The sequence below is a fragment of the Aquarana catesbeiana genome, linkage group LG04 (genome assembly GCF_042186555.1).
Source record: "Aquarana catesbeiana isolate 2022-GZ linkage group LG04, ASM4218655v1, whole genome shotgun sequence".
In the NCBI taxonomy this organism is placed as follows: Eukaryota; Metazoa; Chordata; class Amphibia; order Anura; family Ranidae; genus Aquarana; species Aquarana catesbeiana.
In genome coordinates, this window is record NC_133327.1 from 272783116 (window position 1) to 273359831 (window position 576716).

General features: G+C 43.5%; 4 protein-coding genes and 2 long non-coding RNA genes across 12 annotated transcripts; 5 read left to right on the top strand and 1 right to left on the bottom strand.

Annotated features, from left to right (window-relative positions):
* The first annotated feature begins 53503 nt into the window (after nt 1–53503).
* On the top strand, nt 53504–118602 carry EIF2B5 (eukaryotic translation initiation factor 2B subunit epsilon). The gene is made up of 16 exons (XM_073626556.1): nt 53504–53697; nt 70024–70148; nt 80576–80761; nt 80844–81021; nt 82012–82092; nt 82206–82283; nt 82979–83291; nt 86546–86691; nt 98484–98622; nt 99640–99756; nt 105466–105573; nt 105765–105855; nt 111542–111665; nt 112112–112237; nt 117769–117879; nt 117975–118602. The coding sequence occupies exons 1-16, from the start codon at nt 53575–53577 to the stop codon at nt 118032–118034; spliced, it is 2106 nt and encodes a 701-aa protein (XP_073482657.1). The 5' UTR covers nt 53504–53574; the 3' UTR covers nt 118035–118602.
* Nucleotides 118603–147041: 28439 nt separating this feature from the next.
* Nucleotides 147042–170248, bottom strand: LOC141141492 (uncharacterized). Its single transcript, XR_012244101.1, has 3 exons — nt 170167–170248; nt 148085–148244; nt 147042–147993 (listed from the first exon to the last, which is right to left on the bottom strand). It is a non-coding gene; the product is annotated as an uncharacterized lncRNA (long non-coding RNA).
* A 58-nt stretch (nt 170249–170306) lies between these two features.
* Nucleotides 170307–396487, top strand: DVL3 (dishevelled segment polarity protein 3). Of its 4 annotated transcripts, none has more exons than XM_073626557.1 (16): nt 170307–171009; nt 233703–233772; nt 264429–264550; nt 298759–298865; nt 348057–348192; nt 351323–351416; nt 353774–353843; nt 354109–354248; nt 355719–355795; nt 372727–372794; nt 379273–379422; nt 379577–379708; nt 387001–387168; nt 387293–387505; nt 394758–395181; nt 395579–396487. In XM_073626557.1, the coding sequence occupies exons 1-16, from the start codon at nt 170849–170851 to the stop codon at nt 395598–395600; spliced, it is 2154 nt and encodes a 717-aa protein (XP_073482658.1). In that variant the 5' UTR covers nt 170307–170848; the 3' UTR covers nt 395601–396487. The 4 variants fall into 4 exon arrangements, with proteins under 4 accessions (XP_073482658.1, XP_073482659.1, XP_073482660.1 ...); XM_073626558.1 differs by having other exon boundaries at nt 394758–395159; XM_073626559.1 differs by having other exon boundaries at nt 170308–171009; nt 394758–396487.
* Nucleotides 396488–426173: 29686 nt separating this feature from the next.
* On the top strand, nt 426174–464862 carry AP2M1 (adaptor related protein complex 2 subunit mu 1). Of its 4 annotated transcripts, none has more exons than XM_073626561.1 (11): nt 426174–426331; nt 431014–431133; nt 438919–439184; nt 439447–439529; nt 444227–444362; nt 444456–444597; nt 446571–446690; nt 448955–449090; nt 449178–449275; nt 452441–452552; nt 463797–464862. In XM_073626561.1, the coding sequence occupies exons 2-11, from the start codon at nt 431060–431062 to the stop codon at nt 463929–463931; spliced, it is 1302 nt and encodes a 433-aa protein (XP_073482662.1). In that variant the 5' UTR covers nt 426174–426331; nt 431014–431059; the 3' UTR covers nt 463932–464862. The 4 variants fall into 4 exon arrangements, with proteins under 4 accessions (XP_073482662.1, XP_073482663.1, XP_073482664.1 ...); XM_073626562.1 differs by having other exon boundaries at nt 426190–426331; nt 431001–431133; XM_073626563.1 differs by lacking the exon at nt 426174–426331 and adding an exon at nt 426827–426990.
* Nucleotides 464863–517981: 53119 nt separating this feature from the next.
* Nucleotides 517982–519221, top strand: LOC141141493 (uncharacterized). The gene is made up of 3 exons (XR_012244102.1): nt 517982–518609; nt 518759–518847; nt 518997–519221. It is a non-coding gene; the product is annotated as an uncharacterized lncRNA (long non-coding RNA).
* A 6736-nt stretch (nt 519222–525957) lies between these two features.
* On the top strand, nt 525958–559374 carry LOC141139941 (matrix metalloproteinase-23-like). Its single transcript, XM_073626566.1, has 8 exons — nt 525958–526463; nt 526626–526735; nt 527355–527491; nt 534752–534919; nt 538928–539092; nt 545534–545626; nt 545729–545849; nt 558260–559374. The coding sequence occupies exons 1-8, from the start codon at nt 526356–526358 to the stop codon at nt 558429–558431; spliced, it is 1074 nt and encodes a 357-aa protein (XP_073482667.1). The 5' UTR covers nt 525958–526355; the 3' UTR covers nt 558432–559374.
* Nucleotides 559375–576716: the final 17342 nt, after the last annotated feature.

A 576716-nucleotide genomic window follows, 5' to 3' on the forward strand; every position in this document is an offset into this window, starting at 1 on the left:
TGCCGCATGGTTTTGCACACCACCGTCTGCACACGTCACTACTGCATTTTTATTTGAATATACTGTATGCATGTGTGTCATTGGTTCTTTTGAATGAATACAAGTGTCTGGCTGATTCTGAAGTCAGCAGCCTCTTTTGTTATCGATGTGTTTAATATAAATAAAAGCAGCTTGGCTACCTGGGCAGGATATACTGAGCTCGAGGTGATACCAGCATCTGTTTGTATTACTTGGAGAGAAAGAAAAGCACGCTTTCCCGACATTATATAAGAGAGCTTTTTGTACTTTTAAGCGCAAAGACATTATATGCTTATAGGGAGAAGCTTAAATTTTCCCTGACGGGGAAACATTTCTAACGTTTACGAGGAGTTCACATTTCTAAGGAGAGAGTCAAAACCTGTATGAGGGAGATAAAGAGTAGGTTAATAATGTAATGTCCCAACAAAACTGAAATCAGGGACGGCTTCACGGGTCTGATGCCTGTGAAGAGAAAATTAGTTAGCCAGGGTGCAGGCAGTGGAAGTTCATCCAGCTGTTGAATCGGACGCTTCCGATCTGGAACGTTTGTTATTCTTGGATTTCTTTTGCCAGCCTGTGGCGACAGGGAGTCCAGGAGTGGCTGCATGAAGTGGCCAATCAGGTATAGGGATTTGAGGTAGCTCAAAGGTCCCGAGGAAATTTGGGAGATCTCCCAGTGTGCAGAATGTCGCTGACTTCCCATTGTGAGATGCAAAAGGATTAAATGGGAAACCCCAGCGATATTTAATTTGTTTTGCTTGCAGGGCTCCTGTGAGTGGTTTCAGAGCACGACGCATATTCAGGGTCAGCTTGGAAAGGTCTGGAAGTAAGGAAACCTGGGTGCCATTAAAATATATTGCCTCTTGCGTGTGTGCTGCTTGCATTATGTCAGCTTTAATCGCATAGAAGTGTACTCTGCATATGACGTCTCTGGGGTGTTCCAGGTTTGGATTTTTAGGGCTCAGGGCTCTGTGTACACGATCGAGTTCCTGAGGGGCATCTTTGGCTTTTTGGAGCAGTTCATTAAACATGGTAATGACTGCAGGGGCCAGGTCTTTGGTCTCCATGAACTCTGGGAGGCCGCGGATGCGTATATTATTGCGTCTGGCCCTATTTTTTCCTGGTCATCTTGGTGGTACATTATTTGTTGAATCTGCAGGGTGTGCTCACGTAGAATGGCTTCATGCGATTGTAATGTTGGGACAGTCTCCTCTACACCGTGTTCCACTTCTTCCAGCCTGTTTGTAACATCTCTGCGCAGCTCTGACATCTCTTGCTTATATGAGTGTTCAAGTTTCTGCACACAGGCTTCAAAATCATGTCTGGTTGGCAAGGCCTTAATATAAGCCTCCATGTTTCCATGATGTATTAAGGAGCGTACCGGAAAGAAACACTGAGTTTGTCTCTAGTGGTCATAGCCAAGAAGGCTACTAAGTTGATATTGGAACTGAGTGGGGGGAAATTTCTTTTTAAGGGTAGATTTGACTACTGATTTTTTCTCCTTTACTTCGAAGAGAGTTTCTAGGTCAATCCTGTAAATCAGGTCTAAGCCATCTTGTTCATCAGCCAATTCAATTAAAATATCAAGGTCTATTTAATTCTGAGTCTTCTCCTGTTGGATAGGTGAAGTGTCTTTATTATACATACTCTTCAGCAGAAGTTTTCTTGCGAAGAGTTGCAAATCTTTAGAATTTTGAATTTGTCTATGTCTGATTACTTCACAAAAGGAAAGACCCTTTGACAGAACAGACATTTCATCATGTGATAAAACATAGTGAGAGGCAATCTGGAGGACTGTGGAGGAAAGTCAGCCTGGAGGGCTAGTGAAAGGGGCAGCTGCAGCCAGGTGGGTTGGCAGTGCCTGAAGAGGTGGTAATGGGACCAGTAGCCACAGGAGAGAAAGTACAGTATCTCACAAAAGTGAGCACACCCCTCACATTTTTGTAAATATTTTATTATTTCTTTTCATGTGACAACACTGAAGAAATGACACTTTAATACAATGTAAAGTAGTTAGTGTACAGCTTGTATAACAGTGTAAATGTACTGTCCCCTCAAAATAACTCAACAAACAGCCATTAATGTCTGAACCGCTGGCAACAGAAGTGAGTACACCCCTAAGTGAAAATGTCGAAATTGGGCCCAATTAGCCATTTTCCCTCCCCAGAGTCACGTGACTCGTTAGTGTTACAGGGTCTCAGGTGTGAATGGGGAGCAGATGTGTTCAATTTGATGTTATCACTCTCACTCTCTCATACTGGTCACTGGAAGTTCAACATGGCACCTCATGGCAAAGAACTCTCTGAGGATCTGAAAAAAAGAATTGTTGCTCTACATAAAGATGGCCTAGGCTATAAGAAGATTGCCAAGACCCTGAAACTGAGCTGCAGCACTATGGCCAAGACCATACAGCGGTTTAAAAGGACAGGTTCCACTCAGAACAGGCCTCGCCATGGTCGACCGAAGAAGTTGAGTGCATGTGTTCAGCGTCATATCAAGAGGTTGTCTTTGGGAAACAGACATATGAGTGCTGCCAGCATTGCTGCAGAGATTGAGGGGGTGGGAGGTCAGCCTGTCAGTGCTCAGACCATACTCCGCATACTGCATCAAATTGGTCTGCACGGCTGTCATCCCAGAAGGAAGCCTTTTCTAAAGATGGTGCACAAGAAAGCCTGCAAACAGTTTGCTGAAGACAAGCAGACTAGGGACATGGATTACTGGAACCATGTCCTGTGGTCTGATGAGACCGAGATAAACGTATTTGGTTCAGATGGTGTCAAGCGTGTGTGGCGGCAACCAGGTGAGGAGTACAAAGACAAGTGTGTCTTGCCTACAGTCAAGCATGGTGGTGGGAGTGTGATGATCTGAGGCTGCATGAGTGCTGCTGGCACTGGGGAGCTACAGTTCATTGAGGGAACTATGAATGCCAACATGTACTATGGCATACTGAAGCAGAGCATGATCCCCTCCCTTGGGAGACTGGGCCGCAGGGCAGTATTCCAACATGATAATGACCCAAAACACACCTCCAAGATGACCACTGCCTTGCTAAAGAAGCTGAGGGTAAAGGTGCTAGACTGGCCAAGCATGTCTCCAGACATAAACCCTATTGAGCATCTTTGGGGCATACTCAAACGGAAGGTGGATGAGCGCAAGGTCTCTAACATCCACCAGCTCCGTGATTTCGTCACGAAGGAGTGGAAGAGGACTCCAGTGGCAACCTGTGAAGCTTTGATGAACTCCATGCCCAAGAGGGTTAAGGCAGTGCTGAAAAATAATGGTGGCCACACAAAATATTGACACTTTGGGCCCAATTTGAATATTTTCACTTAGGGGTGTACTCACTTTTGTTGCCAGCGGTTTAGACGTTAATGGCTGTGTGTTGAGGAATATTGAGGGGACAGCAAATTTACATGTTATACAAGCTGTACACTTACTATTTTGTAGCAAAGTGTCATTTCTTCTGTCTTATGACATGAGAATATAGAATGAAATATTTACAAAAATGTAGGGGGTGTACTCACTTTTGTGAGATACTGTACATGCTGGTCACTGTGTTTTACTACACAACAATGAGCTTTGAGTTCCTGCTTGCAAAGGGCCATTACTAATCTGACTGTGCCTGTCAGATTTATTCACAGGGATCCAGTTGTAGTCTGCAACCAAGTGAAGTGCAGGAGGAGTGTCAAGGAGACTATATATAGACTGTGTATAGGAAGATGTCCCTGAAGTTGTTTCCAAAGTTTTGATGCTGAAGTCAAGTGGGCATCCCATAACCTCCTATCCCAATCTAAGTTATTAACCCTCAATAAACCGCAAAAAAAACAAATTCACAGACTGTTCTCTGTCTCTGGAATGCCTGTGAAGATTTGGTGTGCCTGGCTCTGCAGGGTGGGGGATCCCAGTTTATCTGCGGTTCCTTAGAGGGTGCGCTACATTTGAGGGCTCCTCAGGGATATTGTCCACGCAACCTGCATGGCCATTGCTCCTAGCAACCGGAGTTCATGGAGCCAGAGGACTGTGTTTTGCTTCCAGGACCTCTGTGGAGCGTTAAAACAGGGGAACGGAGTTGTCTGCCCTGCCAAACTGTGTCTGTGTTGCATAGGTCAAGTGCCGTTAGTCATGGCAACCGACAGGAGTTGTTGCTGCTCCAGTTCTGCACTGCATATCCAGTTACCACAGCCAAGATGGACAATAGAGCTGGAGAAAGTGACTGTATGCTGCAATGTCTTGCTGAGAACAGTAAAGAGCCCACCAAAATGTTTGCTGTTGCCCATGGACTCTGACGCTGTGAGTGGCCTGAGCGACCTGAGACGCGATGACATTACTTCTGCGCATGCGTGGGGGAGCCGTCAGTCACAGCACCTGGCTCTGAAGAAATGGCACAGGCGGCCATTGCCTCAGAGTGCATGCGCCGATGGCGTCATCGGTGGGGTATACAGTAAATATCTCCTAAACGGTGGAAGTTTAGGAAATATTTACAGTATCTATAGGTAAGCCTTATTATAGGCTTACCTATAGATACAAACAAACCAGGGGAGTTTACTTCCTCTTTAACCCTCAATAAACCACAAAAAAACAAAGTCACGGACTGTTCTCTGTTTTGGAGTGCCTGTGAAGATTTGCGTGCCTGGCTGTGCTGGGTGGGGGATACCAATTTATCTGCAGCTCCTTGGGGGTGCGCTACACAGTTATGCCAAAATACAGTGTTCAAAGACAACTTAGATTTGCAGTGGATTGGATATATGACTGGATAACAGGCGATAGTAGAGTTCTCCATGGCATACAGGAGAATGATGGGTTTTACACGTGGAGCGGTACCCCCGTAGGGGCTGCTAAGTGATGTGGCCCACCTGTCACCCTGTCCGGCCTGGCATTCAATTCCCAGACACTCCAAGACAATGAACAGTCCACTGGCTTTCTTTTTTGTAATTTTTATTGGGGTAATTCAACTTGGATGGGGATGGGAATTATGGGATGCCCAGCAAAATAATAGTGAAGTTGCTAGGGACAACTATGTACATTCTTTGTACACTTCTTCAGACTCCTCCAGCGCAACTCTTCACTTTCTGTTTAATGGTTCCCAGATAAGCTAGCACATGGTGGTTATGCCTGACACTGGCTCAGCCAGGCCTAAGTAATTTGACCTTTGCAGACGGGGACCGCGGGACCCTATAGTGTAGCAGAAAACATGGAACGTCTTTTAGTGTTAGCTGTCCTTCTGGTGGACTACTTCTCTCAGTCAGTCCTCTTCAGGCCCTGCCAGCCCTCCTGGCTGCAGCTGCCCGACTTCACTGTCCATGACATTGCAATCCTCACTACTGGCTCCACACCCAGCTCTGACTGTTTCCTCTCAGTCCTCTCTGGCATGCCTCTCCAGTCCTCCCGAATGCACATGTCACTCACCAGCCCTCCTGGCTGCCATCGGTGGTTCCCTCCTGAAGACTTGCCCTGCAGTACTAGCTCCTGCTGTCCTCTCTGATTCCTCCTGTGCCTCCTGTTTGGATCCTTTATGAATTCTTGAAGGGCTCTGTCCCCTTGCACCCGAGTCCCAGGCCTAAGGTCACCCCTAGTTATGACTAAGGCCTTATAGGGTGAAACGCGTCAACTGGCTTAATCTGCATTTGTTCACTGTGGCTATTCAATAAAATGAACAAATTTTAAGAGCAACAACCGGAGCGCGGATCATTTTTCTACATTACTCTACTCAGCCAGCGACTGTGGATCGAGCACCTGGGAGCTCTGCTATCTATGTGTTGTATGGATAGTAGCACTGACTTTTCTGTTTAAACCAAGGTCACCCCCCAGACTGGGGAGCTCCCTCAAAGGCCCTGACAGCCTAGTACTCCATCCTCAGTTCTTCCACCTGACAACTCCCCCCCAGCTGGGCTGACCCTGGGTATTTCAAGGAGGCCTGCCCCCTGCCAATCCTAGTTGGGGATTGGTCAGGGCTCCCTGAAACACCCCAGACAGCTCCAGCCCTCTTCCCCTCCTCTTCTTATAGAATCCTCCAGAAGAAAGAGGAAGATGACAGTGGAGTGATGCTGTCTGTGAGTCACAGATGCTATTCTCAGCCACTCCCAGCCCACACAGATCAAAACAAACAGGCCTAGCTTCCATCTAGGCCTGCCTAAATTTGCCTGTACTACAAAAAATCCTAACTTCCAGCACCTACCTAAGTAGAGGGTGCTATGCACGTGCCAAGAAAAGGGAGGTGTGTACATAGGTACAGGCAGAGCTGCTGCTAGAAATGATGGGGCCTTGTACAGCCTACCTGATGGGGCCCCCTTCAACTACACCCTTGACCCCACCCCTGACCCCAACTTCAGTGAAATGCAGGTTTGTTGCAGTTTACATATCCGTGCGGAGCCAACGCATGCGTTTGCAATTATTAAGCATGAAGAAGCGTGGGCAGTTTAAATTTCTTTTAAATTATTACAAATAAAAAAAAAATCTTTACATTTTTTTTTTTTTTCGTTTTGCTTTCACAAGGGTTAAACAAAATCCCTTGTGATAGCATGGGCCATGACAGGTCCTCTTTATGGAGAGATCTGATGTCTTTTAGACCCCACATCTGTCCTCTGGCCTCCAAAGCATTTGATCAAACCAAGATCAGTTTGATCAGATGCTTGTTCAAGCCGGTAATGGCTTCTTTACATGAATCAGAAACCGGAAGTGATATAATACTCGTCACTTCCGGTTTCTGACGTCACACAACAGCTATCCCTCTCACTGTGTCCCAGTAACCGGATGCTACTGGTCACATCTTAAAAGCAGTAAAGGTGGTGGTGGGACCCCCTTCCACTGCCGGTAAAAGTAATCCAGTGACTTCTTAGCCACTAGGATTACTTTTACTTGGTGCAGAATCTCTGGGGCTAAAAAATTATATCTTGATCATTGCTGTAGTGATGACCAAGATATCACCCTTCCAATCCAGTGACGTACTGGTACGTCACTGGACAGGAAGCAGTTAAAGGGGATTTGTTTGGGGGGCAGTAAAAAATGCAGCTCCTCTGCACGTTTACTGCTCCCCCAAATTAAGTGTAAAGTAGCATCTCACTGTTTCTTATCACCATCAGCATTATGATAATCACACAGGCAGCACTGTAAGCAGGTGCTCTGTCATGGCTCTATCATGGCTCTGTGTCACATTGCTTATGGGTGCTGACTTTGCTAACTTATGGCTGTACTATATGTAACAGACTGTAACACAGCACAGCCATAACAAAGTAAGCACCCAAAAGCAATGTGACATAGAGCCATGATAGAGCACCTGCTTACTGTGCTGCCTGTGTGATTATTGTAATGCTGATTCCCTGCTGTGAGATACATAATAGGACACAGTGAGTAATCTATGCTCTATTCCCCACTCATTGTGTCCATTGCAGCCATGGTGTCCTCCTGCTCTTCCCTGTCAGCCACTCAGCTTCTTTACATCTCCTCAGGACTGCAGCCGTGAGCCAAACGGAGAATCACAGTATCACTCCGCCAGCTGGGACTAATAGAATAGTGGGGCGGCATGTACATGCGCCCCAAAAATAAAGAAATAGACCCTCCGCTGTGCTCCCCTCCTGGGCCCCTGTGTTGACCTGATGGGTCCCAGAAAAATTATATACCTCCCTCTGTAAGCAAGTAGAAGCAGGGGAAGAGTTTAGAAAACTTTTTTTTTGCTTGTAAATAATTTTATTTTGTAAGTAAAAAGAACATGTCATCCAGAACAGAAACAAAATCAGCTTGCAAACCGTATACTTATTAATCAAATACAGACTAATATCAAGAGATGAGTATAGTAAACTTTCCCAAATGGGGACAGATACAATAAGGCCATACATGGATGGAGCATAAGTTTATAAACTAAATAGAAGCTTAGTAGGGCATAATAGAGTTCTGGTAAGTGGCAGTATCTGTAAGACAAGCCACATAGATGTGAGTCTAACCTCGTACCTGGGGCCGACCGGCATACCACCCCAGTGGGATCATACTGTAGAAATGCCAGGCAATCACCGGGCAGAGGCCACCTACCCCTCGGCTCATCACAATAACCCACTTCTGACTATGTCTCTAGCCCCTTTCATTCTATAACCAAACTGTGGTGTGAGCGCTCCAGCTGCCTGGCTGCTGTAATGCCTTTCCTTTTAGTGAGAAAACTTTTTTTTTTTTTAAATGCAGTAACGAACTGTATTGAGGCCCCACTGTGTAGCTGACGGGGGCAGGCCCTGTACAATAGGGCTGGCTGTACTGCCCTATCAGCGGCCCTGGGTACAGGGGCTGAATTCTTATGTTTTCATATTTTCTGCAGGGTAGGGTAGTGATGGGAGGGGGATAAAAGAAAATAAGGTGGGGGAGGCAATGGAAATGGACAAATAGGGGTGAAGGAAGAGGATGTTACTGAGTTGGGATTACGATAGGTAAGTGCCCTAGATAAGGTCCAAACAGAGCCTTTCCCTTTCAGAATATTTGAAAGCATTCCAATGAAGTCACGTTTTGGTGTAGGCCTCATGTTCGTTGTGGTAAGAAAGGATGAGATCTTCCATGTTGTTTATTTTTTTGACTTTAGGAACCCACAGTGATATGGATGGAGGGTGAGTGTCCCTCCACTTTAATGAGATGCAGGATTAAAAATTGTTTTTATTAGTTTTAGAAAATACTCTGCAAAACAGAGCATTTGGGCATTCCTCGACTCAAAAAACATACAGCATAAAAAGAAAAAACAAAACAAAAACACAACAATCCCAACTGTAGTCACAACATTGGTACCACTCCATCAACGAGAATAACAGTATCCACATGACAAAAGGGGTGGATGTTAGGCATTATCATAGTGATTAGGCACATATCAAATTTCAAAAATAGAAGCAAGAAAATTAAGAGTATAACACAATAAATAATAACGTGCAGTATGAGAAATATATACTCCCAGGGAAATGCTAAAAGGTACAGAGGAAGTACACAGGAGAGACCACATAAAATCAACCCCCGCATAGCCCCTCCCCTTCAGAGGAACAAAGAATTGCCCCACTATCCACCCTAATCAAGCACAGTATTGTCTCTAGCATTAGCAGTAGAGATAGATTCAATCCAAATGTCCCAGACCTTGTGACAATTTTTTTGGGAAACCTTGGAAAAGATATGTCAGTTTATACAAGGGGATCAAGGTATTATTATTATTTTTTTGTGGGAATACAATTGGCGGTATCAGCAGCTGGCTAATATTATTATAGTTGTGTGCTTTTATTGATTTAAAATTTTTTATTGCATCACTGGTAGCGCAGGAGTTTATACTTTTATATGTTGTTCAATTCATGATTGTAACTCTTTGTGTTTTATTAACACAGTGATTGTTTCTTCTAGTCAACAATTCTCCGTGAAGAAGCCACGAAAGACAAAACATGTTCGAGTTTCTACCTGAAGCTTAAAGTAGAACTATAGGCAAAACTTTTTACTTTTTCTTATTTTGGATAGAGTATAAGGGAGGTTTATAACCCCTGTCAGATTCTTTTTCTCCATCTGTGTTCCATTATGGAGATTCCCCTTCACTTCCTGTCCCATAGCCAAACAGGAAGTGAGAGGAAATACCTGCAAACTAAGGGAATTTCTTGGGGACCCCCAGGTCATCAGATCTAGTGTCCCCATTGGAAGATTAACATTGACAAGGGTTTTAATCCCTCTCCCCTCTATCTAAAACTAAAATAAAAGATTTGCCTTTATTTACACTTTAATGTGATCACAAGGATTATCTGTATATATAATGTTTTTAACACTGGGGTTGATTTACTAAAGGCAAATCCACTTTGCACTACAAGTGCACTGGAAGTGCACTTGTAAGTGCAGTCGCTCTAGATCGCTGTAGATCTGAGGGGGAGCTCTGAAATGAGGTTAAGCTCTGCTGATTTTATCATCCAATCATGTGCAAGCAAAAATGCTGTTTTTTATTTTCCTTGCATGTCCCCCTCAGATCTACAACGACTGCACTTCCAAGTGCACTTGCAGTGCAAAGTGGATTTACCTTTAGTAAATAACCCCCACTGTGTCTGAATTTTTATTAATTTAATACATTTGGAATTTATTTTAACTGTATGCTACTTTTAGCCTTAAATACACCCTTTTTTCTACATTATGTTGGTTTTTCTCAAATGGGATAAAATAAGCCCCAAATTCATTGTGTCAGTGGGAGAAAAATAAGCCCCAAATCATTAGTGTCAGTGAGATAAAAGCAGCCCCAACTCATTGGTGTCAGTGAGATAGAATAAACCCTAAAAAAAACATTATGTGTAAATAATATTGAAGCAGTGCTAAATCAAACAACACAATTATTTATCTAACATTAATGACATATACAAAACATGACATGAAATATAATTATATTAAAATTAAAAGTACTGTACAAAAACATATATATATATATATATATATATATATATATATATATATATATATATATATAAAATAAACACCAATAATAGTCCTTCTTTAAATGAAATAGTGAGTACTTGACAGAAAGATCCCAGTGTCAGCAATCATATGGTTGTTTCTGTAAACCTTGCGCCACTGAATTAAATTGTTAGAAAATATACAAATAAAAAATATGTAAAATATAAAGTAAAAAGCTGCTATCCCCCAAACTAGATAAGGATTCTAGTGCAAGTGAGAAAATGTGTGGTGGGGGGCGCTGGGTCCGTGTTGCCAGTGAGCAAAAATTACATATACGGTGTTACAATGTAACCGAATATTTGAATAAACAACTATGTGCCATACAAGAATCCTAAGTGAATATATAAATACCAAAAATACGTTATTCACAATCGTGCAATCCCTGCATTTATGAGAAAAATAAAATTGTGATGTCCTTGTGAAAAACCATATGAAAATTTTTTTTTTGACTACAAAAAAACATAAAAATACATGAAACAGTTCACGTGCAATAAAAAGTTCTTATGCAAATCAATATATGTGAATCCTCCATGATAAAAATTAGATTTCACAGATCAATATACGTGAGATGTCTTGCTGTGTAGATAGATAGACCACCTTCATCAGCTGTATTATACACCCAATGTGCTCTGTAAATGGATATCCGCTTACCAGATGATGTTGACCTTTTTAATTAAAAAGAGGTCAATATAAGCCTTTAGCAAGATATGGCTTGCTGCCATGTAATGGATAAGCCTTGTAGATATATTTTCCTCTCCCCCAGTAGAACGTCAGGAAGTATAAAAAGGGGACAAGAAGGACTAAAATAGTGTAACCCCGTTTATTAGAAAAATATTAAAAACAAAAAGCCTATTGGCTGCTTACATAAAAAGTGCCCTTGCCCTGCACTGAGGCTGTGTTGCTCGTAATGGATCTATCATTCCGCTCTGCGCGTGGCGGCTGGCGTGCGCTTCCCCATCCGCCGCCGACAACCACAGTACCCGGATGTTGGATCAGAGAATACGTAACCAGGCACGCCTCGACGTACGTTTCGATATCCGTCTTCAGGAGGCGTCTTAATGACAGATTTAAGAGCATGGCCTAGCAGAGTTTTCACAAGAATTTGATCTTTATGTAGGATCTGCAAAGTTTTTGGATTTTTTAAATTGTTTTTTGTCGGTGACATGGTAGCATGAAAACAAAGCGGAATGAAAGTGGTCATTCTAGTTCAAGCTAAATGTGTAAAATGATTGTCAGAAGTGGGATTTGAACCCACGCCTCCATTTGGAGACCAGAACACCCACACAATGTGAAGAAACAGCTCTTGAGTATGGTGCCTTAGACCACTCGGCCAACCTGACAAGATGCCTCCTAAAGACAGATATCGAAACGTACGTTGAGGCGTGCCTGGTTACGCATTCTCTGCTCCAACATCCGGGTACTGTGGTTGTCGGCGGCGGATGGTGAAGCATACGCCAGCCGCCACGCGCAGAGCGGAATGATAGATCCATTATGAGCAACACAGCCTCAGTGCCGGGCGAGGGCACTTTTTATGTAAGCAGCCAATTGGCTTTTTGTTTTTAATAATATTTTTCTAATAAACGGGGTTACACTATTTTAGTCCTTCTTGTCCCCTTTTTATACTTCCTGATGTTCTACTGGGGGAGAGGAAAAAACATCTACAAGGCTTATCCATATCATGGCAGCAAGCCATATCTTGCTAAAGGCTTATATTGTCCTCTTTTGAATTAAAAAGGTCAACATCATCTGGTAAGTGGATATCCATTTACAGAGCACATTGGGTGTATAATACAGCTGGTGAAGGTGGTCTATCTATCTACACAGCAAGACATCTCACGTATATTGATCTGTGAAATCTAATTTTTATCGTGGAGGATTCACATATATTGATTTGCATAAGAACTTTTTATTGCACGTGGACTGTTTCATGTATTTTTATGTTTTTTTGTAGTCCAAAAAAATGTTTTTCATATGGTTTTTTTACGAGGACATCACAATTTTATTTTTCTCATAAATGCAGGGATTGCATGATTGTGAATAACGTATTTTTGGAATTTATATATTCACTTAGGATTCTTGTATGGCACATAGTTGTTTATTCAAATATTCGGTTGCATTGTAACACCGTATATGTAATTTTTGCTCACTGGCAACACGGACCCAGCCCCCCCACCAATCATATGGTTGTGTTGAATCACGCAGAAAGAACAAACTCCACCACCATATGCAATGGCCGCTCACCTCAACTCCAAAGGTAATTCACATCTATCTACTGGAGCAATCTCCATAAGATGTGTTGCATCATAGATCATTGCGCATGTAACAAGGAAAACAACTCCTTATGGTGTAGTATTAAGCAGCACGTTTTATTAATCACTTCCTGCCCGGCCTATGGCAGATTGAAGGCCGGGCTGTAGGTTCATTTAAATGGAGAGTGATGGATGAAGGGCGCGTGATCAGTTGCTCACATCAAAACGTATAAAATGTATTCATATGAAAATAGAAGCAAATAAAAGCAAATAAAAACAATTAAATAATGGCAATACTACGTATCAATACAAACAGGTAACAAAATATAAAAAACATGGAAATTTAGAATTAAAAATGGGTTAAAAGTATCATGAGCCCATATTGAGGCGGGTGTTTAGAATTGGCTGACGCGTTTTGAGGATAACCTCTTCATCAGAGCCTTTTGAGAACCAGGGCACAGTCTCTATGGGCCAGTAGGCCAAAATATGTACATCAACATAATGGCTAGTTGGAAAAGATGGGCTTTAAATTTGTAGAGAAGGGATTATCCTCCTCTATCTGAGGCAGAGAGACAGCTGCGGACATACTTGGCTGCAATAACCTCTCAAGAGATCTTCATCCCCCTCCATCCTCTACAATACAGGACAGCACTCTCCCAGGAGGACACAGACTGGCCAAAAAATCTCTCTTTCATCCAGCCCGTGACAGGTCCACACCACCCTACAATCCCTTCTCTACAAATTTAAAGGAGAACATACACACCATCAACTATCACATAGAACGCTTGTACGTGGACTGGTATGGAACACAGAAAATCGCATTTCCCATTTCAGGCCATCTTTTCCAACTAGCCATTATGTTGATGTACATATTTTGGCCTACTGGCCCATAGAGACTGCGCCCTGGTTCTCAAAAGGCTCTGATGAAGAGGTTATCCTCGAAACGCGTCAGCCAATTCTAAACACCCGCCTCAATATGGGCTCATGATACTTGGTTAAGTTATCCTGACTGGGTGTCATATGATGTCCAACAGGATAACAGCCGCTGCGTGCTGGTGGGGACGCGCATCACAGCGTGACACACCGCTCCGCTCTTTACCATGTGATCAGCCGTGTCCAATCACAGCTGTTCACGATGTCAATCAGAATTGAAAAAATTGATCGGCTTTTCCTCCTTCGCGTCTGACAGACGCGAGTAGAGGAGAGCCGATCTGTGGCTCTCCTGACAGGGGGGGGTCTGCGCTGATTGTTTATCAGGGCAGCCCTCCCTTGGATGCCTACACTAGACCACCAGGGAAGCTACCAGGACCACCAAAATAAGGGGGCAACATGTGGATGGCCAGGTATGTACCCCTTGGCCATCCACATGTGCAAATTATGCCCAGTCTGTGCCAATCAGTGCCCACAAATGGGCACTAACTGGCACCATTATATATTAGTGATGCCCATTAGTGCCACCAATCAGTGTCATCAGTGCCACCCATCAGTGCCCATCCGTGCCCACCTATCAGTACCACCCATAAGTACCCATCAGTGCCACCCATAAGTGCCCATCAGTGCCACCTATGAGTGCCCATCAGTGCCGCCTATCAGTGCCCATCATCAGTGCCACCTCATTGTTGCCACCTCATCGGTGCCCATCAGTGCCACCTTATCAGTGCCCGTCAGTGCAGCCATATCAGTGTCCGTCATTGAAGAAGAAAACGTACTTATTTACAACATTTTTTAACAGAAACAAAGAAAAATTTGTTTTTTTTCTTCAATATTTTCGGCCTTTTTTAATTTGTTGCGGAAAAAATAATAAACCGCAGAGGTGATCAAATACCACCAAAAAAAGCTCTATTTGTGGTAAGAAAATGACAAAATGTGTTTTGGTACAATGTTGTATGAACTCGCAATTGTCAATCAAATTGCAACAGCGCTGAAAGCTGAAAATTGGCCAGGGCAGGAAGGTGTCTAAGTGCCTGGTATTGAAGTGGTTAAACCAATAAGGCAGACTTACTTTTAAAATCGTGATAATGCGAATGGTAAACGACCAAGGAGTCACACATCAGCAAGACGCTGGAAATGGAAGACTTCCGGTTTCAGCCATAACCGGAAGTGGCGTCACCCGGCTTCTCCCAACATGTTGCATCACTGTCACGTGACTTTATAAACTATTGGTGTCAGTGATCTAAAATAAGCCCTAAATCATTGGCATCAGTGGTATAAAATAAGCCCCAAATCAATGGTATCACTGAGATAAAATAAGCCCCAAATCATTGGTGTCAGAGGGAGTAAAATAAGTCCCAAATCATTGGTGTCAGTGGGATAAAATGAGCCCTGAATCATTAGTGTAATTGAATGTAGAAATACGCCTGCAATATACGCTGTACGCCTCATGCATCTGTATAATCCAATATTGTTCAACAAAAGCTATGTCGAAGAAGCCATAAAGTACTATATATAATAATATAATACAGTACAGCGTATTAGTATATAGTATAATACAGTACAGTGTGTGTGTATGTATGTATATACATACATACATACATACATACATACATACATACGAGGGTCTGTTGGTGGAAATGGTGAGGGAGGGAGGAGTCATAATTGGTTGTGTCTGAGAGTGTCATGTGACTAGTCTGTCTGGCAAGCCCGCTGACCTTCCAGTTTAGTAAGACCCCTTTCACACTGGGGCAGCACGCTTGCGGGACGTTTTGAAAAGTCCTGCAAGCAGCATCTATGGGGCGGGTTGGGAGCGCTGTCTTTAGCGCTCCCAAAATGCCCTGCCCTTGGAATGAATGGGCAGCGCTGTCAAAGGGCTTGAAAAGCGATTTGAGAGCGCAGCAAAACTGGAGTTTTTAACCCTTTTTTGGGGTTAAAAGCGGCCCGCTAATGTGCAAAAAAGCAAATCAAAGGCGCAGCTAAAAGGAGCGGCGCTTTAGCGCTAACGGCACAGGCGCTCAGTACGAAAGACGTCTAAAAGTGATGTATTTTGTTTTTGAAATCCTTAATAAAAAGAGTTAAAAAAGTGCAGAAACTTTTTAAAGAACCCTCGTGTGTGTGTGTGTGTGTGTGTGTGTGTGTGTGTGTGTGTGTATATATATATATATATATATATATATATATATACATACATACCCAATGGAGGTTCTAACCCCCTCTCCCCTACTCTATATACAAAAAAAAATGTTGGCTTTAGACCTGCTATTCTCCCTAATTTAAATGATAAAGTGCCATCTTGTGGCCAATATGAATAAGACATATCACTATTTTTACAAATGTGGGTTTACTGTGTAGTGTAGTGAGATGGCTGGCCCTTGTGTGTTCAGTCATGAGGTGTACTAAGATGTCTGGCCCTCCTTAGGTATGTTCTGTTGTGAGGTGTACAAAGATGACAGAGTTGACGCACGGTGTTCTGTCGAGAAATGCCCCCCATCGAAGTGCCCGGGTTGGAGGGCGCATGCGCTGTAGGTAACATCACAACAGCTGATTTTACCATAAGCTGTTGTGACGGCGAGATGGCACAGGCACACAATAGCCGACAGAATTTTTTTCTGCCAGATTGTGCCCCGCACGTTCATTTCCATGATGGGCGGATTTCTACACGTTGTGGGCGAATTTATGGGCACTTGGGGGCGGAATTATATGTCCAGTGCTGCAAAACAAAACTTTGTGATGGGCGGATTTTTACATTTCTTGTGAGCGGATTTATGGGCACTTTGGGGCGGAATTAGATGGCCAGTGCTGCAAAATAAAAAAACTTTGTGATGGGCGGATTTCTACATTTCCTGTGGGCGCCATTTGTGCCCATCATATGCAGCCACTTGTGCCCATCATATGCAGCCACTTGTGCCAATCAAATGCAGCCACTTGTGCCCATCAAATGCAGCCACTTGTGCCGCTGCATATGATGGGCACAGTGGCTGCATATGACGGGCACAAGTGGCTGCATATGACAGTGCTGCAATATTTGAATTTGCAGTTGTGGCAGGAATTATACCTCCCGGTCACTTTCAGCACACACACTACCGTGTGAATGCGGCCACATTGCAACCTCCTTGCAACTACTTGCAATGCACACAGTTGTAGTGCAGCTTGGGGGGTTTAAAACAGGTGGTAAGGAGGCAACATATTGCCTACATATACCTACTGTGGGCAGAAGAAAGAGGATGCCTACTGAAAACACAACTCAGCCTCATTGCAGTGCCACTGGGGAGTGAGGGCAGACTGCCTTCTCCTTGTCATGTGACATATCATATGACTGGATAGGGGAAAACAGAGAAGCTGCCTTCATTACCAGCGGGAGCCACAGTGGGACCGAGATGTGAACTGTGAGTACATATGGGGGGGCGCAGTTTGTCATCTTTGCCCAGGGCGCTAGAGACCTTGTCCTGGTACTGCCATCAGGTATGTGTCCTGGGGATGGAGCCAGTGCAGGAACTCAGTGGGGAGTATCCTTGAATTTAGTGATTATTTCTGCTGGCTGTGGCTTCCTCTGCTGTGCACTCTCCTCCTCTGCCTTCTCCCCCGCGGGGTGTCTGCCGCCCCCTACCAGCCTGCGAATGCTTTGCAGTCATTGGTTGCTAGGACTGCTGGTGTCCTAGCAACCAATTACTTTTTTGCAGCTGTGCACAGACATGGGATTTTCTTAGAGCCGCCTCTCCACCTCCCATTCAGCTCCACCCCCTAATTCTGGCTGGTTACCACTCACACAGCGGCTCCAGTGACTGTACCTCCTGCCAGTAGGGCATAGACAATACAACAGAATGGGACACTATAAGGGGGGTCTCTTTCTAATGTAGGTTTCTATGGGGGGGCACTGATATAAGGGGACTCTAAGCTAATGGGGGTCTCTAATGGAGGGTGCCAACTGCTGGTCTAAAAAAATACAATCAATGCCATGTGCCGCTAAAGTGTTCGGGTTTGGCTTGAAGAAAAGGTGGCAACCCTAAGCGCGAGGCATGCCGGGAGAAAGGGGCAGAGCCGAGTAAAGAGCGCAAATCTGACTGACTTCTCACAGATATCCCCCATATATACCCAGATATAGAGGTGTGACATGTGTACTCTCTGTATATACTATATATCCACTATATACTATATACCCAGATATAGAGGTGTGACATGTGTATATACCCAGATATAGATGTGTGACATGTGTACTCTCTGTATATACTATATATCCTCTATCCTATATATCGCTATATACTATATTCACAATATATGCCCAGATATAGAGGTGTGACATGTGTACTCTCTGTATATAATATATATCCACTGTCCTATATCTCTTTATATACTATATCCACAATATATACCCAGATATAGAGGTGTGACATGTGTACTCTCTGTATATATTATATATCCACTATATACTGATAGGGTTGAAATAATGACTTAGAGTTCCACTTAAATTGTTTGTGCTTTTTTTCTTACCTGTGTACGTATCAATTGTTCTATTTAAATTGTTTGTGTTTTTTTCTCTTCTGTGTACGTATCAATCTGTATCTAGATGGAATTTGGAACTGCTGAATAACCATTACGTGTTCACTGATAAGAAACTCTTTGTACCTTAACCTCATTTGGTAATGCCGATAAGATTACTGCCTGTAGAGCTGCCTATAAAAGGCCTTTGAAAGAAGTAAAGGGTGCAGTCCTCTTTTGCCTCGGACTGTGACACAGACATATATGACTCCGTGTCATCATTCTTATAGAAGCAATAATTTGACAGAGCAATATAAACTTAAAGCAACTTGTTTAAGAGTTGCCCCTAACATTTTGGCGCCCGAACAGGGACTCACCAAGTTGCTACAAGAGGTGGCTGAGCTACGCTGACGGAACGAAAGGACAGGCATTCCGGGAACCACAGATCGAAAACCTGCGCAGGTAAGAAAAAGCTTTATTTTTCTTATATTCTGTGCTCCCCTGATTTGTGCCTATCTGTTCTGTCAGTTACGGTTCTCCTGGTTTTAAAACACCAGCCTCTGTAGTGGTGAGTCTAGAATTACTGCATATTTTAGTTTATATTGCTGGAATTATTTGTTGTCTGTCTGTCTTGTTGAGCAAGTGAATGAGCCTTGTCAAGGATGGTATGAGTTAGAAGGGGATTGCCGAACTAAGCAACGGAATGCGCCCTTACCTCACATAAGTGAACTTGGGGGGTCTGACGCTTATGCTTAACCTCACATCTAACTCATAAACCATAGACGGGTTGAAAGTATAAGCCCTGTCTGCTCCATAAAGCAGGGATAAGAGTGTATGAGAGGGATCCCAGATACGCGGGGGGGGAATAAGGTCTCCACAAAGTCCGGAGATCTAGTCGGATACCTGGCCACTTAAAGGAATGCTTGTATATGTTGTAGCCGCATTCTTGTATATGTTGTAGCCGCATTCTGGTTTGTTATTGGGCTAGCATATAAAGTAATTATTTGTTATTGGGCTAGCATATAAAGTAATTCGATTTCAGAAATCTCATCTAGGAGAGGTTTTTAGTATTCTGGCACCCTAGGAGGAAGGCAACGAGGAACTAGTGTAACTTGGTTAAGTGTTTTATATTGTACACTAAGTGTCCCACACGCTACCTAGGCAGGACTGTCAGAATGGGCCAGCAGAATACAAAACCCCGTCAGGGAATTGTGGCACATTATACGGTGCCACAGATAATTAAAAACATCTGTGGGAAAGATGAAGCGCGGGACTTAAAGGATGTCCTTCTTAAATTTAAGGTGAAAGGAGCAGCGGGTTTAGACCCGGATGTATGGAGTGAAATAGTGAAAAAAAATAGTGAAAAAAAGTGAAATAAAAAGGGACAGACAAGGAGAGGTGTTAGAGAAGCAATGGATGAGTCAGGTTCAATGCTTAATTAAGGTTTCAAATAGAGCAAAAGAAGAGGGGTGGAAATATAATCCAGATTGTGATGGTTGGGATATGAAAGACAGAAGAACAAAAAATGTTGAAATTTTAAATAATCTTAGTTCAACCATCCCACCCCCATATACTGACATAGAACGTAAACCACACAAGATATATCCAGTACTTGAGGGGAGAATGAGTACCACCTGATTCTTGTGTATTGCTACAATATGTGGATGATTTATTATTATGCTGCCCGGACAAGGAAACTTGTTTGGCTACCACCCTTAATTTGTTGCGCTTCTTGGCAGAAAAGGGTTGCAAAGTTAATAAGAACAAATTGCAAGTGTGTCAGGAAAAAGTTATCTTTTTGGGACATTGTATATCACAGGGTACAAGGCATCTCACTGAGGAAAGGGTTCAAGTGATAAAGGGAATGTTACCCCCACGGAATTTCAAACAATTGCGTATGTTTTTAGGTATTGTGTCATATTGTAGACAATGGATACTACATGCTAGCGCTTTGATGCAGCCATTATACGATTGTTTGAAAATTGTACCGTATGTGCTTACAGAAGTAGCGTATGAGTCGTTTATCACTTTGAAAAAGCTATTAATTTCTGCCCCGGCTATTGGTATTCCAGATTACACTAAGAAATTTAATCTATATGTTGCCGAGATCACTGGACACGCCACAGGTGTTTTGACACAGGCACATGGAAAACAAAGACCAGTCGCTTACTTTTCAGCAGCACTAGATCCAGTGTCCAGAGGTTCACCGTCCTGTGTACGGGCGGTAGCTGCAGTGTCAATCATCATTGATAAATCATCAGAGATTGTTCTAGACAATCCAGTTGTAGTACACACCACACATGACATACATGCAATCTTGTCTCAAGTTCAGCCCAAACACATTTCAATGGCCAGACAACTGAGGTTACAGTGTACTTTACTCTTACCTCCAAATATCACTTTTCAGCGCTGTGCAACTTTAAATTTGGCCACCTTTTTGCCTCTTCAGTCACCAGATTTGGCAAGGGGGAATAATAGTGCTAATAAAGAAGGAGATGAGGAAACTGACACCCTTCTGTTTAAAGAGATAGATCAGCACGATTGTTTTCAGCTCATGGAACAGGAGACAATGGGATTCCCACATGTTACAGATACACCAATTTTAAATGCTGAGCACACTTTGTACATAGATGGCAGTAGGTTTGCTGATGACAAGGGTAAATATCACACAGGGTATGCTGTAGTAACTGATACACAGGTGATTGAAGCACAGCCCTTACCAGCCCACATGTCAGCACAGGAAGCAGAATTAAAAGCTTTAGAACAAGCCCTAGAAAAACTTAAAAGGACGAGAAGGGAATATTTACACTGACTCTGCCTACGCTTATGGTGTAGCGCACGATTATGGCCACATATGGAGGGCTAGAGGTTATCTGACAGCAGCAGGTACACCTGTAAAACATGGAGAAGGGATTAAGAGAGTCCTGAACAATCTTCAAAAGGTTAAACGAGTGGCCATTATGAAGATAGCGGCACACACGAGCGCAAAAACAATTGAGGCAAAAGGAAATGCATTTGCAGATTTGACTGCAAAACAGGCAGCTCTAGGGGAAGGAAGCCCTGAGACCTTAGCAGCAATAGAGGTGAGTATCCCAGAACCAACATGGCAGCAGCTGAGCAAATTACAGGAGCAAGCAGGGGAGAGCGAGAAAGATAAGTGGGCCAGGATGGGAGCAGCACCAGACCTTGACAATGTATGGAGGGAAGGAGGCAAAGTATGCCTACCTGCTTCTCTGTACCCAGCAATGGCAGCGGCAGTTCACCTACCCACACACGTCAGTTCTAATTCCATGTATAGGATTGTGAACCAAGGATGGCTCGCCCCTGGATTCAGTAGTACTGCGAGAAACTACTGTGCAGCCTGCCAAATCTGTCTCCTGAATAACCCAGGACAGAGAGTAAAAACCCCACGAAAACACCAGGTCCGGGCCCAATACCCCTTCCAGAGACTGCAAATTGACTACATACAAATGCCTAAGAGCGGCCCCTTTGAATTTGTCCTCGTGTGTATCGATTTATTTTCAGGTTGGCCTGAAAGCTATCCAGTAAAATCAGCTACAGCTAAAGCCACAGCTAAGAAACTGATCACTGAGTTAATACCTAGGTTTGGTCTTCCTGAAACCATAGAATCAGATAGGGGGACACACTTTACAGGAGAAATCATGCAGAATGTGATGACCATGTTAGAGGTTCAACAAAGTTTCCACACCCCTTACCACCCACAGAGTTCAGGATCAGTGGAAAGAGTAAATGGGACAATAAAGTTGAAAATACAAAAAGCCATGCAAGAGTTAAACAAGCCATGGCCAGAATGCTTGCCTTTGGCTTTGTTCTCCATAAGATACACTCCAACAGGGAAAACAGGATTGTCCCCATATGAAATACTTTTTGGGAATGCACCTAGATTAGGTCTATACTTTCCACAGAGTATGCAATTGCAATGTGATAGTTTGACTGCATATGTAATACAATTACAACAACGTCTAACTAAGATCCACAAAAGTGTGTATTCTTCTCTTCCAGACCCTAACTCAATAACAGGTACACATACTCTGCTACCAGGGGATTATGTATATGTAAAGAAACACACCAGAAAGACATTGGAGCCGAGGTTTGAAGGTCCTTATCAAGTGCTTCTGACCACGGCCACTTCAGTAAAGCTGGAAGGAAAACCTACCTGTATACACGCATCACATTGCAAGAAACAACCCGAGAAAACAACATGATGAAATATCTACTTACATATTGGTTGTTGCAGATTGTTGTTTTACAAATATATGCATGGACTCCTGGTATTAATGTAATTGAGGTAGAGGAAACAGCCGATTTACAATGGGTTATAGACGATCCTAATGTAGCGAATGTTTCAGGATATACAATGGACGAGTACATAGTAGTGGGTAATTTCACAGTCAAAGGACATAGGAAGCCCTTGCACATTGATGAAAACTTAGGATGGATAAGGGCAGACCCATCATCAAAGGTAAATATAACGTTTCAATTAAACACTAGTATGGGTTTCACATACAGATGGAGGAAGAAATAGTTCCCACATTTGAATCATCAATGCTAACACCCGTGCCCCACACTTGTATCAATGTATCAGTATCACAACAAAAGACAAAAGTTAAATTCAATGTAACTTTCCCTGAAATTCCAAAATGTAGGTACAGACGAGCATGGTATGACACTTTACTGGGACTGTCAGGTACAGGGATGGGAATTTTAAACTCGGTCGAAATAGAAGAAATGAACAACAGATGGAAGCATGCAGGGGGACACATAGCTGACAGCTCGACTATCACAAGCAAATGGTTACCCACCACTTTTGAAACCCAACTGCAAGAAATACCCCTATTACAATTTTTGGGAGGGTTAATAAATCACACGATAGGAGCAGAGCTCCAGCTGTGGAATCAAAGTCAACAGTTTGTAAATTTCACACAGTGCTCTTTTAACCTCTTATCCTATCATATACAAATAAATAGGGCCAGGACTGAACTTCAGTTGGGAAATTATCATACCTGGATGAAATATTTTAAGGGTCTAACTGACGATGGTGTATGGTTCCAAGTAAAAGGGGATAAGATAGAATGTGAGGATAAATGGTGTGTAGGAAGGTTTGAAGCATACTGGGTAGCAGATGTAATGGAAATGTGTAAAATAGTGGTCATGCCACTAGTAATTAAAGACGAGTTTTGGTATCCAGAAATATATGGGAAATATGTAGATAAAGGAAACAGAACCCATGATTTAAATCTATGTGAAGGAACTAATAAGGGAATGGTATGCGGCAGAAGTTCTCCAGTATATGAACCTTGCTTTTTAAAATACCAAACTAGCATATGCAAAATGCAAAGAACACCGGTAAATGTGAACAATAGATTCATAGAAATAGGACCCCAGCATATTTGTATCATTACCAATGATAACCGCACCATGTCAGCGTTAAATAAATCGGTGCCGTTTGCGGGATGCATAAAAAAAAAAGATTAAAACATTACAATGGGGTAACGACACCTATCTTTTTGAACCAGACGCCGATAAGGTATTCTCTTCAGTCTATGAGGTACATAATCTCACTGACACTACACACTTTATAATTTCTTTAGACCCACTAAAACAGGTTTTGGAACAATCACAGTTGTTAAGACAACACATAGAAACACTAGAACATACCCTACAGAATAACCTCGTATCTGCAATAATTGACAAAGATAGACTAGTGCATCTTTCCTCACAGATACAACAGGATACTGCACCACATTGGTGGGATATATTTAGTGGAATGTCTTCTACAGCAACCAATACCTTTCACTGGTTGTTAAGTCCAATGGTAATTATTATTTTAATATTAATATCACTTACAATCACAAATATATGTGTATACAGGAAAATAAATAGGAAAATTAGGAGACTAGACAGGGCATACTGATAAATGTATATTGACATCACCCTACTCCCATAAACTCCTCTTCTTGAATTTAAGATGTAAGCAACACCTGGAGGGATGGGATTTTCCCCTCTGACAACCCGCGGTCAGGGATAGTACTCTAGGAAAAGCTGACTAGAACTTGTTCATGAGGACCCATGGGGAGGGAGAGGATGATGTCAAAGGGGGAAATTGATAGGGTTGAAATAATGACTTAGAGTTCCACTTAAATTGTTTGTGCTTTTTTTCTTACCTGTGTACGTATCAATTGTTCTATTTAAATTGTTTGTGTTTTTTTCTCTTCTGTGTACGTATCAATCTGTATCTAGATGGAATTTGGAACTGCTGAATAATCATTACGTGTTCACTGATAAGAAACTCTTTGTACCTTAACCTCATTTGGTAATGCCGATAAGATTACTGCTTGTAGAGCTGCCTATAAAAGGCCTTTGAAAGAAGTAAAGGGTGCAGTCCTCTTTTGCCTCAGACTGTGACACAGACATATCTGACTCCGTGTCATCATTCTTATAGAAGCAATAATTTGACAAAGCAATATAAACTTAAAGCAACTTGTTTAAGAGTTGCCCCTAACAATACCCAGATATAGAGGTGAGACATGTGTACTCTCTGTATATACCTGTATATTCCTGCTGGTGGAGTATGGGTGTAATATTCCTGCTGGGGGGGAAGTGTGGGTGTAATATTCCTGATGGGGGAGCATGGGTGTAATATTCCTGCTGGGGGGAGCATGGGTGTAATATTCCTGCTGGGGGTAGTATTGGTGTAATATTCCTGCTGGGGGGTAGTATTGGTGTAATATTCCTGCTGGGAATGAGGTGTGACGCGTGTAATCTGTATATACTATATTATATACACTGTCCTATATATATCTCTATATACTATATCCCCCGTATATACCCAGATATAGAGGTGTGACATGTGTACTCTCTGTATATATTATATATCCACTATATACCCAGATATAGAGGTGTTACATGTGTACTCTCTGTATATACCTGTATATTCCTGCTGGGGGAGTATGGGTGTAATATTTCTGCTGGGGGGTATGGGTGTAATATTCCTGCTGGGGGGAGCATGGGTGTAATATTCCTGCTGGGGAAGTATGGGTGTAATTTTCCTTCTGGGGGAGTATGGGTGTAATTTTCCTGCTGGGGGGAGTCTGTGCAGGAAGTTGTTGTCATATGATGGACACGGCGAGGCTCTGTTCACACCTAGGTGTTCCGGATTCCCAAATCCCAGCACACGCTTGCGATCCCTTTACTTTCAATATCACCCTAATCGAGGCATGTTTTTGCCACCTGACAAATTGCAGGATTGCTTTTAGGAAACAGGCATCCCACGATTTTGTTTGCGCGATTTGTCAGGTGACAATATTGTCCTATGATTGGGGTGCCATTGAAAGTAACGGGATCACAAACATGTCACGCGTTTTGCAGCAATTTAGTTAATCTTCTATAGATTCTGGGGGAACATTTTCTTCCTCATACATTCCACACATTTGCTTCATTCTTTACTCCACCGCTAATATATACTACACATTGACCTTGTATAGCGCTTTTCTCTCTGAGGACTCCAAGTATTGGAGATGGCGTTGTCTGGGGATCAAACCCAGGTCAGCTGCTTGAAAGGCAGCTACGCTCACCACTGCACCACCACGCTAGAATGTGATATTTTGATTAACCTTAAAGCTTAATGTCTACATTTACACTCTTGGCAACTTTTGGATATGAGGCAGATTTTGGAGGACTTGGTTCAGTTCCCCCCGTGCCTAGCAGGCTGTTTACAACCATCTCAGGTACTTTTTTACAGGTGATTATGTTTGGGCGATGTATTGTCGAACCTAAAGCTTCTGCAGAAGCTGCAGAAAGGTAAATAGAGGGCTGATGGGAAGACCCTCCAGTTACTGGAGTGGCAACCGCCACCAGTGTAGGGATCTGTGTTGGTACAGCTGTACCTGGTCCCTAGGAGGGTTTCTCTGGCTTTTTGTTGAGTCTTCTTCTAGGAACAGCCAATTGTCTTGTTTGTCCAGCTACATTGATGGTGATTCAGAAGCTCCAAAAACAAAAATGGAGGCCTGATGGGAGGACCTCCATTTACTGGAGTGGCAGCCGCCACCAGTGTAGGGACCTGTGTTGGTACAGCTGTACCTGGTCCCTGGGAGGGACCCTCAGACTTTCTGTTGCATCTTCTAGGAAAAAGCCAATTGTCTTGTTTGTCCATTGATAGTTGGTTATTCAGAAGCTGCTGATGAGAATCTTTCAAGAGATTCTTGATGTAGTGGAGTCCGTTGATGACTTGAATTGAAGATTCTATCCCTCATATTCACTAGCAAATCATCCTCTAATCCCTCCTCCTCATCACCTAGTTTCAATTTTTTTCCAACATTTTGGCCACCTTCAATCCCCAAAAAAGCTGCACCCCTCCCATTTAAGTGCAATCCATCACTACTATAAAGATGGTAAGCACCTGAAAAGTCAGCCTAGTTTACCATGAAGCCAAACCCCTCCTCCCTGCACCAGTTCCTCTGCCACTTGTTAAGTACCCTAAGCTCCTGTTGCCTCTCTGTTGTGGCTCGAGGTACCGGCAGTATTTCTGAAAATCTTGCCTTGGGGGACCTTTTCTTTAATATAGCCCCTAAGTCCCTGAAATCATTTTGTAGGGTGCCCCATCTTTCTCTAACTTTGTCATTGGTACCGATATATACCATGACAGCTGGGTCCTCTCCAGCGCCATCCAACAATTTGTCCATGCAATCTGCAATGTTCCGAACCCGAGTGCCAGGTAAACAACATACTGTTTGGCAATATAGGTCTTTGTGACAGATTGCCCTCTGTATCTTTCCAATAACTGAATCCCCTACCACTAGTATGTGCCTATCCTTTCTTGTAACCTTGCCCTCATCTTCGTCACATGCTGGTGAAGTCTCAGTGTGAACGTCACATGCTGGTGGAGTCTCTGTGTGAACGTCACATGCTGGTAAATTCTTTACGCGAATGTCACATTCTGGAGGAGTCTCATTGTGAACATCACTATCTGGAGGAGTCTCATTATGAATGTCTCATTATGAATGTCACATTCTGGAGGAGACTCATTGTGATCGTGAAATTCTGGAGGACACTCATTGTGAACATCACATTCTGGAGTAGTCTCATTTTGAACTTCACATTCTGGAGAAGACTCATTGTGAATGTCACATTCAGGAGAAGACTCATTGTGAATGTCACATTCGGGAGGAGTCTTATTGTGAACGTCACATTCTGCCAGAGTCCCAGTGGTAACGCCACAATTTGCCGTAGTCTTAGTGGGAAAGTTACATTCTCCCTCAGTATCAACAGAATCGTTGCATGTTTGAGGAGTCTCAATGTGAATGACACATAGATGATTTAACATTTTTTCCAACTTTTTGGTTATTTTCTTTCCCGACAGAGCTGCACCCTGCTCATTTAAGTGTAGTCCATCCCTGCTGTAGAGCAAGTAACCAATTGAAAAGTCAGTCCAGGTCTCCATGAAGCCAAACCCCTCCTTCCTGCACCAGTTCTTCAGCCACTTGCTAAGCTCCGTAAGCTCCTGCTGCCTCCTTGGTGTGACTCGAGGTACAGACAGTATTTCTGAAAATGCTACCTTGGAGGTCCTTTTCTTTAATATAGCCCCTAAGTCCCTGAAATCATTTTGTAGGGCACTCCATTTTCTTCTAATATTGTCGTTGGTTCCAATATGTACCATGACAGCTGGGTCCTCCCCAACCCCATCCAACAATCCGTCCATCCGATCTGCAATGTCCCGGACTCGTGCGATCGGGAAACAATATACTGTTCGTCGATCGCAGTCATTCTGACAGATTGCCCTCTCTGTACCTCTAATAACCGAATCCCCTACCACCAGGATCTGCCTATCCTTTTCTTTAAGCTTGCCCTCATCTTCATGGGAGGAGATATTCAAATGGCTGCCCTGATATTTTGGTAAGTTCTCAACATGAACGTCACATTGTACTGGAGTCTTAACATGAATTTGACATTCAGGTGGTGGCTCAATGTGAACGCCACATGCTGGCGGTGTCTCCATGTGAACGTCACATGCAGGCGGTGTCTCCGTGTGAATGTCACATGCTGACGGTGTCTCAATGTAGCTTTCATATTCTGTCTCGCTCACTGGGGCAGTCCTGCCTTGTGAGCTGTGTCTGCAGTAAATACCACATACATCTGCAATAAAAAAGAAGAATCAGATTTTAGCACCTTCACCTACTATAATATAATATGATATTTATATAACATCAAATTATGGAGAGAAAAGTTCAAAATTCCAGTGCATGGAACAATAAATAATCCCAACATGACATGGACACAGGGATGACATGTTGGCCTTCATATAAAAATTTTGGTTGCCTGGCAGTTGTGCCAACCCACTAAAAGGAATTGAGTAAAAAAGGGGACTGATTCTTCACTTTGGAGTGCGGTGGAGTAATCTGCATTGCTTCTGTTTCTTATTATTAAACACCCGGCCTCTTTTATTGTAATCTCTTAAATTGTTGCAGTGGATTGATATAGAAGAAGCCAGAACCAGGAACTGCTGCATTGCAGATTACTCTGCTGCACCCCAAAGTGAAGAAATAGGGGTGACCCCCATCAATGTTTGTGGCAATCCCTATACATGTTTACATATGGGGGGGTGGCCCCCTCATCAATGGTCATGGCAATCCCTATACATGTGTACATATGGGGGAGGTGACCCCTGATCAAAGGGAAAGAAGGATCCAATGAAAGGGTTTCAGTTATCTTGTATCTATCAATATTTTTCAAAAAATTTTAGAACAGAAGGGGATTTTAATGCTGCCAAAATACGCAAAAAAATATTTTGTTATAAAAACATCTTTATTGGAGTCCAAAGTTTTTAAAGAAACAGTGACAATGACTGTTGTCCACATTTCATAAAAACAATTCAGTGCACATGTACAATATACTCAGAAAGTAGCTACTGTAACCAGCGTGATGCTTGTTGCTCGACATGTTTCACTTTTCAGCTTCTTCAGGAGATTATAAAACAATATGTAGCTACAAAAAAAGACAAATACAATTAAAATAAAAAATACCAACAACAATGCAAAAAATTTGCATAAACAATTATTAAGTATGCATGATTGTAAATATCAAAAAGATATAACAACATAAATAATATTTTCAATGAATATCCATGAGGGTCTGAGCACTATACAGAGGGGCACACAACATGAACATAAATCTCACCATGTATATAGAATGTAATCAAGCTAATGCGTACTACTACTGTGTGTAATATACTGTATGCTATGTCATATGTGGTATATTGTACGTTTGATTACTCTCCTAATGATATTATGTTAGAGAAGACTATATATGGCTGATGCGCTAAAATTAATTTCCGGGAATGTCAGGGGTCTGAACTCACCTCACAAGCGGTCCCTAGTGTTCTCCCATTTAAAAAAACATAAGCCTTATATCATCTGCCTACAGGAGACCCACCTTACTGATAATACATTACGGACTCTTAAACGTCCCTGGCTACCCAATATCATGCCACCTACACCAACTACTCCCGAGGGGTTTTAATCTTGCTAGCGAAGTCCCTTCAAGCAAAAATTATACTAGCAAAAACGGACCCTGCAGGACGTTTTATTATAATTACCCTTCGTATAGTCTCCATAGTTTTTACATTGGTGAACATATACGTTCCTCCTCCATTCTCCCCAGAAATTCTTTCCCACATATCCCTCCTACTATTGTCCAGATCCCCTGGTCCCCTACTGTTTATAGGCGATTTTAACGCTGTACTTGATCCTACTGTGGACCACTTGCGGGGAGGGGGCAGATCCTACCCCTCATTTGTTGACTGGACCCAAGTATATGACCTCACTGAACTATGGCGATGGAAGCATCCAGATGACAGTTTTCCTGTCACTCTGACTCCTTCCATATCATGTTTCGCATAGACTTGGCATTTGCTCCAGCAGAAGTACTCCCTCTTGTCCAATCTGTCTCGTATTTGTCCCGAGGGATCTCTGATCACGCTCCTATGTCTGTGGACCTCCTACTCCTGCCAAGAGCAGGCCCTCAGGTCTGGAGACTGAACTCTCACTGGCTGGAGGATGAGATAGTACAGAGTGAATGCCAGAAGGGCATCACTGAATACTGGCGGGTGAACCAGGGTTCCACTGGACCTACCACGGCCTGGGAAGCCTCCAAGGCAGTGTTAAGGGGAACCTTCATGTCTATCACTGGTATCCTACGCAAAAATGCCCAACAACATACTGAGAAATTAGAAAATGCATTACTAGTGGCAGAGGCGACCTATGCCCAAAACTCTTGTACAGTTACATTAACTCCATGGCTGCAATGTCGCAGGGAATACGAACTTCGCTTGCTAGATCTCACTAAAAAACGTATGCTCTATGTCACTCAGAAGACGTTTGAACACGGTAACAAAGCGGGTCGCCTACTTGCATATTTATGCATATACTTGTATATTACCGCCCCCCTGTCTCAATCCCCAGGATTTTGGTCTCTAAGGACCACATCAGTGATGTACCTCAAGATATTAAAAAACGCCTTCCTAAACTTTTACTGTGATCTCTATACCTCTAGCGCTCAATACTCGGACACAAAACTTCACAACTTGAACTTTGTCTATTTAACCCAAATATCACTCCCCCAACTGACAGACCAAGACCGCTAGGAGCTAGATGAATCTCTCTCTGTGGAGGAGCTCTCCCTTGCGATTTCACAACTGCCAACTCGTAACACGCCAGGCTTAGACGGTTTTCCAGCTGAATGGTATACGTACTTTCAAGACCTCCTTAGCCCTATCCTACTTAATACATATAATGAGGCCTTGAAAGAAGGAGTACTCCCTCCCTCAATGAGAGAGGCTTTAATTGTTTTAATACTTAAACCCTGAAAAGATCCTCTTAAATGCGACTCGTATCGGATGATATCTCTCACCAACGTAGATGTCTAAATTCTGGCTAAAGTGCTGGCCAACCGTCTGAACAAAGTGGTTGCGAAGTTTGTAGGGAGTAACCAAGGGGGCTTTATACCAGGTCGTTCGATCAGAATGAACATTCGCAGATTATTTCATAACCTGATCTACCCACATGACTTTCCACCCACTCAGGTTATTGTGTCCATTGACACCTGCAAGGCTTTTGACAGAGTAGAATGGCCATACCTGTTTCAAGTCCTGCAGCTATATGGATTCGGCCCCCGATTGATAGCCTGGATACGGCTCCTGTATACTTTGCCACTGGCTCGTATACGAATGAATTCACAAGTTACTGAGACTTTCTGTATTACTAGAGGCACCAGGCAGGGCTGCCCTTTGTCACCCCTCCTGTTCACCTTGGCCATGGAATCCCTTGCGATTCGGATCTGTAGCTCCCCGCTAGAGGTCTTCCCATAAATGACATAGAAGAACGGATATCTCTTTATGCAGACGATACACTAGTCTACCTAGCCGACCCCCATGGCTTCCTTACCAATCTGTTAGCTGTCATCAATGCATTTGGCGACTTCTCCGGATTCCGAGTGAATTGGGACAAGTCAATCCTCTTTCCCCTAGATCAAGCTCTTACCTCAGAGATCAAACCGGACTCTAGACTGCAAATAGCCACCTCATTCAGGTACTTAGGAGTTATAATTCAACTGTCATTATCCCTCTATATAACCAATAATTTAAGACCCCTACTACTCTAATTGCAGACTCAGACCAGACAGTGGAAGGACTTACCCTTAGACCTTATGGGGTGAGCCAATGTTTTTAAAATGATATATCTACCTAAATTGTTGTATGTCATGGCTAACTCCCCTTGCAAAATCCCTAAATTAATTTTTTTAGAGCATAGACTCTATCTGTACTACCTTCCTTTGGAATGGATGACCCCCTAGAGTCGCACTAGAGACACTTTGCCTCCTGACCCACCTGGCAGGGTTTGCTTTCCCTGATTTTTACCTCTACTACCAGGCATCTCAATTAGTTAATATCCATGACTGGCTAAACCCTGACTCGAATAACGTGTGTAAAACTACTGAAGGAGCCATAGTTTGCTCGTTTGAGGAACACTACATAACATAATATACCGCAGATGCACACCACCAGGACCTGGAATGTCTATGGTACGTACCTCTCTCTCTCTGTGTTTAAAACAGTGATAATCAAATGTACCTTTGACTCTTGGCTGGCCTCTCACAATAGCCCACTCTGGTATAACCCTACGCTTAAGGAACTAAACTCCCTACCTGACCCTAAGAAATGGACATCCAGGGGGATTAAATATTTATGCCATATATACACTACTCAGGGCTTCAAATCCTTCCCCCAGATGAGATTAGACTTCGCTCTGCCACGTACCTATCTATTCTATTACTACCAACTCAGACATGCTGTACGAGCTCAGTTTGGCTCCCTAGCTAGTCCCCTCAAGACCCCCAACCTGGAAAAACTCCTAAGAGCTCTGGACCAGACAAAACTTATATCTACCTATTACTCAGCCCTAGTGGCAAACTCTAATCCCAGGTTCAGGGCAGCAGAACAGAAATGAGACTCCTTAGACATCCCTATCACAGAAGAAGACTGGTCTGAATTCAGTGACACCTTCAAGACTTCGGTTATCTCTTCCAGAGATAGGATAATTCAACTTAAGGTCTTTCACCAATCACACCTTACTCCAGTTAAAATGAAAAAAATGGGCATATCCCCCTCGGCCGAATGCTTTTGAAAATGTGGACACACAGCTGACTTCCTCCACTGCTTCTGGACTTGTCCTATAGTGCAGAACTTCTGGGTGAACATAGGCACCTTTCTCTCCTCAGCACTGGGTCTCCCCAATCTTCTTAACCCCAAGAACTGTCTCTTGGGCATCTTTGGTAACCTTGTTGTTCCCTCCCAGGCCAAAAGACTGCTTTGCATTCTCTATTTTTATGCCAAGAAGGTCATCTTACTGACCTGGAAGGGTACTGTGACTCCTACTAGAGGTCTCCGGTTAAAATTGGTTAACGAATCCCTACCACTGTATAAGCTAACCTTTGATATCCGAAAGAGAAAAAAACATTTCACAAGATCTGGGACAGGTGGCTGGCTAGCCCACTAACCCTCTCACCTACACTGCTAGAGTGGGGTATTATTTAAGGTAGTTTGCCTTACACAGTGAATGATTTTTGTCTCGATAGTACTATCCATGTCTGTGATACTCGTCTATACAAAGTTTAATGTTGAGTTAGATGTTATCCACTCTGAATACCATAGTAAATATGTGATGCACAATTTCCTTCTGTTCTAGGACAACTTAGGAGCATTCTGTAATTTATGTTTGGATTTTGTTGTTTTTATTTGTACGTTTGTCTGTATGTTAAAAAAAATGCAATAAAAATATCTTTAAAAAAAAAGGAGAAACAGAAGCACTCTAGCTTACTCCATCTCACCCTAAAGTGAAGAATCAGTCCCCTTTTTTACTCAATTCATTTTAGTGGGTCGGCATAACTGCCAGGCAACCAAAATTTTTATATGAAGGCCAACATTAGTCATCCCTGTGTCCCTGTCATGTTGGGATTATTTATTGTCCCATGCACTGGAGACACCACCAGCATGTGATGTTCACACGGAAACACCATCAGCATGTGATGTTCACATGGAGACATCATCAGCATGTGACGTTCACACGAAGACACCACCAGCATGTGATGTTCACACGGAGACACCACCAGCATGTGACGTTCACACGGAGACACCACCAGCATGTGACGTTCACATGGAGACACCACCAGTATGTGACATTCACAAGGAGACTCCACCAGCATGTGTTGTTCACACGGAGACTCCACCAGCATATGTAGTTCACACGGAGACTCCACCATGTGACGGTCACACGGATTCTCCACCAACATGTGACATTCATATTGAGACACCACCAGCATGTGAGGTTCACACGGAGACACCACCAGCATGTGACGTTTACAAGGAGACTCCACCAGCATGTGACGTTCACAAGGAGACTCCACCAGCATGTGACGTTCACACGGATACTCCACCAACATGTGACATTCACATTGAGACACCACCAGCATGCGACGTTCACACGGAGACACCACCAGCATGTGACGTTCACATGGAGACACCACCAGCATGTGACGTTCACAGGGAGACTCCACCAGCATGTGTCGTTCACACGGAGACTCCACCATGTGACGTTCACATGGATACTCCACCAACATGTGACATTCACATTGAGACACCACCTGAATGTCACATTCATGTTAAGACTCCAGCACAATGTGACGTTCATGTTGAGAACCCACCAAAATACCAGGGCAGCCATTTGAATATCTCCGCCCATGAAGATGAGGGCACGCTTAAATTAAAGGATAGGCAGATCCTGGTGGTAGGGGATTCTGTTATTAGAAGGACAGAGAGGGCAATCTGTCAGAATGACTGCGGTCGACAAACAGTAGATTGTTTCCCAGTCGCATGAGTTCGAAACATTGCAGATTAGATGGATGGATTGTTGGATGGGGCTGGGGAGGACCCAGCTGTCATGGTACATATTGGAACCAACGACAACATTAGAAGAAAATGGAGCGCCCTACAAAATGATTTCAGGGACTTAGGGGATATATTGAAGAAAAGGAACTCCAAGGCAGCATTTTCAGAAATACTGCCTGTACCTTGAGCCACAACAAGGAGGCAGCAGGAGATTAGGGAGCTTAGCAAGTGGCTGAAGAACTGGTGCAGGAAGGAGGGGTTTGGCTTCATGGAGACCTGGACTGACTTTTCAATTGGTTACTTGCTCTACAGCGGGGATGGACTGCACTTAAATGAGCAGGGTGCAGCTCTGTTGGGAAAGAAAATAACCAAAAAGTTGGAAAAAATGTTAAATTAAGCACGTGTCATTGACATTGAGACTCATCCAGCATGCAACGATTCTGTTGAGACTGGGGCAGAATGTAACTTTCCCACTAAGACTCCGGCAGATTGTGGTGTTACCACTGAGACTCTGGCAGTGTCACGGTCTCTACTGTGCCATGTCTTGTCCTGTTACTTTGCCTCTGAGCCACACCTCAGTTCCTTTCAGCCTGCTTTCCAGCTTTGCCTAGTTCTGCATTAAATACTAGGGCCATACTCTGGATCTTGTTGCAATTAGTACCTGTCACTCCTGGTTCAGCTAAGGCAGTTTATCCAATCAGCTGGGTATAAAACACTGCCTCACTCTGAGGGCCTTTTCAGTTCATTTTCTCATGTTTGCCAAGTGTTCCTGTGCTCCTGTCTTCTGTTCCAGTGTTCCAAGACTGACTCCGGCTTCAGACCCTGGCTTTTTTTTTTTAACAGAAAATTTTTTATTAAACAAATCAGCATTACATTACAGAATGATTTAAAGCATTCAAAGTATAGAGGAAAATGACAGTAAAATCAACCTTCAACCTGTAGTCATTGCCTATCAGATATTCCAATTGTGCAAATATCAGAAGTATCACTTAACAGTACACCTTAATACATTATAGTATTGTACCATCGTAGATAAACTTACATAAGTAACCATTTTCAATCCAACCTGATAAGGAGGGGGAAGGGGGGGGAGGAGGTGAAGGGGAGCGAAGGAAAGGCAAGGGGGGGCAAGAGGGAACAGGCAGCGGGAGAGTAGTCAAAGAGACACAGGATGTCCTCCAGCCAGTTTCATAGCATAATAATTATGGGGGAGGGGGTTCCGGGACCCCAGAGGCATCTACCCAAGAGGACCAGATCTTATCGAACTTTCCTGGACATTGCCTACTTTCATATGTCAATCTATACAGGGGAAGTACCATGTTCACTGACCTTTTCCATGATGCCAAAGTAGGAGGCTCTGCCTTTTTCCATACCATTAATATTTCATGCCTAGCATAATATAATGCGAAGGTAAGGCACAGTTTACTATATCTGTCTCCCTCAATATCCTCCAAATGGCTAAGCAATAGTATCTGAGGGTCGACCGGTACATTTAAACTTGTGACATTGCTCAGTGTGGAAGCCACTGCTGACCAAAAGGGTTTAAGTTTGGGACAGGACCAGACCATGTGCCAAAAGGTGCCCACCTCCTGCCTACATCTCTGACAATTGGGGTCCCTTTGATCATAAATGCGCACCAGTCTCTGTGGGGTGAAGTACGCTCTGTGTAGGAACTTAAATTGTATGAACCTATCTTTCACCGCTATCATGGAAGGAATGTAGGAAATTAAACACTCCTTCCATTCCTCTTCATCCAGGGAAGGGACATCAACTCTCCATTTTTCCCATGTCTTAGTTAGTTTGGTGTCATACTCTACTGTGAGGTATAGATATAACGTTGAAAGTGGCTTCCCCATCACGCTAGAAATCAGGAGCCATTCAATGGAGTCTGGTTCCAAAATAAGGGGGGCAGGGAACTGAGCTTCAAAAGCGTGCTTTAGCTGCCAGTATCTAAATTGGAAGGAGGATGGGATAGCAAATGATTGCCTCAGGGCCTGGAAAGTCTTAAGCCTACCATCCTGAACTATATGTTTTAGTGTGAGAATACCCTTTTTTGCCCAGATAGAGGGGTCTGGTATACTATGAAGGTGAGGAAGCATGGGATTGCCCCATAGGGGCATATGAGGTGAGATATGATTAGGTTTCCCATATATCCTCCTGGCCTCCTGCCAGACCCTTACAGTGGTTCGCATTGGCGTTGTCATGGACGGACTAGCCCGAAGTCCACGAAACGGAAGGTTGCTCAGGGCTGCAAAAGAACCCAAAATGGCTGCTTCGAGAGTGACAGCAGGATTCTGTGCGGGCTGAGAGAACCACCACCGAATCGTAACAAGAACAGCTGCCCAGTAATAAATTTGAAAGTTCGGTAGTGCCAGTCCCCCCCCCGGATAATGGGAGATATAGGATCTGCTTGGCCACCCTGGGTGGCCTCCCAGCCCACACAAAGTGTATCAGCAGACTCTCCAACCTTTGGAAAAAAGCCCTAGGGATATGGATGGGTGTGTTGCGGAAAAAATATAAGTATTTGGGAAGGTAAATCATTTTTAGCAGATTTACTCTGCCAACCGGGGTCAGTGGGAGGGAACGTCAAGAAGCACACTTAGCCGTTAGCTGTGTCATAAGTGGTCGCAGATTATCGTCCATATAGTCCTGGACTTTACCACTAATCTTGATCCCTAGGTACTTGAAGTCCTCTACCCATTTAAGCTGCGCGTGTGGGATCCTAGGGGTTGACTGATGGAGTGGGAACGGTATCGACTTATCCCAATTAATACGGATCCCCGAGTACCTGCCGAATCGGTTGATTAGACCTAGTGCAGTCTGCAGGGAGGACGACACGTCTGCCAGATAGAGCAGAGCGTCATCCGCATACAGCGAAATCTTCTCCTCGATTGGGCCCACCTGAAGCTCACTCACCCCAGGGTCAGCCCGCAGCAGTATAGTCAGGGGCACCATCGCCAAGGCAAATAAGCCCGGTGAGAGGGGACACCCCTGTCTCGTACCCCGAAACAATTTAAACTTATTTGATAGACAACCATTGGTGCGTATTCTGGCTGAAGGACTATGATATAGCATGCGGAGCCATTTCGTGAAGCTCGGGCCAAACCCAAATCGCGAGAGCACCTCCCATAAGTAGCCCCACTCGACGGAATCAAAAGCCTTCTCCGCGTCGAGTGGGGCCACCACTCCTCCGGACTCCCCATCCGCCCTGTCTATATGAGTATAAAGATGTCTAATGTTGATGTCAGTACCTCTCCCGGGCATGAAGCCTGTTTGATCCTTGTGGATCAGGGCAGTGATGACAAGGTTAAGCCTATTGGCCAGTACTTTTGCCAGGACCTTTGCATCCACATTCAGGAGGGATATGGGGCGATACGAGGAGCATAAAGTAGGGTCCTTCCCGGGCTTGGGGATCACCACTATGATCGCTTCACTCATTGTATCCGGGAGTTTCTTGAGGTGCGTCGACGCAGAGAAGAGGCCCTGAAGCTTGTCTACTAGTTCTGCAGCGTATTGTTTGTAAAATTCTACAGGGATACCATCGGGTCCCGGTGTTTTCCCCGTCTGCATTGATTTGAGTGCCCGGAGTATTTCCAAGGATGTAATTGGGGCGTCAAGCTTATCACGATATGTTACCGTAAGGGTTGGGATATCAATATTGTCTAGGTATGCCACCAGATCCTCCTCCCTATAGTCTGCCCTGGACATGTAGAGGGATTTGTAGAATTCCACGAAGCAGCTATTGATCTCTTCCGGTGTGTGGACTGTCTGTCCTGAGGGGTCTCTGATGTGGGAAATGTTCATCCCCCCGCCTGTTCCATGGAGAGCCAGGCCAACAAACAGCCCGCTCGCTCCCCCTGCTCAAAAATCCGTTGGGATTGAGCCAACATTTTTTTCTGGGTAAGAGAGGTACGAAGACGAACCACCTCCGACGTCATAAATTGTAAATGTGAGTAGTGTATAGGGTCCCGGGTACGAACAAAGAGAATCTCTGCGCTACTCGCCTCTCTCTCAGCCCTTGCCAACTCTGCCCTGCGCTCCCCACGGACTCTGGCTATAATGGTCTGGTAATGTCCCCTCGTCGTGGCCTTGAATGCGTCCCAGACAACTGTGGGGTCAGCCGAGCCCACATTTACCACCCAGAAGTCAAGCAGCTCCGTTCTGAATTGAGAGTCTACAGCCGTGTCTGAAATCCAAAACCTCGAGAGCCTCCATATTTTGTCTACAGTGCCCAGTGAAAGGTCCAATGACAACAACAGGGGCGCGTGGTCAGAGTTTCCTCTAGGGAGTATTCGTAAATCTGTAACCTGTGGGAGGACCGGACTTCCCGCAAAGACTAAGTCTATTCGGGAGAACGTCCTATGAGAGGCCGAGTGGCATGTGTATGCCCTGGTCTGGGGGTGTCTCCACCTCCACACATCAGTCAGGCCATACGTGTCCGCCCACTCAGTCAACCCAGGATGGTGATATCCCGCAGACGCCAGTCTATCAAGATCCGGATCAGGGACTAGATTGAAATCACCCAATATAATATTGTTATCAAATGCTAATTCAGCTATCTTGCAGGTGATCTGGTTGAGCACCAGCAGTGAAGCCGGAGGAGGCAAATATAAACCCACAATGGTCCACGTTAGAGAGTATATTTTAGCATGTATGATGACATAACGACCATCAGGGTCCAGGGCCAAATCCAGGAGCCGGAAAGGAAGGGATTTCAGTATCAGAATAGTGACACCCCTGGAAAAATTGCAGTGCGTAGAGTGGTAGTGATAACCCACCCACGGTTTTTTGAGGGCCAGAACTCTACTTCCTATCAAATGCGTTTCCTGGAGCACACATATATGTGGGTTATAAGCTTTAAGGGATTGCCAGGGAACGCTTAACCGGGGAGTTCAGTCCCCTAGTGTTCCAGGAAACTATGTTAAGGGAGGACATGGTTACTCAGAATGATAATAATGTTAGGGTCAATGTAGGTCGTTGCTCCCGAACTGGACCCCCGGACCCATAATGGACATACCTGAAAACATTGCAATGCTGATGAGTCAATTTAAAAAAAAAAACAATTGTAAAACAAAAACAAAACCAAACTGAAAACAGTCCAACTTCTAACGTAAATTAAAAAAGCCCCATTAGGGGAACTTTCCCCAACCCCCCCAAACTGAGGCGGGTTTCAATCCCAAACCAATTCAGCTCACCGGCTGCAACAGGGGGTCCGTGGAAGAGGCGAGCCCAACCCCCCTAGATTACACACGGGGGGGCAAGCAACAGTTCAAGCGGCCCTTTGAATGTGAGAACTCCGCTAATGGATTATAACAGGCTGTGAGGTATTAAAAGTCAAACAGAGAAGAAGTAAATCATATTGCGACCCCACAGTGAAGTCGATCCATCATTAGGAGGATACCCAAAACAGGAACTTCAATGCTCCCCGAGGGGGCATGCAGGTAACAAGAAGCCTCATAGCTCAACAGTCTCCTGACCAAATGCTTTGGCAGGGGCATTAACTTAGTTTTCCTGATAGGGGATAGTTAGTTACCCCCCTCAAGTCTGAACACATCATGGGGATGAACTGGGCACAACCTGTGCAACAAAACTAAGTCATCCATGGAGCAGTTCGTATGTGAATTCAGACTTGGGCCCAGGTTGTTACAAGTAAACAATAAAGAGGACATTCGGCGTATACCGATTGGTCAGTCAACGGATCTGTGGCAGGGAATCCAGCCAGGCAGAGGCCTCCCTCGGTGTGGTGAAAAATCGAGTTGTCTCGCCATCCTGGACCCTCAAGCGAGCAGGGAAGAGTACACTATAGCGAATGTTGCGTGATCTCAGTGCCGCCTTAACCTGGTCAAATGATTTCCTGAGTTTTTGGGTCTCTACCGAATAGTCAGGGAAGATCATCAGTTTAGTGTTCTGAAATCTTAGGTCCCCAACATTTCTGGAGGCACGAAGAACTTCATCCCTGTCTCTAAAATTAAGGAGACGGAGTATGAAAGTGCGAGGAGGGGATCCAGGAGGCCCTGGCTTAGGCGGTATACGGTGTGCCCTCTCGACTGTGTAGTAGGGTGACCATCGGGCTTCCGGTAGGAGGTCACGCAGCAGGCCTTCTATGAAGGAGGTAGGGTTGTTCCCCTCCGCCCCCTCTGGTAAACAGATAATACGAAGATTATTGCGCCGGTTTCTGTTCTCTGCATCTTCAGCTCTGTATTCTAAGGCCTTTACCTTGGTCTGAAGCATACGGATTTGCTCCATGTTCCGCCACGGTGTCTTCAGTGTTACTCAATCTTTGTTCTGTCTCGGTAACTCGCGACCTAATTTTGTCTATGTCTTGACGGATTAGACCCATATCCAGCTGAACAGCCTCTATTTTTGTTGTTAAAGTGGACTGGCAAGTTGCGATGGCCGCCATGACGTCCGCCAGCCAGGGGGGACGAGAGTCGTCCGACTCCATGATGCTTGTCTGTGAGGCTCTATGTGCGCTGCGTATGGTATGGGCCTCCGAAGTGGGACAGGTGGGCGTCTGAGGGAAGTCCGACTGTGGCGGAAAGGCCAACCTTTTGCCCCCTTTGCTATATTTTGCACTAGAAGACCTGCGCCTCATTCAGATTGTCAAGGCCCTGATCTGGGCAATAATTAGTGGCTGGCTGTGGGAGTTTATCAGGGGGGTTCAGGGGTATGCAGTCAGTATATTCAGAGCTGTACGTGCCCCCCAGAGAGTCTACCCCCTCACCTGCAGGTTGAGTAAGATCAGGGCTGTCCTCAGACTTCCACAGGCCTACAGGGACTTTCAGTGTGTCTCTCCCAGGGTGTCAGGGGAAGAGATGGTCCAGGGCCTGCTCCACCATCCAGATAGAGACCCCCAGCTGTCCCAAGCTCCCCTCCTCCAGATCCCTGGGGTCAGTCTCTCTCTCAGCTGTTCCGGCGGCCTCGGGTCCTCAGGAAAGGCCGCGGTTGCGGCCTAGCTGTTCGTGGGGCTTGAGGATGAAGTCAAAGCCGATGCCGTGGCTAGGCTTGAGCCTTCACCCGAGGCCCGTGGTGGGCCGTGATGTTTTCCGGGAGCGCCGATCGCGCCAGGGATCATCCGAGCCACGGCACGGCCCACCAGGAAAGGCCGCGACTGCGGCCTAGTGCCTCGAGGTAGGCCGGAACGTCTGACGGCCCCGATCACGGCCCCGGATCGAAACTATCCTCCCCCTCAAGAGCCAGAGGGTCTGCGAGCCCCCCAGAGACAGCAGGGATGTGTCTGGAGGATCTAAGAGGCTGATGGATCCGGATTATACCAGCGATGTGCGGAGCTCTCTTAAAAGCAGCCGCTCACATCGCCATCTTGGCCACGCCCCCCGACCCTGGCTTAGTTTATCGTTATCCTGACTTTTGGAATCCCTGACTGTGGGTTTACCTCGACTATCCCTTGGCTGTTCCTGTCAAGCCCCCGTGCACAGATCCATAGCCCAGGTAGCTTCTTACCTTGTTACGGTGGGCTGTGTGTATTTGCAAGGGTGTCCAGAACCGCTTGTTGTGATGCCTGAGATGTTTGATGGGAATCGTGCATCATTCTTGAACATTAGGATAGATTGCGAGCTGTTGTTTGCTCTTAAGCCTTGGACCTATGCCTCTGACTTTATAAAGGTTCGCACATCCATCAATTTGCTCACCGGGCTAATCAAGATATGGGCTTTTCAGCTATTACAGGAGAAGAGTCCAGTCTTGGACAGCTTTCATGTTTGCTCTGGACTCTTATATTACAGTTTCTAAGAAAACCAGTGTTCCCAAGTCTGCTCCTAGTTCACGTGGCCTACGGGTACCCAGGGACAGGAATACCCTGTACAGATACGACTCCAAACCATCCCAGTCTGTGCCAAGTTATGAAGCTTAACCCCTCAAAGCCTAGACGCCCTGAGGTTTTACCCACTCCTACCCTAGATGATTTGGAACCCATGGAGATTGGGTCCATCCGGTCCAAGCCGTCTAAGGGAGAGAGAGCGGAAGAGAGGCTGTGGACTCTGTTTCTATTGTGGAGTAAGAGGTCACCTTATCTCTCTCTGCCGAACTTGTCCACCTCAGCCAAAGTTTCAGCACGTGGGTACTACTAGGATCCTTCCTGCCACCCCTGAATCAGTGCCTGCTACCCAGTCTGATGTTCCAGTACCTGCTGCCTGGTCTGATGTCCCTGTGCCCATGTTCCAGCTTGAAGTTCCTGTGCCTGTGTCCCCGCTTGAAGTTCCTGTGCCTGTGTCACCGCTACCTCCTGACTGTACGTATGCCTCGAATGGCACCATAGTCCATAAGCAGGACCTGAAGATTTTTGAAGGAGCCTTGCGAGCGACGAAAGTCTCCCCAGCTGGAACTTCTAAAGCAAAGAAAGCCCAAAGAAAATAGGCTGTTCCATGCTCTGAGGGCATTCCTAAGAGCAGGGAACTGTCACGGTCCCTACCGTACCATGCAGATGGCCTGGTGTGGTCATGCCCCAAGTGGCTCAAAGAGGTATTGAACCTATGACTGCCTGTTTAGTGCCCCTGTTACTTTGCCTCTGAGCCACACCTCAGTTCCTTTCAGTCTGCTTTCCAGCTTTGCCTATTTCTGCATGAAATACTAGGGCCATACTCTGGATCTTGTTGCAATTAGTACCTGTCACTCCTGGTTCAGCTGAGGCAGTTTATCCAATCAGTTGGGTATAAAACATTGCCTCACTCTGAGGGCCTTGTCAGTTCATTTTCTCATGTTTGCCAAGTGTTCCTGTGCTCCTGTCTTCTGTTCCAGTGTTCCAAGACTAACCCTGGCTTCAGACCCTGGCTTAGTTTATCATTATCCTGACTTATGGAATAAATGACTGCGGATTTACCTTGACTATCCCTTGGCTATTCCTGTCAAGCCCCCGTGCACAGATTCACAGCCCAGGTAGCTTCTTACTTTGTTACTGTGGGCTGTGTGCATTTGCAAGGGTGCGCATACATCTGTGCACTATGGACTCCAACCAAGGTAAGCCCTTACAGGCAGAATGTGATGTTTACAATGAGACTCCTCCTGAATGTGACATTCACAATGAGACTACTCCAGAATGTGACGTTCACAATGAGACTACTCCAGAATTTGATGTTTACAATGAGTCTCCTCCAGAATGTGATGTTCACAATGAGACTACTCCAGAATTTCACGATCACAATGAGACTCCTCCAGCATGTGATATTCACAATGAGACTCCTCCAGCATGTGACATTCACATGGAGGCTCCACCAGCATGTGACGTTCACACCTAGACTCCACCAGCATGTGATGAAGATGGGGCAAGGTTACAAGAAAGGATAGGCACATACTAGTGGTAGGGGATTCAGTTAATGGAAAGATACAGAGGGCAATCTGTCACAAAGACCGTTATCGCCAAACAGTATGTTGTTTACCGGGCTCTCAGGTTTGGAACATTGTAGATTGCATGGACAGATTGTTGTATGGTGCTGAAGAGGACCCAGCTGTCATGGTATATATCGCAAAAATTATTTTAGGGACTTAGGGGCTATATTAAAGAAAAGGTCCCCCCAAGGCAAAATTTTCAGAAATACTTCCGGTACCTCAAGCCACACCAGAGAGGCAACAGGAGCTTAGGGTACTTAACACGTGGCTGAGGAACTGGTGCAGGGAGGAGGGGTTTGGCTTCATGGCAAACTGGGCTGACTTTTCAGGTGGTTACCATCTTTATAGTAGTGATGGATTGCACTTAAATGGGAGGGGTGCAGCTTTTTTTGGGATTGAAGATGGCCAAAATGTTGGAAGAAAATTTAAACTTAGAGATGAGGAGGGATTAGAGGATGATTTGCTCGTAAATATGAGGGAGAGAATCCTCAATTCAAGCCATCACTGGAATCCACCACATCATGAATCTCTTGAAAGATTCTCATCAGCAGCTTTTGAATCACAAACTATCAATGTAGTTGGACAAACAAGACAATTGGCTTTTTCCTAGCAGAAGACTCAACAGCAATGAAGGGAGGTTGGAGGCTGGTATGTTTTTGAGGCGTGTGTTGGACTGGCTATGAGGGGAGGTTGGAGGCCAGTATGTTTTTGAGGCGTGTGTTGGACCGGCTATGAGGGGAGGTTGAAGGAAGGTATGTTTTTGAGGTGTGTGTTGGACCGGCTATGAGGGGAGGTTGGAACTCTTTTTGTCTTCAGAGGTAGGAGGAGTCTTTCCAGCTTTCTTTAGGCTTTCTTTGCTGGAGAAATGAGAACTCTTCCTGCCAGTGAGGTCCTTTATGGAGAAGTCCAAGGCCTCACTCACACATCCAATCCATGCGGGTGCAGTTGTGCGGACGCACCCTGGGTGCATTCAGGGGCCGTGCACCGGCACCCACACAGACGTCACATTGGGAACAGCCGCTGCACTCCAGTTGACAGCAATGGACTGCCTACACAGGATGCTGGGAACACATGTGCATTCCCATTCTGGTAAACACAGCCCCCCCATGGGGTACGGATTCATACCCTCCATGAGAATAAGACCTAAGTGTGAATAGAACAATTGGCTCCATTGTGTTGCTAATTTGGGCACCACTGTACCCCTCTTTATTGTTATTTGGGTGCATTTTATTATAGGAGTGTTATATATTGTAGATTAGGATAAGTTTGTATATGTTGTGGAGGTGTGTGTTATTCTGTGGGTGTGTTTTGGAGTTAGTACAGATGTGTTGTACAGACGTTGTCCCAGCAGGAATATTACACCCGTACTACCCCAGCAGGAATATTACACCCGTACTCCCCCCAGCAGGAAAATTACACACATACCCCCCCCAGCAGGAAAATTACACCCATGCTCCCCCCAGCAGGAATATTACACCCATGCTCCCCCCATCAGGAATAATACTCCCAAACTCCCCCCAGCAGGAATATTACATCCATGCTCCCCCAGCAGGAATATTACACCCATACTCCCGCAGCAGGAATATTACACCCATACCCCCCCCAGCAGAAATATTACACCCATACTCCCCCAGCAGGTAAAGAGAGTATACAGAGAGTACACATGTAACACCTCTATATCTGGGTATATAGCGGATATATAATATATACAGAGAGTACACATGTCACACCTCTATATCTGGGTATATACGGGGGATATAGTATATATATATATATATATATATATATATATATATATATATATATATATATATATATATATATATATATAGGACAGTGTATATAATATATACAGAGAGTACACGCATCACACCTCTATATCTGGGTATATATGGTGGATATAGTATATAGGACAGTGGACATATAGTATATACAGAGAGTACACACGTCACACCTCTATAGCTGGGTATATATAGAGATATATAGGATAGAGGATATATAGTATATACAGAGAGTACACATGTCACACCTCTATATGTGGGTATAGCAAAGAAACAACCTAGTGAACAAGGCACGGTATATCCCCTCAGGATTTTAAATGACGGACCAAATGTATAGTAAAAAATATGTTTATTGTTCTCAATATGATTTATAATTTAGATAACATACAAGTATTAAAAAGGTTAGTCATAAAAATGTAGACATTACAGACATAGTAGACATGAAACTTAGCTGCCCTGTACAGAAATTCTGGGCTAGCAGAGATCAATGCTAGAAATGATGCCTGACATGTTTCGGACGAGGACGTCCTTCTTCAGAGTCTTAATGTCACTTATAACAATCATTTAATTTTTCTACAATGTAAATATAATAGAAATTAGTACAACAATAGAGGTAATGAGAAAAAGTTGCCTATTAGAGTTACACTTTAAACAATGGTTTGCATGCCAAGCCAAAACTCATGGGAACAAGACAATGGGTTGAGTATACTTACACAAGCGGATCAACCAATACCGGACACATGAGAGAAAAAGATGGAATAAGCGTCTGTGCGCCTCCGGGGTCCGCGGGCAATCAGAGCCACTCAAGAATGGAAAAAAGGGAGCATAAGCCATACAAAACTGGAAGTGGGAGAGTGAGAGCCACTGCAGGAGCACCCAGCCAGTGATGAATGAATCCGCAATGGCTGACCGGCCACTGTAGGGTATATAACACAATTGGACTGGTATATGTCTGTGAATATAAGCACAAAAGAGTGCCAGGGTAATACAAGTGCAATGTTTAGCACTAGATATAAACCAATTTGTCCAATATGGTCCAGTAATCAATAGCTAGATCAGTCAATGTCCTATGTTAAGTATTGGTAACATACCTAAAATGGCTGTGTTTGAATAAATGTCACTGCAGCAGCGTAGCGCGTTCCGAATGACCGTCAATGCCAAATGAGCAGGTTATATAGAAGCAGGTAAGTACAGCTGACCCTGATTGCTAACAAGCAACCAGAGTCAGCTGGGGCCAGATATCACACAAGCCGCGCCATGCAGTAGGCACGGCGTGTGTTCGGATGCTCCCAGACGAAGCGGTGCCGCTCTGCCCCAAAGGGCGGAGCGGCATCCTGTGTCATGACGTCACCGGCGCACGTGTGCATCCCAAGCGTCCGCGCCCCAAGCTGAGAGGCAAACAGGAATGGAGCCAGACCTCGCATGAAAATGAGGGCTGGAGGTTCCCTGGGCATGGCCGACCTAACGGCCTACCCCCGGGGGCCTCCCACACGCCGGACAGGAGATCGTCTCCCCACAATCCAGAGCGGCCCACCATGATAGGATAAAATAGAAAAAAAATGAGAACAAAGGGTTTCTCTATAAATCTAGTTCACATATGCCTGATTGAAAATCCTCCAGGTATGGTATGAAGCTGAATGCTTCATTAAGGCCTGGAGATACAATTGCGTTAAAGCAAAATATCCACCTCAGTTCGCTCTGTAATAGTCGCTTGTTTAGATCGCCCCGTTGTTTGGAATATGGTCTAGAGCCAGGAATCGCACCTTAGGAGTGCGATCATGGTGTACTGTGTGGCTGTGTCTGCCTAGAGGGAGGCTAGGGTCTCTCTTTTTGATGCTGACAATATGTCTGTTTTTGGTGTAGCACAGCATCCCAGAGAGAGACAGAAAAAGTCCTGTTCGGGGTTTATACATCTCCCAGGCTCCTCTCGTACACATTCAGGAATCTCTGATCCATGATCCAGTTCGGGTCTTGGTCCTCTTCCCCAGGTTAATTTAAGCACACCTGAGCAGACAGCCTTTGCTCTCTGCCTGGGAAACACAGACAACGCTGGTCTGTGAGAGCAAAAAGGTTGGTAAAAAGCTGTTAAGCAGTTTATGTGGAAACTGATAAGCGGTATACTTGCTCAGCCTGGTAGTTAGGGCCTGCATAGAGTATAGTTAGAGCTGAGACACGGCTAGGGTTTTGTTTGGCTATTTTGTTCTGTTAGTTTTTTTTTCTGAACACTGTACAGCACCTCTATAGACTTGTAAATATCACCATTAAACACTTCACTGTTTGTCACTACTTCACTTTTTCTGGTATCTGTGCCTGTGCTTATCCCAGGAAGCTTTTGTACCTGCTACCTGTCCCCCAGGTTACACTGGGTATATACAAATGTCACACCTCTATATCTGGGTATATAATATATAATGTGTATATATAGTATATACGGAGAGTACACATGTCACACCTCTATATCTGGGTATATACAGGGGGGATATACAGTGGGGACGGAAAGTATTCAGACCCCCTTAAATTTTTCACTCTTTGTTATCTTGCAGCCATTTGCTAAAATCATTTTTTTCCTCATTAATGTACACACAGCACCCCATATTGACAGAAAAACACAGAATTGTTGACATTTTTGCAGATTTATTAAAAAAAACAAACTGAAATCTCACATGGTCCTAAGTATTCAGACCCTTTGCTCAGTATTTAGTAGAAGCACCCTTTTGATCTAATACAGCCATGAGTCTTTTTGGGAAAGAAGCAACAAGTTTTTCACACCTGGATTTGGGGATCCTCTGCCATTCCTCCTTGCAGATCCTCTCCAGTTCTGTCAGGTTGGATGGTAAACATTGGTGGACAGCCATTCAAGAACAGTCATGGAGTTGTTGTGAAGCCACTCCTTCGTTATTTTAGCTGTGTGCTTAGGGTCGTTGTCTTGTTGGAAGGTAAACCTTCAGCCCAGTCTGAGGTCCCTAGAGCACTCTGGAGAAGGTTTTTGTCAAGGATATCCCTGTACTTGGTGGCATTCATCTTTCCCTCGATTGCAACCAGTCGTCCTGTCCCTGCAGCTGAAAAACACCCCCACAGCATGATGCTGCCACCACCATGCTTCACTGTTGGGACTGTATTGGACAGGTGATGAGCAGTGCCCGGTTTTCTCCACACATACGGCTTATAATTAAGGCCAAAAAGTTCTATCTTGGTCTCATCAGACCAGAGAATCTTATTTCTCACCATCTTGGAGTCCTTCAGGTGTTTTTCAGCAAACTCCAGGCACGCTTTCATGTGTCCTGCACTGAGGAGAAGCTTCTGTCGGGCCACTCTGCCTTAAAGCCCTGACTGGTGGAGGGCTGCAGTGATGGTTGACTTTCTACAACTTTCTCCCATCTCCCGACTGCATCTCTGGAGCTCAGCCACAGTGATCTTTGGGTTCTTCTTTACCTCTCTCACCAAGGCTCTTCTCCCCCGATAGCTCAGTTTGGCCGGACGGCCAGCTCTAGGAAGGGTTCTGGTCGTCCCAAACGTCTTCCATTTAAGGATTATGGAGGCCACTGTGCTCTTAGGAACCTTAAGTGCAGCAGAAATTTTTTGTAACCTTGGCCAGATCTGTGCCTTGCCACAATTCTGTCACTGAGCTCTTCAGGCAGTTCCTTTGACCTCTTGATTCTCATTTGCTCTGACATGCACTGTGAGCTGTAAGGTCTTTTATAGACAGGTGTGGGGCTATCCTAATCAAGTCCAATCAGTATAATCAAACACAGCTGGACTCAAATGAAGGTATAGAACCATCTCAAGGATGATCAGAAGAAATGGACAGCACCTGAGTTAAATATATGAGTGTCATAACAAAGGGCCTGAATACTTAGGACTATGTGATATTTCAGGTTTTTCTTTTTTAATAAATCTGCAAAAATGTCAACAATTCTGTGTTTTTCTGTCAATATGGGGTGCTGTGTGTACATTAATGAGGAAAAAATGAACTTAAATGATTTTAGCAAATGGCTGCAATATAACAAAGAGTGGAAAATTTAAGGGGGTCTGAATACTTTCCGTCCCCACTGTAGTATATAGAGATATATAGGACAGTGTATATATAATATATACAGAGAGTACACACGTCACATCTCGATATCTGGGTATATACGGGGATATAGTATATAGAGATACTACGGACAGTGGATATATAGTATATACAGAGAGTACACCTGTCACACCTCTATACCTGGGTATATAGTATATAGAGATCTATAGGACAGTGAATATATAGTATATACAGAGAGTACACACGTCACACCTCTATATCTGGGTATATATGGGGGATTCCTGTGAGAAGTCAGTCAGATCTGCGCTCTTTACTCAGCTCTGCCCCTTTCTCCTGGCATGCCTTGCGCTTAGGGTTGCCACCTTTTCTTCAAGCCAAACCCGAACACTTTAGCGGCACATGGCATTGATTGTATTTTTCTAGACCAGCAGTTGGCACCCCCCATTAGAGACCCCCATTAGTTTATATCAGTGCCCCCCATAGAAACCTACATTAGAGAGAGACCCCCCCTCTTATAGCGTCCCATTCTGTTGTATTGTCTATGCCCTACCGACAGGAGGGACAGTCACTTGAGCCGCTATGTGAGTGGTAACCGGCCAGAGTTAGGGGGTGGAGCTGAATGGGAGGTGGAGCAGCTCTAAGAAAATCCCATGACTGTGCACAGCAGCAAAAGTGTCATTGGTTGCTAGGACACCGGCAGTCCTAGCAACCAATGACAGCAAAGCATTCACAGGCTGGCGGGGGGGGGGGCAGCAGACACCCCGCGGTGGAGGAGGCAGAGGGGGAGAGTGCACAGCAGAGGAAGCCACAGCCAGCAGGAATAATTACTAAATTCAAGGATACTCCGCACTGATTTCCTGGACTGGCTCCATCCCCAGGACAGATATCTGATGGCAGTACCGGGACAAGGTCTCCAGTGCCCTGGGTAAAGATGACAAACTGCGCCCCCTCCACATGTACTCACAGTTCACATCTCGGTCCCAGTGTGGCTCCTGCTGGGAATGAAAGCAGCTTCTCTGTGTTCCCCTATCCAGTCATATGATATGTCACATGACAAGGAGAAGGCAGTCTGCCCTCGCTCGCCAGTGGCGCTGCTCTGAGACTGAGGTGTGTTTTTAGTAGGCGTCCTCTTTCTTCTGCCCACAGTAGGTATATATAGGCAATATTTTGCTTCCTTACCACCTGTTTTAAACCCCCTAGGCTGCACTACAATTGTGTGCATTGCATGAAGTTGCGGGGAGGTTGCAGTGTGGCCCTATTCACACGGTAGTGTGTGCTGAAAAAAAAACCTCCAGTTGCTACCTCTTCAGCTTAAATGGGGGGAGTGATGGGGAGCGGAAAAATTAGGCTCAGCAGCATGTTTTATTGCCTCCAACCGCAAGTGTAAATGACCCAAGGCTAGGTTCACACTGCTGCAGGTGGTTGTATGTGCGGCACAGCATGCAAATGGCACCTATTCCTATACCCACTTACACCTGTAGGGAAAGCTCACAGTTTTTTTACAGATGTGCAAGGCTGCCATTTATTCTTATTGGCACCCCCACGCATCTGAAGATGCAGCACATTTTAAGATGTGGGAAATTGCATGGTGCTTTTGCATTTCCCCATGACTGTGTTTTCATGGAGGTGCAGGGATCTTTTTCCTGTGTTTCCTGCAGGTACAGCAGCCCATTTAAATGAATGGGCTACTGCGCCCACACAAATAAATGCAAGTCACAGCAAACACATTGGTGTGAACCTGACATAATAGTCAGCTAAAAAGAAATACATATAGCACAGTGTCTCCAAACATCATTCACAAAATAGCACAAAGTCAATTTACAAAAGTACTCTCCTATTTAGTAAACATATCCACAGTTCTCAGTTGAAAAGAGCAGAACTTAGTTGCATTGTACCTGTAATTCTTCTGTGTTCTTGGGTTTAATCTCTGCATTATCTGTCTGCTTCTGTCCCAGTCTGTCAGCCAGCCCACCACATGCATTGCTTTAGAATTCTTAGCTCTGTGGGGGATGCAGTCCTGACATTTTCTGCATCTTCTGCTGGTGTTCTGTCGAGAAATGCCCCCATCGAAAAGCACCTGGGTTGAAGGAGCGCATGCCCTGTACGTAACCATCAGCTGTTGAGACGGCGCAGGCGCACATTAGCCGACAGAATTCTTTTTTCTGTCAGATTGTGCCCCGCGCTCCCGGGTGAGTTCATGTCCATAATGGCCAGATATTTACACGTTGTGGGTGGATTTTGGGCACTTGGGGGCGGAATTACATGTCCAGTGCTGCAAAACAAAACTTCGTGATGGGTGAATTTTTATATTTCTTGTGGGTGGATTTATGGCCACTTTGGGGCGAAATTAGATGGCCAGTGCTGCAAAATAAAAAAACTTTGTGATGGGCGGATTTCTACATTTCTTGTGAGCGCCACTTGTGCCCATCATATGCAGCCACTTGTGCCCATCAAAGGCAGCCACTTGTGCCAATCAAATGCAGCCACTTGTGCCCATCATATGCAGCCATCATATGCAGCCACTTGTGCCCATCATATACAGCCGCTGCATTTGATGGGCACAAGTGTCTGCATATGACGGGCACAAGTGGCTGCATTTGACGGGCACAAGTGGCTGCATTTGACGGGCACAAGTGGCTACATTTGATTGGCATAAGTGGCTGCATTTGATTGGCATAAGTGGCTGCATTTGATTGGCACAAGTTGCTGCATTTGATTGGCACAAGTGGCTGCATATACTGGGCACAAGTGGCGCATATGATGGGCACAAGTGGCTGCATATGATGGGCACAGATGGCGCCCACAAGAAATGTAGAAATCCACCCATCACAAAGTTTTTTTATTTTGCAGCACTGGCCATCTAATTCCGCCCAAAAGTGCCCATAAGTCCGCCCACAAGAAATATAAAAATCCACCCATCACAAAGTTTTGTTTTGCAGCACTGGACATGTAATTCCGCCCCCAAGTGCCCATAAATCCGCCCACAAGGCGTAGAAATCCACCCATCATGGACATGAAATCGCCACGGGAGCACAGGGGTGTGCGGGGCATAATCTGACAGAAAAAAAAAAAATTCTTTTGGTTACGGCTATTGTGCGCCTGCGCCATCGCAACAGCTGATGGTAAAATCAGCTTTTGCGATGTTACGTACAGCGCATGCGTTGCACATTCGCCCTTTAACCCAGGCACTTTTGGATGGAGGGCATTTCTTGACAGAACACCTGAAATGGATGTTGGTTTGACTTCTCTGGGACACTGTAGAAGGTGCCGGTGTTTCATCAGATTAGGCGACCCGTCAGAATGAGTAACGGAAGTGACGTTCCGTCGCCGCCATCTTGCTTCACCCCACTCTTCTCCATAGTAAGGAAGGATACACTGAGAAGGGGAAAGTGGAGATCTTTTTACACCCACCGGAGTTTTGCATCTTACACTTATTTTTAACAGTAAAGTGAGTTTATATAGTGAAATATAGCAGTTAGAACTCCGTCTGAATGTTTAGATGTTGAATTTTAAAAGCAGCGAACTTCTGTCAGATTAGCAAACCTGTGAGATAAGCAGGTTTGCTGCTGCTTTTAAAATTCAACATCTAACCAGTGAGACGGAGTTTTAAGTACTGTATTTCACTATATAAACTCACTATATTGTGTAAAATGCAAAACTCCGGTGGGTGTAACAACATGTCCGCTTTCCCCTTCTCAGTGTATCTTTACTATGGAGGAGTTCGGGGTATAGCAAGATGGCGGCGACGAAACATCACTTCCGTCACAAAAATCTGACGGGTCGCCAAATCTGACGAAACACCGGGTGACAGAGAGTACGGTGGCCGAGAAGGCTTAGTGGAGAAGCGTGAGAGTTATGGCTGCGCGGGTTGGGAAGCGAGGTGGTGGGGGAGATGAGGAGCAGCCTCCACTGTATGCCGTGCTAATAGCAGACAGCTTCAATAAAAGGTTTTATCCGATCACCAAGGACCGACCTCGGGTAAGAGAGCTGAGAGATTGCAGGGCTGACAGCCATGTGTCATTGCCTCATCATGTCACTGATCCTCTGTTTATACAAACATGAGGCGTCTGAGCTGATATTTAAACATGATTCATGGTAACATACGGGCACTTGTCTTTTTTTGTTTCCTTTTTTATGGGTTATCATTATTTCTAAGTTCCAGCTGTATTACCTTTTCTTGCTCAGTAAATGTATATTGTGGGTGGGGGAATGGATTTTATATTCTAATTATTACCCATATTGCTTCCAACATGTTGCGCCCCCTTCTTGTTCCGGCCATTATTCGGTTTGTAGCACATTATACATGTAGCACAGGATATTTTGACTGACAATTACTCCGTTATTTAACACCGTACCCAAATTAGTTTTATATCATTTTTAGTTTAGGTTCCTTTTGATTTTTGAAGGGGAACTTCATAAGTTCCACTTGTTTGCATCCTCTCTCCTCCACTGTCACATTTGGCATTTTTTTGGGGGGGAGGGAGTGGATACCTGGTTTTGACAGGTACCTGCTCCCACTTTCGGTCAGATGGCGGCGGTGATCTGAGTGGAAGTTTTGCCCCTCCTTTTTCTCCCCACAACCAGGACACATCACAGGTCCCAGAAGACTGCGGGACCATTCAGAAAGTGCAGCGCGACGGGCTTCCCTTGCCTAAGATGCCGGCGTCTGCACCCAAAGCCTATCGATGAATCGGCTCGGGTGATAACACCGTTGGATCCCTGGACAGGTAAGTGTCCCTATATTAAAAGTCAGCAGCTACAGAATTTGTAGCTGCTGACTAGAGGTCGACCGATATATCGGCCGGCCGATATATCGGCCGATATTTGGCGTTTTTTAATTAATCGGCATCGGCCGATTGTGCTGATAAAAAAGGCCGATTGTAACTTCAGCAGTGACTTGCAAATGACTTCTGTAATAGAGTCAATGCAAGTTGCCTGAAAGTTATCTTCTCTCCTCCTCTGGGCAGCCTGCCAAGTCTGATAAGAAGATACATTGTATCTCTTCAAGTTCTTTTTTTATCAATAGACTGAACTCCGTGTAGGAATTCTCAGTTTAACCATTTAAAGACTAAATCTTTTCTGACACTTGTTGCTTACAGGTAAAAATCCTGTATTTTCTGCTAGAAAATCACTTAGAACCCCCATTATATATATTTTTTTTAGCAGAGACCCTAGGGAATAAAATAGCGGTTGTTGCAATATTTTATGTCACGCGGTATTTGCGCAGCGGTCTTTCAAACGCAATTTAAAAAAAAAAAAATACAGTAATGAATTAAAAAAAAAAAAACTAAGCAGTAAAGTTAGCCCATTTTTTTTTCGTCCAAAAGTTTTGATTACCTGTTTTTGTGTATTTAATATTTAAAATAGTTTTTTTTTTTTTTTTTTTCTAAATTCTACATACAAGTGAACTGATTGGAGGTTTGTTTTGTTTAATGTTTAAATGTAAAAAATTTTCTGTATCACTTATCACTTAAGGTTGCTATCACACTGGAGTGGGCATGCGTTGATGGTAAAACGCTGCTAGTTTTAGTGGCGCTTTACCGTCATTTTAGCGGCGCTATTCGGCTGCTAGCGGGGCGCTTATAACCCAGCTAGCGGCCGAGGAAGGGGTTAAATGCGCCCCTGAAGCGCCGCTGCCAAAACGCTTTGCAGGCGCTTCGGCAGCGGTGCGCATTCATTTCAATGGGCAGGAGTGGTGGTATACACCGCTCCAAAGATGCCGTTTGCAGGACTTTTTTTTACACCCAAACAGCGCATCACCTCAGTGTGAAAGCACTCAGGATATCACACTGAGACTGCAGGGGAGCCGTTTTACAGGCACTTTACAGGCGCTCTTTTTAGCCCAAAAGCGCCTGAAAAACGCCCCAGTGTGAAAGGGGTCTAACTGTTAGATTTTATGAGATGAAGGGAAAAAAAAAAAAAAAAATCGGCCAAATATATCGGCCCAAAAAAAATCGGCATCACATATCGGAATCGGCCACCGCGATTTCTAAATATCGGCATCGGCATCGGCCAGAGAAAAACCCATATCGGTCGACCTCTACTGCTGACTACAGATGTTTTGGGGGAGAGGAGACTGTCGCTCTATTTTTACCACTTCAATACCAGGAACTTTTTTTTACCCCCTTCCTGCCAAGGCCAGTTTTTAGCTTTTAAGCGCAGTCGCACTTTGAATCACAATTGCGCGGTCACGCAACACTACCCAAATGTTATTTTTATCATTTTTTTTCACACAAATAGAGCTTCCTTTTGGTGGTATTTTAATCACCGCTGGGTTTCTTATTTGTTGTTAAAAAAAAAAAAAAAAAAAAAAACAAGACAGAAAAATGTGACAATATGTATAAATATTTTTCCTTTGTTTCTGTCAGAAAATGTTGTAAATAAGTAATTTTTTTTCCTTCAGTGATGTGCACTGATGAGCAGGCACTGACTGGCACCACAAATTGGTGTCACTGATGGGCACATATTGGCATCACTTCTGGACACTGTTGGGGCTGCACTGATTATCTGTACAGGTCTCCCCTGTGAGGAGATGCTGTTGATCAGCTCTCCTCTCCTTACACTATTTCAGTGCGAGGAGAGCTGATAAACGGCACTTCCATGTTTACATGTGATTGGCTGTGATTGGACACAGCCGATCACATGGGTAAAGTGCTGCGTCATCGGTTCTTTACTAATATTGGGGTTGCACCATGTCCAGGGGACACAGCACGGATGCACAAGCGCGGTGAGACTGGGGCAACGTCATATGACATCCCAAAATGAGAGGCAATCCTGCCTGCTTTCATTTGTCTATTCAGCGGGAGGAGGGGGTAAGATGGAGGAGATGTAAACAGTAGCACTGTGTATATTTTGTGATCGTGATAATTGGTTATCAACGTGATCACATGGTACCGAGCCATGCAGATCAGCTCTGTGAACCAAGCTTTACAAGTTGGGAAGGCACAACCTGCATCCCTAACAGGGACACTGGCTGGCCAAGGGCTGTTTCTGAAGTGCTGTTTATTCACTTAAAGGCCAGGCTTTTTCTGGCACTTTTTGTTTTAAAGTTTAAATCGGTATTTTTTGCTAGAAAATTACTTACAGCCCCCAAACATTATATATTTTTTCTTTTAGCAGAGACCTTAGGGCAGTGATGGCGAACCTTGGCACCCCAGATGTTTTGGAACTACATTTCCCATGATGCTCATGCACTCTGCAGTGTAGTTCAGCATCATGGGAAATGTAGTTCCAAAACATCTGGGGTGCCAAGGTTCGCCATCACTGCCCTAGGGAATAAAATGGCGATAGTTGCAATTTTTTTATGTCACGCAGTATTTGCACAGCGGTTTTTCAAACTCAAGTTTTTTTTGGAAAAATGACACTTTAGTAAATTAAAAACAAAATGTAATATATACCCCAATTTGTTTGTGTAATATGAAAGATGATGTTACGCTGAGTAAATAGATACCCAACATGTCATACATTAAAATTGCACACGCTCGTGTAATGTCGACAAATGACAGTACTTAAAAATCTCCATAGGCGACGCTTTAAACGCCTTTACAGGTTACCTGTTTAGAATTACAGAGGAGGTCTAGCACTAGAATTATTGCTCTCGCTTTAACATTCATAGCAATACCTCACGTGTGTGGTGCAAACACTGTTTACTGATGCGTGCGCGACTTGCGTATGCGTTCGCTTCTGCGCGTGAGCATGGAGGGATGGGGCGCTTAAATTTTTATTTTTACACTGTCCCTTTTCATTCATTTTTTTTTTTTTATTTATATCACATTTACTTCCATTTACAAGGAATGTAAACATCCCTTGTAATCGAAGGATGACAGGTCCTCTTTATGGAGAAATCTGGGGTCAAAAAGACCCTAAATCTCTCTCTCTTTTTACCTTTCAAAGCAAAAGATATTTAAAAAAAAAAAAAATTGCATCTTTTACTGGTGGAAATGGAAAGCCAGAGTCCTCTCCCGCTGCTACAGAATGCAATCCAGTGACTAATGAGCCACTTGGGTCACTTTCATGGGAAAGCTAGCTGAAAAAAAAAAACGATACTGGGGTGAAGGCTTCAGCCATCACCCCGGTAAACCACTTGCAAACCGCAACATACAGTATCTCTCACAAAAGTGAGTACACCCCTCACATTTTTGTAAATGTTTTATTATCTTTTCATGTGACAACACTAAAGAGAGGACACTTTGCTACAATGTAAAGTAGTGAGTGTACAGCTTGTATAACTGTGTAAATTTGCTGTCCCTCAAAATAACTCAACACACAGCCATTAAGGTGGATGTAAACCCGAAATTTTTTTTTTTTTTTTTTTTTTTAATATCATACTGTAGAGTATAAGATTTCCTATCATTTGAGCCCAGTCTTGCCACACAGAGTTAATCCATCTCTGAGCAATCCTCTTTTTTGTTCAGTGAGATAAAACTTGACAAACTGAGAAAAACTTTGTCAAATCCTCCCCCTTGCTGTGAGTGACAGGTGATTTACATATCTCGTGCACTAGCCTAAGACATGCATTATTTTTTAATTCCCACCCCCACTCCTTTCTTCAGCAGCTCTGCAAGGATTGGCTGTTACACACCTCAGGATGATTGGGCATGCTGAAGTCATGTGGTTACTTTCCTGTCTTTTCACTGGATGTTAGAGATCATAGCAGAAGTTCAGTGTAAGAAATGCACAGGAGAAAATGCATATTGACAAGGAGAGTGTAGAGGTGGACGAGGAGTCTGCTGACATCACGACTCCACCCACCGAGCTCCAGACAACAGACCCACCCACAGAATATGCAGTTTTTCGGGTCTAATAACAGACAGAGGGGAGACATTTGAAAGGTAAAGATACATGCAGGAGGCATGTATATCCTTATAGATAACCCCCCTATGGCAGTAGTTTAGAAAGGATGACATTGGGTTTACATCCACTTTAATGTCTAAACCACTGGCAACAAAAGTGAGCACACCCCTAAGTGAAATGTTCAAATTAGGCCCAAAGTGTCTATATTTTGTGTAGCCACCATTATTTTCTAGCACTGCCTTAACCCTCTTGGGCATGGAGTTCACCAGAGCTTCACAGGTTGCCACTGGAGTCCTCTTCCACTCCTCCATGACGATATCACGGAGCTGGTGGATGTTAGAGACCTTGCGCTTCTCCACCTTCTGTTTGAGGATGCCCCACAGATGCTCAATAGGGTTTAGGTCTGGAGACATGCTTGGCCAGTACATCACTTTACTCTCAGCTTCTTTAGCAAATCAGTGGTGGTCTCGGAGGTGTGTTTGGGGTCGTTATCATTTTGGAATACTGCCCTGCAGCCCAGTCTCCAAAGGGAGGGGATCATGCTCTGCTTCAGTATGTCACAGTACATGTTGGCATTCATGGTTCCCCCAAGGAACTGTAGCTCCCCAGTGCCAACAGCACTCATGCAGCCCCACACCATGACACTCCCACCACCATGCTTGACTGTAGGCTAGACACACTTGTCTTTGTACTCTTCACCTGGTTGTTGACACACATGCTTGACACCATCTGAACCAGACCAATTTGATGCAGCGTGTGGTCTGAGCACTGACAGGCTGACCCCCCAACCCTTCAACATCTGCAGCAATGCTGGCAGCACTCATACATCTATTTCCCAAACACAACCTCTGGATATGATGCTGAACACGTGCACTCAACTTCTTTGGTCGACCATGGGGAGGCCTGTTCTAAGTGGAACCTGTCCTGTTAAACCACTGTATGGTCTTGGCCACCGTGCTGCAGCTCAGTTTCAGGGTCTTGGCAATCTTCTTATAGCCTAGGTCAGTGATGGCGAACCTTGACACCCCAGATGTTTTGGAACTACATTTCCCATGACGCTCTGGCACTCTGCAGTGTAGTGGAGCATCATGGGAAATGTAGTTCAAAAACATCTGGGGTGTCAAGGTTTGCCACCACTGGCCTAGCTCATCTTTATGTAGAGCAAGAATTCCTTTTTTCAGATCCTTAGAGAGGTCTTTGCCATGAGGTGCCATGTTTTACTTCCAGTGACCAGTATGAGAGAGTGAAAGCAATAACACCAAGTTTAACACTACTGCTCCCCATTAACACCTGAGATCTTGTAACACTAACGAGTCACCGGGGAAGGGAAATGGCTAATTGAGCCCAATTTGGACATTTTCACTTAGGGGTGTACTCGCTTTTGTTGCCAGCGATTTAAACATTAATGGCAGTGTGTTGAGTTATTTTGAGGGGACAGCAAATTTACACTGGTATACAAGCTGTACACTCACTACTTTACGTTGTAGCAAAGTGTCATTTCTTCAGTGCTGTCACATGAAAAGATATAATAAAATATTTGAGGGGTGTACTTTTTTCTAAGTTCCAGCTGTATTACTTTTACTTTTTGTATTACTTTTCTTGCTCAGTAAATGTATATTCTGGGTGTGGGGGATTTTATATTCTAAATAAAGTTGATTATCAGAAGTAAAGGCTTATAAGAAGTATACTTCAATGATGGTTCAGTAGCAGCGTGTGTAAAAGTGCAATGTCGTGAGTATCTGCACAATGGTGACCAGCTGGCTCATGTCCTGCTGTACAGTGTACATGAAAATGGAGGGTCAGGTTTACTGGCATTTCCTGACCATCCCCATGCAATCAGTGTAAAACAGCATGTCAAAAAAAGTTGATAACATTATTCGGCCCTCAGGAGCAGTGGATGATGTCATTGTGCCTTGCCGCTGCTTTTACAAAAATTCACTACCGCAATGGGTTGAAGCCCATTCTTGTGATATTTAAATCACCTAGCTTTGTTCATTGTTAGGCATGATGATGTCACCCATGTCTGCCGGAAGCCAGGGACCAAGGTAACATTACATATTGATTGGTATAAGCATAGCAAAGACCTGTAAGCTTACAGCTTCCTTAATTTGGAAATGCCATCTTAAGTGCTTGGTCTAGATTGATCTTTAAGGCCTCATGCACACTGGGCATTTTACTGCTGCTGATTTGGGTGTCAGATGTATTTTTTTAAAGTGGTGTTCCGGCCGAAATGATACTTTTTAAATAAAAATACCCCTATAATACACAAGCTTAATGTATCCTAGTAAAGTTAGTCTGTAAACTAAGGTCTGTTTTGTTAGTTTATAGCAGTAGTTTGTTATTTTATAAACTTACAGCAGGCCGTGGCCATCTTAAGTGTGGGCATCTGAAGCCAGACTGTATTTCTTCCTGGATCGCATCCTTGCAGATCTCGCACATGCTCAGTGCAGCACAAGCAGTGTAATAGGTTTCAGGTCAAGTTTCCATAGCAACGACAGTTTCAGAGGAAGTTGCCGCCCCTTCCCAGAAGGCAATGCAAACAGGAAATGATGCGATGGGCCGCGGCCAGGGAGGAGGAAGTGAAAAATGAATACAGCAGATATACAGTAGGTGCTGAGAAAAAAAATTAAAAAAATATCCAATTTGTTTACAGTGCACAGTTTAGTGAGGGATGCTGAAGAGTTGTAAAAGTGGGTGGAACTCCACTTTAACTGCCTCTAAACTCCCATGCATGTTGTGCTATGTGTTCATGCACACATAGGCTTATAGCAGCGTTTTCTGGCTGAAAAAAAAACAAAAAAACACCACTGCTATTGTGTTCTGGAGCAGCGGCGTTTTGGCAAAAAAAAGCTGACCGCTCCCAAACTCTGCTAAACGCCGGTGCCCAGTTTTTGTTTTTTTTTTCTTTTGTGTTTTACTTAAGCAGAGGCCGCGGCATCCTTAACAACCAGTGAATGGTTGGTTATTAAGAAGTGAGCCGACCGCCACGTCCTTTACAACGAATGAGTCATCAGCTGTCAGCGGGGGTTCCCCTCTGATAGCTGAATCTAACAAAAACAATTGCTAGTAATAAAAAATTGTGAAAAGCAGCATGGGGGGGGACTGCCCTCTACCCTCCGGGTCTGGTATGGATTTTAGGGGAACCCCACACCAAAAAAATAAAAGTTGTGGCTCTCCCCCAAAATTTATACCAGACCCTTATCCGAGCATGCAGCCTGGCAGGCCAGGAAAGAGGAGGGGGGGGGGGGGCAGTGCCGAACAAACCCTACCAGGGCAGGTCACATGCTCTCAACATGAGGGGTGCTTTGCCATGCTGCTAATCCTTTAGGGTGGTTAAAACCAACGTCATCTAGGTGGTGGAGACGCAAAACTTTGCCAAAATTACTGTGGATTCTTTACTGGATGACAGTTATGGGCTGTATTTGAAGCTCTTTTGGCCATATGTCTCCTGTAGGTCACACAAGTGCACTTAGTTCTCCTCTTCTGTGACCCAGATTTAGCTGCAGCAGGCTAAAGTCCACTGTTGGCTGATGTCACAGACGGTGGCATCTGCCCAGGTGCCCGACCGGCCTGCTGCTAAGCAGCGCTTAAGCCGGCTGCTGCAGCCCCCACCACAGCCCAGTGCTACAGTGAGCGCTGGAGGGGCAGAACACGGAGTGGTGGCGGACAGTCATCTCTCTGTACTCAGAGCGGACATAAGAACTGAGCGTTCAGTTGTCTTTATTGCTCAGATCTCAGTATAGAGGTGGCGGATTCAGCTTTGATCGATTCAGCCATCTAGGTGGGTTTGTTTGTTTATTATTTTAGATTCCCACACTTCTCTTTTAACCACTTGCCACCAAATCATTTACCTGGTACATCATTTGACTTCAAGTGGCTGTACCAGGATGATGCCTGAACCTGCAGGCATCACCCTGGTACCGTTTTTCAGAGCCGATGGTCAGCTTTCTTGTAATAGCAACTGGAGCAGCTAACTAGCTGTTACAAGCAGCAAGAGGGGACGTCCCTCCTTCCTCCCACCAGGAGACCCAAGCTACCATCTGGCACTTCCACTGGCTTGCCGAAGACCCATACAAAGCCAGAATTGGGTTTGGTTAATTCTCCGCTGTGGTAACCCGGAAGTGATGACATGACCTCAATTCCGGTTTACTTGGCTGTCATCAGTGCCTTTTCTAAATCTAAAGTATTCAAAAACACTGATCTTGGTGTTTTGAATGCTTTCAAATGCAAACAAGGGATTTGGGGTCTTCTTGACCCCAGATCTCTCCATTAAGGGTACCTGACAAGGATGTTTACATTCCTTGTTGTGACAGCAATAAAAGTGATAAAATTAAAGCACCAGTGTAAAAATAAAAAAAAATTAAATAATAATATTATATATATATATATATATATATATATATATATATATATATATATATATATATATATATATATATATATATATATATATATATATATATATAATTTATTATTATTATTATTATTATTATTATTATTATTATTATTATTATTATTATTTTATTTTTTATTTTTTTTTTTTTTTAAGTGCCCCTGTGCTAGTGTGCAAAGGCAAATGCATGCTTCTGTCCTGTACGCAATCAGCGATCGTCCCACACATGTGAGGTATCGCCACAGACATCGGCCCATGAGCAGTAATGCTAGCAAAAGACCTCCTGAATTTAAAGTGGTAACCTGTAAAAGGCTTTTAAAGCGTCGCCTGTGGATAGTAAAATGTACTTTGTTGCCGCTGTGCGGGCGTGTGCAATTTTAAAGCGTGACATGTTTGGTATCTATTTACTCGGCGTGACCTCATATTTTTTTTATATATTACAAAAAAATGGGTTAGGTATTGTGTTTTTTTTTTTTTCATCAATATTTTAAAAAATGTATTTTTTCCCTTAAAATTGCATTTGAAAAACCGCTGCGCAAATACCACGTGACATAAAAAATTGCAAAACCCACTAATTTATTCTCTAGGGCCTCTGCATTACAAAAATGTATAATGTTTGGTGTTCATAGTAATTTTCCAACAAAAAAACAGATTTTCACATGTACACAAAAAGAGACAGAAAATGCCTGGTCTTCAAGTGGTTAAATATGGTAATGCAAAGATCTGTTTGTTTAATATTACAAGTATCAACATATCTTATGAGTCTTAGTTCAGAACAATTTAGATTAGGGGTGTCGGAACAAATATTTTCCTTATCGTACATCATGGGACACAGAGCCTTAAGTAATTATTTAATGGGTTATAGGCCACCTTCAGTTGATGGACAATCTAGGAAGTTCAACCCCCTTATAACCCCTCCTCCTTCCAGGAGCACATCAGTTTTTTCGCCGGTGTCTAAGGCAGTGATGGCGAACCTTGGCACCCCAGATGTCTTGGAACTACATTTCCCATGATGCTCAACTACACTGCAGCGTGCATGAGCATCATGGAAAATGTAGTTGGGGTGCCAAGGTTTGCCATCACTGGTCTAAGGTGTTGGTCTCGAGTGAAGATGTGCTCTGAGGAGCTCCAGGAGGGATCCATGCTGGATTTAAATAGCCTTCATAGACCAGATCCATCCAAAGTGCCGCTGAGGCTTAAGTGGATGGTACCTGGGGCCTCGTTTATGAAGCACGAGGTTTTGCCTATAACGGCTCTCTTTGTATGGCTGGAACCCCGGGACCCAGGGCTTAGGTCTTGCTACATTACCTAAAGCTTTCCTGGTGGGGTGCTTTTACAGGTCCAAGGGAGTGGAACCCTGATATCAAGGGACCCGGTCTTTGAAGGTTTGCTAAACGCAGCCCGCTGTGATGGGTGAAGGTTGGATTGTCTGTTAATTCGACAAATCCTGTGGCAGGGATAAGGTAAGGGAAGAAACTTAAGCGGAGCGCCGCCGAAAATTTTTTTTTTAAAAATCAGCAGCTACAAATACTGCAGCTGCTGACTTTTAAAACATGGACACTTACCTGTCCAGGGCGCCCGCGATGTCGGCACCCGAGGCCGAAGCGTCTCTCCGTCCTCGGGTGCTGCCGCCTCCATCTTCGGTAAGGGAATCAGGAAGTGAAGCCGTGCGGCTTCACTTCCCAGTTCCCTACTGCGCATGCGCGAGTCGCGCAGCACAATACGGATGGTCCCTGCTGCCTCTGGGACACGTGTGTTTCCCAGCAGGCAGCGGGGAGGGAGCAGGAAGTGGCGTAAATAACCGCAGATTCTGTGGCTATCTATGCCGGAAGTGGGTACAGATACCTGTAATATACAGGTATCTGTACCCCCCTGAAAGGTGCCAACTGTGTCACCGGAGGGGGGGAGGAATCTGATGAGTGGAAGTTCCACTTTTGGGTGGAACTCCACTTTAGGAACTGAAAAGTTCACCTAATGTATTCTTCTATTAGGGAAAAAATTTTGTCATGCCTTAATTCTCTGCTAGAGGGAGTCTCTGCACATACCCTTATCTGTTGTCTTCACTGTAAAGCTCAGTCAGTCTCTGTGTGGCCGCAGCAGCGTGTGCAGGGGGATTTTTCTCAGGTAAAGAAATCTGCCAAATGCTTTCTTTCTCTCCCCTGAAGGGACCAGAAGGTTAGGGGAACATCAGCGGTGTACCCCCCTTACATTACCTCCCCCCCGCCGCGGGGGGGGGGGCAGAGGTCCCACGGTTACTGTTTTCCTTTACTGCTTATTGTTTTTTCTATGTCTGCTGCTGACAGGGCTCTGCCTCTGCCTCCCCTCCCCCTCCCTCGTGTTGGGTCTGTAGACCCACAAGGCGCCGCACACAAGCGCGGGAACATTTTAAAAATGAAACAGGGGTGTGTTCTTCGGAGAGGGTGGGGCCTAAGCGCAGCACCGTGGACCTCCGTGAGGACACACAGCAGGCAAAGACAGTAAAACCACAGCTGAGACAGTCTCTCCTCGGCTGACGAGGAGGAAACAAACAGTCAACACAAAGGGACACCGGAGCTGTGAGGCACGTGAGGATTGCAAACTGGCATTCCTGATACAGGAAGGACACTCTTTTTTTTTTTCCCAGCACTAGGCTGAACTTTATAGCGGCTTAAATGTCATGACTATATTCAGCGATTTAAGTGCAGTTGTATAGTGCCTCTGTTTTTAAGCTTAGGATTATGCCTGCTAAAAAAGAGACCACAAAGAGCAAAAAGGTACTAAAGGTTTCACCCCCAGGCGCTAGGATCTCAAGTCGCATTTCCATGCTGTCATCCTCGCCTGAATTGCCAATTATGGCAAGCCAGGGTGAGCCATTGGAACAAATTGATGGTGCAACTGCTTCTCGCATCTCAGCCCCTGTATACGTGACTGAAGATGTCCTTTCCTTCACCCTGCAGGGTCTGGAAGGAAGATTAGTGGCTTTAATCGCATCCTCCATTTAAATGGATAGGAAGCATGCTAGATCCCCCTCCCCCACTTCAGACCCCTTGCAAGGGGAACAGTGGGCACAGGATGAGGTGTTACCCTCAGTCTATCAGGAGGAAAAGCAAACCGATGATTCCTCTGTGGAGGACACAATGGTAGATGAGCCTTTTTCAGCCTCTCAGTCTGAGAAATTGCTGATACAATCTCTTACAGAGATGGTTCGTTCCACTTTCATGCTACCCCTAACGGAGTCTCCTGAAAGCACGGTTTCTTCCTTGGGTCCCTTAAAACCTTCTCGGCCTTTGCATGCGTTTTCCTGTCCATGCATTACTAGAACAGCTTATTTTTGCTGAATGGGATCACCCAGATCTCCCAGATCTCCCTCCTAAGAAATTTTCAGTTCCCTATCCCCTGGAGGAGAAATTCACCAAACAATGGAAAATAACCAGCAGTTGACATTGCAATTTCCAGTGTGAATAAAAGCCTAACTTGTACTGTAGACAATGCGCAAATGCTTAAGGATCCAACAGATAAAAAGTTGGAATCCCTGTTAAAATCTACTTTTCCCTTGGCAGGTGCCGTTACTCAGCCTGCAGTCGCTGCAGTTGGCGTCTGTCAATCCCTAAAGGACCAATTGAGACAGGTCTTAGAGGTTCCTGCACAACAAGCCTAGGAATTTGCTGAACTACCAAAAGCATTATGCTTTGCCATAGATGCCATCAAAGATTGTATTCACCAGGCGTCCTGCCTTACGCTTATGCTTGTACATATGCGTAGAATCCTGTGGTTAAAAAATTGGTCAGCCGAAGCACCATGTAAACACCTCCTAACTGGGCTCCCTTTTCATGGGGAGCTACTATTTGGAGAAGACTTGGACAATTATATCCAAACAATTTCTAGTGGGAAAAGTAATCTTTTTTCCAGTCAAAAGAAAGTATAAACACCCTTCATTGAAATGGGCTCTTTCCCCTGCGCCAGGGGGTTCCGCCTCTAGGCAGTGGCGACAGCCTCCGTCGTCAGACCCTAGAGGAAAACCTCAGGGTCAGACCCAGGCTCAAAAGAAGTCCTGTGGTCGAAAACCTGCAAAGCAGAATCCTAAAGCCTCATCATGAAGAGGCCAACCCCCTCACCAAGGTGGGGGGAAGACTTCTGCAGTTTTCATAAGTCTGGCAAGAGTAAATTCAGGACAGATGGGTTATCTCCACGGTAACGCTGGGGTACAAGCTGGAATTTCGGGACTTTCCACCGTCTCGTTTCCTGAGGTCAAGCGTTCCCAAAGATCCAGAGCAAAGACAATCTCTGTTTCAGGCACTAGACCGATTAATATCTCAAGGGGTGGTCATACAGATCCCCACAAAAGAGCAAGGTTTGGGGTTTTATTCAGATCTTTTTATGGTACCAAAACGAAATGGAGATGTCAGACCCATTCTAAATCAAAAAAATCTAAATCAGTTCCTGAAGATCCGCTCCTTTCGCATGGACACAATCAGGTCAGTAGTCTCTATCCTTCTAGGAGGAGAACTTCAGGCATCTATCGACATCAGGGATGCATATCTGCATGTTCCTATATTTCCCGCTCACCAAAAGTTTCTGCGGTTCGAGTTAGAACAGCAGCATTTCCCGTTTGTAGCCCTGCCCTTTGGCCCAGCATTTGGCCTGCCCAGCACCCCGGGTGTTCACAAAAGTGCTGGCCCCACCTCTAGCCAGGTTAAGGACACCGGGCATAGCAGTCGTAGCGTACCTAGATGATACATTGCTAATAGACCAGTCGGTGGCTCGTTTGGAGCAAAGCGTACGCGTTACAACCGTTACCTGGAAAGTTTGGGTTGGATTCTCAACCTAGAGATATCTTCCTTAATGCCACTAAAAAGACTGGAGTACTTGGGTCTGATCATAGACAGAGCCCAGGAAAAGGTGTTCTTGCCTCAGGCAAAGATCAACTCCATAAGAGAGCTGGTGCGGATGGTCAGTTCAAAAGGGGATCCCTCATTCGCCTTTGCATGAGGTTGCTAGGAACCATGGTGGCTTCATTTGAAGCCGTTCCCTATGCCCAGTTCCATTCAAGACTGTTGCAAAACAGTATCCTGTCCGCTTGGAACAAAAGGACTCAAGCTTTAGACTTGCCAATGCGGCTGTCCCCAAGGGTGTCACAAAGCCTCAGTTGGTGTTGGTGGCTACTAACTCGGAATCTGCTGAAAGGAAAATCCTTCAGACCAGTTATCTGGAAAGTGGTAACGACAGATGCCAGCCTTTCAGGCTGGGGAGCAGTACTAGAAAATACAACTGTCCAGGGACAGTGGTCAAGAGCTGAAAGAACCTTGCCCATCAATATCCTAGGGCAGTGCGTCTGGCTCTAAAGGCCTGGACTTTCAGGTTACGGGATTGTCCTGTCAGGATCCAATCCGACAATGCCACAGCTGTGGCTTATATCTATCACCAAGGGGGCACCAAGAGTCTCTCAGTGCAGAGAGAGGTGAACCATATTCTACCTTGGGCAGAAAGGAATGTTCCATGCTTATTGGCAGTCTTCATTCCAGGAGTGGAGAATTGGCAGGTGGACTATTTGAGTCGCCAGCAGTTATTTCCAGGGGAATGGTCTCTTCACCCCGACATTTTTCAGGCTGTTTGGGGGACTCCGGACGTAGATTCAACATGAAGTTAGTCAACTTTGTGGCCAGAACATGGGATCCACTCGCATGCGTAACGGATGCGTTGGTGACCCCCTGGGATCAGTTCTCACTGATCTATGCATTCCCCCCCTATTCAGTTGCTGCCTCGACTTCTTTGCAGGATCAAGCTGGAAAGAAATCCTGTAATTCTGGTGGCACCAGCATGGTCCAGAAGGTCATGGTATGCAGAAATCGTAAAGATGGCAGTGGAGGGCCCATGGTCCCTCCCACTACGGCCAGATCTGCTCTCACAGGGACCGATATTCCATCCTACCTTACGATCTCTAAATTTAACGGCTTGGCCATTGAAACCCACATTCTGAAGAAACGTGGGCTTTCTGGGTCAGTTATCTCCACCCTGATTAATGCAAGGAAGCCAGCTTGCAGAACTATAGAGTCTGGAGGGCTTATATTTCCTGGTGTGAATCCAAGGGTTGGCACCCTCGGAGATATATCATAGACAGAATTCTTGCCTTTCTACCATTAGGGGTAGAAATAAAATTGGCCTTAAGTACTATTAAAGGCCAAGTCTCAGCTTTATCCATCTTATTTCAAAGACCACTTGCTAAACATTCTTTAATCCGGGGTTTTATGCAAGGGGTAATGCTGCTTAATCCGCCAGTCAAACCTCCCTTGAACTCTTGGGACTTGAACTTAGTTTTGTCTGTGTTACAAAAAACAGCCTTTTGAACCGATACAACATATTCCCCTAGTCCTCCTAATAAGGAAGTTGGTGATTTTGGTTGCTATATCCTCAGCAAGGAGGGCTTTGGAATTGGCTGCTCTTTCTTGTAAAGAGCCATATTTGATTATTCATGAGGACAGAGTGGTGTTGCGCCCTCGTCCAGACTTTTTGCCAAAAGTGGGTTCAGGTTTTCACCCGAACCAAGATATTGTCCTGCCATCGTTTTTTTCCAAAACCATGTTCCAGGGAAGAAAAGTCACTACATTGTCTTGATGTGGTGAGGGCAGTGAAAATCTATTTAACGGCAACTGCTCAGATTTGTGAGACTAATGTCTTATTTATTCTGCCAGAGGGTCCTAAGAAAGGACAGGCAGCATCGATAAATAATAGGATTTCTATAACAGCTTACCTGTAAAATCCTTTTCTTGGAGTACATCATGGGACACAAAGGGTCCCTCCCCTCTTTTTTGGGAAGTATATTGCTTTGCTACAAAAACTGATGTGCTCCTGGAAGGAGGAGAGGTTATATAGGGAGTGAACTTCCTGGATTGTGTGTACCAGTGTCCATCACCTGAAGGTGGCCTATAACCCATTAAGTAATTACATAAGGCTCTGTATCCTATGATGTACTCCAAGAAAAGGATTTTACAGGTAAGCTGTTATAGAAATCCTATTATTTCAGATTAGTTGCTTTCAGCATTTGCATATTATTTTTCCCTCTTTCAGTATGTTCCCCAGTACTGATCTCTTTATGCAACCTGTAAAGAAATTATTCAGCATGTTTTTTCTTTGTATTTCAGGCTCTTTTACCACTGGCAAATGTGGCTTTAATAGATTATACACTGGAATTTCTTACTGCCACTGGGGTTAAAGAAACATTTGTTTTTTGCTGCTGGATGGCAAATGAGATAAAAGAACATCTGAGGTAAGACTGAAAATTCTGTTGGATGGATAACTGGTAGAAATTACTTAATCTAGACTGGTCTTTCTTAACCTTTTTACTCCAGAGGAACCCCGGTTAGATTAGTCCATCCGGGATCAGTGGGAAGATGTATTGGTAGGAAGATTACCCCCTTACAGAAATGGTCAGAATGCCACCCTTGCAGTCATGCTGCTGGCTCTGCCAAGTGGCACTGGACCTGGAACTATGCAGGCACCGTCAGATGTAAGGCCAGCGATCCGCAGCTCAGGGAACCCATTGCAACTGGAGGATGGCTGTTGTTTGAGATTTCCTGGCCTAGGTTCTAGAGAACTCTTCTAAAGGTTCCCTAGAGAGAGTTGTTCTTTATAATGATGGCAGTACAACCAAGGCTTGGAAACAGCAATGGATATGTGGATATATTTTCAAGTAGCAAAAATGTTGTGTGACATTGTTTGGCAATGTTTTCTTTTCAATCTTAGTTTATTTCAAAATAAAGATATAACAGAAAAATAAGGTACTGTATAGTATAATATTGTATACATTATATACATGACAGAAGAAAAAACTGTATTAACACCTTAGGTATAGAGGCTTGTAAGGTATTAGTGAACTAACGTGTGGGGGAATCAACCTATAACCACCTTTAAACTTTTGCATGTTTGTGTTATCAGGAAATTCCTCCTCGTCGGGCTGGAACGCTGTAGAGATCATTCAATCATTTGTTATACATATTTAAGTTGTTGAGCAATTCTGGAAATATCTCTTTTATATATATATTTGAGTGACTGGATCAGTACTTAAAGAAAGAAAACAGAGAAAAAGGGATGAGTAAGAGCATGTGGAGAGATAGGGGATGACAACAAACGTGGGAAGCACCCCGACATGGCTAATCGGCGGGTAGGGACGGGGCATCTCTGATCCATATAAGGAAGAGTATCGAAACGTCGACCATGAGGTCCAAGTAATGGAGAACTGTTCCTCCTTCCCTGCTTCCTGCGCCAGCAAATGCTCCATATCTCTTATCCGATCCACCTCGACAGCCCAATCCCCCAAGGAAGGCACATCCACTGTTCTCCAATGTCTGGGGATCACTGTCCTGACCGCGGCCAAAAAGTGGTGCAGTATGTCTTTTTTAATCAACTTAAGTGGGCCCGGAAGCATAGATAGTAGGGCTATCTCTGGTGTGGGCTTAATTGAGGTCGCCATCAGCCTGTTGTAAAGATCAAAGACCTTTTGCCAGAATTTCCGAATTGGAGGGCATGCCCACCATATGTGGAGCATTGTCCCACTAGAGGACACGCATCTCCAACAAGCACCTGAGATGGAGGGGTTAAATCGTTGGATAGTCACCGGGCATCTGTACCATCTCGTTAATAGCTTAAACCCCTTTTCTTGATTCTTAGTTGCCAAAGAGATCTTATGTGTTAAAATAAAGCTTTTTTGCCAATCTGCAGGGGAGATGGAATGCTGTAGATCTGTTTCCCATTTCTGCGTGTATATTGGAAGGTCAGGGGTGGATACATTTAATAGAAGGGAGTATAACAGTGATACTACATGTGTTGGGGGATCTGGCTGTAAGAGCAGCTCATCAAAGTCTGTCGGGTTGTCTAGGATTTCTGAAATGGGGGAGAAAGTACGTATGTATGATATTAATTGACTCCTTTGTAACCACATGGTTGGGGGCCCCGCACTCGTTTGGGGAGGTATGTCCGGTCTCAAAGATGGGTCAGCACGTAGTACCTGTGACAAACGTCTATGACTATCCCTATTCCAGGGTCCAAATCTCTCCTCAACCTCCGCCGGAGGGAAGGCCGGAGTCCCAAAGAGAGGAGTCATCGGGCCCTGGGGTTTAGATAATTTACTCGTTAATAGCAGTTGGTCCCATATCTGAAGAGTCTGACGGGTATAGGCAGTAGAGAGGGTACCACCTTTACGCCGAGTCGTAGGTGTCCACGGCAGGGCGCAGAGATCAGCCTCATTGAGATGTCTTTCCAATTGAACCCAGAGCTTGGAGGAGGAGTGGTGAAACCAATCCACAATACGTGTGAGTACCGCTGCTGTTTGGCAATGTTTTAATGGTAATATTTATTATTTTTATTGTGCGTATGTTAATTTCTCCACAAATGGCATTACCACTGATTTTTGCATAGCACCAGCGAAACTTGCAATACTCTGTATTATGCAACTATCTTGTATGATTGAAGCACCAGCTAGTGAACAAAATTCCTTTTCTTTATCGTACATCACGGGAAACAGAGCAACCATAATAATGACTATATGGGTTATACGCCACCTACTGGTGGATGGGCACTGGCGCATAGTCAAGCAAGAAGTCCTCCCCTATATAACCCCTCCTACACAGGAAGGACCTCAGTTTTTTTCACCAGTGTCTGTAAGGTGGTTGTCACTGATGTGATACATGTGCTCTTGGAGCATACTTGGAGGTCTGGATGGTTCTATTTAGAATCATGATCTTCATTCGGATCCATTTGAAAAAGCTGTCTGCCAAGATGGATGATACCCGACCCTCATTGGAAGGAGAGAAGATGCCTCAAGGTTTTGACTGTAATGCAGCCTTATGGTGCTGGACCCTGCATATTTTAACTCTGTGCAGTGTTTACTTTGACCAAGGTGCTTTCCTGCAGGGTGCTATACAGGTCCAGGGGGAGTGCACCCCACATTAATGGGCACCCAGTCCCTGAAGGTCTTTTATGACAGCTCACCATGATGTGTGAAGATTGGACTCCTGTTATGTTCAGAGTCCTGCAGCAGGAATGGCAAGTCTGCATTTGTTTGCAGTTTCTCTTTATAAAGATCTGACTGGTGTGGTGTTCACTCAGTAGCCCCTCGAGGCAGTGTGCTGTTTAAAACATGGGCTGCTGTTTCTCCTCCAGCCACTAGAAGGCGCGGGGGCCTATTTCTATATAGGCAGGAAGTGGAGGGTTGGCCATGTGCTCGGCAGATTCAGCTGGCCTCTTCAGACACAACAGCAGCCCGTGGATACTAGTGAAGTGTGAGTACTTACTATGGGAGAACTGTGTGGCCAGACAAGTCATGATTATATACTGCATACTTAATGCTTAATCAGGGGGGCCTGTTCAACTGTAGGTCGATGCACCCCTAGCAGTGCACTTTAAAGTGTTGTGTCTCCCGAATAATGTGCATTTGGCACAAAAATAGCATGGGGCCTGGTGTATTTGAACAGGTACAAACTTCAGAATAATGTGCATTTGGTCTGCAGGAGCTTACTTTTAGGCTGGATTCACACCTGTGCATTTTAAGTGCTTATTGCATTTTGCAGATTTGCACTAAAAGTCCATTTAATATGGTTTCCTATGGAACACGTTCTGTAGTGCAAATATGCAAAAAGCACTAAAAATGCACAGGTGTGAATCCAGTCTTAGGCTGAGCTGAAGCAGAAAAAGGCTGCATGACATGCATATGTGCTAAACTAGTAAAAACTAGTATGGGGCCAAGTGCAGTTGGGCAGGTGCAGCATAGTATACATGCTTATTGCCTAAACACTTGTTTGAATAAACACGTTTTGCATAGATGTTGCATACATACTTGTGGCATAAGCACATGTTTGGAAGAACGTGGCATCAGTGCACTTGAAGGAGTTGTGTCTCCAGAATAGCATGCATTGGGTCTGCAGAGCTTAGTTTTGGGCTTCTTTTCACACTTTTGCGACTTGAAAGTCGTGCGCTTTTGGAACGACTTTGATGTGATTTTTCAGCAACATAAAGCAGTGCCTGTGTAAATCTTGAGATCTATGGACCACAAATCGTGTCAAGGTCAGACCAGGTTAATGCAGGGGCTGCTTTGAAGACGCACACATGTGAAGGGTACTCTTTGGAAATCATGGGGTACGACTTGTCAGGCGACCTTGCAGAAACATGTCGCAGGACGGGTCACACAGGTGTGAAAGAGGCCTTAGGCTGTTAGCAGCATAGAGCTGTGTTGTATGCCTATGTACTTGGCTAATCCTGACTATAACTAGTATGGACCAGGTTCAGCATAGTATACATGTTTCATAATGCTTGCTTACTTGCATAGGCACATGTTGGCATAGACACGTGCTTGCTTGAATAAACACAAGCTTGGCCCCTGCGCCCGACAAGTGGGCGGCCCCCTTCCGCCCATCATTCAGCCTCCCAAGGCTGGCCGCGACGGCGCGTTTGTGTGAAAGCGTGTTGCTTAGCCACAGACGCGTTTTTATAAGCATGTGTTTGTATAGACCTGTGGGCATAAGTGTATGCATGTTGCATAGATATACATGTTTACGTAGATTCATATTTGCATAAAGGCATGGTGCATAGATACATGTTGCGTAACATGTTGCATAAACACATTTCATAAACACATGCTTGCTTATTCCGTAAATGCATGTCTCCAAGGGCACGTATTGTGTAAGTGTGTGTGCATGTACATGCGCTTTTGTGTTCTGCCTAAACGCATATTTGCATAAGCAAATACCTACATAATAAAATTAATAATAAAAATGCCATAAATCTATCCCCTATTTTGTAGACGTGATAATTTTTGCGCAAACCAATCAATATACTATTTTTATTTATTTATTTTTTTTTAGTCTAAAATATGTAGAAGAATACATATTGGCCTAAACTGAGGAATAATTTTTATTTTTTTATATTTTTTGGGATATTTATTAGAGCAAAAAGTAAAAAATATTGCTTTTTTTTTTTTTTTTTTTTTTTTTTTTTTTTTCAGAATTGTCGCTTTTTTTTTTTTGTTTATAGCGCAAAAATAAAAACTACAGAAGTGATCAAATACCACCAAAAGAAAGCTCTATTTGTGGGGAAAAAAGGACGTCTATTTTGTTTGTGTACAACGTCGCATGACCACGCAATTGTCAATTAAAGAGTCACAGTGCCGTATCGCAAAAAAGGGCTTAGTCAGGAAGGGGGTAAATCCTTCCAGTTGGTGAATTGGTTAAACGCAGGCTGCCATGTTTTTCATATAAACTGCATACGTAGGTGCTTAGTTGCATTACACTGCATATATATGGGCTTATTTACATTAAACTGTATGTACAGTATGTATTTATGTATGTGTGTGCTTATTTGCCTAGGACTGCATACATATCTGCTTATTGGTCTAGGGATACATACATATGTGCTTATTGCCTTGAGCTGCATACATAGATGCATGGATGGCAAGAATACTTGTATGCCTGCATGTTTGCTTACCTGGGTCCCTGCATACTTAAATACCTACGGGGTTGTATAGTGGTAGACCAACATTGTCTAGGCCTGCATCCTTGTGGAACTGCGTATTTGGTTTGTCTAATACAGTCACCTTATTATGAATCTGTTAGACTAGCTAAATGACTTAGAAGAGTGAGGCAGGTACACCACCCTCAGGTTCAGTGGTCTGGCAATGTTCACGTCTCCTGTTGGACCAATGGCATCAGGGTGATTTGTGGCTCCCGATCTCGGATCAAGCCTGGTTAGTACTTGGATGGGAGACTGCTCACGTTTCCCTCCTAAGTGATGGAGGCATCTGAGGTTGCTGTGCTTGAGAGTATTTCAGACCATAAGATTTTAGTGCAGTCTCTAAGTTGGTTTTCTCCTTCCTTAGTCAGGGCAGTCTTTGCCTTGTGTTGGGTCTTGGAGCAAAAGTTATGGGCTCATTATTGTAAAACAATAAATTGGTAGCAGCTTCAAAACTGAATAGGGACATGAGGTCTATCTTTAGATCTCAATCCGCTGGGCATCCTTCTGTTTCAGATAGGCTCGGTCTGTTCAGTGTCGATTTCTCTGCAAGAGGTAGAATGCGGGGCTCATAATCGTAAACAAAAACACACACGGGGGGGGGGCAATCTCAGTATACCTCAATAACCTTTGCTCAGGAAGCAGGTGGTCCAGATTTTCCTTCAATACATTTTGTAGTGGGAAGCTGTATCTAGGTCAAAGCACATTCCTTATGTACAGTCCTACTCCAGGTCTTGGAGAGGATCCTTCTCTCTGTCTGGAACTTGAAGATCCAGGCATTGGATTGCCGGAGGGCTCTGTTCCCAGGTTGTTGCACAGCTAAAGATTGGTGGTTGATGGTTCTGAATCTAGAAAGGTTGAAATCTTCCTTTTAGGGTATTGGAAGATCATAACCACTGATGCCAGTTTCTTCATTTGGTTTGAGGGTAGCTACAGTTCAGTGGACTTGGTCTCTACAGGAGAGAATACTGCCCATAAATATCTTGGAGCTTTTGGCCAGTATGCCTTGCTCTAGATTATGGTACAAACCAGTTGTAGGTTCTATCTGAAAAAACCTCTACAGATGCATATATATATCAACCACCAGGGCGGCACCCGGAGTTATGCGGCTCAGGAAGGTGAACCGCGTTTTGTCGGGGACAGCACAAGTAGTGCTGTCTCTATAGTCAGTGCATATTGCAGATATAGAATAGTGGCAGGGGGAACTCTGCAGGTGAATCTACTATATTCCAAGTTTTACAACAAGTTGAAACAGGTTGTGTCCGGGACGAGGGTCCCACTGGCAATAGGGGTAGATACACTGGTAACTCCTTGGGGACCAGTTCTCCCTTATTTGACGCTTTCCCTCTGTTTCGACTTCTGCCACATCTTTTGCAAAGAATCCGGAAGGGGGTAGCACTGATAATAACCCCTTCCCGCCGAGCGTACGCAGATGTGTGTACTCGGCTTTCCGGGGTTATACCGGGATGATGCCCGCAGCTGCAGGCATCATCCCAGTACTGTTGTTTAGAGCGGGCCGCTCGGCTGTTATACCGGAGGAGCGGGAGGGGACGCCCCTCCCGCCGCCTCCCGTCGCTCTTACCCGTCCTCCCATTCCATACCATCCGGAGTCGCGCCGGCATATGTAAACGGTGTTCAAATCACACATGTGAGATATCGTCGGAGCGAGAGCAATAATTCTAGCACTAGACCTCCTCTGTATCTCTAACATGGTAACCGTAAAAAAAAAAAATTTAAAGCGTCACCTATGGAAATTCTTAGGTACCGTAGTTTGTCGCCATTCCACGAGTGCGTGCAATTATAAAGCGTGACATGTTTGGTATCTATGGTAACATCATCTTTCACATTATGCAAAAAAATTAGGGTAGCTTTACCGTTTTGGATTTTTTAAAATTCATGAAAGTGTCCCTTTTCACAAAAATTTGCATTTAAAACACTGCTGCACAAATACTGTGTGATATAAAATATTGCAACAATCTCCATTTTATTTTCTAGATTCTCTGCTAAAAAATATATATAATGTTTGGGGGTTCTAAAGTAATTTTATAGAAAAAAAATACGGATTTTAACTTGTAAACACCAAATTTCAAAAATAGGCTTAGTCATGAAAGGGATAATGTTCGCTGAATTAACTCAGGAGGGCTTGGTACACTGACATAGTGAGTCTTGCGGGGGTCACTCCTTGGACATTCCCAGTCCAGCAGGACCTAAGGGTCTTGAGTCCTGTATCTCAGCACTGTTGAGCCCCTGGAAGCCAGCTTCGGGGAACTTCAATTACAGGACTTGGAAATATTTTTTGCCTGGGGTGAAGCCAGGAAGTGGCACCCACAGAAATATGTGATTGGGAGATTTTCTTTTTCTTTCTCCAATCGGTGGGGTAAAGGAGATTTGGCCTTAAGTACCGTTAATGGTTAGAGTTCATCCCTATACAATTTTTTTTTTTCCAGAGCCGTTGTTTCCCATTCCTTGATTTATACTTCATACAGCGTGTAATGTAGACAGTCCCACCTTTTTAGGCCATTTGTGTATCCTTGGGACTTGAATTTGATCTTGACTGTCCTCGCAGAAGCCACTTTTTGAACCAATTGGGGGGATTCTGTTGGTCCTTTATCTCGGAAAATGGCTTCTTTGGCTATCACTTCACTAAGTGGAGTGTCCAAGTTGGCAGCTCTTTCATGCAAGGAGCTGTTCTTGGTCTCACATCATGATAAGGTGATGTTGCGTCCTCATCCATTTTTTGCCTAGAATGGTGTCTAGGTCAGGAATTCTGGTTTGTGCTGCCAGTAGAGCCCAGGATGGACAGGAGGCATCCAAGTTAGCTATTTTCATTGGATTTGCCAGTTAATTATTCGAGCCTCTGGCTTGAAAGGGCAAGGTCCCCCACCCCTTTTTTGTAAAAGCGCTCACTACCAGGTGCATGGGGGCATCTTGGGCCATCAGGTGTCGGTGGCTCAGAATTTATGGCCATTACATGGTCTTTTGTTCATACATTAACAGAATTTTACCAGATAGATATCAAAGCCACGGAGGCTACTGCTTTGGCCGCAGTATGTTTTGGGCGGCAGCAGGAGTCCCATCAGGTGGCAGTTTCTGTGATTGTGTCTCCCTCCCCCTCAAGTACATTGCTTTAGGACATCCCATATAGTCATTATTATGGTTGCTCTGTGTCCCGTGATTTACGATGAAGAAAATAAGATTTTTTCGTCATACGTAAAATCCTTTTTCTTGGAGTATATCACGGGACACAGAGGTCCCTCCCATCTTTTTTTTGGATATTCATTGCTTTGCTACAAAACTGAGGTCCTTCCTGTGTAGGAGGGGTTATATAGGGGAAGACTTCCTTTTTGACTATCTGCCAGTGTCCATCCACCAGTAGGTGGCGTATAACCCATATAGTCATTATTATGGTTGCTCTGTGTCCTGTATGTACCCCATTTTTTGTAAAATATGAAAGATGAAGTTAAACTGCGTAAATGGATACCTAGAATATCATGCTTTAAAATTGTGCACCATCGTGGAATGAAAACAAATAGTGGTACTTAATCTCCAGTGCGACGCCTTAACCATTCTTACAGGTTACCTCTTTAAAGTTACAAAGGAGGTCTAGAGCTAGAATTATTACTCTCTCTAATGTTTGTGGCGATACCTCATGTGTGGTGCGCCATTTACATATGCGTGTGACTTATGTATGTGGCAGGGGGGACTTATGTATGTGTTCACTTCTGCTCGGGAGCACGGAGGGATGGGAGCGCTATAAGTTTTTTTTTTTTTTGTTTTTTTTTTTTTAACACTTTTTATTGCTATTACAATCAATGCAAACATCCCTTGTAATAGAAATAAGGAAGGTCTTCTTTATGGAGAGATCTGCAGTCAAAAGGACTCCAAATCTATCCTTTTACCTTTAAAAGCAGAAGATAAAAATAAAATCAATAAAAATCTTTTGCTTTTACAAAAAAAAGTGTTTGCTTCCTTCATAGACCAGAAGTCACAGACTTTTCTCCGGTCCTCCAAGGCCATATAGGCAATCTGTTCTCTGTTTGCCTTTGTGACCAGCCGGCCGCACTGTCGGATCATTTATCGGGTGTGCCGCCAGTTGAGAAAAAATAAATTACCCCGCTTGAACCTTACTCATTCTTTATTTGTTATTACAATGGAGAGGAAGATCAGAACACTTTTTAGGGCCATCCATGCAAAAATCCACACAGCCAAATGTGGCCCTCAGCTCTACCTAATGTTGCTCATAGCAGCTTTTCAGCTTGAGGATTGCTTTGAAATACCAGGGTGTGTTTTTTCTTTTCCTGATAATTTGCTTCACTGAACACTTCTTATTGTTGATTGATCAAGAGATAGGCAGTATTATTATATTTCTAATACGGCATTAGTGTCATTAAAAAGGTTTTATTTAAAGTATTTGTTTTGGTTACTTCTTTCTAAAAGCTTTAATGAAAAATGCAACATAATAAAGATCAGCAAAGAACAATGAATTCATCCATAATGTCAACAGTATAATTATGAAAGGTGTTCATGCCATTTGAAGTGCACATTAGCGTTAGGTAGGAGAAAGACAAACATACAGTTTTACGTATAAAAGACAAAAGCAAAAGCTCTTCTGTAATGGAATAATAAGTCAATAACAATAGAGATGCCAACTGTCTGTCATTTTGTTTTTTCATTTTGAGAAGCTAAGGTGTGGGGTAACAGGAAAACTGCTTTCATGGGCTTTATTCAGAGATACTTTTTCATTTATATAAAAATACTGGAAAGAATACTTTTTACAGTAAAAATATTTTTTTCAAGAATTTATATATAAAGAAAAAAAAGTATCTCTGAATAAAGTTTAAAAAAAAATAAAGTTACCCCACAACTAGGCTTCTGAAAACTAAAAACCAAAATAACATTGACATTTGTCATCTGCAATCTTATTGACTTACCATTCAATTACAGAAGAGCTTTTGCTTTTGTCTTGTATATGTAAAACTGTATGTTTTGTCTTTCTCCTACCTAATGTTTAATGTGTACTTCAGCCGTCATGGATGCTTTCCATAATTATCCTGTTGACATTGTGGATGAATTCATTGTTCTTTGTTGACTTTTAATATATTGTATTTTTTATTAAAGATTTTTTGATAGATCAGATTAAAGTAAATGGAAGTATAAGTGCAGCTGTTATCTAACAATGTATATTTGCCTGGACAGGAATTCCAAATGGTGTCGACCTACCCATTCCAATGTGGTGCATGTAGTGACCTCTGAACTTTATCGCTCACTTGGGGATGTCCTCAGAGATGTGGATGCTAAATCTTTAGTTCGATCAGACTTTATCTTGGTTACTGGGGATGTAGTTTCTAATATAAACATTGAAGCAGCTTTGGAGGAGCACAGGTAAGAAATTCCATATTTCTTGTGGCTAATTTAATTAGGCATTCTTCATTGTCCTGCTTAACTAATTAACTTTTTCTTTCAGGACACGTCGGAAATTGGAGAAAAATATTTCAGTAATGACCATGATCCTAAAAGAGTCCTCACCTGGTCACCGCACAAGGTGTCAGGAGGATGATGTTATCATTGCTATGGATAGCAAAACGAAACGCGTTCTACTTTACCAAAAGAGCCAGGACTTGAAGCGATACCACTTTCCAACAGTAAATGAATGATCTTTCTTCCAAGCCCAGCGCAACGAACTAGAAAGACAAATTAACTTGGCAAATGGTTTACATTAGTATTGTACCAATACCGGTATTGGTGCCCATACAAAGCATTTGCACGAGTACTTGTACTCATGCAAATGCTCCGATCCTAAAACCAATACCTTCAAGTCCAGGTTCACATGTGTAGGGCTGGTTTCGGTGAGATTTCGCTCAGGTGCAAATTTTTAAAGTGACACTGGAAATCACACCTGACCCGGACTGAAAATCTTACCTGACTCTTTTTAAAATCGCAGTGCAGCTGGCCCGAACTTATGTGAACCGGCTCCATAGAAAGATGGTTTGGTTCACGTCATGTGAATCTGCTGATGCGATTCAAAATGCAATATATAATTTAATAATAAATTAAACAGAACTACATAAGAAATTTATTTAGTATTCTATATATATTAGCTTTTTTAATGTGTCACATGACACTAAAAATAGGTATCGGTAATTGGTATCAGCGATTACTTGAGAAAACGTATCGGTACTTGGTCTTAAAAAAACTGGTTTTGGTGCATCCCTAGTTTGCATAAATTACCTTTTGGGTACTACTAACTACAAGGCTTACTTTTGAATTTCTTTGATATTTCTGGGTGACAAAGCAATACTACTATAACTTCCTTCATCAGTAGCATGGGTTTACAATTCTCAACCCACATTTGTAGACAAACAGAAAATTATTATTATTAATGTTCAGGATTTATATAGCGCCAACAGTTTATACTGTGCTTTACAACATAAGGGCAATGCTACTACAATAAGAAAATAAATAAGAAAATGCTACTACAAAGTTGCTACATGCATATATGCAGCGTTGTATGGCCACAGATTAGACAGATTGGTAGGTTACAAGAAATTGTTGTAAAATGTCACTGAAGACTGTAATTTGAGTGATCACTAGAAAAGCGTTGAGATTTGATTTTGTTGTCTTTGTATTTTTAGAGTATCTTCCAGACCAAAACTGACGAAATAGAGCTGCGGCATGATTTGTTGGACTGTCACATAAGTATTTGTTCCCCTCAGGTATGGGTTGTTTATTTTCCACATATTAGTCATCTACATCTGTATTGTTGTAACATTTTTTAATGCAATTTCTCTTTTTTTTATATACTTTTTTCTACCCTTTAATCTTGTAGGTAGCAGAGCTATTTACAGACAACTTTGACTACCAAACAAGGGATGACTTTGTTCGCGGCATCCTTATTAATGAAGAGGTAAGATGTCTGAAGTCTAAAAAGCTGGATAGATTTAAAGTGTTTCTAAACCCAGGACCCTGCATTCACTATATTTGGTCTCCCACAGTACACAGAACATGGAAATGCAATTATTTTAGTAAATATAAATTGCTAAATACCTTTTCTCATCCACAGTATATAGTAGCCTCTTGTGACTTTCAGTGTGTGGTAAAGCTTGAGGGAGGAGTTTTTCATTTTGCTCTCACTGTCCTATAAAACTTCAGGACCCCTAATACTCTGTCTGGACTGTGCTGATTGACCTTGTGCTGATCACATGCACTCTCACAAGAACAAAAAAAAACTCTTTAGCAATACACACCAAACTGAGCATGTGCAGTCTGACACCTTCCATTTATAATATTTGGAGAAGAGTTGAAGACATGATCAAAAACAGCCTTTTTACACAATGCAGAGGATTAACTCTTTAGGTTCTACAATAAGTATAACAAGCATGCTTTACTGCATATACAGGCTGATTTTACTGTTGTGGATTTAGTAACACTTTAAGTGGTCAAAGTTGCTTTACAAGCTACATAAACTTTTTAGTACATTTCGTAGCATCAACAAGCAATGGTTTCTGTCTTGAAAATTATTTTGTCCTCCATATTTTGTGAATGTTTGTCTTGTGTCTGTTTGATTTCAGCTTATTTACCCATATTTTTGCATACATGCAGATCCTGGGAAATCAAATCCACCTTCACGTGACTCAGGAAGAGTATGGTGCTCGTGTCTCCAACCTGTCCATGTATGAAGCTGTAACTTCGGATATTCTGTGTCGCTGGCTGCACCCTATAACTCCTGAAATGAACTTCACTGACCAAGACCCACAGAATTATACTCACTCCCGTCACAATATTTACAGAGGGTCAGAGGTCAGTCGTGGCCATGGCAGCATTCTGCAGGAGAATGTTTTGATCGGCAGTAGTACTACAATAGGGGCAATGTGTAACATCAGCAATGCCAGCATTGGAAGAAATTGCAGAATCGGTAAGTTATAGGGAGAAATGTGTGGTTCAATGAATGGTATGGAAATAAAGCAGAGTTCCATCCATTTAAAATTCAGCAGCTACAATAAGTGTAGCTACTGACTTTTAATAATCAGACACTGTCCCATGGTCCAGCGATGCGCGCTAACGAAGCCCTGCTCTTCACCCCCTCCTCTCTGCTGTGCCGGCATCACTGCTGTGGGAGCCCGGCGGGGGGAGAGATGAACTTCCTTCCGGCGCTGCGGAGCCCCGGGAGGAAGTGGGAGGTGGATGCCTCTTAAAAAAAAAAAAAAATGACATGCCAAATGTGGCATGTCAGGGGGTCACCATCGCTTAAAGCGGAAGTTCCATTTTTGGGGTGAAACTCCGCTTTAAAGTGTATTTGATTTGAAGCCTAAAATCTTTAACTTGTGTGGTGTTTTTTTTTTTTTTTTTGCTTGTTTGTGCTTCCGCTGTGTTCTTGGAGATTCGGCCTCTCTATTTGTCCTAGTGAATGTGTCACTGTCAAGCTGTAATGTAAATATATGGGATACCTTCCAATGTGAATGCTTGTTTTGGTGACCACTATCGTAGGAAGAGAGGATTCCTTTTGACCTTGCAGAGATTTTTCCTTTGGCTTCTACTTGACAGAAAGTAACATAACAAAAGATTTATTTTCATTTTTTTTTAATGATGATTTGTTGTTGTTATTATTTAGGTTCCATTTTTTCTTACAAATTCTTTATCGAAAAGGTGGCATCCAATATTTTCAGAAAACAATATAAAAGTAAAATTACATCATGGCACAGAGTTTAACCATAGACCACCAATAAGTAGGCTTGCAGTACAACAACATAGCAGCATGAAATCCAAAACATATGCAAGTTTGATGGACCGATTACAATAGTACGGAACCAAATGAAAACCAGAGATGGATCCTATTCAATAAAGGCAATATAAAACATAATGGCAAAAAACGTGCATATGTAAAACAGAGGTGTACCACCCAGGTCTAGGTTTTATTTTTATTAAAGTGAAGCTCATTATGAAATACTTGCCTTAGAACGATGTCGTTGCAGCGGTCCCGGCACACCGCTGTTACCTGCGACATGTCGTCCCGGAGTTACTTCGGGTTCATGGGCTCTGTGATTGGCTGGAGCCACGATGGCGTCACTCCCAGTAACAGCACAGCAGCTGAAGAAACGGGACGAGCGAGCTGTTTCTTCAGTGCGCATGTGCCGATGACGTCTCCACATGCGGATACAGTGAATATTAGGGGTGCAACGGATCGTCACTGATCCGTACGGGTCAACCTCCGCGGAAAGGCCGTGGCTTCGGCCTAGCTCCGGAGTGGCAGCCATCTTGGTACACCCTTCGGCGGCCACTGTATCGTCAGGAAGTGATGTTTCGTCGCCACCATCTTGCTACACCCCACACTCCCTTGCACAGTACTGTAATGATAGAGTGAGAAGAGGGCAAGCGGACATCTTGTTACACCCACCGGAGTTTTAGATTTAAAAGCCATTTTCCACACAAAACGGAGCTTATATGCATAAATACAGTATTTGTAGATCGGAAGGACTGTTTAGATGTTTAATGGTAAATGTGAAAATCAGGTGTTCTGTCACATTAGCAACCATGTGAGGTCAGCAGGTTTGCTGCTGCTTTTAAAATGTAACATCTAAACAGTCCGTCCGATCTACAAATACTGTAATTATGCATATAAGCTCCGTTTTGTGTGGAAAATAGCTTTTAAATCTAAAACTCCGGTGGGTATAACAAGATTTGTCTTTTTTTTTTTTTTTTTTGCTGATCCGAAAATGATCCGATCCGTGACTCTGATCCGAGGAGTTTTTTGATCCGTTGCACCCCTAGTGAATATGTTCTAAACGGTGCAAGTTTAAGAGAAATTCACAGTACCTACAGTTAAGCCCTATTATAGGCTTTCCTGTAGGTAAAAGTGGTTGTACAGGGTTTACAACCACTTGAAACCTCTGTCATTGTTCATACATTGTTCTTTCCTGCGATGTCACTTTTTTATTTGTATTTTGCAAGCATTTCAGTTTAATTTGTAGCCCCACAGATAACTGTTGAGCCTGTCAGTAAAGTCCACCTAATGTAGCTTACTGTGATGGTGTGGCAATGATTCTGGCACATCTACTAAATTCAGATCAGAGTTCCCCCTCTCATGTAGGCTCTGCCTACTTGCTCTACAGTGGCGTGAGAAGATGTTGCAGGGTAGGTGGCATAATCACTAATTCATAAGCATGTAGCTTATCAGTCAGCACCTGACCACACCTAGTCCTGCTCACTGCTTTTTTTTTTTTTTTTTTTTTAATTAGAGAACACTGCCTCTTTGGCTGAAACTCACCGTGAGCCCCAGTGTCATATATATATATATATATATATATATATATATATATATATATATATATATATATATATATATATATATATATATATATATATATATATATATATATATATATATATAATATAATATGTGTGTGTGTGTGTATGTGAGACACACAATCAGCTGGCTCAGGAGCTAGCACGCACCAGTGCCCCCACAGCAAGTAGCTTGCTTTCGGGGCACTTAGTGTGTGTGTGTGTCGGGGGGCAGGAGCACTGGCCGGGGGACCCAAGAATAGGAGGATTGGGGCTGCTGTTTGCAAAACTATTACACAGAAAAAGAAAAAGCATGAAATGTTTTGTTTTAAAAAGGATAAACTGTTTTTACAATCACTTTAATCTCAGATGTATGTGCGGTTGAATGCTACATCCTGGAAGAAAGGAGCAAGCAGGATCAGGTTGTGCCAGGGTGGCTTTATCACGTATACTGTAGCATGCCTAGTATAATTGCGTCACTTTCCAATTTGGTGTTTTATCTTGTCCTTGTTTGCTTTTGCTAACCATGTGTTGCCTGACTACACGCATTGCAGGTTTCTGTGGGAAATTAAGACTAATGCAAGCGCATGTGGTATATGCCCCATGACTGCATAAAAATCATTTTTGCCATTCAGTAGAAGGCAAAATATGTGCCAGAGGCTGCAATAGCTTATCTTGCCTCCAGCTAAACATATGGGTGCAAATTATCCAATCCTGTCTATTCTGGACTACAATAATTGCTAACAGAATCATAATCGGTAAGCTAAAAGCTAATTATATTAAGGGAAGTATAATCTCACTGTTTACATGAAAAACATTATAAAATGTATGGACGGTCTGGTACATGAACTCCAACAAACTTTTACAATCTCCCTTTTCTTATACCAGGTGATAGAGTCATTCTTGAAAATGTGTGCATTTGGGATGATGTTCACATTGAAGATGATGTCACAGTGAAAAAGTCTATTATTTGCAATAATGTTATTGTGAAGAAAGGCGTGGAGATTAGTCCACAATGTGTTCTGACGTCAAAGGTAATCATAAGTAATGATCACAGAAGCAACAAATGTTTTAATGATAATCTCAATTGAACACCAAACCAAGGCGTGAGTTTATATGTTCTATTCCAGGTGGCCAGTTATTTTGTGTCACCCTCTTTCTACCCCATTCATCTAGATATCCTTGCTCGTACAATAACAAGATGAGGTGCCATAGCCACAATGACATGTGGAAGGTGGAGATGGAGACAGTCTGCTGACTCTGAATTGGCACACCTAGAAATGATCAACTCACTAGCGGTTTAGTACAGACTTTTAGCTTATAAACTATAAGTACGTAGTCAGTGCTTCACTAATGAAAATTCACAGACTGTACTATGAAGCAATAATGAGGATTGGCTCAGATGATGGTGGCAGCCAGGAGAGTAATTTGGAATCTTTTATAATATCCAAATGTATTACTGACATTTACAGCCCGACCACTCTAGGCCATGCCCAAGTCTAGCACTGAGAACAGTGTACATATTGCATGCTTAACTGATAAAGCCTATTTTCCCTCAGTATAGTTTTCTGTATGAAAAAAAGGTGTGTATATGTGTATGTATATGTGTGTGTGTATATGTATATATATATATATTATAATATAATATACCGCGCTGTTCCTTTAAAACAATAGAAGCAGCCAGCACAGCAGAGGATCAACTTATGCAGAAAGTAACATACAGTGTAAAAAGTGCAGCGCTGAAAGTATGAGAATCTCAGATATATACTGAGAATAGTAAATCTAGTTAGACAGTGACTGTGCAAATATAATGTGAAAATAATAAAAATAAAAAATAATATATAAATCCAAAAAAGTGGTTTATACACAATATTAGTATGGATGAAAAATCACTAGATCATCGAATTGTCCCGGATAACTTATATAACAATCACAATCTCATTATGGTAGTCCATAAAAGAAAATGCTGAAAGTGATCCAAATAAAGTGAAGATAATATATAGTGACTTTGGTGAGAAAATTGATAGAAGATCCACCACCTTATATTCTTAAAGGCTTACCAGAAGGATTGGACACAGATGGGTGTACACCCACTGGGTCAATCAAGCTTGAAAAATAGTGGTCCCAGAAGATAGCTGCCGCAGAAGACATAAGTTCCCAGGGATCAGAAAAGCTTCCAATAATGTATTTAAAGGAGTTTGCCCAAAAACGTCAGTGGTGATGGGAAGAAAGAAACAGGAGAGCACATAGCGTAATTCTGTAAAAACTCATGACATATTTATTGAAATAAAATACTATCACTCACATTTCTGAAGATTAAAAAGTGCTTTGATAAAAACCCCAGATGATGTCCCATAGGACGAAACGCGTCGGGATGGACTACTGATGCCACTAATACTGCCATTGTTTTTATCAAAGCGCTTTTTAATCTTCAGAAATGTGAGTGATATTCTTTATTATTTTTATGATTTTCACATGATTGCACAGTCACTGTCTAACTAGATTTACTATTCTCAGTAAATATCTGAGATTCTCATACTTTCAGCACTGTAGTTTTCTGTATGGGTCTGTTCATGGTTTCACAAAGACACTGTTTTATTTTAATATGTTTTAATTGAAATTTCAAATTTTACCACTATACAGGTGCATCTAAAAAAATTAGGATATGTTTGATTATGGCTTATAGCTAATGAAAACCCAAAATCCAATATCTCAGAGAATTAGAATATTACGGAAGACCAATAAAAAAAAAAAAAATTAATACAGAAATGTTGGCTTACTGAAATGTATGTCCATGTAGAGTATAGCATGCACTCAATACTTGGCCGGGGCTCTTTTTGCATGAATTGCTGCATCAATGCGGCGTGGCATGGAGGTGATCAGCCCGTCGCACTGCTGAGGTGTTATGGAAGCCCAGGTTTCTTTCATAGTGGCTTTCAGCTCATTTTCATTGTTGGGTCTGGTGTATCTCATCTTCCTCTTGACAATACCCCACGGATTCTCTATGGGGTTTAGGTCAGGCGAGTTTGCTGGCTGTGGAAATTTCACACTGGACCTCATGCACTTTGTGCCTCTCCACTCTTCCTCCAGACTCTGGGACCTTGATTTCCAAATGAAATGCAACATTTTCCACACTCCATGACTATTTGGGAAGCCATGTCATCTGCTGGTGTTGATCTATTGTGTTTTAACAAGTCCAAAGTCAGCACAGCCCTCTACCAGGAAATTGTACAGCACTTCATGCTTAACTCTGCTGATTAGCTTCATGGAGATGCTGATTTCGTTTTCCAGCAGGCACCTGCCCACACTGTCTAAAAGTACCTATACCTGGTTTAATGATCATGGTATCACAGTGCTTGAATGGCCAGCAAACTTGCCTGACCTAAACCCCATAAATAATCTGTGGGATATTGTCCAGAGGAAGATGAGACACCAGACCCAACAATGCAGACGAGCTGAAGGCCGCTATCAAAGAAACCTGGGCTTCCATAACACCTCAGCAGTGCCACAGGCTGATCGCCTCTATGCCACGCCGATGGAGTAATTAATGCAAAAGGAGCCCCGAACAAGTATTGGTATAGTGCATACTACGTACATAGACATACTTTTCAGTAAACCAAAATTTCTGTATTAAAAATCCTTTTTTTTTTTATTGGTCTCATGCAATAATCTAATTTTCTGACATACAGAATTTTGGGGTTTCACTAGCTGTAAGCCATAATCATCATAAAAAAAAAAAAAAATACGCTTGAAATATAACACCACTACATAAAATATGAATTTCCCTTTTTGAATTAAATTATTAAAATAAATGAAATTTTTGATATTCTAATTTTTTGAGATGCACCTGTAGTTTTGTAGTCCTAGAACAAAATAGAGTGTAGACAAAATGTTAATTGGTGACCAACTGCACAGAATGATGTATTTGAAAAAAGAAAGAAAGGAGGGCGCACCGACCTAGTGCATTACCACTGGTAACATTTATTAAAGAAAATTAAAACAGCAAATGAATACTCACAAACAAGCATGAATGTCAGGCATGGACATATAGCTGCAGGTGAGCAGTACAAACATCAAAAAAACGGAACCGGACATCAGGTAGATGAGGCAGTGGCTGACGCGTTTCGGGGGAGAACCCCTTTCTTCAGATCCTACGTGGGTAGTGACTGCTCACAAGTGAGAGCTCCTCTATATATGTGCATGTGTATAACTATGCATCCCAATCACCACCAGCACCATCCCACAAAGGCCACGCCCACCCACACAAGAATCACAACCCCCTTACGTGGTAGGGCCCTCCCCAGTGCACCACAGTGACACCACCTTGACCCTCTGCCGAAAACCCTTCACATCCATGGCCAAACCACACCAAAATCAATAACCGTATGGGTATTACCTGTATTATCTGTACCACCTCTACAGTTGCCGCGTATTGGGGGGTGCTGTGGGGATAGCACATACCGGTTTGGGCCCCCAATACGCGGCAACTGTAGAGGTGGTACAGATAATACTTCTGCCTTACCACCTCCTTTTGTCAGCCTATGTGGTTTATATTTATATTTGCACACCAGGATATGGCCAGGTTAGTACTCCTGCCCGACCACCTCCGCTTGTCGGCCTACGTGGTCTGTACTTGTGCACTGGGATATGGTCATTTATTAACCCTACCAATACGGTTATTGATTTTGGTGTTTTTGGCCATGGATGTGCGGGGTTTTCAGCGGAGGGTCACCGTGGTGTCACTGTGGTGCACTGGGGAGGGCCCTACCACGTAAGGGGGTTGTGATTCTTGTGTGGGTGGGCGTGGCCTTTGTGGGATGGTGCTGGTGGTGATTGGGATGCATAGTTATACACATAACAAAGAAATTATAAACTGCGCTAAAACAAAAATCCTAAAAATAAAGTGAGATGGTAGTATAACCTAACATCAGCAAATATTTGAAAATATTTAAAAATAATGATATAAAGTCCAACTCTTCAAAATGGTAGGATGTTCAATTTGAATGTGAGTAATAATCCAAATGAGCTATGATTGCTCTTACCAGAAGTATTAGTAATATGAGCGGATGGCAAAAACCCTGCCAGGGCCTTTAGAGTGGTGGACCAGTCAGCAGCGTCCGTCTTCAAATTAAAAACCCCTCAATGGATGCAGGAGAAAGAACAAACAAAAGAGAACTGGCCATAGTGTAGTATATCAAAATGTTAGGCATGGACAGACAGACATACCAAACACCCTGGTGTGCACATAACAACACCCAAAAAAAGGAGGGGAGGGAAGTGAAAAAACCCCACCACCGTGGCTGTAGAATGTGCTTACCGACTCACGGTGATAAGCAGGCTTTATATGAGTTGGAAGCGGATCAAAAGTAGGTAAGGAACACTTAGATACGTCCACATTAGCCCGAAGTCCACATCATCAGTACACAACCCAGAATACAAATGATAAGCTTTCCATGGTGAAGTACGTTAAATCAAGTTTAATAAATAAAGTATTGCACTTACAGGATAAAAACACTTGTATCGCGTAAAGTATAAGTTGCCGGCCGGCAAACAAACATGGAAGCGAAGCTCGTCCTACTTCCTGGTCTCGTGGTAGCGTCGCTGCGTGCGTACCCAGACGCGTTTCGTCATCAAAAGGACGTTCTCAATGGGGACGAGCAGCGCAGAGAGCCACCACCAATATGTAGGCATCCAAGCCTCGTTCTGAGTCACAAGCACGGGGACGCCATCTTAGATATGGGCAAAAAGCCTTGTTTTCCCTAAAGTGTGTGCATGGCTGAAATTTGACAGGAACAAACTAGACCGCCATAATGGATATGGGCAATTGCCCTAACTATACCGGGACAAGCGAACAGTTTATACGCACAAAAAAGGACAAACGTACCCGGGAACATATACAGCAATTCAGCCAAAAATAAAAAATTATTATCAAAGAAAAATAAAATAAAAATAAAAATGAAACCTATATATAAGACGCAACCGAATCCAATCTTAACTGATAAATTGTGACCCAAAAAATATGACAACACGGTTATGGATATATTTGAGTTTCGTGCCACTAATGTGGTTAATGTTGAGGGGGTTTTTGAGGCATATAATAGCGATGATAGTGATTTGGGGGGAACTTTTATGAGACTTAAGAATCTTATGGTCTCTGAGAACCATACTAAATGGGACATAGCCTATCTTGAAACCTACATCAAACACTCAATGGTCCCCAGAAGCCTTAGGTGGGATGTGGCGCCCCAAAAGGGAGATGTGGATCTGGAGGGTTGGTTTAAATACTTTAATCAAGCAGGCATTTCTCTGATTAGATTCTTGATTGAAAGGAAAACCATTAAGCTAACTAAGCTTGATGAAGAGATTAAGAGCATTAAAGAGAAATTACACCCCCTCATGGGGAGTGAGGATTATTTGGCTAAATCCCAGAATCTCCTAAAAATTCTTGAAAAGGAAGACAAGGACCAAAGGATCAAGAAAAAGAAAAAATTCAATAGAGACCTCTCAGATTATCACGGGAAAATCGTTTTTGATTGGCAGAAAAAACTCCTTGAGGATTTGGCCAAACAAAGCGACACTGAGATGGAGATCGGCGCTACGATTGAATCCCATTATCCATGTGGGGCTCCTCCAGTGGTGCCGTATAATCTGAACAAGCGTGGGGCCCCCCATGTGAAACCAACAAGTAAAGTAGGGAATGAACACTATAGACAGTCACCACATAGGACTAATAATGCCAATTATAGGGGTTCCATTAGAGGACAACCAAGACATAGTGGACCTCCTCGATACATTCAACCCTCAGATTATAACCCCATGATGTATCAGCAGGGGTATGCGCCCCAGTACAGGACACCACCTCCCCAGAGAGGTAGGGGTTGGGGCCCTTACTATAACCAAAGGGGTAGAGGGCGCCCTACGAATCAGTATGAGGCGTGTAAGACTCAGGGTAGGGGTTACTCTGATTACCCACAAGCAGGACCTGAGTTTCCGATGACAGAAACGCAATGGGAGGCCAATATACCCACCTCTAATTTTTTCTTCCCTTTGCAGGATAGAGAGGGCCCTGACAGGAACCCTAATCAAAATGGAGATAACACGCCCACTTTGCCATATCCAACCTCCAATGGACAGATGCCCCCTACGGGTGCTTCTGCTCCCATGGATTCCAACTGTTGGGGTTTTCAAAAACCAAATCAAGGCATCAAAAGGTTGGGGGAAAGAGGAGAGGAGTCAGAGGGGGGAGGCGGATACGAGCCATACAAAAAGCCCAGAATGTAGCTGGTACAGGGATTTTCAACCTTAGTTCTAAAATATTAACTGATTCTGAAAAAGCTATATTGGACAAGGGGCTTAAGTTTGTCCCCCCCACTAAACTCAATAAATTCCAAACTTTTATGGATATTCATAAATTTGTCAGGAAACTAAGCATTAAAAGATATATGGCCAATCATCCCATCAGCAGTGTTGAGGTCACTGATATGGGGATTACCCACTCAGGGTTGAGAAATGCCTCCTTGTTTAACCCTCCAGGCACACTGGCACCGGCCTTGCGGGTTTTCAGAGATGGTATTCTTAGAGATTTGGAAGCATTAGAAGTCAAGAAGGCCAGACTTAATAAAACCCTACAGGAGGGTTTGAATTCTTTGTGTAATAACAAAGATTTGGTCATTAGACCAGCAGATAAGGGGGGGGGGGATTGTCGTCCTAGACCGACAAGATTATATGAAAGAAATGCACAGGATCCTGGATGATAACACCACGTATACACCTCTCCCCTCTGACCCTAAAGCTAAGTATCTGAAAACTTTGAAATCATTGATAAAGAGAGGCAGACAGATGGGGGTTCTGACGGAGAAGGAGGGCCTATATTTAATACTTACGGCCCCACGTACCCCCACCATCTACTACTTACCTAAATTACATAAGGACCCCATCTGCCCCCCGGGACGTCCTATCGTCAGTGGTATTGACTCTTTGACGTCCCGGGTGGGCAGATATATTGATTTTTTCTTACAGCCTCTAGTACAGAGGTTGCCCTCATATGTTAAGGATTCCAAACACATTATCCAGTTACTTAATGGGGTCCAATACTGTACAGGTATGTGGCTAGTCACTGCCGACGTGACATCCTTGTATACCAACATCTCACATGTATTGGGTTTTCAGGCTGTTGAACATTATTTGATTAGGGACTCTAATCTTGCTAAGGTTCAAATATCATTTGTGATGGATTTATTAAGGTATGCCGCCTCTCACAATTACTTTTGGTTTGGTAACAACTTCTATAGACAGGATGTGGGGGTGGCTATGGGGGCTAAGTACGCCCCTAGTCTCGCCAACCTCTTTATGGGGAAATGGGAGGAGGATGTCATCTATGCCCAGGATAATTCCCAGCTGGTCCTATGGGCCAGATATATAGATGACATCCTCCTCCTATGGGATGGCGAGCTCCTGGCTTTACAAAATTTTCTATCTGTCCTTAATACTAATTCTATTGGGATTAAATTAAATTATGAGATAAGCCAGACCACTATCAATTTTTTGGATCTTAGAATTTCTGTGGATGGTGATAAGTTGATCACGTCCACTTTTTTCAAGGAAACCGATAGGAATTCGTTTATACCAATCGATAGCTGCCATTATCGCCCATGGCTGGAGTCGATCCCAAAGAGCCAATACCTTCGGATTAAAAGGAATTGCTCCAGCCATGTGGATTTTGTTGCACAAACTAAGGTCCTTACTGAGAGGTTTTTGGAGAAGGGTTACTCTAAGGATTCCCTTGATAGAACCCTTGAGAACGTTCAACGTGTTAATAGAAATTACCTGCTTGCTGAAAAGAGCTCTGATGGTAGGGGTAATTTTGGTCTAGGCGTTCCTTTTGTTACGTCCTTTTCCTTACAACACAACAGCATTAAAAATCTAATCTATAAGCATTGGCATGTAATCAAGAGCGACACAATTCTTAATGACATCCTGCCAGATAGGCCTCGTGTCGTCTTCAGGGGAGTGCCCTCCGTACGTAACCAGTTGGCCCCCAACATTTTAAATCCTCCAACTACCAAACCAACCTTCTTTGATCAACTGACAGGTTTCTACCAATGTAGGAAATGCAGGGTTTGTACTTTGAATGCATGTTCCCATAGAAGGACTACTTTCTTTACTTCTACAAGCACACAAGAGACGCATAACATCAAACCGTTCATTACTTGCACCACGGAGAGAGTTGTTTATTTGCTGCAGTGCCCATGTGGCCTTCAATATGTGGGCAGGACTAAGCAACCTCTCCAGGTGCGACTTAATGAACACATCACTAATATAATTACTGGGTTTAGGAATCATTCAGTGTCCAAGCACTACTTACTAGTACATGATAGGGACCCCTCAAAACCCCTTTTTTTGGGGATAGATAGGTTTAGACCCCATTGGAGGGGTAGCGCTGTAATTAGGGGCATATCCCAGCTGGAGATGAGCTGGATCCATAGGTTAAGGACATATGCCCCTTATGGGTTGAACATCGATATGGATGTTAACGCTTTTATAGACAATTCTTAAGTTTGTTTTTAGTTTTACTTTATTTTATGTTTCAACTTCTGAATGCGTCTGTATATGAGATGTGTACTTGTTCTGAGATACGTGCTAGAGGACGCTAGGTTCACTTTTTTTGTATAATGATGTTTTTTGTACTTTTAGACAAATAATGAAAATTACTATTCATTTATATTTTTATATTTTATATTTTTTAATTTACCTTTTTTGTTAGGGACGCTTTATCACTTTTTGTGGTCACTTATAGCAACCAAATTGCACATATATATATATACCATGGTTGGTATTATATATAATAATGGAATTTTTTTCCACACTCTTCCCCCCCCTTTTTTTGTTTCATATAGAATTTACACTAGAGGTTGGATTTACCTCATTTAATTAAATTTGTTTAAATTTATTTTTATTTTTATTTTCATTTTATTCACTCCTTATATTTAACTACACCTGCTAGAAGGTGTGAATACACCTTTATAGTATTTATTCATTCTCTTTATGAGACCTATTATTGTCATATTTTTTGGGTCACAATTTATCAGTTAAGATTGGATTCGGTTGCGTCTTATATATAGGTTTCATTTTTATTTTTATTTTATTTTTCTTTGATAATAATTTTTTATTTTTGGCTGAATTGCTGTATATGTTCCCGGGCACGTTTGTCCTTTTTTGTGCGTATAAATTGGGGCGCGCTGTTCGCTTGTCCCGGTATAGTTAGGGCAATTGCCCATATCCATTATGGCGGTCTAGTTTGTTCCTGTCAAATTTCAGCCATGCACACACTTTAGGGAAAACAAGGCCTTTTGCCCATATCTAAGATGGCGTCCCCGTGCTTGTGACTCAGAACGAGGCTTGGATGCCTACATATTGGTGGTGGCTCTCTGCGCTGCTCGTCCCCATTGAGAACGTCCTTTTGATGACGAAACGCGTCTGGGTACGCACGCAGCGACGCTACCACGAGACCAGGAAGTAGGACGAGCTTCGCTTCCATGTTTGTTTGCCGGCCGGCAACTTATACTTTACGCGATACAAGTGTTTTTATCCTGTAAGTGCAATACTTTATTTATTAAACTTGATTTAACGTACTTCACCATGGAAAGCTTATCATTTGTATTCTGGGTTGTGTACTGATGATGTGGACTTCGGGCTAATGTGGACGTATCTAAGTGTTCCTTACCTACTTTTGATCCGCTTCCAACTCATATAAAGCCTGCTTATCACCGTGAGTCGGTAAGCACATTCTACAGCCACGGTGGTGGGGTTTTTTCACTTCCCTCCCCTCCTTTTTTTGGGTGTTGTTATGTGCACACCAGGGTGTTTGGTATGTCTGTCTGTCCATGCCTAACATTTTGATATACTACACTATGGCCAGTTCTCTTTTGTTTGTTCTTTCTCCTGCATCCATTGAGGGGTTTTTAATTTGAAGACGGACGCTGCTGACTGGTCCACCACTCTAAAGGCCCTGGCAGGGTTTTTGCCATCCGCTCATATTACTAATACTTCTGGTAAGAGCAATCATAGCTCATTTGGATTATTACTCACATTCAAATTGAACATCCTACCATTTTGAAGAGTTGGACTTTATATCATTATTTTTAAATATTTTCAAATATTTGCTGATGTTAGGTTATACTACCATCTCACTTTATTTTTAGGATTTTTGTTTTAGCGCAGTTTATAATTTCTTTGTTCTGATTGGTGTTGTCGCACTTTTTACTGCTGCTTATCCCTATATGCTTCTAGCGCGGAATTTTTTGTTACTTATAGTTATACACATGCACATATATAGAGGAGCTCTCACTTGTGAGCAGTCACTACCCGCGTAGGCTCTGAAGAAAGGGGTTCTTCCCCGAAACACGTCAGCCATTGCCTCATCTACCTGATGTCCGGTCCCGGTTTTTTGATGTTTGTACTGCTCACCTGCAGCTATTTGTCCATGCCTGACATTCATGCTCGTTTGTGAGTGTTCATTTGCTGTTTTAATTTTCTTTAATAAATGTTACCAGTGGTAATGCACTAGGTCAGTGCGCCTGCTTTCTTTCTTTTTTCTGTAGTCCATGAATACCCATTATTCTGAGGAGGGCTGCAAGACGGCAGATGCCAATGAAGCATTCGGTCATACCACAAACTGAGGAGCTAGATACCCAAGCGCAGGAGAGATTTTTGGTTCAGAATGATGTATTTGCATAGAGTGGTAGGAAATGTGTCTGTAGTAAGATCAAGAGTATTGGTTGTCAACTTTTGAGCCAAAGGGGTTCTCCAATGCTGCCCTTGACATCACTAAAGGGCCGCACATAATTTCAATGGATCTGGTTCACACAGCTCCGGGGCACCCTCAGAGCCCACTGAGAAAGGGTACTTTGCGTCATTGGCTCCATTTCAGGTCCAAAATCGGGCAAAAATTCGGACCTGAACCTGAGAACAGGGATGCATCGGACCCCCTGCTGTGTCCCACAGCCACAGCTAGTGTGAACCCAGCCTAAGAGGACTGTCAGAAACTGAAGACCTAATAGAGGAGGGTAAGAGAAAGTGGATATGATACATTTTTGGCTGGGGATATGCTGGGAACCTGTTACATGAGGCTACTAGACAACATTGCTATTACCCTAATCAATGTTCCCACTACAGACTGCTGCGGTCCTAGGGCTGCACATCATATACCAAGTTTGCACTAGGCATAACTGCTCCAAGGTAACTGCATCTCTGGGTCAAAGTTAAGGTAATCGCATAGAGGAGACAGAACGACCTCTGTGCCGGGGGGTGTGGCAACCTTGTTCAGCAAGGTAAATTTCTGTCTGTAGAGGCCTAGGTAAAAAAAGAAGCATACTTAGGCCTAGCTACAAGAACTTAAGCTGGGTATACACACAGTGGGTTGAATGAAAAAAAAATTGACAGATCCCCGCATTAACGCAAGCTATGTTGATGCGGAGATCGCTCTTGCTGTGCTGCTGTTTTCTTACAGGTGGGACTACAATGGGGAGCCAAAAAGAATCTGAGATGGTGATATATTACGTAACCTTCCAGATTCACCCACAAAGGAGAAATTTTCCTGGGCATGAAGGAGAGCCAATTGAAATAATTGTGCAGCCTGAAAATATTAATGGTACATTTTCATATCATTTGAAGTGCAACAAGTTCATCCTATGCTTGTGTGATAGGAGAAGGGCAAATCTCATTTTAACAAGTTTCTGTTAAGAAGATCACAGCATTTGTAATCTTTCATGTGAATTTACCTTAAAGTGCTACTTTGTCCTTTTTATTCTACTTTGTCCACCTATAGGTAATTGTTGGCCCTGATATAAATCTGCCAATGAACACTGTTATTTCACTACATCATCCAGATGAGGATGAAGATGATGATGATGAATTTAGCGATGATTCATCCAGTGGTAAAGAAAAGGATAAGTTAAAAGTCAAAGGTAATGAGGGCTTAAACATGTAGGTTATGATAACATTAACCCCTTCGCTTCTAAGTGCCGGTTCACACAGGGGCGACTTGTCAGGCGACCTAGCCGCCTGACAAGTCGCCTCCCGTTCTGTACAATGGAACCGTTCTAATAGGAGCGACGCAAGTCGCTCCGACTTAGAAAAAGGTTCCTGTACTACTTTGGGGGCGACTTGGGGCGACTTGCATAGACTTCTATACAGAAGTGGTTTTGCAAGTCACCGTGGAAGTCGTGTGCAGGTCGCCTCGGTGAGGCGACCTGCAAGTCGTGCCGCACCTGTGTAAACCAGGGCTTTGGGTAAAACTAATCGAAATGCCTAAGCCAAATTTTGCAATTTTGACGTGTTAGTACAACCCTACATATCATCACAACTAATCTGTGCATCCAGGTGGATTATACCTTGTTTTTTTCAGGACAAATTGGGCTTTCATTTGTTGGTAAATGGTATTGGATATTGCCTGATTTTATTTATTTTTTTAATCCAAGGAAAACTGGCCCAAAATAGTAAAATAAAAAATCTCCTGCTCCTGACAGGAGCACATATGTGTATGTTAGTTGTTGTTTGTGTAAAAAAATTTGTTTCTCTACACTCACTTTTTTTGTCTGTTTTGCAAGGACAGAGAGTGATACAATGTATCTCTCTCATCCATTCACATAGACAGAAAACACGGGATGGGCTTTACAGTGACTGATCACTGTGATAGCCAATCAGAGGCTATCCTAGTGATCAGGTGACCCATAATCGGAGGTACCAGATAGTTGGAATGTGGCCCGTGTCTCTCGGTGAGACCCCGATCTCTGTGCTTGGAGCATGCCGTGCAGCACACTCCCAACACAAAGGGGCATACCCAAATATGTGTTCCCACGGCGAAAAGTCCAGTGGGGCCACATTTTTGTTTACGGTTGGCATGAAGGGGTTAATGAAATAAATTATTTCCATTATCTATCTCTGGCAGGCTTTTCTAGCATTTTAGTATGCTCTTTTCACAGTTTACAACAAAGAGGAGGTTGGATTGAAAGGAGAAGGCTATGTATGGAAAATTTCAGACATGCAAGATGACAAAGAGGAGGAAGAGGAGGAGAAAGCATTGCAGAGGAGTATGTGGGGTGAGTATGAAATGGCAATAGGGAAAATATTGAAGAAAAATACCCCACACTGTAGATGTGGCGCTGTGTGAAATTTGTATTATAAATGAGTATCTCATGTTTTTAATAACTCTGACTTTTCCTGATAGCTGCCTCCTCCATTGCTGCTTGTCCTTAATTGTCAGGCCTTCAAAAGTTAACTTTCCAGTGCTGTAATTTTTGACAGAACAGAGGTAGTCGTTTTTTATTCTCTTGAGTTCGATTCATGGAGTCCCACTTCCATTGTTGGCTTTATCCCTGACCAGCTGCATAGCCAATATGACTTAGTCCTTCCTTTGTACAGTATGTACAATAAATCAAAAAAGCAATTTCTAGTTTCGCTACCACCAGGGGTGAATGTAGCAGGAAAGTCTATGTGCCACTTGTCAGATACGACCGTTTTTGCAGTTTTGCATTGCTATATGTCTCCAGTACACACATTGTTTCCTCTGGAATATCCATATCTCCTGTAGACTTCCCGAGTGTTCAAAATTCTTACCATGCAGGGTATTATCTCCTTAATGTTCTTATGGTTCTTTCAAATATGTGAAAAAATACAGTGTCTGCTAAGTATCTGCATTAACGCATGTTACTGCATTAACGCTTGTTACTGCTCCTATGTCTGAACTAACTACTGCTGCAACTCTCCCTATATTGTTTTCAGTAGCCTTTTTTTGCAGGTCTTCGCTTTTCATTTATACTGTAGCCTCCCTATTTCTGAACTTGCTCGCAGTGCTTTCAACCTCAACCAGTTCCTCCCTACCATAAAATCTGCTGCATTCAGTGCTGCACCTTTTGCAAACCTTGTAGTTTTGTATAATGCTTTCACGTGAAGACAAGGTGCTACAATGTTTCTAGCATTTTGTGCTCTCCATTTTCCACTATGCAATGTTTTCTGTGCCATATACAGTACATTAAAAAGTCTCGGTGCCCTGACTAGGAAAGGTTGCTCCAAGTCAGCGGGACATTACATAAAGGTGCATGAGTTTGGTTTTTGTTAAGCCACACCTCATGCCGTGCTCTCTGCTCCAGGCCATGACCAATTTCTACTCTGATCCTTGTCAAGCTCTCACCTCTGCACTTCCCAGTCTATAAATAGCTCATATTAGCCTCTATTCTGGCCCCATTTCCCCTTGTCTCCTTATCTTTGAATAGCTCCTGCTTACCGCCATTGTTTTCCCTCCCCTTGGGTTTTTTATGACCTCCTGTTCGTTTCTCTTTTTCACTTTTTTTTTTCCATCCAAGAATAATTTCTCTTTTTTTTTTTCCTGGTAAGTCGGCTTTTCTCTCTTCCCTCCAGCTATTTGTTGGCCTCCTTTATTTTTTAGCCAGTGGTCCATGATCTACAGCTATTTTTCCTCCATGTTCTGCAACAAGCTTCTACTTTTTTCCATGGTACATCCGTCATATTCCTCCAGCTTCCGCTCTGCCGCCTCTGAGCCCTCACCAAGCCCCACAATTTTCTCCTTTCTGTGGGCATCCACTACAATTTATCAAACGTCAGTGGAGGAGAAAGCTTCAGGTTGGTGGGTTGAAGCCTACTCCTTTTTATTTACTTGCCAGCTCTGAGTTGTCAGCATAGGCCACAGTAGATGTATGTGTTTGTACTTGTACCATTGCGCAGGCATCTGTAATTTTTACTTACTCTGGCTGCTTATTTTTTAAATGATCTTGGAAGCAGTTGGATTGGTGGCTTCTCTGATCCATTAGTCGATGCAACATCAATGTTTTCTGTGCAAAATATCTCTCTAGCATTATCCTACTGATATTGTTAAATATATTGCTATATATCCTGACAATTTTATATACAGTTAGGTCCAAATATATTTGGACATGGGCACAATTTTCCTACTCTTGACTCTGTATGCCACCAGAATAAAATTAAAATTAAACAATACAAATGAATTTGAAGTGCAGACTTTCAACTTCTAGGGGTTGAACATAGATATCAAGTACAAATTTTAGGAACTGCAACCATTTTTATACACAGTCCCCCCATTTTCCGGGGCTCAAATGTAATTGGACAAATTAATATAATCATAAATAAAATGTTCATTTTTAATATTTTGTTGAGAATCCTTTACTGGCAATCAGTGGCGAAACTAGACATTCTTTCACCGGGGCAAAGGGGCAGTGGAGGGTGTCTGCAGGGCAGTGGAGGGTGTCGGCAGGGCAGTGGGTGGTGTTAGTCATTGATGGGAGCAGGCACTGATGAGTCAGTGATGTGCACAGCAGGGGGTGTTGGTGTACTCTCACCTACTTCCTCTGTATCTCAGTCCCCGGCTCTCCGTGGCATATACCATTCTCCAGTCCCTGCACCTGTTCGGTCTCTACCCGGTACAGGCCACCTCACACTGCCCGCATTTCCCGACACAGTAGAACCTGGGGCAGAGCCAACCTTGCTCCTCCTTTCAGGACCAGTCACCGGTCAACAGGGGCATGTCTCCCTATATCTGCTACTATCGCCGGGTCCTAGTGCTGCCGGGCACCCCATAAAAGCTCAGAGGAACAGCAGGGATCATACAGATCACTACCAACGCAAAACAGTCACATTGGACACCGATATTGTTAGTATTGCTGATAACGAGGGTGCAGTTAGACCCATATGTTCTGGCTGTAGTAGTGCCTTTTCCAAGGTAGAGTTTTGAAAGTGCATCTCCCTAAGTCCCAACTGGATCATAGTCACAGGTTTTAATTGAAGATATTTAAAAAGCCATGTTTTAGGAACCCCAAATTCCTGCTGTAACATTGGAAAAATTTTAAATTGGCCTTGATCATATAATTGGTGTATATATTTTAACCCCTTTGATGCCCAAAGGCAGGCATCAGGGAGACCATGAAAATGAGGAAATGTAGGATTAAACTATATGGGATGATTAAGGGAGATGGGGTCTGGATTATCAGGAACCAAAGATGGGCAGTGTCCAAATATTTTAAGAGAGACTTTTAACATCTCTGTACCCTCTACAGCCTGGACAGTTTTTCGTTAGATTAAATTAGTCAAGACTTCATAGGATGAGAGCAATTCCGCCTCAGTCGCTGTAGCAGCATTGTTCAATTGTGGAAAAAGCCACCAGTATATATAGACCAATTGTAAAACATAGTAATATAGCCTTAAATTTGGTAGAGCTATTCCGCCCTGAGACGTAGGCAGTTGCAACATCACAAGGGCTACTTTGGGTTTCTTGGGGAATCACAGAAATGTTGTTAAAAGACTATTTGCCAAAATTTATAAAAACTTAGGCAAAAACACAATTTTAAAGCAGGATTCCGGCCGTAAAAAAAAAAAAAGAAAATTAAAGTCAACAGCTACAAACACTGTAGCTGCTGACTTTAAATAAGTACTTACTTGTCCTGGGTGCCCGCGATGTCGGCCGCCTGAGGCCGATTCGTCCCTTGGCTCTCGGGTCCCGGCACCGCCATCCTAGGTAAGGGAAACAGGCTTCACTGCCAGTTTCCTACTGCGCACGCACGAGCGCTCTGTGAATGGCCCTGTGGTTTATGGGAACACACACAGTTCCCAGAAGACAACTGGGCCGCTCACCGAGGAGCAGAAGATGCCGCAGAAAAGGAAGAGGCAGATTAGGAAGACTGCCTAGCAACAAGGGTTTAGGTAAGTAAATTTTTTTTTTTTTTTCAAATGTTTTTAATTTTTTTTTTAGGATTTTTGGTGTAATTTTTTTTTTTCAGGGTGGCCCTCCACTTTAAATAAGTTAACTCTACCCATTAAGTTAGTGGTAAGTTGGTCCAACTGACCATTTTACTTTTAAAGGATGCTTTACAGGGTAAGAGGTTGTTTAGTAATATAGGTAAAGAGTGGTAATTGCACTGTAACTCTCAGATATTTAAACAAGGAAGTAACTTGTAGCGGGCAATCGGAAGGAAATCCAGTGGAAGTGCAGGATCCTCAGAGAACACACTGGACTTGGCCCAATTCCCTTTAAATCCAGAAAACTTCCCAAAGCTAGTAATAAGTTGGAGCACCGTAGGAATCGCATCATGGGGGGGCTTGGAAAGGTAAAGCGGCATATTGTCAGCATACGATGATACCCACTCTTCTAGTGAACCAATCCACATCCCTTGCAAATCTAGAAGTGATCGAAGAAGTCGGGCCAAGGGTTCTATAGCAAGAGCAAATAATAATGGGGAAAGTGGGCAACCTTGTCTGGTGCCCCGATGGATAGTGAAGGGTTTTAGAAGCTATACCGTTAATCCTAATGCAGGCTAGGGGTTGGTCACACAGATCCAAGTAAGCAGATTATTTCAAAATCCAAATTTCTCCAAAATATAGAAAGGTAAGGCCATTCAACTGAGTCAAAGGCTTTACATGCATCAGGTGTTACAACAGCCCTGGGCACAGAAAAAGTATTAGGATACTAAAGGTTAGTAAATGTTCTTTGTATATTGATATACATAGATCGTCCAGGAATAAAACCAGTTTGATCTGGGTTTATTAGTGTTGTAATTACCAAGTTTATGCGGGAGGCTAAGATTTTAAAAATAATATTGAGATCCGTTATTATCAAGGAAATTGGCCTATAGGATTCACAGTAAAGGGGGTCTTTATTAGGTTTAGGAATCAATACAATGAAGGCCTCTCGCATAGACAGAGGGAGGTTTTTTGTTTAAAGCTAGTGGAGTAAAGCATGTATAATCTTGGGACCAAGACATCTCGATGCATCAGATACCATTCAATGGTGAACCCAGGAGTTTTATGTTTAGCAAAGGTTTTAAGGGCATGATCTATCTTCTCTATGGAGATGGGTGCTTCCAGGGATAATTGTTGTTTATTTGATAATGTAGGGAAGGTTATAGAGTCTACGTATTCATAAAGCTCCGAGGGGAGCTTGGGATTTATAAAGGTCTAAATAAAACTGTAAAAAGGCATCCATAATCTTATTGTGTGTAGAATGGAGAGTGGCCGAACTATAAGATACTAGATATAGTGATGGGGTTGGGTATAGGCCTAGCTAAGAAGGCAACAAGTTTTACATTTTTGTCCCCAGTGTCAAATCCTCTGGTGTTGATACAATAGATGTTTATGAATTTTTGCCACTATGGCCATCTCATAAGCTCTTTGTGCATCCTCCCATAACTGGTAATGAAAAGAGGGATGCTCTACATAGTGACCCTCTGCCCTTTTTAACTCGGCAGCTAAAGTAGCCTCCCGTTCCCTATTGGCTTTCTTTAAGGTCTGAGACTCCTTTCATATAAGCCCCCCTTAGAATTGCCTTAAAAGCATCCCAAGTAATTAGTTCTGACATTCCCCAGGCATTCTCCAACCAGTGCCTGGAAATAGCATCTGTACAAGTGTATAGAACCAATGGCTCCACCATCCAGTAAGGACTCATCTGCCAAACCTGGCCGCCATTAGGTCTAGATACTCGGATTACGAGCTCCAGTGGAGAGTGATCAGAGTGCTCTTTCCTTCGTCTTCTTTTTTTTTTTTTTGTATTAAAATTAATATCTAAAGCTGAAACATTATTATTTATGTGGATTTTCTTGAGTTCTAGGTGCAAAATGATGCTTAGTGGGATGCTCATTTCCTAATTTTAACTTAAATTGTTAAGACTTTCGGCTCTGCACCAGAATGGGTGCAAGAAAAAGAGCACCAACACTGCAAGTTCACATTGTACCAAAGCGCATTTTTTATTCCCTCATGGTATATCACCGTTTTCTTTCTTACCCCAGGCCTTACCACTACCAATGAAGAGGACAGTGATAGTGAAAGTGGAAAGAGCACAACTTCAGAGCTAATAGACAGTCGGCCAACGTCACCTCTTCTTGATGATATTAAAGGTGACGACTTGTAACTAAGTATAAAGAACATGTTCAATGTTTATGAATTGCTGTCTGTTCCAGTGATTACTGATATACCTGTGATACTGTACATTGGAAGAAAAAAATTCTGTTCACAAAAACAATTTAATGAAATTGCTTCCCTCCCCCTATTGTTTATTTCCTATTTCATATGCATTTTCTCAATTTAGTTTTTCAGAATGAGGTTTTGGGAACACTACAGAGGGGCGTAGAGGAGAATATCTCATGTGAAAATCTTCTCCTAGAAATCAACTCTCTCAAGTAAGTTGAAAAATTTTCTACAAGGAGAAATATGAGGTTTGTAAAAAAAAAAAAAAAAAAAAAAAATACATCTATACCGACATAATCCATGACACTGCAGCTTTCCCATGCTAGCTCTAAGAACTGACAGACCACTCGTCCGCTAGTCCGTAAACTTGCAATCTTCACCTTTAGACTGCTCCTCTAGCACTCACTGGAGCGACAAGGTGGAAAGGGAGCAGATGTGGCTGGCTCCTGCTTTCATCTGCACGTGGAAGGCACAGTTAGCTGTCGGGCAGCCTGATGGATCCCAACAATATTGTCAGAATCCTTCCCAAACGTGGCGCAGCCTTGCCATATCCGCTGATAGCAGGCAATAGCCTGCTATCAGTTGACTCCCACAGGAGTGCATTTAATAATTGTACTCCTGTGGCCCAAAAGAGAACTCTAGCCAAAAAAAGATTGGCCATTTGCAATTTCCATGTAACAAATTCCATGTAACAAACAAGATGCTTTGACAGCATACAGCTGTTGGGACACCTTTTTATAGGCCATCAGTTGGGGCTGAACTAATAATAATTTTTCACTAACAAGGGGCAGGATTGCTTTGTGATTACTGATAGATTTCAGCTGGTGTCTTGGCTTTGCATGCCTTTTTGCACCTCCCTTCCTTCCCTTCCTTCATGTGTTAAAACTTTTTCCCTGTCCCATTCCATTTTATTACACATAACTTAAATTGTGAATGTATTTGTTTTGGTTTCTTTGTATGTATGGATTGCATGGGTTGTTACCGACATGTGGTGAAAATGTCATGTCAGTAACGCCTTTAGAAATATATTTACCTCGAAAATTGGTGACGTGTTCAATACTTATTTTACCCGCTGTATATTATAGTGGGATAATGGTTAATATACCTTTTAACCCTTACATTCTTTGTGCCCATGCTCACCCTTTCTGCATCCTGCTGATTTGACTGGGTGCAATCTAGTTGCAATCTGAATTTTCAGGAAGTCACCTTTTGTAATTCAAAACATAACAGCATCTTCTCTGCCAAGGAGTAGGTGGTACAGTAGGGATTACATAATATCCTCTTGTCTCTCTCTTTACAGGAAAAAGCTACATTTCCCATTTGGGAGATGTAGTGAATTGCAGTGAATGTGGGTGGGTACACTAGGCTTGTACATGTTAAATTTGAACTCGCCTGCTTCGACAAAAATGACACCCCCCATTTTCCTACTACTAGGTTTTCTGTTACTGGCTGTGGTTGCAATCTCTCCCCCTCTAGCCACAACAGGAGATAAACATAGTGCCCTACATGCTTTATTTAATCATAGCTGAACTGTAGACACATGCCCATAATATATTCTACACACTCTGTTCTGCTGTAAAGCAGTATTGTAAATTATTTTCCTCCTGCAGTGCTGAGATCTTTCCTAAGGCTTAATGTACGCGGGTTTTTACAACCTCTCCTCAATGATTTAACTTGACAGATAGTAACCCACGTTTAAAACGTCAATTTTGCCGCATTTACATGCCGTGTTTAGCCACGTTAGGGGGAAAAAAATGTTTTTTCAAAATAGCCAAAAACGAAAAACGCCTATAAATGAAACGCGAGTTACCACATTTGGCCCTTGAAATTAATATTTCAGAGCAATTACTGAGCTAACAAGAAGATGGATGACCTATTTAGTGCAGGTAGAAAATCAACAACAAGGACATGTAAAAACATTTTTGCCCAGATTTTTACTTTAAGTTTCAACACTAAGTCGCTGTCCTGAAACGTAAAACGTTCACGTGTAGTCAGAACTCCTGATTTGCTTACTTGTGTCCGTAATTCTAGCATTTTGTAAAGCTGGTTAAAAATGAAGCCCTTAGTATTTTATGTAACAGATTTCCTGCAGAACGTCTCGAAAAAGTTTTGGCATATACAGTCAGGTCCATAAATATTGGGACATCGATACAATTCTAATCTTTTTGGCTCTATACACCACCACAATGGATTTGAAGTGAAACGAACAAGCTGTGCTTTAACTGCAGACTTTCAGTTTTAATTTGAGGGTATTTACATCCAAATCAGGTGAACAGTGTAGGGATTAAAACAGTTTGTATATGTGCCTCCCACTTTTTAAGGGACCAAAAGTAATGTGACAGATTAACAATCATCCATCAAACACTTTTTAATACTTGTTTGCAAATCGTTTGCAGTCAATTACAGCCTGAAGTCTGGAACATAGACATCACCAGTAGCTGGGTTTCATCCCTGATGATGCTCTCCTGGGCCTCTACTGCAGCTGTCTTCAGTTCCTGCTTATTCTTGGGGCATTTTCCCTTCAGTTTTGTCTTCAGCAAGTGAAATGCATGCTCAATCGGATTCAGGTCAGGTGATTGACCTGGTCATTGCATAACATTCCACTTCTTTCCCTTAAAGTCTTTGGTTGCTTTCGCAGTATGATTCGGGTCATTGTCCATCTGCACTGTGAAGCGCCGTCCAATGAGTTCTGAAGAATTTTGCTGAATATGAGCAGATAATATTGCCCGAAAAACTTCAGAATTCATCCTGCTGCTTTTGTCAGCAGTCACATCATCAATAAATACAAGAGAACCAGTTCCATTGGCAGCCATACATGCCCACGCCATGACACTACCACTACCATGCTTCACTGATGAGGTGGTATGCTTTGGATCATGAGCAGTTCCTTTCCTTCTCCATACTCTTCTCTTCCCATCACTCTGGTACAAGTTGATTTTGGTCTCATCTGTCAATAGGATGTTGTTCCAGAACTGTGAATGCTTTTTTAGATGTTGTTTGGCAAACTTTAATCTGGCCTTCCTGTTTTTGAGGCTCACCAATGGTTTACATCTTGTGGTGAACCCTCTGTATTCACTCTGGTGAAGTCTTCTCTTGATTGCTGACTTTGACACACATACACCTACCTCCTGGAGAGTGTTCTTGATCTGGCCAACTGTTGTGAAGGGTGTTTTCTTCACCAGGGAAAGAATTCTTCGTTTATCCACCACAGTTGTTTTCCGTGGTCTTCTGGGTCTTTTGGTGTTGCTGAGCTCACCGGTGCGTTCTTTCTTTTTAAGGATGTTCCAAACAGTTGATTTGGCCACACCTAATGTTTTTGCTATCTCTCTGATGGGTTTGTTTTGTTTTTTCAGCCTAATGATGGCTTGCTTCACTGATGGTGACAGCTCTTTGGATCTCATATTGAGAGTTGACAGCAGCAGATTCCAAATGCAAATCGCACACTTGAAATGAACTTTGGACCTTTTATCTGCTCCTTGTAAATAGGATAATGAGGGAATAACACACACCTAGCCATGGAACAGCTGAGCAGCCAATTGTCCCATTACTTTTGGTCCCTTAAAAAGTGAGAGGCATATATACAAACCGTTGTTATTCCTACACCGTTCACCTGATTTGGATGTAAATACCTTGAAATTAAAGCCGAAAGTCTGCAGTTAAAGCACATCGTGTTCGTTTAATTTCAAATCCATTGTGGTGGTGTATAGAGCCAAAAAGATTAGAATTGTGTCGATGTTCCAATATTTATGGACCTGACTGTATAGTGGGATGGAAAGTATTCAGACCCCCTTAAATTGTTCACTTTGTTATATTGCACCCATTTGCTAAAATCATTTAAGTTCATTTTTTTCCTCATTAATGTACACACAGCACCCCATATTGACAGAAAAACACAGAATTGTTGACATTTTTGCAGATTTATTAAAAAAGAAAAACTGAAATATTACATGGTCCTAAGTATTCAGACCGTTTGCTTAGTATTTTTAGTAGAAGCACCCTTTTATCTAATACAGCCATGAGTCTTTTTGAGAAAGATGCAACAAGTATTTTACACCTGGATTTGGGGATCCTCTGCCATTCCTCCGTGCAGATCCTCTCCAGTTCTGTCAGGTTGGATGGTAAACGTTGGTGGACAGCCATTTTTAGGTCTCTCCAGAGATGCTCAATTGGGTTTAAGTCAGGGCTCTGGCTGGGCCATTCAAGAACAGTCACGGAGTTGTTGTGAAGCCACTCCTTCGTTATTTTAGCTGTGTGCTTAGGGTCATTGTCTTGTTGGAAGGTAAACCTTCGGCACAGTCTGAGGTCCTGAGCACTCTGGAGAAGGTTTTCATCCAGGATATCCCTGTACTTGGCCACATTCATCTTTCCCCCAATTGCAACCAGTCGTCCTGTCCCTGCAGCTGCAAAACACCTCCACAGCATGAGGCTGCCACCACCATGCTTCACTGTTGGGACTGTTTTGGACAGGTGATGAGCAGTGCCTGGTTTTCTCCACACATACCGCTTAGAATTAAGGCCAAAAAGTTCTATCTTGGTCTCATCAGACCAGAGAATCTTATTTCCCACCATCTTGGAGTCCTTCAGGTGTTTTTTAGCAAACTCCATGCGGGCTTTCATGTGTCTTGCACTGAGGAGAGGCTTCAGTCGGGCCACTCTGCCATAAGGCCCCGACTGGTGGAGGGCTGCAGTGATGGTTGACTTTCTACAACTTTCTCCCAACTCCTGTCTGCATCTCTGGAGCTCAGCCACAGTGATCTTTGGGTTCTTCTTTACCTCTCTCACCAAGGTTCTTCTCCCGCGATAGCTCAGTTTGGCCGGACGGCCAGTTCTAGGAAGGGTTCTGGTTGTCCCAAATGTCTTCCATTTAAGGATTATGGAGGCCACTGTGCTCTTAGGAATCTTAAGTGCAGCAGAAAATTTTTTGTAACCTTGGGCAGATCTGTGCCTTGCCACAATTCTGTCTCTGAGCTCTTAAGGCCGTTCCTTTGAGCTCATGATTCTCATTTGCTCTGACATGCACTGTGCGCTGTAAGGTCTTGTATAGACAGGTGTGTGTGGCTCTCCTAATCAAGTCCAACCACCGTCTGAATACTTTTGTGTATGTATGTATGTATATATATATACATTTTTTTTTTATATATAATAAGTATACCCAGAAGTAGGATATATTGACATTTTAACTAGGAGCCAGACATTAAGCTATAGGAAGGGTGGAAAGGAAATATTAAATTAATCTTTTATATTAAAGTAGTACTAAAAGCTAAGGCTTTTTTTTTTCATTATTATTATATAATTATTTTATATATAATGCACAATACTAGTAATTGTAATTCCTTATATTACCTCCAGTCTATCAGCTTCCACCTTCTCTGGGTACAGATGCTTCCCTGTACACAGTCTTTTAAGAGTTTATTTATTTTTATTTTTTTTAAACAAACATGTTGTACTTGCTCTGTGTAATGGTTTTGCACAGAGCAGTCCTGATTCTCCTCTTCTGGGGTCCCTCCGCCGACACTTTTGGCTCCTCCTGCCTCCAGAGTGCCCCAATAGCAAGCCGCAGTATAGAGCTCCCCTTTATCAAGGTATAAAAAAACTTCTGCCTTTAGAACCACTCGCTTCCTGCTCAGGACTACACATTCACAAGTTCTCAGGCACTTATTGACATGTATGAACGGTGTACTGAGCTGTATGTGTGCTGCACTGTATTTCCTGATATGTAACCAAATAATGCATTCTGTATGCAGGCCAACTAATCAGCTGGCCGAATAATCAATTGTGAAAATAGTTGACAACTATTTTCTTAATCTATTAGTTGTCGATTAATCGATTCGTTGTTTCAGCACTAAATGTAGGTACTTCAGGAATGCAGATTCAACTTTCCTTTTTTCATCCACACAGACATGCCTACAACATCTCTCTTGCGGAAGTCATGCAAGTTTTATGTAAGGTGGTATTAGAGTTCCCTTTGCAGCAGTTGAATGGAGTGCTTGATGTCAAACCCTACTGCAGCACTCTGCTACCTGTAAGTGTTCTTGTCTTATTCTGAAGCCAGTTTATTTTCATGTTCTAGAAACTATCCAATCTGATTTTGCCTGAAATAATACTTTTTAACTTCCCTGGTCTGTGATGTTGGTGAAGATTAAGAGGTGAGGGATAGCCTTTCTAAACACTTAGTGTACATATGGTATGCTCTGTTTGACCCTTTTAAAGGGTTTACAAAATGTAAGCGTTTTTAAATTTCTTTTCTCTATGAAATCCAGTAGTCATTCAGTGGGAAAAAAAAATAAAAAATTCTGACTGACTGCTATTTAATATAACGGCAAATGCATATAACAGAAGAAAATGGGTCGTGAAATGTTGAATGCTCTTTGATCTAGGCAGTAGTAAACAAATCAGAATGCTTTCTTTTTACATTTGTTTTGTTTATGGTTTAAAATATATAAATTGATCTCCTTTCTGGTTTACTAGCTCCTGAAGAGATGGACTCCACTTTTCAAGAACTATCTAAAGCGTGCTTCAGATCACTTGTGCTGTCTTGTAGCTATGGAAGAATTTTTCCTGGACCACGAGTCCCTTTGGGCAGCAATTGCAAAGGTGAAGTAACAGGATGACCCCAAGAGTGATCAAGATTTAACCACTTCAGCTCCCGAAGGTTTTACCCCCTTCCTGGCCAGGCCATTTTTGCGATACGACACTGCATTGCTTCAACTGACAATTGCATGGTCACTAGACACTGTACGCAAAATTGATTCCATCCCCCCCCAAATAGAGCTTTCTTTTGGTGGTATTTGATCACCTTTACGGTTTTTTATTTTTTGCGCTATAAACAACAAAAGACCGACAATTTTGGGAAAAAACAATATTTCTGACTTCCTGCTATACATACCCAATAAAAAAAAATTAAAAAGTCAAATTTCTTCATAAATTTCATAAATTTAGATTGTCAGTATATATATTCTGCTACATATTTTTGGTATAAAAAAAATCCCAATAAACGTAATATTGATTGGTTTGCGCAAAAGTTATTGCCTCTATAAACTATAGGATATTTTTATGGAATTTTTTTTATTTTTTACTAGTAATGGTGGCGATCAGCAATTTTTAGCGCGACTGCGACATTGTGGTGGGCAAATCTGACACGTAATTTACACTTTTTGGGGACCAGTGACATTATTACAGTGACCAGTGCTAAAAAAAATGCACTGTTACTGTACTAATGACACTGGCAGGGAATAGGTTTACATCGGGGCAATAAAAGGGTTAAATGTGTTCCCTATGAGTGCTTTCTACCCTTGGGGCCTTTCTGCCTCTCAGAATTATCGCGGGTGGCCGGCGTGCATCGTGTCCGCCGGACCCGCTGGTTGGTTTCCGCTGTGTCCATTCACAGCGGGAGCGGGGCTCCGGAGCCGAAGGAAAAAAAAAAAAACAGGTACGTGATTTTGCACTTAATGGCCCCCCTGCTGCAGTATATGTACGTGAGGCGGTCCTTAAGCGGTTAAACAGGAAAGTGTTATCTAGGTCTGGTAAAATATTCAGCTCTCTATGGACGGCACTCTGTCCATTGAGAGCACATGCGCCGGTGCAATCACCGGCGCTGTTAAAGCAGATATCTCCTAAACTGTGACAGTTTAGGAGATATTTACTGTACCTATAGGTAAGTCTTTGTATAGGCTTAGCTGTAGATATAAAAATAAATGCCTTTACTACCACTTTAATTGGACATTTTTATTCTGAGATGCTTTACATTGTATTCAAGAAAACGGCCAAGTGGTTATGCTCTCTGCGGAACTGCTGCTTGGCTCAATGAACCCTATACCCAGTTGGTGGAAAGGGGGGAGCTCTGGCTGTGCTGGGTAGTGCAATACAGGAAAGAAATGGATAGATTTTTGTACGACCTATATTTTAATTTGGGGATTTAATCCATATAATGTATATATGACAATACAGTCAAATGACAAGTCGATCAAAACTGGTATAGTACAAGCTACTTTTTATTAGTACAAGCTGCCATTTTAGCCTCTTTTTGCAGTTGCCATAGTGCTGTGTGTGGAGAGACAGCGAGCCTCTACCTACAGTGTGTTGTACAAGCCGGGCGTAAGAGCATAGTAATAAGGTAGTTTGGTCTCTCAGGTAGTATTTGTCCCCGAGAGTCTATGCTTTAGTTTGTCCGAAGTAGAGTAATGCCTCCAGATATTTCAGATGAAGGAAAACTTTGCCTGTTTGTCTAACGCTTTGGCTTGCATCTCTTCCATAAGCATTATATTATTTATATCACTCACCCATTCTGTAAAGGGAGGGGGGGGGGTGGTAGCTTTCCAGTGTCTGGGGATTGTCGCCCTGCACTGAGGAAACATTTTAAGAGGTTATTTTTTTGTGATTTGACAGTACCAGGCAATATTGAGAGGAGGGCAATGGAAGGTGAGGGCGTGAGTGGTTTATCATAGATCTCTGTATAAATCTGGAAGATTTGTGTCCAAAATAGGAGGAGCACATTGCACTCCCACCAGATGTGAATGTACGTACTAGAGCTGCACGATTCTGGCCAAAATGAGAATCACGATTTTTTTTTGCTTAGAAAAAAAAGATCACGATTCTCGCAACGTAAAATCTTTTTTACATTATACAAAAAAAAAATGGGCTAACTTTACTGGTTAGTTTTTCTTTTTTTTTAATTAAAGTAATTTTTTCCAAAAAAATTGCATTTGAAAGACCGCTGTGCAAATACAGTGTGACATAAAATATTGCTTCAACCACCATTTTATTCTCTAGGGTGTCTACTAAAAAAATATATATGTTTGGGGGTTCTAAGTAATTTTCTAGCAAAAAAAAAAAGATTTTAACTTGAAACCAACAAATGTCAGAAAAAGGTTTAGTGTTTAAGTGGTTAAACTTTTTTCACTTACACAGGAAGTCTATTCCATTGACAAATTGTTACAATGTTTATACTTAAGTTCAACTGATAAAGAATGTTTTGTTTCTTGGCAGACTGCCTGGTTTTTCTCTTCCTTTCTTTTGAGGGCTGTGGCTTCAGAAGAGCAGAGAGAATTCTTTGCATAGAAAGAATTGTGAAACACTTTAGTCAAGATCGCGATAACGATTCTTGACGATTAATCACGATAACGATTCTTGACGATTAATTGTGCAGCTCTAGTACGTACCCTTCATTGAGTTGCATCTCCAACAGGTGTCGATGGAAACATGATCCTGAGGGTGGTTGGCACACAATACCACCTCGATATCAGTTTGTAATTTTTTTTCCTGCGTGTAGCCCGAGATGGATGATTTGTGAGTGAAGAGGAAGGCCTTACTCCACTCTGCCTCAGTTACTTCTCTCCTGAGTTCCGCTGACCAGGTTTTAGTGTATTTAGGTAGGGACTCATGAGTGTGATCTAGGATCAATTTATAGATCAGTGATAAGGTGTGGTGGGGAGTTTCTAAAAGTGTGCATAATTGTTCAAACCCAGTCAGGGGCCTATGGATCTTTTTGGAATCGTGGAGTCTCTTACAGTAGGAAGTTAGGTGTATACGCGTAAGCCTTGTTACCTTGGAGATGGTATCAGTTTGGTTAGTCACAAAGGTACCCAGTGTATTGTGAACAAATTGTTGTGCTGTGGGCCAGGAGGCTCTGTTGTAGTCATCTATAATATAGGGTTGCATTGCCCTCCGGGAAGACTGGGCTGTCGAATAGGGGGGTTCGGTTCGCAGGATAGCAAGTAGCTTTCTTTTCTACGGTACCAGATTGCCAGAGCATCTCTAGTGAGAGGGGACAGCATTGAAAGTGATTTGTGAATCCGATCATAGCCCCATAGAAGTGCTTGAAGATCGATCGAGGACAAGTCTTATTCCACCAGGGTGGAGGCTTTGATCAGAGGGTGGGGGAACCACTCCAGGATACGGGGGACCACTGCTGATGTATGATAAAGCTCAAAATCTGGTAGGCCTATCCCGCCTTTATTGATAGAAGCATAAGAGTTTATGTTTCAGCCTTGGATGGTTCCCCCTCCATACAAATCGGATAGCCATAGATCGGAGGGTGCGGAAGAACACCGGGGGGAGAACAATCGGGAGGGCCTGAAATAGGTACAGTAGCTTGGGGTAAATATATAAAGAAAAAAGAACTTTTGCGCTAACCAGACAAATTAGAAATAAAATAAAATATTAGATGCAGCTGCTAGTGTTAGTCAAACAAATACAAAAGACCCTAATACAATACATATATAGTGACAAGCGCGCATCCTGACACAGTGTGTATTATACAGTGTGTGTAAATCCTTAGTGTTTTGAACCCTATAGGTGTGATATTGAATAATAAATATCCAAAATAATTTATGTGAAAAAAACGTATTGAAGAATTTGTTATAGTTCCGCTAAATATTGAATTACCATGCTCCAAACAATATTGTGAAAATAATAAAGTAAAAAATGTTGGTATAGTGACACCAGCCACAATGTTGCTAAAAAAAACTTTTGGTCAGCAGCAATGTAGCATCCACTCATTACTCAAAATAATATTGTGAACATCTTATGGTGAAATATAGTGACACCAGCCACAATGTTGCAAAAAGACTCTTTGGTCAGCAACAATGTAGTATTCACTCCACACCTCAAAAATAGTGCTAGACAAAATAGTCTGTCAGTGAGAACTTCTTCCCCCTGAATATCCTGTGTAGGATTTAAACAATAAAAAACATGTATTCAAACTCAGACCTCATAGAAATATATATTATGCTGATGATGAAATAAATCTTCTATTGGAATACAGCGATGATCTTCCTATTCAGAAAATATAGTAGAAGAGGCCGCTTACTGGATCAGATGGATCTCTGGTTAGGGAGATCAAACAAGCTTGTTGCATTAGCCTGCCGGCTTCCCTGATTATCACCTGGATGTCATTTGTAAAATCTTAATCCACTTTACCCAATCCACAGAACAGGTATCCTCTGTTTTTGGTATACAGGATTTCCACAACTCCAGGATGATTTTAAATCTTTGAATTATCCATAGTATAGCCAAACTCCTCAGTGGGAACAAAGCGGGAGAAACTCCATAGTGCAGATGTGTATTTCAAAAAATTTATTTAAAAAAAAACGGCCTCCACCCAGGGTGGAGCTAGAGGCTGTGATGCCATCACGTTTTTTTATTTTTTTCCCCATGCAGTCAGTCGGTTTGCTCCCTCGCTGCATGTCTGCTAAAATTTGCAGTTGAACTTTTTAGCTGTTTTTTATCTGGTTCCCGTTTGCTGTGCATTTTTGAAATTGTTGATTTGCGGTTCCTAGAGTGCTGTGTGTCATTGCTGTGATCAACTGCAGTGGAATTTGTTGAAGTGACTGTGAAAAAGTTTTTTCAAATACATTTTTTGAAATACACATCTGCACTATGGAGTTTCTCCCGCTTTGTTCCCACTGAGATGTTTGGCTATACTATGGATAATTCAAAGATTGGACAGAGCCTCTGTGATTGGCCCTTTACCACGATCTGTGATCAGCTGAGTCCGATCATAGAGTGTGCCACAGTGGGCGTGCGGGAAGTGTGATCATGGGAGGGCGTCAATAGATGCCCTCCCGGCAAAATAAACCCGCTGCAGCCATTATTTGGCTATAGCGTGGGAGGAGGAAAGGGGTTAAAGTGGTTATACAGCTTTGCTTTTTTTTTTTTTTTTTTTTTTTTTAAGTAAAAATAACAAATATGCCCATACTTACCTGCTCTGTGCAATGGTTTTCTGACGCTCCAGGCCCCACCTCTTCATAGGGTGCCCCCAGGGAAAGTGGCACCCGTGCATGCTCACTTCAGAGTACCGCTGCTGCCTGGATGTCAGAAAATGTGTTCCAGCTCAGAACTCAGAAACAACTCTGCATTTTGCTGGGTTGATGAAGCTGATTCTCCCCATCCAAGAGACCTGGCAGACTGAAAACACTCAGATTGCCCTCATAACAATTATTTGATATGCTAGTAGTATCACTGTCCTATGAAGTGTTTGTGTTAACTGTTAAATTAGTTTTTGTCTCACTGCAGTATAAGAATGTTTTCTCTCCTCCTGTGTGTTTTTGGTGCTAATACTGGATTCTCTCTAGTACTTGAACTCTTGCTGTGTATTTTAAGCGTATGTATTTATTATTCCATTGTAGGTTCTAATGGGATTTTACCAGCAGGATGTATTAGCAGAAGAGATGATTCTCCATTGGTTTTCACAAACAGACATAACAGATAAGGGACGACAACTGCGTAAAAAGCAAGCGGTAAGTGTTTTTATGCATTTCTGTCTTACTTTCTTTCCTGTTTTTGCCTGTGTTGGTTTTTGAGCCATATAAACTATTCATATGTATTCATACAGCTGCAGAAGTTTATACAGTGGTTGGAAGAAGCTGAGGAGGAATCATCGGATGATGAGTGATAAGGACAGTTTTATTGCCTGACTACAGAATCCTATGCCAGATGATACCTGTGGATCTTCTGGTTCTGTTCCAGCACACAAGCCTATGTTCCCAGGGTGGCTTTATTGACTTTCTGTTCAGAGTCGAAATGGCATTGAAAGAATTACCTATTTTTGGTGCCATAAAATATTTACACTTCGCCCTCCCCAGATGTGTATATCATGTTGTGGTTATTTGGCAAAGCAAGCCACCAAATTTCTTGTGTGTAAATTTTCATGGATGGGAAATATATGAAGTGGTATGTAAAATATTGTACTTTTATTTGTACTGATGCGTTGGGCATTGTTGGTTTTAAAACATTTTTTTACAAACAACATTTATTACATACCATATATTTCCCACTTATGTAGCAGAATGTTTAATAAAGGCGGTCAGTTGCCTTTAATAAATGACCAAGGATCCATGGCAATCTGCCCACAGTTTGCTACATGACCATATATGCTGTTGCCCACATAGAAGACTGAAAAGCTTGCATGTTTGAGTGCAAATATTTATTTCAGGGAACAAATAAAGTCTATCTGGATTTTGTCTGCGTGTTGACTTATTGACTTAAAAGTTTCAAACAACCATATCTGATACAAAAAGTATCATAAACTGAGGCAGCGGTGTGAATGATAAAGTAATACTCATACAAAAAAAGGTGCCAATCAAACAGTCCAAAAGTATAAGTGCAGTTCACTCCACCAGTGATACGGGGTTAAAATGCAATCAGTCGGGTATAGCCTGATGTAACCTCGCCAGTAAGCTGAGTGCTCGGTGTCTCATCTGACCCATTCTTCTATGACTTCTGCCGTCCCTTTTGATGAAGTCTGTAGAGGAAATGCGTTAAGGGTTGGACCGCACAGCAACTGGAAATGATGTCATGGCCTACTGGAAGTGACGTGGCAGAGGTCACGGACAAACAGGTTGGGTGAGACACTAAGCACTCAGCTTACTGGCGAGGTTACAGCTGGCTATACCTGACTGATTGCATTTTATACCTTGATGGGCATTTTGAGTTCTGTAAGTTGGATTTTAACGTTATTTCAATGAATTGAGTGTTAATGGTATAACACTATTAGCATTTCTTTCTTTTTAATGTGTGCTGCTTAAGTGACCTCTTAAAAGGCAAGAAGATCAGATACCTAGAGCCTTGTAAGTGTGAATGTGGAGTATTTACATACCAAATGTGCTATCGCCTATCAGTAATATGACAGGCGTTGTGAGTTTGATGGAATACTGAGTGGTGGTGTGCACCTAACACAAGGTTAAGTTGACTGCATCAGGAGGAGGAGATCTCTTTTGAAGTGTGGTTTTAAGAATTTCTACAGGGGATATATATATATATATATATATATATATATATATATATATATATATATATATATATATATATATATATATATAATTTCTTCATTGTACATCATGGGACACAGATCCTTAAGTAATTACTTAATTATAGGCCACCTTTAGGTGTTGACACTGGTAAAACCAATCAAAGGAAGTTTACTCCCTATATAACCCCTCCTCCTTCCAGGAGCACATCAGTTTTTTCGCCAGTGTCTAAGGTGTTGGTCACGAGTGAAGAAGTGCTCTGAGGAGCTCCAGGAGGGATCCATGCTGCATGTAAATTCCTCCATAAAAAGAAGCCAGATCCATCCAGAAGTGCCACTGCGGCCTCAGATTGATCGTACCTGGGACCTCGTATCTGAAGCACGAGGTTTTGCCTGTAATGCCTCTCTTTGTAGGGCTGGACCCCAGGAACCCAGGGCTTAGGTCTTGTTACATTACCTCACTACTTCCTGATGGGGTGCTTATACAAGGCCCAAGGCAGTTGGACCCCGTATTGACAGACCCAATCCTTGAAGGTTGTTAAACGTTGCCCTCCAAAGTTAGATTTTTTGTTAATTCAGCAAAATCCTGCGGCAAGGACAAGGTAAGGGAAGAAAATTTAGATATTAAAAACATCTATTCATTTTCTTTAATTTAAGGAAAATGTTGTCATGCCTTAAAATCTCCACTAGATGGAGTCTATGCACATGCCTTACTCTGTTGTCTCATTGTTTGCTCAGTTCCGTGTCTGGCTGCACAGTGTGTGGAAGTAGATTTTTGCAAGGTAAAAAATCTGCAAAAAATGTCTTCTCCATCCCTGATGGAGCCAGAGGGTTAGGTGTGACAGCAGTGCTGTACCCCCCTTACATTACCCAGCCACCCCACCCCCCCACCCCCGCTCGGGGGATGTGGAAGGTCCCACTATTTTACCACTAAAGTCGGTTACTGTGGCTGTATTTTTACAGGTCTGTGCATCACTGCCGGAGGCTCTAGCTGTATTTCCATGCTGTCATCCTTGCCTGAATTACCAATTATGGCAACTCAGGGTGAGCCTTTGGAGCAAATTGATGGTGCACTTGCCTCTCACATCTCAGCCCCTGTATATGTGACTAAAGATTCCCTTTCCTCCTCCCTCTCAGGGCATGGAAGAAAGATTATCGGCTTTAATTGCATCCTCCATTCAAATGGATAGAAAGCGTACTAGGCCCCCCTTCCCCGCTTCAGCTTTGCAAGGGGGAAAGCTGTGCAGTGGGCACACAATGAGGTTTTACCCTCAATCGATCAGGAAGAGAAACAGATTCTTCTGCAGAGGAAACAACGGTAGATGAACCTTTTTCAGCTTCTCAATCTGAAAAATTGCTGATATAATCTCTTACAGAAATGGTTCGTTTCTCTTTCGTGGTGCCTCTAACAGAGTCTCCTGAAAACTTGGCTTCTTCCTTAGGTTCTTTAAAACCTTCCCATCCTTTGCATGCTTTCCCTGCACATGCATTACTTGAACAGCTTATTTTTTTGGAATGGGATAAACCGGATAAACATTTTCTCCCTCCTAAGAGGTTTTCAATTCTCTATCCTCTGGAGAAATTCTCCAAAAGATGGAAAGTACCAGCAATTGACGCTGTGATTTCCAATGTGAATAATAACTTAACTTGTCCTGTAGACAATGCACAGATGCTTACAGATCCAACAGATAAGAATTTGGAATCCCTGCTAAAATCTGCTTTTTCCATAGCAGGTGCTGTCACTCAGCCCATAGTCTCCTCAATAGGCGCCTGCCAATCCCTAAAGCACCAGTTTAGACAGGCCCTTAGAGAGCTTCCTACACAACAAGCTTGGGTTTTGGCTGAACTACCTAAGGCATTACGTTTTGCCATAGATGCCATTAAAGACTATTCACCAGGCATCCCACCTTACACTTATGCTTGTATGTATGCCCAGAATCCTGTGGTTTAAAAATTGGTCAGCTGAAACACCATGTGAAAACCTAACTGGGTTCTCCTTTCACGGGGAGCGACTGTTTGGAGAAGACTTGGATAAATATATCAAGACAATTTCTGCTGGCAAAAGTACTTTTTTACCAGTCAAAAGAAAATATAAACACCCTTCATCTAAACAGGCTCTTTCCCCTGCGCCAGGGGCTTCCGGCCTCTAGGCAGTGGTGACGGCCTCTGCCGTCAGACTCTAGAGGAAAACCTCAGGGTCAGACCCAGGCTCAAAAGAAGCCCTGGGGTAGGAAATCTGCAAAACAGAATCCTAAAGCCTCATTATGAAGAGGCAACCCCCCTTACCAGGGTGGGGGGAAGACTAATGCAATTTTCTGAAGTCTGGAAAAAGGAAATTCAGGACAGATGGGTCATCTCCACAGTAATGCTGGAATTTCAAGACCTTCCACCATCTCGTTTCCTGAGATCAAGCGTTTCCAAAGAAAAAACAATCTCTGTTTCAGGCCGATTAATATCTCAAGGGGTGATCATACAGATACCCACAAAAGAGCAAGGTCGAGGGTTTTATTCAAATCTTTTCATGGTACCAAAACCAAATAGAGACGTCAGACCCATTCTAGATCTAAGAAATCGAAATCAATTTCTGAAGATCCGCACCTTTCGCATGGAGACAATCAGGTCGGTAGCTTCTAACCTTCTAGGAAGAGAATTTCTGGTGTCAATCGACATCAGGGATGCACATCTGCATGTCCCTATATTTCCTGATCATCAAAAGTTTCTGCGGTTCGTGTTAGACCAGCAGCATTTCCAATTTGAAGCTCTGCCCTTCGGGCTAGTCACAGCACCTCGGGTGTTCACCAAAGTGCTGGCCCCGCCTCTAGCCAGTTTAAAGGCACAGGGCATAACAATCATAGCGTACCTAGATGATCTACTACTTATAGGTCAATCGGTGACTCGTATGGAGCAAAACGTATGCACTACAACCAACTATCTGAAAAGTTTGGGTTAGATTCTCAACCTGGAGAAATCCTCCTTAATACTGCTAAGAAGGCTGAAGTACTTGGGTCTGATCATAGACACAGCCCAGGAAAGGGTGTTCTTGCCTCAAGCAAAGATCAATTCCATAAGAGAGCTGGTGCAGAGGGTCAGGTCAAATGGCAATCCCTCCATTCGCCTCTGCATGAGGTTGCTAGGAACCATGGTAGCTTCAAAGCAGTTCCCTATGCCCAGTTCCATTCAAGACTGTTGCAAAACAGTATCCTGTCAAGCTTTAGACTTACCAATGCTGCTGTCCCCAATAGTGGCCCAAAGCCTCACTTGGTCATTAACCCAGAATCTGCTAAAGGAAAATCCTTCAGACCAGTCATCTGGAAAGTGGTATTGACGCATGCCAGCCTTTTAGGCTGGGGAGCAGTACTAGAAAGGACAGCTGTCAAGAACCGAAAGAATCTTGCCCATCAATATCCTAGAGATTCGGGCAATACGTCTGGCTCTAAAGGCCTGGACTTTCAGGTTATGGGATTTTCCTGTCAGGATTCAATCCGACAATCAATCACCAAGGGGGCACCAAAAGTCTCTCAGCGCAAAGAGAGATGAACCATATTCTAACTTGGACAGAAAGGAATGTTCCATGCCTTTCTGCAATCTTCATTCCGGGAGTAGAGAATTGACAGGCGGACTACTTAAGTCGCCAGCAGTTATACCCAGGGGAATGGTCTCTTCACCCCGACATATTTCAGTTTGTCAAAGATGGGGGACTCCGGACATGGATCTTCTAGCATCCAAGTTCAACACGAAGTTGGTCAACCAGAACAAGGGATCCATTTGCATGCGGAATGGATGCGTTAGTGACTCCATGGGATCAGTTTTCACTAATCTATGCAGTTGCTGCCTCGACTTCTTTGCAGGTTCAAGCTGGAAAGAAAGCCAATCATTCTGGTGGTACCAGCATATTCCAGATGGTCATGGTACGCAGAAATCGTAAAGATGGCAGTGGAGGGCCCATGGTCCCTCCCACTACGGCCAGATCTGCTCTCAGGGATCGATATTCCATCCTTCCTTACGGTCTCTAAATTTAATGGCTTGGCTATTGAAACCCACAGTCTTAAGAAACGTGGGCTTTCCGGGTCATTTATCTCTACCCTGATTAATGCTAGGCTGCCAGCTTCCAGAACTATAGAGTCTGGAGGGCTTATATTTTCTGGTGTGAATCCAAGGGTTGGCACCCTTGGAGATGTATCATAGGCGGAATTCTTGCCTTTCTACAATTAGGGGTAGAAATGAAATTGGCTTTAAGTACTATTAAGGCCAAGTCTCAGCTTTGTCGGTCTTATTTCAAATACCACTTGCTGCTCGTTCTGTAGCCCGGGGCTTTATACAAGGGGTGACGTGGCTTAATCCGCCCGTCAAACCACCCTTGGGACTTACTTAGTTTTGTCTATGTTACAAAAACAGCCATTTAAACCAATACAACAGATTCCCCTAGTCCTTCTGGCAAGGAAGTTGGTATTTTTGGTTGCTATATCCTCAGCAAGGAGCGTTTCAGAATTGGCTGCTCTTTCTTCTAAAGAGCCATATTTGATTTTTCATGAGGACGATAGGGTTATATCACCTCCGCAGGAGTAGGACTAGACAGAAACAAAAAAAACACTTGGCCACTCCCATGGACGTCCACTGTCAGTCTATAACCCCCTCCCTGCTCCAGGTATTCAGTTTTTTCTGCCTAGTCAGGAGTAAGGACTTAGTTCCCTGCTGGGATCGCTAGTCCTGGGAATTTTTGTTTATTTTCTGTTTCCTGGATTTTTTTCCGGTAAGATCTACAATCAACTGCCGGGCGACAGTCTGGATACATAGATCCAGAGGGTCACCCCAGTCTGGCCAGCGAGAGCGTGCAGACCGCAGCTATGCGCTAGGTCAACCACGACATAGCCCCACTGGACAGGGGCTGGCCCTGCAAGTTAAAAGTCTTGCAAGGTCGCATACGACCGGGTCTAGGCCTTGTCGCAGCGTCCCTCATGGCCGACAGCCCCCCCACTTCGGTGGCGAGGAGGATCTGTCCGGGAGCGTTACCTGTGCAGTACGCTGGAGAGGTAAGGGGTTCCCTCCTCTCCTTACCCGGAGTGGTGTGGGACACGGGTGGTCAGTCCCTCTGGGTTTCTCCTCTCCCCCCCCCCCCTTCCCAGTTGAGGCCCAGGCTTCTGGCTAAGGGACTTTTTTTGGGACACACGGCCCCTTTTATCCACCCTTTGCTTTTATATTGGGGGGGTAGCTGGTGGTGGGGCCTGGGTGGAGGGTGATCGGGGGTCTTGGGGCTAATTTAGGCTTTGCGGCCTACCAGCGGGGATCGGCCGGTCCCCCCACTCGGTGCGTAAATTTTAGGCCGCGGCTTACTGGCCGAGCGTCCATCCAGGGCTCAGGGTCGGCCCAGCCCCCCCGTGGGATGCGGGCCGGTGGCGGGCGTCTGAAAATGTAGTTTGCGGCCTACCGTGCCGCAACCGCCCCCCTTCCCCCCCCCCCCCCGCGGCGGGCGTCCAGACTACTACTGCGGCCTGCATGCTCGTAGCGGGTGGACAGAAATTTAGGCCGCGGCTTTTGCAGCCTGCTGCGTGCTCAGGGAGGAGCGGCCAGAAATTTAGGCCACAGCCTACTAGGTCTTGTGGTGGCCCCCCCTTCCTGAGGGGTGGTGCTGCTGTGGGGGTCTGTGCACCCTAAGGGGCCATAGTTTGTGTCCCCTGTGAGAGGCCACAGTTTGGGGCCCTGGCCTGTGCCCCCTGTGAGGGTTTGTGTCCCTGTGAGGGGTCACGGGTTTTGCCCCCTGTGAGGGTTTGTGTCCCCTGTGAGGGGCCATGGTTTGTGCCCCCGGTGAGGGGCCTTGGTCTGGGCCCCCTGTGAGTGGCCTTGGTCTGTGGGGGCTTGGGTCAGTTGACACCCTCTATGTGGACCTCGGAGGGGGGGTCCTGGTGGGTGAGACCCCTGTCCCCCCTGGCTTTTTGGTGTGGCGCTTAGGCAGTTAGGGGAGGGCAGGAGTGCCCTATACTAGGCTATCTCCCCTTTTGAACAACCCTATCAGACTCTGCCGCACGGAGGTGGCAACCTTGTGGGCTAGTGGCCACGCTCCCTGTCCTGTCAGGGAGTGGGGGTGACGGCAGAAGGGTGCAAGGGGGCGCTGGTTGTCGCACTTACATATGTGTGGGAACCTTTCAGGATGGGGGATTCAGCGATGGCTGCAGGGGAGGGCCGGTGCCCGCTTGGATAAGCCGTCTTGCGTGGTGAAAGCGTTCCCTTCTCTCTGTTATTTTGACAAGTTTGTCCGGGAAGGGTGGGAGTGTCAAAAGTGATTTTTGCGCAAGTTTTTTTGCAGGCCACTGGTTAGAGGGTCTCTTCCCTCTGGAAGGGGTATCGTTCAGGTTGGTTTCCAGTTTGTCCTTGGTGACGTTCCTGTTACCTGGTTGGCTCTTGTATTAGCCTTGGGATTTTTCGTTTTTCCCACACCAAGAGGTGGGGCTATGTGACGATGAGCCCCGGGAAGACTCGTAATTCAAATGAAAGCTATTACAGTGGGCAATCCCGCTCTCTGCTGATCTGGACGGCTTGCCTCTTCCTCTGCACAGGTGAGGCTGCATTGGGCACAGGCAGGCCAGGCTGCATTGGACACAGGTCACGCTGCTTTGGGCACAACTGAGGCTGTATTGGGCACAGGCAGGCCACGCTGCATTGGCCACAAGTGAGACTGCATTGGGCACAGGCAGGCCAGGCTGCATTGGGCACAGGCCACACTGCATTGGGCACAGGTGGGGCTGCACTGATAAGCACTGATAAAGTTGTTAATATTTATTTTTGTAACCTAATTCTGCATAAAACATTTTAAATGTCATTTCATGAGATCATTTATGAGGGTGTGTTTAGGGGCGGGATTAGGGGGCAGGGCATGGTAAAGGTTTGTTGGGGCAACTGGTGGCGAGTAACCCTTAAGGCCTGGCTAGTATCTCAGGACTTGAAATTTTGAGCCCTGTATATGTGTATATAATTTAATTTTTTCTTGCCATTGACGTTCATTCGAGACTATGCACACATTTTGCTTTTAAAATCGTTCTCAACATCAACTTCATTGTGTGTATACATATATACATGTTTTCTAATATTTTGTGTTTGTTGTAACTATACAATGATTTTGATTGATGTGTCGAGTTTGCTCCAAGTTCTGGCAGTGGATTTGGATTGAACTCTTAACATCAGATTTGAGTGCAAGTACCATGTATTCTAGCCGGGTTTTCTTTGTAACACCAGCTGAGTACTAATTTTAATTGGTTAGTTTACCTGTAACCTAATGATGACACATTAGAGCAGTATATAGGTGATTGTGGGGACTAGTTGCAATAGGTAATGACTAAGTGCTAACATTTGCGTGAAACACGTCCAGTCTTTGTCTTCTGCTCCATCTGTTAACCGCTTGTCATATGCAACTTCAAAAAGAGATTTTTGGAAGTGCAGCCGTCTGGAATTATTTCCTTATGTTACACAGCATGCGGACTGGGCTAGCACCTGACTAGTGTGTGTGGGGATTAATCAGAGACTCACTCCTCTGGAGCGGCTTTTCTTGTTTCATTGTTATCCCATATTGTGGTCTCTTCCCAGTGCACTATCAGGGTCAAGTGTGCTTATGTGTAAAGCTGGCCATTCATGGATAGAAAATTGTTTAAAAAGGTGTTTGATAAGCCCAATCGTTCTGACTTTAGAAACGTTAGTGGGTGCATTTCGATTCTCGAACTGCAAAGTTTTATGCCAAAAGAAAGATCTGTCATGTTGGAATTTTGCTGTGTAATCTAATGCCGCATACACACGGTCGGACTTTCTAGAAAGCTAGGTCCGACGTACTTGCCGCCAGACTTCCGGCGGACTACCGCCGGACTTTCTGAACGGCCGGACTTGCCTACACACGGCCGGACTTTCCGGAATCCGGTCTTCCCGACGGACTTTCAGAATGAACGGACTTTCCCACACACGGACAAGTCCGTTCATTTTGAACGTGACTTGGGTACGACGGGACTAGAAAAGGAATTCAATCTCGCCGCTTTTTTTGGCGAGATTGAAACCTTGTGAGCCCCGTCGCAGGCCCTTAGGTCTGGTATGGAACTTTAAGGGGAACCCCCTACGCCGAAAAACCGGCGTGGGGGTCCCCCCCAAAATCCATACCAGACCCCGATCCGAGCACGCAGCCCGGCCGGTCAGGAAAGGGGGTGGGGACGAACGAGCGCCCCCCCCCCCCCCTCCTGAACCGTACCAGGCCGCATGCCCTCAACATGGGGGGGTGCTTTGGGGGAGGGGGCGCCTTGCGGTGCCCCCCCACCACAAAGCACCTTGTCCCCATGTTGATGAGGACAAGGGCCTCTTCCCGACAACCCTGGCTGTTGGTTGTCGGGGTCTGCGGGCGGGGGGCTTATCGGAATCCGGGAGCCCCCTATAATAAGAGGGCCCCCAGATCCCGGCCCCCCCACCCTATGTGAATGAGTATGGGGTACATGGTACCCCTACCCATTCACCTAGGTAAAAAGTGTCAATAATAAAACACAACACAGGTTTTTAAAATAATTTATTAAACAGCTCCGGGGGGGGGGGGTCTTCTTCCGTCTTCGGGGGTCCCTCTGGTTCATCTTCTCCCGGCGTCCGGTTGGTTCTTCTCCGCTCTCCGGCCTCTTCTCCCGGTGTCCCAGGTCTTCGGCCGGCCCCTCCGCTGTCTTCAGGTAGCTCTATTGCCAGCGGAGGTCCGGACTTCTTGGCTTCTTGTGTTCTCTTCTCTTCCCCAGATGTTGACACGACGCTCTCTCCGGCTGGACTGGTCTCTGAGGGCTGCGTTGTGACTTATATAGGCGGAGACCCCGCCCCCATATGATGTCACAGTCCCTGGGCATGCTGGGACTGTGACGTTTTAGGGGGCGTGGTCGACCACGGTCGGATTTTTGCAGGTGAAAAGTCCGACCGTGTGTACGCGGCATAACAGTTTTCTAAACATTAGTAGGGAAATTGATCATGAATACAGCCCTGGCCAAAAGTTTTGAGAATGACACAACTATTAATTTTCACAAAGTCTGCTGCCTCAGTCTTTATGATGGCAATTTGCATATACTCCAGAATGTTAAAAAGAGCGATCAGATGAATTGCAATTAATTGCCAAGTCCCTCTTTGCCATGAAAATTAACTTAATCCCATAAAAAACATTTCCACTGAATTTCAGCCCTGCCACAAAAGGACCAGCTGACATATCCATGATTTTTTTTGTTAACACAAGTGTCAGTGTTGAAGAGGACAAAGCTGCAAATCGCTCTGTATTGCTGATTGAGTTAGAATAACAGACTGGAAGCTTTAAAAAGGAGCGTGCTTGAAATCATTGTTTTTCCTCTGTTAACCATGGTTACCTAGAAGGAAACATTGCAGTCATCATTGCTTTGCACAAAAAGGAATTCACAGGCAAGGATATTGCTGCTACTAAGATTGCACCTAAATCAGCCATTTATTAGATCATCAAGAACGTCAAGGAGAGCGGTTTAATTTTGAGGAAGGCTTCAGGGCGCCCATGAAAGTCCAGCAAGCTCCAGGACCATCTCCTACAATTCATTCAGCTGTGGGATTGGGGCACCACTAGTGCACAGCTTGCTCAGGAGCGGCAGCAGGCAGTGCATCTGCACACACAGTGAGATCAAGACACTTGGAGGATGGCCTGGTGTCAAGAAGGGTAGTAAAGAAGCCATTTCTCTGCAGAAAAAACATCAGGGACAGACTGATATTCTGCAAAAGGTACAGGAATTGGACTGCTGTTCGGGTCATCCTGAAAAAACCTTGTCCGGAGAAGAAAAGGTGAGCGCTAACATCATCCTGGGTCATGCCAACAGTAAAGCATCCTGAGACCATTCATGTGTGGGGTTGCTTCTCAGCCAAGAGAGTGGGGTCGCTAACAATTTATCCTAAGAACACAGCCATGAATAAAGAATGGTACAAAAACATGCTCCGAGAGCAACTTCTTCCAACCATCCAAGAACAGTTTGGTGACCAACAATGCCTTTTTCAGCAAGATGGAGCCCATTGCCATAAGGCAAAAGTGATAACTAAATGGCTTGGGGAACAAAACATCGAAATTGAATGGCCAGGAAACTCCCAGGCCCTAATCCTATTGAGAACTTGTGGTCAATCCTTAAGAGGCGGGTGAACAACCCCCCCCCACAAATTCTGACAAACTCCAAGCATTGATTATGCAAGAATGGGCTGCCATTAGTCAGGATGTGGCCCAGAAGTTGATTCACAGCATGCCAGGTTGAATTGCAGAGGTCCTAAAAAGGAAGGCTCAACGCTGCAAATATTGGCTCTTTGCATAAAATTAATGTAATTGTCAATAAAAGCCTTTGACACTCATGAAATGCTTGTAATTATACTTCAGTATACCATAGTAATATCTGTCAAAAAGATCTAAAAACACTCAAGTAGCAGACTTTGTGAAAATTAATATTTTTGTCATTCTCAAAACTTTTGGCCAGGGCTGTAGTTCAAAAAATGTACAGCCCATGTGCATTGATCAACAAAAAGGTACCTTTTTATGTCGCTAACGATCGATAATATGGGGAAAACAATTTCATACAATGATGGCTGAACGCACAGTATTTAGACAGATCTTCTATCTATGTATGACCAGCTTAAGGGCAGCAGATTTTGATTTAAACCCCAACCCAATGCTGATGCTAGCAGAAGCACATTTATTTTGCTGTATTTACAGAGAACACAAACTAATATTTTCAGCCATGGAAATATTAGTTGGAAGAATAGTTGACAAGAGGATGTCTGCTGTTGTCCATAAATTTGTTTTTGGATGGAACTGCCTATCGATCCGCCAGACGGATGGAAAATAGGACATCCATCCGTCTGGATTTTGCGGGGCGGATCGGCTGTCAGCGGACATGTCACCGCTGACATCCGAAGCTCCATAGAGCTGTATGGAGCGACCGTTCAGATCCACCTGACAAAACTGACAGGCGGATTTGAACGGTCCACACCGGTGAAAGGGGCCTATATCAGTTGACCATCTCTACTGCACTTTTAGTGCTTTTTCAACTTTAAATAAGTTTAAAGTAGCGTTACACCGATCTCCATTTTAAGCATTTGCACGAGTACTTGTAGCAGTAGGCTTCCTATGCTTCTGGTACCTTATGCAAATAGGGAGTGTTTGATTGGCTGCTACCAGCCACAACACCTGTGAGTCTGCAAATAGCAGGAGGCACAGTCCGTGATGATTTGGGGAGCCATGTCATCTGCTGGTGTTGATCCACTGATTTTTAGCAAGTCCAAAGTCAGCGCAGCCCTCTAGCAGGAAATTCTAGAGCACTTCATGCTTCCCTCTGCTGACCAGCTTTATGGAGATGCTGATTTCATTTTTCAGCAGGAATTGGCACCTGCCCACACTGCCAAAAGTACCAATACCTGGTTTTTAATTATCATGGTATCACTATGATTGATGAGCAAACTCGCCTGACCTAAACCCTATAGAGAATCTGTGGGGTATTGTAAAGAGGAAGATGAGATACACCAGACCAACAATGCAGTGCTGAAAGCCACTATCAAAGCAACCTGGGCTTCCATAGCACCTCAGCAGTGCCACAGGCTGATCGCCTCCATGCCACGCCGCATTGTTGCAGTATTTCATACAAAAGGAGCCCCAACCAAGTATTGAGTGCATGCTATACTGCACATTGACATACTTTTCAGTAAACCAACATTTCTGTATTAAAAATCTTTTTTTTTTTTTTTTTATTGGTCTTCTGTAATATTCTAATTTTCTGAGATACTGCGTTTTGTGTTTTCACTAGCTGTAAGCCATAATCAAAAAAATTAAAGAAAGCAATGCTTGAAATACATCACTTTGTGTGCAACGCATCTATATAAAATATGAGTTTCGCTTTTTGAATTGAATTACTGAAATTAACTTTTTGATGATATTCTAATTTTATGAGATGCGCCTGTATAAATTCCCATTATTTGGACCTAACAAACTATTTAAAGTGACCGGGAATCTGGATTTAGGCTTTAAATTCCCCATTCTGGGAACAAGGAAAAAAAAAACACTTTCACTGTAGCCTTCTTATACTGCAAGGGTTAAATGCTTGTTATGGTGTCTTCCTTACCAAACAGACAATCTGCTTTTATGCAAGCTTCCTTGTAGACCCCTTTCACACTGAGGCGCTTTACAGGTGCTACAGCGCTAAAAATAGCACCTGTAAAGAGCCGCTCCTGTCTAGCAGCATCTTTGGAGCGGTGTATACACCGCTCCTGCCCATTAAAATGAATTGGCAGCGTGGCTATACCGCCAGCATATCGCTGCTTTTAACCCTTTCTCGGCCGCTAGTGGGGTGCTTTTACCCCCTGAATAGCGCAGCGAAATTGACGGTAAAGCGCTGCTAAAAATAGCAACGCTTTCCCGTCGACGCACCCACTGCCCCAGTGTGAAAGGGGCCTAACAGAAGTATGTTTAAAAAGCCATTTTGTAAACAGATCAGCTTGCAAGTATATAAAAGAGTGTAGCGCTATTATGTCAAATGAGCAAACAAGTGTATTATTACATGCACAGGATAAAAGGGAAAAAAAAGGAATCTTTCTCTTCATAAGGCACGAAGTATAGTCTCTGGTGGTCTTCAAGTATCACATATGTGTAATAACTATTCATAGTCCAATACTTGAATAAAATGGTCCTGTTCACCAAGTGAATAACTAGTATGGAAAAGTTAATGTGATGGACCCTTTACACAGAAGAAATGTAGGCTTACCAGAGGGGTTGGACTCATAAGAACATATGCTCAAAGAGTCAGAAGGGCTTGTATTACCAACCGGTAATGGAGGAGGACCTTTCAAACGAATGGCAATGGAACTCCAAAGGCATCCAAAACTTTGGGGGAACCTCTTCTAATAGGTAGTTGCCCGTCTCAGGAAAATGGCCCACATGAAATAAAAAGGGGGCCACATAGCATAATTCCTTATATAAAACAAATTTATTGAAAAAAGGTAAAACACTTACATTTTTGTAGTAAAAAAGCGCTTAATGTAAAATTGTGGCAGGCAGTGGAGTCTTCCGACGCGTTTCGTCTCACTAGCGCAGGGGTAATCTTTTTTGTTTATAGATCAGCTTGCAAGAAAGTGAAACTTTTGTTTGCCACAGAAGGTTAGCTTTAAAGTGATACTTGACGGAGAAGTGTTTAATTTCCATAACTCATTCACATAAATTTTATATATATATATATATATATATATATATATTTTTTTGTTTGTTTAAATCTTCTTTTAACCACTTCAATACAGGGCACTTTCGCACCTTCCTGCCCAGGCCAATTTTCAGCTTTCAGTGCTGTCTCTTTTTAAATGACAATTGCGCGGTCATGCTACACTGTACTAAATTTTTATCATTTTGTTCCCACAAAAAGAGCTTTCTTTTGGTGGTATTTGATCACCTCTGCGGTTTTTATTTTTTGATAAAAAAAATACGAAAATTTTGAAAGAAAAAAGTTTTTTGTTTTTGTTATAAAATTTTGTAAATAAGTAAGTTTTCTTCACTGATGGGCACTGATAAGGTGGCACCGATGAGGTGGCACTGATATGCGGCATTGATAGGGGGCACTGATGGGCACTCATAGGTGGCACTGATAGGCGACACTGATAGGCACTGAAAGGCTGCACTGATGGTTACTTATGGGTGGCACTGCTGGGCACTGAAAGGCAGCACTGATGGGCACTGATGGCTGCCACTGGATTTCACTGATAGGCATCACTGGCAGGCATTTTTGAATGGCACTGATTGGCATTTCCCTGGTGGTCTAGGGTGGCATACCTGGTGGTCCAGTGTGGTGGCCATCCCTGGTGGTCCTGGGCGGGCAGCGCTGGTAAACAATCAGCACAGACCCCCCCGTCAGGAGAGCAGCGGATCGGCTCTCCTCTACTCGCGTCTGTTAGACTCAAGTGAGGAAAAGCCGATCAAAGAATATTTGTCAGAGATTCTTTACCTAGATCGTAGTTGCGTTGTGTTGGACTCCAGCTTCCCTACTAGTAGAGAGCAGTAGCCAGAGCTGACAGAAGGGAGCCTTGTAACTTTGTCCTCATTCCCGGAGGCCAGTTAGGGTTGCCACTTCTCCGGGATTCACCTGCACAGTTCGGGTTTTGAATCATTTGTCCGGGTTTCAGTCCACCTGAAACACGGACACAATATTCAGACAGCAATATGGCTCTGAACAGGGCCTGATAGGAGGGTGAGGGGGCACTATGCATGCCACATTACTATACTCTTTGGAACGCCCAAAGGTGTCCTAGGTCTGTTACAATCCTATAGTGTATGCTAAAAAAAAAAATGATTTGGTTGTGCGCCGCTAAAGTGTTCGGGTTTGGCTTGAAGAAAAAGTGGCAACCCTAAGGCCAGTGGGAGTGCAGGACAGCATGGATCTCGGTTTTATGGGGGATCTCAGAGTATATGCTGCCGATGCCTGTCTGTACAAGCCTGAGCCTGTGAGGCTGAAGTAGAGCTCGATTTGCAGGCAGGAGGAATGGGCAGAGGAGCTTGCTGATCAGCACAGAACTTCCCAAAACTATAAAGAAACCTCCTGTGGCCACCAGGTTCAGCTGAACTGCAGCACACATGGTAGCTTGGCAGGGAAGCGTGCAATCTGCTGCTTGGATAGTGTGTGCATATGTGTGTGGCTCTGGGTGGTGGCCAGATTGGGGTATGCAGTCACTTTCTCATTCTCCTCTTGGGCTCTTATCTATTGCTGGAGCTGAACACTACCCTTATACTGAACACTTTTCTCTGCTGTCTGCCAGACTTGCTTTTTGTGAGTTTGTATCCATTTTGATTGCTGTGTGCATTCATGTGGTGAGTAATTGTGCACAAATGTTTGCTCCAGGGACATAACCTTACATTTAAAATGAGAATAAACCACTCGCCGACTGTATGAAGTCATATGACGTCCCCGGCTTGTAGTGGGTATATTGGAATGATGACTGCAGCTACAGGCATCATTCTGCCTGGTATCAGAATTTTCAGCCGGCGATTTTTGTTTTAGGGTAAATATGATTTGTGTGGCTAAACAGCCACTCGATCGCTTCTGCGGGTAGAGGAAGAGGGTATCGGGCGATGACAGCTGCACAAAATAGAGAGAAAGCAACTAAACATTGTTCCTCCCTCTCTGCGACCTCAGAAACCTTGAGCAACCAGGATTTAGTTACTTCCGGTGTGAAAAATAGTTTTCGATCAAATAAATAATAACAATAAAATATATATATATATATATATATATATATATATATATATATATATATAAAATAATTTTTTTTTTTTTTTTTTTTAAAGCGCCCCCATCCCCCCCATGCTTATGCACAAATGTGCACACATACGCAAGTCCCACACGCATATGTAAATGGTGATCACACTACACATATGAGGTATCATCACAAACGTCAGAGCAAGAGCAATAATTCTAGTGCCAGACTTCCTCTGTAACGCAAAATTGTTAACCTGTAAAAAATGTTAAAGCGTCACCTATGGAGAATTTTAAGTACCGTAGTTTCATGGGGATACGAAATTTTAAAGTTACTCTGTGTAACAAACTCTTTTACATTTTACCAAAATACTGGGTATTACTGTATATTGTGTTTCGTGTGCAAGAAAATTCATTAAAGTGTAAGTTTTCCAAAAAATTCTATTGGGCCTCTGCTTAAAATATATATCTCACACACAGAGGGTAAAATAAGTATTGAAAACGTCCCCATTTTTCTAGGTAAATATATTTCTAAAGGTGCTATTGACATGAAATTTTCAGCACATGTTGGTACCAACCCATGTAATGCATACATACAAAGAAACCAAAACAAATATGTTCAGAAATTAAATTATGTGTAATAAAATGGAATGACACTGGGAAAAAGTTTTGAACACGCTAACTGAAATTTGTTTAATACACTAACACCTTGGTTTGCGAGCATAATTCATTCCAGAAACGTGCTTGTAATCCCCAGCACACGTATCTCAAAGCGAATTTCCCCATAAGAAATAATGAAAACTCAGATGATTCGTTCCACAACCATTTATTCATATAAAAATGATTACGTCAATACAATATACAATATAAAGTCTACTCTAAAAATAACAAAAAAATTAACCTGCACTTCAAAATACAGTACTGTAGCTCATATCAATGGTCGGAATACTGTACAGTACCTCTGTGGTGAAAAAAAAAAGGATCACAGTTTTAATGTAAAAAAAAAAAAAATTACAGTCACAGTGTTAAGGAGTCTGGTGTACAGTTTACAGTACTGTATGTGGCCAGAGGTCCGGTGCTGGTGTCTCCCAAGAGAACTCGGAGGCACTCAGGAACTGTTGACACTTCCGGGTGCTCCGAGCGCATGTTATGCATCCCTCCTTCAATGATATGAAGTTTGCCAGTACCGTATGCTGAAATACAGCCCCATAACATGATGTTCCCACCTCCAAACTTCACTGCTGGTATGGTGTTTTTGGGGTGATGTGAGGTGCCATTTGACCTCCATACATGCTGTGTATTATGGCATCCAAAGAGTTCAAATTTTGGCCTCATCTGACCAGACTATATTCTCCCAGAATTTCACAGGCTTGTTTTAATTTTGTGCAGTAAACTTTAAACAAGCTTCAACATGCTTTTCCTTCTGCAATGGAGTCTTGCGTGGTGAGCATGCATACAAGCCATGGTGTTTGAGTGCATTACTTATTATTTTCTTTAAACCAATTGTACCTGCTAATTGCATGTCTTTCTGAAGCTCTCCACAAGTGGTCCTTGGCTCTTGGAGAACTCTTCTGATAATTCTTTTCACTCCTCTTTCAGAAATCTTGCAAGGAGCAACTGGTCGTGGCCGGTTTATAGTGAAATGGTATTTTTCCACTTCCGGATTATGGCCCCAACAGTGCTCCCTGGAACATACAAAAGTTCAGAAATCCTATTGTAACCAATGACATCAGTATGTTTTGCAACAATAAGGTTACGAAGGTCTTGAGATAGCTCATGAGCTGTTTTTTGTGTGACACCTTGGTAATGAGACACCTTTTTATAGGCCATCAGTTAAGACTGAACCAGCTGATAATAATTTGCACTGACAAGGGGCAGTATTGCTAATTACTGACAGATTTCAGCTGGTGTCTTGGCTTTTAATGTCTTTTTGTACCTCGCTTTCTTTAAGTGTTCAATACTTTTTCCCTGTGTCATTCCATTTTATCACATGTACCTTAATTTTTTAACTTATTTGTTTTGGCTTCTTTGTATGTATGGATTGCATGGGTTGTTACCGACATGTGCTGAAAATGTCATGTCAATTGCACCTTTAGAAATAATAAATCTAGAAAATGGTGATGTGTTCAATACTTATTTTTTTCAGTTGCATATAATGTTTGGGGTTCTAAATAATTTTCTAGCAAAAATTTTTTAGATTTTTACATGTATGTGAGAAGTGTCAGAATTGGCTCAGGTGGCTAGTGGTTAAAGGATAAGTTCACCTTTGGGAAAATGTTCCATCTGATTTTAGGATGGAACCTGTAATATGTTCCTAGCGCTGTAGCTGCCGCCCACTGACCCCCCCCCCCCTCCCCCCCGTGGCAGCAATATGTGGAGAAGTTCCCAGTACTAGCTGTCACGGTATGTTAAAAAACACACTTTTCAGAGCCCATTCACACAGGGGCAACACGACTTCCAGCACGACTTTGGGAGGCAACTTGGACATGACTTGACTATGAATCACAGCGCGACTTGGGGCGACTTGAAGTCGCCTCCAGGACAGGGAACTTTACAAGTGGCCAATTAGAGCTTATCAGCTCTTGTGACATCATCCTTGTTCCTGTTTTCTTCCTTGTTCCCTGTTCTGTGTCCAAAATGCTCTCTGTGCGTTACTTACTGTCAGCTGTTATAACAGCTGGTTTGGCAGTATTGATGGAAGAGGAAGAAAGGAAGCGAAGGATGAGGATGAGAAGAAGACGTCGCTACTGGATCCATCCAATCATTGCCAATAGACCTAACAGAGGGCAGTTCTGGGCCATGTATGAGAAATTGCGTGGTTTTGAGGACAAGTTTTTCAACTATACCCGGATGAAGATCGCAAGGCAAGTACATATGCTGTATGTCATGGGTGCTCAACCTGTGGCCCTACAGCTGTTGCGGAACTACAAGTCCCATGAGGCACTGCAAGGCTGACAGTTACAAGCACAACTCCCCAAAGGCAGAGGCATGATGGGACTTGTAGTTCAGTGACAGCTGGAGGGCCACAGGTTGAGCATCCATGCTGTATGTGTATATAAAAGTAGCCTATTTTTCATTTATTAGAATTTTAATACAAATTTTTTGCTCGACAAAGTCTTTATGAGCCCCATAGATTTGATATATATATTTTGTAGCATTGTCCCTAGAGAATAAAATGGCGAATGTTGCTATTTAGCAGAATCTCTATTTTTATCCACCTATGCTGACTATCCACTGAATGGTACTGGGGTGATGGGTGAACTTGCATGCCTCCCCCCGGCAGAACCCCCTAAATCTGAGGCTGCATATTTGCATATGGTTGGCTAAGCGTTAATGTGTGTGTGTAGCTACCATTGGTTGATATTTCTTATTTTCAATATAATAAGTTTACATTCTGTATGAATACATCATACAGGAGGAGTATCTCATCCACTGGAAGACTTATTATTACACTAAGGTAAACTATATCTTTTTTTTTATGCACATTAGTAGCATATTTTCCACATTAATAAAGTCCAAACTGCGCTCATTTGTCCAGTCTTCTCCAATGGGTCAAATGAGTGCAGCTTTAAAAATTGTAGAATCAACCTGCGCTAATGAGCAAAGTGTATAAACAAACATGTGCAGCTGCAAATAAAACTCCAAATATCTATGGAGTGACAAACATAAAAATAAACTTAATTGCGCTAGCAAAAATGAAAACAATTAAATAAAGTGCTAAGAAAACACCATACATGTGATGACAGTGAGTGTATAAACATCTAATCCCAAAATACAGTCAATAATCATAGGCAGAGGCCGTCTGTGATCAGTCCATAATAATGTGAATCTCATGAAATCAAGCTAAAAAGTCCGCTCCATGTGTTTCATCATCACAAGCCAAGGATTGCTAAGCCAAAATACTTCTGTTCAGGTATACAGTGACAACGATAAGAGAAGTAGTAGATGTGCGCTTACCCCAAGTGTTGGACCTCCCCTGTGGCAAGGTCTTATGAGCTTGCAGATTTCACCCTCTGCAGGGACAAGTTGTTAATCTCCTGGTCCTGGCAGCGTGTGCCGCCGACTTCCGTGTGGCCGGGATGATCCAACTATTCGAACCTCAGAGGGGGGACTCAGGAATGCCAAAAGTCCATGAACAGGAGAGGGAGGCAAAACGGAGAAAATACTCCAATAGTGTGATATCGTTTTTAAGGTATTTATTGGTTAAAACATACCACAAGAGATCATGTAAAACTCAAGTAAAAAATTCATTAAAAAAAGCCGGCATATTCAAAGGCAGAACGCCCGTGCAAACAAAATATTCGAACACGTGATGGCTAGCACTGCGAGGCCACGCCCTACATGTTTCGTCATACGTGACGTCTACGGGGGCACGGGCGACGCAATGAACCATCACTTTATATATCAGAACACGAAATTATAATCACGCCCACATCTCCGCCCATGTCCGTCCTTCGACCATGTCATTCGACAGGGCATGTGTGGAGATTCAACGGAGCCGTCAATGAAGACCGCCCCCAGGGCGGAACACACATGAATAGTAAACAAAGGAGCATTAACCAAGCCTCATTATGGCAGACGCCAAACACACTCGTAGGCATGCGCAAGGACGAGCCAAGCCTCAATCTGGCTGCCGATAGAAAACTTTCATATGGAGGCTAGACAGAAACCGGAAGGAATCGAATGTGTACCCCAGATGAATTCTGGAGTTATGCATCCATGTTAAATACAGAACTTCCGGTTCTATATGACCAAAAACAATTCCTCAAAAGACCTTAATATTGAATTAGAAGTTAAAGATTAAAAATTAAAAAAACCCCAACAGTACATAAAATATATAATATACGTGGCCTCTGACCACAAAGTATCTTAATCACTCTTAAAAAATATTTAGATTTTTCTTTCTATTAAGAGGTCATATGTGTCTAGAGGGGAACAGTGTTCAACCAATATTGTAAAGGAGCACGAATCAATTGATTTAGACTATGTGTGAGCAAAAAATACAGATAATTGGAAATTAAGTCTTGTCTTTTAACTACACAAAAATAGTACGAGGCCAATTTTTTATATGTACCGATAGCCAGAACAAGACTCAGCTCATCCCCTTACAATATCAAAAATTAAAAAAAGGAAAAAAAAGAGGAAATAAGAAAGAAAAAAACAAAGGAATAAACAATGAATCCTGAAAGTATAAAAGTGAAACAATTCCAATGTCTCTAGACCTTTTCTACCAAAAAATGTGGGAGGGGGGGGGGGGGGGCTGATTTTTAATCAGCCACTAGGGGTAGCTACTATAGCTCAAGCCCCATCTAATACTATATCGCCCATTCTGTTATGCGTTATCAATAAATGCGTTGATCTCAATATCTACATTGAGCCCTCTTGGTTTAAGACACCCCATCTTAAATATCCACCCCATTTCAAGCTTGGATATAGCTCTTCTCTTAGGTCCCCCTCTCCATGGAATATTCAACCTATCAATACCAATAAACTGTGTGCCTCTTGGATCCTTGTCATGTACATTCAGATAATGTTTAGACACTGGATGTCCTATAAATCCTCTCCTGATGTTGCTGATGTGTTCATTTAACCTGACCTGAAGAGGGCGAACAGTGCGTCCCACGTACTGAAACCCACATGGACAGGTTAAAAGATATACTACATGAGTAGTAGAACACGTAATAAATGATTTTATTGTAAAGGTTTGTGAGGTACTGGTCGCATGGAAATGTGTTACCTTCCGGTCCTTGATGGTATTGACCGTACAAACCGCACATTTCCTACATCTATAATACCCCACTAAATTCTGGAAAAACATTGGTTTCCTTATTGGAGGATCACATACACTAGGGGCTATTGCTGCTCTAATAGACGGTAATCCCTTGAAGACCACCTGAGGTCTCTCCGGAAGGAGTGGGCCCAGTACATTATCATTTTTGACTATATGCCAATATTTGTGTATCAGTTTCCTTATTACAAAGTGTTGATGAGAATAACTGGTTATAAAAGGGCAAATGAAGTCCTTCCTTATGGTATTCCCTATCTCTGTATGATCTATTAATAGAGATTCCCTATCCAATCTCTCAACCTCCTTTACTCGCTCCCTTAAAAAAGATGCATCATAGCCCTTTTCCAGGAATCGCTCCGTAAGGACTTGGGATTGGATCCTAAAATCATTAATAGAAGAACAATTACGTCTAATTCTTACATACTGGCTTTTCGGGACTGAATCAAGCCACGCTTTATGATGACAACTATCTCGCGATATAAATGCATTACGATCTGTGGATTTAAAATATGTGGAAGTCGTTATCACATCTCCTTCTCCCCTTATTACAAGATCTAAAAAATTAATCGAACTCTGACTGGATTCATAGTTAAAATGAATCCCTCTATCATTTGCATTTAAACCTTCCATAAACTGATGCAGGGAGTCGTGGGTACCATTCCATAGGAGGAGGACGTCATCGATGTATCTTGCCCATAAGACCAATTCTGGTCTACGTTGGGCAAAGATGACGTCCTCCTCCCATTTACCCATAAATAAGTTGGCCAAACTGGGGGCAAATTTTGCCCCCATGGCTACTCCCTTTTTCTGTAAAAAGAAAATATTCTTATGCCAGAAAAAATTATGAGTTGTGGTATACTCCAACAGGTCCATAATAAATTTCTTTTGTTTTCTTGGCAGTGTCACGTCCTTGTACAGATAATACTTAACTGAGGATATACCCCAAGTATGGGGGATCGCCGTGTACAGTGACGTGACATCCGCCGTGGCAAGCCAATATCCACTTTTATACCCACAGTCCCTTAATAGGTTGATGGCATGCCTGCTATCCTTGATATAGGCGGGCAGAGAGCGGACCAGGGGTTGCAGGAAGTTGTCAATATATTTACCAGCCCTTGAGGTGATTGAATCAATTCCGCTAATGATTGGGCGGCCGGGTGGATGGACAGGGTCCTTATGGACCTTTGGGAGATAATATATAATAGGTATCCGTGAAGACACGGGAACCAAAAACGATTTCTCTTTTTTATTTATAACTCCTAATCTAAAACCATACTCCACAATGTTCTCAAGTTCTCTCTTATATTTATTCCTAGGGTCAGACCTTAGGGGGATATATGTAGTAGTGTCCCCTACTATTCTGTCCAATTCCTGGAGGTAATCTTTCTTACTCAAGACAACGATTCCCCCCCCCTTGTCGGCTGGTCTCACCACTAGATCCTTTCTTTTACAGAGTTGGTCCAAACCTGATTCCAAATTGTTGCTCATTTTAGTGTTTTTGCTTTTTATGCCTTCCAAATCCTTTATAAGGAGATCTCTAAACACTTTAATAGAGGCTGGTAGACCGCCTGGTGGATTGAACAATAAGGCATTCGCCAAGCCTGAGTGTTTAACATTTGTAGGATTATTGTTTAAGGTATTGATGGGATTGGTCAACAAATACCGCTTAATATTCAGTCTCCTGGTATACTTATGTATATCCATGTATGTCTGGAACTTATTAAGCGGTTTCGGAGGTGCGAATTTGAGTCCCTTGTCTAAAATGGCAGTTTCATCGGGGGTAGTCTAAACTACCTAGGAGGGTGTCCTACCGTTCTCCAGGCAGATCTAACCCTGATTCTTATGTACAATCTCCAGTCCGGAATGTGAGAGTTTCCACTCAGGTCCCTAAAAAGAAAATAAAACCTCAAAAAAATCAGAAATTTAGGAGACAGTATAAAGAAGGGAAGCAATTTCATCAGGTAGCAACAGGAGGATACCAGGATGTTCGTTATGACAATCAATACGACCATTATGGTAAGTCCTATATGGATAATCAGTCCCCAAGATACCCTATATCTACACATAATCGCTTCCAACCACTGGATGAACATTATGTTAGAGATACTGATTACTACGGAGAGTCCAATCAAGGTTATTACACCCCAAGGAGGAATGGGGGTTATGACCGACCACCTCGCCATCAGCCTTCCTTTCCCCCCCAAAGGGATACACAGAGGGATGAATACACCCCCAGACGTGTTTATCGTGAGGAGTACTCACAACCTCAGCATTGGGGTTTTCCCAGGGGAGAACAAAACTTCCAACGACCAATAGAAGAAAGAGAGGAGTCAGAGGGGGGAGGAAGATTAGGAGCAAAAAGAAAACGGGTATAACTGGACAAGGCATTTTCAACCTCAGTGGGATTCCCTTGACCCCCGATGAAACTGCCATTTTAGACAAGGGACTCAAATTCGCACCTCCGAAACCGCTTAATAAGTTCCAGACATACATGGATATACATAAGTATACCAGGAGACTGAATATTAAGCGGTATTTGTTGACCAATCCCATCAATACCTTAAACAATAATCCTACAAATGTTAAACACTCAGGCTTGGCGAATGCCTCATTGTTCAATCCACCAGGCGGTCTACCAGCCTCTATTAAAGTGTTTAGAGATCTCCTTATAAAGGATTTGGAAGGCATAAAAAGCAAAAACACTAAAATGAGCAACAATTTGGAATCAGGTTTGGACCAACTCTGTAAAAGAAAGGATCTAGTGGTGAGACCAGCCGACAAGGGGGGGGGAATCGTTGTCTTGAGTAAGAAAGATTACCTCCAGGAATTGGACAGAATAGTAGGGGACACTACTACATATATCCCCCTAAGGTCTGACCCTAGGAATAAATATAAGAGAGAACTTGAGAACATTGTGGAGTATGGTTTTAGATTAGGAGTTATAAATAAAAAAGAGAAATCGTTTTTGGTTCCCGTGTCTTCACGGATACCTATTATATATTATCTCCCAAAGGTCCATAAGGACCCTGTCCATCCACCCGGCCGCCCAATCATTAGCGGAATTGATTCAATCACCTCAAGGGCTGGTAAATATATTGACAACTTCCTGCAACCCCTGGTCCGCTCTCTGCCCGCCTATATCAAGGATAGCAGGCATGCCATCAACCTATTAAGGGACTGTGGGTATAAAAGTGGATATTGGCTTGCCACGGCGGATGTCACGTCACTGTACACGGCGATCCCCCATACTTGGGGTATATCCTCAGTTAAGTATTATCTGTACAAGGACGTGACACTGCCAAGAAAACAAAAGAAATTTATTATGGACCTGTTGGAGTATACCACAACTCATAATTTTTTCTGGCATAAGAATATTTTCTTTTTACAGAAAAAGGGAGTAGCCATGGGGGCAAAATTTGCCCCCAGTTTGGCCAACTTATTTATGGGTAAATGGGAGGAGGACGTCATCTATGCCCAACGTAGACCAGAATTGGTCTTATGGGCAAGATACATCGATGACGTCCTCCTCCTATGGAATGGTACCCACGACTCCCTGCATCAGTTTATGGAAGGTTTAAATGCAAATGATAGAGGGATTCATTTTAACTATGAATCCAGTCAGAGTTCGATTAATTTTTTAGATCTTGTAATAAGGGGAGAAGGAGATGTGATAACGACTTCCACATATTTTAAATCCACAGATCGTAATGCATTTATATCGCGAGATAGTTGTCATCATAAAGCGTGGCTTGATTCAGTCCCGAAAAGCCAGTATGTAAGAATTAGACGTAATTGTTCTTCTATTAATGATTTTAGGATCCAATCCCAAGTCCTTACGGAGCGATTCCTGGAAAAGGGCTATGATGCATCTTTTTTAAGGGAGCGAGTAAAGGAGGTTGAGAGATTGGATAGGGAATCTCTATTAATAGATCATACAGAGATAGGGAATACCATAAGGAAGGACTTCATTTGCCCTTTTATAACCAGTTATTCTCATCAACACTTTGTAATAAGGAAACTGATACACAAATATTGGCATATAGTCAAAAATGATAATGTACTGGGCCCACTCCTTCCGGAGAGACCTCAGGTGGTCTTCAAGGGATTACCGTCTATTAGAGCAGCAATAGCCCCTAGTGTATGTGATCCTCCAATAAGGAAACCAATGTTTTTCCAGAATTTAGTGGGGTATTATAGATGTAGGAAATGTGCGGTTTGTACGGTCAATACCATCAAGGACCGGAAGGTAACACATTTCCATGCGACCAGTACCTCACAAACCTTTACAATAAAATCATTTATTACGTGTTCTACTACTCATGTAGTATATCTTTTAACCTGTCCATGTGGGTTTCAGTACGTGGGACGCACTGTTCGCCCTCTTCAGGTCAGGTTAAATGAACACATCAGCAACATCAGGAGAGGATTTATAGGACATCCAGTGTCTAAACATTATCTGAATGTACATGACAAGGATCCAAGAGGCACACAGTTTATTGGTATTGATAGGTTGAATATTCCATGGAGAGGGGGACCTAAGAGAAGAGCTATATCCAAGCTTGAAATGGGGTGGATATTTAAGATGGGGTGTCTTAAACCAAGAGGGCTCAATGTAGATATTGAGATCAACGCATTTATTGATAACGCATAACAGAATGGGCGATATAGTATTAGATGGGGCTTGAGCTATAGTAGCTACCCCTAGTGGCTGATTAAAAATCAGCCCCCCCCCCCCCCCTCCCACATTTTTTGGTAGAAAAGGTCTAGAGACATTGGAATTGTTTCACTTTTATACTTTCAGGATTCATTGTTTATTCCTTTGTTTTTTTCTTTCTTATTTCCTCTTTTTTTTCCTTTTTTTAATTTTTTTAATTTTTGATATTGTAAGGGGATGAGCTGAGTCTTGTTCTGGCTATCGGTACATATAAAAAATTGGCCTCGTACTATTTTTGTGTAGTTAAAAGACAAGACTTAATTTCCAATTATCTGTATTTTTTGCTCACACATAGTCTAAATCAATTGATTCGTGCTCCTTTACAATATTGGTTGAACACTGTTCCCCTCTAGACACATATGACCTCTTAATAGAAAGAAAAATCTAAATATTTTTTAAGAGTGATTAAGATACTTTGTGGTCAGAGGCCACGTATATTATATATTTTATGTACTGTTGGGGTTTTTTTAATTTTTAATCTTTAACTTCTAATTCAATATTAAGGTCTTTTGAGGAATTGTTTTTGGTCATATAGAACCGGAAGTTCTGTATTTAACATGGATGCATAACTCCAGAATTCATCTGGGGTACACATTCGATTCCTTCCGGTTTCTGTCTAGCCTCCATATGAAAGTTTTCTATCGGCAGCCAGATTGAGGCTTGGCTCGTCCTTGCGCATGCCTACGAGTGTGTTTGGCGTCTGCCATAATGAGGCTTGGTTAATGCTCCTTTGTTTACTATTCATGTGTGTTCCGCCCTGGGGGCGGTCTTCATTGACGGCTCCGTTGAATCTCCACACATGCCCTGTCGAATGACATGGTCGAAGGACGGACATGGGCGGAGATGTGGGCGTGATTATAATTTCGTGTTCTGATATATAAAGTGATGGTTCATTGCGTCGCCCGTGCCCCCGTAGACGTCACTTATGACGAAACATGTAGGGCGTGGCCTCGCAGTGCTAGCCATCACGTGTTCGAATAATTTGTTTGCACGGGCGTTCTGCCGTTGAATATGCCGGCTTTTTTTAATGAATTTTTTACTTGAGTTTTACATGATCTCTTGTGGTATGTTTTAACCAATAAATACCTTAAAAACGATATCACACTATTGGAGTATTTTCTCCGTTTTGCCTCCCTCTCCTGTTCATGGACTTTTGGCATTCCTGAGTCCCCCCTCTGAGGTTCGAATAGTTGGATCATCCCGGCCACACGGAAGTCGGCGGCACACGCTGCCAGGACCAGGAGATTAACAACTTGTCCCTGCAGAGGGTGAAATCTGCAAGCTCATAAGACCTTGCCACAGGGGAGGTCCAACACTTGGGGTAAGCGCACATCTACTACTTCTCTTATCGTTGTCACTGTATACCTGAACAGAAGTATTTTGGCTTAGCAATCCTTGGCTTGTGATGATGAAACACATGGAGCGGACTTTTTAGCTTGATTTCATGAGATTCACATTATTATGGACTGATCACAGACGGCCTCTGCCTATGATTATTGACTGTATTTTGGGATTAGATGTTTATACACTCACTGTCATCACATGTATGGTGTTTTCTTAGCACTTTATTTAATTGTTTTCATTTTTGCTAGCGCAATTAAGTTTATTTTTATAAATGAGTGCAGCTGCCTTGACTGATGGCAGTCCCAGCCTCTCAGCAAGCCACTCTCCGCCCCTTCACAGCTCAGCGCTCTAATAAGTGTGGAGGAGCAGAGCAGGAGAGCTGCTGACTGACAGTCAGCAGCTCTCAGCTCATGGAGGGGAGAGAAGCAAGCCATGGACAATGTTTGTTGACTCGGTTCTGTGTGAAGAAGCGGCAGAGAACAGATGTAGCATTGCTGCGATGCTGCATCCACCTAGGTAATTTTATTTATTTTTTTTTTAAAACACATCGTGTAATACACATTTCAAATTTTAGCACACAAACATACCAAAAATTTAAAAAAATCAAAACTTTTTAATATTGATAACACCATATATAACAAATTGTTTTAATATTTATAAAACAGTAGGTTTATCAGCATAACAGTAGAAGCACATGAAACGTTTTAATTTTTAAAGCACGAAAAAACAGACAACAGTCAAAAAATATTTTACAATAATTACAATTGATGGTATGTTGGTTGGTTATGAGCAGAGCTGGAGGAAGGCCTTGGGAAAGGTGTGGGGGGCATTTCAAATGATTCTTGATTGAATCGTTGATTCCCTGGTGCGCCAAGGGTACATGTAATAGGGGACGGTGGTGGATAGGGGATCGGGGTATTTCCTGGGTTTATGGAATTGCCATACTTATCTGTGTATGGACGGTAGCGAGGTGGATAGTAGGGGTGGGTTCTGGGTGGCGGAGGGTTAGAAAAATCGTAGTAAGGGCCTGATGGGGTTGGAGTGGGGCCAAAAATTGGTGAGGGGGCAGTAGCTGGCTCATTTTGCATGTTAGCCTCCAGGAGGTCCATCACAGCTTTCTTAACATAGTTTTTTCGTTCCTGAGGGACTTAATTCTGCATTCCTGCCACCATAATACCAAAGCCACTCTCTTCAGTCTCCAGGGTGTCCAGTTTTCGATCCATTTTTTCCATAAGTGTTGCAAACCGCTCCATGTTTCGGGTATTTCTTCCCCCTATGGGTCTGCTGGATCTTTGTACGACAGGCATTGGCCTAGCTGGTTGCTCGACTTGGGGCTGTTTGACCTCTGGCAGGGCGATCTATGGCAGCTGGACCTCTGGCAGCTCAAGTTGGGAAGAAGGCTCAGCAATGTTGGTCTTGCTGGCAGTGTCTTGCATTTCCTTAGCTGAATGATGCGCAGACCGACACTGCGACCCTCCTTCAGCACATGCTGCCTCTTTACCTGCCTGCTGTCCGTCAACCCTGTCCTCCCAACTTGATTGTGTTCTGCATTAAACATATAATACAATTTTAGCACACCCTTCTTTATAGAACGTTATAGTATATCACTTTACAACTATGAAAGATGTTATCTTACTCTCTTAGTTCCATGAAAGGCCTCAGGAACTGCAGCTCTTCTGCATGGACATATGGAACAACTCTTTTCAATCCAGAGCCACTTGTACCCTCTTGTAATCTTCGTAGATAATGCTTGAAGCAGTCCCTCAACCCTTTCCACCGACTTTATAAACTTGCCACTGCAAAACATAAACAGAAACATAATCAATTATGTATTTTCTTTCAGATACCTGGCAACCAGTCATTCTATAGTAAGCCTACATTATGAGTTCATGGCGGGAAAGTCGACAGTCAGCTACATCATCCGTGGAACCTGCCAAATTTTATGGGACGTTCTGAACACCATAGTTATGAAGAGGCCTACACAAGAGAATTGGTGGGATATTGCTGATCTATTTTGGAGTCGGTGTAATTTCCGCAAATGTATTGGAGCTATAGATGGGAAGAACGTGTGTGACATTAAGCCTGTTGGTAGCGGAAGTATGTTCTTTAAATACAAAAAAATATTGCTCCTTTGTACTGCTTGCCGTGGCCGATTTGAACTACTGCTTCACCTACATAGATATAGGATCTTACGGAAGTAAGATGCTCGTATTTTTGCTAATTCCTCCTTCAGGCAAAGGCTACTAGAGAATCGACTCGATGTTCCAGAAAACTGTCCTCTTCCTGGTACAACTGAACCCCCGCTACCCTATGTGTTTGTCGCAGATGAGGCTTTTGCGTTGGGGGAACACATTATGAGGCCATACTCTAATAGGAACCTGACTACTCCAAAGAAGGTTTTCAACTATCGTTTAACAAGGGCAAGAAGGGTGGTTGAGTGCAGTTTTGGAATTCTTGCCAATAAATGGCGGTTTTTACATACACCTATAGCCTTAAATATAGAAAATGCAATTATTGCTGTCAAAGCAGCATGCGTGCTGCACAATTATGTCAGGGTACGTGACGGATACTGTTTTGAGGATTCCCTCATGCACGACATGGAAAGTGCACACCTCAGCGTTACGAGGGGATCCAGTGATGGTGCTACTGTGCGCGATCAATTTACTTCTTACTTTGTTTCCCCGGCTGGTGAAATACAATGGCAAATGGACGCCATTTGATAACTTCATTGCTATTAACTGCTTTCAAAAAATACATTTTTATTCAGTTGTTTTTTCTGTAAAGTTTTTAATAGAGCCTTCAGGTATTGATTTTCTAATTTTTTCATGCTATGTTATGTTATACTGGCGTTAATGTATTATATTAAATACATTTTTAGGGTTAAAATGTTGTGATGATTATTTTGGCTATGGTTATATTGTTCAATCATTAACTACATAAAATTACATTACAGCTAGACATCAGTGACAGACTTCACTAGGGTTCTCCATACTCTGGCCCTCAAGTTGTTCTAGAAACACTGCTTTTTTTCAGCAGGAACATGGGGGAATACAGTTCGGGCACCTTTAGTACTCAGTGTATGGGGTGGTCTACTGCTGCAGGCAGGGTATGTACTGTTGCTGGCAGGGGATCTATTGAAGCTGACAGGGGATCAAGTGTTGCTGGCAGGGGATCTATTGGTGCTGGCAGGGGATCAACTGTTGCCGGCAGGGAATCTATTGATGCTGGCAGGGGATCTATTGATGCTGGCAGGTGATCTACTGTTGCTGGCAGGGGATCTACTGTTGCTGGCAAGGGATCTACTATTGCTGGCAGGGGATCACCTCTTGCTGGCAGGGGATCTATTGATGCTGGCAGGGGATCACCTGTTGCTGGCAAAAAGCCCTGTATGGAACTACAACCATCATGCCTAGTCAAAGATAACAGACATAAATATAATAAATGTTAAACTTATATTTGTCAGTGCGGTCGGTCTGCGACAATAGATCCAAATCCTCGAAGGAGAGGCGCCAGATGTCCAGCCAGGCATTGTCCCTCTTGATTTGATCTTTATAATTTTGGGTCTGTCTTGTCGTACAGACATTTTCTCTCCCTGATGTACCTGATCAAGGACTCATTGTCGACCACCTCCCGTGTATTAAGTTCCCTGGCTCTGGTAGCCATTATGTATACAGGTGTTTTGGTACACAAGTATACAGAGCTAATGGCAAAAATGTAAGTACTCTGTGTGTGAGAAGGATTGAGCTGGCTGTTTAGTGGAGGGTACCTGGGCAAATTCCTTTGTTCCCGGTAAGCTTCCTGTAAAGTTGTCTCACTATGAACGGTGATCCGACTTAGAGGCGACTTCCATTAAAATCAATGGGTACAAGTCGGATTATAGTAGGACAGGAACCTTTTCTGAAGTCGGAGTGACTTCAGTAGTGTGCATTAAGACTGCTTTTATTTACTTACAATGATTTTATCATGTTGCGCGACTTGAGGCAACTAGGGGTGACTTCAAGTCTGATCCAAAGTCGCCCCTGTGTAAATGGGCTCTCAATGTGCACTTATTTATTTATTTATTTTTTAAAGTGAACTTCTCCTTTAAAATACGCAGAGACCCCTGGAGTTGTAATTTAATAGAAACCAATCACGTTTCATAGTTTTATTTTGGGGTTAACATTATACAAAAATTTGATTGGCTACTGTGTGATACAACTGCAATTTTGTGCTATTTTTGTTCTCAAGAAAACCTTGTATGAAAAAAAGAGGGAAGAAACAAAATGATAAGTTCTATAAACAGAGATTTAGGTGTTTCTCCAATAATTACATCAAACACCAACAAAAAACATTTCCAAACCAGGCATAATATATCACAAAAAATAATTTTATTAGCTGGCTAACTCCTAGAGAATTATCTTGTGGTCACCTTAGACATAAAAAACGGAAAATTGAATACTTACCTTTCCGTAATTTTCCTTTTCTGGTGCCTACCCATGGGAGCATACCAATGGTTGGTTGCTCCGCCCCGACCAACCCACAGGATCACTTTAACTCTATAAATAAAAGAGTTGTTCCTCCCCGCCGGCATTCTTGTAACTAGATCTCAGAATACTAAGGATTATTGAAGGGAGGGTGTATGCTGCCATGGGTAGGCACCAGGAAAGGAAAATTACGGAAAGGCAAGTATTCAATTTTCTGTTTTCCTGGTGCCTCCATGGCAGCATACCAATGGTAAATAACTCGCTTACAGGGAGGGTACTGCAATAAGAAATTTAATGAAAAACTACAGCCTTGATATCTGTAAGGTTCTTTCCCCAAATTCCCGGGAAGTAAGAACCGCTGGGTCTACACTATAGTGAGACATGAAAGTGTTGAATGACGACCAACTAGCTGCTCGGCAAATTGTCTCAGGGGAGACCCGCGCCAATACTACCCAAAAGGAGGCCATTCCCCGAGTGGAATGTGCGTTGACCGCATCTGGAACTGTTAGACCACTAGCCGATAGGCCCTTTGGATTCATTTTACGATCCAGCTTGCCAAGGTCGTCTTGGATGCTGCCATTCCCTGGCGCCTTTTGGGATGACAAACAGTCTTTGATCTTTGCGAAATTGTTGTGTTGAGTTTGGATAGTCGTGTAGTCTTGAGGACTCTGGATCTTCTCCAAATGTTGGGAGAACCCATTCCTGGTTAAGATGGTAGAGAGAAGGCACTTTAGGAATTAATTGATGGATGGGTTGCAAAACCACCCTGTCCGGGAAGAAGGTGATGTAAGGTTCCCGTGATCCTAGAGCTTGGATTTCTGATACTCTGCGAGCCGAGGTGATGGCAATCAAGAACACTGCTTTCAAGGAAATGTCCTCTAGGGTGCAATCTTCTGTGGGAGCAAAGGGAGGATTTGATAGGACATCAAGCACAATCGTCAAGTCCCATTTGGGGTATAGTGCTTTCCTGGGAGGTCGCAATATCAGGACTGCCTTCAAAAAGCGTTCGACCAGAGGGTTCAAAGCCCATCGTGTATCTGTTAGGGCTGAAAGGGCCGAGACCTGGACCTTAAGTGTGTTTAGGCCTAAACCTAGATCTAAGCCATTCTGTAGGAAGAGAAACACATTCTGGACCCCAGGATCCAGGGGATCGAAGTGATTAAGCTCTGCCAGTTCTGTAAATTTTCTCCATATTCTGTAATAGGTGGAATTAGTGGAAGACTTTCTTGCCTGTAGAAGTGTTTGAATAACATTATGTGAGCATCCTAAATCATCCAACCTCTTCCGCTCAATTTCCAGGCCCTCAAGTCTACGATTTCCGGATGCGTGTGAAAGAAACCGTTTTGAGACAGAAGGTCGTTCAGGTGTGGAAGAGGAAGCGGTTTGCACAGGGCCAAGTTGACTAGGAGTGTGAACCACGGTCTCTTGGGCCAGTATATAATTACTGCCAAGACTGTGACTTTCTCCGTCGTCAGGCGCTGGAGAAACCTCAATATCAGAGGAGTCGGAGGAAATGCGTATCCCTTCTGAAATTTCCAAGGTTGGGCTAGAGCATCTACTCCCGCTGACCCTGGGGACGGGAATCTTGAGAAGAATAGAGGCGTCTTCGCATTGAGTGGAGAGACAAATAGGTCTATTTGGAGGGTGCCCCATTGTAGGAATATCCAACCGAAAACCTTGGAATTCAGGGACCACTCGTTGTTGTTGATGAATGATCTTGACAGATGGTCGGCTAATTGGTTCTCGGACCCTGGGATATATGAGGCCCGCAGGTTGATTAAGTTCCTCTTGGCCCAGGTCAGAATGGGCGTTACTTAGCTGAGTAAAGACCTGCTGTGTGTTCCCCCCTGGTTCTGGACATAGGCCACTGCCGCTGTGTTGTCCATCTGTAGAAGTATGGATTTTCCTCTAAATGTGGGCTAAATGTAGGATTGCCATCCATGCCGCCCTTAGTTCCAGTATGTTCGATACTACCGCCTCCGAATTGAACTGCCATCTCCCTTGGACTAGTTGACCTTGGAAGTGTGCACCCCAGCCCAACTGACTCGCGTCTGATGTAAGAATGGTCCACGAGATGGGCCCTAGGGAACAGTGAACCTGCAGGTTGGATGGTCTCGTCCACCACCAGAGACTGGATTTCATTATGGATGTAACTAATATGCCACCTGGCCCACTTCACCATGGGTATACAAGAGGAAAGGGAGCCCAGGAGACTCAGACAGTCTGATGCCAACATGGAATGGCTTGCCAATACTTTCTTTACTTTCCTTATCAGGGCAGGAATCTTTTCTAGAGGAAGTGAAACTGCTCTCTCCGGAGTGTTGATAAGTGCTCCTAGATATTTCGCCTTTTGTGTAGGTGTGAGCTGGCTTTTTGAGTAATTGATTAACCATCCGAACCTGGTCAGGGTGTCTAGGACCAGCCGTACATGTATTTCTAGGCTCCTTTTGTGCTGGGATAGAATGAGGGTGTCGTCTAAGTAGTGAAGCACTCGAATCCCTTTTTCTCGAAGAGGAGCCAGGATTGCCACTAGTACCTTGGTAAAGGTTCTGGGAGCTGTTGAGATCCCGAACAGAAGGCATTGAAACTAGATGTAAGTCGCCTACTTTGAATCGTAGGAAAGGCTGAAACAGGATAGGTATATGGAGATATGCATCTTGGAGGTCTATAGAGACCATCCAATCCCCTGGTTGTACTGATAGGATCACTGTATTTAAGGATTCCATTTTGAAATGCTCTATATGGATGTACCTGTTCAACCTCTTCAGGTCCAACACGGGCCTCCAGTCTCAAAAAGACTGGGGAATAAAACCCTGAGCATTTTTCCAAGTCTGGAACCGGAACTATTGCTTGCTGCCGGATAAGAATTTGCACATACTGAAGAAGGACCTCTCTCTTTTCTTTGGATGTTGGAAATTTCGTTGGCTGGAATGAAAAGGGTGGGGGCCGTTTTCTGAATTTCCAGAAATGGCCCTGAATGACAGTGGAGACTGCCCATTGATCTGTACAATTCTCCACCCAAACCTGGGCGAACGCCCTGAGCCGAGCTCCTACTGGAGCGGTTTGGGTGGATAGGTAGTCAAAAAGACTTCTGGCCCTCAACCGTGGATGTTGAGGCTTTAGGCTTCCCTGCCTTCAAGAAAGTGGCCTGCGAGCCCTTCCAGCCTCTTCTGTACTCCCTGCCTGGGCGGTACGTTCTGGAGTCTCTTGCTCTCTGCTGACCAGCTGGACGTGACACAAACCTTTTCCTCCTGCTTCTGTCCTGGGGAATTAGACCACTTTTTCCCCCTGTGACTCTGGTAATTGCTGCATCCATTTTGTCGCCGAACAGAGCTTTCCCATTGTATGGTATGCGACACCATGATTGTTTTGAAGTTGGGACGGCTGACCATGGTTTTAGCCACAATGCCCTTCTGGCAGTGATGGAATACAGCATAGCTCTGGAGGAACACTTTAGGACATCAATGGCGGCCTCCGCCGTGAAATCTGAGGCCAGCTTCAGCTCATCTAGTGCCTTGATGATTTCGTTAGAGCCCATCCCCTGTCTGAGGGCTGTCTCAATATTGTCTGACCATACTCTAGTAGCCTGTGAGATTGAAGTCAGGGCTACTGCTGGCTTACATGCCCCTCCTGCTGCTTGATAAGATTTTTTTAGATCTGAATCGATCCTTTGATCAAGTACATCCCTGAAAGAGACCGCATCCTCTAGGGGCAGTGTTGTATTCCTGGCTAATCTCATAATTGAAGCATCTACCGTTGGAAGCGAATCAAAAAGCTGGGCATCTGCTTCAGCAAGTGGGTATAATTTGAGAAAACGATTGTAAGCTAAGTGTCTTTTGTCCACCTTCTGCCATTCATCTGTCACAACTTCCTTTATTTCTTCCATTAAGGGGAATGTTGATAATTTTTTCTTCAGCTGTGGAAAATATTTCTTTGATTTAGATGGAGGCTCTGGATCTTCCTCCCATTGGATTGCGTCCTTTACCGCATTGATAAAGGGTTCCACTAGAGCGAAATCGAAGGCTGAAGCATTTTCCTCTTCCACTTCCGATTCGTCCTCAGAAGTAACCTCTGTATCTAGCTGTGGATTGGGTGTATTTACCGCTGCTTCGTCTGAGGGTGGGGTTACTTGATCTTGGGATAAGGCCAGCTCCCGGATAGAGTCTTTGATCATTTTTTTGATTGATTCCATGGACTCCTGTAGCTTCCAGGAGGCATTGACCACATACCAATTTATCAGGGAGGGCTCGTTTGCCACACACCCAGCATGCTTCTCTCCTGGATACACAGGTCTGTGCTGGGAGTCCTGCCTACTAGAGGTATGTCGGGGTGACTTGTGACCACTGCGAGAGGTATGGGCCGAGGATGAGTGAGAATGACCCGATCTCCTATGACACTTTGATCTTCTATCCGTAGAATCTCTGTGGGATGATCTGCGGGAAGATCCATGATGCGGGCTAAGACAAAAAAATAGAAACAAAGAAAGGGTGCTTCAATCAGCCCGGGGTGCTTTTTTCCCTTGAAAAATAACTTACCTGAATGTTGCAGCCCTTACCTAGTGGTATGTTGAGGATCTTTTTGATGCGGCATTATAGTACTAGGGACAGCTGAAAAAAGAGCGATTGGTATTTAATATATACTTTAAAAGTATGTTTTAAAAGTAGGTAAAAAGGATTTAGAAGAGGAGGGAAAGAAACATTTTTTTTTTTTTTTTAAATACACCTAGGTATACATATATACACATTCCCATTCCTCTTTGGTACCTTGGCTGGGCTCCATAGCACAGGGGAAAAGGATAGAAGAGCTGGAGAGGACACCTCATAGATGTTTCCCCTAAGTCAGCTGCTCCTCTACTGAAAGTAAGCTCTCTTATATACCAGAGAGTGGTCTGGGAGTCCCAAGATGGCCGCCGTCGGCTTCACAGTGCTACTGCGCATGCGCCGTGATGTCACACCGAGCCCCCCCCCCCCCTGCCGGGAAAGCAGAACCGAAAGGTGCGCGCGAAGCGCTGCACACTCTTGAGAGATACACAGGCACATGAGGTATGCTGTAGAGGTAAGCAGAAAATCCTCATGGCGTTTGTAAAAAAGCACAAGCATTTAAGCATTTAGGACTTCAGTATGCCGAACAAAGGAACATAGAGGAGAAAATCTGGCTCCTGTTAACCCATAAAACCCCAAAAAGATCCACAGAAAAACGGGCTCCTATACTTATCTGGCGCCTTTAGCAGCCCAAGCAATGGGACTCCATACTGCAGGAGAGCATGAACCTGCAATGGTCACACCATAAAGCTGTGAGGTAGGGCTAAGCGCTTGATCCTGTAGGAACGAGGACAGAGAAAAGAATGCCGGCGGGGAAGAACAACTTTTATTTATAGAATTAAAGTGGTCCTGTGGGTTGGTCGGGGGCAGAGCAGCCAACCATTGGTATGCTGCCATGGAGGCACCAGGAAAAATATATTAGCCATGTATCCCTTTGACTGCAATGGCTAAATGATCAATATTTTGGTAAACCTCTAAAGCTATTTTTATTTTCTTTAGTTTTAATGTATGTACCCTATAGTTTCATAGGAGAATAAATTATTAATTTAAAGTGTATTTATAGCCCAAACTTTTTTTTTTCTTTATAGGTAGAGTAGAGAAGGTTTAGGATGAGGCCAGTAACAGGTTGTTTGTGATCTTATAGTTTCAGCCACATTGGGGCATGGAAGTTTTTCAATAATTTTCCGTCCATCATTAAAAAAAAAAATGCCATTAGTCCTGCATTTAAAAAAACACGTTTTTTAACTAGTTAAGGACCGAGCCTATTTTTCAGACTTGGAGTTTACAAGTTAAAGTTTTTTTTTACTAAAAAATAACTTAGAACCCCAAACATTATATATTTTTTCAGACACCCTAGGGAATAAAATGGCGGTCGTTGCAATACTTTGTCACACCGTATTTGCGCAGCGGTCTTACAAGAGCATTATTTTTTGGAAAAGTACACTTGTTTTTAATGAAAAAAATAAGACAACAGTAAAGTTAGCCCAATTTTTTTTATATTGTGAAAGATAATGTTAGGCCGAGTAAATTGATTCCCAACATGTCACGCTTCAAAATTGCGCCCGCTTGTGGAATGGTGACAAACTTTTACCCAATAATATCTCCATAGGCAACATTTAAAAAATTCTGCAGGTTACCAGGTTTGAATTACAGAGGAGGTCCAGTGCTAGAATTATTGCTCTCGCTCTAACGATTGCGGTGATACCTCACATGTGTGGTTTGAAACCCATTTTCCTGCGTGCGAGCTCGGCAGGATGGGGCGCTTTAAATAATTTTTTTTTTTATTTTTTATACTTTTTAATTTTTTTTTACACTATCCTTTTAACCACTTCAGCCCCGGAAGGTTTTACCCCCTTCCTGACCAGAGCACTTTTTACAATTCGGCACTGCGTCGCTTTAACTGCTAATTGCGCGGTCATGCAATGCTGTACCCAAACGAAATTTGCGTCCTTTTCTTCCCACAAATAGAGCTTTCTTTTGATAGTATTTGATCACCTCTGCCGTTTTTATTTTTTGCGCTATACACGGAAAAAGACCGAAAATTTTGAAAAAAAATTATATTTTCTACTTTTTGTTCTAAAAAAAATCCAATAAACTCAATTTTAGTCATACATTTAGGCCAAAATGTATTCGGCCACATGTCTTTGGTAAAAAAAATGTCAATAAGTGTATATTTATTGGTTTGCGCAAAAGTTATAGCGTCTACAAACTAGGGTACATTTTCTGGAATTTACACAGCCTTTAATTTATGACTGCCTATGTCGTTTCTTGAGGTGCTAAAATGGCAGGGCAGTACAAAACCCCCACAAATGACCCCATTTTGGAAAGTAGACACCCCAAGGAATTTGCTGAGAGGCATGTTGAGCCCATTGAATATTCATTTTTTTTGTCCCAAGTGATTGAACAATGACAAAAAAAAAAAAAATTACAAAAAGTTGTCACTAAATGATATATTGCTCACACAGGCCATGGGCATATGTGGAATTGCACCCCAAAATACATTTAGCTGCTTCTCCTGAGTATGGGGATACCACATGTGTGGGACTTTTTGGGAGCCTAGCCGCGTACGGGGCCCCGAAAACCAATCACTGCCTTCAGGATTTCTAAGGGCGTACATTTTTGATTTTACTCCTCACTACCTATCACAGTTTTGAAGGCCATAAAATGCCCAGATGACATAAACCCCCCCCAAATGACCCCATTTTGGAAAGTAGACACCCCAAGCTATTTGCTTTGAGGCATGTTGAGTCCATGGAATGTTTTATATTTTGACACAAGTTGCGGGAAAGTGACAAATTTTTTTTTTTTTTTTTTTTTTTTTGCACAAAGTTGTCACTAAATGATATATTGCTCACACAGGCCATGGGCATATGTGGAATTGCACCCCAAAATACATTTAGCTGCTTCTGCTGAGTATGGGGATACCACATGTGTGGGACTTTTTGGGAGCCTAGCCGCGTACGGGGCCCCGAAAACCAAGCACTGCCTTCAGGATTTCTAAGGGGGTACATTTTTGATTTTACTCCTCACTGCCTATCACAGTTTCGGAGGCCATGGAATGCCCAGGTGGCACAAACCCCCCCCCAAATGACCCCATTTTGGAAAGTAGACACCCCAAGCTATTTGCTGAGAGGCATGGTGAGTATTTTGCAGCTCTCATTTGTTTTTGAAAATAAAGAAAGACGAGAAAAAAAATTTTTTTTTTTTCTTTTTTCAATTTTCAAAACTTTGTGACAAAAAGTGAGGTCTGCAAAATACTCACTATACCTCTCATCAAATAGCTTGGGGTGTCTACTTTCCAAAATGGGGTCATTTGGGGGGTTTTTTTGCCACCTGGGCATTCCATGGCCTCCGAAACTGTGATAGGCAGTGAAGAGTGAAATCAAAAATTTACGGCCTTAGAAAGCCTGAAGGCGGTGCTTGGTTTTCGGGGTCCCGTACGCGGCTAGGCTCCCAAAAAGTCTCACACATGTGGTATCCCCATACTCAGGAGAAGCAGCAGAATGTATTTTGGGGTGTAATTTCACATATTCCCATGGCATGTTTGAGCAATATATCATTTAGTGACAACTTTGCGCAAAAAAAAATAAAAAAAATAAAAAATTGTCTCTTTCCCGCAACTTGTGTCACAATATAAATTATTCCATGGACTCAACATGACTCTCAGCAAATAGCTTGGGGTGTCTACTTTCCAAAATGGGGTCATTTGGGGGGGTTTTGAACTGTCCTGGCATTTTATGCACAACATCTAGAAGCTTATGTCACACATCACCCACACTTCTAACCACTTGAAGACAAAGCCCTTTCTGACACTTATTGTTTACATAAAAAAATAATTTTTTTTTGCAAGAAAATTACTTTGAACCCCCAAACATTATATATTTTTTTTAAAGCAAATGCCCTACAGATTAAAATGGTGGGTGTTTCATTTTTTTTTTTCACACAGTATTTGCGCAGCGATTTTTCAAACGCATTTTTTGGGGAAAAAACACACTTTTTTACATTTTAATGCACTAAAACACACTATATTGCCCAAATGTTTGATGAAATAAAAAAGATGATCTTAGGCCGAGTACATGGATACCAAACATGACATGCTTTAAAATTGCGCACAAACGTGCAGTGGCGACAAACTAAATACATTTTTAAAAGCCTTTAAAAGCCTTTACAGGTTACCACTTTAGATTTACAGAGGAGGTCTACTGCTAAACTTACTGCCCTCGATCTGACCTTCGCGGCGATACCTCACATGCATGGTGCAATTGCTGTTTACATTTGACGCCAGACCGACGCTTGCGTTCGCCTTAGCGCGAGAGCAGGGGGGACAGGGGTGCTTTTTTTTTTTTTTTTTTTTTTTCTTTATTATTATTATTTTTTTATCTTATTTTTAAACTGTTCCTTTCATTTTTTTTTTTAATCATTTTTATTGTTATCTCAGGGAATGTAAATATCCCCTATCATAGCAATAGGTAGTGACAGGTACTCTTTTTTGCAAAAATTGGGGTCTATTAGACCCTAGATTTCTCCTCTGCCCTCAAAGCATCTGACCACACCAAGATCGGTGTGATAAAATGCTTTCCCAATTTCCCAATGGCGCTGTTTACATCCGGCGAAATCTAAGTCATAAAATGCTCGTAGCTTCCGGTTTCTTAGGCCATAGAGATGTTTGGAGCCACTCTGGTCTCTGATCAGCTCTATGGTCAGCTGGCTGAATCACCGGCTGCATTTTCAGGTTCCCTGTTGAGACAGGAGAGCCAGAGAAAAACACGGAAGATGTTGGGGGGGAGGGGCATTCCCTCCCACTGCTTGTAAAAGCAGTCTAGAGGCTAATTAGCCGCTAGGATTGCTTTTACATGAAAGCCGACCGCTGGCTGAAAAGAATGATACCAAGATGATACCTAAACCTGCAGGCATCATTCTGGTATAACCACTCAAAGTCGTGAATGGCGTACCTGAAGACAAAAAAATGGTTAACAATAAAGCACAGTAAACGGTAAGGTATAAAAAATTGCATACCTGAAAAGCAAACATGATAAAACATAATAACAATAAAACATTGCAGAATAGAATACAGTAAAAAAGAGCAGAACAATAGAGAGAGAATAGAGAGAGAGAGAACAATAAAACGACAACTATTTTTTTTTATTTTATATTTTTGTATGTGTTTTTTTTTTTTTTTTTTTTTTACACTTTTTTTTGTAACTAACTTTTATAACTGTAACCGGTTCCAGGTTCGGGTCTCTCAAAATGCGATGGCATCTTGGGAGACCCTGTGAAAGTGTGCCTAGTCTGTGCAATGCTGTACCCTACGCTAATACTCAACTAGTGAATGGTAGCGTTCAAAACATTCACCAATGCAAAGACCAGGATTGTCAGGACAGGAGGGACAATAACAGAGGGTGTCACGCCTATATCCGCGCTTGCTGCAGACACGACATCTTTTTTGGGGGGGTTCGTTGGGTAGGGGTACTCGGGAGGACATAAAGAAAATGCCTCTCATGCAGCCGACTGCATTTGGTTGGGGATGTGAATGGGGGAAGTACGAGCGCTGCAGAAGCGGTGGGTTCCCAATTAGGATTGGCGAATGCAGCAGGAAGGGCACTATGGGCACGACGGGCCTGTGTTTGTCTTCTTGGTGGCAGCGGGACACTACTTGTGCTTGCCACCTCACCAGCTTGAACTGCACTTATGGGACTCGCCACGTCACCAAGTGTTACTGCAGTGCTGGTTTGTTTTCAATCTTAGTTTATTTTCAAAAGTAAGAACACAAAGAATATAACAGAAAAATACCATTCTTTACAGTTTGGCAACACATATAGTATACATAGAATAGTGAGGTGTACTTTACCCATGTATAAACAGGAGTGATCATTTTAACATACAGCTTTCGGTGAACTACTGGTATATCATATTGTATATTGAAATCTTTATTCTAAGAGAGGAATAATATACGGGTGGGGGCCAACATATAATGAACCTTGTAGTTTCGCGGGTTGGTGTTATCTGAGGGTTCCCTCTCAACGAATTAGACTGCTGTAGAAGTCTTTTATTCACCTATTATAGATAATCAAGTCATTTAGCTAGTCCAAAGATATGATCTTTAACTATATATGTGAGTGGTCGGTTCAGTACTTAACAAAGAGGAGACAGAAAAAGTCAGAAATAAGAACGTGAGTAGAAGTGTGGGATGGTACCTGAGGCACCAGGCACTCCAGCATGGCTAATCGGCGGGTAAGGGTGGGGTATCTCTGACCCAAAGGGAAAACTCATCAGAATAGCGAAACATGGACCATGAGGTCCAGGTGGCGGTAAACTGCTCCTCCTTTCCCACTTCCTCCGCCAACAGGCGCTCCAGATCTCTTATCTGGTCCACTTCAACCACCCATTCTCCCAAGGAAGGCACATCTGTCGTTTTCCAATGTCGGGGGATCACTGTCCTAACTGCTGCCAGAAAGTGGCGCAGTACATCTTTTTTAATCGACTTGAGGGGGCCTGGGAGTATAGATAATAGGGCTATCTCTGGTGTGGGTTTGATTGATGTCGCCATCAGCCTGCTGTAAAGATCAAAGACCTTTTGCCATAGTTTCCAGATTGGAGGGCAAGCCCACCAGATGTGAAGCATTGTCCCGCTAGAGGACAGGCATCTCCAACACACGTCTGTCAAAGAGGGGTTAAACTTTTTAATATCTACTGGGCATCTGTACCACCTCGTTAATAATTTAAACCCTTTTTCTTGGTTCTTGGTTGCCAGGGAAATCCTATGCGTTAGGATAAAGCTTTTTTGCCAATCAGTGGGGGAGATGGAGTGTTGCAGCTCCGCTTCCCATTTCTGTGTATATGTTGGAAGGTCAGGGGCATATTCGTTCAGTAGTAGGGAATACAACAGTGATACTACATGTATTGGTGGGTCTGGTTGTAAAAGCAGTTTGTCAAAGTCTGATGGGTCGGCCAGTATCTCTGAGATGGATGAGAAAGTGCGTATGTATGACGTTATTTGACCCCTTTGTAACCACATTGTTGAGGTCCCTAATTCCGTCCGAGAGGGTATGTCCGTTCTCAAGGATGGGTCAGCGCGTAAGACCTGTGCTAAACGTCTATGGCTATCCCTACTCCAGGGTCCAAATCTTAACTTGTTCGCTGCTGGGGGGAAAGCCGGAGTCCCGAAGAGAGGGGTCATTGGGCCCTGGATTTTAGACAATTTACTCGCTGAGATCATGCGGTCCCAAATCTGGAGAGTTTGGCGAGTAAGAGCAGTGGAGAATAAGCCGTCCCCACGCCCAGCCATAGGGGTCCATGGCAGGGCGCAAAGATCAGCCTCATTAAGATATTTCTCTAGTTGAACCCAAAGTTTGGAGGAAGAGTGGTGGAACCAATCCACTATACGCACGAGTACCGCTGCCTTATGGTATATAGAGGCATCTGGGACCCCCGCACCCCCCCTGACTTTCGGGAGAATCATTGTGTCATGTTTTATCCTGGGGCGACGTCCCTGCCATATAAATTTAGAGAAGATCTGACGGAGCCTTTTGAAGAACGAGGTGGGGATATAGATAGGAATGGTCTGGAAAAGGTATAAGAATCGAGGGAGAACATCCATCTTCAAGACATTCACCCTACCCAGCCAGGAGAGCTGTTTAGAGTCATATGTGGTCAGATCCGCTTGAGTTCTGGTAAGTAAAGGGGTGAAGTTGCTGGAGAATAGTTGGGATGAGACTGTTGGAATATGGATTCCTAGATAGCGGATAGATGTGGAGCTTGTCTTAAAAGGGAAGGAAGTCGTAAGCTGTTGTAGAACCGCTGTTGGGAGTGAAATGTTGAGGATTTCTGACTTATTTAGATTAACTTTAAAATTACTAACCTCTCCATACCTCTGAAACTCCTGCATAATGGAGGGTAGAGAAATTTGTGGTTGGGTTACAAATATGAGTAGATCATCAGCAAATAGGGCAATTTTAGTGTGTAGTGGGCCTACTCTAACGCCATGTATGGCCGGATTGTTTCTAAGGGCAATGGCTAGGTGTTCCATGACAATTACATAAAGAATGGGGGACAAGGGGCACCCCTGCCGCGTTCCGTTGTGTATAGTAAACTTAGGGGATAGGGAGCCGTTTAGTCTAATCCTAGCGGAAGGAGATGTGTAGAGGGACATTATTCTGGAGATCATGTTTTGGCCTAGACCTAGTTGTTGTAATGATAAGCGGAGAAATTGCCAGTCGACACGGTCGAAGGCTTTTTCCGCATCGACTGTGAGAAGGCACAATGGGATATTGTGGGCCCGAGCATAATCAGCAATGAGGAGTGTTTTTAGGGTGTTGTCACGCGCCTCCCTTCCACTCACAAAGCCAACCTGATCTAGGTGTATTAAACGGGGTAACAATGGTTGCAACCTATTAGCTAAAATTTTTGCGTACACCTTTAGATCTACTCCTATTAGCGAAATAGGTCAGTAATTAGCGCAAACATTCAGGTCTTTGTCTGGTTTGGGGATGAGGGTAATATGTGCCTCTAAGGTTTGTGGTGGGAACACTGATCGTTCAGAGATGGAGTTAAATACTTTTGTCAAGAAGGGAGTAAGAAGGGTAGCAAATTGTTTATAGAATTTCGGAGTAAAGCCATCAGGACCCGGGCTTTTACCAGATGGGGTAGAAGTAATGGCGCGGGCAACCTCGTCTTCCGAAATCGGGGCCTCAAGGTCCTCTATCGTCTCGCCATCTAGAGTGGGTAATGCAGTTTGCTCGATGTATAAGGCTTGTGTTTCCGCTGTAGTGAGGGGAGGATCAGTGGAGCTCGCTGCAGGTATATTATATAGGGATTGATAAAAGTCCCGGAACACCTGTCCCATCTCGGAAGGTGATGAGACAGTTTTCCCAGAGCTGTCCCGTATATGAGGTATAAAGGAGTTAGGTTGTTTGGTGTGGAGGGTGCGAGCCAGGGATCTACCACATTTATCTCTAAATTTATATTGATGAAAAGCTAGTTTGTTCGCAAACGTGCGGGCTGATGCCTCATATAACTCTCTAAGCTGGGTGCGAGCAGAAGAAACCTCCGTAAGCAGTTCAACCGTCGGGGAGCGTTTATGAGTAGTTTCTAGTGTCCTTAGCTTATGTACTGCCGTAACTATCGCAGTTGAACGTTCTTTTTTCATGCGAGCACCCATCTGAATAAACCTACCCCGTAATACCGCCTTCAATGCTTCCCATTTCATGGGTGGTGAGGTGTCATCAGATGTGTGATCTGTGAAAAAGTTTGATATCGTCTCTGCTATCTGTGTTTCAAACCCTGGTTCAGTCAAGAGAGAGTCATTTAACCTCCATGTCCATTCTTTTATTGGTGTAGAGGGGATTGTAAGCGTCAGGAATATGGGTGAGTGGTCGGACCAAACCATAGGGTCTATTTCACAATTGGGGGACCAATCTAAGCAGCCGTGCTCGACTAAAAAATAATCTATACGACTGTATGATTGGTGGATGTTGGAGAAGTGTGTGTAGTTTCGTGAGTCCGGGTACAGTATTCGCCATACGTCTATGAGATGCATATTGTAGATGGTGCAGTGCTGGTTTGACTACGACCGGGGTGTACTAGGCCGCTGGTGCTTGCCAGTTCACCAAAACGCTACCAAAAAAACTGTTAGCGATCGCAAGGATCAGGCCTGACTCTGCGAACGCTGCAGTTATGCGTTTAGTGTTTTGTAAGTGTCAGTGATCGATCGATACTGCACTTGGGTGGGCTGGGCCGGGCGGAGGGGCAAAACGCAGGTGCTAGCAGGTATCTGGGCTGATCCCGCTAACACTGCGTTTGTGGGAACCCTAAACTGCTGGGGACGCTAGTATAGATCTGATCGGATCAGATATTGATCCGATCAGATACTATACCACTAAGGGAGGCGTATGCTGCGTGCGTGGGTGTTAGCGGTACTGGCGCTAACCTGACACTGCTTGGGGCTGGTGCTTGCCAGTTCACCAAAACGCTACCAAAAAAACTGTTAGCGATCGCAGGGATCAGGCCTGACTCTGCGAACGCTGCAGTTATGCGTTTAGTGTTTTGTAAGTGACAGTGATCGATCGATACTGCACTTGGGTGGGCCGGGCAGAGGGGCAAAACGCAGGTGCTAGCGGGTATCTGGGCTGATCCCGCTAACACTGCGTTTTTGGGAACCCTAAACTGCTGGGGACGCTAGTATAGATCTGATCGGATCAGATATTGATCCGTACAGATACTATACCACTAAGGGAGGCGTATGCTGCGTGCGTGGGTGTTAGCGGTACTGGCGCTAATCTGACGCTGCCTGGGGCGACGCATATCACCGCCGGGCGATCAGGGGGCTAAACTTTTATTCGGTAATAAACGGCGGGTGCCCTGACACTATAAAAAATAAACGAACTAACCAGCGTCACCCGTAACAGTTATACGGTGATCAGTGGTGAAAGGGTTAACTAGGGGGCAATCAAGGGGTTAAAACATTTATTAGGTAGTATATGGGGGTCCCTGTCGCTATAAAACGCTGACGGCAAACCTAAATATTTACCTCACTAACTAGCGTCACCAGCGACACTAATACAGCGATCAGAAAAATGATCGCTTAGTGACACTGGTGACAGGGGGTGATCAAGGGGTTAAAACTTTATTAGGGGGGGTTAGGGGGGTATCCTAGACCTAAAGGGGGCCTAACACTCACTGCCCTAACACTGTAACTGTCACAAACTGACACTATGCAGTAATCAGAAAAAAAAAAAAAAAATACTGCTAATGTCAGTTTGTGACAGGGGGGGGGGTGATTGGGGGGGGATCGGGGGGCGATCGGGGGGGGATCGGGGGTGTAAGGTATGCCTGGCATGTTCTACTGTGTGTGTGTTTGTGTTGTGTGCACTTACATGTCTTCTCTCCTCGGCGCTGGACGGAAACTGCCAGACCGAGGAGAGATGACATCACATCCTCTGCCTGTGTGAAACTACACACAGGCAGAGGAGGATTCCCATTGGCTGGGAGCGATCGCGAGGGGGGGGCCACGATCGGATGGTCTCCCCCTCGCCTCCCGACGCTCCCAGTCAGATGCCGACCGCCGCTGGCACTGGGGGGGGGTCCGATTGGACCCCCCGCCCGCGGGAGGCAGATCACGTATATATACGTGATTCTGCCTGCCCGTGCCACTCTGCCGACGTATATCTACGTTAGGCGGTCGGCAAGTGGTTAAAGAAAAAAAAAAAATTGGGTCACTTTTATTTCCTATTACAAGGACAGAGGACCTCTTAAATGTAAGATCTGGGGTCAAAAAAACTTCAGATCTCACATGCACTTAAATGCAATAAATAAATAAATTTTTTTTTTTTTTTTTTGCATAAATATACTCCCTTCTGGGACGACAGCCATGCAGACCAATTTGATACAGTGTGCGGCGTATGGTCTGAGTACTGACAGGCTGACCTCCCACACCCCATCAAAGACAACCTCTTGATATGACGCTGAGCATGTGCACTCAACTTCTTTGGTCAACCATGGCGAGGCCTGTTCTGAGTGGAACTTGTCCTGTTAAACCACTGTATGGTCTTGGCCACTGTGTTGCAGCTCAGTTTCAGGGTCTTGGCAATCCTCTTATAGCCTAGGCCATCTTTATGTAGAGCAACAATTATTTTTTTCAGATCCTCAGAGTTCTTTGCCATGAGGTGCCATGTTCAACTTCCAGTGACCAGTATGAGAGTGAGAGCGATAAAGCCAAATTTAACACACCTGCTCCCCATTCACACCTGGGACCTTGTAACACTAACGATTCACATGACACCAGGGAGCGGAAATGGCTAATTGGGCCAAATTTGGACATTTTTCACTAAGGGGTGTACTCACTTTTGTTGCCAGCGGTTTAGACATTAATGGCTGTGTGTCGAGTTATTTTGAGGGGACAGCAAATTTACACTGTTATACAAGATGTCAGAGGCCAGAATGGGCAAACTGGTTGGAAGGCAACAGTAACTCAAAAAAAACAAAACAAAAAAAACACTTGTTTCAACCATGGTATGCAGAATACCATCTCTGAAAACACAACACATTGAACCTTGAAGCAGATGGGCTACAGCAGCAGAAGACCACACCAGGTGCCCCTTCTGTCAGCTAAGAACAGGAAACTGAGGCTACAATTCCCACAGGCTCACCAAAATTGAACAATAGAAGATTGGAAAAAGTTGACTGGTCTGAGGAGTCTTGATTTCAGCTGCGACATTCAGATGGTATGGTCAGAATTTGGTGTAAATTGCATGAAAGCATGGATCCATCCTGCCTTGTATGAATGGTTCAGGCTGCTGGTGGTGGTGTAATGGTGTAAGGGATATCTTTTTGGCACACTTTGGGCCCTTTAGTACAAGCTGAGCATTGTTTAAATGCCATTGCCTACCTGAGTGTTGTTGCTGACCATGTCCATCCCTTTATCCCTTTATGACTACAGTGTTCCCATCTTCTGATTACTACTTCCAACAGGATAATGCACCATGTCACAAAGCTCAAACTGGATTCTTGATCATTACAATGAGGTCACTGTACTCCAATGGCCTCCACAGTCAGCAGATCTCAATCCAATAGAGCACCTTTGGGATGTGGAGGAACTGGAGATTTGCATCATGTATGTGCAGCCGACAAATCTGCAGCAACTGCGTGATGCTATCATGTCAATATGGACCAAAATCTCTGAGGAATGCTTCCAACACTGTGTTAATTCAATGCCACGAAGAATTGATGCAGTTCTGAAGGCAAAATTGGGTCCAACCCGATACTAGCAAGGTGTACCTAATAAAGTGGCTTGTGAGTGTATGTGATTTTGTGGCAAGTGATCCACTGGGGCCCCTTGACTGCATGGACTATTTTTTGGAAAAGGTGAACTTAGCCTTTAAAGAGGAGCTCCAGGCTCCTTCAGAAAAAAAATGAAAGTCAACAGCTACAAATACTGTAGCTGCTGACTTTTAATATTAGATAACTTACCTGTCAATGAATAAAGCTGTGTCTTAGCCCAAGGTGATTTTTCAATTGGCTCTCAGGTGCTGCTGCCGGTTCCCTACTGCGCAAAGCATGCTGCACTTTGTGAATGGCCTGGTGGCGGGGGAAGGAGGAGGGGGGCCGAACTTCTGGATGAGTTCACTGTGGTGAGGTCAGCTGGAAGCGGGCGCCTGTCAAAAGCAGGTACCCACTCCCCACTCCCCGAAAGGTGCCAAATGTGGTAACAGAAGGGGGAAGAGGTAAATAAATGGAGCTCTGCTTTAAAGCGGTTTTATACCCGCACAGAAATATTTTTTTTTAAACCTGTAAGTCAAAGACATAATGAGCTAGTGTGCAGCGCATACTAGTTAAATTGTGAAATACCTTAGAATGATGCCTCGGCATCTGATCGTGGTCCACGCCGAGTGAGCTGACATGTTTCCTCTGCGTTTCTTCCGGGTTCGCGGCTCTGGCGCTGTGAGTGGCCATAGCCACAATTACGTGAGTCTTCTTCCTGGCAAGGTCCGGCAGTGTCTGCCGGGCCTTCACAGCGCATGTGCTGCTGATGTCAGCGGCTGCATTCAAAGTGAATATCTCCTAAGCTGTACAGGTTTAGGAGATATTCATTTTACCCACAGGTAAGACTTATAACCTTACCTGTAGGTAAAACTAAAAAAAAAAGGGGTATACAACCACTTTAACTGCATGCCAACCAGCCGCCGCAGTTGTACTGTGGCAACATGGCTCGGCTACGCGAATCGCCGTCATGTTACGGCGGCCACTAGGGGACGTGTGCGCGCCCCCCTGAGCCGATGCGAGTGCCGGGCTCCCGCGATCACTCGTGGCACACCGAGAACTGGGATCTGTGTGTGTAAACACACAGTTTTCGGTTCTCTGAGGGGAGAGGAGACAGATCGTCTGTTCATACAGAATATGAACAGCGATCTGTCATCTCCCCTGCACAGTCCCCTTCCCCCTTCAGTTACAACACACACTAGGACACACTTAACCCCTTCACTGCCAGTGACATTTTTACAGTAATCAATGCAGTTTTATAGCACTGATCGCTGTAAAAATGCCAATGGTCCCAAAAATGTCAAAATTGTCTGATATGTCCGGCATAAGGACGCGGTCCCGATAAAAATAGCAGATCGCTGCCATTACTAGTAAAAAAAAAAAAAAAAATAATAAAAATGCCATAAAATGATCCCCTATTTTGTAGACGCTATAACTTTTGCGCAAACTAATCAATAAACGCTTATTACGATTTTTTTTTACCAAAAAATATGTAGAATACTTATCGGCCTAAACTGAGGAAAAAATGTTTTTTTTTTTATATATTTTTTGGGGATATTTATTATAGCAAACAGTAAAAAATATTGCGTTTTTTTCTAAATTGTCGCTCTTTTTTTGTTTATAGCGCAATAAATAAAAACCGCAGAGGTGATCAAATACCACCAAAATTAAGCTCTATTTGTGGGAAAAAAAGGACGTCAATTTTGTTTGGGTGCAACGTTGCATGACCGTGAAATTGTCAGTTAAAGTGACGCAGTGCCAAATAGCAAAAAGTGCTCTGGTCAGGAAGGGGGTAAAATCTTCCGAGGTTGAAGTGGTTAACTGAACAAGTGGAAAATAGAATTTGATTGCCATGTACAGCTGCTCCAGTTTTAATAAACCACACCTACTACTCTTTCACATCCTAAAACCGTCTAAACAAGAACCTATTGCTTCTAACCCGGCAGCAGTCAGTTTCAGACCTATTATTGAACTTTTCCTCCTGAGGACACCGCCATACTAGTCTATGAGAAGTGGCAGTGGCTCATACAGGGGCGGATATCCGGGTAATGCAGAGAACCACGTGATAAAAAGAGGCGTGAAGAGTGTTTGCGGCTCGGTTCATCTGGTCATGCGCAGACAGCAGCTGGGATTTACGAGTTGTGCGCATGCGCTGCTCTGAAGAGACGGGAACCGACTGACAGAAACGCACCGAGTAACCGGCCGGGAAGACGAGTTGAACGGTTGTCGGCAGGCTTGTGTGTAGTTGTGCGGGGTCCCGGGGTCACGGACGCTTGTTAGTGGCTGGTCAGACTGTGAAGAAGGTTCGGTGCGGGGCAAGGGCTGACAGGCCACACACAGTAAAGTGTTTATTAGTGCCCTCCTCTCACCCCTCCACACAGACTGTATCCCCCCCCCCCCAGCCCCCACACCCTTCTCCTCACATACACACTCTGTATCTAGCCGGCTCACTGCCCTCCGCACCATTCCCATCCTCCTCCTCCTCTTCTATTATAGAGTGAGTGTGTCACCCGGCCACAGCCTGTCTCCCTTTTCTTTCCATGGCCTGCCGTGAATGACAACCACTGGGGCTGGGCCCCTTCCCACACCTGGATAGAGCAGACTGCGGCCCCTGCGTGTTCCCCTCACCCCAGCTGGATCACCATGGGGGAGACCAAGGTTATCTACCACCTGGATGAGCAGGAGACGCCCTATCTGGTCAAGCTGCCTGTGCCCTCCGAGAGGGTGACCCTGGCAGACTTCAAAGGGGTACTCAACAAACCCAACTACAAGTTCTTCTTCAAGTCTATGGACGATGACTTTGGGTAAGTGAGTGATGAGTATACACACACTGATCTGTCCTCTCTTCATTGCTAAACACTGCCTGGCTATTGGTAGTAATTGTAAATATTGCATCCTTTTGTTTCTATGTAGCCTTTGTCATCTTTCTGTGAATGTTTTTTGTATTGGTCATTTACTGTACCCCGCATAGTGCTGATGTTCAAGGCCCAAGGCATTTTGGTTTGTTTGATCTTTGATCATTCACTATACAAATCTTATGGGCATATGAACTCCACAGGGGTTAATTTACTAAAACTGTGGAGTGCAAAACCTGGTGCAGCTGTTACATGGTAGCCAATCTGCTTCTAACTTTAGCTTGTTCACTTAAAGCGGAGCGGCACCGAAAATTTTTTTTTTAAAAGTCAGCAGCTACAAATACTGCAGCTGCTGACTTTTAAAACATGGACACTTACCTGTCCAGGGCGCCCGCGATGTCGGCACCCGAGGCCGAAGCGTCTCTCCGTCCTCGGGTGCTGCCGCCTCCATCTTCGGTAAGGGAATCAGGAAGTGAAGCCGTGCGGCTTCACTTCCCGGTTCCCTACTGCGCGTGCGCGAGTCGCGCAGCGCAATACGAATGGTCCCTGCTGCCTCTGGGACCCGTGTGTTTCCCAGCAGGCAGCGGGGGGGGGGAACAGGATGTGGCGTAAATACCCGCAGATTCTGCGGCTATCTACGCCGGAAGTGGGTACAGATACCTGTAATATACAGGTATCTGTACCCCCCTCCCCCCTGAAAGGTGCCAACTGTGTCACCGGAGGGGGGGAGGAATCTAATGAGTGGAAGTTCCACTTTTGGGTGGAACTCCACTTTAAGCATTGACAATGAGCCCTCGTTCACACTAAACGTGGGCTGAACTTGCGCGATTTCAAACCAGCATTTCATTGCGAGTTTGGGTGCGATTTGAAAAAAAAAAATCGATGTTGGTTCATGCACAGATTTCTATTGAAATCGCCCCCGAAGCTGCCAATAGTACTGCAGGAATGTTTTTGGAAATCAGTGCGGCGTCGCACAGATTGGGACAGTGTCATTGCCGGCAATAGGCTGTGATTTGATATGTCAAATTGCTCCAATTTGAATGGGGGCTAAAACTTGGAAGCTGATTGGTTTCTATGCAGGGCTGCACCAGAAATTGCGCTCTCCCGGTTTTAGTAAATCCAGTGTTCATCCTGCAGTAATGACATTATCAGCTTCTATTTGGAATGTCAGTCAACATCAGGAGGTTTGTCAAGAATTTCTTAAAGCGGAAGTAAACCCATCCGTAAAACAGTTTCATTTCCGGCATGTGCCGGAAATGTAACACTCCCATTGGTTGCACTCTCAACCAAACTGTCAAACCATCCAATGGCTGGTGTCATAACTGATCACATGTGCAGCATCATGGCAGTTGTGGATTAAACAGAGGCAAGGATGGCAGCTTCCTTGGCTGAACACGATAGGGGGGTTTAATTACACTTTAATTGCTCCTCCTGGCTTTTCTAACTTCAGTGTAGGTAAATTATTATTTCTATAAAGTATTTATATAATGGCAACAGTTTACAAAAAAGGGAGATACTGTATTACAGTTATATTAGAATTTGTTACGGGAGGGCCTCGCTTGTTAGATATAACAATGTGAAGGTTCTTCAGGTCGTCTTTCTTTTTTGAACGTTTGCACATGATTTGTGCTTGTAGTGGACATCTATAAGTACATTCACCCACTTATTTATTTTTGTATGTTGTAATTTATTTTCTATACTGTTGACTTAACTCACTAAGGATACATGCACATAGTTGTAATGGAACTACTGATCCTCTAGTCAGGATTCTGCATAAAAAAGTAACATGGTCTGTACAGTGCTTGCATTTAGGTATATCAATTTCCATTCCCTTAAACTTTGTGCACACTCTCTCTGCTTTTTTTTTTTTTTTTTTTTTTTTTTTTTTTTTTATGTAGCCATATGCAGGAGCCGTAAAATGGGAAATGCCCGCTGTCTTATGTACAAATTGTTACACAGCAAGCCTTGTAACAAATTACTGTAGCAATGTGCTGACAAATGACTCAAGGGGAAGCAGTACATACATTTTTCCTAAGGGACATGAGTTCATTGTTCTCTGGGATTAGATAATACTAATGCTACTATTCTAAAACTGTAGATACCTTTTTAGATCACTAAGCTGAACAAAATGCTATGGATTTTCTGCAGTCGTTCTGTAACTTCAGTGATGTCATTTGTTGGAGATGGAGAGTGGTGTGAACCCTGCATCAGTTGCTCGATGGGGTTGAATACAATGGCAACGTTCTCATCATCAAGCGCTCCTTGAAGCTCTGCCCAGGCCCTTTGTCTGACAGTGAGCGAGCAAAACTATGGAAGGCAGCATTGATGTGAAAGACACCCAGGAAGAGTTTGGAAAAAAGAGTAACTCGAGTTTTCCTGCCAAATGTAAACCGCGGTAAACGCTGCTGCAGCAACCTATGCTGTCTGCACAGCTGCTCAGTATTAGAGGCATACTGCCTAATAGCAAATTTTTTCTCTAATTATTTTTATTCTTTTATGGAGGCTTGGAAATACAGGTGCAAAATATGTTCAGTAGAATATTAAAGCAAATGCAAACCTTAGTTGCTAACAATTGCTTGGCTTTTTTTTTTTTTTTTTTATAATTACTAAGCAAATCAGAGCGGGTTTGAAACTCTGAGGTATAGTATAAGTTTTATGTTACAATGGACCGCTGTTTGGATCAGATTTCCTACATTCCAACAAAAGTTTGCTTTAAGTATGATCTTCATATGTCGACTCCCTCCTCCCCATAACAGATTTTTTGCCAGGTACAAGATTAGGTTTCTTGCAACATGCCTTCACTGATTTGGATTTGTGGTGAGGTTCAAAAGCAGGAGCTTGTCCTTCAGTGTATAATTCCTCAGTGACATGAGTTCTTGGAGCATGTCCAGAGCTGCAGGTAGTTCTCAATACATGTTTTAGGCGTGAAGCGATCCGATTACTTGATATGCACTTCAATTTTTAGAGTCAAATATTGTTTGCTTTATAGCATTTCTTTGTTATCCATATCCATCTTTCTTTCTCTTTTTTTTTTTTTTTGTTAGAAATTTTACCTGTATGGCTTTCTTAGAGGCCATTTTTATAATTTTTCGTTAACCACTTGTGGACTGTGAGCAAGCGGCTGCTGTAGGCAAAGTGATGTACATCGCTGCCTAAATCTGGGTTTGTACATAGCGGGAGCCTGTCAGCAAGTCCCGGCCAATAATTCATGGCTGGGACCTGCTGATCGGCTGTGTGCAGTCACAGCCTAGAGCTCTTGTGTTGGTAAACAATACCAAGCTCTGTACAAAGTGAGGATCTGACAGTTGGTCAGTTAGGCACATATTTTACCCCTTGGTCGCCATAGATGTTAACCCCTTCCCAGCCAGTGTCATTATGACAGTGTATATAGTAGTAGCACTGACAACTGTATTTAATGTCAGTGGCAGTCAGTCACTCCCCCCCCAAAAAAATAAATAAAAAAACTCAGTGTTGATCAAATACCACCAGAAAGCTCTATTTGTGTGAAAAAAAAAATATAAATTGTTGCATGACTGCACAGTCGACAGTTAAAGTAATGCAGTGCCAAATACCAAAAAATGGCCTGGTCACGAAGGGGGTAAAATCTTCCAAAGCTGTAGTGGTTAATTTGAGCTTTGGTAGACATGCTGACATAGAACTGGTAGTAATATTGAGAGGTGGGCAGAAAAAGTTCATGGTTTGTCTCTAAATTTCAGGCATGAGACAAGTGTCAAAAAAAAAAAAAAAAAAAAAAAAAAAAAAATTAAAAATTATCTTAAGATGTACACCTAAGATTTACTTTAATTTTTTCCAAGAAATGTTCGCTTTAGTTTAGTGTTTTTAACCACTTCCCGCCTGCCATATAGCAGAATGACGGCAGGAAAGTGGTTTCATTATCCTGCTGGACGTCATATGACGTCCAGCAGGATAAGCCGCTAGCTTATCCGCCCCTTGGGGGCGTGCAGTGCGGCGATCGGTGGTGTCAGTCTGACACACCGCATCTCCTATCCTGGTAAAGAGCCTATGATGTAGGCTCTTTACTATGTGATCAGCTGTGTCCAATCACAGCTGATCACATGGTAACCAGTAAGAGCCATTTATCGGCCGATTAGGCTATCGGCTACTCTCCTGACGGGTCTGCGCTGATGATCAGTGCATTGATTATCGGTGCAGACCCACCAGGGTTGCCCACTGGAGACCACCAGGTATGGCACTCTGTGCCCATCAGTGATGCCTATCGGTGCCCGTCAGTGCTCAGCAATGAAGGAGCAAATTTACTTATTTACAAAGTTTTGTAACAGAAACTAAGGAAAACCTTCTTCCTCCCATTTTTTTTTTTTTTCTTTTATTAGGAGGGCAAAAAAAACCCCCAGTGGTGATTAAATACTACCAAATAAAGCTATTTGTGGCGGGAAAAAATTGTAAAAATTTTGTTTGGGTACATCGTTTCATGGCCGCGCAATTGTCATTCAAAATGCGACAGTGCTGAAAGCTGAAAATTGGATTGGGCAGGAAGGGGGTCAAAGTGCCCTGTATTGAAGTGGTTAAAATAGTTCTACTTTATTCATTTTCTTGTTAGTACATTACGTCTGCCCCGCTTGTATAGAAAGGTATTAAATGATTACGATAAGCGGTGAAGTTTAGAAATTTCTATGCAGCCACCTAAGCTTGACTGTGCGCTACATTTTACAACTGTTTTGCCCTGTTGAATATATTTCTGACAACTGTTGCCATCGCAAAGATAAATCCCTCTAAAATTTTGCCAGGTTGTTCAGTGCTAACCTGGTCCACTTCTAGCATTGTTTGTGGATGATGATCATTTTTAAAATTTAAAGTGGAACTTCAGTCATTTTTTTTTCATCTTTCCATCTATTAAATATTCTGCCCTTGTTTTTTTTTAACTTTGGATAGTAAAATATTTTTTTTCTGCCAGTAAATACCTTTTTAGACAGCCCACGTCCTCTCTAGTCTGGTAAAAAGCTTATGACATTGTGGACATGTCTCTGTCTGTCTCTGTAAATCCTGGCTGTAAACAGGCAGCAGCTTCAGCTGCCCACAGTTAAAATGATTGCAGCCAGACTCATGGCCTGTACACATGATCCGAATATCGTACGACAGATCGTACGACTTCTTTCGCTTAATAGTCGCAAGTAGAAATTGATTAGGTTACTAAAGTCACAAATTCTCGTACGACAGAAAAAAAAATCTGAAGTGATGTCATGTGTTGTAATGTGTTTGTATTTTCGGACGACAGCTTTACTTGTCCGGTCAAATAATATCAGATTTGTCGTGATTGTCTCTCGAAAGCTTTGTACTAAAGATCCGATTATCGTACGATTGCGTCGAAAGCAGTATTTTTCGTCCGATATTCGGATCGTGTGTACGGGCCATTAGTGGAGGGAGATTTTTGCAGCATATTTGGCAAGTACAGAATCGCAGTATATTTAAAATAATATGCAAAGTGGTTGGAAGGAAGCTTCAGAATGGCAAAGATGTTTTCATTAAAAATGTATGAGACACACAGAAGAACACTTTTTATGAAATATGGGTCATACTAACAACTGTAGAAGTTAAACGGGAATGAATTCTGGACAGCCGCGCTCATAAATTAGCCTTGTTTTTTAAGAAGATGCACATCAATTACAGGATAACAGCAGACAGGAACAGAGCTGCTTACTCATAGCTAACAACTGTAGAAGTTGGTAATACTGTCTGTCTCCCTTTTATGTAAACTGAAGTGTTTTTTATTTTGTAGTCATGGATTTACAGTGCATCCAGAAAGCATTCACGTTTCACTTTTTTCACATTTTGCTATGTTATAGCCTCATTCCAAATGGATTAAATTTATTTTCCTCAATTCTACAAACAATACCTGATAATGACAACGGAAAATAAGTTTGTTTGATATCTTTGGAAATTTCTTTAATAAAAGAAAAAATTACATGTACGTACGTGTTCGCAGCCTTTGCCATGACTCTCAGAATTGAGCTCAGGTGCATCCTGTTTCCACTGACCATCCTTAAGATGTTTCTATGACTTGACTGGAGTCCACCTGTGGTAAGTTCAGTTGATTTGTAAAGGCCCACACCTGTCTATATATGGTCCCACAGTTAACGGTGCATGTCGGAGCACAAACCAAGCTACGAAGTCTAAGGAATTGTCTGAAGACCTCAGAAACAGGTTTATATCGAGACACAGATCTGGGGAATGGTACAGAAAAAAATTCTGCAGCAATGAAGGTCCCAATGAGCACAGTGGCCTCCATCATCCATAAATGGAAGAAGTTTGGAACCACCAGGACTCCTTCCTATAGCAGGCTGACCGGTCAAACTGAGAGATCAGGGGAGAAGGTCCTTTGTCAGGGAGGTGACCAAGAACAGCGTTTCTCTGTGGAAAGAGGAGAACCTTTCAGAAGAACAACCATCTCTGCAGCACTCTACCAATCGGGCCTGTATGGTAGAGTGGCCAGACGGAAGCCACTCCTCAGTAAAAGGCACATGACAGCCCGTCTGGAGGTTGCCAAAAGGCACCTGAAGGACTTTCAGACAATGTGAAATGAAATTCTCTGGTCTGATGAAAAAAAGATTGAACTCTTTGGCCTAAATGGAAAGCGTCATGATTGGAGGAAACCAGGCACCGCTCATCACCTGGCCAATACCATCCTTACACTGAAGGATGGTGGTGGCAGCATCATGCTGTGGGGATGTTTTTCTTTGGGGGGAACTGGGAAACTAGTCATGATCAAGAGAAAGATGAATGCAGCAATGTACAGAATGTACTTGATGAAAACCTGCTCTGGACCTCAGACTGGGGCGAAGGTTTATCTTTCTACATAACGATCCTAAGCACGCAGCCAAGATGACGAGAAGAGATCTGAAAATTGCTGTCCATCAATGCTCCCCATCCAACCTGATGGAGCTTAAGAGGTCCTGCGAAGAAGAGTGCGAAAAACTGCCCAAAAATAAATGTGCCAAGATTGTAGCATCATACAAAGACTTGAGGCTGTAATTGTTGAAGCACATTTGGCACCAAAGTATTGAGTAAAGGCTGTGAATACTTATGTACATGTGAATTTTTTTTTTCGTGTTTTTATTTTTTAATAAATTTGCCAAGATTTCAAACAAACCTTCTTTCACGTTAAGACGTCCTTTATGACTAAGCATGTTGGGTGGAGCTACGCACTGATGTCATCACGCCCCACGTGACCCCCGGTGACTTATGTTTTGTTTTGCCGGCAACCGCTTTTTTTTTTTTTCTAACTTGGATTCTCTTGGACTTTATGCTGTGTGGCTTTAGCAATAAAGAAACCACCTTTTTTACCATAACACACTATTGGAGCCTCATGTTTTTTTCATACACTCTGTGACATCTGGTTAGTTGGGATTCCCAGATGAGAATCTGACACAAACTGGATACCGTAGAGGACTGTTCCTGATTGCCAGGGAGCTCCCGGGACGAGGCGAACCATCTGACACTGCAGAGGGCTATATCTGCAAGCGCCTTTGACCTTGCTAATCAAAGCGGTCCCCCGCTAGCGGCCGAAAAAGGGTTGGCGGTGCTGCCCATTGATTTCAGTTGGCAGGGGCGCTTTAGGAGCCGTGTATACACTGCTACTACAGCGCTGCAAAGATGCAGCTTGCAGGACTTTTTTTTACCATCCAGCCAGCACGCTGCTCCAGTATGAAAGCCCTGAGGCTTTACCATTGGCGTGAGAGGAGAGGCTCTTTCGAGGCGTATTTTTAGCGTTATAGTGCCTGTAAAGCGCCTCAGTGTGAAAGTAGCCGTACCCTGACATACTGAAGCAGAGCATGATCCCCTCCCTTCGGAGACTGGGCCGCAGGGCAAGTATTCCAACATAACGACCCCCAAACACACTACTGCCTTGCTAAAGAAGCTGGCCAAGCATGTCTCCAGAGCGCAAGTTCTCTAACATCAACCAGCTCTTTGATGTCATCATGGAGGAGTGGAAGAGGACTCCAGTGGCAACCTGTAAAGCTCTGGTGAACTCCATGCCCAAGAGTTAAGGCCGTGCTGGAAAATAATGGTGACCACACAAAATATTGACACTTTGGGCCCAATTTGGACATTTTCACTTAGGGGTGTACTCACTTTGTTGCCAGCGGTTTAGACATTTAATGGCTGTATGTTGAGATATTTTGAGGGGACAGCTAATTTACACTGTTATACAAGCTGTACATCACTACTTTACATTGTAGCAAAGTGTCATTTCTTCAGTGTTGTCACATGAAAAGATATAATAAATATTTCAAAAAATGTGAGATACCGTATAACCCCCAAATATATATTATAATAAAAATTAAAATTAATTAAAAACCACTTTCAGACCTGGAGCCCAGGGATTTCTTGGAGATCTGGGTGGGATGCAATCCCTAGTCCTGGGTCCTGATTTTGCAATCTACCAGCACGCTTACTGGTCGGGTGAGCGCTGGGCTATTTGTGGACACCCTCCCGAGGAGTCCATCTTGCAAGGGAAGAAGCCAGAGACCCAAGCCTGTGGTCGCTGTGGAGTCAGGTGTTTTTTTTTTTTTTTTTTTTTTTTTTTGGTACTGATGGTGAAACCCCCTGCTAAGGAAAACCCTTTGTTTTTCATTTATGGAACTTTGTTTGATTTTCTTTAATAAAGTGGGCAACAAACCCTGAGAAGGAAACATTTGTGTGGACTGTTTTTTTGTTTTTTTTTTTTTTTTTTTTTTTTTTTTTTTTTCATATTCTCAAACACACTATGGAAAACAATGGCGATCTTTGCAATTTTTTTTTTTATGTTACACGGTATTTCTGCAGTGTTTTCTCAAACGCATTTTTGTTGGAAAAAAATACTTTACTGAATTTAAAAAAAACAAAACGAGAGTTTTTTTGTAAAATCTGACAAATGTTTCACCAAGTACATCGATGCCTACATCTCATGCTTGCGCACGCTTGTGTGGCGGCACACTATGGTACTTAAAAAAAAAAAATAAAAATCACAATAGAGGTTTTAAAAATGAGTATGTGGATTGCTGCGTTCCCTCAGGGCTTGGACCACTTGCCATCATCGAGGGGGGGAAACTAATATCCATGTTTACCAAAGTGTCAGGGGTCTCAAGCTGGCGGCCCTCCCAGCTGTTGCAAAACTAAAAGTCCCATGAGGCATTGCAAGGCTGATGGTTACATGCATGACACTCACAGGCAGAGGCATGATGGTACTTGTAGTTTCGCAACAGCTGGAGGCCCGCCAGTTTTAGACCCCTGCCCTGCAGGATGTTAGGGCGGCTGTCCACCAGCTGATGCTTGGTAGAAGTTGGGTGATGCAGCAGAACAATGACACTAAGCATCAAAGTAAATCCAGTGCACACTGGCTTCAGAAAAAGAAATTTTGCCTTTTGGGATGGCCAAAGCGTTTGCTACTCCAACATTTGTATTCCTTATGTGCCTGCTGTACCATGTACCTGTAGGAAAAAGTATCCTTTTCTCTTTTGTATTGCTTCCTTTGTGTGAAATCCCTGGTCTTCCTATCAGTCCCCCTGCTTTCATATATAAACCTGACCACACTAAGCATAGAAGCACATCCTTCCCAGTGTGGTCAGTTCTCTAGCTATGCTGGGAACTCGGCTTGCTCTCTTCCAATGATCAGACTTGTCCTGACATGGTCCCTCCCCTTATGCACAGCCATTCGCCGGTAAGATCTGTGTACTGCTGCTTCTCCTCCCCAGCTCTTGCGCAACTGAGATCAAGGGGAAGGGGATCACTTATAAATCAGCTTTCCTCTTTTATAAGTGAGTAAAAAAAAAAAAAAATCCAAATGCTGTTGATTTCTGTAAAGTTCATTTTATGGGTGGAACTCCGCTTTAAGCCCGCTGTGTTTTGTCTATTGTTACTAAGGCTGGCCATACATCGTTTGAATCTGATATTCAAAACGTTTAGTGGGCAGGCTGAATGTACCGAGTTGATTGCTCAACTTTGGTACAACCAGCCTTCCAGATTCTCTTGCAATGAGCTCTAGCGGTTGCTTTAGCCGCTAGTGATAATCCCTGTCTTCTCCCGGCGGGTAGAAGGCAATATCCCAGCAGGAGGGATTCCTGCATCAACACTGTTGATGGGGCAATCAAGCAAATTTCTTTCCTGTAACCCGTGGTTGCAGGAAAGAAATAAGCTCTGTGTATGGTTGCCCTTAGATGAGCATCAGGTAACCTTTTATGGTAAATTACGGCAGAAAACCAAGGGGTTCACATACTGTATCTTGCCACTGTAAAAAAATGTACCCCCACACACTGTATTAGTGACCAATATTAGCCAAATATAAAAATCGCTGAAAACTTTCTATTGCCAGTATTCTAACAATAAATGGAACTCCTTGAATGGATGTTTTATGCACTAGAGGGGACTTGGAACCCCAGCAGGTCAGCGATTTGAGACCTGCTCCAAGACATCTGGTGTAATTTCAGTGCAGTACAGCTCCAATTTTACAAATCTGGGCTCTTTCATCTGAAGATATTCTGCATTTTATTATATATTTGACAGTTGTACATGTAAAATATACTGTATATATATTTTGTATCCCTGAATATTGCATTTGCAGCCTCAGGAACAGAAAACATTCAATAAAAGAACTCACTGACTGCTAATAGCCTTTGGGGTGCCATTGCGAAACGATGTCACCACATGCACATTGCGCTCGTTTCTACTACGCCCAGGTGTAAACAGGGCCTAAGGCACCTTTTTACATTTAGCCCATCTCCAAAGTCGCATAGTTTCCATTGCAAGATGCGACTTTTGGTGCAAATTTGACCTGACTTTGTCTGGACAATTCAGACCAAGGTAGTGCAGGAACTTTTCTCGATTTGCAGCGACTTCTGTAGTGTCAGTAGGAACCGCTCTCATAGAAATTGAATTTTGCATGTCCTGCGACTTGGGGTTTCACAAGTCTGATCCTAAATGCACAAGTGTGAAAGGAGCTTGTCTGCTCTACAGAATTGATACAATGTTGCAGAGAAGAAACTGTTTGACAGGTTTACTAGACTGAAACCGTTCAGATGAACAACCGATTACCTAAGGTAAACAGTTCTGTCTCTGCAGCATTGTATCAATTTTGTATAGTAGTTCACACTGCAGTAACTGATTTTAGGTTTGGTTCACATAGGTGGGATGCGGGAATGCTTCCAATCCACTGCTGGTTCCCGCATCGCACCTGACTCGCAACTCACACTATCTTATGCGAACCTCTGGGAGTGTCAGTACAAACTTAATGACTCCCCCAGATCTAACAAATTCAAGCCAAACTCCAGCTAATACTTTATAAGCAGTTGCAGCAAATGGTTTATCTTATTTATTGGGATAAAGGTTTTACTTACAGTAAGTATAAACTGATCATTGTAAGCACCCCTGTCGGTGGTAAATCCCATCTTTGTAACACATACTTTCTGCTGGAGAGCTTGTTCTTTTGAAAAATGGACTTGCTGACTCCATCACCAGATAAAAGATGGAAGTAAGTAGAAGAGATCCTAAAAAACAAACAAATGCAGCCATCACATCTAAGCAATGGTGCACTGCATTCTAATATTTTTGGGGGTTTAATACTGCTTTAAAGTGATTGTAAAGTCTAGATTTTCTTAAAAGAATGTCATACTTACCTGCTTTGTGCATTTAGTTTTGCACAGAGCATCCCCGATCCTCCCTCCTCTTGAGCCACCTACCGGCACTCCTGGTTCCTCTTCAGTGAGTGCCCCCTTAGAAAGCCACTTTCTGTTGGGACATGTGGGTTCACTTCTGAGCTGTACTGTCTGTGTCTGTGGTGGGTTTTTTTTTTTTTTTTTTTTTTTTTTTTTTTTTTTTTTTGTATTGTTCTCAGTTATAACTGCAAAAAAAAAAACAAAGTGCAGGAGCTGCACTTTGAAACAGGTTTTCTCTTTGAAAATGAAAGATTAGGCATTTAAAACTTATGTAATTTAGGGATACCAATTATTATACCCTGTTTTTCCCTGGTAAAATCGCTTCCTGTTTCTAGAAGTGAGCTGGACATTTATACCATGCTTTAACTACATTCAAAAAGTCTAAATTTTTTTCACTAGACTGTATTGTCTTTGTTTATCATATACACGTGCGTGAAAATCTCAGTTGTGCAAGTTTGTCACTATTGGTCAAATCCCAGGAGCCAGTCCTTAGTTAAAAATTCATGACAATTTTTCCAGCAGCTGCCCGTTACTGTAGTTTCCTGTGAGATGGTGTTTACAGTGGCTGGACCACTCATCATGGAAATTCCTGGCGAAAGTATTTGGCACTCTTCTTGCCAGCCTTGTTGCTTTGGGGCGATCTCTATTGCTTTTCTACTTTCCTTCCAGTGTTTTTGCATTTCTCAGCCGTATGCAGATGGTGGGCTCCTCTCCCCTGCTGAGATAAACACTTTTCAAGAGATTGTTAGTTATTCTGCTGCATGAGCACTTTTTCTTAGCATGATTTTGGGCTGGCAGGCAAAGGGCTTTCTGCAAGATTTTATTATAAAAGTAAAATTTATAGCGAACATAATTCTTTTTTTTAATTTCAATGCTTCTTCCAGACTTGTGCATTTGATTCTGCTAAAGGTGTGTGTGTGTGTTAGTTAGGGCGGGGAGATCCCCCCCCCCCCCCCCCCCCCAAAAAAAAAATCTGCTTTTTTTTTTTTTTTTATTAAATGTGCATCAACAAACAAAATTGCAAAGGCAAACCCTTTCTCTAACCGAAAAGTCAGTGTGAGGTTATCAGAGACTGTGGCTATACTGCATGACGGTTATCAGACTGTGGATATACTGCACGAGATTACCTGTGAATTGGGGCCCCGATGACAGCTTTGCAGAGTGCACCACTGCACAGAGGACACGTGAAGCTGTATTCGCGCACTAGCTAGCAGAGGGGGGGGGGGGCGCCGGGAGCTCCATTCGGAACAGGGCCCATCAAACACAGCCACTGCCCATCAAAGCTGCCACGCTGTCTGAAGAACATGGAAGAGGTGGGCGGAGCTTGTTCACTAGCCGCTGGGGCGGCTGCGGCGCGCTATGAATGCTGGGGTGGCCGTGGCCCCTGACGTCACTGGTTGCTAGCTACACGACATTGCTACACAACCAGTGCAGTTAGTCAACTTAAGCAGCAGACTGCAGTGCTGAGGATCTGCCCTTGGTGGGGCCCTCCATGCAAATGGGGCCCCCGGGCAACTGCCCAGCGTGCCCAATTGAAAAAACGGCCCTGGCCAGTGCCTCCACAATACGTATACGGTCATTCTGCTGCAGAAGTTCAGCCTATGTTCATCCACTTTACTCATCAGAGATGTGTAATTATTGTTAAAGTCCTAAGTGTTTGTTTTTTTTTTTTTTTTTTGTTTTTTTTTGAGCACAAGGAACAGTACATACTGTACATTCGATGAGCAGTGTCTCTTGTGTTGCTGGTTGCACTCTCAGGCTAGGTTTGCACTGTTGCACAGGCACAGCAACCCATTCATTTAAAAGAGCCGCTCTATCTGCAGGAAATGCAGAGAAAAGGTCTTGATCCTTTTCCAAAATGCAGCCTCACGGCAGCACTGCATTTTCAGATGTGTGTTCATGCGCTAGCTAGCAGGGAGGGGGCGGGGCCGGGAGCTCCACTCGGAACAGAGCGCCTGTACTGTAGTAAGCAGTGATCGGAGTGGGTGCGTCAGTGGAGCTTCTGGCCCCGCCCCCAGACCTCTGTATTCCCCAGCCAGTATAGAGGGGGTGGGGCTGGAAACTCCACTGACGCAACCACTCTGATCACTGCTCTAACGACAGCCGTTCTTTTCTGAGCATACAGGCTACATGGGGCGGAGTCAGCGCATCGGTAGAGTTCCCAACCCCCACCACCTCACTGCTGGCTACATCGGGAATACAGCCTCCCGTGTCCTCTGTGCGCTCTGGAAATCCGAGACTCTGAAGGGGGAAAAAAAAAAAAAATCGATTTTCTTCAAATCTGAATCCATTTGAGGTCACAACTCGATTCAGGATTAAAATTGAATATATATATATATATATATATATATATATATATATATATATATATATATATATATATATATATATATATATATATATATATATATATATATATATATATATATATATATATATATATTTATTACACACACACACACACTTTTCAATCTGTTATATTGCAGCCACTTGCTAAAATAAGTTCTTCTTTTTTTTTTTTTTTTTTTTTTTTCCCCTCATTAATGTACACACAGCACCTCATATTGACAGAAAAACACAGAATTGTTGACATTTTTGCAGCTTTATTAAAAAAAGAAAAACTGAAATATCACATGGTCCAATATTCAGACCCCTTTGCTCAGTATTTAGTAGAAACACCCTTTTTGATCTAATACAGCCATGAGTCTTTTTGGGAAAGATGCAACAAGTTTTTCACACCTGGATTTGGGGATCCTTTGCCATTCCTCCTTGCAGATCCTCTCCAGTTCTGTCAGGTTGGATGGTAAACGTTGGTGGACATCCATTTTTAGGTCTCTCCAGAGATGCTCAATTGGGTTTAAGTCAGGGCTCTGGCTGGGCCTTTCAAGAACAGTCACTGAGTTGTTGTGAAGCCACTTTTTCGTTATTTTAGCTTTGTGCTTAGGGTCATTGTCTTGTTGGAAGGTCTGAGGTCCTGAGCACTCTGGAGAAGTTTTTCGTCCAGGACATCCCTGTACTTGTCCACATTCATCTTTCCCTCAATTGCAACCAGTCGTCCTGTCCCTGCAGCTGAAAAACACCCCCACAGCATGATGCTGCCACCACCATGCTTCACTGTTGGGACTGTATTGGATAGATGATGAGCAATGCCTGGTTTTCTCCACATATACTGCTTAGAATGAAGGCCAAAAAGTAGGGATGCACCGAAATTTCGGCCGCCGAAACATATCGGCCAAAAAGCCGAAAGAATTTTTGCCGATAACGAATGGGGCGGGGCCTGGGCGGAGCCCCGCCCCTGGTGCCGCCTATCGGGGGGCTTCCTATATCGTAGAAGAGAGGAGAGCCGCCGCCTGTTTGATTACAGCGCTGGGAACATCACAGCTTTCATTTCAATAGCTGTGTGTTCCCCGCTGCGCGCCTTCCCATACAGCCACTCCCCCTTGTGTTCCTGGCGCTGTAATCAAACAGGCGGCGGCTCTCCTCTCCCTTCACTGGCTGCAATGGGGACACCGGCTGCTCTACCGGGGACATCGGCTGGCTGCATCTGACAGGCACTGGTGAGGCTGCATTGATCTCTTGCATCATGTCCGCAGTCTCTGACCATGTCCCCAGTCTCTGACCATGTCCCCAGTCTCTGACCATGTCCCCAGTCTCTGACCATCTCCTGTACCATGTCCTCAGTCTCTGACCATCTCCTGTGCCATGTCCTCAGTCTCTGACCATCTCTCGTGCCATGTCTGCCGTCTCTGGCCATGTCTGCCGTCTCTGGCCATGTCCTGTATAAAAATATTTTTAAAAACCGTCGCTTTCGGTATCGGTGTTCCGGATCAAGGAAGATTTATTTTCGGCATCTGTTTCGGCACCAAAAAACCCATTCGGTGCATCCCTAACAAGTTCTATCTTGGTCTCATCAGACCAGAGGATCTTATTTCTCACCATCTTGGAGTCCTTCAGGTGTTTTTTTTTTTTTTTTTTTTTTTTGCAAACTCCATGCAGGCTTTCATGTGTCTTGCACTGAGGAGAGTCTTCCGTCAGGCCACTCTGCCATACAGCCCAGACCGGTGGAGGGCTGTGATGGTTGACTTTCTGCAACTTTCTCCCATCTCCATTTCTGGAGCTCAGCCACAGTGATCTTTGGGTTCTTCTTTACCTCTCTCACCAAGGCTCTTCTCCCCCGATAGCTCAGTTTGGCCGGAAGGCCAGCTCTAGGAAGGGTTCTGGTCGCCCCAAACGTCTTCCATTTAAGGTTTATGGAGGCCACTGTGCTCTTAGGAACCTTAAGTGCAGCAGAAATTTTGGCCAGATGTGTCCCTTGCCACAGTTCTGTCTGAGCTCTTCAGGCAGTTCCTTTTGACCTCCATGATTCTCATTTGCTCTCACATGCACTGTGAGCTGTAAGGTCTTAGGTCTTATATAGACAGGTGTGTGGCTTTCCTAATCAAGTCCAGTCAGTGCTGGACTCAAATGAACCATCTCAAGTAGGGCTGCAACTAACGATTATTTTCATAATCGATTAGTTGGCCGATTATTGTTTCGATTAATCGGTTAATAAGCTTAAAAAAAAGTGTGGTGTATAATTTAGTTAATATGTAAAGTTTAAAAAAAAAGCAATTTATTGTTAAATATCTCTATGCAGTGGTAAATGTAAATAACTATATGGTTAGGGAGCAAAATATCTAATCAACTCTGAGAATAACACAGAAGAGATATACTATTAGAGGAGATGTACTGTATATACTATTAGAGGGGAGATATACTGTATATGCTATTGGAGGATATATACTATTAAAGGGTGAATCTGGTAAATTACATCAGACTCAGAGATCAATTTTTTTTTTTTATTTAAAAAACAATGTCTTCCTTCAAAAAAAAAAAAGGCATTTTAAGAACGTTAGTTCGATTTTCTAATCGTTAGTGGGGTCAAATCAATGTTCATTTTCAACCATGGTGACAATTTGGAAATAATAGGAAACTTCTTGGTCAAAGGAGTTTTCCGACGGTGTGTGTGTGGTTTTCCTTCATTTTAAAAACAGAATGTTAAAAACAAGTGAAAATTTCAATTGCAGCTGCACCCATCATTCAGATATCCCCGCACAAATTCAAGGATGACATATGACTGCGGGCGGGAACTGGTTAAATTGCAGGGTATATTGCAGGGATGGATGGATGTGACTGTACTTGTCACTGAGCAGCGCTGTGGGCACTACACATGCAGCCCACAGCGGTGCTGCCATCCAATCCCTCCCCCTCTACCCTCGCACCGTACCGATCGGTACACAGAGGGGAGGGAGGAACCGGCGTCATGACATGACGCCGGTTTGTTTACATGTAATCGCTCTGTCATTTGACGGAGCGATCACATGGTAAATGGCCGCGATCACCCGGCGGTCACAGAAGTTCTCGGGTGCGCGCCAGAGCAGGATTCTGGGATGATGTCCCACGGACGTCCACCCAGAACTAGCTGACTGCGCTGCAGCCTTCTTTCGGCTATGGGCTGGTCGGCAAGTGGTTAGAATGATTTTAGCAAATGGTTGCAATATAACAAAGTGAAAAATTTAAAGGGGTCTGAATACTTTCCGTCCCCACTATATATCTATCTATATCTCTCTATCTCCTGTTTTGGTTTTAAGACTCAGACTCAAAATGCAAACTTGCACCTGCAATTACCATATGACTTAACCCTTTTCTTGGGTGTTTTAAGGTTTGGCCGAAACTGGAGAAGTGCCATGTGGCTGATTGATTTATCTTTTTTGCTCATGGCATTCCAATAGACACTGCAAGCTCCACACCATTTTATGAAACTTATAGTGCATTATCCCTCCCTGAGCAATTTTTTTTTTTTTTTTTTTTTTTTGCCTATGTATACAAGGCATTTCCCTGTTCTGCTTAGCAACATGACAGGGATTTACTGCTCCCAGTGATCTGTCATGTTCTAGTTAGCCCATCCCCTCTACAGTTAGAACACCGTGAGGGAACACAGCCCCTTGATCGCTCCCTAGTGTTTAACCCCTTTCCTGCCAGTGTAATTTACACAGTAATTGGTGCATTTTTATAGCACAGATTGCTGAATAACTGTCACTGGTCCCAAAATAGTGTCGTGTCCGCCGCAATGTCGCAGTCTCGACAAAAATCACAAATCGCCACCTAATTATTACTATACTATTACTAATAAAAAAAAAAAAATAAAAATGCCATAAATCTAGCCCTTATTTTGTAGATACTATAACTTTTGAACTTTTGCGCAAACCAATCAATATATGCTTATTGCCATATAATTATTTATTTATTTTTTTTACCAAAAATATGTAAAAGAATATATACATATCTGCCTAGACTGAGGAAGAAATTCGAGAGAGAGAGATTTTTTTTTTTTTTTTTTGGAATATTCTAGCAAAAAATAATGCGTTTTTTCAAAATTGTCTTTTGTTTAAAGCGCAAAAAAATAGAAACCGCAGAGGTGATCCAATACCACCACAAGAAAGCTCTATTTGTGGGGGGGGGGGGGGGGTAGGAGACACGTCAATTTTTGTTTGGGTGCAAAGTTGCATGACCGCATAGTTGTCAGTGACGCAGTGCGTATCGCAAAAAGTGCTCCGGTCAGGAAGGGAGTAAAGTGGTTAAAAAGCGGTCCTTCAGGTCCCTGGTCAGTCTTGGTGTTTCCTCCGTCCGGAGGAGACATGTTGCTTGGGGGACCGGCTGAGGCTCCAGCTCTCAAAGACTGGGGCAGGGGTCTCAGGCTGCAGCAGGGAGAAGACAGGGGAAGCTTCTGGGCTGCGGGGGTGAGTGCACCTTTGCCCTTGTTTATAGGTGGAGGAGGTCGCGTTAACGGCCACAGGCAACCCTCCTTGGCAGCGGGCGGGAGTTGTCCTGGATCCTTCCTCCCTTCGAGCCCAGACGTGGAGAGAGGAGGCCATATGGCGTCCTTGGCCCTAGAAGACGCGGCACGTCATTTTTGGGGCGGGATGTTGTCATGGAGTGTCGGAACTGGTCCAACCCCTTAAAGGTGCAGGGAGGTTAGACCGCGCTGTCTCCTGCAAGGTTGCAGGGGACAGCGCGGATGCCACAGGATACCAGGATGCAAGAGGAGGATGACCTCCCATTTGCCCAGGCTCCGGGAGACTAAGGCACCAGCAGGACACAGGTAGGCACCCAGGGGTGTCCTTTGTGTTCAGTATAGTGGGACAGCAGCTAGGCGGTGGTGGCCCTAGCCTAGCTGGGGCTCAGCGGGGGGGGGTTTACTAGTGGTCACCGGGTGTGCACTGTAGTATGGTGGAGTGTGCTTTTGTCTCACCTGGGGTCCCCCTGTGTTTCTGTCTTCTGGCATGTCAAACTGCAAAAAGACCCAAAGCCCACTCCCAGGAAGTGGTGTGCGAAATGTACGACCAAGATGCCCTTGGAATACACAGAACCGCTATGCCAAGTGTGCATCTAGTTAAACAGTCAGATGCAGTCAACCCAAAATGTTTTGGATCCGTGAGGGATGACATGGCTACTACCTTTTTTAAGGATCTTTAAAAAATGTATTTCAGAGGTTAAACCTCCAACAGTTCCATCTGGAAGTTCCTCTGCCATAGCCTCACCAAGATCAGTCGCCTCAGGGTCGCAGGAGATGGTGAGGGAACGAGCGAGTAGCAGCGCAGTTAGCGTAATAGCCACCGACAGCTCAGATTCGGAGCAGGAGGATGGGAAAGAAGAGAAAAAGGGGTCCCAAGTACAAATTGTTCCTAAAAGATGTAGAGGACTTACTTGGGGCTATATATGAGATAGAGGAAGAAAAATGACTTCCATCAAAACATGACCTGATGTTCCAAGGTCTTGGGAAGAAAAAGTCCTAAGTATTCCCAGTCTTCCAGGTGATGTCGGACGTTGTGAGGAATGAGTGGGCAGACCCAGAGAAGAAGCCCTTTTTTGCAGCTAGTCATAAGAAGTGTTTCCCTTTCAGTGATCCAGAGGAAGTGTAGAATAAGAATCCTTAATTGGATGTGCCACTATCAAAAGTCTCCAAAAAATCTTCATTGACCTTTTTGAAGATATGGGGCATCTAAAAGATTGCATTGACAAGAGGAGCGATATTATCCTAAAGAGAGCTTGGAAAACACGTGTCGCCAGCCTAAAACCAGCACTCGCCACCACTTGCGTGGCAAGAAACCTTGAATTCTGTCTCTCTCAACTGCAAGACCATATAAAAAAATAGTACTCCTATGAAAGAATTTTTGAATACCCTACCGGTTCTCTCCAAGGCAGTCGGCTACATGGTGGATGCATACGCAGAGTCCGTCAAACTGGCAGCAAAGTCAGGAGGCCTAGCTGTGGCAGCCAGACAGGCTATTCTGATGAAGACCTGGTCAGGGGACCCTACATCCAAAATGAGATTCTGCAGCCTCCCATTCTCCGAACACTGCTTGTTTGGAACAGGCTTAGACAAAGGCCTAGAAAGAACAGTGAATAGGAAGCAAACCTCTACAAAAGTGTTTTTGTGGATGAAGAGAGCATCCACAAGAAAAAAGGCAGATTACCCCAAAAAGAACTGGATAGGTCACAAGGGAAAGCTGAAGAACAAGTCCTCTTTTGGCTCTTCTATCCAAACCTCCAAAACAAAGATGACAGATCGCCAGTAGGAGGAAGGCTGGCTACCTTCCTACCTCAATGGCAGAAGACGACAACCAATTCATTCTAGACATCATCGCAAGGTGTTACTGCCTGGAATTCAATTGTCATCCTCAGGAGAGATTTCTATTAACGAAACTTCCCAGGGATCTCAAAAAATCAAGGGCTCTTCTGTTGTTGCCGGGGGAGATGGTAGACCAGAAAGTCCTTAATCCAGTCCCAGAGGAGGAAAAACGAAAGGGTTTTTTCTCAACTTTTTGTGATCAAAAAACCTTCTGGGAAGTTTCGATTGATATTAAATCTAAAACCCCTGAACTAAGCGATTTACAATACAAAAGATTCAGCATGAAATCCATATTTTCAGTCAAGAATATCCTTCAACCAGGAACTTTCATGGCGAACCATGGATCTCGGGGATGTCTATCCACATTCCCATACAAGAAGAGTCCCACAGATAAAGGAGGTTGGCGGTGGAGATGCTTCTTTCCCTTTATCATTTCCTGAACAGGGCTCTTCCTTTTGGGCTATCCTCGTCACTGAGGATTTTTACCAAAGTCCTAGCAGAAGCCCTTGTGCCTCCTGAGGTTGAAGACTGTAGTACCACACCTAGACAACCTACTATTTACAGCACTGGCAGAAGCTCAACTATGGCTGAAGTCACTAGGCTGGATTTTAACCATCGAAAAATCCTCTTGGCACATCCGATTTCTGGGATATCTGCTCCACTCCATAGAGCAGAAAAGGTCCCTACTGGAGGAGGAGATCCAAGGCCTCGTCAAGAGAGTAAGTTCTGTACAGAACAACTTCCCGATATCCATCAGGGAGCTGATTGTTGTTTCTCTTTAAGTCTTTCTCTTAAGAAATCAACAAGAAGTTCTGGACAGGACGCTCCTACTCCCAACCTCCTTGAAGAGGTTGCTCTGGTGGTGGAGGATCCACACACATTTAAACCAGGGTCTGGCATGGTCTTTCCCAACCTCATGGAAGTTGACCACAGATGCGAGCAGTTAGGGATGGGGAGCCCACCTAGCAGGGCAACCTGCTCAGGGGAGATGGTCCCAGACCAGGCGTCTTCAAATTGGAGGGAGTGTATGGCAATGGCCAAAGCCATAGAACACTTCCATGACCAACTAAGAAGTCATCACACCCCAATCCTTTCAGACAACACCACGGCAGTAGCTTATGTGAACAAACAAGGGGGCATGAGGAGCCCCTCCTTCAGCCACATCTCCAACCAGATATGTCGATGGGCAGAAGGGAACCTACTGTCGCTGTCCACTTAAAGGGGGGAGAACAATCAAGTGGCAGACTTCCTCAGCCACCAAGAGATCTCCCAAGAGGACTGGGTTTACACCCAGAGGTGTTCAGGGAAATTAAATTATTAATGGGGCGTACCAAATATAGATCTTTTTGCATCCTGGAAAAACACCCAGGATGTGTTCTCGCTAAACCCACAAGACCGGCCTCTAGGGATAGACGCACTTCAAAACTCATGCAATTTAAAAATGTGCTACGCCTTCCCTCCAATACGTCTGATTCCTCGGGTGGTGAAGGAATTCCTACAAGAACAAACAAAGCTAATACTGATGGCACCATATTGGCCCATAAGAGCCTGGTTCTCTCAGCTCCTCAGTCTCTCAACAAAAGAGCCGTGGCTACTTCCTCACAGGGATGACCTGATGTTCAGGGACCCCTAACAAGCTTAAGACAAGAAAGCTACAAATGGGCGGCCTGGTTACTGAGGAAGACATCCTGAGATGAAACTCTCAGATAAAGTGGTGGCTACGCTTCTGAGTGCTAGGAAGCCGTACACCAGGGTGATCTACAGAAAGACCTGGAGAAAATTTTAACAGCTGGTGTGCTGTAAATAACAGACAAAAGATGGATACACGACTGTTCTTGAGTTCTTACAGCAGGTTACTGATAAAGGTCTAGCGCTCAGTTTGCTGAAGGTCCAGATAGCAGCGGTGTATCTCTAGAACGGACTCTACAAGAAGACCCGTGGGTCTCTCACTTTTTGCACAGCGTTGGCAAAATACAGACCACCCAAGACACATGTCCCACATGGGATCTGTCAGTGGTACTGAGGGGGATCATCAGAATCCCTTTTGAGCCACTACAAGAAACATCTTTACGCCTGCTGACACTCAAAACTGTTTTCCTTGTGGCTATCATTAAAGCACGTAGGATAGAGGAAATCCAGGCTCTGTCTGTCAGAGCCTTTTCTCAAAAGTCACGATGACAGAATCATCCTTTAAACAGATCCAGGATTTACACCAAAAGTGACGTCAACTTTTCATAAATCCCAGGATAATGTACTACCTTCATTTTGTAGTTGACCGGTTAATGGCAAAGAACAAGAACTAAGCCTTCTAGATGTTTTGTGACTTCAAGTTACTGGAGACATCTGAGTTCAGAGCATCAGATGCTCTCTTCGTCCTGTACACTGGCAAACAAAAAGGTATACAAGCGTCCAAGAAAACGCTTGCCAGATGGATCAAGGCAGCTATACTGGAATGCTACGGAGTTATTGAGATAACGCCACCAAAAGATCCTAAGGGCTCATTCTACAAGGGCTTCAGCAGCCTTATGGGCAGAGAAGGTGGGAGCCACTCCGAAGCAAATTTGCAGGGCAGCAACTTGGTCAAGATTCTCGACCTTTGTTCAGCATTAGACTGGATCTGATAAACAGCCAGGACCAGGCTTTTGGTAGGAAAGTCCTCCAAGCCATTGTCCCACCCTAGTCTGAGTACTTGGTTATCCTCTCAAGGGCTGACCTGGAAGACGACTGGGGGGGGAAAAGCAGTTAGTTCTTATTGGTAACTTCTGTTTCCAGTAGTCTTCCAGGGCAGCACGATCCCACCCTAATGTTTAACCTTGTGGGGTTGTCTTGTGTTTTTTTTTTTTGTCTTTCAGATTCTGGCCTTCGGTTCTCTTGGATGACTGACCAGGGACCGCCTTTTTAAAGCAATTACTGGCAATGTATTTCCTGTGTGTGAGGAGGAGCGCCATCTCGCAAGGGCTGACCTGGAAGACTACTGGAAACAGAGTTACCGGTAAGAACTAACTCCTGCTTTTATCTGAAATGTTCACTATAAATCTTAGGAAAGCCATTAAAAACATTAAGCTGTAATATTTATTTTTTTTTCTTCTAAAGCCTTATTAACATAGGAAGAGGGCGCACATATATCCATGTCTGCAAGTAAATGTTCAGATGTACGGTTCAGTGTACAGCTGCAGTCTCATTGATGTATAGGTGGCGATACGAAAACACCTGTCGTCCCTGGGTGCAGAGAGATGCTGTGTTTTTTTTCGTTTTTTTTTTTTTTTTTGTGTGTGTGTGTGTGTATATTGGTACTGTGTGACACCAGCAAGAATTTTTTTTTATTTTTTTTTTTTTTTTTTTTTTAACTCAACATAGTGTGTGAGATTTATAGATGATGGCTTTTTTTTTTTTTTTTTTTTTTTTTTTCCCCCCCATGTACTCTTGGTGGAATATTTCTAGGACATGCTCATTGTGTTAGATTAAACCATATGTGAAAAAATTATGTACAATTGTTAGGTAATGTGAAACAGAATCATCTGGTGTCTTCAAGGATTTCTCATTTTTTCTTGAGAAATAGAACATCACACTAGTAGTACAGCTTAAGGGCAGGTGTCCCCTCCAGATTGTTTTCCACTAAAAGCTGCTCTCTTCTGTGTTGGGGGTGCTTTGCATATTGATTTCTAGCTGCTCATGGGCCATGGGGGATTTTGGCAGCTTGTAATTTGACAGCTATTTATCAGGTTTGCTGTAAGCTGTCTGGAGGTCAGGCTTAAAGTAAACCAGCGCATACTGCAAAGTGTTTGAAATTGCCCCTGACCATAAAACTAAAGTCCAGCTGCATGACAGGTTATGAAAGCAAACCTTATGTTTTTACCAGATTATTGAGGTTAATTAACTTTACAGTTTACTGTGGGTCTATTGTATCGTGATATAGTTTTCATCATTATCTTTCCTTCACATACATATCAGTTGGGTGAGCATATTTTAATGATGTACTTGCAAAAAGACACAAGTAATGCAGAACATATACATTATTTAATGGCTGACCTGGTACAACACTTTGTTAAAAATCTTTATCTCCAGGGAGGAAAAAACTGTTTTCCTTGTTTCTAGCAATCTTCTTTTTTTGTGTTCACTGTAGTACAGTGCTGTCTCCACTTCTGGCTCATTCCAAGCATCCATAAAATGCCGAGAATGAAGCCAGTGCTGGAAAGATCTAATTCCATGCACAGATGCACAGGAGTTAGTGGTTGCCCGGTAGTGGACCTGGAAAAAGACTTGGGGAAGATGTCTGTGGGCATGGACAGATCTATGAGGGGAATTGCAGATGTTGTATGGCTAAAGGAGGGCATCTTCCTATTGCACTTTATGGCATGAGCCCAACCCATCCCATACCTGCAGTCAGTAAAGTTCCCCTTTTTAAAGTTGAAATGTTAGCAGCCACCAGTGACGCACACAGTTTTAGCTATGTGTTGGGTTTTTTTTGTTTTTTTTTCCCCCCCAAGGAGGGAAAAAAAAAAAAATGTTGCTTACATATAACCTTTAAGTGTGATGTTACCACTGAAGGTCTGGGTGGTGAAATGTGACATTGTTCCTAAAGCACAGCAGTTTCAACAGATCACTCACTGTACAGTACCTCTGATAATATAAGTATTTTTTCCCAAAAATTGCATTTGAAAGACCGCCGCACAAATAGTGTAATATTGCAACAATCGCCATTTTTATTGGCAATTTTTTTAATGTTTGGGGGTTCTAAGTAATTTTCTAGCAAAAAATACTTTTTTTTTTTTAACATTTTTTTTGAAAATTATTTTTATTGCAGGTTTCAAAATTAACGGTACATAACAGAGCCTATTGGGCATACCCAGGCTAAATTGCATAGCAAAAATAGAAAAAAACAAACAAAAGCACAATAAAAGCAACCTAGCTAAAATCAAGGCACTCTAAACTATCGAAAAATTGGTATTCTCTTATTGGCCACTCTCCCTCTCAAACATCCTACAGAGCTAAACTCAGGAATTTAGGAAAATACGCTCTTTCCCATATCTTATGTATCAGGAAAGACTCCGTCTAATGAAGCATAATTGTAGAGTTCTACAACAATATATAAAGTTAATTACTTATCGAAGTGTTAACTAGTCATCCGAAGAATCAGCATTAGTATAAGCGGGTTCCACCCAAATTTTCCACACTTTTTATGAAATTTTTTGACACAACCTCTGGACTGGTAGGGCTGAATTGACCAGATGGTTTCCATAAGTTAATTGATTGAGCGGAGGAGGATTTCCATTGCGTGACGATGGCCTTGCGTGCATGATAACTTCATAACTTACCATCCCCAAAAGAGTTCCAACTGCTCGGCTAGGAGCCAGTGGTTCTACAAGCCCCAGCAAACATATTTCTACCTTCAATGGAATCTGAACCGTAGTGACTGTCTGATTGTGGTAACCTCATTTCAAAAGGTCTCGACCATAGAACAGCTCCAAAAAACATGTATAAAGTCCATCGCAGTAGTGGTACAGACCTCCCCCCGGGTCTTTGCAATACCGTCAACTTAAATATAGGCCCCACAGAAAGGAGGTCAAAGTGGTATTAATGAGGCGAAACACTCTTTTGGGTATCCATACAGGGGAATGTCTGAGAACATACAGACATGCAGGCTAAAGTTTCATCTTAAATTTGATTTGCCCGGTCAAGGAAAAGGGGGAATGAGCCCATGCGCAGCCCCATACACACGGTCCGAAAATCAGCTGAAAAATACCGCTTTCGTCGTGATCGTACGATAATTGGATCGTTGGTACAGAGCTTTCGAGAGCCGATCACGACAGTTCATCCAACATTATTTGATCGGACAAGCATGTAAATTTTCCTCATACGATACCAGATCGTACGATTTTTGTTTAGTCAGTACAGTTGTCGTCTGAAAATACAATACAAATACACTACAACACTTCTAATTTTTTTTTTTTTTTTTCTGTCGTACGAGATTTTTCGTGACTTTAGTAACCTATTCAATTTCTACTTGCGACTTTTTTAAGCGAAAAACATTGGCGACCTGTCGTCCGATTTCCGGATCGTGTGTACGGGGATTTAGGCTATTCATAGTTTGTATTAATGGGGCTAGATTTAATGTATAGTAATCGGAAGAGGATGATGAAATGTAAATACCAAGGTATTTAATTTTGTTGGTCCATACTAAAGGGAGGTTGGAATCTGCTAGAGACTGCATCGTCAATTGGTAATATTTGAGATTTAATACCAAAAGGAAGGAACCCACCCTACCACACTCCTCCTATTGTAATATCAGGTATGAAACACAAAAGAGAAGACTAATACCTAGTGAGATAGAAAATTGACAAATAATGAGAGATCTCTTAGCAGCCACTTAAAATGAATAAAATATAAACAAAATAAATAGATGTAAAGTTATAACTCTAAGCCCGGGTTCACACCTATGCGAACTAGATGTGCGTTTCCGCACATCTAATTCGCATAGCAGGAGATTGTGACTGGCTCCCTATGGAGCCGGTTCACATATCTCCGGAGCGGCTGCGGAGCGCACTGCACAAAAACGCTGTGCGTCTTTGGCTCCGTTTTCAGGGCCGAATTCAGGCATAGAATCGGCCCTGATTCATCCCTGAAACGGGGAACAGGGACACACAGCGCTCCTGTGCGATCCGCAGCCCGTTAGGGTGTGAACCCGGGCTGAAAGAGAAACAATTAAAAACATCCAAGTGGCGTTCGTCTCAGTAAAGCTTATACCAGCTGACAGGTAAATGAAATGGCTCTGCTGTATACATAAAAAGACTTGAGCAAAGCAAAGTGTTTTAGAGTGTACGTAGAGCTTCACACACCCCCACTAGGGGTTCTCACTCACCAGAACCCGGGGGTTAATAGGCCTTTAGCAGCTTCCTATGATCTGGTCACTCCTGGAATCCTCATAGGTGAATGTTTTAGAGCTGCCACCAAAATTCCTGCAGTGGAAAACCTGAGGAAGTGAGAGGAATGAACTGTCTTCAGCAACTGGGTGCCATTTCCAAAGCAGCAGACAGCACAACAAGCAATCAGCATGCTGCTTACGTCTGATATCACTGACTCAGCCACGTCCTCTTCTCCTTGCAAACTTCAGTGACCAGCATCTTCAGCAGTAAAATCTCTAGCCAAGTACTCAAGATCTTTCTGTGAGAGGGTGGGTAAGCGTAAAGATTGCAGATATGCTTTAAGCTGCCTCACTAGGCCAACCAGGGATAGTATTTGCTCCGGTTCAAAGACAACCCTGCCATCTGAGCAACAAATTTCTGACACCACCGTTTGCTAGATTTGCTAGGAGTTGACTATTTTCGTCTCCAAACTCAATGATCCTTCCAGCCAAGGAACCAAGTTCCAAATGTGTAGCCGAGGCAAGATGTAGACAAAGCTTTTCTCGCATTAGCCAGCTGACTGGAATGATCCGGAGTCGGAAAAAATTTCTGCCGCCTTGGATTCACCAGCTTCAAGTTGTTAGATTTTATAGAACATCTCAGAGCGGACTGCTTTAATAGCTGAGATGTACTCTCCCTGGCGGTAGCCTTAAAGGCTTCCAATACCACAGGAGGCAAGGTGGAGCCTTCATTTTAATATCCAGTATTTTCATTTGGGATAGACCATTTCCTCAACCTTGGGGTCCTGTAACCACTTAGTTGCCAAATGACAGCACCTCTGACCCCTGTTCTCTATCAACGCCAAGGTGACCTCCAGAGGTGCATTATCCAAGAGGCATATACATTAACCATAGCATACACAGTCATTCTAATTTCCAACAATATAACAACTTTCTGGGTCAGTCACCAGGTGTAGAATCTTGTATGGAAAGGATTTATTTAGTAGTATAACCACCCCCCTGCGTAGTTTGTATGGGTTGCATGGAATGACTGTTGAATCCAGGACTTACGAAGAGCAAGGATCTTGTTTAGAGGTCGACCGATATGGGTTTTTCTCTGGCCGATGCCGATGCCGATATTTAGAAATCGCGGTGGCCGATGGCCGATATGTGATGCCGATTTTTTTGGGCTGATATATTTGGCCGATTTTTTTTTTTCCTTTCTTTTTTCCCTTCATCTCATAAAATCTAACAGTTAGACCCCTTTCACACTGGGGCGTTTTTCAGGCGCTTTTGGGCTAAAAATAGCACCTGTAAAGTGCCTGTAAAACGGCTCCCCTGCAGTCTCAGTGTGAGATCCCGAGTGCTTTCACACTGAGGCGATGCGCTGGCAGGATGTTAAAAAAAGTCCTGCAAACGGCATCTTTGGAGCGGTGTATACTGCTGCTCCACCACTCCTGCCCATTGAAATGAATGCGCACTGCTGCCGAAGCGCCTGCAAAGCGTTTTGGCAGCGGCGCTTCAGGGGCGCATTTAACCCCTTCCTCGGCCGCTAGCTGGGTTATAAGCGCCCCGCTAGCAGCCGAATAGAGCCTCTAAAATGACGGTAAAGCGCCGCTAAAACTAGCAGCGTTTTACCATCAACGCCTGCCCGCTCCAGTGTGAAAGCAACCTTAAGTAATACAGAAATTTTTTTTCATTTAAACATTAAACAAAACAAACCTTCAATCAGTTCACTTGTATGTATAATTTAGATTAAAAACCTAAAAAAAAAAAAAAAAAAAAAAAAAAAACCTATCTTAAATAATAAATACACAAAAACAGGTAATCAAAACTTTTGGACGAAAAAAAATGGGCTAACTTTACTGCTTATTTTTTTTTTTTTAATTCATTACTGTATTTTTTTTTTTAATTGCGTTTGAAAGACCGCTGCGCAAATACCGTGTGACATAAAATATTGCAACAATCACCATTTTATTCCCTAGGGTCTCTGCTAAAAAAATATATATAATGTTTGGGGGTTCTAAGTGATTTTCTAGCAGAAAATACAGGATTTTTACTTGTAAGCAACAAGTATCAGAAAAGATTTAGTCTTTAAATGGTTAAACTGAAAACTTCTCCACGGAGTTCAGTCTATTGATAAAAGAACCTGAAAGAGATACAAATGTATCTTCTTATCAGACTTGGCAGGCTGCCCAGAGGAGGGGAGAATCCTCTCCACAGATAACTTAGGGAAACTTGCATTAACTTCTATTACAGAAGTCATTTGCAAGTCACGGCTGAAGTTATAATCGGCCTTTTTTATCAGCACAATCGGCCGATGCCGATTAAGTAAAAAACGCCAAATATCGGCCGATATATCGGCCGGCCGATATATCGGTCGACCTCTAATCTTGTTGCCAAGGAAATGCGTTTCCTGTATGAACAAGATATGGGGCTTATGGTGGCTCAGGTACTTAGACAAAATTTAAGAGAGCTTTGATGTTTAAGACCCGGACATTGCAAGATACAAGTTTCAGTTCCATACCAAGTAGATAATGCACATAAGGGAGGCTTCTGCCTATTTGGATACTGAGAGAGGGTGTAGAACAGAGCCACTCGAGAGATGACCCCGAGTAACCTATCATCCCAAAAGAGCCAGTTGGCCGGTGAGTACATTACATAAGAATAAATAAAACCAAAATAAATTATAACCTTGCTACTGGAGACAGGTGGGGACGACATCGACTTACCACCCTATAACCAGCAGTGGGTTGAACTCCCTACTAATTGGAAACCCCAACAACAGTTCCAGTCAGTTTAATGCACTGAACTCTAACTAGATCTTCTTCTTTTTGAAGTTACTCCAGGTATATGAAGAGTAACAGTTCAACAGCTTCAGTTCTCTAAGAACTTAAACCTTGAGGGGGTTAGTGTGAAGCAAGCTCAAATTTGCACATGAGGTATCTACCGGTATGTGCAGAAAAATATTAGGATAAGACAAATTCAGGATATGGAGGATCCATGTACCTGTTGATTCCAAGAGATAAGATTTCGTTGGCGTAATGTGGTCAGCCAATCGTCAGCATCCGCTGGGGTATCAAACGAACCGTTCCTTCATGATGGACATGGAGACAGCTGGGTTAAAGCATGCTGTATTTATTTATTTTTTATCCCTGAGCCTTTTACGGACGACATTGAAGGTTTTCCTCTTCCTCTGCAAATCGGCTGAGAAATCGGGGAAAAGAACAGTGGTGTTGCCGTATTTAAGTGTGGGGTGTTTGCGGGCTTCAGAAAGGATCCTGTAGTTGAGAAAGTGGACCAAGAAAGGTCTAGGATTGGTCCCAGAGATGGCCTGGCCGTGGGTACCCAGTGAGCTCTCTCAACCATGTAAGTGGGGGGGGCGACATCCTGTAAGATTTAGCAGGCTTTTAAAGAACTCCTCTGCAAACTCCGCTGTGCTATTTCCCCCTCAGGGAGACCCAGGACTCTAACATTATTGCACCTCAGCTGATTTTCAGCATCATCCGATTTTGCAACAAGGGTCTGTACTGTGCGCTGCAACTCTATGGAGGTGACATGAGTGGCGGTAAGATCTTCTATGGTGGATAAGCAGGTATCTGTTTCGTTGAGCCTCCCCCTTATTTTGTCCAAGTCGTTTCGTATAAGATTGTGCACCAGCAGCGAGTTCCTGCTCTGTTCAATCGTGGTGAGGCTCATGGCTGTGCTGTCTTGAGGCAGCGGGGCAGATTCCGCTGCCCCCGAAACATCCCTGGGATTCATTTTTAACTCTGCCAGCAGCCTGGAGCCTCCCAACCAAGACGGCGTCTGGCCGCGTAGAAGAGGTTGGTGGCAGCTGAAGTGATGTGACAGATTTGTTAGATTTGATAGTCTTCAAAAAAAAAGACAGGGGTTATGCACTGGGAGGAGACCGCAATGCAGGAGAGTAGATCTCTACCCTGGTAGACTACCCCCAGGATGTGCAGGAACAGCCAAGATGCCAGCTGTCACAGGGCCTCAGGAGACTGCGGTTGGTGCTAACAGGCAGTTTGTCAAGCGGCCCCTTATTCTGTTATAGTGGAATAAGGAGATTGGCGAGGATTGCAGGCCTGTGTGCCAGAATCCGTGGTGGATGAGGCCCAGAGCAGACCTGCAGGATGGTGGCCGGTAAGATAGCCATGGTCACAAGGCTCCAGGAGCCCATGGTCAGTACAGACAGGCAAGTTCAGCTAGGTAGATCCCTATACTGCTGCAGTGGAGTAAGATGTGGATGAACTGCTAGAGGAGATTTTGAGGCTCGCCAAGCTTTTTTTTTTCAGCAAGGATGGCAATCGATAAGGATCCGGATGGTCAGGCCACGGCTGGATTAACACTGTCGAATCGGGTGGCCGTTCAAAAAAAAATGCCGACTGGAGTAGGGGATGTGGATGACCTGTCAGAGGAGGTTTGGAGGCTCACCAGGCTGTTTTCAGCAAAGATGGCAATGGATTTGGATCAGGATGGTCGGGCCGCGGGTGTATGGAGCCTGCCGCGGTTGTATTAACACTGCCAAATTGAGCGTCCGTTCCCAAAAAATATTTGTCTGGGGCTGAAGTGGGGGACCTGCCAGAGGAGGTTTAGGGCTCACCAGGTTTTTTTCAGCAAGGATGGCGATGGATTAATATCAGGATTACTGGGGCTTCTCTCAGACACGTCTGCTATGGTTCACATACTTACCCCTACCTTTTTAAGAAACAAGTGTCAGAGAAAGGTTTAGTCTTTAACTACTTCAGCCCCGAAAGGATTTACACCCTTCCTGTGAAAGCCCTTTTTTGCGATACGGCACTGTGTCGCTTTCACTGACAATTGCACGGTCGTGCGATGTTGTACCCTAACAAAATTGATGTCCTTTTCTATTTGGGGAAAAAAAAAAAAAAAACTTTTATTTTGGTGGTATTTGCTCACCTCCTGCAGTTTTTTATTTTTTGTGCTATTAACAAAGAGCGAACCTTTAGAAAAAGTTTTTTTTTTTTCTCCCCCTTCTATAATATCCCTAAAAAAAAAAAAAATGTCTTCCTCCCAGAAAAACAAATCGCAATAAGCGAATTGATTGAGTTGTGCAAAAGTTATAGAGCCTACAAAATAGGGGATATATTTATGGCATTATTATTATTTATTATTATTATTATTATTTATTATTATTATTATTTTATTATTTTTATGATAAAAATCTACGATTTTTATCATGACTGCTACATTGCAGCGGACAGATTGGACACTTTTGACACTATTTTGGGACCACTGCCATTTATACAGCAATCAGTGCTATAAAAATGGACTGATTACTGTGTAAATGTCACTGGTAGGGAGGGGGTTAAACACTAGGGGGCTATCGAGGGGTTAAGTGTGTTCCCTGGGCGTGTTCTAACTATAGGGGGGATGGGCTCATTAGAACATGACAGATCACTGAGAGCAGTAGATCCTTGTCATGTTGCTAGGCAGAACAGGGAAATGCCTTGTTTACATAGGCATCTCCCTGTTCTGCCTCTCCGTGCCACGTTCGCGGGCCACCGGCGGACATCGAGTCCGGGGCACGCGCCCGCTAGCTGCCGATGACGCAGCGACATACGGGTAGGTGATTTTTCGCACCCGTGCCACTTTGCTGACTTATATCGGTGTGAGCCAGTCGGCAAGTGGTTAACCACTTAAGGACCGAGACTCTTTCTGAGATTTGGTGTTCACAAGTTAAAAAGAAGGTTTTTTTGCTAGAAAATTACTTGGAACCCCCAAACATTATATATGAAAAAACAAAGGGACACTTTCTCCCATTTTAAAAATCATATATTGTATCAGTTGCTCTCAAGGCATAAAAAGGTTACAAATAGCAATATTTGTATCCTTTTTATGCCTTGAGAGCAAATTTTTTTTTTTTTTCTTTCCCCTATTGAATATCGGTGGAAGTTTGGGAGGCTAACCTCACATTGATCTTCACACGAATCATCATAGAAACAGGTGTGTGTGTGTATGTGTGTATGTGTATATATATGTGTATGTGTATATATATATATATATATATATATATATATATATATATATATATATATATATATATATGGCGATACTTGCGCAGCGGTCTTGCAAGCGCACTTTTTTGGGGGGGAAAATACTTTTTTTTTTTTTTAATATTGTGAAAGATAATGTTATGCCGAGTAAATTGAAAAGTGCCCCCGCTCGTGGAATGGCGACAAACTTTTACCCTTAAAAATATCCATAGGCGACGTTAAAATTTCTACAGGTTGTATGTTTTGAGTTACAGAGGAGGTCTAGGGCTCAAATGGTTGCTCTCGCTTTAAAGATCGCGGCTATACCTCACATGTGTGGTTTAAACACTGTTTTTCATATGCGGGCGCTACTCACGTATGCGTTCGCTTCTTTATTTTTTACACTGTTCTAAAAAAAAAAAAAAAAAATTGTTACCTTTTATTCCTATTACAAGGAATGTAAACATCCCTTGTATTAGAAAAAATGCATGACCGGACCTCTTAAATATGAGATCTGGGGTCAAAAAGACCTCAGATCTCATATTTACACTAAAATGCAATAAATAGGTCATTTGAAATTTAAAAAAAAAAAAAAAAAAAGATGCCTTTTAAGAGTTATGGGCGGAAGTGACGTTTTGACGTCGCTTCTGCCCTGCAGTGATATGGAGTCAGGTGGGGCCATCTTCCCCCTCACTCGTCTCCATGCCTAACAGGACCCGATCTCCTCCCACCGCTACTGACGTCCCTGGTAAGTGGCGAAGTGTACTGGAAGGGGGGACCCCTCTCCCTGGGGCCCCTCTCCCACCGCCAATTTAAAAGTGATCTTGTGGTAAATCCGCCACAGAGACCACTTTTATCTGAAAGCGGACCGGCCGCTGAAGAGGATACCGGGGTTATTGCAGTTAGCTGCTGCCATAACGATATGCCTCTTCAAAGTATCGACGTAAAACGACGGTGGGCGGTCCGTAAGTGGTTAAACTTCCCTTATTTACACACAGGCAAGTTCATCCTTTCTGAGCTAAGAAGGAAAAGTTACAATGTTTCTAGTTATCTACCAGCTCAGGCAATGTTGTGAAAAACTTGGCAGGCTGCCAGGTTTTTTTTGTTTTTTTTTTTTTTTTTTTTTATTTTTTTCTTTTGTTTTTTTTTTTCTTTTGACAGCTGAGTGAGCAGAGAACTCTCTCTCCACTGCTTACATGAATGAATCGGAAAATCGTGCAACTCTAGCTTTGTCCCTTTTTAAGAAGCTTACAGCATAGGGTAAGACAGTTTCCCTGTCCTTTTAAGTATGGGGTGTTGTTCAGTTATTGTGTTACCTCCTTCTGTAACTGTCTCTACTACATTGGTGGTGGTGGGTAACACTATTATAACATTTTGTCTTTTCAAATTTGCTCAGGTTATTAGGCAGTTGGCCCCATTCACAGGTGTGAATAGCGTTTAATAACCTTTCATTCCACATACATTGCTTGAGCACCCAGACAGACAGCACTGAAGAAAAGCAGCAAAATGCTAAGGGTGCTATGCAGTGGCGCAAGGTCCTACACTGACAAAACTCCCTTTCTCTAGTTTTTGCTCTCTCAGCAATGCAACAGACGGCCTATCTAAGGTATATTTCGCTGCAACTGTGTCTTTCTTTAGGGAACTCCTGCGCTTTTTTTTTTTTTTTTTTTTTCTTCTAGAACCTTTTTGATATCCAGGGCTTAAAAGGCTTAAAGGCGCTTTTTCTGCCTCTCAACCACCTGCATCAATTCAGGAATATGACACTGAACCTCCTAACTTCTTCTTTGCGTAAGTTAAGCTGGATGCAGGTGAATTTTCACTTCCTGCATTTTATGGGTGACAAGCTAAAGCTGGCTATGCACTTTTCAAAATTCGGGCTTTTTCAATCAGTGTGTCCCTGTCCCCGCACAACAGAAGTTGTTCCATTCACCCTGAGCAAAACTTTGCTCAGTTATAGCCTATGGCAGGGGTAGGTAACCTCGGCCCTCCAGCTGTTGTGAAACTAAAAGTCCCATAAGACATTGCAAGACCCTGACAATCACAGGTATGACTCCTAGAGGCAGAGGTATGATGGGATTTGTAGTTTCACCACAGCTGGAGGGCCAAGGTTGCCTACCCCTGGTCTATGGAAAAGGAATTTTATAAAGTCTGTCCCAGTAGTGGATCCTGACTTTTTTTAGTTTTTTTAAACGTCTCACTATTTTGTTGAGGATATTCCCTCCTTTTAAAGTGGTTGTAAAGGCTGAAGGTGAATTATTAGGGTGCTCCTTTCTCCAAATTGGCAACTGAGCCGCCTCTTCCAAATAGACCAGACCTCCTGGCACAGGGCCCTCTGTTCCACCCTGCTTCTCACTCGCTGACTTCAATAGCATGGCTGTTGAAACCCAGGTTGTAAAGTATAGGGGCATTGCTGACTCCTTTCAACCTTGTTCAAGGTGATTAAATCTGCCTCTTGTAAGATATGCAATTGCACCTGGAGGGGCCTACTTTGGCTGGTACCAAAGCAGGTACCTCAAACCCTGGGAATATTTTATATCTTGCATCCTGGCCTTCCTCCAGTCTGCCCTAGACAAGCACCTGGTTCTTAAAACTCAGATGGCACAGATTACTCTTTATTCATTCTGTTCCAGAAACCTTTTGGCTTTGCACTCTTGTCAAGATCTTTATACAAGTTGGTTATCCCACCCCGACCTTCCTTCTGTGTCTTCATGTGGTCTGAATCTTGCACTTTTTTTCTTTTGAAAAACCTCCCTTTAAACAAATTGGGAGATTACATTGGCAGATCGCATGGCAAAGGTGGCCTTTTTGGTGGCCATTACTTTTGTCAGGAGTATCTTGAGTTGGCGGCACTTTCCTGCAATGAACATTTTCTTGTCTTTTTCCTAGGAACGAGATCGTCCTGAAACCTCCTCCTTCCTCTCCATGGTAATCTCTCTCCTTTTCTCTCTTTTTTTTTTTTTTTTTTTCATTTTGTGAAGGCTTTGTCCTCCCTTCCCTACATCTCCAAAACTCGCCAGAGAGTTTGCACTCCTCCACCTGGCTGTGGTCAGAGCAATTGGGGTCTATCTAACCACATCTTCTTTCAGAAAGAACATTACTTTTTGTCTTCCCTGAAGTTTTCGGGCAGGGATATCCTGCTTCCTCCTACATCATTACTCGGTGGTTTGGATTGCTCCTTTCCAAGGCTTGCCTCCTCAAGCAATGGGACTCCTACATTACTTATTGGAGCCCATTCCTCAAACTGTGGTGGTTTCTTGAGCTTAAAGATGACGTAAACTTGTTTTTTCTTCAAATGGCTGACAGGCAGGCTATTTGACAGAAGAGACCCTATTGTTCTTTTCTGCCATAAATGCATCCTTCTGTCTGTCAGCTGTCATGTTTACTGAGCCATACGTGCTCAGCGAATATTTAGGGCCCTGATTGGCCCCCAATCCATGCCGGAGTGGTGTGACTCATGCACGTATGTGTGGAAGGGGCGTCATCGTAGCCTGGCCTATAAAGTGACCAAGGGCATGTTACCCGGAAGGAAGACCGGGTGAAGATGGAAGCGCTGGGGGCCCACTGGATTGGTCCCAGTGTTGTGTTGGGAGGACACCCTATGACAGGTATGTCTGCTATTAATAATATTATTATTATCGTTATTGTTATTGTTATTATTATTGTTATTATTTTTATACAGGATTTATATAGCGCCAACAGTTTACGTAGTGCTTTACAACTTGAGGGTAGACAGTACAAATACAATACACTTTACTACAGTAGGAATCAGAGGGCCCTGCTCCTTAGAGCTTATAATCTAAGAGGGAAGGTCAAGAGATACAAGAGGTAATAACTGTGGGTGATGTGCTGATTGAGAAGATAAATGTACAATTGTTAGGTGGGGGCCAGATAGGCTTCTCTGAAGAGATGAGTTTTCAGGGATCGTCTGAAAGTGGATAAAGTGGGAGAAAATCGGACGGATTGGGGTAGAGCATTCCAGAGGATGGGGGAGGCTCTGGAGAAGTCCTGAAGGAGAGCATGGGATGAGGTGACAAGGGAGTTTGAGAGCAGGAGGTCTTGGGAGGAGTGAAGAAAACGATTAGGTTGGTATTTTGTGACTAGGTTAGAGATGTAGCTGGGGGACAGGTTGTGGATGGCTTTTAAGGTATAGTTAGTATCTTGAATTTAATTTGGTGACTGAGTGGCAGCCAATGGAGGGATTGGCCAATATGCTGTGCATACGAGCACATTATGGCATAACCCACCTGTGGGGCCTTGAAAAAAATAAATAAAAATGCAGCAGACTTTACTTTCACTTTAAGAGTATGAAGTGTGTCTTTTTACAGGCTTGCAGGGTTGCTGTCTGTCTACTTCTTTTTTTTTTTTTAAAGCTTTACTGGATGGATGTTCAGGCCTTCACCGATGTAATCCTTTGGCCGCTAGTTGCTTCAAGTGGTCATCTGAGTGTTTAGGATCTGTTGACCCTTTTTATAGACCTGTTTGCTAATTTGTTGCTCACCACCCCTTTTATAGCTGCGACCACTCAACGTTCACAAAGCAGTGATGGAGACTGCAGTTGTCCAGGTGTAATTGGACATCCATTGATTACTTGTGGTTAGGGATAGATGTTCGTCCCTGGATGTAGTCTAACTGCAGGTAAACTGTGAATGTCTGATCACACCTGAACATGAACAGCTGTGGCCAATGTCAGCCTGTCGCTGATTTGTACAGAATTTGCAGCTGAAATGTGAAGCCCTTATTGCAGGTGTGACTGGATCCTAATATTCAGACTTGCATGAGTCCGATCCTGGCCATTAACCTTTAACGGCAACTAATCATGAGAGAAATTGTGGATGGCATACCTCTTTCTAAGGCCTCGTGCTTACTTGGCTTTAAAAAAAAAAAAAAAAATAGAGAGATAGACAGATATAGAGATATATATATATATATATATATATATATATATATATATATATATATAATCTCTATATCTATCTCTATCTCTCTCAATTGGCCACAATAAGTTAATATTCTGGCCAGGGGAATCCATTAACGCCCAAATACTTGACTAGCCTTAACACATGTCTAATATGTGGATTTTTTTGTGTGTGTGTTTTTTTTTTTTTTTTTTTTTTTTTTTTGTTTTTTGTTTTTTTGTTTTTTTGTTTTTTTTTTAAATATAGGCAGCTTTTCTCCTGCCAGGGAAAATGTAGTTAGAGGAGCTAATCAGACATCCTATACGCATAAGGCCTAAAAGGAGGCTAGCTCTGTCTTCAATAGTAACTAACCCATAATTTAATTTTCAGACCGACTTTCCAGTCCATTCTTCTGTCACAGGGTTTCCTTTCTTCCTTTTTATTTATTTATTTTTTTGGTCAGTGTCTTTGTTGTGCAGAACATTAGCTTTACACTCTGGATTCAGTCTCGAATCATTTTTTATGCATAAAGATGCATTAAGATTCCTAACACGTTCAAACATGAGTGAGATTCGCCAACATTGGACCGGATGGGACATAATCTGTTCTTTTTTGTATGTTTAACTATGATGCCTCATAATGTCATATATTTGCTGTTAAAGGGCAGATGTGTTAATTGCAAGATGTAGATACTATCTGAATACATAAGCTACTGAAATGTTTAGGTGATTCACACCGTAAGGCCTCATGTACATTGTTGCTGGTAAACGGACGTCTAGGAGCAGTTGGGCATTTTTTTTCAGTTGCCCCTGAACTCTTCTGTCATCTTATCAGTACATGTACACAGTGTTGTTTTTATAGTCCTTTCTAGGCAATTCAGTTTAGAAGCATTTTTTTGGAACGCAAAAAAATGGGTTCAGACAGTAATACAGCCTGAGTGATCTGTGTAGTTAAACTTTGTTCTTGTAAATGGAACTGCAGCCAAAGGGTTGTTGTTGCCTTGGCACTGTGTGTTTTTTCCAGGAAAAAAGGGTCCAATGAAAGGTTTGATATGTTCTCAATATTTAGCGATTTGTATCCCTAATTGTGTACATTTTCCTCACCTTGTGTTCTGATGTTAAAGTGGATGTAAACTCAATGTCATCCTTTCTAAACTACTGCCATAGGGGTTATCTATAAGGATATACATGCCTCCTGCATGTATCTTTACCTGTCAAATGTCTCCCCTCTGTCTGTTATTGGACCCAAAAAACTGCATATTCTGTGGGCGGGCCTGTTGTCTGGAGCGCGGTGGGTGGAGTTGTGATGTCAGTAGACTCCCTGCCCACCTCTACACTCCCCTTGTCAATATGCATTTTCTCCTGTATATTTCTTACACTGAACTTCTGCTATGATCTCTAACATCCAGTGAAAAGACAGGAAAGTAACCACATGACTTCAGCATGCCAAATCATGCTGAGGTGTGGAACATCCAATCCTGGCAGAGCTGCTGAAGAAAGGAGTGGGAGGGAATTAAAAAATACTGCATCACTGCACGTGATATGTAAATCACCTGTCACTCACAGCAAGGGGGAGTATTTGACAAAGTTTTTCTCAGTTTGTCAAGATTTATCTCACTGAAGAATAAGAGGATTGCTCAGAGATGGACTAACTGTGTGGCAAGACTGGGCTCAAATGATAGGAAATCTTATACTCTACAGTATGATATAAAAAAAAAAAATTTCGCTGATCTTCCCAGAATCAATACAAAAAGAATTAAATGCATTTATTTATTTTTTGGCAGGTTTTTACTGCTGTATATCTAAAACAAAATGTCTTGCTATATATATTTTTAGTTTGGGATATTGTAGGTCCTCCTCTGTTTTGGGGTGATTTTTCCTTTGCTTTCTGTCATGTAGGTGAATTGGGATAGGAGAGGAAATTTCTAAACTTCCATGCAGGGACCCCCCCCCCCCCCCCCCCAAAAAAAAAGATGGTTTTTGTTCCCTATTCTTGCCAATATTAGGGGCATAATTATGAAATCAGTGGGCCTGTGTGCAAGATCATAAGTGGGCCCTAGGATCACTTTTCAGAGGGACTATTGCAGAGAGTACAGCAGGCCTATTCCCCCTTACATCTTCCAGTACTACTGTACTAAGGAGGCACTCTGGCGGTGCTAATTTAGCCAGAGCCTCCTTGCATCCTCTGTAGCGCCTCCTCACATCCTCTGGAGTGCCACTTAAATTCTCTTCCAGAGTGCATTTTTAGTACCTTCAGAGTGCCCCCTTAAATCCTGCCCCACAATGCCCCTTAGTACTACTGTTCGTTCATGCTGAAGGATGTAAGGGGCACTCTGAAAAAAGTAACGGGCCACTCTGGAGGCACCCTGGAGGTTTTAATGGGACACCCTAGAGGATGTAAGGGGACACTCTGGAGGCACTAAGATAGTACCACCAGAGTGCCCCCTGCAGAGAGCCCTGAGGCACGTATCTCACGGCTACCCTATTCCAGTCCTGCTTGCCCTCTCTCTCTCTCTGCCACAGCCCCATGTTATCTTTACCTGTGACTGCAGCTCCTTGTCAGTGTCACTTGCTCCCAGTCTTTGCGGTCAAGGGCATGGAGGGGGGGTTCCAGGACTTGTGTCTGGATACTTCGTGCTCCTCTGGGGTCAGCCTGACAGCCTCTGCCATCCCTGCTTCCTCACACTGCCATCGCTGGTAACCGGACCCACCGTCTGCCACCCGAGCAGTAACAGAAGTTGGGCAGGCTAACACACAGTAGGTGGGCTGGTCGGACTCGGGAGACACTGTCCTGACTCCCTGCTGCATGCTGTCGGGCGCTAAAGAAGGAGGTGCCGACGTGGGTGGAGTAAGCAGGGCAGCACTTGCTCCCGGCCTCACTGTCTGACAGTCTGTGATGTCACTGGTTGCTAGACGCAAGGCAGGGCTGGCCCTAGCATCCAGTTAAGCAAATGTAGTCAATAGGGTAGCTGCACTGGCTGTGTCAACTATTTCATTCAGGGACACTATATTGTCCCGGAATGAAGGTGCCCAGGACAGACATGTTCATTGCAGGACAGTCCCGGGCAATCTGTAGGTGAATTGGCACCCTACCCCCCACATACACGCGCACATCTACAAAAACTCATACATTTGGGGTGCCTATGTACAAAAGGGCCCTTCTACGTATTCTGTATCACTGCACACACTGGAGTGAAATCAATTTTAGCACCAGAGCTCCAGAATAATTGTAAACTGATGAGCTGTGGGGGCTTTTATAGCATCGTCTATGGAAAATGTTGGGTATTTGTTGCAATTTCACAGGTGCACACAATTTTAAGGCTTAACATATTTGGTATCTGTTTACTCAGTGCAACGTCATATTTTATGTTGCCCAAAATTTGGGTCTTTTATGCCATTATGTGCCCTAAAATTAACTATATTGTATTTGTTTACTGAAATTTGCATTTCATAAACTGTTGCTCTAATATCATGTGACACAAAAATTGTAACTGCCACTATTCTCTTGGGAGTCTGCTTTCAGAAAATATATAATATTTGGAGGTCTTCTTGAGGCCTAAGGCTCGTTTCATACTACTGCGACCTGAAAGTCTCGTGTCTTGGGCCCCCTTCACACTACCGCGACTTCACCGCAATTTCACGGCCGTGATTTTGATGCAATTTTTGCGAATGCCTGTAACTCAAATTCAGACCAAAGTAGTGCAGGGAAAACTTTGAAGTCGGCATGTTTTGAAGTCGTACTAATATAAATGGTTGTTATTGGAAATCATGGGGAATGACTTGCCATGCGACACTGCAGTCCTAAGTCGCAGGACAAGTTGTACAAGTGTGAAAGGGGCCTAAAGGTGTAACTTACCAGGCGACTTTTTGGCGATTTGCTGGCGTTTTGAGTACTTCTTTGATGTGACTTTGTCTTGTGCAGGTATGCAGAAATAACGGCATACAGGACGATAATATGCACTGCCTGGGTAATCTTTCTGTAATGTTGGATCCAAATCATATCAATATAGATGAGCATCTGACTTGGAGGCGACGTCTGTTAACCACTTCAGCCCTGGAAGGCTTTACCCCCTTCCTGACCAAGCCATTTTTTGCAATACGGCACTGCGTCACTTTAACTGACAATTGCGAGGTCGTGCTATGTTGTACCCAAACAACATTTATGTCCTATTTTTCCCACAAATAGAGCTTTCTTTTGGTGGTATTTGATCACCTCTGCGTGTGTTTTTTTTTTTTTTTATTCTTTTTTGCGCTATAAACAAGAGCCACAATTTTGAAAAAAACACAATTTTTTGCTAAAATAAATATCCCAAAATTTAAAAAAACTAATTTCTTCATCAGTTTAGGCAGATATATATTCTTCTAAATATATTTTTTTTGTAAAAAAAAAAAAATTGCATTAGGTGTATATTTATTGGTTTGCGCAAAAGTTATAGGAGTTATAGCATTTTAACTTTTTTAAAAAAAAAATTTTCTTTATCGGGACTGCGACATTGCGGCAGACAGATGGGACACTTTTGACACACATTTTTGGGACCATTGACATTTATACAGCAATCAGTGCTAAAAAAATGCACTGATTACGGTATAAATGTCAATGACAGGGAAGGGTTTAACACTAGGGGGCGATCAAGGGGTTAAATGTGTGTTCTAACTGTGGGAGGATGGGACTGACTTGGGGAGGAGACTGATCGTCATTCCAATAGACACGCGATCTGTCTCCTCTCCCCTCACAGGTCGTGGATTTGTGTGTTTACACATTCTCGCTCTGTCAGGAGCGATTGCGGCTGCCAGGCGCATGTATCGGCTCCTTAGGCCCCTTTCACACGGACGGACCGTCTATCCGTTTTTCTTCCATCCGTCGACGGACGACAATGCATTCCTATGGGCAAACGGATGACCATCCGTTACCATCAGTTAACCTCCGCTTCCGTTTTTATCCGTTTTTTTTAACGTACAAAGCTACGTCCAGATCCGTCAAAACGGATATTAACTGACGTTAACTGACAATGTCCGTCAACGTCCGATCAGTTAAGATCCGTTTTGAAGAAATAATTCAAAGTTCATACTTTGACAAATAAAAAAACAAAGTGAAAAAACCTTTATTTTAAAAGGGTTATGCAGAATAATAAAACTAAAACTGTTTTGAACATATCATGTGCTTTTGTGTCTTTTTATGCTATCAAAACACAATGAAATACCCAAATTAATGAATTAATAAATTAAAATTTGCACTGCATTATATATATGTATATGTACTGCCATGTAACTTCTCCTGATGGAGATAGAAAGTAGTCGGCAAATTGTTCACGCATGGCAGTGTAGGATGGGTGGAGCAAGGCTTTCTAGGTAATTTCCTGCAAAGAAACTGCTGTAAATGGATGAAAACGGATACAAAAACGGATGAAAAAACGGATGTAAACGTGTACATTAACGGATGAAAACGGATATTAACGGAACGGATGACGGATGAAGATGGATGAAGCAACGGATAAGAACTGATACGTTTTTAACGTGGCTAAACTGATGGTGCCCGTGTGAAAGGGGCCTTAGGGACACAGCCCCTATACTCCTTAAAGTGCCCGCTACACAGCTACGGCGATTTGTGCAGGAGTGCCATACTGCCGCCGTCAATTGACGGCGTGCAGTCGGCAAGTGGTTAAAGTCTATGGGCATAAGTCTGATAGAAGTCACCTTTAAAATAGTGTAGGAGTGACTACAGTAGTGCTAGTTAAAGTATAACTAAAGGCAAAAAAAAATTAAATTCTTCATTTTGGATAGAGTGGAGAGTGATTAGAATCCTTGTCAGGGTGTTTTTTTTTTTTTTTTGTTTTTGTTTTTGTTTTTGTTTTTTTTTTGCAGTCTGTGCCCCCTTAGGGAGATTAAACCTCTCTATTTGTCCTGTCTTCTATTATCATTGAAAGCAAAAGAAAATCCCACATTTTGAGTTTTCCCCAAAAAACTAATAGGGGGAAATCTTCCAATAGGTACACTAATTCTGGTGACCTGGGGGTCCCCAAGAGATTCCCTTAATTTGCAGTTTTGGACATAGAACAGGAAAAGAAGGTAAATCTCCCTAATGAGATGAAAGGGGCAAAAATAAACCTTACAGGGGTTATAACCATCCCTTACTCTATCCAAACTGGGAAAAAAAATAGTTTTGCCTATAGTTCTACTTTTAAGACAGCTCTCATTGGCTCACATGGGATTTCACCTGTCATACGACTTGGGGTCTCACAAGCCAGATCCCAAGTTGCGATCAGCGACTTATAGCGGGACTGCAATATTGCAGCAGACAAATCGGACACCTGACACTTTTTGATGCTTTTTTGGGACCAGTGACACAAATACAGTGATCAGTGCAAAATAATATGCACTGTCACTGTACTAATAACACTGGCTGGAAAGGGGTAAACTTCAGGGGACGCTCAAAGAATTAACTTGTGTGCCTAGGTTGTGCTTACTCACTGTGGGGGAGGTGCTCTTACTAGGGGAAGGCAGAAACACAGGGTCGGTGCCTTCCCTTCTGACAGCGGCACGCCTTGTTTACATAGGCAGACTGTCATCCTGCCTGTGTAATGTAGGTGGCGGCGGATATCTGTGTATAATCACAGTGGATGTGGGTCACAAGTTGCACGCAAGCGACCCCCACCATGAAGGCGTTAATGAACTTCCTTGTATTTCATTAAATGTTCCTGGACGAAAGGAACTGCCTGCCTGTTTTGGAGGTACGGGCAGACAGCTACACTGACAGCCTGCAGGAGCCATACATTGCACCCACGATCTGCTGATCCTGCATACAATGCTTTACAGGACCTAAGAAAACAAAATTTGATAATGCACTTTTCACCTTTTTTACAAAAAAACTTATCCCCAAGACCCCTTTCACACTGAGCCGACCGGGCGGTAAAGCTTCACCATCGTTTTTGCAGCGCTGTTTGGCCGCTAGTGGGGTGGTTTTAACCCACGCTAGTTGCCAAAAAAGGGTTAAATCCAGCCGCAAAACACCGCTGCAGCGTCGCTTTGCCGGCGGTATGGTGGCGCTGCCCCATTGTTTTAAAAGGGCAGGAGAGGTGTATATTTACCACTGCAAAGAAGCTGCTTGCAGGACTTTATGATGCCCTGCCAGCGCAGCGTCCCAGTGTGAAAGCACTTGGGCTTTCACACTGGGTTTGCAGCGGAGGTTTTTTTTCAGGCGCTATGCAGGTGCTATTTTTAGCACTGTAGCACCTGAAAAACTCCTCCAGTGTGAAAGGGGTCTTAGGCGGACTGTTTCATCAGTTCAGTCACATTTTTTTCAAAGACACAATGGATAAAGTTTTTCATCAGTTCCTTTACATCCACTACCAATGCAAAAATGGACTGTTTTTCGTCCATTCCATTTTTGTAACAGAATAAAAGTAGAGCTTTGATCCGTTTTAAAAAAAAAGGGATGTTGACGGATGTAAATGGTCCATCCCTTTTTTACATCAGTTTTTTTCATAGATATATTGTCTATTCTTCGTCTGGCAATAGATGGATGAAAAACAAACGTTCCGCATGTGTGAAAGGGGTCTTAAAGGTAAACTCCACTTTCGGGTGGGGGGGGGATAGCAAATGATCAAAAAATATATAGCATACACAATTGCAACACAAATTTTAGTCTGCAGTACTGTAATTTTCTGTAAAATTCAATGCAATATGGCAACCTCCAAGGCATTCTGTATACAGTGAACAGAACATCCCCCAGAAATGTCATTATGTATAATGTATACATGTATTAAAATCACTGCAATGGATCACCCAGAGGGTATTTTTTCTTTTTTTTTTTTCTTTACAAAAGTGGACTTGCGCTTTAAAGAGGAGCGTATAAGCGGAAGTTTCACTTTTGGGCTCTTTAAGTCTGGACACAGTTCCTGTCCCTCTACAGATTTGGGGTTAATTAATGCTTGTTCACTATACTAAGCCTCGGTTCACACCAGAGGCGGCACGACTTGCAGGTCGCCTCATCGCGGCGACCTGCACACGACTGCCGGGGCGACTTGCAAAACGACTTCTGTATAGAAGTCTATGCAAGTCGCCCCCAAAGTCATACAGGAACCTTTTTCTAAGTCGGAGTGACTTGCGTCGCTCCGATTAGAACGGTTCCATTGTACTGAACGGGACGCTACTTGTCAGGCGACCTAGGTCGCCTGACAAGTCGTCCCAGTGTGAACCGAGGCGAAGTCGTGATCGTTGGAGGTGGAGGTTATACAGGGTTCTGGATTAACTTGTCAGTGCCCCAACCTCCTGTAGGAAACAGTATGACCCAGTTAAGGTACAGTTAATTATGACCTAAGATTATCTATAAGACCTATGGTCACATATTGGACTTCAAAAAGATTTTCAGTTCAAAAATTTTATTTTTGTTAAAAGCCCAGCCTTCCAAAACACTTTTTTTAGTTTCTTCAGCCCTCTAATTACTAGCAGTGAGAAATTTTTTTAAGACCCTGTACCATGTATAATAACATTTTAGTTTTAGGCTTCAGTCTTCAAAGTAAAATACTCTGTCCATTAGTGCAATGCCTCTGTTATGGGTATTCGTGCATTTTCCTGAAGCATATCTAGGTTTGTTCAGCTGTGCTTGCAGTCCTCTACCATCCACTCTTACTAACTAGGATTACTATTCTGCTGTTTTTACAGTGTTTGTGTATTCCCAGTGTGGAATTTATACACAAGGTTTATGTTATTAGGAGTGTCTGCTGCCTTGACTTTGCAGACATCTGTTCTTGTCCCAAGGGACCCCAAGTGGGTGTGCAATTAACAAGGATGTCTGGTGAATGTGTACTAGGACAGTAAAGGTTGTTAGACCTAGTAAATCAATCTAATATTTTAACCTTAATATGCCATGCAGCTTACTTAAATGCACAAATTCTTAATATCTGCAGATTAATGCATGGACAATGTATTAATCCGAGCAATAATGCTCTAGGTTGAGTTATTCATGTTTGTTACAACCTGGTTTGCACACAATATAATTTATAAGAAAAAATGGTGCTCACATATTTGAAATAGTTGTACAGTACGTCCACTGGCATGTAGTAGAATGTCTGTCTGCTTGTTGCAATGATTAAAAAAGAATCCCTGTAGCACAAAGATTATATGGCTGTTTACTATAACTTACTATAAAGAACCTTAAAAAGTTTGGACTTTACTGGTACCAGAGAGGAATGACCACATAGAATTTATAATTTTTTTTTTTTATTATAACGCATTTACAAAAAACAATTTAACATTGGTTCCCATATCCTGTGCAATTGGCCATATTGATGAGCCATCATCCTATTTAAAAGTACACCAAAAAGGCCATACTGTTAAACTTCACAGAAACTATGCAAGAGGCTGATACATTTCGCCTATTAGCTTCCTCAGGACCTCATCTTGATCGCAAAGTGGCCTAGCCAAAAAAGAATGCACAATAAACATGGAATACCTACAACATCCTAATATAGCATTTAGTGTTTCTCTGTGTAACTAACATATGCAGTGTGACATGAATACTTAACTACTCCCATACCGGGCCTATTCTGGCACTCCTCTCCTGTACAAATCATCTTTTTTTTTTTTTTTTTTTTTTTGCTAGAAAATTACTCAGAACCCCCAGACATATGTTTTTTTCAGACACCCTAGGGAATAAAATGGCGGTCGTTGCAACTTTTTATGTCGCACGGTATTTGCGTAACAATTTTTCGAACACATGTTTTATTTATTTTTTTGGAAAAAAAAAAAGACTGTTTCATGAATTAAAAAAACAACAAAACAGTAGTTAGCCCATTTTTTTTTAATATAATGTGAAAGATGAAGTTACGCTGAGTAAATAGATACCCAACATGTCACGTTTTAAAATTGCGCACACACACGTGGAATGGCGCCACACGTCAGTACTTAAAAAATCCCCATAGGCGACATCTTTAAAATGTTTCACAGGTTACCAGTTTTTAGAGTTAGAGCAGTAATTCTAGCACTAGACCTCCTCTAGACCTCATGGCAATACCTCACGTGTGGTTTGAATAGCGTTTACATATGTGGCCGGGACTTGCATGTGCGTTTGCTTCTGTGCGCGAGCTACCAGGGACAAGGGCACTTTTTTTTTTTGTATTTTCTCTTTAGTTCATTGACGGACACAGCACTTCCATTCTTGACCTTAGGGTTATATCACCACCTTCAGGACTAGGCAGAAAAAAAAAGCACAGCACCTCCTAGAGGCAGTCCTTACTGATAGTAACCCCCCACTCTGCTACAGGCAGCTCAGTTTTTTTTCTGCCTAGTCTAGAAGGACCTGGCTCCCTGCTGGGACCTGTGGTTCCTTTTGTTTTTTTTGTTTTTTTCTTTGTTTTTTATTTTGTTCTTCTTAGTTTTGATCTTCATCTGCAATCAGCTGCTGGGCTGGGTGACAGGCTGGATATCATAGATCATGGTAGTCTCCGCAGCCTGGCCACCGTGCATGGGCAGACCTGAGCTCCGCAGCGACTAGCCCCATCCTGCATCGGGGTAGGTGGCGGGCTAGATGCATTGCAGGGGCACATATGACCAGGCACCTGACGTCTGGGTCAGTGTCACCATGGCCAACAGTCACTCCGTTTCGGCAGGAGGTGGATCTGTCTTGGGAGTGTGACCGAAATCCCTGTTGGATGGGTAAGTACATGCTCCACCGGCCTGGGCCAGGCACAGTTTGGAGCAGCTGGGTACTCCCTGGGGTGGTAGGTTCTGGGTAATCTCCTCCCCTCCCCATCCCCCCCTGCTGCACTGCCTAGAAGCTGTCGCAGTCAGTTGGTGGGTGCCACCAGGTGGATGTTTTGGGCCCTACCTGACCTTTTGTGGGGTCCCCTCAGGGCGGTCTCTGTGCTCTCCTCCAGGTGTGGGGTGTGTGCTGGTGTCCATTTTCTTGTAGCCTCGTGGGGAGACTTCTGCTGGTCCTCTAGCACTGGACGTTACAACTGGAGCCTGGCATGAGCGTGGATCTCCTCGTGGCTTATTACATCTGCCGGAGGACAGACAGCACACAGCACTGCTCCTCTGAGGTTTGGGTCGTGGTGGCGAGTCCTTCTGGGGTTCTCCCAGTCTGCAGCAGCTAGGGGGGTGGTTTCTCTCTGGTGGGAGTACTTATTATGGCGGTGCGTGATACCTTGAAAATTGAGGATCCGGTGGGGGCATCTGCAGAGGTGTTGGTCCCCTTTGGGTCTCATAAGCTGGTCCACACTGCTAAGGGGTTTTCCTTGCCTATCTTATTTCATTTATTTATAAGGATTGGGAACACCCGCAGCGGTCCTTTTCAGTCCCGAGGCATTTTTCGGTGCGTTACCCCTTAGAGGAGAGTCTGCTTAAGAAATGGGCTTCCCCTCCTGTCATTGATCCTCCCAGTATCTAGGTTGAACAAGGTGACCATGTTTCCGGGACCCTGCCGACAAAGGCTAAGGCGGTCGCTCGGTCTGTGTTTACGATTGCAGGTTCGGCCCTTCGTCTGCTGTTAGGTGTCGCAGACTCTTACTGAGTGGGCTAAATTATTACACTGCAAGTTGGGTAATGAGCAAGTTTCTCTGGTCTGTGTGAAACTGGCAGACCAGTTATTGCAAGGGCTCAAGTATCTTTGTGATGCTGCCTTGGACACGGCCCCGTTACTTTATAAAATCTCAGTGTCAGCCGTGGTTCTTCTTCGGTTGCTTTGGCTTAAGTGCTGCTCGGCGGACCAAACGTTTAAGAAGGCTCTGGCAGATTTGCCTTTCCAGGGTGGGCGGCTTTTTGGAGCCACTCTGGATGACCTTATAAAGGATATTACTGGGGGGAAAGAGTACCTTTCTCCCGCAGTCCAAAAAGGGCAAGGATCCCCATCGCAGGCAGGGGCAGGCATCTTTTTGCGCTCACATGTTTTTTGTTTTTTTTTTTTTTGTCCGCCCGGTTCTGCGGGCAAGGGTTCCCAGCCCACCAAGGCTCCTGCAGGTGGACCAAAGAGTCCTTGGCATCGCAAGCCCGCAGAAAAGCCCTCTTCCGCATGAAGGTTTATACCCACCTGACTTGCTAGTGGGGGGTCGTCTTGGTGGTTTGTGGACCGGTGGACTTCTCTTCTTTCCGACCAGTGGGTCCGCAAACTAATTTTTTCCGGTTACAAAATAGTTTCTTTCCTGTCCACCAGACTAAGTTTTTTTTTTTTTTCCTTCCAATTTTCACCTTCCCCCATCTCGTTGACCGGCTTTGTTTTGGTGTGGTGCAGAACTTGCTTCTTTGGGGGGGGTGATAGTTCCTGTACCAGTTTTGGAAAGGTTTTGGGGTTTCTACTCCAATCTGTTAATAGTCCCAAAGAAGAAAGGGGTTCTTCTGATCCTGGATCTCAAGGCCCTCAATTGTTTTGTGAAGGTACGGATATTCAGGGTGGAGTCCGTTCGTTTGGTGGTGGCCGTGCTTTATCAGGGGGATTTCCTGGCTTCCGTGGACATCAAGGACGCGTACTTGCATGTCCCCATCTGTGTCAGTGAGCACCAGCATTTCCTATGCACACCATCAGTTTGTGGCACTTCCCTTTTGGCCTGGCCTGGCCTCGGCCAGTCTTCACCCAGGTGCTGGCACCTGTTCTGGCATTGCTGAGACAGTGGGGATCGCGGTCGTTGGCTGCCTGGATGATCACCTCCTGAGAGCGGTGTTGGCTTTAGAACTGAGGGACCTGGCAAGAGGACTACCTGAGCCGTCAGTTTCTGGATCAGGGGGAGTGGTCACTGCATCTGGAGGAGTTTAGTCTCATTTGCCTGCGATGGGGCATGCTGGACGTGGATCTTCTGGCCTCCCGTCTGAATTGGAAGGTGCAGAGATTCGTGGCTGGAACAAGGGATCCCTCGGTGGATGCATCGGACGCGCTGGTGGCTCCGTAGGGACATTCTCTGCTCATTTATGCCTTCCCTCCTCAAGCTTCTCCCATCCATGCTACGCCCCCTGGTGACTGCCGGTGCGGGAGGACCTTCTGTCCCAGGGACCGATATTCCACCCTGCTGTACCGTCTCTGGCTTTTACAGTCTGGCTTTTGAAAGCCAGGTGCTGAGAGACTTTGGGTTGCCAGTTTCTGTGATTAAAGATATACAGGGTCACCGTGGCAACCAGTACATATACTATAAATATCGCTCAGGGCTGTCACATGAGTACCCTTGAAAAAGTCATGTCTGGTGACGCAACGCTTTCGGTAGGAGGAGCCTGTGATGCTCTCAGCAGTGTGTACACTGGAGGTTAATGAGGAGGTTACAGCTCGGAGCTGAATGTAGCTGACCATTTATCCCTATGCGATCCATATAAACGGGGATACGTGAGTGAGATTACTCTATATTTTATGTAACCGCTTGAGTTTAATCCCTGCGCAATGGTTTCATTTCCCAATTTTGTTTTCTATACCGTGGATGGCCGTTGGGAGCAGTGAATTTCACTAGTCAGCACTGGCAGGTGAACGGCACTATCCAACTCGCTGTCAATTCATCCAAGTTTGCTATACAAGGTTCCGGTCTTATAATTAAGAGGATTCCTTTCTGTCTCATAATTCGTTGACTATTTTATCTTTATCTTGCACTATTTATTCACTTGATTTATGCACAGGAGGTCTGTTTATGCGCTATATACTATTAGCTTGTTTCCCAAGGTTCCGGTTTTATATTAAGAGGATCCCTGTATGTTTTATAATAGTGGACTGGCTCATATCTATATTATCATTCTCATTTATCCACTATATTTAAGCACAGAAAGTGTGTTTATGCACCATATATATTCACTTGTATTTAATTTTGCATTAGGTTATGTCATCTGTGGATTTTAGCACCTAGTGTGATATTAATTGGTTAACCACTTGAGCCCCGGACCATTATGCTGCCTAAGGACCAGAGGTCTTTTTCCAATTTGGCACTGCGTCGCTTTAACTGCTAATTGCGCGGTCATGCAATGCTGTACCCAAACGAAATTTGCGTCCTTTTCTTCCCACAAATAGAGCTTTCTTTTGATGGTATTTGATCACCTCTGCAGTTTTTATTTTTTGCGCTATAAACGGAAAAAGACCGAAAATTTTGAAAAAAAATGATATTTTCTACTTTTTGTTATAAAAAAAATCCAATAAACTAAATTTTAGTCATACATTTAGGCCAAAATGTATTCGGCCACATGTCTTTGGTAAAAAAAATGTCAATAAGCATATATTTATTGGTTTGCGCAAAAGTTATAGCGTCTACGAACTAGGGTACATTTTCTGTAATTTACACAGCTTTTAGTTTATGACTGCCTATGTCATTTCTTGAGGTGCTAAAATGGCAGGGCAGTACAAAACCCCCCCAAATGACCCCATTTTGGAAAGTAGACACCCCAAGGAAATTGCTGAGAGGCATGTTGAACCCATTGAATATTTATTTTTTTTGTCCCAAGTGATTGAATAATGACAAAAAAAAAAATATATATTTACAAAAAGTTGTCACTAAATGATATATTGCTCACACAGGCCATGGGCCAATGTGGAATTGCACCCCAAAATACATTCAGCTGCTTCTCCTGAGTATGGGGATACCACATGTGTGGGACTTTTTGGGAGCTTAGCCGCGTACGGGGCCCCGAAAACTAAGCACCGCCTTCAGGATTTCTAAGGGTGTAAATTTTTGATTTCACTCTTCACTGCCTATCACAGTTTCAGAGGCCATGGAATGCCCAGGTGGCACAAAACCCCCCCAAATGACCCCATTTTGGAAAGTAGACACCCCAAGCTATTTGCTGAGAGGCATGGTGAGTATTTTGCAGCTCATTTTGTTTTTGAAAATGAAGAAAGACAAGAAAAACTTTTTTTTTTTTTTTTTTTTTTTCTTTTTTCAATTTTCAAAACTTTGTGACAAAAAGTGAGGTCTGCAAAATACTCACTATACCTCTCAGCAAATAGCTTTGGGTGTCTACTTTCCAAAATGGGGTCATTTGGGGGGTTTTGTGCCACCTGGGCTTTCCATGGCCTCCGAAACTGTGATAGGCAGTGAAGAGTGAAATCAAAAATTCACGCCCTTAGAAAGCCTGAAGGCGGTGCTTGGTTTTCGGGGTCCCGTACGCGGCTAGGCTCCCAAAAAGTCTCACACATGTGGTATCCCCGTACTCAGGAGAAGCAGCAGAATGTATTTTGGGGTGTAATTTCACATATTCCCATGGCATGTTTGAGCAATATATCATTTAGTGACAACTTTGTGCAAAAAAAAAAAAATTTGTCTCTTTCCCGCAACTTGTGTCGCAATATAAAATATTCCATGGACTCGACATGCCTCTCAGAAAATAGCTTGGGGTGTCTACTTTCCAAAATGGGGTCATTTGGGGGGGTTTTGAACTGTCCTGGCATTTTATGCACAACATTTAGAAGCTTATGTCACACATCACCAACTCTTCTAACCACTTGAAGACAAAGCCCTTTCTGACACTCATTGTTTACATGAAAAAGTTATTTTTTTTTTGCAAAAAAATGACTTTGAACCCCCAAACATTATATATTTTTTTAAAGCAAATGCCCAACAGATTAAAATGGTGGGTGTTTCATTTTTTTTTTTTCACACAGTATTTGCGCAGCGATTTTTCAAATGCATTTTTTGGGGAAAAAACACACTTTTTTTTTTTAATTTTAATGCACTAAAACACACTATATTGCCCAAATGTTTGATGAAATAAAAAAGATGATCTTAGGCCGAGTACATGGATACCAAACATGACATGCTTTAAAATTGCGCACAAACGTGCAGTGGCAACAAAATAAATACATTTTTAAAAGCCTTTAAAAGCCTTTACAGGTTACCACTTTAGATTTACAGAGGAGGTCTACTGCAAAAATTACTGCCCTCGATCTGACCTTCGCGGCGATACCTCACATGCATGGTGCAATTGCTGTTTACGTTTGACGACAGACCGCCGCTTGCGTTCGCCTTAGCGCGAGAGCAGGGGGCGACAGGGGTGCTTTTTTTTTTTTTTTTTTTTTTTTTTTTTTTTTTTTTTAATCATTTTTATTGTTATCTCGGGGAATGTAAATATCCCCTATGATAGCAATAGGTAGTGACAGGTACTCTTTTTTGAAAATTTGGGGTCTATTAGACCCTAGATCTCTCCTCTGCCCTCAAAGCATCTGATGACACCAAGATCGGTGTGATAAAATGCTTCCCCAATTTCCCAATGGCGCTATTTACATCCAGCGAAATCTAGTCATAAAATGCTCGTAGCTTCCGGTTTCTTAGGCCATAGAGATGTTTGGAGCCACTCTGGTCTCTGATCAGCTCTATGGTCAGCTGGCTGAATCACCGGCTGCATTCTCAGGTTCCCTGTTGAGACAGGAGAGCCAGAGAAAAACACGGAAGACGGTGGGGGGGGGGCATTCCCTCCCACGGCTTGTAAAAGCAGTCTAGAGGCTAATTAGTCACTAGGATTGCTTTTACATGAAAGCCGACCGCTGGCTGAAAAGAATGATACCAAGATGATACCTAAACCTGCAGGCATCATTCTGGTATAACCATTCAAAGTCGTGAATGGCGTACCTGAAGACAAAAAAATGTTTAACAATAAAGCACAGTAAACGGAAAAGTATAAAAAACTGAATACCTGAAAAGCAAACATGATAAAACATAATAACAATAAAACATTGCAGAATAGAATACAGTAAAAAAGAGCAGAACAAGAGAGAGAGAATAGAGAGAGAACAATAAAACGACAACTATTTTTTTTTATTTTATATATAATTTTTTTTTTTTTTTTTTTTTTTTTTTACACTTTTTTTGTAACTAACTTTTATAACGGTAACCGGTTCCAGGTTCGGGTCTCTCAAAATGCGATGGCATCTTGGGAGACCCTGTGAAAGTGTGCCTAGTCTGTGCAATGCTGTACCCTACGCTAATACTCAACTAATGAATGGTAGCGTTCAAAACATTCACCAATGCAAAGACCAGGATTGTCAGGACAGGAGGGACAATAATAGCGGGTGTCACGCCTATATTCGCGTTTGCTGCAGACACGACATCTTTTTTGGGGGGGTTAGTTGGGTAGGGGTACTCGGGAGGACATAAAGAAAATGCCTCTCATGCAGCCGACTGCATTTGGTTGGGGATGTGAATGGGGGAAGTACGGGCGCTGCAGAAGCGGTGGGTTCCCAATTAGGATTGGCGAATGCAGCAGGAAGGGCACTATGGGCACGACGGGCCTGTGTTTGTTTGTCTTTTTGGTGGCAGCGGGACACTACTTGTGCTTGCCACCTCACCAGCTTGAACTGCACTTATGGGACTCGCCACGTCACCAAGTGTTACTGCAGTGCTGGTTTGACTACGACCGGGGTGTACTAGGCCGCTGGCGCTTGCCAGTTCAATAAAAAGCTACCAAAAAAACTGTTAGCGATCACAGGGATCAGGCCTGACTCTGCGAATGCTGCAGTTATGCGTTTAGTGTTTTGTAAGTGACAGTGATCGATCGATACTGCACTTGGGTGGGCTGGGCCGGGCGGAGGGGCAAAACGCAGGTGCTAGCAGGTATCTGGGCTGATCCCGCTAACGCTGCGTTTTTGGGAACCCTAAACTGCTGGGGACGCTAGTATAGATCTGATCGGATCAGATATTGATCCGATCAGATACTATACCACTAAGGGAGCTGTACGGTGCGTGCGTGGGTGTTAGCGCTACTGGCGCTAACCTGACGCTGCCTGGGGCTGGTGCTTGCCAGTTCACCAAAATGCTACCAAAAAAACTGTTAGCGATCGCAGGGATCAGGCCTGACTCTGCGAACGCTGCAGTTATGTGTTTTGTAAGTGACAGTGATCGATCGATACTGCACTTGGGCTGGGCCGGGCGGAGGGGCAAAACGCAGGTGCTAGCAGGTATCTGGGCTGATCCCGCTAACACTGTTTTTGGGAACCCTAAACTGCTGGGGACGCTAGTATAGATCTGATCGGATCAGATATTGATCCGATCAGATACTATACCACTAAGGGAGGCGTATGCTGCGTGCGTGGGTGTTAGCGGTACTGGCGCTAATCTGACGCTGCCTGGGGCGACGCATATCACCGCCGGGCGATCAGGGGGCTAAACCTTTATTCGGTAATAAACGGCGGGTGCCCTGACACTATAAAAAACAAACTAACCAGCGTCACCCGTAACAACAGTTATACGGTGATCAGTGGTGAAAGGGTTAACTAGGGGGCCATCAAGGGGTTAAAACATTTATTCGGTAGTATATGGGGGTCCCTGTCGCTATAAAACGCTGACGGCGAACCTAAATATTTAGGTCCCTAACTAGCGTCACCAGCGACACTAATACAGCGATCAGAAAAATGATCGCTTAGTGACACTGGTGACGGGGGTGATCAAAGGGTTAAAACTTTATTAAGGGGGGGTTAGGGGGGTATCCTAGACCTACAGGGGGGTAATACTAACTGTCCCAACACTGTAACTGTCACAAACTGACACCAATGCAGTAATCAGAAAAAAAAAAAAAAACTGCTGGTGTCAGTTTGTGACGGGGGGGGGGGGGGGGGTGATTGGGGGGCGATCGGGGGGGGGGGGATCGGGGTGTTTTGTGTGCCTGGCATGTTCTACTGTGTGTGTGTGTGTGTGTGTGTGTGTGTGTGTGTGGTGTTGTGCACTCACATACCTGTCTTCTCTCCTCGGGCCGGAACGGAAATTACTGAGCTGAGGAGAGATGACATTTCCTTTGCTGCTGTTTAGCATACAGCAGCAAAGGAATGATGTGATTGGCCGGCGGCGATCGCGAGGGGGGGGCCACGAACGGATGGCCTCCCCCTCATCTCCGATCGCCGTGGGACAAAAGACGACCGCCTCGGGCACCGGGGGGGGTCCGATCGGACCCCCCACCCGCGGAAGGCAAATCACGTATATGTACGTGATTTTGCCTGTCCGTGCCACCTTGCCGACGTAAATCGGCGTGAGGCGGTCGTCAAGTGGTTAATAGCGCAATATTTATCTTTATGCATTGTTTGTAGTTCACATATTTATTGCAGCTGTATTATTTGGGCATCTTTTAATATATTCTCACATAATTTGCTCTCCGCTTCAGTGGTTTAGCAACTTTATCACCAGTTTCTGTGATTCCCACTATGTTGAAGGCGCGCAAGTCCACTTCATGGAGTATTTGCACAAGGAGGTCGCCTTGCACTCTTTGGATGTGGTTCGGCCTCTCCGTGTGTATCTGTCGGTTACGGCTCCCTTTTCAGAAGTCGGATCCGCTGTTTGTAAATGTGGATGGCCCGAGGAAGGGCCTGGCGGCCTCTTTGGCCACCATTTCTTGTTGGATCAGACAGACTATTGTCCAGGCTTATGCCATTAGGAGGGCGGGTACCCCCCCCCTTCCCATCACAGCGCATTCTACCAGGGAGATTAGTGCTTCCTGGGCCTTCTGACATCAGGTGTCTGTTTCTCAAGTGTGTAAGGAGGCTACCTGGTCGTCCATGCACACTTTTACCACGTTTTACAGGGTGGATGTTTGGGCATCTTCGGCTGCATGTTTCGGCCGCAAAGTTTTGCAGGCGACCGTCTGAGGTTTGGGCTCCCCTTACGGGGGGTTCTGTTTGGGTGGAGGTTATATTTCCTTTTTTCTGTGTTCCCACCCCTCGTGGAGCTGCTTTGGAACATCCTTAAGGTCAAGAATGGAAGTGCTGTGTCCGTCAATAAACGAAAGAAAAAATATCTTTTGGTAGTCATCCGGAGGTGGTCAATTCTTTGGGTCCCCGATGACACGGGAGAGCCTGGGGACGCATCGGCAGGGGGGGGGGGGGCAAGTGGGTGTGTGAGGAGATCTAAATGATGCCTGTGTAGCTGCAGGCATCATTCAGATATTTCCACTCAAGGACGTCATATTGGGCTAGAAGTGGTTAAAGTGTAACTCCACTTTTGTTGAGAAAAAAAATTCCCCTCTGGATGATCTATGTACATTGCAAGGACTATAACGACCTTTTGTTGCAGATTCCTACCTTTTTGTCATTCTGAAGAAATCCCTGTGTTTGTCTGTGTCTCTTCACTGAGTGAGTCTAATGGGAGGGGTTTCAGAATTGTCAACTGTGGCAGCTGCAGGGCACTAATGAGGAAACCTGCTGGGCCTGCATCCATTTAGATTCCTATTAGAAATATCTCACCAAAAATGACTTTTTTTGTTGCAAGGGATGACTGAAATCTGACTTGTATCTTAGGCAGACTTCTGGGAAAATCAGTAAGCCAATCACACAAGCGGGAAATGTTTCTGGGGAGTGGTCAGTACACATGTACAGAACACCTCCATGTAGCGATATTGTGTTGCATTTATAGAAAATTACAGTGGCTGCAGATTGAAAAGTAAAGGTAATTTTTATTAACATTCAATTACAATATGACTTGCATCACAATTTTTACATATATTTATTTATATATATATATATATATATATATATATATATATATATATATATATATATATATATATATATATATATATATATCTCTATCTCCTAAACCCCCCCACGAAAGTGGAGTTTACCTTTTTAAACAGTTGAACAGGTGGCGGATGTAAATGGATAGACATTTTAGTTGATGCTAGAACCTAGGTATGAAACAATATGCATTCATCAGCATACAGGGACAGTTCAATAAAATCTTAAAAGACCATGGCCAATATCGCCTAACTTACTTTAGATGGAAAGCCTGTAGAAACAAAGGATCCCAATCAAGATGGGTACACAAATATGCTTTTTCTCAAGATCCAAACCCCAGGGGCACAAAGGTTTGACAGCAACCTGTAATCATAATAACCTAATTAAAGAGTCATAATGTGTATGTATGTGTGTGTATGTATGTGTGTGAAATATATATATATATATATATATATATATATATATATACACACAGAGATTACAATCGCAACAAAGTTGTATGAATCGCTGTATTATTATTTTATTTTAATTTTTTTTCACACTGCCACAATTACATAATCGCAATTCCTTTCACAGATTGGGATCCAAAGCCCCTGGTGGGTTTAGCTTATCGTCCCTTGTCACACCTGCAAGTGACATAATGTAGTGATTGTTCTGACAGTTTACAGCTACCCAATCATTTTTACAGGGTTCGGAAGGAGGCTCCTGCCGGTGGAACGGTCAGGTCAGCTGAGCACAGGGGAGAATGAACATCTGTTCCTCCCCTTCTTTGTGAGGAATGATCCTGAATGTGCTGCTTTTGGTTGGTTTACCAGGCAAGCTTCTGATCAAATGGTATCGCCAGTGAGAACAATAATTTTAGTGCCAGAGCTCATGTTTACCTTTTTAGATGGTAACTTGTAAAGGCTTTTAAAGCAGTTGTATACCCGCAAACGAAAAAAGACAAAAAACAAACCTGTAAGGCAAAGGCATAATGAGCTAGTATGCACCGTACGCTATTGTTTTGTTTTTTTTGGATAGAGTGTAGAGGGATTAGAACACCTGTCAGTTTTTATTGTTGTCTGTGCCCCTGTAAGGGAGATTAAAGTGGATGTAAAGGCAGAAGCTTTTTTTAGAGGTGCACTGAATGAAAATTTTGGTGCTGAAAAAAATAAATACATTTTTTAAAAATATTTATATTTTTATATATAATTGTATTTTACTTTTTAATTAATATCAATCTAAATGAGTATGATTTATCGTTGGCCATTATTGGCACCTTTAGCGCAAGAAAAGCTCAAGAAAAATGTATCCCTTTTGGCTAGGTTCACACTGGTGCCATGTTGGACATTGCATGTGATTCACACCTCACTCCTGTGCAGATCACATGCGATGTCTGTGCAATGCAAATTCAGCTATACAGATTGTATGGCTGAATTTGCATTCGCACCCATGCCATCCGATTCCTGCACCATTTGACAAATCGCACTGTGATATGCGAACCGATCTGGGGGTGTCATTAACTTTCTATTGACACCTGCAGCGGTTCGTATAAGGCAGTGTGAACTGAGTGCGATGCAGGAACCGGCACTAGAATTGCGCTGGTTCCGGCATTGCGCTTGTGTGAACCAGCACTTAAGTTTTATGTTAAAAAAAAAAAAAAAGCACCTCCCAGTTAAAATGCATTGAAAACGCAGCAAGAACACATAATGCACCAGTGTTATGTTTTTGATGCAGTTTTTTGAGTCACATGTCCCATGAAAAACACACCATAAGCACATTAAAATTGCGACACAATCGCCGCAGATTAGCAGCAAAATCTCCACCTTTTTTGGCCAAAATGTCTGTGCGTCTCTCTTTTTTTTTAGTGGGAAAATCTTCATATGGGAACACTAGTTCTGGTTATCCTGCTGACATCCCAGGATTACCTCGCTTGGGAGGAATTTCTTCTCGTTTCCTGTTTTGGCTATGGGACAAGTAGTGAAGGGAGAAATCTCCCCAATTGGACACAGGTGTCAACAGAAAAAATCTAAAGTTTTTAATTCTCCTTTATTCAGAATGACAAACGTTTAGCCTTTAGTTCCAATTTGAGGATAAAAGCCAGATAAACAGTTTTGGTGGTATTGATATCCAAATTACTATATTGTTCATAGTAAAATGTGTTCTGGAAAATTTGTATCAATGTTTCTTTCCAAAGTATTATATTGTATACAGTTTTCACACGGGATTCCTTATGGTCAGACAGATATGCAATTTCAGGAGGCCCAAACAGATTGTAAACACTTTTTTTTTCTAAAAGGATCTTTGACCACAGATTGTACAGTCAAGCACGTCAACATATAGCAGTAGTCTAATAATCTGATAGTAATTTAATTAGCTGGCTGCTCACCTGCAGATTATCTGTTTGTATATTGTACTACATCCTGGTCATCTTAAAGGGAAATTCCAATGACTGGAATCTCTAGAATGATTGATTTGTTTTTTTTTGCACGTTTATATATTTGGAGCGTGGAGGGCGTGCCAGTGGGCAGTATATGCAGGACAGTAGTGCAGAGGGTGTGCCAGAGGGCAGTATGTATAGGAGATGAGTGCAAAGGGTATGACAATGGGCATTATGTACAGAAGGTTGCAGGTGTATGACAGGCAATAGAATTAGCTTTTTTATCTCGCCTGCAAGTCAAAATATTAAAAGGGGACAGGCTCAGCTGATACTCACAGTGCTAAACCATGCAAGATTTGTAAGCTCCACAAACAGGGACCTTCTGTGTTGTGATTATACTGTCCACTTTTTATTGTAAAATGATGCACAAACTAATGATTCTATATACATCCTGTATAATAAAAAAAGACATCCAGGAACAGTCCACATGTGTCTTACACTTTTAGTCAGCACTACAGTAAACAGACAGCATCAAGATAGAATGTCTTTTGTAATTTCGTATACTAAAAAAAAAAAAAAAAAAAAAAAATCTGCCACTAACTAAACTCTAGTTCTTTTACAAGGTGCCCCCTAAATTTAACAGGGTCTCCCAAAACTAACAGGCAACCTATTAAATGTTGTTAGTGGTCAGCCTTTTTTAATTATCTAAAACCAAAACTTATTTTTATGTTTTGTTTCAGGCACCAATGGGTATTGATTAAGACCCTGTCTTTTTTTTTTTTTTTCCTCAGTATTTGTCCCTATCATGGTGATAAAACAAAAGGAAAATGGAAATCTTGGTTGTCAGTGGAACAGGTTTATCCATTTTAAGGTTTCCCTTTTATTCTAGTTCTAGTGAGTGACATGCTGGATTTGCGTTTTTCCTTTCTGTCCTGGTGACAGTGGCCACTAAGACCATTTATAGATGGGTGAATCTCAAGGAAGGACACAAACTGGAATAAAACCTTACAGGAGTTTAAACTTTCCCATTCTATCCTCTTGTTAAAAATTGCTTTAGACCTATTTCAGAGTTTTTGCTCCTACGGATGCCCAGTAAATGTAATGCGATGCTGGTTATACTGTTTGTTTTTTGTTTTTGTTTGATACAGTAGGAAGGGGTTAAAGTGTTTTGATTGCCATTTGTGTTCTGGTTGTGAAGATTCACCTTCTTTATTCTGGTGACCGCATTGTCTCCAGTATTGAAAGTGATGGGAAATCCAATTTTTGGGGTTGCTGGGGAAGTGAGAGGAAACTGTTCTGGTGGCAACTGACCCAAGTGGAGCTACAGTATGTCCTCCACCCCTCCTTTTTTTTTTTTTTTTTTTTTTTTTTTTTTTGAGTTTCTCCAATTGTCTTCTATTTCTGGGACACCAAGTGAACGAGAAAACTGAATCAATTTCACCATCCACACATTTCGAGTGGATGGGGAAATCCTCCCTGCTGTTTCATTGTATTCTGTGCGTGTTCCCCCACTGCCAAATTATACTGATCAGCACCACCAGCAGATTGGTTCCATATGCTGACCTAATTTAAAACCATCTATGGCTAGTTTCAGTCTCCCTGACAAGAAAAACCGAGTGCTACCCTTGTTAATTTTACGTAGGCTTTAGGTAATATAAGGTTTGGGAACTTATTTTACAAAAATAAAAAAATAACAATTAATGTAATTTTAGTATTGCTTACATGTGCTCCTGAAGGAGTGATAGGATTTATTAAATACTAGGCATTTATTGGTGGTTATAGAACTGTGTCACATTTTTAATCAATTTCATGTTTTCTTTTTTCAGGGTGGTTAAAGAAGAGATCTCTGATGACAATGCAAAGCTGCCCTGTTTCAATGGACGAGTAGTATGTTGGGTAAGTTGGATATATTCATCACTGGGGCCAGGTGGCTTACATTTGAGTCCTCAAAGAACTTCGCCAGCTTTTTGTAAGATTGTTATTGCTAATTTTTAAGGACAGCTTAGTGACTGGAATAGTAGCAGCTGACTGGCGAAAAGCCAATGTGGTACGAGTTTTCAAAAAAAGGGCCAAGATCTATACCTGTAAACTTCAGACCAGTCAGCCTAACATCAATAGTATGTAAAATATTTGAGGGATTGATAACCAAATTCTTGCATATAAAAACTGTATCATTAATAGTAATTGGCATGGATTTATGAAAGGTTATTCTAGCCAGATCAATCTGTTAACATTTTTCAAGGCAGTGAGCTATTATCTAGATGAGGAGGAAGACCTGTGAACATGGTGTATCTGTATTTTGCCAAAGCTTTTCACTCCAGTTCCCCCATAAATGCTTAACCCCTTCATGCCCACGCTATAGCCAAAAGACTGCTACAGCACGGTCCTTAATTGCCGGGAGGGCGTCCATGTACATCTTCCGTGCATCAGCTGCCTGCGGCCTCCCCTGCGGGGCATGCGCGGTGTGTTCTGTGATAAGCGAGTTAATGAGAATTGGCGGATCATTGATTGGAGTAAGGGGCCGATCCCGACCACGTGATCATCTGTCATTGGCAGACATATGATGTAAACAGAGCTGGTAATCTGCTATATATTTTCCTAGCGCTGACAGCGTGAGGAGAAAATAAAAACCCAATCACCAGCTTCTTTCAGAGGGACATCGGTCTTGAACGAGTAGAGCTGCTGCTCTGTCCCCACCAGTGCCGCCGCCTCATCAGCGCACATCAGTGAAATTACCTGTTTGCAAAATTTTATAACAAACTATGTAAACTGTTTTTTGTTTTGATTGTTTTTTTTTTTTTTTTCAAAATTTTTTTTTTTTTTTTGTTTGTTTAGCAAAAAATCAAAATCCTAGTAGTGATTAATTACCACCAAAAAGCTCTATTTGTGTGAATTATAATTTTATATGGGTACAGTGCAGCATGACAGCGCAAATTGTCATTCAAAATGCGACAGCTCTGAAATCTGAAAATTGTCCTGGGCAGGAAGGGGGTTAAAGTGCCCAGTAGGCAAGTGGTTAATCTACAAATTGAGGTCCGTTTGTATGGACGATGGTGTACAGTGATGGAAGAAAGTATTTGATTCCCTTTTGATATTTTACGTTTGCCCACTGACAAAGAAATGATCAGTCTATAATTTTAATGGTTTATTTTAACAGTGAGAGACAGAATAACAAAAAAAAAAATCCAAAAAGATGCATTTCAAAATTTGCATTTTAGTGAGTGAAATACGTTTTTTATTTGACCCCTTTGCAAACATGACTTTGTACTTGGCAAAACCCTTGTTGGCAATCGGAGGTCAGATGTTTCTTGTAGTTGGCCACCAGGTTTGCACACATCTCAGGAGGGATTTTGTCCCACTCTTTGCAAATCCTCTTCAAGTCATTAAGGTTTCAAGGCTGACGTTTGGTAACAATAATCTTTAGCTCCCTCCACATATTTTCTATGGGACTTAAGGTCTGGAGACTGGCTAGGCCACTCCAGGACCTTTTAATGTGCTTCTTCTTGAGCCACTCCTTTGTTGCCTTTGTGTTTTGGGTCATTGTCCTGCTGGAATACCCCTCCATGACCCATTTTCAGTGCCCTAGCTGAGGGAAGGAAGTTCTCACCCAAGATTTGATGGTACATGGCCCTGTCCATCGTCCCTTTTTTATGCGGTTAAGTTGTCCTGTCCCCTTAGCAGAAAAACATCCCCAAAGCATAATGTTTCCACCTCCATGATTACAGGTGAGCATGGTGTGGTGTTGGTTATAGCAGGGTGGATTTGATTTTAATAAAGTCGATTTAAAACACTAGTAAAAAAGCTTAAAGTGATTGTAAACTTTTTTTTTTTTTTTTTTTTTAACATATACTTACTTCCACTGTGCAGTTGGTTTTGCACAGAATGGCCCCGATCCTCGACTTCTGGTGTGCATTGGTGGCGGTGGTAGCTCCTCCCTGCATCTTATAACCCCCTAGGAGAAGCGCTCTGCAGGGGGTTACCTTGCGGGCACACTCCCGAGTCCAGCATTTGCATCCATAAACGCAGAATGCCATACTCGGCCCGGCGCCTGCGTTATTGGATTTGATTGACAGCAGCTGGAGCCAATGGCTGCACTGCTATCAATCTATCCAATCAAGAGTCGAGACAACGGGCAGAGGGGAAGAGCACGTCTCCAGCATGGGAATTACGGGACAGAGTAAAACGGGGGGCTGGTCAGTGACAAGTTTTTTTTCACCTTAATGCATAGGATGCATTAAGGTGAAAAAATACAAGGGTTTACAACCCCTTTAATTTAAATCAACTCTATTTAAATCATAATTTTTAAAGGGCAATGGTCATCTCTGTCCCACAGCGGCTCCTCCTCTGACCCGCTGTTGACTCACGGACAGTCCCATTCACTTTAATGGGACTGCTAGTGGTGCGGCAGTGACACAACAAGGTGAGTGGTGACAGGTGCTCTTTAAATGTAAGGATTAATTCTTGCTGGTAGTTAGAATCTTTAATATTTGCAAACAAATCAAAGGTTTCCTGTTTAGAATACTAAGCTGTGAGATTAGTAAAACAACGATATCAGAACCGGTTCAATCATACAGTTTGTAGTGTACATAGATTTGCAAAACAATGGGATAAAGGAATATTCCTGAACTTTGTTTTATCTCATGGTTACTGTGAAATTTTATGAATGCATCAATGCAGTGCATGTTATCTCAGCTTGCAGAGCTTGGATTCATTAAATAAGTTTACCAAAAATTTAAATATTGCAGAATATACAGCCTCATGCTACATAACTAAGCTCTATTTCATGCTCAATTAACTAAATTATTATTGTATCGTAAATAGAAACCTATCTTTAGATAAATAAATTTGACGAGAGAGAGAGAATTAATTAGGATAATGGTACCCACCCCTACTTTCTGTATGTATACTCAACGAGGCAACACTCATTTTAACTAAATTTGACAAATGTCAAAAAAATCAGATTTTAACCACTTCAGCCCCGGAAGATTTTACTCCCTTCCTGACCAGAGCACTTTTTGCGATTCGGCACTGCATCGCTTTAACTGACAATTGCGCGGTCGTGCAACGTTGCACCCAAACAAAATTGACGTCTTTTTTCTCCCATAAATAGAGCTTTCTTTTGGTGGTATTTCATCACCTCTGCGGTTATTTTTTGCGCTATAAACAAAAAAGAAAAAAAGACAATTTTGAGAAAAACGCAATATTTTTTAGTTTTTGCTATAATATCCCCCAAAAATATATAAGAAAAACTATTTTTTTTTTTCCTTAGTTTGGACCGATATGTATTCTACATATTTTTGGTAAAAAAAGCAATAAGCGTATATTGATTTGCGCAAAAGTTATAGCGTCTACAAAATAGGGGATAGTTTTATGGCATTTTTATGATTTTTTTTTTTTTTTTTTTTTTTTTTACTAGTAACGGCGGCGATCTGCAACTTTTTTTTTATACTGCGACATTGTCGGACAATTTTGAGACATTTTTGGGACCATTGGCATGTTTACAGCGATCAGTGCTATAAAAATGCATTGATTACTGTAAAAATGTCAGCGATCGCGGGAGCCCAGCGGTCATGGCGACTGCCGGGCACTCCCATCAGCTCTGTGGGCGAGCAGGGGGCGTGCATGCCCCTAGTGGCCACAGGGCGAAGCGACGTTGCATAAAGTCGTTTCGCCCAGCTATGCCATTCTGCCGCAGTAAACTGCGGCGGCTGGTCGGCAAGTGGTTAAGTGATATAAAAAAAAAAGAAATCAGATTTTTGATTTATTTCTCTTCTTTTTTTTATTTTTTTATTTTTAAACCATTGATTTCCACCCTGGGTCATGAGCAGCATTCCTCCTCCTCCAAACACCGACCAGTTGAGTTGATGCCAAAGAGCTTGATTTTGGTCTCATCTGACCACAACACTTTTTCACCCAGTTCTCCTCTGAATCATTCAGATGTTCATTATCAAACTTCAGACGGGCCTGTACATGTGCTTTGTTGAGCAGTGGGTCCTTGCGGGTACTGCAGGATTTCAGTCCTTCACGACGTGATGTGTTACCAACTTTTCTTGGTGACTATGGTCCCAGCTGCCTTGAGATCATTGACAAGATTGTCCTGTGTAGTACTGGGCTGATTCCTCACCTCATGGTCGTTGAAACTCCACAAGGTGAGGTCTTGCATGAAGCCCCAGACCGAGGGAGATTGACAGTTATTTTGTGTTAATTACATTTGCGAATAATCACACCAACTGTTGCCGCCCTCTCACCAAGTTGTTTGGCGATAGTCTTGTAGCCCATTCCAGCCTTGTGTAGGTCTACAATCTTGTTCCTGATATCCTCAGACAGCTCTTTGGTCTTGGCCATGGTGGAGAGATTGGAATCTGATTGCTTCTGTGGACAGGTGTCTTTTTTTTTTTTTTTTTTTTTTTTTTTTAATACTGGTAAACTGAGATTAGGAGTGCTCCTAATCTCAGCTCGTTACCTGTATAGAAGACACCTGGGAGCCAGAAATCTTGCTGATAGTGGATCAAATACTTATTTCACTCATTAGACTGCAAATCAATTGACTTTTTTGAAATGTGTTTTTCTGGATATTTTTGTTGTTATTCTGTCTCTCACTGTTAAAATAAACCTACCATTAAAATTAGACTGATCATTTCTTTGTCAGTGGGCAAATGTACACAATCGGCAGTCGGCATCGACTATGTTCGGTGGCTTGGTTCTCAGTGAAGGGGCGGCGGGGGACAGTTGCAGCATCTGTCCGATGCTGCATCCACTTAAGTATGATTAGGCAAATAAAAAACCCAACCCATACTTTTCTTTTTTTAAAGCCATTTGCTACATACTTTTCTTGAGTCTATCTGTTGGTTCTACACGCTGTTTTTTAGGTCACTACTACTTTCAGGTTCCTCTGTACTTTGAGGATTTCCCTTTTATTTGCACTCAATTGCCTTATTGGCAGGCTTGGCTAGTCCTGGGGAATTACCTTTCTGTTTCCGTGGTTAACCAATATAATTGGATAGTGGCACGAACTAGCAAGGTGATTTAGTCTCTTCTATTTTTGTTTTAACTTTTGTATCAGGTTGCTTGCTTGCACGGTTTCTTATCTCTGTTTGCTTCTAGTGCCTTGAGTTTAGGTTCTACCATCTCCAAAGTGCCTTCAGCGTATTCCAACCATAGGAAAAGGTGGTAGCTTTATTTTTCTTTTTTTTTTTTTTTTTTTCTGTGAATGTTCTTGAAAAGATTTAGCAATGGGCTACTCAGTTTATTTTGAGTGCCTTGTGGGAACAGTCTTGCCTACCCAGCATGATCGCAGAAGTAGGCAGCATGCTCAGGATTCTCTTGATCATGTGCAAAAAATGCTTCAAAGAATTTGAGGCATAGGGTTTCTCAAAAGTATACAAGTTCTGAACATAATGAAAAGCCAGTGTCCGTCTAAGGGTTCTTCAAGCTTCAGTGCGAAGTACTGTACAGAGTCTGTGAGGCCCAAGTGATGGCTACTGCTGGGTGTGTTTTGCTTTGACTGTTCCAGAAAAGAGTGTGTGAAGTTTGCTCTAATGATATTGTAAGTTCATTGGACAAGGAGTTGACTAAAGAAAAAGACTATATTACAAACACACACAAGAGGGCGCAAGCTCCTCGTGCATTACCATAAAATCTTTTATTAAAACCCCATAGCTAAATAAATACTCACAAATGTATAAAAAAAAAAGGGCATGTAACAAAGATGCTTCAGCCATGGACGATGCATCCCATCCTTAGACCGTCTGACTAGGAAGCCGGCACGTTTTGGGAGACTAGCTCCTTTCAGAGCAGACCTCCCTGAAGGGGCTTTTACAGTTCTCTCTTGTGGCCTGGATTTGGATCCAGGGAGTTCAGATATAATTACCTTGACAATCTCCTAGTAATAACAAAGTCTTAGCAGGAAGCACTAGACAGCAGACAGCTAGTTCTGGACTGTCTCTAAGAAGAATCTCCTGGCTGGTGAGCAAAAGTTTAAATCCATTTTACCCTTCCCTGTTGATTCTATACTTGGGAATGTTCATCAGTACCAAACGGAGGGAAAGTATTCTTACCAGATTCCAAGATTATCATGTCTGCTCACCAGCGTTTTGAATTCTTGGTGTATTGCTGCCACCAGTTATAGCTGTACCATGGCTCGATGGCACAGACAAATTTTTCTTTTGGTATTTCCCAACCAATGGGACTAGAAGAAACTTTTTCCGCACATCTACATCCCCAAGTAGTCAAGCTCAGCCTGGAATGGCGACTTTTGCAGGAGAACGTCTTGCAGGGACGACCCCTAATCCCTGGATGCTGGATCACTGTTACTTCTGATTCCAATCTCTAGGGAGGGGAGCACACTGTCAAGGTAAGGCTTCTCAGCCAAAATTGTCTCCTCTGAAGATATCTGCTCCTATTCTTCAGAATACTGCTTTTGGGATCAGAAAATGAGAGATTGACAACATAATGGTGGCATTCTGTATCACCGTCGAGTGGCAAGTGTCATGTTTGGATCTTATGGCTTCGTTTTAAAATGCCAAGCCTCCCTTTTTGTCGGGGACTTGGGATTCCAGTACTTTTGCAGCAGACACCCTGGAGCATTCAAGAAATTTCCTCCTGTTGTAGCAATTCTTAAAATTGTTTAAAAAAAAAAAATACTAAACAATAAAATTCTACAATTGATACATCCTCCTTTTTTTTTTTTTTTTCACCCTGTGTCACACTCTCTCCTGGTCTTATAATCTTCTTTTTTCAGACACTTTGATTACCCAAATTTGGTTCACAGAGGTCAAGGAAGCGGGGCGTGTTTTTTGGCTTACCCCAACAGAACAAACCAAAATTTTCTCCCTGTCATACAAATCTTCTAATCGTAACTGGTACCAAGATTCTGGATACAAGGTTGTCACCTGCTAGTACCTCTCCCCAGTGGTCCTTCATGTCATGTATCCCTTCGTCCCAGATATGTTAACACTGTGGACAAGGTGAGCTTTGCTGCATATTTTTTGGAGTTGCCCTGCCCTAGACTCCTTTTTTGGTCTCCATTTCATAAAAGTACTCAATCTTTCACAGGTAGGTGTCAGAAACCATGAACCAGACCGGGAGAGAAGTACAGTAAAATCACACTTGTTTATTAATACATATAAAAAAAAGGTAAATGGAGTAAGCGTAGTCAAAGTATAGCCAGAGTCCAGTAACCAGATTGGGTAATCGGCCAAGCCAGAAGTCAGGGATCCAAGTAGAGGAACAGCAAGCACGATAAGGAGCCAGAAGGGATGTCAACAAAGCCAGGAACGCAGGAGATGGTTTCTTGTGATTTTGACCAAGGCGAAGGCAGGAATGAAGTGAGCTGGAGATCTTTAAGTAGGCGGGACTGACGAGCAGATCCACAACAGCTGGTTAACTGTGAAGAGAGATGAGAGCTGGCAATTAGCCGACAGCTGAGCGGCCAGCTCAGAGAAGGAAGGGCTGAGCCAGCCCTGACAGTACGCCAATCACTAAATTGGCAGCATTTTATCTTGCATCACCATTCTTTCCCAACACAGGCATATCACATGTCTGTCCTTTTGACCATCTGATGAATGGTGAATGTACCTGACAGTATCCCGGTACCCCTTCACCTATCCAATAGTGGTTTAGATGAGTAATAAGACTTGCCACTTCACTGAAAAAACATCTAAAGCAGTATTAAATTAGAAGTTGGAGCCCCTCTTAACCACTTCAGCCCCGGAGGATTTGGCTGCTCAACGACCAGAGCACTTTTTACAATTTGGCACTGCGCTGATTTAATTGGTAATTGCGCAGTCATGCAATGCTTTACCCAAATGAAATTTGCATCCTTTTTGTCCCACAAATAGAGCTTTTTTTTATGGTATTTGATTGCCTCTGCCATTTTTATTTTTTGCGATATAAACGGAAGAAGACCAAAAATTTTGAAAAAAAAATTTATATTTTCTACTTTGTTATTAAAAAAAAAAAAAAAAAAAATCAATTTTAGTCATACATTTAGGCCAAAATGTATTCAGTCACATGTGTTTGGTAAAAAAAATAAATAAACGTATATATGTTGGTTTGCCCAAAAGTTATTGCATCTACGAACTAGGGTACATTTTCTGGAATTTACACAGCTTTTAGTTTGACTACCTATCTCATTTCTTGAAGTGCTAAAATGGCAGGGCAGGGCAGGGCAGTGCAAACCCCCCCCCCCAATAGGATTGGAAAAAAGGTTAGCGGCTTTAATTTCATCTCAGTGAGGGACAAAATGTGACAGGTTCTCTTCCGTTACTCAAGACCCTCAAACTGAGGAACTAGGGGCATGGGAAGATAAATTCCCTCAGGGGACCGTGAAGAGGCTGATGACTCCTCTTTTGAGGGGTCAAATGTGGGGGGGCGGGGGAGATCAGCTTCACAATCTGTAAGATTGATGGTGCAATTTTTCGTTGAATGGTCCGCTCCACATTTATGTACCCCTAATTGAGTGTTTGGATTCGCTAAAGCCTCCTCAAGCTGTGCATGCCTTTCCTGTCCATTCATTGCTGGAAAAAATTTTTGTATCTGAGTGGGATCACCCAGAGAAGCATTTTTTTTCCCTCCTAAAAAAAGTTTTTCAAACTTTTTATCCTATGGAGGAAAAAATTCACTAAAAGTGGGGTATACCAGAAATGAATGCTGCTACACTACCTGACCGCAAGATTGGTTCGGGGGTCTTCTTCCGACTTCGGGGGTCTTCTTCCGACTTCGGGGGTCTTCTTCCGACTTCGGGGGTCTTCTTCCGACTTCGGGGGTCTTCTTCCGACTTCTCTGCTTTCTCCGGCCTCTTCTCCTGGTGTCCGCTTCTTCTGCCGGGCTCCTCTGCTATCTTCTGCCGCTCTTTTGCTAGCGGTGGCCTGGTCTTCGCCATCTTGTTCCTTCTTCTCTTCTTCCGATGTTGACACAACGCTGTCTCCCGCTGTTATGCTGTGTGAGCGGTGCTCGATGACTTATATAGGCATGGGGCGTGGTCACTGGGTGCTGTCTCCCTTTGACCCCGCCTCTTATGTCACAGTCCCATCATGCCCCGTGACTGTGACATCATAAGGGGTGGGGTCACCGGGTGACAGCACCCGGTGACTGCGCCCCATGCCCTATATAAGTCATCGCGCACCGCTCACACAGCATTACAGCGGGAGACAGCGTTGTGTCAACATCGGAAGAAGAGAAGAAGGAACAAGATGGCGAAGACCGGGCCACTGCTAGCAAAAGAGCGGCGGAAGAGGCCGGAGAGAGAGAGGAGAAGTCAGAAGAAAACCCCCGGAGCTGCCTAATTACTTTTAAAACCTGTGTAGTGTTTTTTTGTTTGTTTTTTTTAATTGACACTTTTTTCCCCCAGGTGAATGGGTAGGGGTACCATGTACCCCATACTCATTCACATAGGGTGGGGGGGTCGGGATCTGGGGCCCCCTTATTAAAGAGGGCTCCCGGATTCCAATAAGCCCTCCACCCGCAGACCCCGACAACCAACGGCCAGGGTTGTCGGGAAGAGGCCCTTGTCCTCATCAACATGGGGACAAGGTGCTTTCCCGATGAGCGAGCCAGCTCGGCGCTGGCTCCCGCGACGGGGCTCGCAGGTGTCAAATCTCGCCGATAACAGCGGCGAGATTGACACTATCGCGGTCACCTACTGTATATCCTCTGTGAATAAAAAGTTTGACTTGTCCGGCAGACAGTGCTCAAATGCATAGGGATCCAACGGGTAAAAAGTTGGAATTCCTATTTAAAAAAAAAAAAAAAAAAGAAACAAAATTGGTTAATCCAGACCAGTTTAAACAGGTGCTCAAAGTTATCCTGTTCAGCAAGCCCAGGATCTGGCAAGCTACTATAGCAGCTTTGTTTGCAATAGTTGCTATGAGAGATTCTATCCTTCAGGCTTTGCGCCCTTTGCTAAGCGCCATGCAGGAAGCCCCTGGCTAGTCTTCCTTTTTCCGGTGAAACTGCTGTTTGGGGATGATTTGGGTAATACATCCAAAGAAATTCTAGTGGATAAAGCCTCCTTATGAGGAAGCGCCCCCTGCTCGCTCGAGTAGGGGGAATACTTCTGCAGTTCTCAAGGGTCTGGCAGGAAGAGTGTCGAGACAGATGGGGACTTCCTCAATAGCTCCAGGGTACAAACTGGATTTCCAAGAGTTCCCGTCTCCTCGTTTTCTCATATAAGACGTTCCTAAGAATCCAGAGAAAAGTCTTTCTTTCAAGCATTGGACCATCTTTTGGCAAAAAGTGATCATGGTGGTTCCCATGTAAAAGCAGGAGTTTGGGTTTGGTTCAAACCTTTTATCACGGTGCCAAAACCGAATGGACATTCTGGATCTCAAAAATCTAATTTGATTCCGGAATCTGCTTTTTTTCCAATCAGTTGTCTTCATCCTACAAGGAGGAGAACTTCTAGCGTCAATCGTCATCAAAGATGCATACCTCCATGTGCCTATTTCCTCGCTCACCAGTAATATCTACTTTTCAAGGTAGAAAATCTTAATTTTCATTGTGTAGCTCTGCTTTTTGCTCTAGCTACTGCACCTCGAGTGTTTACAAAGGTTCTGGCCCCTCCTCTAGCCAGATTAAGGGCCCAAGGTATAACGATTATAGTTTACCTAGATGATCTATTCTTGATAGACCAGTCAGTAGCCCGCTTAGACCAAAGTATGGTCACCACATTCAACTACCTGGAATACTTAGGTTGGGTTCTCCTAGAGAAATCTTCCTTGAAAACCATGAAGGCTAAAATACTTAGGTCTGATCATAGATACACCCAGAAAAGGGTATTCTTGCCCCAGGCAAAGATCAGCGCCATAAAGGAACTGATTCAGGTGGTTGAAGCAAGATGAATTCTTCTATTCAGCTTTGCATGAGGTTGTTGGGAAAGATGGTGGCTTCATTCGAGGCCATTCCTTATGCTCAGTTTAATTCGAGACTGCTGCAAAACAGTATCCTATCGGCTTGGAACAAAAGGGTTCAAGCTTTTGATTTCCCAATGTGTCTGACTCCAAAGGTGCGCCAGAGCCTCAGTTTATGGTTAATAACCAAAAATCTGCAAAGGGGAAAATCCTTCAGTTACCTGGGAAATGGTAACAACATATGCCAACCTTTTTTGGGTTGGAGAACAGTCCTGGAAGAGCCAACTGTCCAAGAGAAGTGGCCCAGATCAGAAATGGCCTTGCCCATTAACATTCTAGAGATTTCAGGCAGAGCACTTGGTCCTGAGGGCCTGAACTTTCAGTTTACGGAGTTGTCCTGCCAGGATCCAATCCGACAATGCCACAGCAATGGCCTATATCAATCACCAAGGGGGCACAAGAAGTTGTGCGGCCCAGAGAGAGGTGAATCATAGCCTATCTTGGACAGAAAACAATGTACTTTGCCTATCGGCAGCCTTCATTCTAGGAATAGAAAATTGGCAGGCGGACTACTTGAGACGCCAGCAGTTGTTCCCGGGAGAATGGTTCCTTCACCCCGATATCTTCCTGTCAATATGGCAAGCACACGGAACAGATGCCTTGCTATTCCCATGGAATCGGTTCTCACGGATTTATGCATTCCCTCCTATTTTGCCTGCGTCCACGACTTCTTTGCATCATCAAGCAGGAAGGGAAGTCGGTGATTTGCGTGGCCCTGGAGATTTTGGTATGCAGAGATCATAAGGATGGTGGTAGGTTGGCACCCCAGGAGCTATGTCATGGGTAGAATCCTTGTCTTTCTGCAGATAGGGTTAGAAATGAAGCTGGCCTTGAGTACTTTCAAAGGCCAGGCCTCTGCCTGATCGGAATTGTTTGAACGACCACTTGCTTCTCATTCTTTGGTTTGTAGTTTTTTTTTTTTTTTTTTTTTTTTTTTTTTTTTTTTTTTTTTGGGGGTAACGTGGCTTAATCCCCCAGTTAGGATACCCCTGAACCCTTGGGACTTTAATTTAGTTCTGTCGGGGTTGCAAAAACAGCATTTGAGCCATTAGTACATATTCCCTTGGTCCTTTTTGACATGGAAACTAGTTTTTCTGGTAACCATATCCTCTGCAAGAAGGGTATCAGAATTGGCTGCTCTTTCTTGTAAAGAGCCATATTATTATTCACAAGAATAAGGTAGTATTGCATCTTCATCCTTACTTTGGGCCTCATGCACACAGGATGTAAAAATAACGTTATGAAAACGCCAGTATCTTTGCAGGGATTTTTTTTCTTTTTACTTTTTTTTTCTGCTTTTTTTCAACGTTTTTGCAATAGCGGTTTTTTTTTTATGGTTTAAAAACGTTAAACGTTGGTGAATGATGTTTTTGAGCGTTTATCAGCGTTAGTGTTTTTACAGCTGAAAAACATCTCTCAGAACCCACTGGTCCTGGGTTTTTTTTACAGCTTAAAAAAGCCTATGCCATTTGCAGCTCAAAAACGCCTAGGTGGGCATGAAGCCATAGACTAACATAGACGGGCCTTTTTAAGCTGCAAAAAATGCTCAGAAAAGCAGCTGTAAAAAACGTCCGTGTGCATGAGGCCTTATACCGAAGGTAGTGTCAGGTTTTTATCTAAACTAGGATATTGTTCTACCTTCTTTTTTTTTTTTTTTTTTTTTCCAGAACCCTGTTCTATAGAAGAAAAAATCACTACATTCTCGATGTGGTGAGAGCAGTCCGGGTCTACTTAAAGGCGACTGCTCAGATTCGAAAAACTGATGTTTTGTTTGTGTTGCCTGAAGGTCCTAAAAGAGGACAGGCAGCATTGAAATCTACTATTTCTAAATTGATTCAACAAGTAGCTGTTCAGGCTTATGGTTTAAAGAGGAGAATTCCACCCTCTCAAATCAAAAGCGCACTCCACTAAGACTGTTGGTGCTTCGTGGGGGTGCATCACCAAGCCTCCATGATTCATATCTGCAAGGCCTCAACTTGGTCTTCAGTCCATAAATTTACCAGATTTTATCAGGTGAATGTAAAAAGGCGCGAGGATATCGCCTTTGGGCGTAGTGTGGTGCAGGCAGCAGTATAACCCCTCTAGTCTCATGTTGCTCTAATTCTGTTGTCTCCCTCTTCCCAGTTGTTATTACTCTAGGACGTCCCACATAGTAATTACTATGGCTCTGTGTCCCATGATGTACGATTAAGAAAATAGGATTTTTATAACAGCTTACATGTAAAATCCTTTTCTTTGAAGTACATCACGGGACACAGAGGTCCCTTCCCTCTTTCTGGTATACACGTGTATTGCTTTGCTACAAAAACTGAGGTACTCCAAGTAGTGGGAGGGGTTAGATAGGGAGGCAACTTCCTATTTATGAGGGTGTGCCAGTGTCCATCACCTGAAGGTGGCCTATAACCTACATAGTAATTATGGCTCTGGGTCCCGTGATGTACTTCAAAGAAAAGGATTTTACAGGTAAGCTGTTATAAAAAATCTTATTTTTATGTCACAAGTGATTGAAAAATTAAAAAAAAAAAAAAAAAAATTTACACAAAGTTGTCACTAAATGATATATTAGTCACACATGCCATGATTGTATGTGGAATTACACCCCCAAATACATTCTGCTGCTTCTCCTGAGTATGGGGATACCCCACATGTGAGACTTTTTGGGAGCCTAGCCGCGTACAGGACCCCGAAAACTAAGCACTGCCTTCAGGCTTTCTAAGGGCCTAATTTTTGATTTCACTCCTCACTACCTATCAGTTTTGAAGGCCATAAAATGCCAAGATAGCACAAACCCCACAAATGACCCCATTTTGGAAAGTAGACATCCCAAGCTATCTGCTGAGGCATGTTGAGTATTTTGCAGATCTCGCTTTTTGTCACAAAGTTTTGATAATTGAAAAAAATAAATATATATACATTTTTCTTTTCTTTTTTCATTTTCAAAAATAAATGAGATCTGCAAAATACTCAGCATGCCTCTTGGCAAATAGCTTGGAGTGTCTACTTTCCAAAATGGGGTCATTTGGGGGGGGGGGGGGTTTCGTGCTATCTGGACATTTCAGGGCCTCCGTAACTGTGATGGGTAGTGAGGAGTAAAATCACTATTTTACACCTTTTAGAAATCCTGAAGGCGGTGATTGGTTTTTGAGGTCCTGTACGCGGCTAGGCTCCCAAAAAGTCCCACACATGTGGTATCCCTGTACACAGGAGCAGCAGTATGTGTTTTGGGGTGTAATTCCACATATAACCATGACATGTTTGAACAATATATCATTTAGTGACAACTTTGTGCAAAAAAATGTTTAATTTTCCTGAAACTTGTGCCAAAATATAAAGTATTCCATGAATTCAACATGCCTATCAGCAAATAGCTTGGGTTGTCTACTTTCCAAAAAGGGGTCATTTGGGGGGGTTTTGAACTGTCCTGGCAATTTATGCACAACATTTTAGAAGCTTATGTCTTTGGTCACTCACTCTTCAAACCACTTGAAGACATTAATTTTCTTGCAAAAAAAAAAAAAAAAAACATCTTGAACCCCCAAACATAATATATATTTTCTTAAAGCAAAGGCCCTACAGATTAAAATGTTGGGTGTTGCAAATTCTTTTTCACACGGTATTTGCGCAGTGATTTTTCAAACACAATTTTTTGGGAGAAACGCATTTTTACTTTAATGCACTAAAACGCTATATTGCCCAAATGTTTGATGAAATAAAAAAAGATGCTCTGAGTACATGGATACCAAACACGACATGCTTTTAAAATTGCGCACAAACGTGCAGCGGCGACAAACTACACACATTTTTAAAAGCCTTTTACAGGTTACCACTTTAGATTTACAGAGGAGGTCTACCGCTAAAATTACTGCCCTTGATCTGACCTTCGCGTTGATACTTCACATGCATGGTGCAATTGCTGTTTACATATGACACCAGACTCAAATGTGATGGCCATCACATCTTCTGAGATCTGCCAATAATGGATGTTCTAAATAGAACTAAAGATGACAATATAGTCCATGTAGCATACACAGGCAGATCAGCCTATGTATTAGTATTAGGAGGGGGAAAAAGAAGCACACAGGGCTGCCATCAAATTGGGGAAGAAACCATATTCCTGGGAACGTCATCTTGACTATCTGATACCACGCTTTTTATTCTTATACTACATGTGAGTTGATCTTATGTTTATTAAATTGATTTTACAAAAAACGACTGCACCCAGAGATGCCTTACCAATGCAAAGACCAGGTTGGTCAGGTCATAATAGCGGGTGTCACACCTATATCCGCGCTTTCTACAGACACAACATCATCTTTGGGGGTTTCTTTGGGTAGGGGTACCAGAGAGGACATGCGGAAAATGTCTCTCGTGCAGCTGGCTTACTGCATTTGGATTAGGAAGTTGTGCCAAAGCACCGTCTGGAAGGGCTCTGAATATCTCTTCCAGGAATTTAAGGAAGGATCCAGTTTGTCCTGAAGCTTTGTATAGCACAAAAGCATTCAGCAAAGCCAATTGAAATAGACACTTTTTTTGTACCAGCATCTGGCCTTACGGCAATCCGGTACGGCGCCAACAACTGGATGTTGAGGTCCACCCCTCCCACGTTTAAGGTTATATGCGTGGACACAGAGGGGTTTCTCTACAACACCAGTCGCCGTAGGAATTTGGACCGTCCTGTCTGCGTGAAGGGAGGACAGAACGAAAACATTCTTATCCCTCCACTTCACAGTGAGCAAATTATTACATCTCAAGCAGGCTCTCTCCCCCAGCCTAAGATGGGAATCTACAAGCCGCTGGGGAAAGCCCCGGCGATTAGCTCGCACGGTGCCACATGTGCCAATTTGATGATCAAACAAGTGACTTAAAAGTGGCATGCTTGTGTAATAATTGTCCACATACAAGTGGTACCCCTTTCCAAATAAGGGTGACACCAAGTCCCACGCAATCTTACCAGCGCTCCTTATGTAGTCAGGACAGTTCTCCGGCTCTACGTAACTATCTCTTCCCTAGTAAACCATAAAACTATATGTATAGCCTGTGGCCCTATCACAGAGCTTATATATCGTGACCCCGTATCTGGCGCGCTTGCTGGGAAGATACTGTTTGAATGACAAGCGGCCAGTAAACTTAGGGACTCATCAACGCAGACAACTTGATTGGAGTAAACGTTGGTAGTAGTGGTTTACGAGGGGCCAAATTTTGCAGAGCCAATCAAATTCAGGGTCACACGAAGGACGACAGAGTTCATTATCGTTGAAATGCATAAACCGCAAGATCTGCTCATATAGTGTCCTGGTCATGGAGGCAAATAACACTGGCATATTGTGAATTGGGTCAGTGGACCAATATGACCGCAACTCACTCTTTTTGGTTATGCCCATGAGGAGGGATAGGCCCAGGAAGGTCTTAAATTCGGAAACCGTAATTGGTTTCCATTCTCTGGCAAGGGTCAGCTGGGGATTAGCAGTGATGAATTGACCAGCATATAAATTGCTTTGGTGCACAATAGATCTATATAGAAATGTATAGTTATTCCTGCGCTACCATGTAAACGAAGGGCAATGAACGTTGAACTGCTGCAAGCACCGAATATAGGTCAAGCTCAGCCCATACAGCAATAGAAATAAGGTATGTAAAAATTGGTGCTGCGCTGTTCTTAAACAAACAAACAAAAAAATCTATGCTGCTGGAGGTAGTAGTACAAAGGTAAATGAACACGTAAAATGATATAAACATATAAAAAAACAGAAACAATATAAGAATAAGTACAATCAATATAGAGCACTTCTATACCCAATAGGTGCAGTGTGATATTTCACAAATATCGGTGGTAATAGCAAAGTGCAAGAAAATCATTCAATAAAGACTTAAGGCCAGATGTGATAAGTATCTTACTGGAAACTCTAAAATCAATATACAATCACTAAAAACCTCAATGGACCGTGCAAGTAGGCAAAAAAATTGTGCAAAAAAACAGCAATTAATAAGTTAAATATGCAACATGCGATCAATCTGTGCAAAAATCGCAAATGCAGTGTATATTAAACATCTAACCAAACTAAGTCCACTGTAGAACTTGTGAAAATTCAAACAAAGGCAAACGTGCAAAATATATAATGGGACTGGGAATGTAGTCCAATGCGATTTAAATCCTTTTAATGTGGCTAATCAGAAAATGTGCAATAAGGTGCTAATAGCATGGGGGTCATCTCCTCTTCATGCACAGGACACACAGTGGTGTGAAGTGGCCTCTTGCCTTGCGGTAAAGAGGTAACCGCATAAAGTTGCTGGTAATGGCTGCTTCTCCCTTTGTACTCCTAACTGCCTCTCTCTTGGATTCCTGGGCTGGATGGAGCTGTTAGTGGGTCTTTGTCTCTCAGTGGAGCAGGAGGGGGATTAAAGGAAAAAAGGGTCCAGATAGTGTAGTATTTCAATCAGAGGTTGTTTTTTATTAAAACAATGGTGAGGGTACTCACTTAACTTACAAGAAAAAACACACAAAAAACTTACCTCCTACGAGCGGCGAGCTCGTTTGCAAATATCAGTCTTGGATGCCTATCCCGTCCCTATGCGTGACGTCATTTTTAATCGCACTGATCGCTGTATAAATGACAATGGTCCCAAAAATGTCCGACATGTCCACCTTAACCTCGCAGTCACAATAAAAATCACTGATCGCCGCCATTACTAGGAAAAAAAAAAAAAAAAATTAATAAAAATGCCATAAAACTATCCTCTTTAGTAAACGCTATAACTTTTGCACAAATCAATAAACGCTTATTGCTTTTCTTTTCTTTTTTTTTTTTTTTTTTTTTTTTTTTTTACCAAAAATATGTAGAAGAATATGATCGGCCTAAACTGAGGAAAAAGTTTTTTTTTTATATATTTTTGGGGGATATTTATTATAGCAAAATGTTAAAAAAAATAATGCAAAAACAATTTTTTCAAAATTGTCGCTCTTATTTTGTTTATAGCGCAAAAAAATAATCGCAGAGGCGATCAAATACCACCAAAAGAAAGCTCTATTTGTGGGAAAAAAGGACGTCAATTTTGTTTGGGAGCCATGTCGCATGACCACGCAATTGTCAGTTAAAGCGACGCAGCGCCGAATCGCAAAAAAACGCTCTGGTCAGGAAGGGGGTAAAATCTTCTGGGGCTGAAGCTGTTAATATACATTTATTTAAAAAAAATCAACTTAAGTTGCTGTGAAATGTGGCCAAGTCAGCACTTGCCCCAGAGGCCTAGTGGGGTCTGCATGGGAATGGGCTCATAAGCCACAGAGGTTCTATGTATGTATAACAATGATAGTTAGGACAATGTCCATAAAACAACCAAGGAAGGTTAATGATCTACACAAAACACACATACCTAGATAGTTAACTAATCCAGAATGATGGCAATTCCCAACTGCGAAGGGGTGGGTGGAGCAGAGCTGGACCTCAACTAGATGAATTTTTATTAAATTTAACATCCAGTAAATACCCAAATGGATATGGTACAAGATTAGACTGATGAAAAGATACTGTCCAAGAAGTAACAATGCATCTGTAAATGAGCAAATGTCAGATTGATAGGGCTTATATTCTAATATAGGGAAGACCCAACCGCCACAAATAACAATACGAATAAATTAAACATAGAAGTCAGGCGGAGAAAAGCAATTTCCCCTTACCCACTTGGGCATTATAAAGCATGAGGTGGCTAGAGGTGGAAAGGCTGTCCAATCTGAGCTTGTACACCTAAACAACCATTTACTGGGGATAAGTCCTACAAAAAGGAGGTAATACAGGCCATAAGAATATCACCAACAATAATGCAGATTGCTTAGTGTGGCCATCTTTATACAAGTACATAGGAGAGAGTGGACCGAGACACTCAGTTGTCAGGCCTCGTTCACATCTCCACGTAGTGAAAACTTACATTTCCGCATGGTTTTATTTTTTTTTTGACTGTCTTCACGCGTAGGGCAGGCAGCCCATTCACTTGATTGGGCTACCCTATGCACAACAATCGCCCCAGAGAAGCTCCAGTACTTTTGGAGCTGTGTGTGTAGATGTATGTCTCAGTGCTACACCAGGTGGATACTGGCAGAATGTGAGGTACACAACATATCCAGTGTCGGTATGTCCAAGGACCTCTTCAGATAAACATTATTATTGATTTATATAGCGCCAACAGTTTGCACAGCGCTTTACAATGTTGGAGCAGACAGTACATTTGCAATACAATTCAATACAGGAGGAATCAGAGGGCCCTCCATGTTAGAAATTACAATCTAGGACGGAGGGTCAAGAGATACAAAAGGATAAACTGTGGGGCATGTTCTAATGAAGAAAATGAAAGTACAGTTGTTACGTGGAGGCAGGATAGGTTTCTGGGATCGCTTAAAAGTGGCTATATTTGGAGATTGGGGTAGGGAATTCCAGAGGATGGGAGAGGCTCTGGAGAAGTCCTGGAGGCAAGTATGGGAGGAGGTGATGAGGGAGCTAGACAGCAAGAGGTCTTGGGAGGAACGAAGAGGACAATTAGGTTGGTATTTTGAGACTAGGCTAGTGATGTAGCTGTTGATGGCTGTATTGTAGTTATTAGCATTTTTAATTTAATTTGTTGGATGAGTGGCAACCAATGGAGGGATTGGCAGAGGGGTAGCAGATGCTGAGCGGTTTGTAAGGTGGATGAGTCTGGCAGCAGAATTCATGATGGACTATCATGATAGCCTTCCCCTTCCCGCCGAGCGTACGCAGATGTGCGTACTCAGCTTTCCGGGGTTATACCGGGATGATGCCCGCAGCTGCAGGCATCATTCCGGTACCGTTGTTTAGAGCGGGCGATCAGCTATCCGAGTATAACAACCGATGCGGCTAAAAGCCGCTCGGCTGTTATATCGAAGGAGCGGGAGGGGACATCCCCCCCCCCCTTCCTCCCGCGGCTCCTACCGGGCCTCCCGTTCGATTGGGAGGCCCGGTGACCAATCGGCTGCCTCCCGCGGCTGGGGGCGAGCTGGAACGAAGTCGTGGGCGGCTACGTTCCAGCTTTCTAATCATAAACACGGAAGTGACGTCATGATGTCACTTCCCGTTTACTCGGCTGCCAATGGCACCGGTTTTAAAAAAATACACAGTATTAAGAATCGCCGTTTTCGGCGATCTGAATACTTTGAAGTGTAAAGGAGGGATCGGGGGTCTGATCCCTCCATAAAGAGTACCTTTGAGTGGTCCGTGGTCAGTGTAACTCCCTCCATCCCCAGCTCTCCTCTCACCCCCTCACCCACCCCCTCCTTTCTGCCTGTCAGCTCCTTGTTGTGTGTCTGTCGCTGCCTCGCCCCCCCCCCCCCCCCCCACATCCACCGCTATTAGTAGAAAGACAAAATTTTTAAATGGTCACTGCCAGCCCCTCTATGAGATACTCGGCATACCATACTGCATATGTCTTTTCCAAAAACGAGGCTTGTAAATACCTATCAGAGGGAGATCTCAGCCCCTCCTGCAGAAGCCATGTTTCGGAGCTGATAAGCGGCCATGAGTCAAGTGACCAACCTGAAGATCGCTCTAAATGGGTATTTACAAGCCTCATTTTTAGAAAAGACATATACAGTGTGGTATGCCTGAGTATCTCCCTTTAGATCTCCCCTAGCCACCCTCCTTTCCATATCTTGGTTTACGCATTGCTTGTTTAAAAAACTGAGGGCTCGCAGGGTATCACCTGAAGGTACAATCCTAAAAGCCAGGGTCTATGAATACTTTGCCTGTTATGTACTGTAAACCCAAAATATAGAATTTACAGGTAGGTCAAGATTCCTCTGTTTCCAGGGTACTGGTTAGGCACGATAACCATTTCTAGACACTTTTTATAACATTGCACATCTTGACTTTTTTGCATTCAGATCAACTTTAAAGTTTAAAGTGGAGTTCCACCCAAAAAAAAAAAAAAAAAAAAAAATCATTAATGTGCATGAAAAAATAAATATTGGGAGAATTTTTTTTTTTTTTTTTCTTACCTCTTTAATGCCTATTGCTAGGGGGTCCCTCGTAATCTGCCTCCTTCGGCGCCTGGGCTCCTGATGTCACTTCCCTCAGCGCAGGAAGGGAGATCAGCTCTCCCCCCCTCCCTCTGGGCAATCATCTGGGACACATGACACGTCCCAGATGATTGCGTGGCCGGTTACGGCGTGCGGCTCGCGCATGCTTAGTGGGTGCCTAGCTGTGAAGCCACAGTCAGGTGCCCACAGTTAAAATACCGGCACCGTCGAGCAGAGGGCGAGACGAGCGGGCCTTTGATCCCCCGCATCGCTGGACCCTGGGACAGGTAAGCGTCCAATTATTAAAAGTCAGCAGCTGCAGTATTTGTAGCTGCTGGCTTTTTTTTTTTTTTTTTTTTGTGGGAACTCAGCTTTGTGTAAATTGTTAAGTTACTTAAAGCAATCAGCAAATTTCTAAAGTGTTAGCGCTTTACCTTGTTAAATGTTAACGTTCTTTTCTGATCTAATTGTTCAGCACATCATCACTACACTCCCTGTAAGAGCCCTTTCACACTGGGGCGGTTTGCAGGCGCTAGTGCCGCTACTTTAATTCCAGTGTGAAAGCCCCGAGGGTTTTCACACTGGAGCGATGCGCTGGCAGGATGGTAAAAAAAGTCCTGCCAGCAGCATCTTCGGAGCGGTGTGTATACCGCTCCTTTACCGCTCCTGCCCATTGAAATCAATGGGATGGCGCGGCTATACCGCTGGCAAAGCGCCTCTGCAGAGGCGCTTTGCGGTGGTGTTTTAACCCTTGGCCGCTAGTGGGTGGTAAAACCGCCCCGCTAGTGGCCGCATACCGACGGTAAAACGCCGCTAATAATAGCGGCGTTTTACCGCCGACGCTGCCCCAGTGTGAAAGGGCTCTAAGAGAAAATGATTGGTTGGCATGTCTGTGTATGACTCATTATGATGTTAAAGTAATTGTTTACATTTATCTGTCTGACTTTTGAAACCTGGATAATATAACTCCTTATAAAGTTTAAAAACAGAGGAGAAAAATAGTGGAACTTAATGAAATATCTGTCTGCAGTGACATCCCTCATTTAAAGTATAGATATGTATTTTATTGATCAAATACAGGTACATTTGAACATTCCATATTCTGGAGAAACATAACGCGTATATAGCTGGTGATACTCCATATGCAAAAGAGCTGCCATGTATACACCCAAGAATAGACATACATAACATTGGACATGATAAAATCTAGGTACATAAGTTGTGTATACAGTATCTCACAAGTGAGTACACCCCTCACATTTTTGTAAATATTTTATTATATCTTTTCATGTGACAACACTAAGTGCCGGTTCACACAGGGGCGGCACGACTTGCAGGTCGCCTCAGCGAGGCGACCTGCAAACGACTTCTGAGGCGACTTGCAAAACGACTTCTGTATAGAAGTCTATGCAAGTCGCCCCAAGTCGCCCCCAAAGTAGTACAGGAACCTTTTTCTAAGTCGGAGCGACTTGCGTCGCTCCTATTAGAACGGTTCCGTAGCACAGAACGGGAGGCGACTTGTCAGGCGACTAGGTCGCCTGACAAGTCGCCCCTATGTGAACCGAGCCTAAAGCAATTACACTTTGCTACAATGTAAAGTAGTGAGTGTACAGCTATTAGAACAGTATAAATTTGCTGTCCCCTTAAAATAACTCAACACACAGCCATTAATGTCTAAACTGCTGGCAAAAAAAGTGAGTTCACCCCTAAGTTAAAATGTCTAAATTGGACCCAATTAGCCATCTTCCCTCCCCGGTGTCATGTGACTCTGTTAGTGTTATGAGAACTCTCTCTGAGGATCTGAAAAAAGAAAAGAATTGTTGCTCCTACATAAAGATGGCCTGGGCTGTAAGAAGATTGCCAGGACCCTGAAACTGAGCTGCAGCATGGTGGCCAAGATCACAAAGCGGGTTTTAACAGGACAGGTTCCATTCAGAACAAGCCTCGCCATGGTCAACTAAAGAAGTTGAGTGCACGTGCTCAGCGTCATATCTAGAGGTGGTCTTTGGGAATAGACGTATGAGTGCTGCCAGTATTGCTGCAGAGGTTGAAGGGATGGGGGGGTCAGCCTGTCAGTGCTCAGACCATACGCCGCACACTGCATCAAATTGGTATGCATGTCTGTCATCCCAGAAGGAGGCCTCTTCTAAAAATGATGCACAAAGAAAGCCCGCTGTTTGCTGAAGACAAGCAGACTAAGGATATGGATTACTGGAACCATGTCCTGTGGTCTGATGAGACCAAGAATAACTTATTAGGTTCAGATGGTGTCAAGTGTGTGTGGCTGCAGCCAGGTAAGGAGTACAAAGACAAATGTGTCTTGGCTACAGTCAAGCATGGTGGTGGGATTGTCATGGTCTGGGGCTGCATGAGTGCTACCAGCACTGAGGAGCTGCAGAGCATAATTCCCTCCCTTTGGAGACTGGGCCGCAGAGTATTATTCCAACATAACATCCCCAAACACACCTCCAAGATGACCACTGCCTTGCTAAAGAAGCTGAGAGTAAAAGTGATGGACTGGCCAAGCATTTCTCCAGACCTAAACCCTATTGAGCATCTGTGGAGCATCCTCAAACAGAAGGTGAATGAGTGCAAGGTTTCTAACATCCACCAGCCCCGTGATGTTGTCATGGATTCGTGGAAGAGGACTCCAGTGGCAACCTGTGAAGCTCTGGTGAACTCCATGCCCAAAAGGGTTAAGGCAGTGCTGGAAAATAATGGCGGTCACACAAAATATTGACACTTATGGCCCAATTAGTACATTTTCACTTATGGGTGAATTCAATTTTGTTGCCAGCGGTTTAGACATTAATGGCTGTGTATTGAGTTATTTTGAGGGGACAGCAAATTTACACTGTTATACGCTGTACACTCACTACTTTACATTGTAGTACATTGAAGTGTCATTTCTTCAGTGTTGTCACATGAAAATATACATAATAAAATATTTACAAAAATGTGAGGGGTGTACTCACTTTTGTGAGATACTGTATACGGGCTCCCTAACTGCTTTTTCTCCTTTTTATCGGGTAGCATTCATTAACCCAAATCTTTTGTATTTATAGCTTTCTCTTTGCACCTAACGCCTGACCAAGAGCCATGAAAAGTGTAGAGTTTTTTTAGGGTGCTCTGACAAGGTTGGAGTACTTTTCATCACATTTTATTGGCCCATATATAATGTACCTAGACATAACTAATGTTATGTAAGTGTATTCTTGTGTGTGTACATGGCAGCTCTTTTGCATATAGTTTATCACCAGCTATAAACACATTGTGTATCTCCAGAATATGGGATGTTCAAATGCACCTGTATTTGATCAATAAAATATATATCTGTACTTTATGCAATATCTGTCTGCAGTGACATTCCTCATTTAAAGTCCCACTATTTTTCTCCTCTGTCTTTTCATTGCGGTGGTGGTCAGGTTACACCCCTTTTTTGTTCCATATGAAGTTTAATTTACCTGTATTGTGCTCAGTAAAAAAAAATGTAAATGATCTGAGACTGCTTAAGCAGATTATTATTGTATTCTGGGAACTAAAAGGAATTTGAGTATATGTGAGCCCTCACCTTGTAAAACAAACCATTTAGTTTAAAATAGAAATGAAAGGCAAAACATTTGTGTAATACACATAAAATCTTTATGAATATCTTGTGGTTTTCCTTTTTTGTAAGTAATCTCATAACCTCTGTTCTAAGCTGCATAAGGAGCTCGGAGAACTAGGGGAAGAGAAACAGCAGAACACTGGTCTTTCCCGGTGAATGGCTGTGCTGGGGGTGCTTATCAGCACAAGTCAAATAATTGGAGCAGAGCAGGCTAAGTTCCCAGAACAGCCATAAAACTGACCATACTGTGCTCCCATGCCTACTGTGGTCAACTTTTCATACCAAGGGACTGGCAGGAACACCAGGTATTTCACACAAAGGAACCAATACAAAGAGAACAAGATACTTTTTTCATAAAGTAAATGATACAGCAGGCACATATCAGGAATATGTAATGTTGGGTCAAAACATTCTTTAATAAGAAAAGAAAAACCTAGATTACTGCACCTGCTTGAAAGTGCTAGACCAGCTTACTCCGTATTTGGGGTGTAATATGTAACATGCTCCTATTCACATGGCTCCTGCCACCAGAACCTCCCTCCCTGTGACAGCGGGAAGGGGGTCTTCTTCCCTGCTCGCACAGCCACATCATTCATTTACAGCAATCTGTGACTGAGAAAACTACAAGTCCCCCTCTGCCATCGCAGCAGATAGCTTAAACTTTTCAATGAACTGCGAGTGCGCTGATGAGTGCCCTAAAAGTTCACTCACAAGCACTGCAGCTTTCAAGCTGACAGCCCCTACAGAGGTATGGGAAGAAAGCTGTAGGGCTTGCTTGTCCGCAGGAGCCTGACATTACTCCTCTGATCCAGTGCTCTGCAGGCTCCTGTGAAAAAAATAAAAGGTGAACTTGCCCCTTTTTATTAAAAAACAAAAACAAACTTTAAAAAGTACATAAATACAGAATGCAATGATTTGCAAATGTCATAAACCAATTTTTTAATTCACAATAGAAAATACCTTGGCAGACATTAACCAATTGGTGAAAAGTTGTGTTTATTCTGAAACTGTTCGACAATTTTTACTGTTACTCAAGGTAAAATTGCTAAGTCTTTTTAGGTTGAATGTTTTTATTATGAGAAAATACAAAAGGGGGTACAAAATAAGAGGGAGAGGTAAAAATGTAAGTAACACTCGTTATCAGTACATGGGCAGTACCACAGTTGCCGCAAATGAGCATTAGCGAAATTGTCTGAAAATCTTATAAATGTTACATCAGATAATAAAAGCAAAACCTATAAGGTGTCTGTGAGCCCACCACCCAAGGTGAAAGACCCAGAAAAACAGGCAAGAAAGAGGAAAAAAGGAGTAAGGAAAGGAAGAAAAAAACTGAGAAGGTGGTTGACACAAAGTGGCCCAAATAGACTGCAAAGCTGCCACAGATCATCTCTAAACAGGTAGATTTAGAACAGTAAATTTATAAATATTTCAGTATTACTGAAGCTGCTGCTATAGTGACTGTTCGGTCAGCTGACCTCGTGAACTGTCAAAAAAAGGTAGTTAAACTTAGTGCTGCTTCCATATACTTAATCACATGTGCTAAATCATATACATCTAAATATATAAAGTGCCAGTGCATCAAATAGTCCATCAGTGCAGACAAAGTGCCAGCGTTGATTAATTCTTGGGAAAATCCAAGGTGCCACTCCGTGCTCCCCTCTTAAAATCCCCTCTCACCAACAGTAATTTGATGAATAGTACGCCAACCTTGTCAGAGCACCCTAAAAAAAACTATGCTTTTCATGGCTCTTAACCTTTGGTCACGCGTTGAATCATACTGTTGGTGAGCGGGGATTTCAGGAGGGGAGCACGGAGTGGCACCTTGGATTTTCACAAGAAATAATCAACACTGGCACTTTGTTTGCACTGATGGACTATTTATTTATTTGATGCACTGGCACTTTATATTTGGATTAATTGAATTGCCTTTTGTTGACAGATGTGAACACAGTTCACTGTGCCATCCAAAAATTTAAGTTCAAGCTCTAGCATGCACAAAAGAAGACATATCTGAACATGACCCAGAAATGTCACGGTCTTTTCTGGGTCAAAGCTCATTTAAAATGGTCTGTTGCAAAGTGGAAAACTGTTCTGTGTTCAGATGAAAGAAAATTTCTCATTCTTTTTGGCAACCATGGGACCCACTTCCTCTGGACTGATAAGCAGAGGGAGCTTCTGTCTTATCAGCACTCTGTTCAAAAGCATGCATCTCTGATTGTATGTATGGGGGTGCATTGGTGTGTATGGAATGGGCAGCGTGCACATCTGGAGAGGCACCATCAATGCTGAAAGATATATCCAGGCTTTAGAGCAGCATACGTTCAAGGAAGGTCTTGCATATTTCAGCAGGACATTACTAAACCACATACTGCATCTATGACAGCGGCATGGCTTTGTAGTAGAAGAGTTTGGGTGCTTAACTGGCCTGTCTGCAGTCCATACCTTTCAACAATTGAAAATATTTGGAGCATCTTTATACAAAAAATACAACAAAGATCCAAGACTGTTGAGCAGTCAGAATCGTATATCAGGCAAGAATGGGACAAATTTTCTTCTCGCAAAACTCCAGCAACTGGTTTCCTCGGTTCCCAGATGTTTAGCGTTAAGAGGGCATGCTATACCATGATAAACAGGGCCCTGACCCAACATCTTTGGAATTGGGGGTTGTACCATCAATTTAAAAGAAAAAAAAAATATATTTTTTTTTTCCCCCCTAAAATGGCACGTTTTTTCCATTTTTTTTTTTTTTTTTTTTTTTTTTTTTTTTTTTTTTTTTGTAAGCATTTGGTATGTGTTTATTTTTCTATTGTGAAAGAAAATCTGGGATTGCAGAATCATTGCATTCTGTTTTTTTATGTTGATTTTACACAGCTTCCCAACTTTTTTGGAATTGGGGTTGTAGTAAATTTAAAAATTACCTTTTTAACCACTTACCAACCGGCCCATAGCCGAATGACGGCTGCAGGGCGGTTGGATAACTCTGGGAGGACGTCATATGACGTCCTCCCGGAATTCTCCTCTCGCGCGCCCCCTGGGCGCGCACCTGAACACATCCGTGACCGCCGGGTCCAGAGGACCCGGCGCATCACGGATCCTGGTAAATGGCCACTGATCGTGGCCGTTTACCATGTGATCGCGCCGTCAAATGACGGCGCGATCACATGTAAACAGACCGGCGTCATCTGATGACGCCGGTTCCTCTCCTCCCCTCCTGTGTACCTGTCGGTACACAGTGAGCGGGGAGGGGGATGAATGGATGTCTGCAGCGCTGTGGGCTGGATGTGTAGTGCCCACAGCGCTGCACAGAGACATCCATCCATCCATGCTCAGCCATCCCTCACTACTCTGCAATGCTGTGCAATACTCTGCAATACCCCCACAATACTCTGCAATGCTGTGCAATACTCTGCAATACCCCCACAATACTCTGCAATGCTGTGCAATACTCTGCAATACCCCCACAATACTCTGCAATGCTGTGCAATACTCTGCAATACCCCCACAATACTCTGCAATGCTGTGCAATACTCTGCAATGCCCCCACAATACTCTGCAATGCTGTGCAATACTCTGCAATGCCCCCGCAATACTCTGCCATGCCCCCGCCATACTCTGCCATGCCCCCGCCATACTCTGCCATGCCCCCGCCATACTCTGCCATGCCCCCGCCATACTCTGCCATGCCCCCGCCATACTCTGCCATGCCCCCGCCATACTCTGCCATGCCCCCGCCATACCCCGCCATGCTGAGCCATGCTCAGCTGTACTCGCCCTCTGTATGTGGCCAGGCAGTGGAAGTCTCACACATGTGGTATCGCCGTACTCAGGAGGAGCAGGAGAATCTATTTTGGGGAGTAATTTTTGGTATGTACATGTTATGTGGTAGAAATATTGTATAAATGGACAACTTTGTGTTAAAAAAAAAAAAAGCATTTTAACCACTTCCCGCCCGCCTGCCGTCATACAATGTCCTTGACTTTGTGCGGGGATATCTGAATGATGGGTGCAGCTACAGGCATCATTCAGATATCAGCTTTTTCAGCCGGCGATTCCCTACACCATAGGAATGATCATAGCGGCTGTTCCACTGCTTGATCGTTCTTACGGGAGGCGAGAGGGGATGTCCCCCCCCCCCCCCCCCTCCCACGCTTCTACCGACTCACCGCTACGATCGAAGCCAGGATCTTTTTTTTTTTTTTATTTTTTTTATTTCAGGCTTCCCAGCCTAGAGGTGAGATGTGGGGTCTTATTGACCCCATATCTCACTGTAAAGAGGACCTGTCATGCCATATTCCTATTACAAGGATGTTTACATTCCTTGTAATAGGAATAAAAGTGGTCAAAAATTTTTTTTTTTGGAAAAAAAGCATCAAACTAAAATAAAGTAAAATGAACAATAAAAAAAAAAATTTTTTTTTAAAGCGCCCCTGTCCCTGTGTGCTCGCATGCAGAAGCGAACGCATACGTAAGTCCCGCCCACATATGAAAACGGTGTTCAAACCACACATGTGAGATATCGCTGCGATCGGTAGAGCGAGAGCAATAATTTTGGCCCTAGACTTCCTCTGTAACTCAAAACATGTAACCAGTAAAAAATTTTAAAGCGTTGCCTATGGGGATTTTTGAGTAGCAAAGTTTGGCGCCATTCCACAAGCGCGTGCAATTTTGAAAGGTGACATGTTGGTTATCTATTTACTCGGCGTAACTTCATCTTTCACATTATGCAAAAACATTAGGCTAACTTTACTGTTTTGGTTTTTGTAAAGCACAAAACAGTTTTTTTTCCAAAAAAAACGCGTTTAAAAAATTGCTGTGCAAATACCGTGTGAGATAAAAAGTTGCAACGACCACCATTGTATTCTCTAGGGTCTTTGCTAAAAAAACATATATAATGTTTTGGGGTTCTATGTAATTTTCTAGCTAATAAATGATGATTTTTACATGTAGGAGAGAAATGTCAGAATTGGCCTGGGTGCTCCAGAACGCCTGAAGGTGCTCCCCTGCATGTTGGGCCTCTGTATGTGGCCACGCTGTGTAAAAGTCTCACACATGTGGTATCGCCGTACTTGGGAGTAATAGCAAAATGTGTTTTGGGGTGTCATTTGTGCTATGCATATGCGGTGTGTGAGAAATAACCTGCTAATATGACAATTTTGTGGGAAAAAAAAAAGTAAAAAAAAAACCTTGATTTTGCAAAGAATTGTGGGAAAAAATGACAACTTCAAAAAACTCACCATGCATCTTTCTAAATACCTTGGAATGTCTTCTTTCCAAAAAGGGGTCATTTGGGGGGTATTTGTACTTTTCTGGAATGTTAGGGTCTCAAGAAATGAGATAGGCCGTCAGTACTTCAGGTGTGATCAATTTTCAGATATTCGCACCATAGCTTTTGGACTCTATAACTTTCACAAAGTCCAAATAATATCCACCGATTTGGGTTAATTTTACCAAAGATATGTAACGATTTAAATTTTGGCCAAAATATATGAAGAAAAATTACTAATTTGCAAAATATTATAACAGAAATGAAGAAAAATGTATATTTTTACAGATTTTTCGGTCTTTTTTTTCTTTTACGGCGCAAAAAATAAAGAACCCAGCGGTGATTAAATACCACCAAAAGAAAGCTCCATTTGTGTGAAAAAAAGGACAAAAATTTCATATAGATACAGTGTTGCATGACTGAGTAATTGTCATTCAAAATGTGAGAGCACCAAAAGCTGAAAATTGGTCTGGTTAGGAAGGGGGTTTAAGTGCCCAGTGGTCAAGTGGTTAAAATGGGATATTCTCTTGATGCTGTCACCAGAGAAGGCATTTCATTTCTTTGTTAAACTACCTTGGTAGTAAGCCAAGGCTGAGCATTTCGAAACACATTTCTTGGTTTCACCACATGGTGGTGGCAAAAACATTAGTAATGTAAGGGCTGTGGGAGGATGTTTTGGATTTGTAAGTAATCTGAAATTCATATTCATAAAAACGCAACCATTCATGTTTTCTGAAATTTGGTTTGTCTTAACAGCTTGTATCTGCTGAAGGCTCGCAGTCAGATAGTGGCTCTGTCTGTGCTGATAATCAGTCTGATTTGCCTCCACCAATTGAAAGGACAGGAGGAATTGGTGATTCTCGCCCACCATCATTTCAGTAAGTATATGCACTACCTCTACTAGTCATATTACTACTTGATTATATAACTAAAGTGAATATTACTTTTAGGGAATAAGGATTGGGCTGTGAAAATTCTGCATGGAAGGTAAACAAAAAACTTCAGGGGGTTTCTACATAATGTCAACATTTTTAAAACTGCTTAGCTATAAGGAATGTAATTAACTAAATATACCCTGTTTTTCAAAAGCATTAAGTGAACCTGACAGGTTGTTTGTGAGTGAACAGACTGAAGTGTAGTAATCTTGAGTAATTAGTCTTCAAATCAGTCTTTGTGGATATCCTCTGTATCCTAGGTCCAGGCTGTAAATCGGCCACAACCTTTTTTTTGGTTTGTGGTTAATGGAGAACGTAGCATGCAGAGCGGTGTGACTTGGGAGGAGGGCAGCCTGAATCCGATCCTCTATATACCGTGTTTGGGGTATTTGTCGGTGTCTAGCTCCTTTTCCCTTTTGTCTGTGTGATAACTGTCACAGTTGCCAGTGTGCTTTTGTCAACTCTCAACCAAACCAAATAAAGCCCTCAAATGGTTGGTGTCAAAGCTGATCGCATGTGCATCACCATGGAAACTTAAAATCGAAACGATGCCTAGGATTGCACGTTCTTTTGCCGTAAAGAAAAGTTTTTAGTTCTGCTTAAAGGCCCACCTTTGTCAAATGCCAACAATTTAGTGGGAAGTAGAGCCTCTAGCATTTGCATTGAATCACGTGGCAGTGTTTAGAGTGCTGTTTTCTTGGGGGCATTGCAAGAGTTTACCTCCTTTTGTAATTAATTTGCCGTGTCGGTCTTAATTTTCTGGATCACTAACCTGGTATAAGCATGCTGTAATTTAATGTCAGAACGATGTTTGAATTTCTTTTCTGCAATTTCTTTTTTCTGATCTGTGACTCTTGGCTTGAAGGGCAACTGTCCTTTTTAGAAAGTGGTCAGCTTTACTCTTGGGTGGACATTGAGGCTTCATGTACAGCCTGAGCCCGGTATCCTAGAGGCTTCATAGTTTTCTTTCATTTCAAGAGACCATAACACTTTCACAAGCAGAGCCCCCATGGTTTCTGCACTACAGCACCGTTTGTTACCTACAAGTGCTTTAGGCAAGGTCATGAGGAGGACTGCCCTACCAGTTTCCTCATCTGCATCAATAAGGTTGTCTGTGACCAGATAGCTCCCTTTGAATTATGAAAATTGTGTCCTACACTTGTCCTGGATTGGCCGGACGAACTCTGTAAAAATTACCATTTTGCCCAAAATTTTATTTTACTTTCGTACCCTTCCGGTGCAGGTTCTGCCACATTTTTGCCTGCTCCAGAATAGAATTTTGAGGTTCATTTGGGCTAACAAACGTGCTAGGATCTCCAAAGCGACCCTCTTGATGCATAGGCTACAGGGGTGTCTGGGGGTTCGAACATCGCTAAATATCTGGCCCAGATTGCCCAATAATTCCCACTTCATGCCTCGGTAGATGTTCTCCTGGAACTGCCCTACTGCGCTCCAATCACCAGGCCATCCCTCCTCTGGCACCCTCATAATCTTTGCCCACTTATGCATCATAGCCTACAAGTTTGGGATTCCGTGCGGTACTCTGCCAGCCTTTTGTCCCCGTTTTTGTCACTCTTTTTACCATCCCGCCACCCCCCCATTCTCCTGGTGGGTTGCTAATGGGTTCACACAGATCCAACACTTTCTTACCACCAGATCGTTCCCCTTGTGGGCCTCACTTCGGGAGTCCCATAATATCCCAGAGATGGAGTTCCTACGCTACCTCCAGCTTCAGCATTGGCTTGCCTCACTGCGCAGAACTGCTACGTATCCATTCCAAAAAACTACTTTTGAACGTATCTGCCAGCACTCTCCAGGATCCCCGGGCCTTATCCATGCTTTTTTGAATAACCTTCCCTCTTCCCCTCCTCTCACCTATGTAGCTCAGTGGTAACGAGACTTGGCAACTGAGATAGTTAGCTGACTGGAGCTGGGACTGGTCCTCTGTGGCCAAATGCTCATTTAACACCGCCACTTTAGGCAGCATATAAGGTGCTTTTACGTTGGTGTTGGGTTCCCGACCCACATTGCCCATGCCAATCAGTCCTCCAATGAGCACTGTTTTTGGGGCTGTGGCCATCGGGGTGATGTAGTACATACATGGTGGACATGCCCTAAACTAATTTTAGTTTCTGGTCCCGTGTATTTGGCCTCTTATTTACTTTGTTTCACCTCCCTATACCAAAAGAAGCCAAGTTTGCCTTGTGGCATTGTCCTGTCCCAGGGCCTATTTGCCCATCAGCGGAAACTCGCTAATTACTTATTTTTGTCAGCCAAAAGAAAACTTGCCCAAGCCAGAAAAAAAACATCTGTCCCCTTCTAGGGGGTGAGAGATTGCATGACCACGTTGATGCTTAACAAACCTATGTCCAGCATCCGCAATGACTCCCATGCAAAGTTCCTTTAAAGTTTGGGGACTATGGCTGTCATATGCTTCTCCCCCCTCCTCCCAGCCAGCTTAGGTCGCCTATGACAGACAGTCCTGATGCTACCAAGCCCTTACCGTTTCCCCTTCTTTCTATCTCTGATCCTCCTTTCTTGCTTCCCTTAGCCTTTCTTGGCTCCTTTCCTGTCAGGTGCGCACTCCCTCTTTCTTTAGCACCACCTTTCGGCTTCACTTTCTCCAGAGTTCTGTATATGGCACCACTGTATGGGTATTGGTGGGACCAGGGGATACCCCACTGGTTTGGGGAACCTTCTTTGGACCCCTGGTGGCCTTATGAAACAGGCCTATCTTCTTCTGCTGTGGTGATTCGCATTTCCTCCTTTTTGTTTACATTGCCTCTTTTGGCAGTTTTTTGGTTAACTTGTGTGATAACTGTCAATGCTAGCCCCTGCGTGGGCGCAACTATTGCACGTTGGCTACTTGTTAAACTCGAATAGAAATATTGAAACAGAAAATTGTCTGTGTCATGACAATCTTGCCTATGTATTACCCCTAAATGGACAGCTTGGTCAACACCAGTGTGCATCCAGCCAGATAACGATTCCCAAGGAGGCATAAATTAGCATTACTTGGTCGTATGGGCACACAGGATTTTTTGTCTTTTACCATGGTTTAAATGCAGCTGCCTTAGGGTGATTGGATAGTGGTATAAAGAGCTGCAAGGAAGTGCCCTATTTAATCACTTTCGGCTAGCTAGTTTTTATGCTAGTGTCTTATGGTGACAAACCCCCTTCTCTCCACAGAGAGAAACTTGCTTCTTTACTAGAAGTTTTTTCCTCCTGGTGATTCTTCTATCAGATTCCTGGCTTCAACATACCCACTGTGGTTCCCTCTTACGCTTCTTGAGCTCTTCTTGGGCTTTTGATTTCCTGTGACTACTGCCTGTATTGAAGGCATCTGCCAGTGATACGTGCAGGGTGGAAGCCTTTTAAAACCTATGCCCAAGTGGTGAGGGGAATGCTGCTTGCCAGCCACTATCCTGCAAGTGGTTGCGGCTTGGGACTGTGAGCGCTAGTTCAAATTTTAAATTGTTGCATTTCTTGCTCGGGTGCTGAAATGTTTGGCACCACTGTGCCTGCATTGACTCCCTCCAGGGCACTCTGTTGTACCTACAGGGCCATATGGGCAGACTTCACCTTTGTGGCCTTGCTTTTGGTTTGGTTACGGAGACTGCATCTGTGACAAACGTGGGTGTCAGATCCCAGCCCTCCTCGCTAACTTGCAACGAAGGACCGGCCAACCTCACACCACGCTGTCACTCACGTAACAATGCCACTCTCAGCTGCGCCCAGCACAAAGATTTTCCAGCTTGCAGGACCACAATCTAGGTGCGAGCAACCTGAGAGTGATTGTCACTGGGCTAATTACACAATTAACCCTTTAACTGCCACCACCCCCGTTTTAAAAGACCGAGCCGGGGGAGACTCGTAATTTTAGCAATACCAATTATAATTTTAGAATAAGCGTCTGCCACACACACCGCCACCACAGACAGGTCTGCTCAGAGTCTTACTCTACAACAGTAGCGCCCTTCAAGAGGCAGGTTCGTTTATAGCTTGCATTAAGAGCTTTAGAGACAAGGTTAACACTTTTCAACATAAGAGTTTATTATGAAAAGGTCAAGGTTGGTGCAAATAAAATAATTACAGAAAAAAGATGTTTCAAAGATAAAGACAATATACAGCCACAAGGCAATAAGGTAGAATTGGGAAGAAAGAATACTTGCAATTAATGTCCGAGGGTTGATCAGAGTTCAATCGATGAGCTAGGTAATCTGTTCTCGACTTGGCAGATGTTTCTTCTTGGATGGTAAAAGGAGAACTGCCCATTGTCTTGGCATCTCCTCTTTTCTGTCAAATCAGAGGGGGTGTTGACAGTGACCAGTAACCAATCGTCTGGTCATCTTGTTTAGGGGTTGGTTGCTGGAAGGTGTCTACACTCATGACCACGTCCCAGGTAGATTTTGTAATACTTATTCATATATCTGCATCTATAGTGTTTACAGACTCCCAATATCCATATTATTATTCAACTTGAGATTTCCTTCAAAACAAGTCTAAACATGCCATATCTATAATGTATAGCCTGCTTTGAAGGAATAAGTGGTCCCAGGGGTTTCCCATATGACCTGACATAGGGGTGTCTGGACTTGAAACGTTCCATATTATCTGAGGAAACTAAATATGTCCAGATTATGGCTGTGCTATTACTAAGTCAGAAGTTAGGGCACATGCTGAAATTTCAGACTTATAAGTTGGAGGTGTATTCAGACCATTTACAACCAGGGCCTGTTAGGTCTCTGAATGGGGAGGGTGACAGTTTTACGACAGGCCTGAACACTGCCCTTACAACAAATGTTTTCTACTGACCTAATCTGGTTCTGTTTTGTCTGTTGAGATGACCTTTTCTGTTGAACTTAGAAAATTGAGTACTGTCCGTGATACTTTTTTTATTTGCACTAACATACAATTTTTCAGGACAAGCTTTCGAGGTATGTCCCCTTCTTCAAGGTCCAAGCAGTACTGATTCACAAATTTTTAAGCAGAATGTTAAAGAAGAAGAAAAAAAAAAAAAAAAGAGAAAACCAAACACATACAAATCAATGGTAATAAAGATAGCAGCAGAGTTAGTGAGATAAGGCAGAGGGAGAGCTAGGGGGGAATGCAGCGGGGGATGCTAGTCACAGAGCGGTCGTAAAACTTTAGCATAATGTGTAAGGAAACCAATATCTAAATTCAGGCCATTATTCTTCGTGTCAAAAAGAAGTATCATTCTTAGTTCAAACGTTTTCCTTTCCTGGATAGTTCTGAAATTCCTTTTAAGAACTAAGACAGAGGTCTTCTATAGTGTGGGCCGGTTGTGAGAAATGATGTCCCTCAGGTGTGCATAAACTGTCTTCTTTATGTTCTTTGATGGTATGTCTGTGCAAATTCATCCTCGCTTGCAACTTCTGTCCTGTTTCACCAACATAAGATCCTTTGCTGCACCTTTTGCATTGGATGAGGTACACAACATTACTTGAGGTACAGCTGTAAGATCCCATGATATTGAAGGTCCCATTTGTGTGTGTGTTACACTTTTGGATAGATTTATCTGGTTGCATAGTTTGCAGCGTTTTTTATTGCAGGGTTTGCTACCATGATTTGTGACTTCATAATCAGAGTGATATTTCCTGCTGATTAGTTTGTGTCTGAGGTTGGGTGGTTGTCTGAAAGCCAATAATGGGGGTTGTTGGAATATTCCTTTCAGAGTTTCATTTGTTTTTTTTCTCTGTGTATTGGAGGAGATTTTCTCTTTGGGTTTTCAAGGCTGTGTTTATGTTGATGGTTTTGTCTTTGTAACCCTTCTTATGGAAGGAGTCTGCCAGTGTTCTGAGATGTTTATCTCTGTCTTCTAGGAAGACAGACCCAGAAGACAGAGATAAACATCTCAGAACACTGGCAGACTCCTTCCATAAGAAGGGTTACAAAGACAAAACCATCAACAACAGCATAAACACAGCCTTGAAAACCCAAAGAGAAAATCTCCTCCAATACACAGAGAAAAAAACAAATAACCAAGTACCTCTAATCACCACATACAACCCAGCACTTGAAGGGATCAAAAAGATAATCAAAGATTTACAACCCGTTATAACAGAGGTTGAAACTCTGAAAGGAATATTCCAACAACCCCCATTATTGGCTTTCAGACAACCACCCAACCTCAGACACAAACTAATCAGCAGGAAATATCACTCTGATTATGAAGTCACAGATAATGGTAGCAAACCCTGCAATAAAAAACGCTGCAAACTATGCAACCAGATAAATCTATCCAAAAGTGTTACACACACACAAATGGGACCTTCAATATCATGGGATCTTACAGCTGTACCTCAAGTAATGTTGTGTACCTCATCCAATGCAAAAGGTGCAGCAAAGGATCTTATGTTGGTGAAACAGGACAGAAGTTGCAAGCGAGGATGAATTTGCACAGACATACCATCAAAGAACATAAAGAAGACAGTTTATGCACACCTGAGGGACATCATTTCTCACAACCGGCCCACACTATAGAAGACCTCAATGTCTTAGTTCTTAAAAGGAATTTCAGAACTATCCAGGAAAGGAAAACGTTTGAACTAAGAATGATACTTCTTTTTGACACGAAGAATAATGGCCTGAATTTAGATATTGGTTTCCTTACACATTATGCTAAAGTTTTACGACCGCTCTGTGACTAGCATCCCCCCCTGCATTCCCCCCTAGCTCTCCCTCTGTCTTATCTCACTAACTCTGCTGCTATCTTTATTACCATTGATTTGTATGTGTTTGGTTTTCTCTTTTTTTTTTTTTTTTTCTTCTTCTTTAACATTCTGATTAAAAATTTGTGAATCAGTACTGCTTGGACCTTAAAGAAGGGGACATACCCCGAAAGCTTGTCCTGACAAATTGTATGTTAGTGCAAATAAAGTATCACGGACAGTACTCAATTTTCTCTGTCACAATTGCACTAATACGGCTACAATCAAATCAAGTCTGTTGAACTTAAAAAGCTTTGAATTCCTAAGACAAGGGAGGAGGGAGTTCAGAGTTTTCTGTAAGGTTACATGGTTAGCCAAACTGTCATGGCTACTTCCACACAAGATGGCAGCTAGCTACAGCTTTTCATGTCCCGTACGTGATATCGTTACAGCATCCATTGACTTTCTTGGCACAGCAATATTGCTGATCTGCCTGGTTTCTTAACCTGCAGTGCCTGGCATAGAAGGCCGTCCCCTCTCTCTCCACAGCCACAGTGGTCATGAGCAGCCCTGTAGGGACGGCTTTTACCACACATAGCATATCACAGGCCTAAGGGAAATGGGACATGGGGTGGTAAATTCACCAACTAGAAACAAAGCCTTACTAGACCTACTGATTACCAACCATACAGACCCGATCACGGATGTGGTATTACAGGGCAATTTAGGAAACGGCCATCACGGGTCATTTAGTTTCAGTATAAATCACACAAATAGGAAACATAAGGCGATTACAAATACACTGAATTTCAAAAGAGCCATCTTCCCTAAACTATGATCCTTGCTAGAAGATACTAAATGGGATAAAATCTTAAGCACAAAGAACACGGAGGAAAAATGGGTATGCTTTTAAGAGCATATTAAATAAGAGTATTAGCCAGTGCATCCCAATGGGAAATAAATTTTAAAGAACTAATAAAAGTCCTGGGTGGCTTAACTCCAACGTAAGAATGCATATAAAAGCAAAGGAGAAGGCCTTCAAAAAAATACAAGTGTGAGGGATCATCAGCATTCGAACTTTACAAAGAATGCAACAAGAATTGTAAGGATGCAATCAGGGTGGTTAAGATAGAACAGGAAAGGCACATACCGGAGGAAAGTAAGTAAAATCCCAATAAATTCTTTAAGTACATAAATAGAAAGGGAGGTCAGATCATATTGGTCCCATAAAGAGTGTTGAAGGGAATCTGGTTGCTAAGGATGGAGAGATGGCAAAGGTATTGAATTTATTATTCTCCTCAGTCTTCACGAGGGAATTGGGGGGGCTGGGGCTTCACTAACTAAAACTGCAATGTTTATCCTCATGACACGTCACAGGAAGCACTCTCATGGTTAACAGAGGACAGAATTAGAAATAGACTTGAAAAACTTAACATTAATAAGTCACCGAGGCCAGATGGTTTGCACCCGAGGGTTCTTGAGGAACTCTGTCAAGTTATTGTCAGACCATTTGTTCCTAATTTTTACAAACAGTCTACTGACTGGAATGGTACCAGCTGATTGGAGAAAAGCCATTGTAGCACCAATATTTAAAAAAAAAAGGGCCAAGATACCTCCCTGGGAATTAGACCAGTTAGCCTAACAGTTGTATGCAAGCTCTTTGGGGAAGGGGGATGATAAGGGCCTATATACAAGAGTTTAGTAATGACAATGGTATCATTAGACGTAATCAGCATGGATTCATGAAGAATCGTTCTTCCAAACCAATCTAATAACCTTTACGAAAAGGTGAGCTGCCATCTAGATAAAGGAAGGCCCGTAGATGTGGTGTATCTGGATTTTGCAAAAGCATTTGCTATAGTTCCCCATAAATGTTTACTGTAAAAAGTAAGGTCCATTGGCATGGACCAAAGGGTGAGTACATGGATTGAAAACTGGCTACAGGGGTGAGTTCAGAGGATAGTGATAAATGGGGAGTACTCGGTATGGTCTGAGATGGAAAGTGGGGTCCCCCAGGGTTCTGTCCTGGGACCATTTCTATTTAGTTTATTCATAAACGACCTGGAGGATGGGCTAAACAGCTCAATCTCCGTATTTGCGGATGATACTAAGCTAAGCAGGGCAATAACTTCTCCGTGGGATTAGAAACCTTGCAAGAAGATCTGAACAAATTAGTGGGGTGAGCAACTACATGACAAATGAGGTTTAATGAAAAATAATGCCTTTGGGTGGCAAAAATATGAATGCAATCTACTCACTGGGGGGGGAGAACTTCTGGGGGAATATAGGATGTGAAAGGACCTGGGGGTCCTAGTAGATGACAGGGTCAGCACTCCCACTCTACAAGACTCTGGTCCGGCCGCACCTGGAGCATGCTGTCCAGTTCTGGGCACCAGTCCTCAGGGAGGATGTGCTGGAACTGGAGAGAGTCCAGAGAAGGGCAACAAAACTAATAAAGGGACTGGAGAACATTGGTTATGAGGAAAGGTTACAAGCACTGAACTTGTTCCCTCTGGAGAAGAGATGCTTGAGAAGGGATATGATTTCAATGTACAAATACTGTACTGGTGACCCCACAATAGGGAGTGAACTTTTATGCGAAAGGGAATTTTAATAAGACACAGGGCCATTCACTAAAATTAGAAGGAAAAAATGTGTAGAGGGTTCTTTACTTTAAGAGCGGTAAGGATGTGGATTTCTCTTCCACAGGCAGTAGTTTCAGCAGGGAGCATTGATAATTAAAAAAAAACTATTAGATAAGCACCTGAACGACCGCAACATACAGGAATATACAATGTAGTACTGACATAAAATCACACACATAGGTTGGACTTGTCTCTTTTTTTTTTTTTCAACCTCGCCTACTATGTAACTATATGTAAAGCACCCCAATCCCTCAGTGCTTATGCGCAAAAGCCAATGCATAAGTCGTGCACGCATATGTAAAATGTGTTCGCACCGCACATGTAAGGTATTGCCGCAAATGTTAGAGCAACAGCAATAATTCTAGCACGAGATCTTCTCTGTCTAAACGGGTAACCTGTAAAGGCATTTAAAGCGTTGCCTATGGAGATTAAGTAGCCTAGTTTATCATTCCACAAACGTTTTTAAAGCGAGACATGTTGGATAACTATTTACTCAGCGTAACATCAGCTTTCACATTTTACAAGAAATTGGGGTAAATATTGTTTGTGTGTGTTTTTGTTTTTTTTTGTAATTCCTTAAAGTATTTTTTACAAACGTATTGCATTTGCAAAATAGGTATCATGTTTGGGGCTCTAAGTAATTTTCTAGCAAAAAATACTGCTTTTAAGTGCCAGAAAGTCTGGTCGGCAAGTGGTTAACTATACATCTAAATTTAATCTGATGTGCCTTTTGCATTAACTGGGCAGATGCCTGAACAGTATAGTTTCGCATGTGGTATCCACATTTCAGGCATGATTTTACAAACTCCCTGGTTTAGCTGGGAGTTATAAGGTACATGTTGCTTAGCACAGTGTGTGGACATATGTGTAGTGTTCTGGGATTTGGCAATAACAGGGCTTCCATCTGTTAGTTTTGTTTGCGTTTATCCATCCTTTTATACTTACAGCTTACCATATTTTAACACTTATTTTACTTAAAATTTACTTTTTATACATTCAGGTAGAGGTCGACCGATATGGGTTTTTCTCTGGCCGATGCCAAAGCCGATATTTAGAAATCGCGGTGGCCGATATATGATGCCGATTTTTTTGGGCCGATATATTAGGCCGATTTCTTTTTTTTTTTTTCCCTTCATCGCATAAAATCTAACAGTTAGACCCCTTTCACACTGGGGCGTTTTTCAGGCGCTTTTGGGCTAAAAATAGCGCCTGTAAAACGGCTCCCCTGCAGTCTATGTGAAAGCTCGAGTGCTTTCACACTGAGACGATGCGCTGGCAGGATGTTAAAAAAAAAAAAGTCCTGCAAGCGGCATCTTTGGAGCGATGTATACCGCTCCTCCACCACTCCTGCCCATTGAAATGAATGCGCACCGCTGCCGAAGCGCCTGCAAAGCGTTTCGGCAGCAGCGCTCCAGGGGCGCATTTAACCCCTTCTTCGGCCGCTAGCTGGGTTATAAGCGCCCCGCTAGCAGCCGAATAGCGCCGCTAAAATGACGGTAAAGCGACGCTAAAACTAACAGCGTTTTACCGTCAACGCATGCCCGCTCCAGTGTGAAAGCAGCCTTAAGTAATAAGTGATACAGAAAATTTTTTATATTTCAACATTTATTAAACAAAACAAACCTCCAATCAGTTCACTTGTATGTATAATTTAGATTAAAAAAAAAAAATCACTATCTTAAATATTAAATACACAAAAACAGGTAATCAAAACTTTTGGACGAAAAAAAATGGGCTAACTTTACTGCTTTTTTTTTTTTTTTTTTTTATTTCATTAGTGTATTTTTTCAAAAAAAATTGCGTTTGAAAGACCACTGCGCAAATAGCGTGTGACATAAAATATTGCAACAACCGCTATTTTGTTCCCTAGGGTCTCTGCTAAAAAAATATATATATAATGTTTGGGGGTTCTAAGTGATTTTCTAGCAGAAAATACAGGATTTTTACTTGTAAGCAACAAGTGTCAGAAAAGATTTAGTCTTTAAAGGGTTAAACTGAGAACTTCTCCACAGAGTTCAGTCTATTGATAAAAGAACCTGAAAGAGATACAAATGTATCTTCTTATCAGACTTGGCAGGCTGCCCAGAGGAGGAGAGAAGAAAACTTCAGAAAACTTGCATTGACTTCTATTACAGAAGTAATTTGCAAGTCCCGCTGAAGGTATAATCGGCTTTTTTTATCAGCACAATCGGCCAATGCCGATTAAGTAAAAAAAGCCAAATATCGGCCGATATATCGGTCGACCTCTACATTCAGGCATTACTTTTGTAGTTTGTTCCTTTGTGTAATTCTAGATAATTTACTCACTCAGTATTGTATTTGAGCCAAAACAACTCGCTAGCATTAACTCTTGCTAATATATTGCATTTTATTGTTTTAATATGTTCCTTGTTTAACTCTGGGTAGTAAAATTTAATTTGATGTTGGCAGCTGAACTTCAGGAATTAGCCACTTTCTAAAATGTGCTGGCTTACTATGGGTTAAGTCCAATGAAGTGCATGTCATTTTTGGTAGATGACTTTTAGATGACTTTTATTTGCAACTGACAGTTTTGCTGAGCACCATTCTCTGCCTTCTCACAGTAGAAGCACTGCCTGCCCTCTCCTCTACTGTCCGTTCACAAAAGATTTGTAATATGTGTACCCAGTCACGAAATACAAAAGCACCTTGTGATCGGACAGGAAGACGGTAGGGGTTGGCTGCATGTGACTCTGCAGCTGCTGGAGCAGAGACTGGAGGGTTCAGCATTGGAGTACGGAAAGTATGGCGATAACTATACTCGTGTGTTCAGTAATAATGTCAATTGTAAAGAAGAGTTAGGTGCATGGGGTGGTATGTGCCACATTGGACCTAATCCAAACTAACCTAGCATATTTTAGAAAACCGTTGATTTTCTGGAGTTCACCCTTAAAAAAACATAATTAAGGCGGAAAACTGAAACACTGTTGGTGTACTTGGCACAATCAGACCTTGCATTTAGATCTTTCTTTGTCTTTACTGAAGCAGGTGACGAGGGGTTCTAGGCAGGCATGTTTAGAAACCCCTCCCCCCTTCCTTGATCATTCAGTCCAATGCCTCATTTTAGCAGTCCCACTACACCAGTTATTAAAGAAAAAGAATTGGGCCATACCAGGGCCAAAACATCACAGATTATGGATCGATTTGCTGTGTGATTGGGTATCTTTGTGCCCATTTGCATTCACCTTGTGTTTTATTCCTGGTAATCCAGGAATTGGTTGGAAATTGCTGCATATGTACATTATTTGTAAGTGTGGAATAATGCCTGTAAGGCTCCATGCACACTAGCATTTTTTTAAGCTTAAAAAATCTGGAAAAAAACACTGGATAAATGCCGGTTATAGCTTTTTTTTGTAGCATTTTGGGAGCGTCAGCGTTTTATTAACATTTTTGTGGTAAGGGGGGGGGGGGGGGGAGAAAGCTCAAACGCTATTAGGAGCGTTTAGGAGTGTTTAGCTCCAAGAAACCCTACAAAAAACTTTTTTTTTTTTTTTTCTGCTCCTAGACGCTGAAGTTTAAACAAATATCCTATATGTCAATGCACACTACTTTAGGCTAACACTATTTAGCTTCAAGGAGCAATGAAAATAATGCTAATAGCTTCTAGGAGCTTAAAAAAACACTAGTGTGCATAGAACCTAAAATGTGATCTTTGGTTTAGATGCACTGGAATTCAGTAGCTGTTCAGGTCATTGCAGTTGTTAGTTTAGAAGGTTGTGTCTTGTACTATGTAGGCATTTGTAAACCAAAGTGGCCCATCCATATGGGGTGCTGCCCCCTAATTCATGTGCCCAGCCTCTAATCTACATGCAGGGGCCTGGTTGCATGGATTCCAATAAGTTTTTTTTTTTTTTTTTTTTGTTTGTTTTTTTAAAAGCATGCGATTAGAGCCTAAGGCTCTAATTGGCTTAAAAAAATGGTATGCTTCGAGGTGCAGAGTACTGCGCCCGAGCCCACCCTGTGTGTGTGACAATAGCAAATTAATATTTGCTTTGTCTTCCTGATTCTCCTCCCGGCCAATCAGGAAGCGGGTCCTGAGACCCGTCACCTTATTGGCTGAGAGGAGAAGCGTTCCTATTGGCCAAGGAGGGGGAGGGAGGAGACACAGGGTGAAGCCGCCGCCCGGAAAAAGTGCTGTCTCCGACCTAGATGGAGGGTAAGTGCGGGGCTGGTGACCGACTGACCGGATCTCGACGGGTTGATTGTAAATGTAACTTTCTTTATCGTACATCATAGGACACAGAGCCTCAAGTAAGTAATTGGTGGGTTATGGGCCTACCTTCAGGTGTTGACACTGGTATAACCAATACAGGAAGCTGACTCCCCTATATAACCCCTCCTCCTTCCAGGAGTCCTCAGTTTTTTCGCCAGTGTCTAAGGTGTTGTCACGAGTGAAGATGTGCTCTGAGGAGCTCCAGGGAGGGATCCATGCTGGATTTAAAAACTCCACAACCGGATCCATCCTCGCCACTGAGGCCATAGGATGGTACCTGGGCCTCGCATTGAAGAACGAGGTTTTGCCTGTAAGCTTCTCTTTGAGAGCTGGACCCTAGGAACCAGGACTCTTTTTGGTTTTTCATATTACCTAAAGTTGTTCCTGAGGGGTGCTATACAGGTCCAAAGGAGCGGAACCCCTATTAAAAATGGCCCCAGTCTTTGAAGGTTTAACTACGCTGCCCGCCGTGATGGGTGAAAGTTGGATCTGTCTGTTAAATCAGCAGTATCCTGCAGCGAGGATAAGGTAAGGGGAGAAGCCTAGGAACTATAAAAAGTCTACCTATGCCTTTTTCTCAAAAAAATACATATATAAAATGTATAACTGTATGCCTTAAAATGTCTCCTAGAGGGAGTATATTACACTTACCTAGTACGATGCCTTTTTCAGCAGCTCTGTGTCTGGCTATAGCAGCGGGTGTGGTCCCTGCAGCCATAGGGGAGTTCTTAATTGTACAGATGGTGTTCCTCTTTTGAGGGATCTAAAGGGGTTACAGCAGTAGTTTATAAACCTACAAAACCAGCCATTTGCATTTTTTTTTTTTTTGTATAAAGTGAAACCTTCCTTTAAAACTAGGAGCCTAACGAACACTGCTGATAAAAATTCCCCTCTCCTCCTGGAGAGGTGCGGTAACAGCTGACACTTATGTGTAATCAGGTTCTCACCTGAGGTTTAACACAGACACTCTCAGTTCATATGCTGAAGACAGAAGTCTGTCACACTAAGAGACACAGGAGCGCTGGGCATGTAAAGGTGTGTAAACAGGCATTTCCAGCACAGGAAATATTATGGTACTCAGCATCAAAGGCTGATCCTTATGGTGACATTGTTTTCTTTTACTAAAGCTATTGTTCAGCAAATACCATAATTTGTTAAAGTGCCTCTGCTGTTGTGCTTAGCACATTTGATTTCCAGTGTACCACAAAGGTACCAAGGATTCCACCCCCAGGTGCTGGGAACCTCCAGTCATGCCTCCACACTGTCATCCTCTCCGGAGAGACCTGACATGGCAAGCCAGGGTGAGTCATTGGAAGCAATTGGTGGTGCAACTGCTTCTCACACTTCAGCCCCTGTGTATGTGACTGAAGATGCATTCTCCTCTGCCCTGTTGGTCTTAGAAGGAAGATTAGAGGCTTTAATCGCATTGGAAAAGCAATTTTTCCCTCCAAAGAGTTTCTCAGTTCTCTATCGTGGGGGAAAAATTCACAAAGGTTGCAAAGTACCAGCAGTAGACGCTGCGATTTCCAGCATCAATAAAGATGCATAATTGCTTAACCACTTGCCGACCGCCTCACGTCTATATACGTGAGCAGAGCGGCACGGGCAGGCAAAATCACGTACCTGGTACGTGATTGCCTTCCCGCGGGCGGGGGGTCGGACCCCCCCCCCCCCCGGTGCCATCGGCGGTCGGCATTTGGTTGGGAGCGATGAGAGACGAGGGGGAGACCATCCGATCGTGCCCCCCCCTCGCGATCGCTCCCAGCCAATAAGAAACATCCCCTGCCTCTGTATAGTACACAGAGGCAGAGGATGTGATGTCATCTCTCCTCGGCTGGGCAGTTTCCGTTCCAGCGCCGAGGAGAGACGACATGTAAGTGCACCAACACTCGCACACAACACAGTAGAACATGCCAGGCACACTAAACTTCTTCTTTCTTGGTAGCATTTTGGTGAACTGGCAAGCACCAGCCCCAGGCAGTGTCAGATTAGCGCCAGTACCGCTAACACCCACGCACGCAGCATACGCCTCCCTTAGTGGTATAGTATCTGATCGGATCAATATCTGATCCGATCAGATCTATACTAGCGTCCCCAGCAGTTTAGGGTTCCCAAAAATGCAGTGTTAGCGGGATCAGCCCAGATACCTGCTAGCACCTGCGTTTTGCCCCTCCACCCGGCCCAGCCCAGCCCACCCAAGTGCAGTATCGATCGATCACCGTCACTTTTTTTTGTAGCGTTTTGGTGAACTGGCAAGCACCAGCGGCCTAGTACACCCCGGTCGTAGTCAAACCAGCACTGCAGTAACACTTGGTGACGTGGCGAGTCCCATAAGTGCAGTTCAAGCTGGTGAGGTGGCAAGCACAAGTAGTGTCCCGCTGCCACCAAAAAGACAAACATAGGCCTGTCGTGCCCATAATGCCCTTCCTGCTGCATTCGCCAATCCTAATTGGGAACCCACCGCTTCTGCAGCGCCCGTACTTCCCCCATTCACATCCCCAACCAAATGCAGTCGGCTGCATGAGAGGCATTTTATATGTCCTCCTGAGTACCCCTACCCAACGAACCCCCCCAAAAAAGATGTTGTGTCTGCAGCAAGCGCGGATATAGACGTGACACCCGCTATTATTGTCCTTCCTGTCCTGATAATCCTGGTCTTTGCATTGGTGAATGTTTTGAACGCTACCATTCACTAGTTGAGTATTAGCGTAGGGTACAGCATTGCACAGACTAGGCACACTATCACAGGGTCTCCCAAGATGCCATCGCATTTTGAGAGACCCGAACCTGGAACCGGTTACAGTTATAAAAGTTACAGTTACAAAAAAAAGTGTAAAAAAAAAAAAAAAAAAAACCACAAAAAAATATATTAAATAAAAAAAAATAGTTGTCGTTTCATTGTTCTCTCTCTATTCTCTCTCTATTGTTCTGCTCTTTTTTACTGTATTCTATTCTGCAATGTTTTATTGTTATTATGTTTTATCATGTTTGCTTTTCAGGTATGCAATTTTTTATACTTTACCGTTTACTGTGCTTTATTGTTAACCATTTTTTTGTCTTCAGGTACGCCATTCACGACTTTGAGTGGTTATACCAGAATGATGCCTGCAGGTTTAGGTATCATCTTGGTATCATTCTTTTTAGCCAGCGGTCGGCTTTCATGTAAAAGCAATCCTAGCGGCTAATTAGCCCCCCCCCCACCGTCTTCCGTGTTTTTCTCTGGCTCTCCTGTCTCAACAGGGAACCTGAGAATGCAGCCGGTGATTCAGCCAGCTGACCATAGAGCTGATCAGAGACCAGAGTGGCTCCAAACATCTCTATGGCCTAAGAAACCGGAAGCTACGAGCATTTTATGACTAGATTTCGCTGGATGTAAATAGCGCCATTGGGAAATTGGGGAAGCATTTTATCACACCGATCTTGGTGTCATCAGATGCTTTGAGGGCAGAGGAGAGATCTAGGGTCTAATAGACCCCAATTTTTTCAAAAAAGAGTACCTGTCACTACCTATTGCTATCATAGTGGATATTTACATTCCCTGAGATAACAATAAAAATGATTTAAAAAAAAAAAATGAAAGGAAAAGTTTAAAAATAAGATAAAAAAGCAAAAAAATAATAAAGAAAAAAAAAAAAAAAAAAGCACCCCTCTCCCCCCTGCTCTCGCGCTAAGGCGAACGCAAGCGTTGGTCTGGCGTCAAATGTAAACAGCAATTGCACCATGCATGTGAGGTATCACCGCGAAGGTCAGATCGAGGGCAGTAATTTTAGCAGTAGACCTCCTCTGTAAATCTAAAGTGGTAACCTGTAAAGCCTTTTAAAGGCTTTTAAAGGCTTTTAAAAATGTATTAATTTTGTTGCCACTGCACGTTTGTGCGCAATTTTAAAGCATGTCATGTTTGGTATCCATGTACTCGGCCTAAGATCATCTTTTTTATTTCATCAAACATTTGGGCAATATAGTGTGTTTTAGTGCATTAAAATTTAAAAGTGTGTTTTTTCCACAAAAAATGCGTTTGAAAAATCGCTGCGCAATTACTGTGTGAAAAAAAAAAAGAAACACCCACCATTTTAATCTGTAGGACATTTGCTTTAAAATAATATATAATGTTTGGGGGTTCAAAGTAATTTTCTTGCAAAAAAAAATAATTTTTTCATGTAATCAAAAAGTGTCAGAAAGGGCTTTGTCTTCAAGTGGTTAGAAGAGTGGGTGATGTGTGACATAAGCTTCTAAATGTTGTGCATAAAATGCCAGGACAGTTCAAAAAGCCCCCCAAATGACCCCATTTTGGAAAGTAGACACCCCAAGCTATTTGCTGAGAGTCATGTCGAGTCCATGGAATATTTTATATTGTGACACAAGTTGCGGCAAAGAGACAAATTTTTTTTTTTTTTTTTTTGCACAAAGTTGTCACTAAATGTTATATTACTCAAATATGCCATGGGGATTTGTGAAATTACACCCCCAAATAAATTCTGTTGCTTCTCCTGAGTACGGGGATACCACATGTGTGGGACTTTTTGGGAGCCTAGCCGAGCACGGGACCCCGAAAACCAAGCACCGCCTTCAGGCTTTCTAAGGGCGTAAATTTTTGATTTCACTCTTCACTGCCTATCACAGTTTCATAGGCCATGGAATGCCCAGGTGGCACAAAACCCCCCCCAAATGACCCAATTTTGGAAAGTAGACACCCCAAGCTATTTGAGAGGTATAGTGAGTATTTTGCAGACCTCACTTTTTGTCACAAAGTTTTGAAAATTGAAAAAAGAAAAAAAAAAATTTTTTTTCTGGTCTTTCTTCATTTTCAAAAACAAATGAGAGCTGCAAAATACTCACCATGCCTCTCAGCAAATAGCTTGGGGTGTCTACTTTCCAAAATGGGGTCATTTGGGGGGGGGTTTGTGCCATCTTGGCATTTTATGGCCTTCAAAACTGTGATAGGTAGTGAGGAGTGAAATCAAAAATGTATGCCCTTAGAAATCCTGAAGGCGGTGATTGGTTTTCGGGGCCCCGTACGCGGCTAGGCTCCCAAAAAGTCCCACACATGTGGTATCCCCGTACTCAGGAGAAGCAGCTGAATGTATTTTGGGGTGCAATTCCACATATGCCCATGGCCTTTGTGAGCAATATATCATTTAGTGACAACTTTTTGTAAATTTTTTTTTTTTTTTTTTTTGTCATTATTCAATCACTTGGGACAAAAAAAATAAATATTCAATGGGCTCAACATGCCTCTCAGCAAATTCCTTGGGGTGTCTACTTTCCAAAATGGGGTCATTTGTGGGGGTTTTGTACTGCCCTGCCATTTTAGCACCTCAAGAAACGACATAGGCATTAAAGGCTGTGTAAATTCCAGAAAATGTACCCTAGTTTGTAGGCGCTATAACTTTTGCGCAAACCAATAAATATACACTTATTGACATTTTTTCTACCAAAGACATGTGGCCGAATACATTTTGGCCTAAATGTATGACTAAAATTGAGTTTATTGGATTTTTTTTAGAACAAAAAGTAGAAAATATCATTTTTTTTCAAAATTTTCGGTCTTTTTCCGTGTATAGCGCAAAAAAAAAAACGGCAGAGGTGATCAAATACCATCAAAAGAAAGCTCTATTTGTGGGAAGAAAAGGATGCAAATTTCGTTTGGGTACAGCATTGCATGACCGCGCAATTAGCCGTTAAAGCGACGCAGTGCCGAATTGTAAAAAGTGCTCTGGTCAGGAAGGGGGTAAATCCTTCCGGGGCTGAAGTGGTTAAGCATCCAACAAATAAGGAGTCGGCATTTTTTTGGTTAAAATCCTCCTACCAATGGCGCCATGTTTTGCCATAGATGCCATAAAAGACCCTACCCACCAGGCGTCTCGCCTTGCGCTTGTGCTAAAACTCATGCTTAGGACCCTGTGGTTAGAAGGGTTGGTCAGCCGAAGCATCTTGCAAAAAAGGGTGTCTGACTAGTTTCCCTTTTCTTTGGGGAAGGTTTGGTGAAATACATCCAAATGATTTCTAGCAGTAAAGCTCTTTTGTCCAAAAGAAGGTATAAATGTCCTTTTATTTAAAGTGAAGCCACAACAGCTCACAGGTTAAGTACTCTGACGGCCAGTGCAGCCATGGGAGACTTCCTGACAGACATGGGTTCAGATCCACATGTCGGCGTTCACTAGTTAAGGAGCCACTCCTCAGGTTAACTACTCTGATGGCCAGCGTAGCCATGGGAGGCTTCCTGAAAGACGTGGGACCTCGTCCTCACATTGGCTCCTTCTGACCTTAGACAAGTCACTTAAACGAATTCCTTCCCCTGCGCAGGGGCAGCTGCCTCTAGGCAGCGGTGACAGCCTTCACCGCCAGACTCTAGGGCATGATTTCCAAGGAGCACTGTTCAGATCTGTGCGACTTCAAGGTAGTCTCTGCACTACTTTGGTACCACTTTGATGCGACTTGAGGTCCAAAGACCTCTAGAATACACAGGCATTGTTTCCTGTTGCATCAAAATAGCGCCCCGACATATTCTCAGCGGCAAAAGATCACGGTAAAATCACGCAACTTTGGGGTTGCAATAGTTGAAACTGAGCCTAAGAGGATAAAATATTCAGCCCCTGTATACATGATTGAAAATGCGTTTTTCCTCCGCCCTGCAGGGCCTAGAAGGAAAATTAGCGACTTTAATCGCATCCGCTATCCAAGGATGGGAAACGTTAGATCCCCCTCCCCCCCTGAGATCCCTTATCAAGGGAACAGTAGATGGAGGATGAAGGATTACCCTCAGGTAATCGGGAAGAAAGGCAAACCGAGTACTCCTCTGCAGAGGAGACAACTAGAGTTGAACTTTTTTTCAGCCTCGCAATCTGAGAAATTGCTGGTACAAACCTCTTACAGAGATGATTTGTGCCTCTTTCAAGCTACCTCTAGTAGAGTCAGCTGATAGTTCTGTTTTTTTCTTAGGTTCTTTGGAATCTTCACTGCCTTTTTCATGTGTTTCCTGTACATGTACAGAGCCACGCAGAAATTCAACAGATCCATTTTAGATCTGAAAGAATCTAAATCAGTTCTTGAAGATCCGCTCCTTTTCTATGGAGTCGATCAAGTCAGTAGTTTCTATCTTGCAAGGAGGAAAACTTCTGGCGTCTATCGGCATCAGGTATACATATCTGCATGTCCATATATTTCCCGCTCACCAAAGGTTTCTGCGGTTCGAAGTAGAACAGCAGCATTTCAGTTTATAGCCTTGCTCTTCGGGCTAGCTACAGCACCTTGAATGTTCACAAAAGTGCTAGCCCCACCTGTAGCCAGGTCAAGGGCACAGGGCTTAAACAGTCTTGGCATACCTAGACGATCTATTGCTAATAGACAATCGCTGTTCGGCGTAAGGTGTACGCATTACAACCAGTTACCTGGAAAGATCTGGGTTGCGTTCTCACCCTAGTAAAGTCTCCATTAAAATTGCTAAAAGAGGGCTGCAGTATTTGGGTCTGATCATAGATACAGCCCAGAAAAAGGGTCTTCTTGCCCAGAAAAGAAAGAAGAAAAAAAAAACACTACTCCATAAAAGAGTTGGTGTGGATGGTCAGGTCAAAAGGAGGTCCCTCCATTCGCCTTTGCATGAGGTTGTTAGAAAGGCTTCATTCAAAGCAGTTCCCTTTGCCCAGTTCCATTCGATACTGTTGCAAAACAGTATTCCATTTGCTTGGAACAAAACAATCCAAGCTTTGGACTTGCCAATGCGGCTGTCCCCAAAGGTGTCCCAAAGCCTCAATTGGTGGTTACTAAAGAATGTCCTAAATGGTAAATCCTTCAGACCACTTATCTGGAAAGTGGTAATGACAGAGAAGACAACTGTCCAAGGACAGTGTTCAAGAACCGAAAGAGCCTTGCCCATCAACACCCTAGAGATTCGGGCAGTGCGTCTGGCTCTAAAAGCCTTAACTTCCAGGTTAAGGGATTGTCCCGACAGGATCCAATCCGTCAATGCCACGGCTGTAGCCTATATCAATCACCAAAAGGGGCACCAAGAATCTCTCGGTGCAGAGAGAAGTGAACCATATTCTAACTTGGGCAGGAAGAAATATTCCGTGCCCATCGGCAGTCTTCATTCCGGGAATAGAGAATTGGCACACACACTACATGTGCCGCCAGCAGATTATTCCCAGAGGAATGGTCTATTCACCCTGTCATGTTTCGGGCTGTTTGTCAAGGATGAGGGACTCCGGATGTAGATCTTCTAGCATCCAGTGCAACATAAAGTTGGTCAACTTTGTGTCCACAACAAAGGATCCATTCACATGCAGAACAGATGCGTTGGTGATACTGTGGGATCAGCTTTTACTGATCTATGCATTTCCCTCTATTCAGTTACTGCCTCCACTTCTTTGCAGGCTCAAGCTGGAAAGAAAACCAGTAATTCTGGCAGAACCAGCATGGCCCAGAAGGTCATGGTATGCAGAGGTTGTAAAGATGGCAGTGGAGGATCTGTGGTCCCTTCCACTAAGGCCAGACCTGTTCTCACAGGGGCCGATATTCCATCCTACTTTACGAATGCTAAATTTAACGGCCTGGCTATTGAGACCCACATTCTGAAAAGATGTGGGCATTCCAGGGCAGTTATTAATACTTTAATGCTAGGAAGCCAGCTTCTAGAGCTATATATTATAGAGTCTGGAAAGCTTATGTTTCCTGGTGTGAATCCAAGGGTTGGCACCTTCGGAGATATATTAAAGGCAGAATTTCTTGCCTTTCTACAAGTAGGCATAGAGATGAAGTTGGCCCTGAGTACTATTAAGGGCCAAGTCTCAGCCTTATCAGTTTTATTTCAAAGACCACTTGCTACGCATTCTTTAGTCTGGGGTTTCATGCAATGAGTGATGTGGATTAATCCACCAGTTAAATCACCCTTAAGCCCTTGGGACTTGAATTTAGTTTTGTCAGTGTTACAAAAACCGCCATTCGAACCATTACAGCATATTCCCTTAGTCCTTCTGACTAGGAAGCTGATATTTTTGTTTGCTATATCCTCAGCAAGGAGGGTTTCAGAATTGGCTGCTCTTTCCTGTAAAGAGCCATTTTTGATTATTCATGAGGACAGAGTGGTGTTACGCCCTCGTCCAGGTTTTTTTGCCAAAAGTGGTTTCAGGTTTTCATCTGAATGAAGATATTGTCCTGCCATCATTTTTTTCCAAAACCATCTTCCAAGGAAGAAAAGTCACTACATTGTCTTGATGTGGCGAGAGCAGTGAAGATCTATTTAAAGAAAACTGCTCGGATTCGTAAGACTGTCTTATTTATTCTGCCAGAGGGTCCTAAGAAAGGACAGGCAGCGTCAACATCCACTGTGGCTAAGTGGATTCGGCAAGTTATAATTTAAACTTATGATTTAAGGGAAAAGATTCCCCCTTTTCAAGTTAAGGTGCACTCTACCAGAACGGTTGGTGCTTCTTGGGCAGTGCATCACCAGGCCTCCATGTCTCAGATTTGCAAGGCCGCAACTTGGTCTTCAGTACATACATTTACAAAGTTTTATCAAGTAGATGTAAGATGGAATGAGGATATTGCCTTTGGGCGCAGTGTGCTGCAGGCAGCAATATAATTCCTCAAGGTCTGGGGGTGCCCTATGGGTTGTGTCTCCCTCCCCTCACGTAGCATTGCTATGGGACATCCCACCAAGTAATTACTTGAGGCCCTGTGTCCTATGATGTACGAAAAAGAAAATAGGATTTTTAAAACAGCTTACCTGTAAAAATCCTTTTCTTGGAGTACATCATAGGACACAGAGCTCCCGCCCCTCTGTTTTATGGGGTGAGGGTATACTCGTATTGCTTGGCTACAAAAACTGAGGGCTCCTGGAAGGAGGAGGGGTTATATAGGGGAGTCAATTTCCTGTATTGGTTATACCAGTGTCAACACCTGAAGGTAGGCCCATAACCCACCAAGTAATTACTTGAGCCTCTGTGTCCTATGATGTACTCCAAGAAAAGGATTTTACAGGTAAGCTGTTTTAAAAATCCTATTTTTTCACATTTGGTTTAAAAGATACCCAGTTCAGAATGGGCTACTGAACTATTAAGTCTCAAATTATGCTGGCTCAGGCTTGCATTTAAAAGTATTTAGGTTTGTCCTCTAATTTATCTTTGTTTACTTTGTTGGAGTCTTATTATTTTGTCTTCAAAATTGGGAAGAGATATCTCCTAAAGTCTGATAATTGCAGTCCTGACCATAAAACCAAAGTGTAAATAACTATGGGGCTCTGGTGGCTCATCTTTGAACCCTGTCTTTGCTGGTAAATGGAATCCAAATATGGGTCATCGTGATTGTGCCAAGCGTGGCCCTGTCTTATGTGCATGCTAAAGTCACCTATATGACTGCAGCATAGGTCCAATGATACAGCTGTCCCCGCCAGCTTTAAGACTTAGAACTGAGCGGTCACATGACTGTTGATCACTCAGTTCTCGGTCTTTACTATGCACATAGCTGTGTCTGTTAGTCACTGGTACTGTGCTCTGCCTCTCCAGTGCTCACTGGAGCGTCAGGCTGTGGAGGGGGTGGGAGCAGCTGCCTCAAGCTCCCATCAGCATGCTGAGAGGCTGATCCCAGCTGCCCAATCATGAATCTGGGTAGATCCGACATTATTGTTGGGCTCTCTGCAGGGCCGGCACAGGTTCTGGATGTTGGCTTTAGCCCACTGTCGACTGAATCTGGGTCACAGGATTGCAGAAATAAGTGTGCTCCTTTGACCCAAAAGAAGTATGGCCAAACAAGCTTTTGCCATGCTTCTCTTTTAAAGTATTAGTCCAGTCTAACCCTAGAGAAGAGAGATCGTTGATGACATCTGCATTGTCTAGGTGGTGACGGCTGTCTCTCCTCTACCCAGAAGTTAGCGCTGGGAGTCGATCATGTTACCAGGGAATAGGCAAGTATACACATCCTCCCGTTTACAGGCTAGTTAGTATAGGACTGAGGGTTGGAGCAGGTTTAAGATTAGGTAGGTTTAGACCAAACTTCCACTTTGGGGAAAAAAATTAAAATAAATGCACATAATATTGTTGGAACATGTTACGCCCTAAATATGGATGTAACCTGTTCTAAAAGGTGAACTTATCCTTTAAATGCATGTGAGGAAGTTGTGTGGGTTTGTCAATTTTGTTTGAGAAATCCTTTCATTATATTCACAGATTTTGATTTTGAGCAGGGCTGAGTTTATCCTTTTGGATTTGTGAAATATGGCAATGCCCTTGCATCAAACTGAAATGAAAGCCTGTACTTTGATATACAGGGGTTGGATGAAATTATGAACAAAAGTATGTAAAAACAAAATTGTTACCTACAGAGCCTTGAAAAAGTATTCATACCCCTTGAAATTTTCCACATTTTGTCATGTTAAAACCAAAAACGTAGATGTATTTATTTTATCAAGATTTTATGTAATAGACCAACACAAAGTGGCACATAATTGTGAAGCGGAAGGAAAATGACAAATGGTTTTCACAATTTTTTACAAATATCTGAAAAGTGTGGTGTCGATTTTATATTCAGCCCTCTTTACTCTGATACCCCTAACTAAAATCTAGAGGAACCAATTGCCTTCAGAAGACACCTAGTTAGTAAAGAGAGTCCACCTGTGTGTAATTTAAACTCAGTAGAAATACAGTTGTTCTGTGAAGCCCTCAGTGGTTTGTTAGAGAACCTTAGTGAACAAACCGCGTCATGAAGGCCAGGGAACATACCAGACAGGTCAGGGATAAAGTTGTGGAGAAGTTTAATGTAGGGTTAGATTATCAAAAAATATTGGAGAACGGAGCACTGTTAATCCATCATCCGAAAATGGAAAGAATATGGCACAACTGCAAACCTTCCAAGACATGGCCGTCCACCTAAACAGACAGGGCGGGAAAGAAGAGCATTAATTGGAGAAGCCGCCAAGAGGACCATGGTAACTCTGGAGAAGCTGCTGGAATCCACCCCTCAGATGGGAGAATCTAGCCTTTTATGGAGGAAGCAAGAAGAAAGCCATTGTTGAAAGAAAACCGTAAGAAGTCCCGTTTTCAGTTTGCGAGAAGACATGTGGGGTACACAGCAAACATGTGGAAGAGGGTGCTCTGGTCAGATGAGGCCAAAATTGAAGTTTTTGGCCTAAAAGAAAAACTGTGTGTGGCGGTAAACTAACACTGCACATCACCCTGAACACACCATCCCCTCTGTGAAACATGCTGGGGGCACCATCATGTTGTGTGGCTGCTTTTCTTCAGCAGGGACGGGGAAGCTGGTCAGAGTTGATGGGAAGATGGATGGAGCCAAATACAGGGCAATCTTAGAAGAAAACCTGTTAGTCTGCAAAAGACTTGAGACTGGGGCAGAGGTTCACCTTCCAGCAGGACAACAACCTTAACCACTTGACCACTGGGCACTTAAACCCCCTTAATAACCAGACCAATTTTCAGCTTTTGGTGCTCTCACATTTTGAATGACAATTACTCAGTCATGCAACACTGTATCTATATGAATTTTTTGTCCTTTTTTTCACACAAATAGAGCTTTCTTTTGGTGGTATTTAATCACCGCTGGGTTCTTTATTTTTTGCGCTATAAAAGAAAAAAGACCGAAAAATCTGTAAAAAAAATAATTTTTTCTTCGTTTCTGTTATAAAATTTTGAAAATTAGTAATTTTTCTTCATATATTTTGGCCAAAATTTATACCGCTACATATCTTTGGTAAAAATAACCCAAATTAGTGTATATTATTTGGTCTTTGTGAAAGTTATAGCGTCCACAAGCTATGGTACCAATATCTGAAAATTGATCACACCTGAAGTACTGACGGCCTATCTCATTTCTTGAGACCCTAACATGCCAGAAAAGTACAAATACCCCCCAAATGACCCCTTTTTGGAAAGAAGACATTTCAAGGTATTTAGAAAGATGCATGATGAGTTTTTTGAAGTTGTCATTTTTTCCCACAATTCTTTGCAAAATCAAGTTTTTTTTTTTTTTTTTTTTTTTTTTTTTTTTTTTTTTTTTCTTTTGCACAAAATTGTCATATTAGCAGGTTATTTCTCACACACAGCATATGCATACCACAAATTACACCCCAAAACACATTCTGCTATTACTCCCGAGTATGGCGATACCACATGTGTGAGACTTTTACACAGCGTGGCCACATACAGAGGCCCAACATGCAGGGGAGCACCCAGGCCAATTCTGACATTTCTCTCCTACATGTAAAAATCATCATTTATTTGCTAGAAAATTACATAGAACCCCAAAACATTATATATGTTTTTTTTTAGCAAAGACCCTAGAGAATACAATAGCGGTCATTGCAACTTTTTATCTCGCACGATATTTGCGCAGCAATTTTTGGAACGCGTTTTTTTTGGAAAAAAAACTGTTTTTTGCTTTAAAAAAAAACAACAGTAAGGTTAGCCCAACGTTTTTGCATAATATGAAAGATGTAGTTACGCCGAGTTAATAGATACCTAACATGTCACCTTTCAAAATTGCACACGCTTGTGGAATGGCGCCAAACTTCACCACTTAAAAATCCCCATAGGCGACGCTTTAAAATTTTTTACTGGTTACAAATTTTGAGTTACAGAGGAGGTCTAGGGCCAAAATTATTGCTCTCGCTCTACCGATCGCAGCGATACCTCACATGTGTGGTTTGAACACCGTTTTCATATGTGGGCGGGACTTACGTATGCGTTCGCTTCTGCATGCGAGCACACGGACAGGGGCGCTTTAAAAAATTTTTTATTTTTTTTTATTGTTCATTTTACTTTATTTTAGTTTGACACTTTTTTCCAAAAAAAAAAATTTTTTGATCACTTTTATTCCTATTACAAGGAATGTAAACATCCCTTGTAATAAGAATATGGCATGACAGGTCCTCTTTACAGTGAGATATGGGGTCAATAAGACCCCACATCTCACCTCTAGGCTGTTCCTGAAATAAAAAAAAAAAAAAGAAAAAAAAAAAAAAAAAAAAGATCCTGGCTTCGATCATAGCGGTGAGTCGGTAGAAGCACCGGAGGGCGGCGGGAGGGGGGGGCGTCCCCTCTCGCCTCCCGTAAGAACGATCAAGCAGTGTAACAGCCGCTACGATCATTCTTATGGTGTAGGGAATCGCCGGCTGAAAAAGATGATATCTGAATGATGCCTGTAGCTGCACCCATCATTCAGATATCCCCGCACAAAGTCAAGGACGTCGTATGACGGAAGGCGGGAAGTAGTTAAAACGCTTTTTTTTTTTTTTAACACAAAGTTGTCCATTTATACAATATTTCTAACACATAGCATGTATATACCAAAAATGACCCCCCAAAATAGATTCTCCTCCTCCTCCTGAGTACGGCGATACCACATGTGTGAGACTTCCACAGCCTGGCCACATACAGAGGCTGGGTACGGCTGAGCATGGCTGGGTATTGCAGAGTATCGCCGAGTATGACTGGGTATGGCAGAGTATGGCTGGGTATCACCGAGTATTGCAGAGTATGGCTGGGTATCACCGAGTATTGCAGAGTATGGCTGGGTATGGCTGGGTATCACTGAGTATTGCAGAGCATGGCTGGGTATCACTGAGTATTGCAGAGCATGGCTGGGTATGGCGGGATATTTCAGGGTATGGCTGGGTATGGCGGGATATTTCAGGGTATGGCTGGGTATGGCGGGGTATTGCAGAGGGAATTGCAGAGTATTGCACAGCATTGCAGGGCATGCAGAGTAGTAGGGATGGCTGAGCATGGATGGATGGATGGCTGGATGTCTCTGTGCAGCGCTGTGGGCACTACAGATGCAGCCCACAACGCTGCAGCCATCCATCCATCCGCCTCTTCGGTCACTGTGTACCGATCGGTACACAGGAGGGGAGGAGAGGGGGAGGAGAGGAGAGGAACCGGCGTCATCAGATGACGCCGGTTTGTTTACATGTGATCGCTCCGTCATTTGACGGAGCGATCACATGGTAAACGGCCGCGATCAGCGGCCATTTACCGGGATCTGTGATGCGCCGGGTCCTGTGGACCCGGCGATCACGGATGCTCTCGAGTGCGCGCCCTAGGGGGCGCGCGAGAGCAGAATTCTGGGAGGACGTCCCTGGACGTCCTCCCAGAGTTAAACAACCGCCCTGTAGCCGTCATTTGGCTATGGGCCGGTTGTTAAGTGGTTAAACATACAGCCAGAGCTACAATAGAATGGTTTGGATCAAAGCGTATTCATGTGTTAGAATGGCCCAGTCAAAGTCCAGACCTGGATCCAACTGAGAATCTGTATTTACAGACTCTCTCCATCCAATCTGACAAAGCTTGAGCTATTTTGCAAAGAATGGGCAAAAATTTCACTCCTAGATGTGCAAAGCTGGTAGACCTCCCCAAAAAGACTTGCAACTGTAATTGCAGTCAAAGGTGGTTCTACAAAGTATACACTTGGAGGGGAGGGGGGGGTTGGGGATGAATACAAATGCACGTCACACTTTTCAGATATTTATTAAGACTTTACCCCCTTAATGACCAGGCAATTTTTTTCAATGAGGCACTGTGTCGCTTTAACTGACAATTGCGCGGTTGTGCGATGTTGTACCCAGAAAATATTTATCCTTTTTTCTTTTCCCCACAAATAGAGCTTTATTTTGGTGGTATTTGATCATCTCTGCGTTTTTTATTTTTTGTGCTATAAACAAACAGAGCAACAATTTTGAAAATACTACTATTGTTTGTTTTTTGCTATAATATCCCAAAAAAAGTAAAAAAAACTAATTTCTTCATCAGTTTAGGCCAATATGTATTCTTCTACATGTTTTTGGTAAAAAAAAAAAATCGCAATTGGTGTATATTGATTGGTTTGCGCTAAAGTTAAAGCATCTACAGAATAGGGGATAGATTTATGCTGGACTACGACATTGCGGTGGACAGATTGGACACTTTTGACACTTTTTGTGGACCAGTGACATTTTATACAGTGATCAGTGCTATAAAAACGCACTGATTACTGTATAAATTACACTGGCAGGGAAGGGGTAAACACTAGGCGGCGTGTTTTTTTTTTTTTTTTTTCTTCTCTTCTCGTACAAAAACCGTACTAAGGAAACGAAAATCGGCCGTTGAGTTCACATCCAACAAAATTTTAGTCTGCACATCCAGCTTTTGTCTAATGAAAAAAGCGAAATCGGCTGTCGAAAGCACCGCACTAACGATCCGAAAATTGTCAGCTTGTCGTATGATTTTTTTCCATCTGATTTTCATAGCGCGTGTATGGGCCTTAAGTCTTGGATGGTGGATAATGGACTTTGATACCACGCTAAATGCAAAAATCCAGGTCACAATCATGTGCAGCTTCCTTTGGTTGGTCAATTGACCATGTTAATCGTGCTTATCAGACAATATTTTCCCAGAAACTGTATATGCCATCATAAACCCTTGATGCTGTACCTCACAACCCCACAAACAAAAAATTGGTAACTTCAGTCACAGAGGCACTGGCTAAGCAGGCACCAACAATTTGCCATCTTTGAAGCTCCGACATGATTTCGTATTACTAGCACCGCACGCAGTGAAGCAACTAGTGTGAGGCTTCCCACCTGTTTGCTCGCTGTCTCATCCACGCTGCGGAAGCAAAAGAATGTTGCATAACTTCCACTTTCAATGCAAACCATGTTGTCGCTTTCACACCTGCAAATCATGTAGTGTTTACATATTTTTGTCCAACCCCTGTACAAAATATAGCTATTAGTCCCCTTTCACCTAGGGACAGATCCGCTCAACGTAGTCTGCCAGCTCAACGGGAGATGGCTCCGTTGATCTCCGCTGAGCCGGCGGATGACAGGTCCGTCTTTGATCACTGAGCCGGGAGGGACCTGTCGGAGCCCCACTGATTCCTATGGGGAGATCTGACAAATACGGACAGCATGTCTGTTTTCATCAGATCTCTGATCCACCGGACGGATGGCTGGACGTATCACCATACGTCTGACTTGATCGGATGGCAGGTGGGTGTCAGCGGACACATCTCTGCTGACACCCGCCTGCCCATAGGAGTCAATGGGTGGCCTCTCTGATCTGCCTGAAAAACGGACAGGCGGATCCATGCGGGCTTGTCGTCTGAAAGGGGCCTTACAAACATGCTATGGGAAGTAAGCATGCAAGAAGTCTGTAAATACAAAGATCATAAATATTTGGTCCAGTTGCTGAAATAGAATAGACTTTAAGGACAGATAGAAATGTGTTATGGCAAGAAATAAAGAAGAGGTCCCATAATTATCTTACATTTTTATAAGTACAGTAATACCTCATATTGCGAGTAATGCGGTTAATGAGTGTTTCACAATCCGAGCGTGTTTTTTAAAAAAAAAAATTTATCCCGACTCGGTTTACGTGCATTGTCTCGCAAAACGAGCAGGATTGAAGCCTCTGCCGTGTGCAGTGCCACATTTGGCCAGAGGTGCGGGGGTGCCGGTGACACTCGGAGCAACTCATAAACACTCCATTCCCGAATGTTTGTGAGCTTTACCGAGTGCATCCAAGCCGCTCCAAGCGCTTTCCGAGTGTCTCTGGCACCACCCCCCCCCCCCCCCCCCCCGACTCTGGCCACATGCAGCACTGCATACAATATAAGTCACTTTGTGGAACGAATTATCTGAGTTTCCATTGACTTCTATGGGGAAACTCGCCTTGATATACGAGTGCTTTGGATTACAGGCATTCTTCTTGAACGAATTATGCTCGTAATCCAAGGTACCACTGTATATTTAATAATATTATAGTGGTGGGTTAAATAATTTTGTTTTTTATTGCAGGATAATTTGGCATGTGTTGGCATTCGGGATGTATTTATAAATGTTCTACATGCCATCACTTCACTGTTACACGCTAGCCTTTTGCAAAAATAGGGCATCACTCATTGTATGCCCAAGAAATTATAAATAAACAGATGAATAAAAATATAAACCTGTGCCTTCAGGGGTGTGTGTGTGTGTGTGTGTGTGTGTGTGTGTGTGTGTGTGTGTGTGTGTGTGTGTGTGTGTGTACCATAATGTTTTCATTTCTCACTTTTTGGTATGTTAGTATTAAACCCAAAAGCAAACCTTTATTATTTTGCAGCTTATAATTATTAGATGTGATTTCTGTATTAGTTTCATTTTTAGGCTTGCTTTCTTCTATTTTCTTTTGGTGATCCAGCCAGTAAGTCTGTTTTTGTAACCGAAAAACTCTTGCAGTTACAGGGATGAAACTGACCATTTAACACTGACTGGTGCTTAAAATGAGCAGCTTTTATTTAATATCTTTAGCACAAAAGTTAAAACTTTGACGGAATTGATTATAAGTATTGTCTGGAAAAAATACCTGTAAAATAAGACTAATGCAGCCACGATCTTGAAGTATTAGTAAGTGGAGAGCTGGGTGTTAGGCAGGCAGGGGTGGGCTTATGGTTGCGTGGGAGGGGAGGAAGCAAGCACAGGCTTAATGACAGGGCATTCATTGGTTATCATTTTTTGCAGGCATGGGCTGAAAGTATAGGGTCATGCAGGCATGGAGTAAAAGCTGAGAAGCATGCACAAGCTTAACTGGAGGGTACATGTACTGTGCTAAAGGAGGGCTCAGCTGTGATGGCGAACAGAAGGGTTTTTGATGTACATGTGCAGTGTTGGAAGGCTTATGGCATGTCTTGCCGGTATGCAGTGAGAGCAGGGAGAAGCTTATGCAGTTGTCTGAATCGGTCCCAGGCATTGTGGTTAAAGTGAGAAGGGCAGTGGCAGTGCTTCCATAAGGGTGCATGGGCGCCGCCCCTTCTATCACAAATTGATAAATTCATGCATTGCATGAATCTGTCCAAGGCCGCCGCTGCCACCCCCTATTTGGGCGCCAGGTGCCTGATTTACAGCGGTGGGGGGGTGTTTTTGAAGCACATGATTAGAGCCATAGGTCTTAATCCAATAGATGGGAGAAGACATGGAGGAGCATGGAGGCCACTGCCCCACAGAGACAGAGTAAGTGCCGGGCAAACGGGTGGGGGTACAGTCGGAGCATTTAATGGGCATAGTTGCGCACCATTTGATGGGCACAGTGGCGGCATTTGGGCACAGTTATGCTGCAATTGAGGGTTTTTTTTTTTCTTTTCAGTTTGCACTAGGGTTTACAGTCACTGAAAACACCCTTTCATTTTATAGCATCAGCGTTGCAACAGCAGTATAAACAATAGCGGTCTTTGACAGTCCTAATTAAACTCACTTTGAGTGAATTTGTCGGCAGCCATTGTGTCTATACAGCCCCTTCTGTCAACAGCCTCTAATTCTGCAACGCCCATTTCCTAGCCCTCACTGAACTGGCATCCCAGTATCCTCCATGCCCCCATGAAGTGACCACTCTTAACAGCACCACCAACACCTCTCTCACCTAACCGCCTCTCGACACCACACATGCAGGCCCACCCTCCCCCTTTAGTGGCAGCTGGTGCTCCTAATTATTTTAAGGCCTCAGACCTCACTTTTTTTTTTCTCAGTGGCTTCCCTTTTTTTTTTTTTTTTTTTTTCTGCCTTTGAGTTGGGGTTCTTGACCTTTAGCTGTGTGGGCCTGTGTTTTCTTGTGTTGCCCACCTTTTACTGCTTGCTAAAAAAAAAAAAAAAAAAAAAAAAAAAAAACTGAAGATTGCTAGGAGAGTGGAGGGAGGGGGTTTATATGGAGGTCCGTAGTACAGCTCTGATTTGCCAGTGTCCAATCACCTGAAGGTAGCTGCATATAATAACCCAGTCATCTGACTATGCTTGTGGTCTGTACTTTTCTTTTTCTTTTTTTTTTTTTTTTGCCTTTTCATTTTTTCTTTAAATGCATGTAAAATGTTCTCTATATGATTCAAAGTGTTAGACAGAAGGTCCAGCACTATAAGTTCTGCTTAGGATACCACATGAAATCAGTGGTGTCCATATGGCATAGTTACAATGCATTACTGTTAAGAGTCCTGCAGCTATAAGTGATTTGATCAAGTAAATCAGGCTCAATTATCAAATAAATCCAAAAACAAACTAAGTGCAAGGAACATGGTGAAGGGAATAGCTTGTACACTACTTCCAACGCATTAATTCTGGTACGGGACTTCCTACAAGTCCAGTAAAGGCTGCGTCTCCTTCACCCATTATAGTGGCCAGCAAGTGCCCCAACAGTATTGGCCAGCCCACATGGGACCACTGCTTTTGCCCTTTCCACCAAGCCCTGTATCCACACATCAGGGGAGGATGCTGTACGCTTTTAATTTACTTTATGTATGTGGAACTACTGGCACAGCTTCTAATTGGTTCCCATTGACTTCCTGTTGCCTTGTGATCACATGGAGGTATGACTGTACAGGAGGTATATTTATGTGCCTCTCATCCTGTCTTCTATACCACCACCTGATAGTTTACCATATTTCCAGGGCGGTTCTAACCAATTTTTTACTTGAAATTTTAGCCCATGCAGGAAGTATACCGTACATGCTATTGCTTTCTTCATATTCCTTGCGTTTTTTGTTTTTAAAATGCATTTCAGCTGTTGTCTTTTTATTTGTTTTGCACTGATGTAAAATGAAAAATGGTATCCTTAACAGTTAGTGGAATTTTTTTGACTGACTTCGACTTTTTATTGTTCACAGTCCAAATACACGAGGTAGCCAAGAAAATCTGGACAATGACACTGAGACAGATTCTGTTGTATCTGCACAGCGGGAAAGACCAAGAAGAAAAGAGGCGTCAGAACATGGTGAGTTAGCTTTTTCCAAAACCATTGCTTGACAAATATTTGCTAGGTGCAACATGACAATGCAGTCGTTCTAGCTGAGAAATTTGTTGCAGGTTATCAAGTTTTGTTTCCTCTTGCAGGTTTAGTTACCTACTCCTTACAAGCTGTTTGCTGCACTCAGAATGTTTAAAGACATTCAGCAACTGGACCTATCTGTTGTATGCGGCTGACAGGTTTATTGTGCTCCAGAAGATGGAGCACAATTAAAGAAGCTGGACTCGGCTCCTTCAAGTGCAGAAGTGATGCAGCTGCTATGCCTGCCCTTTCGCTCCTTCTGCCCAATCACAGAAGCTGTTGTGTTTTATTTACTTTATCCAAAACAGTAAAAGTAAATAATCGCTAAACCGCAAAGATCCACTTTCCCTCAGCGTTCATGAATCTGTTAAAATAAATAGATCACAGACCCTTTTGCTGCTGCTTTTAAGTGAATCGCGAAGTAAAAAATGTCTACACACCCTAAGGCAATATAGGCATTAGCAGTGCTAAACTCTTGTATCAATCCCAGAAAGATATTAATTTTAAACACCTAATAATATATAAAACCAGCACAATGTCCTTGTTATAAACAAAAATTAAAGTGTCTGTAAAGTAATCAGCTGTAACAAAATAACCAACCGTGCGTGGGGGAGTGTTGAAAAAATAGTCATTATAATTCCTCAGAATCTTCATCCCTGCACCACACCACGTGTGACACTGCTCCCTTAAGCTTTTATACTCACCAGAAATCAGGGGAAAATCAGCCTTAAACTCCACAAATAAGCGGACTTCCTTCTCTGGTCGTTGAATCATGGTACGGACTACCTCTTTAGCTTCAAACATAATTTCACCAGTATTAGGTCTGTATGGGTTCACACTGTGTTCTATCCTGGAATGCTAGACTCCAAGAGATTGCTACTGGATCCCAAGCTCATCTGGCAGTCGCGGCGAGCACAGTGTTCAGGACCGCACTAAGAAGCCAGGACAAAGCTTATACCTCAAAGGGAGTCTTCCGTTACTGTGTCACCAGCGTCATGGGAGACGAGGGGGGAGGGGCTGGCGGGAACCAAAACAAGATGGCGTAAACAGGAGGAGGGTAATACCTTCTCCTTTTTTTTTTTTTTTTTTTTAAGAGCTCGTTATGTAATCTGAAATCTTGTGAAGGCTGAGTTATTACGTATGGAATAACAATCTAATGACATATTAACTAGAATCAGTAGCTGCTTATTTAATTTATAATTGTGAAGACACAGGTAGTAAAAAGCATCTGAATATTCCTGCTGATGACATACTTGGCATCTGACCTCCCAGGGTTTTACATTAGCTAGCTAGACATCCAGCTAGATTTAGCCACACCTTTCCTAGTTCGGCAAACTAATGTGTAATTTGAACGATGGCTGGTGCAGTTTTATGGCAGTTTTTTATTTATTATGCATTTTTCTATTCGTTAGATTCAAGCGTGTTTTTCTTTTTGTTTTGTTTCTGGGGGTTTTTTTTTTTTTGTTTTTTAAATCCGCTAGGTGAACAAAAAATACAAACTGGTTCCTCCATCCCCAAAGCCTCAATGGTCTTTAGTTAATCAAAGCTGTGTTTGGCAAGCGTGGGGGTGGCAGGAAAGTGCGCAGGATAACTCAAAACAGATAGCCCAATATAAAAGTCTTAGAGGCAGGTGGATTTTACTTGCAAATGGAAGAGATTGCACTAAGTCTGCAATCGGCTCTGCGGGAGGGATTCCCCCATCAACACTGACTGCATTGATGGGGAAATCGCGTAATCCTGCTCAATCTATGGCGGGCTTAAGGCATTGTGTGCCATAAATCTGATTGAAGTGACAATGGGATACTGTTGGGGAAAATTTGAGGTACCGTATTTATCGGCACATACATTTTAAGAGGGAAGTTTCAGGAAAAAACTTAAATTTTAAATAAGTATCTTTGAAGCAAAATAAGGGTCAGTGCCCATCTGCAGCCTCACCGTTGCCATCAATTCAGCCCGATCAATGCCCATCTGCAGCCTCACCATTGCCATCAAGGCAGCAGCCTCACCATTGCCATCGAGGCAGCAGCCTCACCATTGCCATCAGTGCAGCCTGATTGATGCCCATCTGCAGCCTAGAGGGGACAGGGAGGGGGGGCGGGATAAGCGCCGTCAGATTACATACAGTGAGAATCTCCTATGATAGACAGAACACTGGTCCAATGGCGGCCCAGGAGACAGGACTTCCTATTACAGAGGCCGCCAAGTAAACAGGAGATTCTCACTGTATGTAATTTGACGGTGCTCGTCCCGCCCCCCTCCCTGTCCCCTCCCTGTCCCCTCCGAGGCAGCTAAAGTTGAATTATCGGCGTATAACACGCACACACACTATTTGCGCCTGGTTTTCAGGGTGAAAAAGTGAGTGTTATACGCCAATAAATACAGTAATTAATAAAGTGTGTCAGAGACAAACTTTGTCTCAAGTGTAGCCAAGCCGCTTTTAAATTTTCTTTATCTACTATAAGAACCTGTGTGGGGGAAAAAAATGGAAAAGTTGCTTTGGACAATGGCACCTGTCCAGATAGAAAAAGGCTCAGGCACTCCACTTTGAGCAGACTGGGGACTGAGAACCAGTCTAGCATGGGGACTGGCACTTGGAGCTGTTTGGTCTGGCAGAGTTATTAAATCAGCGTTGTGTTTTTAGGGTATCAGTATCATGAAAAATCTTCTAAATGTGTGAAATCAATGGAACGTTTTTTTCAATAGTTCAGCTGTGGCAGCTGGCTTTTTTTTTCTTAATTGGATTCCGTCAGGGATCTTAAAGTCGAGTCATACCTTTTTTTCTTTTCCTCCATGCTTTTGTTCTGTGGGTTTAAAAAACAAAAAACGTTTGCCTCTGTTCATCTTTTAGGATGCTTTATTTATTCTGTTTTATGTGTGTGTTTATATGTATGTATATGTATTAGTGGTGCACTAAAACCAATAATTCAGGATGCACTTGGCCGAAAAACGAAATAACAGTTTTGTATATATACGTGTGTGGATGTATATATGTGTGTATGTATGTGTGTGTGTGTGTGTGTGTGTGTGTGTGTGTATATATATATATATATATATATATATATATATATATATATATATATATATATATATATATATATATATATATATATATATATATATATATATATATATAAATTTTAATTGTTTTTGAAGCACTTTTACATTACGAAAAAAGAAAAGCTCAAGAAAATTGCATTCCTTTAAATTGTATGTATGTCTTCTCACTGGTCCATTGCTGTTGCGGTGTTAAATCCTGCTAGCTGCATTTTTGGTGCATATTTGGTCAGTTACAAAAATGCACTTCCCCATTGAAATGCACTGCAAACGAGGCAAAAAAGGACCCGTATTGCATTTTTGATACAGTTTTTGAGTCATGTGACCTATGAAAAACACCCCATAATTGCGGTAAAGAAAATCATGGCATAATCACGTTTTTGTTTTTTGTAGCCATTATCAGCACCTTTTTCTTCTATTGGTAATACACCGATGACCCTATTTGCGGCCAATATACAGTATATTAGTGCATCCCTAATGGTTTACATACCCTGGCAGAATTTGATTTCTTGGCCATTTTTCAGAAAATATGAATGATAAAACAAATACATTTTTCACTCATGGTTAGTGTTTGGCTGAAGCCATTTATTATCGATCAACTGTTTATTACTTTTGAAATCCTAATGACAACAGAAACTGCCCAAATTACCCTGATCAAAAGTTTACATACCCTGGTGATTTTGTCCTGATAAAACATGCACACAAGTTGACACAAAGGTATTTGGCCATTAAAGGTAACCATCCTCAACTGGGATCTGTTTGCTTGTAATTAGTGTGTGTGTATAAAAAGGTCAATGAGTTTCTGGAATCCTGACAGACCCTTGCATCTTTTATCCAGTGCTGCACTGACGTTTCTGGATTCTGAGTCATGGGGAAAGCAAAAGAATTAACAAAAGGGAGATCCTAGTATTGAAGTACCTAATATACAGGGTGACTCTGTAGGTACTTTAATATTATTTGTGCCAACGTCCCCGACAATAAGTAGGAGGCATCAAGGGGCTAGGTAATGGGACTTTGAGGGCACAACCATAATAGACTACAAAAAATATAAAAAAAAACTTAATTTTTATTAATAGCATACAAAAACACAGAGAATAGACATAAGAGTTTAAAAACACATCTGATATAGGCATACAACTCAGTTAGTTAGATACACCATAATGAATCCTATCCTGCAGTCTCCTAGATAGTTCTCTATAGCTATGTACAGACAATTTAACCAGTAGTTCCGGGTAAAAGAAAGGGTACACTTCCCCTGTAAAGTTGAATTTAAGAGAGTACTGCAGGTCTGGTGTTCCAAGGTGGTGTAGTCTCCAATTGCTCTACATGTTTCACGTTGACAAGGAACGCTTCTTCAGGAGCTAGAGGTTCAAATGGATATGAAGAAAAGAAAAATGCTCACAATAGTGAATTTAATCAATGCATCGCTGACAGCGATCAAAGGTAAAAATATATCTGAAAGGAAGTCGGATGGACAGCAAACAGGAACAGGGGCCTCCCAAATGTATATCGCATCAAGTGATTGTAGGTAAGCAGAGTAGCTTGTATGGGCTGCAGTTCCCACAGTAACAACACGAGGGTCTGGGAGTGCTCCGTCCTCTTAGATTGCTTAGATTGCAAGCAAAAGAATTGTCAAAGCATCTTCGGGAAAAGGTTAAACTTCCAGGGTGCTCTAGGCAGCCTGGACAGTGGGGACACAAACTAATCTCCATATGTGAGTGGTCCGACACACTGCAGGGTTTGTATACAACCTCCAAAATGGATAGGAGCATGGCCGAGTTTCAGATCGCTAGGTCAGTTCTGGACAACGTTCCATGCGTTTTGGAGAAACAGGAAAACTGTTTATCCAGGGGTTCTTATGTCTCCAAATATCTACCCAGCCCACCTCATTGAGCAATCTGAGTAATGGAGATCCTCTTAATGCAACAGTAGCCCCCAAGCCTGGGTGCCTGCCTATCGAGGGACTCAGCCAGCAGTTAGTCTCCCACGATCAGCAACGGCAAATCCGGTCTCCCCTCCAATATAATAGCAGAGTCTGGTGCACCGTCGCTGTAAACGGAGGAGGGATATATATATACATGCAAGAATACACTGCAACGAACCAATACGACAGTGCAAAATGATGTAGCGCCCTTCTAAATCTATGCATGCATCAAACTCCTGGAACTCTATAGAGCTGTGCACCACCACACTCACCCCCCCTCCCTAGTGAAGGAAGTGTGTGTGGAGTGGTACGCCTTCCCCACCCAAGAATATTTAAGACAGATCTGGGTTTCTGCAGTTAAGTGAGTCTCCTGAAAACCTAAGATGGCCGGATGGAACTTTTTCAAACAAGTAGAAATCGTCATGCGTTTAAGTGGGGAGCTTAGATCCCTAACGTTCCAAGATATTACTGGTATTTCCGCTATTGGGAACCATTAGAAATGGGTACAAATAGGGACCTGTTATCAGTAGAGCTCCTCTTGGGACATAGATACACAGGTCTGAATAGGTCTGCCCCTAGAGGGCAGACTGGATGAGAACAATGTCCACCGGCTCTTCCCCTGGCAAAGGGCTGGTAGCACAAACCATAAGCACCACGGACGGCATTAGTGTGCCAAGTCTTGCGTAGTGACAGTTCCAGGGTCGAGTATCCTCCATAAAAAGCCTGCGGTGAGGGAAGGGGAAAAGAAAAATGACAAAAAAACAGGCCGTGAACAGGACAGGCCACTGTAATCCAAATTTTAACAAAAACACATATAGCGATTTTTCTCTACTTCTCACGTAGATAAGGCACATTTTTTCTTGTCGACTTCACAAGATAGCTCAAAGTTCATATATTCTGTCTCCCAGCAGAACAAAACGTAAGCGTTTTTCTTTTAAGAAATTATTGTGTAAAAGAAGAAAACCAGTAAAGTGAAAAAATTAACAAAAGGTGGGCTTTCCTTACAAAGCTTGTAGAGAGCTCTGTGCAGACAGGAACCAGGTGCCTGATCTTGCAGGAGTGTAGCACACATCAATCTCCTCCTTCGTCCTCTGTGGTGGCGTAGGGCCTGCTCTTTGCGATCAAGCCATGAGGCTGCCTCTTAGGCCGATTGAAAGAAGTGCGCCTGCTGGATAGCAGTGGCTCTCTGCTTAGCGGGGTACAGCATGGCATAGGGTAATTGCAGAGATCTCAGATGCCTCTTTACTTCTGAGAACTTGGCCCGGCATCTCTGCACTTTTCTAGAGAAGTCTGGATAAAAGGACACTCTGACGTCATTGAACTGAACATTGGCAGGCTCCTGGGAATTTCTCAGCACTGCTTCCCTGTCCCTGTAGTGTAGGAGACGGGCTAGGATGGGCTGGGGGGGGGGGTGGGACCTGGTTGCAGTGGGCGACCTGGTGTATGATGAGCCCTTTCGACAGTACAGAACAGGGAAAAGACATCCTTTCCAAATATTTCAGTAAGCCAACCTTCAACAAAGGAGGTTGGATTTCTCTGCTCGGTTTTCTCTGGCAGCCCCACTATGCGTATGTTGGGTCTCAAACGATTTTCCATGTCACCAGCTCTATTGTTGGTGTCTTTGGCCAACTGATAGGCGACATGGGCTTCCAGAGCCACTGGCGGCATTTTATCTTCAATGTTGCTTATTCTACTTTCCACTGCAGTCGTGTGTTCCTGGATAGTTTGAAGATCCTGCCTCAGCAAGGATACGTCCTCTCTTAGACCCCCAAACTGTTCCTTAAGTGTATCCACTGAAGCTGTACATGCATGCACTGCTCTGAGTATTTCAGCCAGTTGGTTGCTCAGGTTCTTCAGGATCTGTGGGCAGAAAGGGGAGCAGCTCTGCAGGGAACTCAGGCTCTCCATGCCATGCTGTGTCTCCTGCAGACTGCTCCAGTGTGTTATGTGCTGACAGGTGTGATGAGTATACCCCCCCCCCCCCCCCCCCCCCGGCGATCTGGTCCTGATGTCCCCCCAGCTTTTGGGTATAATACAGCATATTCCTCGGGTACACCTTACCCTGGTTCTTTGTCTTTTTGCTGCTGCCCTCTTTAGCTTTCTTAGCACCCCTGTGCGTGCGCTGTGCCAGGGCCGTAGTGGCGTCATCTTAAATTTCGGGACCCGACAAATGCTTTTTTTTTTTTTTTTTTTTTGCCTTTCCATGGATACAGAGGGCCGGCGGGTGTACCGGGAGATTGACCGGGTCTGTAGACAGCTGGAAAGCCATCTGTCACCGTTGGATCGCTGCTGGGAGAAGATCAGTTGCCTGTGCTTGAGCTGAGAGAGACGCTTCCTCTCACATGCTGGTCCTGGCCACGCCCTCGATCTTCGGAAAAAGGTACCAATCGGCAGTGTTGAAACTATACCATATAAGTAGTGGAAAATGAGGGGTTCTGTTGAAACCAAACCACAGTTAGGTAGACCAACTAAAATGTCAGCCACAACTGCCAGGAAAATTGTTTGGGAAAACATGTAGTGTGGCTGTTTCAAGATGCACAATAAGGAGGCACTTGAAGAAAGATGGGCTGCATGGTCGAGTAGCCAGAAGAAAGCCATTACTATTCAAATGCCACAAAGTATCCTGCTTACAAAACACCAAACAGCACAGAGAAAAGCCTCAAACTTTCTGGCACAGTCATTTGGTGTGATGAGACCAAAATTGAGCTTTTTGGCCACAACCAGAAATGCTACATTTGGAGAGGAGTCAACAAGGCCTATGATGAAAGGTATACCATTCCTGCTGTGAAACAGAGGTGGATCGCTGATGTTTTGGGGATGTGTGCACTACAAGGGCACAAGAAATTTTGTCAAAATTGATGACAAGATGAATGCAGTATGTTATCAAAAAATACTGGAGGAACATTTACCTTCATCAGCCAGGAAGTTGCGCATGGGACGTACTTGGACATTCCAACATGACAATGATCCAAAACACAAGGCCAAGTCGACCTGTCATTGGCTACAGCAGAAAAGTTTAGGTTCTGGAATGGCCATCTCAGTCTCCTGACCCCATTATCATTGAGCCACTCTGGGGAGATCTCAAACGTGCTGTTCATGCAAGACAGCCAAAGAATTTACAGTAACTGGAGACTTTTTGCCAAGAGGAATGGACAGCTTTAACATCTGAGAAGATAACGAGCCTCATCCACTAATGCCACAAAAGCCTTCAAGCTGTCATTGATGTTAAAGGGGGCAACACATGGTATTAAGCAGTGGGGTATATAAACTTTTGATCAGGGTCATTTGGGTAGTTTCTGTTGTCATTATGATTTAAAAAAAGAGTGGGGCGTGGCTTGGATATAACGGATTGAAGTCGCTTGCTGCTTGAGCTCCCGGCTCCAGTCCCACTGATCGAGACTATGTCCTTTTCCCAGCTTTTCATTACCTGGCCATGAGCTACCGCAGGAGAGGCACACACAGGGGATCTGCTAAGACCCAGATTGACCGATTGCTCAAAGACCCAGACCTGTCCCGCAGGCCCGCGCTGAGATACCACGTGGTGAGGCCGGACCTTCACCTTCTCCTCCAGGAGGTATGGCGTCCCCATAGCTTTCAAGCTAGCGACCCCTGACGGGGATCCCGGCTCTGTTGAACTCCCCACTAGCCAGCCAGTCGGGGGCTGGCCTCTCCACACAGTCATTGGGGGAGGATTCGGAAATCTGAGCCCTGCTGAGAGCTATCCCCACCAAGGCAGACATGGAGGCACTAGTACTAAGAGTGGAGGAGCAGCATCGTTGTGACATCCAGGAGATCCGCTCGGAGGTACAGGTGATGAGCGGCTGGCCAGATTAGAAGCTTTGATGGGGGCACTAGAGATCGGAGTGGCACAGCTGGCGAGTGCACATCAGAGGCACCGAGACCAGTTGGCAGAAGTACAGCTGCACGCTGAAGATTTTGAGAATCGGAGCTGCCGCCAAAAGCTGCGGCTCCGGGGAATACCCAAAGCAACTGGCCCGGGGAACTTAGCAGAGACGGTACCCCAGGCTGTGCCCCCCCCCCCCCCCCCGGACCAAGACACGATGCCTTCCTAAGGGGGTCGGACTCCCTCCATCGCAGGTTATGCCGGTGGGAGTTTTCCCAGGTGCCAAACGGTATCATCGTCCCGTGGCAGGGAGACCCCAGAAGAGACTGGGGGGCCGACACACACATGGTTATTTGGCTGGCTGGCTCTGGCCAACGCGAGCACCATTCTTACACAATTGACTTGGAACTCACAATAACCATTATGGGGGACCCTGCCCACGGTCTATATCCTTGCAAACTAGAGTGGGCCCTGCCCATCCGTAAAGTATAAGACTCTATATACAGAAAACTGTTAGATATTTGATATTGATATTTGGGTCATCTCTGTTGGGGTGTGGCTTTGGGCGGGGGGGCAGGATTGAGGATTGCTATGGGACATGTGAGGATGATGGGATTATTGTGTTGGGTCTTTGGCTGTTGCAACGCTGCCCGGTGCTTTGACTCCTCAGGCACTGCTGGGGGGGGGGGCCCAGGAGGCCATTCTATGTTCGGGAGGGAGGTCTCCTCATCCCCAATGTTATTTTAGTCGGGCTTGCCCCGACGGGAATCCAGCCATGGCGGTGGACCCCCTCTAATGGGGGTCCACCGGTGAAGGGCTGGGCGGCGGCAGCTCAATCCAACGATGGTTATATGAGGGTGTGGATCTGGTATGTGGGCAGTTTAGATACTGACTTAATTTTCTTCTCCCTACTGCACAGAAGTGCCCGAAGTTATGCTTGTTGCTGTAGTGCTGGGTTCTGTCATTACTCAAGAGGGAGTTATCCCCCGGCTGTTGAATACCTGGTCCATCTGACAGACACAAGGGACTCCCTTTGAGACCGCCTAGTACATTGTTCTTCAGTATGCGGAGGGTTTTGTTCAGCGGGTGAAGTGGGTTCTCCACGAACAATATACCTTACTATTATTGAATTGCCTCACTATTATTGGTGATATTGTTGTTTTTTTACTCATTGGTTTGGGTCTGGTTGGGGAGCTCCTGACCCCCGTTGTGTCCAACTACTAACCCCACATAGGACAGCACCCCTTCAAGGGCTCAGAGTAGGAGCCTTAGGGGTGTACTGAGGCCAGGTCTCACAAACGTTGGCGTTTTAGCTGTCAGTTTACTGACTTATTTGTTACCCACTTCTTCTTTTTCTACTCTATTCTACTGTCTCTCACCTTTTCACTTTCTTGCCCTCCCCCTTTCCACGTCCTCCTCTAGTCATTCTCTAACCCCTCCCTTCCCCTCCCCCTGGTGTTATCCAACTTGAGACATGCGAAAGCCCACATATGCTTCATCCAGGAGACTCACTTTCGAGCCGATAGAACACTGAGACTCCATGATCGCTGCTTTCCGACCTCCTACCCATGGGTGTTCCTCCGAGTCTAAGTCTTAGGGGGTCAGCATATTAATACGGTCCATGACGCCGTGGACACTGCTTGACCAGTGGAGTGATAATGGGGGGCGGGCCCCGTTAGTGAAAGGGACAAGTGTAAGATTAGAGGACTCCTGATAAAAATTGGCACCCGCCTCAAGAAGGCAAGAGCTCAGCAAACTCTTGACATTTTAGACAACATTAGGACTCTACTTTCCACCCATAAACAATCCCTAGCTACCCGGGCTCTGGTGGAACTCACAACCCTGAGAAACCAACTGAGATCCCTGGACATGGTCAGGGCGAAGGCGGTTCTCACAAAATGCAAATGTACCTTCTACGGGCATAGTAACAAGTGTGGTAAACTATTAGCAAGGGCCTTGAGAGCCCAATGGGCTCAAGCCTTTATACCGGAACTTTTGGGGGAAGGGAACTCCCAAGGTGCATACATCTGAGGAGATTGCGGACCATTTACAAGTACTATAATTCATTATATAACCTGCTGCGCCATTCCTCACAGAGGGAGAAGTCCAGAGAACGGAAGGCCATACGGGAGTATATTCAAAAGTCGGGCCTTCTCCGGCTTCCTGATGAAGCCTTGACGACTTTGGGAGGCGCCACTTTCGGGTGAGGAGGTGATGCAAGCCATAGCCCGAATGGAGAAGGGCAAGGGCCCGGATGGCTACTCTCTATTATATTATAGAACCTTCGGCGATATTCTGAAGCCGCATTTTCTAGCAGTGTACAACACCACCGGGGAGAGGGCGATTCTCCCCCCAGAGGACTCACTATGAGCCTTTATTACGGTGATACCCAAGCAGGATAAGGACCCCTTGCTTTGTCAAAACTACGGACCAATATCCCTCCTCAACGTCGACCTAAAGATTTTTACTAAGGTCCTCTCGATGCGGTTGTCTGAGTGGATTCCATCGCTCGTCCATTTGGGTTAGGTTGGTTTTGTGCCTTCGAGAGATGCGAGGGACAACACCACAGAGGCAACTAACCTTATCCATGCTGCCAGAACGGGGGGAACCCCGATGTTGCTTCTTTCCACCGATGCCGAAAAGGCATTCGATAGGGTGCATTGGCCCTTTCTATTTGAGACCCTTCGACACATAGGTTTGGGTCAGCGGATGATGAACTGGATACAAGCCATCTATTCCAGACCCTCAGCTCAAGTAAACGTTAATGGTCCGTTTTCCCCTTTGGGATTACCAATGGGACGAGGCAGGGGTGCCCCTTGTCTCCATTGATATTTGTCTTGTCCTTGGAGCCCTTCCTCAGTACGGTGAGAGACAACCCTAACATATCGGGACTTAATCTAAGTGACACCCTGCCTCCTAAAATAGTAGCTTTTGCTGACTATTTGCTTTTCTTTATATCCAATCCCCTGGTTTTTATTCCAAACCTGATGGCAGAACTGAAGAAATACGGAACGTTGTCCTTCTTTAAGGTCAATTTCCAGAAATCGGAGGCTTTAAATGTCTCCATGCCGACCTCTTTAGGCAACCTGCTATGTGCAGATTTCCCTTTTTTAAATGGGCAAATTCATACATCAAATATTTGGGCATCTGCCTGCCAAGCAAGACGGAGGATATCTTTCCCCCCAATCCCCCCCCCCCTCTTGACGGCCATAAAAAAAGGCCTACAGAAGTGGCAGACGGGCATGTTCTCCTGGTTCGGACACTGCAGCATAATAAAAATGAACATTAGGCCCCGAATACTATACCACCTGCAGACCCTCCCTGTTAGGATCCCAAATGCTTTCCTCAAAGCAGCAAACCGAGCATTGATCGCGTTCATTTGGGCACAGAAGCCCCCGCGGCTGGCTCAGTCAATTTTACGCTTACCTAAAATGTTCGGGGGAATGGCTTACTTGGTGATCCCCAGATTTCAAGACCTGAAGGGGCGTAACAGGTGTCAACTCCGCCACTTTACCAACAATGGTAAGTGGATATCTAGAGAGATTATTCTAGCGAACCTCTCCTTTTGGCAAAAACTCCAACTAGCTCACTTTGATCGCAGAGCCAACCTCCCCCCCGGGTGCCCTTCGAGAGAGCCTTGACGTCTTTCGAGCTTCTTTGCTTGGAGAAAGAACCAGTGTGACATACGATCTTGTTAACATACCAACTCCTTATCTCACCCCCCAAGGGATACAGACCTCCCTATATAGCAAAGTGGGGATGAGGCCTGGGAACACAGCTAACCGAGAGACAAGTGGAGAGGATAATTACCTTCACGTGTAAAACATCGGTATGTGCCAGTCAGCGGAAGGCAGGGTTTAAAGTGTTATCACAGTGGTATTACACTCCAGTCAGGTTACACCAGATGTTCCCTCAGAGTTCAGACCTATGTTGGAGATGTGAAAAAGGAAAGTCTGTAAACTGCTCCCTGACATGAAACACCTCCATCCCTATATATGAGGAGACAGGAGATTGCTCATGGGACTTTACCTGGTGATCATCATGGACACCTAATTTAAACAAGATGTATAGGTATAAAAGGTAAAGTTTATGTTGGAGATGTGGGGAGAAATCAGGCAATCTTCTACACATCTTCTGGTATTGTAGGTTCCAGTGGCGGCCCGTGCATAGGGGGCGCCCGGGCGCCGCCCCCCCCCCCTGTAGTCACAAAAAAAAAAAATCGAAGAAAAAATTTTTTTTTTAAAAACTGGCCCTTTAAGAAAAAAAAAAAATCCTTTAACCTTAACATAGTGCACTGTGGCGCCGGACGCAGTGCACTATGGGAAGCGCCATGTCAATGCAATCACGAGATTGCAGACATGGCGCTTCATTTGCGGGGATTTAACCCGCCTTGGGGCACAAAGAACGCTGAGTAGCTTCCGCCCGTAAAATCACTGTGATTCTACGGGCGGGAGCATTGTTGAAGATCTCGAGGTAACTTCTGGGTTTTCTAAAACTGACGAAAGCCGTAAGTGATGTCGTCACGTCGGCAGCTCCGTTCTTCAGCCCGAGCGGAGCTGCATAAGGCGAGAGAGAGCATTTCATGGCGTCCCTTTTAATATACATTATACAAAACGCACTTCACAAATTAAAAAGTGGGATAGCGAAATAAATGCACAACGCCATTGTGTTTTACAATTGTGGGTAATATAGGAGTTTCCCTTTGAATGACTTCAGTTGAACATTATTGATACTTTGATGATTATAGCAGTGGTGGTTATTTCCATCCAACATACAGCTGACTTTGATTTTTATTTGTATGTTTATTGATTGGTCAGCCTCCATTCTTCCATCCTGCCTAGTAGTGATGTTTCAGTGCTGTATTTATGTGAGCGTTGCCCTTATACATTAATATGAATTGGGAAAACCTTTACATTGTCCATCTTCTTGGAAAGAAAATCATTACCCATTGAAATCCTAATGCCGCCATTTGTCTTTACGGATTGATTGTTGTCAGGGCAATCTAATATGTATTTAGTACTTTAAGGGACAGATGTCAGTGGTGTATTAAGTACATTAAATGGAGCAGTTATAATGGTGACTTGGTAAGAAACCCTGTATATATTTTTCAATACATACCTACATTCGGTATTTTGCATGTCAGGAAAAAGGTAATGGGATTTAGATTGATTAATCATTGTGGTCATATCAGTCTGACTATATGTGCAATTCATATTGTAAAGGAAGATGTTTTATGTTTCTATTGAGTAGAGACAAGCTTACATCATACTAAAATCTGTGGGATCTGCAGTTATTTAGGCTCCACTCATACTGGACATCAAAATAACGTTATAAAAATGCCAGTAGCTTTGCAGTGAGTCTTTCAACGTTTAATGTTTTTGCAATAGCGTTTTTTAGCGTTTTTGCGCGTTAGCGTTTTTTTTTTTTCTTCTTTTTCAATGGATCAAAAACATTAAACGCTGGTGAGCCACGTTTTTGAGCATTTATCAATGTTTGGCGTTTTGTGGATTATATAAGGGGTGTGGTTTATGAGAAGTGGGAGGGGTCAAAATTTATGGGCGGGGTCTGGCGCCCCCCCCATCCAAAAAATGTCACCAGCCCCCACTGGTAGGTTCCTGACCCCCTTCTGGACAGAGGTCCATCGCATTACACAGAAGTTCACAGACTGGGTGCTGCCCAGAACTCCTGAGTGCTTTCTATTACACCATCATGAAATAATGAGCAAGGCCTACAGGAAATCTATCCTGCCCCTGCTGGTCACAGCAGCGAAAAGTTGTTTCCCCGGTTTTGGAAACGAACGGAGCCACCGGGGGTGGCGGCCTGGCTGAGGAAGGTAGCTGATAACCACAAAATGGAGGATCTGGTGGCAACCGATAGGGGACGCAGAGAACAGTTCCTCAAGAGGTGGTTCTATTGGCTTGAATTCTTCTATTCGGAGTAGTATGCAAGGCTGCTGGTTTAATTACCTAGTGAGGAGGAGGCATGGGATGAATCTTGTGGAGGGACTGGGGGAAGGGTCCCTCGTCCCTCTTCCCCCTACTTTCTCCCACTCAAATCCTTTCCTTCCTCTTCGCTCACCCCCCCCCCCCTTTCTTTTTTTTTTTTTTTTCCTCTTCTTCTTTCCTCCCACCCTCTCCTCTTCTTTCTCTTCCTTATTCTCATCTTACCGAGTATTTTTTCTTAGATCTTCTGTAGGACTGCCGTCCCAGGGTCGCACTCTCCCCCCCTCCCCGTCCCCCATTTCTTAAGTAAAAATTGGAGTTCAATTTTATTGGTGAAACAAGTGTGGACAAATATCTGCGCTAACTAGAAAAAATGGTTAGCTGCCAGCATAGTTTGTTGATTCATCAAACACATATAAAAATAAAAAATCGAAATGCAGCGCTAAATTGAACAAAGTGATTATGTGAATATATTAGTCCGTAAGAATTGTTGGAAAGTAGAGATGACGTGAAGCCTCCACCAAACTTCAGTGTGCACAAAGAAAGTACACCACACCCACGTGCTGCCAATCTGCTTACCAGAACAATGTGAAAAACACGCGATGTAATCAAATGATGCCAAGGTTCAACAGTAACTCGGAATGACACTCCATCACAAACAGCCAAAAGATGGGAAAAGCCACATGGTCACATCTCATCAGGACATCAAGGTACACATGGGAAGACGAATGGATTGTACAGTCCCCAGCAGGATATCCCAGGTTACTTCTGGCTAAAGACAAAGCGAACCACCTCAGAGACTGCCCTAGGATCCTCTGGCCTGAGATACTCTCAAAACACACCAGCCTCAAATGCCTCCCTCACCCTGGAGGGAAAAAGCTTACAATGTACAATTTTACACAGGACACAGTGAGCTTCTTAATCTTGGGGTTGGTCACCCAGCCAATGCCTGTTTAGGGTTCTACAAACAGTCATACCTTGTGGTTTGGCTTTTATGGTCTGACCAGTCGAGTTGCATCTATAATATAAGCCAAATTGTAGTGTTCTAAGTATCAAGGTATGTTTGCGATTTTGATCACATTCCTTCGTAAACAAAGAGTCTAACAGAAAGTTGGGCTGTATGACCATACTACAGATACTATGCTACCATTTAGACTGTAACTGTTTGTAATTTTGATATTTTTGCACGGAGGTGATGGCCCCTGCGAGGGCGTGTTTGGCCTCTTTATGTTTTGTTTGGTATCTCTATGCAAAATCAATAAAACTTGAAAATTAAAAAAAAAAGAAAAAAAAAAAAAGCGTAAACACAGTTGATTGATAATAAATGGATTCAGCCAAACATTAACCATAACTGTGAAAAATGTTTTTGTGTTATTCATATTCTCTGAAAAATGGGCAAGAAATCAAATTCTGCCAGGGTATGTAAACTTATGAGCACAACTGTATATCCTCTCCCTGGCCACAATATTCAGGGAGATAAGTCTGCTTGCCTGTGTCCAATCTAATGGAGGCCATACATTATGCAATCAGATTGTACAATCGCTTTTAAATCTGCCATCAACTGTGTAGTGTTAAGCTGACCGTACACTAGTGTTTCATACAAAAACTTTATCTGAAATCAATTTCTAACAGTGTGTGTTTCATTTAGGAAATGGTATTTCTTTCACAATCAATGTTGTAAGCAAACTAAAGTACATTCATACGTTTATCAAATTATTGAATTTAGTAAGAATTTTCTTGCCAGTCTTTGTACAAATCTACTTGTGTATGGCCAGCTTAAGGATCTACTTGACAAAAATTGGATGAATTGTTTGCTTGTCCTCGTATTACACAGTTTAGCTAACGCCATTGAAAATTATTTTAAAAAGCCGCTGAGATGGGTGGTCTATCGGCTAAGTGGTGACGGCATCCAGTCAAATGCAGTCATTGCTGAGCAGTGCTAGCAACCCTCCAGGACTACCTGGATACCATGGAGATTTCTCCATTCATGTTTTATTTATTTTTGCTCCCTTCCTTGTGTGCTGTATGGCTGAAAGTTGAGCCCTCTATACCTGTATTAACCACTTCAGCCCCGGAAGGATATACCCCCTTCCTGACCAGAGCACTTTTTACAATTTGGCACTGCGTCGCTTTAACTGCTAATTGCGCAGTCATGCAGTGCTGTACCCAAACAAAATTTGCGTCCTTTTCTTCCCACAAATAGAGCTTTCTTTTGATGGTATTTGATCACCTCTGCCGTTTTTATTTTTTGCGCTATAAACGGAAAAAGACCGAAAATTTTGAAAAAAAAATGTAATATTTTCTACTTTGTTATAAAAAAAATCCAATAAACTCAATTTTAGTCATACATTTAGGCCAAAATGTATTCGGCCACATGTCTTTGGTAAAAAAAAAATGTCAAGTGTATATTTATTGGTTTGCGCAAAAGTTATAGCGTCTACAAGCTAGGGTACATTTTCTGGAATTTACACAGCTTTTAGTTTATGACTGCCTATGTAATTTCTTGAGGTGCTAAAATGGCAGGGCAGTACAAAACCCCCACAAATGACCCCATTTTGGAAAGTAGACACCCCAAGGAAATTGCTGAGAGGCATGTTGAGCCCATTGAATATTCTTTTTTTTTTTTTTGTCCCAAGTGATTGAATAATGGCAAAAAAAAAAATTACAAAAAGTTGTCACTAAATGATATATTGCTCACACAGGTCATGGGCATATGTGGAATTGCACCCCAAAATACATTCTCCTGAGTACGGGTATACCACATGTGTGGGACTTTTTGGGAGCCTAGCCGCGTACGGGGCCTGAAAACCAATCACCGCCTTTTAGGATTTCTAAGGGTGTAAATTTTTGATTTTACTCCTCACTAACTATCACAGTTTTGAAGGCCATAAAATGCCCAGATGGCACAACCTATTGGCTATTTGCTGAGAGGCATTGAGTCCATGAAATATTTTATATTTTGACACAAGTTGCGGGAAAGTGACAAATTTTTTTTTTTTTTTAAATACCTCTCAGCAAATAGCTTGGGGTGTCTACTTTCCAAAATAGGGTCATTTGGGGGGGGGGGGGGGGGGTTTGTGCCACCTGGGCATTCCATTGCCTCCGAAACTGTGATAGGCAGTGAAGAGTGAAATCAAAAATTTACGCCCTTAGAAAGCCTGAAGGCGGTGCTTGGTTTTCGGGGTCCCGTACGCGGCTAGGCTCCCAAAAAGTCTCACACATGTGTTATCCCCATACTCAGGAGAAGCAACAGAATGTATTTTGGGGTGTAATTGCACATATTCCCATGGCATGTTTGAGCAATATATCATCAAACAAAAAAAAAAAAATTGTCTTTTTCCCGCAACTTGTGTCACAATATAAAATATTCCATGGACTCGACATGCCTCTCAGCAAATAGCTTGGGGTGTCTACTTTCCAAAATGGGGTCATTTGGGGGGGGGGGGGGTTTGAACTGTCCTGGCATTTTATGCACAACATTTAGAAGCTTATGTCACACATCACCCACTCTTCTAACCACTTGAAGACAAAGCCCTTTCTGACACTTTTTGTTTACATTAAAAAATTATTTTTTTTTTGCAAGAAAATTACTTTGAACCCCCAAACATTATATAATTTTTTAAAGCAAATGCCCTACAGATTAAAATGGTGTCAGTTTCATTTTTTTTTTTTTTTTTCCACACTGTATTTGCGCAGCGATTTTTCAAACGCATTTGTTTGGGAAAAAACACACTTTTTTTAAAAAAAATTTTAATGCACTAAAACACACTATATTGCCCAAATGTTTGAAATAAAAAAGATGATCTTAGGCCGAGTACATGGATACCAAACATGACCTGCTTTAAAATTGCGCACAAACCTGCAGTGGCAACAAAATGAATACATTTTTAAAAGCCTTTACAGGTTACCACTTTAGATTTACAGAGGAGGTCTACTGCTAAAATTACTGCCCTCGATCTGACCTTCGCGGTGATACCTCACAATGCATTTTTTATCATTTTTATTGTTCTCTCAGGGAATGTAAATATCCCGTGATAACAAAAGCTTGCTACCACTCTCATTTATAGCTGGCTATCGCAGTAAGCAGCATTGGGAGGCTAAAAAAGGTACCAAGTGTCTGGGGAATGCCCAGGAAAAAGCCAAAGTCTACTTACCACCAGCTTGCAGACAACCAAACTGACCTATCTAACAGTAAGCGTTAAAGGGGTTTAGTCCGCATGCATTTGCAAACGCATGCGTGAGCCACGTCACGGCACCCTTGTATCTGTGGTCCTATCACTAAACTATGAGTGTCCCCACAGTGGAGGCACATGCATTTAATGGATAAATGAGAGCAGGTGGCTGGAGGGGAGCCCACCCCTCAAAGGTACAGGAGCACAGCAAACACCCAGCAATAGCACAATGTAAATATCCCCTATGATAGCAATAGGTAGTGACAGGTACTCCTTTTTTTTTTTTTTTTTTGAAAAAATTGGGGTCTATTAGACCTTAGATCTCTCCTCTGCCCTCAAAGCATCTGACCACACCAAGATCGGTGTGATAAAATGCTTTCCCAATTTCCCAATGGCGCTGTTTACATCCGGCGAAATCTAAGTCATGAAATGCTTGTAGCTTCCGGTTTCTTAGGCCATAGAGATGTTTGGAGCCACTCTGGTCTCTGATCAGCTCTATGGTCAGCTGGCTGAATCACCGGCTGCATTCTCAGGTTCCCTGTTGAGACAGAGCCAGAGAAAAACACACGGAAGACGGTGGGGGGGGGGTGGCATTCCCTCCCACTGCTTGTAAAAGCAGTCTAGAGGCTAATTAGCTGCTAGGATTGCTTTTACATGAAAGCCAACCGCTGGCTGAAAAGAATGATACCAAGATGATACCTAAACCTGCAGGCATCATTCTGGTATAACCACTCAGTCGTGAATGGTGTACCTGAAGACAAAAAAAATGGTTAACAATAAAACACAGTAAACGGTAAAGTATAAAAAATTGCATACCTGAAAAGCAAACATGATAAAACATAATAACAATAAAACATTGCAGAATAGAATACAGTAAAAAAGAGCAGAACAATAGAGAGCAATAAAACGACGACTATTTTTTTTTTTTTTTTTTTTTTTTTTTTCACGTAACTAACTTTTATAACTGTAACCGGTTCCAGGTTCGGGTCTCTCAAAATGCGATGGCATCTTGGGAGACCCTGTGAAAGTGTGCCTAGTCTGTGCAATGCTGTACCCTACGCTAATACTCAACTAGTGCATGGTAGCGTTCAAAAAATTCACCAATGCAAAGACCAGGATTGTCAGGACAGGAGGGACATAATAATAGCGGGTGTCACGCCTATATCTGTGCTTGCTGCAGACACAACATCTTTTTGGGGGGGGTTCGTTGGGTAGGGGTACTCGGGAGGACATAAAGAAAATGCCTCTCATGCAGCCGACTGCATTTGGTTGGGGATGTAATGGGGGAAGTGCGGGCGCTGCAGAAGCGGTGGGTTCCCAATTAGGATTGGCGAATGCAGCAGGAAGGGCATTATAGGCACGACGGGCCTGTGTTCGTCTTCTTGATGGCAGCGGGACACTACTTGTGCTTGCCACCTCACCAGCTTGAACTGCACTTATGGGACTCGCCACGTCACCAAGTGTTACTGCAGTGCTGGTTTGACTACGACCGGGGTGTACTGGGCCGCTGGTGCTTGCCAGTTCACCAAAACGCTACCAAAAAAACCTGTTAGCGATCGCAGGGATCAGGCCTGACTCTGCAAACGCTGCAGTTATGCGTTTAGTGTTTTGTAAGTGACAGTGATCGCTCGATACTGCATTTGGGTGGGCTGGGCGGAGGGGCAAAACGCAGGTTCTAGCAGGTATCTGGGCTGATCCCGCTAACACTGCGTTTTTGGGAACCCTAAACTGCTGGGGATGCTAGTATAGATCTGATCGGATCAGATATTGATCCGTTCAGATACTATACCACTAAGGGAGGCGTATGCTGCGTGCGTGGGTGTTAGCGGTACTGGCGCTAATCTGACACTGCCTGGGGCGACGCATATCACCGCTGGGCGATCAGGGGGCTAAACCTTTATTCGGTAATAAACAGCGGGTTCCCTGACACTATAAAAAATAAACAAACTAACCAGCGTCACCCGTAACGGTTATACAGTGATCAGTGGTGAAAGGGTTAACTAGGGGGCAATCAAGGGGTTAAAACATTTATTAGATAGTATATGGGGGTCCCTGTCACTATAAAATGCTGACGGTGAACCTAAATATTTACCTCCCTAACTAGCGTCACCAATGACACTAATACATCAATCAGAAAAATGATCGCTTAGCGACACTGGTGACGGGGGGTGATCAAGGGGTTAAAACTTTATTAGGGGCGGTTAGGGGGGTATCCTAGACCTAAAGGGGGCTAATACTAACTGCCCTACCACACTAACTGTCACAAACTGACACCAATGCAGTAATCAGAAAAAAAAAAAAACTGCTTGGTGTCAGTGTGACGGGGGGGGGAGGGTGATTGGGGGGTGATCGGGGGTGTAATGTATGCCTGGCATGTTCTACTGTGTGTGTAGTGTTTGTGCACTCACATTACAGTCTTCTCTCCTCGGCGCCAGAACAGAAAATGCCGAGCCGAAGAGAGATGACATAATTTCCTCTGCCTCTGTGTACAATACAGAGGCAGGGAAATGATCCCATTGGCTGTGAGCGATCGCGAGGGGGGGGCCACGAATGGATGGCCTCCCCCTCACCTCCGATCGCCGGGAAAGATTTGCCGACCGCCGCAGGCACCGGGGGGGGGCGGGATCCAATCGGACCCCCCACCCGCGGGCAGGCAAGGATGTACCTGTAAGTCCCTTTGCCTGCCCGTGCCATTCTGCCGACGTACATCGTCGTGCGGTGGTCGGCAACTGGTTAAAGTGGTGTTCCGGCCGAAATTACACTTTTTAAATAAAAATACCCCTATAATACACAAGCTTAATGTATTCTAGTAAAGTTAGTCTGTTTTGTTAGTTTATAGCAGTAGTTTGTTATTTTATAAACTTACAGCAGGCTTTGGCCATCCTAAGTGTGGGCATCTGAAGCCAGACTGTATTTCTTCCTGGATCTCATCCTTGCAGATCTCGCACATGCTCAGTGCAGCACAAGCAGTGTAATAGGTTTCAGGTCAGGTTTCCATAGCAATGGCAGTATCAGGAAGTTGCCGCCCCTTCCCAGAAGGCATTGCAAACAGGAAATGATGCGATGGGCCACGGCCAGGGAGGAGGAAGTGAAAAATGAATACAGATATACAGTAGGTGCTGAGAAGAAAAAAATATATATATCCAATTCGTTTACAGTGCACAGTTTAGTGAGGGATGCTTAAGAGTTGTAAAAGTGGGTGGAACTCCACTTTAAAAAGATTGCAAAGGGAGTGTGTTTTTTTTTTTTTTTTCCTAAAATAACAGACATGTTATGCTAACCTGGTCTGTGCAATGGTATTGCACAGAGCAGCGGTGAACGTCCCTCTTCTGGGATCTTGGCTCCTCCTCTTCAGTGTCTGCCACCATAGCAAGCCTTGTTCTCATATAGTGACTCGGAACACCCAACCTCCAAATTCGCACAGGATTTGATTGACAGCAGTTGGAGCCAGTGACCTTAGAACCACTTTACGCTGGTCATAGATGGATTGCAATCCCTGATGAATCGGCTGAATTTTGATCAATCTGTGGTTGTTCCTGTTAGAAAGGAGTCAATCTAGCGAATAACTCCTCTTGAATGGGACTGTTGGAAAATTTGGGTTTGATCAGTGCCGATCTGCTGCCAGGGATTATCAGCATGGCAACCTCTAAATACCTGTAAAAATATTTTCAATACTCATCGTGACAATAATCCAGCTAGTTTTAAGTGTCAGTACTCTTGTTATGTTCGAGTCCCTTTCCTTATTCTATTTTTCTGTACCTGTCTAGCAGTTGTTTGTCATGTAGTGTACCGCTGATAGGTTGTGGTGTAAGGTGCCAGCTGTCTGAATATCTCAGATCAATGATAGAGATCAAAGTATTTGCATCTCCATGGTTGGAAATCCAAGAAGCTGCCCATAGACCTTGAAAGAGTGGCCTGTTTTGCAGGATTTGTGCTTTTGCTTCTAAGCTGAACCTTGTAAGTATTTCAAGTAAACTTTATGGTGTTGAGGTAAACTAGAATGCTTTAGATAGTGCTGGTTTCTGAAGTGTGAAAAATTAACAGTCGTAAGTTCTCTTTCCTGCCAATTGTTACACCAGCAGATGAGGACCTGTCGACACGAAATTAAATGTCTGTCATCTCCTATATATATATATATATATATATATATATATATATATATATATATATATATATATATATATATATATATATATTAGTACTTGACCTAATGTTGGCCTTTGGGTACAGTGCTGTTGACCATATATAGTATAAAGTGACCCTGACATGACAGAAATGTGGGAGCTGCGATTGGTGACCGCCTTTTGGAGAATACTAGTGTCATGATCATTCTGACCCACTAGCTTCAGTACTTTAAGTCATTGACCCAGGAGAAGTATACCGATTAGAAAAGTCAGAAATCCATTCATATAAACGTGTTCCTGGTCAGTGACTAAAATCGGGGAGCTTTCATTTTTGAGAAAAGGGAATCTGCAAGTCCCTCTCCATGTTTTTCTCATAGTGACCCACGGCTTTTAGTGTGCTCAGGCTTGATCACTATGGGGAGTAGTGCGAGTGATGCTGTGTCCGCTGCAGGAGTGCCAGCGAGGGATGGAGCTCATCCCAGCTCTCGTCACTGGAAGAAGGAACAGAGGAAAGATCCCTTGTGCCTCACATCCATGAAGTCCTATGGTGGTGTGAGAGACCACCTCTGCCTGGGTGGCCTGGCGGGAGCCCAGGCTGAGGTTCTTTCTCTCATGCCACCATAGGACTCTGTGGATGTGTGGCACCAGGGATCTTTTCTCTCTTCCTTCCATGTTTTTCTCATTAAAGGCCTGTAAATCTTGAGAGAGATCCTGCAAATGTCCAATGTACTCATTATCCCTTGATGGGATTTCTCTACGCATCAGGAAAACTCTGCAAAACAATAACTATTGCATTCTTTATAGAACAATTTGCTAACCCGGTGATTTTTTTTTTTTTTTATACATATGTATATTTTTAAACGTCATTTGTTTTATTGAACTATACACTTTAAATTTGCCTGAAATGTGTGTGTAGATTTTTATGATTTGCCAAAAACAAAGCTATTGATGAATCCATGCAACAATCGTTATTGAAGTGTGATTTAATGTGTAATGCAGGTAGGACTAATTGATATGCTTATATTTAGGCAAGTAGAACATTTTGTATTTGTCAGGGCATTAATCAGAGAGGCAGCACAGAGACCTAGGGTAACCCTGGATGAGCTGCAGAGTTGAACAGCAGAGACTGGAGTATCTACATAGGACGACAATAAGCCGTACGCTCCTTAGAGTTGGGCTTTATGGTAGAGTGGCCAGAAGAAAGCCATTACTTTCAGCAAAAAAAACAAAATGGCACGTTTTGAGTTTGCGAAAAGGCTGGGAGACTCCCAAAATGTATGGAGGAAGGTGCTCTGGTCTGATGATACTAAAATGGAACTTTTTGGCCATCAAAGAAAACACTGTCTGGCGCAAACACATAACATCACCCAATGAACACCATCCCCACAGTGAAACATGGTGGTGGTCAGCATCATGCTGTGGGGATGTTTTTCAGCAGTCGGGACTGGGAAACAGGTCAGAATGGAGAGAAAGATGGATGGTGCTAAATACAGGGATATTCTTGAGCAAACCTGCATCAATCTGTGTGTGATTTGAGGCTAGGACGGAGGTTCACCTTCCAGCAGGACAATGTGCCCAAACACACTGCTAAAGCAACCCTTGAGTGGTTTAAGGGGAAACATGTAAATGTGTTTTAATGGCCTGGTCAAAGCCCAGACTTCAATCTAATAGAAAATCTTTGGTCAGACTTAAAGATTGCTGTTCACAAACGCAAACCATCCAACTTGAAGAAGCTGGAGCAGTTTTGCAAGGAGGAATGGGCAAAAATCCCAGTGATAAGATGTGGCAAGCTCATAGAGACTTATTCAAAGCGACTTGGAGCTGTGATAGCCGCAAAAGGTGTCTCTACAAAGTATTGACTTTAGGGGGGTGAATAGTTATGCACATTGACTTTTTCTGTTATTTTGTCCTATGTGTTTGCTTCACAATAAAAAGAAAAAAAATCTTCAGTTGTTGGCATGTTCTGTAAATTAAATGATGCAAATCCTCAAGCAATCCATGTTAATTCCAGGCAACAAAACATGAAAAATACCAAAGGGGGTGAATACTTTTACAAGGCACTGTATCTCTAGCCTTTTTTTTTCCTATTAAAAACTGAAGAATCCCTTTTACAATATGGCCACCACATCTTATCTGTCTAGTTGGGTAGAAAGCTCTCAGCTGGCCCTGCAGGCCCCCCCACCCCAAAGCACCTTGTCCCCATGTTGAGGAGAAGGGCCTCTTCTCGACAACCCTGTCCGTTGGTTGTCGGGGTCTGTGGGCGGGGGGCTTATCGGAATCCGGGAGCTCCCTTTAATAAGGGGGCCCCCAGATCCCGGCCCCCCACCCTATGTGAATGAGTATGGGGTACATCGTACCCCTACCCATTCACCTAGGGGAAAAAAAGTGTCAATAAAAAACACAGTACACAGGTTTTTAAAGTATTAGGCAGCTCCGGGGTCCTCTTCCGACTTCGGGTGTCTCTCCGGCGTCTTCTCCCGGTGTCCGCATCTTCTGCCGGCTCCACCGCTATCTTCTGCCGCTCTTTTGCCAGCGGTGGCCCGGACTTCTGGATCATCGTCTTCCCTCTAATCTTCCAGAGATGTTGACACGACACTCTCTCCTGCTGGAATGCTCTCTGAGCGCTCCGCAACGGACTTATATAGGCGGTGACCACGCCCCCCATGACATCACAGTCCCGGGGCATGCTGGGACTGTGAGGTCATAAGGGGGTGTGGTCATGTCATCCTATGACCACGCCCCCTTATGACCTTACAGTCCCAGCGTCGTGTCAACATCTCTGGAAGAGACGAGGGAAGAAGACGATCCAGAAGTCCAGGCCACCGCTGGCAAAAGAGCGGCAGAAGATCCGGACACCGGGAGAAGACGCCGGAGAGACCCCCGAAGTCGGAAGAAGACCCCGGAGCTGCCTAATAAATTACTTTAAAAACCTGTGTACTGTGTTTCTTATTGACATTTTTTTTATCCTAGGTGAATGGGTAGGGGTACGATGTGGGGGGCCGGGATCTGGGGGCCCCCTTATTAAAGGGGGCTCCCGGATTCCGATAAGCCCCCCCGCCCGCAGACCCGACAACCAACGGCCAGGGTTGTCGGGAGGAGGCCCTTATCCTCAACATGGGGACAAGGTGCTTTGGGGTGGGGGGGCCCGCAGGGCGCCCCCCTCCCCCAAAGCATCCACCACCTCATGTTGAGGGCATGCGGCCTGGTACGGCTCAGGAGGGGGGGCGCTCGCTTGTCCCCACCCCATTTCCTGACCGGCCAGGCTGCATGCTCGGATAAGGGCCTGGTATGGATTTTGGGGGGACCCCCACGCTGTTTTTTCGGCGTAGGGGGTTACCCTTAAAATCCATACCAGACCAAAAGGCTTGGTATTCTCCATAGGGGAATTCCCTCTCGCGCCCGCCACAGTAGGAAAATGTGTTTTTCCTATTGCAGTTAGCGCGAGATGTACAGTACCCTGCCGCCGAGAACCAGCGTGATCCGATCACGCTAGAAACATTCTCACGGCTGTGTACTGTAGTTTGTACAAAAGTCCCATGGCTTTGTGTACACACGATCGGACTTTGCTCCATCAGACTTTTGTTGCCGGAAAGTTTGTCCGTTCGCACAGCCAACAAAAGTCCGATGGAAACCTGAAAAAGTTTGTCCGATGGAGCGTACACACGGTCGGATGTTGCTCCAAAACAGCTAATTTGCATGTTTGTTGTCAAAAAGTCTGATCGTGTGTATGGCCCTTTATTCTTACCTGAGCTCATCATTGCGATCCAGCATTGTGCATGAGAGCTGCATCTCTTGGCTTTGTCCCTCCTCCCTGGGCAGATCAATAGCAGCAGGAGTCATTGGCTCCTGCTCCTGTCAATCGAGCCCAGTGACGAGGGTGTGGGGCTGAGTCCCGCTGTCTATGCCAATGGACGCATGAGTGCCCCCTTGGAAATTGGCTTCCTATTCGGAATACCCGTAAGAGAGTAGGAGCAAAGAGCGCTGGTGGGGGACCTGACAAGAGGAGCGTCGGGCCGCTATGTGAAATGTAATAAAGATGAAAAGCTGAAATATCTGTACTGTATGCAAGCTCAGTCTATCTGCCAGAGGAATAATAATTATCTTTTGCCAGTCACGTGAGTTGCACAGTATCGCTAACATGCTGCACATTCAGTCATTTTCTCACCTGTATTTTTTATTTTTTTGGCTTTCTGTATCCCCTAACTAGTCATTAGACAGTTCATTAGCAGTGGGGAAATGCTAATTCTTTGTCCAGCTTCAGGTGTGTGATACAGGAATCTGTAAAGCTGAAAGAGGCAGAAAATTGTTCCATTTGGAGGCAAAACACTCCTAGAACTCTGATGTTGGGTTCTGCAAGCATGCATAAAAGAAGCTTAATAAATATCCATCTGTTTGCCCAGAGTTCTACTTTTAAATTGTTCTATTATATAATGGATTTGATATAGGGAACTGTAACTAAATAGGGAAACATTCATAAAAATGTGTTTATGTACCATTTTTATTCGTTGTGCCTACATACCTATTAACTAACATAATACTTTAGACATTAAAAAGTGTGGCTTTTCAGAGCTGCTGTGTTCAATTATTCAGGCAGTTTGTTGTAATAGCACCACAACATGTATTAACATTTAGTGCGTGAGAACAATAGTCACCATCCAGAATGTCACAAAGCATCTGCCAGGACCATCAGACAAGCACCTGCCCACACCCTGCAGGTAACTAATTGTTTAGAGCTTGTTGCTCAGAGACTGGACCCACCCCTCTGCAAGGTAATAGTGTGGGACGGGGAGTAGTCTTTGAGAGAAGGCATGAAATGTTGAGAGCCGCAGTGAGGTAGCAGTGTCATCTCACAGGTGGTTCAGGGTTTACCAGGCTGACTTTCAGATGGGAGAACATTTTACTGTTGAAGTGGTGACTGGAGCTCTGAATTTGAAGAACGGATCTAATATACATACTAAAGAAGCCTGGTTATTGTGTATTTTGCAGCTGTGCTTGTACCAGACATGCTCTTCTTTAATGTTGGATTTTATTAGCTTTTGGATAAGAAGCTCTTTTTATGGATATCTAGTGTGATTCAGTACCTTTTTCATTGGCACTGCAGCACCCTGCCAAAATGGTGATGGTCCTTTGTTTTGGAAGTAGGGAAAGAAACCGCTCTGGATCCAGATCGCAGTCTGCTGTACACCAGGACAAACCTCTTAATCTTCACCCTGACTTTTGGTATCCAAGACCAGATGAGAAAAGTCCACATAGTGAGTGTATAATAGCTGCCTTAACAAATGTTGTTCTAGTCCATTTGTCTACAATTCACGGTTTAGATTCTGTAAACATGAAGGAGTTAGTGCAGTAACGAATGCATTTTTTCAATTCAGGGATAACAGTGAAAGATAATTGAAATTAAAGACCATAAGAATCACGCTGATAATTTTCAGCTGTACAGTATATACCTATCCAGGACCTTGTCTGCTTTTTCTGTTCTGTGTTCAGTGCTACTTGCCTTCTTTTCCTTGTTTTGTTACTGCGCTGTTTGCTTGGCTAAACCGGTTCTTTTAGTTACTGGAGGAGAGGTTTGCATGTTGGGTATCAGGTATCAGTGTGAAATCTTTGCTGGAAGTATGTGCTTCTCATACCTTATGTACCTAATGTTTAAATTCTTTGTTACTGTCTTGACTATGTTCTTGCAAGTCTCTCTTTGTTTTTTTTCATGCTGCAAATGTGTTACATTATTCTATTTGGTGTAACACTTTACAACATGAGGGCAGACAGTACATTAACAATTCAATACAGGAGAAATCAGAGTTTTACGTTAAAGTCTTGGCTAGGTATGCTAGATACATCTATTATCTTCATCTGGTCCATTCTTTAGCTTTGGGCATGTACCTTTTTTGTGTACATTATGGCTACATTAATCTCAATGCAGTAAAATTAACCTCTCAAGTGGTTCTAAAGTCTGTTTTTTTTGTTTGTTTTTACCTTCGTACATTACTTGCACGAAAGCAGACCACCACCCTTCCGCTTGTTTTTACCCCCGATCGCTGTTTAGCCCCCCTTTCTCCTCCCGTTGTGTCCTGGGACACATCACAGATCCCAGACTATGGGACCATTCACAAGGCGTGGCTTACACATGCGCAGTAGGAAAACGACTGTGAAGCCGCACGGCTTCACTTTTTGTTTCCCTTACTTCAGGCATGTCCAAAGTCCGTCCCGCGGCCAATCACGGCCCGTGTTCCAGTTTTGAATGGCCCTCCTGGTTATCTGGACATGTATATCTTTTGTGGCCCCCAACAATCTCCCAGCGCCGGAGCCGCAAAAGATATATATGCTGGCTGCCTTGGAGGGGACAGGCAGGAGGCGGGACGAGTGCCGTGCACACAGGAGTATTTCCTGTTTACACAGCAGTCTCTGTAATAGGAAGTCTTTCTATTAAAGAGGCCGCCGAGAAAACGGGAATTTTTCCTGTATTTAATCTTTTGGAGCTCATCCCGCCCCCTCCCTGTCCCCTCCGAGGCTGCAGATGGATGGGCATCAATCAGGCTGCACTGATGGCAATGGTGAGTCTGCATTCCTGGCAGTGGTGGGTGCTGCATTCCTGGCACTTGTGAGGTTGCAGATGGGCACTGACCCTTATTTTGCTTCATAGTTCTTTATTTAAAATTTAAGTTTTTTTTACTGAAACTTCCCTCTTGAAGTGAATGTGCGTGTTATACGCCAATAAATACGGTATATCCAAATAACACACCCAAGCTCATCTCTTTACTCGCACACAGCCACAAAGGCAAGAGAATTCTTGTTGGGCAGTGTATTAGTGCTCGAACGAACACACTTAGACTGACTTTTAATGGTTCAAAGAATGTCAGGCAAAATGGTCAGTCCTCACGCATGTTCACTTAATCAAATCTGGCCCTCTTTGAAAAAAAGTTTGGACACCCCTGCCTTACTTGCTATGATGGTGCCTCCACCTGAAGCTGATTGAAAAATCAGTTTGAGTAAGGACATATCTGGATCCCTGGACAGGTAAGTGTCCTTATATTACAGTAAGCAGCTACAACATTTTGTATCTGCCGACTTTAAATTTTTGGGGGGGATGCCTGGAGCTCCTCTTTAAGGTTTAAAGTCCCCACTTATTCCCTACCAACACTTCCCTGAGTCCTATTGACGATCCAGTGCTGTCCCAGCTGCAATTCTTCTCCCTTCACTTCCTTGTCTTACAGGAGACATGGGCAGCAGTGGGAGCCATAGGGCTCCTGCTGCTGTCAGTCAAGTCCTATGAGGAGGGAGCCCCAGCCACATGTCCAATTGTGTATATGGACTTGCACAGTTTGGCTTAGGACCGCATCTGCACAGGTGCCTCAATAGCATGGGAGCATCTGCAGGAAGGTGTGGGCAGCGCTGGGGAGGGACCACTCTGCAATACTATTGCACAGCGCAGGTAAGTATAACCATTTTTTCATTTTAAGAATAAAAAAAGGCTTTAATATCACTTTAATGAAAGGGTCTGCCACTGAAGGCACAGGTCAATGTATTACACATTGTTTCCTATTTTTGCTCCCTAAGTACCACCAGTAGGTGTAGTACCAGTAGTAGTCACATCTTTCTTATGCTTGGGTTCTATCCTCTGATCTAGCCAGTAAATCTGTTTTTCAAAAGAAGCTCTCCATCAGAATGTAGCAGTTACCAGGGATGGGACAATACCTTTAACTCTAGCAGTGGTGTTTACAATGGTGAGCTTTTATTTGTGTGAAGCGCTTATACTAAAAGGAAAAAACTGTTTGCTTTAACTGTTTATAAAGTGTTAGCTGGAGTTTGACTTCAGTTGCTTAGTGTACAGTTGTGGTCAAAGGTTTTGAGAATGACACAAATATTTTCACAAAGTCTGCTGCTTCAGTGGTTTTAGATCTTTTCGTCAGATGTTACTATGGTATACTGAAGTATAATTAAACATTTTAGAAGTGTCAAAGGCTTTATGCAAAGAGTCAATATTTGCAGGGTTGACCCTTCTTTTTCAAGACCTCTGCAATTCCTCTTGGCATGCTGTCAATCATCTTCTGGACCACATCCTGACTGATGGATAACTATTCTTGCATAATCAATGCTTGGAGTTTGTCAGAATTTGTGAGGGTTTTTTTTGTAGTTATTTTATTTTCAAAAAGTTGCAGTCCACAATCAGAAAAATATATTCAAACAGCAATGAGGTCTCGTAAAAACGTCCAAATGCTGACAGACCTAGTATAACATGGCATAGATGAGCATATAAAACAGTACGGGTTTGAAAATAGCCATTCGCTTACACGACATGTATGGCATATATAGCTATGACATGAGACCTAGAGCAGAGAATCAAATACCAACAACTGTGCAACTATTTATAACAGAACAATGTACCGGGAAGCCTTGGATCCCAGTGGCCAATATGACCCATGAGTGATTTATACTAACACAAAAATAATGCATAATAATCGGGTGAGATAGATTACCCAGGACTAAACCAGGTACAGGGGGTGGGTGGAGGGAGAGAAGACAGAAAAGGGGGTGGGGAAGTCAGAGGGACAGAAATTGGGGGCTAGGTATCCCATTTAAAGGAAGAGCAGACATACAGAGCAAGAAAACGGAGCCTCTCGCCCAGGGTGGCAAGACAGAATTCAAGAAGTTAGATCAGCCAGGTTGTGAAACCCCCTGAAGATAGGCATTGGTGTATACAAAATGTTGCCAGGGCCTCCAGGTGTCACGAAAGATCTCCTCCCGGTTATTCAAGGTGGCTGTGAGATCCTCCCTCCATAACCCTAAGCTCATTGACTTTAGAGAACCACAGGGACTTTGGCGGCGGATTCTCAGATCTCCAACACAGGGGGATGCATGTCTTAGCTGCGTTTTTTAATAGCTGGATTGTAAGGGAAGCCTTATGTTTCTTGATAGATCGTTTCGAGAGATGTAGCAGACATGCCGCAGGGTTACCCTCCAGATCGACGTTGGTCAGGTGTTTGATATTACAGATCCCCTCTTGCCAAAAAGGTCTAAGTTTGGGACGATCCCAAAAGACATGCAGCCTCGTTCCCTCTGCAGTGCCACACCGCCAACATGAACTAGGGACCTGAGGAAAGAAGCGATGCAAAGTAGTGGGTTACACTTTTTTTAGAAACTCTAGCCATAAAGTAGTGTATGTATGTTTGTGTGTTTTATACAGAGATAGATCAATTTAAGTGTGTGTATGTATGTAATAAAAATATATATATATATATGTGTGTATATGTGTGTGTGTGTGTGTGTGTGTCTGCACACACTGTATACAAGCTGTGGGGTGGAGAAGAGTGGGTGAAGGAGAAGAGGGTTTGAGAGAGGATTCAACTGTGAGAAGAAGTATGGAATGCATGTTAGAGTGGTGAGATTAGGAAGCAGACTGAGCGAGCAATGAAAAAAGCTTTCTGGGAAAACAGGTCACCTGCAAGTCTGTCTAGTGTTTTGCAGTAGTCTGCTGTGGATTCTCTTTGTGCGTTCGCCGAAGTGCAATACTTAGTCCAAGATTAATACATTATCCAAGATGATAGTTGCCAATGTTATCCTTGCCTGTGCATCCCCTAAAGGCCTACATGTTCTACTGAGGGGTGGGAGTTTTGCAAATTAGGCAATTGGGGTTGCATAGGAGAAACACATGGCTAATGGAAATTCCTACACCAAAGGCATACTACAAGAGAGAACAGGAGGGCAGAGTTTTAAAGATTAAGGCTGCTTTCACACCTGAGCGTTTCAAAGTCGCGTGTTTTTACTGCGTTTTTGCCACGATTTTGTTAAGGTCACCAATGTAAAAGGCAGAAAAACGCCTGTAATCTGCCTCAAAGAAGCTCATGTTCTTTTTTTGAGCTTGGGGCGTTTTTCCAGGCATTTTTCTTCAGGTGACAAAACGCTCATATGTGAACAGGTGCCATTGAAATGAATGGGATTTTGCTTGTTAGGTGTTTTCCAGGTGTTTTTTTCTGGCATTTTATGAGCTGAAAACACTTGGGTGTGAATGCAGCCTTAAGGATAAGTTCAGTTTATTTTAGGGTGGAACATGTTCCCAGTGCTGCAGTCGCCACCGCCTGCACCATCCCCCTCCCGGTGGCAGCAGTACGGGGAGAAGTTCCCCATACTAGCTATCACTGTTTGAGCTGTGTCATTCATACACACAGCTCTGTGTGTTTGAATGAACTACAAGCCCGACATCCTTAGAGGCTATCGGCTTGTAGTTCTTAATAAGCTACCACAGCGCTGTAGAGTGCTGTGGTAGTTCATTGAGTCTTCCTGTCAGGGAGTATCGTCTTACCTGTACAGGATATATGGGCATGCAGATACACTGACAGTGTGCAGGAGACCTGCATGGCATCAACAATCTGATCGCTGGTGCATTGCTTTAGAGGCAACTTCTACAAAAATAATAAATGCACATTTTTTTTTTTTACCTGCAAAAAAAAAAAAGGGGGGCATTTATTTTTTTTTTTTAAAGTTAACTTATCCTTTTAAGATCCACTTCTAAATTTAGGTTTAGACAATGAGAGGAAAATTAACATCACTGTAATATGGACAACGGTAAAGAGTTTGAAAGCAGCATAGATTACCATTAAGCACAATGAAGGCAAAAACAATTGTTCGTTTTTGCCTTTATCTGTTCGCCGATCTGTAAGTGTTCATTTGGCTTTTATTTCATTAAATGTGAAAGGATTTACACTATGTGGAGCATTTTGTGTGTTTTTTTTTCTGGTGAACACATTACTCTGCTGAAATTTATGGTGACGATCCCCACTGACGCTGTGGTATCCTGTGCTTGCCTGTGAAATCCTTGGCTGGGGTTACAGCCATCTGCTCAGCGTCGTCCCCTGTAATAAGGGACCATAGCTTTCCAGTAAGCGGCAGTGTTTTTCCTGCGGTGGAGGTCTTATCTTTGCACTTGTCACTACAGTGTGAATTTTCACTACTTATCACCTTGAGATTTGCTTTGTACAACATTGACTTTGTTTTATTTATCAATTTATATATTTGAATTCTCATTTTCTGCATTCAATATATGGACATTTTTAACAGAATTTTCCTACACTTGCACGTTTGTTTTGATTACAATTGTTTCAATTATTTTGAGTTTTGTATTCTGCATCTCAATACTGTTATTTAACATATATTATTGTTATTATGTTTTGTGCCACTTAATATTTTGAGTTACATCACTTTTATATTAGCGCGACTTTTGTTTTCTTAATTCTGATTAGTGTCAAACACTTTTTTTTTTTATAGTTGCAGCTCCACCCATTAACCTAACCGTTAGCGCAGTATCTTACATATATCTACTTTGGCATCTGTAATGAGTAGGTAAATGAGCTGAAAAAAGTTCCATATGGTGTGGTCTGTATCATTGCCATTGCTGCTGTTATTTGAGCCTAATCAATCATTCTTCAGAATATCATTAAACTGCTTGGGTGCGGGGAAAGAATGTTTGTGGTTTTTAATTTACTTTTTCTTTTTTTATTTATAGCACAAGTCTGTTAAGTTGTCAGTCATTTTGCATTGAAGGTTTTGGTAGGGAATTGTGTTTCTGATTAGGTTAATGAAGTCTAAGGTGGAATATACGGATTCAGAGATGCTTAGAAGACAGGGGTTGGAAAATAAATGGTCAGCCAAAGTCTCATTAAAATCTAGGTACAGTCAGGTCCATAAATATTGGGACATCGACACAATTCTAATCTTTTTGGCTCTATGCACCGCCACAATGGATTTGAAATGAAACGAACAAGATGTGCTTTAACTGCAGACTTTCAGATTTATTTTGAGGGTATTTACATCCAAATCAGGTGAATGGTGTAGGAATTACAACAGTTTGTATATGTGCCTCCCACTTTTTAAGGGACCAAAAGTAATTGGATAGATTAACAATCATCCATTAAACTTTCACTTTTTAATGCTTGGTTGCAAATCCTTTGCAGTCAATTATAGCCTGATGTCTGGAACACATAGACATCGCCAGACGCTGGGTTTCATCCCTGATGATGCTCTGCCAGACCTCTACTGCAACTGTCTTCAGTTCCTGCTTGTTCTTGGGGCAATTTCCCTTCATTTTTGTCTTCAGCAAGTGAAATGCATGCTCAATCGGATTCAGGTCAGGTGATTGACTTGGCCATTGCATAACATTCTACTTCTTTTCCTTAAACTCTTTGGTTGCTTTCGCGGTATGCTTCGGGTCATTGTCCATCTGCACTGTGAAGCACCGTCCAATGAGTTCTGAAGCATTTTGCTGAATATGAGCAGATAATATTGCCCGAAACACTTCAGAATTCATCCTGCTGCTTTTGTCAGCAGTCACATCAATAAATACCAGAGAACCAGTTCCATTGGCAGCCATACATGCCCACGCCATGACACTACCACCACCATGCTTCACTGATGAGGTGGTATGCTTTGGATCATGAGCAGTTCCTTTTTCTTCTCCATACTCTTCTCATCACTCTGGTACAAGTTGATCTTGGTCTCATCTTTACATAGGATGTTGTTCCAGAACTGTGAAGGCTTTTTTAGATGTTTGGCAAACTCTAATCTGGCCTTCCTGTTTTTGAGGCTCACCAATGGTTTACATCTTGTGGTGAACCCTCTGTATTCAGTCTGGTGAAGTCTTCTCTTGATTTTTGACTTTGACACACATACACCTACCTCCTGGAGAGTGTTCTCGAAGGATCACGTGGTAAACGGGCGCGATCAGCGGCTATTTACCGTGATCCTTGATGTGCCGGGTCCTCTGTACCCGGTGGTCACAGATGTTCCCGAGAGCAACATTCTGGAATGACGTCCCATGGACGTCCACCCAGAATAAGCCGACCGCGCTGTAGCCGTCTTTCGGTTATGGCCCGGTCGGCAAGTGGTTAAAAAGTGGGAGTCACATATACAAACTGTTGTAATTCCTACACCGTTCACCTGATTTGGATGTAAATATCCTCAAATTAAAGCTGAAAGTCTGCAGTTAAAGAACATCTCATATTTATGGACCTGACTGTAGGTTTTGTAGATTTGTCACATTCATTCAACTCAGTCAGGATTTTACTTGGATAATTACTATGGCCTCATTTTGCAATTTTAAGACAGATAGGATTACCTAGAGAGTTGGGTCTACTAAGTTTTTTTGCCTACTCCCCTACTGTAAAATGTAATCTTGGACCATAAGATTTGTTTTTTGACTAGGTCAGTTAAGCAAAGGTTCAGTTGTGGGAAGGGTCTGTTTTTTTTTAAAATTGTGTTGACAGTGTGTTGTATGTGGCCCTTAGGTCTTTGATGCACTCTGGTCTCTCTTATATTTCTTTTGTAATGCCAATTAGATCAGCTTACCATTAATTACTGCCTGGTGAGTATTCCGCAAGGCTGTTGAAGTCACCATGCAGTGGTGTTGCTAGACGGGGGCGGGGGTTGCGGTCCGCACCGGGTGCCACCCACTAGAGGGGTGGCACCATCCCGAGGGTAATTAAAACCCTGGCTCCCTTTTGGCAGTTTTTTTTTTTTTTTTTTTTTTTTCTCCAGCCGGGACACACCTCCAGCGCCACGGCCGTGCCTGCCATGGGTTTTCCTCCTCCTCCTCTGTCTCACTCCTGCCCAAGCCTATCTCGATCTGCTCTCCACCCGGGTGGCGCGGCTGCACACTTTCCTCTCCTCTTCAGCAGCCGCCTGGGTGTTCTGTGTACCTGAGCCGCCCAAGCTGGTGCGGTAACAGGTGGGGGGGTGTTGGCTTGAGATGGGGGGGTTGTCCACCGCCTGAGGTGAGGTGTTGTGAGGGGGGGGGGGGGCTTGCTGATGAGGTTGGTTTATGCTGCTGGTCACAGCTATATCATATGGAGGGTGGGGTGGTTTGTTCTGGGGGGGGTCTGTACTAATGGGGGGGTGGTTTGTTCTGGGGGGGTCTGTACTAATGGAGGTGGTTTGTTCTGGTGGGGGGGGTCTGTACTAATATAGGGGGCTGGTTTGTACTATTGGAGGAGGGGGGTGTCTGCACTAATGGAGGGGGGTATTTTGTTCTGGGGGGGGCCTGTACTAATGAAGGGGGGTCTATACTGAGGTTGGGGTCTATACTGAGGTAGGGGGATGTCTATACTGAGGGAGTGGGTCTGTACCGAGGGGGGTGGTCTGCACTGACGGGGGGGGTCCATTCTTAGTGGAAGGGGGTCTGTACTGGGGGGAGACTATAGTTGGTGGAGTGGGGGGTGACACCATGTTTTATCGCACAGGGTGACACCCGACCCTAGGGACGCCACTGTCACCATGCGTGCATTCAAAGGGAAGTACTCTGAAGATTGTTTGCTTGAAAAAAAGTACAGTCACTGAATAAAGCCGGCCATAGATGGATCGAATCATGGCCAGTTCAGCAGGGACCAGCCGAGACTTGAGACCGGCCGATACTTGATTCATCTATGGGCAGGCTTGTTACACTGACGGCGGTCCATCAATCAACTTCTATATAATTATTTTGTCAGGGTTTTTTTGCATGCGATTACTGCTGGTCACTATAGTCGCTAGCAGTGATAATTATGTTATGCCGGTAAGGAAGGCTCCCCACAAGCAGAACACAATAGCGCTGCAGGAGGGATTCTCCTGTGAACACTTACTGTGTTGATAGAGGAATAGAGCGATAAGGGGCCAAAAAAATATCACATTTCATGGTTTCAGGAACTAAACTGTGAAGTATTTAAGTAGTTGAGGTAGTCCTCTAGACAAGCTGATGAAGGGGAATTCCTCCCTGAAATGCATTACCACACTTCAAGCCTTTTGCTCTGCTTCTGTGTTTGCTGTCATGTATGTCCCCACTCCTCTCTCTCTCTGAGGCTGTCATTAGTGTCAAATTGAATCGATTTAGTTGTTGGGACTACCTCTGTGTGAACCTCTTAAATGAAGGATATTTGTCATTTGTTACTTTAGTAGCTCCTCTAGACACAGAACACTCTTGAAGCTTTTTTTTTTTTCTTTGCTTACCTTCATTAAAGTGGTTCTAAAGCTTAAACATTTTTTACCTTAATGCTTTTCTTGCATTAAAGTGGATGTAAACCCCAGTCATAAAATCTGACCTGGGCACATTTATCTGTAGTGTTTACTTCTCTCTCTCCAAAACTGAGTGCTGTGTCTTTCTGCTGCTCTGTTCTGTTATCAGCATAACTTCTGACAGGTTCTCCAACATAGGAAGCTGCTAAATATTTGTGTCAGGGAGGGTGCTATAAATAGATTAGCAGAGAGCTGGTCTGTTCACACTGCAGCTCTGCATGTTTCTTCCTTCCTCTGCCTATGTGGAGGTGGGGTGTGTGCGCGCACCTTTCCTCCAATCAGCTGTCAGTGTATGCCCAGACTCCACACCCAGTGGTGGAACAGTAGGAAAATTTCTAACACAATGTTCAATTTCTAAAGTGTGTAGAAGGCTAAAGACAGCAGATATACAAATTAAACTTATGAAGGGAGATTTTTTTCACCTGTTTATCATCTGAGGCTATTCACTTCACTGGGTATATGTGAGGGTTTACATCCACTTTAACCACTTAAGGACCGAGCCTCTTTTTGACATGTTTACAAGTTGAAATCCATTTTTTTTTTTTTTTTTTTTTTTTTTTTTTTTTTTGCTACAAAAAATTACTTGGAACCCCCAAACATTATATATGTAAATGTCCCTTGTAATAGGAAAAAAAAGCATGAACGACCTCTTAAATGTTAACCTCACTCGGCTCCAGGCCTGTCAGCGGCAGAGACCACTGGAGAGCGGCAGGAGTGGGGGGCCCTCTCCCGCCCCTGAAAAAACTGATCGAGTCGCGAATCCACTGCAGAGACCACTTTTATCTCAGAGAACCGCCCGCCGTTGTTGACAATACCGGGGTTATGGCAGCTAGATGCTGCCATACCAGTTTTTAGCGTCAAAGTACCGACGTACAATGACGGCGGTTTGCATTATGTGGTTAATCACTTGCTGCCCGCCCATCGTCAAATGACGGCTGGGCGGTGCGACTCTCGCTTTGGGTGGACGTCATATGACTGCTTCCCAGAACGGCTGCTCTTACGTGCCCGCGGGGGCGCGCAGCACGGCGATTGCATCCGCGCCGTGTTGCTAGGACACAGCGCTACTCCCGATCTCTGTAAAGAGCCACAACTCTTTAACCATGTGATCGGCTGTGTCCAATCACAGCTGGTCACATGTAAACACGGAGATCTCCTCGCCTCACACTGACAAAGTGAGAGGAGAGCCGATCAGTGGCATCTCCTCGCAGAGGACATCTAGGTATGTAATCTGGGCACTGATCATCAGTTCCCTGATTACAATAAAGCCCCCCACCCAGTGCCAGCCATGAGTGCCCCCCAGTGCCAGCAATGAGTTCCCATTAGTGATTCCAGTCACTGCTGCCCATCACTGCCGCCCATCTGTGCCTATCATTGCCACCTATCAGTGCTTGTCAGCGCTCATAAGTGCGGCATATTCGTGCCTCATCAGTTCCACCTAATCAGTTCCCATAGGTGCCGCCACATCATTGCCCATAAGTGCCACCTCATCAGTGCCACCTCATAAGCACCCACCAGTGAAGGAGAAAAATTACTTATTTACAAAAGTTACTGACAAACGAAGAAAAACTTTAAAACTTCTTTTTTTTTTTTTTTTTTTTTTTTTTTTTTTTTTTTAGGGATCCCATATAGGATGCAAGGTAGAATTTGCTGATAATTTGTTGGATGCTTCTATTGTCAAAGGGCTCTGCATGCACCAGATAGACTATTAGTTTGTTTCCAAATAGATGTGTATACCTGCCAGTTAGTACTCGGTGAGCCCATGAGAAGAGAGCAGAGGGGTGGGGCCGAGCCTCGGCCCTATGTATCTTATGGACACATAGAGCAGCGGCTCGGGGGAAAGCATGCTGTAGTGCCCCGAAGGAAAGTGTTTTTCTCTTGGGACACTGCTCAAGGTGGAGGAGCCAGGAGTGCCAGCGAGGGACCCGTAAAGAAGAGGATCGGGGCTGCTCTGTGCAGAACTATTGCACATAGCTGGTAAGTATAACTTTTGTTTTACAGAAAAAAAGTTGAAATAACTTTAAAGGAGAAGTATGGTTATCCGTTTTTTTGCAGATTGATACTTGCCTAGGTGGATGCAGCATCGATCCGATGCTAAATCTGTCCCTGGTCACCTCTTCACTGAAAACCGAGCGGTTGAACATCGCCGATGGCTCGGTTCTCACTGCTCCTCGCGCAGAGAGCTGCTTCCTGTCAATCAGCAGCTCTGCTCCTCCACTGGAGCGCTGAGCTATGGAGAGGCAGGGAGCAGCCATGTCAGCCTCTCAGTGGCTCACTGAGAGGCTTAGATGGCTATCAGTCCAGGCACCTGGCGGCTCTCTGCTGAAAACGGGTCACAAGAGTGCAAAACGAATTGCACTCCTGTGACCCATAGAAGCCCAGCAGAAAGAGCTCAGGCTGGACTTCTTATTCTTTAAGGTGAGGAGGAGTAACAAAAATAAAATGGGGGGGGTTAACTGTGTGGTGACTGTTTAAAGCCTGTCTAAACACAAAAGCAAAAGTTTTATATATTGCAGCTGTCAAACTACATTAGTTTATTTGTTTTAAACCGGCACAGCTCAGTTTACTAAACTTACATCACTGGCACTGTTCCTCTGTGCTGGGAAGACTAAATCCTGGTGAGATAAAGGTGAGCACAAGAAAGATGGTTGAGTTGGGCTTCTTCAGCTGAATTTGACCATTCAGCTGCTGGGCTTCACATTATCCATGGTGAACACAGAGGGGCAGAGGGGCGGAAGGAGATGGAGCAGATCGGCTCTCCTCTCCCATCTGTGCGAGGGAGTGGGAACTGTCCATGCAGCAGGCTCTGGGCTGATGGGTGGCAAAGCATGGAGCGATTTTGGAAAAGGTTCCTGTGCTACTTTTTATGTGATTCCAGTGCAATTTCACCCCCATAGAATATGCAAACCAAATCCAAAATGCAACCAAGTCGCACTACATAATCGCACTGAAAATTGGATCAGATCACAGCCTCTGTAAGGTAACATTTTTTAATGAAAATGGCATCGGCAGTAATCGGCATGGATTTACGAAAGGCCGTTCTTGCGAAACCAACCTGTTAACATTCTACAAGGAAGTGAGCAAAGGTAGGCCGGTGGATGTGGTATATGTGGATTTTTCAAAAGCATTTGATACAGTACCACCACAACAAGCTGAGTTCTGTAGGCATGGACCATAGGGTATGTACCTGGATAGAAAACTGGCTAAGGGCGCGTGTCCAAAGGATTGTAAATGACGTGTACTCAGAATGGTCTAGAGTAGTTAATGGGGCACCCTATGGCTCTGTCCTGGGACCAAATTTGTTTAATGTATTTATAAATTATATGGAGGCTGGGTTAAATGGCTCGATCTCAATGTTTGCTGACAACATAAAAATATGCAGGGCAATAACACAGCAAGATATAGAAACTTTACAAGAGGACCTGAATAAATTAATGGAGTCGGCTACTGCAAGGCAAATAAAGTTTAACACTGAAAAATGTAAGTTAATGCACTTGGGGGATTAAAATATAAACGCAAGTTACTCTTTAGGGGAGAATCCCTAGGGGATTTCAGGATGGAGAAGTATCTAGGGGTTCTAGTATTAGACCGACTGAGCAATAGCATGCAGTGTCAAGCTGCAACTACCAAAACCAGCAGAATATTGGCATGCATTAAAAAGGCAATTTACTCCAGAGATAAGTCGATTATTCTGCCACTTTTTAAAACTCTGGTTCGGCCGCATCTGGAGTATTCCGTCCAGTTCTGGTCACCAATCAAAGGATGTGCTGGAGCTGGAGAGAGTCCAGAGAAGGGCAACTAAATGAATAAGTGGACTGGAGGACCTCAGTTATGAGAGAAGACTACAAGTGCTAAATGTATTCTCCCGTGAGAAAAGACGCTTGAGAGGAGATATGATTGCGATTATACAACTATCTCAACGGTGATCCCAGTGTAAGTATGAAACTTTTCAGTCCCAGGGAGTGTAAGAGGACACGGGGCCACACGATGAGACTGGAAGAGAAAAGCAGTTTAACCTTAAACTACGTAGGAGGTTTTTCACTGTCAGGGTGGTTAGGATGTGGAACTCTCTAACACAATCGGTGGTGTCGACAGGAAGTATATATAGTTTTGAAAGACTCTTGGACGTGCATCTTAACGAAAAAATTTAATGGAGTATGGAAAATAATTTTTCTACAGAGGTTGAACTGGATGGACTGTTGTCTTTATTCAACCTTACCAACCATGTAACCCTAACCTAACTCACTGGCGACAGAGCCATTTCAGTGTGCTTCTGTTCTCCAACGCCACGCATTCACAATCCCACAGTTTGTTTGTAATTTCAAAATAAAACTACAATCTATTTGAATGTGTTGCAACTTGCAGCAATATATGCTGCTGGCAGTCACGGTTGGAAACTCTTATTTTCTTTCACAGACGATTAGTGTATGGGAGGAAACAGAGAGTTGGCTACAAAATGCCGCTTTAGTTTACATTTCTGATCACTATGATTAGTCATAGCGATCACCTGGTGCAGGGACAACTTCAATGTTTTTATACCCTTGCTTTATGATCTGCAGTGTCCAATGGACACAGTGATAACAGAGCATGGCCATGCGCACACAAAATGGCCTCCTGCCCTCAGGGAGCAGCAGTCCAGCTATTTTTTTACAGCAACTGGGTGGTAAGTAGTTAAATGCTAGAGGTAGTCCAGTGCCAACTGTACCTGACTGCAGATCTTTTTGTCCTCGATGCTACAGTCACATCTCCACCCACCTCTCCTCCAGGCTATTCACAAAATGGATCTTGAGGCTGTGTGTTTTGTGAGTAGTAAATAGAAGAGGGGAATTGAGATGCAGCTGCAGTGCTGGGATCTGAGACCTTCAGTACTTACCTTCAGATCACTCCAGCTGTTTCAGTGAGAGCTGGACTTCCTCCAGCATGTAAAGTAACTGATTCGTAGGACATACATTTATGGCTGCTTGGCAGTGAGGGCCTTCTAATGAATTAGAATGTTTGTCTCCTTGAGACCTTGAGACCTGTGAAGCTAATTCTGCCAAGACTTGGGCTTTAACCTTGACCTTTAACCCTTTTTTTTATGCATTTATTTTCTAGGGAGAATGCAATGGGAGGCACTGAAAGATACAAAGCTCAGACAGAGCAGAAACACCAATTAGTCTCTATATGAGCGTTTAGGACGTATGTTGTGTCACTGCACTGATGCTGGAATTATCCTAAAAATAGACCGTGCTCAATTGGGGTGAAAACAGTGGAGTCCACTGGAGACTCAATATGATAAAAGGCAGAAATTTACTGAGCCACATGAACATATAAGTCACAATAAAAATTGGCCAGATCTGGTTTCTGTATAGAACACCATATTATGTGAACATTTACGGCTGGTTGATGCTGCTGTAATGAATCCTGTACCACGACAAGCTAATCCCCCAGGTCCAATCGAAAACTGTAGCACTGTTGTGGCTACTTGCCAACTGATGGAGATAGTTTAATGAAGCCCCTTGGCTGATGTGATCACTGCTGTGAGCGAGACCACCGAGGGCTTCGTTTACATCTTCTCCATCAGTTGGCAATTAGCCTCATCACTGCTCCTGTTTTCAAGACAAAAAATCAAAAACTAGCTACTAAGTCTACCAGGCTCTTCTTATAATTAAAGTCTCACTTTGATCGGACTGGCCCTTTGCAATCTAAGTGCATTTACATTCTGCACCTGCCATCTTCTTGCTATCTCCTGTCATATCCAGCTATAAATCTCACATCCTGTAGCCTTGCTATTCAATGCCCCCAGAGTAAGATGGCCTCAGCACTGCTTTTTTCTGTGGCTTATGCTTTCTCTGCCTAAACTGTAAATCGCGCACATAGGTTGTGAGCTCCTGTGTAAAGTTTGTGTGTTATGTATGCTCATGAGCGTCTATACTAGGACACTGCACGTGAGATTTTTTTTCTTTTATTATTTAAAGAGGAATTTTCAGGTTTCACAGGAAACACACGTGAGTTTTAATGCAGAGGTTGTGGGAGATAACAGTACAGGTACAGGCCTGTAAACATTGGCTGTGACGAGTGTATCCGTATCCAAGGTATGATGTCTTTACAGCATCTGTAACTGTATCTCAAGTACACTTTAAAGCATTGAGAAAAAAAAGTCTTTGTTCTGAAGAAAATGTTATTTGCTTAAGGCACTGTGCAAAGTGAATCTGTATGGGAGTGACTTTTTCATTATCATTCAGCTGATGTACTTGCAGAGTTCTAATGAGGAAAATTTCAGGGTCTGAATCACTTGAGAAGTGCTTAGCCCTTTGGGAGTAGCTCGTTAAAAGTGAACTTTTTGTTGCCGAGGATGCCTAAAATCTGACTTTCTGACTTATATCTTAATGCAGACTTTTTGGTGAATCAGTCAGGCAATCACACATGCATTAAATTACATTTCTGGAGGCGTTCCGTACAAAATGCATTACAGAATGCCTTCCGTACATTACAGAATGCCTTCAGAGTGGCCAAATTGCATTGAATTTTACAGAAAATTGCAGCGTTGCAGATTGGAGTGGAATGGTTATTTTTAATAACTTTCAATGTGGCTTGTGTATCAGATGTATAAGCTATGTTTTTTGTTTTTTTTCCCCATGAAAGTGAGGTACCCTTTAACCACTTCCCGACCTCCCCATTGCAGATATACTACTACAGGGCGGGTGTTCTGTGCAGAATCACATATATATGCGTGACGCTGCACTTCCGCCTGGGGGCAATGGATGGACACAGAACAGAGCTCTGCCTGTGTAAACCAGGCAGAGCTTTATTTTGACAGGTGGAAAGTGATGGATTTTGTGTTCCTGCATAGCAGGGAAAAATCCATCACTTCCCTTTAGTAAAAGCAGCACACAGTTTACAGAAAAACACTGGTTAGGCACACAGTTAACCCTTTGATAGACCTAGATGTTTTTAACCCCTTCCCAGCCATTGTCATTAGTACAGTGACCGTGTGCATATTTAGCACTGATCACTGTATATTTGTGTCACTGGTTCCCACAAAGTATCAGTGTCCCATTGGCTGCCGCAATATCGTAGTCCCCCTATAATTCACTGATTGCTGTATCACAAAAAATGGCCTGGTCATGAAGTGGGGTAAATATTCTGGAGGTTAAGTGGTTAAAGCAAGTAAAACTAAATACATTAAGGCTTCATGTACACGGGGCGTTTCTCAACCTCTCCTGAACGCCGGAACATCACAGCTAGTAATCCACATTTAAAACCGTGTGTTTAGCAGCGTTTACCAGCCATCTTTAGCGCTGTTTGCATTCAGAAGCATTTACTAAAGATAACCTCAGGAGACCCTCCCAAATGAATATAAAGCACTAAAAACAAGTATTAACTATTTTAGCCATTCTGTGAGAGAACAGTGTGAATAGCAGCCGAGAAAGCAGTGTGAGCTAGCTGTTGTTAATATGGATCCCATGATGAGCATGTGTGAGGAAATGCTCCTGATGTTGCTTTTGCTGAGGCTCCAAACATGTAGAAAATTGCGTGAGAGGACCAGAGTTCGTCGCTACTGGACACATCCATTGATGGCTCAACACTTGTCCACAGGATACTTTCTAATATCTATGTTCAGCTGCGTAATTACCCAGAGATTTTTTAAATTTTACACGCATGTCAATTGCCACTTTTGACGTTCTCTTGGAAAAGGTTAGACCCCGTCTAGTTCGCATGGACACTAACATGAGGAAAAAAATGGGTAGCGCCGTTTGGCGCTTGAAATGCCTCTAAACACAGCTTCTGAACACATTTTTTTTTTTGTTTGTTTCAAAACGGCCTCTAAACTCAACTACCTAGAAACGACTATAAATGAACCTGTGTACATGTACTGATAAGATAACATAGAGGAGAGTTCAGGAGCAGTTGAAAAAAATGCCCAACTGCTCCTAAACGTCTGTTTACCAGCAGCAGTGTACATGAGGCCTAACTAGGATGTTCAAGATCCCCAGAGTATACCCATCCATTTGGTTACAAATGTTTTTTTTAATGTCCCTGGTAAACGCTTGTGGGCTGTAATAGAATAACAATAGTAAACAAAATAGATCGTTACAGCATGCTGTCATTGTCTCGAACTGGTTAGAAAATTACCTCAAATATATAACTGGTTGGATTGACCATACGTACTCTGCTCAGGTAAAGTGCCCCATGATATATGTTTTCTGTCCAGTTTATCTATCTTTCAATAATTTGGAGGCTGGGTTAAATGGTTAAATGGCTCGATCTCAATGTTTGCTGACAACATAAAAATATGCAGGGCAATAACACAGCAAGATATAGAAACTTTACAAGAGGACCTGAATAAATTAATGGAGTCGGCTACTGCAAGGCAAATAAAGTTTAACACTGAAAAATGTAAGTTAATGCACTTGGGGGGTTAAAATATAAACGCAAGTTACTCTTTAGGGGAGAATCCCTAGGGGATTTCAGGATGGAGAAGTATCTAGGGGTTCTAGTATTAGACCGACTGAGCAATAGCATGCAGTGTCAAGCTGCAACTACCAAAACCAGCAGAATATTTTCCACATTTTGTCATGTTGCAACCAAAAACGTAAGTGTATTTTATTGGAATTTTATGTGGTAGACCAACACAAAGTGGCACATAATTGTGAAGTGTAAGGGAAATTATAAATGGTTCAACATTTTTTCACAAATATTTGAAAAGTGTGATGTGCATTTGTATTCAGCCCCCTTTACTCTGATAGCCCTAAATAAAATCTAGTGGAACCAATTTCCTTCAGAAGTCACCTAATTAGTAAATAGTCCACCTGTGTGTAATTTAATCTCAGTATAAATACAGCTGTTCTGTGAAGCCCTCAGCGGTTTGTTAGAGAACCTTAGTGACCAAACCGCATCATGAAGGCCAAGGAACACACCAGACAGGTCCAGGATAAGGTTGTGGAGAAGTTTAAAGCAGGGTAAAAAATAAAAATATCCAAAATTTTGAACATCTCATGAAGCACTGTTCAATCCATCATTCAAAAATAGAGTATGGCACAACTGCAAGCCTACCAAGACATGGCTGTCTGCCTAAACTGACAGGCTGGGCAAGGAGAGCATTAATTGGAGAACCAGCTAAGAGGCCCATGGTAACTCTGTAGGAGAATCTGTCCATGGCACAATTATTAGTCGTACACTCAACAAATCTAGCCTTTATGCAAGAGTGGCAAGGAGAAAGCCATTGTTGAAAGAAAGCCATAAGTCCTGTTTGCAGTTTGTGAGAAGCCATGTGGGGGACACAGCAAACTTGTGGAAGGAGGTGCTCTGGTCAGATGTGACCAAAATTTGACTTTTTGGCCTAAAAAGCAAAACGCTGTGTGTGGTGGAAAAGGAACACTGGTGTATTCACCCTGAATACACCATCCCCACCATGAAATATGGTGGCGGCTGCATCATTTGGTAGGGATGATTTTCTTCAGCAGGGACAGGGAAGCTGGTCAGAGTTGATGGGAAGATGGATGGAGCCAAATACAGGGCAATCTTAGAAGGAAACCTGTTAGTCAGCAAAAGACTTGCGACTATGACGGAGGTTCACCTTCCAGCAGGACAACGACCAAACATACAGCCAGAGCTACAATGGAATGGTTTAAATCAAAGCATATTCATGTGTTAGAATGGACCAGTCAAAGTCCAGACCTAAATCGAATTGAGAATCTGTGACAAGACTTAAATTGTTGTTCTGACGCTCTCCATCCAATCTGACAGAGTTGGAACTATTTTGCAAAGAAAGGGCAAAAATAACACTCTTGATGTGCAAAGCTGGTAGAGACATGACCAAAAAGACTTGCAGCTGTAATTGCAGTGAAAGGTGGTTCTACAAAGTATTGACTTGGGGGGCTGAATACAAATGCATGCCACACTTTTTTCACACATTTATTTGGAAAACATTTTGAAAACCATTTTCCACTTCACAATTATGTGCCACTTTGTGTTGATCTATCACCTAAAATCCCAATAAATTACATTTACGTTTTTGGTTGTAACATGACAAAATGTGGAAAATGTCAAGGGATATGAATACTTTTTCAAGGCACTGTATTAGAAATCTATAGGAGGGCTTCTGAATGTGGTCTCTAGAATCTTGTTCCTCCTGTTTTTACTAACATGACTAGAACATATAATATTTTGGTTATTGATGGCCACCATAAAATGTGTACTAGTTAGTCATAATCAAATAATTTTTGTCATTTTTGTAAAAATTTGTACTTCCACCGCATTTACACAGCTATGATTGACTTTGTTTACAGCACTGATTAACTTCGCTGTTATGTAAATTCCAAATGAGCTTAGCTCTTAGTCAGCCATAAGTATTACTTTGAAACCCCAAAGTGCAAAATTAGTTCAGTGCTGGTAGTGAAATTGTCTGCTTTGCGAAAACACCCGTTTTATTTGGATTGTTTTTCCATAATGTACTTGACCTAGTTTAAATTGATTTATAACTGCATGCATAACAGCTTATGGACTTATATTCAAAAAAGAAAAGAATGCATTGTGTAGTATAACTCACACAAACCTGTCAACAGTCTTCATTCGCACTGACTTATGAAACTCATGAACAGTGAAATATTGGTTCCTGCACTTTAAGTTCCCTAAAGCAATATACTTCAGTGTGTGTGTATATGTATGTGTGTATATATATATATATATATATATATATATATATATATATATATATAAGATGATCGTTAACTTGTTTCCAAAAAGTGTTTGGATGCTGCACTGCATCATCTGGGCAAACTGCAACCTCTGCAAGAGCTCCTTAACCAACCCTATTTATGGGATAAATTTAGTTGTTTGAAATATATTTTCCAGAGTGTTCTCTTTGTTTTCCAAAAGAAAATTAGTGTATAACTGTCTATAGCAGGTTTTGGCTAACTATATAAGCATTGTTTCTGAATGCACATTATCCCGTTTTTGCTTTTTTTGCCCACTGATGTATATCTTGATCTACCCATGTATTCCTTGCTTGTGGACTTCTATAAATCCAACAAAAATTTGTATTTTTTTTTTTTGTCTGTCACAGCTCCCAGGCTAAATGGTACATCAAAGGCAGAGAGACGCAGGGACACTGGAGGGTATGAAAGCTCATCCACCCTTATGAGCAGTGAGCTGGACACAACTAGCTTTATTGATTCTGATGAGGATGATTCCACTAGCAGGTATAGTCTTGTTTGTTCTCTTTTTTTTTGTTTTTTGTTTGGCATACACTCCTAACCACTTACCACTTCAGCCCCGGAAGGATTTACCCCCTTAATGACCAGGCCATTTTTTGAAGTACGGCACTCTGTCACTTTAACTGACAATTGCGTGGTCGTGCGACGATGTACCCAAACAAAATTTATGTCCTCCACCCCCCACCCCCACCCCCAAATAGAGCTTTCTTTTGGTGGTATTTGATCTCCTCTGCATTTTATTTATTTATTGTGCGCTATAAACAAAAACTGACCAATTTGAGAAAAAATATTTTTTTTACTTTCTGCTATAATAGATATCCCAAAAAAATAAATATAAAAACAAATTTATTCATCAGTTTAGGCCAATATGTATTCTGCTATATATTTTTGGTAAATAAAATCGCAATAAGTGTATATTGGTTTGCTCAAATGTTATAGCATCTACAAAATAGGGGAAAGAAATAGGGACTTTATTTTGTTTACTAGTAATGGCGGGGATCAGCGATTTTTAGCACGACTTCGACATTGCGGCGGATGAATATGACCCTAAGTGACACTTTTTGGTGACCAGTGACACCAATACTGTGATCAGTGCTATAAAAATGCACTGATCACTCTATAAATGGCACCAACAGGGAAGGGGTTAACACTAGTGGTGATCAAAGGGTTAAGTGTTCCCTAGGGAGGTGCTTTCTAACTGTCAGGGTGATGGACTGACTGGGAGTAGAGAGATAGCTGTTCCTGATCACTACGAATCGCTGATCTCTCTCTCTCTCCCCTCCCCTGTCAGAATGGGTATCCACCTTGTTTACTCTCTTTACTGCGATCGCGGACCAGTTGGCGGGCACTTCGGCGGTGGGCGCGCGCCTGCTGTATCTAATGCATGGCCAAAGTACAGGTACGTCGATTCGCGCAGCCGGGCCGCCCTGCCGCAGTATGTGTGGTGGGTGGTCCGGAAGTGGTTAAAGTGATTGTAAAGTTTCTTTGTTTATATTAAAAAATAAAAAAATGTTAAAATTACCTGCTCTTTGCAAGGGTTTTGCACAGAGCAGCCCTGATCCTCCTCTTCTGGGGTACCCCGGCGGCGCTCCTGGCTTTTCTTTACGGGGTGCCTCCACAGAGAGCTGCTTTCCCTGGGGGGCACCCTTGCGGGCGTGCTCACAAATCTCGCTGCTGCTTACATTGAAACAGACAGCAAAACTCGACCCCGCCCCCAGCTCTTTTGTCACTGGATTTGATTGACAAATGTGGACATCCAATGAGGACAGACAGCAGCTGGAGCTGCTGGGCTCCTGCTCGTCGCTGGATTGGACAGGTTCAGGTAAGATAAAGGGGGGGGGGGGGTTCTGGGAGCAGCTGCTGCACAGAAGGTTTTGTAAGGCTTGTTAACATGACATGAAATCATGCTGCCCTTTAAAGATGTGCATGGGTGCCATTAATTCTTAGTTGCCTTCATGGCCACAAGAAACCTAGTACTGCAGTACTTTTTGCTCATTCCTGCGTGTTTGGCAAACCATAAAAATTAATGGGCTATCAAAAACGTGCTCGGATGCACCTTTATGGTTTGAACTGGCCCTGAAAGTTAAGCCTGGTGTACACGTGCCAAATATCAGCCACTTCAACCGGCTGTCACTCGGCCCGTGTGTACACACAGAAGCCAGCCGAATGGCCGGCTTCTGTGGAATGGGCATGCTTGTAAATCGCCATTCAATAAGCATCCGATCAGCTCTGGCAGCCAGTGGCTGTGGGCGCTGACTAGTGTGTTCTGGCGGGGGGCAGTCCCCTTGTCAGAACATAGTAGTTCAGTGGGGAGATCGCTGTACTAACATTAAATAGTAAGTACAGCGAGCTCCTCCTGAGCTTGTCAGTTTTTTTTTTTTTTTTGTTTGTTTTTTTTTTTCGTTCAGCCACCTGGGTTGAACGGGAAAAAATCTGATATAGTTTACTAGGCTTTATAGTTTGTTTAATTTGCCTGTGCTTACAATTCGGACATAGGGTAATGCCTGATAAACAAGATGAGATTATCGGATGAATGATCGTCTGTCTTTTGTTTTTTGTTTTTTTTTCTAATCTCCTATATGAAGAATTTACTAAAGTCATGCAAATTCTCATATGACAGAATAAAAATCCAGAAGTGATGTGCTATAGTATATTTGGATTGTATTTTTGAATGACAACTGTACTGATTAAATTTAAAATCGTATGATCTGGTATCGTACGAGAAATTTTCGTGCTTGTTGGATCGGATAATATCAGATGAACTGTCATGATCAGCTCTTGAAAGCTGTGTACTAATGATCAAATTATTGTATGATCGATTCGAACGCAGTATTTTTCATACGATTTTCTGAACGTGTGTATGGGCTTTAAGGAAGGAAACCCTTAGGCCCCTTTCATACTGGGGTGGGGGCGGCGTCGGCGGTAAAACAGTGCTATTTTTTGCGCCGTTTGAGCGGCGGTATTCTGCCGCTAGCAAGGCGGTTTTACCCCCTGCTAGCGGCCGAGAAAGGGTTAAAACCACCGCAAAGCGCTGCTGCAGCGGCACTTTGCCGGCGGTATAGCCGCGCTGCCCCATTGATTTCAATGGGCAGGAGCAGTATACACACCGCTCCTTCACCACTCCAAAGATGCTGCTAGCAGGACTTTTTTTTTACCGTTCTGCCAGCGCACCGCTCCAAAGTGAAAGTCCTCGGGGCTTTCACATTGGAGACACAGCAGCGGCTCTTTCAGGGTGCTTTGCAGGGGCTATTTTTAGCGCTGTAGCGTCTGTAAAGCGCCCCAGTGTGAAAGGGGTCTAATCCTCATGTATGCTTACTTGATAACAGTAGGTAATAAGACTGATTAACCTGCTGCTTGCAGTGATTAGGCTGCATAAGGGATAACTGTTTCTCTATATAGAATAGAGAACGCTTGTTGATGTACACAGAGGATTTTCTGTGTATTAAAAATCCGAGTGACGCCACACTTTTGCAATGTGGGGAAATGGAGGCAAAAAAAACTTTGTCATGCATCACATCACTGCTTGAGGGAGAAATATGTGACATGTTCTAGTGAGGACAGGTTGATCACTTACTGTACTGTTTTTTTTTCTATTTGTACAATATTCGGTTTGCAGGTTTAGTAACTCCACAGAGCAGAGCAGTGCATCTCGTCTAATGAGGAGGCACAAGAGACGCAGAAGGAAAACAAAAACCCCTCGTGTTGAGAGGGTGAGGTCTATTTCTTTGAAGACGTTTTTTTTTTTAAATGTATTGTCTAACCTTGAATTAAGAAAAAAAATGTATTTTTCTTTATAGTACTGTTAAAACAAATAGAGAAGTATATGGAATACAGTCCACAAATCTTTTTTTAGGGCTCCTTTATACTTGCTTCGACTTCAACGCACATTAAAGTTCCCACCGCTTCAATATGCTTTTTTGATGCTTCGTTGGTGCTTTTTTGAAGCTTTAATGAAGCTTGGCAGATGCCCTATGTGTGTGTATCTCATACCTGCAATTTCTCCAAAAAAATTAAGCCAAAGCTGAATTAAAGCCTCTCAAAAGCTGCAGGTGCTTCAAGCGAGCTTTGCCATAGACAAGAGGTATCATTTTTAAAGCAAAGCCAAAGCAAATGCAAGGTTTAACCACTTCCGGACCGCCGCACGCCGATATACATCCTAATTTTGAAGAGGAATATCGTTATGGCAGCAGCTAGCGGCCTTAACCCTGGTATCCTCTTCGCTCGGCAGTCCGGTTTCCCAATAATCGTTGTCTCTGCAGCAGATTCGCCGCAAAATCACTTTTATCGTCCGCTCTCCTGTGCAAGCAGCCGCTTACTGGAGCCTTCGGCAGCAGCGGAGGAGATCAGATCCTTTCTCATGCTGGGTATGGAGACGAGTGAGGGGAAGATGGCCCCCACCCGTCTCCATACCATTGAAGGGCGGAAGCGAAGTCAAAATGTCACTTGCGCCCACAGCTCTTAAAGGGCCATTTTTTATTTTTTTTAATTGCATTTTAGTGTCTTTTTGACCCCAGATCTCATATTTAAGAGGTTGTGCCATGCTTTTTTCTATTACATGGGATGTTTACATTCCTTGTAATAGGAATAATAGTGACAGAATTTTTTTATTTTTTTTTTTTTAAAGAACAGTGTAAAAATAAAAATTTTTTATACGTGCCCTGTCCCGCCGAGCTTGCGTGCAGAAGCAAACGCATACGTGAGCAGCACCCGCTTATGAAAATGGTGTTCAAACCACTCATGTGAGGTATCGCCGTGATCGGTAGAGCAAGAGCAATAATTCTAGCCCTAGACCTCCTCTGTAACTCAAAACATGCAACCTGTAGAATTTTTTAAATGTCGCCTATGGAGATTTTTAAGGGTAAAGGTTTGTCGCCATTCCACGAGCGGGCGCAATTTTGAAGCGTGACATGTTGGGTATCGATTTACTCTGCGTAACATTATCTTTCACAATATAAAAACAAATTTGGCTAACTTTACTGTTGTCTTATTTTTTAATTAAAATTATTCTCTAGGGTGTTAGAAAAAAAAATGTATGTTTGGGTGTACGAAGTAATTTTCTAGCAAAAAAAACTGTTTTTAACTTGTAAACAACAAATCTCAAAAAGAGGCTCGGTCCTTAAGTGGTTAAACAGGACTGTAAGCTAACCATTTTATTTATTGACGGGCTTAGACTGGTGTTCAGAGAGGTTTAACAAAGCGTGTCTGAAGCCATATTTTGAAGCAAGTGTAAACGAGCCCTTAAGGCTACAGATAATTAACTTGAAAATTATTTTTTTCCTAAAGAAGTATGGCCAAAGCTTTTTTGGCCATACTACTTCTGTGGGTCACAAGGGTGCACTTAGTTCTGCACTCCTGTGACTCAGATTAAACTGGGCTAAAGTCTTCTGTCGGCTGATGTCACAGAGCTGGTCTCGACTCTGCAGGAATCCTGAAAATATTGTCCAGATCTTCCCACATGCCTGACTGGCAGCTAGGTCTGTGTCTCAGCATGTCACAGAGAGACTGAGCCAGCCACTTTCACCCCCTCCACAACCCAAGGCTTCAGTGAGTGCTGGAGGGGCAGAGCAAAGAGCCGATGACTGACAGTCATTGGCTCTCTGCTAACTGAAGATCAAGAACTGAGCAATCGCTGATCTTTGATCCAACCAATTTATCAAGCTACTTTTGATTTTCGAGCAGTATATTTATAAGTTTGTTGTTTTGAGCATAAACACTCTTAAACAGGGTGCACATGGGGAATTTTTTTTTTTTTTTTTTCATTTAACCAGCGAGTTCAGCAAAATAGTCTCTCAGATCCCCGCATCCACACAAGCGATGTTTCAGGGATCTCTGAAATTATTGCATTATTGTAGTCTGATAGTGGGCACCCGTTTTTTCCCCATTCGTAAGATTACACTGATCGGCTCTGCAGCCATGGGACAAATTTCTGTATGTGCATACCCAGCTTTACTAAAGGGTGTTTTAAAAAAAAAAAAAAAAAAAAATTAAAACTTAAACATGATAGGAATGTGGAAATGTATTTAAACTCGTATAGACTTTCCAGTAACTTTATTTATTCTTTTTCCAGTCGTCGTCTTTCAGCAGCATCACAGACTCGACTATGTCTTTGAACATCATCACAGTCACGCTCAATATGGGTGAGTGTGGTATACTGATTTAATCCCCCTTTTCCCCTGCTTGACCAAAACCATGTCAACAGTTGATACATCTCTTCCATCAGAATGTGTTGGCTCTGGTGGGGTATCTAACAGTTTGACCCAAAACAGACATTTGTACGTTTTTCAGACTTAGACACCAGCTAGTTTGTTAGTTTCTGTGTATTTCCTAGATTTATCTTTTATTTCTTTGTGTTTGATATTTGCTGTTAATTATTTTCCTGTTGTGTATTATTTGTGCAACTAGAAAAATACAACTTTCTGGGCATCAGCATCGTTGGACAAAGTAATGAACGTGGGGATGGAGGAATCTACATTGGTTCCATCATGAAAGGAGGAGCTGTGGCTGCTGATGGGAGGATTGAGCCAGGAGATATGTTACTGCAGGTGCTTGTTACATCTAGATTTATCCTGCAAACCTCAGAAAGCAGTATTGGGACTCATGCACACTCCAGCTTTCAAAACGCCTGTTTTGCATAGGTTAGAAATTTTTTTCCTGCCCCTAAATGGCCTTCTATATTAGCCTATGGGGGTTATTTACTAAAGGCAAATCCACTTTGCACTACAAGTGCACTTAAAAGTGCAGTCGCTGTAGATCTGAGGGGGACATGCAAGGAAAAAAAAAAACAGCATTTTAGCTTGCACATGATTGGATGATAAAATCAGCAGTGCTTCCCATTAGATCTACAGCAGTCTACAGTGATTGCACTTACAAGTGCACTTGTAGTGCAGAGTGGATTTGCCTTAAGTAAATCGACCCCTATGTGTCCATGCACACATAGTCAGTTACAGGTATTTAGAGGCAGGGGCATTTTGGGGCAGAAGTCTGAACGCACCAATATCACATTTAGGAGAGGAGCCTTTGGGCAGAATTGACACCCGATGCATCTATATGCTAGGTGCATTCATTAATTTCACTAAAATGGATGAACACCCAAATGCTTGATGCACTTAAATGTGTTTTTTAACACTAGTTTTCTTCTGCCAGGAGAAAAGCGTTAGAGGAGCATAGTGTGCATGAAGCCTTAAAGAAAACATGTCAAGGGAGAAATATGTAGATTGCCATTGACAATCTCTGACGGCAAAGTCAGTTGCTCAGCTGTCATGCTGATCCTGAGTCACTGACCCAGATCAAGTATAGAAATGAGAAATTTTGATTTTTATGACTTTGCTTGCTACAAACTTTCTCTGGACGTCCCCATGGCAGGTTATTTGGCTCTGCATTGACCCAATGTTTATAATTCTATTAACAAGTTTGCTCTTTGGTCTTGTGGCACAAAGGCATTATTTTGATAGGTAATGCAGTACACTGTGATTTAATTAGTACACTACTGCAAGTCCTGTAGGTTTGTCCTCCGAGCAGAAGGTGGAGCTGTTGCGCTCACAACCGTTCTGTCTGGGTTCGGTTCATTTATGGCTTATGATGCTATTTAATCACCAGTGGTGATTCCTGCGTATTGCCTCTACGATTAAGCCCTGAAAATGGACGAAATGTGTCTGAGGCATTCTCTACAGGTGGAGAACAGGAGTTGAAGCCATCTTTTACCAATTTCATTGAAATTTATGCAATAGGGAGTCAGTGTCTGTGTACAGACAGGCACCATTTTGTTGAAGCAAAACTTCTAGGCCATCTATCATTTTATTTTTTACCAAAGAGATTTTTTTTGTTTGTGTGCACCAAAAATAATTTTAGTGTACTTTTTTTCTCAAAATAGACATTTGTGAACAGTTGTGAAAATATGCATCATAATTTGAAACTGCTGCCATTTAATTGTTTTCTAGCACAAAATGTGCAACTTTCTTGTGGAGTCCTACAGAACTGAAATTAACCAGGTCCTGCATCTTTGATTTCTGCAGGTCAATGACATAAATTTTGAGAACATGAGCAATGATGATGCAGTCAGAGTCCTTAGAGAGATTGTACACAAACCAGGGTAAGTCTGTAAAGAGAGGTCATTTTATTTTTTATATAGATATTTTTTCTTTGCAGTTTTACTTTACAGATGGAACTTACAAGCATTCCCCACAGCAACTCACCCCTAAATACTTTGGTAAGCAGAGGGCAGAGTCCCACATATAGCAATTGAAGGGCTTAATGTCACCCAAATAATCTAGTCCTCTATTTAAAGTGGATGTGAACCCTTTCATTTACCAAGTGAAATGACTTGCCATTAGTGTTACACAGACATGAAACAAATCTGTCTATGTAAGGTGTACCGGTTTATCTGCAGCCCTCTCTTCTCTACATCCTTTCCAAGTCCACAATTTAGAAAGTTTGTCCAAGCATTGAGGAAAAATGGGGCAGAGCAGAAATTATACTCTGCACAGCTCCGTGATTAGAACTCTGACAGCTAATTGGAGGGAAGGGGTACACCCCCTTACACAGCACACAGGAATAGGGCTAAGTCTGTCAATCAGCTTGTCGGTTCCTCCCCTTTTCCCCATTTTCTCTTGGAGTCAGAAAAAACTTGTCAGTGATTTTATGCTGATAGCAGAGAAATAATAATCTGCATTGACAGTTTTGTCTTATAGATTCAAAAGTTACATTAAATGCATGTAAAGCCATATGGCTTGCCATCATTTTATCAGCAGAATTGAAATTTTCAGTCCGTCTGGAACTCCCAACAGTTATGTATAGACGTTAACTGACAGAATCCTGAAATGGCCATCCCCTGTTTGTATAGTACAGGAGATGGGTTATAACTTGAATTATATGCAGCTACTGTCGGGTGGTTGAAAACTGTCAAAAAAGCTGCAGGGGCATCCCCCCATATAACCCTTCATTCTCAAAAGTTTCCTAGTATTTTTAGGTGATTGACTTTTTAGAAAAATTTACGTTATGGAGGTTGTTTTTTTTTTGCTTCCTGGATGTTTATTCCAAACTGATTCTTCTATTAAGATGTTGGCTGCACCATAGCCACCGAGTCTTCATCTGCAGCATTCACATTGATTGACTCCTTGGAAGAGCCTTGAAGGGACTGTACCTGGACCCCACTGGATACAAGATGCAGGGCCCGCTTGTAATGTTGCTGTTATGCACTGAATACTGCTATGAGTGTTCCCCTTGGCACGCATTGCCGTGTGTGGAGTAGCTGCAGGGTGCTTTTTTGGTCCAGAGCCCTGGTCTGTCTGGTGCAGAGCCGTATCTACACTGGAGTATTCCCATCACAAAGGGTGAAGCCAGGAAGGGGTTAATTCATGCATCTGATTTTGTAAGAAAAGTGGAAGACCTCTTAAACATTCAGATCCCAGGGTACCCTTAACCTAATAACCCCTTGAGGCGGTCTAGCTAAGCTGCCTTCCTTCCTTTTTGTTGCACTTATGGGTATTGTGCACCTGCGTGTGGTCCCTTGGTAGTACATAGTGTCTGCACAGCTCAGAGCACTCACTGCCCCTGTGCTGCTTTGCTTCTGGGGACGTACTACATCTACATGCTGCTTCTTCCTCTTTGGACGTGTGTTTTTTTTGGCCCAGCAACATACTGGTCTCCTCTCCACTGTGGGCACTTAAGTAATCAAAATCATAATATTTAGGTTTCTGCTGACTCCTCCAATACTGCTGCAGGGTTGTGAGTACCCTTCTGGGGACAAGATTCACAAGTGTGGCAGGTCCAAAACAATAGAGAAAACTTGGCTCAGGTTCATCTTTTCGTTCAGTTGAGGGTGGTAGTTCCTCCATTCAAGCCCCTAGTACCCTTTTTAGCGACCCTCTACCTTCTCTGATTGGTTAATGTTCAGCAACTCAAGTCTCCTCTTTGCCACGGTCCCGGAAAAGGAGTTCACTATTGCAGAGGATGATCCCTCGCCTTTTGAGGCATCTGATCCATGCTCATTCACATAACTTCTGACCCTATAATGGCTCTCCTAGGCATTATTATGGTGACTGGTTTTTTCTTGCACATATAACCTAAATGACCTGTTAGTTCTAGCCTGCAAACTAATAAAACACTGACTTTCACCCGACCCACCTTCCTTTGTACAGTGGTGTGCTGCAGTAAATGCTATACTGGAAAGGGAAAAATTAACCGACCAACATAGGGCTGCCCAAAAAAATGTCAAAACATTTGGTCCCCCTGGCTACGCTCTCCAGCATTGGCCTCTTCCACTTTCTCTTCAACTGACCTAAATGATGTTGTTATTGCTCTACTATGATAGACATAGTCCTGTGCTTTGTAAGATTGAAGTTTTGCATGCTGCCGGAGTAACCAATACAATTTCCTGGGCAGTTGGCCAAGGAGGAATTGTATTCTGTATCCTGTATTCTAAAACTGCCTGTACTTTAGCTGGATATACATACTGGAACTTGCTGTATCCCATGAATAGAATTTATTTTTGTGTGTACTTATATTACAGCCCTCAAATTTTCCACTCGCCTACTCGCATTCTGGGAGTGGAAAATGAAGGCTGGGCCTCCTCGGAGCGGGGGGGTCAAGCACCGCCGGCAGGCATGGTTGAATGGGAGCTGTTCTCCCAGCGATCACCCCGGGGAAGAGAGAGGGAGAGCAGGCAGCCGGATCGTAAGAGCCCAGAGGAACATTGCTGTAACAGCTTTCATTAGAATTGCTGAGAGTTCCCTGCACTCTGTCACACAAAGCCCCACCTCCTGGTACATTGATAGACAGATCACCTGTCCAATGCCAGGATGTGTGACGTATATCAAAGTGGCGGGGCTGTATGTGACAGCAAGCAGCGGGAACACAGACACTCGGCAATTCAAACGAAAGCTGTTTACAGCGATGTTCCTTGGCTCTCTGATGATCCAGCTGGCAATCCTCTTCCTCTCCGCTCTCTTCCCCTGCACAGGTAGACGGCATTGATGGGCACGGTGAAGCGGCATTGATGGGCACGGTGAAGCGGCATTGATGGGCACTGATAAAGCTGTTAAATATTTTATGCAGAATTAAGTTACAAAAATATTAAGTGTCATTTCATGAGATAATTTATGAGGGCGGAATTAAGGGTTACTCGCCACCAGTTGCCCCACCCAACCCCTACCCTGCCCTAAGACCCGGCTAGTAGCTCGGAACTTGAAATTTTCAGCCCTGTTATATTTTACTGCACAAAATGTTAATAAAACTAACTTTGTTTTTTAAAAAAAAGGCCTGTATTTTAAAGTATAAGGTTCTTCCCTTCTCCGTTAACTGTTGACCCTACACTGTTGATCCCCTCCCATCTGACATCCATCCATGTATTTAAAAATCAAAGGAAAATGTATTGGCTGAGCAGTGGCTGCATCAGATTGGATTGGCCAGGACTGTTGTCAGAATTATTATATTTTTAAAGGTTTATTTGCCAAGACAAATAGAAAAGTTAGCTGTCAGAATTCAGTTGCCTCAGTGGGCGATTCCTTTATCCTTACATTATAGCATAAATCTTTATGGTAAGCTTTAGTCACACTCTACCAGAGCTGTTAGTGCTTCATGGGACTTTCAATATCCAACATCTGTGTCTTGGATTAGGCTTTTGTTCACATGCTTGAGCTCCACCAGGTGGATTTAGGCCTCTTCTGATGCCAGTTTGGGACGTAAGGTGCTTCAAGCTACTCTCTTGAGCCTTCTGATACATTTTTGTTTTATTTGGGCTTCGTGTTCTTTGAGCTGTTGGACTGCTTTTGGTCATCCAAGTCATATTGATTTAAAGAAGTCTGTGTTCAGTCCTGTACAATCAGGAAAATAGGATATACAAACTGTACAGTACAGGACATGTGTTCCTAAATAATGGGTTATAATCAGCCGCCTACACTGGCAAAAAAACTTGATAGAGCTGCCCCCAGAGCACACCATATAACCTGCCTACTCAATAAGACTTCAGATTGTTTTGCTAGCTGAATTTTTCCTCTATTACAATTATTTTTTTTAAACTTCAATCAAGATCTAACTGCTTACTGCCCTAAACTGTCTAGCAGACCTCTTTTTTTGGATGATTTTATTGAGGACACTAAAACAGGCAGCAGAAGATTTCTTGCCAAATGCTTTCTACTGTGGTTACACTAATTGACACGGTGCCCTCTAATCTGGATCTGAGACATCCCCGACCTCTGTGTCCAATTAGTAATTTTAAAGGAGTACAAAATAGTTTCCATCTCTTCTGCTGCCTTGCTCTTTGCTCTCCAATTTCCTAGCTTTAGACTGAACAAAGGAAGATTTTTTTTTTTTTTTTTTTTTTTTTGCCACCTTGCACCAGACTCGAACGTAATTTTCCCCACGTACATGTTCCTGAAAATGGCTGTAATGCTAGGTGCTGTAATTATCACTGGCTGGAAACCATAGACCATCAATGTGTAGATATTTCATCGGCACATTCCTCAAAAGGGTCCAAAGCTTTATTCACTTGGTCATATGGTACACATACGGCAACATTTCGGAGCCACGCAGGGCCCCTTCGCCAGTCAAGTGACCATGTGAATTAAGCTTTGGACCCTTTTGAGGAATCCTTGGTGTGCTGATGAATTTCTACACTTTGCATCAGCTTCAGGCAAGTAGTTGTTGTTGTACCAGTTACTGTCGCAGAATTGTTTCAACGTTTCTATGTAAACTGTGACAGTATGCGAGGTGATATAGTGGATAATCGCTACATTTCAGCTCGCATTAGTTCTGTTGTAAGGGATTGAACCGGAATCCGGCCCGGGTTTTTCCAGCCTCTGGGGCAGGCTAGGTTCTGGTCCGGATGTTCTGGTCCACTTGAGCCCACACTAAGGTGGACTTTAAATAACCAGGAAGAGAGCTCAACAGGGCTCTGGTTTTGAGACTCAGGGAGGAACCTGAGTGAGAGGAGCTCTGGCTATTGGACTATAAGGTTTGCTTTACCGCAATTTTTTTTGGGTGACGGGGAACAGCCCCGCATGGTCTAGAGAGGAGACTGTTTAGTTAGCGCCGGACAGCAAGGATTTACTTTACTATTTGTTTATTATTTTGCAAACCTCATTGTAAATAAACCTGGCATCAGCCAGATTTTTAAGAAAGTGCCCGTTTGCTGACTGTCCTTCAGAAAAGGTGATCCCCACCAGCTAATCTTCCCACACGTGGTGGATTCAGCTGGCTTTTTCTGAAGATGGAGGAAATGATAAAGGCCCTGCTACAGGCCAATGCAGCTCAGCGGGAAACCAACCGCCAAGTTGCAGAGGCCGCCACTGCAGCACAACAAGCGGTCGCTGCAGCACAACAGGTGGTCTAGCAGGAGATGTACCGCCAAGTCGCAGAGGCTGCTGCAGCACAACAGGCAGCCCAGCAGGAAATGAACCGGCAGTTTGCAGAGGCCCTGGTGGAACTGAAAAAGGGGTCTGCAGCTCCTATGCCAGTGGAACCAAAGTTGATACGTGCATCCTACCGCCTACAGAAAATTACAACTGCCGATGAGGTCGAGGCTTACATTGCGACTTTCGAGAGAGTCGCTGTCCATGAAGGATGACCAAAAGAGCAGTGGGCGGGTCTGTTGGCCCCATTTCTAACAGGAGAACCCCAAAATACCTATTTTGATTTTAAAACCAGATAAGGCCCAGGACTATGAGACTCTAAAGACAGATACTCGCACGCTTGGGTGTCACTATGGCAGTCCGGGCCCAGCGCGTGCATCAGTGATCCTACTCCAGCAACAAGCCACCCCGTTGACAAATGTTTGACCTGGTCCACCTCACCAGGAATTGGTTGCAGCCAGAGACCTTGACAAGCCCTCAGATCATGGAGCGTGTGGTAATGGATCTGTACCTGCGTGCGCTCCCTGCTGCCCTGAGGAAGTGGGTAGGACAGGGGGACCCCAAAACTGCAACCCAGTTGGTGAACCTAGTGGAGAGGTACACTGCCACCGAGGACTTGGTGAATCCATCTATGCCCCACTTTGGTGTCTCTAGAGGTGCAAGATCGCCCAGTGGTTTCCGGTAAGACTGTTTCGGGGGTTCAAGAGCATGGGGAAGGTGGATAAGACTGTTACAGCTGATTAGACTGTGGGTCCTAGACCTGGAGACTGGCCAAAGAAGCCAGGAAGGTCTTTGGGGCCGTTAAGTGGACTGGGGGTAAGCCACATACAGTGTTTTCGTTGCCATGCATTAGGGCATATTGCTGCAAACTGTCCTACAGATGATGAACCTATGCAATGCGATTATGCTTTTATGAAAAGACACATTTCTCTGTTTGCACAGGTCGCATGTACTGCATCATGTCAGAGTCGTATTGAAAAACAGATGTGTGTTATTTCAGTGGATGGAAAGCCACTCACAGCCTTGCTAGACTCTGGTAGTGTGGTGACCCTAGTCAGGAATGATTGTGTGAACCCCAAAAAACTACACCCCAGTACTATTGTGGTAATTTGCATCCATGGGGACACTCGGGACTACCAGACAGCGTGGTTGAGGTTGATACCCCCTGGGGCAATGTAACACATTCAGTGGGGGTGGTACCTTCACTGCTTTAGGAGGCTTTAGTGGGGAGAGATTTTCCACATTTTTGGAATTTATGGGAGAGCAAAGGGAGCCTGGTAGATAGAGCTCCCCCTGCTGGGGAAGCACAGGAACTCTCACCAGACTCTTTTTGCCAAAGGGAAGGGGATGTTGGTGGGATCGAGGAAGCCGGAGAACCTCTTCCTTTCCCTGTCATGGCTGGGCAGCCGGAGGACCTGGAAGCTAGCTCCCAGCCTGAGGGTAATGAACAGGAGAACACTTCTGATCCTGACAATGAGAGTAGCCAGAATGTGGTACTCAACTTAGAGGTCAGGAGAGAGGACTTCTGTTCCGAGCAACTGCGAGATGCCACCCTCATGAGAGCCAGGGAAAACCTTAAGATGTTGGATGGGGAACCCGTAGATCCTAACTGGGGGGTGTCTTTCCCTTACATGGCCATTAAAAACAATTTATTGTATCAAGTGGTAAAACGTGGAGAGGACGAGATAGACCAACTACTGGTTCCCAAACCCTTCCGCAGGGTGGTGCCAGACCTGGGACATCTCGGTATTGGAAAAATCAGGGACAGAATATCCCAGAGATTTTTCTGGCCTGGGGTGTATGCAGATGTCAAGTACTGTGAATCGTGCCCCGAGTGCCAAATGTCGGTGCCGTCACGCCATTTTCGCAGCCCCCTTGTCCCTCTACCAATAATCAAGGTCCCCTTTGAGAGGATTGGCATGGACCTCGTGGGGCCGGTTGTGAAATCTGCCCGGGGTCCCCAACATATTCTGATGATCCTGAATTATGCGACGCACTATCCCGAGGCCATACCCTTGCGCAACACCTCCGCCAAGGCTATTGCTAAGGAGTTGGTCCAGGTGTTTAGTCGAGTGGGGGTCCAAAAAGGGTTCTTAACCGATCAGGGTACCCCATTTATGTCCAGGGTTACCAAGGAATTGTGTAGATTATACAAAATCTCCCATCTCCGTACCTCTGTCTACCACCCCCAAATGGATGGTCTGGTCGAAAGATCTAATAAAACTTTGAAAAGTATGCTGAAAAAGGTGGTAGACAAAGATGGGAGAAACTGGGATTTTTTTGCTACCATATCTCATGTTTGCCATATGTGAGGTTCCGCAGGCATCCACAGGCTATTCCCCCTTTGAGCTTTTGTATGGTAGACTTCCCAGGGGGTTGCTAGATGTCGCCAAAGAAACGTGGGAAGGAGAGGCCACCCCATATTGAAGCATCATAGAGCATGTTTCCTCGATGCAGGATCGAATCACAGCTGCCTTGTCCCTGGTGCGAGAACATATGGCGTGAGCCCAGGAGGCCCAGAGGAGGGTCTATGATCGGGATGCCAAGGTCCATACTTTCAGCCCCGGGAACTGAGTGTTGGTACTGGTTCCCATGGTGGAAAGCAAGTTCCTAGCCAAGTGGCAGGGTCCCTTTTTTGAGGTTGTCGAAAAGGTGGAGGGGGGTAAACTACAAAGTCTACCAGCCAGGGAAAAGGAAACCACACCAAATTTATCATGTGAATCTCTTAAAGCCCTGGAAGGACAGAGACTTTACTGGCCGCTTCCCCATCTCTAACGAACCGGGTACCAGTGACACCTGACATCCCCATAACTGATTCCCTGTCCGTGGCACAGCAAAGTGATGTTAGGGCGTTTGTTCACAAAAATAGACTTTTTCTCCCCCTTACCTGGACTGACCAAGGTGATCCAGCATGACATAGTGACGGAACCAGGGGTTTGGGTAAATGTAAAGCTATATAGAATCCCAGAGTCCAGGCGAGAGGCAGTCGCAAAAGAAATCAAAAATATGTTAGAGCTGTCCGTGATTGAAGAGTCCAACAGTGAGTGGTCGAGCACCTATAGTGCTGGTCCCAAAACCTGATGGCACTATCAGGTTTTGTAATGACTTTAAGAAACTCAACAGTGTGTTCAATGCATACCTGATGCCTCGGGTCGACGAACTCATGGACAGGTTGGGACAGGCTCACTACATAACAACCCTAGACCTAACGAAAGGCTATTGGCAAATACCACTAACTGAATCGGCCAAGGAGAAGACTGCCTTTTCCACTCCTGAGGGCTCATTTCAGTACAAGAGGATGCCTTTTGGTCTGCACAGGGGCCCCTGCATCGTTCCAGTGAATGATGGACAAAATTTGAGACCACATCGCCCGTATGCGGCTGCTTATTTGGACGATGTGGTCATCCACAGCCCAGATTGGGAATCACAGCTGCCCCCGGGTACAAGCAGTGGTAGATTCCCTTAGGAAAGCAGGTCTCACGGCCAACCCAAAAAAGTGTGCCATAGGCCTGGAGGAGGCCAAATACCTTGGGTACCAATGAGATTGAGGCAATCCAAAAGTGGCCCCAACCAGTAAACAAGAAACAAGTTTGGGCCTTCCTAGGCATTACGGGGTATTACCGACGGTTTATACCCGACTTTGCCACCATTGCCGTCCCTCTGACCGACCTGACGAAGGATAGAGGGTCTGACATGATCAAATGGAATCCTGAAGCCGAGGAGGCGTTTTGGAAGTTAAAACAGGCCCTTTGTGTACTACTGGTGCTGGTTCCCCCGGACTTCACAAAGGGGTTTGTGGTACAGACAGACGCCTCTGTGGTGGGCCTAGGTGCTGTACTATCCCAGAATAGAGATGGTGAGGAGCACCCGGTTGTATACCTGAGCCGAAAACTGAATAAGCATGAAAAAACTATGCTATTGTCGAAGGAATGTCTTGCTATTAAATGGGCCTTGGAGTCCCTGAAGTATTATTTGTTGGGTAGGTCATTTAAGCTGGTCACAGACCATGCTCCCCTAAAGTGGATGTGTGACAACAGGGAGAAAAATGCCCGCATGACGAGATGGTTCCTGGCTGTACAGTCCTTCAAGTTTACAGTAGAGCATGGGCCGGGCAAGCTCCAAAACAATGCAGATGCCCTCTCCCGCATGCACTGTATGCTTGGGTCAATTGCTCAGCAGCAGGGGCTTAAGCAGAGGGGGAGGATATGTGACGGTATGCGAGGTGATAGAGTGGATAATCGCTACATTTTACCTCATTCGTTCTGTTGTAAGGGATTGAACCGGAATCCGGCCCGGGTTTTTCCAGCCTCTGGGGCAGGCTAGGTTCCGGTCCGGATGTTCTGGTCCACTTGAACCTACACTCGGTTGGGCTTTAAATAACCAGGAAGAGAGCTCAACAGGGCTCTGGTTTTGATACTCAGGAAGGAACCTGAGTGAGAGGAGCTCTGGCTATTAGACTATAAGATTTGCTTTACCGCATGTTTTGAGGGTGATGGGGACCAGCCTTGCACGGTCTAGAGAGGAGACTGTTTAGTTAGCGACGGACGGCAAGGATTTACTTTACTATTTGTTTATTATTTTGCAAACCTCCTTGTAAATAAACCTGGCATCCGCCAGATTTTTAAGAAAGTGCCATTTGCTGACTGTCCTTCAGAAAAGGTGATCCCCACAAGCTAATCTTCCCACAAAACCTATTCAAAGTCCCAAAACCAAATGAGCCCTCTGCACAATACTATACTAAAATCTCCAAACCGATTTTGTGTTCCAAATTTCCAGATGGAATTAATGAGATCTATCATGGTAACGCAGGGGGAAATTTTGGCCTTATTAGCACTACCATTCTGGCTTTTCAGGCTGTCCTCTGCACCCTTGGTGTTCACAAAATTGCTTGCCCTGTATTTGGCTTTTTTACAAACCAAGGGGAAATGTGCCACAGGTTACCTGGACAACCTCCTCAGCCTGAAGGACACCTCGGCCACAATCTTGTCTGCAAACAGCCTAAGAACAAATCAGATTCTGCAAAGTTTTGGCTGGATAATCAACCTTTCAAAATGATACCAAGGTATCATCTTGGCCACAGTCCCACATAAAGACTCTTATTTCAAAACTGCACCTTTTAGTTCGCTTCTGCATGAGGGTGTTCTGGTTTTGATGGTATTTTTCCTCTAAATTTTTTTCCCTTTGCCCAGTTTTGCTCCATACCTCTTAAATCCAATACGACATGGAACGAGCATATCCAATCCTTGAATCACACCCTGATTGGTGTATGATCCAAAGCTCACAGTGACTTGGCGAATCTACAATTTAGCCCTTGAATTGGGAAATTTCTTTCCTTCACACACCCTGGAAGGTGATTACAATGGATGCAAAGCCTTAAGGGCAAGGGAAAAGTTTCCTCTAACTGTCCATAGGGACCTGGTCCCCATATGAGTCAACACTTCCGATCAACATCCTGAATCTGAGAGCCACCAGATTCTCTCTACAACACTGGACCTCCCTTCTGCAAGGTCTCCCAGGCAGGGTACTGTCGGACCATGCCACAGCAGTGGCCTACATACTGTCAGAGGGGCACCATAAACTAGACTGCCCTAAAATGAGTCTAAACCCAAATTGATTTTTTCTTTTTTTTTTTTACCTTAATGCATAATTTGCATTAAGGTAAAAAACTGCCCACTACCTAATCTACCCACCGCCATCCCTAAACGCCTACCTGACTGAATCCAGTCGGATCCAGTGCTGTCATGGCTGCAGCAAAAAAGAAAAATCTATTTTGATAAGAAAATTAGATTAAATAAGATTAAATTGTAACTTTTACTATCACTTTAAGAGAAACAAGTCTGATGCCCTACTGGGTGGGAACTCACATTCCTGGAGTGGACAGTTGGCAATTTCCTAAGCTGTCAATGCTTAGACCTGGGGAGTTGTCTCTGCCCCCAGAGGTCTTTAAAAATCTCTGTCGAAGGTAGAAAAAAACAAATGTTAACATCCTGGCCTTCAAGCTTTAGAACTTTGTAGCCAAGACCAGGGAACCGCGACTGCTGCGCAAGATAGTGGAGGAAAGGTTTGTAGTTATTTTCATCACTAAAGATTGGTCCAGAAGAAAATGGTACGCAAACATACTAGGACATCTGGCAGACGAGACCTGGCCTCTTCTAAGCAGATGAGACCCACTGAACCACTACTTGGCCTGGTGCAAGGACAGGTAGCCAAGTCCCAGGGAATGCTTTATCACTTGTATTTTGGCCTTTCTTCAGCCTAGTCTCTTGACCATTTGGCCCCTGAATACCTTCAAGGTTAAGGTCTCCATTTTATTCCAGAAACCTCTTGCCTCACAATCCCTCATCAAGACTTTTCTTCAGGGTGTTGCACATATACAATGGGGACGGAAAGTGTTCAGACCCCCCTTAAATTTTTCACTCTGTTATATTGCAGCCATTTGCTAAAATCATTCAAGTTCATTTTTTTTTTTTTTTCCTCATTAATGTACACACAGCACCCCATATTGACAGAAAAACACAGAATTGTTGACATTTTTGCAGATTTATTAAAGAAAACCTGAAATATCACATGGTCCTAAGTATTCAAACCCTTTGCTCAGTATTTAGTAGAAGCACCATTTTGATCTAATACAGCCATGGGTCTTTTTGGGAAAGATGCAACAAGTTTTTCACACCTGGATTTGGGGATCCTCTGCCATTTCTCCTTTCAGATCCTCTCCAGTTCTGTCAAGTTGGATGGTAAATGTTGGACTTTTCTCCACACATAACGCTTAGAATGAAGGCCAAAAAGTCTCATCAGACCAAAGAATCTTATTTCTCACCATCTTGGAGTCCTTCAGGTGTTTTTTTTTAGCAAACTCCATGCGGGCTTTCATGTGTCTTGCACTGAGGAGAGGCTTCTCATTTGCTCTGACATGCACTGTGAGCTGTAAGGTGTTATATAGACAGGTGTGTGGCTTTCCTAATCAAGTCTAATCAGTATAATCAAACACAGCTGGACTCGAATGAAGGTGTAGAACCATCTCAAGGATGATCAAAAGAAATGGGCAGTACCTGAGTTAAATGAGTGTTACAGCAAATGGTCTGAATACTTAGGATCATGTGATATTTCAGTTTTTCTTTTTTAATCTGCAGAAATGTCAACAATTCAGTGTTTTTCTGTCAATATGGGGTGCTGTGTGTACATTAATGAGGAAAAAAATGAACTTAAATGATTTTAGCAAATGGCTGCAATATAACAGAGTGAAAAATTTAAGGGGGTCTGAATACTTTCCGTCCCCACTGTAAATCACCCAATTTATTCTGCCGTGTGTCCTTTGGGTTCTCAACCTGGTGCTATCTGTACTTCAGAAACCTCCCTTGGAGCCAATTCGAGAGATTCTATTGGAAAAACTTGCTTGTAAAGTTGCCTTCCCGGTAAGTAATTGCATCTGTTTGGAGTATTTGAGCTCACCGCTCTTCACTGCAAATAGCCCCTTCTTTTTTACACAAGTATAAAGTTTAGAGACCAAAACCTTCCTTCCTACCCAAGGTTGTGTTGTCTTTTTACCGTAATTATTATTATTCTTATACAGGATTTATATAGCTCCAACAGTTTGCGCAGCGCTTTACAACATCGGGGAAGACAGTACAATTAAAATACAATTCAATACAGGAGGGATCAGAGGGCCCTGCTCGTTAGAGTTTAGCCTAGAAGGGAGGGTCAAATGGAACAAAGGGTAATAGCTGTGCGGGATGATCAGATGGACAAAATGAAAATACAGTTGTTAAGTGTGGGTAGGATAGGCTTCTCTGAAGAGGAGGGTTTTCAGGGATCGTCTAAAAGCTAATAGAGTAAGAGATAGACGGACAGATTGAGTTCCATAGGCTTGGAGAGGCTCTGGAATAGTCCTGGAGACGAGCATGGGAGGAGGTGATTAGAGAGCAGGAGGTCTTGAGAGGAACGAAGAGAACGATTAGATTGGTATTTTGAGACTAGGTCAGTGATGTAGCTGGGAGCAGAGTTGTGGATTGCTTTGTAGGTAGTATTTTGAATTTGATTAGGTGGGCGGAAGCCATTGGAGGGATTGACAGAGGAGTAGCAGAGACAGAGCGCTTGGTAAGCTGGATGAGTCTGGCAGCAGCATTCATGATGGACTGAAGGGGGGGATAGAGTCTACAGAGGTAGGCCAATGTGGAGGGATTTGCAGTAATCGAGGCGAGAGATGACCAGGGAGTGAATTAAGAGCTTTGTTGTGTCTTTGGTTAGAAAGGGGCATATTTTGGAGATGTTGAGGTGGCAAGATTTGGACAGTGATTGAACGTGGGGCTTAAGGGAGAGTTCAGGACTACTCCTAGGACTTTGTCATGTGGGGATGGGCTGATAGTTGTGCCATTGTTTTATTTTTTACAGAGAGATCAGGGGAAGAGGCACGTGGGGGAGGAAAAATGATAAGTTCGGTTTTGGATAGATTAAGTTTGAGGAAGCGGTGTGATATCCAGACTGATATATCTGATAGTAAAATAGTGATACATGAGAAGACTGAAGGAGTGAGTTGAGGGGTAGAAAAATAGATTTGAGTGTCGTCCGCGTAGAGATGGTATTGGAAGCTGTGGGAGGCTATCAGCTGACCCAGGGAGGAGGTGTAGATTGAAAATAGGAGAGATCCAAGAACAGAACCTTGGGGAACCCCAACAGAGAAAGGAAGAGGAGAGGATGAAGTATAATTGTAATATTATTGTATCGTATTATTGTAATAATTATTATTGTATATTGTAAGTAACGCTAAAGGTGCGGTTAAATAAGTAGGTAGAGAACCAGCGAAGAGTACAGTCATGGAGACCAAAGGCATGGAGTTTTTTGAGGAGGAGGAGGGGGTGGTTTACCATATCGTAGGCAGCAGAGAGGTCCATGAGTAGGAGTACAGAATAGTGTCCCTTAGTTTTGGCCATTAGTAGATCATTTTAGTTTTAGGAGAGCAGTTTCTGTGGAATGAGGACAAAATCCAGACTGAAGGGGATCAAGAAGGCTATATTCGGCAAGGTGGATGCTCAGTCGGTTGTAGACTAGACGTTCAAGGAGTTTGGATAAAAAGGGGAGCAAGTAGATGGGGCGTAGGTTAAGATTGGATGGGGCCAGTGAGGGCTTTTTAAGTATGGGGCTGACAAGTGCATGTTTTAAAGAGTTGGGGAAGATGCCAGAAGAGAGGGAGAGATTGACGATGTGGGTTAGAGAGTGTAGAATAGAGCTAGAGGGTGAATGTAGCATTTGCGAGGAAACAGGATCCAGAGGCCAAGTGGTAAATAATTTAGCAACTTCGTCTATAGTGGTGCAATGGTGTAATGATAGCATTGTACTTCCTTCCCTTTGTCATGAAATGACATGTAAATCGCCCTTTATGGTTCAGATGTGGTCATGGCCGTCAGTCTAGCTGAAAGCCACAGTCTCTAGTTGCAAAACTCAGTCCCTCTTTGTCCTGCCTGTGGGCCCTTCTGCTTCCTGTTGCACCTTTGCTAGGTGGATCAGGCAACTCATTTCCAAGGCTTGCGTCTTTAAGGGTAGAGTTGCTCCTTTCCCTTTCAGAGCCTGTTCTGCAAAGGTTGTAGGTGTCTCTTGGGCACATGAAGCATCTACTTCCCCAATTTGCAAACCCATCACTTTGTATTCTGTTTACACATTTTTTTAAGTTCTACTAGGTGAATATTCAGGCCTCTACTGATGCAATCTTTGAACTCAAGGTGCTTCAAGCTGCTATGAGTTTTATTTTTTGGGGGGTGGGGGGAGTTTCTAAACCTTGTTTTCTGTTCTGTTTTGCCATGTTGCCCACTCCTCTGGTTTATGCATGGGTATATCTCATGGTCTAAGAATACAATAACTGTACAATTAGGATAATAGGAATTTTTACTTACCTGTAATTTTTCTTGGAGTACTGTGTTGGATGCAGGCCCCTCTACTGTGTTGTTCATTCTCTATTGTTTGCTAAAATACTCAGGTTTCACTGAGTGGGCTGTGTGGTTTTCTCTAAAGGTGGCCCTAGCAAGTTTATTTTTTGCCTAATCACCTGAATGTAGCTGCATATAACCATGGTCTAGGAAGTCAAGTACAGTACTCAAAGATGAGAATTTTACAGGTAAGTCAAAATTCCGATTTTTACTGGAAAAAAAAAAATTGTTTTGGGTACAGTACAGGACACTGGTCCCTCCCCTCTGTTCTTTTGATCTCGTTATTGCTTGCTAGAAAAGCGTGGCTAGCTCACTGTGGGAGGGGTTATATGGGTTGATGTCGGCAGCTTTTTTTGTCACTGTACAATCACCTGAAATGAACTGCATGTAACCCAGTTGTATTAATGTAAAGAAGCCTGTGTCCTGTACAGTGCTTCAGAAAACTGTTTTTTATTGCAAAGTCAAAAGTCCTATAAGCAAATCGTACAATACTGGGCACAGAATGTGTAGTCATAGACCAGGCATGTCCAAGGTCCGGCCCGCATTCCGGTTTTGAACAGCCCGCCTGGTTATTTGGACATATATCTTTTGTGGCCCGCAACGATCTCCCAGCACCGGGTCCACTATATATATATATATATATATATATATATATATATATATATATATATATATATATATATATATATATATATATATATATATATATATATATATATAGCCTTAGAGGGGACAGGGAGGAGGCGGGATGAGTGCCGTACACACAGGAGAATTTCCTATTTATACTGTAGCCTCTGTAATAGGAAGTCCCATCTCCTGCGCTGCCGTTGGACGACTGTTCTGTCCATCATAGGAGGCGGGACTTTGGAGTTTATCCTGTATGTAATCTTTTGGCGCTTGTCCTGTCCCTTCCAAGGCTGCCTTTGGATGGGCATTAATCAGGCTGCACTGATGGCAATGGTGAGTGCTGCATTCCTGGAAATGGGGGGGGGGGGGGGTTGCAGATGGGCACTGACCCTTATTTTGCTTCAAAGTTCTTTATTTAAAATGTAAGTTTTTTTCCTGAAACCTCCCTCTTAAAGTGAAGGTGCGTGTTATACACCAATAAATGCGATATATACAAATAACATGCCAGAGCTTATCTCTTTACTCACACACAGCCACAAAGGCAAGAGAATTCTTGTTGGGCAGCGTATTAGTGCTTGAACGAACACACTTAGACGGAGTTTTAATGGTTCAAAGGATGTCAGGCAAAATGGTCAGCCCTCACACATGTTCACTTCATCAATCCTGGCCCTCTGAAAAAAGTTTGGACATCCCTGTCATAGACCATGGGTTATTCTATTTTTTTTTTCAGGTCAGGTGGCTATCTTATGCCTGGGCATGTCCAAGTTCTGTCACCCAAGGTTTAGTGGGAAGAATAGCGATTTAGACTAAAACTGACTCTCTACTACTTGAGTTAAGCATGAATATTTGGCTGAGGCAACTGCGTGTGTTTAGAGATGTGCTGGCTGACAAATAATAAAAAAACAAGTAATAAATTGAAGAACTGAAAAAAAAAATCTCCAATGAAACGTCCCCCAAAAGATCTAGCAAAAGAGCCTTTTGCATGGTCCAAAATAAGTGATATGCAACATTTATATTTTTCTTATGTTTTGAAGTGTTATACTGTTTGTGTCAAATGTGAACTAAATGTTATCCTGCTTGAAACCTGTAATACATATGGTATAATGTACACATAATCTTCTTTACAGGCCAATTACACTTACTGTTGCCAAATGCTGGGATCCTTCTCCACGTGGCTGCTTTACTTTACCCAGAAGTAAGTTCGTAGATTTAGCATGCTTGTGCCTTGGAAGTCTTGTACTTTTTGTATTTTTACATTATATTTCACTTTCTTCTTATAGATTTTAAAATCAGATTTAAATAGCTGGATCCACGCCACAGCCTGAGACTGCAGTTTTTCTTTTCAGGAGCAAGATGCCCTCACTCACATCCCAAATTTTAGTTAGGATATGCCGTAAGCCCAGCTGTGATGTATCCAGCAAGTCAGCACAAGCTCTCTAACAGAATGAATCAGTTTACATGGACTAGATAATCCACTTAATATTGGCAGGGGTGATTTAAATGATCAGGTTATATTTACTCATGTAAAACCTTTATCAAAAAAGGAAACTGTTTGCGGTAACTGATTATAAAGTGTGAGTTGGCGTTTGCCTTCTATTTGTTAATCTATATAAATCTGCTAAATCCTCCCCGCTGACGAAGAGTGCTGGCCCCCACCCCCAGCATGTGAATGCGCGATGAGGTGCTTCTTACCCCTACTCATTCACCAAAAAATGACAAGTGTAAATACACACAGTTTAAAAAAAAATAAAATTAAAAAAGTTCCCTGTGAAAATCCATTGTCAATCACAAACGCTGCCTGCTGATACGACCACCCCTTCACTTAGTTGCCAGTGACTGACACACCACTTGCGTAACCAAGGTGGCAGGTCAATGATGTCATAAGGGGTGAGGCCACCCTGTGAGGGTCTGGTAAGGATTTTGGTGGACCTTGATATAGATATCAAGAGATCTGTGCGCGGCAGCCTCAGTATAGGAGGAAGGAGAGCCTCAGAGGCACCCTGAAATCGAGGAAGTGGGGGCACTGGAAAGGGGGTCACAAAGCAGGGGGGGGTAAGCATGTATTTACCAGCCTCCCTCTCTCAATCTTCACAGATAAGTTGCAGCCACAGGAGGGGGCAGAGGAAGAATGAGTAGCGGCTTTAGGGAGGGGGGGCGCCTGGACATCAGAGGTGGGGGTCATTGAAGGAAGTGGGTGGTCAGAAGGCCAGGGGGGTGTGTATGTGTGTGTATGTAAAAAAAATATATATATATATATATACACACACACACACTGGGGACGGAAAGTATTCAGACCCCCTTACATCACTCTTTGTTATATTGCAGCCATTTGCTAAAATGATTTAAGTTCATTTTTTTCCTCATTAATGTACACACAGCACCCCATATTGACAGAAAAACACAGAATTGTTGACATTTTTGCAGATTTATTAAAAAAGAAAAACTGAAATATCTCATGGTCCTAAGTATTCAGACCCTTTGCTCAGTATTTAGTAGAAGCACCCTTTTGATCTAATACAGCCATGAGTCTTTTGGGGAAAGATGCAACAAGTTTTTCACACCTGGATTTGGGGATCCTCTGCCATTCCTCCTTGAAGATCCTCTCCAGTTCTGTCAGGTTGGATGGTAAACGTTGGTGGACAGCCATTTTTAGGTCTCTCCAGAGATGCCCAATTGGGTTTAAGTCAGGGCTCTGGGCCATTCAAGAACAGTCACAGAATTGTTGTGAAGCCACTCCTTTGTTATTTTAGCTGTGTGCTTAGGGTCATTGTCTTGTTGGAAGGTAAACCTTCGGCCCAGATTGAGGTCCTGAGAACTCTGGAGAAGGTTTTCGTCCAGCATATCCCTGTACTTGGCCGCATTCATCTTTCCCTTGATTGCAACCACATCCTGTCCCTGCAGCTGAAAATCACCCCCACAGCATGATGCTGCCACCACCATGCTTCACTGTTGGGACTGTATTGGACAGGTGATGAGCAGTGCCTGGTTTTCTCCACACATACTGCTTAGAATTAAGGCCAAAAAGTTCTATCTTGGTCTCGTCAGACCAGAGAATCTTATTTCTCACTATCTTGGAGTCCTTCAGGTGTTTTTAGCAAACTCCATGCGGGCTTTCTGTCTTGCACTGAGGAGAGGCTTCCGTCGGACCACTCTGCCATAAAGCCCCGACTGGTGGAGGGCTGCAGTGATGGTTGACTTTCTACAACTTTCTCCCATCTCCTGATTGCATTCCTGGAGCTCAGCCACAGTGATCTTTGGGTTCTTCTCTACCTCTCTTACCAAGGCTCTTCTCCCCCGATAGCTCAGTTTGGCCGGACGGCCAGCTCTAGGAAGGGTTCTGGTCGTCCCAAACGTCTTCCATTTAAGGATTATGGAGGCCGCTGTGCTCTTAGGAACCTTAAGTGCAGCAGAAATTTTCTTGTAACCTTAGCCAGATCTGTGCCTTGCCACAATTCTGTCTCTGAGCTCTTCAGGCAGTTCCTTTGACCTCATGATTCTCATTTGCTCTGACATGCACAGTGAGCTGTAAGGTCTTATATAGACAGGTGTGTGGCTTTCCTAATCAAGTCCAATCAGTATAATCAAACACAGTTGGACTCAAATGAAGGTGTAGAACCATCTCAAGGATGATCAGAAGAAATGGACAGCGCCTGAGTTAAATATGAGTGTCACAGCAAAGGGTCTGAATACTTAGGACCATATGATATTTCAGTTTTTCTTTTTTAATAAATCTGCAAAAATGTCAACAATTCTGTGTTTTTCTGTCAATATGGGGTGCTGTGTGTACGTTAATGAGTAAAAAAAATGAACTTAAATGATTTTAGCAAATGGCTGCAATATAAAAAAAGAGTGAAAAATGTAAGGGGGTCTGAATACTTTCCGTCCCCTATGTATGTTTGTGGTTTTTGTGTGTGTGTGTGTGTGTGTGTGTGTGTGTGTGTGTGTGTGTATGTATGTATATATATATATATATATATATGCAGCTTGTCGCCTGCCACCGGGTCGAAGGGGGGCCCATCAGGTAGGCTGTACAGGGCCCCGTGATTTCTAACAGCAGCCATGATGCCCACTGTAGTGGCTGTCGTGTCCGGCGCAAGATGGGACTCTGTGGACAGGGGAGGAGAGAGATAGACACAGCGCCCGCTCCGCTGCTTATTTCACAGGGACCAATCGGGCCAGTAGATGCAGAGCACCGGTGTGTATACTTCTACTTCCTGGTAGCGGTGAAACGCACAATGGCGCGAATGTGGTGTCACCAGCCGGAAATGATGCAAGACGTGGGAGGCGGCGCGGCCATCATTTCCGGCTGATGGCATCACCTCTGCCCCATTGTGCATTTCACTGTCGCCAGGAAGTAGAAGTACACACTGGTGCTCTACTGGCCCAATCACTCCCTGTAAAATAAGCAGCGGAATGGGCTGGCTGGCGGGCAAGAGTTTGCCGCCCCCCTGAAAGTGCCGCCGGGGGTACTTGGTTCCACCAGGTTCCATGGTCGGGTGGGGCCGGCCCTGTGCCCTCCTTCACATTTTGGCTATTTTTGAGGGGCAGTGGGTACCTGGTTTTGACCGGTACCCGCACTCATTTCCTGTCAGATCGGCACTGTGATCTGAGTGGAAGTTCCCCCTCCCCAGCAGGCTTCTGGGACACATCACAGGCCTAAGAAGACTGTGGGACCGTTCACAAAGCGCACCACAGCAGGAAACAAGCTGTGAAGCAGTAAAGCTTCACTGCCGCTTTTTTTTTTTTTTTTTTTTTTTTTTTTTAGTCAAGATGCCGGCTCCTAGACCCCAAGCCGATTGAAGGATCAGCTCGGGTGAGGACATTGCTGGGTCCCTGGACAGGTAAGTGTCCTTATATTTTTGAGGAGAGGATGGGGCTCCTCTAACCACCAGTAGACTGCTACTGTGCAAAAGTGTAAAACAGTATCATCCTTATTTAGACAGGGCTCCTTACCTGAAATGGATGCTCCTGTCTTCCTCTCCTGTGGCTGGTGTTCGATCTGGAGCAGGCAAATTGCTATGTGGGAAGATGCAGACTGCCAAGAGCGATGATCAAATGCAGCAATGGCTGCCTCCAGCACTGGTTAAAGTATAACTAAAGGCAAACTTTTTTTTTCTAAGTTTTGGATAGAGTGGAGAGGGATTAGAACACGTCAAGTTTTTATTGCTGTCTGTGCCCCGTTAAAGAGATTCAGCCTCTTTACTTGTCCTTTTTACCATTATCATTGAAAGAAAAAGAAAATCTGTAATTTTGGGTTGTCCCCAGAAAGGTAATAGAGGGGAAATCATCCAGTGGGGACACTAGTTCTGGTGACCTTGGGGTCCCCAAGGAGCTCACTTAATTTGCAGGGATTTCCTCTCACTTCCTGTTTGGGTATGTGAAGGGAAATCTCTGTAATGGGACACAGATGGCAAAAAAAAAATAAGTGTTATAAACCTCCATTACGCTAGCCAAAATGGGAGGAAAAAACATTTTGGCTGTAATTCTAGGCTAGGCTCGGTGGCTCATATGGTTTTGATGAGAAGTGATGGCTTACCTTTAACACATAAGCATTGCTGGCATGAATACCTGTAAATATAGTAGGAAATGTAGTGCAGTTCATCTGCAGTTACAAGCACGTGTTTTTTGACAAGCAGTTTGCAACACAGGTATGTAAACAAAGCTTAAATGTTCTAGGCATCATACAATTATTTTTTATCTCTAAAATCTTGTGTTATTTGCACTGATTTGCCCTCTCTTTCCTTGTATGTGTTGTGTATCTTTAGTTTGACCAACTGATACCTGCGTTTGAGGTGTTTGTCATACCTCCACTTTGACATATTTAGACTTCTAAAAAGTACCCTTCCTTCTTCTACCTTTGACAGCCCTATGAGAGCCGTTTGCGAATGATGGATTTATGGATTCAAGCTTTGTTTTGGACTCGCATATAGTGTACAATATGAATGATATTCCAAAGGGTACATTGTGTCAGTATTAGGTAGCTCATTGTGTCAGCATTAGGTAGCTTGCTGTATAACCATCTTGGGCAAAATTTTAATGGTTTTTAATTTTAAAATTTATTGATTAATAAAGTGTTGTTTTTAAGATTATCCAAACCTGTTCTGGTGTGTTGTATTGAGATGTTTAACCTACAGAGGTTGTAGTCAGAACTAGGATTTTTATTGGAGGTTTATTGAAACTTTTTATCACCTGCCATAGCCCTCCCCCCTATTTTTCTCCATTCCACCTTCCATTAGTCTCTGACCCCTGTGTCGCTTATCTGCCCAATTATATTTTAACTTTTCCTCCCCCTTCAATCCTAGTTTTAAATACTCTCATCTTACCATAAACCTCTCCCCTAGCACAACAGACCCCCTTTCTAAAAACACGCATGCTTCTCTCTTGCATCCAATTTTAAACCATGCATTTAATACTTCAAGCCCCTGCTAACTTCATGTGTTGTGCATGGAGAAAGTCAAATCTTTCTGAAAATATAACCTTGGTGGTCCTTCCCTTCTACCTGCAGCCTAGTTCTTTAAATTGATTCTTAAAGATCCTCCATCTTCCATATATTCTGTCATTGATCCAAACATAAACCTAGACAGTTAAATCTTGCTTACTTTAGCTCATTGTACCTTCTTGTGTGGTCATTGCTCTTTGATGGTTTTCTTTTGTCATGGTCTTGAGCACCAGGTTGATCCTCTTCAGCTTTCCCTAGAGTGTTGGCAGCTTCCCTTGCCTTGCAGGGCTTCTCTCTGGTTGTGGGGACTTCTTATCTGGTTCCATTTTTGAAGTTGGTCTTTCAGGTGGTTGATTTGCAGACAGCTCTCAGTCCATTTGTATGGGCTTGTCAGGGGCAGGGCTGTTTCCCACCCCTCCGTTGTACTGCTTTTGGATGTCCTGACTGTTTCTAAATTTCTGTAACGATCAATAGATGAGAAAGAAAAGAGATTTGTTTTTGCCATAAAATCTGTTCCTTGGAGTCACATGGATCCTGCCCTTCGTACTACCTTTTCCCGTAAATTAGGCATGCTGGGTGGGGTGAGGGGGGTGTTAAACGGGGCTAAACAGGGTCTGGCTTACAATTTTTCTGTTTACCAGCATCCAGGCTTCCTGTAGGCGGCAGTATAACCCGACTGTTTCTGAATTCCTGTGTCTTTCAATAGACTCCAAGAAATAGATCTTATGGAAAATACAGAAATCTTATTTTTAGTTTGAATAATTTTTATTGGAGTTTAAACAAGTATAATACAGAAGTATATACAGAAGTGAGGTTTAAAAGTAAACTTGTACAGTATGAAATATCTAAAGTCTATGGACTCTAATGCAATACAGAGGTATAATCTTCTAGTAGTCCCAGAAGAATGCTCACAGATTGTATTGAACTTTTGTCGATAACGTGAATCTGGGACAAAAGGCAGGATGAGGGGAGTGGGAAAGGAGGGAGGAATAAGGATACAAAAGTACAGACTCAGGTAACCAATATACCTGTTCAAATAATATTTTATACTCCCATTGCCATTTGGACTATGGCAGAAATCTTATCTTTGGGTGGTCTTGAGTTTAGTCATTAAACTATATTGTCTTAACACTGCCTTTTCGCTTCTCACTTTTTCTGCTTCAATAAATGCAGCTATCCATGCTTTCTTTTTTTCCAATGTGCTCTTGTGTCTCATCTTCGCTCTCATTATTAGGTGAACCAATCCGACCTATTGATCCAGCAGCTTGGGTTTCTCATACAGCAGCAATGACTGGAACTTACCCAGCCTATGGAATGAGTCCATCTATGAGTACAATCACGTCAACCAGCTCTTCAATTACAAGCTCTATCCCAGAAACTGAGCGTAAGTCTGATTTATACAAAAGTGATGTCTTTCTGGTAAAATTATGGGAGGTATGAAGTCACTTTATAGAGTGACACTATACAAGAAATGAAATACTAGAAATGTGTATTATCTGCTGGTTTGACATTTCTCTACATTTTCTATTTCTGTAAAGGTTTTGATGACTTCCACTTATCCATACATAGTGATATGGTAACGATTGTAAAAGCTATGAGCTCCCCAGAATCTGGCCTGGAAGTTCGGGATAGGATGTGGCTTAAGATAACAATTCCCAATGCTTTTATTGGTAAGTATGTAAATCCTGCTTAGAGTAGTGGTTAAAGGGGAAATTTGACCATCCTTCTTTTTTTTTTTTTTTTTTTTTTTTTTTATTTAGTAGGTTGAAGTTCACTGCCCACACAAGCTAGAACTGGAACTCCAGTCTAACAACAAAAATAATTGGTTGAAATATATGTTGACTATTTTTTTTCAACCATTTTTGTTTAAATACTTCTGTTCCTCTGCACTGCCACGAACATCCTCTAGTACTTCTTTTGTCAGCTTTACTATTTTTTCACTCTCTAATTTGATGAAAATTATTCACTGTCAAATGAGTAGGCTGTTGGCGACTAAAGCCTGGTACACGCTTTTAGTTTTTTGTTTTGTTTTTTTGTTCAACTCAGCGGGCTAAACAAAATATAACTGACATGTCGATATACCAACTTAATGTTAAGTGTGGCGATCTCCCCCTAGCACTGAAAGGTTTCTGGTTTTCCAGTATGTCCCTTCGACACAAAGCCTGTCGTCAGACCAGCATCTTACAGACAGCTGTGTACACCGACCGAATGTTGGCCAGTTCCTGCTGAACCAGTTTATTTTTGGCCCATGTGTACCCAGCATTAGTAGGTTGTGTTGAACTGGAAAATGGTTGTGCCAACTGCTTGACAATGGTACAAGACTGGCTGTATATATTTGGATATCTTTGCATGTTACATATATGCCATGCCCTGACATGTATTGACCAAAAGGGGTTATGTCCGTCAACACATTATGAACCAGTTTTTTCTGGGTCATCTTCCAGGATGGCTTATGAGAGAGGCTCTTCCCAGGGCTGGTGCTATACTATTCTGCGCCCTAGGCTAGACCAACTACTTTGCCCCCCCCCCCCAAAAAAAACTTTAACATTTTAAAATCAGTAGAAATGTATCTAATATAAGCACTCTAAGCGTTCCCCATACACCCCCTATACTTGCTGCACACTCCATGCATTCGCCATATGCCCCCTATATTCGCAGCACACTCCATGCTTTCCTCATTTACCCCCTGACAGGGAGGGTGGTGGGGTGACAGAGCGAAAGGGGGGGGTGACAGAGACCTCTAGCCCTGTCTGTAGTCCCTCTTGTGCCCCCATGTCCATGTCCCAGTCCCTGTCTGCCGGAAGGTGTGTGAGATGGTCAGTACAGTACCTTCCATGCCAGCAGCAGAAAGGACCCATTTTTGTGGTCACGGAGGTGCTCTGCAGCGTATCTCTGTGAGGTGGAGCGGTCCCTGGCTGCCTCTTGCCCGTCCTTATTCTCAGGTCCCCCGGTTAGCCTGTCCTTCGGGCCTAGGAGTGGAGAGGAGGTTGAAAGTGTCCAGGGGCTCAAGGCTCTGGCAGGCGCTAGCTGCGGGGGTGCTTTCATTTTCAGGAGTCTTTTCCCTCCCAGGCTATTGGTGCTTGCCCTACCCTCACTGCTTTCCTTCCTCATGGTCTCCGTGTCCTGGGGAGAGCACATGGCAGTAGCTGGAGCCGGGATCACGGGATGTCATCCTGCCCGCACCTTGCCGCCTTCGCTGCCCCACTCCTCGCACCTGCTGCTGTCACCATATAATGCCCTCCTGCAGTGCCCTGCAGCTCCATGGGCTCATGGCTGCGCCCCCTAGGTGGCAGCATGCCCTAGGCGGCTGCCTAGTTCGCCTAGTGGTAGCGCCGGCCCTGGCTCTTCCACCTAACACAGGAAACTCATGATCCACATTATAAACAGCAGCTGAAGCGTTCAGTATATGTATTTCCTCCGTCCAGGACGGGTGCACAAAACGTTGTTTTCCTGTCAGTCCTGCGTGCTAGGTGGCAGGTGCCTCCTGGCTACAGCCTCCCACTAACAGAACCAGTTAACCTGAGGGTGGCAGGTAGCTCAGGCTCTTGTAAGCTACTCTGGGAGATAGCCTGTGTTCTTTGGGGAACCCCTCTCCCTGGATGTACTTTGTGGCTGCAGGGTACTGAAAAGGTGGTACAAGGTACACTGGTAGTGAGGGTTTTGGGACTCGCGTGGAGGATGCCTGAGTCAGCGGGCACGTGCTGATCACGTCACTTCTGGTCTGGCAAGCATAAGTGAGATTGGGGAGTGGAGGAAGTACCTCACTGGCCATTTTTGTTGGTGGGAATACACCGGGCTTAAAATTGGAACTTGATTCCTTAGGCGCTGTTACCTCTGGCGGCGCCTGAATACAGCGTCAGGCTGGGACCCCCACTGAGAGACTTAAGGAGGCCATTGAACTGTATTGGGCTCCTTTTCTGTCTGTTTCCTGAGTTAGCTGGGTCACCAAGGGGGTGGCTGCAAGTGGAGGGACAGATCTGGAAGTTGCTTTAGACTCTGGCCCCAAGGTAAGAGAGCTGATTGTGGGGCTCCTCTTGGCTTCCGGGGCACTGGCTTTTTTTTTTTTTTTTTTCAGGCCAACCACTTGCTAGCTCGGCTTTCCTGGGGGTCTGCCTACAGTATGTCATATTTATCTCCCTGGTGGCGGGGGCACCGTGTGAAACATGTTTTGTGGCTGGTGGTGTGAATAGGAGCACTGGTCTCTATCTTTCTTTCTCCTCTTTTTAGAGACCTTGCCATCTTTTGTCCTCTGCTCTATAAGACAAATGAGAGGAACCTAGAGAAAGTAAAGGGGCTGATCTGCCCAGGAAGGGATTGTACTTGGAAGAAAAGTCTCTGCTAGGACTGTTTGGACAACATAAAAAAAAGACAGGATCTCTGGACAGCATGAAGAAAGAAATGAACCAGACATGTCAGTCATTTAGAACACTTATGCAAGGATCTCCTTGTGTGGAATTAGATGAAGAAGAACGTAAGGTGCTTTCTGTCCACGTTCTACTGTATGTGGTACCCCAGCAAGCCAGAACCTTCCCAATACATTTGGCTTTGAGGGAGGCATTTCTCCAAGAATGGAAGGATCCTGAGAAGGTGTCGTCGTCCCCCCCCCCCCCCCCCCCTAAAAATTCAAAGAGGTGGTTTCAGTTCAAGAATGAAGATGCCTACCTATGGGACAAGTGTCCCAAACTAGATGCTTCTCTGACAAAGGTATCGAAGAGGTCTGAACTATCATTTGAAGATGCTGGCTTGTTAACAGACCCCATGGATTGGAAGGCCAAAGGATATCTGAGACTGGAAAAATAAGGTCTTCCCAATACCAAAGCATACATAATTATTCTAGTCCTTTCAGGTGTCAACAAAACAAAGATTCAGCCAAACAGGATCAAGGGAAGGGTTGGCAGTAAAGGAAGGGCAAAGAAAGGAGGGATTCCTGTTCAACACATCTCGATTTAAAGAAAAGCCACAATGACTCAGACTGCCAAGAGACTGGGATGCTTCCACTCTGTGGCAAGCTGTAATCAAAAACTTGGTTTATCCTGGACCTCATTTCTTCAGGATACAGAATGGAATTTGAGGGCAAACCCCCTGAAAAACGTTTCATAACTTCTCTACCAGAGGATGCGATAAAAGCAGCTGCAATGCTATCATTGCTTCAAGACCTGTTTAAGCATAATATAAGCCTCAATCCCCCTGGAACAAGTGGTCGGTGGCTTCTATTCTCACATGTTGTGTTTTTTTTTTTTTTTTTTTAAATCTTTTTTTTATTGTTTTTTCGAACAAAGAAAAACAAGATACACAAAAATTATACATAAACATCAACCATTGAGTGCTTAACAGTTATCTGCATGGTTAATAAGTTGTCAGATCATTTATGGCTCTAAACGTGTTTGCTCGTGGTGCTGCTAGATAGGATTACTGGTGTCACATTATATTTTCAGAGTCAGCTATTGCCTATTCAGGCATACTGTCCTCTGTTTATATGTTTAGTAATATATGAATATGTTTATATGAATATACTTATAAGTACACCTTATTCGTTCTCCTCTTCTCTAGGCCTTCAAGCCGTAGTAGGTTCATCAAGCCATGTATGCCAAATTTTATCATATTTCAGGGGGCATCCTCTCTCTATGTGTCCTTGTATAGTGGAAGGCTCTCATTTATGAGACGTTTCCATTGAGCCAAGGAGGGTACCGTAGTTTTTTTTTCCAATGCATAGCAATGTTTTTCCGGGCATAAAAGAGCAACAGCCCAATCAAGGTTCTTTTCGCAACAATTGGCACCATTCTCTATCAGGCCCAAGAGGCACACTTCCATCTTCATCGGTATCGTAACCAAGGCAACCAGAGTAATCATATCTAGCGCCTCAGTCTAATACCGCTGAATCTTAGGGCAGGTCCAGAAAATATGCGTAAAGTCTCCCAGGGAAGTGCTGCACCTCCAGCATTCTGCGGAGTGTTCGGGTTTCATTTTATGAAGTCTATATGGTGTGTAGTATGCTCTATTTTAAACTGCACAAGTCTGTCTCTTAGGGAAACCAGGGAGCTAAAGGGGAAATCCCACACTATTCTCACATCTTTATAAGAAGAAAACCATCTGGGAAATACCAACTGATTCTAAATCTGAAATGGGTCAACACCTTTGTACGCTACAAGAAATTCAAGATGGAGTCAATTTATACCACAAAGAACTCCTGACTCCAGGGGCTTTCATGGTGTTATTTGATTTAAGAGATGCATACCTTCATATCCCAATCTGAGAACAAGCCAAAATATGCCTCAGATAAGCATGGGGATAATCTCTACTTCCAGTGCAATGCTCTTTCGGGCTTGCGTCGGCATCATGTATTTTCCTATTTTCCCCAAGGTGCTTTGCGGAAGCTTTACCAGTCCTAAGGTCTGCAGGAGTGCAGATTATTCCTTACCTGGACGACTTGCTATGAACAGAATTTAAAACAAAGTATGGAAAAGATTCTGTAGCTGGTGAAACTACAACACTAGGATGACTGGTCCAGTTCTCCTAGTGGCTCTAATTTCAGCAAGGAGTGTTGGTGAAATTCAGGCTCTCTCCATAGCTGAGCCATTTGGTTATCCTTCAAGACTAGATACTTCTTACTTTGAATCCAGCCTTCTTAACCAAAGTAGCATTAAATTTTCATTGGACAGAAGAGATTGTTTGTTTTTCCTTCATTTTGCGGGAATTCTAGGATCGAAAGAGAAGCAGAATTTAATAAGGTGGTCGTAAGAAGATGCCCAATAGCCTACATTGACCACACGCAAGGGCCGAGATCTACCTTTATAGTTTGTTTTATTCTATTGGCCTTACAAAGGCAAGAGAGTCTCAAAAAAAATGCTATGGCAAGGTGGATGAAATTTGCGATCCTAGAAGCTCATCTGCATCTTCTCTGAATTCTCCTCCTGAATATCAAGGCCCATTCCACCAGGGCAGTGTCTACTTTATGGGCAGAAAGAGCCATAGCCACAGCACTCCAGATCTGCAAATCCTGGCCCAGCTTCTAAACCTTTGTGAAACATTACCAGTTGGACCTGCCCTCCAGCAAAGAACAAGCCTTCAGGAGGAAGGTACTTCAAGCCGTAGTCCCATGCTAATCGGGTAGTTCTATTTTGTCTTTTCTTGTATGCCATCCTGGAAGATGATCCGGGAAACAACACTATTGCCTGTTAACTCACTTTCCAGGAATCTTCCAGGGCGGCGTTAGTTCCTGCAAAGCATGGTTTCTTCAGATTTAGTTGTTGTAAGCCTGTGCGATGCTGTGCTTCTAGGTTTAATGAAAAGTACATCAAGTGTTCACAATGAATGTGTTTTGTAAACTTGAAAAAGCATGTGCTTATAATCTGACCCCTATATCTATGCATTACCCACACCTGTGTGTAGTACAAGTAGTATGGTTCATACTGTGCACCCCTGCACTCTGTATATAGGCCCAAGTATTTAGCCCTTCCTACTGTTAACACCATATTGCCACACCCACACTTCACCACAGTGTACTGAACTTGTCACCTGAATATTCTCCTCTGGGTTTCTTTTCTTGAGAAAGGGGGTCCAACCTGTGCATACAGGCCTACTGCATTCATAAAATGATGCTGCCAGGAGGACTATGGTGTAAACACTTTACCCTATTAAAACGAAACTAAACTCCCAGGAATTCTCACCGCCTCATTCCAGTCATGTGCTGGTTAAATTCTCTGTCATCGTCTCCCTGGCTACTTTCTGGTGCCGAGTTTTCGGCCAGAGAATGGCATTATTCTGCGTGTGTGCATGGGGGTTTGTCATTCTGGCACAGCTAGAGTGCTGTGCATGCACAGCTCAGCGTGTATTCAATTGAAGGCTGCAAACGGTCAGGTTGTGGTAGGAGGGGCTAGGGGTTTAATGGCTGTTTCACAAGAAGGAGATGATTTTTGATTTCACTGGTAAAGACACATGCAAAAAGTTCCCAAAAACACTTGCTTCTAAACTCTCCCCCTCCTTCCTTAAAGCAGATAGATATGCAATGTTTCAGGAAGCTCTGAAGGGAAAAGGTGTTTTTGCAAAAAGCTGTTAAAGGAGAAGTCCAGCCTGGGCTCGTTTGGGCTTCTCCTATGGGTCACAGGAGTGCAATTCGTTTTGCACTCCTGTGACCCATTTTCAGCAGAGAGCGGTCTGAAGTCCGCTCTCTGCTGACGTCACCAAGATCAGTCCAGACACCGCATCATCCCGACAGTTCGTATCCGCCAGGTGCCTGGACTGATGCCTGTCTCATCCTTTCAGTGAGCCGCTGAGATCCTGAGACAGCCGCTCCCCGCCCCTCCACAGCTCAGCGCTCCAATGAGCGTGGAGGAGCAGAGAGAAGTCTGTTTGTCCCGGAGTTATTCCTGTCTATCTCCTGCTTTAGGTAAGTGTTTGTTATTGCAGTAGAGACATAGCATGCATTTTTTGTTCCGCTTTAAGTGAGGAATTTCTAAGAGCACTCCATGTCCGAGAAAGATTTTTCAACTTGTATCTAGACTTGGTGACAGATGACTGGTTTTTGCTCCTAGATAATATGAAAACACTTCCTCAAACTCATCCCTTTTTTTATACAGTGGGGATGTGCTAAAATCTTGGGGTTTTTCTGTGTGCTTATCCGGAATAAAAAGTGGGTGTCTTTCCTGCAAAGATAAAGACATTCCAAGCTTTTACCATTCTACCCATTCGGTGATATTTGGATGTGCTTCTCATCTGTAACAAGGTTACCTGTGTTACCAAGGTTTTTCAAAGCACTTTAAAAAGATAGATATTCCCTCCACATTTGTGTAAACTTAAAATTTGTGTTGTGAAGTTTAAGTGCACTTAGTCTTTTACACCAAAAGAGGCTATTATGGCAATTGGTGTAAGGTTACTGATGGCTTTTATTATTTTACAGCCTTATTCCTCTGCAGAAATATTATTTTCTTTTTATTATGAATATCTTACTCCTGTTTTATTCCAGGTTCTGATGTGGTGGACTGGCTTTATAACCATGTGGAGGGCTTCACGGATCGGCGAGAAGCGCGAAAATATGCCAGCAACCTCCTTAAAGCTGGATACATCCGCCACACCGTCAATAAAATCACTTTCTCTGAGCAGTGCTACTATATTTTTGGAGATCTTTGTGGCAGTATGTATCATACTCCAACTTCTTTGTTCGTGTACCACCACCATTTCTATTACAGTGCTATCTTGTGTTCATAGTTTATCACACACCAAAACTTGAATGTAATTACTTCTTCCTTAACCCACAGACATGGCAAATCTCTCTCTTAATGACCATGATGGGTCTAGTGGAACATCTGATCAGGACACACTTGCTCCCTTACCGCACCCAGGAGCTGCTCCGTGGCCGATGGCATTTCAGTATCAGTATCCATTGCCTCATCCCTACAGCCCACACCCAGTTTTCCCAGATCCTGGATACAGCTATGGTGGTGGAAGTGCTGGTAGCCAACATAGTGAAGGTGAGCATGAATAAAGACACACTTTCTACAGCAAATACCATGTCAAATTATCCCAGCTCAATAACAGGGATTAAATCATTGAAGCAATTTGACATTTGGTACATATCTGAAAATCATGGACACTCCCCCTCCCACCCAGCCAATTTTTTTAAAGGGACATTGTAAAAATAAAAAATTTAACAAAAGAGAAAAATGTTTTCAAGCGCCCCATCCCCCCCCCCCCCCCCCCCCAGTGCTCAGGCGCAGTGGTGAACGCATACGTAGGTCACGCCCATATTTGTAAATGGTGTTAAAAGCAAACATTGAGGTATTGCTGCGAACATCAGAGCAAGAGTACTAATTCTAGCACTAGATCTCCTCTAACTCTAAACTGGTAACCTGTAAAGATTTTTATGTACTGTAATTGGGCGCCATTCCACAAGCATACGTAATTTGAAAGCATGACGCGTTCAGTATATTTACTCAGCGTAACATCACTCATATTTTACAAGAAAATTGGGTTATATATTGTGTGTGTGTGTTTTTTTTTTTTTATTAAAGTGTGTTTTTTCCGGCGTTTTTGAGTACTGTGGATTTCTTAAAAATGGCGCCACTTCCGGGTTACTACATCCGACACCCGATCAATGCCGATTCTTCCTTTGTTTGGGTGTCTGGCCAGCAGGCGTACATGCTAGCTTGGGTCTCCTGGTGGGACGGGACAGCCCGGCGAGCTGGATGGGGGGGTTTATTTTCAGCTCTAAAACGCCTCCTTTTATTCTCACCCAATCTCCTTAACCTTCCTTGAGCACAGGAAGTTGTCAGTTTACAAGATTTCTGGTAGGTATATTTTGCACTTTGTAGAAAGATAAAACAAAACTCTTTTCAGTGGTATGTTTAGCAGATCATAGTTACATACCCTGTTTCCCCGAAAATAAGACCTAGCGTGATTGTCGGTGATGGCTGCAATATAAGATCTACCCCCCAAATAAGCCCTAGTTAAAGTCCTTGTAGGTCTTATTTTCAGGGTAGGGCTTATTTTCGGGGAAACAGGGTAGGGCTTATTTTCGGGGAAACAGGGTAGGGCTTATTTGGGAGGTAGGGCTTATATTGCAGCCATCACCTACAATCACGCTAGGTCTTATTTTCGGGGAAACAGGGTAGTAGGTGAGGTTGAAAAAAAGACACCCGTCCATCAAGTCCCACCTATGTGTGTGATTATGTGTCAGTATTATATTACATATCCCTGTATGTGGCGGTCATTCAGGTGATTATCTAATAGTTTCTTGAAGCTATCAATGCTCCCCGCTGAGACCACCGCCTGTGGAAGGGAATTCCACATCCTTGCCTCTCTTACAGTAAAGAACCCTCTACGTAGTTTAAGGTTAAACCTCTTTTCTTCTAATTGTAATGAGTGGCCACGAGTCTTATTAAACTCTCTTCTGCGAAAAAGTTTTATCCCTATTGTGGGGTCACCAGTACAGTATTTGTAAATTGAAATCATATCCCCTCTCAAGCGTCTCTTCTCCAGAGAGAATAAGTTCAGCGCTCGCAACCTTTCCTCATAACTAAGATCCTCCAGACCCTTTTATTAGCTTTGTTGCCCTTCTTTGTACTCGCTCCATTTCCAGTACATCCTTCCTGAGGACTGGTGCCCAGAACTGGACAGCATACTCCAGGTGCGGCCGGACCAGAGTCTTGTAGAGCGGGAGAATTATCGTTTTATCTCTGGAGTTGATATTCTGTTTGCTTTATTAGCAGCAGCTTGGCATTGCATGCCATTGCTGAGCCTATCATCTACTAGGACCCCCAGGTCCTTTTCCATCCTAGATTCCCCCAGAATCATAAGGGAACAAATAAGATAAGTTCATTGTTTGGATTTATATTTATCTTAATTGTACAGTACAAGGCACAGGTATTGATTCTTAGACCATGGGTTATACGCCGCTACCTTCAGGTGATTGGAAATAAAAAAAAGCTTTGCTGTGACTGCCCCAATGTTTCCTTCTAACCCGAAGCAGACCTTGAGGCTTCTTTTTTTGCTCCTCTGGTAATGGGTTCCTTCTCCTTCTGGATTAGATTTTTTCCTATTTTTGCCATGTTCTTTTACTCGATGGACCGATTGATTATTGCCTTACCAGCAGCTTCCAGATCCGTTACCCTCAATGTTTACCTGTTGGTACTGTACTCAGACCCTGTGGCAGCAAGCCCTGCCTGTAATGTTTGAATTGAACATTGGATCCTGCATAAGGCATTCACCATGGCATGTGGTGCAATGAGTGTAGTTAGCCGCAGGGTGCAATACAGGTCCAGAGCCCTGGTCCATTGCTGTAGCACCCAGAACCCTCCTGTGGTTCTATTTAATTAGACCCTGCTATTTTATTAGTCCCTTATTTACACTCTGAACTTCATCCCAAGGTGCCTTGAAGACCTTTAACTACTAGGCCCAGAGCCTAATTCTTTGAACCATTTGCTCAGTCAGATGCTGTTGCTCACACTTTTCCCTTTGGTTGATCCTTCATCCTACGACATCTGGGGTTTCTGGGTTTAATCCTGACATCATTTTAATTCATCACTGACATTTTTATTTATCACTTTTTCTGGTCCCATGGGACATACTATCATTAGCACCCCTTGGTTGCTCTTCCATGAGAATTTCTCTCCGGTAATACTGACAGATTCTTTTAAGGTAGCCTGTGCCCAGTGTTCTCCACTGAGGGTCACTAGGGCTTTCTTAACTACGTGGGTAGGTTGGCTCCACTTACTAGAGTCCTTTTACTGCCATAACACACATCTCTCTGGCTTACAACCCTCTCACCAAAAATATTCAGTTATATGACTTCTCTACAGACTTTTTTTTTTTTTGCCCAGAGATCTCTCGGTATCTCCAATTCACTCCAGCAATTAGGCACATATAATCGTTCCGCTCATACTCTGCAATCTATCATGTGAGGTCTTTCTCACCTAGTGTGATGATAGGAAACTTCATCTTTAAACCTATTCCTATGCCTCATGCAACCTGTTCTCTTTGATATTGCCAAACACATAGCCCTTATTATCCTGCAGGTATTGGTTCAGCCTTGTATGTTTTCTTCCCAACACCCTGGTTCTCACACTCACTTTGCTTTAATCTTCATGCGCTAAGAACCTTCTGTATTCCTCTGGGGCCAGCCTCCGCCGTTATACGCCGGTACTTTGACATTAAATACCGTTGTTATGGCAGCAGCTAGCTGCCATAATCCCGGTATTTTTAAAAATGGTGGATTGTCCTCTTTCAGATAAGTGGTCTCAGCAGTGGATTCGCTGCGAGATCACTTTTATCATTGGCGGACCGCCCATCGGTTCCTCTCCCCTCACTGCCTGGTTGCCAAGTGAGGGAAAGATGGCCCCCGCTCGGCTCCATAGCATTGGAGGGCAGAAGCGATGTCAAACGTCACTTCCGCCCAATGCTCTTAAAGGGGAATTTCTTTATTTTTCAAATGACATTTACATTTTTTTTTTTTTATTGCATTTTAGTGAGAATATGAGATCTGAGGTCTTTTTGACCCCAGATCTCATATTTAAGAGGTCCTGCCATGCTTTTTTTTCTATTACAAGGGATGTATCCCTCTGAGCTCACACGCAGAAGCAAGTGGTGCCCGCTTATGAAAACTGTGCTCAAACCACACATGAGGTATCGCCGCGATCGTTTTAGCGAGAGCAATAATTTTAGACCTAGACCTCCTCTGTAACTCAAAACTGGTAACCTCTAGAAAATTTTAAGTCGCCTATGGAGATTTTTAAGGGTAAAAGTTTGTCGCCATTCCACAAGCGGGCACAATTTTGAAGCGTGACATGCTGGATATACATTTACTCGGCTTAACATTATCTTTCAGAATATAAAAAAAAATTGGGCTAACTTTACCATTGTCTTATTTTTCAATTCAAAAAAAGTGTGCTTGTAAGACTGCTGCGCAAATACGGTGTGACATAAAGTATTGCAACGACTGCCATTTTATTCTCTAGGGTGTCTGAAAAAATATATGTTTGGGGGTTCCAAGTAATTTTCTAGCAAAAAAAAAATTATTTTAACTTGTAAACACTGAGTCTGAAAAATGGGCCAGGTCCTTAAGTTGTTAAAAGAACAGAGCATTCTTATCTAAATTGCCCCTGAGAGACGTAATACTGCCTTAACTTGGACAGAAATTTAGATCCTTTTGGTATGGAAAACATTTTTCATACAGTGCATCCGGAAAGTATTCACAGCGCTTCACTTTGTCCACATTTTGTTATGTTGTAGCATTATTCCAAAATTGATTAAATTCGTTCATTTTAAAATCATTCATATTATTATATTTATTTTTTTTAATTATTAAATTTGTTTCCTTGAGGGTGGTTAATCTGTACTATGTTTGGCTCCATCTTTCTTAGAAACAGGTCTATTATTGAGGCTTTTTTGCCTTCACAGACGAGATGTGGTTCACTTAACTGGGAGAGCTCATTTAGGGCCCTTTGCTAAAAGCATATATCCTATCACTGCCAAACCTTATTCTGTTTACTTAGATGCATACAAGAAAACCTGGTAAATATTATCCTCACCATATCTCAAACAGTTGTAAAGGAGGATTGTGAATGGGCACATTTAGTATTTTTATACAATATTTATTACAGCTTTGGGCCTATTGTTTAAAGTGATGCTAAACACATTTGCATTATCCCTTCTCTTTCTGTATGTGGATGATGGCACTGTAATTATTTTAATTAAAAAAAATAAATAAATCGACCTTACCTTCTTTCCTAATCGATATACAGCTGTCACATGACCCAGCTTTTTCTCAGCTTTTCTGCAGGGAAACGGTTGCAGGTGGAGCGCCTAGTCCCCTGCTGCTGGTCAAATGTTTAAAATAAAAAGCAGCCTTTGGGATACAGAGTAAAAATTTATAAAGAATATCAAACTGTTTTAAATCATCATACAAATATATATTTGAAATCAAATCTTTATTATTTTTGGCAGTAACATAGTGTGGGTGGATTTCTCCCAGTCATAGGCTGTGTCTTAGAATAACATGAAGGTCCATCAATCAAGGTCATATCTCCCCCCCCCCCCCCCCCCCCCTTTTAGTGTGTTTAGCTGGTTAGTGGGCATGGGGGAAGGAGGTAGTGGGCGGGCTGCCATTCACCATTCACCTCTGTGAATACGTCCCTGTGTGTGACTGTAGTCACATGGGCTGCTCAGATGTGATAGAGAAGGAATGCTCAGGGTAGAAATACACTGAAAACTGAGCATGTGCACAAGCTGCCAACGCTGTTCTGCAAAATCCCCAACAGTGGGGACATTGACAGAAAGGGGAGAGCAGGATCAGGCAGGTTTTTTGCAGAATACAGAAAACTAATCCCATGGTGCCTTAGTATGAACAGCATGCAATACTGCATTTACTGATAGTTTTTAAAGATGTAGGTTTAATGACACATTAAGCAATAACTTTGTCATTGTTTATGGTACTGTAATACGTGTATATTTTTTTGAGGAGAGGGCGTAACTAAGGCTCTTTTGGCAATATTGTCTTGCAAAATATTTTATTTCTATTTAACCACTTAAGGACCTCTTCACACAGATATACTGGTAGGTGATTTCGTGCAGTGGGTCTGAGGCGCACATGTGCGCCGCTGGCGACCTGCCCCTGCTATGATTGGACACACCTGGAGCCAATTGGTGGGATGGCCGCCTGCCACCCGTGATCGTTCACAAGAGAAGCAGAATGGTGGTCTGCCTATGTAAACAAGAGCCTTGCGTCTATGAGTTAACAACTTACAGACCACCCGCCGTCATTGTACGGCAGTACTTTGAAGAGGAATATTGTTATGGCAGCAGCTAGCTGCCATAACCTCAGTATCTTCAGCGAGCGTTCTGCTTTCAGATAAAAGTGATCTCTGTGGCGGGTTCGCCGCAAGATCACTTTTATCGGCGGCGGGAGAGGGGGGCCCCTCCACCGCACCTGAGCTGTCGGTAGCAGCGGAGGTGATCAGATCCTGTGTCCTCTGTGGTATGGAGCTGAGTGAGGTGAAGATGGCCCCACCCGGCTCCAAAGTTCAATTCAATGGAGCAGGGATGGACAGGGGGTGTGGTTGCAAAACTGACTAGATACAAGCATGTTGTGCACGGTACCTGTAAATCCTAGCTGCCATCCAAGGGGTGCAAACTGACCACACCAGCAAGGGACTTCTTTTGTGCTTGGCATAATCAATTTCAAATAGTAACTTAGAAACTGGCAGGATCACCAGGTATATTGGAGGAAATGCAGAAGTAAAAAAAAAAAAAAAAAAAAGGGTTATGGTTTCCGTTAAATATGAAGACACAGTTAATTTTTTGGGATAACGCACTTAAAAATTTCCATTATTTGCTTTGTAATTAAAGAAATGTGTGTACTTTTTAGTTTGAATGCTAAGAAATCCAAAATAAGAAATTAAATATATTTTTAAGGGTAGCAATGAGTTTATTTGGGCTGATCAAATAAAGGCTAATTTGGTATTGAATAGGAACATTTTTTTTTTCTAGAAAGTGTGTGCATGTATGTGTGTGTGTATACAAACACAGATGCGCGCACATAGCAGTTGGGCCAAATGTCATGTGATTTTCAATCCCTGACAGTTACCGTCTCTTCTGCTCACTGAAGACCAAGAGCTGAGCAATCGGTCTTTGATCGCTCATTTCTTAGGTAGACTGATGCTGCATCCACCTAGGTGAGTATGTATGTTTTGTTCAAAGCCATTGTTTTTTCCATTCTTGTTAGTGTATGGACATGTAGCCAACACTGAGAAGGTCAAGCTTTTCACTAAGTGCTTATTTAGACTTGCAGTTGGGGCATTAAAATCGTGCAAGTTGGCATGTTTAGTGCCCCCCCCACATAAACTGCAAAAGCTGTGAGCAAGGGTATTTACATGCCAGGGCCATAATGCTTTGCTTCGCACCCGTGGCTTAAACTATCACTGCTTCTGGCCAGCTTTTGGCCACCGAATGCAAACCATTCAGGTGAACGGGGAAACAATTGCAAGCACATTTGGCTCTTTGCTGTAGCAATTATAGAGTTAAAACAGGCAGTGAGGAGGCATCACATTGCCTCCTTTCTGCTTGTCAAACGCCTCTGCAAAGCAACAAACGGGGATCACTTTTCAGAGGCGCGGCGGTTTAGATGCAAGCCTAAACTTGGCCTAAGATTTCAAATTTAAAAAATAAAACCTCGTTTACTATGTTAACCTTGTGGTTTTTTTTTTCTTTTTGTTTTTTTTTATTTCCCAGGTAGTAGAAGTAGTGGTTCCAACCGCAGTAGTACAGAAAAAAGAAAAGACAGAGACCCAAAGGCTGGAGATTCCAAATCTGGAGGGAGTGGAAGTGAATCGGACCACACTACACGGAGCAGTATGCGCCGAGAAAGAGCAGCAAGTGAACGTTCAGTGCCAGCTAGTGAACATAGTCACAGGAGCCATCACTCCATTGCACACAGCATCCGAAGCCACCACACACACCAGTCTTATGGTCCCCCTGGTGTACCCCCACTCTATGGTCCTCCAATGATGATGATGCCAGCACCTCCCCCAGTGATGGGGCCACCAGGAGCCCCACCCAGCCGTGATTTAGCCTCCATCCCTCCAGAACTCACCGCTAGTAGACAGTCTTTCCGCATGGCCATGGGCAATCCTAGTGAGTTCTTTGTGGATGTTATGTGAGCAAACTTTACAACTTTGACCTTTGTTTTTAAAAGTTTGTGTTTATTTGAGAATTTCCTAATTATTATTTACATCTTGATACTAAGAAACGAAATGGAGAGGCTAATCCAGTCCCAATGAGCTGTGTGTGTGATGCTCGCACGGATCCTCTCACCTGCCACTAATCCATGCACCTAATCTCTCAGACCCTGCTCGAGACTGTGTGTTTGTGCAGAGGTAGAAGGCTGGCCGCATTCTTGCCTTGTTGCTTGGCTTTTGTTAACAGATTGATTTTAACAAATTTAATATTGCATCTAAAAGAAAAAAGGCCTCAGTAGTGGAATGGAGCTACTCTTTATTTACGTCTTATTTTATTAGGATTTTTTTTACCATTGTGTTTCTTTTATCAAGCAGCCAAGAATTCGGGGGTCTTTGACTTTCTCTGAGCTGTCTGCCAGGGAAAGTGTATGATCCTCAGTCGGAGGGTATCCCTTCGCATCTCATGGCGTCATTGTAGAGAGAAGGAAAACCTGTTGAAAAGGAAGATATTGCTTTTTAAGTAGAAGACGACTGATGGGAATGAAGCACCACAAGCCTTATACATTTACAATGAACGTGTCTTATGGTTTTGTTTTGTTTGTTGTCCAATTTTGCGAGTGCCATGAATTTTCATATAAACTGATGTTGAACCAGCCACATACACTTTATTCTATTATAAATCTGCTCTCACAGCTCCATAATTTTTAAAAAGGTACATATTTTTGACATGTATTTGGGATCCTAAGCTGCAGTTTTGCAAATCTTTTCTGCCAGTAAGGCCTGCAACTTTGTACTTATTGTTAATATTGTGTTGCACATCAAACTGGCAGGGGGGGTGTCCTGTTGCTGTTACACAAGGTTCTTCTCTACACAGGCCTTCCCTTGTCTCATGTTGGTGATGTTCCAGGAATGGTGCTAGTATTTGTATTTTCACTAATATTTTCATCTTCAGCTGGTTGCCCCCAGAACACTAAATAAAAGGCACAATTGGGGCGAGGGCAATGACAATAGATTGTACTATTTACTGACTTGTAACCTCTCAGACCTTGTATAAACACAGAATGAAATGACAGCATAATGATGGCACAATGGCAGAATTTCAAGAATTTGCCTTAGCATCTACCAAAAGGTAGACTTGTTTTGTACAGTATAACCTGCTCTGGAATGGAGTAAATTCACTGTTGTCTGGGAGCTAAACACCTATAAACAGGTGCCTGTGTTCTTATTTTTTCCATTGCTTTGTTGCACTGAAATTTCTGCTGCAATAAATCTACACATGTTTTATGTTCTGTCCTGAATTGTTTATGGTAGATCCAACAGAATTTTACAGTGCACCTTCTGCCACTGCAATCCAAGTTTAAGATGTTTTAATGTGAGAATGGTTGGTTGTTTAAATTTGAAGCTTTGAAAATCACAGTAATCACTATGATGATAAAACACTTAACTGACACTCAAAAAAAAAAAAAAAAAAGTGTATCCAAAGTGTTGGAAAGTAGTAGTCTTTTGACTTACTCTGAGTGGAGGTGAATGAAACTTTACAGTGTTTTTAAAAGTGAAGCATGGGTTGTGTAAAAAAAACAAACCTAGGTGGATCAATCCGATGCTGCGTCTGTCCCCGCAGCCTCAACACCGAGAACTGAGTGATCAAAGACCGCTGATTACTCAGTTCTTGGTCTTCAGTGAGCACAGAACTGACTGTTAATCACTGGCTCTCTGCTCTACTCCTCCAGAGCTCACCTGGAGCATTGGGCTGTGGAGAAGGCAGGAGTGGCTTGCTTCGGTTCTCAGCGGTGCTCTGGGGGGCTGAGCCAGCTGCCTGTCAGGCATTTTGGTGAATCCCAACATTACTGCCGGGATACCTCCCAGAGTCTGGACTGGTAGAAAAAATGTAGCCTGCCGCCGGCTAAAGCCGGGTAACAGGAGTGCAGAACCAAGACTATTCATGTGACCTACAGGAGATGTAGGGCCAAAGGAGCTTTGGCCTTAATTTCTCTTTTTAATTAGGCTTTTGGCATTTCTTATTTCCTCAAACAGTACTATAAGCTTTTTGTTAAACACTGCAGCTCATTTTTTAAACTAGGCTGTTCATTTTTGTAGTGAGAACCAACATAGCCCCTAAGGTCTTGTTAAGGCGTTTTAAGGTGCGTTGCATTTGGGCAGCCCATTCATTTGAATGGCCTGCATAACACACAAAAATAATGCCTGCAGCATTTTTGGCAATGTAGCGCACAGCAGCACATGTTGCTGCAACACAGGAGTTAAAAGGTGCATTAGGGTGCTATTCAGAATAAATGACACTTTGCACCAACACACATAACATGCACCAGTGTGAATAGTGCCTTACTCTAAAGATCTGGATTACATTGATACCATAGTGACGTGGAGGTTAGCAAGAGGTATCGCTGAACACTGCAGGGGCTTCACATGAAAATGTATTTTGAACAGAGCTGCGTGTGGGCCACAAGAAAGATGAGTACTAACAGTCTTCCTTTACAGGCACAGCTGTTTCGTAGGGGGCTGTGGGGCTTAGCTTTAAAGTTATTGTAAACCTATTTTTTTTATTTTATAACAAATTGTTTTGCACATAGCAGCCAGGATCCTACTCTTCTCATGTTCCCTGCTGGCTCCTCCCCCTCTGTCGAGTGCACCCCGTAGGAAGCTGTTGCTATGGGGAGCTCGCGATCTAGAGCTGTATTCACTTTCCACTGGAGAATGAAAAAATGAGTTCAGTGATGACCGCACTTGTATTCCATTGAACTTCAAGTCTGTCTACCGCAGTGGGAGACATGACTTTTAGTTCATTCACAGATCTCTGTGGATGATGTGGCTGTGTGGGCAGTGGCTTGCACAGCTCAGCAAAGTTCAGTAATTACAGTTGCTACAGGGGAGAAGAACCCCACCACGCTGTTAGGGCTGGTAGACACAAGCCGAATATCAGCCGGTTCAACAGAAAACATCCGGTGTTTAGCTAGTGTGTACAGCAGCCTGTCCGACAGAAGCTGGTCTAACAAAATGGCCATGCTCAGGGCCATGTTTAATATTGATTGGACCCTGGCAAACATTTTCTTGGGGGGCCCCCAATGCAATTACCCCCCCCATCATTATACAGGACTCCCTCCCCCATACTACCCAAATCACTACATAGGACCCCCATTCCCTATACTACCCCCATAATTACAGAAACCCCCTCCCCAATCATTACACAGGATCCCTCCCCCATAATACCCCCATTATTACACAGGATCCCACCCCCATCATTACACAGCCCCCCCTTCTCCATACTACATTGCCACTCAACCATCAGCACACTGCTGTTTCTGCCGATAGGAGGGGTATTGTTGAGGGTGGAGAGGCAGGCAGAGGGGTTATTGCTGGGGGTGGAGAGGCAGGCAGAGGGGTTATTGCTGGGGGTGGAGAGGCTGGCAGAGGGGTTATTGCTGGGGGGTGGAGATGTGGGGAGGGAGTGATTGAGGGTGGAGAAGCAGAGAGGGAGGTTATTGATGGAGAGGTGGGTTATTGTGGAGGGTGGAGAAGCGGGGAGGGAGGTTATTGAGGTTGGAGCAACGCTGTATCCTGGCCTAGGCCAACAAGGCCCAGGCCTAGGGTAGCACTTTGCAGGGGGGCAGCATGGAAAGAGTCCCCGTTGGCTTGCGCTACACTGTTAGTGTAGCACCAGTCTTATGGGGCAGACTGGGCTGAGAGGCCGCACTGCTTCTGGTATGCGGGAGGCTGGTATTCTGCAACTGTGGGGGGGGCGCATGTTCTAATTTTGACTGTCCTCTCATCCTGGACCAAAACCTTCCTCACTGTGCTATGTTTTCTGCTGCACCATTGGCATTGTTATCTTCTTGGTCCTCTCCATAAAATTATCAGAAATGTGTGCTTAAAGTAGAACTATAGGCAACACTTCTTTTTTTTTTTTTTTTTTCATTTTGGATAGAGTAAGGGAGGGTTAAAACCCCTGTCAGTTTATTTTTTACCATCCCTGTCCCATTGCAGAGATTTCCCTTCACTTCCTGCCCCATAGCCAAACAGGAAGTGAGAGGAAATCTATGCAAATTAAGGAAATCCATTAACCCCCCCCCCCCCCCCGCCCCTAGAACTAGTGTCCCCACTCGAAAATTCCAGGGCGGGTCTTAAACAGAAAGGGAAGTGGCCTTGACAGGAAGGGGTGGGTCATATTTAAATTGGTTGATGCACGAGTTTAGTCAGGCCTGGAGCAGCACAAAACCTAAATACACTACTGAGGTGGAGAGGGGGGGGTTATTGAGGGTGGAGAGGTGGGGAAGGTGGGTTATTATTGAGGGTGGGGAAAGGGGGTTATTGGAGTGTGGAGAGGCGGGCCATTGCTGAGGGTGCAGAGGTGGGAGGGAGGCTATTGAGAGGGGAGAAGCAGGGAGGGGTGTTTTTTTGCTGAGGGTGGAGGGGGTTATTGCTGAGGGTGGAGAGGCGGGAGGCTTATTGTTGAGCCCAAAGCTGTCACACTGCTCTGGACTACAACACCCAGCAGCCCTGCCCCCCCTCCAAGATGTTCTGCAGCAGCCAATCACTGTCCTCTATTACAACACACAGCAGCCCTGCACTCCTCCAAAAAGCTCTGCAGCAGCTGAGACTCCCTGAAACGTTATCAGAGGAGGAGCCCGGTTAACGACAGCACACAGTGTCTCCAAGGGAGATGGTCTACTCACTGTGCAGAGCGATGTAGTCCAGCAGCCGCCGCAGAGGAGGGATGGGAGGGGTGGAATGCAACATGTCGCAGGGAAGGAGACTTGGTCCACTCAGACTGACATGAGGGGACGTGACTTCACTTAACCCGTGCTGAGCTGGATAGAAAGGAGGAGAAAACGAATGCACTTGACTTATCAGCGTTTGGGGCCCTCCAACAATGAATGGGCCCTGGGCAGATGCCTCATTTGCCCTGAATTAAAGATGGCCCTGGCCATGCTGTTAAACCAGCATCCGATCAGCGCTGGCAGCCAGTGTGATGTGTCCTGGTTGGGGGGGTGCAGAACGAGCAAGGTTTCTGCACTAACATTACTTAGTATAGCAACCTCTTCGTTTTTTTTTTTTTCGTTCAGCCTGCTGGTTTGGGGTTGTGACAAACCATTTACTACTGGCAAGTGCTTACAATGGTCAGCTTTTATTTATGTAAAACATTTATTGCATAACAGATAAACGGTTGCTGTAACTGCTTACAATTGCTAGCTGGAGTTTGGCTTTAATTTGTCAGGTCTATCTAAATCTGTTGGTGCATCTAACACTACCCAATGCTGCTGTTAATGTTTTTTTTTACAGAGCAGCGGGTGAGGAGAAAAAAGTTGTCACTGCCTCGGAGGTGGCCATTTTGTTGGTTTGTATCGAAGCCGACTAACAACGTCCGCTCATAATAGCTCATAATTTATCGAAATTTACAATTACTGATGGTTTACAGTAACCTAAAGTGACGTGATTGGAGATCTTGATGAATTGGCTATTTTGACAGAACACCAGAATCAGACATTCCGTGTTCTGATCATTAGAACGGGGCCGGGCTCTGTGAGACCCTGTACTCTGTGCTGTGAGCATGCCACAACACAAAGGAAGATACACAAATCTGCGGCCCTACGGAAAAAAGTCCAGTCCAGTGGGGCAGCATATTTGTATTAAGTCAGTGTTAAGGAGCTGAGGAGAGATAACAGGGGATCACATCGAATATGAACGTCTGGGGACAGCCACGAGATAGCTATGTGGCTTTTTAAAGCTGGACTACAGAGTTAATCGGGTGTTTCCAGAAGTCTAGAGTAGGGGCTGGATCAGACTTCCACTTCAGTACTAGTCTTTCTGGCATAAAATGGCATTGGCCCAAGAAAAGTTCTAGTGGCACGAGTGGGCTAGTGTGTTAACCAGGCCCAAGAGACAAATTTCCACTGGCTGCTTTATCTTGTTTAATCTGTCTCCCACCACAGTTGCAACCAATGACAATAGAACTTTTTTTAGCCCACTCTTGCAAAGTCTGGGATTCCATAAATAATCGGGGCTTAATCTCACTTCATTTACCCCTGCTGGGCTTAATAAAGTGCCTTCTATTCCCTCTGGAAATGGAATCTACTGCCAGATCTCATTGGGGGCACCACCAGGGATTCAAAAAAAGCATGGCATACTTTTTACTCACCTTTTTTGAATGTATCAAACTTGCAAAGAGACCCATGCAGCCCCTAATTCTGAGCAATACAAATAGATGCAATTGAAATATTTTGTTTCCGCTTCCTTGGACTACAACTCCCCTTGTCTTAACAGCTTTCAAAAGTATAGTCCATACTAATCCTCACTCTCAATCCCTTATTTCCTTCATACAAGCCTCCATTCAAATCAAATCTCTATTTGAAGAGGATTGGTTGGAAATTAGGATTTTAAGTGGGTCTAAAGGCATAAGGGTTTTTTTTTTTACCTTAAAGCGGAGTTCCGCCCTCCCCTTTAAAAATTAAAAGTCAGCAGATGCTGACTTTTAACATTAGGACACTTAACTGTCCTGGAGTCCAGCGATGTCGGCACCGCAGCTGATGTTTCCATCGGTCGGGTGCTGCCGTTGCGGGTAAGGGAAGCTGGCAGTGTAGTCTTTCGGCTTCAGGTCCCTATTGCGCATGCGCACTGCGCTCTCACTGGCCCAACAGAAGGGGAGGGAGGGGGACCGAGCTGCTGACGTAGTTTGCCGCAACCTGGTCTCCCGGAAGTGGGGACAGGGTACCTGTAAAAAAAAAAAAAAAAAAAAAAACAGGTATCCGCTCCCCCCAAAAGGTGCCAAATGTGACACCAGAGGGAGAGCAATCGGATAAGTGGAAGTTCCACTTTTGGGTGGAACTCCACTTTAAGGACTACGTTCACTGTTCCGGGAAAAAAAATGCACATATTTTTGCTGAAAAAAAATGTGTATTAAATTTTCCAGTACGAGTTTGGAAAGCATTGCATCTGTGATCTTCTGATCACGGGTGCAATATGGGCTCCTGCAGATATGTCTTCTGGTTTTAAGCCCTTACGTCTGTAAGGGCTTCCTATTTGTAGGCCAGAGGACATGTCAATGGACTGAAAAAGCACTATTCAGTGCCCCGCAGCCCATTGAAACTGCAAGACCTTTGCTGCGGTGGTACTTGTAGTTTGTTCGTTCGCAGCTGTGTAGACAAAACCCCACTGTTCAAAAAAGTCGAAGTAGGCGCAGAAAAAAGAAACCCTGCCTGCTGTCACAGTTGGTGGGGATTGGGAGGAGAGGCAGCAGGAGCTGGAACGTTACACCCTAAATAAGGGTGGACCATGTAACAGGTTCCGAAGGTGAACTTCTCTTTTAATGCATTCTCTGCATTAAAGTAAAACTTCTGGTTTCAGCTCTGCCAATAGTTGCCTTGTTCCTCTTTCAATTTCAAGCATCACTGTTCTTTCCTCTGTAGGCAAAGAGGCAGCAGCGGGGGGCCATTGGCTCCTGCTGCTGTCAATAAAATCCAGCAAGTAGGGGACCGAGTTGTGCTGTGCTTTTTTTTTTTTTTTTCTTTTTCAGTGCAGCTTTGGTGCAAACTTGCACTTTTGCTCTCATAGCAAATGGCTTGCTGTGGGGGCTGATACAGAAGAGGAGCAGCATACCCGCCAGAACAGGTAAGTTTAACATTTTATTTTAATAATCTTTAAATTAAAAAAAGCTGAACCTTTACAATCACTTTAACTGCTTCCGGCCTGCCCCACGGTCCTTCTGCGTGAAATCATGTACCTGTATGTCATTTAAATTTTTGGGTCTGGTCACAGCTTGCTCCCGGATCGGGAGTCTGGAACAACACACTTTACACTACGCTTAACACCCAGTATAGTTTATGCAGTTCACCTATACCTGTTACCTTGCCATGTCACACGTCCTTACTCAAATGTTTAACCTCATCGTGTCTCATTGTATGACGGACTTTGTTTCACTGCACTTTTTATGTTTTTTGTGACAAACTTCAATAAAAATAATTTTAAATAAATTTTTGGGTCTGGAGCGCTCATGTGCGTCATCGGTGACCCGCTCTGACTGTGATTGGACAATCATCATTCCCGAGCGACGGTCTGCCTATGTAAACAAGGCAGGTCACCGTTCTCTCGGAGGGGAAGATGGAGATCCTGTTTCTCTGCTCAGCAGGAACACGGATCTCTGTCTTCCCCCAGTCAGAGCACCCTCCACACAGCAAGCACTGGTCCCCAAAAAGTGTCACTTAGTGTCAGATTTGTCCACCCCAATGTTGCAGTCCTGTTAAAAATCGCTGATCGCCGCCATTACTAGTAAAAATAATAAAAATTCAATAAATATATCCCATAGTTAGTAGACATTATAACTTTTGCGCAAACCAATATACCACCAAAAGAAAGCCCTATTTTTGTGGGGAAAAAAAGGAAATCGATTTTATTTAGGTACAGCGTCGCACAACTGCACAGTTGTCTGTTAAAATAACGCAGTGCCGTATTGCAAAAAATGGCCTGGTCTTGAAGGAGGGGGGGGTGTTTGTTAACCTGCTGGAACTGAAGTGGTTAATGACTAAAAGTTCATTCAATTTAGCTTTGGCGAATTCATATGAAGTCCTTTTCTAATGGTTCCTTATGCCTTTCAGAATCACTAAATTTGTAATCCACTGCAGATTATGGATTCGTGTTTATACCAAAATGTATTCAATGTGAAAATGTGGGGCCAAAAAATAAAAAATATTTATACTTAAAAAAAAAAGATACTTCAAAAAATAATGTGCAAAAAGTCTTTCAAATTCATTGTTCAATGTTGTCCTCTACCATAATGTGTATCAAATGAAGGTCTTTAGAATTAAGAATTAATGGCTGCTTAATCTCTTTAGCTCTGGAAGGTTTACCCCCCCCCCCTTCATGACCAGTCCATTTTTTGCGTTACGGCACTGCGTTGTTTTAACTGATAATTGGTTGTGCGACGCTGTACACCCCAAAAAAATCCCCCCCCAAATGGAGCTTTCTTTTGGTGGCATTTGATCACCTCTCCGTCTTTTTTTTGTTTTGTGGTTTTTTTTTTTTTTTTTTTTTTTTTTTTTTTTTTTTTTTGGGGGGGGGGCAGGGGTGCTTGCGCTATAAACAAAAAGGACCGATTTTGAAAAAAAAAAATATATATTTTGTACTTTCTGCTATAAAACACATCCACTAAAAGAACGTTAAAAAAAAATCGAATGCCTTTTAACAATTTAGGCCAATATGTATTCTGCTACATGTTGTTGGTAAAATAAAAATCCAAATAAGCGTATATTGATTGGTTTGTCAAAATTATAGCATCTATAAACTGGGCTAATTTTATGGAGTTTTTATTTACTTACTAGTAATGGTGGTGATCAGCGACTTATAGCAGGACTGCGGGAAATTGCGGTGGACCAATCTGACATCAAGTGACACTTTTAACACTTTTTTTTTTTGGGACCAGTGCCACTAATACAGTGATTGGTGCAAAAAAAAAATATACACTGTACTGTACTAATGACACTGGCAGGGAAAGGGTTAACATCAGGGGTGATCAAAGGGTTAAATGTGCCCCTATAGAGTGCTTGCTAACTGGGGAAGTGCTTTAATTGTGGGTAGAGAGAGATTTGTGTTCCTGCTTATCAGAAACACAGGATCTCCCTCTTCCCTACTAACAGAACAGCGATCTGCCTTGTTTACACATTATGCCTCTCGGGAACGATCAGCGGGTCCCAGCGGACATACTGATTGGCTCCCTCTGTGTCCAATCACAGCAGGAGTGGGTCGCCGGCAGTGCACATGCGTGTCCCAGACCTGGGGGTGCAGAATCATTTACCTGTATGTGATTCTGTGCACAGAAGCCGCCGCCCTGCACTATATGCGGTCGTTAAGGGGTTGGAAATGGGGGTTCCCCTTTAAATCAGCTCCAGCCTCTATCCAGCTCCATCACAGGTGTAGCAGCTTGCTGTATAGACTAGGTGTGGTATTTAAAGCAATACAATCTCACCAGATTGCTGCCCACTAATAAGCAGCATATCATGCCAGTTGAGAATATATAATGTCCCCTTTAAGGCAACTCCGGGATCTTCACCTGCCAGGGCCAAATGGCATTAGATAGCTGTGCAAAATAAAGCTCACAGATTATAGCAATACAAAGGGACCATAGTGTAGTATAGTGCAAAACAGTTGATCTTTATTCTTCAAATGCTCACCAAAACGAAATGAAACTGCAGCATTGTAGAATTAACCAGCCGGTGCAAATAAAAGTAAATTGCTCAACACTTATATCTGGAGCCACCTTTCAGTTCTGATATGCTAGCATGACCTCATGCACAAAGCTTCATCCAACGCATTTCATGCAAGCGCGTATCCTTAGGTGTACCACATTGTATTCATTTTCTCCATTTTTCTTTTCTAAATATATTGTCCAATAATTCCTTTCAACACTCTAATTATGATTCCAGATGCCCTGTGAATCTGTATTAGACCTAAAGTGAAATTGAGAGTGGGTGTGGCGCTGCTTCAGTGGGCTATTACCTATGATGTATTCTGGTTCAATTCTTGTGCCAAAGGTGAGCAAAAGTGGTCAATCTAAACAGAAATAATTCTGTTTGTGAAGCCCTTTTGAACTAACGTTTACATAACTCAGTATTGTTAACCCAATAATTATATGAGTGATTGATAAAGTGCAAAAAATAAAAAAAAAATCATACAATTAACTGGTTCTCGTCCGCCTCACGTAAATTTACTGCGGCACAATGGCACAGCTGCGTGAAACCCCGTACGGGTACAGGTTTACCTTTAAGAGCCACCAGAGGGCGCGCCCGCTGCACTGTTAGTGACCCGATGCTGGTGGTCGCAATCACTGCCAGCCACGCACGATCGCGTGCACGAGAGCCAGCACGGAGATTTGTGTGTGTGTGTGTGTGTGTGTGTAAACTCACAAATCCCTGTTCTGTCGGGGAGCGGAGAGATATAATTTATTCCTACTAAGTAGGAACAACAATATGTCTCCTTTTCTAGTCAGTACTATCCCCACACAATTTAACCCCTCGATCGCCTCCTAGTGTTAACCCCTTACCTGCCAGTGACATTTATACAGTAATCGGTGTATATTTATAGCACTGATTGCTGTATAAATGTCAGTGGTCCCAAAAACATGTCCGATCTGACGTCAAAATGTCGCAGTACTGCTTAAAATGTCAGATCACCGCCATTACTAGTAAAAAAAAATAAATAAAAATGCCATAAATCTTTCCCATAGTTTGTAGATACTATACCTTTTGCGCAAACCAGTCAATATACGCTTATGTCTACTTTTTTTTTTTTTTACCAAAAATATGTAGAAGAATACATATCGGTCTAAACTGAGGAAGAAATTTGTTTTTTAAAAATAATTTTGGGGATATTGGTTTTTTTTTAGTTTTTTTTTTTTTTCAAAATTGTACTTTTTGTTTATTGCACAAAAAATAAAAACCGCAGAGGTGCTCAAATACCACCACAAGAAAGCTCTATTTGTGGGAAAAAAAGGATGCAAATTTTGTCTGGGTACAGCGTCGCAAGACCGGGCAATAGTCAGTTAAACTGATGCAGTGCTAAATTGTAAAAAGTGCTCTGGTCAAGAAGGGGGTAAAATCTTCTGGGGCTGAAGTTGTTAAATGCGCAATCTGAACGATAAAGTATATAATTTCAATGCTAGAATTATAGATTGTAAACGCATATAAAAAAGTGCACATTGAAGAAAAGTGGCAAGTGCTTGTGACCATCCCTATTGCAAGCCAATTTATGGTAGTAAATAAACAGTTTATAAGTACATAAATAAAGTGCTGTTTGTGCTTTAATGTCTGTGTGTTCCTGAAAGGACATGTGGTGTGCCAGTGTCTCCATTCGTGCTCCCCCTCCTTGTCCCTGCTCTGGGGCTAAACAACATCCACAGCTCACAAACCTGTAACTGGAGCCCCAGTCTGGATATTATACATCTCTCCTCCCATTTTGTCCTTTGCGCCTGTGGTCTCATGCACATAATGAATAGAAAGAAATGAACCCCATAGTGTATTTCGGTATGATAAAGTTTATTTGAACAGTTAAAAATCTACTTAAATTGTATACAACAGGGATATGCAATTAGCGGACCTCCAGCTATTGCAAAACTACAAGTCCCATCATGCTTCTGCCTCTGGGTGTCATGCTTGTGGCTGTCAGAGGCTTGCTATGCCTCATGGGACTTGTAGTTCTGCAACAGCTGGAGGTCCACTAATTGCATATTCCTGGTATACAATATTACATGCGAGAATCAGAAAGTATCCAGGACGTTCCATAAGCTGGAAATGACGCTAGAAGCTTTAACCTATGCGTTTTGTCAGAGTGACGTCATCAGGAGTGGCGCCAAATTTTTAGACCTAATTTTGATCTCCCACCTTACTCTAACTATATTACAAAGATATTTATGGATTGTTTTACATCTCAGTGGAGTACAGACAACAACTGCAATTGTAACAAACATGATAATGGAACTGATAATGTATTTAAAGAGGAAGTAAACCCCGATGGGTTTTACTTCCTCTCTTGCTCCCTGTAAGGCTTGCAAAATAAAAGCATAATGGGCTAGTATGCATCACATACTAGCCCATTATATGACACCAACAAACGAAGCCCGCGCTGTCACCGGTGCAGGCCACGTCCATCTTTGCCCCTCTTCCTTTCGGGGCCACGGATTCCTGCTCTGTGACTGGTTGGAGCCGCGTGACGTCACTCCCGCCCATGCGCGTGGGAGCCGTCAGTCATGGCACACACTGGGGGAAGAAATGGTACAGTGCTCAGTTTCTTCACAGCGCATGCGCCCATGACGACATCGGTGCACTACAAGTGAAACGTCTCCTAAACGGCACACGTTTAGGAGATATTTCCACTACCTTACCTATAGATAAATGTCACACAAAAGGGTTTACAACCACTTTAAAGAGGAACTAAACTCTCTCAATCAACACTATTTTTAATCCTTATCCTGCTCCCATTAGTAAATATATATAGGAAAGTTTACTTGTTTTTAACTGCTTGTGTTTCCTTGCCTAGGCAAACTGTCATACATCCTTGGAGTCTTCTGCAGAAGTTTTCTCAGCGAAGCCCACCCCCTTGCCTTCATGCTGGGCCTCAGGACAAATGGATTCCAGGAATTAAATGCTACATCAGTTATCTGCCCTAATAAAGATGGCTGTGGCCAGAAATGTTGAGGGAGTGTGGTTTAAAGTGATTTCTCAGAAAAATAAAGCATGGAAACTTGGCTAGATGGGGGAGTTTAATGGAAAAGGGAAAAGTCCTGAAAGTCGCACATCTCTGTAAAACCCTGGAAGACGATGGGCATCATGGAATCATGTTCCTCATAACTAAGCTCCTTGGGTGGAGTGAAACACATGGGAAGGAGGAGGGGGTGGTATGGTCTGGTTGGTGCCCGGGCTGAGGCTGTCATATGCCTTCCTATGGGGTTTTGCAGAGATGTGCGACTTCCAGGACTTCCCTTTTCCATTGGATGTCTAAAGCTGGGACAAGCGTTTGCTACATAAGAGAACCCAGTGGAGTATGGCGTCGCACCTGTAAATTTAGTTTGAGTCACAGATGGGTGAGTTTGCATGGAATATTTAAAATGAATTAAAAAGGTGCGTTCAGTCTGTGGTGCTCAGATGCAGTTTAGTTTGCTTTTATTTGTACAACCATCTCTGGATGTACTTTGTTGGGCCTTCCCCCTCCATTTCTTGTATTGATACTCTTTAATACAAAAATATTGAACAAGAAAATTAAGGAAGAGATGCCGGAAAAGAAGAAAACGAATGCAGCCACCACATTTAAGAATTGGTAAACTGCACTAAATGTTAATGTTTTTGGGGCTTAATATAATACACTTTTAAATGTGTCATCTGTCTTGGAGTGTCAAGAGGAACTGCAGTCTGCTAACATAATTTGTAATAAAAAAAAAAAAACATCTTTACCATTCTGAAGCTTCCCTCCAACCACTTTGCACATTATTTTATATATACTGTCATTCTGTACTGTCAAATATGCAGCAGAAATCTCTAACCACTAAGTCCGGCTGCAACCATAACTGTGGGCAGCTGAAGCTGTTGTCTGTTCACTTTCTGGATTTACAGAGACACACAAAGGCACACATCCAGCTCTGCAGCTCTCATTGGCCCTCTTATGACTCACCCCCCTCCCTTCCTGGCAACTTCTCATGAGAGAGAGCTGTGCATAATGTCATAAGCCTATGGTTTTTACCAGACAAGAAAGAAGTGGGCTGTAGAAGGTATTTCCTGGCAGAAAAAAAATGTTTCTCTAGCCAAAGTTAAAACAACAAGGGCAGAAGTTTTAATAGATGGAAAGATGAAAACATGACTGAAGTTCCACTTTAACTACTCTAATACCACCTCTCACTCCAGCCTTGTGAAATTACATGTTCCAGGCTTTATAGCCATTTTTCCTTCATCTTTCTGTAAATCACTGACCTTGCACAGGGACATTTGTATATCCACACTAGGCAGAGCTCATATACATATGGTTTCTTGCAACAAAGAGGTAGTGAAGCAAGAATGCAAGCCCTAAACCAGCTTTAAGACCCCTTTCACTCTGAGGGGCTTTTCGGGCGTTTTAGCGCTAAAAATAGCACCTGAAAAAGCTCCTCTCATGCCTCCCCAGTGTGCAAGCCCAAGTGCTTTCACACTGGGGTGGTGCGCTTGCAGGACAGGGGGGAAAAAAAGGTCTTGCAAGAAGCATCTTTGGGGCGGTGCCGCTCCCAAAACACCCTGCCCATTGAAATGAATGGGCAGCTCTGCCACAACATGGGTACTTTTAACCCTTTCCTCAGCCGCTAGCGGCCGAAAAGCACAGCTAAAACGCACCCCTGGCCCCAGTGTGAAAGTAGCCTAAAGGATCATTTCCTTTTTGTAGAAAAAATAATAACTGCATGTCTTTTTGCAGGTAAATGAATGGGTTGCAAAATCGCACTGCAGGGGAATGCACAGGAATGCAGTTTCTGGGCAGTTCTGGTGTGAACCAGCCCTTACACGAGCTGGCAAAGAAAGTTCAAATATTTCTGTCCTGAAAATATGACGGTTGGCTTAATGTTTCATTACAAGGGCAGGAACCCCTATGTATTAGTGGTTAATTTCAGTCTGCTCGAGGAAGATGATCATCCTTGTTTAATGTAAATTAGCTGACCAAGCCTACTTTATATTTGTTCAGTGCTAGTATATTTTTCACTGTTCAGCCCGATATTGGTGCAGAGCTACATGTGACTGCAAAGCTTATCCAGTGCAGATATTACGTTGAATGGGTGTGTTAATAAAATCACCAAATGTCTGCATTCTATCTCTTTTATCTTCACAGAGTGTGTCTAAAAGATTAGGACTATACACACTGCCAGTTGTAAGTGCAGTCATTTGTGCTAGGGCAAACTGTGTTGATTAATGTCTGACAGTAAGGCAAGGCCATGCGCTGTTCGAATCTTGGCCAATTCAGCAAGAATCGGCCGAGATTCGAACCATGTATGGGCAGGCCGAATGTGCCAAGCTGATTGATCAACTTGGGTTCAATCAGCAGGCTGGGTTTTACCTGTGATTATTGCTAGTGGCTGCTATCAGTGGTGTCACCCCCCCATCAACTATAGTCCCCTCATTACAGACCCTCCTCCATTAAGTACAGATTCCCTTCCCTCAAGTAAAAATTCCCCTCCCTCAGTACAGAACCCCCTCCATCAGTGCTAACCCCCCCTCAGTGCAGACCCCCCCTCCATCAGTGCAAACCCACCTCAGTGCAGACCCCCCTCCTCCTCCATCAGTGCAAACGCCCCCTCAGTGCAGACATTACATTTTAGTACATTAAACTTTACAGACCTCAGAACAGCGTGGGATACAGCGGTGTGTCCGACTCCCTTGGACTCCCTCTCACACAAGGGACTGAACCGAAGCCGCCTCCCCCTCCTGTAGCTGTAAACGGAGAGGAGGGGGCGAGAAACAGATCAGTGAGGACCGTGCGGCGTTAGTGGTGCCGCTGCCCACAGGTGTCACCTCTCTGGCGGGTGTCACCAGGTGCGGCCTGCTGTTATGGAAATTTGGTTGTACGCAGAGCACACAGCCAAATCTCCTGTTTCTAAACATAATAGCAATTTCGTCTAATGAAATAAATGCAATGCATCTCACCTTTTGATCGTATCCATCCTCTGGTGTGTGCCCCAGTCATCCAATAAGACAAAACACATGGTTCTTACATTCCCATCTCAGCAAGACTGGCCTTTACAGCTCTGTCTGCCTCCTTTATTCAAAAGACCACAAAAGCAATCACAAACAGGAAGCCCTGGCCCCAACAGCCAATCGTTTCCTTCACAGGGTGTGACCTCACAGGATGTAAGTGACCATATAAGGATTTAACAACAGAGTACAAAACAACCAATGAACAATGACTACAGGACATGATACAATATACTAAATGACGATGACTAAAGTTCCTCGTGCATGGATGAGAGATTATCTGCAGGTGTAGGTCATGGCACCCCAAACATGTTGATCAGGCACACCAGGGGTGACAAGAGCAAAACACCTCTAAACCGATAATGTCTTTGCAGAGTGAACGCATCCCCACCAGACGATCGTTCTGTGCATTGCACAGGGGCCCTTTGCTGGCGGACATGTCCTCTCTCCGCAAACACTTCTCTCCAAACACCAGGAAGTTTTCCATTACCTAACAGGTCTCAGCCAGCATCGATCTGCCCCAGCCAGTTCTTTAGAACGGGCTGTGGTTGATCAGACACACTGGGAGATTTATGACAACACATTAATATAACATTTTCCACAACACTGCCCCCCCCCCCCCCCCCCGCCCCCCCTAGCGATGCCACTGGCTGCTATAGTCGTTGGCAATAATCATTGTCTTCTCCCAGCAGGGACAGCCAAAGCTCATTGATGTACATGAGGAGTGAAGGCTGGTCTGTGTAGTACCATCCAATAGAAGAGCTACTGTAGCTCAAATTGCTGAAAAAGTTAATGCTGGTTTTGATCGAAAGGTGTTCAAACACACAGTGCATCACAGTTTGTTGTGTATGGGGCTAAGTAGCCACAAACCTGCCAGAGTGCCCTTGCTGACCCGTTTCCACAACCAAAAGTGCCTACAATTGGCATGTGACCATCAGAACTGGATCACAGAGCAGTAGAATGTGGCCTGGTTTGGTGAATCTCAGTTTCTTTTACATCATGTGGATGGTCGGGTGCGTGTGCAGCACTTACCTGGAGAAGAGATGTCACCACGATGCATTATGGGAAGAAGGCGAAGGCAGTGTAATGCTTTGGGCAGTGTTCTGCTGGGAACTTTGGGTCCTGCCTTTTATATGGATGTTACTTTGATACGTATCTCCTACCTAAAATTTTTGCTAACCACACCATTTCATGAAAACGGTGTTCCTTGTTCAGAAGCCCTCACATGTAATGCAAGTAAAAGTGTATATTATAGCCCAGAACCCAGTCTTTGCATTTCCGCATGCAGGGTGATGTTGCAGCATCTGGCTTTGCCCTACGGGTTTTGTCAAAACTGACATCATCAGAGTCTGTGGTGACTCACCACATATTATATACTCAATGAACAGTTAAGGAGGAATTAACATCAAGTTATACAAATAAATTGCATAAAACTCATCACTGTTTATATCCTATGAGCATTAAATAATGCTCATAGGCTCTAATAATTGCAAAAGAGCATCCTAAAAATTGTTAGTCGGCAGCAGAAAAAATATACTATATTGCTCCAAGGATTAAAAAATGATGAACATATACCAAAATATGAATAAATATACAATGCTGTGAATAAAAGTATTTGCCCCCTTCCTGATATATTTTTTTTTTTTTGCATATTTCTCACACTTAAATGAGTCAGAGCATCAAGCAAATTTTAATATTACACAAAGATAACCCGAGTAAATCCAAGATCCAGTTTTTAAATGATTTAATTTATTAAGGGAAAAAAGCAGTTCAAACCTGCCTGGCCCTATGTGAAAAAGTAATTGCCCCCTCTCATGCTGAATCATGAATGAGCTGTGATTAACCACAATTTTTTGGAAAACTGAGTTAAATTTCACTTGCCACACCCAGGGTGTTTACTGCCAGGCCTGTTGAATCAAGAAATCACATATATAGAAGCTGACTAAGTGAAACGTGCTAACAGATCGCAAACAGCGACACATCATGCCACAATCTAAAAAAATTCAAGAACAGATTAGGAACAAAGTCATGTACATGGATCAGTCTAGGAAGGGTTTCAAAGCCATTTCCAAGGCTTAGGAACTCCGGTGAACCACGGGGAGAGCCATTATCCACAAATGGAGATAACTTGGAACAGTGGGGAACCTTCCCAGGAGCGGCCCTACAACAATTACTCCAAGAGCATGACGATGACTCATCCAGGAGGTCATAAAACAACCCAGAACAACATCTAAAAGAACTGCAGGCCTCACTTGCCTCAGGTAAGATCAGTGTTCATGATTCAACAATAAGAAAGAGACTGGGCAAAAATGGCATCCATGAGAGAGTTCCAAGGCCAAAGCCACTGCTGACCAAAAAGAACACAAAGGCTCATCTCACATTTACCAAAAAACATCTTGATTATCCCCAAGACTTTTAGGCAAGTATTCTGTGGACTGATGAGACAAAAATGTAACTTTTTGGAAGGTGTGCTGCCCGTTACATCTGGCATAAAACAAATACAGTATTTCATACCAACAGTCAGACATGGTGGTGGTAGTGTGATGGTTTGGGGCTGCTTTGCAGCTTCAGAACCTGGACGACTTACCATAATTGATGGAACCATGAATACTGAGCTCTACCAGAAAATTCTAAAGGAGAATGTCCGGCCATCAGTTTGTGACCTCAAGCTCAAGTGCACTTGGGTTATGCGGCAGGACAATGATCCGAAACACAGCAGCAAGCCCACCTCCAAATGGTTCAAACAAAGCTAAATTTAGGTTTTGGAGCAGACTAATCAAAGCCCTGACTTAAATCCAATATGCTGTATCATGACCTTACACAGGCCGTTTATGCTGGAAAACCCTCCAATGTGGCTGAATTAAAACAATTCTGCAAAGAAGGGTGGGCCAAAATTGCTCCTCAGCAATGTGAAAGACTCATTGCCAGTTATCCCAAATGCATGATTGCAGTTGTTACTGCCAAGGGTGGTACAACCAGTTATTAGGTTTAGAGGGCAATTTTTCACATAAAGCCAGGCAGGTTTGGACAGCTTTTTTGCCGTAATAAAAGAAACCATCATTTAAAAACTACATTTTGTATTTACTCTGGCTATCTTTGTGTAATAATAAAAACTTGTTTGATCTGAGTCATTTAAAGCGGAGTTCCACCCATTACAAAAAGTGTAGCTGCTGACTTTTATTAATCAGACACCTATCCCACGGTCCAGCGATGCGGGCGCACAAAGCCCCGCTCCTCTCCCCCTTCTCTCCACGGCACCGGCATTCTAACAGAGGGTCATCAACACTTAAAGCGGAAGTTCAATTTTTGGGTGGAACTCCGCTATATATGTGACAAATATGCAAAAAAAAAATCAGAATGGGGGCAAATACTTTTTCACAGCATTGTATATACAAATTCAAAAATCAACATCCCACTCAATATTTAATGCATGCAGGGAATACACTCGTAGCTCCTTAGTTTAGTCTTAAAATCTCTCTCCTTATAGAGCTCCAATTCCAATGTGGGGTATATCCATGAATAGGGTTCCTGTTGGATCTTTATTATGGCAAGCTGCGTAGTGTTTTGAGATCCTATGTCCCTTAAAGTCCCTTTTGATATTACATGTGTTCATCGAGGCAGACACATAGGGCCCGTTTCACATGGTAATGATTTGTTCATGAATGAGCTCAATGACAATGATCGTGGCATTTCTCTCGGTTATGAGGCAAGTAGAAAGGAGATACGTGACCTCAGATTCATTGTTGAGTATAATAAAAATATTACTAATGCTTTTTTACATCCACAGCAATACCTGCTGGCTATGTTGCACACATGAAAGAAATATACAAAAACATGAAACTATTGTTGGAACACATCCAGCACAACTGGCATACCTGTGGAGATCTAAAATAGTGGCTTGGCTGCTTGGAATGCAACTTGGATATAGCAAGTATTGTTACATATGCGAATGGGACAGCCATGCAAGAGCATTGCATTACATTAAAAAAACATGGCCACTCCAAAAGAATTTGACTCCAAGACAGAAAAATGTGGCACGTGAATCACTTTTTGACCCGACAAAGATATTTTTGACTTTGTTTCACATAAAATGTTGTTAATGTGATAAACAAGAAAGGTGAAGGTTTTTGTTGCTTAAGACAGATGTTTCCAAGAATAACTGATGCCAACATTAAAGTGATATTAAAGGTTTCACGGACTTTGGGCTGCAGAAGAACCATTCCCTGGAGAACTCTGTGTTTTAATGTGTTCTTAAAGCGGAGTTCCACCCATAAAAAGTCAGCAGCTACAAAAAGTGTATCTGCTGACTTTTATTAATCAGACACTCACCTGTCCCACGGTCCAGCGATGCGGGCGAACTAAGTCCCCCTCCTCTCTGCGGCGCTGGACTTGTCACTGTGGGTGCCCGGTTGTGGCTTCACAGCCGGGCACGCACTGTGCATGCGTGAGCCATGCTGCGCACTGTGACTAGCCGGGGAAATCATCTGGGACCTGTGACATGTCCCAGATGATTGCTGAGAGGGAGGGGGGAGCTCTAAAAAGAGGGTATCCGCTCCCCCCCCCCCCAAAAAAATGATATGCCAAATGTGGCTTGTCAAGGGGGTCACCTTCACTTAAAGCGGAAGTTCCATTTTTGGGTGGAACTCCGCTTTAAGTTATCCAGACAGAGCTGTCCACTAATTGCTTTTTGCTTCTTATGCATAAGTTAGTCTTATGGGGGGGCCGAACTGTCTGGGGTGGTCATTGCCATGATAATAGGATTAGCTCTACTGTCTAAAGTGACCATTGTGTTAGATAATGGGAGTAGCCCTTATCTGATGGTTTTCTGTATGAATGCATTGTGTGTTTCTCAATAAAGCAGTTCTTATTCTAGTTCACTGGCGTTGTCTGGTCCTTGGGGTTATTATAGCCAGATCCATTGGTCTAGTGTTCCAGGACTTGGGAAGCAGCTTCTTGGAGGAAATACCCAACAGTGTATCCAGATTCCGTCACAAAAGGCAATCCTTTTTTTTTTAAATAACAAACCTGTTATACTTACCTGCTCTGTGCAGTGGTTTTGCACAGAGCAGCCCATATCCTCCTCTTCTTGGGTCCCCTGCTGGCACTCCTGGCCCCTTCCTCCTGCTGAGTGCCACAGAGCAAGCAGCTTCCAATGGGGGCACCCAAGTAGACTTACTCACAAACCACTGCTTTGTGTGTCCATTCACACACAGAGACTTGGCTTGGCTCCACCCCCTCTTTTTTCTCATTAGTTCACTGGCTGTGATTGACAGCAGTGGGAGCCAATGGCTCAGCCAATGAAGAGGCTCTTGTGCACATTGCTGGTTCATAATCAGGCTCAGATAAGTGTTAGGGGGTTGCTGGGGAAGCTGCTGCACAGAGAAGGTTTTTTATGCATTGAGATAAAAATCCTTGAGCATTTAGAACAACTTTAACCACTTCAGCACCGGAAGGTTTTACGCACTTTCTGACCAGGCCATTTTTTGCAATACGGTACTGCGTCGCTTTAACTGACAATTGCATGGCGTGCAATGCTGTACCCAAATAAAATTTATGTCCTTTTTTTTCCCACAAATAGAGCTTTCTTTTGGGATTTTTTTATTTTTTGCACTGTAAACAAAAAAAGACCGACAATTTTGAAAAAAAAAATATATTTTTTACTTTTTTCTATAATACATATCCCAAAAAAATAAAAAAAAACAAATTCTTTATCAATTTACGCCAATATGTATTCTGCTACATATTTTTTGTAAAAAAAATCCCAATAAGCGTATATTGATTGGTTTGCGCAAAAGTTATAGCGTCTAAATAGGGAATTGCTTTAGGGACTTTTTTTTTTTTTTATTGTTTTACCGGTAATGGCGACGATCTGCAATTTTTAGCGGGACTGTGGCATTACGGCAGAGAAATCTGACCCTAAGGCCCCTTTCACACTGGGGCGGTTTGCAGGCGTTATTGCGCTAAAAATACCGCCTGCAAACCGCCCCAAACAGCCTCCGCTGTTTGTTCAGTGTGAAAGCCCAAAGGCTTTCACACTGAAGCGGTGCGCTGGCAGGACGGGAAAAAAAGTCCTGCGAGCCGCATCTTTGGAGCGGTGTGTTCACCGCTCCTAAACCGCTCCTTCCCATTGAAATCAATGGGACAGCGCGGCTATACCGCGGTAATACCGCGGCTATAGCCACGCTGTACGAGCGGGTTTAACCCTTTTTCAGCCGCCAGCAGGGGTTAAAACCGCACCGCTAGCGGCCGAATACAGCCGCAAAAACAACGGTAAAACAGCGCTAAAAATAGCGCTGTTTTACCGCCGACGCCCCCACCGCCCCAGTGTGAAAGGGGCCTAAGTGACACCAATACAGTGATCAGTGCTAAAAAAAAATGCACTGATCCCTGTATAAATGAAAATGGAAGAAGTCCTGCGAGCCACCACTGCCTAAATGCCTGAATTAAAAAATTACCTAAAAGCTGCTAGCGTTAAACATGTCACATATACCGTGCAAAAACAAATGAATAAATTATATACGCTGCGCTAAAAAGTGATATTAGTTGTAGTATACACCAAAAGTGTGTATATTGCTTCCAAAATAAATATTGAATCAAATGAATAATGAATACATGAAATACTTATATGAGTAAATACATAAAATAAATTCATATAAACTATGGTAAACTCAATTTAAAAGTGCGTGGTGCATAACTGTGTTTAAAAGGCATATACAAATAATACAGCAAAGTGCTCCTGTGCAGTTATAAAGTGTCCAAAAATGTCATTAATGACCGTGCTGGAAAAAGCAATACAAGCAAAATGTTTGGTTCAGGTCATACGACAAGGTACTCATGTGCATATGAGTAGCATCCAGCTGTGTCACTAATAACGTGATAATATAGTCCGTGTAATTTGAAAAACAAATTGGTACATGATCCAAGACGTGCTAGGGTATCATCACTCAGGTACCCCCCTTAGGTAGTGAACGCTCACCTTACAGCATGCGACTTTGCAATTAAGCTAAGTCAAAGCACGCATGTGAACCACCTCTGGGCTCTTTATTATTGTCAGGCTCCTGGGCTCCTCAGCATATCCATCCGGGATATATAAAATAGGAAAACTCAATAGTGCAATAAAGTTTGAAACAATTTATTAAATAAAGCAAAATCCCCTTCAGGGGTACTCACACAGATCAGGTGCGCCAGTGCACCATTCTATGATAAGCATGTACAGGTATATACCAAAATGGTATTGGGATGATACAAGCGTCCTCCTCAGCTTACAAGCCGCCTGTCGTGCCGTCCTGACCCCTCCCCAACGTGTGTCAATTTAGGGATGACGTATCTACTTCGTCATCCCTGTATCGACATAGAAATGAAAAGTTAAATTCATATTTCTCAAGATTTCTATCTGATACAGTCATTCTGAAATAAAATTTGTGTTCAGTTTGACAGAGTCTATCATAATCACCTAAGGTTTTCAAGAAGCAAAAATTTTGAAATAAATGTGTTGTTCAATGTAATGTACTAGTTTTCAAAGCTTATAACGGCAGACTTATCTGCCAAGTGATTCTCTCTGGCAGCGCTTTCTGCTGTCATTAGGGTTGCCACCTTTTCTTCAAGTCAAACCCTAACACTTTAGCAGCGCACGCCAATTTTTTTTATAGTATAAACTATATACATATATTTTGCTATTAAATAACATTTCTAATCATAAGAAGTTAATAACAAGAGTCCCCCTTTACATCAGAGTCCACAGAGTTCCCCTTTTACATCTGAACTTGCAGAGTTCCCTTTCATTGTAAGGGGGACTCTGCAGACTCTGATGTAAGCAAGAACTCTGGGGCCTCTAACATAAGGGATGCTCTGGGAACCCCGATTTAAGGGGGAACACTGAGAACTCTGATGTATGGAGAAGACTCTGATGTAAGGGGAAACACTGTGGCCTCTGGTGTAAAGGGAAATCTGATGTAAGGGGTGCTCTGAGAACCCTGATTTGCCTTAGTGTACTTACTCAGAGGCATGAGAGAAGAGGGAGACTTCAATCACAGACAGGGATGGATGGTGAATTCACTCACCCCTTGGAAGTCAGCACCTCTCATCCAGATCTATCCGAGGCTGCTGGATTCAAATTTCCGGCCCCAACTTTCCTTTTCTGAGGCACAGCACCGGGGATTGGAGTGTGGGCAGACACAGAGGGGTAGTGGTCGGGGGAAGAGGTGCAGATCGAGCCCTCTCTCCTCTCCTGTCTGTGTGTGTGTTTGGGGGGGGGGGGGGTTGTTAGTGCTGGCTTTGGGCAGTGTGAAAGAGTGTAACAGACACTCTCAGCTTAGACAACTGCAGGCAGCAACCCGGCTGGGAAGCCATAGTCCAATATCTCCAAGATGAGCCACCCATTTCCTACAGGATGTGCTGGCAGTTAGAGAGCAGCAAATAAGTTGCTGTGGTGTATAAAACACCTTGCCATTGTTTCTGGGAAAGTTGGCAATTGCGTGTTTAGAGCTGAATCCCATTTCCTATGCATTTAAAGTTACGTTAACCTTTTGGAGCTGGTTACACATTACACATATTTTTAAGGTATAATGTGTAACATGCCATCCTTGTCGTGTCATGTCACTTCCCCATTGCTTCATGCATATTCCCCTTACTGAGGCACCCTCTATCTCTCTCTCTCATGACTCCAAGCTGGGTCCCTAGGTACTCTGTTTCACGGGGTTGGTCCCAGATAGAAATGTGCAGAGCAAAAAAACTTGTTTTGTTTCGGATCGATTCATTAAGTTACTAATTTAGTCTTGTTGCATTTGTACCTAAATTTGTTTTGTTTAGTTTTGTTTATTCGTTTTCAACTGGATTACATATTTTTTCTATGGATTCGAAATATTCAATGTAAATTCAAATCCAGAATAGCAAATCCATTTGAATTCATTAGGGGTGTTGAATATAATCGCACCATCGATGCGAGAAACACAGAGGCAGAGCCTGCATGGTGGCTAAAGCCCGATTCCCTTCACTGAAGCATAAAGTCAGCTGATGCCACTGATCGCATCTATCCCTCTGCCACTGATCCCATCTATCCCTCTGCCTGATCCCATATATCCCTCTGCCACTGATCCCATCTATCCCTCTGCCTGATCCCATCTATCCCTCTGCCTGATCCAATATATCCCTCTGCCACTGATCCCATCTATCCCTCTGCCTGATCCCATATATCCCTCTGCCACTGATCCCATCTATCCCTCTGCCTGATCCAATTTATCCCTCTGCCACTAATCCCATCTATCCCTCTGCCACTGATCCCATCCATCCCTCTGCCACTGACCCCATCTATCCCTCTACCACTGATTCCATCATCATTTTGCCTGATCCCAGCTATCCCTCTGCCACTGATCCCATCCATCCCTCTGCCTGATCCCATCTATCCCTCTGTCACTGATCCCACCACCCCTCTGCCTGATCCCATCTATCCCTCTGCCACTGATTCCATCCATCCCTCTGCCACTGATCCCACCACCCCTCTGCCTGATCCTATCTATCCCTCTGCCACTGATCCCATCCATCCCTCTGCCTGATCCCATCTATCCCTCTGTCACTGATCCCACCACCCCTCTGCCTGATCCCATCTATCCCTCTGCCACTGATTCCATCCATCCCTCTGCCACTGATCCCACCACCCCTCTGCCTGATCCTATCTATCCCTCTGCCACTGATTCCATCCATCCCTCTGCCACTGATCCCACCACCCCTCTGCCTGATCCTATCTATCCCTCTGCCACTGATCCCATCCATCCCTCTGCCACTGATCCCACCACCCCTCTGCCTGATCCCATCTATTCCTCTGCCATTGATCCCATCCATCCCTCTGCCACTGATCCCACCACCCCTCTGCCTGATCCCATCTACCCCTCTGCCACTGATCCCATCAATCCCTCTGCCACTGATCCCATCAATCCCTCTGCCACTGATCCCATCTATCCCTCTGCCTGATCCCATCTATCCCTCTGCCTGATCCCATCTATCCCTCTGCCTGATCCCATCTATCCCTCTGCCTGATCCAATATATCCCTCTGCCACTGATCCCATCTATCCCTCTGCCTGATCCCATATATCCCTCTGCCACTGATCCCATCTATCCCTCTGCCTGATCCAATTTATCCCTCTGCCACTAATCCCATCTATCCCTCTGCCACTGATCCCATCCATCCCTCTGCCACTGACCCCATCTATCCCTCTACCACTGATTCCATCATCATTTTGCCTGATCCCAGCTATCCCTCTGCCACTGATCCCATCCATCCCTCTGCCTGATCCCATCTATCCCTCTGTCACTGATCCCACCACCCCTCTGCCTGATCCCATCTATCCCTCTGCCACTGATTCCATCCATCCCTCTGCCACTGATCCCACCACCCCTCTGCCTGATCCTATCTATCCCTCTGCCACTGATCCCATCCATCCCTCTGCCTGATCCCATCTATCCCTCTGTCACTGATCCCACCACCCCTCTGCCTGATCCCATCTATCCCTCTGCCACTGATTCCATCCATCCCTCTGCCACTGATCCCACCACCCCTCTGCCTGATCCTATCTATCCCTCTGCCACTGATTCCATCCATCCCTCTGCCACTGATCCCACCACCCCTCTGCCTGATCCTATCTATCCCTCTGCCACTGATCCCATCCATCCCTCTGCCACTGATCCCACCACCCCTCTGCCTGATCCCATCTATTCCTCTGCCATTGATCCCATCCATCCCTCTGCCACTGATCCCACCACCCCTCTGCCTGATCCCATCTACCCCTCTGCCACTGATCCCATCAATCCCTCTGCCACTGATCCCATCAATCCCTCTGCCACTGATCCCATCTATCCCTCTGCCTGATCCCATCTATCCCTCTGCCTGATCCCATCTATCCCTCTGCCACTGATCCTATCCATCCCTCTGCCTGATCCCACCACCCTTCTGCCACTGATCCCATCTATCCCTCTGCCACTGATCCCATGTACTCCTCTGCCACTGATCCCATGTACCCCTCAGCCACTGATCCCACCACCACTCTGCCTGATCCCATCTATCCCTCTGCCACTGATCCCATCAATCCCTCTGCCACTGATCCCATCAATCCCTCTGCCACTGATCCCATCTATCCCTCTGCCTGATCCCATCTATCCCTCTGCCTGATCCCATCTATCCCTCTGCCACTGATCCTATCCATCCCTCTGCCTGATCCCACCACCCCTCTGCCACTGATCCCATCTATCCCTCTGCCACTGATCCCATGTACTCCTCTGCCACTGATCCCATGTACCCCTCTGCCACTGATCCCACCACCACTCTGCCACTGATCCCATCCATCCTTCTGCCACTGATACCATCTATTCCTCTGCCACTGGAGAAAAATTTAGTTTTTATGACTGCTTACATTTTTGGATAAAAAGTCTTTAACCATGCGCACTAATCATGATGCATCGCGGAATCAATCGAATTGTGGACAATATCGTAATTTAATTGAATCGTGGGACCAGTGAAGTTGCGCGCCCCTAGAATTCATTATGAAAAATAGCTAGTTGTTAAGGAGCGGGGTGTCCTTAACAACCGATGACTCATCAGCTGTCAGGGGGATTCCCAGCTGACAGCAGAATGTAAACAAAACATTGGATCTATTGCTGGTGTCAGTTGGAGGAATAGTGCACCTCATTGGTGTCAATGGAAGGAATTCTGCCCCATCATTGGTAATAGTGGGAGGAATAGTGCACAATTGTTGTCAGTGGAAGGAATAGTGCTCCATTGTTGGTGTCAGTGGGAGGAATGTGTCCCATCATTGGTGTTAGTGGGAAGAATAGTGGCCCATCGCTGTAGTGAATGTAAAGAATAGTGCCCCATCCTTGGTGTGTGTGGGAGAAATAGAGCCCCCTCATTGGTGTCAGTGGAAGGAATAGTGCCCCCGTTGTTGGTGTCAGTGGGAGGAATAGTGCCCCATCATTGGTTTCAAAGGGAGAAATAATGCCCCATTGTTGGTGTCAGTGAGTGGGAGGAATAGTGCTCCATCATTGGTGTCAGTAGGAGGAATATTGCCCCATCATTGGTTTCAAAGGGAGAAATAATGCCCTATTGTTGGTGTCAGTGGGGGAATATTGCCCTATCATTGGCGTCAGTGGGAGGAATAGTGCCCCATCGTTGGTGTCAGTGGGAGGAATTGTGCTCCATTGTTGGTGTCAGTGGGAGGAATAGTGTCTCATTGTTGGTGTCAGTGCGAGGAATAGTGCCCCATCGTTGGTGTCAGTGGGAGGAATAGTTCCCCCTCTTTGGTTTCAGTGGGAGGAATAGTGCCCCATCATTGGTGTCAGTGGGAGGAATAGAACCCCATCACTGATGTCAGTGGAGGAATAGTGCCCCATCGTTGATGTCAGTGGGGGAATAGTGCCCCATCATTGATGTCAGTGGGGAAATAGTGCCCCATCGTTAGTGTCAGTGGGGGAATAGTGCCCCATCATTGGTGTCAGTGGGGAATAATACCCCATCGTTGGTGTCAGTGGGGGAATAGTGCCCCATCGTTGGTGTCAGTGGGAGGGATAGTGCTCCATCGTTGGTGTCAGTGGGAGGAATAGTGCCCCATCATTGGTTTCAAAGGGAGAAATAATGCCCCATTGTTGGTGTCAGTGAGTGGGAGACATAGTGCTCCATCATTGGTGTCAGTGGGAGGAATAGTGCCCCATCATTGGTTTCAAAGAGAGAAATAATGCCCCATTGTTGGTGTCAGTGGGAGGAATTGTGCTCCATTGTTGGTGTTAGTGGGAGGAATAGTGTCTCATTGTTGGTGTCAGTGCGAGGAATAGTGCCCCATCGTTGAATAGTGCGCCATCATTGATGTCAGTGGGGGTATAGTGCCCCATCGTTAGTGTCAGTGGGGGTATAGTGCCCCATCATTGGTGTCAGTGGGGAATAATACCCCATCGTTGGTGTCAGTGGGAGGAATAGTGCTCCATCGTTGGTGTCAGTGGGTGGAAGGGAGGAATAGTGCTCCATCGTTGGTGTCAGTGGGAGGAATAGTGCCCCATCGTTGGTGTCAGTGGGAGGAATAGTGCCCCATCGTTTGTGTCAGTGGGAGGAATAGTGCCCCATCGTTGGTGTCAGTGGGGGAATAGTGCCCCGTCGTTTGTGTCAGTGGGAGGAATAGTGCCCCATCGTTGGTGTCAGTGGGAGGAATAGTGCCCCATCGTTGGTGTCAGTGGGAGGAATAGTACCCCATCGTTGGTGTCAGGGGGAGGAATAGTGCCCCATGGTTGGTGTCAGTGGGGGAATAGTACCCCATCGTTGGTGTCAGGGGGAGGAATAGTGCCCCATCTGTGTCAGTGGGGGAATAGTGCCCCATCGTTGGTGTCAGTGGGAGGAATAGTACCCCATCGTTGGTGTCAGGGGGAGGAATAGTGCCCCATGGTTGGTGTCAGTGGGGAATAATACCCCATCGTTGGTGTCAGTGGGAGGAATAGTGCTCCATCGTTGGTGTCAGTGGGTGGAAGGGAGGAATAGTGCTCCATCGTTGGTGTCAGTGGGAAGAATAATGCCCCATCGTTGGTGTCAGTGGGAGGAATAGTGCCCCATCGTTTGTGTCAGTGGGAGGAATAGTGCCCCATCGTTGGTGTCAGTGGGGGAATAGTGCCCCATCGTTGGTGTCAGTGAGGGAATAGTGCCCCATCGTTTGTGTCAGTGGGAGGAATAGTGCCCCATCGTTTGTGTCAGTGGGAGGAATAGTGCCCCATCGTTGGTGTCAGTGGGAGGAATAGTGCCCCATCGTTGGTGTCAGTGGGAGGAATAGTGCCCCATCGTTGGTGTCAGTGGGAGGAATAGTGCCCCATCGTTGGTATCAGTGGGAGGAATAGTACCCCATCGTTGGTGTCAGGGGGAGGAATAGTGCCCCATGGTTGGTGTCAGTGGGGGAATAGTACCCCATCGTTGGTGTCAGGGGGAGGAATAGTGCCCCATCTGTGTCAGTGGGGGAATAGTGCCCCATCGTTGGTGTCAGTGGGAGGAATAGTGCCCCATGGTTGGTGTCAGTGGGGGAATAGTACCCCATTGTTGGTGTCAGTGGGAGGAATAGTGCCCCATCGTTGGTGTCAGTGGGAGGAATAGTACCCCATGGTTGGTGTCAGTGGGGGAATAGTGCCCCATCGTTGGTGTCAGTGGGAGGAATAGTGCCCCATGGTTGGTGTCAGTGGGGGAATAGTACCCCATTGTTGGTGTCAGTGGGAGGAATAGTGCCCCATCGTTGGTGTCAGTGGGAGGAATAGTGCCCCATGGTTGGTGTCAGTGGGGGAATAGTACCCCATTGTTGGTGTCAGTGGGAGGAATAGTGCCCCATCGTTGGTGTCAGTGGGAGGAATAGTACCCCATCGTTGGTGTCAGTGGGAGGAATAGTGCCCCATGGTTGGTGTCAGTGGGGGAATAGTACCCCATCGTTGGTGTCAGTGGGAGGAATAGTGCCCCATCGTTGGTGTCAGTGGGAGGAATAGTGCCCCATTGTTGGTGTCAGTGGGGGAATAGTACCCCATCGTTGGTGCCAGTGGGGGAATAGTGCCCCATCATTGGTGTCAGTGGATTAACTAGTACCCCCAAGAGCCAGATAAAAGCAAGCAAAGCCCCCAGGATGCAGTTTGGAGAACACTGCTCTAAAGTAAGAAGGATGACAAACCCTGTCCCAATGTGTGCCTGTAGAACAGGGTGGTCATGTGACACCAGCTACCTGAACCGCTAAACAGCTGTCAAGTGATACGCTGGAGTTGGTCTAAAGGCGCAGGCGCGCCAGTACCCCCTCCCCCCACATCCCAGGCTGGTAATGAGTAGGAAATGGACGCAGCTGCGCGCTGACGTAGTCTCTGCGGAAAGGAGGGTGGGAGGGGGTTCGGCCATCTTGGAGTCCTAGCGGAGCTCTGGAGCGGGGAGCAGAGCAGGTAACCTCTGAGCTGTCATATAGCGGGGGCGGGCAGGCGGACGGGGAATTTGTCGGTGTTCCTGCCGTAGTGTGAACCGTGTATGTAAACACAAGGAGCCGCCGTCACATGCAATGCCTGGGCTCCTCCTCAGGCTGTGAATGGAACACCCGGCGCTGTCAGCCTGTCACAGGGTGTGACTGGAATCCGGCCGGCCTTGCCTGCCTTGTTTCTCCGGGGCTGTATGGCGCTAGAGCGGGGTGAGGGGGTTCTATATCATCATCACCGACTCCTCCGGGTGTGGTCCGCCCGCCTTCCCTTCATCCGCTATGGCGGCTCTAGAAGGAAAGACATTCTGGCTATCAGTGACCCTCCAGCTCTCTTATGACTCGGTGACTGGCCCTGTGCCCCATTCATTCTATGAGGATCACTGATCTATGAAGGGGAATATCACCTGTACACAGAAACAAACATACAGCAGAAGATCCAAGTTCCCCTTCCTCTGCTTCTCCTCATGAACTATGAGCCCCTCTAGGCACACAATCCTCTGCTCAGGATTATCAGCATACATTTGTACAGCTCTTTATATCATGAGGGCGGACATTACAACACAGGAGCAATCAGAGGGCCCTGCTCCTTAGAGCTTACTCTCTAGAAGGGAGGGACAAGTGATACCAAAGGTAATAACTGTGGGGAATGAGCTGATGGAGAAAATCAAAGTACAGTTAGGTGGAGGTGGGATAGGCTTCTCTAAATCGCCTAAAAGTGGACAGAGTAGGAGATAGTGGAACAGATTGGGGTAAGGAGTTCCAGAGGATGGGAGAGGCTTTGGAGAAGTCTTGGAGTTCAGTATGGAAGGAGGTGACAGGGGAACTAGGGAGCGGGAGGAAGGGAGAGGACGGGTTTGTTTGCATTTTAAGACCATGTTTACACACTATACAATTTTCTTTAGGTGTTTTTTTTCTTTAGATTTACCAAAACCATATAATATGAGGTCAAACTTTAAAGGGGTTGTAAAGGTACATGGTTTTTTCACCTTATGGCATAGAACATCCGACGATTATTGCCCCATGCCCCCCCCCGGTTTACTTACATGAGCCCTCGAAAGTCCCGCGTTGTGAATGCGCTGGCTTCTCAGCTCATTCATTGGATGATTGATAGCAGCGCGGCCATTGGCTCCCGTTGCTGTCAATCAAATCAATGATGCGGGGGCGGGGCCGAGTGATACAGTCCGACTGCATCACGAGAGCGCGCCCGCAAGCTGATCCCCTTGGAAGAGCGCTTCCTAGAACGGGAGTTAGCTCATGCGGGGAGGAGCCGAGACAGCCGCCGAGGGACCCAACGAGCTGCACAGTGGAGGTAAGTATGACATGTTTGCTATTTAAAAAAAAAAAAAAAGGAACTTTTACAACCCCTTTAAGAGTTTCAATTTGTATGCAGTCAGGCAGGCCCTTACACTACATGGTTTTGGTAAATATAAAGGAAATCGGACAACAAAAGTTGTGTAGTGTATGGGGTCTAAGATATAAACAGCCCAACTGACGGCACTAAACTCTCCTCCCCTCTGTCGGTCTGGGCCCCTTGCTGGCATCTTTTCCCCAGGTACTAGTACAGGTCTTCAGGCATCTCCATTTGGCTAGCGCAGGATTCGGTCCTCCTGCCACACAGGGACTGTGCCGGCGGTGTAAGCTGAACTGTTTATGCGCAACTCAGTTTACATTCCACAGAAGACTGCCAGCATGTAGGTTTGTTTTATTGCGGAAGAGATGATGTATGGCTCTTCTGCACTAATAGCCTGCCTGCTCTAAGTCTCTTGTTAAAGTGGAACTTCACACTCTCAATCAACATTGACTATGTTTAAGTTTAATCCATATGCTGCTAGCGTTAGTGTGTGTGTATATATATATATATATATATATATATATATATATATATATATATATATATATATATATATATATATATATATATATAATTTTTTATTTTTTTTTTTTATATTTCTCCTGTTGCTTTTGGATTTCTGGCCTAGGCAAATGTCATACTGCCCAAGAGTCTTTATGAGTTTTTTTTTTTTTTTTTTTTTTTTATATCTGGATGAGCGGCTTTCTCAACAAATCGTCTTCTTTGTCTTACCTGGTGGTTTAGTGTGGATGGCCATCCTGGTGGTCCTGGGCGGGATCCGAGGGGAGCTGTGCTGATAAACAATCAGCACAGAACCCCCCCCCCCCCGTCAGGGGAGCAGTCGATCAGCTCTCCTCTACTCGCGTCTGTCAGACGCGAGTGAGGAAAAGCCGATCACCGGCTCTTCCTATTTACATCGTGATCAGCCGTGATTGGACACGGCTGATCACGTGGTAAAGAGTCTCCGTCAGATCGCTGCGATGTGCGCCCCCGGGGGCGAGCAGCGGCCTAATATCCTGAGGACGTCATATGACGCCCAGTCAGGATATTGAAACCACTTTGCCGCCGTTGTTATGCTATATGGCGGGCGGCAAGTGGTTAAAGAGGAAGTAAAGCCTCTGGGGGGAAAAAAAATTACACCCTGCAAGACAAAGGCATAATGAGCTAGTATGCATAGCATACTAGCTCATTATGAATTACTTACCTGAGACCGAAGCCCCCGCATCAGCCCTCGCTCGCCTCCGCCGCCATCTATCCCAGAGTGACTTCTGGGTATTGCGGCTCCAGCGCTGTGACTGGCCGGAGCCGCGATGAAGTCACTCCCGCACATGCGCACTGGTGCCGCCACTAACGCCATGATCGCCGTTAGAAACGGCACGCTCAGTGCGCCTGCGCCGTAGACATCTGTGCCGCTATTTCTGCAAATATCTCCTAAACCTTTTAGGTTTAGGAGATCTTTCTTGCACCTACAGGTAAGCCTTAATTTAGGCTTACCTGTAGGTTAAAGTGGTTGTAATGGGTTTACAACCACTTTAAACATGACTTGGCTGGGACGATTTTGTTTAGGAGTTTAAGCAAAAAAAAAACCCTTAAAGCCAAATGAAAAATCACTGCTTACCTTTTTAACTTATGCTGTGTGGATGGGAACAACATATATAGTAGGTGAAAAAGGGGAAACACACTTAAAGGGGTTGTATAGGTTAGTGTTTGTTATTAAAAAAAAAAAAAGTCATACTTACCTTCACTGTGCAGTTCTTTTTGCACAGAGTGGCCCCGATCCTCGTCTTCTGGGGTCCCTCGGCAGCTGTCTCGGCTCCTCCCCGCAAGAGCTAACCCCCCCCCCTCTGGGAAGCGCTCTCTCAAGGGGGTTAGCTTGCGGGCACACTCCCATGTGATAGTCATCGGCCATAGCCGCCGAGTCTATCACTTGGCCCAGCCCCCAGGCGCACCGCGTCATTGATTTGATTGACAGCAGCTGGAGCCAATGGCTGCGCTGCTATCAATCATCCAATGAAGAGCCCACAGGAGCTGGGGGAAAGCAATGCGGGATCACGCCCACAGAGATTTGGGGTTCAGGTAAGTAAAACGGGGGCTGAGGGGCCCCCAGAGAGTGCAAGGTGTTTTTTCACCTTAATGCATAGGATGCATTAAGGTGAAAAAAACGTGAAGCTTTACAACCCCTTTAAAGACTGACAGAAGGGCAGGTGGTTTTTCACTTGGTCCCCTAAAAGGCAATTATCCAATGGCTAAAGTTGGTTATTCACTAGTAGATTTTCAAATGAACATTCCTACATTCAACAACTTGATGAATGTTTGAAAGTATTTCAAAATTTTGTTTGCTATTAATATTTGATTTTGGAATAAATGGGCTTTTTTGAACAAAAAACTTTCACTCTTGGGAATTTAGTTTGTTCAAGAACAATTTTCATCCTGCGCCTTCGAATTTTATCATCACTGTGGTTGAAAATGAATGTTTTGACTTTATTAATGATTAGTAAATGTAACGTTCTTAAAAGGAAACATTTCAAACACAATTCTAGTATGTGACCTTAGGTGCTATATTCTATTACTTTGGCAGTTTATAGAGTAAACGTTTAGTTATCTCAAGTTGTGCACATATGGAAAGCAGAGCTTCTCTGCAGTTCGGGCTGCTTTTGCCTTTGGAGCAGTTAATAAAAAAATGCCACATCACTCATTGTGTTTTTATCAGTATGCATTATTTGTTGTGTCAGCAGTTGCATTTCCCTAGTATTATCCATGTAAGATATTTCCGTTGGGTTCAGCAATTTCCCTTGAATTTCATGTGTTGGTTTTTTTTTTTTTTTTTTTTCCTGCCTCTTCCTTCCCGAGCTGAGAAAAGATTTTCTTTAGGCTTTTTTTTTTTTTTTTTTTTGCTTCTGCTTTGTGTTATAGAAAATGTGGTGTTAACGAATTGCTTTAGAGAAAAGGATTGATATCCTAGTTCTTCCAAGCAGTCAGCGTTTTCCATCATCTGGAGCTACATGGCTAAGAAATAACTCTGCAGCAGAGTAGGAACTTTCACATCTGGTAGGATGTTGTAGTCATACAATGGGAGAAGCTTGAAGTCTCTTCCCCAGGGATGTGTATGGGAGTGTTTTTTTTTTTTTTTTTTTTTTTTTTTTTTTTTTTTTCATCCCTTTCCAAAATTAATTTTAGTTTACTCCATCCTTATAGACTAGACAACAGATTTATTTTCTTCTGTAAAATTGTGCATTTTTTAATTTTCCTGTAAGTAAAGTGTTACTGTTATGTTTTATTGCTAATACAGTGTCCTTTCTCAGATCGGTCTTTGTCACAATGGGAAGAGAGAACTGAAGCCAATTCACCATGATCGGAGGGCTCTTTATATATAATCACAAGGGAGAGGTCCTGATCTCTCGGGTATACAGAGATGACATTGGGTAAGTAATGCTGCGTTAGACTAAACCCTTTATGGCGGTTAAGTGACATTTTGAGGAGCATATAGTGAAAAAACAAAATATGCTTTTCTAAGAATTCAGTAGATTCATATTTGAAAGGTGAAGCGTTCACCTTTTGTAGACCGCCAATAAAACACTTTTTTTTTTTTTTTTTTTTTTTTTTTTTTTTTTTTTTTTTACCTTAGCAGATAACTTTTGGGTATTACATGTTTGTCTGGTTTCCAAAATGTATTCGCAAAAATCTTAAAATGGGTAAAAAAAATTAAAAACCTTAAGTGTAGCTGCATCCAATGACCAAGACCTACCCACAGGAAAAAACTTGCCAGAGCCTAATGCCGGCTGTCACTCGCCTCAAGCGCAGTTTAAGGTGTATATGCAAGGTGCAAAACAAAAGTCCATCTCCTCAGGCTTCATTGATAAAAAATGTGTTTGAGCCTAGTGATATCACACCCAGCACCAGGATCTATTGTGTCTTTTCTGTGGGTATGTCTGTCGCTGGGTGCAACTACACTTGGATTTTTTTCTTATCTATTAACGTTGAAGATTTTCATGAATACTTTAGAATCCTGATCATGTGAGCGTGTAATACCCAAAGCTTGTTTGGCAAGATACACATTGTGTTGCCACAGACAACTGTAAAGGTTAGATATTGATTCACTTTCCATATCTGAATCTGTTCATACTCTAAGGCAGGCTATACATTGTTCGAATTCCAGCCGGTTTAGCAGGAACCGGATGAAATTCAAACTGTATGGACAGGTCTGAGTGTACCAAGTTGATCATCTTGGATACAACCAGCATGCTGGGTTTTACCTGCGATTATTGCTATCGGCTGCTATAGCCGCCAGCAATATTCACTGTCTTCTCCCGGCAGGGTAGCTGCTTGTCAAGAATTTGTTAAATACAGGACTTTTGTGATGCATCTCCCTGTGTGTAAGGGGTTTTTGGACTTTGGTCAGGAACATATAGTAGGTTTAGTTCCAAAGATATGCTTATATAAGATATGCTTATATAAATCCTCCACCCTTCTGTTGTTCAGCATTTTTTCACAGCCCCCCTTTTGTCATCCTCTTTAGCTCATGTAAGGGATAGTTGATGTTTTTTATGTAGGCCCATCTGGAGCAACAAGTTACCAGCGCTGAAGACCCAGCAATATAAAAATAACTTTGACGCTTAGGCTGGGTTCACACTGCTGCAATGTCAGACATCACATGTGGTTCGCACTGCTGTGCAGATCACATACAATGTCTGTGCCATGCAAATTCAGCCATACAGATTATATGTCTGAATTCGCATTGCATTCGGACCAATATGGTGCAGGAGCCTTTTTTTGGTCCGCTCTGGAATCTGTTTGGATGGGTGTTCACACCCATGCGTTCTCATTCCTGCCTGAATTCACGGTTTGCACTGTGATCTGCGAACCGATCTGGGAGTGTCATTAGGTTAATATAGACACCCGCAGTGGTTCGCAGAGGGCTGAGTGAACCACCGGCGATTCAGGTGCAATGCGGGAACCCACCCTGGATTTGCAGGGTTTCCTGCATCGCACAAGTGTGAATTGAGCCTCAATGTAACAAAATGGCCTTTAATTAGGTCTTTTTGGCACTAGTTTGTATTTAGGCTGTTAGACATAGTGAAAGTTGTCAAGTTTTATTTAAATTGTTCAATTCATATTTGTTCTTCCGTCCACAATACTTGGGAGTTCCGCCCGCCCCTTTAAAAATTAAAAGTCAGCAGCTACACATACTGTAGCTGCTGACTTTTTTAACATTAGAACGCTTGCCTGTCCTGGAGTGCAATTTTTCCTACATCTGCAGTTGTGCTGCAGTGCACAACAGTGGAACTCGCATTTCTACTCTATGGCTTCCCAGGTGGTGTTTTCTGCAAGTTTACATGCTTGCCCACCCAGCGGATCCAGCTCTGTCCTGAATGGTTTTCATGAAAAAAGGGTGAAAAAAGTGCTATTTGTGTAGCAGGGGAGAGAACTTTGTTTTGAGGCTGAAGATCCACTCTAACCTCCTTGTCATACCAGCCCGCTGGCCTTTAGGAGGATCTAAATGCTGTGAGGTGGGAGCGGGCTTTCCAATCTTGTGACCGATGTGATTGGCTGTCATAGTGGTCACTTGATCAGAAGCTCCCGATTGCAATTATGTATCCAGAGCTGTCCACGACAGCTCAGTTAGGCCCTGTTCACACTGGCATTAAAAGCAGGTGTTTGAGGTGTGCTTTTAGCAGTCTGCGAATAATATGCACAGCACACAGAGCTATTCACATTAAATTAAGCTACATTTTGAGTTTAAAATGAGTTGAAATCTATGGTAACACAGTGGCATACTTTTAATGTGTTTGCGTTGCGTTAGGCCTTGTGCACAACAGTCAAAAATTATATATATATATATATATATATATATATATATATATATATATATATATATATATATATATATATATATATATATATATATATATATATATATATATATATATTTATTGCGTCTGGGGTGCATTTTAGCGTGTCAAATGCGCATAGGGCGTTTGGGGAGTTTTTCACGCATGCCAGATGCGATTAACGCTATAGGTGCATTTGTTTAGCGGCAGTATTTTGAGCAAGTGTGAACAAGGTCTTTGAAAAGTGTGCCATCTCTGCACAAAAAAGCCATTTCCTATGGATGCATTTATGCGGATGCTCGGTGTTAAAGCCCAGCAGCTGTACGTCTGGCAGGAACATGTTAAATCTTTTTGATATCTGGCTTCTGTGAGAAGCCTTAAATAGGTTGGGTAATGCTGTTGTGAGCTTTCTGTGACTTCTAAACATGCTGGTGGTCATTCTTGGATAAGAACATGCTATTCCCAATGCATCTTTACTCTACTAGATATTTGTAAGATGCATGTGTACCCAGAAAGACAGTTGTTTAGGGCACCGGCTTTGTTACCCTGCATTTAGCAGTGCAGGCAAAATGCAAGGTACTGTTAAAGCTGAACTCCAGGGAAATGTCAAAACTAAGTTTCCAATGGGGGGCTCCCTCTGCACTTCAAGGGTTAAATGCTTGCTTTTTGCCTAGGGGACCTTTTCAAAAGCACTTTTACGACGGACCTTTAGTCATTTTTTTCAACTTTCCATCTATTATTCTGCCCTTGTTTTAACTTTGGATAGTAAAACTTTTTTTTTTTTTCTTGCCAGTAAATACCTTTTACAGCCCACTTCCTCTCTAGTCTGGTAAAAAGCCTAGACTTATGACCTCATGCACAGCTCGCTCTCTCACTCTGGTGAGGGTTTGCCAGGAAGGGAGGGGGATGAGTCATAAGAGGGCCAATGAGAGCTGCAGAGCTGGAGGAGTTCCTCTGTAAATCCAGGAAGTGAACAGATAGCATCTTCAGCTGCCACAGTTAAAATGGTTGCAGCCAGACTTGGTGGAGGGAGATTTCTGCATCATATTTGGCAAGTACAGAATATATAAAATATGCAAAGTGGTTGGAGGTAAGCTTCAGAATGGCAAAGATGTTTTTTATTACAAATCATGTGAGCAGACTGCAGTTCCTCTTTAACACATCCCATGCTCCTGAAAGCTTCCTCCTCTCCATGTAAACAGCCCCTCCCTGCCTTTCTTCGGTGCTCCATCTGGTGGTCACACTCTGACGTAATCACATACCATGCAGAAACGGCAGTCATGCATTGTAAGTGAAGATGCTGAGGGCCCGTCCACAGCTCAGAGTGTCGGAAGGAAGAAGAGTGCCAGCTGCAGGAGGAGTAGGGAATAGGGCTATGTAAAACTGCTTTTAAATGTTCCCCCTAGACCGTGTGTGCTCAACCTGTGGCCCACCAGCTGTTGAACTACAAGTCCCATGAGACGTTGCAAGGCTGACAGTTATAAGCATGATTGGACTTGTAGTTCCCCCAACAGCTGGAAGGCCACAGGTTGAGCACACATGCCCTAGACCAGTGATGGCGAACCTTGGCACCCCAGATGTTTTGGAACTACATTTCCCATGATGCTCAACTACACAGCGGAGTGCATGATCATCATGGCAAATGTAGTTCCAAAACATCTCTGGGGTGCCAAGGTTCGCCATCACTGCCCTAGACAAAAGTGACCATTTTAATCTTTCCAGTGAGGGGAAGCACTACTGCAAGGGTAGTTTTGGCATTATGCTGGGGGTCAGCTTCAAGTAATGATGGAAGATGGAGGGCATTTGGACCTTCTTTGATATGGTGTATCGTGTGTAAAAAAAAAAATAAATAAATAAACAAGGCCATTATTTTTGAATGAACTTTTTTTAAAAATATGGGTGGAATCTCCCCTATCTCTTTGCAGTGGTTTTTGCAGATGTGATATTTGTTTACTATTATTACATAGGTGTCCAATTGTGTGGATGTTGATCTTATTCTGTTGCTTGTACCTATTGCTATGTGCTTGTTTTGTTTTATCATCCCTTCTGTCAAACACTGTCTGTCTTTCAAATAAGCCCTGTTGCCAATCTCTCCTGGCGTTCACCTTGACGCTGTTTTGGCTTTTATCATAAGTACGTCGTCTTCCTATATGTAGTGTGCTCCTACCTGGGTCTTTGGTGGGTGTTATGTTCTTTTTTTAGTATTTTATTTCTAATCCTTTCTTTCATTGCTGTCACTGTCCTTTTCCTTGCTGGTGCCATCTTTTTCCATCTCATCACCTCATTGGCTGCTGTAGCAATAGGTAAGATCACTCTTCCTGCTGCAAGTCCTTTAGTGCCAGCTCTATGCCTGGATGCTTGTGCGGAATGTGCAAAGCCCTTAATTGTCTACAACTTTGCTGTCTTAAATCAGTTGCATCTTTGCTCTAACCCATTAAAACAAGATAACCTACTGAGTGGTGATGAAGTTTGAGCTATCTTGTACTAATTAGTTTGGTGTTTACTTATCTGTGCTAGAGACCCAAGTAGTTACACTCCTAATAACATTTATTTGCACAACTGGCATTTCAAATTGCCAACATGTTTGGCTCAAACCAGCATAACAACTCTTAATGTGAATAGCTGAGTGTATCATGTAAGGCTTTGGTGTCTCTTATGGGTCTCTGGTAGGGAAAGCATTTAATTCTTATAATTTTTCTAGTAATGTAATGATTTGGAAAGAGGTTGTTTGCAAGGTTTATGCAGTGCAGACATGTTTCATATAACTATAAAACTGCTAACGCTTTTTAAACTGGTTGCTTCTCGTTGTGATTGAAACCTCTTGAGGATTAACAATTTGACACCATTTCCCTTGTGGCATTGTGAAACAACGTGATTTACCACGACACATTGAAACATGCATATTGTCTGTTAGCGCAATGCAGTTTCATGCATTTGAATGGGCACCCCAGTGCACCTTGCTGATGGATGTGCCATGCTATGCAACTCACAGCATGGCACTAACGTGTGTTGCAGTGTGCTAGAAAAGAAGGCGCATGCACCACAAGTTTGTTGGCATGCATTGCAACCAACATTGTCGAAAGATGTGTTGTAATGCCATTTATTTTTATTTTGAATGGAACTCCAATGCATTTAGCATGCCTTGCGGTAAAGCACGTGGTAGTGCAATGACATTGTGAGTAGGCCCCGTTCACACCATCGTCTTGGAAAACACATGTGCATAATGTATTTTTGCAGTGCTTTTAATGTGTTTTCTTCCTGTGAAATGTGACTTTAAAAGTTCAATTAAAATGCATATTGCATTTTTCATGTGTTGACTGTAATGTAACGCGCTCTTTGTTGAAAACACACACGATGCAGCAAGCAGGATTTGTCAAAAGCATAAAGCACTGATGATAGATTATAATAACTTGTTTTCATGTGATAATTTTTTTTTTTTTAGTGCGCTGTGATCCTGTGTCAATGCAATGGTGTGAACAAGCCCTTAACTTAATCACTGTGTCCTAACTTTTTTTTTTTTTTTTTTCATATAGTGTATTCCATTATTGCCTGTTTTTGTTTGTTTTTTTATTACTGTAACTATAAGGCCTTAAAAGTTGAACTCTGGCCAAAATGTTTCTTTTAAAAAACAGAATGCAAATGGGGAGAATCTCCCCAGTAGAGAGAAGGCAGTAAAGACTTTAAAGTTGCTAACCCTTCACTTCAACTAAAGTTTTCATTGCTGATTTTGTCCCATTTAAATGAAATTTCGCCACAGTGACCACCTGTTTTGCAGGACAGAGGGAGGAAAAACCCCTCCATGGGCACACAAATGGCAACAAAATCTGACACAGGATTTAACCTGCTCTATGAAAAAAAATTTTGACCGGAGTCCCACTTTATTTTTAGATACTCAGTCCATTGCTAAAAGTTTTACAGTTTCTGAGATTTTAATTTGTTTTCTTGGCCATGCAGAGAAGATAGATAAACCTATTCCGGGCTACATTTGTTCTTTTATCAGAATGTATTTTAGAATTGCCACTTTGCAGTTTCAATTAAACAGAAAAGTCTGACTTCTAAAGGAACAGCCTGATCCATTACTGTACAGTAACATACAACATTCTTAAATTCTTCCCATGTATGTTGGTCTGTCCGACAGAAGGCGGCCGTGCATGCTGGAAAACCAGCACCCAATCGACTCCCAATCGGCGCTCTCCACCAATGGAGAGTGCTGATCGGAGTGTTCTGGGGGGCGGGTGTCACCCTGTCAGAGCACAACAGCTCAGCGGGGGAGATCGCTGGACTAACCTTGCATTGTTACTACAGCGGCTCCCAACCAGAGCTGTCAGGTTTATTTTTTTTCGTGCAGCCCTGCATGGCACTTCAATCAAGAATTGTATTTAAAGTGTTCTTTTGTGAATGTAATTGCAAAACTGCCATAGTTTGTGATTGTAAACAATCGCCTTGTGAAACAACCCATTCAATTTAAAAGAAAAATTAAGAGGCAAAACGTTTTGTGTATAGATAAAAAAAAAAAAAAAAATCCTTCTGTTCTCAGCTGCATAGGAGCTGGGGGGAGGAGAAGCAGCAGTACACTTAACTTCCTACTGAGTGGCTGTGGCGGGGGGTGGGTCAGGGGGAGTCTAATCCATTGGAGCATGTTGAGTTTCCAGAATGGCTAGAGAAGTGACCACGGTGTGTTCTCTTAGCATGGTCAGCATTTAATAGGAAAGCAGAGGGACTGGCAGAAACACCAGTACTTTCTCATACAAGTACATGGTACAGCAGGTGCAGATCAGAATATGAAATGCTGGGTTTACATGTTCTGTAACTTGAGGTTAATGGACATTGGCCTTGTCAATGGCATTAGTTTGAGACACTTATATCATTCAGAATTCACTGACATGTGCATTTGACCTGGAGTTAACCACCTCACCTGAATTTGAACTACTTCAAGTGAGTTTTGCATTACCATAGACCTGTATGGGGCGCAAACTAAAGCCTGTTGGAGGCCATAAAGGTTTGGGCTCTAGAGGGTTTAAAAGAACTAGTAACCAGTGGAACAAGTGGAAATACCCATTCTGTTTGGTTCCAGGTTAGTAACTTGTGCATTGACGTCTTTGTCAGGGTGACAGCCCTGAAAACTGCACGTTTAATCACTAGCCAGTAGTCCGCTTTTCCATTCTGACAAGTTTTCTTTTAAAGAGCCAGGGAACAAGAACTTTGACATAATATATATCAAAAGCTTAAAGATTTACACCTCAGCTGTCCTCCTCGTGTAGACATTGGCTGTCTGGCATCTAGGATTTCTCTGAATCTGCAGGCATGTTTGTCAGACTTTTGCCAAGGAGCACAGAAAACTTTCTTGTAATGGTGTGATGTGCTTTATCTTTCGTACAGAAGGAATGCAGTGGATGCTTTCCGAGTCAATGTCATCCATGCCCGGCAGCAGGTGCGCTCTCCCGTCACCAACATTGCTCGTACCAGTTTCTTCCATGTGAAGCGTTCCAACATCTGGCTGGCAGCTGTCACAAAACAAAATGTCAACGCCGCCATGGTGTTTGAGTTCCTGTACAAGATGTGTGATGTCATGACTGCATACTTTGGGAAGATCAGCGAGGAAAATATCAAGAACAACTTTGTGCTGATCTATGAACTACTTGATGGTAAGATAGTTTGATGTGTTGGGTTCTAGCAGTACCAAATTTGTCCTGCTTTTATCATAGGTAAAGTGTCTATAAAGAATGCTAGCCCAGCCTTTATTAGGGTTGGTTATGATTTGCTGTCAGTAGATGATCATTTATTAGTCTTGTGTTTTATGCTTTGTTACACCGAAAACATTCAAAAGTGCCACTGTCTTTGTATAATTGTTTTTAGTTAGCCTTAGACATCACTCTAGTGCCATTGTGTGTTTTTATTGTTCCACAGAAATCCTGGACTTTGGTTACCCTCAGAACTCTGAAACTGGAGCCCTGAAAACTTTTATCACTCAACAAGGGATTAAAAGTCAGGTAATGGCGCACCTGGAAGTCTACTGTACCATGCTGGTCTGTTACCACCATGTCTGCTTTATATTTACTGTTTGCATAACACATTTTGACCAGATGTATTTGTACGTCTAGTCTTTGTGTACTATACAGGTAATGGCATGAGGGGCAGTTTTGTTTTGTTTTTTGTTTTTTTTCCCATCACTTGTGCAGAATTTCGTGACCTCCCATTTGGACTAGTATATTTAGAAAGAAAAATGTATTGGACTTTAACATTAACAGGGAGTTTTTGTGTGTTTTTGTGTTTTTTTTTTTTTTTTTTTTTTTTTTTATTTTGTTTTGTTTTTGTTTTGTTTTTTTCCCATGTATATTGCTGACATTTCCTGACACTTTTTTGACCCTTTTGCTATTTTTAAAGGATAAATAAAGCAAAAAATAAAAATGTAAAACATTGCAGTTTACCAGATCAAGGTCATTTGTGGTGCATTTGTTTTGCATTTTTCAGGCTAAAAACATTTTAAGTGAGTACAGGTAATACTCTTGTTTTAAATGTTGTCCTTGTCATCTCCTGTGAGCTGAACTGAATGAAGAGAATCTTTCTTGGTGGTCTTCTTTTTTTTTTTTTTTTTTTTTTTTTTTTTTTTTTTTTTTCCTGGAAGTCCCCATGAAATGAATGTAAACAGACAGGCACGGTTGTAGTCCTGTCCTGGGTTGACAACCATGGCTTAGTCTAGACACTGGAGTAGTGAGCATAGCAACCCAGAAACAGGCAGTATGTTCACAGGATTACCAAGTAAAAAACAAAAAGGGAAAAAATCCTGAAAAAGAAAAACCAATGCACCCACCACAGTCAAGGGTTGGTAATCTGCAAGATTTTCAATTTTAGTTTTTATGTTTAGATATGCTTTAAATGCTTGCTCTTTAATAATGTTTTGTACATAAACTTGTATATTATCCCTCTTCCTGAACTATAGTTAAGGCTGTGTAGTCCATATCCTTGTACATGGTGACTTTACAGCAAGAATTAGAGTATCTGGTGTTGTCAGTCTGAGCAGACTGTTTTGCATTAAAAGGAACAGTAAAAGTCAGGTGCTATCATTATGCTGGCCTGCTTAGAATAAAAACTGGTTGCAGAATGTACCTGCACTCATTGATGTTTGGAGGGACAACAGTGTGAGGTAGTTTCTTACAGCCACAAATCAGATTCAAACCTGGCTTGACAACTTTGAATGTGTTTGCTGAGCGAGGTAGCAGAGAGTTTGTAAGACAACACCAGCTCTTAGAGAAAAACCTCTGCTGCCCTTCTACTGACCCTTTTGAGACTCTATGGATTCTGGCTGCAAAGGGTTATACAGATCTTGATGAACTTTCTTATTTTAGCACTGTTGCCTATTATGGCATTATTGAACAAGAGAGCAAGTCTAGAAATGGGCAGCTAAAATGGTGCAAGGCATAATGGATATCACCAGAGTAACTTAAATTGTATGTCAGGGCAAAATAACGCAAAAACCTAAATTGTACATCTCCTTAAATACATGCAAATTACACCATGTTGTATCCCATTAAACATGCCACAGGTAACTTAAAAAAAATAAATAAAAACATCTGCCAGAAAGTGTGCCCCTACCTTCCCCTTTAAATATAACAGTATTTTTAGTTCTGATTTCCTAAGCATTTGGCGTATCAGCCCAGTTCACCATCAACCTTGTAAATTATTATTAAAAATAGTAGGAGATGCTTGGAACAGAATTCAGCATATCAATAGTATGTTCTGGATTAACTTAAATCTATACTCGGACAAAAACGTTGTTAAAAAAAAAACAGCAGACTTGATGGACCATTTGGCCTTTTTCTGACATCACTTGTAGTTTTTCAAGATCATGGATTGCTTTCACTTGTTGCCTGAAATTATCCTTTAACCATACTGTTGCAAATTGCCCCCCATCAGCAGTTAAAAGCCTTCATCTTACAGCAGGTTGATTTAGTATATGCTAGTGCATATAACTTTAAATCTGCAGGTTTGCTGGTAATTTTTATCTTGGGTTTTTTATCTTGGAGCTCTCCTTTTACATATGTAATTATTTTTAATTTGCTCTTGTCTACACATTTGACACACGTATGCATGAAAATGTTACATGAAAGGTAAAACTGTTTCCTCAGACCCAGCGTGAGGTTTTGTACCCTTGCCTGCAACATTTTCCAGCATTTGTATGACTTTGCTTCTGAGGGGTTGTTGCCTTACAAACATTGTCTTGCTTCTCAAAAGCATCTTATGTGAGTTGCTTACCATACAGGTTTACTGTTCAAAGCAGTATTAAAAAAGCAAACATTTATTTTATTGCAGCTTACCAATTCTTTGATGTGGCTGTATTCGTTTTATTTCACATGATGGTCTGGCCAGCAAGTCCTGTTTTTTTCAGCAGAACAAACTGTCCTGCGGATGGTTGATGCAAATCATTTACCACTGACGGGTGCTTACACTGATCAACTTTCATTTATTTGTGTCAAACCCTTTATCTCAAAAGAAATGAGTAGTTTTGGCTGGAGTTTGGCTTCAGTTAATGTATTTCAATCTGCTAGTACATCTAACACTCTCCTCATCCAAGGCAGGCAATGCTACTATCTTCTGCGCCCCCTGTGCTTTCATCCAGAGTGTAGGCAGTGTAATACAGGCGGTGTTACTGGCCAGATCACCAGGTAAAAATGGGGGGGGAACCTAAAAAAAAATACTAATGCAACCACATCTTATAATTGGTAAGCTTCAATATATTACATTTTTGGCTTTGGGTTTAATACTGCTTTAATGTTCAATTGTGAATTGTGGTCTTCTTCTTTTTTTTTTTTTATTTGGGATACTAACTGCCTTAACCTGCCTCAGATTGCAATCCATAACTCTAACTGTACTTCTCATTTTTATTCCTTTTTCCTGACCTGCTTGTCCACTCTTCCCACGTTTTGTACCCGTGTTGCTTCTCCTCTGCTTCGTGTGACTGGACATGTAGCATCAGGTAGGCGTGAGTGGAATGGAGTGGTGCTTACCTGGTTGGGCCCTCTGCTGTACCTTTCTACCATATAGGCTTTATAAGAATACACATTTTCATTTATGTGCAAAAGTTTCTTTTGTTATGATGGCTGTTATTTAGGGATCTCCAAGCTGTCTGCTGAAGTCTGTTTGCAAATAAACCTGTCAGACTACCCATAGGATAAATCTGCTTGCCCTTATTATGCTGTTTTAGGGCGCTAAGGCCAGAAGGTGACTATAAATTGTAATTTCCTGAAATGACACCCAGTGGTTTGTAAAAACATTATTGGGAATAATGTGTACATCTATTTTTCATTCTTATTAAAGCAGTGATAATGCACAGATACATTTGCTAAACCTGCTACAATCCCATGCCTGGAATGTTTGGCATGTGTCTTTGTAATCGGCCAGGTTTAAAAGGGTGCACAGAGCTGTGTATGGGAGTTACATGCTCTTTTCATATATGAAATCTTAGGGTGGGTTTGAAATTCTACATTTAACCTTTGATTACATGAAAGTATACTTTGTGGTGGTCCACTGGTTTACTGTTTAGATATTGTATTACTTTTACTAGGGATTTTGTTACTTTCTCCTGAAAGCAACTGACACGTGAAACGCCACCTTCGCATAACCTTTTTTTTAAAAAAAAAAATACTAGGTTTTTTTTTTTTTTTTTTTTTTCCTATGTTTTCTCTTGTATTGATATATTTAACACTTTACCTGATGGAATGAAGCCTAACAAAGTACATCAGTGTGTTTTTAGCTATTGTTGGTGTTTAAAGTGCCCAACAAGTGGCCCGCTGCTCCATCTGATGTGGCCCGCCACCTTCTGCTCTGGGATAACCGGTGGGCAAGCCCAGATCGTGGGTTCCTGACCCACCATCCCCGAGCATCAGTGTGAAGAATGGAGCTGTGCTTGAGGAAGCAGAGCCAATGCTTCCTGTATAGCGCCTGCTCTTGTCACACTTGGCATTATACCAAATGTTTTCCGCCTGTGACGGGAGTGATACAGGAAGCATTGGCTCTGCTCTCTATTGCAACTGCATGCTTCCTTTAGCGCCGGCTCCTGTCACACTGCTGCTCGGGGATGGTGGGCCTGGAACCAGCCAGCAGTACCAGCCCTGGAGGACAGTCACCAGCTATACCTGCCTGGGGAACAGCAGCAGCCAGCCATGCCTGCAGGAATCTTGAGAAAGCAGTGACGATTGAGGACAGTTGAGGTGCAGGTAAACCACAGTGTGAAAGTAGCCTTGGGCCTCTTTCACACAGTTGGTCTGATCCAGTCCGCCTGTCTGTTTTTCAGGTGGACCCAATCGACCCCTCCATTCACCTCTATAGAGCGGCAGATGTAAATTGACTTGTATCCACTTACACCTGCCTATCTACAATCCAATCCACTTAGAAAAACAGAAGGGGATCGTCCCCTTCTGTCTGGGGGGATCGGAGGGCCCATAGAGTAGAGCAGGTTGTGTCATCTGCCCGCTTCACTCATTGTGAACCTGCGATTGGTTACCAAGTTGCTAAAGTGGCCCTCGCTCCTCAAAAGGTTGGGCACCCCTGATCTAAAAGAATGTTCTGTTCTGCAGAAAGACACAAAGCACTTGACCTTTTAAGCACTTTGTCAAGGTTATAACAAGTGCCAACCAGCACTAATATGACACATGTTCGTTTGTCTTCATATTCTCGTCCTCTTTGTTAGACCAAGGAAGAGCAGTCTCAGATCACCAGCCAGGTGACAGGCCAGATTGGCTGGAGACGTGAAGGGATCAAATATCGTCGGAATGAGCTGTTCCTGGATGTACTGGAAAGTGTTAATTTGCTAATGTCACCCCAAGGTATATATTGTCTGCTAAAACTGAGGAAAATATCCATGCAAAATTGTCTTCCATGCGTCCCTAACTTTCATGCATGCCATTTTATCCTTTCAGGACAAGTTCTTAGTGCTCATGTATCTGGACGTGTTGTTATGAAGAGCTACTTGAGTGGTATGCCAGAGTGCAAATTTGGAATGAATGACAAAATTGTAATTGAGAAACAAGGCAAAGGAACTGCTGACGAGACAGGCAAAACGTGAGTAAAAACTTTGGGGATCTGATTAATGTATTTTGTGCATGAGCTACAACGGACTACGCATATTGGGAGAAAAAATTATTTCCATTGCCGCACTCCAAACAAGCCTGACCATCATGCTGGCGAAAGCAGCCTCAGCCAATGGACAGAGCTACACTGAGGCTGCTGTCACCTGCATTGACATTCAGGCTTTTTTGGAGTGTGGCAATCAGGATTTTTTTTTTTCCTCCCAGTTTACATATATAGAACCAGGATGAGCTCTCTAGCCTGAGCCAGCGCCCATATTGTGAGTCTACCAGACTAGGATGCGGCAACCCAAGTTCTTTCTGCTCAGATTCAAACTGTGTGTATGCATAGTTTAGGTCATCTTGACTCATTTTAAATATTACTTTCTTGACCACCTTCCTCTGGCAGGGGGCACACCCACATATCGCAAAAAAAATTGCTTCAGGCTTCAAAATCTGATGTTGGGTTGGCCTGTCCGCACCTTTGGCATTTTTTAGCATCACAACTCACTTTTGTTTATGACAAAAATATGGTTATTTGAGACCTCCTTGAACTCCACCAATTTAATGTCTGCATTTTACGGGTTCTAAAACCTCTGCTGTGGATGCATTACACAGGTCTATGATTATGCTCTGCTCACGCAGATCTCCAATAGATATCAGCTGGTTGGCTTGAGAAGAGGGGAATAAAGTGTTAAAACAAACCATGAGGGTGTCTTCCTAACCCCCCAGTGTGGCATAATCCTAACTTCTCAGAACTTCTGGGTCGCCCAGACTTTTTGGTGGACTTGGGAAAAAATAGAATACTGCGCTAACAAACAAAAAATTGCATAAGCTGCGACTAAAGTGGTATACAGCACATTCAGATAGAAAGTAAAAAAGTTGCGCTAAAGATGTGAGAGAGGCAACAAATAAGTGCCTTAAAACCTCATAGAGGAATATAAATATGAGAGATGATCACTGTGCAAAATAATTTGGTGATAATATATTGAAACAAATTTATAAAACACAGATAGTGTCCATATATCTATATAGAGTGAACAATAATGTAATAAAATAAAGGCAACAGGTAAGTGCCTTAAAACACCATAGAAGAATATAACAATAATCAATGTGCAAAGTGAATTGGCGTTATAAACAGATCGTATAAGACGCAGTTATTGTCCATAGTCTGTGCACAATGAACACTAATAATTAAAGTCTATACATTATGTGTAGCACAAAACGAAAACCAAAAAATAAAAACCAACAAAAGGACCAAAACAAAGGAAAAAATATCCCCCAAGTGCCAAGTGAAAAAATATTAATAATCTTGCTGCAGTGAATGGGGTGCGTAGATGAAACCACCTTCAAAAACTGCTGCCTCTTACCAGAGAACGTTGGTCCCTTAATTATAGGAGACCTCACTGGGCGGATGGCTGTAACCCCAGCCCGGGATCTGAGAGACAGGCACTAGATGTCATCCGGTCCACCGGAACCCTCTCCACCGACCACAACAGGATGGATTGGATGTGTTAGCGTGAAAAAAATAAATGGCTCTACATAGCATAAAATCTTCACATTTATTTGTGTAAAATATAGCCAAAAAATGCACTTACAAACGGTTGTATATAGGCATAAAAAGAAAGCCGGCCTGCTCCAGAACAGCCCATAACTTCCAGGTACTCGACTAGCGGTGTCGTCGGGATGTAGCTCCTCCTCCGGAGGATGCATTTTCCTGCATCCATAAAGGGCGTTTATGGGATGTTTTGCTATTTTGTTGGCCTAGTTTGGCCATGTGTTTATATACATTCATTGTGTGTGTATTCATATTACTCTGAGATGTGCCTTTTAATTTTGTGCACTGAAAATGAATAAATAGTATGTATACTATTGTATAGTATTATATAATTTCTTTTTTATCTTTCTGAAATGGTGTCATGCATGTTCATTTTTCTCATTGTTTATGTAATACCAATACTTTTACAGAGGGAAGCAATCCATTGCTATTGATGACTGTACATTCCATCAGTGTGTTCGCCTTAGCAAGTTTGATTCTGAACGTAGCATCAGTTTTATACCTCCAGATGGGGAGTTTGAGCTCATGCGGTAAGGTTTTCTGTTCCATATCTTGCTGCCAATGTGCATCGGTATTGCACATTTTAACTGCAAGATTTAAGGATAACCTATATTATGTTACTTTAGAAGGTGTAGCTATTCAGCTAAATCATACCTTTTTGAAATACAGCTCTTGGTCTTTACCTGTACATATAAACCTTTTATTAAGCAATTTCCAGCAGTTGCCAAACTTTACTGTCGCATTTGTGTACTCTTGATCCATCCTTGTCTAAACATGGAGTGCCGTGTCCCTTAATGGGTTTTAAAGATATCTAGGTCCCTTTTTTAGATGACAAGGGAGTCCTAAAGCCAATATTAAAAACAAAAGGGATATATCACAGAATCAGTGGAGGGAGATTTCTGCGGCATATTTGGGAAGTACAGAATCACAGCATATATAAATAATATGCAAAGTGGTTGGTAGGAAGGTTTGGAATGGCAAAGATGTTTTTATTACAAATTTTGTGAGCAGACTGCAGTTCCTCTTTAAATGTGCTGGCTGCATTCTTTTTTTTTTTTTTTTTCTTTAGGTTTTTTTTTCTTATTTTTTCACATGGTAATTCGATCAGTAACACTTCTTCTGTCTTTTATATCTCCACTTTGGCAATGTTGCTGTCCCAGGTGTCTGTTGCTCCAATTTGGAAGAGGGTAGTGTTGGATCCACTAGCAGATCTTTATGGACTTGACTAAAGCCAAACTCAGTCAAACACTTTTTTTTTTTTCTGCAGTTACAGCAGCAGTTTATTCCTTTTTTGGGATCAAGATGAATAAAAGCTGATCATTGTGAGCACCCCTGTCAGTGTCAAACAGTTTGTCTTTGACCCTCTTTACTTTAAAGCTTGACCTGTTAATCCTTTCGTTGCTAGAGCTGGTTTTGCATTTTTTGCACATATTTAATTTGATCCCTAGGCCAGATCTGACACTTCTCACATACATTTAAAAATCGGCATATTTTTTTTCTAGAAATTTACTTAGAAACTCCAAACATTATGTGTTTTTATGAAAGCCAGGACCCTAAAGAATAAAATGGTGGTGGTTGCAATTTTTTGTCGCACGATATTTGTGCAGCCTTTTTTTAAACGCAAATTTTTAGTAATGAGTACACTTTAATGAATTTTGGTGCACCCAAACGCAATACAATACCCAATTTTTTGTAAAATATAAAATGTTACGCCAAGTAAATGGATAACTAACATATCGGGCTATATAACTGCATACTCACATGGAACTGTGACAGGCTGTAGTACCAAAAAAAAATCTCCATTGGTAATCTTTTAAAGGCTTTTAAAACATCACCTATGAAGTTCCTTAGGTCTAGTTCTAGAATTGATAAAGCAGAAAGTTGTGATAGCCCTGCCCAATAGTGATCGATCAATTGAAAAAACAAATAGTGACTTCCATAAATATTGAGTAACAACTCCTGTTCTATAAATATTGGTACAATGAAAAATACATAAGGTAAATAACGGTAATCAATCCTGTGCAGCAGATAGTGGGTCCTCTGCTCACTTCCTCCTCTGATGATAAAACTTCCCAGCGGGGATGACTCCAGAGAATTCTCAGAATAAACTAAACCGTCTCCAATAGTTGCAGTATCATGGTTTAAAATGCGTAAGAGAATACCAGCCAAGCCTAAGGAACAGTGTCGCTTTCTGAAGAAGCCACGTGGGAGTTGTGTAAAAGGGGGAGCCAGGCGGCGTGCATCATTACTTGATCTGGATGCTGTGAGACCCTGTTACATTGTTATATCATATTGCTTGTTTTTAACTGAATAAATGTGAGTGTATTTCCTTACGCTTGACTGGTATTCGCTTATGCATTTTAAATACGTTACTGCACTATTGGAGATTGTTTCCTTTAGGCTGAGAGTTCTGTGTAGTCACCCCAGCTGGGAAAGTTTGATCAGAGGAGGAAGTGAGCAGAGGACCCACTATCTGGTGCACAGGATTGATTACCATTATCCAGTGCTGGCCCTTTAGGGTCTTGTCCTGAGGTTAGCGAGTATTTCACCTGGTAACAGAGCACTTTTTTTTTTTTTTTTGTGTGTGTGTGGACTGTTGAGACTTTATTTTATATCTTAATCTCATGGAGTATTTATTTATTTTTTTTATTGAAAACCATATACTTGTGTAACTTTTTTTTTTTTTTTTCCTCTTGCAACCAAGTTAAAGTATACATTAGTGTGGAATAATTAGGTCTTTATTTTTTGATGGGTATAAAGGCAGAATATGATTTATTTATTTTTTTTGGTCTAGATATCGAACTACAAAGGACATTATCCTTCCATTCCGAGTTATTCCACTTGTGCGTGAGGTGGGGCGTACCAAGCTGGAGGTCAAGGTGGTCATAAAATCCAACTTTAAACCATCTCTGCTGGCTCAGAAAATTGAGGTGAGAATTGTACTGTTTAGACTGCATATTAAATTGCGTGTGGGTACGTATTTCACATGTATCTTTTGCATTTCGATTTTGTTTCAGGTTCGAATCCCCACACCACTCAACACAAGTGGAGTACAGGTCATTTGTATGAAGGGGAAAGCAAAGTACAAAGCAAGTGAAAATGCCATTGTCTGGAAGTACGTGTATCTCTCTCTCAATCTCCCCCTGACACCCCCCCCCCCCCGCCCTTTTTTTTATTTTATTTTTTTTCACAATTTTTGTTTTGTTTTTGTTTTAAACAAAAAATTTCAAGCTAAAATCTAGGCATCATGATTGTGATATCCTGTGAGCGTGCGGTTTTACTTTTTTTAGTTTTCTTCAATCTGCATAAAGGTTCTTTTACTTTTGGGTTATTGTACAGCTTCTGCGATTCTTACGCTACCTGCTAACATTGGAAGGTATTCAAAAACCCACAGGTAGAAGCTGTTTGTAGGTACTAAGTTGGGCTCTTTTCATCAGAGGCATGTCTGCAGATATAAAAAGTAGGGGGGCCCAGAGTTCTTATAACAATGTTCAAGGAGGAGAACTTCTCTTTTTTTTTTTTTTTTTTTTTTTTTTTTTTTTTCTTTTAATATATTTAACTTCTGAATTGGATAATTCTCATGAGTTTACGTAGGGATTTAATCTTTTTCTTGTTACTGTAAATATGTATGTGTGTATATATAAAATATACACACAGTGGGGACGGAAAGTATTCAGACCCCCTTAAATTTTTTACTCTTTGTTATATTGCAGCCATTTGCTAAAATCATTTAAGTTCACTTTTTTTTCCTCATTAACCGCTTGCCGACCGCCTCACGCAGATATACTGCAGCAGAAGGACTTTTACAGGCAAAACCACGTACCTGTACGTTGCCCTTTAAGAGGCGGCCAGCGGGCGCGTCCGCGGCAAGCTCCGTAAGTTGGGTCGCGGGTCCCGCGCACTCGATCGCCGCGGGGATACCCGCGATCGCCTCACAGGGAGGAAGAACGAGGAGATGCTGATATAAACAGCATCTCCCCATTCTGCCTAATGACAGTGTCACTCGATCTCTGCTCCCTGTCATCAGAGCAGAGATCAGTGACGTGTACCATGTAGCCACCCCCCCCACAGTTAGAAACACGCCCCTAGGACAAACGTAACCCCTACACTGCCACCTATTGGTTAACCCCTTCACTGCCAGCGTCATTTACACAGGAATCGGTGCATTTTTATAGCACTGATTGCTGTATAAATGACAATGGTCCCAAAAATGTCCGATGTGTCCGCCATAATGTCGCAGTCACAATAAAAATCGCTGATCGCCGCCATTTAAAAAAAAAAATGTAATAAAAATGCCATAAAACTATCCTCTATTTTGTAAACTCTATAACTTTTGCGCAAACCAATCAATCGCTTATTGCGATTTTGGTAAAAAAAAAAAAAAAAATGTAGAAGAATACGTATCAGCATAAACTGAGGAAAAAAATTGTTTATATATTTTTGGGGGGTATTTATTATAGTAAAAAGTGTGGTGTTTTTTTTTTTTTTTTTTTTTTTTTTTTTCTTTTTCAAAATTGTCGCTCTGTTTGTTTATAGCGCAAAAAATAAAAACCGCAGAGGCGATCAAATACCACCAAAAGAAATCTTTGTGAGAAAAAAGGACATCAATTTTCTTTGGGAGCAAGGTCGCACGACCGCGCAATTGACAGTTAAAGCGGCGCAGTGCCGAATCACAAAAAGTGCTCTGGTCAGGAAGGGGGTAAATTCTTCCGGGGCTGAAGTGGTTAATGTACACACAGCACCCCATATTGACAGGAAAACTCAGAATTGTTGATATTTTTGCAGATTTATTAAAGAACTGAAATATCACATGGTCCTAAGTATTCAGACCCTTTGCTGTGACACTCATATATTTAACTCAGGTGCTGTCCATTTCTTATGATCATCCTTGAGATGGTTCTACACCTTCATTTGAGTCCAGCTGTGTTTGATTATACTGATTGGACTTGATTAGGAAAGCCACACACCTGTCTATATAAGACCTTACAGCTCACAGTGCATGTCAGCGCAAATGAGAATCACGAGGTCAAAGGAACTGCCTGAAGAGTTCAGAGACAGAATTGTGGCAAGGCACAGATCTGGTCAAGGTTACAAAAAAAGTTCTGCTGTACTTAAGGTTCCTAAGAGCACAGTGGCCTCCATAATCCTTAAATGGAAGACTTTTTGGGACGACCAGAACCCTTCCTAGAGCTGGCTGTCCGGCCAAACTGAGCTATCGGGGGAGAAGAGCCTTGGTGAGAGAGGTAAAGAAGAACCCAAAGATCACTGTGGCTGAGCTCCAGAGATGCAGTCGGGAGATGGGAGAAAGTTGTAGAAAGTCAACCATCACTGCAGCCCTCCACCAGTCGGGCCTTATGGCAGAGTGGCCCGACGGAATCCTCTCCTTAGTGCAAGAGACATGAAAGCGCGCATGGAGTTTGCTAAAAAAAAAAAACACCTGAGGGACTCCAAGATGGTGAGAAATAAGATTCTCTGGTCTGGGAGCAATATAGAACTTTTTGGCCTTAATTCTAAGCGGCATGTGTGGAGAAAACCAGGCGCTGCTCATCACCTGTCCAATACAGTCCCAACAGTGAAACATGGTGGTGGCAGCATCATGCTGTGGGGGTGTTTTTCAGCTGCACGGACAGGGTGACTGGTTGCAATCGAGGGAAAGATGAATGCGGCCAAGCACAGGGATGTCCTGGATGAAAACCTTCTCCAGAGTACTCGGGACCTCAGACTGGGCCGAAGGTTTACCTTCCAACAAGACAATGACCCTAAGCACACAGCAAAAATAACGAAGGAGTGGCTTCACAACAACTCCGTGACTGTTCTTGAATGGCCCAGTCAGAGCCCTGACTTACACCCAATTGAGCATCTCTGGAGAGACCTAAAAATGGCTGTCCACCAACGTTTGCCATCCAACCTGACAGAACTGGAGAGGATCTGCAAGGAGGAATGGCAGAGGATCCCCAAATCCAGGTGTGAAAAACTTGTTGCATCTTTCCCAAAAAGACTCATGGCTGTATTAGATCAAAAGGGTACTTCTACTGAATACTGAGCAAAGGGTCTGAATAATCTGCAAAAATGTCAACAATTCTGTGTTTTTCTGTCAATATGGGGTGCTGTGTGTACATTAATGAGGAAACCATGAACTTGATCATGAAATGATTTTAGCAAATGGCTGCAATATAACAGTGAAACATTTAAGGGGGTCTGAATATATGAATAAATAAAAAATATATTTTCTATAGTGGAGTTTCACATAGTAATATATCCTTCTTTTGCTTTTGTTAAGGATAAAACGGATGGCTGGAATGAAGGAATCTCAGATCAGTGCTGAGATTGAGCTTTTGCCAACCAATGATAAAAAGAAGTGGGCCCGCCCTCCTATTTCCATGAACTTTGAGGTGAGTATAATAGTTTTCAGAAACTATTGTACGGTGATTAGTGTAAGGCCGGATATAGTTTTAAAAGCTTGAGCATTCACTACAGGCGTAAAAAAAGAGTAGCCATTACTGCTCCTGTTAAAACACTAGAGGGACAAAACGGTAGATTCCTCTTAAATTACAGTGGCAATAAATTGCTAAAAAGAATCTCACCTCGTTGGCTGTATTCGGAAGTGCGTAGTAGTGGTAAAAGGAATGGAAATGCATCAATTTCAAGGTCAAATTTGATTTCCAAACATTCAGCATATACAGCAGTAAGTCATACAGGTGTACAGCAATAAAACTAGTACATGGCATAATGCAAGGGCATCTTGATATATTGCCAAGATAAATGCCATCTAATTCCAATAAACATAATAAACTAGCAAACGAATAGCAACTAAAAGCTATTGAAAAGAGAAAACGGATCGCTGCTGTGACACTTGGGTAATGTATACTTTCCTCTCAAGGAGGAAGTTAAAACCATATTCATATGCACAGGCATGGGTGTGTAGAAAATAAAATGGGGAAGAGGGCAGGAAATCCCCCTCCTCCTGTACCAGGAGAACCACCCCACATAACTCCCTGGGGTTACGCAGAAGACGCAATATGAGTTTAATCTCCCTTATCACCAGAAACGCATGGCAACCATCCCGATCAAATTTTTTTTCAAATTTCTTCAGACAGCCCTGACAGGCATACGTCATTTTATACATAGGTAATGCAGCATTTAAAAGTTCAACCCAAAACTGGAGGTTGTGGGGAGAATATTTAATTGTTAGATCTTTATTTACATAGAAAATTAGGATCCAAAGCAGCGTTTTATTTATTTTTTTGTAAACCATGCATTTTTTTCTCTTCTGCAAAAACACGTGGTCGGGGTACAGATATTGGGGAATGCCAACTTCTCCAAAAATTGAGTAACAGCGACCAGAATTTTATTATGGGACACTCCCAGATCATATGAAATGTCCCAAGATGTTGACAACATGGGCAATTTGGAGAGTCCAGTTTCCCATTTTGGATAGGCTACTGGGAGTATAATAGAAGAGAGTAAAGTTGGGAAGACAATGACGGCCTGGACTTTTTTTTTTTTTTTTTTATCTGCTACAGCAGTTCCCAAATTTTTGTCTTTTCAGGTTCACTTTAAAACATTATTAAATTAAGTCAGAATATTTTTAATAAAAATGGTAATATACAGAGCATAAGAGTTGGGTTATAGACTTCCAGGTAGATGCCAAACAGTCTTCTGCGCTTGAAAGTGGGCCCAAGAAACCGTTACGTTCTCTCTCTGGCTTAATTGGATTTGTCTCGCCTTGCTGCCCTCATAAAACTGGGGATGTCGGGAAACACTGACACCAAAAAGCAAAATAGAGGGCGCGTTGGCCTAATGCATTATCCTTGAAACATTTTTATTGTATACTCACAAAGTGACATTCATCAAAAGCTCAAAACTTTGAGTAGAAGAAAACTGATCACTGCTGGTGACACTTGGGTAGCGTATACTTTCCTCTCAAGGAGGAAGTTAAAATAATATTCGTGTGTGTTGAAAATACAATGGGGAAGAGGGTGCAGATGTGGTGTATCTGGATTTTGCAAAAGCATTTGACATGGTTTGATGTCTACAAGGGTTAGTTCAGAGGGTGGTGATAAATGGGGAGTACTCGGAATGGTCAGGGGTGGAAAGTGGGGTACCCCAGAGTTCTGTGCTGGGACTAATCCTGTTTAATTTGTTCATAAACGACTTGGAGGATGGGGTAAACAATTCAATCTCTGTATTTGCGGACGATACTAAGTTAAGCAGGGCAATAACTTCTCCACAGGATGTGGAAGCCTTGCAAGAAGATCTGAACAAATTTAATGGGGTAGGCAACTACATGGCAAATGAGGTTTAATGTGGAAAAATGTAAAATAATGCATTTGGGTGGCAAAAATATGAATGCAATCTACTCACTGGGGGGGTTGGGGGATACCTCCTGGGGGAATCAAGGATTGAAAAGGACCTGGGGGTCCTCAGCAATGACATGCAATGCCAAGCTGCTGCTAACAAAGTAAACAGAGTATTGGCATGCATTAAAAAGGGGATTAACTCCAGAGATAAAGCGGTAATTCTCCCACTCTACAAGACTCTGGTCCAGCCTCGCCTGGAGTATGCTGTCCAGTTCTGGGCACCAGTCCCCAGGAAGGATGTACTGGAAGTGGAGTGAGTACAGAGAAGGACAACAAGGCTAATAAAGAGTCTGGAGGATATTGGTTATGAAGAAAGGTTACGAGCACTGAACTTATTCTCTCTGGAGAAGAGACACTTGAGAGGGGGATATGGTTTCAATTTACAAATGCCATACTAGTGACCCCACAATAGGGATAAAACTTTTCTGCAGAAGGGTGTTTAGTAAGACACATGGCCACTCATTAAGATTAGAAGAAGAGGTTTAACCTTGGCGTGCGTAGAGAGTTCTTTACTGTAAGACCGGCAAGGATGTGGAATCCCCTTCCACAGGCGGTGGTTTCAGCGGGGAGCATCGATTCGTTTAAAAAAACTATTAGATAAGCACCTGAACCAACCACAACATACAGGGATATGCAATGTAGTACTGACATATCACACACACAGGTTGGATTTGTCTTTTTTCAACCTCACTTACTATGTAACTATGTAATACTTACCACTTTTATAAAATTAAAATTATGTTTTCAGGATAATGCATTAGGCCAGTGTGCCCTCTGTTTTGCTTTTATGGTTTCAGTTTTGGGTTATAGACTGTAAGCTGCTTTGAGTTACAGTGGGGAAATAATTATTTAATCCCCTGCAGATTTTGTAAGTTTGCCCACTTACAAATTTTTAATTTTTATAGAGCGCGAATATCAACCGAAAATCCAGGGGAAAAAAAAAGCACATGGTACAAATGTTATACATTGAGTTGAGGTTCAGTGAGCAAAATAAATATTTGATTCCCCCCCCCCCACCAACCAACAAAAAAAATTTGGCACTCCCACAGACTTGTTAAAGGATTTGATCATGTGGTACACAGGTTAGTCTTGTCAATTTTAAGAAGGTGGAAAAAGAAAAAATTGCGCTATTAGTGAACAGTATGCTGAGATGCGACTAAAAGCGTTATACGACACTAAACCAAAACAGAAAATAGGAAGTCGTGCTAGAAATAGTAAATTATGAGAGAATGTGATAGGTGCTCTCAAAAATAGTGTGACGACAAACCACACTCAGGTCTAAAAAATGGACAGATCCATTCGGTGCAAAGAGCAAAATATATATATGACTACGCTGAATTAGTGTTAAAAAACCTGCGTGATACAACAAATATATACTGTAATAGAAAGGTAGACTTTACAAAGTAATGAACAGGTGAAATAAATAACGGATGAAACTAATAATGAAGAAAAATATTTAAAAATCAAGTGATCTATTGTATACCAAAACACATGACTAAGTGAAAAGAGTCCATATGTGATAGTGAAAAGACCATTTCATGATAATAATTAGTCCATTAGAAATGTATGGTTCTTGAGTGGTGATGCACTGCAGAATCTCCCAGAGAGAGTGAAAAGTGAGAAGATGCCTCCACCATATATAAACACTGCCGCTTACCAGAATTCGGCGGTCCCTTGATTATAAGGGACCACACAAGGTGTAACCCCAGCCCGGGATCTCTCTGGCATAAACTGGTCACCTCAGCCTCCAAAAACAACGGTCCGCAGATGGATCAGTTTAGGTAAGTGGTATGTTCTCCATAAAACAAGAGGGCTTCACATAGCATAAAATCCTTAAATGTATTATATGTTAAAAATGACAAATGAACACTTACAAAAAGGTAGACAATTTAGGCATAAAAACATACCGGCCGGCTTCCAAACAGCCTGTAGCTTCCAGGACTGGACGTGTAGGGGTGACGACAGTGCGTCGTTCCTCTTCCCTAGGTCGTTTCATCACTAGCGGACATGGTGACACGGCTGGAGAAGTTGGCTGGGCTGCTGTTCCCTGTCCTCAGTGCCTGGAGAGGGCCAGGGCCGGTGTGATATCGGGCCCCAAGCGTGGTGCATTGCACTAAAAGCTCAGCTGAGCGGCTGTGTCCTTTCCCTGCCGACAGCATGGCTGATCTGTGCAGGGAATAGAGGAAGCCGCAGTGCTCGAGGGGGCAGAGCTACACATTTTCTCCCTCCTGCACGTGGTGTTACGGAGTGATTGGGTGGCTTTTAATTACATTGTGGGTCATTTATTTTGTCTTGCAGACCAAGACTCAGGACAAGGCCCAAGTGCAGCCACAAAAAAGTAAATGTGCCGTTTGCGCAAACAAACTGCTTTGCTCCATGAGGAGCTCAATTTGTCGCACCTGTATAGAAGGCCTAGTAAAAGATGACCCAGTAACCTGTCAGAAAATGTCTTCTGTCAGAGATGAGCTTACGTCTACCTTCAGCTCATTTAAAACTCTAATTGACAAGCTTCAGACACCAGCTGAGGGTCCAACTTCAATTAGATCTTCAGTCAGTAGCACCCCACAGCAGGCGGAGAGTGAAGACTCTGAAGCTGAGGTTAGATCTACCCGTTCTTCTACGGAAGAATCAGGGTCAGATAGGGAGCCCAGGGATAGAGAATCCACAAGGGTCTCAAGGTTTGTTATCTTTAGAGGATGTGGATGACTTATTAAAGGCAATCTATACTACTCTCGAATTATGAGGAGGTGGTTCAATTATCTAAACATGATCTTGTGTATAAGGTTTTGCATAAGAAGTCGTCTAGAGTTTTTCCAGTAAATTGTTCTCTGATTGATACTATCAAACTGGAGTGGGAGAATCCAGAGAGAAACCTTTCATTTCTGGTAACCTAAAAAGGTTTCCTTTTGAGGAGGACTTAGCGCAGCCGTGGAACAAGAATCCTAAGTTGGACGCACCTCTTTCAAAGGTTTCAAAAAACTCGGACCTAGCGTTTGATATGGGTGCGCTTAGGGATCCCATGGACAAAAGAGGGGCTATCCTTCTCCACAGAGCCTGGGATTCTGCTAGGTCAGGTGATTCAGCCTCCAAGTTGCGCCTTTGTGGTCTTCCCATACGGGTGATCATCTTTTTGGCCCAGGACTGCAGGAGGCACTGGAACACACAGCTGATAAGAAAAAGGCATTTCCAGAGAAAGAAAAACCCGACAGCCAGAAAAGTTTTTTTTTCGTGGCCAAGGTAGGCAGCAAGGTCCTAAAGAAAAGGACAACAGGCCCAAAAAGCATTGGACGGGGCACAAAGGCAGAGGTCAAGGGGGAGTCTTGTTTAATTCTCCAACAACCCGCCAAGCCACAGTGACTCGGGTCCCCCCGTGGGAGGAAGATTGAGGTCCTTTCTCCCACAATGGGCGGCAGTCACCTCAAGTCCCTTCATCCTGGACTTAGTGATCAGTGGGTACAGACTGGAGTTTTCTTGCCAACCAACAGAGCGGTTTTTGGTCACCTTTCCTCCCTGAGATCGAGAGAAAGCAAAGGCTCTGGGTCTCCAAATTGGAGGCTTACTAGACCAAAAAGTCCTGATCCCTGTTCCCCGGCCAGACCAGGGCAAGGGGTTTTACTCGCATATATTTGTCATCAAAAAGCCATCAGGGAAGTATCTGCTTATCTTGAACCTCCGGTCTTTAAACTGTTCAATCATGTACAAGCATTTCCGTATGGAGACGGTATTCACGATCAAAAATCTGCTTTACCCAAACTGCTTCATGGCCACTTTGGATTTGAGGGATGCTTACCTTCGCATCCCTATCCATCCTGCCAGAAATTGAGATTAGCAATCAAGATTGGAACAGAGACTCAGCACATTCAGTTTCAAGCCTTCCCCTTTGGTCTGTCCTCAGCCCCACGCATTTTTACAAAGGTGTTGGGAGGTGCTCGATCCACTAAGGTTAAAGGCGATAACTATTATCCCTTACCTGGACGACATCCTTGTAGTGGCAGAATCGTACCAGAGGTTGTTCGAATCTCCAGACAGTGCAAGACTTCCTACAGTCCCTAGGCTGGTTGATAAACGTAGAGAAGTCATCCTTAGTTCCGGCCCAGAAAGTGACATATCTGGGATACGATTTTTGTTCGGTAGACCAAAAAGTTTATCTTCCGCAGGGGAAAATTACAAAAATGATCCAAACTGTCAGCATTACAGACCAATCAGTCGGTCTCACTGAGACTGATTTCGAGAGCAGTGGGTCTGATGACCTCATGCTTTCCTGCAGTACCATGGGCGAGATTTCACTAACGTCCATTGCAACTGTTTCTGTTAAACTGGGACGGAGACGCAGGGTTCCTGGAGTCAAGGGTCTGGTTACCTGCCAGGGTAAAGAGAAGCTTGTGGTGGTGGAGGACAATCCTGCACCTAACAAGAGGTCTCCCATGGTCCATTCCTATATCCCAGAGAATCGCTACGGATGTGAGTGCCTGGGGATGGGGATCTCACCTCAACAATGCAGTGGCACAAGGAGAATGGACCTTGAGGGAAGCAAGTGCTTCATCCAATCAGAGAGCTGCTTGCAGTTATGAGAGCCCTGCAGGCATTTCACACAGAAATCAAGGGTCACAATCTCCAAATTCTTTCCGACAATATCGCAACAGTCGCGTACCTCAACAAACAGGGAGGCACGAGAAGCCGGATACTTCAATCTATTGCCCAGGACATTTTATCTTGGGCACAAGGGAACCTGGCTTCAATTTCAGCTGTGCACCTGAAGGAGATGCAAAATTGTCTGGCAGATTATCTCAGCCGCTTCCGGGTAGATCGGAACAACTGGTCTCTTCATCCTCAAGTTTTGTGGATCTCACCAACAGATGGGGATGTCCCGACGTGGACCTGTTCGCAAATCAGAACAACCACGAGACAGAGGGGTTCTTTTCCTTGAACCCAGCGAATCAATTATTGGGGATCGATGCTCTGGCGAATCCGTGGCCATTCGGCCTCTGTTACGCCTTCCCGCCAACAGACTTATTCCGAAAGTCCTCTGGAAGATTCTTCTAGAAGAAACGGATCTCATCCTAATCGCCCCTTTCTGGCCCAAGAGGCCATGGTTTTCCCTGCTTCAGACTCTGGTTTCGGAGCCTCCACTGAGTCTTCCGAAGAGAAAAGACTTACTATCGCAGGGTCCAGTGTCACACCCACAGGTGGTTTCCTTAAACTTGACGGCTTGGTATCTGAAGAAAAGATAACGAGCGCCCAGGGGTTCTCTGACAAGGTAGTCAAGACTCTAGTAAATTGCAGAAAACCAGTCACTAGAGCCATATATTCCAAAGTTTGGAAAAGATTTAACTCATGGTTATCTGAAAATCAAAGATTAACTCATGATATTCCTTCAATTTTGGAATTTTTTCTAGAGGGTGTCGACAAAGGTCTTTCTGTTAGTACCTTAAAGGTACAGGCGGCAGCTATCGGTGTGTTCCTCCCAGTTTCCTCTCCTGGAAAATCCCACTATAGCCATTTTTCAAATCAATCTCTAGGGCCAGACCAGTAGTGGTGAGAAGTTGTCCAACTTGGGACCTATCCCTAGTACTTCAAACTCTGGTTGAATTTCCTTTTGACCCTCTTGAAGATATCTCAGTTAAGTTACTCACATTAAAAACTGGTAGTTGCAGGCCCTATCAGTGAGGAAGCCTTTCCTCACGATTTTTGAGGATCGAGTTGTTTTAAGAACCAATCCAGGTTTTTTGCCCAAGGTGGCCAGTACATTCCACCGATCTCAGGACATTGTACTGCCAACCTTTTGTAGTTCGCCACAAGGCGACCTAGAAAGAAAGTTTAGTTTTTTAGATGTGAGAAGGATTCTCCTAGTCTATCTTGAGATCACCAAGACCTTTAGAAAAACTGATGCCTTGTTTGTCCTCTTTTCTGGAGTTCACAGGGGAAATAGTGCATCTAAAGCCACTCTGGCTAGATGGATAAAGCAAGCTATCGCTGAAACTTACAAAATTAGGGAAGTTCATCCACCTTTTGTTACTGCTCACTCAACTAGAGCCTTGTCTACGTCTTGGGCTGGTGCCTCACCGGATCAAATTTGCAGGGCTGCCACATGTTCCAGTTACTCGACCTTCATTAAACATTATCGCCTGGATCTCCTATCCGCTCAGGAGCAGGCGTTTGTTCGTAAGGTCCTTCAGGCAGTTGTCCCTCCCTAGACTGGTAAGTTTTGGCTCATCGTCTCATGGGCTGTCCTGGAAGACGCTTGGAGAAAAGCTGAGTTAGACTTACCGGTAACTCCTTTTCTGAGAGTCTTCCAGGACAGCCGGATTCCCACCCGGTTTTGTCTGAAATTATGTGTCATATGCATATGTTTTTCAGGGATGTCCTACGGTTCTTGAGAAGACTGACATGGGGCCTGGAGGACTGCCCTTTTATCTGGTGGGGGTAAAGTGTTTCCTGTCCTGGTAGGAGGAGACAAGGTCTCATGGGCTTTCCTGGAAGACTCTCAGAAAAGGAGTTACCGGTAAGTCTAACTCAGCTTTTTTCATTATTAGTTTCATCTGGTATTTATGTCACCTGTTCATTACTTTGTAATGTCTACCTTTATATTACAGTATATTGTATCACGCAGGTTTTTTAATATCACTATTCAGTGTATGTATGTGTGTATGTGTATATATATATATATATTTTTTTTTTTTTTATTTATTTTGCTCTTTGCACTGATTGGATCTGTCTATTTTTAGACCTACTGAGTGTGGTTTGTCGTCTCACTATTTTGAGAGCACCTATCACATTCTCTCATAATTTACTATTTCTAGCGCGACTTCCTATCGACAACTCGTGTATAAAAAACGCCTGTCCACAATCTTCCATTCAAATCTCACCATCGTAGGCAAGACCAGAGAGCTGTCAAATGATGTCAAGGACAAGATTGTAGACCTGCACAAGGCTTGCATGGGCTAAAAGACCACCAGCAAGACGCTTGGTGAGGAGACCACCGTTAGAGTCATTATTCGCAAATGTAAGAATTACAAAATAATCACCTCGATCTGGAGCTCCATGCAAGATTTTACCTCACTGGGTAAGAATGATCATGAGAAAAGTGAGGGATCAGCCCAGAACTATGCTTGAGGAGCTTGTGAATGATCTCAAGACAATTGGGACCACAGTCGCCAAACAAATCATAGGTGACACAATATGCCACCATGGATTGAAATTCTGCAGCGCCCGCAAGGTCGTCCTCCTCAAGAAGGCACATGTACATGCCTGTCTGAAGTGTGCCAATGAACATCTAAATAATTCAGAGAAGGGATGGGAGAAAGTGCTGTGCTCAAAATTGAGTTCTTTTGGCATTAACTCGACTCGCCATGTTTGGGGAAATTAAAATATGGACTATGACCCTAAGAGCACCATATATACAGTCAAGCACGGAGGTGGAAACCTTTATGCTTTGGGGCTGTTTCTCTGCTAAAGGTACGGGCCAACTTTGCCTCATTGAGGGGCCAATGTATTGTAAAATCTTGAATGAGAACCTTCTTCCCTCAGCCAGAACACTGAGGATGGGTGGTGGGTGGCTCTTCCAGCATGACAATGACCCAAAACATACCACCAAGGCAAGAAAGGAGTGGCTCAAGAAGACGAACATTAAGGTCATGGAGTAGCCTAGCCAGTCTCCAGACCTGAATCCTATAAAAAATTTATGGAGGGAGCTGAAACTTCGAGGAAACACCTTTGTTTAGCAGCCTCCCCAGCACCCCCAATTACCTGAGCTCCTGCTCTCCAGTGAGGTCCACGATCCCCCTCAGCCATCCAGTACACTCCTCCTGATTGGCTCAGACAGAACAGCGGTGCTGTTGACTCCTGCGGCTGTCAGTCAGCCAGTCATGGGAGAGGGGTCGGGCTCCGTGTCTGAATGGATACACGGAGCTCTGACTGGGCTTGGGTGACCCCTGTAGCAAGCTGCTGGCTGAGGGGCACTCAAAGGCGGGACAAGCCTGGAACGGCAAAGAGGGACCTGAAGAGGATCCAGGCTGCTCTGTGCAAAGCCAACTGCACAGAGGAGGTAAGTATAACATGAGTTTTTTGTTTGTTTTTTTTTCTGTTTTTTTTTTTTTTTTGAGCCTTTAAAATCACTTTTAGGGATTTTGAGAAGATCTGTAAAGACGTGTAGACCAAAATCCCTCCTGAGATGTGTGCAAACCTGGTAACAAACTACATGAAAATGTCTTACCTTGGTGCTTGCCAAGGGTTTCGCCAAGTAATATTTTGCTTGGGGATCAAATGCTTATTTTACTCACAGAACTGCAACTCGATTTGTATCGTGTTTTTTTGTTTCTGGATTTTTAGATGATATTCTGTCTCGAACATTTAAAATACACCAATGATACAAAGAAATGAAGGGTGCATCATTTTTTTAAGTGGGCAAACGTACAAAACATGCAGTGGATCAAATTATTTTCCCCACGGTACAACAAAAGATCTAACTTGAAGGCACATTCATTTAAAAAGTTGTCGCTCCAAGTAATTAGACCTCTTTTCAGCCCCTCAGCTCCTAGAAGCTGTTGGCATTTTTTTTCTGCCCTTAGAAACTAAATAGTGTTATCCTATGTGTCCATGCAAATTACTTTAGGCTATTAGTGTTTTTCGAGCGTCAGTTTCTAGGAGCAGAATAAAAATTTGTTTTTGTAGAGTTTCTTTGAGCATTTTTCCAGCAGAAACGCTCCTGTTTTTATTTTTTGTTTTTTTTTTTTTATTTGCAAAAAAAAAACCAAAAAAAAAAAAAAAATGCTACTACAAAAAGCTATTACCAGCGTTATTTTGGCTTTAAAAAAAGGCTAGTGTGCATGAAGCCTTGAGGTTATCTACACTCTCTAGAGCAGGTGTCTCCAAACTACGGCCTGTGGGCTGGATGTGGCTTTTTGCCTGCCTTTTGATCCAGCCCTTGGGGCACTCACTATTCTTTACACTGATATGGGGCACTGTTTCTGCCACCTGACACCAACAATGGGGCACTGTTTCTGCCACCAATGCCAGGAAAAATTTAAACTGGATAACATCAAAAAGTATTTTCCTGCTTTGATGCCTAGTATATCATAAATATAAAAATGGGAAAATCTAAGTTTTTAGGCCTCATGCACACGGGACGTTCTAAAAACGCCTGGTGCCAAAAACATAGTGTGCATGAGGCTCAAAAATCCACTGAAAATGTCATACTGCATGAACTGTTCTGTCTTCATGGGGGAAAATTATTTTCTTAAATATATATATTTTTTTTTTTTGTTTTTTTTTTTTTAGGTCCCTTTTGCTCCGTCCGGACTGAAAGTTCGATACCTGAAAGTGTTTGAGCCTAAGCTGAACTACAGCGATCATGATGTGATAAAATGGGTTCGCTACATTGGCCGCAGTGGGATTTATGAAACCCGTTGTTAATGCATCGGTAATAGAGAGGAGGGAGCAGTGTCCATTACTAAACCTGCCCCAATCACACTACACTCAGATGGGGAACCCAAGTAAAAACAAGAAGCTTGTACTTTTGTAGGTGGATATTGCTCCTTTCCTTTCTTGCTTCTTCCGCCCTACCATGACAGCCATTTGGCTTCATAACTCCCATTAAGCGTGGAGGCTCTGTACACTAATTCAGCATTGGAAAGGTTAACAAGTTGCAGGGATCTCCTTGGTCATCTTGCAGCTGTGTGTTCTTGAATATTCTCCACACATGCAGCTGCTCCTGACCTTGTATTGCCACCGCATCTGTGAATATTGCTGGCTGATAGTATTTCTGAATAGTGTAATATTTCCTGCACGCTTCCATCATATCCCTCTTCTAAATAGCGGCGTCTTGTTTACAGTGTCCTTTTTGTCATTGCTGTTTGTCATTAGAGCTATTAACACTGTCACAGGCCAATCTTAACAGGAGGGAGATAACGTGTTGGAGCCCTGGCATCAGGGTGTTGGATGGACAAACTGCATTTTTGTCCTTTTTCTGACTGGAGAGGTGACGAAAATCTTCACTATGTGGGGTGGAAGTTTGCTACATGTTCTGTGACCAAACTGGGGGGGGGGGGGTCATTGCAGTTAGGCCATTTCACAGCTCATTTTGCCAGTGAGGAAGAGCAGATCAAACCTTGAGACACGTGTAGCATTCATTATCATGGAGTGCAAAGAATCCAACATATCACTGCCGGAGACCAGTCACTGACATGGAAGCAGCATGGATGGGATCTTACACCTTCCACTGATGTGACTTGTGTGTGTGTGGCTCTGTGACTTCTCTCTCGTCCCTGTACTCCTTGTGCTGTGATTTGCTCTGTTCTTCTTTGGTCAAATTATAAACCTCATTAAACAATGTAGAAAAAAAAAACTTGCTACTCTGACTTTTTTTTTTTTTTTTTATAAAGGCAATTTGGTGTTCGTTTCTTGTTTAAATACACCTTTTTGAAAGTTTTATTTTATAAGATAAATGCAAAAAGAAAAAAAAAAAAAACTTGAGTGGTTTATGTCAGAAATCCTTGGAACTTTGCAATGTTATATCAAGCAGTTTTTTATTTTCCTGCTCACGTTAACTCTGAACTAGAAAATTCTCGCATCCAATGTTATGGAGGTAAGGGTGCTGTTCTGTAGTTCTATATGCTTCCTGTTCTAGGGTGACAGCACTGCTGCTCTGTAGAAACAGTACAATGAGTAAGCATTGTCACCCAAAAACAGGTTTTATTGGTAGACTTCAGTTCTGTTATGTTTATTTGTTCTTTCGTTTGGCTACTGACAGGTGGTGAGAGCGTTGACTCCTCAATGCCTTTTTTTAACCCCATTTTTGCTCACAATCATGTTGCAACCAGCTGCACTAAGGGGCATTTACGGCGTTTCCCCAGGCCGCCTGAAAATTACTACGTGATGTAAACTTTGAGGGCGCAAAATAAAGCATCGCGTTCACGGCATGTAAACTCCCTTATCCGCTGCCAATTGCTGCTTAAAGGGTGGCAAAACTGGGGCTCAAATATGCATTGTACTAGTCTAAATGAAGCCTTAATTTATAGTTTACCGCTTTTGTAATTGCTACCATCTGTTGCCACTGTAACCAATCTGCTGCTCCTTGAAATGGTCAGATGGTATATTTTAGCTGCACCGTGATTCCTTTGCTGCTGAGGTCAGTCAGAAAGATTGTATTAACCACCTCCATTTTGCTGTTTTTCAGCATCTCATTGACTCGTCGGTGTCTGTTTAAAGACACTTGTGCTGGGATGATGGGGTATGTGTTAGCAATCGCAGCAAAGAGTACTGGGTTTTAATAGCTAGACGCTGTATTTTCACAATGAAATTGATATTTTAAGCAATTTTCAAGCAAAAATTGTTCACAAATATAACATGCAGGTACAGGACCACAAAGAGCAAAAGTGTAATACTCCAATTGTGCTTTATAAGCCAGGATATATTTGGGAACTAGCATTTTTAATATGAGACTGTCTCTAGGAACTTTTAGTTCAGGTAGTAGTAGTTCTCTTCTGTTCATTGAGGGACACAGCCAGATCTTCATGACGGGGAGGTTTTATGTCACCACCAGCCCCCTGCTTATGGCCAATTCCCCCCCCCCCCCCCCCCCCCCCCCCTCAATCTGTAAGTCAGTCTTTTCTGGCTAAGGGACCATATAAGGATAGTTTTACATCAACTGACCTAATGCTATAGGATTGTCCTTGTAAATTGACCATGTGGCAAAGCCCACCAAGCCCTTTCAGGAATGTGATATCCCTTTCCAGACAGTTAACATTGGTCATTACTCACTAGTCCTGTATATACCACAGCCAAAATTGAAATAAACCAGTCTTCTAACAGAACTGTGATAAGCACTTTTCTGCTGTGATCATCTGCCAAGCCATTGGAGAACAGATGGGACCCTTGGGAGAACATCTATATTCTACCTGGAACTGGAAGTGTCTTTTATATATCCTTTTGATATTATTACATATGTACTTGTGTCACTATCTGTTATTACTCAATTAAATGTTATAATCCACAAGTGTTTGTGTTTTATTTTCAATATGTGCAAAGAAATCACACAAATTATCGCGTAACTGTGATAAAACACCAGTCAACGGATTTTTTTGTTCCAGTTGATGGATTTGTCTTTAACAACTTTCTGCCTGCCCACCGTCATATGACGTCCTGGGCTTTGGGCGGGTATATCTGAATGATGCCTGTAGTTACAGACATCATTCAGATATTGCCGGTTTCAGACGGCGAATCTCTACACCATAGGAAGGATCATAGCGGCCGTTCCGCTTGATCGTTCCTATGGGAGGCGAGAGGGGATGCCCTCCCGCCGCCCTCCGGTGCTTGTTCCAACTCACCGTTACGATCGGTGAGGCGGAGAGCGGATCCACCGGCGGTAGATCATAGAGATTTCCAGCAGACCAGATGGTCGCCGGAGTCTCTATGATCGTCGGAGGCCGGGCACGATGTTATGACGTCACGCCCGGCCTCTCCATTCAAAAAACGGCGCCGCTTCGGCTGGGAACCGGCGATCGTTTTATTTTATTTTTTGATTTCAGGCTTCCCAGCCTAGTGGTGAGAGATGGGGTCTTATTGACCCCATATCTCACTATTAAGAGCACCTGACATGTCATTTTGCTACTACAAGGGATGTTTACATTCCTTGTAATAGGAATAAAAGTGATCAAATATATTTTTTTTTCAAAAAAGTGTCAAAATAAAAAAAATAAAATTAACAATAAAAAAAAAAAAAAATTTAAAGCGCTGCTGTCCCTGTGTGCTCGCACGCAGAAGCGAATGCATACGTAAGTCCCGCCCACATATGAAAATGGTGTTCAAACAGTACATGTGAGGTATCGCCGCGAACGTTGGAGCGTGAGCAATCGTTTTTGTCTCTATACCTCCTCTAACTCAAAACATGTAACCAGTAAAAAAATTTCAAGCGTCGCCTATGGGGATTTTTAAGTACCGAACATTGGCGCCATTCCACAAGCGTGTGCAATTTTGAAGCGTGACATGTTGGGTATCTATTTACTCGGCGTAACTTCATCTTTCACAAAATGCAAAAACATTGGGCTATCTTTACTGTTTTTTGTGTTTAAAAAAAAAAAAAAAAAAACTTTTTTTCCCCCAAAAAAACGCGTTCGAAAAATTCCTGCGCAAATACTGTGTGAGATAAAAAGTTGCAACAACCGGAATTGTATTCTCTAGGGTCTTTGCTAAAAAAAGAACATATATAATATGGGGGTTCTATGTAATTTTCTAGCAAAAAGATTATGATTTTTACATGTAGGAGAGAAATGTCAGAATTGGCCTGGTAGGGAAGTGGTTAATCAACTGGTGCTTGGTAACAGACCATATATAGATAGATAGATCCAGGTAGCGTCCCCCATGCACTGCCATAGAACACTTGCATTTCCTCGCTATGGGGGAATTGGATTCCGCGACTCTATCTCAGAGTAGACTGGAGGGGGTCTACCCCTTGGCAAACACCTACCACGGTTGGACCTGGTCCTTCCCGTGTCATGTCACATTTTGGCCCCACAACACTTGTAGCAAGGATCTCCAAACTATGGCCCTCCAGCTGTTGCAGAACTACACATCCCATGAGGCATTGTAAAACTCTGACATTCACAGATTTTACTAGGAATGATTGGAATAGTAGTTCCTGAACAACTGGAGGGCGATAGTTTGGAGACCCCCGACTTATAGGATCAGAGGTGGTTTGTCCTGGCACAATCCTTTTGTTTAGCCTGCTGAACTAACCCAGCCCTAGAGAATTTGCCCCTCCTGCGATGCCAACCAAGCGGCATCAGGGTCCTCCAGGCCCCCTTTTAAACTTTTTCTGGGGTGTTATATATATTTAATTTTTTTTTTACCCTCTGAGGAAAGTATTTTGTATCTTCCATGGGAATGGTCTTGCTGCGGATGCCCACTGCCAAGTGCCCCTTACCGCCATCGTCCAATGAGGTGGATAGCCAACCGTTACCCCCCCCCCCCCCCCCATTAGATCTGGGGTGAGGAGTAGCTGCTAGTTGCCAATTTTGGCATGTGCGAAAACGTTTGCCTCAGGTCTTGTTACGGTGGTCCTGGAAAGTTTAAAAATGGAGAATCCCTGTTTGAGATTTTCGCAGGTCCCCATTATTTTATTTATTTTTTTACTCATTTCATTTACAGGCACTGGTGGATCAGTTCACGGTCTACAGTTCTTGTGCTATGCAGCCTTGGGTTCCGGGCAGCTGGTTTCTCACCTTAGCCATTTTGCAACATCTTCTTTGGCTTAAGTGCTGGTCCACGGACGTCCAAGAAAGTCCTTGCGTAGACACCCGCTGCCGACATAGACTTCCTTGGCAAAAAAGACATAACGAACAGTGGTGTAAGTCTGAGTTTTCCTTCTCTGCACACAAGCTATTTTCTCATGGCAAAGGTTTCTCCGCCAAAGACAGTCCACCAAATTCACTCTTTCTTGGGCTTCCAAGTCCACAGAAGCCCACCTCTGCATGAAGGGACGTCCACATCGCAATGTCTCCAGGTGGATATATGTTTTCTGTTTTACGAATTGCTGGCAGTCTCTCAAATCAGCCAGGTTCTGGATGTAGTTTCATCAGGCTACAAAATAGTTTGAGTCCTACCCCCTAGTTTGTTTGATCTTTCCTATATGCATTTTCCCTCTCAGTGCATTGGCCGACCCTTCGTGTAGGGGGTGGGATGGGTCACCGGTTAATTCAAGGTTGATGGACTCCTGGAGCTCCAGGCGATCCAACTCTCCCCCCTATTCTGTTTGATGGCTCTTCTTAAGGGGTGACTGATTGGGGTTCTGTCAGACATTACCACAACAGTAACCTACATCAGTCTTAAATTCGGTATCAAGAGTTTAGCTATGGCTATGGAGGAGTCTAATTCTCTATCCAATTCTTCATATCCCAGCCTTAAAGTGGTTGTAAAGGCTTAAGGTTTTTTAATGCATGAAGGTAAAAACTGTGTCCTGCTACCCCCCCCCCCCCCCCCACCACACACACCATACACATTTGAGCCCCCTCTTGATCTAGCAATGTGCGTGGGAGCCCTGGCTGTCCTGGGGGTCTCCTTATTTGTTGAGATGTCAATCTCAACCAGTGAGCAGGGGGGGGCGAGGCTCTGTTTCTTATGGATGCATAGACCAGGAGTGCGCACCCATAGCAAGCCGCTTGCTATTGGGTGGCACTAGTCAAGGGGAGAAGCCAGTAGCGCCAGTGTGGAACATGTACAGTGCCTTGAAAAAGTATTCATACCCTTTTTAGAATTTTCCACATTTTGCCATGTTACAACCAAACATGTAAATGTATTTTGTTGGAATTTTATGTGATAGACCAACACAAAGTGGCACATAGTTGTGAAGTAGAAGGAAAATGATAAATGGTTTTGCCTGTAACGCTTCTCTTTTTAGAGAGCTGGACCCTGGGATCCAGAGCTTTGGTTTTTTCAGCCATAAAGTTTTTTTCTGGTGAGGTGTTTTACAAGTCCAGGAGTGTGGGTTCTCCGAGGGTCCCCGGTTCCTGAAGGTTTTCTAACGGAGCACACCGTGAGAGGTGAAGATTGGGTCTGTTGGTTTTTACCACAGAAAACCCTGCAGTGGGAAAGGTAAGTGGGATTTCTAAGGAATTTTTAAATTTTCTTATGAATTGTCTTCTTTAAAAAGTAAATGTCATGCCTAAGAGTCACCACAGGGGACTGTATAGACCACGTACCTTGACATGCTTTCCTCAAACATCACGCTTGTCACAAGCAGCAGGCTTCCCTCCGGCGAGCAGCTCAGACCTCTGGTAAGATTGGGGGGATTTTCTTCCACTAAACACCCCCCACCTGGGCAAAACTCTCCCGCTCTTCCTGCAAGGGGGAAGCCAAAAACGAACGGCGATGCCGCTCCATTTTTTCACCGCCCCTGCACGGCGGATTGTTAGGGGTCTCCTCCTCGCCATCCCCCCCCCCCCCACACACACACACACACACACACACACACACACACACACACACCCTTTTGGATCGGAGGCTCGTGCGGGAAAACCCTCTTTTGAAAAGAGGGGGGGCAGCGATCTGATGGAAGGGGCGGGGCTCTCCGTTCCTTTTTTTTGTCGTCCAGCACAGGAGTATGTTTAAAAGCTCCATTTTTTGCTGGCTGCAGCTGTTTGAGGGACACAATAGCAAAAAGGGGCATATAAGAGGTTTGTGACACAGGCATTCCCTGACAAATTTACTAAAAGCTTCAGGCTGAGCGTTAATAGCAGTGGCTGGACTATTGCTCAAGCAGTGGATGTGATTTCTTCTGATTAGTACCTCTGCTTTTGTGCATCGGGCTAAGATCAGAAGGGGGGGGGGGGTTGAAACGCCCCCAAAAACAGGCTAAAAGGGTCTCCCTCAAGCTCTGGAAAGCCTACTCATCTCTACAATGGTGTCCTCCCCTGAGAGGGGTAGGCTGGTCAGAGTGAGCATCAGGGCCATGAAATCTTTGCAACTGTTTTCAACACTGCAGCCCGTTTGTTACTAAAAAGGTTTTTTTTTTCTTCAGCCATGATAGGATTGGAAAAAAAAAAAAAAAAGTTAGCGGCTTTAATCGCATCCCAGTGTGGGACAAAATGTGACAGGTTCTCTTCCATTACCCAGGACCCTCAAACTGAGGAACTAGGGGTGGGAGAAGATGAATTCCCTCAGGGGACCCCGTGGTGAGGCTGATGACTCCTTTTGAGGTGTCAAATGCGGAGGGGGGGGGGGGGGGATCAGCTTTCACAATCTGTAAGATTGATGGTGCAATTTCTTGCTGAATGATTCGCTCCACATTTATGTACCCTTAACTGAGTGTTTGGGTTCGCTAAAGCCACCTCAAGCTGTGCATGCCTTTCCTGTCCATTCATTGCTGGAAAAGCTTTTTGTATCTGAGTGGTTCACCCAGATAAGCATTTTTTCCCTCCTAAAAAGTTTTTTTCACACTTTATCCTATGGAGGACAAAATTCACTAAAAGTGGGGTATACCAGCAATTAACGTTGCTTTATCCTCTGTGAATAAAAGTTTGACTTGTCTGGCAGACAATGCTCAAATGCTTAGGGATCCAACGGATAAAAAGTTGGAATTCATATTAGAAAATAAAAACACTTTTTTTTCTCTGGCAGATTGAGTGTCTCACACTGCGCTGACAGTAATTGGTTATCGTTGAGAGACGAGTTTAAACAGGTGCTCAAGGTTATCCTGTTCAGCAGGCCCAGGATCTGGCAAGCTACTAGCAGCTTTATGTTTGCAATAGTTATGAGAGATTCTATCCTTCAGGCCTTGCGCCCTTTCCTAAGCGCCATGCAAGAAGCTCCTGACTAGTCTTCCTTTTTTGCGGTGAAACGGCTGTTTGGGGATGATTTGGGTAATACATCCAAAGAAATTCTAGTGGAAAGTACCCCTTTGCCATTTAAGAAAAGGAGTAAACGTATTTTATTTTAACAAGCTCCTTCTCCTGTGCCAGGAGCATCAGCCTCCAGGCAGTCACGACGGCCTCCGCCATCAAGTTCAAAAGGTAATCCTTAGGGTCAACCCCAGGGACAAAAGAGGTCTTGGGGGAGGAAACATACAAAATATTAAAGCCTCCTTCTGAGGAGGTGCCCCCGTTTGCTCGAGTAGGGGGAATACTTCTGCAGTTCTCAAGGATCTGGCAGGAAGAGTGTTGCGACAGATGGGGGACTTCCTCCAATAGCTCCAGGGTACAAATTGGAGTTCCAAGAGTTCCTGTCTCCTCGTTTTCTCAGATCAAACGTTCCTAAGGATCCAAAGAAAAAAGTCCTTTCTTTCAAGCATTGGACTATCTTTTGGCAAAAGGTGATCATGGTGGTCCCCATGTAAGAGTAGGGGTTGGAGTTGGGTTCAAACCTTTTTTCACAGTGCCAAAACCGAATGGACATTCTGGATCTCAAAAAACGAATTTGATTCCTGAATATAACTGCTCTTTTTTTCGCATGGAGTCAATCCAATCAGTTGTTTCCATCCTCCAAGGTGGAGAACTTCTATCAATCGACATCAAAGATGCATACCTCCATGTGCCTATTTCCTCGCTCACCAGTAATATCTACTTTTCAAGGTAGAACATCTTAATTTTCATTGTGTAGCTCTGCTTTTCGGTCTAGCTACTGCACCTTGAGTGTTTTGCAAAGGTTCTGGCTCCTCCTCTAGCTAGATTAAGGGCCCAAGGTATAACGATTATAGTTTACCTAGACGATCTGTTCTTGATAGACCAGTCGGTAGCCCGCTTAGACCAATGTATGGTCACCACATTCAACTAACTGGAATACCTAGGTTGGATTCTCAACCTAGAAGAAACCTTCCTTCAAACCATGAAGAAGGCTAAAACACTTGGGTCTGATCATAGATATACCCAGAAAAGGGTATTCTTGCCCCAGGCAAAGGAACTGATTCAGGTGGTCCAAGCAAGATTTAATTCTTCTATTCAGCTTTGCATGAGGTTGTTGGGAAAGATGGCGGCTTCATTCGAGGCTGTTCCTTATGCTTAGTTTCATTCGAGACTGCTGCAAAACAGTATCCTATCGGCTTGGAACAAAAGGGTTCAAGCTCTAGATTTCCCAATATGGCTGACTCCAAAGGTGCGCCGAGCCTCAGTTTATGGTTAATAACCAAAAATGTGCAAAGGGGAAAATCCTTCTTTCAGTTACCTGGGAAGTGGTAACAACATCTGCCAACCTTTTTTGGGTTCGGGAGCAGTCCTGGAAGAGGCAACAGTCCAAGAGAAGTGGCCCAGATCAGAAATGGCCTTGCCCATTAACAGTCTCGAAATTCAGGCAGTGCACTTGGTCATAAAGGCCTGAACGTTCAGTTTACGGAATTGTCCTGCCAGGATTCAATCCGACAATGCCACAGCAATGGCCTATATCAATCACCAAGGGGGCAAAAGAAGTTGTGCGGCCCAGAGAGGTGAATCATATCCTATCTTGGGCAGAAAACAATGTGCTTTGCCTATCGGCAGTCTTCATTCTGGTAATAGAAAATTGGCAGGCGCACTACTTGAGTCGCCAGCAGTTGTTCCCGGGAGAATGGTTCCTTCACCCTGATATCTTCCTGTCAATATGTCAAAGATGGGGGATCCCAAACATAGATCTGTTTGCGTCCTGGTTCAACAAAGAAATAGAAAACTTTGTGTCAAGAACAAAGGATCCGCTAGCAAGCGGAACAGATGCCTTGCTATTCCCGTGGAATCGGTTCTCACTGATTTACGCATCCTCCTGCCTGCGTCCACAACTTCTTCGCAGGATCAAGCAGGAAGGCAAGTCCGGTGATTTTTGTGGCCCAGAAGATCTTGGTATGCAGAGATTGTAAAGATGGTGGTAGTGAACCCATGGACCCTACCGCCACGGCCAGACCTTCTCTTGCAAGGTCCGGTATTCCATCCTACTTTACAGATGCTAAATTTAACGGTTTGGCTATTGAGACCCACATTCTGAAGAAGCGTGGGCTGTCAGGTTCAGTGGTGTCAACTCTGGTTAATGCAAGGAACCCGGCCTCCAGAGTCATATATATTATAGAGTCTGGAAGGCATATGTCTCCTGGTGTGAATCCAGGGGTTGGCACCCCTGGAGGTATGTTATAGGTAGAATCCTTGACTTTCTACAGATGGAATTAGAAATAAAGCTGGTCTTGAGTACTATCAAGGGCCAGGTTTCAGGCCTTATCGGTATTATTTCAGCGACCACTTGCTTCACCCTCTTTGGTTCGTAGCTTTATTCAGGGGTAACTTGGCTTAATCCTCCGGTTAGGTCACCCCCGAACCCTTGGGACTTGAATTTAGTCCTGTCGGCATTACAGAAACAGCCTTTTGAGCTGATATGACATATTTCCATGGTCCTTTTGACAAGCAAACTAGTTTTTCTGGCAGCCATATCTTCTGCAAAAAGGGTATCAGAATTGGCTGCTCTTTCTTGTAAAGGGCCATATTTAATTATTCACAAGGATAAGGTTGTATTGAGTCCTCATCCTAATTTTCTACCGAAGGTAGTGCTTTCATTTAAACCAAGATATTGTTCTACCTTCATTTTTCCCAGAACCCCGTTCTGCAGAAGAAAAGTCTCTTGATGTGGTGAGAGCAGTCAAAATCTATTTGAAGGCGACTGCTCAAAGCGGATGTTTTGTTTGTGTTGCCTGAAGGTCCTAAAAGAGGACTGACCGGCAGCATCGAAATCTACTATTTCTAAATGGATTCGACAAGTGATCAAGCTTATGGTTTAAAGAAGAAAAGTTCCACTTTTTTCATATTAAAGCACACTCCACCAGGGCTGTTAGTAGTTCCTGGGCAGTGCATCACCAAGCCTCTATGGCTCAAATCTGCAAAGCCGCAACTTGGTCTTCAGTCCATACATTTACCAGATTCTGTCAAGTAGATGTAAAAGGTCATGAGGATATTGCCTTTGGGCGCAGTGTGCTGCAGGCAGCAGTATAAGTCCTCTGGTCTCATGATGCCCTACTTTTTGTGTCTCCCTCCCTTCAGTTGGCATTGCTATGGGACATACCACATAGTAACTACTATGGCTCTGTGTTCGTGATGTACGATAAGAAAATAGGATTTTTTATCACCGCTTACCTGTAAAATCCTTTTCTTTGAAGTACATCACGGGACACAGAGGTCCCTCCCTCCTTACTGGCATACACGTGTATTGCTTTGCTACAAAAACTGAGGTACTCCCACCAGTGGGAGGGGTTATATGGGGAGCAGACTTCCTGTGTTAGGGTGTGCCAGTGTCCATCAGCTGAAGGTGGCCTATAACCCACATAGTAACTACTATGGCTCTGTGTCCCATGATGTACTTCAAAGAAAAGGATTTTACAGGTAAGCTGTTAAAAAAAATCCTATTTTTTGGCCTAAAAGCAAAATGCTATGTGTGGCACAAAACTAACACTGCGCATCACCCTGAACACACCATCCCCACCGTGAAATGTGGCAGCCTTATGCAGTGGGGATGCTTTTCTTCAGCAGGGACAGAGAAGCTGGTCAGTTGATTGGAAGATGGATGGAGTGAAATACAGGGCAATTTTAGTAGAAAAGTTAGTCTGCAAAAGACTTGACTGGGGCAGAGGTTCACTTTCCAGTAGAACAACCACCCTTAACAAACATACAGCCAGAGTTACAATGGAATGGTTTATATCAAAGCATATTCATGTGTTAAAATGCCCCAGTCAAAGTCTAGACCTAAATCCAATTGAGAATCTGTGGCAAGACTTGAAAATTGTTGTTCAGACGCTCTCCATCCAATCTGACAGAGCTTGAGCTAATTTGTAAAGAATGGGCAAAAATGTCACTCTCTAGATGTGCAAAGCTAGTAAAGACATCCCCAAAAAGACTGGCAGCTGTAATTGCAATGAAAGATGGTTCTACAAAGTATTGACTCGGGGGGCTGATTACAAATGCACGCCACACTTTTCACATATTTATTTGTAAAACATGTTCAAAACCATTTATCATCTTCCTTCGACTTCACAATTATGTGGCACTTTGTTTTGGTCTATCACCACAAATCCCAATAAAATACATTTGTTTTTGGTTGTAACATAATAAAATGGAAAATTTCAAGGGGTATGAATACTTTTTCAAGGCACTGTATGTATATTTAATTCCCCCCCGAACTTTAAAGTGGTTGTTAACCCACTAAGCAAAATTTACTAGAACAACATAACCTTTGTTAGCCCTAGCTGACATAAAATTGGAGGCTGAGTATGATTTGGATGTTTGACAAGTTTTATTATTCATTAACGGTTGTGACATTTATGCACGTCTTCTGTTCTTGTGTTTTTTCTTTTCTGGAATTTTCTTTCCTCTAAGTATTGTAGGCTGTTGACATGTGTCTAGGTGTTGTGGTGCAATGTAAACTAATACCAACTGTTTAGGTGAACAGATACAAAGTTCAATAAAGAACCTGTTTGATTTAAAAAAAAAAATACACCATCCGCTCTGTTTATTATTATAATCTGCCCCAGTGTCTGTGCCTTATAAAAATAAAAAAGAATGCAGCTATATACCTGTTTTCAGAGTGCCAGTTGGCACTTACATGACCTGCCGGCTCTCTCCTCTCGGACTGACAGCTGCAGCAGGTGGGGCTGAGGATTCCAAGCTGACGTCAGTCAGGAGGAGAAGAGAGGTGGCAGGTCACATGAGTGCTGATCGGCGCTCTGAAAACTGGTATTTAGCTGCATTTTTTTTTTTTTATAAGGCACAGACTCTGGGGCAGATTACATTAATAAACAGAGGATGGTGTAAAAATTAAACAGTAATTTCAGAAGCAGGAGGGGAGGGGGTGGACATGGAGCTGACTGGAAGGGAGGAGGGAGAGGATGGAGGAGGACAGAGGAGAGAATGGATGACAGAGGCACGTAAACTGACCACGGTGTCAGGGCTCAGCAGCCATGATATACCGTGGTCTGTTTACAAAGGAGAAGGCAGGATTAGCCAGGTATTTCAGATGTTACAGGGGCCAAATGACACAGCACAAGCGCTGTATAAAATGCTCTAAAGGAACAAGACAGGATTGCACTGCCACTGTTAGGAAGACTGACATGTCTGTCATCCCAGAGAGTTCTTGCAAGGGACAGGCAGTTTGTCATCCATTTCTCAGCGGATTAGACAGATGGTGGTTCAGGCCAGTGCCATGGTGAGTGAGGAATCTGTTTCAGGATACTACTCATTCTACAAAAGTGCTCCGTGCATCCTGATCTTTCAACCATTCTGCTTCTATTCTGGTTTGCAGGCACCTACCTGGTCATCTTTTCACACCTTCACTAAGTTCTACAAAGTTGACAAGGCTGCCAGTTTTGGTTGAAAAGTTCTGCAGACAGCAGTTTGAGTGCTGCTGTGGGTGTTGTTCCCTTTTTCTTTTGGCTGCCAGTGTCCTGTTCCTGCAGGTGGCAACACACAACCCATTCATCATAAAGATCTGGCTGTGTCCTTCAATCAACTCAGAGAAAAGGATTTTAGGGGGAGTACAAAAATCACAGGGCACAGAGCAGCTTTAGAAATGAACAGGGTTCTGTGCCACCTACAGGTAAATGAACAGTGACAAAAAAAAAAGTCTGGAAGTCCTCCTCTTAGGCATAACCATTCCCCTGTAGGAAAGGCTTCGGTGTTTTTTGTTTTTTTTTTGCTAGTGTCTGAAGGTGATGGTCTCCATTGTACATCTTTCTGCACAATTCTATAGTTCCAATAGGAATCTGGAGAGTGATTACATATTAATCCATTCTTTTTTGTTACATTTTTTTTGTGGTATGCGACATACAATGAAATGATAACTTCACAGAATATGATGTGCGAACAGAGTATCCTACATATGAACACCAGGTAGTGGTATCTGATCAAAAGATAAGCAAACTCAAGATAATAAAACAGACAGCTCTGTAAGTATACAAGATAGCTAGGAGGTATAAGATTAGGGCTTCGCCTTGACGGGCAACTGCTCATTTACAATACTCTAGGGATTAGCCCTGGTATCCATGGAGAATTTGGGTATCCGTTCATAGGGGAAGAGTATTTCGGGGTGACCGACTGGGGTCGGAACATACCAAATTTTTGTGTTAAATGAGAGAAAGTGAATAAAAGGGAAGAAAGAAGAGAGAGTGGGGGAGGGAAATGGAGTAAAGGAAAAGGGAGGGGTGAGGGAGGGGGTGTGATGGTAGAATGGAGTGGGTAGAAGTCCACCTAGGGCGCAAGGACCGCCCCCAGCTCTCCAGGCCATCTGAAGACCATGGTTTGGAACAAGAGCCTCTGGCATTCATCGTGGCCCAACTATGTCTCGCAGAGGTATTCCCCTGAGAAGTGGAACTGGGTCCAATAAAACCACCTGGTCCTGTGTTCCTCAGACTTATTCCGGATCGTGACAGTCAGGTCTTCCACTCGTTCAATGTCATTAACCCTCGCGAACCATTGGGCCACAGTGGGAGCAGATTGTTGCTTCCATTGACTTGGGATGCAAGCTCTAGCAGCGCTAAGGAGGTGTTTAAGGAGAGATTTGTGGTATCACTTTCTTGACATGGGAGTGAGGTTGAGGAGCACAGTAGCAGGGTCCTTTAGTTAAGGAAATGTCTGTGAATTTGTGGATGAGTCAGAGGACAGATTGCCAGAAAGTTTGTAGCACTCCCAAAAAATGTGTAGAATAGTGCCAGCTTGTTGCTCGCAACGCCAGCAACGGTCAGATTAATAGGGGAATATTTTGGCCAAAACGGCCGGGGTGCAATACCAACGTGTGGTCAACTTATAGGAAATTTCCTGATATTTGCTGCTTAGTGACGATTTATGAGCGAAGAAGAGTATGTGTTCCTTCTGTGGGGTGGTAAATGTGGTTTGTAGGTCTCTTTCCCACTTGGCTAAGAAGGGAGTGTGTCTGTGGTAGCTTGTATGTGCAACAGAGTTTTGTAAGACCTAGAAAGGGAGCCTCAGATTGGGCCATAATTCTTCGAAGGAATGGAGTTGTCTAGAAAAGAGAGTATGTTTGGGCAGAGAGCCGAGGAAGTGGGAGAGCTGCCCCGCTCTTCAGCTATCCAACGATATGGGTGCCTGTCCTGCTACCGAGGACCCTGTAGGGATCCAGTCTGTGGGTCCTAGAAATTGAGATGCGCATGGGAGCCTTTTCGGGGCTTGCCTGTTAAAGGCCGGGTCTGAGAAGCCCGGGGGAATTCAAGATGTCCTTTGATTGGGGTCATGGGAGAAGGGAAATCAGGCAAGGAGGAAAGACTAAATCTCTCCATCTCGACGAGACAAGGGCCAATCAACGGGTTAGTGGTTATGTGAGGGTCTAATTGCTTACCCGCCCAAGGCAAGATACCCAAGTATTGAATAGAATGGGTGGCCCATATAAACGGGAAGAAGGGTCGTATACCTGTCAGTGTACGGTCCGGTACGGAAATGTTCAGAGCTTCCGACTTTTGGAGATTAACTTTAACCACCTCAATACAGGGCACTTTCACCCCCTTCCTGCCCAAGCCATTTTTCAGCTTTCAGCGTTGTCGCACTTTGAATGACAATTGCGCGGTCATGTTACACTGCACCCAAATGAAATTTTTATCATTTTTTTTCCCCACAAATAAAGCTTTGTTTTGGTTGTATTTGATCACCTCTGCGGTTTTTATTTATTGCACTATAAGCAAAAGAAGAGGGACAAGTTTGAAAAAACACAATATTTTTTACTTTTTGCTATAATATCCAATTTTTTTTTTTTTAAACAAATTTTTTCCTCAGTTTAGGCGGATACGTATTTTTCTACATATTTTTAGTAAAAAAAAAAGTGTATATTGATTGGTTTGCGCAAAAGTTATAGCGTCTACAAAATAGGGGATAGATTTATAGCATTTTTATTTATTTTTTTTTTTTTTTACTAGTCATGGCGGCGATCTGCGATTTTTATTGTGACTGCGATATTGAGGCGGACGTATCGGACACGTTTGACACATTTTTGGGACCATTCACATTTATACAGAGATCCGTGCTATAAAAATGCATTGATTACTGTGTAAATGTGACTGGCAGGGAAGGGGTTAACACTAGGGGGTGATCGAGAGGTTAAAGTGGAGTTCCACCCACTTTTACAACTCTTCAGCATCCCTCACTAAACTGTGCACTGTAAACAAATTGGATATTTTTAAATTTTTTTTCTCAGCACCTACTGTAGATCTGCTGTATTCATTTTTCACTTCCTCCTGCCTGGCCCATCACATCATTTCCTGTTTGCAATGCCTTCTGGGAAGGGGCAGCAACTTCCTCTGACACTGCCGTTGGTATGGAAACCTGACCTGAAACCTATTACACTGCTTGTGCTGCACCGAGCATGTGCGAGATCTGCAAGGATGAGATCCAGGAAGAAATACAGTCTGGCTTCAGATGCCCACACTTAAGATGGCCACGGCCTGCTGTAAGTTTATAAAATAACAAACTACTGCTATAAACTAACAAAACAGACCTTAGTTTACAGACTAACTTTACTAGAATACATTAAGCTTGTGTATTATAGGGGTATTTTTATTTAAAAACTATAATTTCGGCCGGAACACCATTTTAATGTGTGTAGGGAGGTGAATCTAACTGGGGGGGGGAGGGGACTGACTGGGGGAGGTGACCGACCGGTGTCCCTATGTACAAGGGACACACATCGGTCTCCTCTCCTCTCTGACAGGACGTGGATCTGTGTGTTTACACACACAGATCCATGGTCCTGCTCGGTTGCTGGGCAAATGCGGACATCACGGCCGCCGGGCACACGCATCGGGTCCCCAGTGATGCGACGGACAGGAGCGCGCACCCCCTAGTGGCTCAGGAAGGTGGTCACGTCATATGACGTCCGCCCAGAACGAGAGCTGCCTCGTCCCGCAGTCATATGACAGTGGGCGGGCAGCTAGTGGTTGAAGTTGGAAAGATTGGCATATTGTTTCAATTCTTGTAACAACAAAGGCAGGGACATTATAGGTTTAGTGATAAAAAATAAAAGCTCGTCCGCGTACGCTGCTACTTTGTGTTGATAGTGGTCAGAATGGACACCACTGATATTTGGATTGTCTTTTACATGGCGAAGAAATGGCTCTAGGGAAAGGACAAATAATAGAGGGGAAAGTGGACACCCCTGCCTAGTACCATTGGCGATCGCAAAGATTTCAGATTCCATCCCATTCACCCGTACCCTGGCTGTGTGCTTAGAATAAAGGGCAGAGATCCAGTCTAAGATAGACTTCGGCATTCCAAAAGAACAGAGTGCTTCCCAGAGAAACACCCAGTCCACCCTATCAAAAGCCTTTTCGGCATCGGTGGCTGGGAGTAAGAGAGGGGTGTTGGACGCCCTAGTATTCTCTATGACGTTTAATGGCCGGAGAGTGTTATCTCTCGCTTCTCGTGTCTGTATGAAGCCTACCTGGTCAGGCGCAACCAAGCGTTGCATTAGACTGTTGAGCCTGGAGGCTATGATTTTTGTGAGGAGTTTGATGTCACAATTTAGAAGTGAAATGGGCCTGTAGCTGGAGCACAGCAACGGGTCCTTTCTGGGCTTAAGGAGTACAGAGAGAGAAGCTTGCAGCATGTCAGGGGGGACGTTGTGTCCTTCCAGTATGGCATTGAAGGCCGTGATGAATTGGGGGGGCTAGATATGTCTGAAATGTCTTATAATACAGAAGCGTGAAGCCATCAAGCCCAGGAGCCTTCCCCGGTTGTGTGTCTGCCATGGCATCTGCAAGCTCATCTATGTGGAGAGGTTGGGATAATAGTTCCTGGTCAGCTTCTGTGAGAGGGAAGTTTGGCCTCCTGAAGGTATTCCCGTATGTTTGAAAGGGAGGGGGCCGAAGATCCAGAGGCCTGTGCCGCATCTAAATTATATAGCTTTGAGTAGAAATCTCGAAAGGCAGCTGTTGGGTCTGGTGAAGCATGAATCTTGGACCCTGATGGGGTCAAGAGAGCAGGTATGTATGATTGTGTGCGTTTTGCTCTCAATACATTAGCCAGTAATGGCCACATTTATCTCCATATTCATAAAAGGAGCGGCGACATGTTTGGCCTTGTATAGGGAGTGCTCTCTGATCGCCTCTCTAGTCCCAAGCAGCTCTGCTTCCGATGTGCGGTCAAGGCGCACTTTGTGTTGCCTCTCCAAAACGTGAAGTTTTGTCAAAAGGTCCGTCAGAGTTTTGGCACGGCGTTGCTTAGCCGCATGATCAAGTTTTATGAAGATCCTCCTGATGTAACATTTGTGTGCTGACCGCACCGAGAGAGGGTTAGACACGGAACCAGTATTGTTTTTAAAATAGAAGCGAAGTTCTCTGCTGATCTCTGCCGCTGTTTCAGGATCCCTGAGAAGTGTTTCATTCAGACGCCAAGATGGTGTCTTTGGGTGTGAGCGTGGGAGAGTGAGTTCCAGGAAAACTGGAGCATGGTCAAAAAGTGTTATCTGGCCTATCTCTGCCCTGGAGACTAAGGAAATCGTGGAATGTTGTATTAGGAAAAAATCGATCCTAGAGTAGGATCTGTGGGTCGGAGAATAGAAGGAGAAATCTCGTTCCTGGGGATGGAAAATCCTCCATATGTCCATCAATTGATGATCATGCAGCAGGTCTTTCAGAGTTCGTCTTGCACCTTGGGGTAGGGAGGGCGATTGGGCAGATGAGTCCTTAGACGGATCTAAGGTGAGGTTAAAGTCGCCCCCCCAAGACGAGAGTTCCCTCACGGAAGGACTCCATCGTTGCTAGGAATGTTTCCAAGACCTGAGCTTAGTTCGTGTTGGGTAAATAGTAATTTGCAAGGGTACATGTGTGAGAATCGATTTTGCCCTTCAGAAGCAGGAACCTGCCCTCCTGGTCTCGGATTTCATCCAGGAACTGCCAGTGTAGAGATTTGGATAGTAGAATACTTGCCCCCCTGGATTTAGAGGAAGTAGATGGGCTATGGTAGGCCACCGGAAAGTGCTTGTTAGTAAGCCTCGGGACCTTGTCTGCCTGAAAATTAGTCTCTTGGAGGAAGACTATGTGCGCCCTATGTCTCCAGAGTTCAGAAAGCTGGTTCACTTCTCAGGAGCGTTCAGTCTGTTGATGTTCCAAGAAAGGAATTTTAAGAGCCATAATGGCAGAATGCCCGCTCCCCAGGTGCCGAGAGGATATGGGGGGAAAAAAAAGGAGGGGGGGGGGGGAGTGGACAATAAGGGGGAGTTGAGGGAGGTGTTAGAAGCTAAATTATAGAGAGGAAGAAGATGGGTAAGAAAAGTATGGGGTCTATCAAGAGGTGTAACTCTGTAAAGGAGAGCTACTGCCACCAGGGCAGAGTATTCCTATTGTGGGAGGAGGAAGGCACAGTCAAGCGTGGAGCCCCAGCTGTTGGAACCCCTGCAGCAACGTCTGTATATTAATGATACATCAGCACCAACATGGAAGGTAAAACAGTCATCTTAAGTCTAATATTGGAGAATCAAACATAAAACATGTAAAATCAACAAAATGATTACTGAAAAGACAACAATTAATGGTTATCTAATGCCCTAGGATCGGGCCTGGTACACCAAGTAGCTTGTAGAAAAATACGAGGATTAACATTACCACGTCTCCAGAAATGCTTCCTGGTCTCCCCGGCATTTGGCTCCGGGACACAACCACAACTTTCATGTCTTGCCAGGGTTCCATCCCCCCACCCCGTCAACCGGGGCCCATCTGGGGAGAAACCCGAACAGCCCTCTGCGGCAATTAAGAGTGTCTCCCCAAACGGGGCCCTATGTAAGCGTCCCAGCGCGTGCGGGTAATGGGTCCGTCGGGGAGACCAGTGGAGTGTCCAAAAGGTAAACTCACCCCATAAATGCTGTAGAAATGCCAGTTTCTGTCCTAACATTAGAGCGGGTGAGTGTAAGCGATGTGGGAACAAGGGTCTGACACCAACCTCCAGCCGGCCCCCCGAGCTGCACATGCCCCCAGGATGAAACGGGTAAAAAGCAATACATAAAAGTGGGAGATGGGTTCTTGCGAGTTAACTGTTCAAACACTTTCCCCACCACCCGTAGCGTTGGACAAGTCCTCGGGCTCCCTCCTGTCTTTGTACGATGGGTCCGACATCTGCACTCCAGGCTGAAACAAAAAAAAGGGGGGAAGGGGGAAACAAAACCCTCCCACAAGACCCCTCTCTCCCTGACTCTGGAATAACACCGGGTACACTGTCTGTGTGGGAAGGCCTGTGGGGTGCTCGTTTGGGGTGAGCAGGAATGTCTCGGAGTGGTACAAGTCACTAGAGGGAACTGGTAAGCTCTGGTAAAACTGACTGTGTGGCAGTTGGGCCTTACTTTGGTAAAGGAAAAACAAAGTAAAAAAAAGGGGAGGGGGGGGAGGGGAGAGTGCTGCGATGCAGGCAGTGAGGAATGATCACACACCAGACAAGAGGGGACAGCCGATTACTAATTTCCTCGGAATTAAGAGACTGGATCGTGGGGGGCCTGTGATGGGCCTCTCTGTGAGCGACGGTTGGCCCGGACCCTTTGTTGTCTTCCTTCCAAAGGCCGACGCTGTGGGTTTGACTGCACGTTCACCAGGAGCCAGTTGGCGAACAGCGACTGGGTTCATCTCAGCAAAAATGAACAGTTGTGGAAGCTATGAGGGGTGACGCAGAGCGAAGGCGCCAGCACCTTTTATGGACAATCAGCATTGTTCACCCACTAATAGGGAACGTGAACTGGGTTTAGACCATCGTGAGACAGGTTAGTTTTACCCTACTGATGATGTGTTGTTGCAATAGTAATATGTATGCGAGACCCTTCTCACTGATGCCGTCCAGAAGTGGTTTAAGCGCGCGTCTCATCAGTGTTCTCCTGGTAATATCTGGGAGCAGGTGAACGGCTGCGCCATCGAACTCCAAGACACCCACCTGCCATGCCTGTCGCAGGACTTCTTCCTTGAGGTTAAAGGAGTGCAGGCAGCAGAGGACATCCCTGGGTCTGTCAGGCAAGTTAGGGTTAGGGCCGAGAGTCCTGTGGACGCGGTCTATGGTAATAGCTGTGTCCCACAGACAGTCCAAGTAACAGTTAAAGACAGAGGTTACCATCGGACGGAGCTCAGATTGTGGGATGGACTCAGGGATCCCCCTCAGGCGTATGTTCTGTCTGTGACTACGGTTCTCTAAATCGTCTAGGAGCAGTTGTAGGCGGAGAAATTGATCATTAATTTCAGAGTGTGAAGACTGTACAGCTTGTATATACTGGGACATTGCTCCCTGTTCTTGCTCCACTGCTGCAATGCGTGTATCTAGCGCTGCGACTTCCTGTTTACTGGACTGTATCTCTCCCCTTATGGCCATCTCCATTCTAGGGGCTAGTAATTCAAAATCATCCCTGGTGGGGAGCTGCTGCAAGAGTGTCCATAGCATGTGTGTAGGAGCCTCATTAAATGTAGGCTGTAACTGCTGGGATGGTGTAGTGGGGGTACTCACTGTGTTCTGGAGCCTTGAAATGTGTGCTAAGTTGAGGACAGGAGCACCATGGGGGGTGATGCATATGGAGAGGTCTGTTTGGAGCTGAGCAATTCCTCTTCCGGGTCTGGCGACGCTGCCAGCGATCTAGGTAGGCAGAGGGATAGGTCGCTGATAGTGGGGTGGCATTGTGAAGTCGTCTCCCTGCCGCTGCGAGCCTTCAGGGGTGATTGTCTCTCCCTGGGAGTCTCTCGTCGCGTGGCTGGCCGGTGCCATCTTGGATACCTCCGGGTTAGAGGAGGCCCGTTTGAGCTGCTTCAAGTACCGATCCATGCCACAGGCAGTGTGCTGGGAGCGGCGGTTCGGTCTCCAAACTGTCTGAGGTGCTGTTAGGTGCTGTTAATGCGGGGTATTGTGGCGGAGGTATGCTGCACGGGTGCTGCTGGTTGGGAGCTCACAGTACTAGCGTCCTCGCGCTGCCATGCCGAAGCCACACCCCCCTATATTTATCCATTCTTACTACTATAATATCTCAGAAGAACATAACCTGGAAACCGCCCTGAACAAAGGGTGGACACGATACAGGAATGGCCTGAAATGTTAACAGTTGGCACTGTGTTCTACATGTAAGGAACCCTGCACAATGATTATTGCCAAGGTTTTTTTCCAGTAGGGTGTTATACAGGTTCAGGTCAGTGAACCCTAGCATGGGGGTTTTGGAGAGACATCAGGAGTCCAAACAGACCTCTAATGTCTCTTTTTTGAAATGGAGAAAGGGACTGAAGACAGTTCCTTTCTTTACAGCCTAAGCTGCACTGTATATGAATGTATAAGGAGTGTGTATAGACATATATTCATAAAATTCATAAAATGAAACAGTTTCATTCACAAACTGACAGTTTACTATATGTCAGTGATGAAAGAATACAGGAGCGACTGTATTCTTTCATCAAGTATTCGAGTACTGATCGCTGACTGTATTTTTTCAGGAAAGGAAGGGGACTGGTAAAATGCATGTTTACCAGCTGCCACCACCACCACCACTCTCCATCCTGACAGATCTGTCAGCTGCAGCCAGCGGGGGAGGGAGGGATGGAGAGTCAGCTAGGAGCAGGGGCGCTGAAACATCAAGGAAGTGGGGGACATTGAAGGGGTCAGAAATCAGGAGGGGGGGGGGGGGCGCAATTCTTACAGACCTGTCGGTGGCTGCTCCACACTGACAGATCTGTGAGCTGCAGCTGGCAGAGGAGGGGGAAGGAGAGCAGCGAGGGTGCCAAACATTCAGGAAGTGGGGGGACACTGAAAGGGGGGGGGCAGAAAGCAGGAGGGGGGTAAAACGTCTCTCTCAAGCTTTACAGATCTGTCAGTGGCTGCTTCATGCTGACAGATCTGTGAGCTTCAGCCTCAGGATAGGAGGAAGGAGAGCCTCAGAGCAGCAGGGGTGCCCCAACATCAAGGAAGTGGGGGCACTGAAAAAGGGATCACAAAACGGGGGGGTAAGCATGTGTTTACCAGCCTGCCTCCCTCTCTCAATCTTCACATATCAGCTGCAGCCACAGGAGGGGGCAGAGGAAAAATGAGTAGCAGCTTTAGGGAGGGGGCTTCTGGACATCAAAGAGGTGGGGGTCACTGAAGGAAGGGGGTGGTCGGAAAGACGGAAATATGGATAGATAGAATAGATATATCTATTCTATTTATCTAATCTATATACAGTATCTCACAAAAGTGAGTACACCCCTCACATTTTTGTAAATATTTTATTATACTTTTTCATGTGACAACACTGAAGAAATAACACTTTGCTACAATGTAAAGTAGGGAGTGTACAGCTTGTCTAACAGTGTAAATTTTCTGTCACCTCAAAATAACTCAACACACAGTCATTAATGTCTAAACCGCTGGCAACAAAAGTGAGTACACCCCTAAGTGAAAATGTCCAAATTGGGCCCAAAGTGTCAATATTTTTTGTGGCCACCATTATTTTCCAGCACTGCTTTAACCCTCTTGGGCATGGAGTTTACCAGACCTTCACAGGTTGCCACTGGAGTCCTCTTCCACTCCTCCATGACGACATCACGGAGCTGGTGGATGTTAGAGACTTTGCGCTCCTCCACCTTCCGTTTGAGGATGCCCCACAGGTGCTCAATATTGTTTAGGTCTGGAGAAATGCTCAGCCAGTCCATCACCTTTACCCTCAGCTTCTTTAGCAAGGCAGTGGTCATCTTAGAGGTGTGTTTGTGGTCGTTATCATGCTGCAATACTGTCCTGCGGCCCAGTCTCTGAAGGGAGGGGCTCATGCTCTGCTTCAGTATGTCACAGTACATATTGGCATTCATGGTTCCCCCCCCAATGAACTGTAGCTCCCCAGTGGCGGCAGCACTCATGCAGCCCCAGACCATGACACTCCCACCACCATGCTTGACTGTAGGCAAGATGCACTTGTCTTTGTACTCCTCACCTGATTGCCGCCACACACGCTTGACACTATCTGAACCAAAAAAGGTTTATCTTGGTCTCATCAGACCACAGGACATGGTTCCAGTAATTCATGTCCTTAGTCTGCTTGTTTTCAGCAAACTGTTTGTGGGCTTTCTTGTGCATCATCTTTAGAAGAGGCTTCCTCCTGGGACGACAGCCATGCAGACCAATTTAATGCAGTATGCAGCGTATGGTCTGAGCACTGACATGCTGACCCCTACACCTCTTCAACCTCTGCAGCAATACTGGCAGCACTCATACGTCTATTTCCCAAAGACAAACTTTGGATATGATGCTGAGCACGTGTACTCAACTTCTTTGGCAAGGCCTGTTCTGAGTTGAACCTGTCTTGTTAAACTGCTGTATAGTCTTGGCTACCATGCTGCAGCTCAGTTTCAGGGTCTTAGCAATCTTCTTATAGCCTAGAACAGTGATGGCGAACCTTGGCACCCCAGATGTTTTGGAACTACATTTCCCATGATGCTTGACTACACTGTAGAGTGCATGAGCATCATGGGAAATGTAGTTCCAAAACATCTGGGGTGCCAAGGTTCGCCATCACTGGCCTAGAACATCTTTATGTAGAGCAACAATTCTTTTTCTCAGATCCTCAGAGTTCTTTGCCATGAGGTGCCATGTTGAACTTCCAGTGACCAGTATGAGAGAGTGAGAGCGATTACACCAAATTTAACACACCTGCTCCCTATTCACATCGGAGACCTTGTAACATTAACGAGTCACATGACAACGGGGGGGGAAAACTGCTAATTGGGCCCAATTTGGACATTTTCACTTAGGAGTGTACTCGCATCTGTTGCCAGCGGTTTAGACATTAATGGCTGTGTGTTGAGTTATTTTGAGGGGACAGCAAATTCACACAGTTATACAAGCTGTACACTCACTACTTTACATTGTAGCAAAGTGTCATTTCTTCAGTGTTGTCATGTGAAAAGATAATATAAAATATTTACCAAAATGTGAGGGGTGTACTCACTTTTGTGAAAAACTGTATATATTCTATCTCGATAGATATCTCGATAGATATCTCGATAGAGATAGAGAGATATCTCGATAGAGATAGAGAGATATCTCGATAGAGATAGAGAGATATCTCGATAGAGATAGAGAGATATCTCGATAGAGATAGAGAGATATCTCGATAGAGATAGAGAGATATCTCGATAGAGATAGAGAGATATCTCGATAGAGATAGAGAGATATCTCGATAGAGATAGAGAGATATCTCGATAGAGATAGAGAGATAGAGAGATATCTATCTGTATAATCTCTCTCTCTCTCTATCTCTCAAGAGATAGTCAGGTCCATAAATATTGGGACATCGACACAATTCTAATCTTTTTGGCTCTATACACCACCACAATGGATTTGAAATGAACAAGATGTGCTTTAACTGTAGACTTTCAGCTTTAATTTGAGGATATTTACATCCAAATCAGGTGAACGGTGTAAGAATTACAACAGTTTGTATATGTGACTCCCACTTTTAAGGGACCAAAAGTAATGGGACAGATTAACAATCATCCATCAAACTTTCACTTTTTGATACTTGGTTGCAAATCCTTTGCAGTCAATTACAACCTGAAGTCTGGAATGCATAGACATCACCAGATGCTGGGTTTCATCCCTGGTGATGCTCTGCCAGGCCTCTACTGCAACTGTCTTCAGTTCCTGCTTGTTCTTGGGGCATTTTCCCCTCAGTTTTGTCTTCAGCAAGTGAAATGCATGCTCAATCGGATTCAGGTCAGGTGATTGACTTGGCCATTGCATAACATTCCACTTCTTTCCCTTAAACTCTTTGATTGCTTTTGCAGTATGCTTTGGGTCATTGTCCATCTGCACTGTGAAGCACTGTCCAATGAGTTCTGAAGCATTTTGCTGAATATGAGCAGATAATATTGCCCAAAACACTTCAGAATTCATCCTGCTGCTTTTGTCAGCAGTCACATCACCAATAAATACAAGAGAACCAGTTCCATTGGCAGCCATACATGCCCACGCCATGACACTACTACCACCATGCTTCATTGATGAGGTGGCCTGCTTTTGGATCATGAGCAGTTCCTTTCCTTCTCCATACTCTTCTCTTCCCATCACTCTGGTACAAGTTGATCTTGGTCTCATCTGTCCATGTGTTCCAGAACTGTGAAGGCTTTTTTAAATGTTGTTTGGCAAGCTCTAATCTGGCCTTCCTGTTTTTGAGGCTCACCAATGGTTTACATCTTGTGGTAAACCCTCTGTATTCAGTCTGGTGAAGTCTTCTCTTGATTGTTGACTTTGAGACACATACACCTACCTCCTGGAGAGTGTTCTTGATCTGGCCAACTGTTGTGAAGGGTGTTCTCTTCACCAGGGAAAAAAAATCTTCGGTCATCCACCACATTTTATATGATAGACCAACACAAAGTGGCATATAATTGTGAAGTGGAAGGAAAATGATAAATGATTTTCAACATTTTTTTTTTTTACAAATAAATATGTGAAAAGTGTGGCGTGCATTTGTATTTAGCCCCCCCCCAAGTCAATACTTTGTAGAACCACCTTTCACTGCAATTTTTAAGTCTTGCCACAGATTCTCAATTGGATTTAGGTCTGGACTTTCACTGGGTCATTCTAACACATGAATATGCTTTGATCTAAACCATTCCATTGTAGCTCTGGCTGTATGTTTAGGGTCGTCTTGCTGGAAGGTGAACCTCCAGCCCAGTCTGAAGTCTTTTGCATAGGTCCCAACTGTCCCTGATTTGGAACAAAGTCCCTCGGTCTCTCTTTCCTCCTCATTTGTCCCTTGTTTTGTTCTGATCTATATAGTTGTATATAAAATGCACTTTTTATCTTTCAAAAAGGGTTTCAAAAAGTCCATTTCCCCTGGAATGTAGAACTTTCCATGACTGCGCCCCAGCCGGAAAGACTGGCATCTGTGGCCACTACCTTCCACGACAGTGGAAGAAAAGACCTTCCCTGTACCAGATTCTGGTCTACTAACCACCAGACAAGACCTCCTCGAGCCCTGGGGGTTATGATCATGCAGGAATCCAAAGCCTGCATCTTCCTGCTCCATGCAGACAGAATGTTCTGCTGCAATGCCCTGGAATGGAACTGTGCATACGGAATTGCCTCGAATGAGGAAACCCACCTTTCCAGAAGACTGATATAGAGTCGGACGGACGGGCGTCTCTTTTGGCTTACCTGCTGAACCTGATCCTTTAGGGCCTCTACCCTTCTTGGAGGCAAGAACACTCTTGCCTGGACTGTGTCCATGATAAAGCCTAAGTATTCCAGACTTTGAACCGGTTTTAGGGCCAATTTCTCGTAATTTATGATCCATCCAAGATGTTCCAGGAATTGGACCATAAAGGTCACATTTCTTATCAAAACTTGCAGTGATTGATCCCTGAGTAGCAGATTGTCTAGGTAGCCTGCAATCAAGGTCCCTCGAGAGTACGGGTGCCAGGATCTTTGTGAAGACCCAGGGTGCGGTTGCGAGCTCAAAGGGCAGAGCCACAAACTGAAACTGTTGTTCCTCTATGACAGCGCAAAAGCCTTTGATGAGGTTGAAAAATTGGCATACGCAGGTATGCATCCCTGATGTCTTTGGATGCCAGAAAATCTCCTTCTTGGAGATGGGATCTACTGAGTGGAGTCTTTAAGGGCATATATAGCAAAGCAAAGAGCCTGAGGCAGATCTGCTCCATCCTGAACAGAATCCTCCGGTCTATTGGACCGTCTAGCCTGATCCTTCAAGGCTTGAAAAACCCTAATTACTGCTACTGTGGGTTGAATAGCGGAACCTTCCAGGGCGAAGGATGCCTTTTAACAAGGCTTCCAGCTTCTTATCTGCAGGATCCTTAAAGACCTGTGTATTATCCACTGGACAAGTTAAGGTCTTGCTCAAGGAGGAAACCTGCTGCATCCACAACCGGTATGCTCAACTTCTTCATAGGATATAACAGAAAATTTACTTGGAGACACAAATATCCTGTCTGGTTGCTCCCAGTCGGAATATACCCCCTGCTTCAAGAATGGGTGAAAAGGAAATACCTGTGTACCCTGCTGTGGTTTCAATGAACCCAGGGAGGAACAAGGGTGTTTCAGGGACCTCTACTGGAGGTAACTTAAAAGCTGTATGGACCATCTGTACAAAGAATGGGTGAGAAGCTATTGTGATTGAGAGGCTGATATAATCTAAGCCTCTTCAGACTCTGAATCATTTGAGGGAGATTCCTCTGTCTGGATATCAATTGCCTGACCTAACATTACCTCTTCTACCTCATCAACCCAATCTTGCTCCAATATAGGAGGAATAGGAGAAGAGGACCTGTCACACCTCCTGACACTTTGTGTGACAGAAGCAATCATTCTGGCAATCTTGCCCTCTAAACCAACAAAAGCTGATGCCAGGTCCTCTTTAGTAATAAACTCTGAGGTAGAAGCATTGGTAGCAGGCACAATGCTGAATGGACACGGCGGCTCAGATTGCCCGGTGTCATCTGGTCTTCCAGGTGAGGCTATTGCAGCAGAGTTCCGTTTTAGCCTCTACAGGGGCCACTGATGGAACACATGCTCCCTTTGCTGCAGCGCTCCCCCCCAGATCGCTTCCTAGAAGACATGGCTTGCTGAAGCAGTGGTAACTGGCTTTGTGACACAAATACACAAGTTCCTCTGTACCACAATTCCCCCTTGGAAGAATCTTATACAATGTACTGTTCTTCCAGCTACTGCAACATAATTTTAGGCTGTGTCTGTCATCACCGATAAGACTCACGTGTCAACCAGGACAGACTGCTCTGTGTCCCCTCCGCTGGCCAGCAACTAACTGTGCTTTTTAGCCTTTAAAAAAGCTTCCCTTGGCCATCAGGACCACGTGCATGAGCCTGTGCTCGCCCCCGTGGAGGACAACACACAGAGCAGCAAACCTATGCTTTCTAGTGGGCAAAAAAGCATTGCAAGCAAAATGTGTTTTGTTTTTTTTTTTTGAAAGCTTCTCTTGGCTTGTGCAGCTCTGAAAAGAGAAACACAGAGCAGCAAACCCATGCCCTCTAGTGGACAAAGCAAGCATAGCAAGGGAAAAAAAAACATGTCAGCCTAAATACAACTGTTGCAGGGGAATACATAATAATTGGACCCTGTTTTTTCACAGGGCCATTTACCATTTCTGGTGCAGGACAATAGCCTAAGCCAGAAGTCCAGCCTTCACCCATCATAGCGGGTTCTGTCACATGGACCTTCAACGGACTGGGTACCCTTTTAGCATGAAGGTCCACTCCCTTGGACCTGTACAGCACCCTGCAGGAATGCCCTAGCGCTGTGGTGTCCAGGATTCCACTACGCAGGGTCCAGCACCCGAAGGTTGCATTACAGGCAAAACCTCGTTGATCCTTTTAACCACTTAAGCCCCGGACCATTTGGCTGCCCAAAGACCAGAGCACTTTTTGCGATTCGGCACTGCGTCGCTTTAACTGACAATTGCTCAGTCGTGCGACGTGGCTCCCAAATAAAATTTGTCCTTTTTTCCCCACAAATAGAGCTTTCTTTTGGTAGTATTTGATCACCTCTGCGGTTTTTATTTTTTGCGCTATAAACAAAAAAATAGGGACAATTTTGAAACAAAACGTATTTTTTACTTTTTGCTATAATAAATATCCCCAAAAATATATAAAAAAAATATTTTTTTCCTCAGTTTAGACCGAAACGTATTCTTCTACATATTTTTGGTTAAAAAAATCGCAATTTATTGATTGGTTTGCACTAAAGTTATAGCGTCTACAAAATAGGGGATAGTTTTATGGCATTTTTATTAATTTTTTTTTTTTACTAGTAATGGCAGCGATCAGCGATTTTTTTTTTTTTTTTTTTCATCGTGACTGCGACATTATGCCGGACAGATCGGACATCTTTGGCGCGATTTTGGGACCATTCACTTTTATACAGCGATCAGTGCAATTAAAAATAACGGAAAATTTATATCAAATACTTTACTTACCGTAATTTTCCTTTCCTGATGGACTCCATGGCAGCCTACGTATGGGTTAATCCCGCCTCTCATACCTCATAGGACCCCACTCCCATAAATCTTTGCATTTGGTCAGAGACCGTGTTCCGTAACTTAGCCTACTCCAGCAAATGGGAGGGAACTCCTGCTGCCATGGAGTCCATCAGGAAAGGAAAATTACAGTAAGTATTTGATATAAATTTTCCGTTTTCCTGACAGACTCCATGGCAGCCTACGTATGGGAAATAACTAGCCATACACACCCGGGTGGGTAATTGCTGGATAAAGAAAAAAAGGTCTAATTGGCATCATCAACAGATAATACGTGCAAACCAAAGTTAACCAAAGACAAAGAAGCCGGTTCTACACAATAGTGCGTCATAAAAGTATTAATTGATGACCATGAGGCCGCTTTACAGATTACTTCCGGAGACACATGCCGGGATGCTGCCCACGATTGTAGAATTGCTCCTGGTAGAATGAGCGGTTACCGCCTCCGAGGGAGCCAAACCCTTAGACCTATAAGCCCATTGTATGGCCTGAACGATCCATGCTGCGATGGTTCTAGAGGAAGCCCGTGATCCTTTGTTTTTACCATGAAAGAGAATAAACAGATGATCAGATTGGCGAAAGGAAGCTGTAGCTTCTAGGTATTGCTTTAGGACCTCCCCAACATCTAGAGGATCAACATTAGAGTCCTCAGTAGACCTGAAAGTAGGGAGGACAATCTCCAGACTTTCATGGAAGACGGTTGTTACTTTTGGATTCGAACCTAACATGGGGATCAAGACAACTCGATTTGGGAAGAAGGTAAGGAATGGTTCCTTGCATCCTAGGGAACCAATTTTGGAAACCCTCTTGGCCGATGTTATGGCCACTAGAAAGACCACTTTGAGAGAAAGCTCTTTAATCGATGATTGATCCATATGCCGTATCTCCTTCTCTGAGAAGAAATCCAAGACGAGAGGAAGATCCCATTTAGCGAATCTTGGTCTTTTCTGAGGCCTAAGCCTTATTGCTCCCCTGAAGAACTGCCTAGTAAGGGGGTGTCTGGCCCATGACACGCCTGTGAAGGCTGAGATTGCAGAAACCTGGACCCGCAAGGAACTCACTGATAGGGACAGATCCAGGCCAGTTTGTAGAAAACCTAGAATGTCCTGAATCTTTGGATTACTACAGGAACCATTGGTGGAAATCAAATAGTCCGCAAACTTCGCCCAAATCCTTTGATAAACTTTGTTGGTGCCCGCTCTTCTGGCATTCAACAAAGTAGCGATAGCTGTACTTGGACATCCTAGTGCTTCCAACCTTCTCTCAACCACCAAGCCATCAGATGGAGCTGGGATGGGCATGGCTGAAGAGATGCTCCCTGCAGCAGGAGATCTGGTCTGGACGGGAGAGGGACCGGCTCTTGGTAACTGAGCTGCATTAGAAGAGGAAATCATGGCTTGTTGGGCCAGAACGGAACAATTGCCAGCACTTCGACATCCTCCCACCTGAGCCTCGAAAGAAAACGAAGAATGACTGGAACCGGGGGAAAGGCATAAGCCCTGTGGAATCTCCACTGGTCCGTCAAGGCATCCACTCTGAAGGCTTGGGGACAACGACACCTCGTGTAATATTTCCCCAGCTTGAAATTGCACGGGGATGCGAACAGATCCACTTCTGGCCTCATCCCTAGAGACAGGAGCCAATTGAAAACTTCGGTGTGGAGGGACCACTCGTTGTTGTCCAGGGTGACTCTTGAAAGGAAGTCCGCCTGGACATTTTGAATTCCCGGGAGATAAACAGCGGATAGATTTGTTAAGTTCGTCTGGGCCCAGGACATGATCAGGCTTGCTTCCCTCAGTAAGGAGAGACTGCGGGTGCCCCCCCTGTCTCTTGATATGACACTGCGGTCGTGTTGTCTAACCTCAGGAGGACTGAGGCTCCTGATATCAGATGGAGAAAAGCTTGAAGGGCACGGAAGGCAGCTCGAAGCTCCAGGACATTTGAGACTATCCCTTGGGTTGGGAAATCCCACCTGCCTTAGGCTATCTCCGTCAGACAGAGAGCGCCCCAACCTCTGTTGCTTGCATCCATTGTCACCGTAATCCAGGAGACAGGTGCTATGGAATGACAATTGAGGAGATTTTTCCGTTGCAGCCACCAGGGGAGGCCCTCCCGCATGGAGGTGGTTACCCGTACAAGATGGTCTTGAGACCCTGGATCCCATTGTTGGAGAAACCCCTTCTGAAAGGGCCGCATTTTCCATTGCGCCCACCTCACCATGGGGGCTGTGGCTACTATAGTGCCGATTATTTTGAGACACTGTGAGGCTCTGAGGAGAGTTGCTGACAACGCTAGACGAATTCTCTCTCGTATTACCGGAATTTTCTCCAGAGGCAGAGAGATGGTGCTCTCCACTGTGTTGAATTGGGCTCCGAGGAATATTAGAGCCTGTGTCGGAACTAGGTGACTTTTCTCTCTGTTCAATAGCCAACCGAACTCCGTCAGGATAGAGATGACTTGATCCCTATGTGACAACATCTGTTGCCTGTCTTGAGACAGTAGGAGTAGGTCGTCTAAATAATGGTGTAACCGAATGCCTTTGACCCGGATTAATGCCACCACAGCCAATAAGAGCTTCGAAAACACTCGAGGCGATGTTGTGAGCCCGAATGGGAGACATGTAAATTGGAGATGCCTCTGGCCTACTGCAAATCGGAGATACCTCTGGAATTCTTTCGCGATTGGCACATGAAAGTAGGAGTCTTTCAGGTCTATGGAGACCAGCCAATCTCCTGGTTGTACTGTTTGTCGGATTGTCAGCAGGGTTTCCATCTTGAATTTTTCCATCTTTAAGAAGGAGTTCAGATGTGTCAAGTCGATTACTGGTCTCCAAGAGCCACTCTTTTTGAGGACCATGAAAAGGGGGGAATAAATCCCAAGAAATCTTTCTTCTGATGGAACTTGAACGGCGGCCCCTTGGGCAATCAGTGAATCTGTATAAGATAGAAGAATTCGTCTTTTCTCTTCTGAGTGCGGAAGAACCGTAGGCACAAATTGGTGTACGGGTGGATTGTTGAAAACCCAAGTGTGACCTGAGGAGACCGTTTTGACGGTTCAGTAATCTTGAATCGAGGCTGCCCAGACGTGCTGATACCGGAGTAAACGAGCCCCTACTTGCTCCGTCTGGACAGGTGCCGTATCAAAAGAACTTGGAAGTCTCCCGTCCACTTGACGGGGGCTGATTTTGAGGATTTTTGGCCGGAAGGCTGGCCTCTCCTCCAGTTTTTTTCTAAACTCACAGCCAGGTCTGTAGCGGCGAGCATCTCTAGCGCGCTCTGGCTCTTGCCTAGGTTGAGTTCTTCTTTAGTTAAGGATACGACGGTCCTGGGGTAAGAATCCTGACTTGCCCCCAGTAGCATGGGAAATGGCAGAATCAAGTTTATTTACAAAGAGTGAGGAACCCTCGAATGGAATCCTGCACCAAGCTTGTTTAGAGGCAGGATCTGCAACCCATGGGCGTAACCATAGGGCGCGTTTTGCTGTAACTGAGAAAAGCGTGCCACAAGACGAATAATGTCAATGGATGCTTCCCCCAGGAAGACCGATGCCGGATTCAGCTCATGTACTGGAGAGCTCTTGAATAAGTCTTCAGACACACTTCCTAAAGCTGCACCCACATCATCCATCCAAGACTCCATAGCTTTAGACAAAGCTGCGAGGGCCAGGGCTGGTTTACAAGCCATCCCCAACGTGATATAAATACATTTTAAGTCCGTATCAATCTTCCTCTCCAAACCATCCTTGAAAGAGATGGTATCCTCTAGAGGGAGCGTAACATGTCTCACCAGCCTCATGAGCTGCATCGACAAGGGGGGTTGATTCAAGATGTTTAACTTCATCACTCTTGAAAGGATACATCTTTGCTATCTTGGAAATTAAAGAGTTTTTCCTTTCAACCTTACCCCACTCGTCCGAGATGATTTCGCCCAGTTCACCCAGGAAGGGGAAATTTGGGCGATCCTTAAGATGCTTAAAGTATTTCCTCTGTTTAGAGGGTGCCTCTACTGGTTCTTCCCATCTCAATGCGTCTTTAACCGCTCTGACCAATTGTGGAACCAGGGAGAAGTCAAAACCTGCATGCACCAGGCTCATTTATCTCTGCCTCCCTGTCTGAGGAACCACTCAAAGAGAGACTATGTTGAGAAGGACCCGGAACTTCGGGCTCAGTTTCTTCAATAACTGGAGCTATAACAGAAGGAGGAATTACAGCCCGGTCAAAATCTGCTTTAAGAGATTCTTGGACCACTTTCCTAACCAGAGCTTCCACTTGCTGGTCCTCATTTCCTCTTTCCTTCGTAGCTCTAGAGTAGCATAACTCACAGAGAGATTTACCCTCTGGAACTTGAGTTTTACATCCCCAGCAAGCTTTTCTCTCAGAGCGGCTGGAATGGTGGGGGGAATGATGACTGGACCTAGATCTTGACCCCTCTTTGCGGTGTCTGGAGGATGACCTAGTACGTCTAGAACCAGACGTGGACTGGTGATGATGAGACCTATACTGGTCTTTGTCTTTATGTGCCGGTAGCTGCGGTTCAGACCTAGAAGGGCTGAATGGAAGAAAAGAATACTTTGCTCCTAAATAATACCCCAAACAATACAGGCAGAATGAAAAATAAAATACTTCATTCCTACCTGCGGTGTAAGGGTTGGCCACTAGGGGGCGGTGACACGTCCATGGCGACAGACTCAAAAGACTGAAAACAAATTCAATAAATAATAGATTTACTCTTTAGTTTCTCCTTCCCTAATTCCCCCATGTTTTATTTATTTTTTTTTTTTAAACCAGATACAGGAAGGTACAACAAACTCCTTACCTTGTAAGCCAGAGTAATAGACACAGGGAAGCTTGCTGCCTGAGCGTGATAGCAACCCAAATAATAGCTGTATCTGACAGCTATTTGAATCTGCCGCCTGTGATGACGTCATCGCAGCCACGGCGCTCGCGCGCATGCGCGACCGCCGCCATCTCACCCGAACTGCGCAGGCGCAAACCAAGCCTCGATTTCAAACGAGACTTCGCAGCTGCGCACTCGGAGCGGGGAAGCGGCGGACTGGAACGCAAATGCGTCCCAGCCGCCATGGCCACTAAAAACGGAGCTAGAGATGAAAACAAACACACAAAAACAGGCTGCCATAATGAAAGAAACAGAAAGGCATACGTTACCCCGGCACAACGAGATCCATCCTGGGATTGGGAGCAAGAGGAGCGCTCACCGCACGACCGGGGTATTAATAGAGGAGGCCTCCCGCTAATAGCTGGGACGATTGGCCAAGTTGCCGCTTCCCAGCCAATGGCTGGTTAAATAAGCTCTTCAAGGCATCAAAGTGAACCCCTCATGTCCGCCCTGCTAATAGCTGGGGAAGCTGGACTTCCTAAAGACACTGCCATCACCAACAAACACGTGCAAACCACCAGGACTGGATCAATAAACTTCATAAGGTAAGAGATACACCTTGGTCCTAGGAGGAGGACAAAAAAGGAACACGGTCTCTGACCAAACGCAAAGATTTATGGGAGTGGGGTCCTATGAGGTATGAGAGGCGGGATTAACCCATACATAGGCTGCCATGGAGTCTGTCAGGAAACATTGATTACTGTGTAAATGTGACTGGCAGTGAAGGGGTTAACCACTAGGGGGCAGTGAAGGGGTTAAGTGTGTCCTAGGGAGTGATTCTAACTGTGGGGGGGCGTAGCTATGTGTGACACGGCACTGATCACCGCTCCCGATTACAGGGAGCGGTGATCAGTGTCCTGTCGCTCCGTAAGACAATCGCGGGTATCAATGTCCGCAGGACCCGCGATCACACTCACGGAGGTCGCGGCGGGCGCGTACATGCCCGCAAACTGCTTCTAAAAGGGCAAGGTACAGGTACGTTAATCTTCCTGTACGTGCCCTTCTGCTGACTTATATCGACGTGAGCTGGTCGGCAAGCGGTTAATGGCTGTGTGTTGAGTTGTTTTGAAGGGACAGCAAATTTACACTGTTATACAAGCTGTACACTCACTACTTCACATTGTAGCAAAGTGTAATTTCTTCAGTGTTGTCACATCAAAAGGTAGAATAAGATATTTACAAAAATGTGAAGGGTGTACTCACTTTTTTGATATACTGTATATGCATTTTTTCACATTATATGCTGTGTGTTATCTGGTCATGCGTATATTGTTTTAAGCACTAACGTCAGATCCACATATATATTTTTCCTATACATATATATTTTTCTTTACACGTGAGGGGTGAGCGCTGCACTGTTTTTTATGAAATCTACATTGAGACCCCTTTCACACCAAGGCGCTTCAAAAACTCCCTAAAACGCCTTAGCGTTTTTTTTTAGGGGCGCCAGCGGTAAAATTAACGCAATGCTGCAGGCGTTTTAACAGCGTTTTTCAAGCGTTATTGAAGCATGTGTTATTGGTGCTATCTTTCTGCTTGCATGCTTATCCTTTGTGAGATGATGTAAAACAAGCAGTGTCTTGTAAAGTAACAAGCAGTGTCTTGTTTTACTTCAAATCTTCATTTTTCTGGGATTAGTTCTTTTTTTTGGCACTTTGATGGTCTGTTTAATCATTCTGACATTCCCACAATTTCAGTCCTGTTGTTGTAGATGCTCTCTTTTCTGCTTGCATGTTTACCTTTTTGTGAGATCATGTGACTTTTCTACAGCTCAGGGCGGATTATAGGCGCTGATAAATGTAAGTAAGATCCTTCGCGCTATCAGAGTGAATATATGCTAATCTGATAAGTTGCAGCTAGATCTAAAGTGTATAAATGCACTTAAATGGTATAAAGTAAATAATGATCAGTGCAGCTTGATGATCTATATAAAATATTAGCAATAAGCGATAAATGGTGTGCAAAATTGCTAATTGTGATTATGCAAATTGCTAATGATGCTGTGCAAAATAACTGAAGCAACAGTAGCCCTATGTTCAATGTAGATGAATACTAAAGTGCCTATGTTGTAACTGTGCAAAACTGCATAATGATGCTGTGTAAGGATTATAGGTGCCATTCAGGCATTTTTACAGCGTTTTCAATTCATTTCAATGGAGAGGGGCGTTTTTGAAGCGCTTTTTTCAACTCCCAAAAGCTGCGCCAAAGATGTTGCTTGCAGGACTTTTCTCAACGCCCCACCAGCGCTACGCCTCAGTGTGAAAGGGTCCATTGAGATGCATGGGGAGCGTTTTATGAGCTTTTTAATAGCGTTAGTTTTAGAGCTAAAACGCCTTGGTGTGAAAGGGGTCTGATTTGCATTTCTTTCACAAGTGGTTGAATGCATGTGGTGTTAGCTGCCACCTTTTTTATACTATAAGGTGTATAACCAGAAGTATTAACTAATTAATTATTTATTTTGTATATTATTTATTTATTTACACTTGCCTATTGAAATAATTTGGGATTTATTTGTAGTTAGATGGTAGGGAGTGTTAGCACATTATAGCGTAGAAGGTTTGTTATTGGAATTAATTGTTCTTCTTTCTCTATGTCCTTCTGCTAAGGTTTCCTAAGGTAGTTTCCCTCCACTAACTGGATGTGATACATGCTGTTCGTAATCTTTCAGCTTTCATAAGACAATCTGTCTTTGTCATTCCTGAGGGTCCTCACACAGGACAATTCGCTTCTCGTTCCACTATCTCCAGTTGGTGAAGCTCTGCATGCCGGTGGGCATAGTGGGAGTGGCTGGGCTCCGACGAGCGGCCTCCCTGTCAGCGCGCCGGAACCTAGCGGCGCGTGCACCACTCAAGGGGCCGGGTTTGCAGCCCTGGTTCCCTCCCATCCCCTCACACCCAGCTGTGTCTGCAACAGCTGATTGGGGAGGGAGGGCAATATATACACACCAGCGACAGCTCGTCCTCGCATCTCCTTCAGTGTATGGCTGGATGACGAGACAATCGCAAAAAACTTCTGTTGCCAAGGTACAGGACTCTCTCTCTCTTTTCAACTTCTCTAACAGCTCATGCCTTTTTTTCTGCCAAGGAGTTTTATTATGCCTATTTCTTAAACATGACTTAGCATTAGCATTTAAACCTTTGGGCATGGGAGCAATCTTAATTATAACCTATACTTAAACTGTGATACTTTGTATACATTAACTACTGGTCTACATAACATTATTAATTTAAAAAAAAATGTATATACAAAAATCACATATAAACAAGCCCCCCAGTATTATACTCACCTAATGTTTAAGGCAGAGTCACATAGATATTATAGCTAAGCTCCTTACCCAATGACAATAATATTTCTAGTATTTAGGTTATAGAGAAACATCCACATTGATTACTGTTTTGTAATTACTACTTTTTAGAGCTGTGGCCCCACGTTATTCTATTCGCTCAGTGCAGGAATAACTTCACCTCCAGCAGGTACTAAATATTTCCCAATTATGACTATCTACAGTAAATATTATAAATGTTTTTTATTTTTATAGACTTTTTTTGTCTACATTTTACAGGGCTCCTCTCTTTTCCCAACCCCAGTGTGTCCTCAGGCTCTCCCTGCCCTACAGTCGGTTATCCCTCCTTTGGTGGAGGAGGAGGGTTCTGGGTTGACGGCGTGCCTCCTTTTAGGTGCGATAGCTGTAAACATTAAAAACATCTGCACACGCTCATGCAACTGGGGATCTCCAGGGTGAAAACTTGAAAGGCACTTGTACCCTTGTATGTTTTTAAAGACATAACTACTGGAATGTTGAATACACTGCTATAATATTTGTAAGTGTTTTTCTTTGATACTGTACTCTAATAATACAGCATGTTACTGAATACTAGTGTTATCATTAACCCTTTCATGACTAAACCTATTTTTGAAATGTGGTGTTTACAAGTTAAAATCCGTATTTTTTGCTAGAAAATTACTTAGAGTTCCCAAACATTATATATATATATTTTTTTCGTATTCAAAGTTTTTTATTGAAAAGCATACATAAATTACAACAGGCAATGTTTGTATGACATGTAGTAGTAAGAAGTATACAGGTCTTTGTTCTGCGACATGTGCATTACAGTGGGTAACAAGTATATATCAGAAAAATAATGTCCAGAGGATATTCCTCGCAGAGATATCTATGGACGTAACAGAACTATTTCGAATAACAGCTAGAAGGGTATTGAAATAATAACAAAAACGTAATGTTTTACTTGTTTGCTCGGACTGAGCGTCTGCGAGTATATGCATAGTCAAAATCTGGGAGTTGTTTCGTATTTTGTAGAGAACATTACCATTGATGTATCAGGAGGAGAGACATAAGGAAGAAAATGTAGAGTGAGGATAGTGACAGGAATAGGATAGTTAGAGAGAGACTAGGAATAGGGAGTGGAAAGGGGAGAAGTGGTCGGGAGGGCCGCACAAACCAGAGAAGCACCATTAAGTCTGTCTAATGTTGTTGCGACCAATTTATGGTTCGAGGAGTTGTTTGTCGAAGTCCGGGGGTAAAAAGTGTTCGGCCCAGGAGTTCCATATTTTAAGATGTTGGGGGATTTTATCCAGGATTGTTGCTTCTATTTTACTATGGATCATAGCTTGTGTGACCCTGTTGGTAACTTCGGCTAGGGTGAGTTTTGGGGTTTTCCAGGCCCTAGCAATCGTCTGTTTGGCTGCTGTCGTGAGCTGAAGGAGAAGGCGGGTCTGGGATCTGGTGAAATTCGAGGGGATTAGATTCAGTAATGCAAAAGCCGGATCTGGATCAAGGGGGTGTTGAAATAAGGTGGAAGCCATACGGAATATTGCAGCCCAAAATTCCTGTACTATTGGGCACGTCCACCAAATATGTACATGGGTACCCCTTTCGTTACAGCCACGAAAACAGGTATCGGGATAGCTTGGGAGGAATTTGGAGATCCTGGCCGGGACTAGGTACCATCTCATGAGTACTTTGTAGTTTGCTTCTTGAGCCATTATGTTGTGGGATGATATTTTCGTATTGGACCAGATATCAGACCAGTCCTCTGCATCAAGATCTAATGAGAGGTCTGTGGACCACTGTACAGCGTAAGAGGGAAGGTTGGTTGGGGGAGAGGTCAGATGGGTATATAGGAGGGAAATCAGTCCCGGAGCATGAGGGTCCGAGTTGCAGATTCCTTCGAAAATAGTTAGATCATCTAGTGAGGTATGTGTGCCTATAGTTGTATGAATAAAGTGGGTTATCTGTAAATACCTAAATAGTTCTGTAGGGGGAATTTCATCATTGTTTTGTAGCGAAGTAAATGTCTTAATGGTAGATCCAGTGATAAAATCGCGCACACGATATAGTCCCGCCCTAAGCCAGATTTGAAATGATCTCGGATTGGTTTGGGCCGGGTAGAATTTTGGGTGGTCTAGGAATGAGAGTAACGGGGAAGGGGCCGATTGTAATTTAAATGGACCTCGGAGTTTGTCCCACAATTTAAGAGAGTGTGCTGTGACGGGGTTACTGACTGGGCCTCGCGTTGAGGGGGGCAGCCATAGTATGTTAAACACTTTGAGGGGGTGAAGGTCAATGGCTTCCAAACTAACCCAGAGTGGAGTTTCATTTTTTGCATGATATAGAGTTATCTGGGCTAGCTGAGCTGCGTGATAGTATCCCAAGAAGTTAGGCAAACCCAGCCCTCCCTTGAGTTTACTACGAAGTAGTATAGCTTTAGCTACTCTAGGTCTAGTAGAGCCCCATATATATTTGGACACTTTTGACTGAATAATGCGGTGGTAGTATAAAGGAATAGGGATCGGAAGGACTCTATATAAATAAAGTAGTTTAGGTAGCATGGACATTTTTACTGCCGCAATCCGGCCTAACCATGAGATACATAGTGGGCGCCAAGATTCTAATAAACTAGTTATGTGTTTTAACATAGGGAGGTAGTTGGCTCTAAATAGGTGGCTTGGGTCGCTGGTTAGCTTGATACCTAGGTAGGGAATTGTGGTTGTAGACCAGGTGAAAGAGAAGAATTCTCGTAAATGTTCTAGTTCTGAGTGTGGAAGGGACACATTGAGGGCCTTAGACTTGGATTGGTTGACTTCCAATCCAGATATTAGCGCAAATTGATCTAGGAGGTGAATTAGATTCGGGAGTGTGGTTCGTGGGGATGTGACAAATAGTAGTGCATCGTCGGCAAATAGGCATAATTTATGTGATGTAGAGGCTACCTCTAAGCCTTTAATATTTGGGTTTGCTCTAAGGAGAGCTGCTAGTGGTTCGATCGCCAATGCGAACACTAGAGGGGAGAGGGGGCACCCTTGCCTTGTGCCTCGTTGTATTTGAAAATAGTCCGATCGGTATCCTGAATATTTAACATATGCTCTTGGTTGGTTGTAAAGTGAGTCTACCCATTGCAGAAAGTTGGGGCCAAATCCCCATCTTTGTAGTATATAGCGGAGGTAAGGCCAAGAGACAGTGTCAAATGCCTTACGGATGTCAAGAGAGAGGAGATGCATAGGGATTTGGCGTGTTCGAGCTAGGTGTTGGAGCAGGATGACCCGACGGATATTATCACTGGCCTGGCGTTTTGGAATGAAGCCTACTTGGTCTTTGTGTATGAGGCCACCTATAATTGGGTTAAGGCGTAACGCCATAATTTTGGCTAGAATCTTTATATCCAGATTGAGTAGGGAAATAGGCCTGTAATTTGACCATAGAGTATTGTCTGAGTTAGGCTTAGGTATCATAGAGATAATGGCTGTCAATGTGTCCCGACCAAAGGAATGTTGTTTAAGGAGGGCGTTAAAAGTGTTAGTGAGAAGGGGGGCTAGGATGGGAGCAAATTTTTTAAAGTATGAAGCAGAAAGACCGTCAGGGCCCGGTCTTTTGTGTGGTTTAAGAGACTTTATAGCCATAAGGACTTCTTCGGATGTAATGGGAGATTCCATAGACTCTTTATTGGCCTCTGATAACCTCGGGAGTGTAATGTTTTGAAATAATACCTCAGCTTGTGTCGCCGAGAAGGTACGTGTTGGGGTATATAGTTCAGCTAGCTTTCTGCGGAATTCAGATAGCACCTTCACTGGGTTACTCGTAAAATTATCTTTGGCCACTTTGAGTCTAATGGGATTGTGCATTCTTTCCGGTTGGCGTAGTCTCAATGCGAGGAAGGTGTCTGGCTTATTGGCTTTATTATAAATTGTATGGTTGGACCTGCGAATGGCTCTGTCTGCTGATTCTGCCAAGAGCAGGTCCAACTCTGTTTTCGTCTTTTCTAACAAAATTCTATGAGGTTCAGTTGGAGTGGATTGGAATTGGAGGAAAAGGCGGTGAAAATCTGCTTCCAATTGCTGGATTCTAAGTTTTTTATCTCTTTTGAGGTGAGTAGATACAGATATGCAGGTCCCTCTAATTACGGGTTTGTGTGCCTCCCATAATAGGACTGGTGAAATGTCAGGAGTGGAATTATGTTTTATGTATTCTTTAAGAGTCAGTTCTATATCGAAACAGTAAGATTGGTTAGTTAAATATGCCTCATTTATACACCATGTACAGTCTCTAGACTGGGGGATCAGGGCAGAGACAGTTGTGATCACTGCACAGTGGTCTGACCAGGTAATTGGAACAATGTTTGAGTGGAGTAGGGTAGGTGAGGATGCAACAGGTATAAAGATATGATCGATCCTTGAAAAGGATTTGTGTGGATATGAATAGAATGTAAAGTTTTTCTTGGTTGGGTTACATTCTCTCCATGTGTCTAATAGTGAGGCTTGCTGGAATAGTTTGCGGAATAATATAGAGGGGGAGTATTGTTCAGGGGTATAGGGAGATTTATCAAGGTGTGGATGAAGCACTTGATTGGAGTCACCGCATATAAAAAGGGTACCCTTGCTGTGCGTTCGTATTACTTGTAGGAGATGTTTGAAGAATGGGTTAGGATTGTTATTGGGGGCGTAATAAGAGACTATAGTGGTCATCACGTCTTGTAGGTGACCAACTAAAATAATATAGCGACCTTCGGGGTCTTTAATTTCTTTAGTGAGAGTGAATGGAAGGGTACGGTGAAATGCAATGAGGACGCCTCGTTGTTTAGTGGCAGCCGAGGCGGAGAACACTTGGGGATATTTGGAACTAAAGTATTTAGGGGTTGCTTGGATTGAAAAGTGTGTTTCCTGTAGGGCTACTACACTGGCTTTCAGGTGTGCGAAGGTACGAAAGGCCTTAACCCTTTTATTTGGAGAGTTGAGTCCCTTGACATTAAGGGAGAGTATGTTCAGAGGGGCCATTGATATGGGTAGGGAGAAATACTAAGGGTAGATGTCCGAGGATCATGCGGCCCACCCGACCTAGTGGAGAATGGGGAAGGAAATGGAAAGGAAAGGTGTGAGGAAAAGAAAAAGAAGGGGAGAGAGGATAGAGCATGTTTTTTGTAGAGAGAACAAGGAAGTGTAATAACACTTGGTATGTTGGGCATGTTAGCCCAACAAGTGGATGTCCATACTTCCAGACCAGCCAGCTGGCGAGGGAGCATGTGCATCCTATAGGGGGGTGCAGTGACAATTCCCCGCCGCAGGTCGGGAAAAGTTAAAGAACTGTGGTGCTCAAAAAGTACAAACAATACATACTAAGACCGTGTTATTGTATTCAATTATAAGATATCGGCAATAATCCCGCTTTGGTGAGAAAGGTTTCAGTGCCAAACAAGTGGTACATCTGAGCCCAGAATCACCAGGGGGGATAAGGAGATCTAAGGATAATTGGTATCAATTTAACTATGCCTGTATAAGTTGTATAATTAGCATTTTTGAAACCTTAGGTTAAACAAGTAAGATTAAACCAAACAAAGCAAAAAGAAAATAAAAAGAAAAAAAAAGGGTATTCAGAACATATGCACCCCATAGTGGGATTAGGGGGATCACATATGCTGGGTTCCGTAACAGTGGGAAATCTTACCAGGATACAATCGTCTGAGTCTCGATGGTGTAAAATAGTAAAAAGAGTAAAAAAGGAAGAAAAAAAAAAAAAAAAAAAAGGGGAGAAATTCACAACTATCTCAGTTCATTGAGATATCAACCGTGAAACCAGGAGTTCTCCTGAGGTGTTAAATAAGAGCCTTAAATGTTAGGTTCTTCAGCGAGACGTGTGTGCTTTAGGATCAAAAAGGCTTGCTTGACGGGACGGTGTTCCTTTTCGGATCGAGGAAGGGCCAGCTTGGTTCCGTTTAGGAGTGGCGGTGTAAGGGTGGGCTGCAGAGCGGGCTGGAGTACGTGGTAACGCTGTTTCTGATTGATGAGCAGGGGATATATATTTTTTTTTAGCAGAGAATCTAGAGAATAAAATGGAGATTGTTGCAATATTTTATATCACACGGTATTTGTGTAGCTGTGTTTTAAACGCAAATTTTTGGAAAAGGGACACTTTCATGAATTTTAAAAAATCCAAACAGTAAAGTTACCCGAGTTTTTTTGTATAATGTGAAAGATGATACGCCGAGTAAATAGATACCAAACATGTCACCCTTTATAATTGCACGCACTCGTGGAATGGCGACAAACTACGATACCTATGAATTTCCATAGGCGACGCTTTAAATTTTTTTTTACGGTTACCAGGTTAGAGTTATAGAGGAGGTCTAGTGCTAAAATTATTGCTCTCATTCTGACGATCGTGGTGATACCTCACATGTGTGATTTGAACACCGTTTACATATGCGGGCGCGACTTCCGTATGTGTTTTCTTTGCTACACGAGCCCGCGGGGACGGGGGCGCTTTAAAAAAAAATTTTTTTATACTTGTAAATTGCGTTTAAAAAAAACTTTTTTTTTTTTTTTAAATTTTATTGCTGTCACAAGGAATGTAAACATCCCTTGTGACAGTAATAGGTGGTGACAGGTACTCTTTATGGAGGGATCGGGGGTCTAAAAGACCCCCGAACCCTCCTTTGCACTTCAAAGTATTCAGATCGCCGAAAACGTCGATTCTGAATACTGTGTATTTTTTTCAATTCGGCGCCATTGGCAGCCGAGTAAACGGGAAGTGACGTCATGATGTCGCTTCCGCGTTTACATTCAGAAGGCTGGAACGAAGCCGCCCACAGCTTCGTTCCAGCTTACCCCCAGCTGCCGAAGGCGGCCGATTGGACACCGGGCTTCCCGATCGCACGGGAGGCCCGGTAAGAGCGGCGGGAGGGGGGTTGTCCTCTCCCGCTCCTCCGGTATAACAGCCGAGCGGCTTTTAGCCGCATCGGTTGTTATACTCGGATAGCCGATCACCCGCTCTAAACAACGGTACCGGGATGATGCCTGCAGCTGCGGGCATTATCCCGGTATAACCCCGGAAAGCCGAGTACGCAGATGTGCGTACGGTTGTCGGGAAGGGGTTATGTTTATTCATTCATTATTCTATTCTAGAAATATGGTTTCTTCTTGCTTACACCCCTGAAGAAGGAGGTAACTTAGTACTCTGAAACGCGTCAGGTGCGAGAAATCACAGAACTGTATTGTATATTTATGTACTAAAATCCTTTGATCTAGTATTGTGCCTTAAAAATCCACCACACAGGGGATTTCTTCCTTTTTTCTTGAAATACTGGATGTGGCACAACCCCTTGCGCAACATCACTGGCCCAACAATTCTTCTAGTTAAACAAATGCCCTCCTACTTAAAAGATACTAAAGACACTATTCAACGTTTGTCTAACATTGTTTTCCCAAAGGTTGCTTGTTAGTTATGGCCGATGTGGCCTCTTTGTATACATGCATTTCACACCAACTTGGATTTGAGGCAGTCCAACATTATCTATATCAGGATTCATCGGTCCCTCATAATCAGAAGTCTTTCGTTTTGGAGTTATCTCCTGCTGCAGGTCATAACTGCTTCTGGTTCAATGTCCAATTCTATCTTCAAGAAAATTGGGTGGCCATGGGGGCTAAATTTGGCTCCAGTTTGGCCAACTTATTTATGGCTAAATGAGAGGAGGATGCTATCTAAGCCCACAAGAGACCTGACGTAGTTCTCTGGGCACGCTACATAGACGACATCCTCCTAGAGTCATCTTATTATCGTTTGAAGTTACTTCCACAGAAATTCATTTTCTAGATCTGGTCATTAAAGTAGTTGAAAACAAACTAAGTACTAGTACCTACTTTAAACCAACAGACCGAAACTCATATATTCCGGTGGACAGTGGCCATCATCGGAACTGGTTACGTTCAGTTCCACAGAGTCAATTTTTAAGGCTGCAACGCAACTGTACGGACATCCAAGACTTTGATAATAGATAATTCTCAGTCCAGGAATAAGAGCTTTAAAGATGTTAAATGGTCACTTTTCACAGCCTTTTCAATTCAACATCAGGAGATTAAACTAATTTTTAACAAACATTGGAGAGTACTAAAGAATGACCACATCATTGGGCCTTTGTTGTCTGATAAGGCAGATGTCATTTATATAGGAGCCCAGAAAAAAAGGTCTCTGACAGGGAGTAGTACTAAGCAGAGGGTGTGCCACATCCCAAAAATCCAAAAAGACCAAAACATTCCCCTAGAGTGGGACTTTTGAGGCACTACCATCAATGATGCAATGTAAGTAAAAAATATATAATTTTATTACAAAATTCAAAAGTACAACAAAAAATATATACAAAAATACAAATCAAACAATTTATACAATGGGATACATCAAAAAGCAAAGACATGTAATTTGGACACAACTGCATCACATTGAGAGGAAAACCAAAAGTGGAAATGTAATAAGTCTCACTGAACCGATGCGTTTCGGGGAATCCATCAGGGTTCATTAAGTGAGAGTTACCATCTAAGAAATGACAAAATTAAAAAGAAACATTAACATCACACACAAAAAACATTCCCCCCACATCCAGTGAAGGTATGTGTGAGAGTCATACTCACTTCCAAAATACATGTGCTATAGAAGTATCCAAGGCATAAAATCAGCTTCACAACGGTCTCCCAGGCCATGTGCATACAAAGAGAGCCAGATCGCGGACCATGTAGAGTAAAATTGTAATGACTGGTGCATATAATGCAATCCCAATGGGTGCTGAAAACCGCCGCTCCAAAGATTTGGTGCGGCGTTTGTGCGCAGGCTGGGGTCCAAAAATTAACCGGACCTGAAAACAAGGACAAGACCCCATAAATGATGATGATTTTGATAATCAATATAGACAATCATATCTCCTGGGATTGAAAATATATCAAATCCCAGGGTGTGTAAAAAACATGAGCACATAGATGTGGGGACTAGCCACAGGAAACATACCTGTAAGCTAGATCCAAACGGGGGAGACCTACAGGTTGTGATGTAGGGGGAAGGAGGAGGACTCGGGGTCTGGGCTGACAACCATAAAGCTGCAGATAGTAAAGGAGAGAGAGGGATCTAATTAAAAAAGGGAAACAAGGTTCTAATATGGGTAAACATATTTAAACGGTAAAAGCCAGACACCACTTAAGGTATACAAAGAAGTGGAGATAACAGCAATCCAGGTTGCTGAGGTTACCTGTATAATCAGTCCAACAGCATAGTATCAACGAGGCATCCTCCTCCGATCACAAGATCAGAGTGAATGAACTCGGTATTTATAACACACACCTCACGCTGTCGGCTGATTACAATGCCGAACAGCTGAAGCCAAGATCCGTCCCCTATGTTAATTCCTCCCACCTCCCAACAGCTGACTCATTGTCAGCCTGAAGGGATACACCCTACGTCAAGTCCTGTCGATGGGCCCCCTGAGCGTGGACCGCGTCACGCCTCCCCGCAAGCGCCGGCCCCGAGTCCGTACCGCGCATGTGCGCCAGCCAAGCTGGAATGCAGGATAGCGGCAAACATCACGGCCGCGCCTCGGAGCTGCGCGCCGCCGTCCACCCCCACCGGCACGGCAAGCCTGAGCTGGAAACAGCCATGCTGAACCAGATCAGGGATGGAGGAGCATCCGAGGATGATCCCCTCAGTATGTCCCACAAAGGGGACATCCTTGCCGTGCCGGGGTCCGCTCACTACAAAAACAGCAACCAACAGACTCAGGGACTCCATGCCATTCATAATGAAAAGGGGAAAAAAAAAAAAAAAGGAAAAAATGTCATGACAGTCCGCGATGAGAAAACAGTAACAGTGTAATATATGCATGATTCTTGCATCAAACACCATTCAGTCAGAATGGCATATGAATTAAAAACAAATGCAATCACTGCATGGGAGACTATTATGAAGCTGTCACACGGAGAGGAAAAGACTGTATAGCAGCCACAAAATGCACCAATGAGTTTTAAAACATACTCAAATCCCAATCCTGGAGTCTGATCCCATAGATGCCATAGTCCCCATTGGAGGCAGAGGCATAAGATTTAAACTGGCCCGTTAGAAATTATATAAACCTTGTATTTGTGTCCTGCATGATATCTAATGTACCAGCAGGAACAAAAATTCAAAAAATAAAAAAGGCAGGTAAAGGTGCATTGGCCGGGACATGAACCCAGGCCTCCCACATGGCAGGCGAAAATTCTACCACTGAACCACAGGGATAGATATGGGAACCAGAATTAAGTATGAGCCTCCTACAATCGACAGTGTAACCTGGGGTGCTCACTGGAAGGTACTGAGAGGTAACACTACCTCTCCATACCCCCGGAGTCAAAACCCTCCAGGAACGGTTTGAAACATGTAGTGTCATTGAGTCCGGGGGGCCTAGTCGCCCGCAAGTTGTAGATCCACCTCAGTTCGAGCTGGAGGAGATCCTTATTCCAATCTCGAACTGGGGTGGACTCGATCCAAAATCAAAAATTTGATTCTTGGAAACAGTCCCTGATGTACCAGGGCAGTGTGTCTCCCCAGTGGTAGATCGGGGTCACAGGTCTGCATGCTTCTGATGTGGCGGTATGCCCTATGCCAGAATTCCAACTTGGTTTTCCCGACATAGAAGCATCCGCAATCACACCATAGCATATACACCACTCCCTTAGTCTTGCAATTGGCAAAGTGTTTTGGCCTGAAGGTACTGCCATCGGGTAAGGTGGGATTTTTGGTAGTATACATATACTTACAGTACCCACAGGCCCCACACATAAATGTGCCCCTATATTTACAGTGGATGCCTCGTTGATACTATGCTGTTGGACTGATTATACAGGTAACCTCAGCAACCTGGATTGCTGTTATCTCCACTTCTTTGTATACCTTAAGTGGTGTCTGGCTTTTACCATTTAAATATGTTTACCCATATTAGAACCTTGTTTCCCTTTTTTAATTAGATCCCGCTCTCTCCTTTTACTATCTGCAGCTTTATGGTTGTCAGCCCAGACCCCAAATCCTCCTCCTTCCCCCTACATCACAACCTGTAGGTCTCCCCCGTTTGGATCTAGCTTACAGGTATGTTTCCTGTGGCTAGTCCCCACGTCTATGTGCTCATGTTTTTTACACACCCTGGGATTTGATATATTTTCAATCCCAGGAGATATGATTGTCTATATTGATTATCAAAATCATCATCATTTATGGGGTCTTGTCCTTGTTTTCAGGTCCGGTTAATTTTTGGACCCCAGCCCGTGCACAAACGCCGCGCCAAATCTTAGGCGCGGCAGTTTTCAGCAACCATTGGGATTGCATTATATGCACCAGTCATTACAATTTTACTCTACATGGTCCGCGATCTGGCTCTCTTTGTATGCACATGGCCTGGGAGACCGTTGTGAAGCTGATTTTATGCCTTGGATACTTCTATAGTACATGTATTTTGGAAGTGAGTATGACTCTCACACATACCTTCACTGGGAATGTTATTTGTTTTTTGTGTGATGTTAATGTTTCTTTTTAATTTTGTAATTTCTTAGATGGTAACTCTCACTTAATGAACCCTGATGAAGGATTCCACGAAACGCGTCGGTTCAGTGAGACTTATTACATTTCCACTTTTGGTTTTCCTCTCAATGTGATGCAGTTGTGTCCAAATTACATGTCCTTGCTTTTTGATGTATCCCATTGTATATATTGTTTGTGTTTTGATTTGTATTTTTGTATATATTTTTTGTTGTACTTTTGAATTTTGTAATAAAATTATATATTTTTTACTTACATTGCATCATTGATGGTAGTGCCTCAAAAGTCCCACTCTAGGGGAATGTTTTGGTCTTTTTGGATTTTTGGGATGTGGCACACCCTCTGCTTAGTACTACTCCCTGTCAGAGACCTCTTTTTCTTTATAGTTTGGTAGTAGATACCAGTCCCCGCTCTGTTTTCTGACAATTAGTAGTACAATATTATTGTGTATACTTTATTAGGCTAACATGCCCACATTATTTGGCTAATACGAATATCATAATTGATTGCTCTTGTTAACACATATCGTTTGTTTATTGTTCATTTATAATAATTTTTGTAGACTATGGCGAACTACACAGGGAGTAACTGGGACAGCCTCATGTCCGGCTACTTGGATGAGTATGGTAAGAACGAACACATCGAATCTGAAATCAATGGTTTATTTTTAAAACTTACAAAAATTCTTGAGAAAAAATCGTCCTCATATTGGCACATCAGGTCCTTCTGGGATTACATTAATGACAACATGAATCCACTGGGACTCAGGGTCCAAATCTTTCCTAATCTTGAGGGCTTGGACACTGAGTTCAAAAGTGCTTAGGAAAAAAATCCTACGCACATGCTCCAAAGACATGATGGAACTCCTTATTACAGAATACCAAAAGCGATCGAACATTCTGGATGGCGACATACAGACCATTTGTTCGAAACTTCAACCGCTACAGACCCATAAAACCTATATAGACAGGGAGTCCAAACTTAAGAAACATTTGGAAGATTTTAATAAGGATATCCTTATTAAAAAGGAAAGTAAGCTCAGTAGGGACCGTTGTGCCTTTGAAGAAAACAGGGCTTATAAATGGAATCAATCACAGCCAAAAAACTTTAATAGGTTTAGAAATCGGAGGGATCATTACTCCGCTATGTCCAATTCTTCCTCTAGTGTCTCTTCTGTTTCCTCACAGGTCTCCTCTAAGACCAAAAAAAAGCACCTCGCCCTAACCAAAGTGACAATAGATCCCAGGGAACAAGGACCCATAATACGAATGCAACAGATGGTCCACACAATATGCCCTCGGCCACAGGCAGGGCACCAGGAGGGACAAGCGGCTGTTCTGCCTCTGCCCCTTTAATACCTTTGGTGGGCAATACGAATTCACCCCCGGTCACGAGGTCGAGAACCACTCATCAGGGAGGGGACAGGCAAGAAACGGTCCCTTTAGCAGAGACACTTTTAAACAAATTTACAAACAGAGTGTAGACTGTGACAGGGAGGTGTATGGTTTTGACAGTACTGATCGAACCATTGGGGCTTTCAGCATTGTCAACCTCTCCTCCCATATCCTCACAGACAGGGAAGCAGATATACTTCAAAGAGGACTTGGATTCTGCCCAAATGAAAATATGGACAGATTCGAGGTCGTCAAAGATCTCGAGATGTTCGCACGCAAACTCATGCTCAAAAAAATGTATCAAAAACCCCAGGGGTCAATAGACCTAACACCCCAAGAAAATCAGGCCATTGATCAGCTGGTGTCGCTCCTGGAGGAGAGCGACACGGCTGACCTTATTGACCGCATTGACCTGCCCACAGTGCTATCTCTTCCTTTGGACAACAAGGAGGGGAAGGTCCAGGAGCCCAAACAAGGGTCCAAACTCAAGAAAAAATCGGTCCAGTTCCCACCCCCTAGCTCCAACCCGAACATTTCTACGTTTCTCAAATTGGTATATAAAGAGATTGATAGACTACACATTCGTACCCCCAAAGTGATTAACACCAATGCGGCTGATAGACAGGCACTCAAGGAACTTAGTGACAACAAGTCAATAGTTATCAAACCCTCTGATAAGGGGGTAACATTGTCCTGAAGGACAATGCTCAATATGTTTCAATGTGCCAGAGAATCCTAATGAATAGGAATTGGTACAAGAAAATTACTAGAGACCTGGTAAATAGGTTCCACCAAGAATACTATACCTTGGTGGACACAGCATACAACAATAAAGTTATCAACAAAACCGCCTGGGATTATATCAGAGTAAAATTTCCGGTTGTACCAACTTTTTATTCATTACCTAAGATTCATAAAGACAGCCACAATCCAACTGGGAGACCGATCATCTCCGGTAGAGGGTCCATCAGTGAAAACGCAAGCCGTTTAATTGATGAACATCTCAAACCTCACGTCACAAGCTTACGATCTTTTGTGAAAGATACCATACATTTTCTCAAAATTATTGAAAATCTTACAATACCGGAAAATGCATATCTGGTAACAATTGACGTTGAGGCCTTATACAGCTCCATTCCCCATGCTGGGGGCTGAGAGCTGTTAAGAAGGCTATATACCAGAGACGAGATGGAGACTGGGCCTACAATGAGTTTATCCTACAGTTGTTGGAATATATCCTGTATCATAATATCTTTACTTTTGATGGTTCCCACTTCCTCCAGGTACAGGGTGTGGCGATGGGGACTTGCTGTGCCCCATCATACGCGAACCTGTACCTGGGTGGAGTGGGAAACCACATTAATCAGTGATGAAAACTCGTCATTGTATACGAACCACTTTTTATTATGGTTGATACATCGACGACATTTTCACCATCTGGGACGGTCCCATAGAGCTCTTGCAGTCATGCCTAGAGAGCATGAACAAGAATCGCTTCAATTTGAATTTTACCATGTCATCAAGTCGCAGTGAGATTGCATTTCTGGATGTCATGGTCTATAGGGGTCAGGATGGTGGACTCAGCAGTGGCCTCTATCGCAAGGCCACTGCTGGGAACACCATCTTACATGCCTCCAGTTTCCATCCACCTAGTCTCATTAGGTCTATACCATACAGCCAGTACCTAAGGGTGCGCAGAAATTGCACTGACGAGGCGACCTTTAAAACCGAAGTAAATAATTTGCGTGCAAGACTCCTAGAGAGAGGTTATTCACACACCTCCCTCAAAAAGGCCTTTAGGCAGGCCACCACACATACCAGACAGGCTTTGATTTACTCGCAAAAGAACAAAAAACAGGATAACCATCTGCGCATTGTTACCAAATACTGCAATCAACATGCTGAAGTTAAAAGAATTGTGTCCAAGTTCTGGCACATTCTTACCATGGACCTAAATTTGAATAGACTCCTCCCCGAGAGTCCGCTCTTTACTTTCAGGAGGGCTACTTCCTTATCCTCCAGATTGGTGAGGAGCGAATTCAAAGCTGAAAATTTTGCCCAGCACTGTAAATATAGGGGCACATTTATGTGTGGGGCCTGTGGGTACTGTAAGTGTATGTATACTACCAAAAATCCCACCTTACCCGTTGGCAGTACCTTCAGGCCAAAACACTTTGCCAATTGCAAGACTAAGGGAGTGGTGTATATGCTATGGTGTGATTGCGGATGCTTCTATGTCGGGAAAACCAAGTTGGAATTCTGGCATATGGCATACCGCCACATCAGAAGCATGCAGACCTGTGACCCCGATCTACCACTGGGGAGACACTGCCCTGGTACATCAGGGACTGTTTCCAAGAATCAAATTTTTGATTTTGGATCGAGTCCACCCCAGTTCGAGGGGGGGGAGATTGGAATAAGGATCTCCTCCAGCTTGAACTGAGGTGGATCTACAACTTGCGGGCGACTAGGCCCCCCGGACTCAATGACACTACATGTTTCAAACCGTTCCTGGAGGGTTTTGACTCCGGGGGTATGGAGAGGTAGTGTTACCTCTCAGTACCTTCCGGTGAGCACCCCAGGTTACACTGTCAATTGTAAGAGGCTCATACCTAATTCTGGTTCCCATATCTATCCCTGTGGTTCAGTGGTAGAATTTTCGCCTGCCATGCGGGAGGCCTGGGTTCATTTTCCGGCCAATGCACCTTTACCTGCCTTTGTTTATTTATTTTTTGAATTTTTGTTCCTGCTGGTACATTAGATATAATGCAGGGCATTTGTTTTTAATTCATATGCCATTCTGACTGAATGGTGTTTAATGCAAGAATCATGCATATATATATTACACTGTTACTGTTTTCTCATCGCGGACTGTCATCAAATTTTTTCCTTTTTTTCTTTTTTTTCTTTTTTCCCTTTTCATTATGAATGGCATGGAGTCCCTGAGTCTGTTGGTTGCTGTTTTTGTAGTGCGCGGACCCGGCACGGCAAGGATGTCCCCTTTGTGGGACATACTGAGGGGATCATCCTCGGATGCTCCTCCATCCCTGATCTGGTTCAGCATGGCTGTTTCCAGCTCAGGCTTGCCGTGCCGGTGGGGGTGGACGGCGGCGTGCAGCTCCGAGGCGTGGCCGTGATGTCCGCCGCTATCCTGCGTTCCAGCTTGGCTGGCGCACATGCGCGGTACGGACTCGGGGTCGGTGTTTGCGGGGAGGCGTGACGCGGTCCACGCTCAGGGGGCCCATCGACAGAACTTGACGTAGGGTGTATCCCTTCAGGCTGACAATGAGTCAGCTGTTGGGAGGTGGGAGGAATTAACATAGGGGAATTAACAAATTGACGTAGGGTGTTTCCCTTCAGGCTGACAATGAGTCAGCTGTTGGGAGGTGGGAGGAATTAACATAGGGGACGGATCTTGGCTTCAGCTGTTCGGCATTGTAATCAGCCGACAGCGTGAGGTGTGTGTTATAAATACCGAGTTCATTCACTCTGATCTTGTGATCGGAGGAGGATGCCTCGTTGATACTATGCTGTTGGACTGATTATACAGGTAACCTCAGCAACCTGGATTGCTGTTATCTCCACTTCTTTGTATACCTTAAGTGGTGTCTGGCTTTTACCATTTAAATATGTTTACCCATATTAGAACCTTGTTTCCCTTTTTTAATTAGATCCCTCTATCTCCTTTACTATCTGCAGCTTTATGGTTGTCAGCCCGGACCCCGAGTCCTCCTCCTTCCCCCTACATCACAACCTGTAGGTCTCCCCCGTTTGGATCTAGCTTACAGGTATGTTTCCTGTGGCTAGTCCCCACATCTATGTGCTCATGTTTTTTACACACCCTGGGATTTGATATATTTTCAATCCCAGGAGATATGATTGTCTATATTGATTATCAAAATCATCATCATTTATGGGGTCTTGTCCTTGTTTTCAGGTCCGGTTAATTTTTGGACCCCAGCCCGCGCACAAACGCTGCGCCAAATCTTAGGCGCGGCGGTTTTCAGCACCCATTGGGATTGCATTATATGCACCAGTCATTACAATTTTACTCTACATGGTCCGCGATCTGGCTCTCTTTGTATGCACATGGCCTGGGAGACCGTTGTGAAGCTGATTTTATGCCTTGGATACTTCTATAGCACATGTATTTTGGAAGTGAGTATGACTCTCACACATACCTTCACTGGATGTGGGGGGAATGTTATTTGTTTTTTGTGTGATGTTAATGTTTCTTTTTAATTTTGTAATTTCTTAGATGGTAACTCTCACTTAATGAACCCTGATGAAGGATTCCCCGAAACGCGTCGGTTCAGCGAGACTTATTACATTTCCACTTTTGGTTTTCCTCTCAATGTGATGCAGTTGTGTCCAAATTACATGTCCTTGCTTTTTGATGTATCCCATTGTGTATATTGTTTGTGTTTGATTTGTATTTTTGTATATATTTTTTGTTGTGCCTTTGAATTTTGTAATAAAATTATATATTTTTTACTTACATTGCATCATTGATGGTAGTGCCTCAAAAGTCCCACTCTAGGGGAATGTTTTGGTCTTTACATAGGAGCCCCATCATTCCAGATGCAAATTGCTCCCAATATCATTAATCCCCCTTCCCGGCCCACATTTTTTCATAATTTAAAAGGCTACTACCTGTGTAAAAAATATTGTGTATGTCGTCATAATACACTTGGGAGAAAGAAAACAACATCTTTCACATCCAATGTCACTCACCGCTCTTACCCTATTAAGCCATTTATTACATGTGCTAGAACTAATATTGTATATTTGATAACTTGCCCATGTGGTAAATATTATGTGGTTAGGACCACACAAAGTTTTCTACTAGAGTCAATGAGCGTATTTCTAACATAAGTAGGAAAAAAGAAACACAGTGTTGCTCTTTTTCATCAAATGGATGCAACTGGTACTCAATTTTTGGTGATAGATCATTTTATCCCCCCTTGGCGTGGGGGTTCAATCAACCGGGGGGGAAACCCAACTCGAAACCTTTTGGATATACGAGTTAAAATCATATTTTCCATATGGTATGAATGTGGAGTGGGACATCAATGCCTTTATTAATGAGGCTTGATGTTCCCACTTCACATCCTTTTTTTAGATTCTGGTGTCCGATGTAGATTTCGCCTCTCCATAGGTATTCATGATGGCATCATTTATGACCATAATTAAGATAGTTTTGTTCAATATCCACCTAGTTGGCGCAGGGTCTGTCCCTGTTACACCCGGTGGATATCTACCATTATTCATATAAGGTTACCCTTATTACCTCTCTTGGAGTTATTTTTGTTTTTATTTTATTTTTAAATTTAACTTAAAGGGGTTATAAACCCTATTTTTTTTTTTAATAACAAACATGGTATATTTACCTTCACTGTGCAGTTCATTTTGCACAGAGTGGCCCCAATCTACCTCTTCTAAGGTCCCCCAGCGGCGCTGGTAGCTCCTCCCCACAGCGGGTGGCCGCGTTGGAGAAGCGCTCTCCTTGGTGGACACCTGTACAGGTGCGCTCCTGAGTCCTGCTTTTACGTGTATTCACACACAAAGCAGGACTTGGCCCCGCCCCCTGGTGCCTGCGTCATTGGATTGATTGACAGCAGTGTGAGCCAATGGCTGCGCTGCTATAAATCTATCCAATCAGGACACGAGACACCAGCTAGAATTGGTGTGCTCGTTCCCAGCTGGAGGTAGACAGCATTCAGGTAAGTAAAACGGGGGGGGGGGCTGCAGCACTACAGAAGGCTTTTCACCTTAATTGCATAGAATGCATTAAGGTGAAAAACCATAAGGGTTTACAACCCTATATGCTTATCCATTATTTACGACTATATCGTCTGTTTTTAAATTTTTGGTACTTTTTAGTCAATTCTGCTGATTTAACCCCTGTTACACCTCTGATTTTGGGTCATGAGTATTCCTGGAGAATTGGGTAGCTTTCCTAAAGGTACTGTATACTCCTTTTTGGTGTATGCAATATGTCAGGCACCAAACAAAAAGGTCATTTGCACTTTGGCTATAGTGAATCTTCATATCCAGACCCAAACTGTGCCATATGGAAGATTGAGCTTTGATTACTCTTTTACAAAAAATTTGCGCTCAGCAGCCCTAAAGACACTAGCAGGCATGGCAGTTGAAGGCAGGGTTATATGGAGGCTGGCCAAACTTCCTAAATGCAGCAGTATAACCCAGTTTTACCGCCCAGGGCATGATGGGGCAGTGACTTCACAAGGGGCGTGGCCTCCAAATTATGTCATTGGGTGGTCCGCCCCATATAAATCATTGCACATGGCGGACCCAGCATTACAACGGGAGATCATGTTGCGTCAACATCGGAAGAAGAACAGAGGAAGCAGACCCAGCAACAGAGCGAGAAGACCCGGCAAAAGAGCTAGAAGACAGCGGAGAGAGAAGACAGTGCAGAGAGTAGGAGAACCAGAGAGGAGAGAAGGACCGGCAGAGGGAGAAGACGGCAAAAGAGCAAGAAGACGGCAAAAGAGCAAGAAGACGGCAAAAGAGCAAGTAGACGGCAAAAGAGCAAGTAGACGGCAAAAGAGCAAGTAGACGGCAAAAGAGCAAGTAGACGGCAAAAGAGCAAGTAGACGGCAAAAGAGCAAGTAGACGGCAAAAGAGCAAGAAGACGGCAAAAGAGCAAGAAGACGGTGCAGAAAGGAGAAGAACCAGAGAGGGGAGGAGGACCAGAAGAGGGAGAAGAGCCGGAGCTGCCTTAATAAAATACTTTAAAAACCTGTGTAGTATGTTTGTTTATTTTGGGCACTTTTTTTTTTTAGGTGAATGGGTAGGGGTACAATGTACCCCATACTCATTCACCTAGGGTGGGGTGCCGGGATCTGGGGGCCCCCTTGTTAAAAGGGGGCTTCCAGATGCCGATGAGCCCCCGCCCGCAGACCGCGACAACCAATGGCAAGAGTTGTCGGGAAGAGGCCCTTGTCCTCATCAACATGGGGACAAGGTGCTTTGGGGTGGGGGGCGCAGGGCCCCCCTGCCCCGAAGCGCCCACCCCCCCATGTTGAGAGCATGTGGCCTGGTATGTTATGGGGGGCGCTCAGGTCAGGAAAGAAGGGTCCTGACGAGGCTTAACACTGTGTATTCAGCGTTAAGCCTCGTTAAATCGCGTTTAACGCCTTTTTACCGGCGTCTGATGTTTTTACAGCTCTAGCGCTGGAGCCTCAGAACGCGATGGTCCTGGGTTTTTTTTTGGAGCTTAAAAACACCTATGCCACTTACCGCTCCTAAACGCCTTGGTGGGCATGAGGCCATAGGCTAACATGGAGAGGCGTTTTTAAGCTGTGAAAAACGCTCCTAAAAGCGGCTGCAAAAAATGTCTGTGGGCATGAGGCCTAAAGATTGCATAAATCCCCAAAACAACATATATTTTCTGAAAGAAGACACACTAGAGAATAAAATGGTGGTAGTTCCAATTTTTTATGTCACACAATATTACCACAAAGGTATGAAAACACAATTTAAGTAAACAAAATACACTATGGGCAAAAAATGCAATAAATTACCCAATTTTTAGGTAAGATATAAAAGACGAGGTTTCACAGAGTAAATACCGGTAGATACTCAACATGTCAAATCTTAAAGTGGTTGTTAAGCCACTATGTTATGTTTATACCATCCCATCTGTTAGGCAACAACATGTGTCCTGGTATCTGTGCTTTATAAAACAAAATGCAGATTTTTCCTGATTTTGCAGCGCCTCCCCGTGCTCACATGACTCCTTGACTCTCTCCTCTCGCTGTCTGACAGCTCCAGTGGGTGTGGCCAAGAACTCCCACTGACGTCAGCCAGGGAGGAGAGGAGGAGAGAGCTGAGGAGTCACGTGGGTGCCGGGAGGCGCTGTAAAATCAGGTAGAAATCTGCATTTTTAATAAAGCACAAACACTCTAACAGAGGGGATGGTATACACATAACATAGTTTTGTAGCAGCAGGGAGGGGAGCAGAGCGGTGCTGGTATATGCTGACAGGCAGGGAGGGGCAGGGGGAGAGGAGCACAGAGGAGGACAGGAGAGCTGCGCATGACGGAGGCGCATAAACTGACCACGGTGTCAGGGCTCAGCAGCAGTTTACAGGGGGAAGGGCAGAACCAGGCAGGATCAGCCAGGTATTTCAGGTGATACAGGAGGTAATATTACACAACACAAGCATTGTGCTGTATAACATGCTTTAAGGGAACAGGATCAATTTTATTTTTTTAGGGTAACAAACACTTTAATCCATAAAGGAAAATCGCACACCGAGAACTGAGTAAGCTGCCAACACTTCACTAGACACAAAGTGTATACAAAATAAAAACAAATAGTGTAGCGCTCAAAGATAGGTGAATGTGGACATTAATTCTGTAGTGAAAAATATAACATATCAGATATAACATATTAGTCCATCTTGAATAGACCTTGGTGAATCAAATGAAGTGGTAAACCTTAGTAGATACTTGATCGTGAAGTGCACACAAGAAAAAAGTAAGGTTGGCACGCTTACCAGATGGGATGGACACACGGACTGTATAGCACGTGGGTCAAGCAGGCTTGTTGAGGAAAACCTCAAAGAAAATCATCCATACGAGCAGTGATTAGAGGATAAACTTCAATAAGAAACAGGTGATCCCTTCTCAAGCGATAAACTCTGTGGTGAATATATATTGTACATATGTATATCTCAAATGTGAACCTACCCCATGACATCAGACATGTAAGATAAATCAACTCTGCATAGTGTAACACTGTATGGTCTTTTTATTTAAAAAAGAGGGGTTCACACTTACAAGAAATCGAATAAAACCATTGCCACAAACGTAAACCGACGCGTTTCGTTCCACCGGATATCATCTGGGGTGCGAGGATCGTGGGCAATCGCTGTGGTATATGTAGGAGGACTCCCCAATGAGGAATTTCCATCCAAACTAGTGATAGGGGACACCTGGTCCTACTTCCTTGATGTCCCAAAATGGCGCCGGCGTGCATTCCGCGCCTTGCTTTCAACCCGCACTTTAAGTAGATAGGAGTATCATGATGCGCTCCACACTCAAGAGACAGAAAAGGTGTAGAGGCGTTTCAAGCCTCATTCAAATGTTCCGCTCTCATTGGACGACATGCCGGAGTATGGGTTTACATGGTGCGCTTGAATATACCACACCTTTGTGTTATCTCTCACTAATTAAAGGGGACGTGATACACCCACTAGCAATTCAAAATGGTATTAATATTACAGGCAATATAAAAGACAGACAATATAAAAAAAAAAAAAGGAAGACACATCTGACACAATGATGTACCAGAACGTGTCAGTAAGGAAATGCATGTTGAACATATTCTATCTGTGCGTCGCAAAGAGACCATAACAGCAATGTCTCTGTGAGTACACTGCACTGCAGAAAAGTCAGTGATTAGGCTGTGAGCACATTACTCATGCAGAGAAAGCTGTTATAGGAACTTTAGGAGACAAACTTCATCAGCGAGACTCCACATGGAACTCTGTAAACAGAGTCACAGCAGAAAATGTAAAAAAAAAAAAAAAAAAAAGTGCCAAACCAACAGAGATAAAACAAGTGCACTGCCCTATATAAATAAAGAATGAGGATTGTGCCAGAAACAAGCCCAGTAACCAGTCTGTAAAAAGATGAGGAGAGTGTAGGAAAGGAAAAAAATCACTTTCACTGAATGCCCTGCTAATTACAGCCTGCTTCTGACAATAGTATCTCAGACAGTCTCAGATACAAGCAAGGGAAGAATCCCCAATTAGTGTGCTACATCCACTCACAAAAGTGGCTCTTTAGAGACACAGCACAACCCATGTCACCACTTACAAGCGACCTGTATTCTTTTCTCTTGTATATCAATGGGTGCTCTAAACCAGAGGTCCACTCACTCTCCACACACACTTTGCAATCCAGTGAAGTGGCCACACACCAAACATGTCTTTCTCCAACAATGTTTAATCAACTGCCAATACACTCTAAAAACTCCCACTGGAAGCCACACCCCTAACATGTTTCACCCAACCCAGGGCTTAATCGTAGGGATAAGATTAAGCCATGTGTCCAGTGAAACATGTTAGGCCATAATTGCATTGATTGATTTCAGGTGGAAGGGATGAATGAGAAAATTCTTAAATTGTATGGCTAGATTAAGTGTAATTGGGCAGGTGGGAAGCCCCTTAGAGGTGGGAAGGAAACCTCTAAGGAGCTGACCTTCATTTTCTATGCACCTAGTGTCTATTTCTCCTGTACACAGCTGTATAACCCTTGATTGCCTATTAAGAATAAAACTGTGCAACTGCAAGCCAATGGCATAATGTGCTAGTATGCATCGCTCATTATGAAATACTTACCTTAGAGCAAAGCCCTCCAGTGGTGCACTGTCACCGCTGACAGGGCTTCCATCTACTCTTCACCCAGTCTTCCTTCTGGGTTCGCTGGCTCCAGTCCTGTGAAAGTCTAAACCATGATGATGTAACTCCCGTGCATATACACGGGAGTCACAGTTTATGGCTCAGAGCTCTGAAGGGACGCTCCTTCAGAGCACTTGAGCCGGTGATGTCACCGGCTGCATGCAGTGTGAATATCTGTTGAACACCACAAGTTTAGGAGAGATTCAATGTACTTACAGGTAAGCCTTATTATAGGCTTACCTGTAGGTACAAGTTCAAAAGTGGAGTTTACTCCCACTTAAATGGACAAGAGAATATGGTTTGCTTTAGTGAACCTATTCCTTTATAAAGAAGCAAAAGTCACAACAAGTACTTCTAGTGCTTTCCTTTATTTCTTATATAGAAACATGTTGATCATGAAGCAAACATCACCACTCTCCTGCTTCCCTTGGTGTCCTGAACTATAAAGGTATACTTCAGGACAGAGGGTGTTAAATATCACATATGGTTAAACAGGTCATATTGGACTCTTAAACAAAGAAAGAGCTGTTCATCTCTCCACGTGTCCACTAACAAAATACACATGCCCCAAAACACACATGCTCTACACATCCTCTGCTTAGGTCTTTCACTTTGCTGCTTCTCACTCTACTATGCAAGCCTGTTATAATGCTAGTTCTGATTTTACTTTTATCTGTGCTTCCTTCCTATTCTTTCTCCAACATCCTAATTCCCTACCCACATCAGATCTTTGTTTGTTTGATCTCCCATATTTTCTCCACACTTTTCTCCCAGTATGTGATCTGATCTGCGATGCTCTGGGAGTGAGCAGTGAATATTATTAGACACCAGTGTAACTAAAGCTGCCTCTATATACGAAGGATGGGCTGGAGTGCGATCAATGGGTTCTTTGGTGTGGTCGTTTATATTTTTCTGTTTTTTCTTAGTATGGAAGTGTGGCTCCATCCGAAGTCTCTAGATCCATCAAAGGTCAGTAAACTGATTCTACTGTGTCACTTGAAAGTTGATCGACTTTTAAATCTAAGTGTTTTACTGTTTTCTATCTTGAGGATTTGTTTCTAATACCAATAGAACAAATGTGCCTTGAAATACGCATTGTCTTACCTTTGTGGAATTCTGTTTTAAGTACAGGTTGATGGTGCAATGTGTGGTGTCACTTTTCCTTCAAGGAGAACCAGATGGAAGAGATATACCATAAATCCACTGGGATACAAATGGGATCACTTAAATCTGACATATAAGTGAGTTTACAGACTGCAGAATATTTGTATTTCAAAATTACTTAATCTGCGTTTGTTGTATACAGAACCCTGAGGATATTTCTGAGAGATGTAGTAAGGAATATATAATTGTCATAAAGTCCACAAATTGTAGTGGCCAGTAATAGCTTATCTTGTATCTGATGGCAGGAAAATGACAGCTGTTTACATTGCTGCATTCATTGTTTACTTGAATAAAAATCAGGAATTCAAAAAGTAGCAAAAAAATAATCTAGTGTGACTCCTTGGTCAGCCTCTGAAGCCCTGTTGGAGTGGGGAAGTCAGTGCTTTGAAGATCCAGACTAGCTAATTCATGTTCCCACATCTGCCCACTATTCCCTTCTCTTGCTTGTTATTCCAGAGTATGTTGATTTTTTCAACATCTTTTCTGAAATCCTCAGTCTGAGCTACCACATTTTGAATAAATAACTATTATAGCATTGTTATCTCACTAACAGATTAATTTGTAACAGTACGTTGACTAGAGTTGTTCAGCAACTAAACAAGCTAGAAAAGTAGAATAACTTAAAAGGCCTTGTGGGCTGTCTGCAAAGGTGTTACTTGTTTAGGTTATTAATAGGAATGTCCCTACTTATTACAGGATTGTCCAATTCCCCAGCACACTAAACAAAGGTGATACAGAAAAGTCAATGGAGGTGGCCTTCCGCATGTGGAGCAATGTGTCCCCACTTACTTTTCAGCGTATACCTTCCGATCAGGAGTCTGACCTTAGCATTGGTATGTATCTGTACAAAGGCAGAATTTTGAATGGAATACATTGCCCAATTTTCAGTTTTCTACCAGATTACCGGAAGTAAAATGGAGTTTTAGTTCCTCCCTTTGATCAACCTGATATAGAGATTGCATGTTCAAATAATAAAGAAGGTTTATGAGTTTAGGAGAGAGGAATGATAAATAGCAGTGTTGCAATTCAAATACAAAGCTTACCATGAAAGTAAAAGAATACATTTGGATGTGGGACTTCTGCAGGATGGCTGCTACATTTGAAGGGTTTCATGGCCATAGAGGCAGTGGGTGGGTTTGTAATAACATCTTAGGCACCTTCATAGGCGTGCGCAGCCTATTGCATTAGGGTGTGCACCCCAAAGCTCAAACACACATACGTGAATATATATATAATATGATACACACATTATATTGTCAAAAGTATTGGGACACCTGCCTTTATACGCATGTAGGGTTCAATATTGAGTTGGCCCATCCTTTGCTGCTATAACAGCTTCACCTCTTCTGGGAAGGCTGTCCACAAGATTTAGGAGTGTGTCTATGGGAATGTTTGACCATTCTTCCAGAAGCCCATTTGTGAGGTCAGGCACTGATGTTGGACGAGAAGGTCTGGCTCGCAGTCTCCATTCTAATTCATCCCAAAGGTGTTCTATCGGGTTGAGGTCAGGACTCTGTGCAGGCCAGTCAAGTTCCTCCACCCCAAACTCACTCATCCATGTCTTTATGGATCTTGCTTTGTGCACTGGTCTAAATAATTTGGGGGAGGGGGATTATGGTGTGTGTGGGGGGGGGGGATTATGGTGTGGGGTTGTTTTTCAGGGGTTGGGCTTGGCCCCTTAGTTTTGGATAATTTCAAGCTCCCAACTTTGTGGGAGGAGTTTGGGGATGGCCCCTTCCTGTCCCAACATGACTGCACGCCAGTGCACAAAGCAACGTCCATAAAGACATGGACTTAGAAAGGGTGGTGTAAAATTAACTTCAAGTGCAATAATTTACATTATAATAGTAACTAAAACATATAACATTAAGTGTAACAATTTAAAAAACAAAAATTTCAAAGTATAATGGTGTGAACCTCCCAGCTAAAAGGTTGTTGCACTTGAAGTTAATTTGTATTGCAATTATCCATAGAGGGGTTTCCTCCATCCCTGCTAAGTTTCTATTATGTCTTGTTTTCAAACTGATGTGTATTATATATAAAGTTGCATATCACAGAGACCAGTATTATGGCAGAACTGATTGGCACCGATAGGCCGCACTGTTGGGCACTGATGGCCACTGATTGGCAGCACTGATGGCCACTGATTGGCAGCACTGATGGCCACTGATTGGCAGCACTGATGGCCACTGATTGGCAGCACTGATGGCCACTGATTGGCAGCACTGATGGGCACTTATTGGCACTGATAGGCAGCACTGATGGGCTCTGATTGGCAGCACTGGGCACAGATTGTCAACACAGATTTGCACTGATTGGCAGCACAGTTTGGTACTGATGGGCACTGATTGGCAGCACAGATTTGCACTGATTGGCAGCACAGATTTGCACTGATTGGCAGCACAGATTTGCACTGATTGGCAGCACAGATTTGCACTGATTGGCAGCACAGATTTGCACTGATTGGCAGCACAGTTTGGCACTGATTGGCAGCACAGATTTGCACTCATAGGCAGCACTGATGGACACTGGTAGCAATGATTGTCAGCACAGAGTGGCACCACTGATTGTCAGCACAGAGTGGCAGAACTGATTGTCAGCACAGAGTGGCAGAACTGATTGTCAGCACAGAGTGGCAGAACTGATTGTCAGCACAGAGTGGCAGAACTGATTGTCAGCACAGAGTGGCAGAACTGATTGTCAGCACAGAGTGGCAGAACTGATTGTCAGCACAGAGTGGCAGAACTGATTGTCAGCACAGAGTGGCACCGATTGTCAGCACAGAGTGGCACTGATTGGAGAAAGGTAGTGAGGCTTGCTAGATCCGTTGTGTGTGACACTGTCACATAATGGGAGAAAGACTAGCTGTCACAACTCAGCCGCGATGTCGGGGTGGGCGGGACCGAGGAGCTAACAACCACCAGCCAATGATTGGGCTGCTTAAGAAAGGGGGCGGGGCCACATAAAGCAGCCCGCCCAGACCCCATCCCATTGGCCCACCCCCGAAATCCCAGTTCAGTTTTGACAGATGGTCTTTCTCTTTGCAAGCAGTGACATTACTGCACAGTTCACACACTCAGCGCAGCGGCTCTGGCAAGTTTCACAATCTGCTGCCTGGGCTACCTGGCAGTGCAGGCTACACACTGTTAAATGCAATATTTTGGGGCAGATCTTTGTAGACAGCTTGGAGTGATTAGGGTGTGCCCAGGCACACCCCGTGGGCACGCCTATTGGCACCTTTCATATTGAGGCTTTGGTGTGACTTTGATCTGACTTTGCATTCGCTGGACCAAAGTCTCATCAAAAGTTGCACCAAAGTAGTGCAGGAACCTATTCTGAAGTTGCAGCGACTTCTGCAGTGTCAGTAGGAATGGCTTTTATAGAAATACATTGAATTTCACTTGAATTTCAAATTCTGCAACTTGGGGTCTCACAAGTCGGATCCTAGCTCGCACAAGTGTGAAAGTAGCCTCATGCCCCGTACACATGAGTGGAAATTCCGCCAGCAAAAGTCCGATGAGAGCTTTTGGTCCGAAAATGCGACCGTGTGTATGCTCCATTGGACTTTTGCTGGCGGAATTCCAGCCAGCAAAAGATTGAGAGCATGTTCTCAATTTTGCGGTCAGAAAAAGTTCAGATCTGAAATTCCGATCGTCTGTACCAATTCCGACGTGCAAAATTCCTAAGCATGCTCGGAAACAATTCAACGCATGCTCGAAAGCATTAAACTTCATTTTCTCGGCTCGTCATAGTGTTGTACGCCACCACGTTCTTGACGGTCGAAAGTTCAGCGAACTTATGTGTGACCGTGTGTATGCAAGCCAAGCTTGAGCGGAATTCCGTCAGAAAAACCATCCAAGATTTTTCTGACGGAAATTCCGCTCGTGTGTACGCGGCATTAGTTTGGCTTTCTCAGCCAGGAAGTGTACAGCTCCTTCCCCCTAGAAGCATGAGAGGATGGTGGTTAAAGCAAGTCTTTTGATTCTTTGGCATATAATCTACATCGACAGGCTGCATTGGGAACGAGGTGGTGTCATCAGAGGGAGAAAGGGAGAAAAGTTGGCGGAGCCAAACACCAAGTAGACAAAGTCTTTGCTCAGCCTCACCTCTTCTCTGCATGTCCCTCCCAGGAGCAGTGATGGAGCCATAGGCTTCCCCTGCTCTCAGAGAGAGAGGAGAGCAGTGCTGCAGCCAGCACTGGATCGTTGAGGGGAGTCAGGTGAGTATTTAGGGCTTTTGGGGGGTGAGGGGTACAGTTAGTGGGGTATTTTTTATCTTAATGCAGGGAATGCATGAAGGTAAAAAAAAAGTTTAGCCTTTAGAATCACTTAAATGCAACACACATTAATATGCAAAATACCACACACTATGATGTACGCAGGAATATACCACAGTGGAATGACATAATTTGAATGGGGACTTAAAGTGGATGTAAACCCTGACATTTACCCAGTGAAGTGAACAGCCTCAGATGATACAGAGATGAAACAAATCTCCTTACATAAGTTTTACATGTATATCTGCTGTCTTCATCTTTATATACTGTTTAGAAAGTTCAGATCATGTTAGGAGATTTTCTCTTCCTGTTCAACACTGCAGTGAAGCCTAGGCATATAGCCAAGACAGCTGATTGGAGAAAAGGCACTGCACACACCCCCTCTCCTCATAGGTAGAAACTTTCAGCTGTTTGTTGACTTGTTCATGGCTCTGCTAATCTATTTATAGCATCCTCCCCAACACAATAATCAGGTGGCTTTTATCATATGTGACAGAGAACTTGTCAGAAGTTATCTGGCTGATAACAGAAGAACAGAGCAGGAGAAAGCTATGGGACATAGTGCTTTGAAAAGAAATAACAAAACACTGCAGACATATGTGCCCAGCTCAAATTTCATGAATCGGGTTTACATCCACTTTAACCTCCTGACGTCCGCGCTATAGCCGAATGACGGCCACAGCGCGGACCTGCATTCCCGGGAGGCCGTCATATGACGGCCTCCCCTGTGCAAGCTCCCTGCGCGCGCCCTACAGGGCGCGCGCCGGGCGCGATGTGATCACCGAGTCACTGAGACTCGGCTGATCACCGATCCGAGTAAGGGGCCGGTCCCGGCCCCTTACCATGTGATCAGCTGTCAGCCAATGACAGCTGATCACATGATGTAAACAAAAAGATCGGTAATCGTTTTTTTTTTTTTACTCACGCTGACAGCGTGAGTAGAAAAAAAAGCCGATCACCGGCTGGGATGGAAGAGGCACATCTGCCTCATCAGTGCCGATTACTAGTGCCAATTTAAAAGAGCCCACAGTGCCTCCTAGCAGTGCCCACAGTGCCACCAAACAGTGCCCACAGTGCCACCTATCAATGCCAACAAGTGCAACCTATCAATGCCCACAAGTGCCACCTATCAATGCCCACCTGTAGTGCCAATCAGTGCCACCTGGCAGTGCTGCCCATCTCTGCCACCCATCAGTGCCCATCTCTGCCACCCATCAGTGCCCATCACTGCCGCCTATCAGTGCCCATCACTGCCACCTCATCAGCGTACATCAATGAAGGAGAAAAATTACCCGTTTTAAATTTTTTATAACAAAATATAAAAAAATAAAAAAATTTTTTCAAAAAAATTCAGTTTTTTACATTTTTTTAACAAAAAGTAAAAACTGCAGAGGTGATCAAATACCACCAAAAGAAAGCTCTATTTGTGGTGAAAAAATGATAAAAATTTCATTTGGGTACAGTGTTGTATGACCGCGCAATTGACATTCAAAGTGCGTCAGCGCTGAAAGCTGAAAATTGGTCTGGATAGGAGGGGGGTTTAAGTGCCCTGTAAGCAAGTGGTTAAAGCTCAACTCTCATCCCTGCAGTGGGGTAATTTCACGTTATGTCTAGGGGTAGAGGAATATGGAGAAATACTTACCTTATTCCTTGCCCCAGCAGGGTCCCTCTGGGTCTGTGACCAGTTTCCCACAGCTGCCACACTAATCTCCCATCCTTCACAATGTACAGGTTAAAGTCCCAGTGTTGTACATAGTAAAGTAAAGGCTCCACCAAAAATAGCTTTAGGCTGAGGAGAAGTTCTCCAGTGTTGGCTGGAGTGGGGAAACAGGTACGTGATACAGCCAGCGCTGTGCCTCACTTGGGGTGCCTAACTGCAAGGGTACAATTTTTATATTCCTGGAGTTGAGCTTAAATATTTGGATCTAAAGTACAACGTTGGCTATGTGATGTGCGGACTATGGGGACTTTGGAGGGGGCTTCCAAGAATGGCAGGCAGTATGTGCTTTCCATATGTTTTAAGAGCTTAGTAAATCTCAGCTGCTTTATTATGTTTAAGATCTTGGCAAATATGTTTTAAAACAGTTCAAAGTTTAATAACACTTTTATTGTTAAAAGAATTGTTATGCAATATGTGGAAAATCGCATTCAATTACCTTATGATTAATCTTTATCATAAGGAAAGTAAGGAAACTTTCAAACAGCATTTTCTGAACATTTTCCTAACACTGTGATCAAAAGCACCTCCTCCACTGTTGTACCACTGCAATGTTTAACTTCAGCCGGCATCCTCTCCTTTCCACTGTCTGCATGTGCAAAATAGAGTCCCACAAACATCTATTGGGCTGGGAGACTAATCTGTTTCCTAACCCCAAGGAAGTTTGAGGGTATACTACTATTGAACATGCACAGGCAGTAGAACTCAATCCCAACATATTGTATAGGTAAAGCGTTGCTGATCTCCTCTATCCTCCCATAGCAGCAATCACATCTCAGTTCAGGAAATTTCACATTACTAATAACTTATTTGTAACTATCTTTAGCTGATCATGTGACATGTATAAAGCTGAAAATAAGTTTTTAGAGACGGGAGACTTTCTGTGCTGATAGGTGATTGTCTGTAGCTGTGGAGGTCGCTGCAGGATAGGGATCAGCAGTACTAAATACTGGGTCTGCTCTAGGGATCATCAACACTAAATACTGGGACTGCTCTAGGGATCAGCAACACTAAATACTGGGTCTGTTCTATGGATCAGCAGCACTAAATACTGGGACTGCTCTAGGGATCAGCAACACTAAATACTGGGTCTGTTCTATGGATCAGCAGCACTAAATACTGGGACTGCTCTAGGGATCAGCAGCACTAAATACTGCAACTGCTCTGGGGCTATTGCATAGTTTTTAACAATGTGTCACTACCGTGCATATACTAGATATTGGCAGTAGTTTCACTTGTCCCAAAGACACTGCCACAGGTGTGTTAGCATTAATATTTAAATGTAGAACTGTGCCATCCACAACAGCCATAACCAGGGGGAAACACATCCAGAGCAGAACCTGTAGCAGATGAGTTTGTGTTGCAATGAAACATGGCCTTCTAATTTCTGGCCCTATCAGCTATCAACAACTTATTACTCCCTGGCTTCTGCTGTGGCTCACACTGACACTGTAGCCTCTGGCCTGGCAGCTCCCACTACCACCACCACCATCACTGCTGGCTTAGAGGACTGCAGCCAGCATGTGGAGCTACAGCTCCTCAGTGGATGTTGCACTTACCATCACACAGTAGGTGTTACTGTCTCTAGCCTACACTTTACTTCTTACCACCATGCCTGAAAACCCCACCACCACCACTGTGTCTGCATAGTTTCCCTTCTGCTCTCAAACACCACAGCTGACCCCACACCACAGCTGACCCCACACCACACCTGCACACCAACCCCCCACTCTCACTACTGTGTAAGACCCCCATCCTCCCCCTCTGGTCTCACCAACTGTCCCTCATACTCCCACTTCATTTTCCATGGCACTGATGCCCACCTCTGCACTTGCCATGTTTGTACCATTGCGCACTTCTGATGTACCCTTTCATATTTAGCCCATTAAACTAATTGCCGCACTTTTGCTCGTTTCTTTGTAAAACAAAAAAGACTGTTGTATTTTTCTGTGGGTACTGGGGAATAAGCAGCAAAGCTTATGTTCAAAGGTCACTATGGAATATTTAAATTATTTATTAACTAATTTATCACTGAGTAGCAGAAATAAGTGGACATTTTATGCATTTGCACTGTTAAACCACCATTACATTTTATTACAGGGTTTTACGCCTTTAATCACAGTAACTGTTGGAACTCTCCATTGCACCCTTGTTTTGATGGTCCCAATGGCGAACTGGCACATGCTTTCCTGCCACCCAGAGGAGAAATTCATTTTGACAACCATGAATTCTGGGTACTTGGACCTTCTCGATTCAGCTGGAAACAGGGTAATTAATTTCCTTCTGCACTGACCTGTCTACTTGTTCCGCCACATTGCTACATGGCCAAACATAGATTTCCAGCATAGAGACCTGGATGGAAGTTGATACTGCTAAATATAAGAGCCTAAGCTGTTTTTTGTTCTGTATTCTTGGCTATGCTAAATACTCATACGCATATAAAAATTGTATTTCAACATAATTTTTTTATCTGCAACTTAAATTAAAAAACATTTATTTTTTCATAAGGATACATCACAATGGTTAACATACTTTTTAAATAGTAATGGGTCTAATAGTTCGGTTATTGGCGGATCGTTCTTCTTGCCATATTATGTAGTTTTGTCTTGATTGGAATTAGAATGGAATGAATGGATAAATTAAAATTCTTCTTCTGTTAAAATGCATCTCTACCCTTTAAGCAAAAACACTTATAATCACAATAGAAATAGAAGTAAATCAACATATGCATAATCATCTTTTCCTGAAGTTAAAGTGGTTCTAAAGGCTCAAGTTTTTTTTACGCCCCCCCCCCCCCAAATATTCATATAAGCTCCCTCTCGATCCAGAGATGTGCATGAGAGCCTCGTCTCTCTGGGGACTCTCCCCTATCATTGGCTGAGAAAGCACCCAGTGAGTCAATGAGGAGAGAGAGCGGGCGGAGCTGAGCCACGGCTCTGTGTGTGAATGGACATGCAGAGCCGCAACTCGGGAACAAGCCTGCTTGGGTGTCCCATAACGTTTTGCTTTTTAGGCTAAAAAGTAAAATTTTGATCTCATCTGACCAGAGCAGCTTTTTCCACATGTTTGCTGTGTCCTCAACATGACTCCTTGCCAACTGCAAACGGACTTCTTATGGCTATCTTTCAACAATGGCTTTCTTCTTGCCACTCTTCCATAAAGGCCAGATTAGTGGAGTGTACAACTCATAGTTGTCCTGTGGACAGATTATCCCACCTGAGCTGTGGATCTCTGTAGCTCCTCCAGAGTTACCATGGGCCTCTTGGCTGCTTCTCTAATTAATGTTCTCGTCCCCAGCCTGTCAGTTTAGGTGGATGCCGTGTCTTGGTAGTTTTGCCATACTCTTTGCATTTTCGGATGATGGATTGAACAGTGCTTTGTGAGATGTTCAAGGCTTGGGATATTTTTTATAACCTAACCCTACTTTAAACTTCTCCACAACTTTATCCCTGACCTGTCTGGTGTGTTCCTTGGCCTTCATGATGCTATTTGTTCACTAAAGGTTCTCTAACAAACCTCTGAGGGCTTCACAGAACAGCTTTATTTATACTGAAATTAAATTACATACAGGTGGACTATTTATTAATTAGGTGATTTTTGAAGGCAATTGGTTCCACCAGATTTTAGTTATGGGTATCAGAGTAAAGGGGGCTGAATACAAATGCACGCCACACTTTTCAGATATTTATTTGTAAAAAACATTGAAAGCCATTTATCATTTTCCTTCCACTTCACAACTATATGCCACTTTGTGTTGGTCTATCACATAAAATACATGTACGTTTTTGGTTGTAACATGACAAAATGTGGAAAATATCAAGGGGTATGAATACTTTCTTTATCGTACATCACGGGACACAGAGCCATAGTAGTTACTATTAGTTACTATGTGGGTTATAGGCCACCTTCAGGTGATGGACACTGGCACACCCTAAGACAAGAAGTCCACTCCCTATATAACCCCTCCCACTACTAGGAGTACCTCAATTTTTTCACCAGTGTCTTAAGTGTTGGACGCTCAGGTTACGGAATTGTCCTGTCAGGATCCAATCTGACAATGCCACAGCAGTGGCCTATATCAATCACCAAGGTGGCACGAGAAGTCATGTGGCCCAGAGAGAGGTGAATCATATCTTAACTTGGGCAGAAAACAATGTACCTTGCCTATCGGCAGTCTTCATTCCAGGAATAGAAAATTGGCAGGCGGACTACTTGAGTCGCCAGCAGTTGTTCCCGGGAGAATGGGCCCTTCACCCTGATATCTTCCTGGCAATATGTCGGAGATGGGGGATCCCGGATGTAGATCTGTTTGCGTCCAGGTTCAACAAAAAGATTGACAACTTTGTGTCAAGAACAAGGGATCCACTAGCATGCGGAACAGATGCCTTGGTGTTCCCATGGAATCAGTTCTGTGGTATCTACCTTGATTAATGCAAGGAAACCAGCCTCCAGAATCCTATATTATAAAATCTGGAAGGCATATGTCTCCTGGTGTGAATCCAGGGGTTGGCACCCCAGGAAGTATGGCATAGGTAGAATCCTTAACTTTCTGCAGATGGGGTTAGAGATGAAGCTGGCCTTGAGTACTATCAAAGGCCAGGTCTTGGCCTTACCGGTATTGTTTCAACGACCACTTGCTTCACATTTGTTGGTTTGTAGTTTTATTCAGGGGGTAACACGGCTTAAACCCCTGGTTAGGTTTCCCCTGAACCCTTGGGACTTGAGTTTAGTTCTGTCGGCGTTGCAGAAACAGCCTTTTGAGCCAATACAGCATATTCCCTTGGTCCTTTTGACAAGGAAACAAATTTTTCTGCTAGCCATATCTTCTGCAAGAAGGGTATCAGAGTTGGCTGCTCTTTCTTGTAAAGAGCCATATTTAATTATTCACAAGGATAAGGTAGTATTGCGTCCTCATCCTAATTTTCTACCGAAGGTAGTGTCAGGTTTTCATTTAAACCAGGACATTATTCTGCCTTATTTTTTTCCAGAACCCTGTTCTACGGAAGAGAAATCACTACATTCTCTGGATGTGGTGAGAGCAGTCAAAGTCTACTTGAAGGCGACTGCTCAGATTCGAAAAAACTGATGTTTTGTTTGTGTTGCCTGAAGGTCCTAAAGGAGGACAGGCAGCATCGAAATCTACTATTTCTAAATTGATTTGGCAAGTAATTGTTCAAGCTTATGGTTTAAAGAGGAAGATTCCACCCGCTCAAATCAAAGCGCACTCCACTAGGGCTGTTAGTGCTTCGTGGGCAGTGCATCACCAAGTCTCCATGGCTCAAATCTGCAAATCCACAACTTGGTCTTCAGTTCATACATTTACCAGATTCTATCAGGTGAATGTAAAAAGGCGTGAGGATATTGCCTTTGGGCGTAGTGTGCTGCAGGCAGCAGTATAAGTCATCTAGTTTCATGGTGCCCTACTTTTGTTATGTCTCCCGCCTCTCAGTTAGCATTGCTCTGGGACATCCCACATAGTAATTACTATGGCTCTGTGTCCTGTGATATACAATAAAGAAAATAGGATTTTTATAACAGCTTACCTGTAAAAATCCTTTTCTTGGAGTACATCACGGGACACAGAGGTCCCTCCCCTCTTCTAATACACATATATTGCTTTTCTACAAAAACTGAGGTACTCCCAGTAGTGGGAGGGGTTATATAGGGAGTGGACTTCTTCTCTTAGCATGTGCCAGTGTCCATCACCTGAAGGTGGCCTATAACCCACATAGTAACTACTATGGCTCTGTGTCTCGTGATGTACTCCAAGAAAAGGATTTTACAAGTAAGTTGTTATAAAAATCCTATTTTTTCAAGGCACTGTAGGTGAATTAGCTGCTTTACAAAAAACTTTCAATACACTGCAATACAGCAAAATTGAGTTACTGTATTGTTCTACACACTCTGCACTTCCTCACTACAGAACCTCTTATTCAGATAAATTTCATCAGTCAGTATGTAATAAATTTGCTTTTGACTCCAGTTCCCTGTCTTTTTCTTGACCAGCACCAGGACCTATAAGGTGAGTTTCTCTGAAACATTAAAACCGTGGGTTATAAAAATATGTTGTAAGTGTAATTTACAGCCCTTTATTTTATTTTCATCTTTATTAAATCTTCATATTTGTGAGTGACGAATGGATTGGCAAACATTCTGGAGTTTATAGATTTGTGTACATCTCATTCTCCATATGTCCCAGTTTCCTCAACTCATTCATTCATATCGGTATAGATTATTTTGTCTGTTTATCACTGCATCTTGTCTGTCTGTCATTAGGTGTATGGTACAATGATCTAGTCCAGGTGGCAGCCCATGAAATTGGCCATGCTCTTGGATTGTGGCACTCAAATGATATTGATGCCCTGATGCATCCTAATGCTACGAATACAAGGACACGTCACTTGGCAAAGGATGATATCCTGGCAATTCAACAACTCTATGGTAATTATTGGACATCATTATCCAAGCCTACTTTTAGTAAAGGTCATACTGCAGCTTGGTAAATGCACCCAGAAATAGTGAAATTTCACTACATGATCCAGAATATACAAAGATATTTATTAAAACATATGCACACTTTAGTATTGATATTCAGTGGCTCAAAACATGCAATATTCTACTGCAATAAAATGGAACAAGGGGGAATACTTTTGTCTGTCAAAAAAAAAAAAAAAAGAGATACGCTTTAACCACTTAAACCCCGGACCATTTGGCTGGCAAAAGACCAGAGCACTTTTTGCGATTTGGCACTGCGTCGCTTTAACTGACAAGTGTGCGGTCGTGCGACGTGGCTCCCAAACAAAATTGATGTCCTTTTTTTCCCCACAAATAGTTTTCTTTTGGTGGTATTTGATTACCTCTGTGGTTTTTATTTTTTGCGCTATAAACAAAAAAATAGCAACAATTTTGAAAAAAACACATTATTTTTTACTTTTTGCTATAATAAATATCCCCAAAAAATATATAATTTTTTTTCCCTCAGTTTAGGCTAATATGTAGTCTTCTATATATTTTTGGTAAAAAAAAATCGCAATAAGCGTTTATTGATTGGTTTGCGCAAAAGTTAAAGCATCTACAAAATAGGGGATAGTTTTGGAATTTTTATTAATAATTTATTTTCTTACTAGTAATGGCAGTGATCAGAGATTTTTATCGTAACTGCGATATTATGGCGGACACTTTTGGTTCTATTTTGGGACCATTCACATTTATACAGCGATCAGTGCGATTAAAAATGCATTGATTACTGTGTAAATGTGACTGGCAGAGAAGGGGTTAACCTCTAGGGGGCAGTGAAGGGGTTAAGTGTGTCCTAGGGAGTGATTTTAACTGTGGGGGGGAGGGGCTACGTGTGACACAACACTGATCACTGCTCCCGATCACAGGGAGCTGTGATCAGTGTCCTGTCACTAGGCAGAACGGGGAAATGCTTGTTTACATCAGCATTTCCCCGTTCTTACTCTCTGTGAGATGATCGCGGGTATCCCCGCGGACATTGAATCTGCAGGACCCGCGATCACACTCACGGAGCCCACAGCGTGCGCGTGCACCCGCAAACCGCTTCTTAAAGGGCAACATACAGGAATGTTAGTATGCCTGTACGTGCCCTTCTGCCGACGTATATTGGCGTGAGCCACTCGGCAAGCGGTTAAATACTGAAAGCTAACCTGTTTGAGGAAAAAAAACAAAAAAAATCCCACATTCCTAACTTATTATTTTAAAGGATTTATATAGCGCCAACATGTTATGAAGCTCTTTACAATATAAAGCCTCATATATACTACAGCTGCTAAACTCACATTTAGGAACAGTTGGGCTTTTTTTTTTTCCAGCAGCCCCTAAACTCTCCTCAATGTTATCTTATGTGTACATGTACATGGAGTCGTTTATAGTCATTTAGAGACAGTTGAGTTTACTGGCATTTTTTTTAAAGCAGAAAAATCACGTTCAGGACTGTCGTGTACCAGCATTTCAAACGACAAATACTTGTAAACGGTTAGCCCGCGTTTATGCGCATTTGCATTTATTAGTGTTTTTAAAGAGGAACATATAAAATGTGGATAAAAACACAATTTTCACCACATGCTGTTGCCTGCAAGCAAGGGGAGAGGGAGAGAAAGAGGGGGGGGGGGGGAGGAAGAGCAAAAGGGGAAGAGAGAGAGGGAGAGAAAGAGGGGGGGGGGGGAGGAAGAGCAAAAGGGGAAGAGGGAGAGAAAGAGAGGGGTAGAGGGAGAGGAAGAGAAAAAAGGGTTAGAGCGAGAGGGAGAAAAAGAGAGGGGTAGAGAGGGAGAGAGAGGGAAAGGGAGAGAGAGAGAGAGATGGGGGGGGAAAGAGAGAGAGAGAGATAGTTAAAGCACACTGCTCTCTCTGCTGCTGCTCTCTCTTCTCTCACAGAATGACTGAAATAGTTAATAATTTACTTATTTTTCATGCATTTTGGGTATTTGTGAGGGTTTCCTGAGGTTATCTTTAATCACTTCAGCTCTGGAAGGATTTGCCCCCTTAATGACCAGGCCATTTTTTGCGATGCGGCACTGCGTCGCTTTAACTGACAATTGCGCCGTCGCGCAGAGTTGTACCCAAATAAAATTGACATCCTTTTTTTTCCCACAAATAGAGCTTTCTTTTGTTGGTATTTGATCACCTCTGTGGTGACCGACAATTTTAAATATTTTTTACTTTTTGCTATAATAAATATCCCCCAAAATTTTTTTTAAAAACAAAATTTCTTCATCAGTTTAGGCCAATATATATTCTTCTACATATTTCTGGTAACAAAAAAAAAATCGCAATAAGCGTATATAGATTGGTTTGCACAAAAGTTATAGCGTCTACAAAATAGGGGATAGATTTAAGGCATTTTTATTATTATTTTTTTTTTTTTTACTAGTAAGGACAGTGATCTTTAGCGGGACTGCGACATTGCGGCGGACAGATCGGACACTTTTTTGGGACCACTGACATTTATACAGCGATCAGTGCTATAAAAATGCACTGATTACTGTATAAATGTCACTGGTAATAAAAGGGTTAACACTAGGGGGATGATTAAGGGTTTAAATGTGTTCCCTAGGGAATGTTTCTAACTGTGGGTGGATGGGACTGACTGGGGGAGGAGACATATTGCTGTTCGCAATTACTACGAACAACAGATCTGTCTCTTCTCTCCTGTCAGAAGGAGGATTTGTGTGTTTACATACACAAATCTCTGTTCTGGCTCTCTTACCCGTGATTTCGGGTGGCAGGCAGCGATCGTGCCAGTATATCTATAGGAGCTAGTCGGCAAGTGGTTAAAAACACTTTGTAAATGCCGCTAAACTCGCATAAATGCGGTATGTAAAAGGGGCAAAATGGATGTTTTTAAATGTCGGTTACTAGCTGTCAAGTTCCAGCGTTCAGAACAGGTTTTCAAATGTCCTGTGTACATAAAGCCTTAAAGGGAAACAGGAAAGTTACAATACAATAAAATACAAGATGGTTAAGAGGGCCCTGCTTATAAGAGTTTAGAGATGGGTTTTCAGGGATTGTCAAGACAGCCAGAGTAGGAGATAGCTGGTCAGATTGAGGTAGAGAGTTCCAGAGGATGGGAAAGGCTCTGGAGAAATCCTGGAGACGAGCATGGGAGGAGGAGACAAGGGGGCTTGAGAGCAGGTCTTGACAGGAGCGGAGAGGACGATTTGGGTGATATTTGGAGACAAGATTGGTGATGTAGCTTGGAGCAGAGTTGTGAATGACTTTGTATGTTGTTGTTAGTATTTTGAGTTTAATTTGCTGGGTGATCAGAAGCCAGTGTAGGGATTGGTGGAGAGGGGTGGCAGACATCTAGAAATGTTGCTGTTAATCAGTGCAACAAAAAAAAGTCCCCTTTTATATCAGTCATCTTTTAACCGCTTTAGCCCCAGAAGATTTTACCGTTTTTTGCAATTCGGCACTGCGTGGCTTTAACTGACAATTGCGCGGTCGTGCTCCCAAACAAAATTGACGTCCTTTTTTTCCCACAAATAGAGCTTTCTTTTGGTGGTATTTGATCGCCTCTGCGATTTTTTTTTTTTTTTTTTTGCGCTATAAACAAAATAAGAGCGACAATTTTGAAAAAAACGCATTATTTTTTACATTTTGCTATAATAAATATCCCCCAAAAATATATAAAAAAACATTTTTTTTGCCTCAGTTTAGGCCGATTGTATTCTTCTACATATTTTTGGTAAAAAAAAAAAAAAAATCGCAATAAGCGTTTATTGATTGGTTTGCGCAAAAGTTATAGTGTTTACTAAATAGGGGATCGTTTTATGGCATTTTTATTAATAATTTTTTTTTTTTACTAGCAATGGCGGCGATCAGCGATTTTTATTGTGACTGCGACGTTATGGCGGACATGTCGGACATTTTTGGGACCATTCTCATTTATACAGCGATCAGTACGATTAAAAATGCACTGATTACTGTGTAAATGACACTGGCAGTGAAGGGGTTAACCACTAGGGGGCGGGGAGGGGTTAAGTGTGTCCTAGGGGAGTGATTACTAACTGTAGGGGGATGGGCTAGCAGCATCAAGGTAAAAAAATCCCTCCCTTTTTCTTACCTGAGCCCGATCCGATCCAGCGATGTGCATAAGCGCAGCCCTTCCGCCTCGGTCTCCCTCCTCACTGGACTGATTGATAGCAGCGGGAGCCATCGGCTCCTTTTTTTCTAACAAATAGCGCTTTCTTTTGGTGGTATTTGATAAACCTCTGCAGGTTTTATTTTTTGCGCTATAAACAAAAAAAGAGCGACAATTTTGAAAAAAAAGCAATATTTTTTACTTTTTGCTATAATAAATATCTCCAAAAACTATATAAAAAAACTAATGTTTTCCTCAGTTTAGGCCGATATTCTTCTACATATTTTTGGTAAATAAAAAAAAAAAAAATCACAATAAGCGTATATTGATTGGTTTGCGCAAAAGTTATAGCATCTACAAAGTAGGGGATAGATTTATGGCATTTTTAAAATTTATTATTTTTTACTAGTAATGGCGGCGATCTGCGATTTTTATCGGGACTGCGACATTATGGCGGACACATCGGACCATTGTCATTTATACAGAGATCAGTGCTATAAATAGCCACTGATTACTGTAGAAATGACACTGGCATGGAAGAGGTTAAACACTAGAGGGCGATCAAGGGGTTAAGTGTGTCCTGGGGATTGATTCTAACTGTGGGGGGGATGGGCTATCACTGACATGACAGCGATCACTGCTCCAAATGACAGGGAGCAGTAGATCCCTGTCATGTCACTAGGCAGAACAGGGAAATGCCTTGTTTACATAGGCATCTCCCCGTTCTGCCTCCCCATCTCACGATTGTGGGCTGCAGGCGAACACCGAGTTCACGGGACCCGCAGGCACGCCCCTGCGGCGGGTGCGCAGAGTCGGCGGCACGCGTGCGCCCGCAAGGTGGCAAATTCACAGGGGCGTAGAGGTATGCCCCTTTGCCTGTACGAGCCATTCTGCGGGCGTATATGTGTGTGCGGCGGTTTGCAAGTGGTTAAAGTCCACTTAGGGGACACCCTCTTCTGTCTAGTTAGTTTGGATGTGGCACTACCGATACAAATCATTGCTCAACTGAACTGAAGCCATTAAATGGCTGGTATCATAGCTGATCACATGTGCAGCACCATGATAACTGCAGATCAAACAAAGGCTAAAATGGCAGTTTTCTTGGATGTAAAGAATTGTAGGGTTAAGTTTAGTTTAAAATTGTCCCTTATAGTAGCTGTTTTTTTGTTTTTTTTGATTATTTTGTGCTGTTTGAGCCAGGGAATGCCCAAACACTCTGTATTGTACAACTTTTTCAGAAAACCAATAAAAAGTATTAAAAAAAAAATTGTCCTTATACCAAAAGAAAAGAAATAGTTCTAGAACTGTTTAAAAAGTTTCATCTTCCTGAAGTCTTGTTGGGGAGAAATACAGAGTGAAAACATTACAAACGTTCTCATACACCTTTTAAACGCAGCTAGGACTTTCATATTGGCTAAATAGAAAGACACTCTCCCACCGTTCATCAACCAATGGGTTTCTGCAATTATTGAAATTCAGAGAATGGAGGCCCTTACCTCCTCCCATCCACCAGGGAGAAAAATTGCCAGAGAGAAAAGCAGGCTCTCTGTCTTGGCTGTAACCGGAGAAGCAGAACCTTAATAACTCTCCTCTGGCTGAAACAGGGAAATTAGGTTGCAGTGTGAATCAAAATCTCAGAATATTGTGTATGAACGAGTTCCCAGGTTTTGACAAAGATCAATTTTAAAATTCATGAATTTGAGAAGGTTGCAGATGCCACATCAAACAAGAAGTTAGAATGATAACACTCGGTCATTTTAAATTTAAATATACTTCAACACAGACTTGCCAGTAATAGATTATCTTGCTTTATTTTGGGAAGAATCAGTAAAGCTCTCTGGCAAACAAAAAGAGACATGTCAGTGGATTTGTTAGACATCTGGTAGAGTAAAGCTTTGTCAGTTAAAAAATTATTTAAGACATTAGACAATTGTTGCTCCATCTGGCTAGTTATGGTGAGACTGGGAATAAAATCACATATATATTGTTGCAGTGCTAGGTCTTCCATTGCCTCTGAACAAACAGCCTCAAGGGAAAGTTGATCTGTTGGAATGATTGTGGTCATTATTGTTTTCCCAATATAAGGCATGGAACCAGACTGGGTTCTTAATTTATAAACTTGTACTCAGAGAAGAAAATTTTACATGATAATGCCAAAATCACCCATGTTAGGTCTATGCATACGGAAAAGCAGTTCCACATATTTTATGCATACAGAAAACACATTTAGATCCATGCAAGGTAAACTAAAACAAATCCTTTCTATATTTTTTTAATCATAGGCTGTGTGGCTGGATCTACATGTCAGCTGCCACAAGTTCATAAAAAGTGTAGTATGCAGAAACCATGTCACCCAAACTGCCATGGCTGTAAAGGTGAGGAAATGGTAATGTTACGGGAAAGACTCCAAAAATGACAGATGAATAGCTTAAGTCTATAATGGTGTCATACTGATTCTGACACTTATTTCCTTTAAGAAACCCCTAATCAAAGAACTGCATCACACAAGGTCAAAGTGAAGATGCTTTACATTCCCAAGGGTGAATCTGTTACCTTCAATTGTACCCATAACACACCCCAACCACGGCAGAGAATCAGGTTAGTGGTATTTGAAAAATACTTGAATTTCACGAACATAAAATGGGTATTTACAAAAAAGGTCTCTGTACAGTATCTTGCAGAAAGGGTAACATGTCTGCAAAATAAGGGTAAATGCAACCTTTGTCATTTGTTAGCAGAATTTGTATCACCAGATTTGAAGTTTCTCTCTATAGAACTTATAGTTACAGCTAAAAAAAAAAGTTAGATTTCCCCATAATGTGATAGTATATTTCCCTAACCATGATATAGTAGCCAAGTATTCCAAATATACATGGATGTTGAGGTGGATGTCTCTTTTTGCAGTACTGAGACTAATGTTATTATAGCGGACTGATGCCCTCCGTTACCCTCCAGTAAAACTAAGGAAGTTACTGAAGTGGCCTGTTCATATGTTATCATAACATATTTGGTAATACTTTTAAAAGCAGTTTCTACTTTAACCACTTCAATACAGGGCACTTCTACACCTTCCTGCCCAGACCAATTTTCAGCTTTCAGCGCTGTCGCAGTTTGCATGACAACTGCGCTTTCATACAACACTGTACCCAAACTAAATTTTTTTAGTTTTGTTCCCACAAATAGAGATTTCTTTTAGTGGTATTTGATCACCACTGCGGTTTTTATTTTTTGCTAAACAAATAAAAAAGACCGAAAATTTTGAAAAAAATAAAAGTTTTGCTTTTGTTTCTGCTAAAAATTTTTGTAAATAAGTAAGTTTTCTCTTGCACTGATAAGGCGGCACTGATAAGGTGGCACCAATGAGCGGGCACTGATGATGGGCACTGATATGCGGCACTGATGGGCATTGATAGGCGGCACTGATGGTCACTCATGGGTGGCACTGGTGGGCACTGATAGGCTACGCTGATGGGCACTGAAAGGCTGCAAAGATGGGTTCTTATGGGTGGCACTGATTAGGGATGAGCTTCGTGTTCGAGTCGAACCCATGTTGGACTCGAACATCGGCTGTTCGATCGTTCGCCGAATTGCGAACGTTATGGGCCGTTCGCGCTAAATTCGTGTGGCGCGTCACGGCCCATAATTCACTGCGGCATCGCAGTGCATTGCTGGCTGATGATTGGCCAAGCATGCACTATGACCCGCATGCTTGGCCAATCACAGCGCCGTCAGTAGAGAGAGCTGTAATTGGCCAAAGCCAGGGTGGCTTTGGCCAATTATGGCTCAGGGGATTTAGTACACACCCCACACTATATAAGGCCGCCTGCACGGCGGCCCTGTGTAGTGTGTGTTCCGGTGTGCTGAGAGATAGAGAGAGAGAGAGAGAGAGAGAGAGAGACAGTGTCATTTGATTTGAGTTAGATAGATTAGGCAGAACAGTCAGTCAGTTAGCTGCACTTACAGTGTATTGTGTATATATATGCATCCCAGGTGTTGCATATATATATATATACACTGTATTCAGTTTAGCTAGATCCGTTCCTGTTATCTTCTATCTAGACTATTTACATTTAATGCAGTGCGTCCTGCTCACAGTGTTCAGCTAGATCCGTTCCTGCTATTTACATTTAGTGCAGTGCGTCCTGCTCACAGTGTTCAGCTAGATCCGTTCCTGTTATCTTCTAGACTATTTACATTTAGTGCAGTGCGTCCTGCTCACAGTGTTCAGCTAGATCCGTTCCTGCTATTTACATTTAGTGCAGTGCGTCCTGCTCACAGTGTTCAGCTAGATCCGTTCCTGCTATTTACATTTAGTGCAGTGCATCCTGCTCAGTGTTCAGCTAGATCCGTTCCTGTTATTTACATTTAGTGCAGTGCGTCCTGCTCACAGTGTTCAGCTAGATCCGTTCCTGCTATTTACATTTAGTGCAGTGCGTCCTGCTCACAGTGTTCAGCTAGATCCGTTCCTTTTATCTTCTAGACTATTTACATTTAGTGCAGTGCGTCCTGCTCACAGTGTTCAGCTAGATCCGTTCCTGCTATTTACATTTAGTGCAGTGTGTCCTGCTCACAGTGTTCAGCTAGAGCCGTTCCTGCTATTTACATTTAGTGCAGTGCGTCCTGCTCACAGTGTTCAGCTAGATCCGTTCCTGTTATCTTCTAGACTATTTACATTTAGTGCAGTGCGTCCTGCTCACAGTGTTCAGCTAGATCCGTTCCTGTTATCTTCTAGACTATTTACATTTAGTGCAGTGCGTCCTGCTCACAGTGTTCAGCTAGATCCGTTCCTGTTATCTTCTAGACTATTTACATTTAGTGCAGTGCGTCCTGCTCACAGTGTTCAGCTAGATCCGTTCCTGTTAAATTCCTACTGACAGGCAGGCTTGTCTGGTTACAGTATATAAAGCTACCTGAAGAAAATTACAGGTGTTCTATTTGATCCTATTAGTACCACGGTCAGGCAGCTAGACTATTTACATTTAGTACAGTGCGTCCTGCTCACAGTGTTCAGCTAGATCCGTTCCTGTTATCTTCCTACTGACAGGCAGGCTTGTCTGGTTACAGTATATAAAGCTACTTGAAGAAAATTACAGGTGTTCTATCCCAGCTTAGTGCAGCTACAGGCCATTAGTATGTCTGGAAGGCCAAGAAGGAGAGGCAGACAGTCACAAGCCAATAAGAGAGGGCAAGCAGGCTCTGTGTCTAGTGCTGGTTGTGGAGACGGTGCATCCTCATCAGCACGTGGCCATGGGACACGCTTGGCCTTTTTTTCGGCAGCTGGCCGTGTTGAGCCGCAACATGCGGAAGACTTGGTCGAGTGGATGACCAAGCCGTCCTCATCCTCCTCATCTTCTCTCACCCATGCCCAGGGTGCTTTGTCTGGCAAAGCAGCGGCCTCTTCCCTCAGCTCAATGTCATCAGTGACTCCTTCCCTAGCTCCACCATGTCCTCATGAGGATTCCCTCGAACTGTTTGACCACAGTGTTGGGTACATGCTCCAGGAGGATGCCCAGCGTTTGGAAGGCTCTGATGACGATACTGAGCTCGATGAAGGCAGTAACATGAGCACGGACAGAGGGGGTGCCCAAGAAGGACAGCAATCTGGCAGTCATGCTCCCCCTGCTGCAGCATACTGCCAGGTTTACTCCAGTGATGAGGAGGGAGGGGATGATGAGGTCACTGACTCAACGTGGGTGCCTGATAGGAGAGAGGAGGAGGAGGAGGAGGCGGCGGCACATCACCAACGAGGCAGGATGCCCTCCAGGGGCCAGCCTAAGGGCAGCACATTGACTGCATCACACCCCAAAGCTCCACATGTGCAGGGCGCTGCAGTCTCTGCGCGTTATTCAAAAAGTTCTTTGGTGTGGGCCTTTTTTGAGACGAGTGCATCAGATCGCACCGCTGCTATTTGCAACATATGTCTCAAGCGTATCTCGCGTGGCCAAAACATCTCCCGCTTGGGTACCACATGCTTGACCAGACATATGTTGACCTGCCATGCAGTTCGTTGGCAAGCGTATCTAAAAGACCCACACCAAAGAACAAAGAGGATCTCTCCTTGCTCCTCATCAGCTGAGATTTCCAACCCCACTAGACCTTCAGTCCTCTCTGAGACCTGCAGTGAGAGGAATGAAGGTGTAGAATTAGGTGTGTCACAGCCAAGTACTTGTGGGCAATCTGCTTTTGGTACACCGACGTCAGATTGTACATGGCAAATTTCCCTGCCCCAGCTGCTGCGGTTGAATGCTAGCTTGGCAAAATTGCTAGCACTTCAACTGCTGCCTTTTCAGTTGGTAGACTCTGCCCCCTTCCGTGAGTTTGTGGAATGTGCGGTTCCTCAGTGGCAGGTACCCAAACGCCACTTTTTCTCACGGAAGGCGATTCCGGCTCTCTACCGGCATGTGGAAGGCAATGTCCATGCCTCGCTGGACAGGGCGGTCAGCGGTAAGGTGCATATTACCGCTGACTCATGGTCCAGCAGGCATGGACAGGGACGTTACCTAAGTTTCACGGCGCATTGGGTGACTCTGCTGGCAGCTGGGAAGGATGCAGGACAAGGTGCAGTAGTGTTGGAGGTTGTTCCGCCACCACGCCTCCAAAATGCTGATTGTGACACACCTCTCTCCTCCACCCCCTCCTCTTCTTCTTCCTCCATGGCCTCTTCCTCGGAACCAGCGGTGCTCCGTAGGCGTTCAAGGGGCTACGCAAGTACGCAGGCCAAAAGATGCCATGCGGTGCTTGAGCTGGTGTGCTTGGGGGACAGGAGCCACACTGGGGCAGAGGTTCTGTCAGCTCTGCAGGGGCAGGTTCAGAGGTGGTTGACGCCACGCCAACTTAAGGCAGGAATGGTGGTTTGCGACAATGGCACCAACCTCCTCTCTGCCCTCCGACAGGGACAAATGACCCATGTGCCCTGTTTGGCTCACGTCCTTAACTTGGTGGTGCAGCGGTTCTTGGGCAGGTACCCGGGCTTACAGGATGTCCTGAGGCAGGCCAGGAAAGTCTGTGTGCATTTCCGCCGGTCATATAATGCCAGTGCTCGGCTGACGGACCTCCAAAAGGAGTTTAACCTGCCCAAGAACCGCCTAATCTGTGACATGCCCACCAGGTGGAACTCAACGTTGGCCATGCTGCAGCGGCTGCACACGCAGCAGAGGGCCATCAATGAGTACCTGTGCGACTATGGCACCAGGACAGGGTCAGGGGAGCTTGGTTTTTTTTCCCCACGCCAGTGGGCCATGATCAGGGATGCATGCACTGTCCTGTCACCATTCGAGGAGGCCACGAGGATGGTGAGCAGTGACAGTGCATGCATCAGTGACACTGTCCCCCTTGTCCACCTGTTGGAGCACACGCTGCGTGGAATAATGGACAGGGCACTTGAGGCAGAACAGAGGCAGGAAGAGGAGGACTTCCTTAGCTCTCAAGGCCCCCTTTATCCAGACAGTGTTCCTGCGTGCCCGCCGATCACACAGGAAGAGGACGAGGAGGAAGAGGAGGAGGAGGAGGAGGAGGAAGATTGTGTCAGTATGGAGGTGGAGCCTGGCACTCAGCATCAGCAGCAGTCTTTAAGGGATCAGTCCCAAGAAACACATGGACTTGTACGTGGCTGGGAGGAGGTGGCTGCGGACCATGTCGTTCTTAGTGACCCAGAGGACTCCGGACCGAATGCCTCAGCAAACCTACGCTGCATGGCCTCCCTGATCCTGCAAAGCCTGCGTAAGGATCCTCGTATTCGTGGTATCAAGGAGAAGGACCAATACTGGCTGGCAACCCTCCTTGATCCACGTTACCAAAGGGGAGGTTGCGGACCTTATCTTGCCATCGCAGAGGGAGCAGAGGATGAAACATCTTCGGGAGGCCTTGCAGAAAGGTCTGTGCAACGCGTTCCCAGAGACTGGGAGGTTACAAACTCCTGTTTCTGGACAACGTGTTGCTGAGGCTTCGGTCAGTCAAAGAAGGAGCGGTGGAGAAGGTGGCCGTCTGACCGATGCGTTCAGACAATTTTTTGGTCCGCAGCCCCAAGGTATGATCGGTTCCAGCAACCATCGCCAGCGTCTGTTTTACATGGTGCAGGAATACCTAGGGGCAAGATCAGACTTGGACACCTTTCCCACCGAAAATCCTCTGGGTTACTGGGTCTTGAGGATGGATCACTGGCCAGAGCTTGCACAGTATGCAATTGAGCTACTGGCCTGTCCTGCATCCAGCGTTCTTTCGGAACGCACATTCAGTGCTGCTGGAGGCGTGGTAACCGATCACAGGGTGCGTCTGTCCACCGACTCGGTCGATCGGCTGACCTTCATAAAAATGAATGAGTCTTGGATCACCACCAGCTACCAAGCACCTGATGCTGATGTAACCGAATAATTTTTTTTGAAATCTCAGATCCCTTCAAAGACTGCCTATGCTGATGCTGAGTGACTATCCCTGAGTAATTATCCTCTTCCTCCTCAATCATCACGCTGATAGCTTGTAAGAACATTTTTGGTTCTGGGCGCCACCACCAGTGCCTAAGGCACAATTTTTCAGCTCCTGTTTAACAGGGGCGTGTAATTACAATTTTTGATGTAATACTTTGCAGCAGGGCTCGTTCCTGCATTCCAACTAGAGTGTCTGTGAGGGGTTGCAGTGTTGTGGCACCAGCACCAGTGCCTAAGGCCCAATTTTTCTGCCCCTGTCTAACAGGGGCGTGTAATTACAATTTTTGATGCAATACTTTGCAGCAGGGCTCGTTCCTGCGTTCCAACTAGAGTGTCTGTGAGGGGTTGCAGTGTTGTGGCACCAGCACCAGTGCCTAAGGCCCAATTTTTCTGCCCCTGTCTAACAGGGGCGTGTAATTACAATTTTTGAAGCAATACTTTGCAGCAGGGCTCGTTCCTGCGTTCCAACTAGAGTGTCTGTGAGGGGTTGCAGTGTTGTGGCACCAGCACCAGTGCCTAAGGCCTAATTTTTCAGCTCCTGTTCAACAGGGGCATGTAATTACAATTCTTGATCTAATATTTCACAGCAGGGCCCTGTGAGGGCTTACAGTGTTGTGGCCACAGCAACACCTAAGGCCCAAATTTCTGCTGAGTATATAGGGCAGGACCCTACTTTCAAACATCTAACTTACAAACGACTCCTACTTGCAAACGGAAGGAGACAACAGGAAGTGAGATGAAATCTACCCCTAGGAAGGGAAATTCTCTCCTGTAAGAGTTAATATGGGAAAACAATTTCTCCTTTCCACTGATGCTTTCCAATCCTTGTTCCACAAAAAAACCCAAATTTTCAAAAAACATTTTTCATTGGGACAAAAAAGTGAGGTGAAATCTTCTGAAGAGGAGGAAAGACAGCAAAACAAATGTCACAGGGGTGATAACCCTTCCCTATGTTTTCCAAAAAGCTTAGAAAAGATTTTTTGGCTGGAGCTAAACACGTTAAAAATGTTCAAAATTACAAAGAGATTCTACTTAACAACAAACCTACAGTCCCTGTCTTGTTTGCACCGCCTGTATACTGCTGTTCAGAGTATATAGGGCCTGGTGGCCCCACACCTTTCCTTATTTTAATTTGGGTGCGGGGTTCCCCTTAATATCCATACAAGACCCAAAGGGCCTGGTAATGGACTGGGGGGTACCCATGCCGTTTGTCTCACTGATTTTCATCCATATTGCCATGACCCGACATGACATTAAACCCGCAAGCAGTTTTAAATGAGATTTTTTCCTTTAAAAATGACATTTGGTGCAGGGACTGTTCTAAACATGGGAAACACGCGTCACTTTACAGGCATACTATAGACACCCCCCAGGTACGATATTTAAAGGAATATTTCACTTTTTTTTTTTTTACTTTAAGCATCATTAAAATCACTGCTCCCGAAAAAACGGCCGTTTTTAAAAGTTTTTTTTGCATTGATACATGTCCCCTGGGGTAGGACCCGGGTCCCCAAACCCTTTTTAGGACAATACCATGCAAATTAGCCTTTAAAATGAGCACTTTTGATTTCGAATGTTCGAGTCCCATAGACGTCAATGGGGTTCTAACGTTCGTGCGAACTTTCGGTCCGTTTGCGGGTTCTGGTGCGAACCGAACCGGGGGGGTGTTCGGCTCATCCCTAGCACTGATAGGCGGCACTGCTGGGCACTGATACGTGGCACTGATACGCAGCACTGACAGGCATCCCTGGTGGCACTGGCAGTGGTAGGCATTGTGAGTGGGCAGTGATTGGCAGCTGCCTGGGCATTGATTGGCAGCTGCCTGGGCACAGATTGGTATTTCCCTGGGGGTCTAGTGGGCATACCTGGTGGTCCATGGTGGATGTCTTCCCTGGTGATCCTGGGTGGGATCCGAGGGGGGGCTGTGCTGATAATCAATTAGCACAGACCCCCCCTGTCAGGAGAGCAGCCGATCGGCTCTCCTCTACTCGCGTCTGTCAGACGCCAGTGAGGAAAAGCCGATCACCAGCTCTTCCTATTGCCATCGTGATCAGCCATGATTGGACACGGCTGATCACGTGGTAAAGAGTCTCTGTTAGAGACTCTTTACCTAGATCAGAGTTGCGGTGTGTCAGACCACAACAACGATCACCGCGATGCGTGCCTCTGCTCAATATTATTATTATACAGGATTTATATAGCGCCAACAGTTTACGTAGCGCTTTACAACTTGAAGGTAGACAGTACAAATACAATACACTTTAATACAGTAGGAATCAGAGGGCCCTGCTCCTTAGAGCTTACAATCTAAGAGGGAAGGTCAAGAGATACAAGAGGTAATAACTGTGGGTGATGTGCTGATTGAGAAGATAAATGTACAGTTGTTAGGTGGGGGCCAGATAGGCTTCTCTGAAGAGATGAGTTTTAAGGGATCGTCTGAAAGTGGATAAAGTAGGAGAAAATCGGACGGATTGGGGTAGAGCATTCCAGAGGATGGGAGAGGCTCTGGAGAAGTCCTGAAGGCGAGCATGGGATGAGGTGACAAGAGAGTTTGAGAGCAGGAGGTCTTGGGAGGAGCGAAGAGAACGATTAGGTTGGTATTTTGTGACTAGGTTAGAGATGTAGCTGGGGGCCAGGTTGTGGATGGCTTTGTAAGTTAGTTAGTATCTTGAATTTACTTCGGTGACTGAGTGGCAGCCAATGGAGGGATTGGCAGAGGGGTGTAGCAGACGCTGAGCGGTTTGTGAGGTGGATGAGCCTGGCAGCAGCGTTCATGATGGACTGAAGTGGGGATAGCCTATTTAGAGGCAAACCAATGAGCAGGGAGTTGCAGTAGTCGAGGCGGGAGATGACCAGGGAGTGGATTAGAAGCTTTGTGGTGACATTGGTTAGGAAGGGGCGTATCTTGGAGATGTTGCGGAGATTGAGGCGGCAAGTTTTGGATAGTGATAGAATGTGGGGTCGAAAGGTTAGTTCAGAGTCCAGGATTACACCTAGGACCTTGGCATGGGGAGATGGGTTGATAGTTGAGCTGTTGATATTGACAGAGAAATCAGGGGAAGTGGCACCTGAGGGAGGAAATATCATGAGCTCGGTTTTGGATAGGTTGAGTTTGAGGAAGTGATGTGACATCCAGGCTGATATGTCTGCTAGTAAGTTGGTTATGCGTGAGGAGACAGAGGTAGAGAGAGCTGGGGGGTGGAGAGATAGATTTGGGTGTCATCAGCGTAGAGATGATATTTAAAGCCGTGGGAGGCAATCAACTGACCCAAGGAGGTGGTGTAGATTGAGAAAAGGAGAGGTCCAAGAACAGAACCTTGGGGGACCCCAATGGAGAAAGGAAGAGGAGAGGAGGAAGTAGAGTTGTAAGTGACACTAAAGGAGCGGTGGGATAGGTAGGATGAGAACCAGCGAAGAGTACAGTCACGGAGACCAAAGGAGTGGAGTTTTTTGAGGAGGAGAGGGTGGTCCACTGTGTCAAAGGCAGCAAAAGGATCCAGGAGAAGTAGTACAGAATAGTGTCCACTGGTTTTAGCCATTAGTAGGTCATTTGAGAGTTTAAGGAGAGCAGTTTCCGTGGAGTGTTGAGGGTGAAAACTGGACTGAAGGGGATCAAGAAGTTTATTCATGGTCAGATGGTCAGATGGTCGCTTAGTCGGTTGTAAACCAGTCTTTCAAGAAGTTTGGAGGAGAAGGAGAGTAAGGAGATGGGACGTAAGTTGTTGAGATTGGTGGGGTCCAGTGAGGGCTTTTTAAGTATGGGGGTGACTAGCGCGTGTTTTAGAGAGTTTGGGAAGATGCCACAAGAGAGGGAGAGGTTGAAAATGTGAGTTAGAGAGTGTAGAATCGAGTCAGAGGGTGAGCGTAGCATTTGCGAGGGAGCAGGATCCAGGGGGCAGGTGGTTAGATGAGTGTTAGATAAAAGTTTAGCAACCTCAGTAGTAGTAGCAGGGTTGAATGAGAGAAGTAATGATTGTATCTGAGGACATGGGGTGTTCCATGGGGGATGTTTTTGCGCATTGGCGATCTCCTCATGAATTGTATCAATCTTAGTTTTGAAGTGATTGGCAATCTCCTGGGCAGTGAGTGAGTTGGAGGGTGGAGGCAGTGGAGGACAGAGTAGAGTGTTGAAGGTAGAGAAGAGTTGACGTGGACTGGATGAGAAGGTGTTACTGAGTGTGATAAAGTAGGTCTGTTTGGCAGTGTGAAGGCAGGAATAGTATTTCAGGAGGGCAGATTTATATTGTGTGAAGTCTTCCTGGATCTTAGTCTTATGCCACAGGCGCTCACGAGCGCAGCTGCGTTTTCTGAGACTTCTGGTGTCATCTGTTTGCCAGGTTTGTAGCAGTCGGGGCCTAATTCTGCGTGTAGTGAGGGGGGACAAGCTTGTCTAGGGAGGAAGACAGTGAGCTGTTGTAGATGAAAGTAGCTAGGTTGGGGCAGAACAGAGGTGAGATTTTGTCATAGAGGTGATCAGTAGCAGAGTAGAGAAGAGAAGGGTTGAGGTGGCGAAGATTTCTACATGTAACTGTTAGGCGGTTGGAGGGAGAAGAGGTGGAAGACAGGGAGAGAGCAAAACTAATAAGGTGGTGATCAGAGAGTGGGTGTGGATTGTTGGAAAGGTTACACAGAGTGCACAGATAGGAGAAGACAAGGTCAAGGGTGTTGCCGTTGGAGTGGGTAGGAGCCTGTATCCATTGCTTCATTGCGGACGTCATATGACGCCCAGTCAGGATATTGAAACCACTTTGCCGCCGTCATTCTGCTATATGGCGGGCGGCAAGTGGTTAAACAGAGTTCTACTTTAAAGTTACCCATATAGATGTAAGATGATCATTGTCTGATCTGGCAAATATCATTGGGTACCAACAGTGTGTAAGCAGCCCTGATTCGCCACCAGCAACAGTCAGTCATGACAGCCAGAGGTCTCACCCACCATCCCCCTGTAACAGGAACAAGATTGGGTACACACACATCTGTAACATGGAAAAACTCTGACTGTAGGTTACTCATATTCTCCTGGCCTGGGGCCCTCCTCCAGAAATAAGGAATGTCCAGACATACAGCCTTTTAATGTTCTTTACTATGACAGAGATATAATGTACAGTCCTTTACATCATGACCTTCACTTCCACATTCTCAATCCTGACATACAAATTCTGCACAGTGCATCTCCAACACAAACTTAGAATGGCCACCCCACTCTTTCAAAGTCCTCACTGCAGGTCCCCCATAGGTGGGTTCTCCAGATGAGCTAGTATGGGCCTACCCCAAAGGGTTCTCCTCAGGCTACAGGATTACTATGTTAGTATACCTGGGGTAGCCTATATAAGGCATACTAGCTCCACCCACTATACCCACCCAGGGAAGGGACCTCACTAAAAGGGGTACCAGTCCCCATTTACAAGTGACTCTACCCAGCTAGCCACTTACCGATAGTCCACCATCAAATGACAGCGGGCGGTGTGGCTCTCATTCTGGGTGGAGGTCATATGACACCGCCCAGAATGACCGCTCTTGCGTGGTGGCCTCGCCATGTTGCTAGGACACGGCGTGACCCCGATCTCTGTAAAGAGCTGCGGCTCTTTAACCATGTGATTGGCTGTGTCCAATCATAGCTGGTCACATTTAAAACACGGAGATACTGGTAATCGGCGCTCCTCGCCTCACACTGACAGAGTGTGAGGAGAGGAGAGCTGATCAACGGCATCTCCTCACAGAGGACATCTAGGCATGCAATCAGGGCACTTATAATCAGTGCCCTGATTACAATAAAGCGCCCACATTGCCAGAAGTGAGTGCCCACCAGTGCCAGCAGTGAGTGCCTACAAGTGCCAGCAATCAGTACCCATTAGTGATGCCAGTCAGTGCTGGCTATCACTGCTGCCCATCAATGCCACCTATCTGTGCCCATCAGTGCCACCCATCAGTGCCACCCACCAGTGCCACCCATCAATGCCCACCAGTGCAACATATCAGTGCCCATAAGTGCTGCATATTCGTGCTTCCTCATCAGTGCTGCCTCATTAGTGCCCATAAGTGCCACCTCATTAGTGCCCATAAGTGCCACCTCATCAGCGCCCATCAGTAAAGGAGAAAAATTACTTATTTACAAAATTTACTGACAGAAACTAAGAAAAACTTTTTTTTCAGAGAAATTGAAAACTTTTTTTACCTTAATGCAAGGAATGCATTAAGGTAAAAAAAAATCTTTTAGTTTTAGTATCACTTTAAGTTGCATAGATTTGAACCAATTCCATTGAAATACATGGGCTGCGACTTGTCATGCAACTTTGTGTCCAAAGCTGCATGACAAGTCACACAACTGTGCATGGAGCCTTAGTTCTGCTTTAATAAAAGAGCTGTGTCTTCCAGAAATGGAGCCAAACAGGCATACCTAGTGGAAAGTCTAATCCCATTTACCCTAAATTATCAATTTTTTTTTCATTATGTCAAATCACTTTTAAGCCAAAGGTCCTTTAAAACAATGTAGTCAAATCAATTGATCGCTTATTGCTACCTGTATGGCATTTCTGCATATTGTATTATGCACTGTATCAACTTTCTCACTCTGCTCCATTTTAGTTGGTTTAAAAATGGATTCCGCCTTATCTCATCCACTCCTGGAATAACCATGAAGTCTTCTGCTAGCCTTGTCTTGCAAGCCCAAGAAAAGACCAAAGGACGTTATACATGTGTAATTCGCCAGGGAAGAAGGACCCTTGGGGGAAAGTCATGGAATCTTCGGGTTTTATAAAACTTGCACAGAAATTTGATTTCTCTTTGAACTGTGACGTAAATCAGCAAAAAAGTTGAACTCCGACAAACCGCTAAATACACAGTTGAAACATGTACAGGTATATATTTGATGCCAGGGCTCATTTACATGGGGACGCCTGTACTGCATGAATGAATGCCTTGTTTATGCAGCTAGATCCACCTGGAGCTGCATGCAGGCAGCCCATCTTTATGGGGGCCAGCAGCTGTATGGACACAGCCGCTTCTAATGTAACAGGCGTGCAGAGGGGCAGGTGAGAGGCCCCAAAAGTACACAATGTGTGTTTGGGCATGTGAATTAGTGCTTATACCAAGAATGTGTAATTTTATCTGTGAATTTGTGTGAACCATTCACCTTGCTGTTCATGAAAATAACTCTACTTCACGATTTAGTATTAATGCTTTCTGTATCGGCTCCCTCCTCAATGCTTATTCACTCTCCAAAGACATGGCTGGAAATGGGAGGTGACATAGCAAGCTGCATTTCTTTACAAAGAAGATTCATTGCTTAATTATTTATGTGTGTCACCTGTCTGGCAGTGCAGCATATAGAAAATGTGTATAAAACACATGACAGACTATACAGAATTACAAATCTTATGGCAGGTAAAGTAGTAGCATGTACAGTATGGGGGAGATTTACAAAAACTGGTGCAGCTGTGTATAGTAACCGATTATCTCACTTCAGCTTGTTCAATTAAGCTTTCACAAACCTAGAAGCTGATTGGTTACCATGCACAGCTGCACCAGATTCAGTGCGCACCAGTTTTAGTAAATTCACCCCTATGTATTTCAGTTGTGTATATTTAGTAGGTGTTTGTCTGGAGTTTCACGTTAAGCTATGCATACTTTTTATCACTAAGTAAATATTTAGTTTTTATTGTGTAAGCAACCTGATTTGTTCCATTAAACTGATGCCCCTACATTCTATTAGTGCAGTCTAATTACTGGCCAGAAGAAACTAAAATTGCAAGAATTTAATATATATATATTTTTTTTTTCACATTTTTTTTTTTTTTAATCTTCATTATTTATTAAAGCCTTCAAACATTACAGCTAATCAACAAGACAAATTGCATTATCTGCAGATTATACACGTTACTACTTTACAATACCTCTCTCTAATTACAGATAATCTCCAGGATACCAATTTAACATTCCTAACAGAACAAACAAATGAACAAATCAAACAAAAAAAAAAAAAAAAAAGGGGACCCCCACTCTTCCCCTTTTCTCCGCCCCTCCCCACCATCACTATCGGTCCTCCCCTAAACTTTAAGGCATCCTGTCCATCCCGTTTCTGCCCACGAGTTATAACTTAGATCATTACTATGGTATTCTAGGGGGGGGCCAAAGAGAAAAAGGCCAATCCTGGAGCTGTTACCCAGGGTCCCCATAACTTGGCTAGTATATCTATTCTGCCCCTATTCTTATACACTTGTTGTTCCATTAATATTGTCGCATTTACCTCAGAACGCCATTCCTCGAATACTGGTCTATTAGAAGACATCCATTTTCTAGCAATTATCTTACGAGCTATGAATAGTAATCTGCCAATTGGTATTAACTTGTCCCATGGATATAGCTCTTCATTAACATAGCCCAGTAGACAAGTCTTTGGGTCCATTTCTATATTGGTATTGTAAGCCCCATTAATGGTGGACACAACCTCTCTCCAATATCGAACCAGCTTGGGGCAGTTCCACAACATATGGATCAAATCAGCCGGGGCCTGCTTACACCTCGGACAATCCGGGGTTTCCCTCCTCCTCCACTTATATAATTTTTCCGGCGTCCTATATATAATAAACAATTGAGATAGGCATTGTGTATGTGATATGGATACCAATGGGGCCCTCTTCAGAATATTTTGCCATTCATCCTCTGTTATACCCCCCAGGTCTGTTTCCCACCCCTTTCTACCTGGAGTATTCTTAAAATCCTGATATTTCATCATAAGTTGGCTATAAGCTAATGTAATTAGACCTTTCTTTTTCTCCTTAGCCCCCACCAATAAAGACATCAATAGCATAGATCTTGTATTCATCCCGACACCCTTAAACTACAAGTTAGCTGCATGACGCAGTTGTAAATATTTATAGAAGTTATTATGATGTAGTTGGTACGACTCCTATAGCTCCTGAAATGAACACATAACATTTTGAACATAAAGCTGCGAGATATATTGTATTCCTTTAGAACGCCAGTGCTCAAACCCTTCCAGTTTACATAACTCTTCATAATGCCTGTTCCCCCAAATTGGTAAAAATTCTGACACCCTTACATGTTCCATTATATGTTTCATTTCTTGCCATATTTTATTCACAAGGACCAATGTTGGTCTAGACTGTATACTCGCAAATTATCCCGATTCTAACTGGGCTATGAGATTATAATACGAGCAGTGACTCAGCACAGCTTGTATGGGGTCTCTCCAATCTATCGTCCCCCATCCAGCAAAGTGCTGCATTTGATTGGCGATAAAATACATTCTTGGCTGTGGTACCGCTAGGCCCCCCCTTCCTTAGTACACTGAAGGATAGACAGTTTGATCATAGGACTTTTTCCTTTCCACAATAACTTTTGGACCAGGAGTCTATTTTCTTAAACCATTTTAAAGGAATCCATATGGGTGAGTTGTGTAACACATACAACAGTTGGGGAGCCCAAATCATCTTTATAAGGTTTGCTCGACCCACCACTGATAAAGGCAACTTTCAACAACTCCGTCAGAGGGGGCGGGGTCACTGGGTGGCCCCGCTCTCCGTTATTTAAGAAGTGTCAGAAGAAGAGAAGCGTCACACAGTGGGAGCCTCCCATGGATGCGGAGCGGCCCAAGAAAGAAGCGGGGAAGAAGACGCCGCGGAGGAAGATTCCGGACGAGAACACCGGAGCGAGAAGCAGAGGATCGATAGAAGATGGAGGAAGAAACCGAAGGAAGAAGAAAGGAAGAAGGGAGAAAACCCGAAGAAGATGGAAAGAAGAAGACTTTAAATAAAGGAATTGTCAAAAACTGTCTCTTGTCATTTTTAACATTTTTGACACTTTTTTTGTGAAATGGTAGGGGTACTTTTGTACCCCATTACCATTTCACACGGGGGGCGGGATCTGGGGGTCCCCTTGTTAAAGGGGGCTTCCAGATTTCGATAAGCCCCCCGCCCGCAGACCCCCACAATCACCGGCCAAGGGTTGTGGGGATGAGGCCCTTGTCCTCATCAACATGGGGACAAGGTGCTTTGGGGGGCCGCTACCCCAAAGAACCCTTCCAATGTTGAGGGCATGTGGCCTGGTACGGTTCAGGAGGGGGGGGGCTCTCTCATCCCCCCTCTTTTCCTGCAGCCTGCCAGGTTGCGTGCTTGGATAAGGGTCTGGTATGGATTTTTGGGGGGACCCCACGCCTTTTTTTAAAAAAAAATTGCCACGGGGTTCCCCTTAAAATCCATACCAGACCTGAAGGGTCTGGTATGGATTTTGAGGGGGACCCTCACGCCTTCTTTTTCTTTTTTATTTTGGCGGGGTTCCCCTTAATATCCATATCAGACCTGAAGGGCCTGGTATGGAATTTAGGGGGACCCCCACGCCATTTTTTTTTTTTTTATAATTTTGGTTCGGGGTTCCCCTGTGGGGAAATCCCATGCAGTTTTTATCAATGAACTTTTATGGGTATTGTCGGACCGACAATTCATTAATAGCCGCAAGTAGTTTTAAAAGACTTTTTTCCTTTGAAATGTCATTTTGCTGTCAGACTGTTCTAAACACGGGAAACATGCGCACCTTTAGGCTAGGTTCACACTGCTGCAAATTTTATTGCGAATTTGAGCCGCTGCGATCGCTCAAATTCGCAAGTCATTTTAATAACATTGTTTTCCATGAGTGCTGTTCACATCAATGCGTTGCGAATTTAACCTGCGTAAAAAAAGGGTCCTGTCCGAGTTTGATCCGTGTGCGATGCGAATTCAGCTCCATAGATTGCAAAATTTGCAGTAGAATCGCAAGAACACACAAAGAATTCGCGATGCAAATTTGCAACGCAATCGGATCAAAATCACGCTAAATTCGCACTGCAGCAGTGTGAACTTAGCCTTACAGGCATACTATAGACACTCCCCAGGTACGAAATTTAAAGGAATATTACACTTTTATTGTTTCACTTTAAGCATTATTAAAATCACTGCTCCCGAAAAAACGGCAGTTTTTAAAACTTTTTTTTTGCATTAATACATGTCCCCTTGGGCAGGACCCAGGTCCCCAAACACTTTTTAAGCCTGTAAAATTAGCACTTTTGATTATTCATGTTCGAGTTCCATAGACTTTAACGGTGTTTGCCTGTTCGCATGTTCTGGTGCGAACCGAACAGGGGGGTGTTCGGCTCATCCCTACCGATGGGTGTCTGTCTTTACCAGGGTTACAAACACTATTAAAGTAATTGTGGGGACTATTAAAGTCCCCAAAATGAACAACGGTAGCCCTGTGTTATCTATCAAAAATAAACCTGATGAATTACCTCACAATTATAGGGAGGGGGGATATATATGGACCCAATATAATTTGTGTAGAAAATATTTTACAGACTAATAAAATAAATCTACCTTGTGGATCCACCATCGTGTGCCTGCAGGAAAATTGTAATTTAGATGAAATTAATATACTTGTACCTCTAGCATACGTAGAGTATACAGCATGATACTGAGTAGGGTACATTTTATTCTGTAACAAGGTAACCGTGTCCTGAGTTTAATGTATTTCCTGCAGGCATACTATCGATGGTGAATGTTGACAAAGTACTAAACATAGCCTGTTTCTTAATACGATCCTTAATTCCTCTAATATTCCATGATAATACTAATATTTCAGTCGCCATCTTTCAGTTTACACAAATATAGACTATTATTAGTACTATGCCTATAAACCAATATATACCAATATACCAGTATCCATCCCCACCTAAATGATACATAGTACACCGAAGCAGAAGGGGATCCCAAGCATTTATCCAAACATATATCCAGGGGAGGAGATAAGACCATAAATACAAAAAAAAACTGTTTGAAGGTAGAGCGGGCAGGGGAAGGAGGAAAACAAACAACCCAAAAAAAAGGGGAAATACCAAAAAAGAAAATAATCAGCACATGCATCCATGATTGATGAATGCAGAACCAATTTCCCGCAGGAAGATATAAATGGGGAGAAAAAAAAAAGTTCATCCAGGCTTGCAAAGGGGGCATATTGCCCTATAGCAGGCATGTCCAAAGTCCGGCCCGCGGGCCATTTGCGGCCCGCGGCCCGCGTTCTGGTTTGATGTGGCCCCCACTTGGAATTTACATATACATCCATCTGTGGCCCCCCCAAGCTTGAGCGTGTTATGTTTTTTTTGCTGTGAATATATCTTCTTTAGCTGAACAAATCCCAGAGTGCCGCGCTCATTGTTAGGATGAGCCGGGGGGGGGGGGTGTGGCTGGGCGTGTTCAGAAATCAATGTGCCAAAGCCGCTATGAAGCTGACAGTGCGCAGAGCCAATTACAAGCACTGTGACTATTCCCGATCTCTGCATCTGAAGTCCGCAGATCGGGGAAATGTCATAGTGCCTGTGATTGGCGGTGGCGCTGCGCGCTGTCAGCTTTCTTCCTTGCAGGCTCGAGCACATTGACTTAACAATGAGCGCGGCGCTCGGGGATTTGTTCAGCTAAAGAAGATAGGTATATTCACAGCAAAAAAATAAAACATGCTCGAGCTTGGGGGTCACAGATGGATATACTCGGGGGGGCACAGATGGATATATATGTAAATTCCAAGTGGGGGCCACATCAAACCGGAACGCGGTTCCTTTCAGTCAGTGAGAGGCACTGGTAGATTAGGCTGGCTAAAGAAAAGATTATTATTTAAAAAAAATAATAAACGCTCAAGCTCATCCTTACCCCGAGAGGTGCTTGGGGATTGGTCAGAGGCTAAAGAAGAGATATATATATATATTTTTTTTAAACATGACACGCCTGAGCTCATTGTTACCCTGAACATTGCATCAATGTTACGAAATGAATAGTATTCCATTTGCAATAAAATTTGCATAAAATATTTCATTTGCATTTAATTTTAATGGTTCAAAAAAAGTCAGGCAAAATGGGCGGCCCTCACGCATGTTCACTTCATGAAATCTGGCCCTCTTTGAAAAAAGTTTGGGCACCCCTGCCCTATAGTAAAGAGACATGTTTGTCCAGCCATACTCCATCACACCTCCGACTATAGCTGAACCCCCCCACACACACCCAAATAACTAAATACATTTTTTCCTTCGCGAGACTAACTGCATAGATAGTCTAAATAAGCAATATATTAAGCCATATAACATAAGTCATATACAAAGCCATAAGTAGACCATATAACACATACAGTCAGGTCCATAAATATTGGGACATTGACACTATTCTATTCTTTTTGGCTCTATACACCACCGCAATGGATTTGAAATGAAACAAACAAGATGTGCTTTAACTGCAGACTTTCAGCTTTAATTTGAGGGTATTTACATCCAAATCAGGTGAACGGTGTAGGAATTACAAAAGTTTGTATATGTGCCTCCCACTTTTTAAGGGACCAAAAGTAATGGGACAATTGGCTGCTCAGCTGTTCCATGGCCAGGTGTGTGTTATTACCTCATTATCCCATTTACAAGGAGCAGATAAAAGGTCCAGAGTTCATTTCAAGTGTGCTATTTGCATTTGGAATCTGTTGCTGTCAACTCTCAATATGAGATTCAAAGAGCTGTCACTATCAGTGAAGCACGCCATCATTAGGCTGAAAAAACAAAACAAACCCATCAGAGAGATAGCAAAAACATTAGGTGTGGCCAAATCAACTGTTTGGAACATCCTTAAAAAGAAATAACGCACTGGTAAGCTCAGCAACACCAAAAAACCCGTAAGTCCATGGAAAACAACTGTGGTGGATGCATGCTACAGCATGCCACACCAGGTTACAGCACAAGTTATGGCAAGCTATAGTAGGTCACAGCAAGTTATATATGCATTACACGTGTCACATATACAAAAAAAAAGTCCAAAAATCCAAAATCCAATTTATCCAAGAAAAAAAAAACACCCACCAAAAAAAACAAAAAACAAAACAAAAACCCTACACCCCCCACAAAAAAAACAAAAACAAAAAAGCCCTACACCCCCCAAAAAAATGAACCCCCTACACCCCCCCAGAAAAAAAAAGGGGGGGGGGGATATTCCGGCCATCAAGCAATATGCATACTAGCATCAGAGGCAGTCAAGTATCAAATCAAGTGTTGCTCATTTCAAGTGTTGCTCATTTCTATCAAGCCAATCATTTGTCTCTTTAGGGTCAACAAAAAACATAATCTCTCCTTTTAACCACGATCCGGAGTTTAGCAGGATAGAGCATTGCATACTGGATTTGAAGAGTACGGAGCCGCCTTTTAATATCCATAAACTGAGCTCTCTGCTTTTGGACTGTCACAGAAAAGTCCGGAAAGAAAGAGACTTTAGAGTTGTTAACTTCAATATTCCCCTTGGTATGGGCTAAAGACACTATTTTGTCTCTGTCTCTATAATGGAGCATTTTTTTAAAAAAAATCGGTCGGGGCATATTACCCGGGGGAGGTGGTCTAGCGGGGATATGATGCGCCCGTTCTACCGCAAAGAAGAGTGTGAAATTTTTTTTCTCAAACACATCCAACAACCATTTTTTAATATACTCAGCAGTGTTTCTCCCTTCCATGTGTTCCAGGAACCCAAGAATACGTATATTGTTCCTTCTAAGTCTGTTTTCAATCTCATCAATATGATTTGCATGATATCTAGATTGAAGACCCATTGTCTTAAGTCCCTGCTGTGTACCCGCTGACTCCTTCTCTATATTGGAAACCTTGTTCTCTAGCACTGTCGTGCGATCTCTCACTTTCTGGATGTCTAAATGCATTTAAAGTGCGGTTACAGTTCTGTATAGCAAGACACACATCTTTAAGGGTTGGCTCCCGCTCTAAGATAGAAACATTTTGAAGAATTTAATATTTGATTTTGTGACAGACTTTTCTTTCTCTTGCATCTGCTGCATTAAGACTTGTCAGTCAGCTGTGATAAATTATGTGTATTTATACAAACAAAAACGGAAAATTTCCTATAAAATACTTATCGTAATTTTCCTTTCCTGAAGGACTCCATGGCAGCCTACGAATGGATTAATCCCACTTCTCATACCTCATAGGACCCCACTCCAATAAAACTTTGCTTCTAGTCAGAGACCGTGTTCCATAACTTAGCCTACTCCAGCAAATGGGAGGGAACTCCTGCTGCCATGGAGTCCATCAGGAAAGGAAAATTACAGTAAGTATTTGACAGGAAATTTTCCATTTTCCTGACAGACTCCATGGCAGCCTACGTATGGGAAATAACTAGCCATACACACCCGGGTAGGCAATTGCTGGTCAAAGAAAAAAAGGTTTAATTGGCACCATCAGACAAAATATGTAGACCAAAATTAACCGAAGACAAGGAGGTCGGTTCTACGCAGTAGTGCATCATGAACGTGTTAATTGACAGCCATGAGGCCGATTTGCAAATTACTTCCGGGGCAACATGTCGAGAGGCTGCCTGTGATGTAGAGATGCTCCTGGTAGAATGATTGGTCACTGCCTCCAGAGGAGCCAAACCCTTAGACTTATAAGCCCACTGAATGGCCTGAACAATCCACGCTGCAATGGTTCTGGAAGAAGCACGCAATCCTTTGTTTTTTTCATGGAAGAGAACGAACAGATGTTCAGACTGGCAAAAATAAGCTGTGGCTTCTAAATATTGCTTCAAAACTTCTCCAACATCTAGAGGGTGAATATTAGAGTCCTCAGTAGACCTGAACGTTGGAAGAACAATCTCCTGATTCTCGTGGAAGACAGATGTTACTTTGATCCTAGGAATCAAGACCACTCGATCAAGAAAGAAAGTTAGGAATGGTTCCCCGAATCCCAAAGAACCAATTTTGGAGACACTCTTAGCCGATGTTATGGCCACGAGAAAGGCAACTTTGAGAGAATGGTTTTTAATAGATAACTGATCCATATGTTGTACTTCTCTTCCTGAGAAGAAATCCAGGACAAGGGGAAGGTCCCACTTGGAAAACCTCGGCTTTCTTTGAGGTCTGAGCCTTATTGCTCCTCTGAAAAACTGCCTAGTAAAAGGGTGTCTGGCCCAGGATACAACTGTGAAGGCAGAAATTGCAGAAACCTGAACCCGTAAAGAACTGACTGATAAGGACAGATCCAGGCCTTTTTGTAGAAAACCTAGGATATCCTGTATCTTTGGATCATTACAGGAACCGCCAGTAGTGGAAACATAGTCTGCAAATTTCTACCAAATCCTTTGGTAAACTCTGTTGATACTTGCTCTTCTAGCGTTCAGCAACGTAGAGATAGCCCTACTTGGACATCCTAGTGCCTCCAGCCTTCCCCTCTCAAAAACCAAGCCATCAGATGCAGATGGGTTAGGCATGGGTGAAGAGTTGTTCCCTGCAACAGGAGATCTGGTCTGGAAGGGAGAGGAACTGGATCCCAGAAGCTGAGCTGCATCAGCAGAGGAAACTATGGCCTGTTGGGCCAGTACGGAACTATTGCCACTACTTCGGCTTCTTCCCACCTGAGCCTCGATAGAAAATCGGAGAATGACAGGAACTGAGGGAAAAGCATAGGCCCTGTGGAATCTCCACTGGTTCATCAGAGCATCCACTCCAAAGGCCTGGGGACAACAGCATCTTGTGTAATACCTCTTCAGTTTGAAGTTGCACGGAGAGGCAAACAGGTCTACTTCCGGCAAGATTCCCAGAATCAGGACCCAGTTGAAGATCTCGATGTGGAGTTACCATTCGTTGTTGTCCAGGGAAACCCTTGAAAGAAAGTCTGCCTGGACGTTCTGAATTACGGGGAGGTAAACAGCTATCAGATTTGCCAAGTTCGCCTAGGCCTAGGACATGATCGGCTCTACTTCCCTTAGCAAGGAGAGACTGCGAGTACCTCCCTGTCTCTTGATATATGAAACTACTGTTGTATTGTCTAGCCTTAGGGGAACTGAGGTTCCCAACGTCAAGTGGAGAAAGGCTCCAGAATATTCGACATTACCCCTCGGGATGGGAAATCCCATTTGCCTTGAGCTACCTCCATCAGACAGAGAGCGCCCAAGCCTCTGTGGCAGCCACAGGCAGATTGAATACAGAATCTGCAGGAGAGGGTGTGATAACGTGCTGTCATAGTCAACAAACATCTTAGCTTTTTGGTCTAAAATGTTTTGCATGGGTTACAAAAAAAAATCCAAGACAGAGGAGGCAGCCACACGCAACAAGAGCTAGCGTAGATTCCAAAGATGGCATCGATTCTAGTAGCAAGGGGCACAAGGATTTCAGGCTGTAGATAACAGCTTCATTTGCCAAGTTCGCCTGGGCCTAGGACATGATCGTCTCTACTTCCCTTAGCAAGGAGAGACTGCGAGTACCTCCCTGTCTCTTGATATATGAAACTGCTGTTGTATTGTCTAGCCTTAGGGGAACTGAGGTTCCCGACATCAAGTGGAGAAAGGCTTGTAGAGCACAGAAGGCTTCTTGGAGCTCCAGAATATTCAACACTACTCCTCGGGATGGGAAATCCCATTTGCCTTGAGCTACCTCCGTCAGACAGAGAGCACCCCAGCCTCTGTTGCTGGTATCCGTTGTAACCGGTAGCCACAGGCAGATTGAATACAGAATCTGCAGGAGAGGGTGTGATAGCGTGCTGTCATATTTAACAAGCATCTTAGCTTTTTGGTCTAAAATGTTTTGCATGGGTTACAAAAAAAAAATCCAAGACAGAGGAGGCAGCCACACCCAACAAGAGCTAGCGTAGATTCCAAAGATGGCATCGATTCTAGTAGCAAGGGGCACAAGGATTTCAGGCTGCAGATAACAGCTTCATCAGAAGGCACACTGCAAGCAGCTCCAGAGCCATTAGTGAAGTGTGAGCTGGGGCATCTGGTACAGCAGGACTGTCCCTGCTATGTCTAGAATTAAGACATGTTGCCACTGCATGGTGGTAAAGCAACATAGCTCAGGGTATGAGGCAAGGCCTCAGGTACTCACAATACCCCAACCATTGTAAGCAGGCTTAAGGTCAGACAGTTAGCCCGGGTTCACACCTATGCGAATTAGAGGTGCGTTTCCGCACCTCTAATTCGCACAGCAGGAGAATGTGACTGGCTCCCTATGGAGCCGGTTCACATATCTCCGGGGCGGCTGCAGTGCGCACTGCACAAAAACGCTGTGCGTCTTTGGCTGCGTTTCAGGGCCGAATTCAGGCATAGAATCGGCCCTGATTCGTCCCTGAAACGATGAACAGGGATGCACAGCGCTCCTGTGCGGTCCGCAGCGCATTATAGTGTGAACCCGGGCTTAAAGATAACCAATTCACTGTAGATGTACAGCAGAAATTAACCCGAAGGTCAGAGTTCGATGTGGCATTTTCAAATCACCAGCAGCGGGATGATGCTTTCTCTATGCTGAATGACAGGAAAAAAAGTTAGAGTAGACTTGTGATACTCCATGACAGTGCTTGGACCCTTACATGAACCTTCTCTTAAGGATGGAGTTGAGGTTTATACATAATTAGACATTATTAACCACTTCAGGTCCACCCCATAGCAGTTTTACTGCTACAAGACGGCACCTGTGCGCCGGATCACGTGTATGCATGTAATATATATATATATATATATATATATATATATATATATATATATATATATATATATATATATATGCATCTGCCGATCATCCTGCAGACAAGACAGAACGGCGGTCTGCCATGTCTATCCTAGTAACCTCCCACACTGTACTAAAATGCAGGCTAGGCACACAGTTAACCCTTTGATCGTCCCTGATGTTAACCCCTTCCCAGCCAGTGTCATTAGTACAGTGACAGTGCATTTTTTTTAGCACTGATCACTGTATTAGTGTCACTTGTCCCCAAAAATTGTCAGTGTCAGAATTTCCACCGCAATTTCGCAGTCCCGCTACAATTTGCTAATCGCCACCATTATTAGTAAATAAATAAATAAAAATATCCAATAGTTTGTAGATGCTATAACTTTTGCAGAAAACCAATCAATATACGCTTATTGGGATTTTTTTTTACAAAAAATATGTAGCAGAATATATATTGTCCAAAATTTATGAAGGAATTTGATTCTAATTTTTTTTTTTTATTGGATATGTTTTATAGCAGAAAGTAAAAAATATTGTTTTTTTTTTTTCAAAATTGGTGGTCTTTTTTGGTTTATAGCGCAAAGTGATCAAATACCCCCAAAAGAAAGCTCTTTTTGTGGGAAAAAAGGACATACATTTTATTTGGGTACAGTGTCGCATGACCGTGCAATTGTCAGTTAAAGTAACACAGTGCCGTATCAAAAAAAATGACCTGGTCATGAAGAGGGGATAAATCTACCGGAGGTCAAGTGGTCAAAAATATAAAAGACCTTTAGTGTGTTATATTTGTTTTAATTACTGTGTTACTTGCTTAATGTTACCTATGTTGAATCCACATCCCCATTCCAGGTTTTTTTAACCCCTTCCCGCCGACCGAACGCACATATGCGTACTCGGCTTTCCGGGGTTATACCAGGATGATGCCCGCAGCTGCAGGCATCATCCCGGTACCGTTGTTTTCAGCGGGCGATCGGCTACCCGAATATAACAACCGATGCGGCTAAAAGCCGCTCGGCTGTTATACCGGAGGAGCGGGAGGGGACATCCCCCCCCCTCCCGCCGCCTCCCGCCGCTGTTACCGGGCCTCCCGTGCGATCGGGAGGCCCGGTGTCCGTTCGGCTGCCTTCGGCGGCTGGGGGCGGGCTGGAACGAAGCTGCGAGCGGCTTCGTTCCAGCCGTTCCAGTGCCCCTGTCCCCGCGAGCTCGCGCAGCGAAGAAAACGCATACGGAAGTCGCGCCCGCATATGTAAACGGTGTTCAAACCACACATGTGAGGTATCGCTGCGATCGTCAGAGCGAGAGCAATAATTCTAGCCCTAGACCTCCTCTGTAGCTCAAACCTGGTAACCGTAAAAAATTTTTAAATCGTCGCCTATGGAAATTCAAAGGTACACGAGTGCGTGCAATTATAAAGGGTGACATGTTTGGTATCTATTTACTCGGCGTAACATCATCTTTCACATTATACAAAAAAATTGGGGTAACTTTACTGTTTGGATTTTTTAAAATTCATGAAAGTGTCACTTTTCCAAAAATTTGCGTTTAAAACACCGCTGCACAAATACCGTGTGATAAAAAATATTGCAACAATCGCCATTTTATTCTCTAGATTCTCTGCTAAAAAAATATATATAATGTTTGGGGGTTCTAAGTCATTTTCTAGCAAAAAATACGGATTTTAACTTGTAAACACCAAATTTCAAAAATAGGCTTAGTCATGAAAGGGTTAATTGTTGTGGGAAAGACTGACTGCTTTGTCAGAAGGATAGATTCAGTGTATTTAACCGCTTATGACTGGGCCATAGACAAAAGACGTCCTCGGTCAGAAGTGGAATATCGGGGTATGGCTACAGAAATATGTCATAACCCCAGTATTGCCTTTTTCATCCGGCGATTCTGTTACTGATAGAAGGTGGTCCAAGTGGCTTATTTGCCACTGGATCACACCCCTCTTGCCACTTCCCGGTGGTTCTAAGGCAGGGATCTGCAATTAGCGGACCTCCAGCTGTTGCAAAACTACAAGTCCCATCATACCCCTTCCTCTGGGTGTCATGCTTGTGGCTGTCAGAGTCTCGCTATGCCTCATGGGACTTGTAGTTCTGCAACAACTGGAGGTCCGCTAATTGCATATCCCCGTTCTAAGGCTTACCTGGATGATCGGTAGCCCCGACTGCTGGTAACAGAGATGAGCAGAGGAAAGACGGCTTCCGCTCATCTCTATGGTCTAGGAGGGCTGGATCGACGTCATGACATCACTTCCGGTTCCGACCCAATGTATTTTTTTTTTATCTACTGCTTTATGTTGTAGAGGAGAGATGTGGGGTCTTACTAACCCTAGCTCTCTCCATAAAGAGGACCTGTCATTGCTTATTTCTATCACAAGGGATGTCTACATTCCTTGTGATAGGAATAAAAGTGATAAAAAAAAGTTTAAAAGGGAAAAAATAAAAGAAATTTTTTTTTTTTTTTTTTTTTTTTTTTTTTTAAAGCCCCCGTTGCTCACCCGCAGTTGTGAACACATATGTAGGTCACGCCCACATATGTAAACAGCGTTCAAACCACACATGATGGTATCGCCACGAACGTCAGAGCGAGAGCAATAATTCTAGCATTAGACCTCCTCTATGACTGTAAACTGGTAACTTTTTTTTTTTAAAGCGTCACCTATGGAGATTTTTAAGTACCATAGTTTGCCACCATTCTGCAAGCGTGTGCAATTTTCAATTTAAACAGTTTTTATTAGAAAAAACAAAACAAAATTTACAAATAGAACATTTGCGTAGGAAACGTCAGATGTGGTTGACAATCTTACAAACAGTTATTTGGTCAGACATCCCATTAACATTATGTTACATGGTAAGATACATATTAACATGTATAACATGGAGATAATAAAATTATGCATTATATTTTATCTCAGTACAGATATGATATGGAGTAATGGAAAAAATATTAGAATGCAAGGCACTGGCAAAAAAAAAAAGGGGGTCTTCCTATCGCTGATTTTGGCGTATTTGGATGGGCAGCCTCTAGGCGCGAAGATAAGCTTTTTGTACAATAAATATAATAAATAATATAATAATAATATTATAATAATAAATAATTGTTCACTTCTGTTAACCATGCACTGAACTCGGGTGGGGTGGTCCTCATCCACTGTTTTGCTATGACTTTTCTTGCACAAAAGAGTGTTTCGTTCAGAACTATTTTAGTAAACTTATCCATGTCAGGTTCTGGGTATATTCCCAAAAGACACGGCTTGGGGTGTACAGTAAGGGGAGAACCCATGGTATCATGAAGAAACTGTACAATCTGTGTCCAGAAACTGTGGATCTTGGGACAGCTCCAGAGTAGGTGATAGAACGTTCCCGTTGCCTGGTTACATATCATACAGTTAGCGGGTTGATCACGTTTTTACCTAGATACTCTATGTGGAGTGAGGTAAGAATGGTGAATTATATAGATCTGTGTAAGACGATCAGAAAGTCTGGGAGAAACTAGTTTGCAGGTGTCTAGAGCGTCACTCCATTCCTCATCCTCATTTGCCCCTATATCCTCCTCCCATCTATCTTTCAATGCAGATGCTGACCTGGAGGAGGAAGGTAGTAGCATCATTTTATAGAAAACAGAAATCAGTTTTTTGGGGGTCAGAGCTTTTTCTCACCTCCATGAAGGGGTTAGTATCCAGTTGAGGAGTACCAGTCGGGAATTGTGCTCTGAAAGCATGTCGAATTTGTGGCTACCTGAAAAATACGCAAGTCGATAACTCATACTCAGACCTAAGTCTGTCAAAGGGTTTCAATTCAACATTAAGGCTTAGATGAGATAAGTAAAAAACTCCCCCGGATCTCCATAGCTCAGAATCTGGGATTGAGCAAAATTCTGGAAGAGCCACATTGTGCCACAGTGGCGTATACTCATGCATTAGGGGTAGTTTAAGCTTGTCTGTCACAACGTCCCAGATGCACCCCTAGTGGTAGAATAGTGATGTTCTCTCTCCTGTTGATTCTGTGCCCCTCACTCCCCCTGTGATTGCAACAAAGGGATCCCCTGTGATTGCAACAAGGGGATCCCCTGCTGAGTGCGACCATTTGGGGCACAGAAAAGGTCAAGAATCTAGCCCTGTCAGTTTTATCTATGTGAAACAGCTGTGAAATTTGTGCTGCTAGGTAGTACACTTTGAGATCCGGTAAAGATGTCCCACCCAGATCCGTGGGATTCTTTAACTTGCCCCAGGGAAGTTTACTCTTTCCCCCTATAAATGTTTTAAGCAGAGCCTCCATGGATTTGAAATGTCTAAGCACCAGGTAGACTGGGGAGTGCCAGAGCATATACAAAATTTTGGGCAACAGCACCATTTTAACAAGGTTTATGTGCCCCATAACTCATAACGGTAACCTGGTCCATGACTGAGTCTTGTGCTTGAGCACTGCAAATAAGGGTTGTATAATGAGCATAATGTAATCAGCAGGTGCGCAAGTGATTTGTATGCCCAGATACTTGATGCAGTATACCCTTTGTAAAGGAAGGTGGGCCTGAGCCTGGGGTGTGGGGAAGCTATCTAAGGGAACTTGAGCACTTGAGATTTATCCAAATTGATTTTGAGTCCTGAAAAAGAGGCAAAACGTTCTATCATAGCTAGGGCTGTGGGAAGTGCTACTGTGAAGCAGTGGTGGGGGCGAAATTTTTTTGGGGGGCGAAAAATTTTTAGGCACAAAAAATTTTGAAAAAACCATCAATTGCAGCCACTGTGCCCATCAAACGCTGCCACTGTGCCCATCAAACGCTGCCACTGTGCCATTCAACGCTGCCAGTGTGCCCATCAAATGCTGCCAGTGTGTCCATCAAATGCTGCCACTGTTCCCATCAAATGGCGCCAGTGTGATCCCTGCCCGCTCGCCGTCTGCCTGGCACTTACCCTGTCTTGGTGGGGCAGCGGGTGATGGCGACAAGCGGAGTTCTTCATGCATGTCCTCTCCTCCTGATAGGCATCCAATAGCAGCACCTGTCATTTCAGCCAATCAGGTGACAAGTAACAGACCCGAGCACCTGATTGGCGGAGAGGTGGTTCAGTGTTAGGAAAGCGAATATTCATTCGCTTTTCTAACACAACTGGGCGAACTGCGAGCGCCAAGCATGCTGCTCGGTGTTTACCTTTTTTGACGCCGATTAGAGCCTATGGCTCTAATCAGGTGCTTCAAAAAAAAAAATACCCCACCCATGTAATTCAGGCACCCGAAAAGGGGGCCCGGGGCGCCTGAATAGGGGGTGGCAACGGCGGCCATAGATTCATGCAATGCATGAATCTATTGGTGATAGAGGGGTGGCTGGAGAGAGGGGGCGGTGCCCATGCACCCTTATGGACGCACTGCCATTGCTGTGCAACCATCAATGTATAAGAGGGTGTCGTCTGCATATGTGCTAACCTTCTCGGTCAAAGGTCCTACATGCAGCCCCACTATACCTGGATGAGAGCGTAATGCTATGTGTCACAGAACGTCCCACACTCCGCTTGAGTGCTTCCGTCATATACCACTTCCTCCCAGTCTGTATACAGATATCCCAACCTCTCTGAGCACAAAACAAGGCGACGCTTGCTTGTTGCTACCAAGAACTGTTTATTTAGACTCAAAATTACAAGACTTTATATGCCGTTGGAACCTCCTCTAACAATAGAACTGTAACCTAATTAACATAATTGACATGAGCTAATTAACTAATCCTTTATACAGCCTAGGTGACTGAGACATGACCTATTGCCCAGACTGAGTTAATTATCACAGGACATTTCTCACAATAGCAGCTCCAATAGGAGTCGTCCCGTCTCCTACATTGTATAGAGGACAATGTCATCAGCTCATTCAATTAACATAAACACAGGTAGTTGGAATTGATGACATCAGCATCTCCTCACAGGATGTGTCCCAACAGAATGAATCAGTCTTATCAGCAGGGGGCTGCTGGAGGAATCCCCCCTCCCTCTTCAGGGACACAAATCTACAGTAAGGAGTCCCCATACAATATATACATATATACACGACTGAGTCCGATTAGTACAGTTCAGCCTGGATTTCTCATTCACCTCACAAAGAGTATTGTTCCATTGAAAATCCAGGGCCCATAATCAAAAGGCAACAGGCTTGCATACAGTCCTCTCCAACAGCCTCTGTTCTGGCTAGGTCTGTCACATTTCTCCCCTTTCGGCAGGAGACTAACACAGGAGGAGACCCCAGACGGGTTGACTCCGAAGTTAGTCAGTAGTTCCAGTCCTCTACTGCCTGTACCCACACAGTACCCCAAATAAATTGTTCCAAACAGAGTATTACTCACCCAGCCAACCTCTGCCTCTCTCAGAGAACATATCTGCCGCTGGGGAGAGGCCTGGACTGGTCCTTCTCCCTGGAGTCCTTTCTGCCGTTGGAGAGAAGACAGGGGGACTGGGCTCACTCTGTCATGCTGTTGGGGATCTGGGCCCACTGCCCAGCATCCCTGGGGTATACAGGTAGAGACTGAAGTCCCATCCACCTTC

Coding starts and splice junctions, on each gene's coding strand:
- EIF2B5 (XM_073626556.1), top strand. CDS start 53,575: ATGGCTGCGCGGGTTGGGAAGCGAGGTGGTGGGGGAGATGAGGAGCAG. Junction 53,698..70,023: donor TCACCAAGGACCGACCTCGG/GTAAGAGAGCTG, acceptor TTTGTATTTCAG/GCTCTTTTACCACTGGCAAA. Junction 105,574..105,764: donor TCTTCTTGATGATATTAAAG/GTGACGACTTGT, acceptor TTCTCAATTTAG/TTTTTCAGAATGAGGTTTTG.
- DVL3 (XM_073626557.1), top strand. CDS start 170,849: ATGGGGGAGACCAAGGTTATCTACCACCTGGATGAGCAGGAGACGCCC. Junction 348,193..351,322: donor GAGGATGATTCCACTAGCAG/GTATAGTCTTGT, acceptor TTCGGTTTGCAG/GTTTAGTAACTCCACAGAGC. Junction 395,182..395,578: donor GAGTTCTTTGTGGATGTTAT/GTGAGCAAACTT, acceptor TTTATCAAGCAG/CCAAGAATTCGGGGGTCTTT.
- AP2M1 (XM_073626561.1), top strand. CDS start 431,060: ATGATCGGAGGGCTCTTTATATATAATCACAAGGGAGAGGTCCTGATC. Junction 439,185..439,446: donor GATCTATGAACTACTTGATG/GTAAGATAGTTT, acceptor ATTGTTCCACAG/AAATCCTGGACTTTGGTTAC. Junction 439,530..444,226: donor AACAAGGGATTAAAAGTCAG/GTAATGGCGCAC, acceptor CCTCTTTGTTAG/ACCAAGGAAGAGCAGTCTCA.
- LOC141139941 (XM_073626566.1), top strand. CDS start 526,356: ATGGGCTGGAGTGCGATCAATGGGTTCTTTGGTGTGGTCGTTTATATT. Junction 526,736..527,354: donor CACTTAAATCTGACATATAA/GTGAGTTTACAG, acceptor TACTTATTACAG/GATTGTCCAATTCCCCAGCA. Junction 539,093..545,533: donor GGCAATTCAACAACTCTATG/GTAATTATTGGA, acceptor TTTTAATCATAG/GCTGTGTGGCTGGATCTACA.